We start from the raw sequence: 500,367 nt of genomic DNA on the forward strand, positions 1-500,367 counted from the left end.
ACCACCACCTGGTCAGGCTTTGTTCTTCTTTTTCTAGTTCCTTAAGATGTGATGTTAAGTTGTTTACTTGGGCTCTCTCTTGTTTGTTCAGATAAGCCTGCAGGGATATGAACTTTCCTCTTATTACTGATTTTGCTGCATCCCAGAGATTCTGATATGTTGTATTGTCATTTTCATTTGTCTGTATGTATCTTTTGATCCCTGCTTTTATTTCTTCTTTGACCCACTCATTTTTTAGAAATATGTTGTTTAATTTCCACATTTTTGTGGGTTTGTTTACTTCTTTTTTGCAGTTGAAGTCTAGTTTCAAAGCTTTATAGTCAGAGAATATGCTTGGTATCATTTCAGTCTTTCTGAATTTGTTGGTGTTAGTTTTGTGGCCCAACATATGGTCAATTCTTGAGAATGTTCCATGTACACTGGAAAAAAATGTTTACTCTGGCGTTTTGGGATGATATGTCCTGTAGATGTCTATCATATCCTATTGTTCTAGTGTTTTGTTTAAGGCCCATATTTCTTTATTGATTTCTGTTTGGATTAACGATCTAGAGCCATCATTAGTGTATTGAGGCCTCCAAGTATGATTGTATTTTTGTTGGTTTTTATTGTTAGATCAGTTAGTAGATGTCTTATACACTTTGGTGCTCCTTGGCTTGATGCATATATATTAAGAAGTGTTATGTCTTCTTGATTCAATGTCCCCTTTATCACTATGAAATTACCATCTTTGTCTCTGATTACCTTTGCTGTCTTGTAGTCAGCATTGTTAGATATGAATATGGCTATACCTGCTTTTCTTTGGATGTTATTTGCTTGGAGAATCGATTTTCCAACCTTTCACTTTGAATTTGTTTTTATTCTTACAGCTTAGATGTGTTTCTTGAAAGCAGCATACAGTTGGATTTTATTTTATTTTATTTTTTTACAGAAACAGAGAAAGTCAGAGAGAGGGATAGATAGTGACAGACAGACAGGAACAGAGAGAGATGAGAAGCATCAATTATCAGTTTTTTGTTGTGACACCAATGAACAATTATCAGTTGTTCATTGATTGCTTTCTCATATGTGCCTTGACTGTGGGCCTTCAGCAGACTGAGTAGCAACCTCCTTGCTTGAGCTAGCGACCTTGGGTCCAAGCTGGTGAGCTTTGCTCAAACCAGATGAGCCCACGCTCAAGGTGGCAACCTCGGGGTCTCGAACCAGGGTCTTCCACATCCCAGTCCAATGCTCTATCCACTGCACCACTGCCTGGTTAGGCAGATTTTCTTTTATGATCCATTCTGCTACTCTGTGTCTTTTTATTGGTGAGTTCAATTCATTTACATTTAGTGTAATTATTGCCATTTTATATATTGCTTTCTGATAGCTCTGTATCTTGTTTGGTTCCTCTCTTTTGTTTCTCTTTCATTTGTTTTTGTTTGGTTATATTCCATACTTCTTTCCTCTGTTTCTTCTTTTAAGCGATTTGTTTCTGTAGTGGTTTTTTCAGGGGTGGTTACCATTAGGTAATAAAATGGATATATATCATATTTATTGTAGTACATTATCTCATGAGTGCTTCTGCACTCCATCCTCCTTTGCTACTGTTAATCGTTGTCCTCTACCCTTTTTTGTTTTTGTTGTCACATATTAATCTTGCTTTTATTGTGATCTTGTTGGAGCTTTTACTTGTAATTTTGTTTTGTTTTGTTCTTTGTATCTGGTCAGATAACCCCTGTTAGTATTTCCTGAAGTGGGATTTTCCTAGTGATAAATTCCCTCATCTTTTCTATATCTGTGAATATTTTTATTTCCCCTTCATATTTGAAGGATAGCTTTGATGGATATAGTATTCTTGGCTGGAAGTTTCTCTCTTTCAGTACTTTAAATATTAGGGTCCACTCTCTTCTGACTTGTAGAGTTTCTGCTGAAAAATCTGATGATAGCCTAATGGGCCTTCCTTTATGTGTTTTATTCTTCTTTTCCCTGGCTGCCTTGAGGATTTTTTCTTTGTCATTGGTTTGTGATAATTTCATTACGATGTGCCTTGGAGTAGGTCTCTTTGGGTTAAGGTGACTCGGTGTTCTGTTTGCTTCTTGGATTCAAGGCTCTAATTCTTTCCACAGGTTTGGGAAGTTCTCGTCTATTATTTGTTTGAATATGTTCTCCATTCCATTTTCTCTCTCTTCTCCTTCTGATATACCTATTATTCTTATGTTGCTCTTTCTGATGGAGTCAGATCATTTCTGTGGGGCTTTCTCATTTTTTTTAATTCATGAGTCTCTCTCTTCTTCTCTTTGTAGTGTCTCTAGTTGTCTGTCTTCTATGTCACTAATTCTCTCCTCTATCTGGCCTGTTCTAGTAACTAAACTTGTTACCTTGTTTTTCAGTTCATGTATTGAGTTTTTCATCTCTGTTTGATTCCTTTTAATAGTTTCTATTTCCTTGGTGATGTATTCTTTTTGTTCATTGAATTGTCTTTTGAGCTCTTTAAATTGCCTTTCCATACTTTCTTGTATGTATTTCCCTGAGTATTTTTTTGGACTTCAATTTTTAATTCTCTGTCATTTTATTCCAAGGTATCCAAGCAATTGAAATTTTTTTCTAGAGATTTTTTTATCATCTACCTGAGCCACATCTCTGTCTTTTGTATGCATGATATTTGATTTCTTTTCCTTTAATGGCATTTGAGAGTGATATTGTTAATAACATTAATAAGAGATCATTTTAAAAATAAAATAAAAATTGAAAAGATACAGTGAAAAAATGAAAATTTTATTATGATAAGTGGAACAAAAGCTACAGAGAATGGGAAGCCAGAAATGAGGGAAAATGACAAAGAGATAAAAAATGAAGTTAAAAACACGCAAAATGCCACAAAGAAAAATATGAATGCAGAATATAATAATTTGTTGATAAATGATCAAATGAGAAAAAAGAAAAAAAAGAGAAAAGAAGAAAAAAAAGTTATGGTTTTTGAAATGTAACCCTCATAAAAAAGATGAATAAAAAATGTAACTCTGAATAATGAAGTTCAAAAGGAAAAGGAAATAATAAAACAGAAAGAAGATTAAATGACCTAAGTGGGGGAAAAGAAAGGAAAAGAAGTTATAAAAAATGTAATTTTTTTCTGGTTTTGAGAGGTAGCTTCTTTTTTTTCCTGCAGGTGGTGCTGTACTACAGGTTTTGCCCCCATGGAGCTCTTGAGTAGAGATTTGCTGTTGTGTCACTATGGCAATGAAGTAGGCTGGGCCTCAGTCCCTTTGGTAGGCAGGGTTTGTTAGGGTTTACAGGCTCCAGGAATGGGAGACTCAGTTAGTTTTCCAGGTGCCTCTCCACACATCTCTCCCTCCTGAGCTAGCAGTCTGGGGACTTAGCTATGAGGTTGTCCCAGCTACTGCTTGTAGAGCAAGAGGCTCTAAGAGCAGCCAGGTCCTTCCTCCAGCACCACTCAAAGCATAGTTCTGGTAAGGCTGTGCCAACCAGAGGCACCAGCAAAAGCAGGCAGGGCTGGGAGCCAATTGCTAATCAGGCACCTTTCTAAGGGCCCTCGAGCATGTCTACTATGCCTCAGCACTCAGTGAGTCTAACCTCCACAGGCTTTACCCTTGTGCCCTGTTTGGTCTGCTCCCACCCATTTTGGCACACAATGCCTATGATCTCATTCAGTACTGGAAATGCAGAAATGCGCTTTGATACCTGCATCGGCTCACAGAGGTACCCCGCCTGGACAAGTCCAGGCCTAGGGATCCCGGCTCTTGTGCATTTCCCAGGCTGTTGGTCAGGTAGCCGAAACCACTCAGAAACACTGGCTACAGCCCCCGCAGAAGTCCACTGCTGACAATCTCCGGCCTACCCCTTCTGCCCGTGAGTGCACATGTCCATGCCAGAGGCGCCAGGTGGAGCCACTTGCACACAGCCCACGATTGCAGACTGCGAGAGCACAAAGCCCAGAGCTGCTCCAGGGCTGGTCTCCGTGGGCAACCCACTCCAGCAACCTCCATAGGAGCCTGCCACCTGTGGTAGCCCTGTGTCCATGATCTTAGGCTGAGCCGATGTGCTCTCTTCTCTGCTTGATCATCCACCCTATCCCAGCTTCTTCCCTCTGCCCCAGATCCTCCGTTTCTCTTGGTTCCAGACAAAAGCAGCCCTTCCTCAGATCAGTGAGGAAAGTGGAATACTCCATTCTCCATCTTATTCCCTTCAGAGTGGATTATATATTCAGCCACCTTTTTGCCCAATCATACCTTTGTCTGGTGAGTGTATATTTTAGATGCTCCTGAGATTTTTTCTTTGTCTTTAGTTGTTGAATTTGTTGAAATTTCAGGGGGAGATATCGGGAGCACCACTCATGGTGCCATTTCTCTGATGTCACTCTGTACACTTGTTTCTAATCAGCCTAACTCAAATATAAAAGAAAAACCAAAGATCACCAAGCATATCAGAAAATCCTTTAACTTAAGAGTTAGAAGAAAAAACTAATAAACCAATTCAGAGAGCAAATAAAATCTTCAAAAGAAAATATTAATATTTTTAGAAAGATAGGCATTATATCCATGAATATGAATGGAAACTATTCAGAGAATATAATAGAACTCTTAATAGAAGTAAATTTTGTTTGTTATATAAATAAAATTTTAACATAAAATACAGTGGTACCTTGAGATATGAACAGACCAACATACAAATTTTTTAAGATACGAGCTGTGACTCGGTCCGTATTTTTGTTCAAGATCCGAGCAAAATTCCGAGATACGAGTTGTGATTCGGGAAGCTGCCGCTAGTTGATGCATTGGCGCACGGGTCCAGTATCAGCAGTTTGATATACGAGTTGACTGACTTACGAGCTCAGTTACAGAACAAATTAAATTCATATGTCAAAGTACCACTGTAATAGAAAATTCAAAGTCTAATCACAATTAAACACTCAATATTACATTCTAAAGTCATTAACATATAATAATTTGTAATAAAAATAGTTCACATCTTGACAGTATAAAATGATATCTTTAGGGTGGTTACCATGCTTATTTTTTCCAATACCTTATATTCTATAGAAATGACCTCTAGATAGGCTTTCAGTTGGGACATTGAGGACATTAAATATGTTTTAACACATTTGAATTTTGAGACTCCACATTCAACCAACATGCACAAAGCTCCTAAAGGGCTGAAAAAGACTTGGAATATGCTTGTTCACTGCTACTACAAGTAAAGGCAAGACTTCAGTGGGGTAGGGTCCATACTAAAATTTAGGGGGAAATGAAATATTAGCTCTTCACACGCTGATATCCCATTTAATACTATTCATTAGTTTCTCATGTAAATTTTTACATAATTGTGGTGGTTCATCATAATTCTTCAAGTTACCTGTCTCTAAAACTCTAAAAAGACCATTATGTTCTGTCAGTAAATTAAAATTTTTTTTAAAAAGATTCTCTTCTTTGAGAAAGCATAGAAGCAATGATATCCCAGTAATGATGAGCATAATTTTCACCTAGATCTCAGTGTGTAAATATCATTTTTTTATTCAAATGAACCAGAGATCTTTGGAAAAATAGCTAATTGCAGGGGTAGGGCAGATAAATTATTGGATGAGCCTTAACTGTCGTGAGCTGGGAAAATGATGGGATTAAAGGGTACAGCTCTATTTCTTGACCTAGGTTACAAGAATGTTTGTCTATAATACTTCGTTAGGCTCTCTACTCCTTTTATGTAGTTTTTTTTTGGGGGGTGGTATATATTCTTAAATGGTTTAAAATATAAAATTACATACCAAAAGAGTCATGCCAATTAGTACTGAGAAAATACATTTAAGTATAGGTGCTATCAAAAGTATACCTTTGGCTAGCGTTCTAACTTTTATATAATTTATCTTTTAAAATACCAATAATTTATAAAAGAGCATCACTTACTGCCTCTAGTTGAGTATTAGCAGCAGAATAACCTCAACTGAACTTTTATGTCATATATTTTACGATTTCAAAGTTAAGTACATTTTTAATGCCCTTTTATGTTTCAATGAACTAAAAGATAGTTTATAGTTTCTGAATGACATAAGATTTTCAACAATGTAAAAAAAAGATTTTTAAAGTGGTACAATAGGTATTACTTTTTGAGAATCATCCTGTCAAAATATATTATGCTTTCACGTACAATATTGTAGCACTGTCACATCTCTGACCTTCGCATTATTAATAATAATAATAATAAAAACAGTGTATAATCAATCTATGAGCAAGAAGATACTTTTCTTTCCTAAAGAGAGATTATTTTTACCTCAAACTGTAGCATTTCAAAATTTAGCCAGGTTTACATTACTTTTTTTCACTGGCACAATTTTTATACCGCTCTCAGAAGTTTTTTTGGCAGTTACTCTGAATTAAGTCTTCAGTGCATCTTTTATTGCATTTGCTTTTGCTTCGCAGAGAAGTAATTGAATAAGATGGTGGCCAACATATTATACTGATATAATGAGAGGAGTGCATAATCTCAAATTACAAAGATTTCTCCCCTTCACATTATTTTGGTTACTGTTATGTGCTTATAAGTACTCTACTCTATGTAATCAATCAGATTGTTCCCCAGTTATGTCATTTGCTCAGCAAAAGCTATGTTCCCATATAGAAGTACAGGATTTTAGAAATCCACAAATCTTAACAATAATTGTTTTCTGTTCTACCTGGGGCATATGGAAATTTTAACTAAAATGATTGAGCAATGTTTAGCATATTGTGCTATATTCAAATAGTTCAAATGATTTCATTCAATACATCTGCAATAGTGTTAAGTATTTGGTTTTATATTTTACCCTCTAAATATTGTTTCTATTCCACAGCACCAAAATTACATTCAGATTTCAGTTTTGAATCATCGGCACTTGGCTGATGTACTCTTTTCAACTCCTTATGGTTTCTGAGAGTATGTGATAAAAGCCAGTCTTTTCACCTATTTGCATTCTAAACTTCATCTTTTTTTCATTGACAGTTTTTTAATAAAATGGAATCCTTCAAGGTATAACATATAAATTAATCAGAACCTAGTAAGTTTTCACTGTTTGAAAGGGTTTGTGTAACACAGTTTCCAAAAACTTATACCTGTGCTATTTATTATTTCTGAAAACTTTAGATTTTTTCCTTGTGGTAGTTGTTTTCCAGAAAGAATGATCTATTATTTAATATTCAGGTTATATGGCCATGTACCTGAAATGTGTATCTAATTTTTTTGTCTTTAAATTTTTTTCTCTAAATTCACCTGTTATGGTTGACATGAAAGTAAGTAAATTCCCATCCTGCTCTCAGTTCTACATTCTGATGAAATTACTACTTTTTTTCTTGTACTCCCTATATTTTCTCCAGAAAAAAAAATGTATTCAATTATCCAAATAATATTATTTCATTTTTCTCAATAATGGCTTTCTGGTTTTTTATCTTCTGATTCTATTAACTTTTAAATTTTTTTCCAACTGTCTAATAAGAAGTTATATAATATCTTAGTATTTTATATCAGAATTTGTAAAAATTTGAAACAATATATACCAAAAAAATCTGCTAAACTTTAAGAGTAATTATTGTTATTTAATGACATTTCATTGGAATAAGAAAACAAGTGTTCCTATAAAATTACCTAGAAACTTCTAAATTATTTTGGTATGATATATACTTTTTGGACCTAATTTGTTTTGACTGGAAGATCAGATTTTTTTTTCCTTTTTTTAAAAACCTAATCTAATAGTTTTACTAAGTTATATCTTAGAGTTAACTATTACAGGTCAATTTTTTTCTAAGGCACACAAAGGACCTCATCAATAATAGTTCAATTTTTTAAGCTTTTTCTGCTTGCTATACTTTAACTGCCTCTTTCTATTGTTATTGAAATTAAATACTGTTTAAATTTCAAGAAAGTCCCACAAGATCTGACTAACTTGGTGTAGAGAATCTATAAGGTGACCCATCCAAGTTCTCATGTCTTACAAAAATGGAAAATAATTTTTGGTAAATCAATGCAACTATATGTTGACTTTTTATTGGAAAAAAATTAATAATACAACCAAGCATATGCATATTCAAGTAATGAAATACCTTTTTTGTTTTTTTATAACATCAATATAATCAGTCTGAAGTAATCCTTAGGATACAATACTTCTATAAAATTTTAGAGGTTGCTGCTTAAGTTTGATCCTTCTTTTACTTATATCCTCTAAAACTTGGCAGGGACAACATGCAACCACCTTAATCCCTAAGTGTAACCTCTGTGAAATTTTGATGAACAATTAACAATATTTATCAAATTGGCAAGTACACAGAAACTAGAAGGCCAAGAGGTTAAACCTGCCAGAACTGTTGTGTTGCTAAATAATGTCAGAAGTCACAAATCGATTAGTTTGTCTATGTACACCTTTGTTCGTTCACTTACCTAATTTTTCTGGGTGCCTATTGTGTACTGGATATTGTTAAACCTCAGGAATATAAAAATAAATAAGAAGTTGTGCTTGCCTCAAGGAGCTTATAATCTACTATGATGGTCTCCAAAGTTAGCTGCATGAGAATCACATAGGGAGTTTTTAAAAAATAGTACTTCCTAGCTTTAACCCAAAATATTCTCTTATTTTGAAGTGAGAGGAGGGGAGATAGTGAGACAGACTCCCTCATGCACCCCAGCCGGGTTCTAGCCGGCAACCCCCATCTAGGGCCGACATTCAAATCAACAGAGCTTTTCTCAGCACCCCAGTGCCTATGCTCAAACCAATCAAGCCACTGGCTGCAGGAGGAAAGAGAGAAAGAAGAGGGAGAGGGAGGGGAAAAGAAGCAGATGGTCACTTCTCTTGCGTATCCTGACTGGGAATCCAACCCGGGATGTCCATAGACAGACCAACACTCTATCCCAGTGGTAGTCAACCTGGTTCCTACTGCCCACTAGTGGGCATTCCAGCTTTCATGGTGGGCAGTAGCAGAACAACCAAAGTATAAATGAAAAGATAGATTTAACTATAGTAAGTTGTTTTATAAAGATTTATTCTGCCAAACTTAGCGAAAATTCGACATAAAATACTTGGTAAGTAATTATTATTATATGCTTTAACTTGCTGTAACTCTGCTTTATAAATTTTATAAAGTAAAGCGACTTCCCTACTTTATAAATCACCATTACTGTGGAACTAGTGGGCGGTTAGAAAATTTTACTACTAACAGAGATACAAAAGTGGGTGGTAGGTATAAAAAGGTTGACTACCCCTGCTCTATCCACTGATCCAACTGGCCAAGGCCCTCAAAATATTCTGATTCTGCAAGTATAAAACAGAGACTAAGCAGTTCTATGTGACCAGCCATATCAGTTGGTCTGCAGACTGCCTTTTAGGAACCTCTGGTTGAGTTATAATTAATTATAAACAAATTAAAGTTGAATGCACTAAAATTGAACCATAATAAAATGATAGAACATTAGCATATAAAAGGAAAATAATAGTGAATTAGTGAATATGGCTTTCATGGGCCCTTGATTCACATTTGAGCTATAGATAATACTAAGCCTAACAAAATCACCACTCAATAATGTTATTAGTAAAAATTACTGTGGCTCTCAGACCTAAAGATTGATAGAGAGGTCTACTAGAAAAAATATTTGAAAGTATACCTTTATCATTTGAGATAAACTAATCTTCTATCACCATCTTCAGTTAGTGAGGAATCTGAACTTCCAGATAATTATTTTTAGTTCATCACCTGCCAGCAGGTGGCAATCTAATATCACATAATATCTTTCCCTTGGGTTTAAATCAAATTTGGCCTGGGTTTGTTGTTGGTTTTTGTTTTTTGTGTGTGTGTTTTTTTTTAATTTTATTCTTTTTTTGTTTAGAAGCTGGAAACGGGGAGAGACAGTCAGACAGACTCCCGCATGCGCCCGACCAGGATCCACCCAGTACGCCCACCAGGGGCGATGCTCTGCCCACCAGGGGGCGATGATCTGCCCCTCCGGGGCGTCACTCTGCCGCGACCAGAGCCACTCTAGCGCCTGGGGCAGAGGCCAAGGAGCCATCCCCAGCGCCCGGGCCATCCCTGCTCCAATGGAGCCCCGGCTGCGGGAGGGGAAGAGAGAGACAGAGAGGAAGGAGGGGGGGGGGGGGGTGGAGAAGCAAATGGGCGCTTCTCCTATGTGCCCTGGCCAGGAATCGAACCCGGGTCCCCCGCACGCCAGGCCGACGCTCTACCGCTGAGCCAACCGGCCAGGGCTGGCCTGGGTTTTTATATCAAGTTGTTGGTATACTGGTTAGTTTGTTTGCCTTATAACATTAAGCTTTTAGAACATGATTTCCAATTAGTCCTCCTTAAATTCTTTGGAATACTTCTGAATTCTTTCCTCCATCATGGTTTTGCAATTAAAAGCAAGTGGTTGCTAACATTTATTGAGCATTTAGTAATTACCATGCATTGCTAGATTCATTACATATGTTATCTGTAAACTTTACACAACACGTTTTCCAGATAAGAAAACTAAAGCTGAGAAGGATTAAATAATACGCCTGGGGTCACTGAACTAAGTGTAAATGGCAGCACTGGTATCGCAGCCCAGTTTGGGACACTGCAAAACATTTATAATTTCCATCTATTTGTCACTAAACACGTTCCATCTATCTTGTTCTGTCTTCAACGAGAGACAAAACTGTTATTTTAACATGAGACTGAGTTTAGTTATTTGAGACTGTCGACACCCAGGGCAGGCTGCCCCATGATATCCCACAATGGCATATAGATTATTTTGAACTAAAATCACCTGAGAAGCAGCGAGAGCTGGAGGAGCTCTCTGATTGCCCACTGTCCCCCTAAAAGCAAAAAATAAATCTTCATGGTATGTGCCCTCTCTTCTCCTGAAGGTCTGAAAGACAGTTTTATCACAAGTTATAAAATTTAGAGTAAAAAACACATGTATAAACCTTGTAATGTCATTAATAATTTACTACCAAAGCCCAACGTTTGTCTGGATTCCTCACTATAAATACCCACATGTGCTTAGGTTTCTTTCTAATGAACATTTTGCCCTGTCAGATTTCACAAATTTATTATACCTTTGTCTAAAAACTGTAAAAAGGTGCCTCATTTGATCACTCCTTTGAGCTTCATTTTATGATCTGAGCATCATACTGTGATTCTCCCATGGGCACACATTTGTTTTTTTCCTCATAATCTAGTCTACTGTTAATTTGATTATTTTATAACTAGTCCAGCCAGAAGAATTTAAAAAGAGTAGAATTCTCTTCTGCTCCTCAACAAGATGACTTTGAAATATAATTGTCCACTACTATATACTATTTCCACATATTTTTACATCCTTGGGTCCAAGCTGGTGAGCTTTTTGCTCAAACCAGATGAGCCCACACTCAAACTGGCGACTTCGGAGTCTCGAACCTGGGCCCTCAGCATCCCAGTCTGACACTCTATCCACTGCGCCACCGCCTGGTTAGGCACATCCTGCATAGATTTAACAAGAAATCTTTATCAGTTCAGCTTTGGCATGTAAAGAGCTTATGCATTGTCACTCCCATCCTTGCAACATGAAAAAGCAAGACAAAGCAAAATCAATTACTTTTCTTGGACCCATCAGAAAACTGAGTTTGCAGGGCAAACTACCACTCTGACATCTGGAGAAACAGGTAAATCCAGGGACTTACAGCCGAGCTTTGCCTACTAGGAGCAGAAGCTCCTGGACCTATAAACCTGTAGGAAGTTACATAGGAATTTTGATGAATTGCTGAAGCCTGAATACAGACTAGCATGAGAGTAGAAACCACCTAGGAGAAGGATGGTCCAATCCTACCAAGTTTTCAAGGTAAAATCTGAGGAAGATGCCCGTGTGGCTCTGGACAGAGTGAGGGGAAAAGTCATCATGGTGAAGTGTTCCCAAAGCCGTCTCCATAACCAAGGCCTGCTCTCCACGGGAAACTCACTGCACCAGGGCCTTGTCCCCGAGTTGTGAGGGAAGGGTGTTCATTTCACTCCAGCCCTTCTAGTCTTCCTGTCTCACCTAAAGTGAGGGAAAGGCTATATAAAAAGAAATAGCTGTGAAGGTCACAGGTCAGAGCTATAGACCCAATAGAAGATTGAGATTTGATTAGATTTGATTATAGGCCTCTCCCCTTCTCTATACCTTCTGTCACTCCATCACATCTCCAGTATAATACATAGTAGTGGATTATAAATGAAAACTACTGCAAGACATAGGTTCTCTCTAAGGAGGGTGACTTATAACGAAGTCGCTGGCTTGAATCCAAAGGTCACTAGCTTGAGTCCAAGGTTGCTGGCTTGAGCAAGGGGGTCACTGGCTCACCTGGACCCTCCCATCTCCCCACCCCATCAAGGCACATATGAGAAAGCAATCAGTGAACAACTAAAGTGTCACAACACTGAGTTGATGCTTCTCTTCTCTCTTCCTCTCTGTCTCTCTCTCTCAATTAAAAAAAATTTTTTAAATAGTACTTTATACTGAAGGCAGGAGGGGTCAAAGACCTGGAATATTAGAAAGAAAATGAAAATCAACAGCTAAAAATAAACCTCATCCTACTTCAAAGATGTGGTAAACAAGAGAAATATGAATGATAGCATTGAAAATAAAAGATAACTTTGCATTGGACCCTATTTATAGGTGAAGAAACTTAAGATGTTGAAGATGAACCAGAAATGCTTTATTTGTAAAAACGAACAAAAAGTAATTCTGGATAGCTATCAAAGACATATAGACCCTGGGAGAGAGAGGGCCTAAGAAACTCAAAAAAGAGTTTCTCAAAGTTATGAAGCAAGAGATGAACTTTCATTTAAGGATGAAAGAATTGAAGGCAATATAACCCATCCAAGATCACTTTAAATGATAAAGCCTTTGTAAGAACGGCCGCAGCATAGACACAAACATTTATGGTTGAAACCAAGCAAATATGTCCAATTTAGAAACGCAACAATGACCAAAACCTAACCCATAAATAACAGAGCCTGAGTCCAGACCCCATGCCTAGTCTAGCTCCACAGACCACTGATTTAATCACTGCTCTCTATATTTCGTTGTAAAATGAAGCAACCTTCAGTTTATATTGGCCATGTAATTAAGAGCGGCTTCACCACTCTAAACCTTTGTTTTACTCATATGTAAAATGGGGATGAGGGTTCTAATACTTGGGGGATTTGTGAAGATTAAAGGAGGTGATGTTTAAAGCCTCTTAGCATGTGCTTCAGTCATAACAGTATTTACTTTAGTTGCTGTTGCTGTTATTACTATATAGTATCCTATCCTCTGTTGATATTGTTATTTTTTTATAAAAGTGGTATCTATGATAAACACAAAATTTTTAAACCTGCTTTATTTACTGTACACTAAACCTTATTATAAGATACTTCACAAGGCCTGACCTGTGGTGGCGCAGTGGGATAACACTGAGGTCACTGGTTCGAAACCTTGGGCACATATGGGAGTTGATGCTTCCTGCTCCTCCCCCTTCTCTCTCTCTCTGTCTCTCTCTCTCACTCCTCTCTCCCTAAAAAAATCAATAAATAAAATATTAAAAAAAAAAAGTTGGATTCCTTCACACACAAAAAAAGATACTTCACAAGGTTTATTCCATTGTAAAGAGTATTTTTCTCTTTTCACTTATGTATGTTGATCTTGTGTCCAGTAACCCTGCTGAATACTCTTATTAGTTCTAAAAGTTTGTAGATTTTTCTTGGGAGCTTTTACACATCAGTATCAATAATTTTGTGTTTTCCCTTTATAGTCCTATATCTTTTTTCTTATTGCCTACCTTTTTGCCTTCCTTCTTTTCTTCCTGATTTCCTTACCATGTTAGATAAAACCTCCAGGATAATGTAGAACAGGGAGATGACAGCAGATGTCCTCATTAACATTATTATTCACTAGTTATATTGAAAGATTATACTATGGAATGAACAGACTTTTGATGATTTCTCAAGATATCTAGACACAATATAAATTATTTCCATGTAAATATATTCAACTTTGTAATCAATTGATTTACTAATGAATTTTTGGACATAATGTCTTGCTAAATTAAGGATACCATCTTTAATAAATTGGTAATATAATACATTAACTGTCACTATGGAACTTCCTAGAGCTAGAATTAACACCAATTTAGTAGTTAAATTGATATAAATTCATTATGAATTCATATTTATACATTTTAGTTATCTTAACAAGTGAAAATATAAATATCTAATCATACCTTCATAAATTATTAAAGTATTTGAAGTAATATATATTTAGAATAGCAAAGGAAGAAAAAGCTTCCCACTAGGTAATTTAGATGGATACCTACATTCTCAGAAAAAATAATAGTGAGTAAATTGAAAGTATTTTCTTCTTGGTCATGAATACGTACATGCAGTGCTTCTGCCAGACCATTTACCTGGTAAAGACTCCTTTAGCACAAACACAAAACATTCACGATAGAAACAAACCAATTTATTTGGAAGCCAGCACCTACCATCCTGATCTAGAAAGACAAAACAATTTCAAAATTTTATCAGCAACAACAATCAGTGTAGAATAATAAAAAAAAAATCCTCAGCAGATAGTAGAAGATAAGGAAGTTAATGCTTCATTTTAAAGTCTGTTTGTACTTCAGATTATGGTCAAATTACATCTTGAATTTAACAAATTAAAATGATTAGCAACACTGCAGTCATCAAAGAAAAAAACTACAGTAGCAAAGGAGGAAATGGGTTTGGAGGCATTTGTTTTTTTGTGTTTTTTGTTTGTTTGTTTGTATTTTTTTTTTGTATTTTTCTGAAGCTGGAAACCAGGAGAGACAATCAGACAGACTCCCGCATGTGCCCTACCGGGATCCACCCGGCACGCCCACCAGGGGCAACGCTCTGCCCACCACGGGGCGATGCTCTGCCCCTCCTGGGCGTCGCTCTGCCACGACCAGAGCCACTCTAGCACCTGGGGCAGAGGCCAAGGAGCCATCCCCAGCGCCCGGGCCCTCTTTGCTCCAATGGAGCCTCTCTGCGGGAGGGGAAGAGAGAGACAAAGAGGAAGGAGAGGGGGAGGGGTGGAGAAGCAGATGGGCACTTCTCCTGTGTGCCCTGGCCACGAATTGAACCCGGGACTTCCGCACACCAGGCCGATGCTCTACCACTGAGCCAACCGGCCAGGGCCGGCATTTGGTTTTTAAACAAACAGATGTTTACTACTAGAGGTAATTATACAGCCAAGAAGATTTTATTGTTTACAAAGTATGCGGTGCATGACTATAAACATTCAGTTGGGTTGTCCAAACACCATATTCATGATATTTGCCATTTGGGTCATTATGATGCTCTCTATCATGAAGCATAAGAACCAAAATATCTCTTGGGTATTCTTGTAATGGTTTATAATTTAATGCATTTTCCATTTTCTATCTGCTTGATTTTGTGTACTAGATTCTTCCCATATATTCTTCTGACTAAAACACACTGCAAATGATTCTTCCATCAATCCTCCCTGCACCAAATTCAATCAATATTTGTTTAATAAATGGATAAATTACCTTGACAATCATTTGGCATCCTAATAAGGGCAAATTTATTCTCTGCTTGAGCTGGGACATGCATCTTCTTCTTGGACAGTATCATTCCTAGTTCTCAGGCATTTGGACTCAGACTGGGATGTCTACCTTCTTCCCCTCCATTTTCAAACCTTCAGGCTTTCCTGGGCCTCCTGCTTATAGTCAAACTGCTCAGCCTCCATAACTGCATTAGCCAATCCCTCACAGAAAATTTCTTTCAATGTATTTCTATATATCCTATTGTTCTGTTTCTCGGATAATGATGACTAATACAAAATCTAAGGACAAAATGAGCTCTATTTCTGCTACCCTGTCTTGTTTCTGGGAGATTTCTTTTTTTTTTTTTTTTTTTCATTTTTCTGAAGCTGGAAACAGGGAGAGACAGTCAGACAGACTCCCGCATGCGCCCGACTGGGATCCACCCGGCACGCCCACCAGGGGGCGACGCTCTGCCCACCAGGGGGCGATGCTCTGCCCATCCTGGGCGTCGCCATGTTGCGACCCTCCTGGGTGTCGCCATGTTGCGACCAGAGCCACTCTAGCGCCTGGGGCAGAGGCCACAGAGCCATCCCCAGCGCCCGGGCCATCTTTGCTCCAGTGGAGCCTTGGCTGCGGGAGGGGAAGAGAGAGACAGAGAGGAAGGTGCGGCGGAGGGGTGGAGAAGCAAATGGGCGCTTCTCCTATGTGCCCTGGCCGGAAATCGAACCCGGGTCCTCCGCACGCTAGGCCGACGCTCTACCGCTGAGCCAACCGGCCAGGGCTTCTGGGAGATTTCTATGCAGAAAATCTCTTATCAACTTAGGCCAATTCAATATAGTAAACAAGGCAGAGGCGTATGGACAGATAGAGGGAACATCTAATTGACACTCCTGAGACTCCCTCAGTTCTTGGGTGACCAGTGGGCTTGTCATGGGGTCCTTCATAATTAGAAAGGTGATCCCACAACAAGGCTAGAGATAGCTGGAGCCAGGGGCCTGGTACATGAGTTGGAAACCCAGAAGTTTCCAGCTACTAAGAACTGAGAGGATATCAAATAAGCAAGGGGAGTGGGGGGACCAATGGTCCTCAGGACAAGGCTGAGTCTAAAAAGTAAACCAGGGGTATGCCACCCATGGACTCCAGCCTGGAAAGCCAGCAGGATCAGGCAGGGAACAACAAGCCTAAAAACTCCACTCCCTGCAACTAGGTCACATAAGCCATTCCCCTTACCTACAATTTTAGGGAAGGAAAGAGAAGTAACAGAGGCTTTTTGAAAGACTGAACCCTATTAGTCAAATGAGAGCTTAAAAGGCTGTTTAATTATAGAATTGGAATAAGTTTGAACAGGATCAGACATTTAGTGAATTAGTTTATCTACAAACTCATGAGTGGCACCTGAATACAATGACCAGATTAGTTATAGACAAGAAAAACAATCTGTGTGCATCTGAATTGCTGCAACTGTAATTACAAAATATTCTTTGGTTTTAGATTTTTATTTTGTTTTTCTGATGATGCAAAGAACATAGAGGCACTGGCCAGTTGGCTCAGTGGTAGAGCATTAGTCCAGTGTGTGGAAGTCCCGGGTTTGATTCCTGGTCAGAGCACACAGGAGAAGCTACTATCTGCTTCTCTACCCCTCCCTCTCCCCTTCTCTCTCTCTCTCTCTCTCTCTCTCTCTCTCTCTCTCTCTCTCTCTCTCTCTCCCCATCCTGCAGCCATGGATTAATTGATTTGAGCACTGAGGATAGCTCCGTGGAGCTTCCACTTCAGGTACTAAAAATGGCTTGGTTGAGAGCATGGCCCCAGATAGGCAAGCATTGGCCCCAGACGGGGGTTGCTGGGTGGATTTCAGTCAGGGCACATGCAGGGAGTCTGTCTCTCTATCTCCTCTCCTCTCACTTGGAAAAAGAAGAAAAAAAAAGATAGAAAAACGAAAAAGTCCAGAAAAAAGTGAAGGAAAAAAGTATTCATAATTTTATTGTGTCCATAATGATAACTAACTACTACTAATATTTTGACAAATTTCTTTATTTTTTGTTATACATTAATAAAACATTAAATTTTATAAAGTATGCGGTTTTGTATTCTAATTTTTCTTACTTGAGTATTTTTCAGTGTCATTAAAATTTGTTTTTAAACTTAATTTTAATGGCTACATAAATTACGTTACATGGATGTATGAAAAAGTACTTAACCAAGTGCTTTTCATTATTTCTGATTTTATTAGATTAAAAATAACATCACAGTGAAGAGGTTTGTATATTAAGCAATGTCTGCATTTAGCCTTATGTCTTTGTGAATGGTTCCTAAGTAATATCATCACACAAATTGATATAATATTTTTAAAGCTCTTAAAATATGTAACTAAATTTCTTTTTACATGACTTTTTAACAGTTTATAATCACATTGACAAAGTTCTTTAAGATCTAATTTGAAGTCCCAGGTTCGATTCCTGGCCAAGGCACACAGGAGAAGCGCCCATCTTCTTCTCCACCCTTCCCCCTCTCATTCCCTCTATCTCTCTCCTTCCCTCCCACAGCCAAGGCTCCATTGGAGCAAAGTTGGCCAAGGCGCTGAGGACAGTCCCATGGCTTCTGCCTCAGGTGCTAGAATGGCTCTGGCCTCAACATAGAAACACCCCAGATGGTCAGAGCATCGCCCCCTGATGAGCATGCCAGGTGGATCCCTGTCAGGAGCATGCCAGAGTCTGTCTGACAGCCTACCCGCTTCTGACTTTGGGAAAAAAAAAAAAATCTAATTAGAATGTGGTTACTTATGCAATGGATTGTCTTCTGGAGACTAAAAAATATTAAAGTTTAAAAACTTATAAACATTTTCTACTTTCTGTATGAAAAATTGAATTTGCTTTACAACATGGTATCCCTTAGTTCTTGGAAGTACTAGTGAGGCTTGTAGATGGCCCAGATGCTAAGTGGAGAGCTAACAGATCTTCTGATGAGCTCCAAAATGATGGCATAGCAGAGGATGTGTGGGAGTGGGTTAGGGGTTTGGTTCACAGGGAAGAAATACAGAGGGCTGCAGCCAGTGAGCCTGAAGAGAAGTAGAATCTCCAAGCGAGGATAAGCCAACACTGCCTGGGAGGGAGAGCTGAAACAGCCAACTGTACCTTTACCTCCTGATAACTTCAACCGTACTTGGTCTCAGAACCATTCTTGTCCAAGCATTTTATAGGTCTGTTGTTACAAAGAGCACACATTGGTAAATACTCTATAATAAGATATGCAAAGCTGAAGCTCCAGAAATGCAAAGAGCATAGTTTACTTGAGATAAAGTAAAATTCGAAGGGACTATTCAAACAAAAAAAACAAAGGACAATTTATGCCTGTGTTTTATATAGTAACCATGACATTACTTACCAAAAGGGACTTTCTTATTTTAGATACAAGGAAGAGGATGGCTGATCGATCTCATAGTGATCATTTTCAGGATGAAAGTGATAGAAAGACAAGAGAGAGAAAGAGTGTGATGGCAAAAGAGTCGTTAAAGTAATGTACCAAGAGGTCGATTGAGGCCAGATTGGAAAGTGAAGCTAGAGCAGTGGTAGTCAACCTGGTCCCTACTGCCCACTAGTGGGCATTCCAGCTTTCATGGTGGGCGGTAGCAGAGCAACCAAAGTATAAATAAAAAGATAGATTTAACTATAGTAAGTTGTTTTATAAAGATTTATTCTGCCAAACTTAGCGAAAATCCGACATAAAGTACTTGGTAAGTAATTATTATTATATGCTTTAACTTGCTGTAACTCTGCCTTATAAATTTTATAAAGTAAAGTTACTTCCCTACTTTATAAATCACCATTACTGTGGAACCGGTGGACGGTTAGAAAATTTTACTACTAACAGAGATACAAAAGTGGGCGGTAGGTATAAAAAGGTTGACTACCCCTGAGCTAGATGAAGAGTGTCAGGGCCCAGAACAGACCACCCCAAGATATTCCATAGCTACTTAAGGAAATTCTCATACAAGAAAAAAAACCCCAACCTCTATGTCTCTTTAGAAGCAGGAGATAAATTTACCATGTGATAGGTACCCATCCTTTTCTTGAGGGGTGAGAGAAAACCTTATCCCAAGAGTTAGAATAATCCAGAGTGGAAAGTTTGTACAAATAAGCTTAGTGATGCCTTTGCTAATTTACTACCCAAGCTTTGTTCAGATTCCTTTTTAATGAGCACTAACTCTCTCCATCTTATCAATTTCTCACAATCTATTGTATCTTTGTCTAAAAAATATGAAAGGTGACTGCTGTGATCATTTCTTTGAGCTTCATTTTATGATCTGAACATTATATTGTGATTTTCCCATGTACATGTATTAAATTGATTTTCTCCTGTTAATCTAGTCTTCTGTCAATTTTATTATCTTATTATGAGTTCAGCCATAAGAACAAAAGAATAAAGAGAGAGGTATTCTCCTACTCCCCAACAAGGGGTACAGACTTGTTTTAAAAGGAAAAGGTAGGGAATTGTAGATCTCTGAGAAGCTGACAAAGAGGAGTAGAAGGAAAAGTGGGGTTGGGAAGGTAGGGAGAGAGAGACTGAAGTGAAGATTCTGGAAGTGATGACATTTAAGGTCCCCATATATTGGAGTTCTCAATAATTCTCAGGCACTGTGTTTAACACTGGGGATTAAAATATATATTAATAAGACTCATTCACTACTCTTTATTATTATTATTATTATTATTTTGGCAGAGACATAGAAAGAGTCAGAGAGAGGGACAGACAGACAGGAAGGGAGAGAGATGAGAAGAATCAATTCTTTGTTGTGGCATCTTAGTTGTTTGTGGATAGCTTGTTCATTGATTGCTTTCTCATATGTGCCTTGACCAGGGGTCTACAGCAGTATGAGTGACACCTTGCTCAAGTCAGCGACCTTGGGCTCAAGCCAGCAACCTTGGGCTTCAAGCCAGTGACCATGGGCTTATGTCTATGATCCCACTCTCAAACCAGAGACCTTGGGGTTTTGAACCTGGGTCCTCTCCATCCCAGTCTGATGCTCTATCCACTGCACCACTGCCTGATCAAGCAGTCAGTCACTACCCTTGAGTTGTTCATTTGTCCAAGGGAGAGAAGACAAGACAGTCAACTGATCACTTAAAATAAGCAATAGCAACACAGGTGTAAGCATAGAACAATGTAGGGGTAGAAATATTTACAAATATGTATATAGAGGTAGGACTCATTGACAAATTGGAGTCTTAAATGAAGACTAGAAATCAGACACAGAAGGAACTGCATGAGAAAAGGTCCCAACTTCCAACAATTCCATGGCATCTCTGTTTACCTCTCTGCTCCCTTGGGACTTCTAGTTCAACTGCATGAATCTCCCTTCCCTTGGATATTGTTGTTTCAAAGGGATTATTCTTTGCTTTGTCTCTCATATCTACGTGGTTATTTCTCTTGATCTTAGTCAAAAGCCCCCTCTCACTTTGATCTCATCTCTGCTTTCTGCCTACTGTTTGGAGCTTCTTTGTGTCCAGTTTCATACTCATCAGGGCTTCCGACTTTTCCCAGAGGTCCAACTAGGCTGGTGTCTCTCACACCACCTGGAAAGATAGGTAAGACAGCAAACGCCTAGATAAGCACACAACTGCTAAAGCTTAAGGAAGTGGTAAAAACTAGAGGAGACAAGGATTTATGTTTTAGAAAGGTCACTTTAGCTACAATGTGAAGAACACATTCAAAATAAGCAGGACCAGGCCCTGGCCGGTTGGCTCAGTGGTAGAACGTCAGCCTGGCGTGCAGAGGTCCCGGGTTTGATTCCTGGCCAGGGCACACGGGAAAGGCGCCCGTCTGCTTCTCCACCCCTCCCCCTCTCCTTCCTCTCTGTCTCTCTCTTCCACTCCCGCAGCCGAGGCTCCATTGGAGCAGGGATGGCCCGGGTGCTGGGGATGGCTCCTTGGCCTCTGCCCCAGGCTCTAGAGTGGCTCTGGTCGCAACAGAACGACGCCCCGGAGGAGCAGAGTATCGCCCCCTGGTGGGCAGAGCGTCGCCCCCTGGTGGGCGTGCGGGGTGGATCCCGGTCGGGCGCATGCAGGGGTCTGTCTGACTGTCTCTCACCGTTTCCAGCTTCAGAAAAATACAAAAAAAAAAAAAAAAGAAGAAAAAAAAAACACAAAACCCTGGGCTTGCCTGGTCAAGGCACATATGGGAGTTGATGCTTCCTGCTCCTCCCCCCTTCTCTCTCTCTCTGTCCCCTCTCTAAAAGAAAAAAATAAAAAGAAAAAAAATAAGCAGGACCAGAAATAAAGACATAGCTAGGAGCTATTGTAATAAAAAACTAGGCATGAGATGACAAGGATAAGAACAAGGACAGTAGCTGTAGGGATTTTCTTTTTTTTCTTTCTGCAAAAGGGAGACAGAGAGAGGGACAGATAGGGACAAACAGGCAGGAAGGGAGAGAGATGAGAAACATCAATTCTTTGTTGTGGCACCTTAGTTGTTCATTGATTGCTTTCTCATATGTGCCTTGACTAGGGGCTACAGCATAGCAAGTAACCCCTGGCTCAAGCCAGTGACCTTTGAGTTCAAACCAGTGACCATGGGGGCGTGTCTATAATCCCATGCTCGAGCCAGCAACCCCGCGCTCAAGCTGGTGAGCCCGTACTCAAGCCAGATGAGCTGGCACTCCAGCTGTCAACTTCGGGTTTCAAACCTGGGTCCCCTGCATCCCAGGCCGACGCTTTATCCACTGCGCCACCACGTGGTCAGACATGCAGGGAAATATTTTGCCAACAAAAATCAATAATCTCAGAGTTGCTATGGGATTTGAGGAAAAATTAAGTATGAAGTCAGAGTTCCAATTTGCGTAATTGGGCAAAATGATGGTATCACCAACTTAATTTGGAAACAGTAAGAAAAGTTTCTGGATAATGATCTTAGTTCAATCTTGGTCACAGTGAATCAGGGATGTTTATGGGCCATCCAAGGGCTATATTCAGAAGTCAGTGTTTATAATTGTCTAAAGTCAAAGACTGGAAAAATAATTTGGAAGCCATCAAAGAGTGAATGGGGTTGTCAAAGGGGAACACACAGAGAAGAGCTGTTCGAGGAAGACATCCTTAGGGAAAAGTAACAGTTAGGAAATATGCCTGGGTACTAGTGTTAGTCCTCCAATTCAAATATGCAAGAAATACATGACAGGATAATATTTTGAGATACTTGATCCTCCTTTTCATTTCTTATACCCCATTCTATTTCTCCAGCACAGGCAAGAACATGCTATATTAATATCTATGTGAATAGTTGGCACTTAACATAAAAGTTAAGAGTCAAATTCTGCATTTTTATTTTTTATTCAGAAATTAAAATTAATGAGGTGACATTGGTCAATAAGAACACATAGGTTTCAGGTATACATCTTTATAGCATTTGAACTGTTGACTGCATTGTGTGCCCATCAGCCAAAGTCAAATCTATTTTTGTCACTGTATCTTTGTCTTTACTCCCCTTCCCTTGCTCCTTTCCTCTGGTAACCCTTCACTTTTTTCTATGTCTATGAGTCTCATTTTTATATCCCACTTATGTGTGAAATCATATAGTTCTTAGCTTTTTCTAATTTACTTGACACTATAATGTTCTCAAGGTTCATCTATGTTGTCATGAATGGCAATATATCATCATTTCTCATGTCTGAGTAGTATTTCATTGTGTATATGAACCACATCTTCCTTATCCAATCGCTATCGAAGGACACTGTGGTTTTTTCCATGCCTTGGCCACCATGAATAACTGAGTTGCCAAAGCAAATATCCAGACCTCAGACAAAAGTTTTGGAAGAGGCTAAGAAGAGATAAGGTCATTTCTCTTCAGGCCCCTAGAATAGTTAGCTTCCCTGAGGGCAGTGGGAGTAGGAGAGTAGAGAAGTAGATAAGAGGGCTCAGGCCCTTGTGGCCCACCATCCAGCCTGAGTAGGATGACTAACTACTGCCCCCACCCTCCTCTCTTACCCAGTGAGGCTGTAGGGATCTGAGTCTGAAAAAGTCAGGGCTTACTTTCCCAGAGGAAAAATTAGCCAATTTATTTATAAAATAGAAATTGACTTAGCAGCCTTGGACATGAAATCCTTAAAGGCTTATTTGCCCACTTAACTGCTAAAATTATAAATCATGCACGGGGTCTCCGGGTTACAACACAGTTTTGTTTCTATGACAGTGACATAACCTGAATTTTGGTATAAGTCAAAACACACCCTAGTCTAAGTCACTTCCCTATTCTAACACAGTTGTAAATTCATAATCTAGAACATAAAAGCACAACTAAGCCACAGAAAAATGAAAAGAACATAAATATACTATACTGTAGTAACAGAAAAAAAATGACAAAAAAATGGTGTAAAATAATTTCTTACCTTTATTCCTGTGGTTGGCTTGCACACTGGAAGGGTCATTGCAAGGTGGGAGAGAGTGACCTATTGGGAGGAGGGTGCTGGAGAGACAGGAGAACCGGCAGAAGGTGCTGGAGATACTGGGTCAGGCGAATCAGGATTGCCTAAGGGACATGCAGGAGGCCCTGGAGATGATTCTACCTGCACTACAGGTGTTTCATCTTGAGAAGCTGCTGATGTAGAGGGTACAGGATCTGATGCAAGCCTCTCTACCTTCTTAAAGAATTGTTCCAGGTTAGTCTGGAAAGTTGGTGACTTCTTCTCTTCCTAAATCTGCCCATCGCATTGCAAGGCATCCATAACAGCTGAAACACTCACCTCTCAATGTTTAAGTTTTTATGGGAGTGAGTGTCATAAACTCAAAACATTGTATGTCAAAACTCTCGTAACCCGAGGACCCTTTGTATACAATTTTTTGCACTATCTAGGAGCAGCAATTTTAAACTTTTTTTAATTACTTTTTTTATTACTTCTTAATTTATTGTGTTTACATGGATTCAAGTGTCCCACTGAATATAACTCCCTCACCCCCCACCCCTGTGTCCCTTTTCATACTCCCTTTCGCCCCCTCCTCTAACTCCCTCCCCCCTTCCCTCTAGGATTTGCTGTCCTGTTATCTGTATCTGTATGTTATATATACAGTTTCACTAATCCTTTTACCTTCTCTGATCCCATAAACACTTTTGTTGTTTCTTCTAGTATTTACTTATGTATTTCCACCAAATAAAAACATGCTTAAACAGCTAATTCTTATGTTCAGTTTTAGATGTTATTTCTTGACTTTTTACTAGAGAAGAGAAATATATAGATCTTTTAAGCTGTTCCTCTTTTAACTATGCACATAACTTTGCTAGGTTAATATACTATGTTTGCATTATTAATGTCCATGTGCAAATGATTCACAGCTAAACCATGAATATTACCTTCCTGGTATAACTTGTTCTACTTTTCCTGAAGTGGATAGTTATCTTTTACTTTTTTTTTATTTTTTTTAATAAATTTATTTTTTTAATGGGGTGACATCAATAAATCAGGATACATATATTCAAAGATAACAAGTCCAGGTTACCTTGTCGTTCAATTATGTTGCATACCCATCACCCAAAGTCAGATTGTCCTCTGTCACCTTCTATCTTGTTTTCTTTGTGCCCCTCCCCTTCCCCCTTTCCCTCTCCCATTCCCCCCTCCCCCCCATAACCACCACACTCTTATCAATGTCTCTTAGTTTCACTTTTATGTCCCATCTATGTATGGAATAATGCAGTTCCTGGTTTTTTCTGATTTACTTATTTCGCTTCGTATCATGTTATCAAGATCCTACCATTTTGCTGTAAATGTTCCGATGTCATCATTTCTTATGGCTGAGTAGTATTCCATAGTGTATATGTGCCACATCTTCTTTATCCAGTCGTCTATTGACTGGCTTTTTGGTTGTTTCCATGTCCTGGCCACTGTGAACAATGCTGCAATGAACATGGGGCTGCATGTGTCTTTACGTATCAATGTTTCTGAGTTTTGGGGGTATATACCCAGTAGAGGGATTGCTGGGTCATAAGGTAGTTCTATTTGCAGTTTTTTGAGGAACCACCATACTTTCTTCCATAATGGTTGTACTACTTTACATTCTCACCAATGGTGTATGAGGGTTCCTTTTTCTCCACAGCCTCTCCAACATTTGCTATTACCTGTCTTGCTAATAATAGCTAATCGAACAGGTGTGAGGTGGTATCTCACAGGTAAATCAGTTTTGATTTGCATTTCTCTAATAGCTAAAGAAGATGAGCATCTTTTCATATATCTGTTGGCCATTTGTATTTCTTCCTGGGAGAAGTGTCTGTTCATATCCTCTTCCCATTTTTTTATTGGATTGTTTGTTTGTTGTTGAGTTTTATGAGTTCTTTGTATATTTTGGATATTAGGCCCTTATCTGAGCTGTTGTTGAAAAATATCATTTCCCATTTAGTTGGCTTTCTGTTTATTTTGTTATCAGTTTCTCTTGCTGAGCAAAAACTTCTTAGTCTGATGTAGTCCCATTCATTAATTTTTGCCTTCACTTCTCTTGCCATTGGAGTCAAATTCATAAAATGCTCTTTAAAACCCAGGTCCATGAGTTGAGTACCTATGTCTTCTTCTATGTACTTAATTGTTTCAGGTCTTATGTTTAGATCTTTGATCCATTTTGAGTTAATTTTAGTACAGGGGGAGAGACTGTAGTCCAGTTTCATTCTTTTGCATGTGGCTTTCCAGTTTTCCCAGCACCATTTATTGAAGAGGCTTTCTTTTCTCCATTGTGTGTTGTTGGCCCCTTTATCAAAAATTATTTGACTATATATATGTGGTTTTATTTCTGGACTTTCTAATCTGTTCCATTGGTCTGAGTGTCTATTTTTCTGCCAATACCATGCTGTTTTGATTGTCGTAGCCCTATAATATAGTTTGAAGTCAGGTATTGTAATGCCCCCAGCTTCATTCTTTTTCTTTAGGATTGCTTTGGCTATTCGGGGTTTTTTATAGTTCCATATAAATCTAATGATTTTTTGCTCTATTTCTTTAAAAAACGTCATTGGAAGTTTGATGGGAATTGCATTAAATTTGTATATTGCTTTGGGTAATAGAGCCATCTTCATTATATTTATTCTTCCTAGCCAAGAACAAGGTATATTCTTCCATCTCATTATATCTTTTTCGATTTCTCTTAACAGTGGTTTATAGTTTTCATTATATAAGTCTTTACATTCTTTGTTATGTTTGTTTCTAAGTATTATATTTTTTTTGTTGCAATCGTGAAGGGGATCATTCTTTTGAGTTCGTTCTCAATTGTTTCATTGTTGGCATATAGAAAGGCTATTGACTTCTGTATGTTAATTTTGTATCCTGCGACCTTACTGTATTGGCTTATTGTTTCTAGTAGTCTTTTTGTGGATTCTTTGGGGTTTTTGATGTATAGGATCATATCATCTGCAAAAAGTGATACCTTTACTTCTTCTTTTCCGATATGGATGCCTTTTATTTCTTTGTCTTGTCTGATTTCTCTGGCTAGAACCTCTAGGACCACATCAAATAAGAGTGGAGACAGTGGACAACCCTGTCTTGTTCCTGATTTAAGGGGGAAAGCCTTCAGTTTAGTGCCATTTAATATGATGTTAGCTGATGGTTTATCATATATGGCCTTTATCATGTTGAGATATTTTCCTTCTATACCTATTTTGTTGAGAGTCTTAAACATAAAATTGTGTTGTATTTTATCAAAAGCCTTTTCTGCGTCTATTGATAAGATCATGTGGTTTTTGTTCTTTGTTTTGTTGATATGGTGTATTACGTTAACTGTTTTATGTATGTTGAACCATCCTTGAGATTCTGGGATGAATCCCACTTGATCATGTTGTATTTGTTTTTTAATATGTTGTTGTATTTGATTTGCTGGTATTTTGTTTAGTATTTTAGCATCTGTATTCATTAGAGATATTAGTCTGTAGTTTTTTTTTTTTTTTTGTGCCATCCTTGCCTGGTTTTGGTATGAGGGTTATGTTGGCCTCATAAAATGTGTTTGGAAGTGTTGCTTCTTCTTCAATTTTTTGGAAGACTTTGAGTAGAATAGGAACCAAGTCTTCTTTGAATGTTTGATAAAATTTGCTGGTATAGCCATCAGGGCCTGGACTTTTATTTTTGGGAAGGTTTTTAATGGTTTTTTCTATTTCTTCTCTACTAATAGGTCTGTTTAGGCTTTCTACTTCTTCTTGACTCAGTCTAGGAAGGTTGTATTGTTCTAGGAATTTATCCATTTCTTCTAGGTTGTTGAATTTAGTGGCATAAAGTTTTTCATAGTATTCTACAATAATTCTTTGTATATCTACGGTGTCCGTGGTGATTTCTCCTCTTTCATTTTGGATTTTGTTTATATGAGTTCTTTCTCTTTTTTCCTTGGTAAGTCTTGCCAAGGGTTTGTCAATTTTGTTGATCTTTTCAAAGAACCAGCTCCTTGTTCTATTAATTTTTTCTATAGTTTTTCTGTTCTCTAATTCATTTATGTCTGCTCTGATTTTTATTATCTCCTTTCTTCGGCTGGTTTTGGGTTTTCTTTGTTCTTCTTTTTCTAGTTCCTTAAGGTGTGAAGTTAAGTGGTTCACTTGGGCTCTCTCTTGTTTGTTCATATATGCCTGAAGTGATATGAACTTCCCTCTTATCACTGTTTTTGCTGCATCCCGTAGATTCTGATATGTCATATTGTCATTTTCATTAGTCTGTATATATCTTTTGATCTCTGCACTTATTTCTTCTTTGACCCATTCATTTTTTAAAAGTATATTGTTTAGTTTCCACATTTTTGTGGGATTTTTTCCCTCTTTTTTGCAGTTGAATTCTAGTTTCAAGGCTTTATGATCAGAAAATATACTTGGTACAACTTCAATTTTTCTGAATTTGCTGATGTTGTTTTTGTGGCCCAACATATGGTCAATTCTTGAGAATGATCCATGTACACTGGAGAAAAATGTATACTCAGTCACTTTGGGATGAAATGTCCTGTAGACATCTATCATATCCAGGTGCTCTATTGTTTTAAGGCCACTATTTCTTTGTTGATTCTCTGTTTGGATGACCGATCTAGAGCCGTCAGCGGTGTATTGAGGTCTCCAAGTATGATTGTATTTTTGTCAATTTTTGTTTTAAGATCAATAAGTAGCTGTCTTATATATTTTGGTGCTCCTTGGTTTGGTGCATATATATTAAGAATTGTTATGTCTTCTTGATTCAGTGTCCCCTTAGCCATTGTGAAATGGCCATTTTTGTCTCTGAGTACTTTTCCTGTCTTGTAGTCAGCATTATCCGATATGAGTATTGCTACACCTGCTTTTTTTTGGATGTTATTTGCTTGGAGTATTGTTTTCCAGCCTTTCACTTTGAATTTGTTTTTATCCTTGTTACTTAGATGAGTTTCCTGTAGGCAGCATACAGTTGGATTTTCTTTTTTAATCCATTCTGCTACTCTGTGCCTTTTTATTGGTGAGTTTAATCCGTTTACATTTAGTGTAATTATTGACACTTGTCAGGTCCATATTGCCATTTTATACCTTGCTTTCTGTTAGTTTTGTGTCTTGTTTGATCCTTCTCTTTCGTTTTTCTATCTTTTGTTTTTATTTGGTTGTATTCCATACATCTTTCCTCTGTTGCTATCTTTTTTATCTCATGTGCTTCTGTGGTGGTTTTTTCAATGGTGGTTACCTTTGAGTAATGAAAAGGGTCCCTACCCTGTTCATTGTAGCGAACTATTTTGTGAGTAGTTTTGCACCCCATCGTCCTTTGCTACTGTTAATCTCCCCCTCTTTCTTTTTGTTGTTGTCACAGTTTAAATATGGTTTTATTGTGTTCTTCTTGGAGCTTTTACTTGTGGCTCTGTTTTTTTTTTTTTTTTGTTCTTTGTATCTGATTGAAGAACCCCCTTTAGTAATTTCTGGAGTGGGGGTTTTCTGATGATAAATTCCCTCATCTTTTCTGTATCTGTGAATATTTTTATTTCTCCTTCATATTTGAAGGATAGCTTTGATGGGTATAGTATTCATGGCTGAAAGTTCCTCTCTTTCAGGACTTTAAACATTGGGGTCCACTCTCTTCTAGCTTGTAGAGTTTCTGCTGAGAAATCTGATGATAATCTAATGGGCCTTCCTTTATATGTTGTATCTTCTTTTCCCTGGCTGCCTTGAGAATTTTTTCTTTGCTGTTGGTTTGTGTCAATTTCATTATGATATGCCTTGGAGTGGGTTTGTTGGGGTTAAGAAAACTCAGAGTTCTGTTTGCTTCTTGAACCTGAGGCTTTAGTTCTTTCCACAGGCTTGGGAAGTTCTCATCTATTATTTGTTTGAGTATGTTCTCCATTCCATTTTCTCTCTCTTCTCCCTCTGATATACCTATTATTCTTATGTTATTCTTTTTGATGGAGTCAGATAATTCTTGTAGGGCTATCTCATTTTTTTTAATTTTTGAGTCTCTTTCTTCTTCTCTCTGTTGTGCCTCAAGTTGCTTGTCTTCTATTTCACTAATCCTCTCTTCTATCTGACCTGTTCTATTAGCTAAGCTTGTTACTTCGTTTTTCAGCTCGTGAATTGAGTTTTTCATCTCTTGTTTGATTTGTTTTTATAGTTTCAATTTCCTGGGACATATATTCTTTGTGTTCATGGAGTTGTTTTCTGAGCTTCCTAAATTGCCTTTCTGTGTTTTCTTGTATATCTTGGAGGATTTTTAGAATTTCTATCTTGAATTCTCTGTCATTTAGCTCCAAGGTTTCCAATAATATTAAATTTTTTCTCCATAGATTTTTCCTCATCTAGCTGTGTTACCTCTCTTTTGTATCCATGATATTTGATTTTCTCTTCCTTAATGGCATCTGAGGGTGGTTTTGTTGATAGTATTAATGAGATTTAATAAAGAATAAAAAGTTAAAAAAATAAAAAATCGAAAAGAGTTGTTTTTTTAAAAAAAAATTAATAATGAAATAAAGAAAAATAAAATAAAATAAAAATTTTTAAAAAAGGAAATTATTCCCCCCTCCTTTTTTCCTCTTCTCTCCTCTCCCTTCTTTCTTGATAAAATCTTGTGGTGAACTGTGAATTATAACAAACAATGCCTGTAATGGAGGGCCTGAGTTGGGAAAAAGTAATAAAGGGGCAAAAAAAAGGAAAAAAAAAGAAAAAAGAAGGGGGTATGGACCCACAGAAAGCAAATAAGGAAAAAATTTGGTCAAGAATAAAATGATTTGCTTTTACGTGTTGGTTGTCTAAGAGTTATGATGAGAGGAATAAGAGAAAAACAGAAAAATGGGGGGACAAATTAAAAAATTACTATTGTATTTAGTGGAACAAGAACTAGATAAAATGGAGAGCCAGGGATGGGAGCACTGCTAGTGAGTTTAAAAGGTGAAGTAAAAACCCCCCAAAATGCCACAAACATAAGTTTGAGTCCCAGATAAGATAATTTGTTTGTTATTGAGGTTTAAATGAGAGGAGATGTAAAGGAGAAAGGAAGAAACTAATATAGAGGGAGAAAAGAAAGAGAGAGAAAAAAAGAGGGAACCACTAAAAGAAGAAAAAAGAAAAAAGAGGAGAGAGAGAGAGAGAGAGAGTTAAGGGTTTTGGAGTGCAACCCTCATAGAGAGAAAGGAAGAGGAGAGAAAAGATAATGGAAGATGTAACACTTATGGGTAGTGTAGTTCAAGGAGAGGAGAGAGTAAGACCAGCAGAGAGTTAATCGGCCAAATTGGAGGAGGAAAAAAAATATTAAGAATGAAGATAAGAGAAACAAACAAATATAATAAAATGGGATAGGTTATAAAGTCTGCAGATTATTCTTGATTTTGAGAGGTTATCTTCTTGCTTTTTCTTTTCTCTCCCTCTTCCTGGTCAGTGACTCTGTACCCCGAGTTCTGCCCCTTTGGCACGCTCAGGTAGAGGTTTGCAGTTGATAAGTCTCTATGGCAAAGCCATGTGTTGTGCTTTAGTCTCGTTGGCAGTCGAGGCTCATTAGCATTTATAGGCTCCGACAGTGAGAGAGTCCGTGTTCCTGGAGCCTTTCTCCTAGTCTTTCCTTCCTCAATTAGTAGCCTGATAATCCAGCTATGGGGTTGCTGCTGCCTCTGCCTGGATAGTAAGAGGCTCAAAGAGCTGGCAACTCCCCACTCTATTTCCACTCAGCACAGGACTCTGGGTAAGGCTCAGTCAGTCAGAGCTGCTAGCATAATCAGGTGGGGTTTCCACCCACTCAAAGACCTCTGGCTCTGCCACTCTGTCCGGTAACACAGGTGGGCGCCCACTTCCGGGGCGCTTGGAGGAAACTCTCACTCACTATCTGTGTGCGCAGACCAGGATATCCGGCCAGCAGTCTTACACTCTGAGTGAAACCCCCACCCGCATGGAAAAGTTGCAGCATTGGAACTGGCTCTCGCTCCGTCCCCGTGAGCGGCTTTTGCAAGGCGCTGGGGCAGCCCGAGATTCCGCTTTGGCCCACACAAAGGCCCCTGACTCTGCCCCTCTGTGCGATAACACGGGCGCGCACTGCCGAGGCACTCGGAGGAATCTCTCGCTCACTATCTGTGTGCGCAGACCAGGATATGAGGCCGGCTGCGTTTCCCTCTGAGTGAAACCCCCACCAGCACGGAAAATTTCCACCGTTGGAATCAGTTCTCACTCCCTCCCGTGCGCAGCCTTCCTAGGGCGCTGGGGCTGCCCAGAGACTCTGCCTTCGGCCCACAGAAAGGCCTCTGACTCTGCCTCTCTGTGGGGTAACATGGGCACCCACTCCCGGGGCTTAGGAAGAAATCTCTCGCCCACTAACTGCGCGCGCCGACCAGGATATCAGGTAAAATGGCTGCCCCGCTTGTCTTTCTTTGTCTGGGCTTGGCGCGAGTGTTAGCTTGTATTGCCCGGGTTGCCACAGGATCAGTTCTTCTTCAGCTTGGATCTCCGTGCCACAGCCTGATTCAGCCGTTTGTGCCGCGGCCTGGATCTATTCACCCCCTTTGCCCGCCTCAGTTTCTATATTCACTGTTCCCAGTGAAAGCCGCCCTGTTTAGGTTAGTGAGGAAGGTGGAGCATTTCTTACTCCCTTTTTCCTTTGGGGTTTGGTTATATATTTAGCCAATTTTTTTTTTTTCATTTTTCTGAAGCTGGAAACAGGGAGAGACAGTCAGACAGACTCCCGCATGCGCCCAACCGGGATCCTCCCGGCACGCCCACCAGGGGCGATGCTCTGCCCACCAGGGGGCGATGCTCTGCCTATCCTGGGCGTCGCCATGTTGCGACCAGAGCCACTCTAGCGCCTGGGGCAGAGGCCACAGAACCATCCCCAGCGCCCGGGCCATCTTTGCTCCAATGGAGCCTCGGCTGCGGGAGGGGAAGAGAGAGACAGAGAGGGAAAGCGCGGCGGAGGGGTGGAGAAGCAAATGGGCGCTTCTCCTGTGTGCCCTGGCCAGGAATCGAACCCGGGTTTTCCGCACGCTAGGCCGACGCTCTACCGCTGAGCCAACCGGCCAGGGCACTATTTAGCCAATTTTTCACTCGACCATACCTTCGAGTGTATTGCGAAGCATCTGGAGGCTCCAAGTATAGGTTTTTCTGTTTCTGGTTGAAGATCTTGTTGAGTTTTGGGGGAGATTTATCGGTATCGCTTCCTACCCCGCCATTACTCTGATGTCATCTCCCTTTTACTTGTTTTTTACATAGACTTTCAACTAATCTTATTTTAGCTCACCTATATCCTGATTTGGAGGTAACGGGTACCTCTAATTCCATCCTTTCTGCTGTTCTTCAGTGTGAAGCAACTTACTTTTTGCCTTCGCCCACTTCTATGATGTCACCTTTCTTGCTTCTGCTACGTCAGTTAACGCCAGTTCATTAGGTTTTAGGCTCTTAAGTTTCTGTCTCATTTATTTTTCTGTTTCCTTTGCCTTTGTGGGTTTTTGGCCATGTTAAATCTCTACTATAATTTTGACAGAATTTTAGCAGAATAAAGGTAAAGAAGTGTATTCAACCCACTTTTTAATAAAAATTCTATTGCTGAATATTTTTAAAAATAAGCTATGTCATTTTATGAAGGCAGTATGTTTTGCTTTATACAGACTAAGTTATTTACCATATTTCCCAATGTGTAAGACACTCCCGTGTATAAGATATACCTTAATTTTGGAGCCCAAAATTTGAAAAAAAGTATTACTTCAAGTTATTGAGAGAAGTGAAGGCATAGATAAATGAATGGGACTACATCAGACTAAGAAGTTTTTGCTCAGCAAGAGAAACTAACAACAAAATAAACAGATGGCCAACTAAATGGGAAATGATATTTTCAAACAACAGCTCAGATAAGGGCCTAATACAAAGAACTCATAAAACTCAATGACAAACAAACAAACAATCCAATAAAAAAATGGGAAGAAGACATGAACAGACACTTCTCCCAGGAAGAAATGCAAATGGCCAACAGATATATGAAAAGATGCTCATCTTCATTAGTTATTAGAGAAATGCAAATCAAAACTACAATGAGATACCACCTCATACCTGTTAGATTAGCTATTATCAACAAGACAGGTAATAGCAAGTGTTGGAAAGGTTGTGGAGAAAAAAGAACTCTCATCCACTGTTGGTGGGAATGTAAAGTAATACAACCATTATGGAAGAAAGTATGGTTGTCCCTCAAAAAACTGAAAATGGAACTACCATATGACCCAGCAATCCCTCTACTGGATATGTACCCCCAAAACTCAGAGACACTGGTATGTAAAGACACATATAGCCCCATGTTCATTGCAGCATTGTTCACAGTGGCCAAGACATGGAAACAACCAAAAAGCCCGTCAATAGATGACTGGATAAAGAAGATGTGGTACATATATACTATGGAATACTACTCAGCCATAAGAAATGATGACAGGCCCTGGCCGGTTGGCTCTGCGGTAGAGCGTCGGCCTAGCGTGCGGAGGACCTGGGTTTGATTCCCGGCCAGGGCACACAGGAGAAGCGCCCATTTGCTTCTCCACCCCTCCGCCACGCTTTCCTCTCTGTCTCTCTCTTCCCCTCCCGCAGCCAAGGCTCCATTGGAGCAAAGATGGCCCGGGCGCTGGGGATGGCTCTGTGGCCTCTGCCTCAGGCGCTAGAGTGGCTCTTGTCGCAACATGGCGACGCCCAGGATGGGCAGAGCATCGCCCCCTAGTGGGCAGAGCGTCGCCCCTGGTGGGCGTGCTGGGTGGATCCCGGTCAGGCGCATGCAGGAGTCTGTCTGACTGTCTCTCCCTGTTTCCAGCTTCAGAAAAATGAAAGAAGAAGAAGAAAAAAAAAGAAATGATGACATCGGATCATTTACAACAAAATGGATGGATCTTGATAACATTATACGAAATGAAATAAGTAAATCAGAAAAATCTAAGAACTGCATGAGTCCATACATAGGTGGGAAATAAAAATGAGACTAAGAGACATGGACAAGAGTGTGGTGGTTATGGGGGGGGGAAGAGGGAGGGGGAGGGGGAGGGAGTGGGGGAGGTGCATAAAGAAAACCAGATTGACAGAGGACAATCTGACTTTGGGTGATGGGTATGCAACATAATTGAATGACAAGATAACCTGGAGATGTTTTCTTTGAACCTATGTATCCTGATTCATTGATGTCATCCCATTAAAATTAATAAAAATTTATAAAAAAAGTTATTGAACTCAAGTTTTATTCATTATAAAATTCATACAACTCCTCATCACTGTCAAAACTCACATCCATTAGCTTGTCCTCATCTATGTCTGATGACGAATCACTGTCTTCAACAATGAGCGCAAAAATAAGAGCAAAAAAGCGGAAAATGAAAATAAGAAAATGTACAACCACTGTATAAGACACACCCAGTTTTTAGACCCCAAATTTTTCGAAAAAGGGCATATCTTATACATGGGGAAATATGGTAGTTAAAAAGGAAAAAGAGCCCCTAATGTGTTTCTGTAACCATCTCAGGGTCAAGGTCAAATTTCTCACATGTCATAGGAGACCCCTTGTGAATTGGTCCTCTTTCTGTATGACCTCATTCTACCACCTAAGCTGATCCACTGGAGAAAGGCCAGGATCTTTCAGGTTACCCATAAAATAGATGATAACTTACTTTACCAATGCTATTGCTGCCCCTAATTCTCTGTGCCTAATTGTCTTCATTTTATAAGATAGAAACGTTGACATTTATCTCATTGAATGTGTTTTATCAGCTCAGGCCAGTAAATCTATGCTACACTGTGAACAGTGGCCTTTTAAAGAAGGGAGTCTATAGAAACACTAAAGTATTGTTCCTTAGGTAGCTTACCTTCCAAGGCTTATCTAGATGAGCAGTGTTTTCAGTTCTGTATATTGGCGTATTTCATTACTCACTGTGGGTTAAGTTGAATTGCCAATTTCCCACACACTGTATCAAAAAAGAAGTGACTTAAAAGAACCAGGCATTGGACAGAGCATAGACTGTGAAACCACAGAATCTTAAATGTCATTTAAGTTTTAATCTATGCCCTTTCCTGCTTAATGAAAGCAGAGGCTTGGCAAATGAGATCCTACTTCTCAAACATTTCAAATTAATCTAAAAGAACCAGTCAAATGAATACTGCTCAAATCTTAAAGGGTGAAAGTTGCAATTTAGTCATAAGATAACTTTACTACTGTTTGAACATTTTTGTTTATAATATGATTGAATAAGAAGGACCTGAAAATTTAGCTATCTGTGAACTTACATGCCAATATAAACCCAGAAAGCATGTATTGATTCTTGGAGAAGTTCGCCTTTCACAATAATGCCAGTTACACCATGGGAACATCTCGAATACACAAGCTCCATCACATGCAAAACATATTGATGAGACAATGAACATACATTGGTTTGTTTGCTTGGGACAAGCCTATAACCTCAGTGAAAATGAGCCTGATCCTAAGAAAAAATTAGAACGACTGTGAGTTAAGAGGGCAAATCTATCAAGCAGAGCTCTCAAGTTGGTGGCCTTGAACCTTGGAGACCTTAGATACAAGGTTTTAAAATCTCGTGTTTTTATTTCAATGATAATATAGTAATCATGTCCCCCAATGCCCTGCTATCATTCAGATGAAACTAGATGGTATCCCAGGGAAAAGATACAAACTAAAAAATCATTCTATTAAGTGGAGAAGATATGTTAAATGGCAACTTACTTAAGACTTGGAAGGGAAGCAGAAACCCTCTGGAATGGAAAAGAGATGGAGGGAATAAGGCAAGATGTCAGAAACCAGTGTCTTCCTACTCATTGGTTTCCTAATTTCCTCTTCTCCCCATTCCTTCCTTCTCCATTCAAGTTGCTTTTCTTAAGTAAATCCTTCAGTAGCTATTTTAGTAGGAATCTGTGAGTAGTAAATTTCAGATATACCTAGAATAAATTTATTTTACCTCATTTTACCATTTCACTTGAATGATCACTTAGCTAGAGATAGAATTTCAAGCTGATGGCTTTGAAATTTCTATTCTATTGACTCTGAATTTGATAAGTCCTGTTCAAATCTATTGGTGTTTTAACTAATGTACTCTTTTAGTGTAATTTTAAAAAATCCTTTGTGTTAAAAAAAGTTAATTTAGGTGTTATATAATTATTTATTCTTAATATTCATGTCTTTCATTAATTCAAAAATATTCTTAGTCATTATCTTTCAAAATATTGCTTTTCTTCCACTCTCCATTCTCTCCTTTGAAAACTTCTATTGGTAGACCTTGTACATCTTCCTTCTTTCCTCCATGTCTGTTAAACTCTCTTTCTTATTTTTGATTTCTTAAAAGTTTTGGGGCTCATATTCAGTGTATGTTCCTTAGTTATATACTTCAGATCATGAGCTTTCTATTTAGGAAATTAAGTTTTTAAGTTACAATTATAATTTTTTATTTTAATTAAAAAAAAATTTAAGCCTATCTTTTATAGTATCTAATTTTTCTATGCTTACTGTTCTTTCTTATTCTTAAATTATTTTTATAATATATATACATATTTAATAGTACCATAAGCTGAATTTTGGGGGAGGAAAGCTTGGAGAATGTATAAATATGCTGTTTATTGAAACCAATAACTTTCACAGATGGTAGATTGTTTCCTCCTCTATCTTATAATTTTCAGAATTTGAGTTTATCTTCAGTGGGTACTTTTTTCTGTACAGACTTGAATTTATAAATACCTTCCAAAGTAGCTTCTTTGTTTATTTGATTTTTCTTTGCCAGGCTGCTGAGTGGTACCACCAATAGGGACAAGCTTTTACATTAACTCGCTGTTGGGGGGCCTGTTGGGGGTCATAGGACAAGTTTTCTTGGGCCATGCAGAGGTTGCAGATCCATATGCATAAAAAATTTATTTTCAGACCCTAAGTCCTTATCTGAAGTAAACTTGGGGCTTTCATTTCTTAGGCATTGACAAGTGTCCTTTGAGTCTCCCTTGGACAGTGGGGAAAGTTTTCTAGCCCTTTCAGAGGTACATCCCTTTCAGTATCCCTGCGTAGGTTTAAAATCCATGTCCCTAAATATTAGAGCTAATTTCTAAGTTTCAACATCATCCCTTCCCAACATGGTTGCTGCATAAGTAGTACCCATGTTAAATTCTTTACTAAAGGCACACTTTTTATTTTGGATATGATAATTCTAAATTAAGAATCCTTTCATAGGAAAAAATAAGACTGGTTTTATAGAAAAGTCAGTCCATTGAAGATTTCATTTCCTTGTATGAAAACAATATGATGCAGTGGAGTCATGGACGACTTTGGTAAAAGCAAACAAGAGAAGAAAACACAAGAAGCAAATGTAATACATAAATTATGGGTTCAAACTAAGTGGAAACTTAATGTATAAAATTATAGAAAGTTTTACAAGTAATGTAAATCGAGACAAGTGATGGAAGAATTGAACTGAGTTATCATGCAGCAAACACTCAGAAGGACGTGTATGTCATACATGTGTTACATAAATTCCATCTTTGTACATAGACACTTTCAAGAGTTCCCCCTCAAAAATGGGTCACAACAGGAGTCCCGGGTTCGATTCCCAGCCAGGGCACACAGGAGAAGCGCCCATTTGCTTCTCCACCCCTTCCCCTCTCCTTCCTCTCTGTCTCTCTCTTCCCCTCCCGCAGCCGAGGCTCCATTGGAGCAAAGTTGGCCCAGGCGCTGAGGATGGCTCCATGGCCTCTGCCTCAGGTGCTAGAATGGCTCTGGTAGCAACAAAGCAATGCCTCAGAGGGGCAGAGCATTGCCCCCTGGTGGGCATGCTGGGTGGATCCTGGTCAGGCGCTTGTGGGAGTCTGTCTGACTGCCTCCCCATTTCCAAACTCAGAAAAATACAAAAAAAAAAAAAATGGGTCACAAAACCCAATGTGAGCATGTTGACCCACACACAGACCAACACCACTTTACCTCTAAATCCCTAAACAAATGCCTACTTCTTTTGTCTATTCAAACACATCAGAATTTTTAAAAATTATTCTCTTGTGTTTTTTCTATTTTATCTATAACTCTAACAAATATGTAGACTAAAATTTAAAAAAAAGTAAGCCTTCTTGTGCCATGGGAGCTTATAAGAGGTGAGAAAGATGGGATAGGGTACAGTTTGTAGGAGTCTCTGATAAGTTAGATCAATACAATTGTTTTCTAAGCATTCTGCTTAAGTGGTTTAGGTAACTTATGCTTCAGCTGACTTTCTTCCTTTTTCAATTTTCCCAAAATTATGCCACAGATTCATTAACTACTCACTAATCAAATACAATCCCAAAGCACATTTAACCTGTCTAGAACCTTTCTGGTATATGTCTGGGTTAATAGAAAATTAAAAAAGATCTTGCCTCATCTGCACCTTTGCAAGGCAACTCAGCTATTCATGTCCACAAACAGGATGTGCATCTCCTAGGCTAACAAGGCCGTGCTAAACTGGTAAGCCTTCCACCTCTTTCTAAACCACTGAAGTATCTATGAGACCTTAGTCATCTTCCTTCTCTTCCCCTTCTTTTTCTTCCCTCCATCTCCTTTTGTCCTCAAATGTGATGCTCCATTAACAAACAGTACTGTACTCTCAGAGTGTCTAAAGGGAGGACACTGGGCAAGGAGAGGAAGAAAGTTTTATCTTTTCATGTAATGGTTTTAGTGGAATCTATCTGTTAGCACACTAGGCCTCGTCTATGAAGGAGAACACTAGGGATCAAGAAAATCTGGGGGATGTAGACTGGATCCTAGAGTTCAAAAAATTTAAAATAGCTCTGAAGCATAGCCTCATGGTTCTTATTCTTACTTTGCACATCTATTTTGATGTTAAAGAAAAGACAGAAGCCTTGGGAGCTATCTTATCATTTCCTATTCCAAAGGGGTAGAATATTTTAGTTTAGGTCAGTCATCATGTCAGTTTAAGAGGATTAACATTGCTCGTTATAAACCTCCTGCTCTGCCCATTTTATTCAGTTGTATTCTAACATTTCTTACTCCTCTGCTAGGTTGTAAAGTCTTAAAAGTCAGGGATTATGATAATTAGCATGACACTGAGTAGAGCTCACGGGATATTTAAGAAATAGGATGGAATCATATTATTCCTAATTCAGTGTCCTGGCTCAGGACACCATTCAGTGCCCGGGAACATGATCACCCTATCCAAGTAACATTGTGATGCTGATCACAGCAAAAGGGAAACATCTCTCAGAAGAAACCAGGAGGTCTCCTTCTAGTCAATACAAAGAAGACAAAGTGATGATTCATATAATCCCAATGAGGCAATCATTAGACAATAGGAATTAAAGTCAAGCTGCAATTATGAGTTATAAGAGTTATGATTTAACTTTGAATATCCAGGTTGTTTTGCTCCTTGGTTAAATAATGGGCAGCACACCTTATATACAGACAAAACCAAAAGGCTCAGTTTATTTGATTTTGTCATTTAAACACTCTTTATGCACAAATATATTTTAGTTTTATGACTATGAAGAAAATAAAATGAATCATATACATTTTCTTCAATTTCAGAAGTCTTTTGTTTATATTCCTAGGAGTTATATTTATTCCAAATTAAGTACTCAAATATCACATCTAATATCAAATATCCACATTATTGTTAATAGATATTTGAAATGAAGACTATAGAATACAGTTTTGTCCATAGGAAAGCCTCTCCTAATGTAATTGGCATATCAGTTGCTCTTGAGAGAGCATGAAACCTGCTATCTCTTAAGCAATATAACTGATAAAGAATTCTCACCATGTTAAAAGAGATGCTTAGTAAGAAAAGAAGGAAAAAGCCACTATGATTAACACAGCTTTTCTCCTGGCTTTTGGTAAAAAAAAAAAAAAAAGAAGAAGAAGAAAGAAAGAAATAGCCATGTGTCTTTCTTAAGCCCTTTTAACCCCTTCGTGTAGCCCTTAACACAACTAAACTTTCTCTACCCGTCAACGTCCTTAGCAATTTTGACTTTCCACAGAGTGTTTCCCACACAATGGGTATTCAGAATACTGTCGTGCATTTCTCAATTTTGACATGCTGGCTTTACGGCAGGTTCTTTGTATAAACTTCTTGAACTGCTTTGACGCTATTGTCAACACTTCTGTCAGAGTGGCTTCTCCTCATGCTACCTGTTGATTTTGAGAGATGCCTAATAAATAACACTTGTATACACATCCTTGCCAGAATAAATTACTATGTTGTACCCTGGTCATTTGACTCAAAGCTCCCTGCTTTGTAATGATCTATGTAGAGCAAGAATAGAGCACAAAAGATCATTCCTTCCTTATCATGTAATGTCTTTCCAATTTTATTTTAGTCATCAGAGTGCCTGACTGATATGCTAAATAAATAGAAACTTAAAAATCAAAACTCATCAGCACATTGAGCTATACATGTTTTCAGTGAACCTATTGGGTACAATAGTAATTCATCTGACGTCTCACTGAACATTGGCAGAGTAATGAAATCTGACTACAGTAGCTTCTTAAATTTTACTAGTTATATAATTAAACTTTATATGTGATCAGTTTAATCTTCTTGTCACTTGTTTAAACTTTTTTGAAAAGTATTTTTCAATCTGTAAGTTAAAAGGCTTTTAAAGCTTATTCTGACAATAACATGTACAAGAATTAATAGACCAACTTCTTTGAAATCCTAGTTCAGAAATTAATGTAAATTATCAACTTTTTAAAAAAAGTCTTGTCTCCATGCTGCTTCAGATGGTAACTAAATAACTCATCATGTTCCTGAGATGTTCATTAAAAAATGAAGAATGAAGTAATCATTTCACAATATATACTTATATCAATCATTATGTTATACACCTTTCAGGCGTCCCCAAACTACGGCCCGCGGGCCACATGTGGCCCCCTGAGACCATTTATCTGCCCCCCCCCGCCGCACTCCCGGAAGGGGCACCTCTTTCATTGGTGGTCAGTGAGAGGAGCACTGTATGTGGTGGCCCTCCAACGGTCTGAGGGACAGTGAACTGGCCCCCTGTGTAAAAAGTTTGGGGACCTCTGCATGCTATATGTCAGTCATATCTCAGTAAAACTGGGGAAAATGTTGAGACTCCTGATTGCTTCTTCTCTTCCCACTGCTGCCTATACGGGGTCATCTACCTTTTGGTGCATACAAAAAGCAAGTAGCAGTTGGACAGGAAAAGAATGGCATTGAAAAGGATTTTTATCAACAAAGCTTTGAGAGATTACAGAAAGCTTTTTAACATGACGGTGTTAAACTGAACTGCAAAATAAAATTTGCTATGTACTTAACACCAAAGGCAGAAATAAAAAAGTCTTGCATTATATTGGCTTTCTGGTTCAACTTGACAGAACAGAATTATATAGCAAAGTCTGGTTATCATCAGGCTGCCTCAGAACATGGCCTTGCTGTCTTGCTCACACACCAGTCCTCATGGCTGCAATAGATGAGACCTGAGACTTTGGCACTGGTGTTGCATTTTATGAGGACACCAATGAGGATTCTTAGAAAACTAACTACAGAATGTATTCTTATATAATGAAGGAACTTCCCCAACTCACAAATGCCAATTTTCCAGTGGACCTTCAAAGGATGTCTATTTTTGGCCACTCTGTCTAAGGCCACAGAGCTCTGATTTTTGCTTTAAAGCAGGGTTCGGGGATCTTTTTGGCTGAGAGAGCCATGTACGCCACATATTTTAAAATGTAATTCCATGAGAGCTATACAATGTCTCATGTACGTTAAGCATTATCCAATAAAAATTTGGTGTTGCCTTGGAGGACAGCTGTGATTGGCTCCAGCCACCCACAATCATGAACATGAGCAGTAGGAAATGAATGGATTGTAATACATGAGAATGTTTTATATTTTAACGTTATTATTTTTTTTATTAAAGATTTGTCTGTGAGCCAGATGCAGCCATCAAAAGAGCCACATCTGGCTCGCGAGCCATAGGTTCCTGACCCCTGCTTTAAAGAATCCTGAAAAACATAGATCTGTGTCAGCATTTGTTCCAATTCACAATTCAGAGTTCTATCTTTGGGGCAAAAAAAGCATTTAGTGAATATTTGGGAATCAATCAAAGTAAATGGAAGGTTTATGATGCTACCCATCTTAAAAAGTCTTATCTAAGGTTCTCAGTTGGATGTACTACTTGATCAATGAAAAAATGACCAGTTTCTTTCAGAGGGACAGTTACTATCTAATAACTTCGTAGCTGCCTGTACAAAAGAGATGCCTGTTGTTTTAGATTTATAAGAGGGTTATGATCATCACTGCTACTTTATTGCAATCTTAATTACTGATCATGCAAAATGCCTAAATGCTTGAAAAACTTTAAGAAAATCCCTTTAGGTTTATAAAAATTATAACAAACAGAATTGCAGGAAAAATTGTATTTCATAATGCTAAAAATGTTTCATTTTATAGTTGAATTGCCTTCTGAATAAATATATAAAACTTGAAAAAAAACTGGGAAAAAATATGGGTGGAATGGATGATTGACCCTGTTTCTCTGTCAACATGAGAGAATGACAGTTGAGGGACTAGCAGTGATGCAACATTTCTAAACATGTTCCTTTAAGGCAGTGGTAGGATTCAAATTATTTAACAACTGGTTCTCTGCCCTAATGACTGTTTTAAGTCATTTTTAAATATCGTATTTTAAAAAATGATATACTGAAAGGTAGTTTATTTTTTTATACATTTAATACTTAAATAAGAAAAATAAAAGAAGGCCTGACCAGGATAGAGCATCAGCCTAGGATGCGGAAGACCCAGGTTCGAGACCCTGAGGACGCCAGCTTGAGCCTGGGCTCATCTGGTTTGAGCAAAAGCTCACCAGCTTGGACCCAAGGTCACTGGCTCGAGCAAGGGGTTACTCGGTCTGCTGTAGCCCTACGATCAAGGCACATATGAGAAAGCAATCAATGAACAACTAAGGTGTCGCAACGAGAAACTGATGATTGATGCTTCTCATCTCTCTCCGTTCCTGTCTGTCTGTCCCTGTCTATCCCTCTCTCTGACTCTCTCTCTGTCTCTGTAAAAAAAGAAAAAGAAAAAAGAAAAATAAAAGAGGCACATAAAACTAAATTACATTGTAAGAAAGAGTTTTAAAATAGTAATGAAAAAAATATTAAATAATATCTGACAAATAGTAAAACTGTTATCTAAGATATTTCTATATTGCTCCCTTTTTTTTGTATTTTTCTTTTTCTGAAGTGATAAGCGGGGAGACAGAGAGAAAGACTCCTGTTAGGGACCAAAAAAGCCAACAGGATTTTTGGGGTTTTGGATATCTGGGGGACAGAGGTTCTGGGAGTTGATTGTAAGCTGACAGTCTGCCCAGTTCCTCTCCTCACCTGCCTGATGGAGTTGCAAGGAGCTGTGCTTTAGTACTTGTCCTGCCTCCCATGTTCCCCGGAGGGACTGGAAGGAAGTTACTTCTTTGTATAAGGTTGTGTATGTTAGGTATTGGTGCAGGGTTTTCTGCATGTGGTGGAGTTTTTGGTTGCCTTGGAAACGTCATTGAATTGCTAATTTCCACCTTGGTCAGAGAATAAAGAAGGATGCAGCTAGGGCAGCGGCCATTTTTTCTGTGGCTCAGCCAGGGTGGTAATTTTACTACTGGCAAGAGCTGTGACTTCCTCTCGAAACCCATCTTTTATATGTTTTTAGTTCTTTGTCTATTTTCATTTAATTTTGTACCATTCCCGCTCGAGACCCTGGAATATACTTGTCACGTGGGTCACAACAGACTCCCAACTGCGCCCAATCAGGATCCACCTGGCAAGCCCACCAGGGGGCAATGCTCTGCCCATCTAGGGCATTGCTCCACTGCAACTGGAGCCATTCTAGTGCCTGAGGCAGAGGCCATGGAGCCATCCTCAGTGCTCAGGCCAACTTTGCTCCAATGGAGGGGAAGAGAGAGACAAAGAGAAAGGAGAGTGGGGGAGGGTGGAGAAGTAGATAGGCACTTCTCCTATGTGCCCTGCCATATTGCTCTTGATTGGCATCCTCACTTGCAATTTTTTTCACCTATAGACAGAATTCTACAGGCACCTAGAATATGCTATTGCACAGATGAACATTAAAAAAGTAAGGAATGTAAATTTATGATTTCCACATTGGGTGGCTGCCCAGGCACCCACCTTAGAAAGAACCCTGATTACAAGTGCCATTTTAACAACTGGTTCATAGAACTCAACAAAAAATTAGGTATCGGTCCTGCTGAACCAGTGCAAACTGGCTGAATCCTACCACTGCTTTAAGGGCTCATTGTCCTGGGTATCTCTAATGTATCTAATTGGAGCACAGGGAGAAATTATACAATTGCTATTGGAAGCTGGGATGCTAAAAAACCTAATGCAACATTAATACATGCACCCTACCTGAGGAGTTAGTAACTGGGGTAACCTTATGTCTGGCTCAAGTTGCCTGAGAAGAAGCAGCACTTCTATTTAATACCAAACATTACAATATAAAGGAAGTATATGTAAGGAATATATGTGCATTATTTAATTACACTCCAGACGATTGTAACTTTAGTTCAATAGTACCTAATATTAAAAACTTAATATATTTTATTGCTTTTTATGTATTGAGAAGAGAAATCCATACTCATAGTCAAACAAATTCAAAGTCTTAGCCTTGCCACTTACTGTCAGTATGTTTTTGGTATGTCCTTAGATGAGTTGTGAGACTCAGTTTCTTCATCCTTAAAGTGGGGGTAATAAAGCCTACCTCACAAATACAGTGGCTAATGTAACTAGAGCTCCATAAATGTTCAATCTTCTATTAAATTTTAAAATGTTTTGAAAGCCTTAGTAAAATTAGAAACAGAAAGTCAGATTTTGCTTCTCCAAAGTCAAAAGTAATTAATAAATTTACTGAATTCATGCATCACACTGTAAAAAGAACCTAGAAAGATAAGAGATAAATGTTCCATTTCTAGAGACATGAAGTGTTAGTGAAAAAAACAAACAAGTCTATGATTTTTAAGAAAGACCATAAATTTTAGTAGGAAATAAGAAAAGGTTTTAGAATTAGAGACAACTAGGGTTACATATTAGTTCCTTTAGTTGTGTGAACTTAAGCAAGAAACTTAATATTGTTAAATATTATTTCCTTATTGACAGGAAAAGGAGCATATTATATTTCATGGAACCTAATATTCTGTATATTGTAAGATTCATCTTTCTTTCATGCACAAAAAAACACTGCTAATTAGACACAATGTTTTCTTATAATGTAGAATTTTATTTCATATTTCTTTAAAGAACTTTAAATATATTTAGATTTAACCATATCACTCTGATTCTTAGATAAAAAGAAAAACTTAGCAATATAAATTACTTAATGTATTCCTCAAATTTTACATAGAGACACCCCTTTGAATCACTTTTTGACCCAGAGTCATTGATGTCTCTATTTTTCTACACAATGTTGACCTCTATGCCATTAAGAGCATTGATAATTCTTATTTCTTAAAAAATGCCTCCACCATTGCTTCTAGGACTTTCTTCTAAATGATGCCTTGATGCTGCCACTTTCATGACAGCATAGTAACAACCAGGTTTGCTTACAAGCAGCAATAACAACTGATGTCGTGACTGTTGTCTTCCAGACAGTAGCTATAAGACATCATGCACTATGTGATGTATCTGATTTCAAAGATATTAAGTGTGGGGAAAAAAATGAGCATCTTGGAATTATAAGATTTGAGTATACTTTCAATCTTTGCCTGACTGGTGGTGGTGCAGTGGATAGAGCATTGACCTGGGACTCTGAGGACCCAGGTTTAAAATCCGGAGGTCACAAGTGTGAGTGCAGGCTTGCTAGCTTCAGTAGAGTCACTGGCTTGAGCATGGGATCATCAACATAATCCCAAGGTCACTGGCTTCATCCCAGAGGTTGCTGGCTTGAGCAAGGGGTCACTGGCTCAGCATAAGCCCCCCAGTCAAGGCACATGTGAGAAGCAATCAATGAACAACTAAAGAAGTAATGCAACTATGAGCTGAGGCTTCTCATCTCTCTCTCTCTCCCCCTCCCTCTTTCTCTCTCTCAAAAAAAAAAGAAGCTTATAATCATCATAGAACTACTGTGAGGATTAATAAAAATATGTGAAAAGGATTAATAAAATAATAACATAAATAAACAGTAGCTATTATATTACAGGGAGGTGAGTACATGCACCACTTCTGATCTGTGACACCTCACAATGTTCTTCAGAAGCTCTTAAATACTGAATTAACTTATTCAGATCCTTAGGTATTATAGTCTATTTGAGGATTGACATTTTGCACATGATAGACTTTACAAGTCTAAAGAAAGTATTGCCAAATAAGAGATCCATTCCAGTCTCTTACTTCCTCCCTCCAAAGGAAAAAAAACAAAACAGCAAAAAGCCTTGTGGCTTCCAAAAAGGCATGGCAAAATCACCAGAGTATGACTCTCCTTTTCCTGTTTGCCCAACTCCTCTGCTCTCCTGGGCATCTCCCATCCACCATCATCACCATTTGACCTGCAGATCTATTTCCAGTTTGCAGTTAACGTGTAGAAAGCCACCGCAGGAAAATGGCAAAGAGTGTATCGGTGAAAATATTAGAACCTTTTTCAAGAGTAAATGAGAAGTAGCCATAAGAATTACTTAGGATTTTTAGAAGACAAAAAGCCAACAGCACTATGATATCACTGTTTGAGCTTTGTTCTTTGACTCAGTTCTCCAGTGAGAGGTCTAAAGATCAGGTTGACCTAAAACGGGAAGAAAAGGGAGAGAGATGCCTCTGGACTTTTCTGCAGTGAATTAAAGCAACAGTGCAAGACTGACTGCTCAGAAAACCACATGCTTTCTGTGAGCGCTATACTTAGTCCTAATTGTTCAGGCAGGTCCCACAATAGAGCTGGACCAGAGCATATAGTTAAACCAAAAACCTGCTTGGGATGGCAATTTTAAGGAAAAATAAGCAAAGGGTAGTGGGGTAAGGGGTGAGCCAGGGAAGAACAACCAGGCTCACATCAGGCAGGACAATATCAAATAGGACAAAGCTTTTCAATCTTGCGCTACTAACATTTTGGACTCAATAATTCTTTGTTCGGGTGGCTACCCTGTGCATTGAACAATGTTTAACAGCATCAGTGGTTTCTACCCACTAGATACCAGTAGCAGTCATTCCTATCCTTTACTACCACTCCTGAATTGTGATGATCAAAAATGTCTCTAGACATCGCCAGTGACCCCTGGGAGGCAAAATGCTCTTGGTTAAGAAGAGCACTTATATAGATAATATGAACAAATCAAAGATCATGGATTGTTGTGAGATACCAACAGCCCAAAAGAAGTCTGAGCGTGGAAGACTAATCCAAGCAGGAATGATTCTCAGGGAGAGTGGTTATGTGTTTCAGCCTTCAGCCCTGGGCTTGCTCATTCTGTTTCTTTCTCTCTCTCTCTCTCTCTCTCTCTCTCTCTCTCTCTCTCTCTCTCTCGCATTGAGGGTGAAACTTGGCCCTCCAAGATAGAAGTCTTTGCAGTCTCTGCTTGAGCACTTCCCTGTACCATCAAAGACAGGTAGCGGCCCAATCCTCTTAACTGCTGGAAAGGAGCTGAAGGAAAGCAGAGGACTTCTCCTTCTGGACTCAGGAAATGTTCCTTCACTAGTGTGCAAAGGGACATTTAAGAAGAGCTAAGTTTAACAGTGGTGTATATGAAGGTTGCTGTTTTTCCAGAGGTTTATTGGCTTGTCCTAAATGTCCATTTTGAGAGTTCAGTAATCACAAAAGCACCTTTTCTGATGCACTATGCTGTTATGAGATGATGAGGAGAACCTTTCAAATCTTTACTTTAGGAAAGTACAATTTGAACACCAAAAAGCCTAGTTGTGGTTACAAACCTTTTTGTGTATAGTATTACCTGAAAGTGCTTATTGAAATATAGATTCCTTAAACACATTGAATGGTGCAGTGGATAAAGTGTGGATCTGGAATGCTGAGGTTGTTGGTTTGAAATCCTGGGCTTGCCTGATCAAGGCACATATGGGAGTTGATGCTTTCTGCTCCTACCCACCTTCTCTTTCCCTTCTTTTTCCTCTCTCTCTCTCTCACTCTCCTCTCTAAAATGAATAAATAAAATATATATATTTAAAAAAATGAAATATTATTCAGTCTTTTAAAAAAAGGATATTTTGACACATGCTACAACATGATTGAACCTTGAAGGCATTTTGCTAGTGAAATAAGCTAGTCACAAAAAAGCAAGTATTTTGTGATGCTGCTTATATGAGGTACCTAGAGTAGTCAAATCCACAGAGACAGAAAGTAAAATGATGGTTGTCAAGGCTTAGGTTGGTGGAGAGGAAAGGAGAGTGACTGGTCAATGAATATGATTTTAGTTTTGCAAAATGAAAAGAGTTCTAGAATAGATGGTGGCGATGGCTGCGCAAGTGTGAATACACTAATTCCACTGGCTGTACATTTAAAATGGTTACGATAGTAAATTTTATGTTATATGCATTTTACACATTTAAAAATAAAATTTTAAATACTAAAAAAAAAAAAAATGCAGATACTTGGTTACCACCAGTGATCCGGTTGGTATGAATGGGCCCATAAATTTGCATTTTTAATAAGTAACCCAGCTGATTCTTTTTTTTTTTTTTTTTTGGTGTTCCATTTTTCTTTTTTTTTTTCTTTTTTTTTTTTAATTATAATTTTATTTTTTTAATGAGGCGACATCAATAAATCAGGTTACATATATTCAAAGATCAACAAGTCCAGGTTATCTTGTCTTTCAATTATGTTGCATACCCATCACCCAAAGTCAGATTGTCCTCTGTCACCTTCTATCTAGTTTTCTTTGTGCCCCTCCCCCTCCCCCTTTCCCTCTCCCTTTCCCCCCCCTCCCCCCGTAACCACCACACTCTTATCAATGTCTCTTAGTTTCACTTTTATGTCCCACCTACGTATGGAATAATGCAGTTCCTGTTTTTTTCTGATTTACTTATTTCACTTTGTATAATGTTATCAAGATCCCACCATTTTGCTGTAAATGTTCCGATGTCATCATTTCTTATGGCTGAGTAGTATTCCATAGTGTATATGTGCCACATCTTCTTTATCCAGTCGTCTATTGACTGGCTTTTTGGTTGTTTCCATGTCCTGGCCACTGTGAACAATGCTGCAATGAACATGGGGCTGCATGTGTCTTTACGTATCAATGTTTCTGAGTTTTTGGGGTATATACCCACTAGAGGGATTGCTGGGTCATAAGGTAGTTCTATTTTCAGTTTTTTGAGGAACCACCATACTTTCTTCCATAATGGTTGTACTACTTTACATTCTGTTTCTCTCTCTCTCTCTCTCTCTCTCTCTCTTTCTCTCTCTCTCGCATTGAGGGTGAAACTTGGCCCTCCAAGTTTCACAAGTCCAGGTTATCTTGGACCAACAGTGTATGAGGGTTCCTTTTTCTCCACAGCCTCTCCAACATTTACTATTACCTGTCTTTTAATAATAGCTAATCTAACAGGTGTGAGGTGGTATCTCATTGCAGTTTTGATTTGCATTTCTCTAATAACTAAAGAAGATGAGCATCTTTTCATATATCTGTTGGCCATTTGTACTTCCTCCTAAGAGAAGTGTCTGTTCATGTCCTCTTCCCATTTTTTTATTGGATTGTTTGTTTGTTTGTTGTTGAGTTTTATGAGTTCTTTGTATATTTTGGATATTAGGCCCTTATCTGAGCTGTTGTTGGAAAATATCATTTCCCATTTAGTTGGCTTTCTGTTTATTTTGTTATCAGTTTCTCTTGCTGAGCAAAAACTTCTTAGTCTGATGTAGTCCCATTCATTAATTTTTGCCTTCACTTCTCTTGCCATTGGAGTCAAATTCATAAAATGCTCTTTAAAACCCAGGTCCATGATTTTAGTACCTATGTCTTCTTCTATGTACTTTATTGTTTCAGGTCTTATGTTTAGATCTTTGATCCATTTTGAGTTAATTTTAGTACAGGGGGACAAACTGTAGTCCAGTTTCATTCTTTTGCATGTGGCTTTCCAGTTTTCCCAGCACCATTTATTGAAGAGGCTTTCTTTTCTCCATTGTATGTTCTTGGCCCCTTTATCAAAAATTATTTGACTATATATATGTGGTTTTATTTCTGGACTTTCTATTCTGTTCCATTGGTCTGAGTGTCTGTTTTTCTGCCAATACCATGCTGTTTTGATTGTCGTGACCCTATAATAGAGTTTGAAGTCAGGTATTGTAATGCCCCCAGCTTCATTCTTTTTCTTTAGGATTGCTTTGGCTATTCGGGGTTTTTTATAGTTCCATATAAATCTGGTGATTTTTTGCTCTATTTCTTTAAAAAATGTCATTGGAATTTTGATGGGAATTGCATTAAATTTGTATATTGCTTTGGGTAATATAGCCATCTTGATTATATTGATTCTTCCTAACCAAGAACAAGGAATATTCTTCCATCTCATTATATCTTTCTCGATTTCTCTTAACAATGGTTTATAGTTTTCATTATATAAGTCCTTTACATTCTTTGTTATGTTTATTCCTAAGTATTTTATTTTTTTTGTTGCAATTGTGAAGGGGATTATTCTTTTGAGTTCATTCTCAATTGTTTCATTGTTGGCATATAGAAAGGCTATTGACTTCTGTATGTTAATTTTGTATCCTGCGACCTTACTGTATTGGCTTATTGTTTCTAGTAGTCTTTTTGTGGATTCTTTGGGGTTTTCGATGTATAGGATCATATCATCTGCAAAAAGTGATACCTTTACTTCTTCTTTTCCGATATGGATGCCTTTTATTTCTTTGTCTTGTCTGATTGCTCTGGCTAGAACCTCTAGGACCACATTAAATAAGAGTGGAGACAGTGGACAACCCTGTCTTGTTCCTGATTTAAGGGGGAAAGCCTTCAGTTTTGTGCAATTTAATATGATGTTAGCTGATGGTTTATCATATATGGCCTTTATCATGTTGAGATATTTTCCTTCTATACCCATTTTGTTGAGAGTCTTAAACATAAAATTGTGTTGTATTTTATCAAAAGCCTTTTCTGCGTCTATTGATAAGATCATGTGGTTTTTGTTCTTTGTTTTGTTGATATGGTGTATTATGTTAACCATTTTACGTATGTTGAACCATCCTTGAGATTCTGGGATGAATCCCACTTGATCGTGATGTATTATTTTTTTAATATGTTGTTGTATTCGATTTGCTAGTATTTTGTTTAGTATTTTAGCATTTGTATTCATTAGAGATATTGGTCTGTAGTTTTCTTTTTTTGTGCCATCCTTGCCTGGTTTTGGTATGAGGGTTATGTTGGCCTCATAAAATGTGTTTGGAAGTATTGCTTCTTCTTCAATTTTTTGGAAGACTTTGAGTAGAATAGGAACCAAGTCTTCTTTGAATGTTTGATAAAATTCGCTGGTATAGCCGTCAGGTCCTGGACTTTTATTTTTGGGGAGGTTTTTAATGGTTTTTTCTATTTCTTCTCTACTAATAGGTCTGTTTAGGCTTTCTGCTTCTTCTTGACTCAGTCTAGGAAGGTTGTATTGTTCTAGGAATTTATCCATTTCTTCTAGATTGTTGAATTTAGTGGCATAAAGTTTTTCATAGTATTCTACAATAATTCTTTGTATATCTACGGTGTCCGTGGTGATTTCTCCTCTTTCATTTTGGATTTTGTTTATATGAATTCTTTCTCTTTTTTCCTTGGTAAGTCTTGCCAAGGGTTTGTCAATTTTATTGATCTTTTCAAAGAACCAGCTCTTTGTTCTATTAATTTTTTCTATAGTTTTACTGTTCTCTATTTCATTTATTTCTGCTCTGATTTTTATTATCTCCTTTCTTCGGCTAGTTTTGGGTTGTTTTTGTTCTTCTTTTTCTAGTTCCTTAAGGTGTGAAGTTAAGTGGTTCACTTGGGCTCTCTCTTGTTTGTTCATATATGCCTGAAGTGATATGAACTTCCCTCTTATCACTGCTTTTGCTGCATCCCATAGATTCTGATATGTCGTATTGTCATTTTCATTAGTCTGTATATAACTTTTGATCTCTGCACTTATTTCTTCTTTGACTCATTCATTTTTTAAAAGTATGTTGTTTAGTTTCCACATTTTTGTGGGATTTTTTTTTCCTCCTTTTTGCAGTTGAATTCTAGTTTCAAGGCTTTATGATCAGAAAATATACTTGGTACAACTTCAATTTTTCTGAATTTGCTGATGTTGTTTTTGTGGCCCAACATATGGTCAATTCTTGAGAATGATCCATGTACACTGGAGAAAAATGTATACTCAGTCACTTTGGGATGAAATGTCCTGTAGATGTCTATCATATCCAGGTGCTCTAGTGTTTTGTTTAAGGCCACTATGTCTTTGTTGATTCTCTGTTTGGATGACCGATCTAGAGCTGTCAGCGGTGTATTGAGGTCTCCAAGTATGATTGTATTTTTGTCAGTTTTTGTTTTAAGGTCAATAAGTAGCTGTCTTATATATTTTGGTGCTCCTTGGTTTGGTGCATATATATTAAGAATTGTTATGTCTTCTTGATTCAGTGTCCCCTTAGCCATTATGAAATGGCCATTTTTGTCTCTGAGTACTTTTGTTGTCTTGTAGTCAGCATTGTCAGATATGAGTATTGCTACGCCTGCTTTTTTTTGGATGTTATTTGCTTGGAGTATTGTTTTCCAGCCTTTCACTTTGAGTTTGTTTTTATCCTTGTTACTTAGATGCATTTCCTGTAGGCACCAGCTGATTCTTAATTTAGCTAATCCTTTCAGAAATACTAGTTTATAAAGGAGATAAAATATAAGAATATGCTGAGGTCAGCTAGAAATGTGTGGTTTGCCAAAACATGGCAGAATACAATTTTCTTCAGTAAAGACAAGATTTTAAAAATTGGCTCATGGCGGAGAGCTCTGGAAAATAATAGGACAGAGTTCCATGGTTAAAGAAATATCCCCAGATTTGATCTAAAAGAAGGTAATTGGCAGACACCAATGTGATCTTGTTTGATGTAACTGTGGGTGGAGGCACGAAAGATTAATAAAGGGGAAGAATTCCTCACATGTATAAATCATCATGTGAGGAAAGTGGGTAATTGCTTGGCATTTAGGTAATTACATATGCAAATTAGAAGAGCATATATATATATGAGCCAAACAAAACAAAGACAATTATTAGCACACATTCTAGAGCCACCATGCCAGTTGTACCATCATTTCCAGCTGCCCAGATGTAAGTACCAACAATGACATAGTTTCCAATTGTTTGATACTCTGTTATATATGTATAGAGCAAAAGTGTTTTGTTTGGAGTGTATCTTGTACATTATGAGGAAAAAATATTATTATTATTATTATTTATTTATTTATTTATTTATTTTTATGAGAGAGACAGAGAGAGGGACAGACAGGCAGGAAGGAAGAGAGATGAGAAGCATCAATTCTTTGTTGCGGCACCTTAGTTGTTCATTGATTGCTTTCTCATACATGCCTTGACTTGGGGTCTCTAGCCGAGCAAGTGACACCTTGCTCAAACCAGTGACCTTGGGCTTCAAGCCAGCAACCTTTGGGCTCAAGCAAGCAACCATGGAGTCATGTCTATGATCCCATGCTCAAGTCAGTGACCCTGTGGTAAGCTGGTGAGCCCGCGCTCAAGACGGCGACGTAGGGTTTCTGAACCTGGATCCTCTGTGTCCCAATCCAATGCTCTATCCACTGCGCCTCCACCTGGTCAGGCTGAATGAGGAAAAATTATGATGTAATCTTTTTCAATTGACTTCATATTCTTCTCACACTAAAAACCACATGACATTGAATAAGTATAAGTCTAAGTAAGTTTTTTTAAATCAGTCTTATCCTCTTTTTTTAATGTTTATTTTATTGATTTTAGAGAGAGAAAGGGAAAGAGCAAGAAAGAGACAGGAACATCTATTCCTGTAAGTGCCCCAACTGGGGATCGAACCAGTAACCTCTGCGCTTCAGGATGATGTTCTAACCAACCAGGTTATCTGGCCAGGGCCTTATTTTCAATGTTAATATTGAGTGGGAATTCTAGAATGATTCCTTCTATTTTTCAGTTCTTTCAGCTCTTCAAGGCACGTGAGTGACAAGCAGATGGTAAAGGGAACAAAGAGAAATGAGGCTCTTTCTCTCTTTTTCTAAAATCTTATGTTCAATAGTGATATTCTCACCAGTGGTATTTTATATTTGTGTGTATCAGAATGGGCTGGGCCTCTCAGGCTCCTCAGGCAGGAATAAATACACAGCTCCACAGGGCCAAGCTGCCGGGCCCTGGGAGTGAAGAGGCTCCCTCCAGAGGTGGTGGCAGAGGGTGGGTGTGTGAACAGACAGCTGGTCTCATTGCTTTATAAATTTTAAAAATTGATGAATGGTATGAAAAAATTGAATCCAGAGCCAAATATATGAGTTTAAAATAAAATAAGATATGACTCTTGCTTCGCAGAGTTTACCATATAGTTAGGGAAGAGAGACATGTAAACAAAAAGTGCAGTAAAGAATTAATTCTAGGTGCTATGATAAAGGCCTGCGTGTGTAGGCTGAGGTTTCAGGGAAGGTGTCATCAGGTGGGAATGAATCATATGGGGAGGAGTGAGGAAAGTCTTCATATGCCAAGTGAGTCTTGAGCTAAGTTTTTAGTATGAAACTCTGTCCTTAAAAGGCTTCAGATCAAGACATTTGCAATCTCATTAGAGAGTCAAAAATTTTAATATATGAATAATAGTAAATAATTTAATATTAAGTTGTGTGGACTGATTAACAGGTCAAAAAGCTTTTGGAGACACAGGGCAGGTGTGTTAGAGCAGGTGCTTTATAAAGGAAGTTGAGCCAAGATTTAAGATGGGCAGGTAGATAAGTACAGTGGCGGAGATGGTGGGAGCACACAAAGCAGAGAAAGAGTCTAAACAAAGACCTGGACCTCAAAGAAACCAACTGACCACTGGAGTGGTCTGGAGGGACAACGAAGTCAAATGAGGATGAGGCTTTACAGGCAGGCAGTTTGGGGACTCGTGTAGAAGGTGATGTCAATATCTCAGAGATTCCTGATCAGGAAAGGCATATGCTGAAAACAGAGGCGGATTAAGGTTGGTTGAGGCCCCAGGCACAGAAGAAAATATTGGGCCCCTTACATTAGACAAAAGTGTAAAGTTGGGGTTTTGCGAAGCCCTTCAGAAGTCGGGGCCCAGAGTGTATGCCCAGTGTACCCACTGTTAAATCTGCCTCTGGCTAATAGCAATATTTTAGGAGAACAAGTCTAGTTTCCATTTTGAAAAAGAACTATGATGAGCCTAGAGTGGAGGCTGGGGGATCAGCACAAAGGCTGCAGCCTTCCAGGAGGAAGTTGTGGTAGGCTTAAAGGAGCAGCCACACAGCATCAGATGGGAAGGGACTGTTAGTCACTGTCAGTCACTGACTCTGATGGTGAATTGTTACATTTTCTTTCTCTCTCTTTCTTTCTTTCTTTCTCTCTTTCTTTCTTTCTTTTCTTTCCTCCCTCCCTCCTTCCCTTCCCTTCCCTTCCCTTCCCTTCCCTTCCCTTCCCTTCCCTTCCCTTCCCTTCCCTTCCCTTCCCTTTTCCTTCCTTCCTTCCTTCCTTCCTTCCTTCCTTCCTTCCTTCCTTCCTTCCTTCCTTCCTTCCTTCCTTCCCTCCTTCCTTCCTTGGGTATTTTTCCAAAGTTAGAAGTGGGGAGGCAGTCAGACAGACTCCCACATGTGCCCGACCAGGATCCACCCATCATGCCCACCAGGGGACAATGCTCTGCCTATCTGGGGCATTGCTCTGTTGCCTCTGGAGCCATTCTAGCACCTGAGGCGGAGGCCATGGAGCCGTCCTTAGCGCCTGGGCCAACTTTGCTCCAATGGAGCCGTGGCTGCAGGAGGGGAAGAGAGAGACAGAGAGGAAGGAGAGGGGGAGGGGTGGAGAAGCAGATGGGCGCTTCTCCTGTGTGCCTTGACCGGGAATCGAACCCAGACTTCCACACACCAGGCCAATGCTCTACTGCTGAGCCAACCCACCTGGGCACATTTGCATTTTTATTCACACTTTTCAGATGATTTATTATCACATCATCCACCATAAGATAGCAACTTTGTTTATTCTGATCCATCATAGAAACTGAATAACTTTTCAAAGAACACAGAGTTAGAAATAAGGGAAGCATGTCTCAAAACAAAGGTTCTTTCAATCCAAATCACTCCAGTTTCTCAACCTCAGCCTTATTGACATTTGGGACCCGGTAATTCTTTGTTGTAAGTGACTGGGCTGTACACTGTAGAATTTTCAGCAGTATCTCTGGCCTTTATACTAGATGCCAGGAGCACCCCTCTCCCAGGTGTGATGTGAAGAATGAGCACACATGTTGAGTATGGAAGGAAGGAGTCCTTCATGATTATATGCAGCTCCTTGCCAGCAGTTAGGAAAACTGGGCTGCCACTTCCTGGGTTGCTTTCTCCCCTTTGACCCCAGAGTCTCAGGACCCTCAGTATTGGCATTCTTTTTGGCCTCCACATCCACTTCAGACCAGCTTTCTGACCACTATTCTTTAATATCCTCTTCTGAAGTCTTCTTTTCCACATTTCTGTTGTTGTTCCATCTCATTATCTATAAACCAGGACACTTGCTTATAGAAAAGGGATTGGTGTACATCAACTGTAATTAAAAAATAAAAATTATTATAAAAATTTTTTAAAAAGAAAAGGGATTGGGATCCACACCTTCCTCAATAGAAAATTTTTTGAGTTCTAATTTTTTTTTTTTTTTCTGAAGCTGGAAATGGGGAGAGACAGTCAGACAGACTCCCGCATGCGACCGACCAGGATCCACCCGGCACACCCACCAGGGGCGATGCTCTGCCCACCAGGGGGTGATGCTCTGCCCCTCCGGGGCATCACTCTGCTGTGACCAGAGCCACTCTAGCGCCTGGGGCAGAGGCCAAGGAGCCATTCCCAGCGCCCGGGCCATCTTTGCTCCAATGGAGCCTTGGCTGTGGGAGGGGAAGAGAGAGACAGAGAGGAAGGAGGGGGGGTGGAGAAGCAAATGGGCGCTTCTCCTATATGCCCTGGCCGGGAATCGAACCGGGTCCCCCGCACGCCAGGCTGATGCTCTACCGCTGAGCCAACCAGCCAGGGCCTGAGTTCTAATTTTTAATGATAGCTTTCATAAAATAAATATGAACATCACAGTGCTGGCCAGTTGGCTCAGTGGTAGAGCGTCGGCCTGGAGTGTGGAAGTCCTGGGTTCAATTCCCAGTCAGGGCACACAGGAGAAGCGCCCATCCGCTTCTCCACCCTTCCCCCTCTCCTTCCTCTCTATTTTTCTCTTCTCCTCCCGCAGCCAAGGCTCCATTGGAGCAAAGTTGGCCCCAGGCACCGAGGATGGCTCCATGGCCTCTGCCTCAGGTGCTAGAATGGTTTCGGTTGCAATAGAGCAATGCATCGCCCCCTGGTGGGCATTGCTGATGGATCCCGGTAGCACACATGGGGAGTCTGACTGCCTCCCCGATTCTAACTTTGGAAAAATACAAAGAAAAAAAATGAACACCACTAAGGATGAGAGGAAGGATGAGAGGGTAATGAGGGAATGATGAATGGAAAGGAAAATAGGTTCTCTTTAATCAGCCAAAGACATTCAGCCCTTCCTCCAGTTAAATACAACAAAAATAACTGCCTACCCAAAAGTTAGCCTAAAACAGATCAAGTGCCATCAGAATATCTTTTCTGCCCTGGATCACTAGATACATCTCAAATGTGTACTTATGTATGGATAATAGCTTTGTTATGCTTCCACAACACCACTCCAGAATCCCAGGCATCTTTTTTCTTAAATTTCTAAAATCTGAACTTGATTCTTCTAGAAACAGCATTTCTTTCTGCCAGGTCAACCCTTAAGGAAGCCTTGCTCCATGGTAATTACTTGGTTATTTTTAAGCACAGCTCTCTCTCTCCACCCACAGGTGGAGATCATATTTGTCCCAGGATTCAGAGCCATGTGAAACAAACCGGTTATAAATCAGAATGGAGTGGCTATGCCTTACATAAGTTTACAACTCCTTAGTGCTGTCCTGCAGGACTGAACTTAAGCTTTACATTTTAAGAAGACTGAGTTAATAATAATGACATAATCTTTGATATGTTGAGTTTATATTTGGACTATTTCCTAGATTACTGTGGTGAAGGAGGCTTACAATTTTGTTACTATAGAAAAAAGAGTGAAATATAATTTAAAAAACATTTTATTGAAGTGAAGTTTACATAAAATAAAATTAATCATTTTAAGTAGAAAAAAATTGGTGGCATTTAGTATACCTACAATGATGTACAACTATGACCTCTGCCTAGTTCCAAATATTTTAGCACCCCAAATGAAACTTATGCCCATTGAAATACAACTTTTAAACCAACCTGAGAAATTATAGATGATTTGAACAGTATTTGTAGTAGGCCTGGGTTTCTGTTTACTTTTCATATTTTTCTGATGTTTTATAACCCACTTTGCATAAAAACAGTTTTAGTGAAGGGGAAGTAACATGGATATATATAGAATATGCTCTTCAAAGAGAGAGGTGGAAGAGATGGGGGCAAATAACTGCTTCAAATGACCAAGGTAGAAACTTGGAGGAAATTTAAATTATTATTATTTTTTGTATTTTTCTGAAGTGATAAGCAGGGAGGCAGACAGACTCCTGCATGCACCTGACCGGGATCCACCGGCATGCCCACTAGGGGGCGATGCTCTGCCCATCTGAGATGTTGCTCCGATGCGACTGGTATCATTCTAGTGCCTGAGGCAGAGGTCATGGAGCCATCCGCAGTGCCCAGGCCAACTTTGCTCCAATGGAGCCTTGGCTAAAGGAGGGGAAAAGAGAGATAGAGAGAAAGAGAAGGGGAAGGGTGGAGAAACAGATGGGAGCTTCTCCTGTGTGCCCTGACCAGCAGTCGAACCTGGGACTTCCACACGCTGGGCCCATGCTGTACAGCTGACCCAATCGGCTAGGGCTAGAAATTAAAATTTTAAAAAAGAACTAGAATAGAGGGGTAAAGAACAGAGCTTGGTACATGGCAAGTGCTCAAAACATGTTTGTTGAATGAATGAGTGAATAAATAAAATAACCTTAAGTGAATTAATAAAATAACCCAAAATGGATGAATGGATGCATTGATGAATACATGCATGCATGCATTGAAAATAGATCTAGACTGACCTGTGGTGGCGCAGTGTATAAATTGTTGGCCTGGAATGCTGAGATTGCCTGTTTGAAACCCTGGGCTTGCTCTGTCAGGCACACAAGAGAAGTAACAAAAATGAATTGTTCCTTCCTGCTCCTCCACCTCCTCTTTCTCTCTCTCTCTCTCTCTCTCTCTCTAAAAATCAATAAATAAAATACTTTTTAAATGTCTTTAAAAAAAGAAACAAAATAGACCTAGTATACAAAAAGTAGTGTTTCAATGAGCAATCTTATAAGCCATGAGAGGAAGCACATTGAGTGTTTACTATGTCACTGCTTTTGGACCAGCCTGAAAAACAAACAGGAAAGAGACGTAAAGAGTCTATTAGTTTGTATTCAAATATTTACACTTATGGCAAAAAGATCAAAGTCTCCATAGCTTTGCTGTTTATTAAAATTAAAGATTTGAAAGTATAGAAACATTTTTTAACCAGAGAAAACAACTTTGTCCTCAATAGTCCTAACAATTGACTGAATTTGAGTACTTAAGGTTTAAAAAAGGACCTAAAAGTAGAAAAGCATCTGTTATTATATAAATTGTTGTTTATAAGCTTGGATTGCTCCTCATGTAGTCATAAATTATGTGATCTTTCTTAGTCAGTCTTGAGGATACTATTTCTGGTTTGCATTCTTTATGTTATGTGTATTTTCTCCCATATGACTATTAGTAGAAGTATGCTATTAATTTGTTAAAATTGTCAATCTAGTAAACCCATTGAGTAGAAGAATGTCTTAATACAATGCATGCCATCATGTGATTATTGTTATTATAACAGAGTTAATAAAAACACTGGCATAATTTTATCTATACAATAATTAATTTAATAGGAATTAGCAAGACTTAGAAGTCACTCTATTCTAAGAGAGTGTTCATTTCTGCTTAATTACACACAAATTAGATATTTTAACTCAGGGACAATAAACATATATGGCATATTTTTATCTTCAGCAGAATCATTCTATTACATGATGGGAGGCCCTCTATTTCAGACAATTCTTTCCCATCCACAGACTTCGAGGAATTAGCCTGCTTCTTAATGCACAGCAACAGCTTTCTGCTTCTATCTATGTTCTTTCAACTGCTCATATTTACAATCTTGTATGTCATTATCCTGCTTGAAGGCACTTGATAACATTGTACTTGTCATCCAACTTGTCACTTGACAATTGCCTAATCCCGTTATAACAAAATATAGTAGACTGGGTGGTTTATAAACAATAGTTCCGGAGCCCAAGGTGACAGCAGTTTCAGTGTCTGGTGGGGACCACTTCCTGATTCATAGACTCTCATTTTCTCTCTGTGTCCTCACAAGGAAGGAGCGCCTAGGAGCCCTCTGGGTCTCTTTTACAGAGTACTAATCCTATTGAGGAGGACTCCAGCCTCATGACCTACTCACCTCCCAAAGGCCCTAACTCTGAAAACCATTACATTGGGGATTAAGTTTTAATATATGAAGTTTGCTGGAACACAGGTGGGACACAACCATTCAGTCTGTAGCAACAATAAACCTCTATCCATGTGAAACAACAAATATAACCGGGGGAAACAATCAAATATTACAGCAAAGGTGATGACTCAAATTTGTCTGGTTTAGGTACTGTTTGAGCATGTCCCACGTATCAGAACAAATGAGTAACAAAGCCAAGGATGGACCAAAAATTACTTCGAATACATCCAAATTAAGTTATGGAGGATAAGTTAAGGAGGCCATAATTGGTAGTTAGATCTGCTTATACTTTTCCAACCAGCTGGCCCTGGTAATGAATTTAACAAGAAATTAAATTATCAAGTTTTATTTAATAAAAGTGTGCCTGCTTAAATCACAATACAAAGTTTGAAGAACTGTATAATCTTGATACTGAGCTGGTCACACTAAACAGGTGACAATTTAGTTTAAAATTTAGGGTTTTCTTCACCAAAAAGAAAAAAATTCAAATATATATATATTAATAAACTGTCTTTAAAATACACAGAAGAAAGAACTGTCTGTTCCACCATTTGATTTGATGTAAATATGTTAATTAGCCATAATGGTTTAGTCAATTAGAGATTTGCAAAGAGGCTGCTGTACACCAGTGGATGGGGAAATGAAAATGTAGCTTTCAATCTTTCTCATTTCATTCTGAGTGGGCATTTCCTCAAAACTTGGAAGAAGATGAGATCAGTCTTCATATTAGAATTTTCCTTTCCTCTTTCTGTCCTACTCTCCTCTCCTGCCCACACAATACAGCAGGCGGTATACAGGTGTACAGGGAGGTATCCCTTCTCACCTGCCATGTGCCTTCCAAGTTACTCAGATAGCAATCTCCTGGACTCAAGAAGGAAAACCGAGGTCAATGCATTAGTACCGTGGGAGCAAACAAATATAAGTGTTTGATTTTGAAGGAAAGAGTTACTGAGAATTTAGGGATAGCATTCAGTCTCTCAGGTTAGCCATAGTTATCAAAGTCTCCATCCCATCATCATTGTGGGTGCTCTTACCTCCCACTTACCCTGCTAATTTTTTTTTTTTTTTTTCGGATGAGATCTTCCAACAGAAAACAAAAAAGATTTATTTTTCAGATGTCACTTGATGTGTTTACAGGATTGTTAATGAAAGGGCACTGTTAGCCCTGGCCGGTTGGCTCAGTGGTAGAGCGTCAGCCTGGCATGCAGAAGTCCCGGGTTCGATTCCTGGCCAGGGCACACAGGGGAAGCGCCCATCTGCTTCTCCACCCCTCCCCCTCTCCTTCCTCTCTGTCTCTCTCTTCCCCTCTCGCAGCCGAGGCTCCATTGGAGCAAAGGTGGCCCGGGTGCTGGGGATGGCTCCTTGGCCTATGCCCCAGGCACTAGAGTGGCTCTGGTCGTAACAGAGCGATGCCCCGGAGGGGCAGAGCATCGCCTCTGGTAGGCAGAGCATCGCCCCTGGTGGGCTTGCCGGGTGGATCCCGGTCGGGCGCATGCGGGATTCTGTCTGGCTGTCTCTCCCCGTTTCCGGCTTCAGAAAAATACAAAAAAAAAAAAAAAAAAAAAAAAGGGCACTGTTTGCTAAAAGGAAAAGCAACCACAATAGAAGTAGGCAGAATCACTATAAGGAAAAACTTCCAAAGAACCAATACTGTAAAGTGGCAGAACTGGTTACTGAGGTATTACAAGAAATGTCAATAATCTTACTTCTGTAAAACACTTTAAAGTTCTCAAAGAAACTTCACACTCCTTTTCCGATCCCACTAGATGGTAAAATCATCCTACAGGGACTTTCAGTAACAATATTAAGAGCTAACCTATACATACTGTGATTGCAACTGAGTTATGAATATGTGTGCATATGCATTTGTTTTTATAATTATATGCACACATATATGGATAAGAACTTTAGGATGATATTCAAATATGGAAAAATAGTCTTTGAATTAGGATAAAAGGATTATAAATATCCTTTTCTCCTTTGTTGCTTTTGTGTGATCATGCTATATTTTTAATTTAGAACTGTTTTAATCCCTGGCCAGTTGGCTCAGTGGTGGAGTGTCAGCCTGGCATGTGGATGTCTCGGGTTAGATTCCGGGCCAGGACACACAGGAGAGGCGCCTTTCACTAGAGCCATGCCACCTTCACCCCTCCCACCCATCACCCTTATATTGGTTCACTTATCACACTCTAAATTTATGTTGATTTGTTTCTTAAATTTTTCCCTCAGCTCACTCAAGGAACATCTCTCTTTTTTTTTTTAGGAACATCTTTATGTTAACTGTATACACAGTGCTAGAACATTTACCAACACACTCTAGACATTCCATAAATAGTTAAGTGAATCAATACACTGGCCACTTATATGTATTCTTTTTAATTATACTAGTTTTTAAATGAATTTCCTTGGGATATTTTTCTAAGTAGACAGTTATTATCTATAACCAATTCTTTCTTTTCTGGGAATTACACTCATTACTTTTTCTTTATTGTATCGACTAGAACCAACAGAACAATGTTAGATAATACAGGTAATATTAGGTATCTTTGATTTGTTTTTAGTTAATTAATTTACCATTAATTATGGTACTGGTATTGTCTGATAAAGACATTATTTACCACTCCAAGGAAGCATCTTTTTAATTCTAAGAATTAGGTTTTTAAATTCAGTTTAATTTAATTTAGTTTAGTTCAAACAAAAAGCAATCTTGGCCTGACCTGTGGTGGCGCAGTGGATAAAATGTCGACCTGGAAATGCTGAGGTCGCCGGTTCGAAACCCTGGGCTTGCCTGGTCAAGGCACATATGGGAGTTGATGCTTCCAGCTCCTCTCCCCTTCTCTCTCTCTCTCTCTCTGTCTCTCTCTCCCTCTCTCTGTCCTCTCTAAAAAGGAATAAATAAAAAATTTAAAAAAAGACATTTAAAAAAAAAAAGCAATCTTGAATTTTATCAAAGAACTATTAATTGTACATTATTCTTTCTTTGAAATTCGTTAACATTATTATATACTATTAACTACATTAATATAATATTCTTGCTTTTCCAGAATAAATTACACTAAGTCATTTAATATATAATTATATTTCTATCTTTGATTTTACTGGCCTTTTTATTAGGATTTTTTCCTATAGGTATAGTCACAAGGGGAACTGTACTATATATATATATATTTTATGGTTTGTATGTTTATTGACCTAGCTGTTTCAGGTGTTGCTATCAAGATAACAACAGATTCATATAACGCCTTGGGAAACGTTTTGCTCTTTTGAGTTTTGCAGCACACTCTTGAGTTTTTGTATAAATTCCAGAGTCCACTGCCTTCCTTCTTCCTCATTCAGGTGAAGTGGAAACACTAAAAGCCCCTTACAATGCTCCTGAGGTGAGGCCGCACTGAGTATCTATGACTGGGATAAGTAATAAGGACGGGTGTTCCTCTGTTCCTTGATTTAGTCAGGATCTTTTGAGTTTAGTCAGGTAGATTTTGCTATTTAGACCTCATGTGTATTGAATTCTGACATGAAAGCACAGATGCTCTGGCCCTCTTGCTTTCTATGATACTTCGGGTTTCAGATGGGCTTAGCGATTTGTTCAAACACCACAGAAGTCTTTAGTGATCTTGCACAATGTTTCTATTACTTGAAGGGCCATTATCTCAGGGAGCTCTGTGCAGCCATGTAAAGGGACATTATAGGAGATTAGTTAATAATATATTAGATCTATATGGGAAAGGGAAATATATAAGGATGTAAGTGAAAATATTTAAAAATAGTTGTTGAATTATAGATAATTGGTACTTTTTTCCTCTTTTCCAAAAATTCAAGATAATGAACATTATTTGAGGGAGCAACCATTCCCTCACTTCTCTGTGAGGGGACTTGCATGACTAGAGTAATTTCCTGGCATCTCTATCTGATTCTTGCTTGCTCCTTCTCAGGGTAGATGGAGGAGGAAGTCATTTGACTGAAGATGGTAAGGGTATGAAATTCCATGATTCATGCTTTTTGACTGAATAAAACTAACCATTCGAAAGCTTGATGCACTTGAGGGCATTCTGTCTACCACCTTTCTTTTTCTTTATTTCTTTTCCTTTTATTTTTTTTATTAAGTGAGAGAAGGGAAGGCAGAGAGACAGACTCCCACATGCACCCCCACTGGGATCCAACCAGCAAGCCCTCTATGGGGCGATACTCTGCCCATCTGGGACCACTTCTCTGTTGCTTGACAACCTTTCTATCACCAATAATATGTTCCCCAGATCCATAGCTCCCACTGGTGATTTATGCCATGGCCTAGACTTGCTATGAATAATATTAGTGAACCCATTTGTCTGAAGAACTATGCCACATTCTTCCATGAACTTACCAGTAAGAAAGTTGAGATTTTTAATCTCCATCTGTTTGACTCCTATGTTTTATTTTTCAGTTTTCCTCAAACCCCAGTAAATAGGTAGTACTTTTGTAGTCAAAGAAAATGTTACAGCCCTTGTTGGTTGACTCAGAGGTAGAGCATCAGCCCCTATGTTTGGATGTCCTGGGTTTGAGTTTCAGTTAGGGAACAGAGGAGAAATGACCACCTGCTTCTTCACCCTTCCTCCTCCCCCTTTTCTCTCTCTCACTCTCTCTCCTCCCCTTCTTCAGCAGCCTCAGGTTCTAAAAATAGCTCAGTTGGGAGCATGGTCCCAGATGGGCAGAGCATCAGCCCCAGACAGGGCAGGAGGCTGTGCAAATCTTCTGTGCAAACCTTCTTCTAAGAGTTTTATATCTCTTGTTTACTAATAAAGGCTTGTTGCCAATTCAAGTCGACTTGTATTTGCTTGTTTAACTGAAAGCTACCACCCAAACTCGCCCCAGAGCCTGCTGTTGGGAGAGAAAATAAGCTCTGTGAAAAAAATGATTCCAATCTACAAAGATAATTTTCATTGGCTTACTGGAGGCATAAGTGACTTTAGGTGACAAAATTCAAGCAAGTATGTGACTAGCATTTCTCTTGGCTGAGTAAGCTGTCAGGGAAAGAAAACAGCTAAGCCTTCTGTTGGGGAGTTGGCCAAAAGACTGGAGAAAACAGGAGACCATGGGAGATTTCTAAAGATTACTGCTATCTATCCAGCTGTTGCTACTAAAAACAAAACTGATGAGTATCTCTTTAGCTGGGAGGCTGCGCAGGAGGTTGCCAGGGTTACCATATAGGAAGGTGAAAAACAGATGCTTAGAGCTGGCTGAATGAGCCCATCAAACAACGTTTTGATAATTACTTTTACTTTAAAAGCATGATGTTTATAGCTCCACAAATTTGATCCTGTATGGTTTCTAGAGCAACCCTCAATGCCTTGCAAATTTCTCATTATAAAACCTTGATTTAAAAACTCCTCAACTGGATGCCCTGCTGTGCCACACCCCAGGGCAGAGGCATGCCTCCATGACATCTCCTGCAGATATTGAAAGGTCTGAGCTCAGACGCTACACTCTGTCTACCCTGTGCTCTGGCCATCTTATCCAGTCTCAAGGTTTTGGCAATGATTTTTAAGCAGATGACTTCCAAATCTACTTCTCCATTGCTGTTTTAGGAATTTCCAGTCTCACATTTCTCACTTCTGCCGAGCATCTCCATAAATTGCAGGTACCTCAATCTATGTCTGAAACTGAACTTTCAATCTTTTTTACAAACGGTATGCCTCTTAATATCATCTTTTCAGACACTTCTCTTGAAAACTTGCAGCATCTTTGTGATTCCTTCTTTCTGAACCCTTATATTGAATGAGTTACCAAGTCCAGCAGCCAGTATTTTTGGACTCCACCCCTTCTTTCTATTCCTACTTCCACTGCTTAGTTCTAGTCCTCTTTCCCCTTTTTTCTACATCAGTGTTCCAACACAGTGGTATCCTTGTTACCATCCTCACTCCACTCTTCCTTATATACTGATAGAACAGCAGTCTTTCCATTGTTCCATTTCAACTATCTCATTGTCATCCTCAAAACCTGTATTGAGTCCTTATTGCTTACACATGAAGTCCAGATGCCTTAGCTTAGTACTCAGAGTCGGGTCTCAGCCTTATTTATTTTGTTTAAGCCTTATGCGTCAGCCCAGTATTTCTCGACCTTTTTTTCATTACTATCCCCTCCAAGGAACCAAGGAAACTTCTAAGGATTTTTTCCTTAATTGCCGTTCTCATGAAATGTCAATGCCACTGATACGCTGTGTGTTTATGTACTGTACATATGTTTACGTTCTGTACTTTATATTTAAGACAATGTTTAACCCTCCAAGAACCAATTTTTGTTCCATTATGGGCAATATCTTCTCTAATGAAAATGTGTACTTTAGACAAAATAGAGCACTTACCAATTCCTGAATATATCTCTGTATTTTCTAGCTTCCAAGTTTTTGCTTACTTTAGCTGTTAGTCAAAGGAGTGGAAAGATTATGAGAAGATTCCTAGAACATACTTCTGCTATTCAGTGTGCCAGAGACCTTGCCTGAAACGGACTCCTGCATTTCCTCCCACTGCCCTCCATTTCTTCCTGTTGAAATCTGACCTTGCATGTTGCAACCCACGTAGCCTGTCCTACTCTGATCTGCTCAACTGCAACTAGCTTCTTTCTGTGCTCTAATAGAACTTTTCTTTATATCTCTATTACGTTTTCCTTTGTAAAGTAGTTATTTTGCTATTTGTGTATCTCCCCACTGTACTATAAACTTCCTAACAACAAGAACTAACTTCTTCACAATGTGCAATGCCTTCATACAGTGGGCACCAGTACATGTTGGTTGATATCAATTCACTGATACACCAGAAACAGGATAAAAGCCTACCAACGCCCACATTAGAAAGTCCTATATGCATGCTGAATAAATAAACACCCTAATGAGTAGGAAAACATGAGCATATATAAAACACTTTCCTAAACTACCATCATTAACACAGAGACTATTTATAAAGGAGTGTGTGTGTTGTACAACATTGGTGAACTAAATTGTTTCCTGCTTTATAGAAATAACAAACAGACACCCACTGAAAATTATTTGCATAGCTACCTGCCTAGGCATGTCTTAAATAATGATGATTAAGATGAGTAGAGGACCTGGAAGCCAAAACATTAATAGCTATTTTTGACAACATGTTTTTGTTACATCACCAGTACATTATAAGTAACCACATTAAGGCCATGGGGCAGAAAAGTTCATCGGACCAAATTATTTCTATGTGGGAAGTGAAGCCAAAAATATCAATGTTTTCTGGGAAAGGCTTGATAATTTTAAAACATATATATGAATATGTTTAGAAAGCTCCATCATATCTTGGAATAACATTTTCTAGGAAAATTTATTTCTGTGGTTTCATAGAATTACTTTCTTCTTTCATCAGAGGATTAGGAATTTGAAAGTGGCACCTGTATTACTTCTTTGAAACTGTTTATTAAGAAGATGATCAAATCTTAGAGAACACTACAAACAGGTGTTATTATTCTTTGCCCCAGGGCTTTCTCCTAAAATATCATCAACGATGTTATGTTGTTTCTTTTCTAAAGTCTGGGAATGACTTATGGGCAATCAGACGGGGGGGGGGGGGGGGGGGGTTGAAAGATGAGAGGCTTGGCCAAAAAAAAAAAATCATTCCTAAGGATACGCTAAATTCAGCCCGTGGGCCTGATCTGTTCACAGAGGCTGTATGTTCCGAGTCCAGCGCTTTCGGGTCTTTCAAATAAGGTAACTAATCTTCATTCAGCCAGTTCAAAGCTCCTATACGCAATTCCACTTCCTAGGGGCTCTTTATTGATAAGGTAGATTAGTCGTGAACCTCTTTCCTTTGCACTCCTATTAGTCAAGTTCAAGTTCTGAAAGCAAATAGCAACAGCCAAAACTAACACTTTGAAGCCAGCACTTAAGCCTCGGCCTCATTTAAGAACAGAATTAAGAATAATTGTTGGTTTAACAAACACGTTAGGGGGTGGGGGGAGGGGAAAAAGGAGGGAACGAGAAAAGGCCCGCCCCTTTGGAATGGGATTGGCTCCTTCTGTCTCTTTAGCCGTTCATTTTGTATCTCGGTTAGGTAAATTGAGAGGAACTTGACACGAAGGTGGTGTTAAAATGAGCCCCGTAGGTGTGGGCTGTTTCCTAAATTTGTGGTTTTAGATTTTCTAAAGGACAGATTTATTATTGGCTATGAGAGCAAGTCTTCTATATCTTGAAAAATGTCATCGTAACAGGAGGCGCCAAGGAGCTTAGATGTAACTCACAACACAGAGAAAATGACGAAAGTTCCTCAGGGGTTTGATTTCAGTTTCCTAAATGACGAAGAAGCCAGGAAGATCCTTGAGGTCCTGGAAAGAAACGAAGAACTACAGCGGGCAGAGAAGGACAGGATCAGGTACAAAGCAAATTCTTTCTCTTTTCCCTGAGCCTGCATCCAGCACTGGCCTGGGCGGGCGGGGAAGCGCGGAGCTTTCTAGGGTCACCTGTCCGGGTCCCTGGATGCGCAGCATCCGTCCGGGGCGCACCTGGCCGAGGGAAAGCAGCGATGAGTTTTTCCCTTCAGGACGTTGGAGTGCCTGGTTGGTGCTCTGTCCACAAACAGCTTGCGAGTCTCGGGTCCAGCAGGGTGCGGAGCATACCTGCCCTCGCCATGCTGGTGCGTTTTCCTCAGAGTGGGTCCCGCGCAGCTGCCTCATGTGTCCTGGGTGGGATCCGCCGCGGAGGTCTAGGCTGGGTGCCTGGCGGCGCTGCTTTCCCTGGCTACTTGTTCACCTCCGGATCCATGGACCGGCGTGGGCCAGGCAAATCGGGGAAATGGGACGAGGGCGCTACGTGGAGGGGAATCCTGGCCCGTGCACACCCACGTGCTTCACACAGCTCCTTCAGGTTGTACACCCTCTCTCTATCCCAGAGACACCTTTCTCCACCCCACGGGGTCAGTCAGCAAGGCTGGGTAGAGCTGGCCTTTCACTGGTCCCCACCCCAAAGGCTGAAGCTCCAGTAACTGGCCAAAGTGAACAGGACTGGGACTGGGACGCGCGGGTTGACAAGAACCGCTGGGGGTCTCCTTGCTGGTGGTCCTGTGGGGAAGCTGCTGCGGAATTTTCTTACTATGCAGTGTTGTAGGTCAGGGATTAGTTATCGCGGAATGAAATCATTTTCATTAGTACCTGGGATGTAAATTAACCAGTTTTTCTGCTGGGGAAATGTGGGTTAAATTCTGGAATGAATGAAAGGAACTTTCTCACCCATTTTCTGGAATAGACCACTCAAAGCCTTCTCCAGCTGAATGTGGAAAGGAATTCAGAGCATCGCTCTCAGAGCAAAAGAAATGTGGCATGGATTGGTATTTAGAGAGCTACTCGATTCATGATTTTTTTGTGTAGTTGTTGGTGGTGATGAGAGTTCAAGGTTTCCCCCTCTTCCTAATTATCTCACTGTCCATCCCCCAACCCCCAATAAAAAGCCTCCAAAGATACTCTTCACCTAGGGAAACCTAGTCAGTTTCTGTAAAAGCAATTAGGATACAGTAGGCCTAAAGCCCTGTCTTCTCTCTTCTCCACAAGATCTGGTTGTTGTGGGGAGAAATGACTATCTGAGGTTTGAGAATGTATATTTCACACCATCATACCCTACCTTTAGAAAAATACATCCCATCATTTACTCAAACACTGTAAAAGTGTGCCCTTATGAACACAATTTGTTGACACTCGCACACACCCATGTGCATGTACCCACACATATATACATGCACTATGCACAGGCACACCCAACCTTGAAAACAACTTAAGAACTGCATGCAGTTTGTGTTCAGCACATATTCCAAAAGGATTGGTTGCTCACAGTGTGTGTTCTTAGAAGTGTTTCTTGTCTCTGCAGAAGATGGGGCTTCTTAAATCATCTGGTATATATAATAGTATATATTTGAGAAAATTAAGGGGACAATTAGAAACTGTCAGGAGAGAGGGAAACATCTGTTTCAACATGGCTTCTCATGAACTATATAGTCTTAGAAATAATAATATTATTTATTTTAATTTTTATTCCAAGGAATTTTGAATTTCTTTACGAATTTATTAGGTAACATTGGTTAATGAAATAATAGGGGTTTCAGATGTACAATTCTACAATATATCATCTGTATATTGTCTTGTGTGTTTACTACCCCAACCCAAGTCTCCTTCCATCACCATTTATGCCCCCCTTTACCCTGTTCTGTCTCTAGAACCCCATCCCTCTTTCCCTCTGGTAATCACCATATTGTTGCCTGTGTCTAGGGATGCTTGCCTTGTGTTTCCTCTATAGCAGGTTTTGATGCCTATGTCAGCTGACTTTAGTGGGAACTGGAACTACATGGAGGTGGCAGAGGTCATGGGCTAGGCTTTAGCAGGAGGCTAAAACACATTTCCTCATTTCATGACTCTCATATCCTAACTGGAACATCCGTAGAGAAAGCCATAATGCTAAGACAAAATCAATACTGCTAACTATTAAAATATTAAAAATAATTACTCCCCCCAAATTTTAAAAGTGTCACCATTTAAATATAAAAATAATTTAAGAAAAGGAGACACTTGGGCCAGATGCTCAGGGCAATTATTTCAAAGTACATTCTTTTCCCTGGTTAATTCCTAGATCCCATTATCAAATACCTGTCGCCGGAGAGCAGTCTCCATGGGATCGTTCTGCTAGCCACCTCACATGCTCTGGTTTTAATAGCAGGTACTGGCATGCAGAAAGGCCTGAGATAACATGTCAACTTGGCTACCTCCTCTTATTTTCTTGATATGTATGATCATCATATTTTCCAAATCAAAAGTCAGAACACATGACTTATAATTCAGGAGTATTATTTGAGACTCTGGGAGGCCTTTTTACTATATTGAGAAACAGTCTTAGGACATCTTGGTTAAAACAATAAGGGATCAAATGGGGAGGTTTGGAAAGTTTACTGGTTGGGGGACAACTGATGAGTTCAGTTATATCTATGTTAGGCTTGAGGAATCTACACGATGATCAAGAAGAAATATTTTATAGCTAGAAAAATAAAACTACAGTGTCACATGGAGCCACAGATTTCCAGAAATGGATGTTAAAGATGTGAGAATAGTTGTGTTTACCATGCAGGAGACCACAATCCCATTCATAGAAATGCTCCTGAACACACAGAACTTTCCCCTGGTCTTCCCTCATTGGTATCAGAACCTCATCTGGCTCCAGCTTACTAGGAAAGTATTTGCATTAAATATTATAATGTTTCTAATATATAAAGCTTATTCAAATTTTTAAGAAACCACCAAGATTCAACCTGATAGGCAAAAGACAGAAACAAATCATTTATGCTACAAGATATCGAAACAGTAAACAAAACATACAGGAAAATATTCACCCTCACAGTAATAAAGAAATGAAAATTTGAAATAACTTTAAGATACTATTTTGTACCTTTAAAAGTAACATAAGGCCCTGGCCAGTTGGCTCAGCAGTAGAGCGTCGGCCTGGCGTGCGGGGGACCCAGGTTCGATTCCCGGCCAGGGCACATAGGAGAAGCGCCCATTTGCTTCTCCACCGCCCCCCCCTCCTCCTTCCTCTCTGTCTCTCTCTTCCCCTCTCGCAGCCAAGGCTCCATTGGAGCAAAGATGGCCCGGGCGCTGGGGATGGCTCCTTGGCCTCTGCCCCAGGCGCTAGAGTGGCTCTGGTCGCAGCAGAGCAACGCCCCAGAGGGGCAGAGCATCGCCCCCTGGTGGGCGTGCCTGGTGGATCCTGGTTGGGTGCATGCGGGAGTCTGTCTGACTGTTTCTCCCCATTTCCAGCTTCAGAAAAATACGAAAAAAAATAAAAATAAAAAAAATAAAAAAATAAAAAATAAAAGTAACATAAAAAATTATTGTAAAGTTGGAGTGAAATGAATAGATTCAGCATATTGTTGGTAGCATTATAAATTGACTACAGTCCTCTTGGTGAACCATATGGCACTATTCAGAATACCTTACCTTTGGCCCATTCATTCAATTCTTGGATATTTTTCATTAGTAAGAGGTTGAGGTAGAGAAGATGGCCACACCAACATTTATTAATTGCTGCCTTCTTATATAATAATAGCAATTACTATGATAATAATAGTAGTATTTATTGGTTCCTTACTGTATTCTAGGCACTGTAGTAAACATGTATATATTTAACTAATCCTCCCAATAACCTCATTAGGTTCACACTTTAATTTTCATTTCACAGAGAAGGAAACAACTTACAAAGATTGAGTATCTTGTCCAAGTTAAATGGCAGAGCCAGAATTTAAACCCAGATCTATCTCAAAGCTATTTTACTCATCAGCACTGAATAATCCTCACTCTGATCCCCTGAAGTGAATATTATTAGTGACTTTGTATACAAGAGAAACTGAAATATAGCAAGGTTAGGGAACTTGCCCAAGGTCACACAGTTTATAAATGGCCGAGCTAGAATTAGAACCTAAATCTATCTGGCTTCAAATCTATCTGGCTTCAAAGACTATATTTTTACCATACTTTTTCTTGAGGAAATTAGTAGAAGAAAAACGACTCAGATGTTTATTGCAGTATTACCTATAATAGCAAAATAGTGGGAAATTTCATATATAAATACAGAGCACAGTCTTCACAAAGGACAATTATCCCAGTGTGATATTTTAGTTCTATATTTCTGACCACCTTGGTTGCATAGGCACTTCAAACTTATCATGGATATAACTCTGGAAAATGCAAATGCGACATTGTTCTGTGAAAAAGCGGAACACAAAACAGTGCCTATGTTACTATTGCACTTTCTTCAGGACGTCTGTGCATGTGCACAGCAACCAGAAGAAAATGGACAAAAATCTGTGCTTATCCTTTCGATGGATCTCTAGGGCCTGAAGCAGCTCCCGGCACGTGGCGGACATTCAGTAAATGTTTAAAAATGGCATGGACTTGCCCTGACAGCAGTGAGAGCCTGTGTCCTACGCTCCAGCCCAACACTGCCAAGATGGAAAGTCAGGCAGGCCAGGCAGGAATTAATGCTGGACACATGCTGCCTTAGGAGGCTCTGGGAAGGCAGATGAAGGAAAGGGCATAAGATTTTATAGTAGAGGATGGAGGACACTAGAGATGGGCAAGGAGCTTGCATGTAACAGGCCTCTAATAAAAACTTTAAGGAATTATTGACCAGCTTTGGCTGAAATCAGAGGCTTCTGCAGTCCCAAGCTTCTCTCCCCACTTCTAATTCTGTTTTGTCTTCCTCTATACCTCAAACATCCTCTGCCCAACCAAACAAGATTTCTCCTTCCTATGAATACTGTAATGCGCTACAAGGGGTTCTCAGTTTACGACACAGTTTCGTTCCTACGACAGTGACATAACCTGGATTTTGGTGTAAGTTGAAACACACCTTAGCCTAAGTCACTTCCCTATCCTAACACAGTTGGAAATTCTTAATCTAGAACATAAAAACACAACTAAGCCACAGAAAAAGGAAAAGGACATAAATATACTGTACTGTATAATGTACAGTAGTCACAGAAATAAAAAGACAAAAATGAGTGTAAAAAAATTCCTTACCTTTATTCTTGTAGATGGTTTGCACACTGGAAGGGGCATTGTAAGGTGGGAGAGAGTGACCTATTGGGAAGAGGAAACTGGAGGGTAGGAAAACCTGCAGAAGGTGCTGGAGATACTGGGTCAGGTGAATCAGGCTTGCCTAAGGAACATGCAGGAGACGCTGGAGATGATTCTACCTGCACTACAGGTGTTTCCTCTTGAAAAGCAGCTGATGTAGAGGGTACAGGCTCTGTTGCAGGCCTCTCTACCTTCTTAAAGAATTGTTCTAGGCTAGTCTGGAAGGTTGACTTCTTCTCTTCCTAAATCTGCCTATAGCATTGCAAGGCATCCATAACAGCTCTGTAGACCTTACTGAATCTGTCATCGCTGGGGTCCTCAGCCTGAAATTTTGCCAACCCATCCTCTACCATAGAAAAACCTCTACCAAACCATTGGTAGTAAATCTCTTGGGTTCTGGGGTTTCTCTCTCTTCCTCTTCAATCAGCTGCTTCTCCAGCTGGATGAGATCCTCGGCAGACAGCTCCTCTCCATGTGATGCCAGTAGCTCTGTGACATCCATCACGATAGCTTTCCTCTTCTTCAAAGCACTACCATCTGAAGACTCTGACTTTCTTTTAGGAGCCGTGATAGAGGCCAAAAAGTCACCAAACAAAGCAACACAAATGGAACATTTGTACTTTTAATCCAAAATGGCGTAGATAAGCATACTGGGAGATGCCAACTCCCTCACTCATATGCCATGTTACTGCGTATTCTTCAGCTGCGCACAACCAAACTATATATATAGTTTGCCCACATAGTTCGTAAGTACGATGCTAAGGGCATAAGCCAAAACACTTGTGTCTCAATTTTTAAAAGTTTTTATGGGAGTGAGCATCATAAACTCAAAAAGTCCTATGTCGAGACTGTCATAACCTGAGGACCCCTATACAATCCCTGTTACATTTACCTTATTCTGTTGTGTAAGATTCATGCTATAGAAATATATATTTTCATCTGACCTGGGGTGGCACAGTGGATAAAATATCAACCTGTGTGGGGCAGAGTGTTAGGCTTGCTCACTGGTTACCGGCTACAAGCCCTTTGCCTGATTGGTGCATAGGTGCATAGCAGCACCACATGTGTATGGCCTATTTAAGGCTATGGGTGCTTGTGCTCAGGGGATTGTGGATTGCCTGCATGCCATTCTGAGGGGCCCTTTTGCTGTTTGTTTGCCGGAGAAGCAGTTTTTTTCTGCCTGTGTGCTTGTCTGCTGTTGTGAGACTCTATTAAACAGAATGACCCAATGCTTGCTGGCTCCACAATTTCTCTACCGCCTGCCTGAATCCGATGTGGACCTGCCTGGCCTCGGCCACCGGCATTACACCCTAGAACACTGAGGTCGCCAGTTTGAAACCCCGTGCTTGCCCTGTCAAGGCACATACAGGAAGCAACTACAAACTGATGCTTCATGCTCCTCCCTCCTCTCTCGCTCTCTCTCTCTTGCTCTCTCTCATTTCTCTAAAATCAATAAATAAAATCTTTTTTAAAAAAGAACGCAATATGCTCAGAGTCGGTTGAAGAGGTAGGAATTGCCACTTAAAATCCAATCAGACAGTTCCACTTCTTGTTGGACTGTGGAAAGGCTTTTTTTTTCTGTAATTACTCACTTGGCCATGACTTCTCAAGCTTTGCACAATGTGTGGTTCTAACCACAGTGAATAAAAATGGCTGAGAATTTGAATCACAATTTATTGATTCTGAAAAATGTCTTACTTTTTGCAAGTCTTAGGAAAACACAACTATTTACCTATCACCTCTCCCCCAATTCCACTCCGCACCACACACCCTCATCTCATAAATGTAACTGAAATCGAAAGTACCAAGAGATCATATCAACTAGTCAGTTCACAGAAGAGATATCAATAAATAAAAAATATTTAAGCCTAAAATGTTACAGAGCCTGGTGTAATCAAGTTGAAAAATGGCATGTCTAGATTTGGACTATCTTTGCTCAGTGGCAAAATTACAGTCCCGGAGGGTTTTATAGAACTTAATTGTTAGCAAATGATTTACACTGTGATAAGGTGCCAAGGAACAGTAAAACTTAGTGTTAGCAACACCATTTTAAAGAGGAGAAATCAGGCCTCTTACCCCCTCCTTTCTGTGGAGAAAGGAGAGAGAAGAATGCAGGAGCTTCCTGGCTGTATGTAGGGCAACTGATTCAGATAAGTCATAGTTTAACTACAGAGCAAGGAAGATGGAACTTATCTGAGAATCCCTCCACTTCTCTTTTCTTAAAAGCCTTTAGAAAAGAATGTTTATGTACCTTAATTAAGAATTCTTACACTCTGACTCATCCTCCCATCCTAAAGTCATGAGAGTAAGTAAGGTATACCTCTAGACTAGGGATAGTCAACCTTTTTATACCTACTGCCCACTTTTGTATCTCTGTTAGTAGTAAAATTTTCTAACCACCCACTGGTTCCACAGTAATGGTGATTTATAAAGTAGGGAAGTAACTTTACTTCATAAAATTTATAAAGCAGAGTTACAGCAAGTTAAAGCATATAATAATAATTACTTATCAAGTACTTTGTGTCGGATTTTTGCTAAATTTGGCAGAATAAATCTTTATAAAACAACTTACTGTAATTAAATCTATCTTTTTATTTATACTTTGGTGGTTCCGCTACCACCCACCATGAAAGCTGGAGCGCCCACTAGTGGGTGGTAGGGACCAGGTTGACTACCACTGCTCTAGAGTCTAGACAAAGGGATCATAAGCCCCTCCTTACCCACCCCAACCGGTATGTGATTTGGTCTATAAACTCAGCCACAGAATGGTAGGGACTTTCTACATGATGTGGGATTGTGCCCCGTGTAGCTAGCCGGCTAATTAATAAACTCCTCAAAAACTCATCTGGACTTGTTGTCTCTATGTAACCTGCAGATTAAAGTACAATACTTTACAACAACATTAGCGTCCTTGAGCTAGGGCTCAGTCCTCAGAGGGACTGAAGGTTGTAGTGGTTGGTAGCTGGTGGAAGCTACCACATTCTGCAGAGATTAAAAGCCAGATACGTGAGTCTTCTGTCTCTTCTAAATTTTCTGCCTGCTCCCTCTTTTCTCAGCCTGTGAAATCTGCCTCTGGATAAGAGATAGACTTTCAGGAAACATCCATGCTAGACACTGTGTTGACCCTGAGGATAACAGCAGCAAATAAAAAATGGATTCTGCCCCAGATGGCTTCAGTCTATGAAAGTTTTTGGGTGATGGTAAATCCTACAAGATGAAGATGTTCGTATAAATGTAGCTTGTCCTCAAGTAGCCCTATGTGGCTTGGGGAAAGGACCTGAGAACTGCCTGAAAGTCACAGGAGTACCACAGAGGCCTGAGAGTTCTAATAATATAACAGGGTATGAGATTAACACCATGGGTCTCTGAAGTGTCTGCACTTTTTATTAATAGCCAATGTAGTCAGTTCCTTTAAACCAAGAGGAGATCTTTCTCTCAGACACATTCTCCTGTCTACTCACTCCTGTGGGTTGGTCTCCATGGGCAATACACAGGGAACTACTATAATATTACATACAGTTCTATGTCCCAATGTTGAGGAGATAGTACTTTTTAGGCTTTGTGATGTTATAACCCGAGGCAGATTAAGGTAGGTTGAGGCCCTGGGCGCAGAAGAAAATATTGGGTCCTGTTGGTCAAATAAGTTTGTAAAATATAATTTTTATGTTTGCTTGCTTATAGTTTGCATTGGGAGCTGGGCAGCGCCAGGTATATGTCATCTGTGAAATTGCAAATTTCCTGCTTGGGAAGGGCCATTGTTTTAGTAATGTTTGCTGGAGGAGGGGTTTTCAGCCAGAAAGTTTTGAAAAGAGAAAGCAGGAGAAGAGGCAAAGAGAAGCAGCAAAGCGAAGCTATATTTGCAGAGTGTGAGCAGAGAGAATGCAGAGTGCTGAAGAAGCCAGTTTTTGCAGAGAAGAGAAGGTGGGCAGATGGGGAACCAGAGCTGAGGGGCTTTGGGAGCCCTACTGAGGCTTGTTAGGGGGCCTTTGATTCTGGAAGGAACCAGAGAATATTCTCCTGGTTGTGGAACCGGAGAATGTGTCAGGGCTTTGGGAGCTCTGTGTTTGCTCCTCGGCCAGTGCAACACTTTAATAAAGGAAAGGCCCATAATTTATTAGCTCCACTGTTCCTTTACTGTCTGCCCAAATCCAATGAGAACCTGCATGTGAATGGCCATGGCAGTGGCCTCTGGCCCTACAGGCCCCTTAAAAAAAAGAGAGAGAGAGAGACAGGGAAAATAAAAATACATGTTAACCATATTTTTAAATAAACAAAAAATATTATGTACTATTAATATTAAAATTGCACATATGAAACTAAATATGGTGTCATTAGAAAAAAGTGTAAAGTTGGTGTTGTCCCGGCTCCTTCAGAAGTTGGGACCCAGGGCTCGCACCTGGTGTGCCCACGGTTAAATCTACCTCTGGTTATAACTCTTCTAGTTTTTCTCTTCTTGTTTTTATCCTCATCCTAATCTGTTTTCTTTTAGGGTTGTTTTTTTTTTTCTTGTACTTTTTTTTGTCCTTATTGTAACCTGATAAACATATTATTTATTTGGTCAAAAGCTAATAAAAATAACAGTCATAATAGCAGGAACTTGTTGAGCACTTGCTCTGTGCTAAACTCTTCATGTGTATTATCTCATTTAACTCACAACAACCTAATGAGTTAAGGGAGTTTTTAAAAAGGAAATCTCCATTGTACAGAGGAAGTTTGCAGCAGATAAGTAACTTGATTGAGACAGTACTGCTAGGAAGTACTGGATTTGTGAACTTCATCTGCACTTAACCCCTGTGCGGTTCTGCCTCCAACAATGAAGTACAAAGAAGTTGAAATGATTATACTCCCTTGGCCCAGCTAGCTTGTCACAGAACAAACACTGACCTCTTTGTAGTTTAAAACTCTTGCTATTTCCATTAACCATGAAATAATATTTTTAAATGATGACCATTTCTTTTGAAAATAAAGAAATGCAAAATGTTTGCCTTTTAAACCTTCATAAAGATGACTTTTTAAATAATTTGTTTTAAAAAATACCTGAATTTATTTCCTCCCTCTTCTTAATAATGTTTTGTGTATTAGTAATGTTGATGTATTCATGTCTAAGTTGGTTTCTGTACATCAATCTTCAGTTCCTTATGGTCCAGGATTGTCTAAGGGACGGAAAGCCTCACACACCTAGTAGGAACTCAATTCCTAACCAAATGGACCTTAACTTCTGTGAGGGAATACAAATTAAGGAAAAGAAAGAGCTGGAGAAGCCATGGAAAGACAAAGAAGTTTCAGTTAAGGTTAGTCAGGAAATATTTTTCTTCCTGCTAGCATACTTGGATCTTAAAGCCGAGAACCAGCTATCTAAGAGCCTTGCTAATGCAATTTAGGCCTGTTTTTTTTGCAGTTAGTTATTTGCACAGGCTGTGACATTTGAGAGCCAGGGAGTCACCTTCCTCTCCTCCTCAGGAATGTTTCCTTTTTGGCATTGCCAATGGCCCTATTCAAAGGCTATACTTAAAATATCACCTCAGCATACCACAGGAGCTGGCTTCCTCATTCCACTGTGGGTTAGACTTTCTAATAATGAAAGAGGAAATGGGGGTTCCAGTGACCAAACTCCCTACTTCCCAAAGAAATGTGGTGTTTTATATTTATATCAAATTTGCCTTGGTCTCAATTTTCAAATAATGTATTTAAGAGCACTTGAAGAAGGAAAAGGCTGCAGGGGGTGGGGTTGGAGGTGGGGGGCAGTAACCTGGCAAGGAATGCTGTGGCCTCCAGTGTCCCGGATGGCCATGCCCCCTCTGAAGATACTGGGGAAGAATCTGCTCCAGGCGTCTCTCCTAGCCTCTGGTAGTTCCTTGGTTGTGGCAGCGTAATTCCAGTCTTCCAATAATGCTCTCCCTGTGTGGGTGTCTGTCTCTGTGTCCAAAATTTCCTGTTTATAAAAGGACACCGGTCATATTGGATTAGAGCCTAATGACCTCCTTTTAAGTTGATTACCTCTCTAAGACCTTGTCTCCAAGTAAATTGGGATTCTGAGGTTCTGTGGATTGGGAGATATATATATATATATATATATACATATATATATATATATATATATATATATCATATTAGGATACAAACCAGGTCAAAAGGCTACCCTTCACTGCAAGAGGATTGAGAAATAAAAGAATGGATTCAAATGTTAAGCTTTGATCAATCATGATCCATCTCTTGGGACTGACTACTGTACTTTCTGTACTTTGTTGCCCACAACAAAACCCAAAGGAGGGGAGACCTAGAGGGGATGGATCCTAGAAGGCAATCAGTGCTGACAGAGGCTCAGCGTGGGTGGGATTTTTTTTTCTTATTGATTTATGTTTCTTTATACATGAAGGAAATTGACATTTGTCTATATCTTATAGTATATTTTCTAGTTTTCAGTATTTAACTTCTATTTAAATGAAAATACAAACCCCCCATTTTTTTTTAGATTTTATTTATTCATTATAGAGAGGGGAGAGAGAGAGAGAGAGAAGGGGGGAGGAGCAGGAAGCATCAATTCCCATATGTGCCTCGACCAGGCAAGCCCAGGATTTTGAACCAGCAACCTCAGCGTTTCCAGGTTGACGCTTTATCCACTGCGCCACCACAGGTCAGGCCCCCTCCATTTTTATGTAATAAAATGTACCAAGTTTTAGCCTTTGCTTTTTGTTTTTTAAGATTAGAATATTTTCCTCTCTAGAGCTTAGACCAACATTCACCTCTAGTTTTGAAAATTCTTTAAAAATGTTTACTTTTTATTGATCTGATAATAGATTTTATCTATAATGTTTACAGATACGTTATAATGTGTGGATAATTATATAAATTGATACCCCTCCCCAAATACCTAAGAAATGGACCTTGTCCATTTATTTCCACGTGCTGCTAAGGCCCATGATTATTCCTTTTGGAGAAAAGACCATTGAACAACCAAACAATAACAGCAACACCAACAAAGAGCTAATAAGGCAAATGCTATAGCATCAACCTGCATGAAAGCTAAGAAGCAAATTGTAAGGAAAAGGTTTTTTGTACAGAGAAGAGTGATTGTTATACATATATAAGTGTGCATACTTAATGGACCATATTTCAGTTTCCTTGCTTTTTCATTTTCTATGCCAGGTAGCAAACCCAGTTGAGCGTAGACCATTCATTGTGAGATCTCCATCAAGTGACTTGGTTGTCATTTAGTTCTGGTTCTTTTGCTAGTCAAAATAATACCTTGTTAGAGTGGTATAAGTTTTTAACTTATAACATAATTAATTTGCTTTTAAAAGTTACTTAATTACAAAGATAAGCAGTTAACAAAATTCCTAGACAAACAAGCAAGCAAGAGGAATGCCTCACATGTGATTTTAATGTTTATACTGTACAAGGGAAATGGTGAAGCTCTTGAGGAGATTGTTGTCTGCAATCAATCAGGGTACCATTAAGAAAACAGAAACTGCTCTTTATTTAAAACAAATATAGCTCTGGCCAAGTAGCTCAGTTGGTTAGAAAATTGATCCCATACACCAAGGTTACAGGTTCAATCCCCAATTAGAGCACATACAAGCATCAATCAATGAATGCATAAATAATTGGAACAACAAATCAATGTTTCTCTGTCTCTCTTCCTCTTTTTAAAATCAATAAAAAAAATAACCCCACAAAATGTAGTGCAATTAATCAGTTGCATGTTAATAAAAAGAGGCAGAGAAACCAACTGGGACCATAAGTAAACCACAGATTGGCAGCAGCAGGAGGCCTAGAGGCTGGCAGTGGTGTGCTGGTAACCGGCTCCCCTGGAGAAAAAGCCTTGATTTGTAGTATGAGCGGGTTTGGAGCTAGCAATCATTTAACAACCAGCTTGCAAAGTACCTAAATATTTAACAGCCTGCTCTGTGAGTCAGTACAGGCAGGTTCTAGTACACCATGGGTTGGAAAGAAAAAGTGAGCAGGTGGGGTTAGTCAAGCCACAGGCTAGGATCCTCCAAGAGAAACTGGAACCATAGGGGACCTGTCTGGGGATTTGGAGACTTGGGAGAGACAATCACTGCCAAGAAGTTCTACATGAGATAGGGGGAGGAGAGAAACACTCTGACTGTTCCTTTCTGTTCACCCTCCAGTCTACTGACAGCACTTGGCTGAAGCCAGCTGGAAGCAGCTGACCAGGAAGTGAGAGCCAGGGCAGTGTGGCTCGTGGGTTGTCTCCCAGCAACTCAGAGCAGAGTGAGAGGAAGACAGTTTCTTGCCCACTTCTTTGCTCTCCCATCCCTGTCATCCTTTTCGGTCCTCCTTTAGATTCTGCATTTTCTCACTGCCTCATATTGCGAAGGTTTTGCTTCCCTGCCAGGAAAGTCCCTCAAGTTTTCCTTCCCCTTATCCTATGCCACTGTTCATGCCTGTTCTGTGCTCTTTGACAGTTTCTCTCTTGCTTCTGCACCTTTTGGGAGTTGCTCTGTTCTGCTCTTGCTTCTTTGTGCTACTGCTTCTCCCCGCCTCTCTGGATATTCTCCTATGTAGTCTCCATCGTGCTCGGGTAAGTCAGGGTTTTGTGTGGTGTGGAAGGGTCACACCCAGGGCACCGTCCATAGAGGGCTTTACAGAAAGATTACAGATGAACCGAAACTGGAATTTGAAGAATTTGGGGAAGCAAGATGGCTCTAGGGACCAGCTACTCACTCTGCTTGCATTTCACAGCCCACACCGTCCTTCTCCCAGGATGCCTTTGGGTCCCTCTCATGGGGCTGCTTGCATTCTTTTTATTTTTTTTCCACTGAAAGAGAGAGAGAGAGGCAGGAAGAAAGAGAGGTGAGAAGCATCGACTTGTAGTTGTGGCACTTTAGTTGTTCATTGATTGTTTCTCATACGTACCTTGACAGGGGTGGAAGGGCAGCTCTAACTGAGCCAGTGACCCCTTGCTCAAGCCAGCAACCTTGGGCTCAAGCCAGTGACCTTGGGATCATGTTGATGATTCCATACTGAAGCAGAAGACCATGCACTCAAGCTGGTAAGCCTGCAGTCAAGCCAGAGACCTCAGCCTCCCAGGTCAATGCTCTATTCACTGCGCCACCACTGGTCAGGCAACGGTGCTGCTTGCATTCTTAAACTGGCTGATTCATTCCACATTATTTAGTCCAGATTCTGATGCTCATGGCTCTCCATGCCAGGTCACCTGGCACATCTTTAGCCAACCTATGGATGGGCTGCCCAAGAATCAGTTGTCCAATCTGCAGCACTGCCTGGGGAAAGCTTAGTGTTGGATTTTCTGAGCAGGGGCTACAAGCCATCTGGTTTACCTAGAAGTGATATAAAGTGCTTGGCAGGCACCTGTCCAGGTGTAGGGGGTGTTACACTTGCTTTCACTCTGATTCTCCTCTTTTGGTGTCCACTTGTGCACTAAGCAACATTTGGCCTGTCTTTCTGCCTTCTGTGATAACAGGTCTTGGCCCACGACTCTGCTAAGACAGAGATTCTCAACCCTGGCTGAAATGAAAACTATCTAGGGAACTCTCAAAGTGACCAATGCCAGGTGCCGCTGGACGTTCTGGCTTCACTGGTCTGTGATTAGATCGGGCATGAGTATTTTTTATAAGCCGCCTAGATGACTCTAAAGTGCAGATAGGGATCCCATCTTGGCTGCTTGGGCACTGGGCACTGACTTCACCTGTCCTAACTTTCCTACACTCCACACCTTTCCATGAGTTTAGGGACTGTTCGTTTCTCAGGAAACCCTGTGGTTTGGGAGGGGAAAGCCTGGAGTCCTAGCAAAGAACAATCAAGAGGATTATGCTTCTCATGAATGTAATAAACCATGTCTCTAGTACTTTCCCACTTTAAAATTGCTTGGTAGGATCAAAGGGACCTTCTGCCCCGGGAGCTATTTAGTCTGGCAACTGGAGGTATTGCATTTTACTTTTCATTGTTTTTATTTTGTTTTACTACCCACTAAGTGTGGGTTATGCATAAACATAAATGCTGTAATATCCATGAGCTGATTAGACCTTGGTCTTGTGTACTCACTTCCTTGAACCCAACTCTGGTCATAGGGCCTCACATTGACTGCTGAGTTTTGTTCAATGTGAGAAACAGGAAATGGCTAAGGAAGGGCAACAGGGAAGCCCGGAGAGTTTCTGAGAGGCTAAAGCAATTTCGTTTCAATCCAAATTGGCCAAAAGAAAGAGGAATTAGATCTCTTCCCTCTGCTGATTCTGTGGTTATTCAGGATTACTCGACATATTAAATATATGCAATACTTAAATATGTATATGTCTACCACATTCACTTGATCCCCTCCAATATCTTCTAAGGTAGGAAGAGCAGATACTATTATCCTCATTTTTTCCAGATGAAATAGTGTCCTTATTTTTCTCCTTTCCCAAAGAGCCTCAAGACTGTAGCAACACCCAGGCATTGATGTGGGACTAAAACATGGGACTCCAACTGTCCCCTGTGACACTGTGCAGCATCTTCTGTGGCTCTACTGGGGGTATGATCCAGTCAAGGGCCAAAGGACAGGGGTGGAAATGTGTAGGTTCAAAGGGAAGTGAATACCTTCCTTGTGAGGGAATGAAATGGCAACTTAGAGAACATGTAAGCCCTGATCATTGCAACAGCATTGTGGGCGTCAAAGTGAGGCCCTCGATGACCTCCATCAGCCTCACCCCTACAGTCGCTCCAAACGAGCTCATGATGAAATGAGACCCAAGTGCTGTCTGTTCAGCAGAGGTTCACAACAGGACTCCGTTCCTCTGTCGTCAGTGGGGCTGCTGCCCCTCCGCCCCTCAGCATGAGCCCTGGAGGTGCTGCTGGGACACAGGCAGGGCTGGCCCTGGGGCTGAGCACTGCAGACAGAATCCTCAGAGGCTCCCACAGGGCCCAAGAAAACTGTGAGTTTTAATTAAATCCCTTAAACAGCCAGCATTTTTAAATTAAATTGTATCAGAGCCCAGATGGCAACACAAGTTGTTTTGTTTTTCATTTTAGGCTTCTAAACTGCAGAACTTTTTACAGCCTGTTTTAAACATTTCTGCCATGTACACTCTCTGTGTGGCTCTCTCCCTTGCTTCCAGGTGCTGTTTAGCTATAGAAAGTATGACTTTTGGGGCTATATGTATTTGAGGGTAGGTCGGGGCTGCTGGCTGAGTTACTGCATTTGCACTTGAGCTTGCACTTCGCAGCTCCCTTCAGAATTACTGAAGGCCAGCGGAGCGCTCTGCTTGCTGCAAGTTGTCCCCTAAGCAGTGTATGTTGGTGCTTCACACCTCAGGACAAAGAAAGCACTGGGCCTCAGCTGGTCAAGGAGTTCCTGACAATGGCCTTCCTCATGGGGTGGGGGGGGGGGGCTGTGTCAGGGAGGATCTAGCCACCCCTCTGCTCTCTGTCTGCTTGCTGGTGTCTCTTCCTCCTGAAACATGTGTCTCCCCTATTCTCAGCAAATGCCACCCCGCAGCCCACCGAAATGCACTCTTAGTTGTCGGTTGTACTATAGCACCGGCTCCAGTGAAGACAACTGGCAAGGCCAATAAATTAGGTCATGTCTGTCCACAGCTGTTTAATGGTTCTGCCACTGCCATCTAGGCAAAACTCTTTAAAGGGTTTATGAGTAACATACCCCCTCCAGGGCAGCTATCTCCACCTTCAAAGCCACACCGGACCCACCCTCCCCTGGTTCTGTCTAGCACTTGGCACACCCAGTTTTACTGAGCTCTGGCTCCAGTTTCTTCCCAGCTCTCTCTCACTTCCCCTGTGTCAATTTATAACACCTTGTTCTGGGAGAGAGACACCAGGGAGCCAATGAGCCATAAATGTCTTTTTTTTTTTTATTATAAACAGCTTGCATGTGCCTTAAAAAGCAACTAACAAGTGGTGTAAATGCCACAATTTCCAAACAGTGCTCCAAAACAATGAATTATATTTTTATCATTAAAGTAATGGAAAAGCTTTTCTGTTCTCAGCTCACCTACAGCAACTTTCTAGGCACTCCCAGGTGGTGGGCTCCTAAGATGGAAGGAAACTTCTTTTTTTTTTTTAATTTTTATTTATTTATTTATTCATTTTAAAGAAGAGAGACAGAGAGAGAGAGAGAGAGAGAGAGAGAGAGAGAGAGAAAGGAGGGAGGAGCAGGAAGCATCAACTCCCATATGTGCCTTGATCAGGCAAGCCCAGTATTTTGAACCTGCGACTTCAGCATTCTAGGTCGACACTTGATCCACTGCGCCACCACAGGTCAGGCTGGAAGGAAACTTCTACACCTCTCGGGGCCTGAGTCTCTTGAGGAGGTAAGCCAGGTGCCCGATATTGCTTTGGTTTGGATCTGCTTTCCTTCCTGGGAGGCAGGGAGTCATCAGTCAACCGTCAAAATGAAATGTTGGGAGCAGTGTTGCAATTTTGTCTCTTTCCGGTGGAGCTGCGGGATGTGACAAGTTCCTCCATTCGCAGAATTAACGCAATTGTCTTTGGACCCTTTCACCACCCAGGGCCCTCTTCCCCGTGCCTCAGGGAATCAGAGGTCTGGATACCTATGTGTTCCTCTTTAGAGTGAGAGCCCCACAGGATAGATTTTTTTTTCTACATCATGAACATTTTTGTTAAGCAACAAACCTTTATTTAATAGATATATTGCGATCCTACTATGGACCAGAGATATAAAAAGGCTCTCTACAATTTCTCAATGTAGTGACGGAGATGGATTTAAAAACAGTGTATTCACTAAAATGCAGCAGATGATAAGATTGTTACACACAGGGATACAGAGGTCATTTAACCCTATGTGAGGTCTTAGGGAAGACTTGCCAGATACCATAATACCTGAACTGAGTCTTGAAGGAGGTGTGGGGTAAATAAATATGGGAAGGGCATTCCAAGTGGAGTGAGTAGCACTAGGTACTGCGCGAAGATGTGAAAAACTATGTAGAGCAGTGGATATCACTAGACTGCAAAATGAGAAGCAGTGACTGACAAGAGAGAGCTAGATACAAACTGGAGGCTAAGCAGAGCCATTGAAATGCTTAGAGCAGCCCTGACTGGGTGGCTTAGTGCAGTGGTCCCCAACCCCCGGGCCACGGACTGGTACCGGTCTGTGGGCCATTTGGTACCAGTCCGCAGAGAAAGAATAAATAACTTACATTATTTCTGTTTTATTTATATTTAAGTCTAAATGATGTTTTATTTTTTAAAAATGACCAGTTTCCCTCTGTTACTGTCTAAGATTCACTCTTGACGCTTGTCTCAGTCACGTGATACATTTATCCGTACCACCCTAAAGGCCGGACCATGAAAATATTTTCTGACATTAAACTGGCCCAAAAAAGGTTGGGGACCACTGGCTTAGTGCATAAAGCATTGTGGCAGCCCACTGAGATCCCAGGTCTGACCCCTGGTCAGGGCACTATATGAGAAGCAGCCAATGAGTGCATAACTAAATGCAACAACTGGTGGAACAGTGAGTTGATGCTTCTTCCTCCCTCCCTCCGTCTCTGCCTCTCTCTCTCAAAAATCAATGGGGAGCCCTGGCCAGTTGGCTCAGCGGTAGAGCGTCGGCCTGGCGTGCAGGAGTCCCGGGTGCGATTCCCGGCCAGAGCACACAGGAGAAGCGCCCATCTGCTTCTCCACCCCTCCCCCTCTCCTTCCTCTCTCTCTCTTCCCCTCCGGTAGCTGAGGCTCCATCGGAGCAAAGATGGCCCGGGAGCTGGGGATGGCTCCTTGGCCTCTGCCTCAGGCGCTAGAATGGCTCTGGATGCTACAGAGCGAAGCCCCAGAGGGGCAGAGCATCGCTCCCTGGTGGGCGTGCCAGGTGGATCCTGGTCGGGCGCATGCCCATTTCCAGCTTCGGAAAAATGAAAAAAAAAAAAAAAAAATCAATGGGGAAAAGTTTTTTTTAATGCTTAGAGCAGAACTTCCCTGGCCTCCATCTTACCTCGGGGCCAGGGAACCTTGCCAGGCGGGATGCGAGCTCTGTACTCAATAAAGCCTTTTGTTATAACACACACACACACACACACACACACACACACACACACACAAATTGCTTAGAGCAGCAACAAAGTGACAAGGTCAAATTTGCTTCTTAGGTGGATGGCTCTGGGTAAGGGGTTAAGCCTGGATTAGAAGAAAGATATGTTTAGGGACCTTGACTAGAGATGAAGAGAAGGGGAGCAATTCAAGAAATACATGGAAAGTTCAATCAGCAGGACTCAGTGGCTGATTGGCTGGAGGAGGAGGGAGAAAGGAGCCTTGTGTGAACTCAGATTCTGGCTTTGATGCTTTTGGCATTTAACCTACTGTTTACACTGAAATCAGTGGATTCAAGTGGACTCTACACTTTGTGAGTCAGAGTGAGGTAATATTTCTGAGTATTAAAGGCATCAATTCTATCAACTTTCAAACATTTGATATATATATTATCTTTTGATGAATGTTATTTCTTGGCAATTAAGGTCAAGTTTTAGGCCTGTGACCCGGATTGGGAGGAAGTGAGGAGTGGACAGATCTCAAGCAGAATTCTGGCAAGGCAGATTAAAACTTGTTCCCCAGCTCCAGATGGCCTGGTAGAGGACTTCTGGGGACTGATTGGCCCACGGGGACACCACCCAGGCAAGCCGAGGTGAACAGCCTGCCAGCCAGCAGGTACCCAGCCAATCAGATGCAACTGCAGATGGTTTCATTTCCTCCCTTTCTGTTTTGGAATTCTGTCAGGAGCTTTATCTCTCTCTTACTCTAAGCGAAAATAATTAAGACCAATTGATCATTGAAACACCCTTTCCTCTCTTCTAAACAAAAAACAAACAAAAACCCCCCCCCCCCAACACATCTCATTTCAAATGGCCGTTTACCTCTGTAACATAGCACAAGCTGACTTTTAAGCTGCACCCTCCTCTTCAGTCCACGGTCAGCAGAAGTGTGTTTGCCCTTCAGCGAGTGAGAGAGTGTCTTCAGTGTGCCCTGCCCTCCAGCTTAGGGCATGGGACCTTGGTTTGGAATCCTGTCTGGTCACTGAGAAGAGAGGCAAGGCCATCATTCTGCCATGTGCTAGCAAGCACCCACCAGGTAAGCTGCTGTGCACCTTGATGAAGCCCTTGACAGATCGTTTGGCCCGGTATTCCAGAATGTGTTTGAATATATTGAACACACACCTCTGGGTTCAAAGCTGCAAGGCTGAGAAAGTTATCTTCAGTAGGCATAATGATAAAGGAAAAAGATACTCCTTTCCAAGTTTCTTATGATGGGGATTTACTTAAATAAATAAGTCCCAGGGTCTTTGGGTATTACAATTAGCGATATTTTCAGTTTTATTAAAATAAGAGATACTTCACCAATATTTTGAGGATCTACTATTAGGATTAGCTATGCAATCTGCTATGACAATTGCAAAACATAGAACTCAAATTGATCATCTCTTTGAGTGGACAGGGTCTGGAAATTCAAATAATATTATTATAAGGCTGCACATGACTACGTGCCCTAATGAGCGCATAGACAGCAGGTTTTGAAGTGAAAAAAAAATGGATAGGCACTAAAATTATTAATAAATCCTTCAGAAAGAGGCTGTAAACGGGTAATTGAATGTAGATAAGTGAAAGGTGGATAAAAGGGAAATGATGTGCAATTCTAGCTTGTTAACACTTCCACTGAACCATGCATAACATGCTTATTGAACTTTAATTAGCAGTTGGAATATGTGAGTCTTCAATTCAGAAAGGCTATCTATGTCAATACTGAAAACTAAAGTCTTTAAAAAAATAAGATTTGTTTGTGTTTGTTTAGTGTGGGTAACAGCTGGCTTGCTAGAGCATTCCGTGACCCCTGTTTTCCTTTCCTCCCCCGCCCGGGGAGCTGTTCATGCTCAGTAAATTCTATTACATGTCCACTAATTTTTAACACCTTACACATAGTAAGATTTAAATTAACTGTTTCTTTTTTTCTCCTTCTTTATTCTGTAAAGGATAAGTGGCAAAACACTTATGATAAAATATAAATTAACTATGTGTTCAAGGGTTATGTGGCGCCTTTCCCCACTTCTCAGGTTTTTAGTTGAATCTGCTGAATTAGGGAGCACTCTCCCAATGTGTTGGTGTTTGCGTGAGTGGCAAGCATGAGGCCACAAAAAGAAATATTTAGCTTTCCCCTTCTAAGCCCTGTTCTTCACATGAGAGCATAGGAAAACTCCAGAAGAGTTACATAAGCTTAGCATTTAGCTTTTTCCTCAGTACTATCCATGTGTATCAAGGAATTGGGAGAATGTCAGAGTTTTGGGGGATTCTAGCTTTTTCCTCAGTACTATCCATGTGTATCAAGGAATTGGGAGAATGTCAGAGTTTTGGGGGATTCTTACTTACATAGCTCAATGACACAGGGTGGCAATGAAAATATTAATAGATAGTGGTTGACCTCCATGAGTAAATTTGGATGGTTTCTCTTGATGTACAGCCAGCAAATTAAAACTTCTTATGACCACTTAAAACAAACAACACAAAGAACAAACTGTGGAGGAAGAAAACTAATTTGCCTTCTACCCTTCTGAGTTTTTCAAATTGACGTGAGGCAGATTAACAGGGGGGAATAACCAAGTTATTACATACGTACATACATAAGAATATGGGACCAGAGGACAAGTTGGGCAATTGAGGTTCATTTGCCAAGGAGCTGAGGAGTGGGGGGTGGGGAGGTTGGGAAGTTGTGGTTTGGGTCTTCAAAAGGCAGAAGGCTGTTCACATGAATGAAAAGTGAATATTTGGTAAACAAATATTTTCTAGGCCATCTTTAAAAATGGGACACAAAGAGGACTTGTTAGGTTCTTCCTTATCACATCTAGTTAGTATTAAGCTGTAGTTATATATGATGATAGCTCCCTTCTTAGAGCAGGTCCTCTATCTAAATTATTTTAGATAATTAGGGTAAAGGTCAAAGGTTCTTCCTGAGTCTTTCATCTCTTAAAAATAACCAGCTTATTCTGACCTGTGGTGGCACAGTGGATAAAGCATCGACCTGGAATGCTGAGGTTGCTGGTTAGAAACTCTGGGCTTGCCCGGTCAAGGCACATACAAGGCTCTTCCCCCACTGCCTATCTCTCTCTCTCTTCTCTCTAAAAGCCAATCAATAATTTTTTTTTTCAAAAAATAACCAGCTTAAAACAATCAATATCCCCAAAAATGGCATATTTGGGGCTTGCAAACTTTGCTTCCCTCAAAACAAAACCAACTTCACTCTCCATTTCCTTTGCTCAAATTACTCTCTCTGCCTAAGATAGCCTTCCGCCTCATCCCCAGACACACGCCCTGTATCTTCTTTCCGAATCATTGAATCAGGCACTGGGGACTGAGCAGCACTAGTGAAGAACAATGATGGATTCCGACCTTGCCTTAATGGGACTTAGATTCAATAAAGACTACTTCTCCTGTTCCCAAACCCAGTTTTCCTGACACTTCCAAAGGCTAAAACTCAGAATGTCATTTTGGAGTAAGGAAAGGCTTATTGATTGAGAAGGAGCAAACCAGGAAGATGGGAGACCAAGTAGTGCCTCAAATCCACCTTTCTTGCTGGACTACAAATGTTCGTGTATGCCCTCACTCAAAGGGTTAACAAAAAGCTCACTACTCGAAAGGTTAAGGGTTTTCTCTAAGGTTAGGGGAAACAGGTAGGCTGAAGTGCTGTGAGGCAAGTTTTAATTGGGAGACCTTGGAATTTGGTTGTTTATGGTAAAGGGGCATCAACATTGGATTTTCCTATACAAAGGACCCTTGGCTTCTGAACCCTTTGGTTCTGTGGGGGGTTCAGAGGATGGGGGAGTACAAGACTGGTGCAACTAGAGGTCAAAGATCTCTCCACTGTGCATGCTTTGGCTGTATGACTTGCACTTTGGGTCTGTTGTCTCTGAAAAGCAACTCAGTATCTTGTCAAACAGGGTAGGACCATTCTGAGCTGGTTCTACAGTTACACTACCTGTCCTTTTAGACACATCTTTTTCAGTCCTTAGCCAGTATTCATCTTATCCTTTATAATTCCAAAGAAAGAGACTTGGTTTTCTATTATATGATTGTGATATAATGATATATATGTATTTGCTCTTTGTCCCCATTCCTGGCACAGAGCTTCTTAAACTCCTGAAATTTTCTGAGTGATAAGGGTGAGAAGAATATCTCTCTTCATAATAAGCCCCTTTCAACCACACCTGAAATTGTGCTAATGGGGGGAGTCTAGGAGAATGGTGGTTGGTTGCCAGAGGAACCAACACTGTGATCAGAGGGTTGGAACTTTTAAACCCACCCCCTAACCTCCAGGGAGGAAAGGGCAGAAGATTGACTTAACTGTGGCCAGTGCTTTAATCAGTCTTACCTACATAATGAATCCTCCATAAAAACCTTCAACAACAAAGTTCAGAGAGCTTCTAAGTTAGTGAACAAGAATGTGTCTATGTGTCAGGAGGGTGGCATACCCCAAATTTCATGGGGACAGAGCTCCTGTGCACAGGACTCTTCTGGACCTTTTCCTATATATCTCTTCATCTGGCTCTTCATTTGTATCCTTTAAAATAGCCTTAATAATAAATTTGTAATAATAGGTAAACTTTACATTATTTTGCCAGGATCTGTGAACTGTTCTAGCAAATTATTAAAGCTGAAGAGGGGTTTGTGGAAACCCCCAATTGATAGTTGGTCGATCAGAAGTACTGAAGGCCAGGACTTGAGATTGGTGTCGGAAGTGGGGGCAGTCTTGTAGGATGAGCCTTAACCTGTGGGGTCTGCACTAACTCCAGGTAGTTGGTATCAGAAGTGTTGGGAGTAGAGAAACCTTCTTCTTTAATGATTTATCTTGTCCTGTATTACATTGTAGCTATTTTGTATGTCTTTTCCTGCTGTTACATTTTAAATTTGTTAGTATCTTCAAATTGTTCTTACAAATTTAAATGTTCATTATAGTTTAACTGAATTCATTTTTTTTTTAGTCAATAAACATTTTTTACTCTTTTAGCTAAGTGCCAGCACTGAGTTAGACCATGGGACAAAGATTGTGTGAGGAAGACCTTTGTAAGCAGAAGAGAAACTTGGAAAGCAACCCAGAGATCATGGCAGAGTATAGAACAGTCGGTACCTAGCGTTTAAATGAGAACAATGGGAAACAAGCCCAGATAGAAAGCATGGAGTCTGGTTATGAAGAATTGAGTTTTTCAGATGAAGAAAATGGAACACACAGATGTCATTCGATCAGCCCAAGTAACAAACAGATTAGAACTCAACATCTGATCATTCCCACCGTCCAGCCCAGCACCCTCACATAAGCTCAGACAGTGATTTTATGCAACTATGCTAGTTTGGGACAATTGGCTGGAAAAGATGAAGAGTATTAGAGAGTGTCCAGAACAATAGTATCTGTTTGTTCGGTCACATTATACCTCTCTTTGTACTTAGCATTGCAACCCAAACAGAGGCAAGAGCAATAGGAGGCAAACAACCAAGAAAATTAGGTGCATTGAAGACAACATTCAGCACAGCTCTGTGGCGTGTTGTAGGAGCCAGCCTGAGCCTCTGCTTAGTGATATACGGACCTGTCTATGAGCTTACTCTTTAAGCCAATACTAACAGCTGGCAACTCTGCTATCCTTTTGGCCTCTTGCCTTGAGCTTCAAAGAAATGATTCAATGACACCTGGGTTAAAATAATAAGCAAAGATGTTAAGCGAATAAAGTCATTAAAAAGACACATTTAAAAAACATGAAATAATGTTTAACCTCTCTAATAATCAAAGAATTTTAAAAATTAAAATAAAAAACCATTTTTTTTTGTTCATTACATATTAGATTAACAAAGATTAATTAGAACAGTAATAACTAACACTGGCAAGGACATGGGGAAATTGGCCCTCATATAGAATCTGATAGTGGGAGAAAAACTTGACATAACCTTTCTCCAGAGAAATTTGGCAATGTATTTCATAAGTCATTAAAACATGTTCATCCTTTGGCCTGGCAATTCTACTTCAAAGAAATGTAAAGAAATTTATCAGAGCTTTCCCTGTCTGACGCCGCCGAGGTCGCACGCGCCAGGCCTCCTCGCCGCCACTGCCGAGATGCGCTACGTCGCCTCCTACCTGCTGGCCGTCCTCGGGGGCAATGCCTCCCCCAGCGCCAAGGACATCAAGAAGATCCTGGACAGCGTGGGCATCGAGGCGGACGACGACCGGCTCAACAAGGTCATCAGTGAGCTGAACGGAAAAAACATCGAAGATGTTATCGCCCAGGGTATTGGCAAGCTGGCCAGCGTTCCTGCTGGCGGGGCTGTGGCCGTCTCCGCTGCCCCGGGGTCTGCAGCTCCTGCTGCTGGCTCTGCCCCAGCTGCAGCAGAGGAGAAGAAAGATGAGAAGAAGGAGGAGTCAGAGGAGTCAGATGATGACATGGGATTTGGCTTGTTCGATTAGAGTCCCGTTCCCCTGCAAATAAAACCCTTTTTATGTATCTCTTAAAAAAAAAAAAAAAAGAAAAGAAATTTATCAGAGATGTGCACAATGCTAGGTTTGCAGTATGTTTACTTCAACATTATGCCTGTAAAAACTTAGAAATGACTCATGTGTCTAATGATAGGGGAGTGGGTACACATAGTATGGCACAAAGATACAACGGTTAAAGAACATTGATGTCACAGCATTCTTAATATAATGTTTAGTGAGCAACGTTGACTGCAAAGCAGTATTTATAGTGTAAAAACATTTTAAGGCCCTGGCCGGTTGGCTCAGTGGTAGAGCGTCGGCCTGGCGTGCGGAAGTCCCGGGTTCGATTTCTGGCCAGGGCACACAGGAGAAGCGCCCATTTGCTTCTCCACCCCTCCCCCTCTCCTTCCTCTCTGTCTCTCTCTTCCCCTCCCGCAGCCGAGGCTCCATTGGAGCAAAGATGGCCTGGGCACTGGGGATGGCTCCTTGGCCTCTGCCCCAGGCGCTGGAGTGGCTCTGGTTGCGACAGAGCTACGCCCAGGAGGGGCAGAGCATCGCCCCCTGGTGGGCAGAGCATCGCCCCTGGTGGGCGTGCAGGGTGGATCCCGGTCCGGTGTATGCGGGAGTCTGTCTGACTGTCTCTCCCCGTTTCCAGCTTCAGAAAAATACAAAAAAAACCCCAAACAAACAAACAAAAACAAAAAACATTTTAAAATGCAAACATGTATAACTGTCATTATGAACAAGCAGGATTCATATAATATGATAATAATATAATTGCATATAGTATAATATGACAATAATATTATCATAAGGTATCTTCAATTTTGCTTTAAATGCTACTGAATTAAACATGGGCAGTTCCATGACTTTTCTGCTCACTCTTATGTAATAAAAGTCCTTTGGTCACTTGAAGACATAAAACACAGTCCCAATTTAGTGCAAAAATCATATTGTCCCATCAGATGAATTCCAACTCCATTCAGAGTGGCAGCCATTTCCCCTCAAACTGGGGTGAGGTGCCTGTACCAGTGAGGGGGTGCTATCTTCCTTTTCCCGGTAAGCCTCTGCCTCTTCACCCCTTTGATGATGGCTTCGACCATTCCAGAGTTAAAGTGCAGGGTAGATGGGGAGAGGTACAAGTTTGGGTGTGATGAAGGGATGTATGCTGAAAAGCTCTGGCTTGACTGCGGCGGCTGTCAAATGACTTCACACTCTGTGCTCCTGTAGGGTTTTCAGAGATGTCCCCATGGCCAGGCTCTGTTCTCCTGCAGCTCTCTCCACCTGATGACATGCCCTCCCCTGCTCTCTGCCAAACCCTCCATGTCCCTAGGAGTCCAGTGGTTTGCCCACACCCTCTTAGATCTCTTCACCTCTCGAGCCAGCTCTCACGAATGTGAGCTGAGAAAAGCCCACACTCCTCAGCCTCTTCTGTGACCCACATCTTGTCCACAAGAAACACATTCAGCTTTTCTGCCTGAGAAGCTCTGGGAATGAGCACCGATTGCCAGCTGAGCAGTCTCTCTTCAGGCTCCCTTTACTCCTTTCACTCTGGGCTGGCTGGCCCTGGTTACTCAAACTTAAACTTCCTGGGCGAGAGTCAGACAACAGTCAGCCTTTCCCTAAAACTACGAGGGACGCATATTAAGCTTTTCTGGCAGTACTGTCGAAGCCTCTCTCTAAAGAAAGACTCCCACTGTCTCTACTCTTCTGACTTACTGTGGATAAGAGGACTTGTAACCCTAACAAAAGGGTTTGGCATATTTTTTTTTCTAACAACACTTAACACGAGATCTACCCTCTTAACAGATTTTCAGGCTCGTTTGGCTGGGGCATTGTCCTGCGATACAGAGGTGGCTGGTTTGGTCCTTGGCCGGGGCACATACAGAAACAGATTGATGCTTCTGTCTCCCCCTTACCCCTCTTCCTTTCTCTGGATTCAATAAAAATAAAAGAATTTAAATAGAAAAACATAAAGACAAAAAAAAAAAGGCAACAGGATTTCCTTCTTTGGAAAGGCTGAATTATATTCCGTTATAAGCATACACCATATTTTATTTATCCACCCATCTATTGATGGATTGCTTCTACGTCTTCACCATTGTTAACAATGCTGCTATGAACACGAGAGTGCAGACATCTCCTAAACCTAGTGGTTTTGTTTTATCTTTAAATACATTCCCAAAGTGGAATTGTTGGAACATATTGTAGCTATTTTTAATTTTTTGAGGAACCCTTATACTCTTTTTCATGGTAACTATGCCATTTTGTTTTCATTTTTTGCCAGCACTTGTTGTCTTTTTTTTATTTTTTAGTAATAGTTATCTTAAAGGATGTGACGTGATATGTCATTGTAGTGTTGGTTTGAGTTGCAGAATTTTCTTCTATATTTTATTTTTTTATAAAATATATTTATTGATTTTAGAGGGAGAGGAGGGGAGAGAGACAGAAACATGAATCTATTACTGTATGTGCCCTGACCAGGGATCGAACCCACAACCTTGTTATATTGGGATGATGTTCTAACCAACAGAGCTATCTAGTCAGGGCTCCTTGCATATTTAAGAAGTGAACCTTTTATCAGAGATATAGTTTGCATATACTTTCTCCTACTCCACAGGTTGCCTTTTCACCTTATTAGTTGTTGTTTTTTATGTGCAGAGCTTTTTAGTTTGATATAGTCCCACTTGCCTATTTTTGTTTTTGTTGTCATACTCCTGAAATCACATCACACTTCCTAATATCAAAATATATTACAAAGCTGCTGTAATTAAAACAGTATGGTAAAGATAGATATGTAGACTAATGGAACAGAGTAGAGAGCCCAGAAAAAAAAATCCATGCACACATGCCAACTGATCTTTTAACACAATGGAGAAAATATAGTCTCTTCAACATGAGTATTAGGAAAATTGAATATCCATATGCAAAAAATGAAATTGAGCCCTTATCTTAAACCATACACAAAAATCAACCTAAAATGGGTTAAAGTCTTAAACAGAAGAATAGAAACCGTAAAACTAGAAAAAAACATAGGGGAAAGGCTTTGGGTTTTGTTTATTTGTTTTGGGGGTCTTTAGGGAATTTTTGTTTGTTTTGTTTGTTTGTTTACTTTTTATAAATCCTACCAAGCAAGTTCTCCTAATAGGTCTCTCACAATTCTCTTGGACATGTGGAATCTCTTGCTTTTTATGCCTCAGCTAAAACTGAGACAGTCTGGGTAACATACTGTTACCTTGCTTTTAAATGCTGGGTGGACATACGCAGTATCTCTGGTTGCAGGGTGTTCAACAATAAAATTCAACTAAGCTGGAAGATCTAATTGACTTTATTAAAGATTCATGAATAGGGTAGCAGCTCACTTCACAACTAGAAGAATGCTCTGAAGGGTTTTACAAAATGGAAGATTTTTATAGAAAGGTATTTTTTTAATGTGGCAGGGGAGTTAGAAACAAAAGAAAAGATTGTTTTTACACCAGGACGCTTGGCGCGGGTGGGGCGGTATGTATGGCACGGGCTCTCCCATACAGGTTGGGGGGATGGAGAGGCCATTGTGACTGACAAATGACCTCATTGGTGTTGACCAGAAAATTCCAGACTGGTTCATCAAGATTACATTACTGGTGAAGGTCAAAACTGCAGTTAGGTCAGAAGTTAAGTCTAGATTTGGTGTCATGGGCCGTAGCACAAATGATGCCATTTTGTCCCATTTTGTGGTTTTCATTCCAACAGAGGAGTATGGGTGTCTTTTATTTTCTTTAAGCTTTTTCTGTGTTTTCCAAATCATCTGTATGAGTGCAATTTTATTTTCATAATGCGAAAAAACAACTTAAAATGTTATAATAATATCAAAGTCAGTTTTGTTGACATTTGAAATTTCTTGTCCCTAGTGAGCAGACATCTACACATTGTTATGGCTGGATCTCTTAGTTATGCTCTTTCAGGTAATGAGGAATATACACTAGTTTACCTCAGTGCTGGGTTTCACTTCACTGTAAGTCTATAATGGGGAGGAAGGAAACAAAGGAAACAGCCTCACCCTGCACAGCCAAGCCTAGGGAACTGGAAGGTTGGGCAGAGTACAGCAGCATTCTGGTCAACCAGGCTGGTAATCAGCCAGACTTGTGGTTCAGCTACTCAGTTATGCTGCTCCCTGTTAGCTTCCATTGCCACAGCTGCTCTTTTTCTTCTTCTTCTTCTTCTTCTCCTCCTCCTCCTCCTCCTCCTCCTCCTCCTCCTCCTCCTCCTCTTCCTCCTTCTCTTCCTCCTCTTCTTCCTTCTCCTCCTCCTCTTCCTTCTCCTCCAATTGCTAGCATTTTAAAAAGATTTTATTTATTGATTTTAGAGAGAGGAAAAAAATAGAGAAAGACAGGAAGGGAGGATTGGAAAATCAACTTGTAAGAATTGCTTCTTGTATGTGCCCTGACCACCAGGCAAGCCCGGGGCTTTGAACTGGAGACCTCAGCATTTCAGACCCATGCTTTATCCACTGCGCCTCCACAGATCAGGCTGATTTTCTCCTTTCCCTCTCTGCCTCATGGCTTCTGCCTCTTCATGACTGTTGTGCCATGGCTTCTACTCATTGTAGTTCTTGCTGTGCATCTCTGAGCTTCTTTAGTTTCTCTTACTTGTCATCCTGATTTTAAGATATGCCCCCAAAAAGGATATGATTAAGGTGTTAATCACTCTTCAAAGTAGAGCACATCAACGGGGCAGTATTTTTGCTCATGATTAGTTTTGAATTTAAGCACGAACCCCTGGTTCAGTTGATTAGGGCCAGGAATGCAAAATATTTTGGATCACATAACCCAAAGCATGCCAACTGCTCATGATCACTTTGCTGTAAGTATCACAGACTCCCAGCATGTCATGGATTTCCTGTATGCCAGAAAAGTGGTCCATATCTCTCAGACAGATCTACCACTATACTTAATTCATTATTTCTGTGGCCTGAGTTCTATTTTGGCATATCAGTAAACAGAATAGAGATGCCAGGATAAATTCAAACAAGACAAAACAATGGAGGAATCATATATCCAGATTTCTTTTTCTTTGTCATGTATTACTTTATCCTACCTGAAAGAAAATGAAAGGTAAAGGGATTAAGAAGTACAAATTCATAGTTACAGAATAGTCATGGGAGTTTTAAATTACAGCACAGGGAATATAGTCAATAATATTATAACTATGAATGGAGCCTTGTGGGTACTTGAAATTCAGGAGAACCACTCTGTAAAGTACATGATTCTTTTACCATTATGCTGTACATGTGAAACTAATGAATGATATTAAATGTAAACTGTAATTGAAAAATAACATTTATAAATAAATAAGAAAACAAACCTTTTTGCAAACAAGGCCAAAGTGACTCAAAGCTACACAGATGATGAATTTTAAAATGAAAGGTCATTGTTAATAAAGAATAAGCCACACCCAAATACCTCTACCAAGTAGTTCTTTTCATTTCCATTTTTCTTCTGTAAAATGCACCTGACATTACTACTTCATTATACTGACATTTCTTTTTATTTTTGAGAAATGGCTTGATTGTTTACAGATTAACTACAATTATTCTACACTTCTTTCTGATGCACTGAAACTTATTCTTTTAAAGTACATAATAGCCTCCAATGTTATATTATCATTTTTATTATGAATGGACCTTCATCTAGGCCTTTTGTCCAAACACCCATTGAGATCTATGATAAAGCATTTAATACATTGTGAACAATCATCACAATTGTTATTGAGAAAGAAGAATTTAGATACTAAAATCTGAAAGTTAACAAGAAAGTAAATAATTTAATAAATTATATATAACATATAACAATATTACCAGAAAAATAACTTTTACCCAAATATTAAGATTCCATAAATAAGTTAAAGAACTAGGAGAGAACACATGCATTTGTACTGCTAGCATTTCATCATTTCACCTCAGTTACGGATTTTGTCATAGAATCATTTTAGGAGTGTTTTTAGGAGTATGTTTGGATAAATGTTAACTACATGTAAAGACAAAACTTAAACACTTCTAGATGAGATGATACTATATGAAAACACCACATGTGTTTGGAATAACTGATCATCAAAGTAATAATTCTAATGACAGCGTTTAGTACAGGGATCCATGGGGAAGTGTTCAAGGTTAAGCCCTTTGATGTGTGATTCTGCAGTGATTTCTGATGAGGTGGAGTGGTAGTTTGCCAGTAGAAGAGGGAAAAAGCCGTTTAAAGCCAAGCCAATCACTGTGAGACAAGTGTGCTCAAGAGGACTTGGAAAAGGCAGCAACCATTTGGATAAGGGTTACTATGAGTTAACTCTTTTTGAAGATATACTACAAGCTTTAATCAAAACCAGTGAGCTTTAACTGATGTCCATATCAAACTTTCTTTGACCCATTTAGTGATCCTGCAGTGGATAATGATTTGCAAACTATGGACATTCTGAATCTCCGTGATCCTTGACGGGAGCCTAGGGGCCACACAGTCATGATGCTGGCATTTAGGAAACCCCGGGGCATTTGCTCAGGATTCTCAGACCTGAAGCAAAGACTGAATAGCTATGTGAGAACTATTTTTCTTTCCTCCTGGCTTACATATTTGGTCAGTGTGTGTGAGTTGGAGTCTCATATTGCAACATAAAGTTCCTTAAAGTTAAAACTACTTCTAAAGTGTGGAATTTGAGTTAGTTTTCTAACATCTTCAAGTTTCTGTGATACAGAGGGTGAATTAATTTGAATATACAATTATGGATCTTGACACAGTGGAGGCAGTGTAGTCTTTGGACCTTTCTGCCTGGACCTGGAATGAACCTGTGGGGTATCACTTACTTGTGGCATTACCTATGCTCCTCCTGTACTGAACCCCTTTCCATCTGCTTTTCCTGGTGGGACATGATATTAACATTAAATTACCTGAATACAAGGAGAAAACAGGCTCTGCTTTCTTATTCATAAAAATGGAGGAGAGATGCACTAGGTATATACACATGTCCAGTTCTGTCTGGTTACCTAATTCTACGTAACTAGCCATACGGAGGGCATGGTCAGCATTTGGGATATAGTCATCTTAGAAAAGAAGCCATGGGCCCTGGGCCGGTTGGCTCAGCGGTAGAGCGTCGGCCTGGCGTGCGGGGCACCCGGGTTCAATTCCCGGCCAGGGCACATAGGAGAAGCACCCATTTGCTTCTTCACCCCCCCCTTCCTCTCTGTCTCTCTCTTCCCCTCCCGCAGCCAAGGCTCCATTGGAGCAAAGATGGCCCGGGCGCTGGGGATGGCTCCTTGGCTTCTGCCCCAGGCGCTAGAGTGGCTCTGGTCGCGACAGAGCGACGCCCCGGAGGGGCAGAGCATTGCCCCCTGGTGGGCAGAGCATCGCCCCTGGTGGGCGTGCAGGGTGGATCCCGGTCGGGCACATGCGGGAGTCTGTCTGACTGTTTCTCTCCGTTTCCAGCTTCAGAAAAATACAAAAAAAAAAAAAAAAAAAAAAAAAAAGAAAAGAAAAGAAGCCATGAATGATATATGATATGAAATGACATATATAACATAAAAAAATATATAAATATGCAAAATATATTCTATAATGACAAATCCAGGATATTGAGATCATTCACCTTATCTATACATCAGAACTGAACTGACTGCAATCTTCCATGCAGTTGTGCTGGTTACAGCCTTATCAGGCATTTATGTCCAATTCTGCAGCTACAACCAGCTTTCCTACACTTGTAGAACCCTAACACCCAATTTGCACTAACTCCTTTTCTTCACTGTTACATCTTTTATTTTTCAATTATAGTTTACTTGTAATATAATTCTGTATTAGTTTCAGTTGTACAACATCATGGTTAGACAGTCATATAATTCATGAAGTGATTCCCGTGATATTTCAAGTACCCACCTGGCACCATGCACAATTATTACAATATTATTGATATATTCCCTATGCTAGGGGTCGGGAATCTTTTTGGCTGAGAGAGCCATGAATGCCACATATTTTAAAATGTAATTCCGTGAGAGCCATACAATATGTTTAACACTAAATACAAGTAAATGTGTGCATTTTATGTAAGACTAACACATAAGTACAATAAGTCTCTGAATTCTTTTTAATAACGTTGTTATGCTGTTGCTAACTAATGATGAATAAAGTACTTCTTAGCATTAATATGACTTCTGGTGCTGCATGGTTTTGTTGATGGCTTTGTAGTCTGGTTGATACATGGTGAGGTTAAACTTCATGCAGGTGTTGAGACTTCCATCCGTTAAACGTGATTGTAGGTTGGTCTTAATGTTCTTTAGATGTGAGAAAGACTGCTCACATGCATACGTAGAGCCAAACATTGTCAGTACAGCAATACTCACACACTGCAGTGTGTGGTATGTGACGGGAAGCACATTCCAAGTTTTGACAATCAGCTGATCTGCGGGTTGAAGTTTTTTCATTTCTCCCCACTTGTATTTGCTCGCCAACTCTGCTTGCTGTCGTGCAAGTATTTCCAAATCTTCATTCAGTGACTTGAACTTATTCACCCACATGTCTGAGGCCTTCAGGTCAGCAGCTTGTAGCTCAAAATCTCTGATGGAGACACTGGGGATGTAACTCAGGTCAGCGCTGCCCACTGCACACTCGTGTGGATGGGTGATGAACTTAAAAAGACAAGTGCGCTCACAAAATTCTCCAAAGCGCACTTTGAATGACTGCAGATTAGATGTGAAGCCTGCTAGCTGCTGGAGATTAAGATGTTTAGCAGGGTCACTTGCTGTGCATGCATCTTTAAACTCTCCCGGTTTTTCAAAGTGTACTAAACGACCTGTTTTAATGTCAGTGATGAAGAGTTGTTTTCAAATGCAAACACTGCTTGTTGAAGGGATAAGATTGTATTTCCAATTCCCTGCATTTTCACATTGAGCCGGTTCAGATGTTCAGTCATGTCCACGAGATAGTAGAACTTCAGGAGCCACTCAGTGTTAGCTAACTCAGATGCTTGATGTTTTTCATTTCAAGAAAAGTCCGGATTTTGCTTAGACAAGCCGCAAAACGGCTGAGCACCTTCCCTCTTGACAACCAACGCACATTGCTGTGCAGAAGCAGACCAGGATAATTATTCTCAACTTCATCCAGCAGTGTTTTAAACTGGCGATCATTTAAAGCTCAGGCAACAATAAAGTTGACCACCTGAATGACCAGCGACATCACCTCACCAAGCTGCTCGCCACACATCTGAGCACAAAGCGCCTCCTGATGTAGGATGCAGTGAAAACTTAGGATGGGTCTCTTTTCATGTTCACGAAGAAGCACTACGAATCCTGTTTTTCCCCACCATGCACAGAGCACCATCAGTACACACCGAAATAAGTTTATTCATCGGTAGATTTTTTTCTTGAGTGAATTGAGTGAAAGACTTGAATAAATCCTCCCTTCTTGTTGTCTCTTTCATAGGCAAAACAGCAAGACTTTTCTCACGTAGTGTGTCACCGACAGCATACCTTGCAATCACGCTGAACTGGGATGAATGGCTTACGTCTGTTGACTCATCCAGAGAGAGAGAAAATAATGGTGCTGCATTTGTGTCCTTCACTTGTGTGGCCTCAATTTTATTTGCCATCATGATGAAACGATCATGTACAGTTCTTGCCGACAGAGGCATGTCTTTTATTTGTTTGATTATCTTGTCTTTATCTGAAAAGTCGTCAAAAAGTTCATTGTCAACATCAATCATGAATGCTTTGGCATACTCCCCATCTGTGAATGGCTTTCCATTTCTCACAATTGCTAAAGCACCAGCAAAGCTAGCCGAATTCCAGTCACCTTGTTGGGTCTAAACACGGAGTTGCTGCTGACTAGGTTGCACTCTGCACAGTAGCTCTTGACATGCTTTCTTCCTGCTGTCCCCTGCTGGATATTTCAATGCAAATGTAGTATGGCGTGTGTCGAAGTGCCGCTTTATATTTGACCAAATCATTGATGCAATTTTATCATTACATATTAGACATACTGCAGAACCTGCTCTCTCCACAAAGGCATTTCCTCTGTCCATTCCTGCTGAAAAGTACGATACTCTTCATCTTTTTTTCTTTTAGCCATCTTCTTCGTCAAAAGGGTGTCAGCAATTAGCTAGCTGACTACTTGATTAAAAGGAGGGAAGTTCACTTCCTGACCTCACAACGACTCGTGTACCTTACGCATTATCCAATAAAAATTTGGTGTTGTCCCAGAGGACAGCTGTGATTGGCTCCAGCCACCCACAACCATGAACATGAGCAGTAGGAAATGAATGGATTGTAATACATGAGAATGTTTTATATTTTTAACGTTAATATTTTTTTTATTAAAGATTTGTCTGTGAGCCAGATGCAGCCATCAAAAGAGCCACATCTCACTCGCGAGCCATAGGTTCTCTACCCCTACCCTATGCTGTACTTCGCATCCTCATGACTATTTTGTAACTGACAATTTGTACGTCTTAATCCCTTCACCTTTTTCACCCAGCTCCCAACCCACTGCCCTCTGGAGACATCAGTGTGTTCTCTGTATCTGTGAATCTGTTTCTGTTTTGTCCTTTAGATTCCACATATAAGTGAAATCGTATGGTATTTTTCTCTCTCTGACTTATTTCACTTATTATAATACCCTCTAGATCCATCCATGCTGTTGCAAATGGTAAGATTGCATTCTTTTTTATGGCCAAGTAATATTTCGTTGTCTATCACAGCTTTTTTATCCACTTGCCTGTTGATGGACACTTGAGTTGCCTCCATGTCTTGGCTATTTTAAATAATGCTGTCAATTTGCATAAACTCTTGCCTTATAAATTTCAGTGCAAGATGTCTGACTGTCATATAAAGAAGAATAAGTAGGAAGCAAAGGCTAAAATCTCTAGTTTTTAATTCCTTGTATTTTTTTGTTGGCTTATTTAACAAATATTTAGTCATTGCTTGCTGTGTGTCCAGACAGTCTGGTACTCTGCTTAGTGAGCTGACAGTCTAGTGGCAAGATAACCAGAATGAAAAAAGTGCAGAGACAGGCAAGTGTTGAGTAATTCAGGCTCCAAGAAATAACACTGTACTCATACAACACATGTTATCACTCTGGCCAGTGGGGTCTGAAGCTGGGTAGAAGACTAGCTCTTTCATTCACCACTTTATTACCACAGGCGCCTTTCTTTTTTTTCTTTTCTTTTTTTTAACTTTCATGGTTTCTATTCTTGTCACTATAAAATGAGAATAATACTATCTACCTCACTGGGCACCTGCAGTGACTAAATGAGATAACCTGTGTGGAAGCACCCAGCATGGTGGCTATCACAAAACACATGCTTCACATTTCATTATAGGCCCTATTTCCTCCCCAGGGAGCAGAGTGCAGTTACAGTGCGCAAGGTTCCCATACAGTCAGCAGCACCACGAAGGTACTAAATATCACACAGCATAGTGTCTGCATCTTCCATAAACGGACATCAGTTTGAATCCGGAATCAGAAATCCTCTTCTAGTTGTTTCTTCTTAATTACGTGACGGATCCAGAGAAAAGCAACAGGCAAAGGGAGTGAAAAGACAATTGACACCTGAGAACAGTGTGAAAGATTGAACCTCTTCAGGCTAAAACACAGAGGCTCAGACAGGGACATGACAAGTAATTCAATATAATTTGGTAAGTACAGAAGTGACACTGGGTGCTTACCCAGGTGGTTTAAGTAAAAGGAATAAATAGCTTTTTAAAAGATAAAATAAAACTAGGGAGACAGAAAAGCCCTGACAGCTATATGAAGAACTCTGCATTTTCCCTTGGAGCGGACTGACAGCTAGTCTTCCCACAGCACCTTCTTTAGGGTGATTAATTGGTAAGACATTACTAGCTGTGACCTGAACTACCGTATTTCCCCATGTATAACATGCTCCCATGTATAAGACACACCTTAATTTGGGGGCCCAAAATTTGAGGAAAAAAATGTATTACATAAAGTTATTGAACTCAAGTTTTATTCATCATAAAATTCATACAACTCCTCATCACTGTCAAAACTCTCATCCATTAGCTTGTCCTCATCGGTGTCTCATGACGACTCACTGTCTTCATATATTGCCTCGTCCTCAATTCCATCTATGTCATTTGAAATGTCACAATCACTGTATAAGACGCACTCAGTTTTAGACCCCAAATATTTTGAAAAACAGTGCATCTTATACATGGGGAAATATGGTAGTAGTATGTGAATTATACATTATTAGTGCTACTTAGACAATTTATTTTTTTTCCTTCTGTTGTGACTGTGTGTCATGTGAGAATAAATACCCAGGAAGGTTACAATTCTCGATTTAAAATATATAGAAAAGACTGTCTTTTATTCTAGATTGGGCAGTTTCCATCACAGCACTCAAGGGGTTTAAATGGGCTCTATTATCCAGCTTTGCATTCATACTGTGCCATTATTTTCTGCTACTCTTTGAGTTCTAAAGATTTGTTGCTTTTGCTTACTTTAATGTATCACTTTTCTTTACCGGAGCTTCCCTTCTCTCAGACTTCCTTCTATGGTTTAACTTTACTACTCTCAAAAGTACACAACCGCCCCCACCTCCACACACACACACACACACACACACACCACCCCCGCCTCCCCTGGAAACCTGCTAGCTTTTTCTAATCCCGGCCCTTCCCTGAGTTTTGGCTGTCAGCTGAACCAAAGAACAGGTACTGATGTCAGGGGGAAAGCTCTCAAAAAACAATCTTGTTAGAAGATCAATGGGGAGAGGAGCCAGGCCCTGGATTGTGAAGCTGCTGGGGCGGCCTCTGACCAGGGATTTCGCTTTCTTCACTCCACCTCTCCCTGGTCAAGAACTCACAATAGTTGTCCTGAAGCTTTCCAGAGGATGAGCCGTGAGAAATTTGTACCTGGCAGTGTCACCTTTCTGGAGCAGAAAAACAAAGGAGCAACACTTTCCTGTGTTTTCTTGGGGTTTTGGGGTTTTGAAAAGGTCCTTCCATGGACAGACTGACCCAGTTTCCACTGTGGCATTAACCCAATGTTTAAGCAGACTCAGGATACAGTTCCCGCCCCACGGACTCCATTCGTGCTTTCTGTGTGTTGTGGTTGCTGGGCAACACGAAACAAAAATGTGTTTGAATTCCTACGTAGGAGGAAAACTTTAAAAGGCCGCTGTGATCTCTTGTAAGTCAAACAACAAACCCACTTTTACAGGGTTCAGGGCAATTGAACAACTTGTGCTAGGGTTTACTGATGACTGAACCTAGAAAACCAGCATGGGGTAGGGGATTTGGAGAGTATTTGGCAAAAGATCCTTGAAACCAAGAGTAGAGGGTTGACAGGGACCAGAAGCCAGAACAAGGTATAATCAGATGGGTCAGGCGCAGGAAGAGCAGCTGTGAAAGAACAGTATGTGTACAGAGGCCAGGGAAGTAAGAAACGTGAAGGAAAACTGTGAGTGATGAGACTAACAGGGCTGTGAAAGCATCAAAAAGGAGAATTGATGCCCTTGGCAAGAGGCGCTAGGAAAGGGAACTATTTTGAGAAAGATTTGAGATTTTTCTGACAAGGAAAGGGAGGTTATAATTCCCAGTTTGTGGCTTCAGGGATTTGTTTGCTTTTAAATTTTGTCAATCATTTTTGAATTATCACCACCACCCTTTTAATTGGCAAAAGTAACTTTAAGCTGACATCAATTTCATCGCTTATTAATGGGGTTAATGATACCCAGAGGCAACGGGATAGACGATTAGGAGAGCATGGGCTTCAGATCTGAAGTGTGATTCCCATCCCAGCTCAACAAATCCAGCCTGCCTGTGGAGCCAGTGTCATCTCTGTGAAGGAGGAGGGCGTCGGTACCTCGCCAGTGTTGCGAGGGTTAGCAGTAAAGTCTGCAAGTCCTTGGAGATAATAAAAGCACCATATAGAGCACCTGCTGTTGTTATTTGTTATTGTTATTTCACCTGAAGAGGGAGATGGATGCTTTAAGGCCCTCTTCAGTTTTATAAGATTTCTCAATGATTTAAACTTAAAGTAGGAATGATGAGCCTTTTGATAAAATATTTTAGACTAGAAGACATCTTCAAGATAATCTCATCTTTGTCCGTGTTTCTAAATTGTGCATAACAAACCATTCCAAAGCTTAAAGCTCGCAGTTTTGTGGGACAGTCATTTGGGTTGGGCTCAGCTGGTCTCACCTGGTCTCCTCCTGGTCTCACCTACAATCACTCATTTGGCTCCACTGGTCTGAGGTGGCTTCACTCACCTGGCTGGAATTTGGCGACATGGCCCACTGGGCCTCTCTCTGAACGTGGTCTTGTGCTCCAGGGAAGCTAGTCTGGGCTTCTTTATACAGCATCATCAGGATTCCAACTGGGAGAGAGCAGAAGCTGCAAGATCTCTTGAGGCCGAGGCCTCAGGTTTCACTTTGTCGCTTTCAGCTGTTCTAGCCGAGCACAAGGCCAGCCCAGGTTCAAGGGGGAGAGGAAGTGACAAAGTCACGTGGAGGAAGAGTGGACCTGTAGAGATGAGAATAATTGTGGAGGCCTGCTTTTTAAACAGTGTACCACTTCCTCTTACCCTCTTTAACATACAAGGAAAATAAAGCTGAGAAAGTTCAGTGTTTGCCCTGATCATCCAGCTAGCACCTGACCCTCACCTAGTGCTCTCTCTACTAGCTGATGGCAACTCAAGAATGGGCTAGGATTTGATTCACAGAAAGTGGACAAGTAAGGCCAAAGAATGGAGATATAAGGATGTGGGGGAAACAGCTGTGTTAGGCTTGCTCGCGAGTTTACCTGCGGCAAGCTCTTTGCCTGACTGGTGCGTGGGTGCGTGGAGCGCCACCTCTGTGTGGTCTGTGTAAGGCTGCGGGTGCTTTTCCCTGGGTGGCAATCCTCCCAGATCTCTCTCCCCACCACCGTGAGGTGAGGATTTCCTTGCTCCCTTGACGTTACTGTGAATAGCAGATGTTCCTTTGTTTATTAGCTCTTTCCCTTTTGTTGTTTATTCGCTCACCTGTCTTTGCAAGCCTCCAATAAACGGGTATGGCCCGGTGCTTTCCGAGTCCGCAGTTTCTCCACCGTCTCCCCGAATTCAATGGGAACCTGTTGGCCTTGGCCAACAGCATTAAAAGGGACAACTATCATTTACAGAGCACATTCTAAATGAGGAGTACACAATTAATTCATCATGGAAATACAGATGAGGACAAATACCTGCTCAGAAAAAAGGTGAAGAAAAATGAGTAGCAAAGGTCAGCAAGGGCACATCTGGGGAAAATGAAGAAGAGGGTGGGGATTTGATTCTTCACTCAAGGATGGAAAATAAAGGAAACATTAATTTAACTCAGGAGGAGGAACCTCAGAGGGCCGACTCATTGCGGAGATGCTACAGTGGAATCCAAGGCCACGAAGGGCAGTGCAGATCCCTGTGAGTGAAGAGCATTTCGACTTGGAGCAGAAGGCTGAGGTGATACGGCCCAGCAAGAAAAGACTTGATTTCACTTAGTCAAGTGAACCAGCCTGGGGGTAGAACAAATTGCAAGTGTAGACAACAGTCCCTCATGATAATAGTGAGTTAAGCTGGACTAATGAAGCAAATAAGTTGTGCGCTTGTAGTTTATCTCTGTGTATGTCATTTGTAACCCTGAGCTTCTTCTCACTGGCATGAAGTGGGTTGTCTGCTCTAAATGGCAGGCTGAGTATATGGAGGGAAAGTCCCATGCAGGCTGGCAATGAACTTGGTTGATTTCCACTTGCAAGCAAATGTTATCTCTGTCAAAGTAAGGCCGTTGAGATTTTAAAATACTGTCTTCTTGCCCTGGCTGGTTGGTTCAGTGGATAGAGCATCGGCCAGCATGCAGTTGTCCTGGGTTTAATTCCTCGTCAGGGCACACATGAGAAGCAACCATCTGCTTCTCTCCCCTTGCCTCTCCCTTCTCTGTCTATTCCCCTCTCACAGCCAGTGTCTTGATTGGTTCGAGTGTCGGCCCAGATGGGGGTTGCTGGGTAGATCCCCGTCAGGGCACATGTGGGAGTCTGTCTCTCTATCTCCCCTCCTTTCATTTGAAAAAAAAATATTTTTTTAAGTCTAGAAATACTGTCTTAAGTTTCACATATCAGAGCACCTTACTTTATGTTCAAATTTCTTTTTTTTTTTTTTTTGCTAGTGTTGAACTAATTTGATATTTTACTTAAATAAATGAGTCTAAACCACTGGTTTTATAATTATGATCCTTTTAGAACAAGAAGCTCATTTAACCATTATAAATGTACTGACTATTTGATAGCCATAGGATTCTTGAATGTGTTAAGAGTAAGGAGTTGAGTTATAAATACACAGAGAGTTTAGGCCCTGGCTGGTTGGCTCAGCAGTAGAACATTGGCTTGGCGTGTGGAAGTCGTGGATTCAATGCCCAATCAGGACACACAGCAGAAGCGCCCATCTGCTTCTCCACCCCTCCCCCTCTCCTTCATCTCTATCTCTCTCTTCCCCTCCCGCAGCCAAGGCTCCATTGGAACCAAGTTGGACCGGGCACTGAGGATGGCTCCATGGCCTCTGTCTCAGGTGCTAGTATGTCTCCAGCTGCAACAAAGCAAGGCCCCAGATGGGCAGAGCATCACCCCATGGTGGGCATACCGGGTGGATCCTGGTCGGGCACATGTGGGAGTCTGTCTGACTGCCTCCCTGCTTCTAACTTCGGAAAAATTAAAAAGTAAATAAATAAATACACAGAGAGTTTAGAGTCTTATGTCATTCTTAGTTTCCCTTTCTGGGTTACCCTTACTTTGAATTATTTATTTGCTTCATTGGTAATAGATAAACACAATAACTTACCCTTGAATTTTCTGACTGTACAGGTTCAACCCTCTCCTGACAACCATTCCCAGGATCATCTTTGAAATACAGTGGTACCTTGAGATACGAACAGACCAACATATGAATTTTTTTAAGATACGAGCTGCGACTCGATCCGTGTTTTTGTTCGCGATCCGAGCGAAATTCCAAGATATGAGTCATGATTCGGGAAGCTGCCGCTAGTTGGTGCATTGGCGCATGGGTCCAGTATCGGCAGTTTGATATACGAGTTGATTGACTTATGAGCTTGGTTACAGAACGAATTAAATTTGTATCTCAAGGTGCCACTGTATTTCTTCTTTAAATGCTGCTGAATTTCTTCAAATTCCTGCCCTTTCAAGTATCTGCATGTAACTACTGTCTGCATTTCATTTCTCATTGTTTTCATGACTCAAATATTAGTATATACACAGCTACAAATCGTTATGTTTTACCTACTTTAGCCCTAGTCAGAATGAGGTTTCTATGGCTCAACATTCAAATTTAATCAGGATAAAAGTCAGAAACCTGGAAGAGCAATGAGTTTATGTTTTTATTAAACATCCCTTATTCCAGTGAAAAACTCTGAGGCATTGATTCATAAATTGATAAAATGTATATCTGCCAAAACACAAACGTGAAAAAGAAGTGTTCAAACCTCACTACTTGTCAAAGAAATGTAGCATTTTTTATCAAGCAAAGAAAATAAAACAAAAAAATATTTATTTATTTTATTATTGAGAGTCAGGGAAGCAGAGACAGACTCCCGCATGTGCCCCAACCGGGATCCACCCAGCAAGCCCACTAGGGGACAATGCTCCATTGCTCAGCCAAGCTATTTCAGCGGCTGAGGTGAGGCCATGGAGCCATCCTTTGCACCTGGGGCCAACTGGCTTGAACCATTCAAGCCATGGCTGTGGGAGAAGAGAGAGAGAAAGAAGGGGGAGAGTAAGGAGTAGAGAAGCAGATGGTCGCTTCTCCTGTGAACCCTGATTGAGAATTGAACCCAGGACTTCCACACATCAGGCAAACACCCTACCACTGAGCCAACCGGCCAGGGACACAAAAGATTTTTAAAGAAAAATAGCCATCCACAATTATAAACATGGTACCTTGAAAGTATTAAATTCAGAAAATAAAAATATTCAAAATAATAACACCAGTCTTCCAAGGATGCCTAATGGCAGTTTTGTACATTGCTGGCACGAGTAATATTGCTACAACCATTTTTGAGAAGCATTTTGAAAAAAAATTCTTTTAATTTAATTTTAAAGATTTTATTTATTGATTTTTAGAGAGAGGAAAGAGAGAGATAGAAAAAGAAAGGCGGTTCCCAGCCAGGGCACACAGGAGAAGCACCCATCTGCTTCTCCACCCCTCCCCCTCTCCTTCCTCTCTGTCTCTTCCCCTCCTGCAGCCGGGGCTCCATTGGAGCAGGGTTGGCCCGGGCGCTGAGGATGGCTCTGTGGTCTCTGCCTCAGGCACTAGAATGGCTCTGGTTGCAACAGAGCAACGCCCCAGATGGGCAGAGCATCGCCCCATGGTGGGTGTGCCGGGTGGATCCCAGTCGGACGCATGTGGGAGTCTGTCTGACTGCCTCCCCATTTCCAACTTCAGAAAAATACAAAAAAAAAAAAAAAAGGAAGGCAGAAGGGAGGAGTAGGAAACATCAACTCATAGTTGCTTCTCATTTGTGCCTTGACCGAGCAAGCCTGGGGTTTTAAACCAGCAACCTCAACATTCCAGGTTGACACTCTATCCACGGCACCATCACAGGTCAGGCTTAAGAAGCATTTTGATTGTGTGTATAAAGAATCACAAAAATATTTTGACTTTTTGACCCAATAATTTGGCTTCAATGTCTGTCAGAGGCACTGTAAAAATAGGAAATGCACACTGATATTCATTACAGCAATATGTACAAAGGAAAAAACTCAATGTACCACATCAGAGGAAAAGTAAATAGATTACGGAAGATATACTAGCTTGAATATTATGCAACTATTTAATGATTGCTCCAAGGTGAGTAATATTAAAGGTGTTTATATAGAACTATGGGTTTTTTTAAGATTATATAAGTACTGTGTCTATGAATGGCATCTGTGATTTACCCATGTAAAGCAGACATCTAGGAGTGGCCCTTGACATGTCTCTGTCCCCAACCCTGCAGAGTCACTTCATCACTTGGTGGACATGTGGGGGTCAATTTTGCCCACATAGTAACTCTGAACACTTTTCTTTGGCTTTACCAACACCACCCTGGTCCAAACAAACACCTCTTCCACCCACACCTGACAAGTACCCTCCCTACTCTCGTCCCCACTGCAATTTACTCTCCACCTACAGCTAGAATGGTCTCTTACAATGCAGACATGATGTGCCACACCCTGTCAAGTCATCATGCATTCTCACCACTCCAGGACAAAATGCCAAGCTCCTCACCCAACCCCAAACCCCACATGCTCTGGCAGCCAGCTCCCCCTTCTCTCCCTGATAGTCAGCCTTCTCTGTCTCCACCACCAGCCAGGGGTGTCTCATCTCAGATCCTTCTGTCTTCCTGGGGGCCCATGCTCCACAGAAGCTGCTCTTCTGCTTAGAAAACTCATCCTTCAACCCATTTGTCATCTTCTTGAGGAAATCTTGCTGCTACTTGAGACCAGGTCCTCTTGTTACATGCTCTCATAGCATCTGTTTACTTTTTGATCTTTTGCCACCCCTCCCCCACCCTACCCCAGGAGAATATAAATTCCATGGGAGCATCGACTTAACTTGTTCACTGCTTTTTCTTTTTTACAGAGACAGAGAAAGAGTCAGAGAGAGAGATAGACAGGAACAGAGAGATGAGAAGCATCAATCATTAGTTTTTCATTGCGACACCTTAGTTGTTCATTGATTGCTTTCTCATATGTGCCTTGACTGTGGGCCTTCAGCAGACCAAGTAACCCCTTGCTCGAGCCAGCGACCTTGGGTCCAAGCTGGTGAGCTTTGCTCAAACCAGATGAGCCTGCACTCAAGCTGGTGAACTCAGGGTCTCGAACCTGGGTCCTCTGCATCCCAGTCCGAGGCTCTATCCACTGTGCCACCGCCTGGTCAGGCTTGTTCACTGCTTTTAACCCAGAGTTCAATCACATGTTGAATGAGTAAGTCATCTTACCACTGTCACTTACATCCATATCTTCATTGGATTCATATCTCTCATTAGATAGTAATCTCCCTGCACTAAAAACCGTATCTGCTCTGCTTACCATTGAATCTCTGTATCTGCACCACAGGAGGCCTTCCAAAAATATATAACAAATAAGATTTATTACAAGGCCCTGGCCAGTTGGCTCAGTGGTAGAGCATCCGCCCGGCACGTGGATGTCCCAGGTTCGATTCCCAGTTAGGGCACACAGGACAAGAGCCTATCTGCTTCTCTACCCTTCCCCCTCTCCCTTCTCTTTATCTCTAACTTCCCCTCCTGCAGCCAAGGCTCCACTGGGGCAACTGGACGAGAGTATGGCCCCATGGCCTCAACTCAGGTGTTAGAGTGGCTCTGGTTGCAATGGAGCAAGGGCCCCAGATGGGCAGAGCATCGCCCCCTAGTAGGCATGCCAGGTGGATCCTGGTGGGGCACATGTGAGAGTCTGTCTCTCTGCCTCCCCACTTCTCACTTAAGAAAAATGCAAAAAAAAAAAAAAAAGATTTATTACAGCCACTTGAAAAATAGTGTCCTTCATTTTCAACTGTAAGCATTTTTGTCAGACACATCTTTGCCACAACATTTTCATCATACAATTAATTGGCTGTAAGGCAATTTTCACAGTAAAAGACAAAATAACAAAACATAAAAGAGGGACATTAAAAAGAACACAATGAAACAAAAAATTAATAACAATGAAAAGACTTTATTGTGAAAAGTGAAAGACATTGTATTCAAAGTCTAGGATATATATTTAAAACTTAACTTCGTATTGCATTGTGAAAAGCCATGCAATATACTCTAATGTCACAGTCCATCTAATGTGGAAACATTTAAATACATCTAATGTCATATCTAAAGTTAGCTACAGAACCAAATTAATGCTCTGGAAGACTGATGTGAATAGCAGTCCTCTCTTTTATATTTGCCTTAGCTTGGTCAACTTTTGGTTTTGATGACTGGGAAGGATGACCAAGCTCAATGAAGACTTTGCAAACTGAGATATTACCATTTCCTAGTCTAGTGTGCAGTCTGGCTTTACTATAGTTTTACAGTCTGGCTTTATATGTAGTTCTATCGTCCACTATTTTAAGACCACCATGTCTGCTCCTCACTGTAGAAAACATTAGAAGGTTTAAGACTGATATAATCTAAAAACCGGGATGCCGAAAGAAGTTTTGTCAAGGAGAAATGAAACCAAACTGACAATTAGCTTAAATACATTGTCTACCAAACTGTCCGCCAGTTATTTTATCTTCTATGGCAAAATTGCCTTACAGCCAATTAATTGTATGGGGAAATGCTTGCAGCAAGAAAGCTTACTGCAAAAATGCTGTAGAACCATGAAAAATGAGGAGGTAAAAATCACACCAAACAACAGGATTGGGTTAAAATTGTGAAAATATGACTGATTTTTTTCCCTTCAAGAAAAATTATAATGAAAATAATAATAATATAAATAAAAATGCACAATCAAAATGGAAAATTAGCTCCACATATTATACTCACTGAATAAATATAATTAAAAGCTAAAAATAGAAATACCTATAATTATTTTACTCTATGAGATAAGATGTTTTCATTTTTTCTCTTGTGTGTCCAAAGGGTGCATCATTTTTACATACTTTATCCTCATAGATAAAATGTATTTTGTTTTTCCTGATTCATGTTATATCGCATGCATTCATCCAAGATGCTAAACTGCCTGCATAATTATTTTTAGCAACTGCATAATGTTCAGTTAAATTACTGTACTTTGGGGTGGTATTTCTTTAAGATGTGTTTCCTGGAGCAGAACTCAAACTGTATGAATATTCACATAGAGTATAGATTTCTGACTTCACTGAAATGAGAAAAGAAACAGGCAATGGCGGACATAATGAGTGCTTGAAGTGGAATTAAACAGTGTGATTATTTTAAAAGAGAGTCAAGGGTTACACCAAGCCTTTATAAAAAAAGTTATGTTTAGAAGAAATATTAAGTTGTGTTTATTAGAAAGCTGCTCAGCCAGGCAGCTCTGCTGTCTTCTGAAATGAGATGCACGTGTTGAGAAGTATGGATGCTGAATGGGGGGGGGGGGGTCTGATCGCCTGGGAAGACTTCAGGAAGTCGAGGTCACGTGCAAATGTAGGACATTAAAAAGTGAGGTGTTAACTAGTTGGAGGCAGGTAGGGGTCTCCCAGTCTGTTAGGAAGGGAAGTAGCTATAGAGACACTAGTGAGCAGGTGTCAGAGGGGTGTCAGTGGCAAAATGGGAAGCACTGGTGCAAATTATGCAGGATGGACGGTAATCATCGTTGCCTAATGCTTTTCAAAATGCAAGTCTAGACAGGATGGCCTCTGGCTTCCTTCTCAATTATTTTGTAAAATGACAGTATCACAGCCCCAAGCAGGGGCCTGAGTTGCAACCATCTCAGTTCATTTCCATTAACCCCAAATTTGCCAGTCCGCTGCTGTCTCTCCCGCTGCCTTAGTCATGCAAAGTCCCTAACACCCGTGCTTCACAGAGGACCCTGGGTAAGGGCAACCAGTGTAGAGTCGCATGCAGTTCTTTCCAAAAACAGCAGAACTTCACATGCTTGAGCTCAAAAAGCCTGAGGTTTTTTTTTATCATGGCTACACTAAACTGCTTTATAAGAATCATCACCATGTTCTTCAAACTCCCCTTCCTGCTCTGTTGGCCTCAGTCCAGGCTGTATCCCTCTGGGTTGAGCACCTCCCATTTCCAGACAGTTCTCCTGGCCTCCTGAGATAGGAGAAAAGGATCTGCTTTTCAAAAACAATCATGAGATTCCTGTCAAGATGGTGGCATGGGTAAACATGTATTCGGAACCTCCCACAACCACATCCAAATTACAACTACATCACAGAGCAACCATCATTCAGAATGCCTGAAATCTGGCTGAACAGAAGTCCTATCACTAAGGACATAAAGAAGAAGCCACATAGAGACTGGTAGGAGGGGCTGAGATGCAAAACAGGCTGATCCCACACCCGTGTGTGGAGTTTTCAAATCAGAAAGGGTATCTTGGCTGAGGCGGTTTCCCCTAAGGAGCAAGGGGCCAGCTTTACATCAGAACCCTCAGCCCCGGGTTCTAGTGCCGGGAAGAGAAGTTCTCATAACTTCTGGCTATAAAAACCGGTGGGGATTGTGGCTGCTTGAGAGGGAGGGCCGCTGGAGTCCTAGCTAGTTCTTCTTAAAGGGTCCATGCACAGACTTACTCAGATTCACTTGCCCTGCCCTGGGCTCCAACCCTGGGGCAGAAGCTCAAAAGGCACCATGGACATATGGGGAAGAACTGAACTGTTGGACAAGTGAAGAAAACTGTATGTCTGGCATCAGAATGAAAGCTGGAGGGGCCTCTTTCTCCCAGACAGAAGTGCTAGCAGAGAACAGTTCTTTTGCTGAGCCTTCTCCCCACAGAGCTGGTAGGTGGGCACCTTCTCTGAGTCTCCATCAACCTGGCTGACATTGTCACCCCACCCTGGTGATTCCCTGAGACCCTGCCCCAACCAACTTTCATATCCACCCAAGATGTTTCCAGTGGCTTTTCCATACAAAGGGTCTGTCTTGGCTCATGCTTAGGACTTGTCTAAAGCCCCTCAAGCAAGCAGCATCTGGCCTCTGAGTACCCAGTACCTTTCATTAAAGGGCTCCACAATTTGGTTTCTCCTAGGCCAACAAAAGTAGCAGCCATCTGCAAGTCATTTTGTGAACTCATGCCAGGTGGCTTTGGGCAGAGCACAGACAGCAGATGACCTTGGCCTGCACCTCCCAGGAGGTTCCAGGGCCAGTGCACCCAGGAAACAGCTTCAGACCACTCCAGACTACAACCCAACCACTCCACCAGCAACATACTCAGTGGGCACCAAAGCCTCACTGAAGCAAGTCCTGCTTCATGGGACTTTGCATAGCAGATCTTCCACTGTAGTCATAGCCATTCCTTAAAACTGATCAGCCCGGGTGCTCGCTTCGGCATCACATACTAAAATTGGAACTATACAGAGAAGATTAGCATGCCCCCTGCGCAAGGATGACACGCAAATTTGTGAAGCGTTCCATATTTAAATTAAAAACAACAACAAAACAACTGATCAGCCCGGGGCTAGGGGGTCAATTCCTCCCACTGAGGTGCCAACAGCAATCAAAGCTCAACCACAATAAGACAGTGCACACAGCTCACATGGGGCACACCTGGAGACCCCAGGTTGGGTGACTGGGGAGGCTGCACCACTGGGCCCTATAGGACACCTACTATACAAAGCCACTCTACCAAGTCTGTAAGATGTAGCAGCTCTACCTAATACATAGAAACAAACACAGGGAAGCAGCCAAAAGAAAGAGACAAAAAAATGTCCCAAATGAAAGAACAGGAGAAATCGCTGGAAAAAACTAAATGAAATGGAAGCAAGCAATTTACCAGACCCACAGTTAAAAATACTGGTTATAATGATGCTCAAGGTACTCAGGAGAAGGGTAGATAAACTTAGTGAGAACTTTAACAAAGAGATAAACATAAAAATGGAACTATAAAACATAAAAAAGAACCACTCAGAAATGAAGGATACAATAACTGAAATGAAGAATAAATTGCAGGCCCTGACCAGTTTGCTCAGTGGTAGAGCATCGGCCCAGCATGTGGAAGTCCCGGTTTGATTCCCAGTCAGGGCACACAGGAGAAGTGCCCATCTGCTTCTCTACCCTTCCCCTTCTCCTTCCTCTCTATCTCTCTTTTCCCCTCTCGCAGCTAAGGCTCCACTGGAGCAAAGCTGGCCCAAGCACTGAGGATGGCCTCCACCTCAAGTGCTAGAATAGCCCTGGTTTGCTTCAGAGCAACACCCCAGATGGGCCTAGCATCACCTCCTAGTGGGCATGCCGGGTGGATCCTGGTCAGGCGCATGTGGGAGTCTGTCTGTCTGCCACCCCCCTTCTCACTTCGGAAAAAAAAAAAAAAGAATAAATTACAGGAAACCAACAGTAGTATAGATGAACTAGAGAAATCAGCAATTTGGCCTATAAGGAAACAGAAAACAACCGATAGAACAGCAAAAGAAAATGAAATCCAAAATAAATGAAATAGTGTAAGGAGCCTCTGGGACAACTTCAAGAATACCAACATTTGCATCATGGCTGTGCCAGAAGATGAAGTGAGAGAAAGCAAAGAATTGAAAACCTATGTGAAAAAATAATGACAGAAGACTTTCCTAACCTGGTGAAAGAAGTAGACATACAAGTCCAGGAAGCACAGAGAGTCCCAAACAAGATGAACCCAAAGAGGCCCACATTAAGACAAGTCATAATTAAAGTGCCAAAGGTTAAAGACAAAGAGACAATCTTAAATGCAGCAAGAGAAAAGCAGTGAGTTACTGACAAGGAAGCTCCAATTAGACTGTCAGTTGATTTCTCAACAGAAACTTTGCAGGCCAGAGGGTATTGGCAAGAAATATTCAAAGTGATGAAAAGCAAGGACCTGTAAACCAATATTACTCTACTCAGAAAAGTTACCATTTAGAACCGAATATCATTTAGATATAGAGCTTCCCAGATAAAAAACTCAAGGAATTCATCACCACCAAACCAGTATTATAAGAAATCATAAAGCATTTTCTTTAAGAAGAGAAATAAAGATAAAAAACATGAATTATAAGATAGCAATAAGTACATCTATCAAAAATTACTTTAAAAGCAAAAGGATTAAATGCTCCAATCAAAAGACATGAGGTGATTGAATGGGTAACAAAACAATACCCGCACATATGCATCTACCAGAGACTCACTTCAGATCGAAAGACATGTACAATACAAACTGAAAGTAATTCATTGTTGAATCTCTATTGCCTACACAGGGCTTGGTACATGGATCTTGCTCAGTAAACATGAATGAATGAATGAGTAATCAGAACTAGAATATTCTAGTTTCAACATGTCATTAAAAACATCTATCATTAAATTGCATTATTAAGTCATGTTTGCACAATCTTCAACCCTGGTTGTCCTCAGGGACTTGGTTATTTTAACTACTAGCAAAAACTTTTAGATTGTCATTATGTTTGGAAGAACGCAGCTAATATACATATACACTATGGTAAAAAGGAAATTCTGACTAAAGCCAGTTTGTTCCCCCTGGACTTATAGTTTATGGAGTTTCTCCATTAGGTAGAGTTTAGCTCATTACATGAGTTTACCCTTGATGTGAAGAATTTAAAGGGTGTATTGACATTTTCCTTTATTTCAGCAAGCTCCAGAAGACAAAGAGGAATATCAGATGGCTTCAAGGAGTGACTGGTGAATGGTTTGAAGAAATTCAAAGAAAAAAGTTTTGCAATGAAACAGATGTTAGCCAAATGTTAAAACAACCCCTTACGTACAGACTAAGGAAGGGGGTGGCAGAAAATGGTAAGAAAAATTTACATCTAAGTTTTTTTCTTATGGCACAGTATTATAGATAATGGCTCAGTGAGTCTCCAATCTAACCAACCTATGTTTAGGACTATTTTAAAATAATATGGTACAAAAGTTAGGTTAAAAGCTCAGACATCAATATTTTTAAAAGTCCTAGATTCAAATCTCCTTTCTGTCTTTGTATATATTCTCTATTCTATCGAACTCCATGTGACTCTATTCAAGTTACTTATTCTCTATAAGCCTCAATTTTCTCATCTTTAAATGGGTATGGTAATACCTACTCACAGGGTGGTTATGAGCATTAAAAAATTATGTATAAAATACTAAGCTGGAACACAGTAAGCACCTAAATAAGTGTGGCAACGATGCAGGAGGAGGAGGAGGAGGCAGGAAAGGCGGGCAAGGGGAAGAAAAGGAAGACAGGAAAGGGAGGAGGAAGGTCATAGAGGTGCTGCCCCCTTTCTGGTACTTTGGTAGCAAGCCCTGTGAGCTCCAATAAATGCCTTTTTGGACAGTCTAACTGTGTGACTGCTGGCATGTTGCTCACCTTCACCAATCGCTTACTTTTTATTTCTGTAAGTGATAATAAAACCTTTCACAGGATTATAGTCAGAATAACAAAATACATTAGAAATTATAAAATACTATAACAGTATAAAGTGTCTGTCTACTGATAGTCACATTGACTGCTTTTGCTTGTGTGTTACTAATATTAGTAATATCAAGAAACATGTAACAATATTTCTAAGCTTACATATTGGCAATATTTTGCAACTCCCTCAAAGAGACTCATATTTCAGACTCATTTCAGATATCTAGATGAACCCCATATATACTCTGCTGACTATCCCCTTACCTTGAATTCCTCTAATATTTATAAACTCAGCATGTCCAAAGGTATTACAGGATTGTGGACTTTGTATATGTTGATGTTGCCTTAGAATTTTTAATGCTCATACCTAAAACTATATATTATCGATACATACACATTATACTTATGTATTTATATTACATGCATACATACATATAAACCATATATATAGCAAATATATACACAAGGTGGGGTAAAAGTAGGTTTACAGTTGTCTGTATGAAAAATAATACAATAACTAATAAATAATACAAGAATAAACTCTATGTTCTGCATACTCACAATTGTAAACCTGTTTCTACTCACTTTGTACATAGAGATAGATTTTTTTTTTACAGGAATAAAAAATACTCTAAATGGCTTAATTTCCTTTTCTTTTACTCTCTTTCATGTGACAATTACATGGGATCTATCATTGTTTTGAAATATTAAAATAAAAGTTTCTGAAGGACAGGGTGGTTAAGAGCAATGTAAGAACAGAATGAGGTCCCTGCTGCCTCACCTCGGGTTTTAGATAGTCCTGAGGAAGACAGGCTGAGTAAACTCGACACAGCTGGTGTAGGGGAGGGTGCCACAGAACCGCGGTCCACGGGTCTACCGGGTGTACTGAAAGACTCCTCGTCTTTGTGAGGATTTCCTCTACCCAGCAGAACCGTCAGAGGCACGGGACTTCCCCTTGTCCCCGAGCCTTCTGTAGAGATGCCTGCTGCGTCTCTAGACGGCACAAGAAAGAGGAGGAAAGTGAGTTCTCTTGTGATTTATTTACCTGGAAATGTGTTAATTATAAAGAATTTTCACAATCTTCTCTTAGATCCTGTGGAATTACAAACATCGAGATCTAACAATGTCCCTACTCAAAGAACATCCGTGCCTGCTCGACTGGGCTTCAGCTCATCATTTGCTTCCCTGTTCTCCTTCAGAAAATCCAGAAAGGAGACGTTAAAATTCCAGTCCCCGGGACAGAAAGGGTGAGTCAGATTCAGATCACGTGACAGCTCATTAGTTACCTGATCCCAGAAGCCAGCCCCCTCTTTTGTGTTCAGAATGTTTAATGTTTGTTCTTAGAACTTAAGTTCAGATACTAACAAAGGAAACGGGACCTAGCTTGCAGGGGGACAGAGTCCTCATGAAACTTGGCTCACCTGAAATCCCACGTCTAACCAACTGCACAGGTCCAGGTAATAATTACTGACAATTTCCCACTGCTCTAGCTGCCTGGTATATGCCTTGGTCATACGGATATATTTAAATCAAAACTACTTCTTCCTTGGGGAATAGGTGTGTCTGTGGTCACAGGGAAAGATGAGGTACTAAACGAACAGAAATGAGAAGGCTAAAAAGACTAAAGAAAAATCAGAACCATTTTTGATCTCATTGCCCAGAATTTATATTTGAGGTGAAGGAGGGGAAGCTTTTGGTGCAGTGGTTCCAGATGGTTCCTAGTTTAGAACGGTATAAATTAGTTCAACTTGACTCATTGTATTTGCTGGGTTGCTTTGTGAAAAACAAGCAAGGCTTTGCTTCCCTTCAATTGAGCTGACTGCGAAATATTTTCAGCACGCCTTCCTGGTTGAAAAGCTTCCCACCCTCTTAAGGTGTTGGCCTGGCGTATGATGTGTTCTGTGTGTGCGGTCAAACCATTAAGAGTGCATTGCAGAGCTTCAGTAAAAGGTGTTAGAGGTTACTTACTGAGAAACAATAGGTTTCAGCTGGTGGGGCGTGTGATGAAGCTTCTGGACTTAGAGAACACAGTTCTGTCCTCCCCTCTGGGGTGGATGGAAGGATCTTTGCTTCTAGCTTTCACTAGAGGCTCTTTTGTCTGTGATGAAATAAGAAATAGCTGAACAGAATGTAGACTTATGTGGCTGTCTCTACCAGAGTCACTTACAAGCAAATCCTCTTCGAACAGGTGAGTTGCCTTTCTTTTTGTACAAATGTGTGAAACATTAGTATTTCTTTCATTTGGGAAATTTAAATTGAGGAGTATTTCCTTTGTAGCTAGCATTTCTTTCAAGGAGAAAAGAAATAATCCTAATGTGTGGTATAGCTGGGACTTGTGATATCATCTGTTTTACGTGGTTTGCTTTAAGGCAGAGCTTGTATCGCTGAACAATCTAACATTAGTAAATGAAGAAAAGTTGAAAAACCTGTTAACTCTATGGACAAGTTATTTCCTAGCTCATATTGCAAGTTATTGCAAAAGTGGATCAAAGAAGATAAAAGATCTATAATCTTCATTCAGGGTGGCATGTGTCTTAGTTATAGACCAAACTGTAAAAAAAAAATTGAAACTCTGGCAAAATTATGTTTAGTAACCATTCTTCTTAAATACCAAATGAACTAGATGAACTGAAACATATAATACAGCATGCAGAAATTAAATAAATTTTATCGTTTTAAGTGTATGTGTATGCTTAGCTGTTTTCAGAATTTGTCATCTTTAAATATATTTTACTTTCAAAGCATAACTGGAATGAAAAATTTATTAGTTATGCTGATGCAGATTCATGAAGACACTGTGTTTTTGCTCCTAAGAGGTTTCAGAAGATGAAATGTAAAAATGTGTCCTTTTTATTTTGTAAATATCAGTGTGACCTAAATATTTGTATATAAACCCTAAATGTGTATGGTTAAGGAAGTGCTATGGTAGGAATGTAAATTCCCAGGAGCTCTTTCCTCTTAAGTAGAACCGAACTTTCGTTGGCAGCTCTGATCTTTGGAAATACCAAATCAACCTTCAAAGTAGGCTGATTCGGGAGCCCCTCCTTGCCTCTGAATGTGCCAGGGGGGGCTGACCAGGGCCCAGGGAGAAGCACTGTCATCCCTGCCAGGTGTCTACTTGCTGGAGCATCAAGGTTTGACTTGGTCAACCTTTTTGCCCCGGAGAACAATTCAGCTTATAGGATCTTTTGCAAATCACAGAAAGAGAACCTCTAGACAAAACACAACCTCTGTTCAGCCCTGAAAGGTTGAGGATCAGAGAAATTTCTTTTCCTCTGTTAAGCTATAGCTTAACTGAGCAATGACACTGGATAATGGGTAACTCTCTCCAGGGGTGAAAAAATGGACTTCATTATTTTACCAGATACACTTTCTTTATTTTAGAAAGGCCAAGCCAATAAAAGTATTTGGCATATTGAAACTTTGATTTGCTAAAATCTGTAGATAAAAAGTCATGGGAACATAGTGACCTCATGAATTAATAAGAAGGCCAAAAGTTCTGACATTTCTGCTTCAGATATAACTAGGTTTTCCTCCCAAACTTATGCACTTCCCATATTATCCCATTATTATTTTAATCCTAATTATAAAATGATCTGTTATCCCCCAACCTCACCTCAGGAAAAAAGAAAAATATTTTCCATTCATGTTTTAATTTATTTATCGCTGACCAATCAGTTTTACCTGTAATTCCCCTCCCCCCCCCCCATGTTTCCTTGTGAGTTGTACTCCTCATGTCTTGCTATGGGGAATCTAGTGCCTGTGACATATGGTGCTCACCTCCCACCACGCAGTCTCAGTAACTCCTTGCCACCAGTTCCTTCCACATAGTTCAGCAAGTAACCAACAGTGTATGCCATGAGCAAACAGGGACAGCCTTATCTGGCTGCCACATAGCAGCCACAGTTGTTCCTTTCTTATTCCAGCCCCCAGGTTACTATAGCAACGCCCTCCCCCCATGGGTAGGGGGTGTATGTGCTACTCTGTGTCATGTTCCGACCTATTCCACAATAAAGTTGCCGCTTCAAGGGGGCCATACCCTCATGTCCACACACATTCCAGAGCCGTGCAGCCACGTGCCACCAGTTCATTATCAGATTTTAGGGATGTGGGTTTTTGCCTGCTACTTTTTCCTCTGTTGTAATCCCAAGGACTAGGCAAAGTGCATATACAAGGGGACTATATAGTTCATAGGCTAATCAGCAACATGTACAGTTAAATTAAGACTGCTTCTTTTCTCTGAGGACCATCAGAGTGGTTAGCAGACAGTAAGCTGTGATTAGGGAATGACAAGTTCTATCCTGACATGAGTGTATGCAGGCCCACCACCCTGTTCCTTTAGCATAATTTTTTCCCCTTGAGATGCAAAGAGCTTTGGTGGATCCACCTAGCTGCTCTTCAGACATGCCCGAATTTGCCTGGTCCAGAGGATGTACACAGCATAGGCAGTCCAGCTGCAACCTTAGTTTATATAAGCAAAATAAATTCAAATACTGTTTTGGAAAATTAGAGGCAGATTGTCTTTGTTCCTAGACTTTTTTTTTTATTGATTGATTTTAGAGGGGGCGGGGCAGAGAGAGAGAAAGGGGGAGAGGAGCAGGAAGCATCAACTTAGAGTAGTTGCTTCTCCCCTATGTGCCTTGACCGGGCAAGCCCAGGGCCTCGAACTGGTGACCTCAGCATTCCAGGTCGACGTCCTATCCACTGCATCACCACAGGTCTGACCTTTTCCCTAGATTCTGGTGGGTAATTTTATTTTCTCTCTACAAGTGTCCTACCATGTCCTCTTCCCCATTCCTAGCTGAGGGCCTCAACACAGAAACTTGAGACACCTAGCCTGAAGGAAGTCAGGGTCAGCAGGTTCTTTCTCTGGAAATGCTCCACATCAGGTGTGCTGTCCACAGATAAACATCAGGGTCGTGGTGACAGGAGGGAGAAGCAAGACAAGGGCAGTGGTTTGGAATTTCATCCTGGGTTCCCGGCCAGCATTTCCTTTTTGATCTGCTCAATCATTATTATAACCTCATCAGCAATTTAAAAACAATGACAGATAATCAGACCCCAGGGATGTTTACCTTTTTTTTTTTTTTTTTTTTTTTACAGAGACAGAGAGAGGGATAGATAGGGACAGACAGACAGGAATGGAGAGAGATGAGAAGCATCAATCATCAGTTTTCCATTGCAACACCTTAGTTGTTCATTGATTGCTTTCTCATATGTGCCTTGACTGTGGGCCTTCAGCAGACCAAGTAACCCCTTGCTCGAGCCAGTGACCTTGGGTCCAAGCTGGTGAGCTTTGCTCAAACCAGATGAGCCCGCGTTCAAACTGGTGACCTCAGGGTCTCAAACCTGGGTCCTCGGCATCCTAGTCCAATGCTCTATCCACTGCACCACCGCCTGGTCAGGCTATTTTTCATTGTAATGTATGTTTAATTCTGCAGGATGTTTAGATGTTCATTCTGGTTTGGGACCCACTACAGTATAGCTTCCTATACCCTCTATGCTAAGGGCTGTCAGAGTTCCTGGCATGGGTGCCAGTAGCTGAGGTGATAGTTTCTCCTTCATTTATTTATTGAGCTTTTATCAGAGCCCTACTCTGGATCAGATGCTGTATTTAGTGTTAGAGATAAAATAATGAAAACAAAGCCAAGTCTGCCAGGAGGACGTCATAATCTGGTGGGGAACACCAGGTTACCACGTGTGGTTGGTCAGGAGTTTCACTGCAGATCTCCCGGCAGTGCCAGTCACCTCGTGATCATCATGGATTCGTGTACTTACTGAGGCAGTTCTCTGGCAAATAACAGTAAGGATCTTGAGGAAGGGGTGCCCTTTAGAATTCACACAGGGACACTATCTGGCCTCATGGCAACCTGGGTAACAGCCAAGTGCATTGATGGTTATGGTGTAATATGGTGAGTGCTACAGGCAATGCAGGGTATGCCTGCTCTGAGAACCTATAGGAGAAGCACTTAGCTTGGACTGAAGGATCCAGAAGGCTTCCTGGAAGAAGAGAGCCAATTTTTGAAGGACACATAAGACTAAGGGATTAAGATTTGGAATGTGGCACCAGGCCGAAAGAATAACACAGCAAAGGTACAGAGACTGGAAAAAGCAGTCATCTAGGTCCCTGAGGTTCAGTGACCCTCAGGAACTGAGGAAAAGGTGAAACTAATAAGAGATAGGGTAGGAGAGGGTGGCAGAGTCAAGAATAGAGGGACCTTATATGTGCAATGCTAAGGAACTTGGATTTGATTGATCCTGCAGACAGCAGGGAGCCATTAATCACTTTTTTGAGTAATACCATTCTTTTCCTTATTATTTATATATACTTATTATATATAATATATATACACATATACATATATGTATCACACATATATTAGATAAAAACTACCCACTGGACAAACACATTTTGGTGTATTTCATGTGTGTATGCATGTGCATGTTTGTCTTTTTTTCCACTGATACAGTTTTTAAACAGAGAAGTGACATAATCAGATTTTTATTTTAGAAGAATCACCTTAGCTCAGTGGTTCTCAACCAAGAGCAGTTTTGTCCCAAAAAGACATCTGGCAATGTCTGAAGACAGTACTGGTTTTTACAATTGACAGTAGGTGCTGTTGGCATATAGAGGGAAGGGTTCTGCCACCCTCTCCTACCCTATCTCTTATTAGTTTCACCTATTGCTAAGCACCCTGCCATGTGCACAACAGACCACCATGCCAAGGAAATGACAGCAATGCCAAGGCTGAGAAACTGCTCCAGCCGTAGCTCAAAGAACAGATTTGAGGGGACAAATTTTGAGTCAAAGCACCCAGGTAAGAGAATGTTGAGATGGTAGTGGCTTAAACAAAGGTAGTGGCAATGAAGAGGACACAGTGGACAGATCTGTGCACAGTTTAGAATGCAGACTCATGAGAGCCTGGTAATTGGATGTGGTGGGTTAGAAAGAAAGAGGAGTGGAGGTGAACTCTCCACTCTGACTTAGGAAACTAGACGGATGATGAGAAAGAATATAGGAGGAGGAACAGATGAGCTGAGGATAAAAATGAACACATTTGTCCTGACCTGTGGTGGCACAGTGGATAGAGCCCTGAGGTCCTCAGTTCAAAACCCCAATGCCACTGGCTTGAATGCAGGCTCATCAGCTTGAGCACAGGGTCGCTGGTTTGAGTGTGGGATCATCGACATGATCCCCAAGGCGCTGGCTTGAGCCCAAGGTCACTGGCTTGAGCAAGGGGTCACTGGCTCAGCTCAAGCCTCCTGATCAAGTCATGTATGAAAAGCAGTCAATGAACAACAATGTGAAACAAGCACAAGTTGACGCTTCTCATTTCTCTCCTCACTCTCTCTCTCCCTTCCTGTCTCTCTCTAAAAAATAAAATAAATAAAATCTAAAAAGAACTATTTAAAAATGAACACACTTGCTCATTTACTCAGTAAATATGATCTGAAGAATTTCACGTGCAGCACTATGGAACAGAACAACAGCCCTTGGCTCCGCAGGCCTTACTCTTGTGAGGACAACAAAAAAGGAAATAGAGAAACATAGACTCGTGCTGAGAAGGGGGAGTGCTGTGTGCTCTGGGAGCACATTTGAGGGATGTGTATCTTAGACCAAGAATCTAAGTCTTGGTATCTAGAGTCTGGGCCGGTCTCCCAGGGAAAATGATGTTTATAATGATTCTTCAAGGATGAGATAGTTACTCAGGCAAACAAGTGGTAGAAAACTGTTTCAGGCAAAGAAGCAATGAGTACTTCGGTTTAGGAGTGTGGCAAATTTCCTATGACAGAAGGAACACAGGAAAGTGAGACAGGAGGCTGGGAATATTCAGGGACTAGATGATATAGGGTCTTCTTAATGCAGAGAAGAATTCTTGCGTGAGTGCAAATGGGAATCATTAAAATGTTAAGCAGAAAAGCAGCACATGTCAATTTATACTAGTCATTCTGGCGGAAGTATAGAGAATAAACTGGATTGGGCAAAACCTGGAGACAGAAGGACAGCTAAGGTACTATTGCAATAATAAAGGCAAGAGGCCCTGGCCAGTTGGCTTAGTGGTAGAGCGTCAGCCTGGCGTGTGGAAGTCTCGGATTTGATTCTCGGCCAGGGCACATGGGAGAAGCGCCCATCTGCTTCTCCACTTCTCCCCCTCTCCTTCCTCTCTATCTCTCTCTTGCCCTCCGGCAGCCGAGGCTCCATTGGAGCAAAGATGGCCTGGGCACTGGGGATGGCTCCATGGCCTCTGCCTCAGGCACTAGAATGGCTCTGGTCGCAACAGAGCGACACCCCGGATGGGCAGAGCATCGCCCCCTGGTGGGCGTGCCAGGTGGATCCCAGTCAGGCGCATGCGGGAGTCTGACTGCTTCCCCGTTTCCAACTTCAGAAAAATACAAAAATAAATAAATAAATAAATACAGGCAAGAAAGGATAAATGTCTTAACGAGGGAAAAGGCAGGGAGATGTAGAGATATGGATGTTCTTGAGAGAGATTTCTGAGTTTGAATCAATAGGACCTATTAATTCATCAGATAGGAAGGAGTGGATATGGAAGGAGGACATTGGGTCCATTTTAAACATGGAGGTCTAATAATTGCCTGTGTCGGCCCTGGCCAGTTGGCTCAGTGGTAGAGCGTCGGCTTGGCATGCGGAAGTCCTGGGTTCGATTCCCGGCCAGGGCACACAGGAGAGGCGCCCATCTGCTTCTCCACCCCTCCTCCTCTCCTTCCTCTCTGTCTCTCTCTTCCCCTCCCGCAGCCGAGGCTCCACTGGAGCAAAAGATGGCCCAGGCGCTGGGGATGGCTCCATGGCTTCTGCCTCAGGCGCTAGAATGGCTCTGGTCGCAACAGAGCGACACCCCGGATGGGCAGAGCATCGCCCCCTGGTGGGCGTGCCGGGTGGATCCTGGTCGGGCGCATGCGGGAGTCTGACTGCCTTCCCGTTTCCATCTTCAGAAAAATACAAAAAATAATAATAATAATAATAATAATTGCCTGTGTCTGTTCAGGTGGAGCTCTTCAGTGGCCAGTAACTAGAGCGTGCTCCACCAGTACTTGAGGGAAAAGACCTAGGGTTTTACTTAGGGAAGAATGTTTTTTTTTTAAAAAAGGCTATTCTTGAGCCACAGTCTAATCTACTGAATGGGAATTTCTGAATGGTATCTGCAAAGGGATGGAGACAAGAGAGAATGTTTTGTGGAGGAAGATACATTTGGTAAGCCTAGCATACAGGCACGTATGGAAGAGTGGAGTGTGAGCAGATAAAGCTTGAAGGGTGAGGGCTCTCAGGGGGGCTCATCAGATAGAAGAAACACCTTGTCGTGTTAAGATGTTGGCTAATATCTTGTAAGAGTTCAAGTGGGAAATTGATAAGATTAAATTCGCATTTTAGACAGCTTTCTCTGTGGTATAAAGGCTAGAGAGAAGTCCAGGAGAGAAACTGGCAGTTTGATATAAGAGAGAACGAGTGCAGTTGGAGAAATGGGGGGTGAGAGAGACCTTGAAGGCACGACACCAGTAGGATCTGAGGCAAGTGCAGAAGATGAGGTAGCTCCGTACCTCTTGAAACCACTAAATCCAGAGCATTGTGCCAGCATAGCCTTCAGGATAGCACTGTTGCTTTTATCCACTCTATGAGTGGAAGCCAGTCACAGCAGAAACATAAATAAAGGTTTAGGAGGGCCTGGGCGGGGGTGCAGAGACTGTGGGCATCCGGGCTGGCTGTGTCCGGTCCCCTGCTGCCTAAACCCACAATGGCACACAGCTTGGCACACCCTCCTGGAGAATCCTTAAGCTCACAGCACACCCTTCTGCTCGGGGCACTCTGTCCCCACTGTGCTCCAAGCATCCTCTGAAGTGACATCTTCCACATCTACCACTCTCAAAAACTGATTTCTGCCTCCATGTTCTCGTTTTGAATCACCCTAAGGACCTGGGGAGCTAGGGAGAGCATCGAGTTGTGTGGGTGCACTGTGAAGGCTGCAGCCCCCACAGGGCTCTGGAAAAAGCCTTAACAATCTGGCATGTTCTCCTGGCTCCTGGCAAATTGAATTACTGGCCCACCCCCAGCCTCCCTTGTGCTCTCCCACCTCCACGCTCTTGCTCGAGCTGTCCTTCGTCTCTGGTACCAGTTCAACCATCATCTTCTCCGTTACATTCCTGGTTTATCCTCGGGAAGTGCCCACTGGCCCCTCTGCATTTTCAACGCATTTTACTTACGTCTCTTTATTGTCCTTATGGCATCTTGGCTTGTATTTTGGCTCTTTATTTATCTAATCTTTCCTATTATAAATGCTCTCTGAGAACAAGTTTCCTATGGCAGTCATATTTGTTTCTTCCAAAGCACTGAAAATAAGGGGAACATGAAGAAAGCATAAAGGCTTAATAAAACTATAGGGAAAGGAAGAATAAAAATAAAAGCAGTATTTAAACTATAAATATTAATATAGAGCTTGGGTAATATCTTCTAACCTCTCTGTCTCTCCATCCCCTGGTCTGTAAAATGGGAGTAGACATAGTATCCACTTCACGAGAATGATGTATTTAAACTAATTAACATAAGCACAGAATGTGTGAACATTGGCTGCACACATGGTAAACACTCAACAAATGTAACCATTTTGCTATTATGTCTTATGCTGCCTTCAACTACAAACCCACTATTATGTAATTTTTTCTTGGCTACCTGAGTGACAAAGATGTAAAAACATCAATCCTAAGCAATCATGTGGGAAGATTTCTGAAATTTTTTTTCAATGATGCAGTAACCAATAATTGTCTTCCTTTAGACTATTAGAAATATATCTTTTTAAAATATCAAGGTATAATGACAGAGGGCTGTTGATTTTCCTCCTGGAAAAAGTTAGGCACTTCTTCAAAAAAATTATTTCAAATTCTTTCTGCAGGTGTGACAGTCATGCAGGACCTGCGTCTGTGAAGGGAACTGCTGTGGTAAGTAACTGGAAACTAAAGGTTGCGCTACGGAATTCAGAGTCGATGTCATGCCTGGTTGGCTACCTATTTTCTCTTTGGCTCATCTGTAACTTTACTGAAGAAGCTTAGATTTCTCCTAGAAAGTTCACCGTTTTCCATTCATGGCTGGTTCCCAGTTTTGACTCTGGTATTGAAATGTTCAAACAGCAGGCTCTTCCAAGAAGGAGTGAGGCCATTGTGTGTCACACCACCGTGGCATCTCTGATATTTTACCACATGTCACTCCCATGGAGCACTAAAGTGTTGGGCAGAGGCAAGATGCATCACCACTTTTGCAAGTCAGTGTTGGTCTGGGCTAGACCTGTTCTGGATAAGATCATCTGTATTCAAAGAGGAAGCCACTGGTAGGTGAGATGCATTTGGCCGGAACAAGTTTACATGAGGGCACTGACCCAACATGACTCTCCACTAAGGGCTTAGATTTCAATTTATTTCTCTGCTTTGCATGTTTACAAGATTGAGAAGCTATAAGTTTTCTGTTTCTTGTTTTTTCGTGTTCTTAACTTTTGATCTACACAGGCCTATGTTCTTCTGTGTAGCTCATATGGTTTGGAGATGAAAGAATGAGAATTGTGGAAGGACCTAAGAGTGTAGGAAGAAGGTAGAGGTAGCCTTCAATTCACTATGATCTTAGTGCTCATACCTACCTTTCTCTCTCTTGTGTTTTCGTTTGTTTTTTGTTTTTTGCAGAAAGCATTGGGTAGAATTCTGGTGAGAAATGTGTATAACAAAGGTCCTTTAATAGCAAAGTGAGCGCCTGTCTCCTCCAGGGTAATGCTACTTCTTTTCCTTCCGTGTGGATGACTCTGAACCCTATCTCTCTCTCAGTTAGACTCTTGCGCCCCAACCCTGATACCAGCACCAACAGCCACACTCTAATCTAGAACTTACTGTCTGTCACCCAGGCACTTGACATAGATCATTTCATTTACTACTCAGAGGAAATATACAAAGTACTATTATCATCTCCATTTTAAAGATGAAAAACTGAGGTTGAGAGAAGTCAAAGATCATGCTCTCAAGGTCACTGGTTAATGGTAGAGTTGAGATTAGAAAATCTGGGTCTCTATAACTCCACAGCCAGAAGTTAGCAATGCCTACTGCTGCATCAGCCCCACAGGCCTGTCTGCGTATGAGCCCCAGCGGCTCACGACCTGGAGACTGCCCTTTAACTGAGCAGTGGCCTGAAGCAGCACACATAGAGCTTTGCTCTCCACGGGGACAGAGCCCTACTCCAGGATGCTTCTGTATTCTCGCTTTTCCTTTGAGAAGTGCTCCAAGTTCACCGGCCTCTATCATTTGAGAGCCATGGTGTCTGCGGCATACGAGGAATGTAAAAAGAAATACAAATACCTAGCAGTTATAAAACAGTAGAGCTAATTTAGCATTCTCAAGACTTGGAAATCCAATCTGAGAATTAAATGATTTCTTTCTCTGACACTCTTGATTGCTACTTGCATTTAACCATTTCATGCACATAGCATGTTGATCTAAAAAGTAAGAGCTGGGAAAATAAATGTAACTCAAGTGATTGTTGATCCCAGTTAATAACTTTTATAAAAAGTAGAAGGGAAGAGGCCCTGGCCGGTTGGCTCAGCGGTAGAGCGTCGGCCTGGCATGCGGGGGACCCGGGTTCGATTCCCGGCCAGGGCACACAGGAGAAGCACCCATTTGCTTCTCCACCCCACCCCCTCCTTCCTCTCTGTCTCTCTCTTCCCCTCCTGCAGCCAAGGCTCCATTGGAGCTGGAGCGGGGATGGCCCGGGCACTGGGGAGGGCTCCTTGGCCTCTGCCCCAGGCGCTAGAGTGGCTCTGGTCTCGGCAGAGCATCACCCCCTGGTGGGCAGAGCTTCGCCCCTGGTGGGCGTGCCGGGTGGATCCCAGTCGGGCGCATGCGGGAGTCTGTCTGACTGTCTCTCCCCATTTCCAGCTTAAGAAAAATTTTTAAAAAAGTAGAAGGGAGGAAAGAAATGAAACTACTGTTTAAAACAAAGGTTTTGTGTGATATGTAGATTTATTTTTGAAAGTCCTATCCACTTAAGCCTGCAGAAAGCTGGCAGAAAGCTGCAAATTAGCTATTGATGCTCCAGGGATTCTTGCTAAGATTTAAGGTAATACACTTCCCAACTTGGTTGGCGGCCTGGCAGGAATCGTGCAGAGGGGATTCTGTTATTTTATAGGAGACTGTACTACTTTATTAGATAACCTTCCATTCAAAAGAGAAGAAAGCTGCTATTTAAACACTTGCTTTGGTTTAAAGGAAACAAATGGTTTGAAAAAAACAGAGAGAAACTTAGAGACAGATAGGTCAGGGTTTCTCTTAACCTCAGTGCTATTTCCATTTTTGGGCTGAATAATTCTGTTGTGAGCTATTCTATATATTGCACGATGGTTAGTAGAATACCTGGCCTCTACTTACTAGATGTCAGTAGTTCTCCACTAAGCTGTGACAATCAAAAATATCTCCAGAAATTTCCAAATGTTCCCTAAGGAGCAAATTTCCAGCAGTCATGAACCATCTCCTTAAAGGTGAGGAATCCAAGGTCGAAATAGTCTACATAAATGAGAACAGAAACAAAACAAATGGCCTTGGCCACTTGATTATCGGGGGCTACTCTTAGGCAACATGCCAGCTCTGGATCCCTAGAAACACACCTCCAGTGCACTTCCCACGTTGGGCCAGTGTGGCTTCTTGAGACCAGAACTGTCTGCCCACCTGTGTCTCCCTGCTGCCTGGCACAACCTGAGCACTCAGAAATTGAAAGAAGTGAATCAGTGGTTTTTAAGCCACAAAATGCATTGGCGAATTTGACCTTTGCAAGAAAGCAAACACAAACCAAATTCTGGAACACCTTGAAAAATCTCTTTGTTGACTTTATCAAGGCATTTGATAACATCAGTGAGCGTAGGCTTCTGCCCCAACCTCTGTTCTACAGGTTTGACTTAGTTTAAGTTCAGTCTGTGACAGGTTTGTTTGTCTCATCGTGTCAGCATTACAGAAAACATCAGTAGAGGAAATTGGAGTTGGTTAAAAGGCCTCATTTTGCTCAGCCTATTTGATGTACCGTGTTTGAGAATGTAATTGAGATCCTAAAAGGCAGCATTTTGAGACTTTGACCTCTAACATTGTGGGACGTCTTTGTAGCTTGTTAGACTCTAGGCGTCATCAGGAGTCTTCCAGGAAACCCTCTAAACCACAGAAGAATAGTAATGACTAACAATAAGGACTTATTAAGTGCTGGACAGCATTCTAAAGTGTATTACTATACATAAATAAATAAATAAATAAATAAATAAATAAATAAAGTGTATTACAACTATAATTCATTTAATCTTACAAGGTGAGGGGTTTTGTTGCTACTGTTATAATATTACAATTTTCTTTCATATTACCAAAAAAGGAACTAAAGAACAGATAGATTAAGTAACTTGTAACTTGCCCAAAGTTATACAACTATTAAGAGGCAGCACCAGGATTTGGACCTCTGTAGAACTCATGGGTTTAACCATTGTACCTCCTACCTCAGAAATGCTTTTCTGAGTCTTGTATTGTAAATATTCAGTGTCTAAATTTCTGTAATAGTCTTTACTAGAAATTTCATATACGTAATTTTCTACCTTCATATATTATATATCTGTCCATAACTGTGTGCATGGATGGCATAGAATGTTTAAAGCAAGGTTCCTGTCTTCAGAGAATTTACTATCTAATTAAAAATATGTACATTAGTAAAACAACAGTAAAAAACAACATAGTGGTAAGAACAGGGTTAGGGATCAGATCCTATGAGTATGAGTGCTACCATTTATTATTCATATCACTTACCCAGGACTCAGTTTTTTTCAGCTGCAAAATGGGAATGATAAATGAGTGTACAAAAATGTGTTAGAAAAGTGGGAAATAGTATTGTGGGAAGAACAGTCTTAGAATTCAATTCAGTGAATGTTAGTCAGCCTCTTACATGCTGATGCTGTACCTGGTGCTCAGGACACAAAGGAGAATACTGTGCTTTCTTAGTTAGGTTAGAGGTTGGTCCCCTTCCATAGTACTGATTCATTTGTTTTCAAATCTCTGGCATTTTAGATCAGGGTGGGGACTGAAATGTATGGTAGGGAGGAGGGGAGCAGTCTAGTGGTAAAGTAAGAGTGAAAAGAATGTAAACAACTTTGATGTGACATAACAGGTGTCATACCAGAGGTGCGTGCAAATATACTATGGTGACTCATCCTTCCTGGGAGAATTGGAGAAGGGCTCACAGAGACCCTGATGTATGAACTAGACCTGAGGGGTGAGTTCATATGTTCCAGGAGAAGAAGAGGAGAAAGAGCAAAGATAAGGAACAGAGACATGGAGGCTTAGGAAAGAGTGTACAGCATTTTAGAGAACTGTGTGTGGTGAGGGCAGAGCACAGAGCACTTAAAGGGAGTTGGGGAAGGAAAGGCTTACATCAAAAGCTGGAAAATTTTTGCTTCACAGAAGTGTTTGGACCTCATCCTCTGGACCAAAAATGGGAAATACACTTCCTTTTTTACGTTAACCTCATGGCATGGAACCTTATCTTGAGGGGGGTTCTGAGTCCAAAATTGAGCCCTGACTGGGGATCCGTGTGCTTTGGGCACCGGAGGACTACCGCTACTCTAGGTATCTGGAAATTTCAGGTGACTTTCCTTTCCAGCAGCTCTAAGGCCTGTGTTTGGCCTCAGAAGATGCCTACCACTAGGACAGAGTACACTGGTAAACTAATAAAAAAAAGTAGAGAGAGGTGATTCAGCACAGGCTCTGTAATCCAACAGATCGGAAATGAACCCTTCCCTCCACCAGTGTGACCTGAAGTAAATGACCTCTTTTCTCTAGTGGACTATTCTCAAAGTGAGAATATAATAGTGCAAACCTCACAGGGTTGTTAAAACAATAAAATAAAGCCCTGGATGGATAGCTCAGTTGGTTGGAGCATCATCCCGATACACCAAGGTTGCAGTTTGATCCCCAGTCAGGGCACGTACGGTAACAGATGAATGTTTTGGTCTCGTCTGTCAGTCTGCCTGTCTCTCTCTCTCTCTCCCTTCTTCTTTCTCTAAAATCAATAAATAAATTTTTAAAATAAAAAAAATGAAATAAAGTAATCCATATGATTCCCTAAGCACATTGCCTAGAATAATTAACATGTAGCTGCTGCTGCTATTAATAATAATAGCTGACAGATAGCTTAAATAAAAGGGTCTGTAGGGTAGTGACAGTGTTCTGTTTTCTCCATGTGTGATACCTACCACTGACTAGCAGTCACTTTTTTAAATTTTACACTGGAAAACACTTCTTGCAGAGTAAAAGTTGAGTGTAAATAAATTATCCAAATCTTCTCCTAGTCACATAATTTAGATAGATGTGTGTTGGAAGGAGTTTTAGCATGTTGGGTGAGTAGGGTTGGTCTTGAAGTAGAGAATCTGGTAGACATGTAACCAAACGAGACACCCTGGTAGACATTCAGGGTCTCTCGATGGAAGTGATCCTTTCCAGCTTGAAGAGGTTCATCTCTCTACCTGGGCCCTCAGTTCCTATATTTTTCATCTAAGCATTTATTTTCATTACACTGGATTGTGATCCAGGAGGCCAAAAGCATGTACTCTGGTCTACATAGAGGAAATCTGAAGTTTGTTTGGGTGTTAAAATGGTTGTGAGACAACAATGCTTGCTATTCTCTTAATCAGATGTGTCTGGTTCTGTGCCAACTACCAAAACTGCAGATTTTGGAAGAATGGCCTTCTTCCCAAATTAGATGTGTGACTAATTGTTACTAACACAAATAAAACCTTGGAGAGACAGTAAGAAAGGCACAAAAGAGAACAATATCTTGATGCATTTTGGAAAGAAAAGGCTTTAGCTGTAACTGATCTGATTTCTCAAATGGTTTCTGAAATTTGTTTCTGGTTTTATTGCCTACCATTGGCATCTCACTGTAGTTATGTTTTGCTTCTAACATTTGTTTACTTCTGAATTTTCTATTAGTGTGTTAAATTATATCCATTGACCAACAAATTATCACTGGTAGTTTCTGTCTTACTAATAAATCTCCTTTGTATGTATTCAGTTATGGCTTGCCCATAGAACTGAAAACCACACATCAATGAATTTGGGCAGGGCTTCTATCAAAAATAACTGACCTAGATCTTGAGAAAGAAAACAGGCGGAAGTGAAAATACTAGATGGTAAGGAATGTAGGGATTAAGGAACCTGAGCTTTCAAACTAGACAGACCTGTGCTGGAGGAGAAAACCTGCAGTTTCGGAAAGATTAAAGATTTGGTTTGAGGCATTCAGGGTGAGATAACATGTAATGGTAAATAGCAAATGGAAAAGGAAAACTTGAGAAAGAAAAGGATTTGCGATTCAAGGTAGCAGAGTAGACTAAAAATAAAGGCACTGGAGTGGGAAGTGGCTGCTAGCCTGGGTCAGAGATAGCTCATGCGGAGCCAGGAGTGACAGAGCCAGTTTGACAGAGGAAATGCAAATGGAGCTTTGGCAAAAAAAGAAAAAGTGAAGGTGTGGTAGTGGATGATTTCCCCAGGTCAGGACAAATTAAAGCTTGAAAGTAGGGCAGTGATGGATTTGATTAAGTCAAAATAAACATTTGCTAGTAAAGACAACTTTAGCTCTACATCATTCTCCTAACTCCTGTAAAACAAGTGATGATTTTTTTTAATTCATTTTTAGAGAGGAGAGAGAGAGGGAGAAAGAGAGACAGAGAGGGAGAGAGAGGAGGGGGGAGGAGCAGGAAGCATCAACTCCCATATGTGCCTTGACCAGGCAAGCCCAGGGTTTCGAACCGGCGACCTCAGCATTTCCAGGTCGACGCTTTATCCACTGCGCCACCACAGGTCAGGCAACAAGTGATGATTTTTGAAAAAAAGTTTCTAAGATCATATTTTTCAGCACCTTTATTTCAGAACTACTAATCAGCATCTTAATGTCTGTCTGGTAGGTTCTACCATTCTATGTGAATTCTGTAGATAGAAACCCCCCCCCCCCAATCCATCAAGTTCATGAATCTTAAGGTCTACTACAAGCTTCAGCTAACCAGTTCTTGATAGAATAGGTACAGTGTTAAGAAATCTAAAATTCTAGCCTGACCAGGTGGTGGCGCAGTGAATAGAACATTGGCCTGGGATGCAGAGGACCCATGTTTGAAACTCCAAGGCCCTCGGTTTGAGCTCGGGCTCACCAGCCTGAGCACGAGGTGGTTGGCTTGAGTGTGGGATCATAGACATGACCCCATAGTCACTGGCTTAAGCCCAAAAGTTGCTGGCTTAAAGCCCAAGGTCACTGGCTTGAGCAAGGGGTCACTGGCTCAACTGGAGCCCCCTGGTCAAGGCACATATAAGGAAATAATCAATGAACAGCTAAGGCAACACAACGAAGAACTGATGTTTCTCATCTCTCTCCCTTCCTGTCTGTCTGTCCCTCTCTCTGTCTCACTGTCTCTCTCACACACACACACAAAAGGAAGGAAGGAAGGAAGGAAGGAAGGAAGGAAGGAAGGAAGGAAGGAAGGAAGGAAGGAAGGAAGGAAGGAAAGAAGGAAGGGAAAGAAAAAGAAAATCTAAAATTCTAGTCATTGGGGCCATGGAGACAATAATCCCAACTTCAGAGATCAATTTCTTTTCTATTTTGTAGGAACCTCCCTAAGATTTGTGTAGTGCTGATTAATTTTGTAGGAATCTTTATCAGAGAAAGGCTCAATATCTTGCCTGAAGACTCATAATAAAAAGAACTAATATAGGGATAGAGAACTTTATGATCACTTGAAAATGACACAAACAACAAAATTTTGTAAGTTGAGAAACAAAAGTTAGGAAAATCAATTGCAGTCCTTAGACTAGTACTTTCAAGCTTGGAACATTTTTGTAGAAACATGTGAGTATTCTGCCTGCAGAAAGTCCAGAAATAATATTGCATTTTCTATTTTACAACTAGCAGGCAGAACTATACAATTCAACTCTGGAAAATCAAGCAGTTGACAGTGCATTTGTCCCCAAGCCAGCAGGCATGAGGGAGGGAAGTGGCGAGCCTCCGTGGGATTCTTCCATGTTGGAGAATGAGTTTTTCCGAGGTAAGTCTATGCATCAAATAGCCTTTGCAACTCCCAGTACTAAAGCAAATAATAATTACAGTTTGTATGAAAATGCTCGGAACATATCAAACTCTGTTCTTTAATTTCAAGGTCTTCTTGTTTACCTTATCTAAAGAGGATGCTCTTATATAATATTAATACAAATATTAAAGAATTTTATATTTGAATATAATCTAAGCAAATATTCTTAGACCAAGGCTGATAAATCTATGAAATGGTACTAATGTTTAATATTTAACCTCAAGTGAAAAGGAAATATATCTATAAAGTTTACTGTTCTTAATAAACTTTTATTGTTTACTGATTACAACCTATCCAACTACATTTGATAAAATATAATTGTTGTTAAACAATTAACCTTGTACAATAGTTAATGATAAATAAACAGATTGCAAAAGCACAACATGTACATGGACGTTATTATTATATAAGCATAACCTCTTTTACATAGGTTATTCTGTGTCAACAATGGCTACTTGAAAAGTAGTTCACCAGCTTCACCATGAGGAACGAAATTTAATTTTCAAAGGCAATGACATCACCTTGGCTCTATAGTTGGGTCTGTGAGGTGGTTAGTGAGAGACATCCGGTGGGACCATCAACCTAGGGACTCAGATGGTTCCTGGCTGAGAACTTGCCTCAGAAAAGAGAGATAGGGGCCCTGGCCGGTTGGCTCAGCGGTAGAGCGTCGGCCTAGCGTGCGGAGGACCCGGGTTCGATTCCCGGTCAGGGCACATAGGAGAAGCGCCCATTTGCTTCTCCACCCCTCCGCCGCGCTTTCCTCTCTGTCTCTCTCTTCCCCTCCCGCAGCCAAGGCTCCATTGGAGCAAAAAGATGGCCCGGGCGCTGGGGATGGCTCTGTGGCCTCTGCCCCAGGCGCTAGAGTGGCTCTGGTCACAATATGGCGACACCCAGGATGGGCAGAGCATCGCCCCCTGGTGGGCAGAGCGTCGCCCCCTGGTGGGCGTGCCGGGTGGATCCCGGTCGGGCGCATGCGGGAGTCTGTCTGACTGTCTCTCCCTGTTTCCAGCTTCAGAAAAATGAAAAGAAAAAAAAAAAAAAGAAAAGAGAGATAGGAAAAACTGTTTCAAAAAAAAGTTTTGCTAGTCGGGGAGAGCTCCTGTACATGAAATGAAAAAAATGACTTGGCTTCTCTGAAAATAAAAGGAGAAGCAGAACAGAATTTAAAAAAATTTTTAATCTCAAGATTAGTCAGTAAGACAATATTGTTAATTTGGGATTCTAAGTTACTTTGAATAATTTAAAATCCTGCTATGGGGATGTTAGGAGTAGTTATCTCTGGAAGTGTTCCAGGTGATTTTACCTCTTTTGTTATACTTTCCTGTATTTTCTGTTATGATCACATACTGCTTTTGTAAGCAGCAAAAGACTTTATTTCAGGAAAGAAAATGACAGTTTGAAAGGGAGAATAGCAACCAAAAGAGATCTTATTATAATTAGTTTTAAAGGCCGATTGTTATTGCCTGACCCGGCGGTGGCTCCATGGATAGAGCGTTGGACTGGGACATGGAGGACTCAGGTTTGAAACCGCAAGGTCGCCGGCTTGAGTTGGGCTCATTCTGCTTGAGTGCGGACTCACCAGCTTGAGTGCAGGGTCGCTGGCTTGAGCAAGGGGTTACTCACTCTGCTGTAGCCCTTGGGTCAAGGCACATATGAGAAAGCAATCAATGAACAACTAAGATGCCGTAACAAAGAACTGATGCTTCTCATCTCTCTCCCTTCCTCTCTGTTTGTTCCTATCTGTTCCTCTCTCTAACTCTGTCTCTGTCAAATTAAATAAATAAAAATAAATAAATAAATAAATGCCGATTTTTATTACTCATTTACACAGTTTTTGTTTTTTGGGGTGTCTTTTTTCTATTTTTCTTTTTCCCCCCTACCTTATATATAGTTTGGTATTGCTTGGTTATTTTATTTGTGGATATATGGAATAAATTATTTTAGAGACAAGAAAATCTTTTCTTCTTTAAAGCATTGACAGGATGATTTCCTGAAAATTATTTAATTACAGAATCTTAATGTGCAAGATTAGTTCTTCTATAAACTGTGCAAACTTAATAGCACCAACTTACAAATAATATAGGGCAGGGATAATGCAGTACAGGTGTCAAAATGCCTCCAGCACCTGCCTTAATAGAATTGACATGTCACAGGACATCCCGCTGACATCATTCAGATGCTGATAAGCCTCACTTCCCCTGTCATAGAAGAGTTAAAATCAAATATTTTCATGATGAATAATTTTAAATAACTGAGGAAAGTGTACCATTTTCTGTAGCTCAGAATAAAAGATTTCTGTAAACCAAAAACTTCTTCAGCAATTTAAATAATCCCATAACTTATTTCTTATGTCAGATTTGATTTTCTTTAGTGAACATTTCTTTAATAAATATGTAATCTACTTATTTATATTCACTGTAACATGACTACGGTAAAAATTATATCTACTACAATGTGGGTTTTAGGGAATCTTAAAACCTTAAAGCATTATGGGTTCTATTTAAATTCTAATAGGTTTTTATTGAGGAAAATATGTCAAATATGATTAAATAAACACAATTCAAAGAAACACCAACAAACTGAGAATATGCTGTGCCTTATCTGAGCACACAAAGACTGTGGACCTAGTAAGCATGAGCCCTGGGCCTTGAATTGGCCTAGGTCCTTGGTGTTATAAGGAGGTCACTGGGCCATAACATGGACACCATGCCCTGACCTTGCTACAGAGAGAAGAGTAAACATTGTTTGACAGTAGCAACTTTACAACCTTGTAACAGTATGAGCTCATAGTGAAGTAATCTTTATAATTCACTGAAAGAAAAAGTAAAAAGTAAACTTTTATGGCACAGTGGTTGTATGGGTAGCCTGCCTGGATCCACTTACTAGCTGTGTGACCTCTGCAACTTAATCTGTTTGTGCCTCAGTTTCCCCATTTTAAAAATGAGGCCAAAAATAATACCAGTTTTATAGGGTTATGTGAGGATTTACTGAGTAATAAATTAAGTGCTTAGAATTGTCCCTGACACAGAAATTGCTATATAAAAGGACAGTTAATAGAGCTTAATTTTCTAGGAAAAACAATCTACTGTTAGCATATCATTTAACAATATGGTATAGAACTTTAAATTATTTTATTTTATTTTATTTTCAGAGACAGAGAGAGAGTCAGAGACAGGGATAGATAGGAACAGACAGACAGGAACAGAGAAAGATGAGAAGCATCAATCATCAGTTTTTTTGTTATGACACCTTAGTTGTTCATTGATTGCTTTCTCATATGTGCCTTGACCGTGGGGCTTCAGCAGACTGAGTAACCCCTTGCATGAGCCAGCGACCTTGGATCCAAGCTGGTGAGCTTTGCTCAAACCAGATGAGCCCGCGCTCAAGCTGGCGAGCTCGGGGTCTTGAACCTGGGTCCTCCACATCCCAGTCTGACGCTCTATCCACTGCGCCACCACCTGGTTAGGCTAGAACTTTAAATTTTATTTATTGCTCAAATTCATTCAAATAAGTATGTTTATAAATTAGGTGCTGAACTTTGGGTGGTAATACTGTTTTCTTAATGGTAGAACTAAGAAACCACATGTTGTTTACAGACTCTCATTTCTTTAACAATCCTCTAAGGTAAACATGCTTGGAAATATTTTAGCCAACTCATGACACAAAAGATGTATGAAAAGAAATCATGATTAAAATCTGTTGTTTGAAAAAACTGTAGCTTTTTTATTTTTTAGAGAGAGAGAGAGAGATGAGAAGCATCAACTCATAGTCATGTCACTTTAGTTGTTCATTGATTCTCATACATGCTTTGGCCGAAGGTCTCCAACAGAGCCAGTGGCCCCTTGCTCAAGCCAGCAACCTTGGGCTCAAGCCAGCAACCTTGTGCTTCAAGCCAGCGACCTCTGGGCTCAAGCCAGTGACTATGGAATCTTGTCAGTGATCCCACACTCAAGCCGGTGACCCCACACTCAAGGTGGTGAGCCCATGCTCAAGTTAGATGCCCACGACTTCAGGGTTTCAAACCTGGGTCCTCTGAGTCCCAGACCGATGCTCTATCCACTGTGCCACCACCTGGTCAGGCAAAGAAATGTAGCTTTATGTCCTTTAAGTCATTATGGATGTTTAACTTTGAAAAAGTATGGTTTGAAAAGTATGAAAAAGAAACTTCTATTACAGCTTTGTAAAAGTCGATCTTAAAAACATAATCAAAACTAATGATATCACATCTATAATAATATAAATATAGAATTATAAGTGATTATACTTCTTGTAAAGGGGTCTCAATAACTCAAATTATTATTAGACTATAAAATATTATGCAAAAAAAACACTCATATTCTCCTTTCAGTTTTAGATGATTTGGACAGCAAACTGGCTCAGGAACAGTCTCCCAGCCCAGTGGGTACAAGAACACCTCTCAACTATGGATCAAGAACACAATTCAGTCATTTTTACTCCAGTGGGAACAAACATGATAATACCATAGACAGGCACAAAAATCACTATAAAGAAACTTCTAATATATCTGTCTATGACATCCTAAGACCAGGAGCCCCTAGAGAAGGTTTTAAAACCTTTTCTCCCAGAACAAGGACAATTTATGATATGTACAGGACAAGGGAGTCCAGAATCTTAAAAGAAGATTATGTGGAAAAGAATACTTTTGGTAGCACTTCTCTGTGTTTTGACAGCCGGCAACGGTTAGCCTCACCAGCTACAGGGTATTTCACAACAAGAAGCATACATTTTCCAGCCACAACTCAGAACAAGAGTGGATTTATACCATCAAGCCATCAGTACAGCCCAAAGAGAACTCCTTTATCATCTATCATATGGAATAGATCAGATTCTTCTAGAGATGAGCTGAACCAGGAAGAGTTCCTGGGGACACCATCACCAATGGAAACTGACCCTGCTGAACAGTATATGCATCCTAGATGTTTTCAGGAGAATGGGATATATGAATTTTATCATTCACAGAGTGTTTACCAACATGTGAATTTAAATTCCTCCATGGATAACACAATGAGTCATGACCCATTTGAGAACACAGAGAATATGCCATTCTACCATCAAGACAACCCATTTGCCAGGTCTTTCTTTAGCAATACCTTTGGACGAAGCAGGGAACAGAGATTCGGACAAAGTCCTTTTGGGGGCCAACAGGAAGAATATTCTTCCTGCTCTGGCTTTCATCAAAGCAGGAAAACATTCACTTCTTCCGACAGAGACTTTGAAATGATTTCCACTGAAGCCAGTAGTGCATCAGCTGGTCATGGCCATAGTGTTTCTTCTCAGCACTGGGGATCATTTCTGCCTCATTACAGAACAAATATTTCCGTAGTCCAAGAAGTGCCACATCCCTGGCAGTTTGGTTCTCAGACATCAACACTGGAGAGCATGGAGTTGCCACAAGGTAATGGGAACCAGATGACTCATTTTGGCACACCAGATATTTGCTCCATGATTGGTTCAAGCTATCACATCAAATCTGGTGGGTTAGAATGTCAACAGAACAGTTCTCCTAAAGAAGTACATGTAAACAAAGGACCTTACTCATTTGGAATTGATCAGACTATAGCATCTCCATTCAAAACTTCCTCCCCCCAGATTCCTGGTGACAAAGGAAATTGTCAAGGTTCCTACATTCAGAATCCCATAGTTTCTTTGCAGAAAATTAAGCCTGCCTCTCTTTCAAAAAGAAGCTACACAGAAGTCACTGTGACCAACAATGATTCAGTTGATTCTCTGCCTCTTACCCAAAGCCAACCCAATATCTTGGTCACAGAAGTGAATAATGAAGAAGACTTGAACGAATCTATTTTGGAAAAAAACAAACAAATAAACAAGAAGGGCCAGACAAACATGACAAGTGAAATGTCCCAACCTATTTCAGACACAGTAATCTCTAACCCCTTAGCTGGTTTTCCAAGTCCCCTGTCCCAAGACTCAGCCAAAACCAACAGATTATTTTTTAATGCATCTACCCCAATAACTTCAAAAGAGTTACCCAGAGTCATTTCCAGGAAAGATATTTCCAAAATTCATATATCACAGAGAGATGAAGCCAATGAACTAAGAAAAAATAAGAGTTATGCTGAAAACAGAAACCTTGGCCCAGCAACTTCCTTTCCCATCATTCAGGAAAGCAGAACATTACCATATTTTCCCAGCCCAAATCAAGGTTGTCACCAGAAATTAACATTAAGTAATGAAGATATTTCAAGCATTGTTGATAATAAACACAGGAGCTCTGTACCTACTGGTAATCAAAATGCACAGTCTCCAGGAAAGTCTGCTATTTTAGATACCAAGGAAGAACAATGTACCAAAACTCATTCTACCAACTGTACCAAGTCAACTGCTGGCCACAATATCCCATGTGATTCTTTAGGTCTGTCATCTAGTACACTGCCAGATTCTTCACCATCGAAAAATTTTTTCCTTGGTGCTCTGGTGATTCCTTCTACTACCACGTTCTCCAGGGAAAGCCTTGCAGGCAAAGATCCATTTCTGGGAGAAAGAGGGGGAAAAGACAATAATAGCAAGCATCGAAATAATGAGTTTACCTTGAACCCCTCAGAAAATGAAAAGAGTGATGATAGTTGTATGTCTGTATGTAATGAGGTAGTTGATGTCAAATGCCATTCACATCCTGCTTTCAGGGCTGGGAAGGGAAAAGGAAAAGTCAGACGACGTATATCCTATATTGAAAAGTTGAACAAAACAGAAAGTAAATCAACACCCACAAGTGGCAGCAGTAGCCTCGTTGAGTTGAATCAAAGTGATTCCAATGCTTGTGAGCTTCACACAAGTTATTGTACTTTACCAAGAAAAGCAGCCAGTTTCCCCATTAATAGCAGGAAGTCAGAAAGTAAGGTAGCGGCTCCTTCATTTAAGAATGAGCCACTGCCACTCCAAACTGAAAATAAGGTGGAAGACCCAATAGGGAAGGACATGTTAAACAAATTCAGTCCTCGTTCTTCTGAGTCGGAAAGCACATGCTCCAGGGCAGTTCCAGCCTCAGCCTCGGTTGTGCCTGAAGCCACAGAGGGGATGACAAATATGACAAACAAGGGATCTGACTTCATTAGAGAAGGACCGCTTCCATTCCTCATAAAGAGGGCTGTGTCGTGCCCTTCAGGGGAACCGTGTGCCTCATCTGGAGGAGATGAAAGAGAAGACTGCTTGGTCTCAGACATGGATGCCTCTGCTATAACACTAAGACCTTGGGAAAAGACCATGAACCCTCTGGAAAGTGACTCATCTGTTAGGAATTGTTCTTTAACCGAAAGACACCACCAAAAGGAACACTTTCAGGAATGCACTGACAAGGATGGTAAAAGTCCTGCCTCCAGGACAGGTATATTTTCCCTTTCACGTGAAGACCCGTTACCTTTTCCTTCAGATATGTCAGGGGGAAAAAGTGGGAAAACATTACATAAAGTTAAGACTACTAGTATGTTTTCTGTTTCTGGTGATGAAGAGAATGTCAGGCATCTTGAGGTAGTTTCAATCTATTACACTCTACCAAGGAAACACAGCAAGAAATTCTGTAACCTCCTTCAAAAGTATGCTCAAAATATCAGTTCACTTCCAGAATCAACTAAAGTGGAGACTGAAACATTTCTCAATTCTTTAGAAAAAGAGAAACTAAATTCTACACAAGAACAGTCAGAAACACCTTCATCTGAAGATCTACAAGTGCTAGTCCACTCTGCTCAGGAAAATCGCCGCTGTCTTTCTCCCAACACTGAAAATGTGACTGTTTTACAATCTCCGAGTATTGGGCCCTCAGAACCTACGCTGCAGGAAATGGCTGCTATTAAGGCAGATGTTTCTCTTTATAAAGAAGAATCTAAAACTAGAGAGATTTCCACAGATAGCTTAGCTAAAACACCTCTAGGTGTTTCACAAAACAGGAAAAAGAGAGGGAAAAAATTGCAAAGTGAAATCCTGAGTGTTTCATCGATGCTTCAGGGGGGGAAATTTGCAGAAGAGAAATCTGCAAATTGTCAGCATGCCATTAAATCAGATAATAGTGGTCCCTCTAATCCTCCAGCCCATTCAGAAGGGAATACTGAAAATCTCCAAACCAGAAGAAGTTCTGGGGAGTGTGCAGGTAATGGGATAGCCATCACAGATACTGGAAGTGCAAAGTGTCTTCGGAAAGATATCACAGGGACAGCTAAAGACGACAGTTCCAAGAGGTTGCAGCCAAGGAAAGCCAGAGGAGCACATTTCCCGAAAAAGAATCATAAGCCACTTTCTGACTCAGAAAGCCAAGTCTTGGCTCTTACTCCAGCTTTGCATAAACTGCATCTTGATGAGGATACTTGTTCAGGGGAGCGAGATTTAGATGGTTTGCAGTCTGAACCCGGAGAGCCACATCAAGGAAGTGAGGAGGTAAATCTGACAAAGAAGAGCAAGGCTAAAGATGAAATGCAGAGGTTGGCACGGGACCAGCCTTCGGTTCCTGCAGAAGGTAGTAAAAATAAAACCAGCTTGGATGACCTGGAGAAAGGGAAAAACAGATCTTCGGTTAAACACAAATTGGCAGCCATATCCAAAGCAAGTAAAAAATTTCCAGGTAAAGATTTGAGCCCCAGAAGACACGTAGCTACTATCTTCCCCCAAAGCAGGAACAGTCCTGGCTTCGGTGGTTTATCTCTTGGCACGCCGGAGTGCGACCCACTGTCCCCTGAGCCTACTCCAAAGTCTACGGAATCCAAGGATGAAAGCAGGTTGAATAATAATGGGATGGATGTGAAGAAATCTGAGAGCCCTCTCCAGGTTACTGCAATGTCCAACAGAGAAGCTTCTGTACACACAAGCAATCAGAAATCTGACAGCATTTCACAACCACATCAGAATTTGTTTAAAAATGTCTCAGAATCACCACCAAAGTATGGGAATTCTAAAGATGTGACAGTAGCTCAGATTTTAGAAAGAAAGTCAGGGACCCTGGCCCTATCTGTATTCACCAGCCTTAGCGAAGCTGACTTCTCTGACCATCGGATGAGGCTGAACCCTCATTTTCCATTGGAGCCTGCAGAGAAATCTACAATAAATATCCCACTGGCCAGCTGTCAGCAACAACAAAGGAGTGCTGCATCTCTGGAACAGGAAGCTGAGCCACACCCGTATCGTTCAAAGAGCTTAAAAAGCATCAATGTGCATGGTGATCTCCTACGTAAAAGTCATCCTCCAAAAGCCAGGGAGCGCCATTTTTCTGAAAGCACTTCTATCGACAATGCCCTAAGCCACCTGACCCTTGGGCATGAATTCTCTAACAACAGTGGGTACAGTCGAAAATTCAAATCTTTTTCTGAACTTTCCTCCTGTGATGAAAATGAGAGTTGGCCTTTGTATAGTGGCAGGACAAAAATGGGTCCCAAATCAGCAACATCTATATCCAGACCTATTGACTATGGGATATTCGGGAAAGAACAACAGTTGGCTTTCTTGGAGAATGTAAAGAGGTCACTCACACAAGGAAGGTTATGGAAACCAAGTTTTCTGAAGAACCCTGGCTTCCTGAAAGATGATGTAATTCACCCTCCTAACTCGACACAGTCATCAAACTCAGATTCTCCTAGCAGTCAGCTGCTGGAAGAGGGCTTATCTCCAAATGTACCACTTAATATCTACGAAGAGGATCCAGTGGGCTCAGACTGTGACACAGACACCACCACAGATGATGAATACTACCTGGATGAAAATGACAAAGAGTCAGAACTGTGAGGCCTTTTCAAAATGTACAACCTTTCCTCCCAAGTCTTGTAATGGAAATAAAATGTAAATGTGAGAGTCCATTGGAAGGACAGATATAAAAAATATTTTATTTTGGCAGTACCTGCTCTGAAGCAACCCAAATTCTTTTTCCCCCTCCATAGCATGTGTGTGTGTGTGTGTGTGTGTGTGTGTGTGTGTGTGTGTGTGAGAGAGAGAGAGAGAGAGAGAGAGATGAAAATGAGAGTTGGCCTTTGTTTAGCCAACTTTCTGAATTCCATTCTTGTTTTGAGGGATTCCTTGCTATTTTCTTCCTCTCTATATATCCTTAGACGTTCCCCCCCACACACCCAATTTAGTCTCTAATTCACCATTCAATTTTGGCTTTTCTGCTCCACTTCCCCCCTGACATTTTCATTCCTTACACCTTTCATTGTGATTTACAACCTAACATTCCAGACACACACAGAACTTATTAGCTGCCCAATCCCGTCTGTATTTCCTCCTCTGGTCCACACCCCACACTTACGGCATTAAATAAAATGCAGGGATGGTGACAGCAAAGTCAATATTATCCTGTTTGACTCATCAACATTTAGGAGATTTAGGGCTTGGGTTTTTTGTTTTTCTTTCAAACAATGATAAGGGGATTTTCATAAGGTCACCCTGTTATATCTATAGTGGAGCCAGAGAGGCACATGTCTGAAGTGCTGTTGAGATTAATGATGAGCTGAATTCCTCTTGTGCTGAACACCACTTGTACTCCTAGGAATTCCTTTGAAACTGTAGAACTTGGCTGAATTGTTAAGAGCTGGATTTTAATCAAGTCAAGGACTGGGGCCAGGCAACCTGAGGGGCCAGAGGGTGGTTTGACCACAGAATTTCTGCTTAGGAAAGAAACAACTGAGGGGTGGAGATAAGCAGATACCCCTTCAGGAAATTGACATTCTTCCTGCAGCTCTAAGCAACCGGTTTTTCCCGTTTCTCCAGACTACATTTTTCTGTTTTCTTCATTGCAGGATTGAACACTTTTTTCCACGTGGGGCCTTTTAGTCATAAGTATCAAATGGTACCCTTGGCCCAGTCCCTAATCTGCTGCCAAGTCAGATCTGACACCCTAAGATCCTCTAAATGCCTGTCACCCATGATTTCCTCAATAATCTATCTCGACTAAATGACTTCCCATACCCCCAATAATCTGACTTTCCTAACTCTTTAGCTACCATGCTGAATTTCTGGCAATTTCTCTCTCCCCAGTCAGAATAAAGACTAATAGATGGTGGTGAAGATAATTTGCTCAAACTACAGAAAGCATGCCATCTGAGATCTTAGTTCTGTGAAGGTCAACATGAATGGATTTCATCATCTGTGGTTTATATTTGCTTCCTGACCTCATTTTATTTTCCATTTTTCTCATCTAGTCTGTTTCATCCATACAAATTAAGGATAATGATAGATATCGGTGAAGTATATGGAGATCTGGAACTGATAAAATTCAAGAAAGTGCTATATTATCATTACCTTCTTAATCACACTGCCTTGCCTAGAAGCAAAATGCCAGGGCAAGTTCACATTGTTCCCATGCAACTCAAAGCTAATGAAGATGTGGTGACTAACATGAAAGCTAACTCTTAAATCTGTAAATTGTCTTAAACTTCAGGCTCGGACCAAACTTGATCTTAAAGAGACTGATAATAGATTTTTAAATCAACTCTTCTGAAATTTTCAATTTAAGTTTGTGTGGTAAAAAGCAAGTAACATTTAATTTTTTTATTTTATGTGTGTTTGTAAATTCTACCTTTCCCTTCTATTTATCTGATTATTTAAGTAAAATTTTTGTAAATATGACCTATATTTTTATGTAATTTAAAGATATTCAGTTAATATTTTAATATTAAAATTCTTGATTTTTTTTTAATGATCAACTTGCAAGTTCTATTTCAGTAAATATCTGAGTCTACATGCATGCTACAAAAGGTGAAACAAAGTTAGCTTATTTTTTACTGAATTTAGGCTATATCAGCATTGTAACTTAACATTCTTAACATAGGTAAGTTAAGGTGAGGATAAACAACTACTTTGGGGCCCTGATTCTTCGCACTAGAATCTACCTTATCTGACTTCAAAGGTAATTGATGGTCAAGTGCTCACTTGCACTATTTGTAATGTCTGCTTGTTGGTCTGGCTTAAGAATCAAGAAAACAGAAAATTCATTAAAATAGTACCTTCTATAGTTTTATACTTTTATAAAACACTTCGTTAAAGAAGTATAGCAAATTTCTATGTATTTTAACATACAAACTGCTGCTTTTTAATATTCATTTTTGGTATAGCTATAGTAATTTATAATAGTAATTCTTATATATATAACTTGTTTTCAAAAAGATATAATCATTATTAAATACATAAATGCAGTAAACCAGGAGAGAATCAATACTAATAAGTACCTGATAAATTATTGTTTAAAGGACTTCTACAACCATACATTTTTACATGTAAAGTTCATTTAAAATAAAACTTAATGAGATTATTTCAATTTTTAGAGATTCCCTTACATTGTAAACATACTGATATCAATAAAACTCCAACTGCTACTAACAAGGTTTTAGCTGATGATAAGCTAATAAAAGCTACTATGTGTAGGAGATAATTTTTTGCTTGTATTGGAGGTGATGAAAGGAAGTCCACTTAGGCTATGGTGAAGATGGGAATCAAAGTGGAAAATCCACACCTCCATAAAAGTAACATACTCCCATAGGATGTCAGAGTGTTAAAGAGGCTTTATTGCTAAGAGTTTATTGTTAATAATAGTAAAGTGCTTCAAAATGTCTCATTTAAATGTACAGTGTAAATATGTAAATATTTTCATTTCAAACCAAGTTTGTGATTTATTCCCACTTAGGGGCTCTTTGTGACTGGCACCTCTGTGATCTCAAATAAGCCTTAAGCACTTTTGTTAAAATGTTATCAAATAATCCTTTTATATTCTTGTTCCCATTACCATTCTCTAGATGTGAATTGTTACAAGACAAAGCGCAAATTTGAAACAATGCCTGTATTGAAATAAATGATTTAAATAGATGCACTGCTTGACTTAGTTTTTATTCCCATCCTAAAATGATAATGTTTAAATGTGAAAGTTTCAGGAAACCTACAAAGAGAAGAGGCAGGGTACAAAAGGATACAAATAAATCTTTTGGGTAACTATTAATGAGATCAACCATATGAGTAGTTTTTAAAAACAGTGACATCTCTCTTCTATTTGTACCCCAAAGCAGCCAACCAGCAAATGAAGGTCTTTGTACCCAGTTGCCTTGCAGAGCAGGAATGAATAGTCTGGCATTTCTCTGAGAGCTCCCCCAGTTATAAAGGAAGAGGGAGCTACATGGAGTTGGGTCATCTCCTGCCCAGTAGCACTGATGAAAGATAAGCAGGTCTTTCCAATTGGAATATAAGACATGCAATGTTAATTCCTGCTAAACATGTTAACAGATTTATCTTTGTTAGGAAAGTAACTCAAAATAGTTTGTCTACCAAGGACAGGAGAGTATCATCATCCTGAATACGGACAGTATTTTATTCAAAATATTTTTACTGGCCTTTATTAAAATTTAAAATACATTGAATCAGCTAAGATTTTTAGTCATAGACTAAATCCTTTCTAGATGATTCAAATAGAAAAGGATTTATTAAAGGGTATATACTTTGCACACAGACACATTGGTAGGGCTGAGGAAACAGACATTAAGCTGAAATTTCAGGACCAATTCCTAAAAGCATGTCAAAGAATTAGATTACTACAGCAGCTGCTGCCTCTATTATGACCAGAAAGATGCAAAATCATGAAATTGAGTAAGCCAACACACTGAACACCATGTTCATTTTCCCCACAAATCAAAAGAAATAAAAGCAGTACTATGTATACATTTACATATAGATTTACACGTAAGAATATTTATTGCCACAATCTTCATTGCGGCAAAAACACAGTGAATACCTAATAAAAAATGATTGACTATGGAACACACATATGTAATATTATGAAATCATTAAAAGTAAAATAAAACTATATAAGTTGACTTGGAAAAAGTTGCATGAGTACTGTTGAGTGAGAAAAGCAAAATAACCAAAAAAGCAAAAAAATTTGTTTAATTATTAACCAAAAAAACTTGCACATGCATGTATACTTATAAAGGGATACACACTAGGCTATTAATGTTAATTGGTTTGTGGTCAGGGTGGGTGTGGGTGGAAGTAGGAGGTGGGCAGCTGTTGGAGGGTATATTCAAGAACAGCAGGAAAGACAGGAGGGGTAGCAAGGCCCCCTCCAAAAAAATCTATATATACTTGTATATATAGAAATATGTGTGCATAATTTTGATTAAATTATATACTTGGAATATAACAGTGTGTGTGTGTGTGTGTGTGTGTGTGTGTATATATATATATATAATTAAAGATGACATTTTAAAAGATATTCAAAAGATTTACTATCCAGGAAAATATTTGTTACTTTAAAAAAAAAACTAAAATGTGCACTTTTTTGAAACATTATGCTTTTTCAGTTTTACTGATATATAACTGACATAAACACTGTACAAGTTTAAGGTATACAGCATAATAACATGACTTACATATATTGCAAAGTGATTATTTCAACAAATTTAGTTAACCACATTATCATACAGATAATGAAACATCATTATCTCATACAGATAATGATGAAAAGAAGAAAATATTTTTCATTTGTGATGAAAACTTTCAGAAGACATGTTCTAATAAAATAAATGCTAGTATTAATTTTCCCTCTAAGCTTTCTTCCCAACCATCCTTTCCAGATTACGCTGTCATGATAGTCTAGAGTAAATTCAGAAGTACTGTACTTCTAGAAATCTTTTGGACGTATATAGTAGATGCTGATTTCTTTTCTCTGGAGACCCCATTCCCTGACTGATCCCACCTCCATCCCAAGCACATGGTCACTGTGGAAGAATTAGTGTTCTTACATGATCCTAAGAGTTGATTGGTTCAGGGATGAATGCCTGACTCAGGCTGGACCAATGAGCAGTTGTGTTTTAGGAGGAAATACCTCTATACCAGTGGTCCCCAACCTCTTTTGGGCCACGGACCAGTTTAATGTCAGAAAATATTTTCACGGACCGGCCTTTAGGGTGGGATGGATAAATGTATTACGTGACCGAGACAAGCGTCAAGGGTGAGTCTCAGACGGATGTAACAGAGGGAATCTGGTCATTAAAAAAAAATAAAACATCGTTCAGACTTAAATATAAATAAAACGGAAATAATGTAAGTTATTTATTCTTTCTCTGCGGACCGGTACCAAATGGCCCACGGACTGGTAGTGGTCTGCGGCCCAGGGGTTGGGGACCACTGCTCTATACAATGAGATTCTGAATACAAGTTATTATTTAAACCAATTGTCTCACAATCTAAAATTTACCATAGGGACTGTATGTAATAAATGGAAGTTATATCCCCGGTACCTTGCAGAATACATGATAAATTGGGTGCTGAATAAATATAATTGAAATAATTAAATGTTTATGCATTTTATGGGATCTAAGCTCACCTAAGCCCATGTAAGGATTTTATTAATGATGTTGAAAATGAAACAGTTCTCTAATGTCAAAAGAGGAATTTATCATAAGGATACTAGAATATCCCTAAAACCAAGGGCCAAGATGCTGCTTAGGAACTATACCAAGCCTGTGTAGTGCACTATCTAGAAAACTCTGAGATTCTATATTTTGCCTCCAATTCATCGGCAACACAAAAAAATTGGTAAAGTTTACTTTGCCTCTGTTTAAGAAAAAGCTCAGTTACAAACTGAAATCTCTTAACTCAGATTTTTAAACTCCCCCCCCAAAAAAATTTCTGATTAGTTCAGCATGAGAGTTTTCAAACTATAAACCAATCAAATATGGCCATGAGTTAAGGTGATGTTTTACAAAGCCTTGTTGTTAACTGTAGATTGTGGAGTAAAATAAAAAGAGTAGTTACTAGAAAGGGGTAGAAATGTTACAAACTAAGTGGACAACCAATAGCTAGCTGTGAAGTTTATGTAGCTGTAGTGAGGATTCCAGGGGCCAGGTCAATTCATAAAAGTATATTTAATTGTAGACCTTCCAGAGTCACAGACCAAAATTTTATGTGTCTGAGATTGGAACTCAATATAGATATGAGTGTGAAAGGGAATAGAAACTTCTTAAATACGTCATTTACTTCAAGTTTTGTGTGTGACTTTTCTATAGCTTGGAAAGACTTCTCTCTCTCTCTCTCTTTCTTCCTACAGCAGATTCCAATTTGACTTTCATGTTTTAGCACAGACATCATCTCTTTTGGAAAGCCTCTCTGAATTCTACCAAGACAAGGTATTTAGGGATGGGAGAGGCAGTTTGCCATAAACCCTGAACATCCCTGAAGATTTTTGCTGGGTATGCCAAGAATGTAGGTCCTTGACCACTCTTTACCCCTGCCATTTCTCATGTATTTGTAGCAACAACCTTGAAGAATGAGATAACATCTCACCAACACCGAGCAAGCTTAATTCACCTTACTCTAAAAGCAGTAATCCCCCAAATTCTGTGTCTCTTGCAATGCAGGCATTCATGACAGGCCTTTTGCATTGTCCCCACTGGATTTGAGGACACTAGATTTGAGAGTTAGATTAGTTTTCTAGGGCTGCCTTAAATACCATAGACTGGGTGGCTTAAACAACAGAATTTATTTTCTCTCAATTCTGGAGGCTAGAAGATCAAGCTGACTACAGGTTTGGTTTCTTCTGAGGTCTTTCTCCTTGTATTGCAGGTAGCTGCCCTCTCACTGCGTCCTCTATGGTCCTTCCTCTATGACCAGACTCTCCCGTGTCTTTGTGTGTGGCTGAATTTCCTCTTCTTTTAAGGATGCCAGTTAGATTGGATTAGGGCTGGTCCCAATGGTCTAATTTTAACTTAATTATCTCTTTAAGGGCCCTATCTTCAAAGACAGTCAAATTCGCCTGACCTGTGGTGGCGCAGTGGATAAAGCGTCAACCTGGAAACACTGAGGTTGCCGGTTCAAAACCCTGGCTTGCCTGGTCAAAGCACATATGGGAGTTGATGCTTCCTGCTCCTCCCCCTTCTCTCTCCCCCTCTCCTCTCTAAAATGAATTTTAAAAAAAATTAAAAAAAAAACCCACATGTATAGCCTGACCTGCGATGGCGCAGTGGATAAAACGTCAACCTGGAACCCTGAGGTTGCCGGTTCGAAACCCTGGGCTTGCCCGGTCAAGGCACATATGGGAGTTGATACTTTCTGCTCCTCCCCCTCCCTTTCTCTCCCCCCCCCTCTAAAATGAATAAATAAAATTAAAAAAAATTTTTTTTTTAAAAACAGTCAAATTCTGAGTTACTAGGGTTAGTGCTTCAACATACAAATTATGGAGGAACATATTTCAGCTCATAACAGGAATCATTGGGTCCAACAGAAACCAACATGAAGCTCTGGCTACTGCTCTTGCAGTGACTAACAAAGCTCTCTGTCTTGGATCCAGGAGGCTGTGTCTTTTGACAGGATCCATGAAACAATAAAGACTAACTTGTTAGCTTGTAAGTAGGGTAAAATCCCAGACCCCACACAGTTCCTGACACTCATATTTTAGCAGCTATTATACTATATATTTGCACTGCATTTCTTTCTTGTCCATAAAACCACAGGATTTGAAGTTAATTATAATGTCTAAAACAAACATTGAATTAATGTTTGTTGAGTAAATTAAATTTGATTTATGATAAAGAATCTGGTCAGGCATTTTTTAATCTGAAGAGAGATGCTTTTTTAAGATATGGATAGAGAAGAAAAAAAAACAAACAGGTTGGTACAGATTCAGTATTGCCAAAGGAGTGTTCAGATACAATTATATGGCTTCCTTGATACTGGGTGTTACCACAAGCTATATAATTATTAGGTCATATTTTATTATCCAGTACCTCAGATTATTTCTCTGGGAATTTTTTGAAGTTTGATTTTGGAAGAATGTGAATAAAGTGTTCCAAATAATTATTTTATGTGATAGCTAGAACAAAGCTTTCAATTTAAAACATGCAGACACCTCCCCAAAAGAAAATTTATCAATGAAAGTAACATCAAGTAATGTCACCTTTTAGCACTACAATAATTTACCAGTGATTTACTATGAGTTCCTGAAAATCTTTCCAAAGTACAAAGAAACACTGTCAACAACCAGTTACATTCCCTGTCTAGAGACATTTCCTTGAACTATATTAAAGTTTTTCTTCGCTGTTGGGTCCTTTCGTTCCCACGGCCGTCACCACTGTGTTTGCCTCCTTTAAAAAACGATTTCCTCTATAAACAGTTGACAAATTCAAACAACCGGAGGTGGAGGCCTGCGTGCCAAGGCGTGGGCGAGCAAGACTCTCACCCTTGGTCCCTTTGCCTGCCCTCTGATCTCCATTCTCAATGGAGTGAAGGAGGCTGGGGGAGGAGGGAACGGGTCCACCGCCGCCCCTCGCAGTGCGCACTGCAGAGACCACCCGGCACCAGGGCTCAGAGGCCGGGGGAGAGCCGGGGGCGGGACGGTGGCCGTGGTGCTCAGGCCCGCCCCGGGGTGTGCCCCCGCCCGGCTGCGGCTCTCCCGGCCGCCACCGCCGCCGCTGTCCCCGCTGGACCGCGCGGCCCGGCCACCATGCGCCACCTCCCGCGGGCCCTGCCGCTGTTGCTGCAGCTCGCCGGGCTCGCTGCCGCGGGGGCCCCCGTGAGCGCGCCGCGGAGCCTGGTGTGGGGCCCTGGGCTGCAGGCGGCTGTCGTCCTGCCCGTCCGCTATTTCTACCTGCAGGCCGTCAACTCCGAAGGCCAGAACCTCACTCGCTCGCCCGCAGGTAGCGTCCCGCCCCATCTCCCCTGCGTCCCGCCTGCGCCCCCGCAGCAGCGCGCTGCGGGGAATCCGCCCGCGTGGCTTCCCTCCTCTGGCACGCTGTGTCGCCCTTCCTCAGGTCTGGTCACCTCCTCCTCCCTCCTTCGCCTGGACACAGCGGGGAGGGAGGGAGTCGTGACAAAAGTCTGGTGAATAAGTGAATGAACTCTGGGGGCCTTCCTCATTTACTCTGCCGGGACTGACGTTCTGAAGGCGCGGCAACCAGGGAATTGAATGCGGAGTGAGTCACTCTGCGGAGATGGCCTTTCCACCTCTGACTGTCCTCACTGCTCCGGCGTGCAGGGAGTGCCTTCACGTTTTGAGTCATCAGCCCCAGAATGGATCTGGTTACATCGCTGGGGCCTGATAGGCTTGAAACAGCTAACTCCTACACAAAGGGAACGGCAGAGCGGCAGGCAGAAAGGAGGCAGTTTTGCATGTTACATTTTAGCTTTCTGATAGCTTTGAGTCCTTTGAAAGCAGATTGCAGGAATCGGCGAGATGCAGTAGAACTGAGTGTTCCCTTTCCCGAGGGTGGATCTCGTCCTGAATCCCTCCGCGCATTAGTTCTTGTTCTCCTTCACATCTTACCGTTGCAACTTCTTAACAACTTGTCCTGCTGGTTTCAAGGTGTTGCAAGTCAGGATTTAATAATTTATGTCCAGCCAACTGGCATCCTGTTTTATCAACAAAGAATCAATCACAATTACCCATTGCCTCTTCTTCCACTGCCAGTGGAGAACTATAGCTAATTATTTTAGTTTTAGAAAGATTTTCCTTGGCCCTTAGAATCAGAAGAAAAGATTCTTAAACCCATATTGAATGGGGTGTATTTTCTTCTTTATAGTTTCTTTGTTTTCCAAAATTAATTCTATAATTTTATAATGAGGGGGGGAGAGTTTAGAAAGAAAAGACGGAAAACTAAAATAATTTCTACATGAAAAAAGAAAATTACATGTTCCAAAATGAAATACAGCTAATCTTACTATTAATAAAAAAAAACCCATAAGTTCAAATAAAATTCCATTTTTTTTTTTTTTTTTTTTTTTTTTTTTTTTTATTAATGGTAATGGGATGACATTAATAAATCAGAGTACATATATTCAAAGAAAACATGTCTAGGTTATTTTGTCATCAAATTATGTTGCAAACCCCTCGCCCAAAGTCAGGTTGTCCTCCGTCACCCTCTATCTATTTCTCTGTGCCCCTCCCCCTCCCCCTAACTCTCTCCCTCCCTCCCTCCCATGTCCTCCCTCCCCCCCCACCCATGGTAACCACCACACTCTTGTCCATGTCTCTTAGTCTCGTTTTTATGTTCCACCAATGTATGGAATCATGTAATTCTTGTTTTTTTCTGATTTACTTATTTCACTCCTTATAATATTATCAAGATCCCACCATTTTGCTGTAAATGATCTGATGTCATCATTTCTTATGGCTGAGTAGTATTCCATAGTGTATATGTGCCACATCTTCTTAATCCAGTCTTCTATTGAAGGGCTTTTTGGCTGTTTCCATGTCTTGGCCACTGTGAACAGTGCTGCAATGAACATGGGGCTACATGTGTCTTCACGTATCAATGTTTCTGAGTTTTTGGGGTATATACCCAGTAGAGGGATTGCTGGGTCATAAGGTAGTTCTATTTGCAGTTTTTTGAGGAACCACCATACTTTCCTCCATAATGGTTGTACTACTTTACAGTCCCACCAACAGTGAATGAGGGTTCCTTTTTCTCCACAGCCTCTCCAACATTTGCTATTACCCGTCTTGTTGATAATAGCTAATCTAACAGGAGTGAGGTGGTATCTCATTGTAGTTTTGATTTGCATTTCTCTAATAACTAATGAAGCTGAGCATCTTTTCATATATCTGTTGGCCATTTGTATCTCTTCCTGGGAGAAGTGTCTGTTCATGTCCTCTTCCCATTTTTTTATTGGATTGTTTGTTTGTTTGTTGTTGAGTTTTATGAGTTCTTTGTAAATTTTGGATATTAGGCCCTTATCTGAGCTGTCGTTTGAAAATATCAGTTCCCATATAGTTGGCTGTCTGTTTATTTTGATATCAGTTTCTCTTGCTGAGCAAAAACTTTTAATTCTGATGTAGTCCCATTCATTTATCTTTGCCTTCACTTCTCTTGCCATTGGAGTCAAGTTCATAAAATGTTCTTTAAAACCCAGGTCCATGATTTTAGTACCTATGTCTTCTTCTATGTACTTTATTGTTTCAGGTCTTATATTTAGGTCTTTGATCCATTTTGAATTAATTTTGGTACATGGGGACAGGCTGTAGTCGAGTTTCATTCTTTTGCATGTGGCTTTCCAGTTTTCCCAACACCATTTGTTGAAGAGGCTTTCTTTTCTCCATTGTGTGTTGTTGGCCCCTTTATCAAAGATTATTTGACCATATATATGTGGTTTTATTTCTGGGCTTTCTATTCTGTTCCATTGGTCTGAGTGTCTATTTTTTTGCCAATACCATGCTGTTTTGATTATCGTGGCCCTATAATATAGTTTAAAGTCAGGTATTGTAATGCCCCCAGCTTCATTCTTTTTCCTTAGGATTGTTTTGGCTATTCGGGGTTTTTTATAGTTCCATAAAAATTCCATTTTTTATTCTAAAAATATTGGCTTTTTTTTAAACTCAAAGCAATACTCAAAGCTCTTAAGGGAGTAATGACTTACACTCAGTGACATTCATCCTCTGCTAATGGAGCACAAATTGTTCAAGGGTTTCTGGAAAGTAACTGTCCAAATGTATCAAGAGTCTTAAACATTTTGTAAATCTAATAATGTACAGAGAAATGAGTTTCAGCAGTTAGAAAATGTCATTTACAAAAAAAAGCCTTTGTCCTTTAATTTGGCATTCCGATTTCTAGGTCTCAGATTATTCCTAAAGTAGGAGATGATCAGAATGTAGTCAAAGATTTTTATAACAAGGATATTCTTGCAGCATTATAATTGTTTATTATGAAATGTTTAAATAGCCACTATAAGATGGCTATTTGCTACATAAAGTATGGTACGTCCACGTAGTGGATTATTTGACAGCTATTAAAAGTAATATTCTGCCAGGGGCTGGTGGAAGAGAGAAGTGAGAAGTTATTAAATCAATGTAGAGTTTCATTTTGGCAGAATAAGAAAGATCTCGAGATTTAGTGCACAAAAATATGGACATATTTAACACTACTGAAGTGTACACTGAAAAAATGGTTAAGATGGTAAAATTTATGTTATGTGTCTTTTTACATTTAAAAAATTTTTGAAGTAGCCTGACGAGGCAGTGGTGCAGTGGATAGAGCATTGGCCTGGGATGCAGAGGACCCAGGTTTGAAACCCCGAGGTCGTCAGCTTGAGTGCGGCCTTATCAGGCTTGAGCTCAGGCTCACCAGCTTGAGTGCAGGGTCGCCGGGTTGAGTGTGGGATCATAGACATGACCCCATGGTTGCTGGCTTAAAACCCAAGGTCGCTGGATTGAGCAAGGGAGTCACTGGCTTAGCTGGAGCCCCGGCCCCCGTCAAAGCACATTTGAGAAAGCAACCAATGAACAACTGAACAACTAAGGTGCTGCAATGAAGGATTAATGCTTCTCATCTCTCTTCCTTCTTGTCTTTTCCTGTCCATCTCTCTCGCTCTCTAGCAAAAAATAATCTTTTTGAAGTAACTCTTTAAAAGATTATTTAATAATGCTTACATTGGGTTAAGGATGGAATAAACAGGAAAGAAACTAGTTTCGTTCTAATTTTGTAATCAGTAAGTTAACCTGTACCTCACTCATTAGTGTCATCAGTGGTGATAGCAAGAGAGTAGGGACCTTTTTTTCCCTCTTCTTTTTTCCCAAGGAAAATTTTCCCCAAAATGATATTACTGTTTTCATAGTCAGGAAAAAAGTTAAGGAAATGAAAAAGGACTTTCACCAAGTCTTTTCAGACAACCTCACTTTCATTCCCTTAGACTCTGCTGGTTTTCTTTCAGGCCACTTGATTTCTAGCTCCCATTCAAAAGGCTGTCCTATAATTCTGGAAAGCAAACCCAACCAGTTTCTTACATCTTCTGCCACCCCTGTGCATTTGTAAGTTCTAAAATTTTTCCTTCTCCAAGAACTAATTGGGAAAGAGGCAAAGTTTTCCCCAAGCTATCGGTTCTTATATGACTTACCAAGATTCCCTTATTACTGTAATTACCGTTCTCATTTAATAGTGTCTGAATACCATTATTATATTGCATATCTCCAAGTACATAGATAGCAAAAATGTTGTGAACTCTAATGGTCTAAATCAGGAGATCTCAAACTGGAGTCCACAGAAGTTAGGGTGTAAACGACTTTGGATGGGGGGAGAAAACTATATCGTTATTTTCACTAACCTCTGACTTAAACTGAGTATTTCTTTCTATTATGAATGTAGGCAGAACCTGTTGATATATTTATAGTCCCAGAATCTAGCACAGGGCCTGGCAGAGATGCTCAGTAAATATTGTAGACAAAAAGAAAGATGGGGTAGAAAGAGGGTGGTTGGAATATGTCAAGATGGTAGGATACAAATACAATGGACCCTTGAACAAGGTGGGGGTTAAGGATGCTGACCCAGGTGCAAGAAAAAATACACGTATAAATTTAACTACCTAAAAACTTAACTACAGTGTTTCTCCATATCTCAGGGGGATTGATTCCAGGACACCTACAGATACCAAAATTCACAGATGCTCAAATTCCTTATAAAAAATAGCATAGAACAATGCATACAGTTAGCCCTCCACATCCACAAATTCCCAACCGCAGATCAAAAATACTGTTTTCAATCTGTGGTTATTTGAATCGCAGATGTGAAACCCAAGGAAATGGAGGGACGGTTGCATATTTATTGAAGTAATCCACAGGTAAGTGGATCCATGCAGTTCAAACTCAGATTGTTCAAGGGTCAACTGTATTCATTTTCTGCACAGTCCTCTCCTACCTTCATTAGTAATATCTTCATAAAATAATCTTACCTCCTCCTTTGTAAACGTGCTTTATTTCATTTGTTCTCCTAAGCTGCTCTGTGAGGTAAGGAGGATAGATATAATTCTTTTCACTTTACACACAAGAAACTGAAGCTCAGTGAAGCTAAAATGTCTTGCCCATGGCCACACACCTATTAACTGTCAGAGCCAACTGTGGAATACCTAGTTGCTTTTTCCTTCAACCAAATCTCCAGGAATATGATTGTTGTGTAGCCAGCCAGACATTTTTGGAGGATTCTATTTAGTGTCAAGGCAAAACCAATTGCCCTCCTGGGACTCTGTTCCCTTTGTCATTGTGGGGTCAACACTATATATACATATATATATAGTTGCAGCTGCAAAGAGCCTTAATAAAGTTCCTAAACAAGGTGAGGGGGGTGAATTCTTCTGACCTGTGTGCTAACATTAAACAGTGTGACCAGGTGGATTCAGGATAGGCTTTGAAAGAAAAAGCATTCAAGCTGTGTTCAAATACTGGCTCAGCCACTGATCTATATGTGACCTTGGATGAATTACTTAACTTCTTCAAGGGAGCCTTGGTTTTCTCATCTGTAAAACACGTGCCTGACAAGTTCTTGTAGGAAATAAATAAGATAGAAAATGCATGTGGCCTGACCAGGTGGTGGCACCATGAATAGAGCGTTGGACTGGGATGCAGAGTACCCAGGTTCGAAACCCCAAGGTTGCTGGCTTGAGCGCGGGCTCATCTGGTTTGAGCACAGCTCACCAGCTTGAACCCAAGGTCGCTGGCTTGAGCAAGGGGTCACTCGCTCTGCTGTAGCCCCACGGTCAAGGCACATATGAGAAAGCAATAAATAACTAAGGTGCCGCAACAAAGAATTGATGCTTCTCATCTCTCTCCCTTCCTGTCTGTCCCTATCTGTCCCTCTCTCTGTCTCTGTTATAAAGAGAGAGAAAAAAAACAAACTAAAACTCATGGACTAGCATATAAGTGTGAAAAAAGTAAATTGTTTAAAATGCTTTTTATTTCTTTCCAAATCAAAAGTCTTCAAAATTTCTGATTCTAATAATATAATACTTGGATATTTCCAAACACCTTTTGTCCACATAGTCACTACATTCTCATTCAATTAGCTTTTGAATTTGTGAAGTAGGCCCTGGCCAATTGGCTCAGGGATAGAGCGTTGGTCTGGTATGTGGAAGTCCTGGGTTTGATTCCTGGCCAGTGTAAACAGGAGAAGCGACCATCTACTTCTCCACCCTTCCCCCTCATTTCTCTCTTTCTCTCTCCTCCCCTTCCATATCCATGGCTCAAATGGCTTGAGCAGTTTGGCCCAGGGGTTGAGGATGGCTCCATGGCCTCACCCTAGGTGCTGAAATAGCTCGGTTGCTGAGCAGCAGAACAGGGGCCCCAGATGGGCAGAACATTCCCCTGTCTGGGGACTAGCCAGGTGGATCCCAGTCAGGACACATGCAGGAGTCTGTCTTTCTGCCTCCCCACCTCTCACTTAAAAAAAAAAATTTGTGGAGTAGAAAAACTCAAGCTGAGCTTCAATTCTGTTCCATTATATTAGCCCCCAGGGCAAATGAGAATTCCCATTCCTTTATTTTGAAGCAATTTGCAATTGCATTCTTCTCATTTTCTCTTTTATAAGGTTAGAATTGCTTATTTCTATTTAAGTCCTGATCATTATTACTTTTCATTGATTCAAATATTAATTTCATGCCAACAATGACACAGGCATAAAAGATTACTATAAAAATAACTACTTAAAATATGTATTTCCAGTGGCTATATTGTATTTATATATATTTTTTGAAATATAATTTTTAAATGATATTTCAGAGACAAAAAAAAAGAAATGTTATGACTGGAAGAGACCATAGAGATCTCCTAATACTTTCAATTTAAAAATAATGAAGCATTTTGGAGCTAATTTTCTTCTATAAATCCAGCTCATTCAAAAACAATCATAGTCATTACCTTGCTTGTCTTATATTTGTTTTATTTACTAAAATCACTAACTTATGGAGAGCCAGACTATCTGATCAGGAGACAAGGAGACTTTTCTGGATTGTTTCTAGTCTGCGAGGGAATAAAGGAAATGGCTTTCTAGTCCCTAGGCTCTGCCTTCCTGATTTTCACTTACATCGCCTTTCTGAAAACAAGTGGGAAATAACACAAATCAAAAACTTATGTGTTTCATTAAGCATTTCAGGCAATTGGCCAACATTTCAAACAATTTCACATTATATTATTACCTTTTCTTTTTTACAATTACTCCCTCTATTTATCTATTATTATAGGTCATTTATTTTAGCACATTTCTGTCATAATTTTGTCACATTTATTTCAAATATCTGAAAATATTTGTGTTGGCACTTAATTATTTAATAGAAGATATCAGATACTACATTACTGTTAATAAATTGAAAAGACTGAGAAGCATTTTCCTGACCCACAAGAAATAATAAAACCTGTGAAGACCAAAAGAAAGTAAGAAGTTCACTCATTACATTTAGAAACTAAAAATAGGAGACACAAACTTTTTCAGTAATTACAAAAATATATATAGGGCCAGGCAAGTTGGTTTACAATTGTAAATACACAAAATGCAGAGTTTACTCTTGTATTATTATTTATTATATATATTTATTAATTATTGTTTTACTTACTACTAACAACTGTAGACCTACTTTCCCCAACCCCTGTATTAAATATGCTTAATTTCACAATATGAGAGATAGGAGATGAAAGAGTACTTTGGCCACAATTATTGTTTGTAAAAGGATTCACCACTTTTTAAAAAGTAATTAACTGTGATTAGGTGGCCCTGTCTGGTTGGCTCAGCAGTAGAGCGTCGGCCTGGTGTGTGGAAGTCCCGGGTTTGATTCTCGGCCAGGGCACCCAAGAGAAGCACCCATCTGCTTCTTCACCCTTCTTCCTCTCCTTCCTCTCTGTCTCTCTCTTTCCCTCCTGCAGCCAAGGCTCCATTGGAGGAAAGTTGGCCCAGGTACTGAGAATGGCTCCATGGCCTCTGCCTCAGGTACTGAGAATGGCTCCATGGCCTCTGCCTCAGGCGCTAGAATGGCTCTGGCTGCAGCAATGCCCCAGATGGGCAAAGCATCACCCCCTGGTGGGCATGCTGGGTGGATCCCGGTGGGCACATGCCAGAGTCTGTCTGACTGCCTCCATGCTTCTAACTTGGGGAAAATACCAAAACCAAAAACCAAAAAAGAAACCAAACAAACAAAAAACTGTGGTTAGGACATTAACTGATCTTTATTCTTTTTTTTTTTTTTAATTTTTTTTTTTAATTTTATTTCATTTTTTTTTAATTTAATTTTTTTTTTTAGTTTATTCATTTTTAGAGAGAAGAGAGAGAGGATAGAGAGAGACAGGGGGGAGGAGCTGGAAGCATCAACTCCCATATGTGCCTTGACCAGGCAAGCCCAGGGTTTCGAACCGGCGACCTCAGCATTTCCAGGTCGACGCTTTATCCACTGCACCACCACAGGTCAGGCCCTGATCTTTATTCTTAAAGCTCCTGGGAATCAGACCTGCACTGAGTGCTGATATATGCTTCACATTCTCTGAAGAAAAAAGATCTCAACATTTATACCTGGGCCACAGTAACATTAATCACAACAGTATTGTTTCAAAGCCTAAATAAGTCAGCCATATTCTACCAAAAGAGAAGGGAAAGTTCCTTTGTAGGTGTTATTTACCCTGGAACAGAAAACCCACAGAATTTTGGAGTTAAAAAAAGATGTTAGTTCAGCCTGACGAGGCGGCGGCGCAGTAGATAGAGCGTTGGACTGGGATGCGGAGGACCCAGGTTTGAGACCCCCGAGGTCGCCAGCTTGAGCATGGGCTCATCTAGTTTTAGCAAGGCTCACCGGCTTGATCCTAAGGTCACTGGCTCAAGCAAGGGATCACTCAGTCTGCTGTAGCTCCCCAGTCAAGGCACATATGAGAAAGCAATCAATGAACAACTAAGGTGCTGCAACAAAGAACTGATGCTTCCCATCTCTCTCCCTTTCTGTCTGTCTATCCCTATCTCTCTCTCTCTCTCTCTCTCTCTCTCTCTCTCTCTCTTTTACAGAGACAGAGAGTCAGAGAGAGGGATAGACAGGGACAGACAGACAGGAACGGAGAGAGATGAGAAGCATCAATCATCAGTTTATCGTTGCGACACCTTAGTTGTTCATTGATTGCTTTCTCATATGTGCCTTGACTGTGGGGCTTCAGCAGACTGAGTAACCCCTTGCTCAAGCCAGCGACCTTGGGTCCGAGCTGGTGAGCTTTGCTCAAACCAGATGAGCCTGCGCTCAAGCTGGCAACCTCGGGGTCTCAAACCTGGGTCCTCCGCATCCCAGTCTGACACTCTGTCCACTGCACCACCGCCTCGTCAGTCTCTGTCCCTCTCTCTGACTCTCTTTGTCTGTCACCAAGAAAAAAAAAAGACATTAGTTCATTCTTGTATAACTCTTTCATTTCAACTTGAGGAAACAAGCCTAGAGAAGTAAACTCTAGTAGCTACAAAGGTGTGAGTGTATGTGTGCATATGTATTTGTACTTGGTCTGGTAACTAGCTATAAACTCTCCCTACATAAGGAAGTGGGCTTAGACACATAGCTTTATATTTGGGTTAATGAAAGAAAATTTACTCAGAAATGAGGGTTGATATTAAAATGGTTTATAAAGAAAGCTTGTGTATGTCTTACAAGGACAAAGTTGGATGGCCTTAGAGCACTGTTATTCTAAGATTTGCAGATTTTTAACTACCTGGGCTTTATACCTACCCAAAAGAGAAAAGACTAAGTAGGCAAAAAGTTAATCTCTTCTTTGCTTTTCTTTTTCTTGTTGTTTTTTTGTTTGTTTGTTTTCTTTTGTGTGTATGTATTTTTCTGAAGTGAGAAGCGGGAAGGCAGAGAGACAGACTCCCACATGCGCCCGACCGGGATCCACCCAGTATGCCCACTAGGGGGCAATGTTCTGCCCATCTGGGGCATTGCTCTGTTGCAACCGGAGCCATTCTTGCACCTGAGGTGGAGGCCATGGAGCCGTCCTCAGCGCCCAGGCCAACTTTGCTCCAGTGGAGCCTTGACTGAGGGAGGGGAAGAGAGAGAGAGAGAGAAAGGAGAGGGGGAAGGATAGAGAAGCAGATGGGCACTTCTCCTGTGTGCCCTGTCTGGGAATGGAACCCGTGACTTCCACACGCCGGGCCAGCACTCTACCACTGAGCCAACCAGCCAGGGCTTCTTTGCTTTTCTTATAAATTAATTTTGTTCATTCACTAAATCTTCATTGAATGACTAATAAATTAATATTAAGTCTTACACACACACACACACACACACACACACGTTGAGTCACATTCTTTTTTTTTTTTTTTTTTTTGTATTTTTTCTGAAGCTGGAAACGGGGAGAGACAGTCAGACAGACTCCCGCATGCACCCGACCGGGATCTACCCGGTACGCCCACCAGGGGGGGCGCTCTGCCCACCAGGGGGCGATGCTCAGCCCCTCCAGGGCGTCGCTCTGCCGCGACCAGAGCCACTCTAGCGCCTGGGGCAGAGGCCAAGGAGCCATCCCCAGCGCCCGGGCCATCTTTGCTCCAATGGAGTCTTGGCTGCAGGAGGGGAAGAGAGAGACAGAGAGGAAGGAGGGGGGCGGGGTGGAGAAGCAAATGGGCGCTTCTCCTATGTGCCCTGGCCGGGAATCGAACCCGGGTCCCCCGCCCGCCAGGCCAACGCTCTACCGCTGAGCCAACCGGCCAGGGCCTTGAGTCACATTCTTGGTTTGACATAACCAGAATAGTTTCTGGCCTCAGGATCTTCCAAACTAAAATGATTTTGTTTGCCATTGATACTAGAAAAAGAAGTAACTTCTGTGTGGAGACAGCTTTAAAATAGTAGAGTTATTTATATGTATTTTTTCTTTCAGGTCAAACACAATTCAAAGTAGTAATCAAATCCCTTTCACCTAAAGAATTAGTCCGAATTCATGTTCCTAAACCTTTGGACAGGAATGATGGAACATTTTTGATAAGATACAGGATGTATGAAACTGTCAATGAAGGGCTGAAGATCGAGGTCCTTTACGGTGATGAACATGTAGCCCAGTCTCCCTATATTTTGAAAGGTGAGTATTACGCAATCCAGAACCAGCCTCATGTGTGGGTCCTATGCCTTTCAGAATGGGTTATGATGACCTTGAAGTCATATGTAATAAGGAAAAGAAAATTAAGTAATTTAATGAGATTTAAACGATAAAAAAAATATTGAATATTTATCTAGGTAGTTCCCATTTCCAGTACTCCTCATTCTTTGCACAAGGTAACTTGCATTATGATGTAGGCTATATTGGGAGAGAGCATGTGCTGTACTAGGTTGTCTAGGAGGGCGCAGAAAGTGAAAACCCAGGACTCTGACATAACTACTTTACCACTGACGTGTTTAGAGTAGATTTTCCCAGTCTGGATAATTTCAGAATTCACCAAGAAGTCATCCCGTGTTCACCTCAGGGACAGAAACTACTCTCTGCTTCGTGCTGATTAATAAAGTGTGGCATTGGATGTATTTTGCCTTCCCTAGGACCAGTGTACCACGAGTACTGTGAGTGTCCAGAAGAGGATCCTCAGGCCTGGCAGAAAACTCTTTCTTGTCCAACTGAAGAACCACAGATTGCAAAGGACTTTGTTTCTTTCCCCAGCATCAATCTCCAGCAGATGTTAAATGAAATTCCAAAAAGGTTTGGGGAAGAGAGGGGTGCCATTGTTCATTACACGATTCTCAATAACCACATCTACCGGAGATCTTTAGGGAAATACACAGACTTCAAAATGTTCTCAGATGAGATTTTGTTATCACTGGCAAGAAAGGTATGAGAATGAATTCACTGATTTAAAAAACAATATGACTTAATTATTTAGTTGTGACATTTAAATCCTTAAGAGAATAATGGCAAAGGATGGAAATGTGCATGTAAGGTGTCTACCTCCTAAGTATTTATAGCTTCTTTTATAGACCTACCTTTCCTTTACTATTTATATTAAGTGGCCTTAGCCTTCATCCCAGATAAGTAGGACACAGAGCACTTCCAAAGGTTCTGCAAACTCACAGACGTTTACAGCTTTAAGTTCACTTCCAGAAGTTCTCTGTTCCTGCTGAACATCCCTTCCATCAACATTTCACTGTCTGCAGCTGTTTTCTACTTGTCACCTCAAAATGACTTGAATGCAGAACACATCTCCTTGTTTTACCCTAAGCACCTCTAAAAGGTACTGATTATGGCACATTTTGTTGAAGGTTGGAGTAACAGAGAAAGGTTATTTTGTACCAGTATATAGTATAAATAAAATAAATTACTCAACAAATAATGAAAACCCTAACATTTAAAGTAAATATCCCTGTATTAATCAGGCTGTCAGTCAACACCCCACCACCACCACCACGACCAATTCCTCCATTCCGCCCTGCTTTCCCCATTTGCAAAATTCTTAAGCAGAGTAATTCAAAGTGATGTTTGTTCTTCTTTCTTCCTGAGCTTGTAAGTGATAGGGAAGCAATAAGTGAATAGTCACATCCCTTTCCCTTCTCTTCTGTTCCAGGTTCTCTGCCTGGTAACTGAGAAGAAATCTAAAAGAAATGAGACTCATCTCTGGTCTTAGAGCCCCTCACTCCAGTGGGACTTGTTTTTGTTATTTGGAAGTGAGGATGGGGTGTGCATACAAGTAAACTATTGTGCCACAACATGATAGACCTGTAAGAGAAGTAGGTACCTAGGTGAAAATGCCTTGGGAGGGCAAGCCCTAGAGAAGGCAACATTAGATCTGGGTTTAGGATGAGAAAGGAAAGTGCCAAGCGAGTAAGTAAGAGAAGGACATGCCAACGGAAGAGAATTACGTATTCAAGTGGACAGCATTTTTAGAGAGTAGCCTAGTTTACTGGTACATAAGAAGGTGGGAGGGGAGGCTCAAAGCTAAGCTGGAGCAAGATAGTAGGGCCTTGAATTCCAGCCAAGGCGTTTAGACCTTGCCCTAAAGGTTTAAGGTGTGTTAAGCCTGGTAGTAACATTAACTTGGGTTTTAGAAATTTGGGCAGCATCAGAACACTAAGTAAGCTGTTGAAACAATCTAGGTAAGAGATAGAAAGGCCGGAACTAAGGCATGTTCTGTGGAGGTGGAAATGGAGCAACAAATGACAGGATCAGAGGTAGATGTGATAAAGAGGTTTGACAGAGAAGGAAAACCAGGGCTTGAGTAGAACTTTAGATTCTCGCTTGGGCAGTTGCCAGAAAGGTAGCCACTTGTTCATACCTAGCTACACAATTTCAACTTATGTAATACTAAACAATTTAAACTGTCACCTCTGAACAGAGGTGCTGACTCCTGGTTAAGTGAATTGGCTATGCTTCATCCTTGATTATATGATACTACTGAGGACTGAGAGGTATTTTCTCTTTTGCTGCTATTTTCAAATGTTCAGTTTTATCAGAAATATTTAAGAAAGCCAAAGAACTAAAGCACTTAGTACCAAAGATTGATGTCTTACCAGCAGTGATGTTTATATTTTTGTTTATTTAGGTCCTTCTCCCAGATTTAGAATTTTATATTAATCTTGGGGATTGGCCCTTGGAACATCGAAAAGTCAATGAAACCCCCGGCCCGTTACCTATCATTTCATGGTGTGGTTCTCTGGATTCACGAGATATTATCCTTCCAACGTATGACATCACCCACTCCACACTTGAAGCAATGAGGGGTGTTACAAATGATCTCCTTTCTATTCAGGGAAACACAGGTAAATTCAAGTTCATTATCTAAGAACAAACAGAGATAAAGAAAAGTTTAGGGGGATGTTTAGTCAGGGAAAGTATATGTATATTTTAATAGCCATTTTTCTTATTTTCTAACCAAGGAAAAAGAAAAACAGCACCCTAAATTCTAACGAGGTTTCTTTAGGATTCTTCTAATCCAAAAAATTAAAGATACATAGCTAGGCTTGCAATGTCCAAACCTATCGTAAGTGATTCTCTTTTGAGTTGGTCGCTTGTAAGTTTATTTGAACATATGCTTTTGGTAAAACTGTCACTTAACTGAATTCTGATCCCATGCCTTTATATTGCTAGATGAAGTGAGATAGAATTTTGAAAAGTATAAAATTATATGCCTGTGTAAGAGAATATGATAGCAATATAATCTAGGTATTACCACCTCCCACACTTTGTAGGAAATTTTCCCTTTTCCTCTTTCTGCCCTTCTTGATTCTTTAAAATAGGAATCCCGTTTGCCCTGTCTGATGTCTTTAGGTTAATGGCATGGCATGCCTTTTTATTAAACTGAACTCCCTGAGTAGAAGAAACCTTGCCTTCTCTTTATAGCCTCTTTCGGTTTGTGTTTTGGTGGACTTATTTAGTAGACAAGACCAGAGACTCCTTGTAAACTATCTAAAGATAATGTGAAATTAAAACTAACATACCTTTTATTTGATAACAGTGAATTTCTGAAGAGTGTGCTAGCACAGTAATGAGTTTGACCCCTCTAATTTCTATGCTTTATGATTTACCCCTTAGAACACTGACAGGTGTTAACTAATGACCTCTCTTTAGAATAATATAAATAGATTTAAATTAATTATTCCAAAATATTTTCTTACCAGGAAGGAGAATATATATATATATATATATATATATATATATATATATATTTGCATTTAACAGCATATTATAAAAAGTCTTTCCTGTATTCAGAAGTGGTGTACTCAATTCTGCGCAACCTAAGGATTGAAGATGTGTGGGTGTTACTTAATGATATAGCTTGTTCTGGTTAACCTGTCTAAGAATAAAGTCTAGCTCATTTTTTATTATGAAGCACTAAAGATGGAAGAAGCTAAAGCCTTGGTGAGAAGGTTAAGTCACTGAATCTTTTTTTTGCTTTGAACTTGATCCAATATTATTTTGGATATGTTCTTATGTTGTGCAACAGAAATTTCAACATTTGAGTGAGCTCTCCCTAATAGATCAATAAATGAAGTTAGAACATTCTAATCCCATAATTTTTGGAAATAGAAAAAAAAAATACAAGATGTGTTGATGGTAAAAGAGCTTTAACATCTTAAATGACAATGTATAAGAGATGATTACACTTGACAAACAAAAGTTTCAAAGTCATAACCTTTTTTTATGGTGTCAAACCTCTAGGGCCTTCCTGGATCAATAAAACAGAGAAAGCTTTCTTCAGAGGCCGAGACAGCCGGGAGGAGAGGCTCCAGCTGGTACAGCTGGCCAGAGAAAACCCACAGCTACTAGATGCGGGAATTACAGGCTATTTCTTTTTCCAAGAGAAAGAAAAGGAGCTTGGAAAAGCTAAATTGATAGGTTTCTTTGATTTCTTTAAGGTATGCTTTTAAGACTTCTTGGGTGGGTATGAGGTGATAAATTTGTAAATAGCTGGGCTTGGACCGTCTGGTGAGTGGACACACTCTTTCTTTCTAGGTATGGAGAATGACAAAACTCGTTGTGGCTTCCTTTTGTTGTGTTTGTTCATTTTGTCTACCAAATTGCTCACGACTATATTTAATACTCAAAATGTAATCCAAGGATTAGCCTGGAGTTTGCGTGTGTTTCTTTGTTTTTCTCTTTTTTGTATTTGTTTTTAATAAAAGGGGTATATACATGTCTTTTACATAAAATGATCTCAAATGCCTTTTGTAAATTAAAAGAGTATAAATTTCATATAAGAAAAACAGGAGCTAGAATTGGGATTAAGTCCTACCTCTAGTCCTGCCTCTGCCAGGAGCCTGGGGCCTCCCCGCTGACTGCCTCTGCCCCCTAACTACACGTGACGCCTGCCCGGCTCCTTCAGAGCACAGTCGTGAGGTCCAAAGGAGATCAAGATGTGAACAATGACAAACCAGACTGGCTAGAAAACTCCTTGGTATTAATTTTTGTTTGTTTGTTCTGTTTTTTTGTTTTTGTTTTTTACAGAGACAGAGAGAGAGAGAGAGGGATAGATAGGGACAGACAGACAGGAACGGAGAGAGATGAGAAGCATCAATCATTAGTTTTTCATTGCGCGTTGCGACACCTTAGTTGTTCATTGACTGCTTTCTCATACATGCCTTGACCACGGGCCTTCAGCAGACCTAGTAACCCCTTGCTCAAGCCAACGACCTTGAGTCCAAGCTGGTGAGCTTTGCTCAAACCAGATGAGCCCTTGCTCAAACTGGCGACCCTGGGGTCTCAAACCTGGGTCCTCTGCATCCCAGTCTGACGCTCTATCCACTGCGCCACCGCCTGGTCAGGCGGTATTATTTAAGAAAAAAGTTAATTACTAAATTTCTGCATATATTCTGTTTATCTTGGTATGATATAAATTAAAAGAACAAGGGGCTTAGAATCAGAGAATAGGGGTTTACAAATTTCTCTGAACACTAGTTTTCTCATTTGTAAAAAATAGAAGGGAAGATGTTAAGACATACTTCACATTGTTATAATTGAATGAAGTTTAATGCCCATGAAAAGTGATGTTGAAGTGTAAATCAAAGTTTATTAACCCAACAAATATGTAAACAGAGCATGTACTGTGTCACCAGTAGCACACTAGTCCTTAAGCTTCCCCAGGTTTCTGTCTCTTCCACTCTAAAACTGAACTTTGACATACTGCTTTCTTTTTCATATTTATATGGGTATAAGGAACAAAAAAAAATGGATAAGTAAAATTTTAAATTGGTTATCAAGGCCCTGGCCAGTTGGCTCAGTGGTTGAGTGTCAGCATGAGAAAATCCTGGGTTTGATTCCCAGTCAGGGCACACAGGAGAAGTGACCATCTGCTTCTCTACCCCCTTCCTCCTCCTTCTCTCTCTCTCTCTTCACCTCCCACAGCCATGGCTCAAATTGTTTGAGGCAGTTGGCCCCAAGTGCTGAGGATGGCTCCATGGACTTTCCTCAGGTGCTGAAATAGCTTGGTTGCCAAGCAGTGGAGCAGCAGCCCTAGACACAGGGCTTGTCAGGGAGATCCCAGTTGGGGCACATGCGGGAGTCTGTCTCTCTGCCTCCCTGCCTCCCCACCTCTCACTTAAAAAAAAATTGGTTATCAATATTCAGTTTAATAAATATAAAACTTTTGAAAATAATTTTCTTATCTTATTACAGAAATCTTAATTCCCCATTACATAGACACAATTGAAATAGGTATTCCTAGGTCCTAAAAATTATTTATCATCTCATCTTTAAAATGCATTGTATTTCTTCAGATTGACCTGCTAATGGCTGTTTATGATTTTAAAACAAAGACAAAATGTCAGTTACAAAATAAAATATAAAACTGTTAGACAATAAAGTTAGAAAGTGGAAATTAATTCCATATATATATATATATATATATAGTATTACTGTATTGGTGAGAAACAGAAGCGAAGCTAATGGCTGTTTAAATTTTTGTTTATGTTTGTTTTCATCTTTTAGTACAAGTATCAAGTGAACATGGATGGGACGGTGGCTGCTTACAGATATCCGTATCTCATGCTGGGTGACAGTCTGGTTCTGAAGCAGGACTCACCATATTACGAGCATTTTTACATGGCACTAAAGCCTTGGAAACATTATATACCAATTAAAAGAAATCTTGCTGATTTACTAGAGAAAGTTAAATGGGCCAAGGTATGCTTTCTGAATTTTAGTTTCTTTAGGCAATAATAAATTCACCAGTTTTAGTTACATGAATCCCATCACAACCCAATTTAATTGGACATAGTTTAGTAAAAAGAAATGTCTTCTGAAATATGTATTCCCTTGATATAAGCTAATGAATCAATATCAGTATCATTTTGTATACCCTCCATCAACATTTTTGAGGATTTTTAGACTTGAAGTCCAGTGTTACATACAAATATAGATTTTTCTAAAGGAATCACTACTCATGCATATATGCACACACGCAAAAACACACCAAATGCAAATTACAGATTGAAAAGACCAGGGTTAAACACACAAATGCGCGCGCACACACACACACACACACACACACACACAAGAAAACATTTAAGTCAATATGATGCTCTTCTTCTCCACAGTTAGAAAAAGGCACAATTTCATAATGAATGCATGATATACAACACCCCAAGAATCACAAGTTTCCTGTAAAATAATAAATCTTTTTCAAAGGAAAAATATTAAAAAGCTATTGTTTTATTGTGAAACTATTAAAAGTTATCCTTCTTTTATAAGACTTTATTCTGTTTCTAAGTTTACAAGAAGCGATATTTGTTTATGGAAAGAACTGTGTTCCTAAGGCAGAATAATTTTTGTGACCCTTTATAAAGAGTCAATATTGTTTGCAAATGGCTTTTCCTACAGGCAGCATAGTAGAATATTAGCTATTTTCCCAAAAAATAATTAGGAAGGCTGACTATTCTTGGAACTGAAGGAACTGCCTGTGGGTATAATAACTGAATTTTTATAACAACAACAATATAGTCTTTCATTGGTAATATTTTATAACAGCTTTGGGACTCTGCATATTTAAATGGGGCTTTGAATAGATGTTATAACATGAATACTGATTCATTCTATTCTAGCTTGTATTTTAATATCAAACAGAGAAGGCTAGAATGGGGGGGGTACATAATGAGCCCTAAACTTCCCCAATATCTAGGAAAGAACCAGGATAGTCACAATAGAGGCTGTATGCAACTGTTACACTTTGTGGGGAGGTGGGTCTGTTACTGGGCCTGTGGAATAAGATACGAACATGCATGATCACGTTCATGTAACAGAGATGTCTAGGAAAGTACTTTGTCTATATCCATAGCCTTGTTCTTAAGTTGTATTTCAAAAGGTTCCATCTCTCCCATGCTGTTCATATTCAACCCCACATCTGTCTTATCCCACACTCACCTTTACTTTGTCTTTGGGTCCAGAAGCAATTTTCACTTATTGTTTCTTTTTAAACCTTTCAGGAAAATGATGAAGAAGCTGAGAAGATTGCAAAAGAAGGGCAGCTGACTGCTAGGGACTTCCTACAGCCGCACAGGCTTTACTGCTATTATTACGGAGTGCTGCAGGTCAGTGCGTAGCGTCCGTCTTGCTGGGTTGCTCATCCTCCAACCACAGGCTTGCCTTCCCTCAGTGCCTTGCTTCTGGAGTGAGTCAGGGTCAGCCTGTGCAACTCTGGTGACCCCAGGCCCCAGCCTATGGAAAGTAGGAGCTGCATTAAGTCCCTTTGTAGCCAACGCATTTTTATTTCCATTCAGTTTAAAACAGTGGTTACAGCCTCACAAAAATAGATGGACAGCTCCTCCTATCTGGTCAGTGCTACCTTATGAAATGCCTTATGGAATTCCTGATCTGGAAAATTAGAGGGTCAGAGAGGAAGATCATTAACATCTCTTTCTGCTCAAAATGTCCACCCTTTTGTTCTTCCTATCACTTAAGATTCAAGCTTTTGCTATCACAGTACAGGATGCAAAGCAAATATTTAGATAGCTACGTAAAACAAACAAATGTAAAATATAATAGTTCTGACACTTTGGGGCTAAATAACAAAATACTGTACAAATGCTTAGAGGGAATCCAAGGATTGGTTCTTTGAGTCACTCCCATGTGTTTTACTCATTAAAATCTAGCCAGGATGAAAATAAGAAACTATGTTCTTGTTTTTAACCTAAACTTATTTTTCTGTGGGCAGAAAAAGGTAAATTTCCTCAGATGCTTGTGAATACCAATCCGTCATAGAAAAAATTTAAAAATAAATTATATCACTTATTAGAAGTAACATTTCCCTTAAATGAGGGTTGTTCCCTCTGCTGGGCAGGTAGGAGTCTCCCTCCCCACACTACTAATTAGGCTCATATACTCTTGTCAGTATTTTGTTGGGTTTGGCCCTGGGCCAGCAGTGTGCAGTTAAATGTACTTGAAACCACTGAACTAAAATATCCAATATCTAGAAATATTTATCAGGGGCCAAAGTGGAATAACATTACACAGGCCTGTCACCATTTACAAAACCTGTGTGACTACAGGCCTAAAGGGAAGGGTGTGTGACACCACCAACTTTATTTTCAGGTGCCTATCATCTGATTTGAATATTCAGTAAGGTTCATTACTCATTAACACGCAGAGGATACATGCTAAGCAGTGCTGTTTGAAGGAGGCTTGGCTTGACATCCTTTTTGTAAAGGCTTCCTACCTACACATAAAATTGTGGATTAGGGTTCCTTGTTAGATTATAAACTGTTACTCTAGTACCTATGGTAACTAAAGTTACAGTGTAACTTTAGGACTGGAATAACCAGTCCAAACCAGACCTGTGGTACTCAGCAACCAGAAATGACAGCATGAGTGGGAAGGAATCGCGGAATGAAGTGTGGACTAATATTGCTGTTACCTTCAAAAACACATTTCAGAAATACGCTGAGCGCCAGTCCAGCAAACCTGAAATACGAGATGGAATGGAACTTGTTTCTCAGCTGGATGATAACACATCCATCTGCCAGTGCCACAGGAAAAGACCTGTAAGAGGAGAGCTTTAAGTCAGCCCGATATCCAGGCCTGTGTGTGCCGCTGCGTCTTCACTGCGAGCATTTGGATAGAACCTAAGCTGTGAAGAACAGTTTGGATGACTTCACCCAGAGCACTGGTTCTCCTGGTGGCTTTATATATTTATAATATGGATGGATAGAGCAATTTATAGTAAAAACTTGGTATTTTCTTTCTCTAAAAAGAAAACTTGGGGATCACAGTAGAGAGGCTTGTCAAAATATAAATAATTCTCTAGGAAACCACATACATCATATTTGTTGGCTTGTTTTTAATCCCTTGTTCATTTTCCCACTTCCTCTTCCAGTTATAAAGAAAAAAATATTTGTGCAGGGTTCCCCCACCACTGCATAATTTCTCTTCCTACAAGCTGCTTTCGACATTCAGAAACAGCCTCCATTAGTCATTTTTAATAGTTCAACTTTCGTGAAAAAGATCTGATTTTTGAAAGGAGGAGAGGGATGTATGGTATGCATGTAAACATAATAACTACATTTGTCTAAATAAGCTGTCAACATTTTTTGCAACACTATTTTTACTAATAAAATGGTGGAAACACTGTAAGTAGCCATCATTAAGCAACTGGCTAAGTAGATATGGATACATAAAGGAATAAACCAATAAAATGTGGTAGCTCTGAATGTACTATAATGAAAGATTTCCATAACAGTGGTCAGTGAAAAAATCAAGCTTTTTTCAGAAAAACTTGTGCAATGTGAAAACATTTACATAAAAAACAAAAATATATCCATGTGGTTGAAAGTTTGAAAGGATATTCACCAATATCTGAGGAGGGGATGTAGAAAGGGAATTTACACTTTCTGCTTTGTACCTATGATATTTAAAATGCATTTTTTACTATAAGTGTAAAATAAAATAAAAATGCAAACCTAGCAATAGATAATAAATGCACAAAAGATATATGTAGGAAAAGAAAATGGATATTTATATTTTCCATTATGCTGTTTTTAAATCTACAATGTCTAGAATTTTATATCATGGAACATGTTATATATACTTTTTAAATAAAGTAAATTTTGTAAATAAAATTTTGAAAAAGATAAATTTTATTTTATTTTATTTTTTAAGAATAAAATAAAACTGGGTTGTAACTGGGTTGGTCAAATTTTTGTAACTGGGTTGGTCAAATTTTTGTAACTGGGTTGGTCAAATTTTAATTCCATTATGTCATGAATAAATGAACCAAAACTTCTAACACCACCACTCATCCCTAATGAGTAGAAATCTAGCATTAGAAGAAAAGATATTTTTACATGACCCCTTATCTTATTTTTAGTTATTTCAGATGAAAATACAATCTGTGCTATGTCTAATTCAGGTTGCCATTATAACAAGTATACCATAGACTAGGTGGTTAAACAGCAAGAATTTCTTTCTTACAGTTCTAGAGGCTGGAAGTCTAAGATCAAGGGGCTGATCAATCCAGAGTGTGATGAAAGCCTGCTTCCTGGTTTGCAGACTGACACTTTCTTATTGTCTTCTAATGTGGCAGAGAGAGAGGAAGCAAGCTCTCTCTAGTCTCTTCTTATAATGCCCTGATCCATCATAAGGACTACACCCTTATGACCTAATTATCTGCCAAAGGCCCTGTCTCCAAATACCATCACATTGGGAGTTAGGGTTTTAACACTTTAGTTTGGGGGAGGTTGGGTACAAACTTTCCAACCATAGCAGGCAGGGAGAGGAAAAATGCTCCCTTGACATAATAAAGCCAAGGTTAGAAGAAATATGAATGTGTTGTTCCAAGGGAAAGGAAATCATCCTTGTGGCGGTGCAGTATGTTTGACTTCAAGTAGTTGAGGACAGAGTTGCTAGAGTAAAAATCCCTCTTTTGTGCACAGAATCACAATTTACCCTTTCCCAGCCACTGCTGCTCACACACACCAACATTCCTGATACTGAGCTCAAAGTTAAAAGTCCTTGTAAGTTAGATTTGCTTAGTAGAGCTGCATGGAAAAGTAAGCCACTAAACTTGACTCTGATAACCAATACTGCAACATTTCTTAGACACAAGGACAGTAAGAGACTGGGGTTTGTTTGTGCTACAGGACTAGCAAATCCCAGACGTGGGCAGGCAGAGGGAAATATGTAGAGGAAGGTATGACAACCAGAAGTGAAGGAAGGGGGTAAAAGAGAAAAAAAAGAAATATTTTTGTGAGCTATTCTGTTTCACCCCTGATTGGGTCTACTTCAAAACCATTTTGGTGCCTGACCAGGCAGTGGCGCAGTGGATAGAGCATTGGACTGGGATGTCGAGGACCCAGGTTCGAGACCCCGAGGTCGCCAGCTTGAGCGCGGGCTCATCTGGCTTGAGCAAATAAAAAATGCTCACCAACTTAGACCCAAGGTTGCTGGCTCAAGCAAGGGGTTACTCGGTCTGCTGAAGGCCCGCGGTCAAGGCACATATGAGAAAGCAATCAATGAACAAATTAAGGTGTTGCAACGAAAAACTGATGATTGATCCTTCTCATCTCTCTCCATTCCTGTCTGTCTGTCCCTATCTATCCCTCTCTCTGACTCTCTCTCTCTGTCCCTGTAAATAAATAAAAATAAAAAAAAAAACATTTTGGTGCTCAGCACCTGGATTTGGCATCAGACTCTCCAGGTCTCAGAGCTCAGTGTTCCCAAAGACACCCTTACAAACACCAAGCTCAGGTGAGGTCGCCAGCCCACCCACACTTCTGACCAAATGGCTAAAAATGCAGGGGTTCCCATGACCCCCTCTCAGGTTCATTAATTCACTAGAGGAATTCATAGAACCCAGGAAAATGGCATACTTAAATTATTAGAGTTTTATTTTTAAAGGATATACATAGGGCAAAGTCTGGGTGAGGGTTGAGGGGAACACAGAGCTTCCATCCCTCTCCCTGGGGAGTCAGAGCATGTCATCTTCCCAATACATCAATGTGTTTGCCAATCAGAAAGCACCAGTGAGCGTGGTATCCAGAGGGGGTTGTTGTTGGGGTTTTTTTTTGGGGGGGGGGGGGATCTTATGTAAGCATGATTGATCTAATCATTGGCCATATGACTGAATTGAGTCTTCAGACTTCCTCTTCTGCCAGGAGTTTGGACAGCTGAAAGTCCCACCCTCTAATCATGTGCTTGGTTTTTCTGATGACTGGTTCCCATTCTGAAGCTATCTAGGGGCCTGCCATGAGTACCTCATTAGCACAAAAAGAAACTTCTATCACTCAAGAAATTCTAAGGGTTTTTGAAACTCTATACCAGGAACCAGAGATAAAGACTAGATACATTCTTTATAATATCACAACACCTCTGAGGGCCTAGAAACGCAGGGCCACCTATAATATCATGAGGCTTGCCCGATGCCAGGGAGTTTAGTAGCAAGATTACCCTTACTCCAGAAGGTTTGGGACAAATGTCTGAGCCTTAGGGTTAAGATATGCTTAACCAAACCCCATTTAATTTAGTTCAGAGCATGTGGCAAGGGAATATTTATAACTAGGCAAAGAATAAGTCTCTCACTATGAGATCTTTTTCTTTTTTAGTGATGGGAGGGAGAGAGAGTGGGACATACAAGGAAAGATAGATAGAAAGAGAGAGAGATGAGAAGTATCAATCTGTTCTTGGGGCACTTAGGTTGTTCATTGCTTTCTCATATGTGCCTTGACCAGGGTGCTCCAGCGGAGCCAGTGACCCCTTGCTCAAGCCAGTGACCTTTGGGCTCAAGCCAGCAACCATGGGGTCATGTCTATGATTCCACGCTCAAGCCAGCAACCCTGTGCTCAAGCTGGTGAGCCCGTGCTCAAGCCAGCAACCTGAGCGTTTTGAACCTGGGTCCTCAGCATCCTGGGTCAATGCTCTATCCACACTGCACTACCACCTGGTTAGGTTCTCACTATGATTTCTAAGGGTTGTTATCCACACCTTTAATGTAAACTAGTGGGCAAGAAGTACCATGCTTCAAATGACAATGAACCAGCTAGAGAAAAATTAAAGCTGTTTCCCCTTCACCTTCTACCCCCTTAACTTTCTCCTCCTCAAAGGGTAATAAGAACCCCCTGCCATTACCAGTGTCACTAGAACCATTAGACTGCAGCCAGGGAACAGGGAACTGCTACCTGAGCAGGAGCTAAATGAGTTCTCTGTGGAAAACGGCTTGTCTTCTGCCCCATGTTCTTATCATTTAAAATCTAAGAGATTCACTAAGTGATTTCCTGACTTGAAATAACTTGGGGTGAAACAGAGATTTGTAAAGGGGGAGAATATTACAAGGTTCTGCTCTGGTTCCCACCATGAAAGTTATCTGTTTCTTCTTAGTAACTCTAGAATGTTTGTTAAGTGTAAGATACAATTTAGATTTACATAACTAAATCATCTGAGCCCTCATCTTGACTTTTGCTCACAGGTTCATTGCTATTAGCATTGTCAACTGATAAGCCCCTTTAAAGAAAGCAACAAAGCAATAGTTAAAAAGAGTCATGAAGGTGCCTGACCAGTGGTGACACAGTGGATACAGCATCAACCTGGGACAGCGAGGTAGCAGGTTCAAAACCCAGCTTGAGTAAGAGCTTGTCAGCTTGAGCATGGGATCATTAACATGATCCCAAGGTCACTGGTTCGAGTCCAAAGGTAGCCAGCTTGAAGCCCAAGGTCGCTAGCTTGAGCCCAAGGGGTCACTAGCTCTGCTTGAGGGCCCTGGTCAAGGCACATATGAGAAGCAATCAATGAACAACTAAAGTGAAGCAACTACAAGTTGATGCTCTCCCTCTCCCTTCTCCCTCTCTCTCTCTCTCCCTTCCCCTCTCTGTCTCTTTTGCTTAAAAAAAAAAAAAAAAAAAACCCAAAAAGTCATGGGGGTGAGGAAGATAGACTTCTGTGCAAAGAATTAGCTAATGTGCCAACTCTTTTCTCCCAACCTCTTCAAACTGCTAAACCTCGTAACATGAGTTCTGATATCTGCTGGCAGGCTCCTCTGGTCCTCTAGGCCACTTCAGAACTGTATATTTGACCCATCACACCCATCACTCATCTGTGACATTGTGGTTTTCTACTACATAAGGTATTTATATGATAAAAGATCCAAAGGCAGTCTTACCCATTGTTTGGGTTTGTTATAGTGCCAAAGCAATAGAGGAAAGAAATGGCATATAACTGTGACTCTTCTACCTCTTTTTCCCCCATAACATTAGTATTTATTGTTTTATATGAATACTGTACCAAAACCTCAAGCATTCAGTTTACACACAGAAATTATACAGTTATGGCCCTGGCCAGTTGGCTCAGCGGTAGAGCATTGGCCCAGCGTTTGGAAGTTCTGGGTTCAATTCCCGGCCAGAGCACACAGGAGAAGCGCCCATCTGCTTCTCCACCCTTCCCCCTCTCCTTCCTTTCTGTCTCTCTCTTCCCCTCCTGCAGTCAAGGATCCATTAGAACAAAGCTGGCCCAGGCACTGAGGATGGCTCCATGGCCTCCGCCTCAGGTGCTAGAAGGACTCCAGTTGCAGCAAAGCAACCCCCCAGATGGGCAGAGCAACGCCCTCTGGTGGGCATGCTGAGTGGATCTCGGTTGGGCTCACGCGGGAGTCTTTCCGCTTCCCTGTTTTTCACTTCAGAAAAATAAAAAAATTTAAAAAAAAAACCAAAAAATTATACAGTTATATACCACATCACATAGGCAGTGAACACATTGCATTCCACAAAATCCACTTTACAGAAATTTTAAAATTCTAAATATTAAAAGGTACTGCTGAAGAAACAGGTATACATTTGGCAGCTAGTAATTTTGACAGTGAAATTGCAGGTTGCATGACATTATATATGTGAATTTGAAAACTTTGAGTTTAAGGTGATCATTGTGCTTTATATTGCTCTGAAAAATATAACACTGGCTGTTGAAGAAGCATGTTCAAAAATACTTTAGAAAGAAATGTGTAACATTCACAATGTTCAGAAAAGCAAGCAAAAGGTTAAGAAACCCGCCAGTTCTTCTGAGATATTCTCATGTCATCTTTATAAGCATTCATTCTACAAAATAGTAACCTAATGTTTGAACAAAGTTCCAAGATAAAGTACATTTTCTCATAAATAAGGAAGTCTTTTTCTCAGGCACCTCAGAAGTAAAAAAAATAATTTTAGTTTGAACAGATCTCTGGAATGTGTTTAACTTGGTATGTCAACAGACTTAGGATTTCCAGGGTTTCACAAGGGCTAGATTTTATTTGAATTACTCAGAAGAGAAACAAATTGACTTCTGAAAGAGTGAACTCAATCATTACCAATAAAAAAGTATCCACTGTATTCATTTATCTCTTATAGAAACAGAAAAATAGCCTGACCAGGTGGTGACACAGTGGAGAGAGCATAGGACACTGAGAACCCAAGTTCAAAATTCCGAGGTCACCAGCTAGAGTGTGGGATCATAGACATGACCCAATGGTCTCTGGCTTGAGCAAGGGGTCACTGGAGCCTCCTGGTCAAGGCACATAGGAGAAAGCAATCAATGAACAACTAAAGTGCCGAAACAAGCTGATGCTTCTCATCTTTCTCCCTTCCTGAATCTTTCTCTTGCTAAAAAAGAAAAAGAAAAAAAAACACCAGAAAAATATAACATTTCCCCCCTTAGAATAATATTATGTATGTATATATGTATGTATATGCATGTGTGTATGTATGTGTGGGTGTGTGTGTGGATATATATATATATATATGACTTAAAGTTCCATTGTACACAGTCAAACAATATGTCTTTTGTTATTAACATTTTGTTCTTTATTTTTGTCTTTGCTTCTAACTGGAAAGTAAGAAATTTAATTTTATAAATGTAATACTACATGTTGTATAATAATAAGAAAAATAAGAAAGAAAAGTAGAGGATGATCCCTTGTGGCTACTTTTAAAAAGATACTTCTTTTAAAGAACTAAAAAATGTTTACATGTATTAAAGCAATAAAAATGGGTCTGAACCTATAACTAAGAAATTGCTGAATTCTTCTTTATCATAGTAGAGGCAAAATAATACACACTTGAATATTAACTATTATAATGATGTTTTTAGTAATTCAGACAGGCATGTCATTAAAAATATGTAGAGCTAATTTTTAAATTTCTCTCAAAATATTTTCCCATTTCATTCTCTACATTTAAAAATTTTTTTTTCTGAATTATTTACTGGCTTAATTCTGTAGTTTCATCATTTTAATTTTAAATTTTTGGTAAACTGTACATATGTTTACCATTTTAACCATATTTAAGAGTATAAGTCAGTGATATAAGTACATTCAATAATGTCCAGCTTTCTAGTTTTGAATTTAAAATGTTAAACATAGTTATACTAGGTTAAAAAATTAAGTACAGCCTAACCAGGCAGTGGCGCAGTGGACAGAGTGTCAGACTGGGATGTGGAAGACCCAGGTTCGAGACCCCGAGGTCGCCAGCTTGAGTGCAGGCTCATCAGGTTTGAGCAAAGCTCACCAGCTTGGACCTACGGTTGCTGGCTCAAGCAAGGGGTTACTCGGTCTGCTGAAGGCCCATAGTCAAGGCACATATGAGAAAGCAATCAATGAACAACTAAGGTGTCACAACGAAAAACTGATTGATGCTTCTCATCTCTCTTTGTTCCTATCTATCCCTCTCTCTGACTCTCTGTCTCTGAAAAAAAAATTAAGTACAAGTATACATAATGTTTTCATGATTATATTACTGGTTAGTATTCATCATGTTACCAGAACAAGCTGGAGTTCAAGTTGCCAGTCCCTGCTGAGCCCCAAATCATGGAAAATGGGGACCAAGTGGTATAAGAGTGTCTTTAATCAAGTTGCCAGCAACCTGAGAAGGCAGGGACTTCGGATACAAAGCTACCTTACAGGCCCTGGCTGGTTGGCTCAGCGGTAGAGCGTCGGCCTGGCGTGCGGGGGACCCGGGTTCGATTCCCGGCCAGGGCACATAGGAGAAGGGCCCATTTGCTTCTCCCCCCCCCACCCCTACCCTCCTTCCTCTCTGTCTCTCTCTTCCCCTCCCGCAGCCAAGGCTCCATTGGAGCAAAGATGGCCCGGGCGCTGGGGATGGCTCCTAGGCCTCTGCCCCAGGAGCTAGAGTGGCTCTGGTCGTGGCAGAGTGACCCCCTCCCCCCGAGGGGCTGAGCATCGCCCCCTGGTGGGCAGAGCGCCCCCCCTGGTGGGCATGCGTCGGGCGCATGCGGGAGTCTGTCTGACTGTCTCTCCCCGTTTCCAGCTTCAGAAAAAATACAAAAAATAAAAAAACAAACAAACAAACAAAAAACAAAGCTACCTTACAGTCTTGGCTGACTGGCCGGTTTATATGTTTTGGGGAGATTAGTAATTTATTAGAGCATGCAGTCAGGGAGCAGTGTGTGGGAGGTGGGGGCTCTGGTTAGCAGAAGAGCCTCCCTGGAATGTCTAATGCTAGTCCTTGATGCTATCTCCGTAGGGGCTAGGGTCTGGGAGCCATCATTACCTCTGGGAACTGTCTGCAAGAGAAACTCCCCACATTCCTTAGGAAACAAAGATTAAGATTTGTGAACTAATTATCTAGAGTACACTAGTTATCTACAGTGTCTTAACTCCCTACAGAAAATTCTGTGAATAAATCCTCTAAGAAATTATTGTGATTTAATCCTTTACAATAGCTACTGTGCATTAATGCATCAAGGTAACTACATGAAAGGGAACTAAAGCTCACCCTTCCTGCTTATTATGATTGTGATAATGATTTTTATTTATTAGATTTTATTTATTCATTTTTATTAGAGGGACAGGGGAGAGAGAGAGAGGGAGAGATAGAGAACAGGGGGAGGAGCAGGAAGCATGAACTCCCATATGTGCCTTGACCAGGCAAACCCAGGGTTTTGAACTGGCGACCTCAGCATTCCAGAGCGACGCTTTATCCACTGCGCCACCACAGGTCAGGCCTGATTATGATAATGATTTTTAAAAACTCTGGAAGCTCAGTGAATCACTCAATTAGCTTATAGGGAACTTCTTCAGTACAAATATTTTTATTATATAGGGATTTTGTTTTTTCTGGTGGTTTGCTTCTCCTAGACCTTCATCTTTCTTTACAAACTAATTGTATTACACATACCAGCATAGGAAGAAAATAGAGCTGGGCATTTTCTGAACAAGATCACTTCACACTGCAATAATTGATGACAAATTAAAGCATTGCCACCAAGTGTGAGATATTTAGATTTAAAGCAAATTAAACTTTCTATAGATCTGCACTAGTTGTATAAGTTAAAGGTTATCTGGAAATTCTTTTAAAAGGTCATGTTTTCACTTTAAAACTGACTTAAAGTTAACCTGCTAAAGAGCTTCAATTTAGAAGTAGCTCTGGACTGCAGTCACGTGTCAGTTACTCCTTGACTATTAGCAAGACCTATAAAATCACTGGAAAGAGTGGTTTTCTTATTTACAAATGAATACATTAATTAAATGTGAAAGATTTCACTGTATTTCTTCAGCATCCTGGTTTAAGTGACTTGGGTTTATAATACATTCAGTCCAGTTTCACAGAGAATCACTTCGGTTTCACTTCCCAAACCCTTTGCTTGAAAGCCACTGTCATTCACAGGGAGGGATTCTAATAGACCCAACCAGTCTCATTCTGCCTACGGTTCTGGATTCTCTGCACTCGGCACTCTGAAGTGGAGGAAACAGCGGAGACGCGGGGCGGGCGAGAGGCGGGGCTAACGGGGTCAGGCAGGAGGAACGAACGGAACTAGAATTACATCATTTCCTTCCGCGTCGTTAGCAACCATCGAGCGCAGCCTAAACTCCTGGTGCTAGGCAGTGAAGGGACTGGTTTTCCCTCCCGCTGAGCCCGTCTGGCTTGCCTTTTTTTTGGAGACTGGTTTCAACTTACTCTGTTTCAGAGTCCTAGCGGTCCCATGCCACTGAAGTTCTCACTCCATCCAGCCCCTAAGGACGTTCCGATTGTCTGTAGCCCCAGTAGGCCTCCCGCCTCCCGCTAGTCTCGCCCAAGGTTAGCCTCGCCCCCGCGCTGCCCGTCCGCCCCGCAGGTGAGCCCGCGTCGCCCCGCCCGCTGCGCTCGCAGCCTCTCTCCCGCATCTCTGCTGACGTGGTATTCCGTTCACCTTCAGGCTGAGGGCGACGGGCTTGTTACCTTACCTCGCTTTTGTGGACTTTTTCTCTATTCGACCCAGGAAATGGTTCCGTTTAGTTATTTAGGGGTGGAAAAAGGAAAGGCGTTTTTAAGGAGTAGGTTTGTAGTTGTTTTCCTTCGTCTGCCGCAGGTACAAGGGATCACAGGAAAAAAGGAAAGGCGAACCTACAGAAGCAGTAACGATCACGAAACTTCTTTATTCAGTGAAACAGTAGGAGAAGCGAAATGGGAAGTGTAGGTTCTCACCCAGTATATTTTAATACTATTGTCCAACTTTTACAGTAAATGGAACTGGGAATCACAGATTTCTCTTGTATGCTTTTTCTCATGAGGCTTGAATAGATTAGCGGAGCCATGATATAAGTCATTGATTTAGATAAAAATCTTAGAAGCTGCTAGTAAAATCTTGTATCTCCTGAACGGTGTTTTGACAATACTTGTTAGTATCGTAGAATTTATGAAGTATTCTCACCTCACATTGGTTACTTTATTTGGAGCCTCGTAATAGTCATATAACAGTTTTTGGGGGTTCTTTTCTTCTTAAGTCCATCAATTGTCCCTAACCTCTTCCTCCCCCTTTTCTTCCTTGACCCTTGTCCTCTTAAACCTACTCAAAAGACTTTTACCCTTCCATTTATCCCCTTTTCACATTTATTTCTTCCTCACTACGGGATCATACCAACAACATCTTAACATGCATTAGTATCTCCCACCACCTAGTGACCGCCGGGTATCTCTGCTCCCTTCCAGCACTGCAAAGAATTGTAGTACACTTTCTCAACTCATCTCAGGCTTTCTACCTTGCTCCACGGCAACAGTATTTACCAAGGTCACCAGCGACTTTATCTGGCCAAATCAAATCTATTCTCAATTTATTTGACCCTCCAGCAGCATTTGACACAGTTGAGCGTATTCTTTCTTGAAATACTTGGCATTTAATTATTCCTCAGTAATATGACTGACTCATTTACAAATTAGATAATTTTGAATACTGGAAGTTATTTCATCAATATTTTGCTATTCATAATGTAATGACGCCATACAAATTAGAGTGTGTTAATATTTTTACCACTGCTTTCTTAAATCTAGACAACCAACAAAACAATAAATCAAGCCCTGATTTGTGGTATTTGCAAATTCCTGTGATGTGAATATTTCTACGCTGGCCAATTTCTAGCCTCAGTTAATTGGGAAGAGATGTGCAGTACTGCACTGTCATCGAATGCCTCCACCATGCAGATACCAGTAGTTCTCAGTGTGGGTAACTCTGCTCCCCAGAGTCCTTTGGCAATGTCTGGAGATATTTTTGGTTGGTTGTCACATGTGCTACTGGCATCTGGTGAGTAGAGGCCAGAGAGTTTGCTCAACTTTCTACTCTACCTGCATTAGGACAACTCCCACAACAAAGAATCCAGCTCAAACTATCAGTAGTGCCACTGTTAAAAACCTTGCAATAAATATAACCTCAAGAAAATAAGTAGTAAAGTACAGTGATGGGGAGGAATAAACCTGTCCTCTACTCTCTTAGGTCCTATGATTGGAGCTTGCAAATTAAACTGACAAAGGACAGATGAACAAAACAAAAATGTGTAAAAATTTTATCTGATGTTAATATTTTAACTCTCCATGCACACAAAGGAAGTGAAAACCCAAAGAGGCTGTTAGTATTGCATGCTATTTTAACAAAAGGGGATAAGTTTGTGAAGTGATAAGACATAGGAAGAGAGGTTTTGGAGTAATCTAATGGAAAATAAGTACGGTTGGTTTCTGATGACTTACCTTAGTGCCAGTGATAATGGTTATTGTAAATATTTTCCTCCACCTGGTACAGGAAAGTAAAGGAGGAACACCTTCACAAAGGGAAATTACCTCCTTTGGCAGCTAAACGTAGGTTAAAGAGCTTTTTCTACATCTGCTGTTTCTCAGTTATCCAGTTCAAAATAATCCTTATTTCAGTGTGGCATATTTTGGGGTGGACTATTCAGATCCCTGTTAATAGTAAAATAATTAGTAAGTGATGAGTTTTGAGTATTTATTACCTTTATTTTATTTAATTGTAAGTTTAGATAATTTAAATTTTAATAATGACTGGGTTTAAAAACCAGCTCACAGACTTCTTGAAAATTTTTAATTTGGTTCTACTAAGCTAGTAAAAGCCAGCTCTAGTCCACTACCCAAACCACATTTCCCATATAATTACAGTTTGGCTTCTGCATACTTTTTTTTTTTTTTTTTTTTTTTTTACAAGGACAGAGAGAGAGAGTCAGAGAGAGGGATAGATAGGGACAGACAGACAGGAACCGAGAGAGATGAGAAGCATCAATCATCAGTTTTTCATTGTGACACCTTAGTCATTCATTGATTGCTTTCTCATATGTGCCTTGACCGTGGGCCTTCAGCACACCGAGCAACCCCTTACTTGAGCCAGCAACCTTGGGTCCAAGCTGGTGAGCTTTATTCAAACCAGATGAGCCCACGCTCAAGCTGGCGACCCCGGGGTCTCGAACCTGGGTCCTCGGCATCCCAGTTCAACACTCTATCCACTGCGCCACCGCCTGGTCAGGCCTTTTTTCTTTTTTTAACTTTATCTTCCACTTCTCTGCCTCTTCTCTAAGCTCCAAAGACAGTTTCTTTCACCCACTTGAATATATACCAAACTTCTTATCTGAAGTCATTTTTATCTTGTTGCTTGTGCCTGGACCCCTCTTCTGCCACTTTCCTATCATTGCCTTTTTGCATCAGGAAACATAATATCTCTTTAAAGAGCCCTTGCCCAACTACTTGTGCTAAAATACTACTGTCATTCTTTATTCCACTACTCTTATCTTTTTTTATTGCACATGCATTTCTTGTAGTTTTTGGCTTTTTTGAGGGTTGGTTTGTGTTTTTGTTTTGTTTTTATTTTGACAGAGACAGAGAGTCAGAGAGAGGAACAGATAGAGACATACAGGAAGGGAGAGATGAAGCATCAATTCTTCATTGTGGCACTTTCGTTGTTCATTGATTGCTTTCTCATATGTACCTTGACTTGGGGGAGGGAGCTACAGCAAAGCAAGTGACCCCTTGCTCAAGCCAGAGAGACCTTGGCTTAAGCCAGTGACCTTGGGCTTCAAGCCATTGACCTTTGGGCTCAAGCCAGCAACCATGGGGTCATGTCTATGATCCCATGCTCAAGCCAGTGACCCTGCGCTCAAGCTGGATGAGCCAGCACGCAAGCTGACGACCTCAGGGTTTTGAAACTGGGTCCTCTGTGTCCCACTCCGATGCTCTGTCCACTGTGCCACCTCCTGGTCAGGCTATTTTTTATTTTTATTTTTATATTTTTCCAAAGTTCAACCCAACCAGGATCCACCCAGCATGCCCACCAGGGGGTGATGCTTGGCCCCTCTGGGGTGTTGCTCCACTGCAATTGAAGCCATTCTAGTGCCTGAGGCGGAGGCCATGGAGCCATCCTCAGCGCCCAGGCCAACTTTGCTCCATTGGAGCCTTGGCTGTGGGAGGAGAAGAGAGAGACAGAGAGGAAGGAGAGGGGGAAGGGTGGAAAAGCAGATGGGCGCTTCTCCTGTGTGCCCTGTCTGGGAATTGAACCTGGGACTTCCACACACTGGGCTGACGCTCTACTGCTAAGCCAGTCGGCCAGGGCCCAGGCTATTTTTTCTTTTTAAAGATTTTATTTATTGATTTTTAGAGAGGAGAGAGAGAGACAGACAGACAGAGAAAAGGAGGAGAAGCAGGAAGCAACTTGTAGTTGCTTCTTGTATGTGTCTTTTTTTTGTGACAGAGAGAAAGAGACAGAGAGAGGCACAGATAGGGAAAGACAAACAGGAAGGGACAGAGATGAAAAGTGTCAATTCTTCCTTGCGGCACCTTAGTTATTCGTTGATTGGAGGAAGGGAGAAAGAAAGAGAAGCAGAGAGAGTCAGATGCAGGGATGCTGATCTGTTCCTATATGTGCCCTGACCAGGGACTGAACCCGTGACCTCTACACCAAACAAGCCATCTGGCCAGAGCATAAGGAACAATTTTTAGAAGGTCTCAATTGGCCTCAAATTTAATAATATTCTCTATATACACATTTGCTACTAAAAAAGGGAAGCCAGCCTGACCTGTGGTGGCGCAGTGGATAAAGCGTCGACCTGGAATACTGAGGTCGCTGGTTCAAAATCCTGGGCTTGCCTGGTCAAGGCACATATGGGAGTTGATGCTTCCTGCTCCTCCCTTCTCTCTCTCTCTCTCCTGTCTAAAATGAATAAATAAAGTCTTTTAAAAAAAACTTTTAAAAAAGGGAAGCCATTCAAATGCAAACTACATAGATGCCTTATAAGTTATTGACATCAGGTTAGACAAGGAAAAGATGCAAGAAAAAGACATCACAGAACTTCTATCATAGGCTATCAGCATATTGGCATAGTATACTATCTATCCTAGCAGAGTAGCTCCCAAGCTGCTGCATGATACCTTAAAGCTACTGGCAAGGAAAACAAAAAAAGTACAAGAAAGAATAATGGCTAAATCAACTGCATGTCAAAATTATTTTCCATGTTAATATTATCAGAAGGATCTCTATGATGTAGGCAATAACAGCAGCTACATCTGAATCTTGATTCAATCTCAAGTTTCCTCTCCTCTGGGTTTTTTTGAAGCAGGGATATGGTGAAGTATCTTATAATTTGTAACATCCTTTGCATCCTTTCTTTCCGAGCTGTTGCCAAAGTCCTCACTCCACGTCTCCTCCGGTAGATCATGCCTTGACCCAACTCCAGTCCAAGCCCCTTTAAGTTTTTTGCTCTATCATGTTGTCAGGCTTCTGGTAGAAGGGAAGGGAACTTGGTTCTGGGGTTAAGAGTCAAGTTAGAGGTTCTTTGCTAGTACTTCTGACTCAGCTTGAGTGCCAGCTGAATCTTCTTCATGGGGCATCTCAGATGACTCCAGGGTAGAAGTTGGGCTAACCTTTGGTGAGTGCATTGGAAGTCTAGCCGGAGCCTGAAGCTCCTCCTAGATCCCCACAAAGGGTTCCAGCAGAAGATAAGCTCAAAACTCTCAAATTGCTACAAAGTAGCCCAGAGAGATCAGTATAGCCCAGAAATAGTGAAAAAAATTCCAAATTCAAACAAAGTGTGGTGAAAGAAAGAGCTAACCTCTACTTCTTTTAGTTTTTATCTCTGTGTTTTAAATAACATGTTATTCTACTTATTCTTGATTTATTTTAGATTTAATTATTTCCATTAACTTCCCACAATGTAAAATTAGAACTTAGCTCTCACACCAAACCACCACAACATATGTACACACTTATCCTCTACCTTCATCTTCTCAATTTAAGGAAAAATCCTGCCATATACTAAATAGGTTCCAAAATTTTAACCTTATACATTATAAGGTTGAGTTGTTCAAAAACATCAAATATCCAGGGTAAGCCTACTTTGGAGACAGGAGCCAGTCACCAATCATGTTATATCCAAATTCATATATCATGGGTATTATCATGGGGTATCTAATAATTACCATGTATTGCTATCATTCTATCATACCTGTTGTTACTGTATTGCTATTATACTGAGCCATTGCAATAGCTTAGCTTTTTTGTTTTCTTTTGCCCCCTTTCAGTGTGATACTTAAACACAAGTCAAATATTACTCCTTTGCCTAACCCTCCAATAGCTTCTCATCACACTTAAAATAAAATTCTAACTTTTTACAATGGAAAGCACTATGTAATCTGGTATCCCACTACCTCTCTGCTTTTATCTCTTATCACTCTTCTCTCTAGTAGTCTAAGTTCACACTGGCCATCTTCCTGTTCCAGCTTCCTATTTCATTGTCTTCACACTGGCTATTCTATCTGCTCTTTGGATATGTAAATAACTCACTCCACTCAAGTCTCTTAAACAATAATGAATTAATATAATATGTAGAATTTTTCACCTCCTTTGTCACTTATTGTATTATTCCCCCAATAAATGTTTTTTAATTGCTGCATATTAATGAAATGTTAAAATCTGACTCTGATCCCCAACCCCCATGATACTAGACCCAGTCCAAAGAAGGAGACTGAAACAATAGTAAGAACAAGATCCTTAAGCAAGATTAAGATCCTTCCAAGTGGTATGTCCACAGGATATCAAGTATTGATATATAGATTCTAGCTTCTAGAAAGTTAAGCAGATGCTGTTGACATTACAGGAAACCAGTTGAATGTAACTCCTGATCCTAATCTCAAAACAACACTTCAGAGCAATTTTTAGTGGTGAAGAACCTTTTTAGCCTGACCAGGCAGTGGCGCAGTGGATAGAGCATTGAACTGGGATCTGGAGGACCCAGGTTCGAAAAACCAGGTTGCTGACTGTGGGCTCATCAGCTTGAGTGCAGGGTCACTGGCTTGAGTGTGCGATCATAGATATGACCCCATGGTCACTAGCTTGAGCCCAAAGGTTGCTGGCTTGAGCCCAAGTTCACTGGCTTAAGCAAGGGATCACTCGCTCTGCTGGAGCACCCCACTCAAGGCACATATGAGAAAGCAATCAATGAACAATGAAGGTGCCACAATGAAGAATTGATGTTTCTCATCTCTCTCCCTTCCTGTCTGTCTGTCCCTATCTGTCCTTCAGTCTCTGTCAAAAAAAATTATTTCCAGTGTGTTGCAAACCTTTTCTAAAATAAAATAAAAATGATTACCAGAGACAGAAAAAAATACACACACTTTAAGCCCACTGATCATGTGTGTGTGCAACACAGCAATGTCAAACTGCTACAAAAGTTTTTACTCTCAGTTTATTTTATCAGGAAACATGCAGTTCTATGACTGATGTAGGTCTCTAGGCCACCCTCAAAGTAGCACAATTTTAGAGGTCTATTTACAAGAGATCTATCCTAACTCTTTATTCCTTATCCCTCCCCTCTAAAGTTTTTAGGTCAAGGCTGCAATGAATTGTTCTCTTGCTGGAGACAATTAATTTTTCAAAATTCTTCTTATTCAAGTAATACATGTTCATTATAGAAGTAATGAAAAATAAATTTTACATTCCTCAATTCTATCACCATTGTTAACAATGATATTCATACTCATACATACATAGTTCTAAACACACACATATTTGAATAGGGGAGGAAGAAGCTAACACACGCAGCTTATTATAGATAGCTATTTAACAAACTGCTCTTTAAAAACTGTACATTATGATATGAAACATTTTCCATGTCAATGTACAGGTATACATTTAAAGCATCACTTTTAGTATTCTCACAGGATTCTATTGTATGAATACATCATTTATTTAGCCAATCTCTTAATTAGTCAGCCAGCAAATATTATATATTGATCACCTACCTACTCTTTGCTAGAAATGGGGGTTATAGCAATAAACAAGAAAAGAATCTGCCTTAAGGGAACTTACATTGTAGGGGGATGAGATAGAGAGTAAATATGTTCAGCAAATATACGTAAAAAGGGTACTGATTTGTCAACATCTAACCATCTTTAGCTTTCATCCCATGAGAAGGAAGAAGCAGCCGTGTGCAGGAAGCCTGGATGACATTATTAAAGTCAGAGTGCCCATTACAACTGATTCAGACACATGTACACAATTAAAAGGGATTTTTAAAACCCAGTTTTAAATTCTTACTTATGAAATTGAGGATGTATTTGGGAAAATTATGCAATCTACATAAATTAGCACTAATTCTACCTTGTGCCAACACTCACACACATACACTGCTTTATATCTTAAGTCACTACACATGATAACAGGATAAAACTCACAATTTAATTATCACAAAGAATATTAAAAGACCCACAATAGTCCTAATGTCCCATTTGTGTTTAGCTTTTCACTTTTGTAAAATCTAGAAATTAAGCACCCTCATCGGGTATTTATAAGTATAAATTAATCAACATGTTTCAGGACATTTTGGCTGTGTCAAAATTTTAATGTGTATACTCTATTTTTTATGAAATTATAGATATTTGAACTACATGCACATTGTAAAAACAAAATTACACAATATAAAAGAGAATATTGGAATAAAATCTATTCATTCCTAAACCCAACCCTTTTGATCTCCCTGGCCCCTCCCCAGAGACAGTTCCTGTTAGCAGTTTCTGGTGTCCTCTTCCAGAAAGAGACAACATAAAAGATATATGTCAGAGAAATTCCACATCTAAAAATTTATCTAATACTTGTACATGTACACAAATAGATATATAAGGATATTCATTTTGTAATTGTAACAGCAAAATATATAAAAAATGTGAATATCCAATAATAAATAATAAATTATGACATATCCATACTTAGGAATACTGTGCAATCATAAAAAGAATGAGAAAGATCTGAGAGTGATGTCAGAGAAATGGCATCATAAGGAGCGATACCAAAAAATCTCCCCCAAAATTCAATAAGATCTTCAACCAGAGACAGAAAAATCTATCCTTAGAGCCTCCAGCAATTCCACACTAAACGCAAAGGTATGATCAAGCAAAAAATTGACTAAATATATAATCAACCCCGAAGGAAATAAGGAGGAAGAAATACTCCGCCTTCCTCACTAAACCAAATAAGGGCTGCTTTCACTGGGAACTGAGAGTATAGGAACTGAGGCGGGCATAGGATGTGAATAGAACCAGACTGCGGCACAAACGTCCGAACCAGGCTGTGGCACAGACATCCAAGCTGAGGAAAAACTGTGCTTGTGGCAACCCAGTCAACACAAGCTAACACTCGCGCCAAATCCAGACAAAGAAAAACAAGCGGGGCAGCCCCAATCTCCTGGTGGGCGTGCGCAGATAGTATGTGAGAGATTCCTCCTAGAGCCCCGGGAGTGGGTGCCCATGTTACTGGACAGAGGGGAAGAGTTGGAGCCCTTTGTGTGGGCCAAATCCGGAGTCTTGGGGTCGCCCCGCGCCCTGAAAAAGCAGCGCCCGGGGAGTGAGTGGGAGCGAAATTCCCTATGCTCGAACTTTTCCGTGTGGTCGGGGCGCCTCACTCAGAGTGAGAGGCTGCAGGCCTTATATCCTGGTCAGCGAGCATGGAGAGTGGCCGAGAGATTTCCCCGGGAGTGGGCACCAGTGTTACCGGACAGAGAGGCAGAGTCAGAGGCCTCTGTGTGGACTGAATCTGGAGTCTCGGGGTCGCCCCTGCACCCTGAAGAGCAGCACGCAAAAGCGAGATTCCCTACGCTTGAACTTCTCCAGGTGGGTGGGGCGCCCCACCCAGCCATACAAGCTAACAGACCCGAGAAGGATTAGCTTAACCCACAGTCTGCTCGCCTCCCAACTGACCTATGAGACCCTAACTGACAAGATCTCTCTCAGGTCAGTGATCTAAGACAAGAGGAGAGATATTTTTTAGTACCTATTGTTATGCTATACACATAGGGGTGGGGCAAACTCTGATTGGCAGAGCTTGCATACTAAGGTTAAAAAAAGGGATTTGGCAGCTTGTAAGTCCTCCTACTTTGCAAACAGTGACTAGGGCATCTTCTACCCAGCCAAAACAGGTTACAAAGTGACAAAAACCTGGGGAAAGGGATCCCACAGAGTGCTGAGGCATTCGGGACGTGCCTAGAGGAGCATAGAAAGGCACCTTGAAAAGAATTGGCTCCCAGCCCTGCCTGATGAGGAGCTCTGACTGCTAGAGCTCTGACTGCCAGAGCCTTACCCAGAGCCCTGTGCTGAGTGGGAATAGAGTGGGGATTTGCCAGCAATTTGAGCCTCTTACTCTCCAGGCAGAGGCAGCAGCAACCCCATACATGGATCATCAGGCTGCTAATTCAGGAAGGAAAGACTAGGAGAGAGGCTCTGGGAAAATGGACTCTCTCATTGTCGGAGCCTGCAAATGCTAATGAGCCTCGACTGCCAACGAGACTGAAGCCCAATATATGAAATCACCATAGAGACTTATCAACTGCAAACCTCTACCTAAACGTGCCACAGGGGCAGAACCCAGGGTACAGAGTCACCGACCAGGAAGAGGGAGAGAAAAGAAAGAGCAAGAAGACTTCTCAAAATCAAGAATAATCCACAGACTTTATAACCTATCCCATTTTATTATATTTGTTTGTTTGTTTCTCTTCTTGTCTTGATTATTTTCTTCCTTTTCAAATTTTGTCATTTAATTCTCTGCCGGTCTTACTATCTCCTCTCCTTGAACTACACTACCCATAAGTGTTACATCTCTCATTATCTTTCCTTTCATGTTCTTTTCTCTCTATGAGGGTTGCACTCCAAAACCCTTAACTCTCTCTCTCTCTCTCTCTCTCTCCCCTTTTGTTCTTTTTTCTTTTTGTGTTTTCCTCTTTCTTTTTTTCTCCCTCTATATCAGTTCTTCTTTTCTCCTTTACTTTTCCTCTCATTCAATCCTCAATCATGAACAAATTATTTTATCTGGGACTCAAATTTTTCTTTGTGCGCTCTCGGGTTTTTTTACTTCGTGTTCTTTTTTTTAAAATTTTGATTAATTTTTAAATTTTTATTAATGGTTATGGGATGACATTAATAAATCAGGGTACATATATTCAAAGAAAACATGTCTAGGTTATTTTGTCATTAAATTATTATTTTTTTATTTTTTTATTTTTATTTTTTATTTTATAATTTTATTTTTTTAATGGGGTGACATCAATAAATCAGGATACATATATTCAAAGATAACAAGTCCAGGTTATTTTGTCGTTCAATTATGTTGCATACCCACCACCCAAAGTCAGATTGTCCTCTGTCACCTTCTATCTTGTTTTCTTTGTGCCCCTCCCACCCCCTATCCCTCTCCCATTCCCCCCTCCCCCCCGTAACCACCACACTCTTATCAATGTCTCTTAGTTTCACTATTATGTCCCACCTACGTATGGAATAATACAGTTCCTGTTTTTTTCTGATTTACTTATTTCGCTTCGTATCATGTTATCAAGATCCCACCATTTTGCTGTAAATGTTCCGATGTCATCATTTCTTATGGCTGAGTAGTATTCCATAGTGTATATGTGCCACATCTTCTTTATCCAGTCATCTATTGATGGGCTTTTTGGTTGTTTCCATGTCCTGGCCACTGTGAACAATGCTGCAATAAACATGGGGCTGCATGTGTCTTTACGTATCAATGTTTCTGAGTTTTGGGGATATATACCCAGTAGAGGGATTGCTGGGTCATAAGGTAGTTCTATTTTCAGTTTTTTGAGGAACCACCATACTTTCTTCCATAATGGTTGTACTACTTTACATTCCCACCAACACTGTATGAGGGTTCCTTTTTCTCCACAGCCTCTCCAACATTTGCTATTACCTGACTTGCTAATAACAGCTAATCGAACAGGTGTGAGGTGGTATCTCATTGCCGTTTTGATTTGCATTTCTCTAATAGCTAAAGAAGATGAGCATCTTTTCATATATCTGTTGGCCATTTGTATTTCTTCCTGGGAGAAGTGTCTATTCATATCCTCTTCCCATTTTTTTATTGGATTGTTTGTTTGTTTGTTGTTGAGTTTTATGAGTTCTTTGTATATTTTGGATATTAGGCCCTTATCTGAGCTGTTGTTTGAAAATATCATTTCCCATTTAGTTGGTTTTCTGTTTATTTTGTTATCAGTTTCCCTTGCTGAGCAAAAACTTCTTAGTCTGATGTAGTCCCATTCATTAATTTTTGCCTTCACTTCTCTTGCCATTGGAGTCAAATTCATAAAATGCTCTTTAAAACCCAGGTCCATGAGTTGAGTACCTATGTCTTCTTCTATGTACTTAATTGTTTCAGGTCTTATGTTTAGATCTTTGATCCATTTTGAGTTAATTTTTGTACAGGGGGAGAGACTGTAGTCCAGTTTCATTCTTTTGCATGTGGCTTTCCAGTTTTCCCAGCACCATTTATTGAAGAGGCTTTCTTTTCTCCATTGTGTGTTGTTGGCCCCTTTATCAAAAATTATTTGACTATATATATGTGGTTTTATTTCTGGACTTTCTATTCTGTTCCATTGGTCTGAGTGTCTATTTTTCTGCCAATACCATGCTGTTTTGATTGTCGTGGCCCTATAATAGAGTTTGAAGTCAGGTATTGTTATGCCCCCAGCTTCATTCTTTTTCTTTAGGATTGCTTTGGCTATTCGGGGTTTCTTATAGTTCCATATAAATCTGATGATTTTTTGCTCTATTTCTTTAAAAAATGTCATTGGAATTTTGATGGGAATTGCATTAAATTTGTATATTGCTTTGGGTAATATAGCCATCTTGATTATATTTATTCTTCCTAGCCAAGAACAAGGTATATTCTTCCATCTCATTATATCTTTTTCGATTTCCCTTAACAATGGTTTATAGTTTTCATTATATAAGTCCTTTACATTCTTTGTTATGTTTATTCCTAAGTATTTTATTTTTTTTGTTGCAATCGTGAAGGGGATTATTCTTTTGAGTTCCTTCTCAGTTGTTTCATTGTTGGCATATAGAAAGGCTATTGACTTCTGTATGTTAATTTTGTATCCTGCGACCTTACTGTATTGGCTTATTGTTTCTAGTAGTCTTTTTGTGGATTCTTTGGGGTTTTCGATGTATAGGATCATATCATCTGCAAAAAGTGATACCTTTACTTCTTCTTTTCCGATATGGATGCCTTTTATTTCTTTGTCTTGTCTGATTGCTCTGGCTAGAACCTCTAGTACCACATTAAATAAGAGTGGAGACAGTGGACAACCCTGTCTTGTTCCTGATTTAAGGGGGAAAGCCTTCAGTTTAGTGCCATTTAATATGATGTTAGCCGATGGTTTATCATATATGGCCTTTATCATGTTGAGATATTTTCCTTCTATACCCATTTTGTTGAGAGTCTTAAACATAAAATTGTGTTGTATTTTATCGAAAGCCTTTTCTGCGTCTATTGATAAGATCATGTGGTTTTTGTTCTTTGTTTTGTTGATATGGTGTATTACATTAACCGTTTTACGTATGTTGAACCATCCTTGAGATTCTGGGATGAATCCTACTTGATCATGATGTATTATTTTTTTAATATGTTGTTGTATTCGATTTGCTAGTATTTTGTTTAGTATTTTAGCATCTGTATTCATTAGAGATATTGGTCTGTAGTTTTTTTTTTTGTGCCATCCTTGCCTGGTTTTGGTATGAGGGTTATGTTGGCCTCATAAAATGTGTTTGGAAGTATTGCTTCTTCTTCAATTTTTTGGAAGACTTTGAGTAGAATAGGAACCAAGTCTTCTTTGAATGTTTGATAAAATTCGCTGGTATAGCCGTCAGGGCCTGGACTTTTATTTTTGGGGAGGTTTTTAATGGTTTTTTCTATTTCTTCTCTACTGATAGGTCTGTTTAGGCTTTCTGCTTCTTCTTGACTCAGTCTAGGAAGGTTGTATTTTTCTAGGAATTTATCCATTTCTTCTAGGTTGTTGAATTTAGTGGCATAAAGTTTTTCATAGTATTCTACAATAATTCTTTGTATATCTACGGTGTCCGTGGTGATTTCTCCTCTTTCATTTTGGATTTTGTTTATATGAGTTCTTTCTCTTTTTTCCTTGGTAAGTCTTGCCAAGGGTTTGTCAATTTTGTTGATCTTTTCAAAGAACCAGCTCCTTGTTCTATTAATTTTTTCTATAGTTTTTCTGTTCTCTAATTCATTTATTTCTGCTCTGATTTTTATTATCTCCTTTCTTCGGCTGGTTTTGGGTTGTCTTTGTTCTTCTTTTTCTAGTTCCTTAAGGTGGGAAGTTAAGTGGTTCACTTGGGCTCTCTCTTGTTTGTTCATATATGCCTGAAGCGATATGAACTTCCCTCTTATCACTGCTTTTGCTGCATCCCATAGATTCTGATATGTCGTATTGTCATTTTCATTAGTCTGTATATATCTTTTGATCTCTGCACTTATTTCTTCTTTGACCCATTCATTTTTTAAAAGTATGTTGTTTAGTTTCCACATTTTTGTGGGATTTTCCCCCTCTTTTTTGCAGTTGAATTCTAGTTTCAAGGCTTTATGATCAGAAAATATGCTTGGTACAACTTAGATTTTTCTGAATTTGCTGATATTGTTTTTGTGGCCCAACATATGGTCAATTCTTGAGAATGATCCATGTACACTGGAGAAAAATGTATACTCAGTCACTTTGGGATGAAATGTCCTGTAGATGTCTATCATATCCAGGTGCTCTAGTGTTTTGTTTAAGGCCATTATGTCTTTGTTGATTCTCTGTTTGGATGACCGATCCAGAGCCGTCAGCGGTGTATTGAGGTCTCCAAGTATGATTGTATTTTTGTCAGTTTTTGTTTTAAGATCAATAAGTAGCTGTCTTATATATTTTGGTGCTCCTTGGTTTGGTGCATATATATTAAGAATTGTTATGTCTTCTTGATTCAGTGTCCCCTTAGCCATTATGAAATGGCCATTTTTGTCTCTAAGTACTTTTCCTGTCTTGTAGTCAGCATTATCCGATATGAGTATTGCTACACCTGCTTTTTTTTGGATGTTATTTGCTTGGAGTATTGTTTTCCAGCCTTTCACTTTGAATTTGTTTTTATCCTTGTTACTTAGATGAGTTTCCTGTAGGCAGCATACAGTTGGATTTTCTTTTTTAATCCATTCTGCTACTCTGTGCCTTTTTATTGGTGAGTTTAATCCATTTACATTTAGTGTAATTATTGATACTTGTGAGTTCCCTATTGCCATTTTATATCTTGCTTTCTGTTAGTTTTGTGTCTTGTTTGATCCTTCTCTTTCGTTTTTCTATCTTTTGTTTTTATTTGGTTGTATTCCATACATCTTTCCTCTGTTGCTATCTTTTTTATCTCATGTGCTTCTGTGGTGGTTTTTTCAATGGTGGTTACCTTTGAGTAATGAAAAGGGTCCCTACCCTGTTCATTGTAGCGAACTATTTTGTGAGTACTTTTGCACTCCATCGTCCTTTGCTACTGTTAATCTCCGTCTTCTCCCCCTCTTTCTTTTTGTTGTTGTCACAGTTTAAATTTGGTTTTATTGTGTTCTTCTTGGAGCTTTTACTTGTGGCTCTGTTTTTTTTTTGTTCTTTGTATCTGATTGGAGAACCCCCTTTAGTGATTCCTGGAGTGGGGGTTTTCTGATGATAAATTCCCTCATCTTTTCTGTATCTGTGAATGTTTTTATTTCTCCTTCGTATTTGAAGGATAGCTTTGATGGGTATAGTATTCGTGGCTGAAAGTTCCTCTCTTTCAGGACTTTAAATATTGGGGTCCACTCTCTTCTAGCTTGTAGAGTTTCTGCTGAGAAATCTGATGATAATCTAATGGGCCTTCCTTTATATGTTGTATTCTTCTTTTCCCTGGCTTCCTTGAGAATTTTTTCTTTGCTGTTGGTTTGTGTCAATTTCATTATGATATGCCTTGGAGTAGGTTTGTTGGGGTTAAGAAAACTTGGAGTTCTGTTTGCTTCTTGAACTTGAGGCTTTAGTTCTTTCCACAGGCTTGGGAAGTTCTCATCAATTATTTGTTTAAGTATGTTCTCCATTCCATTTTCTCTCTCTTCTCCCTCTGATATACCTATTATTCTTATGTTATTCTTTTTGATGGAGTCAGATAATTCTTGTAGGGCTATCTCATTTTTTTTTAATTTTTGAGTCTCTTTCTTCTTCTCTCTGTTGTGCCTCAAGTTGCTTGTCTTCTATTTCACTAATCCTCTCTTCTATCTGACCTGTTCTATTAGCTAAGCTTGTTACTTCGTTTTTCAGCTCGTGAATTGAGTTTTTCATCTCTGTTTGATTTGTTTTTATAGTTTCAATTTCCTTGGACATATATTCTTTGTGTTCATGGAGTTGTTTTCTGAGCTCCCTATATTGCCTTTCTGTGTTTTCTTGTATATCTCGGAGGATTTTTAGGATTTCTATCTTGAATTCTCTGTCATTTAGCTCCAAGGTTTCCAATATATTAAATTTTTTCTCCATAGATTTTTCCTCATCTAGCTGTGTTACCTCTCTTTCTTTTGTATCCATGATATTCGATTTTCTCTTCCTTAATGGCATCTGAGGGTGGTTTTGTTGATAGTATTAATGAGATTTAATAAAGAATAAAAAGTTAAAAAAAATAAAAAAATAAATCAAAAAGAGTTGTTTTTTTAAAAAAAATTAATAATGAAATAAAGAAAAATAAAATAAAATAAAAATTTTTTTAAAAAAGGAAATTATTCCCCCCCTCTTTTTTTCCTCTCCTCTCCTCTCCCCTCTTTCTTGAGAAAATCTTGTGGTGGACTGTGAGTTATAACAAACAATGCCTGTGATGGAGGGCCTGAATTGGGGAAAAGTAATAAAGGGGCAAAAAAGAGAGAAAGAAAAAAAAAAAAAAAAAAGGAAAAAAAAAAAAAAGAAAAAAGAAAAAAAAAGAGCGTATGGACCCACAAAAAGCAAATAAGGAAAAAATTTGGGTCAAGAATAAAATGATTTGCTTTTAGGTGTTGGTTTTCTAAGAGTTATGATGAGAGGAATAAGAGGAAAATGGAAAAATGGGGGGACAAATTAAAAACTTACTATTGTATTTAGTGGAACAAGAACTAGATAATATGGAGAGCCAGGGATGGGAGCACTGCTAGTGCGTTAAAAAGGTGAAGTAAAAACCCCCCAAAATGCCACAAACATAGGTTTGAGTCCCAGATAAGATAATTTGTTTGTTATTGAGGTTTGAATGAGAGGAGATGTAAAGGAGAAAGGAAGAAACTAATATAGAGGGAGAAAAGAAAGAGAGAGAGAGAAAAAAAGAGGGAACCACTAAAAGAAGAAAAAAGAAAGGAGAGAGAGAGAGAGAGTTAAGGGTTTTGGAGTGCAACCCTCATAGAGAGAAAGGAAGAGAAGAGAAATGATAATGGGAGATGTAACACTTATGGGTAGTGTAGTTCAGGGAGAGGAGAGAGTAAGACCGGTAGAGAGTTAATCGGCCAAATTGGAGGAGGAAAAAAAAGTCTCAAGAATGAAGATAAGAGAAACAAACGAACAAATATAATAAAATGGGATAGGTTATAAAGTCTGCAGATTATTCTTGATTTTGAGAGGTTATCTTCTTGCTTTTTCTTTTCTCTCCCTCTTCCTGGTCGGTGACTCTGTACCCCGGGTTCTGCCCCTTTGGCACGCTCAGGTAGAGGTGTGCAGTTGATAAGTCTCTATGGCAATGTCATGTATTGTGCTTTATTCTCGTTGGGAGTCGAGGCTCATTAGCATTTATAGGCTCCGACAGTGAGAGAGTCCGTGTTCCTGGAGCCTTTCTCCTAGTCTTTCCTTCCTCAATTAGTAGCCTGATAGTCCAGGTATGGGGTTGCTGCTGCCTCTGCCTGGATAGTAAGAGGCTCAAATTGCTGGCAACTCCCCACTCTATTTCCACTCAGCACAGGGCTCTGGGTAAGGCTCAGTCAGTCAGAGCTGCTAGCATAATCAGGCGGGCTTTCCGCCCACTCGAAGACCTCTGGCTCTGCCACTCTATCCGGTAACACAAGCGGGCGCCCACTTTCGGGGCGCTTGGAGGAAACTCTCACTCACTGTCTGCAACCAGGATATCCGGCCAGCAGTCTCACGCTCTGAGTGAAACCCCCAACCGCAGGGAAAAGTTGCAGCGTTGGAATTGAGTCTCGCTCCGTCCCCGTGTGCGCCTTTGGAAAGGCGCTGGGGCGGCCCGAGATTCCGCTTTGGCCCACACAAAGGCCCCTGACTCTGCCCCTCTGTGCGATAACACAGGCGCGCACTGCCGAGGCACTCGGAGGAATCTCTCACTCCTTATCTGCGCGCGCAAACCAGGATATGAGGCCGGCCGCGGTTCCCTCTGAGTGAAACAGCCTCCAGCACGGAAAATCTCCACCGTTGGGATTAGTTCTCATTCCCTCCCGTGCGTGGCTTTCCCAGGGCGCTGGGGCTGCCCAGAGACTCTGCCCTCAGCCCACAGAAAGGCCTCTCACCCTGCCTCTCCGTGGGGCAACACGGGCACCCACTTCCGCGGCTTAGGAAGAAATCTCTCTTCCACTAACTGCGCACCGACCAGGAGACCGGGTAAAATGGCCGCTCCGCTTGTCTTTCTTTGTTTGGGTTTGGCGCGAGTGTTAGCTTGTATTGCCCGGGTTGCCACAGGATCAGATTTTCCTCGGCTTGGATCTCTGAGCCACAGCCTGGTTCGGCCGTTTTTGCTGCGGCGGCCTGGATCTATTCACCCCCTTTGCCCGCCTCAGTTTCTATATTCACAGTTACCAGAAAAAGCCGCCCTGTTTAGGTTAGTGAGGAAGGCGGAGCATTTCTTACTCCCTATTTCCTTCGGGGTTTGGTTATATATTTAGCCAATTTTTCACTCAATCATACCTTTGGGTGTATTGCGAAGAATCTGGAAGCTCCAAGTATAGGTTTTTCTGTTTCTGGTTGAAGATCTTGTTGAGTTTTGGGGGAGATTTATTGGTATCGCTTCCTACTCCGCCATTACTCTGACGTCATCTCTATTTTGTCATTAAATTATGTTGCATACCCCTCGCCCAAAGTCAGATTGTCCTCTGTCACCCTCTATCTAGTTCTCTGTGCCCCTCCCCCTCCCCCTAACTCTCTCCCTCCCTCCCTCCCATGTCCTCCCTCCCCCCACCTCTGGTAACCACCACACTCTTGTCCATGTCTCTTAGTCTCGTTTTTATGTTCCACCAATGTATGGAATCATGTAGTTCTTGTTTTTTTCTGATTTACTTATTTCACTCCGTATAATGTTATCAAGTTCCCACCATTTTGCTGTAAATGATCTGATGTCATCATTTCTTATGGCTGAGTAGTATTCCATAGTGTATATGTGCCACATCTTCTTTATCCAGTCTTCTATTGAAGGGCTTTTTGGTTGTTTCCATGCCTTGGCCACTGTGAACAGTGCTGCAATGAACATGGGGCTACATGTGTCTTTACGTATCAATGTTTCTGAGGTTTTGGGGTATATACCCAGTAGAGGGATTGCTGGATCATAAGGTAGTTAGTTCTATTTTCAGTTTTTTGAGGAACCACCATACTTTCTTCCATAATGGTTGTACTACTTTACATTCCCACCAACAGAGTATGAGGGTTCCTTTTTCTCCACAGCCTCTCCAACATTTGCTATTACCTGTCTTGCTAATAACAGCTAATCGAACAGGTGTGAGGTGGTATCTCATTGCCGTTTTGATTTGCATTTCTCTAATAGCTAAAGAAGATGAGCATCTTTTCATATATCTGTTGGCCATTTGTATTTCTTCCTGGGAGAAGTGTCTGTTCATGTCCTCTTCCCATTTTTTTATAGGATTGTTTGTTTGTTGTTGAGTTTTATGAGTTCTTTGTAAATTTTGGATATTAGGCCCTTATCTGAGCTGTTGTTTGAAAATATCATTTCCCATTTAGTTGGCTGTCTGTTTATTTTGATATCAGTTTCTCTTGCTGAGCAAAAACTTTTTATTCTGATGTAGTCCCATTCATTTATCTTTGCCTTCACTTCTCTTGCCATTGGAGTCAAGTTCATAAAATGTTCTTTAAAACCCAGGTCCATGATTTTAGTACCTATGTCTTCTTCTATGTACTTTATTGTTTCAGGTCTTATATTTAGGTCTTTGATCCATTTTGAATTAATTTTAGTACACGGGGACAAGCTGTAGTCGAGTTTCATTCTTTTGCATGTGGCTTTCCAGTTTTCCCAACACCATTTGTTGAAGAGGCTTTCTTTTCTCTATTGTGTGTTGTTGGCCCCTTTATCAAAGATTATTTGACCATATATATGTGGTTTCATTTCTGGGCTTTCTATTCTGTTCCATTGGTCTGAGTGTCTATTTTTCTGCCAATACCATGCTGTTTTGATTATCGTGGCCCTATAATATAGTTTAAAGTCAGGTATTGTAATGCCCCCAGCTTCATTCTTTTTCCTTAGGATTGTTTTGGCTATTCGGGGTTTCTTATAGTTCCATATAAATCTGATGATTTTTTGTTCCATTTCTTTAAAAAATCTCATAGGAATTTTGATGGGAATTGCATTAAATTTATATATTGCTTTGGGAACTATGGCCATTATAATTATATTTATTCTTCCTATCCAAGAACAAGGAATATTTTTCAATATCATTGTGTCTTTTTCTATTTCTCCTAATAATGCCTTGTAGTTTTCATTATATAGGTCCTTTACATTCTTTGTTATGTTTATTCCTAGGTATTTTATTTTTTTTGTTGCAATCGTGAAGGGGATTATTTTTTTGAGTTCGTTTTCTAATATTTCATTGTTGCCATATAGAAAGGCTATGGACTTTTGTATGTTAATTTTGTATCCTGCGACCTTACTGTATTCGTTTATTGTTTCTAATAATCTTTTTGTGGAGTCCTTCGGGTTTTCGATGTATAGGATCATATCATCAGCAAAAAGTGATACCTTTACTTCTTCTTTTCCGATATGGATGCCTTTTATTTCTTTGTCTTGTCTGATTGCTCTGGCCAGAACTTCTAGCACCACATTAAATAAGAGTGGAGAGAGTGGACAACCCTGTCTTGTTCCTGATTTAAGGTAGAAAGTCCTCAGTTTTATGCCATTTAATATGATGTTGGCTGATGGTTTATCATATATGGCCTTTATCATGTTGAGATATTTTCCTTCTATACCCATTTTGTTGAGAGTCTTAAACATAAAATTGTGTTGTATTTTATCAAAAGCCTTTTCTGCGTCTATTGATAAGATCATGTGGTTTTTGTTCTTTGTTTTGTTGATATGGTGTATTACATTAACCGTTTTACATATGTTGAACCATCCTTGAGATTCTGGGATGAATCCCACTTGATCATGATGTATTATTTTTTTAATATGTTGTTGTATTCGGTTTGCCAGTATTTTGTTTAGTATTTTAGCATCTGTATTCATTAGAGATATTGGTCTGTAGTTTTCTTTCTTTGTGCCATTCTTGCCAGGTTTTGGTATGAGGGTTATGTTGGCCTCATAAAATGTGTTTGGAAGTATTGCTTCTTCTTCAATTTTTTGGAAGACTTTGAGTAGAATAGGAACCAAGTCTTCTTTGAATGTTTGATAGAATTAACTAGTATAAACGTCTGGGCCTGGACTTTTATTTTTGGGGAGGTTTTTAATAGTTTTTTCTATTTCCTCCCTGCTGATTGGTCTGTTTAGGCTTTCTGCTTCTTCATGACTCAGTCTAGGAAGGTTGTATTGTTCTAGGAATTTATCCATTTCTTCTAGATTGTTGTATTTGGTGGCATATAATTTTTCATAGTATTCTACAATAATTCTTTGTATTTCTATGATGTCTGTGGTGATCTCTCCTCTTTCATTTTGGATTTTACTTATTTGAGTCCTGTGCCTTTTTTCCTTGGTGAGTCTTGCCAAGGGTTTGTCAATTTTGTTGATCTTTTCAAAGAACCAGCTCCTTGTTTTATTGATTTTTTCTATAGTTTTTCTGTTCTCTATTTCATTTATTTCTGCTCTGATTTTTATTATCTCCTTTCTTCGGCTGGTTTTGGGTTGTCTTTGTTCTTCTTTTTCTAGTTCCTTAAGGTGTGAAGTTAAGTGGTTCACTTGGGCTCTCTCTTGTTTGTTCATATAGGCCTGAAGTGATATGAACTTTCCTCTTATTTACTGCTTTTGTTGCATCCCAGAGATTCTGATATGTCGTATTTTCATTTTCATTTGTCTGTATATATCTTTTGATCTCTGTGCTTATTTCTTCTTTGACCCATTCATTTTTTAGAAGTATGTTGTTTAGTTTCCACATTTTTGTGGGCTTTTCCCCCTCTTTTTTGCAGTTGAATTCTAGTTTCAAGGCTTTATGATCAGAAAATATGCTTGGTACAATTTCAATTTTTCTAAATTTGCTGATATTGTATTTGTGGCCCAACATATGGTCAATTCTTGAGAATGTTCCATGTACACTAGAGAAAAATGTATACTCTGTTGCTTTGGGATAAAGTGTCCTGTAGATGTCTATCATATCCAGGTGTTCTAGTATTTCGTTTAAGGCCACTATATCTTTATTGATTCTCTGTTTGGATGACCGATCTAGAGCCGTCAGCGGTGTATTGAGGTCTCCAAATATGATTGTATTTTTGTTAGTTTTTGTTTTAAGGTCAATAAGTAGCTGTCTTATATATTTTGGTGCTCCTTGGTTTGGTGCATATATATTAAGGATTGTTATGTTTTCTTGATTCAACTTCCCCTTAATCATTATGAAATGACCATTTTTGTCTCTGAGTACTTTTTCTGTCTTGTAGTCAGCATTATTAGATATGAGTATTGCTACACCTGCTTTTTTTGGGTGTTGTTTGCTTGTAGTATTGTTTTCCAGCCTTTCACTTTGAATTTGTTTTTATCCTTGTTGCTTAGATGTGTTTCTTGTAGGCAGCATATAGTTGGATTTTCTTTTTTAATCCATTCTGCTACTCTGTCTTTTTATTGGTAAGTTTAATCCATTTACATTTAGTGTAATTATTGACACTTGTGGGTTCCCTACTGCCATTTTACAAATTGCTTTCTGTTAGTTTTGTATCTTGTTTGATTCTTCTCTTTTGTTTTTCTATCATTTGTTTTTGTTTGTTTGTGTTCCATACTTCTTTCCTCTGTTGCTACCTTTTTTAAGTCAATTGTTTTTGTGGTGGTTTTTTCAAGGGTGGTTACCATTAAGTAATGAAAAGGGTACCTACCATATTCATTGTAGTACCCTATCTTATGAGTATTTCTGCACTTCATCATCCTTTGCTACTGTTAATCTCCATCCTCTCCCCCCTTTTTTTTCTTTTGTTGTCACAGTTTAAGTTTGGTTTTATTGTGTTCTTGGTGGAGCTGTTACTTGTGGTTTTGTTTTCTTTTGTTCTTTGAATCTGGTTGGAAAACCCCCTTTAGTATTTCCTGGAGTGGGGGCTTTCTGCTGATAAATTCTCTCATCTTTTCTGTATTTGTGAATGTTTTTATATCTCCTTCGTACTTGAAGGATAGCTTTGATGGGTATAGTATTCTTGGCTGAAAGTTCCTCTCTTTCAGGGCTTTAAATATTGGGGTCCACTCTCTTCTAGCTTATAGAGTTTCTGCTGAGAAATCTGATGATAATCTAATAGGCCTTCCTTTATATGTTGTACTCATCTTTTCCCTGGCTGCCTTGAGAATTTTTTCTTTGTCATTGGTTTGTGTCATCTTTATTATGATGTGCCTTGGAGTGGGTTTGTTGGGGTTAAGAAAACTCGGTGTTCTGTTTGCTTCTTGAATTTGAGGCTTTAGTTCTTTCCACAGGCTTGGGAAGTTCTCGTCTATTATTTGTTTGAGTATATTCTCCATTCCATTTTCTTTCTCTTCTCCCTCTGATATACCTATTATTCTTATGTTATTCTTTCTGATGGAGTCAGACAATTCCTGTAGGGCTTTCTCATTTTTTATTATTTTTGAGTCTCTTTCTTCTTCTCTCTGTTGTGCCTCAAGTTGTTTATCTTCTATTTCACTAATCCTATCTTCTATCTGGGCTGTTCTGTTAGCTAAGCTTGTTACCTCGTTTTTCAGCTCGTGAATTGAGTTTTTCATTTCTGTTTGATTTGTTTTTATAGTTTCAATTTCCTTGGTAATATATTCTTTATGTTCATTGAGTTGTTTTCTGATCTCCCTAAATTGCCTTTCTGTGTTTTCTTGTATATATCTGAGTATTTTTAAGATTTCTATTTTAAATTCTCTGTCATTTAGCTCCAAAGCTTCCAATATGTTAAGTCTTTTCTCCATAGATTTTTCCACATCTATTTGTGTTACCTCTCTATCTTTTGTATCCATAATATTCGATTTCCTCTTTCTTATTGGCATCTGAGGGTGGTTTTGTTGATAGCACTAATTAGAATTAATAAAGAGTAAAAAGTAAAAAAAAAAAAAAAGGTAAAACACCCCACAAAAAAAACCAGTAATAATTTATTATTTCCCCCTTTTTTCTTTCTTCTCTTTCCCTCTTCTCCCCTCCTCAGGGAAATATCGTGATGACCTGTGTATTATATTATGCTAAATGGAACAAAAACTGCCTATAATGGAGGGCCTGATTTGGGGTGAAGAGTTCAAGGGGCAAAAAAAGGGAGTAGGGACCTACTAAATGCAAAAAAAAAAAAAAAGAAGAAGAAAATCTTAGACAAGCATAAGATGATTTGCTTGTAAGTGATGGTTGACTAAGAGATATAATGAGAGGGAGAAGCGGGAACCAGAAAAAAGTAGAAAAAAAAAAGAATAATAAAGAAGAAAAAAATAAAAATAATAAGTAAAAATCTTTTGTATTAAGTGGAGTGAAGACTAAATACAATGGAGACCTTGGGTTGGGAGGAATGCTAGTGAGTTAAAAAGCAACGTAAAAAGTACCCAAAATGCCACAAAAATAAACAAACAAACAAAAAAACCAAAAACAAAAGCGAAAAAGAAAAATAAAACCAAAAAAAACCCGTGAGTCCCAAATTAAATAATTTGTTCCTGATTGAGGATTAAATGGGAGGAAAAGTAAAACGAGAAAAGAAAAAATGAATAGAAAAGAAAAAATAAGAAAAAGAGAAAAACAAAGGAAGAAAAAAAAAAGGAAGAGAAAAAAACAAAATAAAGCAAAACAAAAAAAAACAAAAGAGGAGAGAGTGAGAGTTAAGTGTTTTGGAGTATAACCTTAAAGGAGGGTGAGGATGAAGAAAAGAAATAAAATGTAATACTCATGGGTAGTGCAGTTCAAGAAAAGGGAAGCAGAAGATGGGCAAAGAATAAAAGGACCGAGGTGGAGGAAATAGAAATAATAATAATAAAGGCAATAAGATAGAAGAAACAAACAACAACAACAAAAAAATTCGTGGAACAAGTTGTAAAGTCTGTGGATTTTTCTTGATTTTGAGAGGTTAACTTCTTCCTTTTTCTTTTCTCTCCCTCTTCCTGGTCGGTGACTCTGTACCCCAGGCTCTGCCCCTGTGTCACACTTAGGTAGGGATTTGCAGTTGATGGGATTCTATGGCAATGTCATATAATTGGCTTTAGTCTTGCTGGTAGTCAAGGCTTGTTGGCATTTGCATGGTCCAACGATGAGAGAGTTTGCTTTCCTGGAGTCTCTCTCCTAGTCCCCCCCTCCTGAATTAGCAGCCTGGTAATCCAGCTATAAGGCTGCTACTGCTTCTGCCTGGGGAGTAAGAGGCTCAAAGAGCTAGGAAATCCCCACTCTATCCCCACTCAGCGCAAGGCTTTGGGAAAGGCTCTGGCAGTCAGAGCCTCCAGTGTAATCAGGCGGGGGTGGGAGTCAATTGTTGTCAAGGTGACTGTTCAGCACCTAGCATTCAGTTGGACCACTCAACCCAGGCTTTTCACACTTTGTAGCCTGTTTTGGCTGGGAAGAAGAGGCACTAGTCTCTGCTTGCGACTGGTGTAGTATAGATCATATTATCTGCCAAGTCCCTCTTGTTAGCATTTATCCCTGAATATGGAGGCTCTATCAATCAAAAGTTGCCCCCGCCCCTTTAGCGAGAGGCACTAAAAAATATCACGCCTCTTGTCTTGGATCGCTGAACTGACAGAGATCTTATCAATTAGAGCCCCGTGGGTGCGCAGATTTCATGGGTTAAGCTAATTTCAGTGATTGGGTCCGCAGCTGTGCTCCCGAAGGTATTTCAGGCTGCCTGCGCGCCCCTCCCCCAACGCTTGATTGTTAGCTTGAATGGCTGGGTGAGGTGCCCCGCCCACGGAGAGAATCTCCCAAGTAGGAAAGACCGCCCTGGCGCCTCTCCCGCTCGCCCCGCTGCTGGTGGCTAGGGCGCACCGGGCGCAGGATAATGGGGCACCCTGGGTGTGCGGGCCAGTAGGGCGCTCTGGGCGCGTGGGATGCCCAGGGCACGCGTGCGAATGGGGTGCTCCGGGCACCGGTGGCTGGGGACTCTCACTCGCAGTGCGCCGGCCGCTGGGAACGCTAGCTGTGCTCGCTCTGCGACCGGACCGTGGCACCAGGCGCACGCCGGCAGCTGCTCGCTGCGCTTAGGCTGCCGCTCCCTGAGTGTGGGCCGACTCACCACAGGCGCACTCCTCCACACCTTGAATGAACGTCCCTGCGGTAGTTAGCTTCCTCCACACCCTAGTCTCTCAGATTCAAGTGATAACAGTCCTTTCGCTTTCAGTTTGTGTGGAACTCCGGAATGCTCCAAGGATAAATTTTTCTGTTTCTAGTTGATAAATTTGTTGTGATTTTGGAGAGATCTGTCAGACGCGCTGCTCACGGCGCCATTTCCGTGACATCTACTTCGTGTTCTTAACTCACCAGCAGTGCTCCCAACCCTGGCTCTCCATTTTATCTAGTTTTTGCTCCACTAAATAAAATACTAATTTTTAATTTTTTTTTCCATTTTTCCTGTTTCCCTCTTATTCCTCTCATTATATCTTTTAGTTAACCATCACCTAAAAGCAAATCATTTTATTCTTGACTCAAATTTTTTCCTTTTTTGCATTTTCTGGGTCCATACCCCCTCTTTTTTTGCCCTTTATCACTTCTCCCCAATTCAGGCCCTTCATTATAGGTAGTTTTTGTTCTATTTACCACAATATAATTCACAGTTCACCACAAGATTTTCTCAAGAAAGAGGGGAGAGGAGAAGAGTGAAAAAGGGGGGGGGGAGGGAAATAATTTTTTTTCAATTTTTTAAATTTTTTTAAACTTTTTATTCTTTATTAACTCTCATTAGTACTATCAACACAACCACCCTCAGATGCCATTAAGGAAAAGGAAATTGAATATCATGGATACAAAAGACAGAGAGGTAGCACAGATAGATGAAAAATCTATGGAGAAAAAATTTAATATATTGGAAACCTTGGAGTTAAACGACAGAGAATTTAAAATAGAAATCCTAAAAATACTCAGAGATATACAAGAAAACACAGAAAGGCAATTTAGGGAGCTCAGAAAACATCAAACACAAAGAATATATTACCGAAGAAATTGAAACTATAAAAACAAATCAGAGACAAAAAAGTCAATTCACGAGCTGAAAAATGAGGTAACAAGCTTAGCTAATAGAACAGGCCAGATAGAAGGTAGGATTAGTGAAATACAAGACAAACAACTTGAGGCACAACAGAGAGAAGAAGAGACTCAAAAATTAAAAAAAATAAGAAAGCCCTACAAGAATTGTCTGACTCTATCAAAAAGAATAACATAATAATAGGTATATCAGAGTGAGAAGAGAGAGAAAATGGAATGGAGAACATATTCAAACAAATAATACATGAGAACTTCCCAAGCCTGTGGAAAGAACTAAAGCCTCAAATTTAAGAAGCAAACAGAACTCCGAGTTTTCTTAACCCCAACAAACCTACTCCAAGGCACATCATAATGAAATTGGCACAAACCAATGACAAAGAAAAAATTCTCAAGGCAGCCAGGGAAAAGAAGAATACAACATGTAAAGGAAGGCCTATTAGATTATCATCAGATTTCTCAACAGACTCTACAAGCTAGAAGAGAGTGGACCCCAATATTTAAAGTCCTGAAAGAGAGGAATGTTCAGCCAAGAATACCCACCAAAACCATCCTTCAAGTACAAAGGAGAAATAAAAACATTTACAGATACAGAAAAGATGAGGGAATTTATCATCAGAAAAACCCCACTCCAGGAACAAACAAAATAAAACCACAAGTAAAAGCTCCACCAAGAAAAAAGTAAAACCAAATTTAAACTGTGACAACAAAAAAGGGGGGGGGGACGGAAATTAACAGTAGCAAAGAATGATGGAGTACAGAAATACTCACAAGATAGTGCATTACAATGAAGAGGGTAGGAACCCTTTTCATTACTTAATGGTAACCATCCATGAAAAAACCACCACAGAAGCACATGATTTAAAAAAGATAGTACCAGAGGAAAGAAGAATGGAATACAACCAAACAAAAACAAAGGATAGAAAAACAAGAGAAGAACCAAACAAGACACAAAACAAACAGAAAGCAATGTATAAAATGGCAATAGGGAACCCACAACTGTCAATAATTAAACTAAATGTAAATGGATTAAACTCACCAATAAAAAGGCACAGAGTAGCAGAATGGATTAAAAAAGAAAATCCAACAGTATGCTGCCTACAAGAAACTCATCTAAGCAACAAGGATAAAAACTAATTCAAAGTGAAAAGCTGGAAAACAATATTCCAAGCAAATAACATCCAAAAAGAAGCAGGCATAGCAATACTCATATCTGATAATGCTGACTACAAGACAGCAAAAGTACTCAGAGACAAAAATGGTCATTTCATAATGATTAAGGGGATGCTGAATCAAGAAGACATAACAATTCTTAATATATATGCACCAAACCAAGGAGCACCAAAATATATAAGACAGCTACTTATTGACCTTAAAACAAAAACTGACAAAAATACAGTTATCCTTGGAGACCTCAATACACCGCTGACGGCTCTAGATCGGTCATCCAAACAGAGAATCAATAAAGATATATTGGCCTTAAACAAAACACTAGCACCTGGATATGATAGACATCTACAGGACATTTCACCCCAAAGTGACAGAGTATACATTTTTCTCCAGCGTACATGGATCATTCTCAAGAATTGACCATATGTTGGGCCACAAAAATAACATCAGCAAATTCAGAAAAATCTAAGTTGTACCAAGCATATTTTCTGATCATAAAGCCTTGAAACTAGAATTCAACTGCAAAAAAGAGGAAAAAACCCCACAAAAATGTGGAAACTAAACAACATACTTTTAAAAAATGAATGGGTCAAAGAAGAAATAAGCACAGAGATCAAAAGATATATACAAATGAAAATGACAATAAAACATATCAGAATCTCTGGGATGCAGCAAAAACAGTGATAAGAGGGAAGTTCATATCACTTCAGGCCTATATGAACAAACAAGAGAGAGCCCAAGTGAACCACTTAACTTCACACCTTAAGGAACTAGAAAAAGAAGAACAAAGATAACCCAAAACCAGCTGAAGAAAGAAGATAATAAAAATCAGAGCAGAAATAAATGAAATAGAGAACAGAAAAACTATAGAAAAACTTAATAGAACAAGGAGCTGGTTCTTTGAAAAGATTAACAAAATTGACAAACCCTTGGCAAGACTTACCAAGGAAAAAAGAGAAAGGACTCATATAAACAAAATCCAAAATGAAAGAGGAGAAATCACCACGGATATCAAAGATATACAAAGAATTATTGTAGAATACTATGAAAAACTTTATGCCACTAAATTCAACAATCTAAAAGAAATGGATAAATTCCTAGAACAATATAACCTTCCTAGACTGAGTCAAGAAGAAGCAGAAAGCCTAAACAGACCAATTAGTAGAGAAGAAATAGAAAAAACTATTAAAAACATCCCCAAAAATAAAAGTCAAGGCCCAGACGGTTACACTAGTGAATTCTATCAAACATTCAAAGAAGACTTGGTTCCTATTCTTCTCAAAGTCTTCCAAAAAATTGAAGAAGAAGAAATACTTCCAAACACATTTTATGAGGCCAACATAACTCTCGTACTGAAACCGGGCAAGGACAGCACAAGAAAAGAAAACTACAGACCAATATCTCTAATGAATACAGATGCTAAAATACTAAACAAAATACTAGCCAATCGAATACAACAACATATTAAAAAAAATAATACATCACGATCAAGTGGGATTCATCCCAGAATCTCAAGGATGGTTCAACATACGTAAAATGGTTAATGTAATACACCATATCAACAAAACAAAGAACAAAAAACACATGATCTTATCAATAGACGCAGAAAAGGCATTTGATAAAATACAACACAATTTTATGTTTAAGACTCTCAACAAAATGGGTATAAAAGGAAAATATCTCAACATGATAAAGGCCATATATGATAAACCATCAGCTAACATCATATTAAATGGCACAAAACTGAAGGCTTTCCCCCTTAAATCAGGAAGAAGACAGGGTTGTCCACTCTCTCCACTCTTATTTAGCATGGTGTTAGAAGTTCTGGCCAGAGCAATCAGACAAGAGAAAGAAATAAAAGGCATCCATCTCGGAAAAGAAGAAGTAAAGGTATCACTTTTTGCAGATGATATTATCCTATACATCAAAAATCTACAAAAAGATTACTAGAAACAATTAACCAATACAGTTAAGATCGCAGGATACAAAATTAATATACAAAAGTGCATAGCCTTTCTATGTGCCAACAATGAAACATTTGAGAACAAACAAAAAAATAATCCCCTTCACGATTGCAACAAAAAAAATAAAATACCTAGGAATAAACATAACAAAGATTGTAAAGGACTTATATAAAGAAAACTACAAAGCATTGTTAAGGGAAATCGAAAAAGATATAATGAGATGGAAGAATATTCCTTGTTCTTGGATAGGAAGAATAAATATAATCAAGATGGCCATATTACCCAAAGCAATATACAAATTTAATGCAATTCCCATCAAAATTCCAATGAAATTTTTTAAAGAAATGGAACAAAAAATCATCAGATTTTTATGGAACTATAAAAAGCCCTGAATAGCCAAAGCAATCCTAAAGAAAAAGAATGAAGCTGGGGGCACTACAATACCTGATGTCAAACTATATTATAGAGCCACGACAATCAAAACAGCATGGTATTGGCAGAAAAATAGACACTCAGACCAATGGAACAGAATAGAAAGTCCAGAAATAAAACCACATATATATGGTCAAATAATTTTTGATAAAGGGACCAACAACACATGGTGAGAAAAGAAAGCCTCTTCAACAAATGGTGCTGGGAAAACTAGAAAGCTACATGTAAAAGAATGAAACTGGACTACAGTTTGTCCCCTTGACTAAAATTAATTCAAAATGGATCAAAGACCTAAATATAAGACCTGAAACAATAAAGTACATAGAAGAAGACATAGGTTCTAAACTCATGGACCTTGGTTTTAAAGAGCATTTTATGAATTTGACTCCAAAGGCAAGGGAAGTGAAGGCAAAAATAAATGAATGGGACTACATCAGACTAAGAAGGTTTTGCTCAGCAAGAGAAACTGACAACAAAATAAACAGACAGCCAACTAAATGGGAAATGATATTTTCAAACAACAGCTCAGATAAGGGCCTAATATCTAAAATATACAAAGAACTCATAAAACTCAACAACAAACAAACAAACAATCCAATAAAAAAATGGGAAGAGGACATGAACAGACACTTCTCCCAGGAAGAAATACAAATGGCCAACAGGTATATGAAAAGATGCTCATCTTCATTAGTTATTAGAGAAATGCAAATCAAAACTGCAATGTGATACCACCTCAAACCTGTTAGATTAGCTATTATTAACAAGACAGGTAATAGCAAATGTTGGAGAGGCTGTGGAGAAAAAGGAACCCCCATTCGCTGTTGGTGGGACTGTAAAGTAGTGAAACCATTATGGAAGAAAGTATGGTGGTTCCTCAAAAAACTGAAAATAGAACTACCTTATGACCCAGCAATCCCTCTACTGGGTATATACCCCCGAAACTCAGAAACATTGATACGTAAAGACACATGCAGCCCCATGTTCACTGCAGCATTGTTCACAGTGGCCAAGATATGGAAAGAACCAAAAAGCCCTTCAATAGAAGACTGGATAAAGAAGATGTGGCACATATACACTATGGAATACTACTCAGCCATAAGAAATGATGACATCGGATCATTTACAACAAAATGGTGGGATCTTGATAACATTATACAGAGTAAATAAGTAAATCAGAAAAAACCAAGAACTGCATTATTCCATACGTAGGTGGGACATAAAAACGAGACTAAGAGACATTGACAAGAGTGTGGTGGTTATGCAGGGGGGTGGGAGGGAGAAGGGAAAGGGGAGGGGGAGGGGCACAAAGAAAACTAGATAGATAGTGACGGAGGACAATCTGACTTTGGGTGTTGGGTATGCAACATAATTGATCGACAAGATAACCTGGACATGTGTTTTTTTTTAACATATTTACCCTGATTCATTGATGTCAACCCATTAAAATTAATAAAAGTTAAAAAAAAAAAAGAATGAGAAAGATCTATATACATATTAACTTGGAAAAGGCCCCAAGACATTGTTAGGTAAAGAAAGCAGAAAAATTGTATGGTTTCATCACATTAATGCAAATAATCCTGTGTGATGTGTGTATGTATACGTGTATATATAATACATTACCAAGTGCATGTATATATGTATATATACATTATTTAAATTTATATATATATAAAGATCTGCAAGAACCACACATCTATTAACAGAAAGATAACCTTTTAAGAAAGGACTGGGATAGAAGAAATGAAAGATTTTTTACTTTACAGTTCTATTGTCTGAAATTTTTACTACAAGAATGTATTTATATATTATTTATATAATTTTCAAAGTAAATAAATATAAGCAGTAATGTGAATAATTTTGGATTTTAAACAGTAACAAGATGTTAAATAGGAAATGATGTTTACATATTTTTCTAATGTTTAAATATTATTCTGACTCTGTGATTATTTGTGAATACCAAATACCTGTATTCTGTATGTTGACCAGTAAAAAAAGAACTTTGAAAGGAAAATATAAGAGTAGTGAATCTATATTGCAAAGGCCATATTACAAACTAACAGAGCAAAGTAAATTTAACTAAGGAAGTAAATGACTTGTACTCAAAAATTATAAAACATTGATAAAAGAAATCAAGGAAAATACAAACAAGTGGAAGCATATACTGTGTTCATGAATAGGAAGAATAAACATCATTAAAATATCTATATTACCCAAAGCAATCTATAAGTTCAATGCAATTTCTATTAAAATACCAATGGCACACTTCAAAGATATAGAACAAATATTCCAAAAATCTATATGGAACCAAAAAAGAACACGAATAGTCTCAGCAATCTTGAAAATGAGGAATACAGTGGGTGCTATCACACTTCCTGATATCAAGTTATACTACAAGGCCATTGTATTCAAAACAGCTTGGTACTGGCATAAGAACAGTATACAGCTTAATGGAACAGAACAGAGAACCCAGAAATAAACCCACGTCTTTATGGTCAATTGATATTTGACAAAGGAGGTAAGAGCATACAATGGAGTAAAGACAGCCTCTTTAACAAATGGAGTTGGGAAAATTGGACAGCTACCTATAAAAAAATGAAACTATCCTGACCAGGTGGTGGTGCAATGGATAGAGCGTCAGACTGGGATGCGGAAGACCCAGGTTCGAGACCCCGAGGTTGCCAGTTTGAGCGTGGGCTCATCTGGATTGAGCAAAAAGCTGGCCAGCTTGGACCCAAGGTTGCTGGCTCGAGCAAGGGGTTATTTGGTCTGCTGAAGGTCCATAGTCAAGGCACATATGAGAGAGCAATCGATGAACAACTAAGGTGTCGCAATGCGCAACGAAAAACTAATGATTGATGCTTCTCATCTCTCCGTTCCTGTCTGTCTGTCCCTGTTTATCCCTTACTCTGACTCTCTCTCTGTCTCTGTAAAAAAAAAAATTAATTAATTAAATTAAATTAAATTAAAAAAAATGAAACTTGGCCTGACCTGTGGTGGCGCAGTGGATAAAGCATCAACCTGGAAATGCTGAGGTCGCCGGTTCGAAACCCTGGGCTTGCCTGGTCAAGGCACATATGGGAGTTGATGCTTCTAGCTCCTCCCCACCTTCTCTCTCTCCTCTCTCTCTCCCTCTCTTTCTCTCTCCTCCTTAAAATGAATGAATAAAATTAAAAAAAAAAATGAAACTAGACCACCAACTTACACCATTCACAAAAATCAACTCAAAATGGATAAAAGACTTAAATGTAAGTCGTGAAACCATAAACATCTTGTAAGAAAACATAGGCAGTAAACTCTCCAATATCTCTTGTAGCAATAGTTTTGCTGATATATCTCCACGGGCAAGTGAAATAAAGGACAAAATAAACAAATGGGACTATATCAAACTAAAAAGCTTTTGTACAGCAAAAGATACCATGAACAAAATAAAAAGACAACCCACACAATGGGAGAACATATTCACCAATACGTCTGATAAAGGGTTAATAACCAAATTTTATAAAGAACTTCTAAAACTCAACACCAGGAAGGTAAACAATCCAATTAAAAAATGGGGAAAAGAACTGAATAGACACTTCTCCAAAGAGGACATACAGATAACAAATAGGCAGATGAAAAAAATGTTCAATATCACTAATCATCAGAGAAATGCAAATTAAAACTACAATGAGATACTACCTTATACCTGTTAGAACGCCGCTCATTAACAAATCAACACACATTAAGTGCTGGCAAGGGTGTGGAGAAAAGGGAACCCTCCTGCAGTGCTGATGAGAATGCAGACTTGTGCAGCCACTGTGGAAAACACTATGGCATTTCCTCAAAAAATTAAAAATGGAACTGCCTTTTGACCCAGCTATCCCACTATTAGGAATATATCCTAAGAATACCAAATCACTGATTCAAAAGAAGATATGCACTCCCATGTTTATTGTAGCATTGTTTACAATAGCCAAGATCTGGAAACAGCCTAAGTGTCCATCAGTGGTGAGTGGATTAAAAAGTTTACACACACACACACACACAACGGAATACTATGCAGCTGTGAAAAAGAAGGAAATCTTACCTTTTGCGATGGCATGGATGGACCTGGAGACTATTATGCTAAGTGAAATAAGCCAGGTAGAGAAAGACAAATATTGTATAATCTCACATATATGTGGAATCTAATGAACAAAGTGAACTGAAGAACAGAATAGAGGCAGAGGCGGGGTCACAGGGACAAGAGGGACAGCAGTCCGAGGGAAGGGGGATGGAGGATGGGGTCAGAGAAGGTGAAGGGATTAGTGAAATTATATATACATAGCACATAGATACAGATAACAGGACAGCAAATCCCAGAGGGTAGAGGGGTGGGAGTTAGGGGGAGAAGGGCAAAAGGAATGTAAATGGGGACACGGGGGTGGGGGTGAGGGCATTATATTCAGAGGGACATTTGAATCCATGTTAACACAATAAATTAAAATTAATTTTAAAAATTAAGAAGATAAAGTCTGAGAAGACAAAATACAGGTATAAATTTGGTTATTTAGTAAACAGAAGCAAAATATTTCAGAAATAACCTAGAATATATATATTAAAATTAGGTTCACAGTGAATACAGATAAGCTGGTGTTGTTTTGAGTAACATTCTCCATTATTATTCTCAGCTCTTCTAGAGGATATTTTCCAATATATTCTGAAATAATGGGACTTAAATTATTTTTGAAGTAGCTGTCAACAAAAATGAACTTGATTTTTTATAGCTACATTTTATTTTGAAAAAAGGTAGGATAAGCCTTATTTTGTAACCTTACTTCTCCATAAGAACTTTGCAGTTTCCTGAAATATAGAAGGTAATAGATTGTACCATTGTCTGCAAATATCTACTCTTGTTTTCTCTACAAGCGTTATACATTACTGCAACAAACATTTAGCATATGCTAGAAATAATAACACACTATTGCCATTTAAGCAACAAGTACTGAGTTACTTGTCACTGTAACATGACTAAGGAAAGCTGGATAAAAGAATATATAAAGTCAAGTTAGAATGATGTGTTGTAGAATTTTGAACCTGAAATCAGTGTAATTTTGTGAACCAGTGTCACTCCAATAAATTCAATATGAAAAAAAAGGAAGCAACAGAAAATATTAGCAAATATTATTACCCTTTTCAGCTTTTTTTTTTTCCCCTGAAGTTGGAAACGGGGAGGCTGTCAGACAGACTCCTGCATGTGCCCGACTGGGATCTACCCGACATGCCCACCAGGGGGTGATGCTTTGCCCATCTGGGGCATTGCTCTGTTGCAACCAGAACCATTCTAGTGCCTGAGGCAGAGGCCACAGAGCCATCCTCAGCGCCCAGGCCAACTTTGCTCCAATGGAGCCTTGGCTGCGGGAGGGGAAGAGAGAGACAGAGAGCAAGGAGAGAGGTAGGGGTGGAGAAGCAGATGGGCGTTTCTCCTGTGTGCCCTGGCCAGGAATCGAACCCGGGAGTCCTGCATACCAGGCCGATGCTCTACCACTGAGCCAACCGGCCAGGGCCACCCTTTTCAGCTTTTTAAGGTATGGGTCAACATATGGAAGTATAGAATTAAGTTGCAGAAAAACTGGGAGTGCATTTAGGTGGAATAGCTGGGTTTTGATAACAGGGTATGTGTAGGAGTAGGGAACATAGGGGAAATCACTAATTTCTACTCAGTTTTGCTGTGAACTTAACTGAACTTTGGAAATATAGTATATTTTTTTAAATGCATGTAGACAACAAGTAGAGAAAAGTAAATGTATATTATGTGGTATATTGACTCACCCTTGAAATCAATGATTTGTTTTGGTTTGGGTACCTTTACTAAAGTTTTGACATTCAAAAAACAACAACAACACAACAACAACAAACTAACAGAGCAAAAAGAAATGATAAGATTTTGATACAGGCCTGACCTGTGGTGGCGCAGTGGATAAAGCGTCAATCTAGAAATGCTGAGGTCGCCGGTTTGAAACCCTGGACTTGCCTGGTCAAGGCACATATGGGAGTTGATGCTTCCTGTTCCTCCCCCCTTCTCTCTCTCTGTCTCTCTCTCTCTTCTCTCTCTCTCTCCCTCTCTCCTTTCTAAAATGAATAAAATAAAAATTAAAAAAAAGATTTTGATACAATTGATTAGGCAAAAGATTAATAATAAAATTAGAGCAGTATCACAAAAAAAGTAATGAATTAAGATAACCACCATGTTTCAATATTCAGTATAATTATTTTTCTATTTTTTCTCACATTTTAAAATGAAAATTTTGATATCTTTAAAGTTATGCTAAATCTCAGATGGCAAGGCTATCTTCTGGTTTTATCTCCTTGATTGATAGAAACAGTAATAGTGTCCTGAGGAATTATTAAAACTGATTATCATACTATTCAGAAAGAAAAGTTTTTTCCTGAAGTGTTCTGATATACTGATAAGCTATGTCTTGTTCTTTCTTCACCTGTTGGTTAGAAAGAGTGTATCTCAAAATACTATGCTTTGATCAAAATTGACAATTTTTTTTTTTTTTTTTGTATTTTTCTGAAGCTGGAAATGGGGAGGCAGTCAGACAGACTCCCGCATGCACCCGACTGGGATCCACCCGGCATGCCCACCAGGGGGCAATGCTCTGCCCATCTGGGGCGTCGCTCTGTTGTGACCAGAGCCACTCTAGCGCCTGAGGCAGAGGCCATAGAGCCATCCCCAGCGCCTGGGCCATCTTGCTCCAATGGAGCCTCGGCTGCAGGAGGGGAAGAAAGAGACAGAGAGGAAGGAGAGGGGTAGGAGTGGAGAAGCAAATGGGTGCTTCTCCTGTGTGCCCTGGCTGGGAACCAGGGACTTCCGCACACCAGGCCGATGCTCTACCACTGAGCCAACCGGCCAGGGCTTGACAAAATTTTTAATCCCCAAATATCATTCCTTACTATTATCTGTACTAATGGTTATTTGTAAATTATGAGAATAAGTGTTCTTAAAATGTTCATTAAATCAAATTTTTATCCAAAATAATGTACATGTATAGTTATTTTTGAAAATAGTTTGTATTGTAATAACAGATACAATTTATTGAATGCTCACAATGGTCCAGAAAGTATACTAAATGCTTTACCTGTATTACCTGATTTATTCTTCACAATTTTATGAGGTAGGTACTATGAATCCCCATATTTTAAAGATGAGGAAACTGAAATTTGAAAAAGTTAAATAAGCCTGACCAGGTGGTGGCACAGAGGATAGAGCATTGGACTGGCATGCAGAGGACCCAGGTTCGAAACCCTGAGGTCGCCGGCTTGAGGGCTAGTTCATCGGCTTGAGTGCAGGCTCACTAGCTTGAGCCCAAAGGTCACCGGCTTGAAGCCCAAGATTGCTAGCCTGAGCCCAAGGTCACTGGCTTGAGCAAGGGATCACTCGCTCTGCTGGAGCTCCCCACTCCCCCACCCCATCAAGGCACATATGAGAAAGCAATCAATGAACAACTAAGGTGCTACAATGAAGACTTGATGCTTCTCATCTCTCTCCCTTCCTGTCTGTCTGTCCCTATCTGTCCCTCTCTTTCTCTGTCTTTGTCAAAAAGCAAAAAGAAATAAAAAATTAAATAACCTATAAGCTTGCGCAACTAAGTATAAGGTAGATTATGTTAAGATTTAAACTCCAATCTTACTTCAGAACCAAAAATTCAACCTATATCCCCATGTCTCTTATATTATTAAAGCTATTTGAAGAAAAAAAAAGTCATACGTTTTTCATAGAGCACTTTCTCCCTACTTTTAAAAATGTCTGTTTTTAAAACTCAGCAATAGACAGTTGGAAGAAAATATCTTTATTTCTAAGCTTCCAAGTAATTTTTATCACCAAAAGAGAAAAAAATTTAAGATAATATATAAATAGGCATTTCTTTCATTTTTTATAATAAATAGCATATCCTTTACACTGTTTTTCTGTTTGGTCTCTAAGTATAATGCACATTTTAGTAGATGTGTGTTATATGTTTAAATATGTATTTCAGGGCTTTGGAATTTGTAAATCCTTTTTAAAAATTAATTTATTGATTTTAGAGAGAGAGTACAGGGGGAGAGAGAGAGACATTGATTTGTTGTTCCACTTATCTATGTGTTTGTTCGTTGACTCTTGCATGTGCCCTGACTGGGGATCAAACCTCCAACCCTGGCGTATCAGGGTGACACTCTCACCAACTGAGCTACCAGTGGGTACATTGTAAATCCTTGTACAGTTACAAGTTACAGTTCAGAATTTTAGAATTTTAAGCAAAATTTACTCAGTTTGGACTGTGATAAAGCATCTCAGAACCATATTGCTACTGTAAATTTAATGTGATATTACTTATACATTATTACCTTCATTGTAATACAACTTTCTATTTAATTTTCATTGAGTTCTAGTGACAGTTTCATAATGGAGTACATAAAGTGATTTTAAATATACCCTTTTTGCTTATTTTCTTTTAGGACTTTAAATGCCTTGGATAACCAAACAAGAATTTACAAAGAGGGATAGAGCTGCCAGAGTCATTCAGAAAGCCTGGAAAAGATTCCTTGTGAGGTTTTCTTCCTTTCTTTTTTTGCAGCTTCATTGAGATGCAATTTAGATACCATAAGGTTCACCTGTTAAAGTGTACATTTCAATAGTTTTAGTATATTTACAAAGCTGTATATCACCCTTTGCTTTAAAAGCAGATATTTTTAAAAGTTTCAAAAGTTAACATTAATTAATAATCTCATTAGCCTCACAAATATATATGGAGTTCCTGATCTGGGTCAGGCATTTTGCTAATAGCTACTATCAGTGAAAGCATCTAATTGGCTCATTTGGCTTTTACCTCTGAAACCTTTATTTCTTCACTCTGGAACCAGGTTTGTGAGCAGGTGTTAGGGATACATTTACTTATTAAATATTAATTGAGAATCTACTCTTGAGGACTTAAAGTTCAATAATAAACTATATCTGGGTTAATGTAGTAGTTTCTTATCCTGCTATAATATGGGTAGAGCTGATCTTATCCAATAAGGAATATTCCAAGTTGATTTCCTTGGTTAGGTGAGAGCCAAGAGCTACAGAGACTTCATTCCTTTCTCTCCGATAGAAGCAGTGCTCTGCTGGATAATTTTGTGTGAGGTGGTCTGGCTCTGTTCCTAGCACACAAGAATACCTTTGTATCAGTTAAGCCTTGCAAAGTAGCTTCCACTATTTGCCTCTAATGCCTCTATCAAAGCCATAATTCTGGGGGTAACTATTGGTTTTCAAAACTAAAATAAGTTTTTCTTTAAAATCTACTATTCCTCTGATGGTTTTTATCACCATTCTTGTCATTTGAGCTTAAGCTTTTCTTCCATTTGTAACTTCTTTTCTCTTACATCCAAATCCAACAAGCCACATGCCTTTAAATCCGATTATATTCCTGACAGTGTGCTAGCATTTTACAGTGTATCTTTGCCCTTAAGGAGTTTCAGTAGAGATTTGTATATAAACAAGGTGTGTGTGTGTGTGTGTGTGTGTGTGTGTTTTATCAAGATGATAGAATGAGCACACATTTTCACTTTCTGTTTCCCCAAAACTCCACTGAAATAACAATAAACAGAAACTTAACCCATAACAGGGAGAAAGGAGTTCATGAACAACTAAGAAATTTATTTCATTTATGGAAAACCAAAATAGATGGTAGCATCCTGTTGGACAAAACTGTGTAGAAGACTGGCCTAGATAGACATTGAAGGGGCCCCAGTGAGAGCTAGTTTGCCATTGCACCCTAGAAAGGGTATCAGTAAGGAGTTAGCAATTTAAACCCTGAAAGAGAATGACTGTAGACAAGGGACTGCTTGAAGATCTGTACATGAAACAGCTGTACCTGTTGTCTCCACTGGCACTTTAAGACCCAAAGCTTCAGGTAGGTGGATATTTACCATTAGTCAAAAATCTGCTGGTAGGTGGATATTTACCATTGGGAGAAAAAAAAACCCTGAAGGCTTGTTTCTAAAAAATTCTAATGAACTAGCTGAGAAAGCTAATTGTAGCATGGACTTGGCACTCCACATCTAAACCCTCTTAATTTTAGTATTTGAGAGTCACCCTGCTTAATTGCTGGCTATCTGACAATCCCCTATATAAGAAAGCCTGTTGATTAACTTATTCCACAAACATCACAAAGCTCCCAAGCAACCTTCCCACTCGAGTGTGAACAGCGGAAAGATGGAAGACTACCCCAAACCACAGTATATTTAACTTGCTCCCTAGAAAAATTTACTTCTAAATAAGGATGCATAGTTTTAGCACATTACATGGCTTTATAGCTGAATAGTTTACAAAGTGATAGTAATGTAAATGTGGGTTTTTTCTATCATTTAAAATATTTTTACCAAAGTAATATGTATATATTTTAATATAAGTAAAACACTGTAGATGTATACTAAAAAACAAGTCTTTTATGCCACCCCACTCTACCTTCAAACCCTAAATGCAACTACCTAGACTATTTTTTGGATCTTCTAGTAGTTCGTTCCATGATTTTAAATAATATGATTCTATAATTATTTTTTATTTATCAACTTTAGAAGTAGGATCTGTTGACTTTCTGACAAGATAGAATTTATCCTACTTATCTTTTACAGCCTTGCTTATCTCCCCTCCTGGTATCAAAAATTATTATTTTTCAGTTCCTCTATCTGTTACCTTATTGTTTTAAAGTCTCAATAAACCTTTATTTCTTGTTCCATCATGCTAACATAGGATTACTTAATATAAATATCCCTACCCTTTTCTTCACATATTCTCCCAATATTCTACCCCCAAGTTCCATCACCTGTACTACTACTGTGTTGTCCATAGTCACTTGAAACAATTTTTCATATATCCTTAATACATGTATTGCATGTATGGTATTATTTGAATACATGTATTGCAAACATATGACACCACCAAAATAAATGAATAAAGCTCCAATAACTGGCCCTAAAGAAAAGGAGATTTCTGAACTATCAGACAAAGAATTAAAAAATAATTCTCTTAAAGAAGTTCATTGAATTGCAGGATCATATATACTGAACTATGGGTGTACACCTTGGTGGAAGCATTCCTCCCATGGTGCTAAGATTTTTATATCGACAGAGCCCCAGGTACAAGAAGAAGAAGCAGAATTTTCACTAGTGAATCACTACAGATAATTTTGAAAGGGAGCCACTTTTTTTGCTACCCCTTGATTCTCAGACTCATAAGTACTGGCTGTGAGAGAAATAGCATATGTTGGATATTGATTCAGATCATATACTATAATATGGAGGACATCAATCATCTTAATCTGAGAAGTGTTATCACTGGAACTCTGACTGTAACTGAATCTCTAAAAATGCCATTCTTCCATTCTTTCAAGCCAGCTGATTTAGGGCAGCACTTTCAGCCGTTTTCATCTTATGGCATACTTCAACTAATTACTAAAATTCTGTAGCACACCCCCCAAAAAATATTTTTTTCTGAGCAGACAAAAAATGGGAATGATTTTGATTCATTCACACTGGACAGCTATTGTTGTGTTGGTTGTTGTCATTTTTTAGTTTGACAGTTTAAGGGAAAAAAGGTCAGTGCCCATGACTAAATAGGTATCTCATGTTTTACAAATGTTTATGACACATCCACACTGGTTGAAAATCACTGGCTTAGGGTATTGGGGAATAAGATAATATCAGTGAATTTCATGAGCATGGGCCCATTGATGGACTACATTTGCTGTGAAGCAATTTCTCTAATCAGAAGAATGCTATGCGGAACACGATGACAGTGAATAAAGCATTTTGAAAGGATACAGATAGTAGTTTTTGTGTACACACAAAAGGTAAAGTATTATTTCTGGTGAGTATAAAGCATTGTCCCTTCCATAATGGAAATGTTCCAACTAATCAGTGTGCCACAAGGAACCTGGCTAATAACCCTCAAGGAACGATGCCGTATCAGAGGCTCAGTGTTGGTCTCTGTTTTGGCAAAGTGGTCACTCAGCAGTGGCTGTGGATAGATATGGTGAATAGAAACCCATGTTGCTGAGCCTATAAATAACATCCGTATTTGCTGTATGACCACTTTGTTCATGAGCCCATTGGGCAAGGAGAGCAGTGGCTCAGGAACAAGAACTAGTCATTTTGCCTACATGATTATTAGAAGTCTTCTTTGTTGAGATTGCGCTTTGGTGATCATCCATATGGGACACAATATCTTCACACTTGGTGTACATTTGGGAGTGGGTGGTTTGACCTTTTCTCCAGACCTTCTTGTCATCAATTGTCTAACCATGTTCTTTCCAAATTCCTGACCATCCAGCCAAACCATCAGTCATTGCCCATCTGTAGATCTGTACCTCTGGTCATCTTTCCTTTTATGTACAACATATATACATAACCATATGTGCTCCTTGAGGTTCTGTCCCCTGGAAGGATTTATCTTCATCCTTGTCCTTCAGAGCCAACCCTGAGGCCAACCACATATGGAATTTCCTATAGATCACACTGTGAACTTTGCCTCTTGAGGCCTGCTAGGACTTTTACCAATAGAATTCAGAGTAACTGATGCTGAATGACTTACAAGATAAGTCCTTAATAAGCCTTCCAAATCCTACTGTCTCTCTCATTGGCACTTTGAAACCTCCATGCTGTAAAGAAACTTAAACTGAAAAGTCTATGTGGGCCCTGGCTGGTTCAGTGGTAGAACAGCCCAGCGTGTGGAAGTCCTGGGTTCAATTCCCGACCAGGGCACACAGGAGAAGTGCCCATCTGTTTCTCTACTCTTCCCCCTCTCTTTTCTCTCTGTCTCTCTCTTCCCCTCCCACATCCATCGTTCCATTGGAGCAAAGTTGGCCCTGGCACTGAGGATGGCTCCATGGCCTCTGTCTCAGGCACTAGAATGGCTCCAGTTGCAATGAAGCAACGCCCCAGATGGGCCTAGCATCACCCACTGGTGGGCTTGCCAGGTGGATTCTGGCTGGGTGCATGTGGGAGTCTGTCTCTCTGCCTCCCCTCTTCTCACTTTAGAAAAAATACAAAAAGAAAAAAGGAAAGTATATGTGGAGAAAGAGGCCCAGTCATCCCATTTTCCAGCATTCCAAGCTGAAGACCCAGATATGTATGTGAGGCTATGTTATATCACCCAGCTCCAGCTGACCTAACAGCTGACTACCACCACACACGTAGTCCAAGCAAGACTAGCAGAAGGTCCTTGACAACCCTCAGAAAGTAGTTGTTGCCTGACTGGGCGGTGGCGCAGTGGATAGTGCGTCGGACTAGGATGTGGAAGATCCAGGTTCAAGACCCCGAGGTCGCCAGCTTGAGCATGGCTTACCAGCTTGAACCCAAGGTCACTGGCTCGAGCAAGGATTTACTCGGTCTGCTGAAGGCCCGCGGTCAAGGCACGTATGAGAAGGCAATCAATGAACAATTAAGGTGTTGCAATGCGCAACGAAAAAAACTAATGATTGATGCTTCTCATCTCTCCATCCCTGTCTATCCCTCTCTCTGACTCTCTGTCTCTGTAAAAAAAAAAAAAAAGAAAGTAGTTGTTGCTTTAAGTCATCAAATTTTAGGTTGCTTTGATACAGCAATTGGCATGTTTAGACAATACTATACAGATTTTAAACCATAATTTTTTGATACTCAATTTTAGGTTTTACTTTGGGGAAATTATATATTCCTTTCAGAAAGAATATTGTCTGTGTTGATGGTTCCTGCACCATCTTCCACAGGCAATTACAATGGGGCTTCAAATTGTTGTATTGGTGCTACGGGTTACTTCAATATGAATTTATTCGATTTGGCTTAACATAAGAAAACTGGGGGAAGGACAGCTTACCAAGAGTTATTAAGAGTTTTTTGATGACTTAGCATATGAAGAAAGGGTTACCATAAAAATAGTTTTCCAAGATTGAAGAATTATTAGGAGTTATTTGACTAAATTTAAGCTAACATGAAAAGTAAGTAGGGTGTAAATCAGTGGAATTACTTTCAGGAAAGAAGAGGATTCTGTAATGATAATAATAGATAATATTTATTGAGTGCTTTCTTGTGCCAGACATTATTCTAAGTACTTTACAAATACTAACCTATTTATTTCTTACCATAGCTATATGAGATAGCTACTGTCATTCCCATATTTTAGATAAGAAGCTGAGCAGAGAGATTAAGCAGCTTGTCCAGGGTCACAAAGCTAGTAAGCAGTAACAGGTAAACCCAGACTATATTATGCCATAGTCAGTGTTCTTAATCATTTGTAGTTTGTCTTTCTCCTAGACTACTCTGGAGTATACAGAAGTGATCCAACCAAAGTTCTGGATATTCTATTTATAGTTGCTAATGAAACAATTGCAGACTTAAGGATAAAATTCCTTGTGAGAATAATACCAACATTGTCAAAGGAAACCCCGAGTGAATAATATTTCTAAACTCTGGTTTACATATATAAAATTTATTTTGTGATTTTTATTCATCTTGACCATAAAATTTTATGTGTTTGAACCTGTAGGATATCACTGTATACCAACACTTTAAAAGTCTGATTGATATAAGAAGACAAGGGGAACCACGTCAGATAGTAAGATATATTAATCCTAAAGAGGTAAGGACATTATTGATACAGCATCTTTTTTCTGCCTTAAAATTGTGTGACTACTTTATAAATTCAATGTGATTGTATTTGTTCCTTTTAAAAAACGTTTATGTTGAAGTATTACAAACATATAAAAATTAATTATACATAAATGTTTAACTCAGTGAGTTATACACTGATTGCCCAGATCAGTGTTTTCATACTTCAGACCACAGCCTTTAGGTTCTATGCAAATCGCTGCTAACTTCGTCTTCCAAACGGTAACCACTGTTTTGAATTCCTGCATTGTACCTCAGTTTTTTCTATTTTTTAAACTATATGTAAATAGAATCCAAGAGTATACTTTTTTATCTACCTTGGTTTGTTCAACATTATCTTTGTGTAGCTAAATTTCATTCAGTTTATTAAAAATAATGCAAGTGCTCCATTTTATTAATATATTGCTATTTATTAATTTATTAATATTGCTTTTTATTCATTTACAGTTGAGGGATGTTTAGATTTTTTCCCAAATTCAGGCTATTATAAAGACTACTTGTGAGAATATTCTTTTTTTTTTTAATTTTTAAATGTATTTATTGATTTTAGATAGAGGAGGGAGAGAGAGAGAGAGAGAGAGAGAGAGAGAGCAGTGAGAAGGAGAGAAAAGCATCAACTTGTAGTAGTTGCTTCTCATATGTGCCTTGACCAAGCAAGCCTAGTGCTTCGAACTGGTAACCTCAGTATTCCAGGTCGATGCTTTTATCCACTGCGCCACCACAGGTCAGGCGAGAGAGTATTCTTATTTATGTCTCCTGGTATACATATATGCATGAATTTTTTGGTTTCTACTCCATCTACAAGTAGAATTGCTGGATGACAAGATATGCTCTTGTCAAGTTATTGGACTAATTTATATTCACCATCAGGAACCTTTTGGAATTCTTGGTGCTCTGTATCATCACCAGCACTCAGTATTGTCAGTTTTTGTATTTGCATTTCCCTGATGATTAATTAAGTTGAACATTTTTTAAGAAGTATAGCTCCTGGTTAAAATCCTATGTGATTTTTCAGGCCTGATCACAGGCAATTACAAAGGCTTTATTGACAGGCTTCTCAGGGGAACGCTGCCCCGCCCCGCAGCAGACTTGGTGCACAGCAATGCATTACAGCCTGTGAAGGGACCTGCACTCAAGGACACAGGTCCCCTAGACCAGTGGTTCTCAACCTGTGGGTCGCAACCCCGGCGGGGGTCGTACAACCAAAACACAGGGGTCACCTAAAGCCATCGGAAATCGTGACCCACAGGTTGAGAACCACTGCCCTAGACTTTCAGGAATAGCACTTAAATCCCTAACCAAGCTTTGAGCAGAGGTCTTTGGGCACCTCTATTGAAACCTTCTTAAGAAAAAAATCTTTGAAGACACTTTGCCCACTCTGACTCAGTCCACCTGACCCTCCTCAATCCCACTTCTATCATACACACACACTTCAGGTCCATAAAACAGCCAAGGCCTTTTGTCTGAGACACCCTCAAAAGTGAGAGGACACCCACATCTGCACTGACCCACCTGGTCCTCCACCAGTGCACAGTTCCATAGGGGAAAACTGAACACGTGGAGTTACTGCTTCTTTCAGTTTTATTTATTTATTAATTTTTATTAATTTTAATTTATTGTGTTTACATAGATTCTAGTGTCACCCGAATGCCTCCCCCTCCCCCAAATTCCCCTCAACATCCCCCTTGTCCCCTCCCCATAGCGCCTTCTCTACTTCCCTTCAGGTTTATCACCCCCATCATCCCCTTTCCTCTGTCCTCTTTTCCTCTGGTCCCTTTGATCTCTCTACTCTGAATTTCATTCCTCAGTTCACATTGTTCATTGGATTCCTCAAATGAGTGAGGTCAAATGATATTTTTCTTTTTCTGCTGGCCTATTTCACTTAATATAATAGTTTCCAGGTCCATCCATGTTGTCACAAAAGGTAAGATTTCCTTCTTTTACATGGCCCCATAGTATTCCATTGTATATATGTACCACTGCTTTTTAATCCACTCGTCCACTGACGGACACTTGGGCTGTTTCCAGATCTTCACTATTGTGAACAATGCTGCCATAAACATGGGGTGCATTTCTTCTTTTGAAACAGTGCTATGGTGTCCTTGGGGTATATTCCTAAAAGTAGGATGGCTGGGTCAAAAGGCAGTTTGATTTTTAATTTTTTGAGGAATCTCCATACTGTTTTCCACAGTGGCTGCACCAGTCTGCATTCCCACCAGCAGTGCAGGAGGGTTCCCTTTTCTCCACATCCTTGCCAGCACCTATCGTGTGTTGTTTTGTCAATGAGAGCCATTCTGACTGGTGTGAGGTGATATCTCATTGTGGTTTTAATTTGCATTTCTGTAATGATTAGTGATGTTGAGCATTTTTTCATATGCCTATTGGCCATCTGTATGTCCTCTTTGGAGAAGTGTCTATTCATTATTTTTAAATGCCCATTTTTTGATTGGATTGTTTATCTTTCTGGTGTTGAGTTTTACACGTTCTTTATAAATTTTGGTTATTAACCCCTTATCAGACATATTGTCAAATATGTTCTCCCATTGTGTGGTTTGTCTTTATATTCTGTTCATATTGTCTTTAGATGTGCAAAAGCTTTTTAGTTTGATATAGTCCCATTTGTTTATTTTATCTTTTATTTCACTTGCCTGTGGACATAAATCAGCAATTATATTGCTGCGAGAGATGTCGGAGAGCTTACTGCCTATGTTTTCTTCTAAGATGCTTATGCTTTCACGGCTTCCATTTAAGTCTTTTATCCATTTTGAGTTTATTTTTGTGAATGGTGTAAGTTGGTGATCTAGTTTCATTTTTTTGCAGGTAGCTGTCCAATTTTCCCAACACCATTTGTTAAAGAGGCTGTCTTTACTCCATTGTATGCTCTTACCTCCTTTGTCAAATATCAGTTGTCCATAAAGGAGTGGGTTTATTTCTGGGTTCTCTGTTCTGTTCCATTGATCTATATGCCGGTTCTTATGCCAGTACCAGGCTGTTTTGAATACAATGGCCTTGTAGTATAATTTGATATCAGGAAATATAATACCTCCCACTTTTTTCTTCCTTTACAAGATTGCTGAGGCTATTCGTGTTCTTTTTTGGTTCCATATAAATTTTTGGAATATGTGTTCTATATCTTTGAAGTATGTCATTGGTATTTTAATTGGTATTGCATTAAATTTATAAATTGCTTTGGGTAATATAGACATTTTAATGATGTTTATTCTTCCTAACCATGAGCATGGTATATGCTTCCACTTGTTCATATCTTCCTTGATTTCTTTTATCAATGTTTTATAATTTTCCAAGTATAAATTTTTAATCTCCTTGGTTAAATTTACTCTTCGGTACTTTATTTTTTGGTTGCAATAGTGAAGGGGATTGTTTCCTTAATTTCTCTTTCTGACAGTTCATTGTTGGTGTATAAAAATGCCTCTGATTTCTGAGTATTAATTTTATATCCTGCCACCTTGCTGAATTCATTTATCAGATCTAATAGTTTTTTGACTGAAACTTTAGGGTTTTTTATATACAATATCATATCATCTGCAAATAATGATAGTTTTACTTCATGCCTTTTATGTCTTCTTCTTGTCTGATTGCTGTGGCTAAGATTTCCAGAACTATGTTGAATAAGAGCGGTGAAAGGGGGCACCCCTGCCTTGTTCCTGATCTTAAGGGGATTGCTTTTAACTTTTGCACATTGAGTATGATGTTGGCTGTGGGTTTGTCATAGATGGCCTTTATCATGTTGAGGTATGTTCCCTGTATTCCCTCTTTGCTGAGAGTTTTGATCATGAATGGATGCTGAATTTTACCAAATGCTTTTTCTGCATCTATTGAAATTATCATGTGGTTTTTCTCCTTCCTTTTGTTTATGTGATGAATCACATTGATTGATTTATGAATATTGTACCAGCCTTGCCTCCCCAGAATAAATTCCACTTGATCATGATGTATGATTTTTTTCATATATTGCTGAATCCGGTTTGCTAATATTTTGTTGAGAATTTTAGCATCTAAATTCATCAGGGATATTGGCCTATAATTTTTTTTCTTTGTGTTGTCTTTGCCTGGTTTTGGAATCAGAATTATGCTCGCCTCATAAAAGGAGCTTGGAAGACTTCCTTCCTCTTGAATTTTTTGAAATAGCTTGAGAAGGATAGAAGTAAGTTCTTAAATATTTGGTATAATTCACTTGTGAAGCCATCTGGCCCAGAGCTTTTGTTTGTTGGGAGTTTTTTTTTTTTTAATATTTATTTTTTTAATTAATTTATTTTTTTACAGAGACAGATTGAGAGAGTCAGAGAGAGGGACAGATAGGGACAGACAGGAATGGAGAGGGATGAGAAGCATCAATCATCAGTTTTTTGTCACGACACCCTAGTTGTTCATTGATTGCTTTCTCATATGTGCCTTGACCACAGGCCTTCAGCAGACCGAGTAAACCCTTGCTGGAGCCAGTGATCTTGGGTTCAAGCTGGTGAGCTTTGCTCAAACCAGATGAGCTGGCGCTCAAGCTGGCGACCTCAGGGTCTTGAACCTGGGTCCTTCCGCATCCCAGCCCAACGCTCTATCCACTGCATCACCGCCTGGTCAGTCTGGGAGTTTTTGTATAACTGTTTCTATCTCATTTGTTGTAATCAGTCTGTTTAGGTTTTCAGATACTTCCAGATTGATTTTTGGAAGATTATATGTTTCAAGGAATTTGTCCATTTTACCTAGGTTGTCTAATTTTGGGGCGTACAGTTCTTCATAGTATTTTCTTACAATCCTTTGTATTTCTGCTGTGTCAATTGTTACTTCTCCCCTCTTATTTCTAATTTTATTTATTTAAGTCCTCCTTTATTCTTGATGAGGCTGGTTAAAGGTTCATCGATCTTGTTTACCATTTCAAAGAACCAGCTCCTGGTTTCATTGATCCTCTGTATTGTTTCTTTAGCCACTATTTCATTTATTTCTGCTCTGATCTTTATTATTTCCTTCCTTCTACTATCTCTGGGCTTTACTTCCTGTTCTTTTTCTAGTTCTTTTAGATGCAAGGTTAAGTTGTTTATTTGAGCTTTTTCTAGCTTCTTTTTTTTTTTCATTTTTCTGAAGCTGGAAACAGGGAGAGACAGTCAGACAGACTCCCGCATGCGCCCGACCGGGATCCACCCGGCACGCCCACCATGGGGCGACGCTCTGCCCATCCTGGGCATCACCATGTTGTGACCAGAGCCACTCTAGCGCCTGAGGCAGAGGCCACAGAGCCATCCCTAGTGCCCGGGCCATCTTTGATCCAATGGAGCCTCAGCTGCAGGAGGGGAAGAGAGAGAGGAAAGCGCGGCAGAGAGGTGGAGAAGCAAATGGGCGCTTCTCCTGTGTGCCCTGGCTGGGAATCGAACCCGGGTCCTCCGCACGCTAGGCCGACGCTCTACCATTGAGCCAACCGGCCAGGGCCCCTTTTTCTAGCTTCTTAAGGTATGCTTGTAATGCTATGAACTTCCCTCTCAGTACTGCTTTTGCTGTATCCCATAAATTTTGAGTTGTTGTATGCTCATTATCATTCGTTTCTAGGAATTTTTTAATTTCTTCTTGATCTCATTGTTAACCCATTTGTTATTTAATAACATGCTATTTATTTTCCAAGTGTTTGAGTATTTTTCAGTTTTTCTGTTGTGGTTGATTTCTAGTTTCATGCCATTGTTATCAGAGAATATGCTTGATATGATTTCAGTCTTCTTAAATTTGTTGAGACTGCTTTTGTGCTCTTACATGTGGTCTATCCTAGAGAATGTACCATGAGCACTTGAAAAGAATGTATATTCTGCTGCTTTAGGGTGAAAGATTCTGAAGATATCTATTAAATTGAATTGATCTAATGTGTCCTTTAAGTTTGCTGTTTCTTTGTTAATTTTCTTTCTTGAGGTTCTATTTAGTGATGTTAGTGGGGTATTGAAATCCCCTACTATTATAGTATTGCTGTTGATCTCACCCTTTATATCTATCAAAGTCTGCTTTATATATTTATATTTAGGTGCTTCTATATTAGGTGCATAGATATTTATAATGGTTATATCTTCCTGTGGGATTGCTCCCTTTATCATGATGTAGTGACCTTCTTTATCCCTTACTATAGCCTTTGTTTTAAAGTCCATTTTGGCCCTGGCCGGTTGGCTCAGCGGTAGAGCGTCGGCCTGGCATGCTGGGGACCCGGGTTCGATTCCCAGCCAGGGCACACAGGAGAAGCGCCTATTTGCTTCTCCACCCCCCCTCCTTCCTCTCTGTCTCTCTCTTCCCCTTCCGCAGCCAAGGCTCCATTGGAGCAAAGATGGCCCGGGCGCTGGGGATGGCTCCTTGGCCTCTGCCCCAGGCGCTAGAGTGGCTCTGGTTGCGGCAGAGCGACGCCCCAGAGGGGCAGAGCATCGCCCCTGGTGGGCGTGCTAGGTGGATCCCAGTCGGGCGCATGTGGGAGTCTGTCTGACTGTCTCTCCCCGTTTCCAGCTTCAGAAAAATACAAAAAAATAAAAATAAAAATAAAAAAATAAATAAAGTCCATTTTGTCTAATATAAGTATTGCTACCCCAGCTTTTTTTTTCATTTCCATTTGCATGAAATATTCTTTCCATCCTTTTACCTTCAGTCTATGTGCATCTTTTGTTTTGAAGTGTGTCTCTTGTAGATGTGGATCCTGTTTTCTTATCCATGCAGCTACCCCATGTCTTTTGATTGGATCATTTAATCCATTTACATTTAAGGTTATTATTGATATGTAGTTGTTTATTGTCATTTTATTCTTTAAATCTGTATTCTTCTTTAGCTATATTCTTTTCCCACTTTGATCTGTTTACAACAGGCCCCTTAACATTTCTTGCAGCATTGGTTTGATTGTAATGAATTCCTTTAGTTTTTTTTGTTTTTTTTTTGTCTGGGAAGCTTTTTATTTCTTCTTCAATTTTAAACAATAGCCTTAATGCATAAAGTAGTCTTGGGTGTAGGCTCTTGTTCTGCATTACTTTGAATATTTCTTGTCATTCCCTTCTGGCCTCAAGTGTTTCTGTTGAGAAGTCGATGTCATCTTTATGGGGGATCCTTTGTAGGTGATAGCCTTTTATTTCTCTAGCAGCTTTTAATATTTTCTCTTTATCTCTTGGCTTTGGTATTTTAATTATATGTCTTGGTGTAGGTTTCTTTTTAATGGAATTCTCTGTGCTTCTTGAACTTGTGTGACTTTTTCCTGCATCAATTTAGGGAAGTTTTTCAGCTATGATTTGATTGAAGAAGGTCTCTATCCATTGTTCTTTCTCTTCTTTTTCAGGAACCCCTATGATGCGGATGTTATTTCTCTTGATGTTGCCACAGAGCTCTCTTTGAGTCTCTTTTCTTTTTGCTGCTCTGCTTCCATGCCTTCATTTATCTTGTCCTCTATCTCACTGATTTGATCCTCAGCTTCATCCATCCTGCTTTTAATTCCTTCCATTGTGGTCTTCATTTCTGATATTGTATTTGTCCTTCTGCTACTGATTTCTAGTTTAATTCCTGAGAGCATACTTTGTATGATTTTTTTTCTTTTAAATTTTTTGGGGTATATTTTATAGCCCAGAAAGTATTCTATCTTGGAAATGTTCCATGTGAGCTTAAAAAGTGTTTGATAAAGTGATCAATAAATGTCAGTTAGATCCAGTTTTGATGGTGCTCTTTGGTTTAATTATAGTCTTACTAATTTTTTGTCTCCTGAATCTGTCAATTACCAATGGACAGGTGTTGAAGCCTCCAACTGTACTGCTCACAAAAATTAGGGGATATTTTATCACTTCATATTCATTTTGAAATATCCCCTAAGTTTTGTGAGCAGTATATAATAGTAATGCCTCTAGTTGTCTTTGTAGTTCTATGTTTTTTTGCCTTGGATATTTTGATGCTCTGTTGTTATTAGGCATGTATACATTAGGGATTGTTATGCCTTCTTAGAAAATTGATGACTATTATTACGTAATGCTGTTCTTTGTTACTGATAATTTGCCTTGCTCTGAATTCAGCTTTGTCTGAAATTAATATTCTGCTCACCTTTCATTTGATTAGTGTTAATTAAAATTCTCTTTTTTCATCCCTTTGCTTTTGGCCTGTCTTTATATTTAAAGTTGGTTTTTGTGGACAACATATAGTTAGGTCTTATTTTTTATCCACTCTAACAGTCTCTGACCTTTAATTGGCATAGTTAGACCATTGACATTTAAAGTGATTATTGGTATAGTTTGATCTACCATTTTTGTTATCATTTCCTAACAGTATTGCCTAAGGGTAGTTATTGTATTTATTCTTTGTTTCTCCCTCTCTCTTTCTCTTTTTTTTGTCTTGCACTCTTTTTCTGCTTCCTCTGATTTTAATTGAGCATTTTATATGACTATAATTTCTCTCCTCCCTTAGTATATAAATTATACTTCTTTTTAACTCTTTTTTGGTGGCCTTAGAATTTTCAGTGAACCAATTTACAACTAATCTAAGTCCACTTTAAATGACACTGTTAAACTAAATTAAATTTCTCATAGACATAAGAGATAAATCATACTAAAGGGAAGGGAACTGCCTCAAATACACAGCCAACCCCACCCCTATTTGAGTCTGTAGATGGTAGAAAGATAATTAAATTACAATCTTCCAAAGAGTGTAACTGAGTTTCCCATAGTCTTCTGTGGTTGAGGAAATAGAGACCTGTCAGGATCACATCTGAGAAACAGGGAAAAATTAGAAGTGGACAATCTAGATATGAATTACTAAAACTGCAATTCAGACTTGACCCAGCTCAGTCTTTGATTGGATCATGTGATCAACCCTAACTGACTAAAAGAGGAAGGGTAAAAATTCATGGAGCTGTACACTTAAGATTTGCCTACTTTATTAGAAAAGAGGTATATGTATTCATACATAAAAGTATATATACATTTTATAAATTTTAGGAATATATACTTTGAGATCCTGTTATAAAACATCTTTTTTCACATTTGTATTATGACCCTATGTATGTATGTATATATGTTATGTATAATTTTTATTCAGGAGAAAATTATGTAAAACTAGTGTTATTTTTTGGGCTTTATGGACTGAACAATTTAGGATAACATCTATTTTCTCATCTAATTTAATATTATCAGGATACAAGATTGAACTGTCTTCTGTTAATATTATACTTAGGTCTAAGTAAAATATTCTAAGGCCACCAAAAAAGAGTTAAAAAGAAGTATAATTTAATATTATCAGGATACAAGATTGAACTGTCTTAGAGAACCAAATATTTTTTTCTCTATTTTCTATTTGGTCTAAAGTACTAAAATTTAGAAGACCAATTATATCTAATTCTTCAGAAATTTAAACGTGGATATTTTATTTAATAAAAACTAGTTAGGAAAGGTCATCTGGTGTTAAACTCACACTGACCAATCACAATAGTTTTATCTGAATTTATCTGTAAGATAGTACTTAATATGTAAATCATATATTTTAGGACTTGTTTTATGAATAACAAATCATTTGACTTTTATACTTATATATTGCTTAGAAAGAAAAGTTTCATATTATTTTTCCAGTTATCATGTAAGCTGTTTTAGTTATTAGATACCTATAAGAAATTAAATCTTAAAATATTTTCTGATTTATAAATAACTTTGAGGTTTAGTCACTTGCCCTATTTCATAAATAAACAATATTCAGCAAATAACATGACAGAGTAAGAAGTAGTGAATTGGTATATACAGAATGTTGAAAAGTAATATATATTTTTTTATAGGCAGAGCTTCTAGATGCTGCTGCTGGCGTTCACGTACGCTTCAGATTAGGTGGTGTAAGTATGGATAAATTCTTACTTGTAGTTTTTTTGTGTGACAGAGACAGAGAGAGTCAGAGAGAGGGACAGATAGGGACAGACAGACAGGAAGGGAGAGAGATGAGAAACATCAATTCTTCATTGCGGTTCCTTAGTTGTTCATTGATTGATTTCTCATATGCGCCTTGATCAGGGGGCTAGAGCAGACCGAGTGACCCCTTGCTCAAGCCAGCGACCTTGGGCTCAAACTGGTGAGCTTTGCTCAAACCCGATGAGCCCATGCTCCAGCTGGCGACCTCAGGGTCTCGAACCTGGGTCCTCTGTGTCTCAATCCAACACTCTATCTACTGTGCCACCACCTGGTCATGCTTATTTATATTTTTGAAGCACATTTATATGAACTTTAAAAGATGTAATCTTTTTAATGTAAAACATTTTGTAATTAGATTACTGTGATCCTTTGAACTCTTTTATCTACAGGTTAAATTTCCACCTGATATATACTATAAAATTTTTACTGAGAGACATATTGAAGATCTATGTGCTAATAGTCCTAGAGATTACACAAAACTTAGAGCAAAATATGCATCTCATATTAAAAGTGATAACCTTGAGGAAGAGGATCACAGTGGCTGGTATCGTCGTGTAGAGAACAATGGCTGGAGACCTGTTTCTGAGAGAGTAAGAAAAAAGAAATATTAATTATTTTGAACCTATATATTAATAAACCGATTTTTAAAAAATTAATTTTGAAATTACATTTAATAGCGAATCCTAATAATTTAGGTTATTAAAAAATTGCTTAAGGCCCTGGCCAGTTGGCTCAGTGGTAGAGCGTCGGCCTGGCGTGCGGGAGTCCCGGGTTCGATTCCCGGCCAGGGCACACAGGAGAAGCGCCCATCTGCTTCTCCACCCCTCCCCCTCTCCTTCCTCTCTGTCTCTCTCTTGCCCTCCCACAGCCAAGGCTCCATTGGAGCAGCATTTGCCGGGGCACTGAGGATGGCTTTGTGGCCTCTGCCTCAGGCGCTAGAATGGCCCTGGTTGCAACAGAGCAATGCCCCAGATGGGCAGAGCATCACCCCCTGGTGGGCATGCCGGGTGGATCCTGGTTGGGCGCATGTGGGAGTCTGACTACCTCCCCGTTTCTAACTTCAGAGAAATACAAATAAATAAATAAATAAATAAATTGCTTAAGTTAACTGTTGGGCAGATAAAATATATTCTCCTCACTTTGTTAAAGATGCTGCTGGCCACGTAGAAGCCTGTCGCCCAGGTGATAATATTAGTTGCCCTTCTTGCTTGGGATGGGTGTGATTATGTTAATATGTGTTGGGGGAGGGTTTTTGCGCCAAAAGGTTTTAAAAGGAAGAGAGATCATGTTATTCTGGGGGAAGAGTGATTACGTTCTAGGAGAAGCCCATGCTGTAGGAGAGCAGAGAAAGGCCACGTGGAGAGGCCAGGAGAAGCAGCCAAGATGATGGAGTGCTGAGGGAGAAGCCAGTTTGTGCAGAGAGAAGTTGATGGGGAACAGAGGTTAATAGGCTGGTGAGCTAGAAACCTTTGATTCTAGGAACCTCGGATAAGTCAATGGCTTTGGGAGCCCGGAATGGAAAGGGAAGTGTTTTCCCACTGTGTGTATTTCTTGCCTGCCGGGTGCAAGCTAGGATAAAGATGATGGCCCACCAGTTCTTGGCTCCATTGTTTCATTACCGTCTGTCCGAATCCTATACAAACCTGCACTGGCCAGGTGGCTGTGATGATGGCCATGGCTACTGGCTTTACATTAACTATTCTGGGATTACTAATAATACTTCAAGATACAGGAATACATCTCTTTTTTTCTTACACTTATTTATACTTTTAGTAATAAGCTTTGATTGAAATCATCTAGAGCAGTGGTTCTCAACCTGTGGGTCGTGACCCCAGCAGGGGTCGAACTACCAAAACACAGGGGTCGCCTAAAGCCATCGGAAATACATATTTTATTTTAAAATGTATTGTATAATAAATATGTATTTTCCAAGTGTCTTCATCAAATCCTCAATTTTTGGTAGACAGATTGTAGAACACTGTATATTGAATAGGCTAAGTATGAAAAGTGAAAATAACCAAGTTATGCAGTCATCCATTCAATGAACTTTATTGCATACCAACCATCTGTACCAAATGCTAGTAATACAATAGTAAATAAGAATAGTTGCTCTCCTCAAGTAACTTGACTTTAAGTTAGGGAAGCACTTAGTAAACAGGATAAAATCATTATAATACAGTAAATATGTGCTCTTTATATTTATAGACTGGCAGAGAAAAGCAAACTCTCCTTGTTATTTAATGTGTGTGTGGGGGAAATAAATCAGTAGTAGGAAAATAGACAATCAGTTAGGATCAAGTGTCATACAGGGGAAACCACAAAATCTCAGGACATAATGGTGAGACTTCTTTGTTCTTGGAGGCTGCCTTTACCCCTTGAGGATTAGAGTCTTCAAAAATCATCAGCACTGAGAGTAGGTCAGGTCTGTTCTTATGAGAAACTAAGACATACTTAGAATATGTCTATTCATTTATTCATTCAAATATTTAATTTTTTTTTTTTGGTATTTTTCCAAAGTTGGAAATGGGGAGGCAGTCAGACAGACTCCCGCATGCGCCCGACCGGGATCCACCCGGCATGCCCACCAGGGGGCAATGCTCTGCCCATCTTGGGGCTTCGCTCTGCCACAATCAGAGCCATTATAGCACCTGAGGCAGAGGCCACAGAGCCATCCTCAGCACCTGGGCAAACTTTGCTCCAATGGAGCCTTGGCTGCGGGAGGGGAAGAGAGAGACAGAAAGAAAGGAGAGGGGAGGGGTGGAGAAGCAGATGGGCACTTCTCCTGTGTGCCTTGGCTGGGAATCGAACCCGGGACTCCTGCACGCCAGGCCGACGCTCTACCATCAGATATTTATTAAGTACCTCAGTATACTCGTACTTTGTCAGTCTTTTTGTGGCATGTACCTCCAAAGGCTCAATGTGCTATTCACCTATCACTGAATTAGAAATACTTAAAAGGAGTCCTAGCCCTGGCCCTGGCTATACTTCAGTGGATAAAGTTTTGTCCCAGTGATCAAGGTCGTAGGTTCTATTCCCAGTCTGGTAACTTGATGCCTCCCTCTCCCTATATTCCGGCCTCTCAAGTCAATGGGAAAATAAAAGAGAAATACTTTAAAAGGATCTGCCTTATCCTTTATCTCTTGGCATAGTCCTTATCAATAATCGGATAACCTCACAATCAGTATTTCAATATTTTGCATATTAATTTTTTATTTCTCAATAGTTTTGGATGTCTGCTGAAGATGTAATTGTGGGAGACAAAAAAGAAAGCAAATTTCATTTCTCTAAACTAAAAAGAAGACAAGATATGGAAAAGAAGAGAAAAATTAAAAAAATAGAATGGATGAGGCAAATGTAAGTTAATAAAGACTAATGAAGTATATAGTATTATAAGTTTCTAAAATTTGTTCTATTACTATTAAAATAAGTATGTTATTTTTAAAAGAAAATGTAAGGTTACAGTTATATTTTTAAAAACACATAGAACGCAAACATTTAATAAATACCTACTATGTGTGAGACACAAGTAAGCTTCAGGAAGTGGGAAAAGACATGCTGTCTTGGGCCTCGAGGAAATCACATTCTGTTGGAACATCAGATATGAAAATAAGCATTTACTCTTATATAGTCAATACCTTTCATTTGGCTCTCCAGACCCACTCAACCCTTTCTTTCTGCTTTGAGAGACTGACTGTGTGGATTATACTAAAAGTCATTCTGGACCAATCTAACAAATGTTAAAAGCAAGTGTCAAAAAATCAAATTGTTTCCAATTTTACTTGACTGCATACCAGAATGTAACCCCCAAATATTTAAAGAAATACAAAAAACTCCAGTACCTAAAATAATATAAAATCCACAATGTCTACCATATAGTAATCATTACCAGGCATGCAAAGAAACAGGAAAATAGATCCCATGTGAGGAGATAAATTAATCAATAGCAGCAGACCCATCAAGAATATCTTTAAAAAATGAGTGTGAAAGAAAACCTTCAAACAAAAGCCAAGTTCTCATCACATAGACTAGCATAAGAAATGTTAAATGAAATTCAGTCAGAAGAAAATTATTCTGGATAGAAATCTGGATCCTTACAAGAATGAAGAATACCAAAAATGGCAACTATGTAAGTAAATATAAAGCACTTTTCTTCTTAAAAATTAAATATTCTTTTTCTTTTTTCTACCCCTACCCTCATGTGTTCATTTCCACTTTACCTTCCTGTTGGGCAGATAAAATGTATTATGCTCACTTTGTTAAAGATGGCTCCGCTGCCCACGTGAGGCCGTCGCCCAGGTGATATTAATGTGTGTTGAGAATCCTTGTAGCCTGGGGTTTGGTTTTGGGATTAAGCCTTTCCCACCCTTTTTGATGTGGGGTGGTACAATCCAATCATGCCTCAGAGAAGTGACTTTGTATTAGAGACTTCCCTATTTTGTATATTGGATTAGAGGTTGTGAAGCTACAATATAAAATGGGGCAGAACAGAGTTTGCTCTCTTGGTTCCTGGGATGATTAGAGGAGAGAGCAGAGCAGAGAGCGGAAGGAGGCCACGTGGAAGAGGCCAGGAGAAGCAGCCAAGATGGCGGAGTATTGAGTGAGAGGCCAGTTTGTGCAGTTTGATGCTGGAGAAGGAAGGAGATGGGGAACAGAGGTGAATAAGGCTGGTGAGCTAGAAACCTTTGATTCTAGGAAACTCGGATAAGTCAGTGGCTTTGTGAGCACTGAATGTGAGTGGGTTTTGGAGCCCAGTGTGTATTTTTTACTTGCCTGCCGGGTGCAAGCTAGAATTAAAAATGATGGCCCACCAGTTTGTGGCTCTGTTGTTTCTTTACCGACTGTCCGAATCCAATGCGAACCTGCATGGGCTGGGCTGCTGTGATAGTGGCCCTGGCCTTGGCTGCTGGCTTTACACTTCCCAAACTGGTAACCATAGTAATATTTCTTGTGAATCTTTCCATGGACTTTATTTTTATTTTATTTTTTCAATAATTATTCAAGGAACATTTTTAAAAGTAATGAACTAACTACTAAACTATACACTTTAAAATAGTTAAGTTGATAAATGTTGTTAAATGTTTTTACTACATTTAACACATATTAAAAAGATAGACATTAAAAGTTTTATTGTACCTGTGGTGGCGCAGTGGATAACGCATTGACCTGGAAATGCTGAGGTCGCCGGTTCAAAACCCTGGGCTTGCCTGGTCAAGGCACATATGGGAGTTGATGCTTCCAGCTCCTCCCGCCTTCTCTCTCTCTCTCTCCCTCTCTCTCTCCTCTTTAAAAATGAATAAAGAAAAAAAGAAAAAAAAAGTTTTATTGTAAAGGAATAAGTTAATATTGATATTGCAAATCAGGTTCTACTTAAATTCTTGATTCCACTATTGTACTCTTCTTCTTTCATATTGAAAATCTTCATGAATCTAATGAACACAATAAACTAAGGAAGAAAATAGAAACAGAGGCAGGCTCACAAGGAACAGAAGAACAGCTGTCAGAGGGAAGGGGGAAGAGGAGATGGGATCAGAGAAGATGAAGAGATTATTAGCCAAATTATATATACATAACACAGAGCTACAGACAACAGGGTAGCCGGTCCCAGAGGGAAGGGAGGATGAAGATAAGGGGCAGGGTCAAGGGAGGTGAGTGGGTTTGGAAAGAGACTTTGCATGGGGCGGGGGGGGGGGGAGGATGTGGTGGGTAGAGGGTGTTATATTGAGTGGGACACTTGAAACCATGTCAACACAGTAAATTAAAAATAAAACTAAATAACTGTTACAAATGTCTGTGTCTTTTTAAACAAGATGAAGTATGAAAAGTACCCAATGCAAAAAAAGATGTCAAGTCCCTCTTTCCTGTATTGTTTCCTCTTTGTCTTTTCTTCCCTTTTTCTGTTTGTCTTTAGCCCTGTGGCCTTCCAAAAGTTACTCAATTGTTCCAGGATTTCCTAATCTACAAAACAAGTGGGCTAGATATTTGCTCTCCAAGATCCTTTGATTGTATCATTTTATGATTAAGTGATATAATAACTGTTTTTATTTGTATTATAAAAATTCAACTTGTAGAGAAGTATTCATGAAGTGAGGTTTCTCTGGTTAATGTGGTTAAGTTGCTTTGTTTTTTCCAAAAGATCCCATCACACAGAACTTGGTTTAGAGGTATTTGAGTTAAATAGGATAAAAACTTAGTTTATATTTAAATAGAATTACAACAACAATTTATATTAATTGTGTCTACTAGTAATCACCTGTTCCAAAGGATTTGTCTTTCTTCCTTCCCTCTGTTTAGATACTACGCAGGAAACCTGGAGGCTAGGTCAACAAAGTATGAAACTCTCAATTTAATTCACACAGCAACCAAAGGGCTAATAAGAGCTATTGAAGATGGTGGAATAGATTCTGTGATGGAATGGGAAGTGGATGAAGTGTTGAACTGGACAAATACACTGAACTTTGACGAGTAAGTACATGTTGCTTTTCTTTGGGAACAAGGGCAGGCCTCATATTTTTCTAATATTTCCCACTCTCATGTTGAATCTAGGGGTCACTAATATAAGCTTCCCCTTAAAAAAGTGTTTATTACTTGTCTAGAAAAAAAGAAATGAGAAATATATAAAAGGGATGATCTAAAAGTAGAAAAAAATTAGACAGGTCTTATTTATTGTCAGGGGTGTGTGTGTGTGTGTGTGTGTGTGTGTAAGAGAGAGACAGAGACAGACAGACAGACAGGAAGGGAGAGAGATGAGAAGCCTTACCCTACAGTTGCAGCACTTCCTGAAACAAAAACTTTAGGAACACAAACTTAACAAGAGTAATTCAGTAGAATAAATGAATATTTGAAAAATCATTTTTTACACAATTCTAATCCTCATACTTTTTCTGCTAGCCCCCTTTCAGCACCTGTTACCTGATTTCTTGGGTGCGGTTGGAAGAAAGGAGGCTTGGGAAAGGGGACGTGGAGCCCAAAATGAAATGGAATGAATCACAGCAAACCTGCCTGTTGGAGCATTCCCTCATCTTCATAGCTCAGCAGACCTTGTCCTTCCCCTGTTCCACCTCTTCTCAGACCGCCCTGGGCTCCCTCTTCCAGCCTCTGTCTGGGGAACGGGGCGGCAGCTGCAGGCGCCCGCTTCAGAATGACCTCTCACGTTTACTGCACACAGCAGACAGCACTCTTGCTCTATTTAGATCATAAATCACGTTTTAAATGTCTGTTAAGTCAGAGACAGTAGATCTGGCAATCCAGAACCAAGGAGAAAGTTTGTCATTGTTTTTCCCCTCAGAGTTTTCTGTCCATACTTTTAATTTAGAAGATGACATTTTAGTAGGCATTCAACTGAGGACATGATCTCAAAGGAACAGAAGAAGATGGGATGGAGCGGTGTGCTGAGGGCGCTGAAGGCAACGTGCTAGATGTCGGGCACTGTTTTTATATCTGCTCCAACTCTGTTCTAGAGGTTGTCTTGGGTGTCTGAGAGCTACTTGGAAGTGGGAAGTCATGAGAATGAAACAGTTGGTCTAGTGAATTTGTTGCCATTAATCTAAGATTTCATAGAGTAAGTGGGATTGTAGAAATAGCCTAGGCATGTACTAATACTCAATTTGTTACTAATAAACCAATTTAATTAAATTAATGTCTATATCATGAATTTAGGTATATTGCCAACTGGAAGGAAATGGCTACAAGCGACTCTTCAGCTAACTTCAAAGGTAGTTGATTCTTAACAATACTTTATGGGGAAACTCTTGTGAGCGAAAATGATATTACACCTCTCTTAGCACCTAATATCTCAGCCTCCTGCACAGTATATAGACATAGGGGAATTTGCCAAGTCATTCTTACCCTTTATTTTTTAGTGAGAGAGAAAGGGACAGGCAGGAAGGGACAGAGTTAAGAAGCATCAACTCAGTTACAGTACCTGAGTTGTTCACAGATTGCTTCTCATTTGTGCCTTGACTGGGGGCTTCAGCCAAGCCAGTGACCACAGGGTCATGTCTATGATCCCACGCTCAAGCTGGCGAGCCTGCACTCAAGCCAGATGAGCCCGCGATCAAGCTGGCAATCTTGGGGTTTTGAACCTGGGTCTTCAGTGTCCCAGGCTGATGCTCTATCCACTGCACCACCACCTGGTCAGGCATCTTTATAGGTAAAACTATTATTTTAGAATAGAAGGAAATTTTTTATTTTATATAGGGTTGGATATTTTAATGAATCATTTTTTTTAAGTTGCATATCTCATGAATTCAATAGTAATTTTCATGAGCACACTTCACTTGGCTAAAAAAATGCCTCAAAATGTTAGAAATATTTTTAGGTACTAGGCCACTCTTGTCCCTCCAGTGGTCCACAATACTGAGAACTTAAAAGTGATAGCTTGTTGAAGAAGCTGATCATCATACCCCATAGCACCAGTTCTGATGGCCAAAGTCTCAATATGGCTCTGGTGTAATCTGAGTAGATGAGTTCTGTCCTGCTGTCAGGACTTTGTTTCCCGCAAAACATAAAGCAGAGGTTATAGCTGTGGAGTATAGATTCTGACTGCCTGCTTTTCATTTTGGGTTCTACTGTTTACTGGCTGTGTGATCTTGGCAAGTGACTCAGTTTCCTCCTTTGTGAAATGAGAATAACAAGAGCACCAAGCTCATAGGTGTTGTGAAGCACTAAGGGGTAAAATGTGTGAAGGGCTTAGATGAGTGCCTGGTACAGAACTCTCACTCCATAAATGTTAGTGATCATTAGCCTTAACCTGGTCCCCTTATGTCCAGCTCACTGCCACCACCAGCTGCCGTCGCCCCTCGGCAGGAGTCTGCGACAGCCTCCGGACTGATCCTCCTCCAGGCCATTCCCGACACAACAGAGTGACCTTCTGCAAATTTAAGTCAACGCAAATAAAACACAAACTCTTTCTTAGCAATTGCAATGTGGAAGTGTTATCTTAACGTGCTTTGTAATATAAGTCACTGGATCTTCAGACCAACCCAACGAGCCAGGTTCTGTTACCTGTATTTTACAATGAGCAAGCAAAGAGATGAGTTACTGCTCCAGTTCTCGAAGGAAGTTCTCTGCCGTTGTGCCTGGAATGAAACCCTGGCTCTGCGGGAGCTTTCTGGCTCTGGTGTAGCTTTCCACCCTTCTCATATCCCTCTCTCCTCACTCACAACCCCACCATCACGGGCCGCTTGCCTGGCCCTCGAACATTGTCGTTTCCACTCCGGGGCTTAATGGAGTTGATGGCCTTCTTCTTGTACAGAACAGTTTTAGGTAACTATCTGCCTTGAGGGCGGGGCGTTGTCTGTTCCGTTCGCTACTGAACCCCCAATGTGTGGCACATAGTTTTCAGTGGCACATAAAGAACATAAAGGAATGACAAGTATAAAAATGGAAGCATAGAATATAAAATACTGAGGTAAAAGAGATTACAGGCTTACCTTGGAGATATGGCGGGTTCAGTTCCAGACCATATCAATAAAGGCAAGTATTGTAATAAAGCTAATCATAATCTTTTTGCTGGTGGAGGGGCTTGTGTTCCATTTGTAAAAAAAAAAAAAAAAGCAACATCTATGAAGTGCAATAAGTTGGAGCACAATAAAACGAGGTCTGCCTGTACTGCAAAAAGAGAGAAAGATACTCTGGTGACTGCAAGACCACAGGGCAAGTGGAAACGATTTTAGGTAGCAGAGTGTGCACTACAGCTGAAGTCTGGAAGGGGACGCAGGGACGGCGCGGGCACTGCAGAAAAGCACGTGTGCCACCTCTTCAGAAGCACAAGGAAATCTAAGCCAGAGATCTGAAAATTCTAGCTCTAGAGAAAGAAAAGGCTTCTAATCATTTGTGAATAAAAACTGTTAACTAATAGTTAATTATGGAGCACCAACTAAATGCTAAGTTCTTTACATGCACCATTACATTTAATTCTGACAAAAAAAAATGAGAATGAGGTGTGTGCTATTCTTATCCCCATTTTATAGATGAGGACACTGAGACTTAGAGGTTAAGTAGGGTCCCAAATTACACAGCTAATTAGGGATAGGTCAAGCATCAAGTCCTGCAGAGCCTTTTGTGGAAATGGACAACAAAATATGGTAGTGGAAAGGAGGGTGAAATCGGAAACTGGGGACATTTATGGCTCAGTTAAATAGATATAAAGATAGTTGCTCTAAGAGTGGTGAAAGGAGTGTGGATTAGACCTGAACCGGGCACACTAAGCAAGCATATACCTGATTACATCTGGCATGTTTCTAAACATTTGTCTTTCCTCTCTAGGTTTCAACTTTGAACAAGGACAGAAAAGAACATATAACCGTGAAGCTATATCAGAGAACACGAGAATACCAGAAAACACTTTATATGAAAACATTTATGGAGAACCAAATTTTACTAGACTAACACCTGATTCCACTTATGGAATATAAATATAAAGTAATCTTTTAAGAGCTATAGCCCTTCAAACCCTGTTTCCATCAGTTACCATCAAGAGATAGTTTATTCTGCCTAGAGTGACATATATTCTTGGCACAGAATCTACCCAATTAAGTAAAAAAGATTAAACAAATAGAACATTGCGCTGAATACAGTGGTCATAAAAAAATGTAGAAGTTATTCCTGGTATTCTGAGAAACTGTAATATTCTAAGAATCACACTTAAATAAAGATATTATACTTAGGTGTAAAAAAATTTTCAGCTTGTTTTTCTCTTGTTTTTTTTGAAGCTTATTTGAGTATTCCTATCAGGCAGAACTCCTTTTTCATATAAAAAAAGGGGGGGGGGGAGTACCAGCTGAGCTGCGACCCCTTGCTCAAGCTGGCGATTTTCAGCTCAAGCCAGCAACCATGGGTTCATGTCTAGGATCTCATGCTCAAGCCAGCAACTCCATGCTCAAGCTGGTTGAGCCTGTGCTCAAGCCGGTGACCTCGGGGTCCTGAACCTGGATCCTCAGTGTCCCAAGTTGATGCTCTATTCACTGTGCCACCACCTGGATATGTCATTTCATGCCTTGAGTTTGAGAGGTTTACGAAATTTACTTGTTCATGTTGTTTAACACTGCAGTAATTTAAAACAAATCTACAACCAGCTTACTGATTACCTTTTTCTTTCTTCAAATACCTCCAGCACTGACAATGTGAATACCTAAAACAATTGTTTAAGAAATAAACATTAAATTTAGTAGTATTGCCTGACTAGGCGGTGTTGCAATGGATAGAGTGTTAGCCTGGGACACTGAGGAACCAGGTCCAAAGTCCTGAGGATGCTGGCTTGAGCATGGGATCATAGACATGCCCCCATGGTCACTGGCTTGAATCCAAAACTCGCTGGCTTGAAGCCCAAGGTTGCTGGCTTGAGCCCAAGGTCACTGGCTTGAGCAAAGGGTCACACTGGCTCAGCAGGATATCCCTGGTCAAGGCACATATGAGAAAGCAATCAATAAACAAGGTGCTGCAACAAAGAATTGATGCTTCTCATCTCTCTTCCTTCCTGTCTGTCCCAATCTGTCCCTCTCTCTGTCACAGACACACACACACAAGTAATAATGTCCATACTATCTAAGACAATCTATGGATTCAATAATTCCTATTAAAATACCAATGGCATAACTCACATAACTAGAATATTTAAAAAATTTATATGAAACCACAAAAGACCCAAACAGCCTCAGCAATCTTGAAAAGAAGAACAAAGTTGAAGGTATCATGCTACCTGACATCAAGCTATACAAGTCCATAGTAATCAAAGCAGCATGGTACTGGCATAAAAACAGGCATACAGATCAATAAAACAGAATGGCGAGCCCAGAAAGAAATCCACGCCTATATAGTCAATTAATATTTCATAAAGGAGACAAGAACATAAAATGGGGTAAAGATAGTCTATTCAATAAATGGTATTGGGAAAATTGGACAGATACATGCAAAAAAAAATCAAACTAGACCACCTCCTCACACCATACACAGGAAAACTCAAAATGGATTAAAGGCTTAAATGTAAGTTGTGGAACCATGAAAATCCTAGAAGAAAACATAGGCAGTAAAATCCTGGACACATCTCGTAGCAGTATTTTTTTCTGATATATCTCCTTGGGCAAGAAAAACAAATGAAAAAATAAACAAATGGGACTACACCAAACTAAAAAGCTTTAGCACAGCAAAAGAAACCAACAAAATGAAAAGGCAACCCACTGAATGGGAGAACATATTCACCAATGATACATCTGGCAAGGGGTTAATTTCCAAAATTTATAAAGAACGTCTACAACTCAACGCCAAGGAAAGGAACAATCCAATTAAAAAAACGGGCAAAGTACCTGAATAGATATTTCTCCAAAGAGGACATACAGACGGCCCCAAAACACGTAAAAAGATGCTCAATGTCACTAATCATCAGAGAAATGCAGATTAAAACCACAAAAACATATCACTTCACCCTGCCAGAATGGCGATTGTCAACAAATCAACAAACAAGTGTTGGCAAAGATGTGGAGAAATGGGAACTCTTGCGCACTGCTGGTAGGAATGCAGACTGGTGCAGCCACTGTGGAAAACAGTATGGAGTTACATAAAAAAATTTAAAATGGAACTGACTTATGATTTACCAATTCCGCTTCTGAGAATTTATCCTAAGAAACCCAAAACACTAATTTGAAAGACTATATGCACCCTTATTTCATTGCATGGGGTAATTAAGTAAAACTCCCAGAGTATTTAGACTGAGATGCAGCATACCAGGCTGGCTCTGTGTAGCAGGCTTCCCAGTTCACACTGCATTTTAAGTTGCCTGTCTGAACCAGACTGAGCTCCACAGGGCTGACCAGGCCTGCTTCGTTCACTGCTTTTTCTCCCAGACTAGTACCATGCCTGGCACACAGAACACTCAAAGACTAGAATAACACGAATGAGTCTTAGCATACATTTTGTTTTAGAATTATTTATTAAAAAACAGGTAACACTAAAGAGATACATTCAATAGTACTAAAATAAACATATATAAAATAATTTCATTAAAATACTTGAAATGGTACATATCTTTATATATTTCAAGCCAGTATAGTATACTAGCTTTCTATACTTTAAAAAGACACCCTTACTTAAATCTTTAATAAGTCTGAAGTTTTTCCTCTTTGTTTTTGCCTTAGATCATAAATTTTTAGCATATCTAAGTATATATATTTTAAGTATATTCTATAATGACGTGGATTTATATACCTGATTAGGGAGATACTCTGGGGTGGTATGACTAGCACAGAGAATGGTGGGACACAACTGGTCAGACTATAATTTATTAACTTTTCTAGTAGCTTCTCTTCTTGGTTTCCAATGACTTTATGAGCAACTAACTGGTAAAGCCTGGATTCTTTCCTTTATACTTGAAGGCTTTTCAAGTTAGGGACTGTCCATAAACTTGTTTGTTCAATTTACTATATTATAACCTTAATATATTTACCTTATTTCTCCACATCTCACTTTCTCCAGGTATAAATTGGGTTAATGTCACTGATCTTACAAGAGAGGCTGAATATAATGTATGTCAGGTGCTCAGCATACAAAAAATAGTCTATAATTAATATTTAGAAACCTAACTACTACTCATTCCATCCTATTCATTTCCAGACAGTGGTCCAGCTTGTCAAAATCTTTTAAAATTCTAATGTTATTACCTGTAAATTAGCTATTCTCCTAGGTTTGTTATCTGCAAATTCGGTAAACTTTCAAACCGTTAATGAGAATACTGTATTTGAATAAAACAGGAGCCGTATGGCACAACATTCAAGGATGAAGAGTGGGTTCCTGATGTTATTCAAAGCTCTCTGGATACATCAAGTAGCAAGAATTTGTTACAAATTTATTTACCTATATTATCATCTAATTGGTCATTTCTTACTCATCTAGGAAGATTTCAAGGTTTTTTTAAAGACATTTTCAGTTTATTACATTCCTTGATTTACCAATATTTGGTATATATTTGTAGTTTTATTACTAATAAAGGCAGCCTACAAGAAAAAGATACAAGATAAGTTTATAATTTGAAATGCAAAATTATTTTAAGAACAGTTCTCTAGAAACCAGACTAAGAAATTTATAGTCCACACATTTCTGGAGATTGCTTTTGGAGGGAGAGATGGGCGGGAGAGCAGATGTGAGTGAGTGCTTCCCATTGGCAACAGACGGAAATACTGACCCTTCCAAGGAAAAACTGTTTACATAAAGTGGTTACCTACACAAGTAAGAGGAAAGTTCAACCATCCATTTCTTAATCTCTGCAGCAGAGGCGAACATTCTCCTAAGGATGGTGAAGGAATTACATTCACCAGTAGACAAGTCAGTAGTTTTACTTGTTTACCTGATGACAGAATGGGGACAGAAAAGTGTTCTATTTCTAGCTAGTTATCAAATTTGACACCTAAACCCTTCCTTTCCAACAAAACACAAACACTGGATGGGATGTAAGAAACAATCTATTAATGCATAGCAGACGTCCTGAGAAAGCCCGGGGAAACCCCAGGGCCAATAGCAATGGAACTAGAACTGGAGGTGAAGTGGGAGCTGGCCTTCAGCTGCCCTGGCAGTGTGCCAATTCCATTCACCTATGGGTTTCAGCTTTAACTTCTACAAGGGAACGGATGAAACCTTGGACTTGCAAAGGGCAGTGCGTAGGAATTAAATGCATCTCCGCTCAGCCCACCATAAAGGTGGGACACGGAGGACAACACCCTCAGTGAGAGGGGAGTCAAGAAACCATGCTCCCCACTAGCACGGGAAGATAAGGAGGAAAAGTGTCTTCGCCCAAGAGTCTTCTCAGTAATTTACATTACTCTTGAGGTCCGGAAACCCTAAAGCCAAAAAAATTATAATAATAGTGGTCCTCTGTTAGTCATAGCCTTGGGAGTATGATGGGAGATACAAAACTTATCTGGAAAGAATTATTCTTAACACAGGTCACTCAAGATTCCCACAGAGAAAGCCCTGCTGAAAATAGTCCACCTTTTAAATTACAAAATACATGGGTAACAGTCTACCAAATATAAGCATCAACACATATAACAACAGGAACTTGATTTAATAGAGCTATTAGAGTATAAAATAGGGATGTTTAAAGGGATTATTGACATAAAAGGAACTGAAAAGTTAAATAAAACTAGACATCATGAAACAAAAGAGAGATCTGAAGAATGTTACATAGCTAGAAATTAAAAGCAATTTTTGAAAGAAGAAACCCAATGAATAATTTTAAAAGATTATACAAACACTGACAAGATAATTCATGAACTAGAAGACAGATATGAAGGCATCACCAAAAAAGTAATGAAAAACATAGAAGGGCTTAAATGATAAAGGGAATAGAATGAGTAGGTCCAATATACATTTAAACAAATAGTAATTACACTAACTGTGCCTTTGAAATTTGTTCTCCATAACAACTTTTTTATTTAGTAACACTGGGTAATCTTGCTACTGAAAATCTCAAAATATTTCTTAAATGGTAGTTTGTTTACAACACTGTTTCTTACTTTTAAGGTAGTAATACCATAATATATAGATGATCACAATTGAGAGGTTTTTTCCTACTTTCTATATATTAATATCAAATAATTTTCACTCATATATAATATCTGGGAAACAAATTTTAGTTAAAAGCCACCTCAAAACCAGCAGTGCATGTGTTCAAATTCATACTAACGGAAAAACTGTCAGTGATGTCCCCGCATTCCTGCTGCTTTCATTTTCCACTAAAGCTTAAGTCAGTGATTCTAACAAAAATGATACAAATATGCACTTGAGAAGAAAAAAATAAATGTTCAGCCTAGAAGTAGAGCATGAATGACAACTATTTCTACAGCATGCAAGAGATGTTCCTTGAGTCTATCAAAGCATCTTCAGGTGACCTGAAGCAAGTAGTAAGCATTTAAAAAAACAACAGGAAGTAGTTTGCTTAATTAAATATTAATACCATCCATTCAAAATATGTGGGTGGGTTAAAAACAAAGGCTAAAATATAATTTCTGAAGGTTGAATTCCAGGGTAATTCATATGCTGACTATCACACCCAAGCTTTCCATCCCGGGAAAAGTCGGCTGAGGTTTTTGGGGTCCATGGCCTGTTGAATGAGCAAATTCACTTGTCCACCCACACTGAGCACAGTTCCTTCTTCCACTCCTTTTAGTTTCTCTTGTAGTCTCATCAAGACGCGTTCAGCCACTTTATAGACAGTCTGGTCTGTTTCACTAATGACAAAAACACAAAAGTATATATTAACAAGATGGGACATTTCAAGGGCCTTGGTAATAGGAAAATCTGAACAACTGACAATACTAAAATACTGCTCACTTGATATTCTGTTTACATTCTTGGTCATCTGCATTCAGAGTGGACTGGAGCTCAGTTTCATCTTCCAGCCTGTGCTGTAAATTTAAAGCTTTCAAAGGGGTCATGGTCCAGTCAAAGAGAGGATCGTACAGCAGGACCTAGATAGAGAAAACACACGTATTAGAAGAGCAAGGTTCCTGACCAGGTGGTGGCGCAGTGGACAGTGTTGGACTAGGACGCAGAGGACCCAGGTTTGAAACCCCAAGGTCGCTGGCTTGGCTTGAGCGCAGGCTCATCACACTGAGCACAGGGTCGCTGATTTGAGCGTGGGATCATATACATGACCCCAAGGTTGCTGGCTTCAGCAAGGGGTCACTTGCTCTGCTGCACATATGAGAAAACAATCAATGAACAATTAAGGTGTTGCAATGAATAACTGATGCTTCTCATCTCTCTACCTTCCTGTCTGTCTGTCCCTATCTGTCCCTCTCTCTGTCTTTCTCTCGGTCACATACAAACACACACACAAAAGAAGAACGATGTGCATTTTGATGATGTACTTAGAAACAGTAGAACCAGCAAGTGTTAACTCAGGATGCAGCTGGTGAAGGAGCCCTCAAATCAACTCAGGCATAAAAATCCTGAAATACTGGGGAATATGTTATACTCCTCTGCATCTTAAGTCAATTTGAAAAGCTGGACTTTTTGTCTTAAATATAAAAAGGCAAGATAATTTTATTTTAGATTTTAATTTCTACATTATGGAGGCATCCGGGTTATCATTCACTCTTGCTGTAGAATCAATGGCAAACTGTAATAAATGACACGTATGAACATAATTTGAAATGTAAATAAAAAGGGAAAGCATACTTAGTCAGCCCTGGGAAGAGCATAACTTTGTATTTAAGTTATCAATACACTGTTGGGGTCCATTTCAGCATCCCCCTTGTAGCAAAAACCTGTATTGCCACCAGCACTCCGAAAATCTATGAAGAGGCCTTTGGTTCATAGAGGTGGACACAGGACCACCATAACAGACTGCTAACTTCACTCTACACGGGATACAGCCCACCCTCGCTGATTATAAGCTTAATGGTAATGCCAGTGAATTAAAGACAGTGATTCTCAACCCTGGCTGCACAGTAGGAGAGCTTTTGAAAAATACAAATGTTCCTGCATTAACATTTTCTAAAAGCAGTATGGGGGATACTGAAGTCCAACCCAGTCCAGCACCACCAGGTTAAAGGAACAAAAAGCTAAACCATGTAAGTGAGGCTTGCCTATGCTCTGCTTCCCTTGCTTCCCCGAGGAGGAGAGATTCCTCATCTCTTGCTGCACACACCCTCGACCAGGGTGGTGACTGGCTGCCTCAGGGACACAGTTCTAGCTGGGTACAGCGAAGGTCGTAAGCACTGGAAATGTGCTTGACCTCTTTCCCTTTCGGCCCTGTTTAACATGAGGCAGTGAGCCCGACAAAGTGTGCATGCTCGGCTGGTCCTGCCCCCATCTGTGCTGTCCCCAGGTTGTCAGCAGCAGCAAACCAGTTGGCCCCCAATCCTCTACTAACAGTACTGACTCTGATCTCCATCTGTCTGACTAAATGGTTCTGAATCTGGGCAGGGGAAAAGGAGATAAGTTAAAGATTTCTCTCAATCCTATAAGGAAGTCTATTCTGAAAACAATACCAAACAAGATATTTAGGATGCAGAAGTGCTAATTTATGTACTAAAGACTAGAGATTGCCCTGGCCGGGTTGGCTCAGCGGTAGATCGTCGGCCTAGCGTGCGGAGGACCCGGGTTCGATTCCCGGCCAGGGCACACAGGAGAAGCGCCCATTTGCTTCTCCACCCCTCCGCCGCGCTTTCCTCTCTGTCTCTCTCTTCCCCTCCCGCAGCCAAGGCTCCATTGGAGCAAAGATGGCCCGGGTGCTGGGGATGGCTCTGTGGCCTCTGCCCCAGGCGCTACAGTGGCTCTGGTCGCAACATGGCGACGCCCAGGATGGGCAGAGCATCGCCCCCTGGTGGGCAGAGCGTCGCCCCTGGTGGGCGTGCCGGGTGGATCCCGGTCGGGCGCATGCGGGAGTCTGTCTGACTGTCTCTCCCTGTTTCCAGCTTCAGAAAAATGAAAAAAGAAAAAAAAAAAAAAGAAAAAAGACTAGAGATTACTTATTATGCTATACCACTGTAAGAAATTTGAGGGAACTGGAGGCATTCTAAACCACTATTGACCAATGAATGCAACCCCTCCCCTCCTGCTACCTGACATCATTCTACCACGTTAGAATGAAGCACAATCCTCAAATCAGTTATTTACTAACAGATACAGTCTATCAGATAGAGAAATAAAGATTTCCTTATAATATACTTTACCTCTACAATGGTTAACAGGGTTTCCTGAGAATTTCTCATAACCTCCATGGTTTTCTCACAGCATCTACAAACACATTATAAATGCAGATTTTGTTACACACCAATGTTTTTGACATCTATCTATCTATTAATAATTTCCAAATTAATATATCAAAGAACATAGTACTTGGCGGAGTGAGTTTTCAGTAAATGTTTCTAAAATGAATATAAATGTATGTCTAAATGGAACAGACTAGAGAACCCAGAAATAAAGCCATACTTATATAAGATCAATTAATCCATGACAAAAGAGGCAAGAATACACAATGGGGAAAAGATAGCCTCTTCAATAAATAGTATTGGAAAAGCTAGACAGACACATGCAAAAAGATAAAACTAGACAACTTTCTCATACCATACACAAAAATAAATTCAAAATGGATTCAAGACTTAAATGTAAGACTTAAAAACCATAAAACTCATAGAAGAAAACATAGGCAGTAAACTCTTTGACATGGATCTTATTTAGCAATATTTATTTTTGGATAGGTCTTTCAAGGGAACAGCAACAAAAGCAATATTGAACTAAAGAGCTTTTACACAGCATGGGAAATCATCAACAAAAAAAGGACAACCAACTAATTATATATTTGATAATATTCAAAATACATAAACCATTCAAAACAAATAATCCAATTTAAAAATGGGCAGAGGACCTGAATCGACATTTCTCCAAATAAGACATACAGGTTTATTAATTGTTCATATGAAAAATAATACAATTAATAATAACTTAACAATAAACTGTGTTTCTCAGACAACAATAAAGCCACTTTTGCCCTACCCTATACAGATGGCCAACAAACATGAAAAGATGTTCAACATCACTAATCAGGAAAATGAAAATCAAAACCACAATGAGATACCACCTCACACCTGTCAGAATGGCTATTATCAAAAAGTCAACAAACAAGCATTAGCAAGGGGGTCAAGAAAAAGGAACCTTCATGCACTACTGGTGGGATTGTAAATTGGTGCAGTGACTATAAAAAACGTGGAGGTGCCTCAAAAACTTAAAAATGAAACTACCATACAACTCAGCAATTGTACTTCTGAGTAGTTATCTAAATAAAATGAAAACACTAATTCAAAAAGATATATGCCCCTATGTTCAGTGCAGCATTTATAATAGCCAATATATGGAAGTAACCTTGGTGCCCATCAACAGATGAATGGATAAAGATGTTTCACGCGCATGTGCACACACACAGAGGAATATTACTCAGCGATTAAAAGAATGAAATCTTACAATTTGGAACAATGCAAATAAAATATATCTGGATCACTGTCATACCATATATAAAAATAAACTCAGAATGGATTAAAAGACTTAAATGTAAGACCTAAAATCACAAAACTAGAAGGAAATAGGCAGTGAACTGACAGCAGTCCTGAGTCTCCCCCAGCAACAGTGACAAAAGCTGTTAGACCGAGAGGGTTTTATACTAGTGAAATAAGTCAGACAAAGAAAGAAAAATACCCTAAGATTTCACTTACGTGTGGAATATAAAAAACAAAATCAGCACAATAAATCAAACAGACTCAGACACAGAGAACAGACTGATGACTGCCAGAGGGGAGAGGTACAAAGAGGGACGAAAAGGCAAAAAGGAGTAAGAGATACAAACTTTCAGTTGCCACATAAATAAGCAGCACAGGGATGCAATAACAGCAAAGGGAATATGGTCAATAATATGGTAGTAATTTTGCATGGTGACCTATGGCTACTAGATTTATCACATAGTAAAGGACATAAATGTGGAATCCTTACGTTGTACACCTGAAACTAATAAAATATGGTATGTCAACTGTACTCCAATAAAAATATATATGTGACTATAAGAATAATACAAAACTGTAACATTTCTTTCAGTCATTAATTTTTATGGTCGTTATTAGTTTACTTTGACTACAATCTGCCCCATTGCTGGGAAAACTACAGGCAACTGCACATTTTTTTGATCAGGCACTGAACTGGGTCATAAGCTCCTTTGGGACAATTTATATGCCCAACAGGAGGTCCCAACCTTTTTTGGGACCACGGACTGGTTTAATGTCAGAAAATATTTTCACAGACCAGTCTTTAGTGTGGGATGAATAAATGTATCACGTGACCGAGACAAGCGTCAAGAGTGAGTTTTAGACGGATGTAACAGAGGGAATCTGGTCATTTTAAAAAAATAAAACATCGTTCGGACTTAAATATAAATAAAACGGAAATAATGTAAGTTATTTATTCTTTCTCTGTGGACCAGTACCAAATGGTCCATGGACCGGTACCGGTTCACAGCCCGGGGGTTGGGGACCACTGCGCTAGAACACAGGCTTAAATTAAAGGTAAAGGCGACTGCCTCCAGGGCAGTTTAGGAAGGAGAGTATGTATGATAAACTGGTGAGGCTCCAGGCAACCTGAAAGAAGGGAAATTATTACTATTTCCGCCCAGGGTCTTTCCTTAGTACTGACAAAGCACTAGGATGTAATTCTAGCAATTAATTCTATACTCCAAATAATTTTGACACTAAAAACCATCACTTACCTTCTGAAGACACCTTCAACACCAGTAATGCCCATCCCATCCACAATATCTCTGGTGAGTCTAAAAGGAACCGTTTCAGGAGTAGGAAGGATTTTACCTTGTTCAAAAGCAACTCCTAAGTAAAAAATACAGTGAGGTTAGGAGGTTCCATGCTAATTGACTTTCCTCCCAACTGCCATATGAACACTAGAGGCACCAAATTCTGTCACTACATCCCTCAGCACATACTACAACACACAGGAATTTATTCTCTTTCTGCTCTGCCTGGCTTCCTCATCTCCACCACTGTTTAGGAGGTCCATTTAAAATATAAAAAACAAAAAACATTAACTACCTCTTGACATAATTAAAGAAATTTAGATTAAAAGGTTAATTTTAAAAATGAAGTAGTTACAGGTAGAATTTAAAATGCAGAGGATATATGTATCAACTATAAAAATCCTTGCCTTTTTCTAATGGAATTCAGTTTTAACTCTCAGTAAACTGCTCAGGTGGATTACATTGTAGAATTTAATATCCTAAAGCTGCGCCTTCTTAGAAATCTTCAATGCTACATTCTAATCAAAACCCGCTTTCTTCTGCACACTTATTTTATCAAAGTCTTCAAACTCAGTGAGATTTCTAGTCTATTATCCTCTCTTCCTTCCCTACTCAGCTCTGAATATAGACTGCAATGCTGGTTACTATCACTAGCACCCCAAATCTCCTTGCCTCCCACACCTGCCATTTCAAACTAAAACTTAAACTTCAGGGATGTTCAGGACTGCGGGAAGAAATCCTAGGATGACAACTATTAGCTCCAGTTCAAAATTAGGATTATCACTTTATGACAGTGACCCTTCAATGCTTTGCATCTCTTTTTACCTATCCCTTTCTATAACTCTTGGTCTCGTTTCCATGGTACCAGTTTTAGAATTTCATTGTTCTTTTAAGACTGATTAACCATCTCTCCAATTTTTAGCAAGTAAACCATGTTTTGTAGTCCCCAGAAATAACAGTATCATAACTTCCCTCAGATTCTTTCCTTTCTCCCTTAGACTTTCCTTTTAGGGTTCATCCTTTCATCCTCTCTTAGTGGAAAGGCTGACAGGCCTCCAATGTAAGGCCAGCTCTACCCCCTCGTTACTTTATAATTTCCCTTGCTACTTTAATTATCTTTGTCTCTTTCCCGAATCTTAATGTGTTCATGCCTCTTGCATATTAAAAAAGCAAACAAAAACCCTTCAAAACAAAAAAAGGACCAAATGTATGTCTCTGTCTCACCTCCATGGCAAATTTCGCCCCCAGTCTTCCCTTCCCTTCCCTTCCAAACCTCTTGCAGAACAATTCCACATGCTTAATCTTAACTTCCAGTGAATCCTTGCCTTTTCACAACCTCACTCCATTCTATCCAAAGGTTACTTCCTAGGCTTCTAAGATTAACTGTTAAATGCAAAGGCCTGTTTTCAGCATTCTTCTTATTTGACGTTTCCATAGCAGATACTAACCAAGCACTTCTTTCCTCATAACAATTTTTCCTCCCTTAGTTTCCAAGATATCCCCACCTCCTAGTTTCCAGGACGTGTTGGTTATTCCTAAGGTTTTTTCTGACTCCGCCTTTTCAGTGCTGGCATTCCTTACGAGTCCATCCTTAGACCTCGTTATCAAGGCTGATGTGACAGGAGAACATCCTCCACGTCAATGCCTTCAAATGAAATCTCTGCTAAAGTTTTACACATCATCACTCTCAACTTCTTTCCTGTCCTATATATTATACTGTCTATTCCCCCTGGGAATCCCATCAATCCCTCAAAACAACGTGCAAAACTAAACTCACTGCCTTCTTGTTTTTACAAAACCTGCTGTGCTCTTTCCTAGAAACATCAGGTGCCCTGGAGTCAGTCCCTCTCCCGGTGTTTCCACATCTGTCAGTGGTGCGGGTTACCACAAAAATGTCCCCCCAATCCAGTGTCCTCATCTTTACAAATGTCCAAATCTCTACACTCTCTTGTTTAAACTATTATAGTACCCACTAACTTGTCTCCCTGCTGCCAATAACACTTCCACATTTCTTTCCAATAATCAAATGTCATCACGTCCTGCTTTAATATATCTTCATTTACTTCCCATTGTTTAATGGATTAAAGTTGAAACTTCTTAGCCTTTTTACAGCCCAGTAGTGAACTATCTTTCAAGCTACTCAATTACATGCAAGCTCTACTCCAGCCACACTGAATGCCTCCCCATTCCTATAATGTGCTACATCTTCATTCTTCCTCCTTTCACATCTGCTGTCTTCTGCTTGGACCATTCTTCCTTTCTCTCTTTAGGATCTGGCTTAAATGCCATGTCTTCTAGTAAGTCTCACGCATTATCCTGGGGAGACTGGCATCCCTGTGCTGATTATGCATTTTGTTAGAAAATGTTTTATTGCTCTATCTCCTTCATACCTATAATATCCTGGTAGAAAAACATTTCTTTATGGCTAAATATTTATTAAACAAAATAAAAATACGTATCTTTTATTACTTACCTAAATCTATATGTACAAGTTCTGCTGATTGCTCATTTATCAAGATATTCTGTACATGTCTATCACCAAGTCCAAGTATGTAACCAACTGAGAAAAAAGACAACTTGAAATTACTGAAATCATCTATTATTTTTAAGGCATTGTACTTATTTATTATTTTTAAAAAAAATTATTTATTTTTATTTATTCATTTTTTTAGAGAGGAAAGGGAGAGACAGAGAGAGAGAGAGGAGAGACAAAGAGAGAGAAGGTAGGGAGGAGCTGGAAGCATCAACTCCTATATGTGCCTTGACCAGGCAAGCCCAGGATTTCAAACCGGCGACCTCAGCATTTCCAGGTCAACGCTTTATCCACTGCGCCACCACAGGTCAGGCGAGGCATTGTATTTATTGCTTTTAGAGAAAGAAGAGAACAGTGACCTTCCAGAGGGACGCTTTATCCACTGCACCACCACAGGTCAGGCCAATGTCATCTATTTTTAATAACATATTTAGCAATAACTTCAACTATTAACACTGACTCTCTATAATTTTTATTATTTTTTTTATTTTTTTACAGAGACAGAGAGAGAGTCAGAGTGAGGGATAGACAGGGACAGATAGACAGGAACGGAGAGATGAGAAGCATCAATCATTAGTTTTTCGTTGTGCATTGCGACATCTTAGTTGTTCATTGATTGCTCTCTCATATGTGCCTTGACCGCAGGCCTTCAGCAGACCAAGTAACCCCTTGCTTGAGCCAGAGACCTTGGGTCCAAGCTGGTGAGCTTTTTGCTCAAACCAGATGAGCCCGCGCTCAAGCTGGTGACCTCGGGGTCTTGAACCTGGGTCCTCAGCATCCCAGTCCGATGCTCTATCCACTGCGCCACCGCCTGGTCAGGCGACTCTCTATAATTTTTAAGAAACTTAGGCTTTTTAACTTAAAGAAAATCATGTACATAACCGGCTATTTTGAATTTAAGTCTAATCTCACCATCTATTTTCATTTATACTGCATTTTACAAATCCTAGATGATTTGCTAAAGCGTTTTTCCTTTACTAATAAAGCACATATTTTAAAATACTAGTACTTTGAAACTGGGGTAGTTAAAGTTGAGACCATTATTTACCAGGGCCAAAGCAGTACATTGTACTCATTCAGATATGTATGGAGTAACCTATGAGTAAATTCTTCACTCTTCAGTGCCAATGCCTTCTGCTTGATTATACTTAACATAAATTAATCATTAATTCATTTCATCAGGTATGTACCAGAAACAAACTGCATTTCTATTTTTAAGACAGACTATAACATGCTTTAAAATGCTTTTAACCTGATGAAAGACATGAGGTGGTGTTACAGAAAAGACACCAAATAGCGAGTGGGATGCCTGAGTGCCTGCCTCGCTCTGTCAGTACCTGAGACTGCTTTCTTGTTTATAAACTACATTAGCTGAATCAGATTAAGGATTCTTAATGTAGAGAAGAGGAGGATTTAATAATTTCCGACAACTTTTTCACATGCCCTGCTTTCTTGGGCATAGTACCTAAGTGATAGAGAAAGTGGTTTTTAGTTAAAAACCAGTAGATTAAAAGATCTCTGGCGCTGGCCAGTTGGCTCAGCAGTAGAGCGTCGGCCTGGTGTGTGGGAGACACGGGTTTGATTCCTGGCCAGGGCACATAGGAGAGGTGCCCATGTGCTTCTCCACCCCTCCGCCGCGCCTTCCTCTCTGTCTCTCTCTTCCCCTCCCGCAGCCAAGGCTCCATTGGAGCGGGGACCCGGGCGCTGGGGATGGCTCCTTGGCCTCTGCCCCGGGCACTGGAGTGGCTCTGGTCGTGGCAGAGCGTCACCCCTGGTGGGCGTGCCGGGTGGATCCCGGTCGGGCGCATGCGGGAGTCTGTCTGTCTCCCCGTTTCCAGCTTCAGAAAAATACAAAAAAAAAAAAAAAAAATCTCTGATGTTCCTGTTGGTTCTCATACTCTAAGATTTTTTAATTGCCCTATCTAGCTATTCTACTCTATTAGAAATGAAAAAAAGTAAAAATATATGCTGTACACTGAATATTTAGATACATACCATTATTTCTATTCCAAAAACAGAACAAAGAATCAATCACTGGGTGATAATATTATGGTATAATAGAGGTTCTGTGCAAAAGAACAATAATTAAAGAAAATAACGTAAATGCAGTTATGGGTTTTATTATTTTCCAGAGAAAGTCTCAGAAAACAATACAGTGAATTCAGGAAGAGAAAATAAGCTATATTCACTTTTAAACAAAAAAAGAATAACCAATCTTGGCCCTGGTCAGTTGGCTCAGTGGTAGAGTGTCAGCCTGGTGTGTGGAAGTCCTGGGTTCAATTCCCGGTCAGACCACACAGAAGCAGTGCCCATCTGCTCCTCCACCCCTCCCTGCTTCTCTCTCTCTCTCTCTCTCTCCTCCTGCAGCCCTGGCTCAAACGGTTCGAGCAAGTTGGCCATGGGCACTGAGGATGGCTCCATGGCCTCTCCTCAGGTGCTAAAATAGTTCAGAGCAGCAGCCCCAGATGGGCAGAGCATCGCCCAGTAGGGGGCTTGCAGGTGGATCCGGTCAGGGCACATGAAGGAGTCTATTTCTCTGTCTCCCTGCCTCTCACTTAATAAAAACAAAAAACAAACAAAAAACAGTCTTATTTTCTTACCTTGGGATAGGAGAATTCTCCCCTACAAAAGCTAAGAAGAGATACTAATTGTATTCTAATTGATGCTAAAAATCTGGATAAATGAGAAACTCAATGATCTAATGATAAAGACAGTTTGGTTGACAACCACCATCAACAACACCCTCCCCTGCAACTAAAAGTGTAGGAAGTCCTGAATCTATTAAAATGTATCACATTACCAATAGAAGAAGTAGCCACACTGCGAGTATAGGCCAATCGTTTCTCAAACCAAACAGCTGGGTCCAAAAACTTTTCCATGCAGAAATAACGGAAAACTGGTTGAAAATTCTGACAAATATTCATGAAAGTTTCATATTTCTCTTCGTAAGACTTCTTTTGCACCTCCTTTAAATAGATCAAATATAAAAGTATTTTCTCAAATTGTGTTCAACTAATTAATAAGTCTACTAAGAGTTTATGGAAAACAGCATGATAGGCAATAAAAAGATAAAACAGGTACCTCTACTCACAAGAAGCTAACATTCTGGTCAGGGAAGTAATAACAAGTTCTAATCCCTGTAGGGTTTTCATGTTAGTATTAGTGGAAGAAGGTATACCAACAGTGACTGTTTTTGTTGTACGTAAATTCTAACTTGCATGATCCTATAATCTATGTGGAAATAAACACAAAAATGACAAAGGTAACTCCAGATAGTTTGTAGCCTAGCAGTGGAAGAGGAAAGTAGAAAGAATGGAAGAATCAATGCTGGATGGCAAAGCAGCTGACACATCTCAGATCTGTCCTCTAATATCTTCTCACTATACAGCATAATACTTTCCCGAAGCAAAGCTTGTCTAGTTCAAAGAGATCAACTCTCACCTACCTGCTGTGACTTCTAAATCTGTCTTCGGCAGGACATCTTTATTAAGCTCCAGCTTGATGTGCTTCTCCAACTGCCCACTCAACATCTTCTCTTGGATCACTTCCAAATCCAAACTAATCTACCTTCTCAGCTCTGGCAAAGCTCAGCCACTCTCTCTATTTTTTGTGACAGGCAGTAAATGGCCTTTACATTCACCTCATCACCCCAGCTAGAAAACTGGGTGCCACAGATTATTCTTTTGCACCAATCCCACTTTAAAAAAATTTTTTTTGAGAGAAAGAGAGGGAAAGAGAGAGAGAGAGGGACAGGCAGGAAGGGAGAGAAATGAGAAGTATCAACTCATTGTTGAGGCACCTTAGTTGCTAACTGATTGGTTTCTCATGTGTGCCTTGACTGAGGGGCTCCAGCCAAGCCAGTGACCCCTTGTTCAAGCCAGTGACCTTGGGCTTAAGCCAGCGATCATGGTGTCATGTCTATGATCCCATGCTCAACTTGGCAACCTCGCACTCAAGCTGGTGAGCCTGTGCCCAAGTTGGTGATCCTGGAGTTTCAAATCTGGGTCCTTAGCGTCAAAGGCCGATGCTTTATCCACTGTGCCACCGCCTGGTCAGCCCAATCCCACTTTTAAATTTATATTGATATGAGAGAGAAAAAGAGAGAAACATTGTTTTGTTGTTTCACTTAATTATGCATTTACTGGTTGATTCTTATATGTGTCCTGACCAGGGATTGGACCTGCAACCTTGGCGTATTGGAATGATGTTAAACAACTGAGTTAACTGGCCAGGGCTCACCAATCCCACTTCTTATCAGCAACCAAATCCTATGAGTTCTGCCTATTTAACATTTCTCATATGTATGCCCTAGTCTCCATTCCTACTGTTATGAATCTTAGTTCAGATCCCTTTCTTTGTGCCTAATTGGCTTTTTCAAAAATATAACCCATAGTGATGTCAAAGTTCTTTTTCTAAAATGTAAATCTGAAATTAATATTCTTCTCAAGGGTTCTCTATGGCCTACAGGATAAAGTGAAAGTTTCTTAGCATATCATAAAGCAATCCTCCATTTTTTGACTAATAACTACTGCTCCAATCTCCTATCTGCTCCTCTTCAAAGACTAAGCCCATGCCATATTTAACTGCATGTTCATACCTCCTTGTCTTTGCTTGTATCTCCTTCTGATTGGGAAAAAAACTCAATTACGCAACTCGGCTCAAATACCATCTCCTCTATGAAGCCGTTCCTGTCCCTGATTCTCTCCACTCATCCCTGTCCCACAGAGAACTACCTACTTCCTCCTCTGTGCCTTACCTGTACCCTCTGTAACTACATAGCCTGCCATCACAATGCCTATACCACACATTTTAAAAAATATATATACCACACATTTTTAAAAACATATAACAGAAAGCACAATAAAAGAAAAAGTAAATGGATTCTGGTGTTGGAAAGACAAGGTTCAAATCCTTGCTCCACCATTTATTAGCTCATTGACCTTGGGCAAGTAAAATTTTCTGAATTTCTTCTCATCTTTCAATGAAGTAAGTACAACAATGATTAGTCATAGCATCTGTGAAATTTCAGATTTGTAAAATCTCACCTAGTAGAGAGAAAGCATTCAATAAATGTTGCTGATTGAGTGAATGTCCCACCAAATGGCCACTGTAATGAGGGAAGTGTCTAGGAAGTTCTCTATATTAGTTTCTTTTTTTTTTTTTTTTTTCTTTTTCATTTTTCTGAAGCTGGAAACAGGGAGAGACAGTCAGACAGACTCCCGCATGCGCCCGACCGGGATCCACCCGGCACGCCCACCAGGGGCGGTGCTCTGCCCCCCAGGGGGCGATGCTCTGCCCATCCTGGGCGTCGCCATGTTGCGACCAGAGCCACTCTCGCGCCTGAGGCAGAGGCCACAGAGCCATGCCCAGCGCCCGGGCCATCTTTGCTCCAATGGAGCCTTGGCTGCGGGAGGGGAAGAGAGAGACAGAGAGGAAAGCGCGGCGGAGGGGTGGAGAAGCAAATGGGCGCTTCTCCTATGTGCCCTGGCCGGGAATCGAACCCGGGTCCTCCGCACGCTAGGCCGACGCTCTACCGCTGAGCCAACCGGCCAGGGCTATATTAGTTTCATATAAAAATTATTTTGTCATTTTTTGTGTTTTGTTTTGTTAAGAATTAGCATACCCTAAACTGGAAGCAAATTAGCATATATTGAAAAATGTTAAATTTCTCATCAGACAAGGGCTGACATTACACAGTTTAAAAACTATCCAAGCCTGACCAGGTGGCGGCGCAGTGGATAGAGCTTCGGACTGGGATGCCAAGGACCCAGGTTCGAGACCCCAAGGTCGCCAGCTTGAGCACGGGCTCATCTGGTTTGAGCAAAAGCTCACCAGCTTGGACCGAAGGTTGCTGCCTTGAGCAAAGGGGTTACTCGGTCTGCTATAGCCCCATGGTCAAGGCACATATGAGAAAGCAATCAATGAACAACTAAAGTGCCACAATGAGAAACTGATGATTGATGCTTCTTATCTCTCTCCATTCCTGTTTGTCTGTCCCTATCTATCCCTCTCTCTGACTCTGTCTCTGTTAAAAAAAAATACTTTTTTACTCATACACCCTTTCATTCTGGTAAGCTTACTTTCTTTTACTTGGTATCATTAACAATTACCTACTGAAATTAAAACATTTTTGTATTCTATAACATTTGATAACTATCAGCTTTCATAAGTTATTAAACAACCTTGCAATAACTTAAAATTTAGAATGTCACTTACCATCATTTTACACTGGCATTGATAGGCACTGAAATCCTTAGGCCTATATCTTCGATGAGCACCATTCTCATTGTTAACAAGAAATTCACCAATAGGGACAGTTCCTGTGCACCATTCAAGAATACCACTTCGCTGAGAAAGGGGAACCACCTGAAGTTACAGATTAAATACCTTTTGATTATGGAAGGGCATTAAATAGCATGTGACAATCATGCAACTATCAGTCAGTGTGAAGGCTTTTTTCAAGTTGTATTCTATTTCTCTCGCCATAGGAGACAAATTTTCTTGGAGGAAAGCAACCAAAAATATAAACCACAAAGAACAAGATTTTCTAGTCTGCTGCTTCTAATTCTGAGAACCTGCTCATCTCTTAGTCTCCAGGATTCCCTTGAGAAGACAATCCTGTTAATGATTCCCTTCACTACCTGTGACAGCCGTACTTAGTTTGTTTCATTTGGAGAGGAATTAGCACTGCTTTCCTTTTACTTTCAATAGCAAACAAATGTGAAGAATTTCACTTTGGAAAATTATGAATGTAGGCACATATTAGAAAGCAGTCAATGAACAACTAAGGTACCACAACGAAGAACTGATGCTTCTCATCTCTCTCCCTTCCTGTCTGTCTGTCCCTCTCTTTGACTCTCTCTAGGTCAAAAAAAAAAAAAAATCAACAACAACAGTGCTTTGTGAAGAACTTGAAACATATAATTCCATCATACTCAGAGATAATAGCATTTTTAGGCTTATTCAGGAACATTTTTAAAAGCCCCAGTTATACACTGATTTCTTATAAATATATATAGAAACATTTGTTTTAGGGCTATTTAGTCTGTGTTTTCAGTCTGTCTATGCTTATGCCACAAACCACATTGTCATCATTACTAAAGCTTTACCATTTGCTAATTATAACTGGTTAAAGTCTACTCTCACTTATTTTATCAAAGACATTTTAGTCATTCTCACCAATATATCTTTTAAGATAAACTTTTAAATCATTTTCCAAGTTATAAAAACCTTGATTGGAATTTCACTGTCCACGCATTAATTTGATATGCGCTGACATCTTTCAATGTCTTCTTCCCATCTAAGATATGGTAGCTTTCTCTTAGTTTTTCTTTACTCTCTATTGTTATATTTTTATAATGTTTTCTTGTAGTCAATAATTTTCATTACTGTGAGAGGAACTTTTCCAATTACATTTTAAAACTAGTCTTAGTTAATGATTAAAATAGTTCTAGGTTATACAAAGTTAACTTGATAGAGAAAATAAACACCTGTTGGTATGTATAATTTTGTGAGTATAAGAAACAGATATTGGACTACTTCCCTAAGTGTGTCTGAAAGGTTGCTGCTCTACTAAACAGTAAATAATCCATATACTTCCTTAATTTGTTTATATCTTCACAATAACATAAACAATAAATAAATAAGCCTTGTTACAAAAGTAACAGAATAAAGGGCAAATATGATATAGAAATGAAATCCAAAAAAAGGACACAACTATGGAAAACAGACTCTTAAAAATGAGGGTTTAGTGTTATTTTTAAAAAATGTAAATATACTAAATGAGTATTAACTGTAATGGTCAAAGATGGTTAAATAACAGAATAATGTGACTTGAGAACTGTCTTTTCAGGCAAGCTCCTGGAGGAAACGCAAATTGGTAATCTGGTAATATCTACCACTTTATAGGTGTGAGGCAGGAAAGTTAGAACTGGGAAGAAAGATCTCAAGCTCTACCCCTCCCCTTCTCTGTCTTGGCTGGAACAAGAGAGACACAACCTTCACTGACCACCTGTTCCCCTGCTTCCATCCTCCCCAATTTCCTGTAATTGAGAGGACCAAAAAGAAGTCACTATTTGGAGAGAAGAAACAAGGACTAGCTGCACTGGCAGAAAGTGCACCATCTCCAGAAGGTGAGGACCACCCTAGGTAACGTTTAATAACACCACCCAGATGCATCTCCATCTCCCAGGCCACCATTTTCATTTCCTGAGAGTGTCCAATTGCTTTGATAAACTACTGTGCTTTGCCAAATCTTTCTGTCATGCTCTCGAATTCCTTGTTCTATGACAAAAAAACTTGATTGGGTTGAGGCCTCCCTTGGCCTCTCTGGTGCTGCCCAGAATCAGGTATAACATGGGAACTCAAGAGTTAGAAATTTAGACCAGAGGGAAAACGGTGATGGAGTAGGCAGACGTTACAACTCTCACCTCCCAGAACCAAAGTTGATTACAACTTAACTTAGGAACAATCATCTTGAAAAACCAACTTTGGACTAAACTAAGAGGAATCTATATATAACCAAGCATCAACGAAGAAACCACACTGAGCTGGTAGAAAGGGTGGAGACGTGGAAAGGGCTAGAGTACCCTAGAAGGGCAGGAGGGCCTGGATGCGGTGGTGGCTGCGGCACCTGGCCCACACAGTGGTGGGGGTGGAGCCCAGTGAGGCAAGGAGTCCCCCGCACCCATGGGGCATCCCGAACTGCAGCCTGCATGCCTGCATGCCAGGCAGTGCCGGTGCCCGAGTGCCCGAGGAGGCGGCGGCAGGAGGGGACTGGCAGAAAGACCACATCTCGGGAATAGAGAGACCACACACTGGCCAAGAGTAGATAAAAGTCAGCCTAGGAGTGCAGCTCATATTTACAATGGCATCAGGGCCCAGCAGAGGCAGCCACAAATTCTAGATCGCCTGTAGCTCCAAGAACACTGTTTAGGATCAGTCATAGGCAGTGACCAACACTGGTCTGCACCAGGTTTAGGCCAGGGAGGTCCAGGGCTGGTACATCCAGTGGCCAGATATGGAGAACATCAGCTCAGGATCTAACAACCCTAGTTAAGAGTGGTAGCTTAAGGAAAGGCTCCTCAGACCTGACCCAGCTAACGCATAGAAAACACTGACATAAAGAGCAAAAAGAGAAGTAGCAGCAGACAAGTAGCCCACAGCAGATTACAAACAACAGCTGAGGCCAACCCAAAAAGATCTAGAAACAACATTACTGAAAGCTGGAGTCAGACAACACCAACCCTATACTCAGCTAGCTACACAAACAACATATCTAAAGGAGCAGTCAAAACAGAGACAAAATGGAAAGACAGAAAAATGCAATTGAAATGAATCAACAAGAGAAATCCCCAGAAAAAGAATTGACTGGGATGGAAATAACCAAGATACCGGATGCAGAGTTTAGAAAAATGATTGTTAGAATGCTGAAGGATCTAGGAGCAACAATAGATGGACATAATGAGCACTTAAACAAAGAGATAACAAGCATCAAAAAGGACACTGAAATCATAAAAAAGAATCAGAAAGAAATGACAAACACAATGTCAGAACTGAAGACTACACTAGAAAGAATTAAAAGCAGGCTGGATGAAGCAGAGGATCGAATGAGTGATTTAAAGGACAAGATAAGCGAAAGCAGAGAAGCAAAACAGGAAAAAAAGAAGAAGAGGATTAAAAAGTCTGAGGAAACTCTAAGAGAGCACTGTGACAACATAAAGAGAAACAACATCCACATAATAGGAGTTCCTGAAGGAGAAGAGAATGAACAAGGGATAGAGAACCTGATTGAAGAAATCATAGCTACAAACTTTCCTAAATTGATGAAAGAAAAAGTCACACAAGTTGAAGCAGCACAGAGAATCCCATTAAAAAGGAATCCAAAGAGACCTACACCAAGACACATCATAATTAAAATACCAAAGCTAAGAGATAAAAAAATACTAAAATCTGCAAGAGAAAAGCAGTCAATCACTTACAAAGAAGCTGCCATAAGAATGACATCTGACTTCCCAACAGAAACACTTGAGGCCAGAAAGGAATGGCAAGAAATATTCAAAGTAATGCATAACAAGAACCTACAACCAAGACTTCTTTATCCAGCCAGGCTATCCTTTAAAACTGAAGGAGAAATAAAAAGCTTCCCAGACAAAAAAAAAACAAAAACCTCAATTCATTACAACCAAACCAATGCCACAAGAAATATTAAGGAGACTGTTATAAACAGAACAAAGGGAAAAAATATATAGTAAAAGAGAAATGGGTCATGGACGGTTGGCTCAGCGATAGAGCGTCGGCCTGGCGTGTAGGAGTCCCGGGTTCGATTCCCGGCCAGGGCACACAGGAGAGGCGCCCATTTGCTTCTCCACCCCTCCCTCTCTCCTTCCTCTCTGTCTTCCTCTTCCCCTCCCACAGTGAGGCTCCACTGGAGCAAAGATGGCCCGGGCACTGGGGATGGCTCTATGGCCTCTGCCTCAGGCACTAAAATGGCTCTGGACGCAACAGAGCAACGCCCCAGAGGGGCAAAGCATCGTGCCCTGGAGGAAATGCCGGGTGAATCCCGGTGGGGCGCATGCAGGAGTCTGTCTGACTGCCTCGCCGTTTCCAGCTTTGGAAAAATGAAAAAAAAAAAAAGAGAAATGTACATTAAAAGAATAAAATGGTAATAAACAACTACATATCAATAATAACCTTAAATGTAAATGAATTAAATACTCCAATCAAAAGACAAAGGGTAGCTGCGTGGATAAGAAAACAGGACCCATACATATGCTGTCTACAAGAGAAACACTTCAAAACAAAAGATACACATAGACTGAAAGTAAAGGGATGAAAAAAAATATTTCATGCAAATGGAAAAAAAAAAAAGCTGGGGCAGAAATACTTGTATCTGACAAAATAGACTTTAAAATAAAGGCTATAGTAAGAGATAAAGAAGGTCACTACATAATGATAAAGGGAACAATCCAAAAGGAAGATATAACCATTATAAATAACTAGGCACCTAATATAGGAGCACCTAAATATATATAGCAGACTTTGATAGATATAAAGAGTGAGATCAACAGCAATAATATAATAGGGGATTTCAATACTCTACTAACATCACTAGATAGATACTCAAGAAAGAAAATTAACAAAGAAACAGCAGGAATAAAGGACACACTAGATCAATTCAATTTAATAGGTATCTTCAGAACCTTTCACCTAAAGCAGCAGAATATACATTCTTTTCCAGTGCTCATGGTACATTCTCTAGGATAGACCACATGTAAGAGCACAAAAGCAGTCTCAACAAATTTAAGAAGACTGAAATCATATCAATCATTTTCTCTAATCACAATGGCATAAAACTAGAAATCAACCACAACAGAAAAACTGAAAAATACTCAAACACATGGAAACTAAATAGCATGTTATTAAATAACAAATGGGTTAACAATGAGATCAAAGAAGAAATTAAAAAATTCCTAGAAGCCCTGGCCGGTTGGCTCAGCGGTAGAGCGTCGGCCTAGCGTGCAGAGGACCCGGGTTCGATTCCCGGCCAGGGCACACAGGAGAAGCGACCATTTGCTTCTCCACCCCTCCGCCGCGCTTTCCTCTCTGTCTCTCTCTTCCCCTCCCGCAGCCAAGGCTCCATTGGAGCAAAGATGGCCCGGGCGCTGGGGATGGCTCTGTGGCCTCTGCCTCAGGCGCTAAAGTGGCTCTGGTTGCAACATGGCGACACCCAGGATGGGCAGAGCATCGCCCCCTGGTGGGCAGAGCGTCGCCCCATGGTGGGCGTGCCGGGTGGATCCCGGTCGGGCGCATGCGGGAGTCTGTCTGACTGTCTCTCCATGTTTCCAGCTTCAGAAAAATGAAAAAAAAAAATTCCTAGAAACGAATGACAATGAGCATACAACAACTCAAAATGTATGAGACACAGAGAAAGCAGTCCTGAGAGGGAAGTTCAAAGCAGTATAGGCATACCTTAAGAAGCTAGAAAAAGCTCAAATAAACAACCTAACCCTGCATCTAAAAGAACTAGAAAAAGAACAGCAAGTAAAGGCTAGAGGTAGTAGAAGAAAGGAAATAATAAAGGTCAGAGTGAAAATAAATGACAGAGGCTAAAAAAACAATACAGAGGTTCAATGAAACCAAGAGCTGGTTCTTTGAAAAGGTAAACAAGATTGATGAACCTTTAACCAGCCTCATCAAGAAAAAAGGAGGACTAAAATAAATAAAATTAGAAATAAGAGGGGAGAAGTAACAATTGACACAGCAGAAATACAAAGGATTGTAAGAAAATACTATGAAGAACTGTACGCCCCAAAATTAGACAACCTGGGTGAAATGGACAAATTCCTTGAAACATACAATCTTCCAAAAATCAATCTGGAAGAATTAGAAAACCTAAACAGACTGATTACAACAAATGAGATCGAAACAGTTATCAAAAAACTCTCAACAAACAAAAGTCCTGGGCCAGATGACTTCACAGGCAAATTCTACCAAATATTCAAAAAAGAACTAACTCCTATCCTTCTCAAGCTATTTCAAAAAATTCAAGAGGAGGGAAGACTTCCAAGCTCCTTTTATATGAACATAATTCTCATTCCAAAACAAGGCAAAGACAATACAAAGAAAGAAAATTATAGGCCAATTTCTCTGATGAACTTAGATGCTAAAATTCTCAACAATATATTAGCAAACCGGATCCAGCAATACATGAAAAAAATCATGTATCATGATCAAGTGGGATTTATTCTGGGGAGACAAGGCTGGTACAATATTCATAAATCAATCAATGTGATTCATCATATGAACAAAAGGAGAGAAATCACATGATAATTTCAATAGATGCAGAAAAAGCATTTGATAAAATCCAGTACCCATTTATGATTAAAACTCTCAACAAAGTGGGAATACAGGGAACATACCTCAACATGATAAAAGCCATCTATGACAAACCCACACCAACATCATACTCAATGGGCAAAAATTAAAAGCAATCCCCTTAAGATCAGGAACAAGGCAGGGGTGCCCACTTTCACCACTCTTATTCAACATAGCTCTGGAAGTCCTAGCCACAGCAATCAGACAAGAAGAAGAAATAAAAGGCATCCAAATTGGAAAAAAAGAAGTAAAACTGGCCTGACCTGTGGTAGCGCAGTGGATAAAGCATTGACCTGGAAATGCTGAGGTCGCTGGTTCAAAACCCTGGGCTTGCCTGGTCAAGGCACATATGGGAGTTGATGCTTCCAGCTCCTCCCCCTGTCTCTGTCTTTCTCAGTCTCTCTCTGTCCCTCTCTGTCTCCTCTCTAAAATGAATAAAATAAAAAAATTTAAATAAATAAATAAATAAAATATTAAAAAAAAAAAACAAAAAAAACAAAAAGAAGTAAAACTATCATTATTTTCTGATATGATAATGTACATAAAAAATCCTAAAGTCTCAGTCAAAAAACTACTGGACCTGATAAATGAATTCAGCATGGTGGCAGGATATAAATTAATATTCAGATATCAGAGGCATTTTTATACACCAACAATGAACTCTCTGAAAGAGAAATATAAAAAACAAGCCCCTTCATTATTGCAACAAAAAAAATAAAGTACCTAGGAGTAAGTTTAACCAAGGAGGGTAAAGACTTGTACTTGGAAAATTATAAAACATTGATAAAAGATATCAAGGAAGGCTCTGGCTGGTTGGCTCAGCAGTATAGCAGCAGCCTGGCATGTGAAAGTCCTGGGCTCGATTCCAGGCCAGGGCACAAAGGAGAGGCACCCATCTGCTTCTCCACCCCTCCCCCTCTACTCCCTCTATCTCTCTCTTCCCCTCCTGCACTCAAAGCTCCACTGGAGCAAAGTGGCCCAGGTGCTGAGGATGGCTCCATGGCTTCTGCCTCAGGCGCTAGAATGGCTCTTGTTGCAGTGGAGCAACACCCCAGATGGGAAGAGCATTGCCCCCTGGTGGGATTACTGAGTGAATGCCAGTCAGGCACATGCAGGAGTCTCCCCCCTGCTTCTCACTTTGGAAAAATACTAAAAAAGAAGAAAAAAAAAAGAAATCAAGGAAGATAGAAACAAATAGAACATATAATGTGTTCATGGATAGAAAGAATAAACATCATTAAAATGTCTATATTACCCAAAGCAATTTATAAATTCAATGCAATTCCTATTAAAACACCAATGTCATGCTTCAAAGTTATAGAATACATATTCCAAAAATTTATATGGAACCAAAAAAGAACACAAATAGCCTCAGCAATCTTGAAAAAGAATAAAGTGGGAGGTATCACACTTCCTGGTATCAAGTTATACTACAAGGCCATTGTACTCAAAACAGCTTGGTACTGGCATAAGAACAGGCATATAGATCAAAGGAACAGAATAGAGCACCCAGAAATTAACCCACATCTTTATGGACAACTGATATTTGACAAAGGAGGAAAGAGCATACAATGGAGTAAAAACAGTCTGTTTAACAAATGGTGTTGGGAAAATTGGACAGATACCTATAAAAAAAATGAAACTAGACCACCTACTTACACCATTCACAAAAATAAACTCAAAATAGATAAAAGACTTAAGTGTAAGTCATGAAATCATAAACGTCTTAGAAGAAAACATAGGCAGTAAACTCTCCAATATCTCTCACAGCAATATATTTGCTGATTTATCTCCATGGGCAAGTGAAATAAAGGACAAGATGAACAAATGGAACTATATCAAAATAAAACGCTTTTGCACACCTAAAGAGAATATGAACAAAATAAAAAGACAAACCACAAAATGGAAGAACATATTCAACAATACATCTGATAAGGGGTTAATAATTAAAATTTATAAAGAACTTGTAAAACTCAACACGAGGAAGACAAACAATCCAATCAAAAAATGGGAAAAAGAAGTGAATAGACACTTCTCCAAAGAGGACATACAGATGGCCAATAGGCAGATGAAAAAACGTTCAACATCACTAATCATTAGAGAAATGCAAATTGAAAGCACAATGAGAGATCACCTCACACCAGTCAGAATGGTGTTCATCAACAAAACAACACAGAATAAGTGCTGGCAAGGATGTGGAGAAAAAGGAACCCTCCTGCACTGCTAGTTGGAATGCAGACTGGAACTGCCTTTTGACCCAGCCATCCTACTTTTAGGAATATATCCTAAGAGTACCAAATCAATGATTCAAAAGAAGAAATGCACCCCCATGTTTATTGCAGTATTGTTTACAACAGCCAAGATCTGGAAACAGCCGAAGTGTCCATCAGTGGACAAGTGGATTAAAAAGCAGTGTTATGGAAGTGACATCAGAGAAATGGCGCCATGAGGATAGCGACCGACAAATCTCCCCAAAATTTCAACAGGTTCATCAACCAGAGACAGAAAAATCTATCCTTGGAGCATATCGAATTTCACACACTGAAGGCTAAGGTAGGATCCAGCAAAAAATTGACTAAATATATAATCAACCCTGAAGGAAATAAGTCGGACAAAGAAACACTCTGCCTTCCTCACTAACCTGAGCAAAGGCTGCTTTCACTTGGAACTGAGAGTGGGGGGGGGGCTAAGGGTGTGGAGAAAGCTAGGTTGCAGCACGGACGTTCATTCAAGCCGAGGAAAGACTGTGCCTGTGCTGAATCAGCCCACGTGAGCAAGCCGGCCCCCGACCACCCCCCTCCGCGGGCGTGCAATGAGCAACCGCCCGTGCCATGAGCAGCAGCTGCCAATGGCACGCAGGGAGTGCGCCAAAGAGAACTTCCCTACGCCTGAGCTTCTCTAGGTGGGTGGGGCGCCTCACCCAGCCATTCAAGCTAGCAATCAAGCGTCAGGAAAGGGGCACGCGGGCAGCTTGCAGTCCTTTCTGGAGCAATTCAGCAGATCCAATCACTGAAATTAGCTTAACCCACAGGCTACACACCTCCCAACTGTCCTACGCGGCTCTAATTGACAAGATCTCTCTCAGTTCAGTGATCCAAGACAAGAGTGCTATCAACAAGACCACCCTCAGATGCCATTAAGAAAAAGGATATCGAATATCATAGATACAAAAGATAGAGAAGTAACAGATAGAAGTGGAAAAATCTATGGAGAAAAAATTTAATATATTGGAAACTTCGGAGCTAAATGACAGAGTATTTAAAATAGAAATCCTAAAAATACTCAAAGATATACAAGAAAACACAGGCAATTTAGGGAGCTCAGAAAACAACGCAACGAACAGAAAGAATATATTACCAAGGAAACTGAAACTATAAAAACAAATCAAACAGAGATGAAAAACTCAAATCATGAAATGAAAAACGAGGTAACAAGCTTAGCTAATAGAACAGGCCAGATAGAAGGTAGGATTAGTGACATAGAAGACAAGCAACTTCAGGCACAACAGAGAGAAGAAGAGAGAGACTGAAAAATTAAAAAAAATAAGAAAGCCCTACAGGAATTGCCTGACTCCATCAAAAAGAATAACATAAGAATAATAGGTATATCAGAGAGAGAAGAGAGAGAAAATGGAATGGAGAATATATTCAAACAAATAATAGACGAGAATTTCCCAAGCCTGTGGAAAGAACTAAAGCCTCAAATTCAAGAAGCAAACAGAACACCGAGTTTTCTTAACCCTAACAAACCTACTCAAAGGCACAACATAATAAAAATGGCACAAATCAATGACAAAGAAAAAATTCTCAAGGCAGACAGGGAAAGAAAGAATACAACATATAAAGGAAGGCCTATTAGATTATCATCAGATTTTTCAGCAGAAACTCTACAAGCTAGAAGAGAGTGGACCCCAATATTTAAAGCCCTGAAAGAGAAACTTTCAGCCAAGAATACTATACCCATCAAAGCTATCCTTCAAGTACAAAAAAGAAATAAAAACATTCACAAATACAGAAAAGATGAGGGAATTTATCATCAGAAAACCCCCACTCCAGGAAATAGTAAAGGGGGTTTTCCAACCAGATTCAAAGAACAAAACAAAACCAAACCACAAGTAAAAGCTCCACCAAGAACACAATAAAACCAAATTTAAACTGTGACAACCAAAGGAAAAAAAAAGGGGGGAGAGGACGGAGATAAACAGTAGCAAAGGATGATGAAGTGCAGAAACACTCATAAGATAGGGTACTACAATGAAATGGTAGGTACCCTTTTCATTACTTAATGGTAACCACCCTTGAAAAAACCACCACAGAAGCACACGACTTAAAAAAGGTAGCAACAGAGGAAAAAAGTACAGAATACAAACAAACAAAAACAAATGACAGAAGAACAAAATAGAAGAATCAAGAAACAAAACTAACAGAAAGCAATTTATAAAATGGCAATAGGGAACCCATAAGTGTCGATAATTACACTAAATGTAAATGGATTAAACTCACCAATAAAAAGACACAGAGTAGCAGAATGGATTAAAAAAGAAAATCCAACTGTATGCTGCCTGTAAGAAACACATCTAAGCAACAAGGATAAAAACAAATTCAAAGTGAAAGGCTGGAAAACAATACTCCAAGCAAATAACATCCAAAAAAAAGCAGGTGTAGCAATACTCATATCTAATACTGCTGACTACAAGACAGAAAAAGTACTCACAGACAAAAATGGTCATTTCATAATGATTAAGGGGACACTAAATCAAGAAGACATAACAATCTTTAATATATATGCACCAAACCAAGGACCACCAAAATATCTAAGACAGCTACTTATTGACCTAAAAACAAAAACTGACAAATACACAATCATACTTGGAGACCTCAATACACCACTGACAGCTCTAGACCGTTCATCCAAACAGAGAATCAATACAGATCTACTGGCCTTAAACAAAACACTAGAGCACCTGGATATGATAAACATCTACAGGACACTTCATCCCAAAGCAACAGAGAATACATTTTTCTCTAGTGTACACGGAACATTCTCAATAAATGACCATATGTTGGGCCACAAAAATAACATCAGCAAATTCAGAAAAACTGAAATTATACCAAGCATATTTTCTGATCATAAAGCCTTGAAACTAGAATTCAACTGCAAAAAAGAGGGAAAAAACCCCACAAAAATGTGGAAACTAAACAACATACTTCTAAAAAATGAATGGGTCAAAGAAGAAATAGTGCAGAGATCAAAAGATATATACAGACAAATGAAAATGACAATACGACATATCAGAATCTCTGGGATGCAGCAAAAGCAGTAATAAGAGGGAAGTTCATATCACTTCAGGCCTATATGAACAAACAAGAGAGAGCCCAAGTGAACCACTTAACTTCATACCTTAATTAACTAGAAAAAGAAGAACAAAGACAACCCAAAAGCAGCCGAAAAAAGGAAATAATAAAAATCAGAGCAGAAATAAAAAAAAAAATTAATAGAACAAGGAGCTGGTTCTCTGAAAAGATCAACAAAATTGACAAACCCTTGGCAAGACTCACCAAGGAAAAAAGAGAAAGGACTCATATAAACAAAATCCAAAATGAAAGAGGAGAAATCTCCACAGACATCATAGATATACAAAGAATTATTGTAGAATACTACGAAAAACTACATGCCACCAAATTCAACAATCTAGAAGAAATGGATAAATTCTTAGAACAATACAACCTTCCTAGACTGAGTCAAGAAGAAGCAGAAAGCCTAAACAGACCAATTAGCAGGGAGGAAATAGAAAAAACTATTAAAAACCTCCCCAAAAATAAAAGTCCAGGCCCAGACGGTTACACTAGTGAATTCTATCAAACATTCAAAGAAGACTTGGTTCCTATTCTACTCAAAGTCTTCCAAAAAATTGAAGAAGAAGCAATACTTCCAAACACATTTTATGAGGCCAACATAACCCTAATATCAAAACCTGGCAAGGACAGCACAAAAAAAGAAAACTATAGACCAGTATCTCTAATGAATACAGATGCCGAAATACTAAACAAAATACTGGCAAATCAAATATAACAACATATTAAAAAACTAATACATCATGATCAAGTGGGATTCATCCCAGAACAACAAGGATGGTTCAACATACATAAAATGGTTAATGTAATACACCGTATCAACAAAACAAAGAACAAAAACCACATGATCTTATCAATAGATGCAGAAAAGGCATTCGATAAAATACAACACAACTTTATGTTTAAGACACTCAACAAAATGGGTATAGAAGGAGAATATCTCAACATGATAAAGGCCATATATGATAAACCATCAGCCAACATCATATTAAACGGCATAAAACTGATGACTTTCCACCTTAAATCAGGAACAAGACAGGGTTGTCCACTCTCTCCACTCTTATTTAACGTGGTGCTAGAAGTTCTGGCCAGAGCAATCAGACAAGAGAAAGAAATAAAAGGCATCCATACTGAAAAAGAAGAAGTAAAGGTATCACTTTTTGCAGATGATATGATCCTATACATCGAAAACCCCAAAGACTCCACAAAAAGATTACTAGAAACAATTAACCAATACAGTAAGGTCGCAGGATACAAAATTAACATACAAAAGTCCATAGCCTTTCTATATGCCAACAATGAAATATTAGAAAACAATCTCAAAAAAATAATCCCCTTCACAATTGCAACAACAAAAAAATATCTAGGAATAAACATAACAAAGAATGTAAAGGACCTATATAACAAAAACTACAAAGCACTGTTAAGGGAAATCGAAAAGATACAATGAGATGGAAAAATATTCCCTGTTCGTTGATAGGAAGAATAAATATAATCAAGATAGCCATATTACCCAAAGTAATTTACAAATTTAACGCAATTCCCATCAAAATTCCTATGACACTCTTTAAAGAAATGGAACAAAAGATCATCAGATTTATATGGAACTATAAAAAACCTCAAATAGCCAAAGCAATCCTAAGAAAAAAGAATGAAGCTGGGAGCATTACAATACCTGACTTCAAACTATATTATAGGGCCACGACAATCAAAACAGCATGGTATTGGCAGAAAAATAGACACTCAGACCAATGGAACAGAATAGAAAGTCCAGAAATAAAACCACATATATATGGTCAAATAATTTTTGATAAAGGGGCCAACAACACACAATGGAGAAAAGAAAGCCTCTTCAACAAATGGTGCTGGGAAAACTGGAAAACCACATGCAAAAGAATGAAACTCGACTACAGTTTGTCCCCTTGTACTAAAATTAATTTAAAATGGATCAAAGACCTAAATATAAGACCTGAAACAATAAATTACATAGAAGAAGACATAGGTACTAAACTCATGGACCTGGGTTTTAAAGAACATTTTATGAACTTGACTCCAAAGGCAAGAGAAGTGAAGGCAAAGATAAATGAATGGGATTACATCAGACTAAAAAGTTTTTGCTCAGCAAGAGAAACTGACAACAAAATAAACAGACAGCCAACTAAATGGGAAATGATATTTTCAAACAAAAGCTCAGATAAGGGCCTAATATCCAAAATTTACAAAGAACTCATAAAACTCAACAACAAACAAACAATCCAATAAAAAAATGGGAAGAGGACATGAACAGACACTTCTCCCAGGAAGAAATACAAATGGCCAACAGATATATGAAAAGATGTTCATCTTCATTAGTTATTAGAGAAATGCAAATCAAAACTACAATGAGATACCACCTCACACCTGTTAGATTAGCTATTATCAACAAGACAGGTAATAGCAAATGTTGGAGAGGCTGCGGAGAAAAAGGAACCCTCATTCACCGTTGGTGGGAATGTAAAGTAGTACAACCATTATGGAAGAAAGTATGGTGGTTCCTCAAAAAACTGAAAATAGAATTACCTTATGACCCAGCAATCCCTCTACTGGGTATATACCCCAAAAACTCAGAAACATTGATACGTAAAGACACATGTAGTCCCATGTTCATTGCAGCATTGTTCACAGTGGCCAAGACATGGAAACAACCAAAAAGCCCTTCAACAGAAGACTGGATAAAGAAGATGTGGCACATATACACTATGGAATACAACTTAGCCATAAGAAATGATGAGATCGGATCGTTTACAACAAAATGGTGGGATCTTGATAACATTATATGGAGTTAAATAAGTAAATCAAAAAAAACCAAGAACTACATGATTCCATACATTGGTGGGACATAAAAACGAGACTAAGAGACATGGACAAGAGTGTGGTGGTTACCGGGGGTGGGGAGAAGGGGGATGTGGGAGGGAAGGAGGGAGAGGGGAGGGGGCACGGGGAGGGGCACAAAGAAACTAGATAGAAGGTGACGGAGGACAATCTGACTTTGGGTGATGGGTATGCAACATAACTGAATGACAAGATAACCTGGACATGTTTTCTCTGAATATATGTACCCTGATTTATTGATGTCACCCCATTAACATTAATAAAAATTTATTAAAAAAAAAAAGCAGTGGTACACACACACACACACACACACACACAGTGGAATACTACACAACTGTGAAAAAGAAGGAAACCTTAACTTTTGCGACAGCATGGATGGACCTGGAGACTATTATGCTAAGTGAAATAAGCCAGGCAGAGAAAGAAAAATATCATATAACTTCACTCATTTGAGGAATCCAACAAACAATGTGAACTGAAGAATGGAATAGCGGCAGAGGCAGGATCAAAGGGACCAGAGGGAAAGCGGACAGAGGGAAACGGGATGAGAGGATGGGATCAGAGAAGGGAAAGAGATTAGTGAAATTGTATATACATAATACAGCATTATAGTGAGCAGGAAAGCAAATCCTAGAGGGAAGGGGGGAGGGCATTTTGGGGAAGGGGGGCAAGGACGATGTTGAGGGAAACACCGGGGTTAGGGGGATGTATTTTTGGGGACACTTGAATCTATGTAAACACAATAAATTAAAATTTTTTTAAAAGTTAGAAATTTAGCTTTAATAATACAGTGTGTCCGTAAAGTCATGGTGCACTTTTGACTGGTCACAGGAAAGCAACAAAAGACAATAGAAATGTGAAATCTGCACCAAATAAAAGGAAAAACCTCCCAGTTTCTGTAGGATGATGTGGCAGCATGTGCACATGCGCAGATGATGACGTAACATTGTGTATACAGCGGAGCGGCCCACGGCCATGCCAGTCGAGATGTGGACGGTACAGAGGAAAGTTCAGTGTGTTCTGTGGCTCGCTAAATTCGAATCCGTGACCAAAGTGCAATGTGAATATCGGCGCGTTCATAACAAAGCACTACCACATAGGAATAACATTACTCGGTGGGATAAGCAGTTGAAGGAAACCAGCAGTTTGGTGGAGAAACCCCGTTCTGGTAGGCCATCAGTCAGTGACGAGTCTGTAGAGGCTATATGGGATAGCTACCTAAGGAGCCCTAAAAAATCTGTGCATGAGCCCTGGCTGGTTGGCTCAGCGGTAGAGCGTCGGCCTAGCGTGCGGAGTACCCGGGTTCGATTCCCGGCCAGGGCACACAGGAGAAGCGCCCATTTGCTTCTCCACCCCTCCGCCGCGCTTTCCTCTCTGTCTCTCTCTTCCCCTCCCGCAGCCAAGGCTCCATTGGAGCAAAGATGGCCCGGGCGCTGGGGATGGCTCTGTGGCCTCTGCCCCAGGCGCTAGAGTGGCTCTGGTCGCAACATGGCGACGCCCAGGATAGGCAGAGCATCGCCCCCTGGTGGGCAGAGCGTCGCCCCTGGTGGGCGTGCCGGGTGGATCCCGGTCGGGCGCATGCGGGAGTCTGTCTGACTGTCTCTCCCTGTTTCCAGCTTCAGAAAAATTAAAAAAAAAAAAAAAAAAAAAAAAAATCTGTGCATGAGCCCACATCGAGTTACACTGAATAGGTAGGAAACTGGGAGAGTTTTCCTTTTATTTGGTCAGATTTCACATTTCTATTTTCTTTTGTTGCTTTCATGTGACCGGTCAAAAGTGTACCATGACTTTACAGACACACTGTAGTAGCTTTTAGTTATAATTAATAGGATTAATGATTAATGCGTGTAAAAAGTTTCCTTCTAGGAGCTGGATATATAACTTGATGAGGCTGCTAGAGCAATCCACCTTTGAGGCCCAGGCCCAGGAGATTCACAAACAAAATAGTACCTAAGCCCTGATGCTTCAAGGATGGGACTTCCTGCTGACAAGGACACAGATAAAGAAGTATTGGTCAGTAGATGAAAAAAATGCTAGAATACTCCCTGGACAGCACTTGTTATCTAATTAACTTCTTTCTAAATTTCAAACCCCTCAGCTATCCCTTTCTTCCCCTTATAAAAAGAGTGGCTGAGACAAGGTGTTCTGATGGTTTTTGCGTACAGAACCCCCACCCTCTCAGATCGCCAACCATCTGAATAAAGCGCCCAGAGATTCAATCTTTGTCTCTAATTTGGCTTAGTGGTTACAAGCAGCACAAACACACTTTTCCAGTTTCAGGTGCACTTATGCTCTGACCCATCAGTGCAACTTCTGGAAGTCTACACCACAAACCGACTTGCACATGTATGAAATATTACATATTCAAAGTTATTTGCTGCAGCATAGTGTTTTTTGCAAAAGCAAAAGACTACTAACAACACAAATGCCCACTTTTTACAACAAAGGCTTTTATAATAACCATGTAATACACAAAATTCAGCTCTTAAAAGCTGTGAAAGATTTCTATAATACACTGTTAAATTTAAAGAAGACATGTTTTCTTTCCTCTAAGAAAATGGCGAAATAGGAAACTATTTCCATCTATTCTGTTTGCATAATGCTATAAACAAATGAAAATGGTACTTATAGGGGTAAGATGGAGTGGGCGAGAGGGGAATGAAGTTGACAGGATTAAGGATGAGAGGGCTTCTCTTTTAACTCCTTTTTCTATCATTGGATTTGTGAATCCTGCAAACTTATTACCTAGTCAAAAATGAACAAATCTAAATTTTAAAAAAACCTATTTTATGTTATATACTCTTCACTGAACCACTATTTTCTTCTGAATATCACTTTTCTTCTTAAGAGTACGTTTACTAGAAATGTCAAATCATTAAAGATAAGGAAAAAATAGCTGACTACAAGAAACATCTAACTGCAGCTAACATTAATGAATTCTTTAAAAAAAAGAATAGAAAAAGAATGTGGCTAAATCAGAGGTTGGCAAACTGTGGCTTTTGGATCAAACTCAGCCCTAGAATACTTTGTAGGGCTGTGAGCTAAGAATGTGGTTTAAGATGAAAAGGGTTGTGAAGAAAATATAAAGAATATGTGACAGAGACCTTTTGTAGCTCACAGAACACATCTGCTGACCACTGGTCTGAATAATATCGTCATTCACATGCTCTCGTGAAGCAGAAGCATAAACTAGTTACCTTATATGTGCAGATGGTCAATTTCCTCTTCCTGGTCTCAGTGTTTCTCTGCAGTAATGTGTTACACATCTGGAAAACCTGCTGCATGACAGCATCTTGTCTCAGGTCATCACGGCCCTTCAGAATAATCAAAATACACATAACTAAGTTAATTTTCTTTACTATAAAACTATGCCAAGAGTCATCTGAGGACAGTTAAAGGGCACTCAGAAGTCAGTCTGAGCATCACTGCTCCTCTTAACTTACATAATTAAGACCTATGGCTTTCCTTTCATTTAGAATAAACTGTAACACTGGGTGTAAGCAATTTAGAGAAAAGAAATTTTGCCCTAGCCGGGTGGTTCAATGATAGAGCCTCGGCCGGCATGTGGATGTCCCAGGTTCAGTTTCCTCTCAGGGCACACAGAGGAGATGACCACCTGCTTCTCCACCCCTCTTCCTCCTCTCTCTCCCCAGGGTTGCCTGGTGGATCACCAGTTGGTGCATGTAGGAGTCTGTCTCTTGTTTCTCCCCTCCTCTCACTTAAAAAATAAATAAAAAAGGTTTCCCCTAGCTGGTTTTGTAATTGGACTAACTGGAAGTCTTCCCCCTGGGTGGGGAAGCACTGCTCTCGGCACTAGTCTTCAGCAAGGTCCAAGAGCTTCTGAGCAGAGGAAGGGAGGAATACTCTTCCTTTCTGGTACATCTGATAGCACTCAGCATACTGCCAGACTCAGGATTTTGAAGCAAGCACCTTCAACTTGAATGAATCAAAAAAATAAAGCAATAACCCCTAAACTATCTTTTCTATAACAAGCAAGTTGATTGTTAACCTCATCATGTCTGTACATGTTAAAAGTATTCCTTTACTTCGTTATAATCAATAATGATCTTTCAGTGACATAAAGAATGGAGAAAAACATTATGCTCCTACAGAGAATACCATTGTTTCTCCATGTATAAGACACATCTTAATTTTGGGGCCTGAAATTTGAAAAAAAAATGTATTACATAAAGTTATTGAACTCAAGTTTTATTCATCATAAAATTCATACAACTCCTCAGCACTATCAAAACTCCCATCCATTAGCTTGTCCTCATCTGTGTCTGATGATGAATCACTGTCTTCATATATTGCCTCATCCTCAGTTCCATCTATGATATTTGAAATGCCATACTTCTTAAATGACTTGACAATGATCTTAATCTTGATATTATCCCAGGATCTTTTCACCCAGGTACAAACTTCTCCTATAGTTAGTTTCTTTCTGCTAGTGTCAAACTGTCCCCAGAAAACTTCATCCACTGGTTCCATTTGTCTCTCATGGCAGCTTGGAAGGGTTTGTTAATGCTGATAGCAAGTGGTTGGAGCTGGATGTCAAGCCTCCAGGTATGATGGCAAGTTTTGTTTTCTGCTCTGCAGCAATCTTCTTTGTGTTTTCCGTTACATGTGCCCTGAACTGCTCAAGCACCAATAGGGCAGATTTGCGTAAGAGCCTACCTGGTCTCCTTCTCCAAACTTTCTCAAACCAGATCTTCATCCCATTCTGATTCATCCAACCCTTGTCATGAACGTGGACAATCACTCCTCAAGGAATGTCTTCTTTTGGCATTGTTTTGCATTGAAAATCAGCATAGGAGGCAGCTTGGTTCTGCCGGCACACAAGCTAGAACAACTGTATAACGGCTCTTCTCATGTCCACTTGTCTTCACAGCTACAGTTTTCACCCCCTTACCAATAGTTCTGTTGCCTGGGACATCTAAAGGGGACTTTGTCCATATTTGCAATCTTTCCCAACTCAAACTAATGTGTCTTCCAACAATGAATAACAAAACAATAAAATTCTGCTCATAGCTTTCAGGCATCTTTTGGGCAAGTCTGGTGCGTGTACGCATGCTTAGTCCATTCTGTTTCATGGACCTGAAGCACCAATTGTGTCCTCCTTTGAAATCAGTAACTTCTTTTTTATCAGCAATTCTTCTTGCCTCATCCTGAGCCATCTTTGTGGACATAGGAATTCCACCTGCCCTTTGCTCTTCAATCCATATCTTCAATTTCCTCTCGAAATCAGGCCATTTTGCTGACTTGCCTCTCATGGCCTTCTTCTGCCGTGGAGTTTTCAGTAGGTTTCTTCTTGCTGTAGCCAGTCTTGGATTGATTTCTCGGTTGGAGGAGGATCAAACTTATGTTCAGCAGCACGATTTCCATTCACTTTTGCAAACTGGATCATTCTTTTTAAGACTTTATTTATTCTATTTTTAGAGAGGAGAGAGAGAGAGAGAGAGAGAGAGAGAAGGGGAGAGGAGCAGGAAGCATCAATTCCCATATGTGCCTTGACCAGGCAAGCCCAGGTTTCAAACCGGTAAACCTCAGCGTGCCAGGTCGACGCTTTATCCCATTGCGCCACCACAGGTCAGGCTAAACTGGATTTTTTTTTTTGTATTTTTCTGAAGTTGGAAACGGGGAGACAGTCAGACTCCTGCAAGTGCCCGACTGGGATCCAACCGGCACGCCCACCAGGGGGTGATGCTCTGCCCACTGGGGGGCATCGCTCTGTTGCAACCAGAGCCATTCTAGCGCCTGAGGCAGAGGCCATAGAGCCATCCTCTGCACCCAGGCCAACTTTGCTCCAATGGAGCCTTGGCTGCAGGAGGGGAAGAGAGAGACAGAGAGGAAGGAGAGGGGGAGGGGTGGAGAAGCAGATGGGCGCTTCTCCTGTGTGCCCTGGCCGGGAATCGAACCTGGGACTCCTGCATGCCAGGCCGACGCTCTACCACTAAGCCAACTGGATCATTTTTAACTTGAATTCAGCACTGTATGAGGATCTCTTCTGAGCCATTTCTGGGCAGAACGTGGCAAAACGTAACCTACTGTAATATACTGGTAACAAGTGTGAGACAATGAGCACAAAGACAACAAGCGTGAAAAGGTGGGAAATGCAAGTAAAAAAAAATACACTACCACCATCTAAGATGCACCCAGTTTTTAGATCCCAAAGTTTTCAAAAAAAAGTGTCTTATACATGAGGAAATAATGTAATGCATTTTTATAGTATAAGTTTTCCATACTTCTAATTATTCACAATGACAATAAAGATACAGATAAAGCATGAAGAAAATAACTACAGTTTTTCTTTGACTCTTCATGAACTCTCTTAAGATCTACATCATAGAAGGAATGTCTCACCTTGACAAGCTGTCTCCGTTCCTTGCCATCAGAGCCCACACATTCTATTATTTTTGGTAAATTTATACCTCCTGCTAAACGAAATTCTTCTTTAAATGACTGTATAGTCACCAGATTTCTGTATTCTCCTGTTGGGTCAACCTAATAAAAAATATAAATATGATAATATTTGCATTTAAAAATAAATTCTGATCAATAATTTTATTTTATTTATTGTGTGTGTGACAGAGACAGAGAGACAGAGGGAGGACAGACTGGTATAGACGGATAGGAAGAGAGAGAGAGATGAGAAGCATCAACTCATAGTTGCAGCACCTTGGTGGTTCACTGATTGCTTTCTCATATGTATCTTGACCAGCGGGCTACTGCAGACCAAGTGACCCCTTGCTCAAGCCAGTAACTTTAGGCTCAAGCCAGCGAGGTTGGGCTTCAAGCAAGTGACCTCTGGGCTCAAGTCAGCAACCATGGGTCATGTCTATGATCCCACGCTCAAGCTGGATGAGCCCGTGCCCAAGCTGGTGACCTTGGGGTTTTGAACCTGGGTCCTCTGTGTCCCAGTCCGATGCTCTATCCACTGCACCACCACCTGGTCAGGCCTGGTCAATATTAAGCAGAGGAATGAATGACAAAATGCTGTTGGTTAAGAACTAGATCTATAACTTGAATTTCCTGTTAAATGAAAGAGTATTTGACATTGAAAAGGTTTTAAAAAGTGACATAGATAACACTATCTCCCTGAATATCTCTTAAATAAAAGTAGGTTATACAAAATTAGAAGTGTCACTGAAAAATCAAGGTTTGTGTCTTAACACCGACTTGTACAGGCTAAGGTCATCTGAGAAATATTAAACTCACAGACCATAATAAGGTAAATTTTAGAAGAATGTGGAGATGAGTTCTCTAGGTTGTAACTATTAAATATGGCATTCTTAGCTAATATTCAGCTAAACAATATTGATGGAATAGCTGGAAAGATATTAGTTAATTCACATAATACAGCTATACTTCAAGTCAAATAATTATAGGTACTAACCACTAAACTGCAAACTTAAAGGAAAGATTTACAACATAGTTAAAATGATCATTTCCTAAACTATAACCTTTATTAATAAATATAACCCTGACAAATTTTATACTGGAATACATACTGCATTACTTATCACTGTAATACATCACAGTCAATATACTGTAATGCATACAGAATTTTTAAAACCAGTAACACAATTAGGAACCTTCTTTCTAAGTTTAAAGCTTATCTTGGCATAAGCACATGGAATCTTTCCTTCTTCTGCCAATGAAGATAATAGTCTATGGACCTGCTTCTTGAGAAAGATGAGAGGTATAAAACTGAAGGCAAGTCTGACCAGGCGGTGGTGCAGTGGATAGAGCGTCAGACTGGGACGCGGAGGACCCAGGTTCGAGACCCCGAGGTCGCCAGCTTGAGCACGGGCTCATCGGGATTGAGCAGGGCTCACCAGCTTGAGTCCAAGGTTGCTGGCTCGAGCAAGGGGTCACTTGGTCTGCTGTAGGCCCCTGGTCAAGGCACATATGAGAAATCAATCAATGAACAACTAAGGAACCGCAACGAAGAATTGATGTTTCTCATCTCTCTTTCTTACTGTCTGTCCCTATCTGTCCCTCTCTCTGACTCTGTCTCTACCACAAAAAAACCACACACACACACACAAAAAAACCTGAAGGCAAAAGAAAAGAAAGGAGGAGGGGCCTTTAAGTATTTAAGACTTGAGCAAAGGGAATTTAATAAAGAAAACTACAGGCTGAAACAAAGAAATAGCTAATAATTCATTAATTTTGACCCACAAAGAAAAGGTGAATTTAAATGATTTAACCTAATAGAGAAGAATTTGGTTTAATAAAAAAACAAACAAACAGAGAACAAAAAACCAGTTAATGGTAAATTACCTTAATTTCCATAGTAGGCACAACAACATCGTCTAAATTCTGAAATTTAGTTATTGGCTGGTCTGTTGGAATTTTTATGCCTTCTGTATATAAAATAAAGAGGTATTAGTGACAACTGAAAATTGAGGAATAGCACTGAAGGTAAAGCACAATTTAACGGATGCCACAGACCCTGACCAGTGGCTGATCCGTGGTTTAGGCCCTGCTTTAGAAATGCAGACCCAAGGGCTCGGTTCACACAGTAGCTCAGGGCCACAGTGTAGCAATGGTTAATATGGCTTACAAATGCATTTGCAGGTTACCTGCCACTGGTAATTAGAGCACATTCCACCGGAGGGACCAGGTTGAGCATCTTAATATAATTACATATTTTCTTTTTTAAGTAATTACATAAGATAATTACAGAACGTAGTCCTGCCATATTACTATGAAAAGTGACTAAAGAACATGGTACTTTTGTCTGCAGAGAAACACAATGAGAAGTCTTATTCTTATTGTAAAGTAGTAAGAATTTAAATGTGAAGATACTGTTCTGAACAGAAAAAGGAGAGATACTGCTAAGTGAATGCAAATAACCAAATATTACAGCATCTAATAATTATTTGAAAAAATGCAGCAAGAAGAATGGATTATATGCAAGGCATTGTATAGAGGAAATGGAAGCCTTTTCATTGTTAAGTTCTATGGCACAGCAAGTAACTAACATTATTTAAATAAACCTCAACCCTAAAATCTCTCAGTTATTATTTTAAAGGACTTATTTCTATGCAGTTCTCTGTCACAGAAGATTACCTAGAAAAATCAAATAATAAATTCAGTACAGTCATCTATTTTATAGTCTGACCAAAAGATATTAAGTGAAAGTAGATGGTGTTAAAGCTATTAGATAAAAATTTGGATCACCTGTGAACTGTAATCACTGGGACTTTCATATCTATATATCCCTACAAAGAATAACATAGCAAAAAAGGAACATGTTCTTCTAAACACATACTTCTCTGAGCCTTCCAAGGAGTGGCATCAAAGTTTGCTAATATAATATAAGCATCACAAAGTGCCTCAACATTTCTGACCATCTTAGGTCTCTTAGCTCTGATAGTACGTATTATTTTGTTTGCAGCTTCAGTTCGATCCTATTAATAAAAACAAACAAAAGACAATGCATAAGAAAATACCCAACACTTCAACTTTTTGTTAACAAAAATAACAAAAGAAAAAAGGAATGTATGCATACATGTATACGATGAAAGGACTAGAATCCTTCAGATCCAAACAAAACAGTACCCTTATGAATGAAATATATGAAAGGTATAATAATCTCAAGAGTAAGTGGCGTGGATGCCTTTTAAAATCTTTTTTATTTGCTCAATGATGTGAGGAGAAAATGTGAAATATTATTGGTACTTACGCTTTAAGAAATATTCAGAAATTTTGAACCAATTTTAGGTGGTATCACAACAAAGGAATTATAAACGAATATAGTCACAACACACATTCTGAGAATCCCTGAGACTTAAGAAAAAAATATCCTGAGAAAATATGAACGTCACTATTCAAAATGTTATGTATGTTTAATCCAAATACCTCATCAAGCTGAGAGCTTTGTTTAGGTACACTTTTAGTTATTCTGCCCCGTCTTGCTGCCTCTGGTTTGGTCAACAATTGATCTTTGTTTGCATTTGCTAAGGCCAGTATAATAAATAAAGTATGATGGGGGTGATCTGTTGAAATTCTAGAGATGAGCTGTCAGAAAATAAAGAACTATTAATTATTGAATAAACAAAATTAGAAAACCAGAACCCTTTCATTTTGCTTAACAATAAGGTATGTGTTACTGTATTAGATCCCACAGTGAGTGGAGTGTGTGTCTGTGTGAGAGACTGAGGTACATGAGGAATAATGTGCAGTGAGAAGAGACAAAAGGAAATCTTTTTTCCTACCCTTATACAGAATAATAAATATGACTAAAAGAATTTTGTATTTCCATTTCCTAGAGTGGAATTATATTCTTGATATAGTGTATAATAATATAAAATAAAAGCAACTGTTTTGAGTTTCAGGTTTACTTACATTACTGAGGACTTCATGAAATCCTAGGCCTCCCATCATCTTGGTCCCCATTCTAGCAGCCAATTGGTACATAAGAGGCAAAAATTTATAGGATGAAATCTTCATTCCATCTCTCTATCATTAAAAAATATATACAAAATTAAGACACAATGCATTTCAAATAGTCTCACATCTAAGCAAATAAATTATTCTAAACTAATGCTCTTCAACTAGCACAACCACCTAGTGGTTGTTAATAAAACTTCACTAACTACATTTTTTCCTTATGTATTTTATCTGAAAGTATTTCTTTTTTTTTTTTTAAATAAATTTTTATTAATGGTAATGGGATGACATTAATAAATCAGGGTACATATATTCAAAGAAAACATGTCTAGGTTATTTTGTCATTAAATTATGTTGCATACCCCTCGCCCAGAGTCAGATTGTCCTCCGTCACCCTCTATCTAGTTCTCTGTGCCCCTCCCCCTAACTCTCTCCCTCCCTCCCTCCCATGTCCTCCCTCCCCCCACCCCTGGTAACCACCACACTCTTGTCCATGTCTCTTAGTCTCATTTTTATGTTCCACCAATGTATGGAATCATGTAGTTCTTGTTTTTTTCTGATTTACTTATTTCACTCCGTATAATGTTATCAAGATCCCACCATTTTGCTGTAAATGATCTGATGTCATCATTTCTTATGGCTGAGTAGTATTCCATAGTGTATATGTGCCACATCTTCTTTATCCAGTCTTCTATTGAAGGGCTTTTTGGTTGTTTCCATGTCTTGGCCACTGTGAACAGTGCTGCAATGAACATGGGGCTACATGTGTCTTCACGTATCAATGTTTCTGAGGTTTTGGGGTATATACCCAGTAGAGGGATTGCTGGGTCATAAGGTAGTTCTATTTGCAGTTTTTTGAGGAACCACCATACTTTCCTCCATAATGGTTGTACTACTTTACAGTCCCACCAACAGTGAATGAGGGTTCCTTTTTCTCCACAGCCTCTCCAACATTTGCTATTACCCGTCTTGTTGATAATAGCTAATCTAACAGGGGTGAGGTGGTATCTCATTGTAGTTTTGATTTGCATTTCTCTAATAACTAATGAAGCTGAGCATCTTTTCATATATCTGTTGGCCATTTGTATCTCTTCCTGGGAGAAGTGTCTGTTCATGTACTCTTCCCATTTTTTTATGGGATTGTTTGTTTGTTGTTGAGTTTTATGAGTTCTTTGTAAATTTTGGATATTAGGCCCTTATCTGAGCTGTTGTTTGTAAATATCATTTCCCATTTAGTTGGCTGTCTGTTTATTTTTATATCAGTTTCTCTTGCTGAGCAAAAACTTTTTATTCTGATGTAGTCCCATTCATTTATCTTTGCCTTCACTTCTCTTGCCATTGGAGTCAAGTTCATGAAATGTTCTTTAAAACCCAGGTCCATGATTTTAGTACCTATGTCTTCTTCTATGTACTTTATTGTTTCAGGTCTTATATTTAGGTCTTTGATCCATTTTGAATTAATTTTAGTACACGGGGACAAACTGTAGTCGAGTTTCATTCTTTTGCATGTGGCTTTCCAGTTTTCCCAACACCATTTGTTGAAGAGGCTTTCTTTTCTCCATTGTATGTTGTTGGCCCCTTTATCAAAGATTATTTGACCATATATATGTAGTTTTATTTCTGGGCTTTCTATTCTGTTCCATTGGTCTGAGTGTCTATTTTTCTGCCAATACCATGCTGTTTTGATTATTGTGGCCCTATAATATAGTTTAAAGTCAGGTATTGTAATGCCCCCAGCTTCATTCTTTTTCTGAAAGTATTTCTGATTGATATTCTAGATTGATTTATCAGTAAGTCACAGTAGTATTTGATCCTAAATTAAATTGTATTCAGAAGTTAAATACTTGGCACTCCTTAAAATCTAGTGAACCCAAGGAGGACAAAATGTAGATCTGCAGACCATAATCCTGAGAAGTCAGTGTGTAATAAAATAGAACAGTTACTTTCCCCTCTATGCTAAAAATAAGAGGATTGTACCAGTAGTAGAGATTGGCTGTAGCTATTGTGAATCTTGTCATTCTTTTCATCCAGCAGAACCATTTTACTTTTGTTTTGTTTTGTTTTTTTTTAATAATTTTATTTATTTATTTATTCATTTTAGAAAGGAGAGAGAGAGGGAGAGAAGAGAGAGACAGAGAGAGAGAAGGGGAAGGAGCAGGAAGCATCAACTCCCATATGTGCCTTGACCAGGCAAGCCCAGGGTTTTGAACCGGCAACGTCAGCATTTCCAGGTCGACGCTTTATCCACTGCGCCACCACAGGTCAGGCAACCATTTTACTTTTAAGCTTCCAACTGACTGCTATTATATATAGTATATATACTGCTCACAAAAATTAGAGCATATTTTATAGCTTCATATTCATTTTTTAACATCCCCTAATTTTTGTGAGCAATATATATATAATCAACTTAACTTTAGTATCAGGTGTCATCAGTAAAATCTAATATTTTTAAAAATCTTTTTTTTCTCTTCTTTGTCCGAGTGAGAGGAGGGGTGATAGAGAGACAGACTCCTGCACGCTCCCCTGACTGGGATCCACCCAGCAACTCGCGTCTGGAGCCAGTGCTCTGCCTGCCTGAGGCCATGCTCAGAACCGAGTTATTTTGAGCACCTAAGGCAAAGGATCCACGGAGCCATCCTCAGCGCCTGGGCCAATGTGCTTGAACCAATTGAGCCATGGCTGCGAGGGGAGGAAGAGGGAGGGAGGGAGGAAGCGAAGGAAAGAGGGGGAGAGAGAGAGAGAGAGAGAGAGAGAGAGAGAGAGAGAGAGAAAGGAGGTTGAAGGATGGAGAAGCAGATGGTTGCTTCTCCTGTGTGCCCTGCCCAGGAATCAAACCCAGGACATCCACATGCCAGGTCGATGCCCTACCACTAAGCCAACTGGCCAGGGCCAAAAACTTGCTTTCTTAAAAAATACCTTTTTTCATTTACAAAAGTAATCCACTGTAAAAATTCCACAAAAGCATAAAGCAGAGGAAAAACTGCACCTATGATCACATCATTTTTAACTGCTCTCCTAATCCCCCAATCTAACATTTTGGGTACTTTCCTGTGGTAATTGCAAAGAAATAGGAAAAGACTGACCTAAATGTTCTCATGTCTGCATAAAACTGCATCAATATAGCTAATTAATCATACCTATTACACTATGAGCACTAAACCAACTGCTAGGGATACAAATAAGTATACATAATCCATGACACTAAGCAATTTATGTCTAAGCTCTTAAAAAGCACAGGGTAGAATACTGGATTGAAAAAGACAACTTGCCTTCATCATGCCATTGACTTCAGGAACTCCAGAATTTTCAAGCCAGAGGGAACAAAGACGAAATATCCACATATCATGCCCTTCTCCACTTAACAGGCAATTGATGTAATTTTCAACTGCTTTGCATAAGAAACGTTTACGATCCTCTCTCAGTGCACGGAATGCACACTCATCCAGCTCCAGCTCTCGTTGAACTTTGACTATGTACCTTGCATTGAATAATTTAAGTAAAACACAAAAGCCATCATATTTTATAGAACTATAAAATCATACATGATATACAACAAATAAAAATCAGAAAAAGCAAAATTCTAAGAATTATAAAGGGAATAATTCAAAAGCTATTCTAGGTAACCAAGGACAAAGTGGACTCTACCTAAGGTATTTAGTTAATTTTATTCCCTATTTTTTTTTCTTTTTTGAGAGAGAGAAAGAGAGACAGACAGGAAGGGAGATGGGAAGCATCAACTCATAGTTGTATCACTTTAGTTGTTCATTGATTGCTTCTCATACCTGACTTGACAGGGGCAGGGATGAGGTGGGGTGGTGCTCAAGCTGTGCCAGTGATCCTTGCTCAAGCCTGTGACCTTGGGCTCTAGGCAACACCTCTCAACTCATGACCTTGGGATCATGTTGATGAACCCGTGGTCAAGCCAGTGACCTCAAGGTTTTTGAACCTGGTACTTCAGCATCCCAGGTTGACACTCTACCCACTGTGCCACCACCAGTTAACCTATCTTTATTCTCTACTAAGACTAAAATACACAGGCCTGTATAAAAGGTTGAATTACATCAAAATAGGTAAGTCTCTTGTATTTAATTTTGACACCTATCTATTTTTATCTATAACACCAAAAAAGCAAAACAAAAAGCTAGCATCCACATACTCTACAATGAGCTTAACACGGGAACATAAATTCATGCTCTGATTCTGTGTGTTTGTAGATATACAGTCACTGTACATCTATATATCTTGTCATTTGTAGACACCTAGTTACCTGTTGGTCTGAATTTTATGTTCCCTGAGAAAGCCTACTTCTTCTTTGGCCCTTTTCAGGAGAGCTTGTTTGTTTTCAAATTCTGATGATTTCATGTGGTTTTCAATTCTCTGGTATTGAATATCTGAGAACCGTGCTAATGACAAAAATGCTTTCATTTTTCCATTTCTGAGCTCATCACTTTCTTCATCATAATTTCCAGCAACTTCCACTGCCTTCAAGAAAACACAATTCGTTTATATATTTATAGGTACTAAAGGCATCAAAAGAATCACTCAGGTGAAAGAATACCTATACTAAAGTGTAAGTTATTTATGTAACATCTACATTATAGAAATAGAGTATTTCCCTGACAACTCTGATCGTAACAGTTAATATTTGTAAATAAATGTACAAAAACAAGGGCTTTATAAAATTTAAAGACAATAATATACTGCTTTCCATGTTACACTTATTTAGTGAGGTATGTCCAAAACTAACTAAAGAAAAAAGAGGTAGAAACAGCAAAGCTGAAAGGGGCTAGAATACTTAAGTCCTTACTACTATATGTTGAGTGATCAGACTACAAGTGAATGCATCTTCCTTACTCAGCCAATTCTGTAATATATCAAGGGGGAAGAATCAGAAACAACCTGTTGAAAGAGTAGCTTCTGGTGGGAGGTTAAGAAAGACCCATTTGAGCTTACTTCCAAAATATACTCCTTCTTTTGTAACATTGTTTAATTCTGCACTAAAGTTATATAAGAGTAATAATATACGGAAAAGAGAAATCATACTTTATTTGCTTTTGAAATAAATTTAGCTTGGATGAAAAGATCAAATTTATTCATGCTAAACAACTGTCTTAAGTATTGGTAGAAAATCTTACCTTTTCTAGATAGGTCTGCATGATGACTGTAGGATTTTCTAAGCACGTTTCTGCTAACCAGTTGCCACAAACTCTCAGACATTCTGTGTATATAAGTTTTAGGTTGGGATCACTCTGTTTACAAAAAGAAAAATTTTAAATTTAATTCATTATCAGGACTATAAAAAAAAAAATCTCCCTTCTCAGGGGGAAAAAGCAAGTTAACAATATTTATCTTTATCTGCCTTCACCATTTAACTAAATAATCCAAGTATGTATTGTAAGTTTATAAAATAATCATCCTCTATTGCAGTGGTTCTCAACCTTTCTAATGCCGTGACCCCTCAATACAGTTCCTCATGTTGCGGTGACCCCAAACCAAAAAATAATTTTGGTGGCTACTTCATAACTGTTATTTTGCTAGTTATGATTCGGAATGTAAATACCTGATATGCATTATGTATTTTCCGATGGCCCGCGGGGGTCACGACCCACAGGTTGAGAACTGCTGCTCTATTGTTTATTATTATTATTACTGGAACAACTCACAATTATTGAGTAATTGTATATGCCCTTTTTAAGGGTTTTATGTATATTAACTCAATCCTGTGAAATGAGTATTACTGTATGTCCCCATGTATAAGACACACCTTAATTTTGGGACCCGAAATTGGAAAAAAAATGTATTACATAAAGTTATTGAACTCAAGTTTTAGTCATCATAAAATTCAAACAATTCATCACTGTCAAAACTCCCATCCATTAGCTTGTCCTCATCTGTGTCTGATGACGAATCAGTCTTCAACAATGAGCGCAAAAACGAGAGTGAAAAAGCAGGAAATGCAAGTAAAAAATAATCTACAACCACTGTATAAGACGCACCCAGTTTTTAGACCCCAAATTTTTGGGGAAATGGTGCGTCTTATACATGGGAGGAAACGCTATTATCTTTAATTTGCAGAGTAGAAGCTAGTGAGGCACGAAGAAGGCAGGTAACTCTAGGCAGCCAGACTCCAGGACCCCTATTTTAAAGCAATATTTAAACATAATATTTAAACATAATAAAGTTCTCACTGCTTTGGTATAATGATAAATTCTCTAATAAGGGAAGATGTCAAACAAGTGCCTAATACCAAAAGTAAAAAAGTTGATATTCACTAATCAGGACTGTCAGAAGAACAACATTGTGACCAAACCTTTTAACACCTCATGATTCCTACAAACACCTCTACTCTTGTTCATCGTGTGCTGGAAATAAAGTTATGGAAGCAGCCAAGACTTCAATAACTAATACATAATGTTAGGTAAAATAGCAAACGTATTTTCAAAGCATTTGGATTGACAACCTAATTATTCCAACATGCTTATTTAAAATTTTTCTTCTCTCATGCATTTTCTTTCTTTTTTCTTTTTAATTTTAAACTTCCAATAGCTGTTTCATGTTTGTTTCCCACATATCCTTCTTGAATTCTATGGAAAGTTAAAAAAAAACTTTAGAATAAATCAAATCTACCATAAAATGGACTGATAGAATTGTTGCAAATAAGAAAAATGAATACTTTCTAAACTCTTTGAAAAATATTAATTTTCAGACTTTTTATAATCTTATTCATGGATCAGTAATTTCAAGGCTTTAATAAAATAGTGAATTTATTTAAAATATTTAAAGTACAGTAATTTTTTAAGAGTAAAATACTACTTAGCCAATAGAAAATGTGAACCTCTGAACAACTGGCATCCAACTTCTTGATCATCTGCTTGAGAATGCTCAGGGCAAGACTGTGCTCCTTTTTTGCCCAGAATACTTGTGCTTCTTCTAGCTGCCACCCAGAGACTCCACAGCCAGTTGAATTATACTGTTTAATTTGAAATATTGCCTTTTCAGGGAGCTGAAATGAAAATAACATATGGAAGTAAATACTTTTACTATTATTACTACTACCACTAATAATAATAATAAAGCAGTAACTTCCCTTCACTGTGGACTTGACTATTTGTCAGAACTGTCTGCTTTCCCAACCCCCTACATCTGCCTGTCTGTTTTTCTCATACTTATATGTATGTATATACGTATGTGTGTATACACACAGTATATAAAATCATTGAATTGTTATCAATATAAGTTAGGTATCTTCTCATTTTAGAAACAGAAAATTGCCCTGGCCGGCTGTTCAGTGGATAGAGCATCAGCCTGGCATGTGGACATCCCAGGTTTGATCTGCAGTCAGGGCACACATGAGAAGCAACCATCTACTTCTCCACCCCACCCCTCCTCCTTCTCTTTCTCTTCCCCTCCAATAGCCAATGGCTTGGTTGGTCCAAGCATCAGCCTCAGAAACTGAGGACAGCTCGGGTGATTCAAGCCTTCACCCTCAGACAAGCATTGCCCAGTGGCTGGTCAGGGCATATGTGGGAGTCGTCTATCTCTCCTCCTCCTACTTAGAAAAACAAACAAACCAAAAACCCAGAAAATTGAGGCTTAGTAAGTATCTTGTCTAAGACTTAAATGCAGGTCTAATTCCAAAATCCAAAATCTTAGCTTAAACAATTATTCTAAACAATACTTTAATAGTGATTTCTGCTTCTCAATGACACTGCTTTTTTATTCATATCTACTTTCTAGGTAATAAAAGGACAGGTCAAGAGATAAGATGACATAGTTTTAAGTCCTATTACCTGAGTGTTCTTGAAAGTTCGAGCTAGTACAGAGAATTCTACAAGGTGCTTTGTGAGAATGTCCTTAAAACATTCTTTTTGTGAATTCTTCATTTCCTGTTCCATCAAGATCTGCAAAATGACTGTGCGTAGAGCCATGATAGGCTCCTGAAAACTAAAATCACTGTCTTTGAGGAGCTGGGAGTGTTTCCACCACTTAGTGTATACTTCAGAGGGTTGCCTGTCCATGACTGATCTGAAAGCAAAATCAGAATTCATATAAGCAAGAGAAATGGAAAAAAAAAGTTATTATGCAGGTTCTAAATTTAAAATATAATACATAGGTGTTTTTACAGTAACAAGACTAGAACTTCTAAATAATCCAAACAAAGGACCAAAGTTCAGAAAACTACAAATGGTCCAAACTCTGAAGGTTGGCAGAGAGAGGCCACAGACAATAAATATTTTAAAAGATTTTCTTAAAAATACTCAAGATGTCACAATAAGCAGCACTTTTAAATGTACTGTCTTCTGAAATGAGAACACATTCATCAGGCCTGTCATGTGAGGTGACTATGCCTCTAGTCCTGCTCCAATGCTCCTTGTGGTAAAAGAGGACATGTCAGCAAATCACCTCATTAACTACCTACTCTACCCACCAGGCTGAAGGGTGACTGTATTACTGCAGCTGCTAAAGAAATCACAGTCCAATGAAAGAAATGAAGCAAACATTCATACACCAACATTACAGTAGAGGAAGAGAAAATGCATGTTGTAGAATTAGTTTTTATGAACAGCATGCTTCCCAGATGTTTAAACTAAGCAATGCTGTCCAGTCCTCCAGGACCATTGTATTAAGAAAAATTAAGATGAAGTATGGAGATAAAGAAGATGACAAGGTGCTGAATAGTAAATAAAAGTTCTTTTAGTTGATTAATAAAGAAGGAAACAGTGACACAAATTCATAGGAACCAAAACTAATTTCTCCCAAAATTATTTTAGAGCAGGGGATGGTATCCCCTGCTCTAAAATAATTAATCTTGGGAACCCCTTTACACTCTTTAAAAATCACTGAAGAACCTAAGAGTTTCTGTTTATTGAATTACATCTAACGACATTTAGCATATTAGAAAATAAAACTGAGAAAAATCAAATATGTATTAATTTATTTACATAACAATAAATCTATATATTCAAAAAAACCATAGTTCTCAAAACACAATTTAGTAAGAAGAATGGCACTGTATCATTAATCTGTAAAGCTCTTGGATGTCTGGGTTAACAGAGATAGTTGAAGTTTCATCTTTGCTTCTGCATTTGGTTTGTTGAGATATGATGTTCTAGTTGAAGCACATGAAGAAAATCTACCCTCATACAGATATGCAGCTGGAAAAGAGAGGAGTATGTTAACAGTCTTTTCAGATAATTATGGGTATTTTCTCAGATACCTCAAAAACTTCATGGCACTTCATGAGAAAATGAGAGCAAAATAAATAGCTAAATGAATGAATGAATGAATGAACGAACAAATGAATAAATAAATGACATTTTAGTAAAAATATAAAGATAGTTTTGATTCATGGAGCCCCTGAGTAGATTTGGGGACTCTCAGGAATCTCTTTATACCACACTTTAAGAACTGCTGTTCACTAGCTCATCAAGCTTACCTTCTGCCTCTCTTCCTAATCATTCTCTATCAGAGAAAGAGCCAGTATTACACTTTAACGGTTCTTAAAGAATGCTATCCTCTCTTTAGTTGAAGACATCTTTTTCTCAGAGGAAAAGGTTCTGGATTTGTGGCAGTAAGAACTACCAATATACTTATTAACCCTTTAAGTAGTGAGTGTTTTTCACACTTGCTGACCCCCAGGAGTGATTTTTTTTCAAAAAATGAAATTAGTTCCAGTTCCAGTTTTATTAACTTAAAATCATGTTTGTTTGATAACCAACTTATGGAAACAAGAAGACCATACATTTGCCTTTTTTTAATGTTGCCATACACATGTACGGTTATACTCTGGATGGTCAGCAGGCACGAGGACGTACATGAATGTTCGTACCACTCAAAGGGTTAATGAAAGCAGTTTTGCTCCTTTATTTTCCAGTTAAGAAGAGCCACATCAAAAGCTTAGATTTTGACTATGCAATTTTGAAAAACCATATTATTTTTCCTTCTCCTTTCTACTTACATTACATACTCCAAACTTTAGTTTAGCATGAATATAGGGTGATCTTTGTAAATTATACCCCTCCTTCCTCTTATAATAGTAGTGACTTGCAATGAAAGGATACAAGGGATCCCAGACGCCATCAAATATAAATCTCCCATTTTAGGAAGGAGGAAAGTGAGGCCCAAAAAGGGTATGTGACTTTTGCAGAGTCACAAAGTCCAAACTGAGATCTGTAGCATCCTGAATAGCTGTTTTAGCTCATTCTCCAATATTCTGGATCACTTCTTTTTCACCATTTTAGAGGCAATCTCTCCTACACACCTACTCCAAATTCACTGCCGAGGAAAATGCACTGAAGATACAACAATAAATAAGGGAATGGGGCCCACTTGTAGGGAGCTTCTAGTCAGCATGGCAGAGTATATATAAAATGACAGTATGTCAGTGCAGTGCTAAAACAAATTGTAGTATAAATAGGCTATGGCAAAAATCATGAGGAAACACGTTCATCTGGGGTAGAAAAGGGAAAATGTTGTAAAGAGGAAAACATATAAGGCTAAAGTTTAAAAATTTGAATTTTTATATTAATATTTTTTAAATGTTTATTTTAATAAGAACACAGTTCACTAGACCAATCAACTTACATCTTGATAAAAGAAAAGAAACAAACCTAGTGCTGGTCTCTACTTTGATTTTTAAAAAGTCACTGCTGGTAACAGAAAAACCATAATTGAGGATTACAAAGTCACAGGATACACATACCTTGAGAAAAGCTCCCCGATGTTTTCGAGCTCTCCAATGGCCTGCAATCTGCTAAGTGTGGGGTAGAGTGAATACACAGACTCAAGGCTGCCCTTACATAATTCTTCCACTTCTTTTACTCTAGTGGCAAAAAGGACAAGACAATTAGAAAAATAAGAAGAGGTTTTCAGGAAGATAAAAGTTCATATCTGTTGTTAAAGAGTTCTCAACATAGGCTTTGAAAAAAAAATTTTTTTTAAGTGAGAGGAGGGGAGACAGTGAGACCAACTTCTGCATGTGCCCCAATGGGATCCACTTGGTAACCTCCATCTTGGGTCAACGCTCAAATCAATAGAGCTATTTTTAGTGCCTGAGTCTGACATGCTTGGACCAACCAAGCCATACTCAGCACCCAGGGTCAATGCTTGAACCAACAAACCACTGGCTGCAGGAGGAGAAAAGGGAGAGAATGGGGAGAGAGAAGGAGAGAAAAAGAGAGAAGGGGGAGAGGGAGGGAAAGAGAAGCAGATGATCGCTTTTAATGTGACCATCTGCTTCTCTTTGACCAGGGATTGAACCCGAACATCCATATACCAGGCCAATGCTCTATCCACTAAGCAACTGGCCAGGGCCAGGGTTTGATTTTAATCTAATAATACTAATATTCATAAGCACCAGCATAATGCAGTGAAAACAAAGCAAGTCTTAGAATCATACCTGCCTAGGTTTAAATCCCAGTTGTGCTGCTTATGACTGTATAACTTTGGTCACATTATGGTTTCCTCGGAATCTAAGCTTTTCCCTTCCAGAGTTATTTTGAAGAATAGAGAATACATATAAAAAGAGCCTAAGCAGCACCTGACCTGTGGTGGTGCAGTGGGATAAAGCGTCGACCTGGAACACTGAGGTTGCCGGTTCGAAACCTTGGGCTTGCCTGCTCAAGGCACATATAGGAGTTGATGCTTCCTGCTCCTCCTCCCCCCCCCTCTCATTCTCTCTCCTTTCTCTCTAAAAATCAAATAAAATATTAAAAAAAAAAAAAAAAAAGAGCCTAAGCAGCTAGAACATAATAAGCACTTAAATGGTAGCAATATTATTTATTTCTGTAAAAAATACAAGATTTAATAGGTAACATAGCTACTGTTCAACAAAAAACAATGCCACAGGCCCTGGCCAGTTGGCTCAGCGGTAGAGCGTCGGCCTAGCATGCGGAAGACCCGGGTTCGATTCCCGGCCAGGGCACACAGGAGAAGGGCCCATTTGCTTCTCCACCCCTCCCCCGCGCTTTCCTCTCTGTCTCTCTCTTCCCCTCCCGCAGCCAAGGCTCCATTGGAGCAAAGATGGCCTGGGCGCTGGGGATGGCTCTGTGGCCTCTGCCTCAGGCGCTAGAGTGGCTCTGGTTGCAACATGGCGACGCCCAGGATGGGCAGAGCATCGCCCCTGGTGGGCGTGCCGGGTGGATCCCGGTTGGGCGCATGCGGGAGTCTGTCTGACTGTCTCTCCCTGTTTCCAGCTTCAGAAAAATGAAAAAAAAACAAAAACAAAAAAAACAATGCCACAATTGAAAGTCTGTTATGGGTACTTACTTTCTAGCGCAATGTTTCACTTCTTTAAAAAACAAACAAAAACACTAAGAGAGGAAAATTCCATAGAACTACTTAAGAAGACAAGATTAAAACTGTCAGTGTATGCTCCATGAAAAAAACAGGAGTGGCAATCAATAAAACTTTCTTGAGAGTTCAGCATAAAAGATTTACTTGGGATCTCAAAGGGAATTTTTAAAGGAAAGTATCTTTGAACCACATAAACAAAGAAAAATGTATTACATTAAAAAAATAATAATAATATAACAATTTATGTAAGTACCTAGCATCTGAGCATGCTCCTACAGCTAAAACAAAAAATTTAAAAAAGGTAATACATATAATTGATAAATGTGCATTAAAGAATTTTCTAACGTATAACATTTAAAAACACACTTTTCTAAGATACAGAAAATAATTGTTAAGATAGGCATACCCACAATACTTATAAAAACATGCTTGCACCCTGATCAGGTGGTGGCACAGTGAATAGAGTGTTGGCCTGGGATGTTGAGGACCCAGGTTTGAAACTCCAAGGTTGCTGACTTGAGCCGGTGGTTGCCAGCTTGAGTGTGGGATCATAGATGTGACCTCATGGTTGCTGGGTTGAGCAGCAGGTCACTGACTCAGCTAGACCACCCCCCCACCTCCCCTACCCCCCGTCAAAGCACATATAAGGAAGCAATCAATGAACAACTAAAGTGATGCAACAAACTATAGAAATGATCCCTGAAAGTATAGTCTTAAGTGACACAACTAGAAGCTGATGCTTCTCATCTCTTTCCCTTCCTGTCTTTCCCTGTCTGTCCTTCCTGCACCCCTGTCTCTCTGTCTTGCTAAAATAAAATAAAAATAATAATAAAAAACATGCTTGCAGAAGATAAAACTCTTCTGAGCACTCATTTCTTAGGTGTGCAAAAACTACGAAAACTGTTAAACACTAGATATTGCCCCCCTATATGCAATGAGTTTCAACACTAATTCCTATGAATTTTTATTTTTATTAAACAGGAGCTTGTTTTTGAGAGGAAGGCAGGGACTGTTTCTGAGAGGAGGGCAGGGATGACAAGGAAATCTACCTTTATTTTTATTACACAGGAGCTTGTTTTTGTGAGGAAGGCAGGGACTGTTTCTGAGAGGAGGGCAGGGATGACAAGGAAATCTACCTTTATTTTTATTACACAGGAGCTTGTTTTTGTGAGGAAGGCAGGGACTGTTTCTGAGAGGAGGGCAGGGATGACAAGGAAATCTACCTGACTGCAGCGACCAAGCTCTTATCCCTTCCCCAATGCAAATCCTTGCAGTGAAATAATTCATCAAGTTTTCAGAAAAGTCATGACAGTAAATGTTAAAATACAATAATACCTGGCATATTTGAGACTTTCATAAAACGTGGAGAATTCTCTGTCTCTCAGAGACTGCAAAGCATTGTACAGTGATTCATGGTAACTGGCTCCTTCTATTCCTTTGCTGTGAAATCATTTTTAAAATAAAATAAAAATTGATTTTAAAACAAAGAATTTTAAGATATGCAAGTATAAATAATTTCATCAACAGACAAAAATTTAAAACTAAAATTAGAATGTCTCAATTAAAAAAAAATACATTTCTAGAAATTTCAGTAAGAAATACAATGAATTTGGTCATTTAAATTCTACAAGCAGAAACAATAAATTTCTCACACACATATTGTGCCTGGTTCTAAATATGTTATATTCTCACTTTTTTATTCAATAAACACCTGCTATGTGCCAGGCACTAGACATTTGTCCCTAGATGCAGACAAGGGAGATCAGGTCCCACTCTCATGGAGTTTATGTTCTGGTTTGAAGAAGATGGACAAGAAATAACAAAAATATCAGGTAGTAACATGCAGAGAAGTAAGAGAGTAACAAAAAAAACCCGACTATTTTAGAAATGGGTAGTCAGGAAAGGTCTTGCTGAGATGTGACATTATTAAACTAGAATCGAATGACAAGAAGCCACACACATCACATGGTAACAGGGTATGAAAAAGATGCATGGAAAGTTTTTAGGTCAAAATAACTTGGCGTGAAGAAACACAGAGATGGCCTGTGTGGCTGAAACAGAATAATAGGCAAAGGTCAGAACAGGATGTGGTGATCTATAGGGCCAGGCAGGAGAAAGTGCACAGATTCAAATATGAAAGCATGTTTCTAATTATATAGCAATCCAATAGTTTGAAATTTGAAAGTCACATCAAGTAATGAAAAAAATTTTTTCCATGAAGACACTTAAATGTACAGTTCATATGATATAGTTTTTTGGTGTTTGGATCAAAAGACTTAACATAAATATGATATTTTGTATTAATTAGGTATTTAGCTTTTCCTTCAGAAAACAGTGATCTTATACAAAGGTTATAAATGTTATTTTCCTGTGTTAATAGTTTAGTAGTGTTTTTTTAGAAAAAATAGTATTTCACAAATAAAGGTAAACAGTCATTTGTATACCACCCAGACAACAGAAGTGTTATCTGACTAAAATTGATAAATGTTTGCAGCAGGAAATGGGGAGGAAAATGCCTATTCTTCATTGGATTTATAAATATAAGTGAGAAGATTCTCCTGAGAAAATATGTTTTATATTCCTATTTGCAAATACAATTGCGGGAGGAGGTTGAGTTGCCTTAATGGAAGAGATTGGAAATTCACAAGCCTAGGTACATTAACTGCTTATTGCTATCTTTTTAAAGCATTTAGGTACATCTATAGCTTGTGTGATCTCAAACACATAAAAACAGAGGTCCTGTTACATTCATAGAGCAATATTTAGAAAGTGCACTGCTTATAACTATAGGAATGACGATTAAAAACGTCCGAGCTCCTCTTACCTTACAGAAACACAGTGGTCCCACTGCATGTTCCTCCATGCTGCCTGGTAATGAAGCTCCTGCAGTTCAGCGCACCCTTCTTTATTTTCTTCACCTAATCCTTTTAAATAGACAGAAAGAATATGGCAGAGTCCCAAATTCTGCAAGGCCTGAAGAGTAGTTAAAAAAAAAAAAGAAGAAAGAAAGTAATCAAAGACATCAGAAAACTAGAGAAATAAAAAACAAACAAAAAACTTTAAAAAAATTTTAGTGCACGAATATATCACTTAAAACTTCAAAATATCAACTGCAATATTCCCCCCAAAACACAAAATAGAGCTCAAAGAACTCTAATATTTGATAGAAAAATGATTAAAGAATATTAACCAGTAACAGAAATATCTTCGGGGACCAACTCTAATGTAAACTACAAGGAACAGTTTACATGAGATTATCCAGGAGAAGGACTTAACTCACCACATGGCACATAGTACACAGTCAGGAAAACATGTACTGTCAGTTAACATACACTACCTTTTAGGGCAGCAACCTATTTAATTTACCTGTGCCTCCCTCTGACTTTTTTAGCCCAATGCCTCATAAATAGGTAACTTTTAGTCTTATACCAAGAATTTATCTGCCTGTGTAAATATTCCAATGACATACTGACATAATGTCAGCACTACACTTGTCGAGTTTTACCAAAACAGAAAAAAGAATACCTGAATTATTCCTGCTTCGCGGGCTGATGAAGAGATTCCTGTCTCAAGATCATATGTTACTAGGGCTTTCCCCCACATTGCTTCATGTTCGTATGTTCGTAGTCTATAAAGATTGCAAAATACCTTTGAGTTCCACATGCATGTAACTCTTTTGCAAACAGCATTACAATATGATTATCTAGAAAAATGCAATTTACCTAGTAAGGGGCTGCAACATCTTCCCTCCGCCACAGCCATACAGACTATCTGGCTCTCCTATACTTCTGTAGATTTCTAAGAGCAGATCCTAAAGAACATAGAAACAACAAAAATTAGAGACAAATACTATCACTTTATGAATTTAGCAAATGGAAATTTACCAACATGTAAATCCCAACTCTAAATGCTACATTATAAAGTAAAATGTTATTGAAATAGAACCTGAGGAGTGATGTCAGAGAAATGGCGCCATAAGGAGCAATATCGATAAATCTCCCCAAAAATTCAACGAAATCTTCAACCAGAGACAGAAAAATCTATCCTTGGAGCCTCCAGAAGTTCCACACTAAACTCAAAGGTATGATGAAGGGAAAAATTGACTAAATATATAATCAACCCCGAAGGAAATAAGACGGAGGAAGAAACACTCCGCCTTCCTCACTAACCTAAATAAGGGCTGCTTTCACAGGGAACTGAGAGTATATTCAATAGGAACTAAGGCAGGCATAGGGTGTGAATAGAACCAGGCCACGGCACAAACGTCCAAACCAGGCTGTGGCACAGAGATCCAAGCCGAGGAAAAACTGTGCTTGTGGCAACCCAGTCAACACAAGCTAACGCTCATGCCAAATCCAAAGAAAGGTAAATGGGGCAGCCATTTGCCCCAATCTCCTGGTCGGCGCATGCAGATAGTGTGTGAAAGATTCCTCCTAAAACCCCGGGAGTGGGCGCCCGTGTTACCGGACAGAGGGGCAGGGTCAGAGGCCTTTGTGTGGGCCAAATCCGGAGTCTTGGGGTAGCCCCTGTGCCCTGAAAAGCGGTGCGCAGGGAGTGAGTGGGAGCGAAATTCCCTACGCTTGTACTTTTCCGTGCGGGAGGGGTTCCTCACCCAGAGTGAGAGGCTGCTGGCCTGATATCCTGTTGGTGAACGCGGATAGTGGGAGAGATTCCCCCAGGAGTGGGCGCCCCTGTTCCCAGACAGAGGGGCAGAGTCAGAGGCCTTTGCGTGGGCTCTGACCGGAGTCTCAGTGTCACCCTTGTGCCCTAAAGAGCGGCCTGAGAAAGTGAGATTCCCTACGCTTGAACTTTTCCAGGCGGGTGGGGTGCCTCACCCAGCCATACAAGCTAACAGACCTGTGAAGGATTAGCTTAACCCACAGTCTGATCGCCTCCCAACTGACCTATGCAACCCTAACTGACAAGATCTCTTTCAGGTCAGTGATCTAAGACAAGAGGGGAGATATTTTTTAGTACCTCTTGTTATGCTATGCACATAGGGGTGGGGGCAACCTCTGATTCGCAGAGCTTACATACTCAGGTCTATATGTTAAAAAGAGGGATTTGACAGCTTGTAAGTCCTCCTGCTTTGCAAACAGTGACTAGGGCATCTTCTACCCAGCCAAAACAGGTTACAAAGTGCCAAAAGCCTGGGGAAAGGGATCCCACAGAGTGCTGAGGCATTCGGGATGTGCCTAGAGGAGCATAAAAAAGCACCTTGAAGACAATTGGCTCCCAGCCCTGCCTGATTATGCTAGTGGCTCTGACTGACTGAGCCTTACCCAGAGCCCTGTGCTGAGTGGGAATAGAGTGGGGATTTGCCAGCTCTTTGAGCCTCTTACTCTCCAGGAAGAGGTAGCAGCAACCCCATACCTGGATCATCAGGCTGCTAATTCAGGAAGGAAAGACTAGGAGAGAGGCTACGGTTAAACGGAATCTCTCATTGTCGGAGCCTGTAAATGCTAATGAGCCTCGACTGCCAACGAGACTGAAGCCCAATATATGACATTGCCACAGAGACTTATCAACTGCAAACCTCTACGTAAACGTGCTTCAGGGGCAGAACCCAGGGTACAGAGTCACCGACCAGGAAGAGGGAGAGAAAAGAAAAAGCAAGAAGATAACCTCTCTGGCCCTGGCCGGTTGGCTCAGCGGTAGAGCGTCGGCCTAGCGTGCGGAGGACCCGGGTTCGATTCCCGGCCAGGGCACACAGGAGAAGCGCCCATTTGCTTCTCCACCCCTCCGCCGCGCTTTCCTCTCTGTCTCTCTCTTCCCCTCCCGCAGCCAAGGCTCCATTGGAGCAAAGATGGCCCGGGCGCTGGGGATGGCTCTGTGGCCTCTGCCTCAGGCGCTAGAGTGGCTCTGGTCGCAACATGGCGACGCCCAGGATGGGCAGAGCATCGCCCCCTGGTGGGCAGAGCGTCGCCCCTGGTGGGCGTGCCGGGTGGATCCCGGTCGGGCGCATGCGGGAGTCTGTCTGACTGTCTCTCCCTGTTTCCAGCTTCAGAAAAATGAAGAAAAAAAAAAAAAAAAAAAAAAAGATAACCTCTCAAAATCAAGAATAATCCAAAGAATTTATAACCTATCCCATTTTATTATATTTGTTCATTTGTTTCTCTTATCTTCTTGTCTTGATTCTTTTCTTCCTTTTCCAATTTGGTCGTTTAATTCTCTGCTGGTCTTACTCTCTCCTCTCCTTGAACTACACTACCTATAAGTGTTACATCTCTCATTATCTTTCCTTTCCTCTTCCTTACTCTCTATGAGGGTTGCACTCCAAAACACTTAACTCTCTCTCTCTCTCCTTTTATTCTTTTTTCTTCTTTTTGCGTTTTCATCTTTCTTTTTTTTCCTCCTTCTATATTAGTTTCTTCTTTTCTCCTTTACTTTTCCTCTCATTCAATACTCAATCATGAACAAATTATTTGGGACTCAAATCTTTCTTTGTGGTGCTTTGGAGGATTTTTACTTTGCTTTTTTAACTCATTAGCAGTGGTGCTCCCAACCCTGGCTCTCCATTTTATCTAGTTTTTGCTACACTAAATACAACAGTAATTTTTTAATATTTTTTTTCCATTTTTCCTGTTTTCCTCTTATTCTTCTCATTATATCTCTTAATTAACCATCACCTAAAAGCAAATCATTTTATTCTTGACCAAAATTTTTTCCTTTATTGCATTTTGTGGGTCCATACCCCCTTTTTTGGCTCCTTTATCACTTCTCCCCAACTCAGGCCCTCCATTATAGGTAGTTTTTGTTCTATATAGCACAATATAATTCACAGTTCACCAGACGATTCTCTCAAGAAGGAGGGGAAAGGAGAGGAGTGAAAAAAAAAGAAAAATAATTTTAAAAATTTTTTTTATTTTTTTAACTTTTTATTCTTTATTAATTCTCAATAGTAATAGCAACAAAACTACCCTCAGATGCCATTAAGGAAAAGGAAATCGAATATCATGGATACAAAAGACAGAGAGGTAGCACAGATAGATGAGGAAAAACATATGGAGAAAAAATTTAATATGTTGGAAACCTTGGAGCTAAATGACAGAGAATTTAAAATAGAAATCCTAAAAATACTCAGAGATATACAAGAAACTACAGAAAGGCAATTTAGGGAGTTCAGTAAACAACTCAACAAACACAAAGAATATATTACCAAAGAAATTGAAACTATAAAAACAAATCAAACAGAGATGAAAAACTCAATTCACGAGCTGAAAAATGAGGTAACAAGCTTATCTAATAGAACAGGCCAGATAGAAGGTAGGATTAATGAAATAGAAGACAAGCAACTTGTGGCACAACAGAGAGAAGAAAAAAAAGACTCAAAAATTTTAAAAAATGAGAAAGCCCTACAGGAATTTCTGACTCCATCAAAAAGAATAACATAAGAATAACAGGTATATCAGAGGGACAAGAGAAAGAAAATGGAATGGAGAACATACTATAACAAATAATAGATGAGAACTTCCCAAGCCTGTGAAAAGAACTAAAGCCTCAAATTCAAGAAGCAAACAGAACTCTGAGTTTTCTTAACCCCAACAAACCTACTCAAAGGCACATCATAATGAAATTGGCACAAAAAAATGAGAAAGAAAAAATTCTCAAGGCAGCCAAGGAAAAGAAGAATACAACATATAAAAGAAGGCCCATTAGAATATCATTGTATTTCTCAACAGAAACTCTACAAGCTAGAAGAGAGTGGACCCCAATATTTAAAGTCCTGAAAGAGAGGAACTTTCAGCCACAAATACTATACTCATCAAAGCTATCCTTCAAATACGAAGGAGAAATCAAAACTTTCACAGATACAGAAAAGATGAGGGAATTTATCATCAGAAAACGCCCACTCCAGGAATTACTAAAGGGGGTTTTGAACCAGATACAAAGAACAAAACAAAACAAAACCACAAGTAAAAGCTCCACTAAGAAAACAATAAAACCAAATTTAAACTATGACAACAACAACCAAAAAAAAAAAAAAAAAAAAAAGGGGGGGGGAGAAGACAGAAATTAACAGTAGCAAAGGACGATGGCGTACAGAAGTACTCACAAGATAGTGCATTACAATGAACAGGGTAAAAACCCTTTTCATTACTTAATGGTAACCACCCTTGAAAAAACCACCACAAAAGCCCACAATTTAAAAAAGATACCAACAGCCTGACCAGGCAATGGCGCAGTGGATGGATCGTCAGACTGGGATGCGGAGGACCCAGGTTCGAGACCCTGAGGTCACCAGCTTGAGCGAGAGCTCATCTGGTTTGAGCAAAGGCCCACCAGCATAAGCCCAGGGTCTCTGGCTCCAGCAAAAGGTTATTCATTCTGCTGAGGGCCTGCGGTCAAGACACATATGAGGGGGCAATCAATGAGCAACTAAGGTGTTGCAACACGCAATGAAAGACTGGTGATTGATGCTTCTCATCTCTCTCTGTTCCTGTCTGTCTGTCCCTGCCTATCCCTCTCTTTGACTCACTCTCAGTCTCTGTAAAAAAAATAAAATAGCCTGACCAGGTGGTGGCGCAGTGGATAGAGCTTCGGACTGGGATGCGGAAGGACCCAGGTTCAAGACCCCGAGGTTGCCAGCTTGAGCGCGGGCTCATCTGGCTTGAGCAAAGAGCTCACCAGCTTGGACCCAAGGTCGCTGGCTCCAGCAGGGGGTTGCTCGGTCTGCTGAAGGCCCACAGTCAAGGCACATGTGAGAAAGCAATCAATGAACAACTAAGAAGTCGCAACGCGCAACGAGAAACTGATGATTGATGCTTCTCATCTCTCTCCATTCCTGTCTGTCTGTCCCTGTCTATCTCTGCCTCTGTAAAAAAAAATAAAAATAAAAATAAAATAAAATAAAATAAAATAAAAATAAGAAAGATAGCAACAGAGGAAAGAAGTATGGAATACAAACAAACAAAAACAAAAGATAGAAAAACAAGAGAGAAGAATCAAACAAGACACAAAACTGACAAAAAGCAATGTATAAAATGGCAATAGGGAACCCACAACTGTCAATAATTACACTAAATGTAAACGGATTAAACTCACCAATAAAAAGGCACAGAGTAGCAGAATGGATTAAAAAAGAAAATCCAGCCTGACCTGTGGTGGCACAGTGGATAGGGCGTCGACATGGAAATGCTGAGGTCGCCGGTTTGAAACCCTGGGTTTGCCTGGTCAAGGCACATATGGAAGTTGATGCTTCCAGCTCCTCCCCCCTTCTCTCTCTCTGTCTCTCTCCTCTCTAAAATGAATAAATTAAAAAAAGAAAAAGAAAATCCAACTGTATGTTGCCTACAAGAAACTCATCTAAGCAACAAGGATAAAAACAAATTCAAAGTGAAAGGCTGGAAAACAGTACTCCAAGCAAATAACATCCAAAAAAAATCAGGCATAGCAATACTCCAATCTGATAATGCTGACTACAAGACAGCAAAAGTACTCAGAGACAAAAACGGTCATTTCATAATGATTAAGGGGATGCTAAATCAAGAAGACATAACAATTCTCAATATATATGCACCAAACCAAGGAGCACCAAAACATATAAGACAGCTACTTATTGACCTTAAAACAAAAACTGACAAAAATACAATCATACTTGGAGACCTCAATATACCGCTGACGGCTCTAGATCAGTCATCCAAACAGAGAATCAATAAAGATATATTGGCCTTAAACAAAACAGTAGAGCACCTGGATATGATAGACATCTACAGGACATTTCATCCCAAAGTGACAGAGGATATATTTTTCTCCAGTATACATGGATCATTCTCAAGAATTGACCATATGTTGGGCCACAAAAATAACATCAACAAATTCAGAAAAATCGAAGTTATACCAAGCATATTTTCTGATCATAAAGCCTTGAGACTAGAACTCAACTGCAAAAAAGAGGAAAAAAATCCCACAAAAATGTGGAAACTAAACAACATACTTTAAAAAAATAAATGGGTCAAAGAAGAAATAAGTGCAGAGATCAAATGATATATAGAGACAAATGAAAATGACAATACGACATAACAGAATCTATCGGATGCAGCAAAAACAGTAATAAGAGGGAAGTTCATATCACTTCAGGCCTATATGAACAAACAAGAGAGAGCCCAAGTGAACCACTTAACTTCACACCTTAAGAAACTGGAAAAAGAAGAACAAGGACAACCCAAAACCAGCTGAAGAAAGGAAATAATAAAAATCAGAGCAGAAATAAATGAAATAGAGAACAGAAAAACTATAGAAAAAATTAATAGAACAAGGAGCTGGTTCTTTGAAAAGATTAACAAAATTGACAAACCCTTGGCAAGACTCACCAAGGAAAAAAGAGAAAGGACTCATATAAACAAAACCCAAAATGAAAGAGGAGAAATCTCCATAGACATCATAGATATATAAAGTATTATTGTAGAATACTACAAAAAATTATATGCCACCAAATTCAACAATCTAGAAGAAATGGATAAATTCCTAGAACAATACAACCTTTCTAGACTGAGTCAAGAAGAAGCAGAAAGCCTAAACAGACCAATTAGCAGAACGGAAATAAAAAGAACTATTAAAAACCTCCCCAAAAATAAAAGTCCAGGCCCAGACGGTTACACTAGTGAATTCTATCAAACATTCAAAGAAGACTTGGTTCCTATTCTACTCAAAGTCTTCTAAGAAATTGAAGAAGAAGCAATACTTCCAAACATATTTTATGAGGCCAACATAACCCTCATACCAAAACCTGGCAAGGACGGCACAAAAAAAGAAAACTACAGACCAATATCTCTAATGAATACAGATGCTAAAAAACTAAACAAAATACTGGCAAATCGAATACAACAACATATTAAAAATGGTTCAACATACGTAAAATGGTTAACGTAATACACCATATCAACAAAACAAAAAACAAAAACAAAGAAAAAAAAATCTATGATTTTATCAATAGATGCAGAAAAGGCATTCAATAAAATACAACACAATTTTATGTTTAAGACACTCAACAAAATGGGTATAGAAGGAAAATATCCCAACATGATAAAGGCCATATATGATAAACCATCAGCCAACATCATATTAAATGGCATAAAACTGAGGACTTTCCATCTTAAATCAGGAACAAGACAGAGTTGTCCACTCTTATTTAATGTGGTGCTAGAGGTTCTAGCCAGAGCAATCAGACAAGACAAAGAAATAAAAGGCATCCATATCGGAAAAGAAGTCAAGGTATCAGTTTTTGCAGATGACATGATCCTATACATTGAAAACCCCAAAGAATCTATAAAACGACTACTAGAAACAATAAGCCAATACAGTAAGGTCACAGGATACAAAAATAACATACAAAAGTCCATAGCCTTTCTATTTTTCAACAATGAAACATTTGAGAACGAACTCAAAAAAATAATCCCCTTCATGATTGCAACAACAACAACAAAATACCTAGGAATAAACATAACAAAGAATGTAAAGGACCTATATAATAAAAACTACAAAGCACTTTTAAGGGAAATAGAAAAATATACAATGAGATGGAAGAATATTCCTTGTTCTTGGATAGGAAGAATAAATATAATCAAGATGGCCACATTACCCAAAGCAATATACAAATTTAATGTAATTCCCATCAAAATCCCAATGACATTTTTTAAAGAAATGGAACAAAAAATCATCAGATTTATATGGAACTATAAAAAACCCCAAATAGCCAAAGCAATCCCAAGAAAAAAGAATGAAACTGGGGGCATTACAATACCTGACTTCAAACTATATTACAGAGCCACGACAATCAAAACAGCATGGTATTGGCAGAAAAATAGACACTCAGACCAATGGAACAGAATAGAAAGTCCAGAAATAAAACCACATATATATGGTCAAATAATTTTTGATAAAGGGGTCAACAACACACAATGGAGAAAAGAAAGCCTCTTCAACAAATGGTGCTGGCAAAACTGGAAAGCTACATGTAAAAGAATGAAACTTGACTACAGTTTGTCCCCTTGTACTAAAATTAATTCAAAATGGATCAAAGACCTAAATATAAGACCTGAAACAATAAAGTACATGGAAGAAGACATAGGTTCTAAACTCATGGACCTGGGTTTTAAAGAACATTTTATGAATTTGACTCCAAAGGCAAGAGAAGTGAAGGCAAAGATAAATGAATGGGACTACATCAGACTAAAAAGTTTTTGCTCAGCAAGAGAAACTGACAACAAAATAAACAGACAGCCAACTAAATGGGAAATGACATTTTCAAACAACAGCTCAGATAAGGGCCTAATATCCAAAATTTACAAAGAACTCATAAAACTCATATGAAACAAACAAACAAATAAACAATCCAATAAAAAAATGGGAAGAGGACATGAACAGACACTTCTCCCAGGAAGAAATACAAATGGCCAACAGATATATGAAAAGATGCTCATCTTCTTTAGTTATTAGAGAAATGCAAATCAAAACGGCAATGAGATACCACCTCACACCTGTTAGATTAGCTATTATTAACAAGACAGGCAATAGCAAATGTTGGAGAGGCTGCGGAGAAAAAGGAACCCTCATTCACTGTTGGTGGGACTGTAAAGTAGTACAACCATTATGGAGGAAAGTATGGTGGTTCCTCAAAAAACTGCAAATAGAACTACCTTATGACCCAGCAATCCCTCTACTGGGTATATACCCCAAAAACTCAGAAACATTGATATGTAAAGACACATGCAGCCCCATGTTCATGCAGCATTTTTCACAGTGGCCAAGACATGGAAACAACCAAAAAGCCCTTCAATAGAAGACTGGATAAAGAAGATCTGGCACATATACACTATGGAATACTACTCAGCCATAAGAAATGATGACATCGGATCATTTACAACAAAATGGTGGGATCTTGATAACATTAAATGGAGTGAAATAAGTAAATCAGATAAAAACAAGATCTGCATTATTCCATACGTAGGTGGGACATAAATACGAGACTAAGAGACATTGACAAGAGTGTGGTGGTTGGGGGGGGAGGGACAGGGGAAAGGGGAGGGGGAGGGGCACAAAGAAAACTAGATAGAAGGTGACGGGAGGACAATCTGACTTTGGGTGATACGTATGCAACATAATTGATCGACAAGATAACCTGGACATATTTTCTTTGAACATATGTACCCTGATTTATTGATGTCACCCTAGTAAAATTAATAAAAATAAATAAAAAATTTAAAAAATTAAAAAAAAAGAAAAGAAATAGATACTAAAGATTTAGATTAGCAACTCAAAAAGATCCCAGACAACAGAATAACGATGTAATACATGAGAACATTTGCTCAATTTCATAAATTCAGTAAGAAATAAATCCTAACCGACTAGAGAGAACACAGGGATGAGATAAATGACTGTGTTAGTTTAAAGGGGAATGTTTTTAATAGGAAAAGTTTGAAAATGTTTGGATATGTTAAAGGGGGCACAGCACAATGCAAAATAAATTTTCTTTTTTTTTTTCATTTTTCCGAAGCTGGAAACAGGGAGGCAGTCAGACAGACTCCTGCATGCGCCCGACCGGGATTCACCCAGCATGCCCACCAGGGGGCAATGTTCTGCCCCTCTGGGGCGTCGCTCTGTTGCATCCAGAGCCATTCTAGCACCTGAGGCAGAGGCCACAGAGCCATCCCCAGCGCCTGGGCCATCTTTGCTCCAATGGAGTCTCGCCTGCGGGAGGGGAAGAGAGAGACAGAGAGGAAGGAGAGGGGGAGGGGAGGAGAAGCAGATGGGCGCTTCTCCTGTGTGCCCTGGCCAGGAATTGAACCCGGGACTCCTGCACGCCAAGCCGACACTCTACCGCTGAGCCAACCAGCCAGGGCAATATAAATTTTCTGAAAGAGAGCTGATGAAAAAGCACAGGAAGAAGGATTAGCCTTTGATAGGAGAAACCATTTCTCTACTTTAACAAGAGGAAAGGTCACAATGGGAGCAGATATGGGAGATTTCTATGTCTGATAGCAGGTTGTGGTGGGACTTCCAATCTATGTCCCTTATTTTCTCCAAGAAATAGAAAGGCAAGATAAAAGCAAAAGCAGAGAACAGAACATCAGAGTTGTTTAAGCAAAGTGGGGAGCTGAAACTGTTATGTTAGAGGAATGAGTTAACCCAAGAAATTCAGTAAGAAAAGGCCACTTTAAGAGAAGATATTAAGAAATTTATACAAGAAGTAGTTTTCCCTGAGATATAACATACAATTAACAAGATAATAAACAAATATGTCATTATAAATGTCAAGTACTATAAGGAAAATGAACAGGGAACTGTGGTAGAAAATATATGGTATAAATTACAGTATAATATAAGTGGTTTTATGTCAATCTTTCTGATAAAGGAACTCCAGGTTGAAAAGGTTAAGTTGATTAGTGCAAGATTATACAATTTAGTGGCAGAGTCAGAATTAGAACTCAAGTTGTCTACTCCAAGGCCTAAGCTTCAAACCATGAAATTTATGTATGTGATGGTCTAAAAGGTAACTTCAGTTTGAAAATCAAATGACATCTTTACAGCTTCATTATAATACAGATAATAACAAAATAATAATCCAAAGTATAAAATAAGTTTTATCACAAATAATACGGTCTGTAATAAATAATAATATTTACCTGTAAACTTATTCCAGTTTCTTCTTTACTTTTTTCACTCAAACTAGAAATAGTTGTACTTTGGCTCCCTTCTTCAAATGTAAGATTTCTGTTTATCACAGAGAACTTCTTTAAATGAGAATATACTATTTTGATACTTATAAATACATATACTATAGACTTTGATAAAAAATTAACAAAGGTCACAAATAAAACATAGTGAACCATTTATACTTTGATACTACCATTTAGGCCTAGAATGAAAAACAAATTTGTGAATATTAATGTTTCAATGAGAATTACACATTAAGAACAATTTTATATATGGGAAGGCTACATGCCAAAATATGCTTATTTATAAAAACACCACTTTTTTTAATTTTTAAGATTTTATTCATTTTAGAGAGGAGAGAGAGAAAAACAGAGAAGGAGGAAGGAGCAGGAAGCATCAACTCCCATATGTACCTTGACCAAGCAAGCCTAAGGGTTTTTTGGGGTTTTTTTACAGAGACAGAGAGAGAGAGAGTCAGAGAGAGGGACAGATAGGGACAGACAGACAGGAACAAAGAGAGATGAGAAGCATCAATCATCAGTTTTTCGTTGCGACACCTTGGTTGTTCATTGATTGCTTTCTCATATGTGCCTTGACGGTGGGCTTTCAGCAGACCGAGTAACCCCTTGCTCAAGCCAGCGACCTTGGGTACTGGTGAGCTTTTGCTCAAACCAGATGAGCCCGTGCTCAAACTGGCGACCTCAGGGTCTCGAACCTGGGTCTTCCGCATCCCAGTCCGACGCTCCATCCACTGCACCACTGCCTGGTCAGGCAAGCCTAAGGGTTTTGAACTGGCAACTTTAGTGTTTCAGGTTGACACTTTATCCACTGTGTCATCACAGGTGAGATATGCTTATTTATATAAACAGGCTTGTTTAAAAATAGAGTGGCTAATCCTCAATTCAGTTCCTGACTGCTCTGCCAGTGGTTTTACTTAACGTTCGACCTCATTAAAAATCATAGGCATTGCCCTGGCCGGTTGGCTCAGCGGTAGAGCGTCGGCCTAGCGTGCGGAGGACCCGGGTTCGATTCCCGGCCAGGGCACACAGGAGAAGCGCCCATTTGCTTCTCCACCCCTCTGCCGCGCTTTCCTCTCTGTCTCTCTCTTCCCCTCCCGCAGCCAAGGCTCCATTGGAGCAGAGATGGCCCGGGCGCTGGGGATAGCTCTGTGGCCTCTGCCTCAGGCGCTAGAGTGGCTCTGGTCGCAACATGGCGATGCCCAGGATGGGCAGAGCATCACCCCCTGGTGGGCAGAGCGTCGCCCCTGGTGGGCGTGCCGGGTGGATCCCGGTCGGGCGCATGCGGGAGTCTGTCTGACTGTCTCTCCCTGTTTCCAGCTTCAGAAAAATGAAAAAAAAAAAAAAAAAAAAATATTAGATGAAAAAAACATGTAGAGGCCCTGGCCGGTTGGCTCAGCGGTAGAGCGTCAGCCTGGCATGTGGGGAACCCGGGTTCGATTCCTGTCCAGGGCACATAGGAGAAGTGCCCATTTGCTTCTCCACCCCCACCCCCTCCTTCCTCTCTATCTCTCTCTTCCCCTCCCTCAGCCAAGACTCCATTGGAGCAAAGATGGCCCGGGCGCTGGGGATAGCTCCTTGCCTCTGCCCCAGGCGCTAGAGTGGCTCTGGTCGCGGCAGAGCGACGCCCTGGAGGGGCAGAGCATCGCCCCCTGGTGGGCAGAGCATCGCCCCTGGTGGGCATGCCGGGTGGATCCTGGTCGGGCGCATGTGGGAGTCTGTCTGACTGTCTCTCCCCGTTTCCAGCTTCAGAAAAATACAAAGAAAAAAAAAAGAAAAAACATGTAGAAAAGTACACATATAGTATTTTATAAAGCTCATACATAAGAAAAAATAAAGGAGCAGAGAGGGATGGGACAGAGACCACTGACTAACATAATGACACTGACGACATTCTATTTTGCTTTATAACCAACCCTTCTACACAGATATTATATATATTTTCCTTATTGGCAAGTCATACAGAATATAGTTAGCTTTTAGAGGAGAAATTTGGAAAGTAGGAAAGACAGTATTAGAGATAAGTCTAAGGCTGTAATCCATCCAGGTAAAAAAGAAGTTGCCAAGATTTCTGTCAGAAACACTAAAATGACTGGGGTTGTGAACTAATAATATGTTTTCTAAATCCTGTTTGAAGTTTTGACTTCTTTCTAAAAAAATATGGACACTAAACTTTGAAATGTCATCCTTTCTCAGGAGCAAGTTACAAATAAATAAAACCTCATATGTATTTTTGAATACCTAGTATGGCTGCATTTTGCTACAAATAACGAAGAGAAAATTTAAGAGAGCAATTCATTTCGTGGACATGACAGTGTTTATAAACTGTTGATTTGTATTTTCCTTACAGTTATACTTTTCCTGGTCACTTTAAATTTACTAAGTCTCAGTTAACCTGAGTTACTGAACAAAACTGGCATTCCCTACACTCTAAGCACCTCATCTCTCTCTTTGCCCTCCCTTTCTCATCAGGCATCTGAAAAAAAAAATCAAAACCAGGCTGTTAAAATCAACTTGGCTGGGTTGCTCAGTTGGTTAGTCATCCCAACATACCAAGGTCACAGGTTTATTCCCCGGTCAGGGCACATACAAGAATCAACCAAGGAGTGCATAAATAAATGGAACAACAAATCAATGTTTCTCTCTCTCCAAATCAATTTTAAAAATTAAAATAAACAAAAAACCAAAAAACAAAGCAAACAGCAAAGCACTGTTAGTACTTTATCCTAAAGTTAACCAAAATAAAACTTAAGCACTCCTGTTTATGAGACAATTTTGCAAAAATTTGCCACATTCTATATAACCACCTATCCTCAAATTGAAGGGGCTTTTATTTATACTCATAGAAGGGCTAAGTCATGTATACCAATTAGTAAGAAATACCATTCTATGAAACCAAGATACTGAGGCATCTTTGGTTATAATTACTACTATCAAGTATGCAGGCCCTGATTCAAAATTTTAAGATTTTAAGAATAGGCAATAATCAATTTCTTACCCAATATCTACTTAAATGACAACATACTTGTCTTCGTAGGTAGTCTACAGTGATTGTGAACATATCATACACATAATCTACATATTTTTACCTGTTTTGAAAAGTAGAAATTAAATACCAAACCAACAAGTTAAAGAATCAGTCCAAGTCTACTAAATTAATTATGTTTGGACTAGGATCTGCACTTTGGCTGCTGGTTTTCCACACTCAAAACACCAAACATTCCAGCTTAATGACATCCAAACTAAAAATTATAAGTAGCAAACATGACAAATGTATCAACATAATACATATTTGCTATTTTTATTTCATAATATAAGTGATTCTGTGGTGAGGATGTGAGGCTAACTATAAAAAATAAATACTGGGCTATTTCAAATGAATAAAAACTAGAGTACAGTTAGGATTACAAACTGTAGTTTTTTACTCTTGAACTTTCTTGGCTGGCTCTTGTTTTCACTATTATCTAGGACTACACTTATTAGATTCTAACTTAAAGGAAAAGCAAATTAAAGTACTAGGAATACAGGTAGGTAACAAACACAGTAATGAAGTTGATTTAGTCACAGAAAGAAATCAGTTACATTACTTTTCAGTCAAGTAAAGTGGATCTTAACTAAGCTGAGAGAATAGTGGTAAACTTAATTTAATTGAAATCATGGATCAACCACATGAAAAGTATTTATTGTTCACTTGTATCAAGTTTCCAATGCTGACTTCTATGGGGAACACAGGGAAAAAGAATATGGTCCCTGTCTCTCAGTAGCTCCCTATGTATATAATTTTTACAATTCTTAAGTTATAGACATCTCTATTTATTCCAGAACAGAATTACTTTTATTTTTTAAAATTATCATTCCTCTTTAAAAGATAGAAAACTTCTAAAATATCTTTTAAATGGGGGAGTGAAAACAAAATAAATATTTAATATATAGCTTTATTGAAGCAATGTCAACACCAATTAAAAAAAAACTTGTAAATTTCATTACCGTTTCTCTTGATCATCCGTATTTTTCTTATCTGCGTAGATTTCTGCATAGAGTAATGCTGTAAAGTGAGCAGCACAAGACTGCGCTACCTTGGCAACCTCTAGATAATTCAGTTCCAGCCAGAAAGCATCATCAAACACTGTTCCTGAAGAAGATCTGAAGAAAAATTCTAAATGAAGTAATGTCTATTTCTTTTTCTTTTTTTCCAAGAAAGAGAGACAGGGAGAGAAAGATGAGATGCATCAACTCATAGCTGAGTCACTCTAGTTGCTCACTGATTGCTTCTCATACATGCCTGACATCTTTCTCAAGCCAACTTTGGGCCTGACCTGTGGTGACACAGTGGATAAGGCGTCAATCCAGAATGCTGATGTCACTGGTTCGAAGCCCCGGGCTTGCCTAGTCAAGGCACATATGAGAAGCAACTACAAGTCGATGCTTCCTACTCCTCCCTCCTGTCTTTCTCTCTCTCTTCCTCTCTTTAAAATCAATAAATAAAATCTTAAAAAAAAAAAAGAAATAAAAAGCCAGCAACCTTAGGTTCAAGCCAGCAACCTTTGTGCTCAAGCCAGAGACCTTGGGATCATGTTGATGATCCTGCACTCAAGCCAGTGACCCCAAGCTCAAGCTGGCAAGCCTGCGCTCCAAGCTGGATGAACCCATGGTTAAGCCAGCGACCTCCGAGTTTTAAATCTGGATCCCTAATGTTCCTGCTCAATCTATGCTCTAACCACTGTGCAACCACCAGTCAGGCAAGTCATGTCCATTTCTTTAACTTCATTATTAAAAGAAAAGTATATTAATACAAAATATGGTATCAAGTAGTAGTTTAAAAAGAAAATTACATTGAAATAACCAAAAATCACATTTCCCCAAAATATATAATCATCCCTTGTTATCCTTGGGGGCTAGTCCAGGACTACACACAGAAACCAAAATTCACTGGTGCTCACGTACCTAACATAACATGGTATAGAGTATTTCATATAAATTATGTAAATCCTCCCATATACTTTAAATCATTTCTAGGTTACTTAAAATACCTAATACAATGTAAATGCTATATAAATAGTTATTATACTGTACTGTTTAGAAAATGTCTGTAAATGTTCAGTACAGATGCAACCATCATATGCCTAACTATGTATTACAAGTCAGCAACAAGGTAAAATTTATTTTCCAAATATTTTTGATCTACATTTGGTTGAACGTGTGGATGTGGAACCTGCAGATACAGAACCTGTGGATATGAAGGGCCAACTATAGCTATAAACAACTAAGATAATATGGCTAAAGTGCCCTGTCACTCTTTTTGAATCACACTCTTTAGAAAATCTGATGAAAGCTATGGACTATCATCCCACACAAACATGGGGCTCATACTTCCCTTCCACCAAGGGATCTACTGACCATAAGCTAATAGACTACACAAAATATTAATTACCTCTTTTGTCTCCTCATGTAGTCCACAACAGCAAGCATTGTTCTTTGTGACTTTTTATCCAAAAAACATCGAGAAAAGTGCTCTGGCTCTGACAAACAAAGATATTTCCTTTCAGTCTCATTCTTCCTTTTGTTTATCTCCCTCTACATTACAAAAGGTTCTGAAGGACAGTACCTAGCACAAAAATTGGTTCTTAATAATAAGTATGAATTGATAAAATGCAACTCACTGGCATTCTTTTTCTTTTAAAAGAAACTATTGTGCTTAATAAAACTGAGAAAAATAATTGTAATTTATATTTTATGTATTTCTGAAAAGGACTAATTCACTGATTCAATAAATATCTAGGATCATTTATGTACTGGATCCAGTAGACAACTATGAATGAGACAGACTATTTCTGATCACCTAGAACTCACTAACTAGCTTGAGAGACTCAACACAATGCGGTAAGTGCTATGACAGGAAAAGTTTAGAATACCATAGAGCAGGGGTCGGGAACCTTTTTGGCTGAGAGAGCCATGAACGCCACATATTTTAAAATGTAATTCCGTGAGAGCCATACAACGACCGTGTACATTATGCATTATTTAATAAAAATTTGGTGTTGTCCCAGAGGACAGCTGTGATTGGCTCCAGCCACCCACAACCATGAACATGAGCGGTAGGAAATGAATGGATTGTAATACTTGAGAATGTTTTATATTTTTAACGTTATTATTATTTTTATTAAAGATTTGTCTGCAAGCCAGATGCAGCCGTCAAAAGAGCCACATCTGGCTCGCGAGTCATAGGTTCCCGACCCCTGCCATAGAGGATTATATTTATAGAAAGGAATGTAACTCAGCAAGAAAAGTTTCACAGAAAAGATGACATCTGAAAGAAGAGTAATGGTGCAGCAGGAGACAGAAAGGGTAGCGTTCCAGGCAACAGTGATACTATCTCAGATGGCTAAAACAAGAAAGAATTTGGAGAATTTACTGAAAGAATTTCAAAATTGCTGAACCACAGAGGTGTAAAGAAGTAAAGACAGTGGGGACAAAGAGAAATAGTTGAACTAAAGTTATCTGTACCGCCCTGGCCGGTTGGCTCAGCGGTAGAGCGTCGGCCTAGCGTGCGGAGGACCCGGGTTCGATTCCCGGCCAGGGCACACAGGAGAAGCACCCATTTGCTTCTCCACCCCTCCGCCGCGCTTTCCTCTCTGTCTCTCTCTTCCCCTCCCGCAGCCAAGGCTCCACTGGAGCAAAGATGGCCCGGGCGCTGGGGATGGCTCTGTGGCCTCTGCCTCAGGCGCTAGAGTGGCTCTGGTCACAACATGGCGACACCCAGGATGGGCAGAGCATCGCCCCCTGGTGGGCAGAGCGTCGCCCCTGGTGGGCGTGCCGGGTGGATCCTGGTCGGGCGCATGCGGGAGTCTGTCTGACTGTCTCTCCCTGTTTCCAGCTTCAGAAAAGTGAAAAAAATAAATAAATAAATAAATAAATAAAAAATAAAAAAAAATAAAGTTATCTGTACCACAGAATTGGTAGGGTTTGGTAATCAGAGGAGACATGAGAGATTTCTGGCTTGGGTGACTGCATGCCATTCATTGAAGAGGCACACATTAAGAGAAGGAGGCTGGAAAAAAAAAAGAGAGAAGGAGGCTGGGGGAAGAAAGTGAAGATAAGTTTACCTTTGGACAGTTCAGTATGAGATTCATATGTGACATTCAAGTGAAGGCAGTGAGGCAGACATCAAAAAAGGTAAAACCATTTAATCTGATAGAAATCTAATCTATTTTTCTTTTCAGTAATAGAATTTTACATGTAGAGTTTAAATTTTCAGTTAAGATAATGAAAATATTGGTGCTCCACAGAGACACAAAATAAAACTGGCCGATTTGCCTTTGTTTATAGCATAAATATGTATGTACAAATGATAAACATGAATGAAAAAGTCTTACCCATGTTCATGATAAATTGTCAGGTGATCATAGCCAGTGATTATATTAAACTTGGTAGCTACTCTTAATAATGCTTTAAATTACCTAGTATTTAAAGTTTAAATACTTACTGGTAATTGAATTAGTTATACCTCTCTTTCCCAAATTAAGAAAAGAAGATATAGTCTAAATATAACAGTTGACAAAGTCTCTACAACAATTTTATTTTAGAACTTTCATTCTAATGGCCTAAAGAAAATTCATATGAGCACTTTCTGGATCATTTATATGACCAATTCATAATCTAGAGAACCACAGAATGGGCACACATATCTGTGTTTAAAGTTAATTATATTATTTCAGATAGATCTGTAACTGCTGTTAGCCAACAGAAAAAAACATACGTAAAACATAAAGAGAGCAAAGTGAAATTGACATGCCATCACAGTCATGTCAAATAGAAGTTCTAGTAATAAATGTAAAAGAAACAATTGGGAAAACTGAGTAATCATGACCTATGCCAAATAACTAGTTAAGGTTGGGAAGAGAATTTAGTTATAGCAAATATCACATAAATTAATAGTTTTCTAGTTGTATTGGTCTTGAAGTACAATAAGTGAATTTGTACCTAATTTTATGTTTGCATATAAAATATATTAATGCAATATACATACTATAGACAGCAAGTTATCATTATAGATCTATGAATTCTTTTTCCTTTTCTTGAAATTTAAGTTTGAAAAACCAATCTACCCATAATGAGCCCCCAATTATGCATATACATATAATATGCACTCAATTTCTGATAGAATCTCTCTTGCTATTAGCTCTTAGGATGGGAAATAGTGACTGCACACAAAGAAAAGTAAGTTATAAAAGTAAATAAAGTATAATCCAATTTTGTTTTAAAAAACTGGAAGGATATATACCATATTAATTATAGTTATCCTAGACCAGTCATGGCTAATTTTTTTAACTTAAGTTTTAATTTTGTATACTTTCCACAAAAAAATCTAACTTTGCAATAAAAAAGCCTACTTAAAAAAAAGTGAGTTGGTCAGATCATTAATATGAAAAGTCTATCATATTTCCAACATAGTACCTGTAATGCCTGGCTGCACATTTATTCTGCGTTTTCATTTGTAGAATATAGGGTGTGTTTTGTTCACATCTACACTGCCAGTGCAAGCAGTGCCTGACACACACTGAATGCTCAACTAGTCGCTCCATTGTTAATAGCCAAAATTTACTGAGGGAGTGCTACCTATCAAGTATCATCTGAGTATCATGCTCTACATATATTATTATCTCACTGAAAACCTGCTATAATTGTTATCTCCATTCTATACATGAGTTAACAGATGTTTAGAGGCTATAGACTTAAGCCAACAAAGCATCTTGATGATATTAAATCAAATCTACCCTTCTCTAGAACTGAGATGTTAACAGTATAAATGTGAGAAATATAACAGAATACCTGAATCCAAACTTGCAGGGGTTGTGGATCGGTTTGTTTGTGAAACGTGCCTGAAACAGTTTGTGAAAAATCCCTGAATGTGCGTAGAAAGAAGATTTCTCCATGAGTCATTTGTATCTTGGAGTAAAATATCATGAACCAAGTATGGAAGCACAGTCTGACAAAAGTCAGCTTTCACCTAGAATACACAAACACAACTAGTCAGTAGCTTAAGTAAAAATAATATATTAAAAATTTCATTCAAGGTCCAGGCCGGTTGGCTCAGTGGTAGAGCGTCGGCCTGGCGTGCATAAGTCCTGGGTTCGATTCCCGGCCAGGGCACACAGGAGAAGCATCCATCTGCTTCCTCACCCTTCCCCCTCTCCTTCCTCTCTGTCTCTCTCTTCCCCTCCCGCAGCCAAGGCTCCACTGGAGCAAGGATGGCCCAGGCGCTGGGGATGGCTCCTTGGCCTCTGCCCCAGGCGCTAGAGTGGCTCTGGTCACAACAGAGCAACACCCCGGAGGGGCAGAGCATCGCCTCCTGGTGGGCATGCCGGGTGGATCCCGGTCGGGCATATGCAGGAGTCTGTCTGACTGTCTCTCCCCGTTTCCAGCTTCAGAAAAGTACAAAAAAAAAATTTTTTTTATTCAATGTTATTGGAATATAAGCTTTTAATAAAATGATAGATGAATATGGCATAAATTCAATGTACTACTAAAAACATACCAAAAAAAAAGAGTACTAGATAATGTTTTTTAAGAAAAAATACAAATTAACCTAGAATATCTATAAAAATATTGGTTAGTTACACTGTTAATTGTTCATATCCAGTGTAGGCCATTTGCATATAAAGAAAGAGAATACTGCTTACAAATGAAATAATGTCACTTCTGTAAATAAAATTTCATAGTTCAAAAGTGTTACTTATAACAGAAGTTCTCTAACTTGATATAAGGGAAAACGGGGATCACTGTTTATGAGAAAAGTTGAAAATTTGATTTTTCACATTTTCTTCACTCAGTAAAGAGCCATGTTAAAATGCTTATTTTTTAATAAACCCCAATTTCTGGGTATAAAACTTGGGTACTTATTCGTGGTATACTCCAAAGTGTAGAAAAGCACCTTAATATGACTGCTTCATTAAAATAGTACTCAACCAAGTAGTATTTTTTTATTTTTGCCAAGATACCATATTCATATATTCATCACATGCCACACACTTGAGACAGACTGTAAATTACCAATTTCCTTGTTAAACTGAAGACAAGTTGAAAAGCCAGCTTTGAAAACAATTTAAGGAACTAGGAGTTGAGGTATACATAAATGTATATTTGGAACATCTTATCTTCTGGCCCAAAGTCAGAATTTTATAAACATCTTAGGTTTGTTCACTAACGAGAAATGAGCCGTGTGCGTGTACAGGCGTCACTCTGCTGACCTGGTGCAAGTGCAGTGCAATATTGTAGATGGTGTAATGATTTAGTTACTGTCAACACTTTTTTTTTTTTTTGTATTTTTCTTAAGTGAGAAGCAAGGAGGCTGAAAGACAGACTTCTGCATGTGACTGACTGGGATCCACCCAGCAAGCCCTCTAGCGGGCAATGCTTGGCCGATCTGGGGCGTTGCTCTGTTGCAACCGGAGCCATTTTAGTGCCTGAGGCGGAGGCCATGGAGCCATCCCCAGCACCAGGCCTTGGAGCCTTGGTTGCGGAAGTGGAAGGGAGAGATAAAGAGAAGGGAGAGGGGGAGGGGAGGAGAAGCAGATGGGCGCTTCTCCTGCATGCCCTGACCAGGAATCGAACCTGGCACATCCACACACCAGGCCTATACTCTACCACTGAGCCAACCAGCCAGGGCAACACTTTCTGTAAGAAATAAGGACTGCTTTCAGTGAGTGTACTTTACCAAAATATTTACTTCTCTATTAGTTATTTGTAATTAGCAGATGTTTGACCTGGTCAGATATTTTGTTTCCATATTTCAATTGAATCATGCTTGGCAGTACTATAAATTATGTAGTTTTTAAAGTTTTCAAGCACCATCATAGTGCTATCTCAGATGACATATTTGATAAAACTATATAACATATAAATTTTTTGTTTGATTTGGTAGGCATCTTTACTCTCTACTGAAATAAATTATAGTGTAACTCTCAAAAATAAAAAAGCAATGGTAACTGCTACCCTACCCCTTTTTCTCATTCAAGAAAGCACATCAGGAAAAGTAAATGGCAATGACCTTATTAGAAGGAGAAAACAAACAAAGCAAGCACACTTTTGGTTAACATAAATATTTACAGTCATCAGTAACAAATTACTTGAGGTACCCCTTAGAACTCATCCAGTATGTAACTACCTCACAGCTGAAACACATTGCATAACGTTATGAATAAATAAAGAAGTCCTGCCCTGGCCGGATAGCTCGGTCGGCAAGAGCATGTCCTGAAGCACAGAGGTTGCCGGTCCTATCCCCTGTCAGGGCACACACAGGAACAGACCAATGTTCCTCTCTTTGCCTTCCTCTCTCTCAAAAATCAATAAAATAAATATTAAAAAAAAAGAAGTCCTGTTCAATGGATTCAAAACAGCTGAGTGTAGCTGCTGTTGCATGAAAATGATGTGCTATACCAGTGGTTATCAACTTTTCTAATGCCGTGACCCCGCAATACAGTTCCTCATGTTGCGGTGACCCCAAACCAAAAAATAATTTTGGTGGCTACTTCATAACTGTAATTTTGCTACAGTTATTATTCAGAATGTAAATACCTGATATGCATTATGTATTTTCCGATGGCTTTAGGCAACCCCGCCGGGTTTGCGACCCACAGGTTGAGAACCACTGTGCTACACCACAGCCCTCTTTTTAGAGATATTATAAACCATAAACGTGTAACATTAGCCAAATGGAATGGGACAAGCAAAGAAACTATTAAGAGAAAACAAATGAAAACAAGCAAAGATAGAAAGAAATTAAGTCAAACTAAGTAATCTTTTTTACCTCACACATTGGCTTTAGCAATTGAAGAATTTCACTTTTTATGCTTCCACTATCCAAAAAAGCACAAGTCAGTGTCTTTATCCAAACATCATGGTTGTCACTTTGAGAAATCCACAGGCTTGTATCATCCAAGCCCGCAAAAGGATTTTCTTTGTCAGGTCTGGGTACTTCTAAAAACTAGAAAGAAAGTAATCAGAAAATATAAATAAGGTAATCAGAAATACATTTTATCTTTCACATAAAAAAAATCTAAACATAACTAAACCTGTTTCCAAGTAAAACTAAATATAGTTAAAACTAAATCCAGAGGCCATGGATACCTTTTAAATTAAAAATACATTTATGTTTATATGAGAGGCAGACTGATATGATAAAAAATTACTGACCTGGAGATTATTCTGCTAAGTGAAATAAGTCAGTCAGAGAAAGACAAATACCGTAAGATTTCACTTATATGTGGAATCTAATGAACAAAATAAACTAATGAACAAAACAGAAACAGACTCATAGATACTGAGAATAGACTGACAGCTGTCAGAGGGCAGGGGTTGGCGAGACTGGATGAAAGAAGGTGAAGGGTTTTGCTAAAAATCATATATCCATAACACACAGACACAGACAACAGTGTGGTGATGGCCAGAGGAAAAGAGAGGTGGGGCAGGTGGAGGTGGGCAAAGGGGAGGAAAATGTAGCAAGACTTTGCTTGGGCTGATGGGTGTACAATGCAGCGTGAAGATGATGTTTTATTGAGTTATACACTTGAAACCTGTACCCCAATAAATTCAACAAATAAAAATAATACTGGTCTAGACAGGAGAAAGTAAGTTCTAAGCTCTGGTAGGTAGCTTATTTGGTTAGAGCATCATCCCAATAGGCCAAGGTTGCAGGTTCAATCCTCGGTTAGGGCACATACAAGAATCAACCAATGCAAAACTCAACAAGTTCTTCAACCAGAAACAGAAAAACCTATCCTTGGAGCCTCCAGATGTTTCGCAATACACCCGAACGTATGGTCGAGCAAAAAATTGGCTAAATATATAACCAAACCCCGAAGGAAATAGGGAGTAAGAAATGTTCTGCTTTCCTCACTAACCTAAACAGGGAGGCTTTCACTGGGAACTGAGAATATAGAAACTGAGGCAGGTAAAGGGGGTGAATAGATCCAGGCCGCGGCACAAACGGCCGAACCAGGCTGTGGCACGGAGATCCAAGCCGAGGAAAAACTGTTCCTGTGGCAACCCAGTCAATACAAGCTAACACTCATGCCAAACCCAGACAAAGAAAGACAACTGGGGCAGCCATTTTCCATGATCCCCTGGTCGGCGCACGCAGATAGTGGGCGAGAGATTCCTTCCAAAGCCCCGGGAGTGGGCGCCCAGGTTGTCCCACAGAGGGACAGAGTCAGGGGCCTTTGTGTGGGCCAAAAGTGGAATCTGAGGCCGCCCCAGCGCCCTGAAAATGCCGCGCACGGGGACGGAGTGAGAGCCAATTCCAACACTGGAACTTTTCCATGAGGGTGGGGGTTTCACTCAGAGTCTGAGACTGCCGGCCTGATATCCTGGTCTGCGCACGCAGATAGTGAGCGAGAATTTCCTCCAAGCGCCCTGGGAGTGGGCGCCCGCCCGTGTTACCGGACAGAGTGGCAGAGCTAGAGGTCTTTGAGTGGCCGGAAGCCCTGCCTGATTATGCTAGCAGCTCTGACTGACTGAGCCTTACCCAGAGCCCTGTGCTGAGTGGGAATAGAGTGGGGAGTTGCCAGATCTTTGAGCCTCTTACTATCCAGGCAGAGGCAGCAGCAACCCCATAGCTGGATTATCAGGCTACTAATTAAGGAAGGAAAGACTAGGAGAAAGGCTCCAGGAACACGGACTCTCTCACTGGCGGAGCCTATAAATGCTAAGGAGCCTCGACTGCCAACGAGACTAAAGCACAATACATGACATCGCCATAGAGACTTATCAACTGCAAACCTCTACCTGAGCGTGCCAAAGGGGCAGAACCCGGGGTACAGAGTCACCGACCAGGAAGAGGGAGAGAAAAGAAAAAGCAAGAAGATAACCTCTCAAAATCAAGAATAATCTGCAGACTTTATAACCTATCCCATTTTATTATATTTGTTCGTTTGTTTCTCTTATCTTCATTCTTGATTTTTTTTTTCCTCCTCCATTTTGGTCGATTAACTCTCTGCTGGTCTTACTCTCTCCTCTCCTTGAACTACACTACCCATAAGTGTTACATCTCCCATTATCTTTTCTTTCCTCTTCCTTTCTCTCTATGAGGGTTGCGCTCCAAAACCCTTAACTCTCTCTCTCCTCTGTTTTCTTTTTTCTTCTTTTAGTGGTTCCCTCTTTTTTTTTTCTCTCTTTCTTTTCTCCCTCTATATTAGTTTCTTCCTTTCTCCTTTACATCTCCTCTCATTCAAACCTCAATAACAAACAAAATATCTTATCTGGGACGCAAACTTATGTTTGTGGCATTTTGGGGGGTTTTTACTTCACCTTTTTAACTCACTAGCAGTGCTCCCATCCCTGGCTCTCCATTTTATCTAGTTCTTGTTCCACTAAATACAATAGTAATTTTTAATATCCAAAATTTACAAATAACTCATAAAACTCAACAACAAACAAACAAACAATCCAATAAAAAAATGAAAAGAGGACATGAACAGATACTTCTCCCAGGAAGAAATACAAATGGCCAACAGATATATGAAAAGATGCTCATCTTCTTTAGTTATTAGAGAAATGCAAATCAAAACAGCAATGAGATACCACCTCACACCTGTTAGATTAGCTATTATTAACAAGACAGGTAATAGCAAATGTTGGAGAGGCTGTGGAGAAAAAGGAACCCTCATACACTGTTGGTGGGAATGTAAAGTAGTACAACCATTATGGAAGAAAGTATGGTGGTTCCTCAAAAAACTGAAAATAGAACTACCTTATGACCCAGCAATCCCTCTACTGGGTATATACCCCAAAAACTCAGAAACATTGATACGTAAAGACATATGCAGTCCCATGTTCATTGCAGCATTGTTCACAGTGGCCAGGACATGGAAACAACCAAAAAGCCTGTCAATAGATGACTGGATAAAGAAGATGTGGCACATATACACTATGGCAGGCGTCCCCAAACTACGGCCCACGGGCCGCATGTGGCCCCCTGAGGCCATTTATCCGGCCCCTCGCCGCACTCCCGGAAGGGGCATCTCTTTCACTGGTGGTCAGTGAGAGGAGCACTGTATGTGGCAGCCCTCCAACGGTGTGAGGGACAGTGAACTGACCCCCTGTGTAAAAAGTTTGGGGACCCCTGCACTATGGAATACTACTCAGCCAAAGAAATGATGACATCGGATCATTTACAGCAAAATGGTGGGATTTTGATAACATTATACGAAGCAAAATAAGTGAATCAGAAAAAACTAGGAACTGCATTACTCCATACGTAGGTGGGACATAAAAGTGAAACTAAGAGACATTGATAAGAGTGTGGTGGGGGGGAGGGGGGAAAGGGATAGAGAAAGGAGGAGGAGGAGGGGCACAAAGAAAACTAGATAGAAGGTGACAGAGGACAATCTGACTTTGGGTGATGGGTATGCAACATAATTGAATGACAAGATAACCTGGACTTGGTTTTTTTTAATATATGTATCCTGATTTATTGATGTCACCCCATTAAAAAAATAAAATTATTGAAAAAAAAATCAACCAATGAATTCATAAATAAATGGAACAACAAATCAATGTTTCTCTCTCTTAAATCAAGTAAAAATAAATAAACAAAATGTTTAAAAGTAAAAAAGTGAATAAGAAAGAACAGAGAACTACAAAAATAATCAGACAACAGTTAATAAATTGGCAATAACTACCTATCAATAATTGCTTTAAATGTAAATGAACTAAATGCTACAATCAAAAGACATAGGGTAGCTGAATGAACAGAAAACCAAGGCCCATCTAAACATTGTCTATAAGAGACGCACTTCAAATCAAAAGATACACACAGACTGAAAGTAAAGGATGAAAAGATACTTAGATAAAAAGATAAAATAGGCCCTGGCAGGTTGGCTCAGTGGTAGAGCATCGGCCTGGCGTGCAGGAGTCCCGGGTGCGATTCCCGGCCAGAGCACACAGGAGAAGCGCCCATCTGCTTCTCCACCCCTCCCCCTCTCCTTCCTCTCTGTCTCTCTCTTCCCCTCCCGCAGCCAAGGCTCCATTGGAGCAAAGATAGACCGGGCGCTGGGGATGGCTCCTCGGCCTCTGCCCCAGGCACTAGAGTGGCCCTGGTCACAACAGAGCGATGCCCCGGAGGGGTAGAGCATTTCCCCCTGGTGGGCAGAGCCTCGCCCCTGGTGGGCGTGCCGGGTGGATCCCGGTCGGGCGCATGCGGGAGTCTGTCTGACTGTCTCTCCCTGTTTCCAGCTTCAGAAAAATACAAAATAAATAAATAAATAAATAAAATAAAATAAAATATTATACATTTTAGAAAAGGAGTTCGACCGTCAGCTCCCTAGTATATTATATGGGTCACAAATTCTCTGCCTCATCTGTCTTAGGTACAAAACCAGTCCAATCTACCACACAGAATTGAGTTCAAGTTGAAATAAGATTTTAAAATGTTATAACTACTGTGTTTTACAGATTATATTACTCGTTTTATTAATAGTTTATATTACCGCTAATTTCACTATGACCAAAATTACATATGATACAGTAAAAGTACTATTTCTTTTTTTATTAATTTAAAATTTATTTTTACTTATTAATTTTGGAGAGTCCGTACAGAGAGAGAGAAAGAGAGAAAGAGAGCAAGAGAGAAGGAAGGGAGGAGCAGGAAGCATCAACTCGCATATGTGCTTTGACCAGGTAAGCCCAGGGTTTTTGAACCAGCAACCTCAGCGTTCCAGGTTGAGGCTTTATCCACTGTACCACCACAGGTCAGGCTAAAAGTACTATTTCAATGATGAGTATATACCCTGAAATTAAATTGGTGAAAACTCAATTGTATATCTCAGTCACATTATGAAGAAAAAATATTAAACAGGAATATTTAGACTAAAAGAGTTCTTAAATGTCCTTCATAGAGTACTTTCAGGTGAATCTTATGATATCAACATGGGAAAGGAAAGATATTTTTATAGGTCAACTTATATTTCATTAGGGGTTGTAATATTTCAACTTGCTATGGAAATAAATACTTGCTTATTGATTTTAATAGTTAACAATCATACCCAGGATCAATGGCTGTTATGAGACCAAAGTCAGGGTTTGCTACTCCTAAGAAAAATGGCCTGTCATTAAGAATGCCTCCTATTTCCCAAACCAATTATCATTTCTCTAGGCTACCTATATCTCAGCTTTTCCATACTATCATGATTAAAATATAAATCTCTTAGATTCAGGAAGTATAACAAATTATTATTTCTAGAAAAGGTTCAATGTTAGTATAATACTATTTAAGCAATCCGACATTCTTATATCACAGCAAAAAGAACTATTGTAGAATAATTTTTATTCAATAAACATTCAATAAACATTCATTATTTGAGAGACCTTTTTCCTTGATGTTCTAAAAGGATGTAGATAGATCAACATGGGATCATTCGTGTTCTTGTAAATCTCCCAGAAATTATGACCCGTCTTTGTGGCTAAAATGTTTTTCAAACAGGTAACAGCAGCTGATCGCACTCCGACACTGAAAAAAAGATATAATTCAAAAGCCTATAAAGTATATCAATTATTAATCTTGATAAATGTTAAATAATCTCCAATGAGAAAAATTAAAATCTAAAATTTATCATTAGAAAAATTTTACTTAGTGGAAACATTTACATCCATAAAATTCTATTACATCACAGCCAAAATTATCAAAGAATTTTTAATATTTTCAGAAGACTTAAATTTTTACTAATCACTGTAATAACAAATTCCCTTTATTCAAAAAAGTTTATATTGTGACTATTAAAAATTAAAAGGACTCATGAAAATAAGTAAAATAACATTGACCAATATAAATGACTAATGAGAATGACAGAATAATAACTTACCTGAGATTTTGATAATATTTTCTCTAAGAAATACTAATAATTTGGAATAAGGCAGAATGCTATTTTCCTCCAAATGATAAAATTATTATCTAGAACAATCTTAAACAAACAGTAAGTACACACTTATTCTGAATAGAAGGTGGCTGAAATCATTAGGTAAGGCATCTTAAGCCTTTAATAAAACATTAAAGGGCTTTCTCTTTTGCAAAAAATTAGGAAAGGAGGGCTGCAATACAAGAGCACTGAGAATATAACAGCTGACAAAACTGTCATAAAGCCTGATACTGTAAATGATGGTGAGCTATCAAGCAAAGGCCTAATTCTTTTAAGGTTTCTCAATTTAAGACACAGAATCATAAATACTAAACTTGGATTCATCCTTCACCTCTATTTTCCTACTCTTCCATATCCACTTAATCAGCAATTCCTTCCTGCTGGCTCTATATTCAAAACATACCTTGCTTTCCATCCATTTTTCATCACATCTCTATTATTGCCAACCTAATCCAAGTCACCATCATTTGTCCTCTAGACCAGTGGTCCCCAATCCCCAGGCTGCGGACGGTACCGGTCCATGGGCCATTTGGTACCGGTCCGCAGAGAAAGAATAAATAACTTACATTATTTCCGTTTTATTTATATTTAAGTCTAAACTATGTTTTATTTTTTAAAAATGACCAGATTCCCTCTGTTACATCTGTCTAAGACTCACTCTTGACACTTGTCTCGGTCACGTGATACATTTATCTGTCCCACCCTAGAGGCCGGTCTGTGAAAATATTTTCTGACATTAAACCAGTCCGTGGCCCAAAAGGTTGGGACCACTGCTCTAGACAACTACAACAGTTTCATTATGAGCCTTCTTGTTTCCAATTTTGGCCTATTGTAATCCATTTGCCATATAAAAGGCACAGTAAAAATGTAAGCAGCATGACAGTACTTTGCTTAAAATTCCATGGCTTTTTATATATTTCAAATAAAATCCAAGTTTCTAATCATAATTAGTCTTACCTTTCTAAGTACATTCCATACCATCTTCTTCCACACCAGGTTTCTTTCTGTTCCTTAAAAACGCCAAACTTACTTCTTCTATTCTGCATATACCCTATCTGGAATGTTTTATCCCTACTCATCTTAGAGCTGATTCCTGATCATTCACATCAGCAAGATGGCATTTCCTCAGCAAAGACTTTCATAACCAGCTATTCTGGGAATTCCTTGGGAATCCCCTCTATAGACCTCAGGGACCGTAAACAGGCAATGATATTTTTCCTCTTACAAGATGATAGGAACAACAAATTGTACCTGTTCCCTAGGTCTCTCAAGTTTAAATCAGACTAATATGTGGCACCGTTTTTGAAAAAAACAACTACAAATTACCGTGTAACAAATAAAACACTTAATGTTTGCAAATTTTCTTTCTTTTTTTTTTTTTTTTTTTTTGACTTGAACAATAGAAATTTATTCTCTCCCCGTTTCGCAGAGAATCAGTTTTCAGAGTCAGTTTCATGGAGCCACAACTGAGGTGTCGGCAAGGTGGCACTCCCCAGGGACCAGCACAGGCTTTGTTTCTTGCCTCTTCCAGCTCCTGGTGGCTTGACCTTGACTGTGACTGTGGCTGTGACTGCACCACTCCAGTCTCTGTTTCCATGGTCACATTGTTTGCAAATTTTCTGTGGAAAATCTCCAAACACTGTGTCAGATATACTTCAAAACACATTTTTTAAAAATGAGATGAATATATGGATAGAAGGATGGCTAGATGTGACAAAGCTAGGATAGCAGGAAAATACTGATGGACTCTAAGTGGTAAGTATATGGGTGTTATTGTAAAATTCTTTCAACTTGGCAGTGTGTTTGAAAATATATATAATAAAATGGGGGGAAAAACATGGCACCTTTTTATTGTAACAACAACAAAAGAGAGAAAGCTATGTGGTCATTAAATCAACAATGAAAAAATGGCAGGTAGACATTACTGTCAATCATTTATTCCCCAAGAAAAGATGGAAGAGGGTTTGGAAGGGAACAGATGCAAAACACCTATTGACCTTAGACAGATGTCCAGTTGTTGGCAAAAATTCTTTGAATGCACATCCAAAAACTGCTGACGAAGTGCTCAAATATACCAAAAATAAATAAACGAACAGATAGATAAATGGGAAGGGGGACAAAGAAAGAAAGCAAAGTAATTTTCTAACCAGCAAGCTGTGTGTTGCAATTTTGTTTTGCAGAGAATGGGTAAAAGAAAACCACGTCTGATTAGCTTAAGAATTTTTGAGTTACAAAGCTTCTGCTCTATAACTTATTTAAAAAAAAATTGAAGCAGACTAGCTAAGAAGAGTTGACACAGTTGATTTTGTCAAGTGCCCCAAATATGCCACTTTGCATACTTCATGCTCTATATAGAACCACCTGGCAATTTTATTATCTATTTGTCTAGTCTATTCTCACCAGAATTTCCCATAGATGTTGTCTAGTATATTCATCACAATGACAATTGCCTGTTACATAGGAGGGCTGCAGTAATTTCATACATTAAGAAAAACACAACTTTCATTAAAATACTTGAGACTGAAAGTATGGCAACATAAAAGACAAAGCTTTCAAGTTATTGGAAATGTTAATTTATGTGAAGTATCACTCTGCTTGAATGTCAAATTAAGTAAATGCTACCAGATATAAAGTGTCATTTAAGTACTCACCAATCTTCTACCAGTGTATTATTTAGGTAGCTCAGCATTATGAGGGTCCACTGAAGTTCTTTATTTTCAAATAACTCAAGGTCCTTGGTATAAGGTGTATCTTTACTATGCTGTATAGCTATCATAGAGAAATCTATGGGACCCACTTCTCCCAAGCAGCTGCCAACAGCCTCTACATATAGAAATTACATTTCAGTACAGTTATAGCTAAGAGATCATACAGACAACAGAAATATCCAAAATATAATGCTGTTTTATCATCCATCAAAAGTTAAATATTTCTCAAAGATTTTTAATAAATTAAAGAAGCTATAAAATATCATATCTCCTTTATATATCAACCATGTGGGCAATATTTTCCAATATAAAATAATATCCAAGATAGAACTAGTAGCAAAATATCGATATTAAGGATGAAAGGATTTTTTTGTTTTTTTTGGTGACAGAGACAGAGAAAGGACAGACAGGGACAGACAGACAGGAAGGGAGAGAGATGAGAAGCATCAATTCTTGATTGTGGCACCTTAGTTGTTCATTGATTGCTTTCTCATATGTGCCTTGATCGGGGGCTACAGCAGGCTGAGTGACTCCTTGCTCAAGCCAGCGACCTTGGGCTCAAGCTGGTGGGCCTTGCTCAAACCAGATGAGCCTGCGTCCAAGCCAGCAACCTCGGGGTTTTGAACTTGGATCCTCCGCATCCCAGTCCAATGCTCTATCCACTGCACCACCGCCCGGTCAGGCAAGGATGAAAGTTTTAACATAACTACTGTATGAGAGTATCAAAAAACTTTAAAACTTAAAATTTTCACGTAATTATTATGTACATAAAGTCTACAAACTTTGAGCACTTAATTCAGTGAAAACTCACATATGTACAAACATGTACATGTGTGTGCACTTATTTGTTTCCTATCTGTGTTACCACTACCCAGATGAAGACAGAATGTTTTCAGCATGCTCTTTCCCAGTCATGGTGAAATTTATTAAAATATGTTCACTAATTCTTTGATAGTTCCTTTTAAAAGGTGAAGCCTAATTCCTCTCTTCTTGAATGTAGGCTGTCCTTAGTGACTTTCTTCTAACAAACAGAATGTACACAAGTCTTTCATCTCCTTGTAAATTCATCTGCAGGTATTTAATTCTTAGATGCTATTATACATAAAATTGTAAATGAAATACAAATTCCTTTTTAGATTGTTCACTGATGGTGTAGAATAACAACCAAATCTTGTGTGTTGATCTTGTATCCTGCAACGTGCTCAATTCATTCATTAGCTTTATTATAGTAGCTTTTTTTGAGATTCTCTGGGATTTTCTATACATATAATAATGTCATCTGTGAATAAAGATTATTTTACTTCTTCCTTTCCAAAGTATATCATTTTTATCTCTTTTTGTTGCCCAGTTGCTCTGGCTAATACTTCTGATATAATGTTGAATAGCAGTGGTAAAAGTAAGCAACCTTGTTTCACTCCTGATTTGAGGCAGGAAGCTTTCAATCTCTTACAATTAAATACAATACTAGTTGTGGGTACAAAGATTTTGTGCTACAAAGAAAAGTCACTTAGGATTCTTCTAGCAAATGGGGTTTGTCCCCAGAATCAGTACTACTATGAACAAAGGAGTAAATTTGTTGGTTAAAGAAAACTTCTAGGTAGAGCGTCGGCCTAGCGTGCGGAGGACCCGGGTTCGATTCCCGGCCAGGGCACACAGGAGAAGCGCCCATTTGCTTCTCCACCCCTCCGCCGCGCTTTCACCTCTGTCTCTCTCTTCCCCTCCCGCAGCCAAGGCTCCATTGGAGCAAAGATAACCCGGGCGCTGGGGATGGCTCTGTGGCCTCTGCCTCAGGCGCTAGAGTGGCTCTGGTCGCAACATGGCGACGGCCAGGATGGGCAGAGCGTCGCCCCCTGGTGGGCAGAGCGTCGCCCCCTGGTGCGCGTGCCGGGTGGATCCCGGTCGGGCCCATGCGGGAGTCTGACTGTCTCTCCCTGTTTCCAGCTTCAGAAAAAAAAAAAAAAGAAAAAAAAAAAAAAAAAAGAAAACTAAGTGCTGACAGGTCCTGTTTCTTGGTCTGGGTAATAGATACACAGGCATGTTCTGCTTGTGAAAATTTTTCAAGTTATATACTTATAATCTGTATACTTTCCTGATGTAAAGTAAATGTCAAGAAAAGACTTACAAAAAAAGAAAGTACCCTAGAAATTAGGCTCCCAATAAGAAATTAAGAAAGACTCCAGTGAACCTGACCGGTGGTGGCACAGTGGATAAAGTATTGACCTGGGACGCTGAGGTCCCAGGTTTGAAACCCTGAAGTAGCCATCTTGAGCGTGGGCTCATCTGGTTTGAATGCCAGCTCACCAGTCTGAGTGTTAGGTGGCTGGCATAAGCGCAGGATCAAAATGATCCCAAGGTTGCTGGCTTGAGCAAAGGGTTACTATTGAGTCCCTTGGTCAAGGCATATATAAGAAGCAATCAATGAAAAACTAAAGTGATGCAACTATAAGTAGATGTTTCTCATCTCTCTCTCTTGCAAAAAAAGGAAAGACTCCATTGAAAAATAGCATTATCATGAAGCAATACTGTCATGACAACTCCAAGTTGACTTTAATGTGATTTTTCCCTCCTGTGACTAGCAAACCAGCTAAACACCTACACTAGGTATAATATTGGCCAGGGGTCCCCAAACTTTTTACACAGAGGCCAGTTCACTGTCCCTCAGATCACTGGAGGGCCGGACTATAAAAAAAAACTATGAACAAATCCCTATGCACACTGTACATACCTTATTTTAAAGTAAATAAAACGGGAACAAATACAATATTTAAAATAAAGAACAAGTAAATTTAAATCAACAAACTGACCAGTATTTCAATGGGAACTATGCTCCTCTCATTGACCACCAATGAAAGAGGTGCCTCTTCAGGAAGTGCAGCAGGGCTAGATAAATGGCCTCAGGGGGCCACATGCGGCCCGCGGGCCGTAGTTTGGGGACCCCTGATATTGGCTATTTATGTTACATTAGGTTACCCCCAAATGGTGATAGGAAAGGACTTGAATACAGTTTCAGTATCTGACTTCAATCCATTACCTAAGTCCTCATTCTTATTTCTGTTATTTAAAAATGATATTAAGTACTAGTCATTTATAATATATATCAAAAGTCAATTTATTTGCAACTTTGCTACAAATAAGTATAGCTGGCTTTCCTAAATATTTACAAGGTATTTTCAAATGGACAGTTATACACATGTATAAATGAGTAACTTTTAACTTTACATATACACGCGCGCGCACACACACACCTAAGGAAGAAAAATATGAAAGGAAGGTGGCTTAAGGATACTAGAACTAAATAGAAATATTACTTAACTAAGATCTCACATTTCCCAAATAACCTAAATGAAAAAACTTTAATTGATTTTTTAAAATATTATAAAGATGATGATTCAAACAAAAACTCAGTCATGCAGACAAATAGTTTACCTAGAACTTCTCTTTCACCAGTGTGGTTTAATGCCATCTTGGATAGCTGCAACAAGCTAATAACTAGCTTCACCAGTATGTCATCGTGTAGGTTATCTAGGAGCAGTTTTGAAAAAAATTAAACTATAATGAGGCAACATTTTTCTTTAAAATATGCTTATATACTGAAATTATCTGACTAGAAAACTTTTACAAAGTTTTTTAAAAGGATTTAAATCAAGTACCTCAAAAATATTAAGTGACAGCAGTCATATTCTCTGATCACAACATTTTGAAATTAGCAATCAGTTGCAAAAAGGAAGTAGAAAACACCACAAATATGTGGAGATTAAACAACATGCCACTAAAAAATGACTGGTCAAAGAAGAAATAAAAGGTGAGAACAAAAGATATATAAAGACAAATGAGAATGACAATACAACATATCAAAACTTCTGGCATGCAGTAATAAGAGGAAAGTTTACATCATTATTGGTCTATATAAAGAAACTAGAAAAATCCCAGTAAACAACCTAATACTGCATTTCAAAGAATTAGAAGAACAAAAGTAGGCCAAGTCAACAGAAAAAAGGAAATAATATAAATCAGAGCAGAATTAAATGAAATAAAGAACAAAATGACTAGAGAAAAAATTAATGCAACAAAGAGCAAATTCTTTAAAAAGATTAATAAATATTGACAAACCTCTGGCTAATCTCACTGTGGAAAAATAAAATAAAATAAATAAAAAGAAAGTTACCACAGACACTACAGAAATACAAAGGCTCATACAAGAATACTATCAAAAAATATATGACACCAAATTTAATAACCTAGAAGAAATAGGTAAGTTCCTAAATATATAACCTTCTTAGAACCATGAAGAACTGGAAAATCTAAATAGGCCAATCAACAGTGAGAAAATTGAAACTGTCAAAATCCTCCCCAAAAGTTAAAAATCCAGGATCAGATGGTTTCACTAGGGAATTCAACCAAACATTCAAAGACTGGATACCTATCCTTCTCAAACTCTTCCAAAAATTTAGAGAAGAGGCAATACATTCTAATACATTTTATGAGGCAAACATAACCCTACTACCAAAATCTGGCAAGGATAACACAAAAAGAGAAAACTACAGACCAATATCTCTGATAAATACAAACATAAAAATCCTAAAAAAAATATATTAGCAAATTGAACAGGACAATACATTTAAAAGATAATACTTCACGATCAAATGGGGTTCATTCCAAGGGAACAAGGATGGTTCGACATATGCAAATAAATCAATGTGATATATCACATTAACAAAATAAAGATAAAAATCATTTGATCATGTCAAAAGATGTAGAAAAACCACCTGATACAGCATCCATTTATGATTAAAATACTCAATAAAATGGGTTTAGAAGTACCTCAACATAATACAAGCCATATATGGCAAATTTTTAGCTAATATCATATTCAATGTTGAAACAGTGAAAGCTGGCCCTGGCCAGTAGCTAAGTGGATAAAACATCAGCCTGGCATATGGAAGCCCCGGGTTCAATTCCTGGTCAGGGCACAAAGAAGTGACCATCTGCTTCTCTCCCCATCCCTCTCCCTCTTTTCTCCCTCTTCCCCTCCTGAGGCCAGTGGCTCTACTGGTTCAAGTGTGGGCCTGGGCTCTGAGGATAGCTCAGCTGGTCTGAGCACATCAGCCTCAGGTGCTAAAAAGAGCTCGGTTGATTTGAGCTTCAGTTCCAGTTGGGGTGGCTGGGTTGACCCCAGTCGGGCGCATGCAGGAGTCTGTCTCGCTATCTCCCCTCCTCTCACTTAAAAAAAAAAAATGGTTCTGGGGAAATTGGAAAGCCATATGCAAAAGAATGAAACTAGGCTATTGTTTCTCCCCAGATACAAAAATTAACTCAAAATAAATGAAAGACCTAAATATAAGACCTGAAAAAATAAATTACATTTAAAAACAAAGGCACTAAAGTTACAGATCTCAGTCTTAGAATTTTACTTAGAATTTTACGAATCTGACCACAAAGGCAAGGGAAGTAAAGGCAAAAATAAATGGATGGAATTAAACTAAACATTTCCTATACAGCAAAAGAAATCAACAACAAAACAAAAAAGCAACCAACAGAATGGGAAAAGATATTTGCAAACAACTCTGACAAGAGGATAGTATTAACAAAAAACTCATACAACTCAACAACAAAAAACAATCCAATTAAAAAAAAAAGCAGAGGATCTGAACAGACACTTCTCCCAAGACATACAAATGCTCAAGTTCACTAGACAGTAGGGAGAGAAAAATCAAAACTGCAATGAGATACCACTTTATACTAGTTAGAAAGGGCCTCTATCAACAACACAAGTAATAACAAGTGTTGGAGAGGCTGTGGAGAAAAGGAACCCTCATTCATCACTGGCAGAATGGCAGGCGGACACAGATGACCTTGTATGCTTGTCTCTAAGGAATTCATGATTTTTTTAGGCAGCAGAAAGTTAAAACATTTTAAGCAACAGAATAACATGATCACGTCTGGGTTTTGAGAAATCATTCTGGCAGAGGTGCAGGGGATGGGTAAAGTGGGAGTAGTGCAAGGTGAGACCATTAGGAAGTCTTGTGGTTAGATGAAAAATGATAGGGGTCTGAACTAAATGAGGAGAGAGTCTAAGTCTATGGCAATTAAACCAAGAGAAGGAATTTATAAAAAATTATTTTGAAAAGGAAGAGGGGTACAAATAACCCACACCATTAAAATTAGTACCCTGAGATGCTCTCATAAGCTGCATCATCTGATCTTTATGTTGTTCTAGTTGTCTTCGAAGATCCTTCAATCCTTCAAGCCTTGTCAATGGAAGTGCATCATAAACACTTACTGAGAGAAAATGGTTAATTTCCTAAAAGAAAATTAGTTAAAAATGAAATTGCTTTTGACATGTATTGGTTACATCTGTGAAATAAAACTTAAAAATATAGTAAACGCCTTTTATAGACACTAACTCATCTCCTATTACTATCAAACAAGTTAAAAGTAAATTACCATATTTCCCCATGTATAAGATGCACCTTTAATTATGGGGTCCGAAATTTGAAAAAAAATGTATTATATAAAGTTATTGAACTCAAGTTTTAGTCATCATAAAATTCATATGACTCCTTATCACTGTCAAAACTCCCATCCATTAGCTTGTCGCCATCTGTGTCTGATGACGAATCAGTCTTCAAGAATGAGCAAAAAAACAAGAGTAATAAAGCAGGAAATGTAAGTAAAAAAAAATTTACAACCACTGTATAAGATGCACCAGTTTTTAGATCCCAAATTTTTCAGAAGAGGGTGCGTCTTATACATGGGGAAATACAGTATCTCTTACATTTCAAATCCTACAATGTTTTAATTTAAATTCTGATTGGCTCCCTCACGGTAACATAAGACTTTAAAAATGTTATAGCATACTCAATTAAAGAAAAAAGCTTAAATTTCAATTTATTTAGTACTATAACTCGTTTTAGATTAATACATTTAGCTATATTTTCATATTGATGCATCGCAAAATATAAAGTACCATTCTTAAATTATAAGATTTCTTGTAAGGAAAAATATACCTGAACATAATTTTGAAGTTCATAAGGGTTAAAAGAGAGCTAAAACATAAAAAACTCTTTAAAAAGTTCTAATTCAAATATTAAAATGTCCCTCAGAGTATCAGATGGTAATTTTGAGATATTAATGGATCTTATGTATATGAAAATCAATCATTATTAATTATATCAGATCTCTTCAATATTTAAATTCAAATAGTTATCCAGAAACTTTAATATTTATATTTTAATACAATGCAAGAGGATATATTAAAATTCAGTTTTTTATTTAGGAGGGTTGGTCTCATGCTTTCTATCATAATTTTAAAAACATTGTTTTTTACATTTAGAGCATTATATTTGTCTATCCTTTCAAATATAAAATAGTTAGATGATGGATTAATTATTACCTCAAAGAGCGAAAAGGGTCCTCTACTGTATTTGATTTTCTGCTGAGTAATACGCAAATCCTTAAAAACAACGTGGTCAGGAAAAGGATCTAAATGTTTAATCGTGATATAAAGGTTTTCATTATCCTTGTTCTCTATCACTAAGTATTTCAACAAGTCCAATACCTAAACATAATTTAAAAAAAAAGAGGGGAGGGAATGACTTAATTACTTTTAAAGTACAATAACCAAAGACATTGTCATCAATGATAAAATCTCTGCTAACCTAATTAAGATAAAATATTCTAATTAATTCTAAGGCACCCAGCTATTTTCATTTCCATGTTTTCAAACAATTCTACAAAGTGTTAAAGTGCTTCTACAGGATGAGCACTGAGGAATAAAATACCAATATTATTGAAACATTTTATATAACAACTCACACATCACCACAGTGGTGCCAAACTGCTACGACTTGTTTTGACTACCTCTACACCTCAGCATTAGAGACAGAAATTATCAGGTTATTTATTAGACCAAAATGACTAGGTGTTCTGTAATTAAATGTTTACAAAAATTCATTCATTAAGACAGTTTTCCAACTATTTTTCAAAAATATTTTCACTAAAATTACGAATTACGCCAAGTAAACATTCAGCTCCTTCCAAGAATTCTCCATACATGTATTTCATGTATCATTTTCAAGACAATTTACAAAATTACCTGTTCCTGAACCTGCATGGGCTCATCCACAAGGGGTATAAGTGTACCAACAATAACATGAAGATGACTTCCTAAAGCATCCTTACAGTTAGTTACTGCTGTGTGGCAAACCCGGCTTAATAGGTCACAACAAAGGGAAAAGCTACGTAATGACACATCCATAAAACGAGAAGGCCTAATGCAGAAACAAACAAACAAAACAGTTAAGTTCTAGAAAACTACTCTGGCCTGACCTGTGGTGGCGCAGTGGATAAAGCGTCGACCTGGGAATGCTGAGGTTGCCAGTTCGAAACCCTGGGCTTGCCTGGTCAGGGCACATATGGGAGTTGATGCTTCCAGCTCCTCCCCACCTTCTCTCTCTCTGTCTCTCTCTCCTCTCTCTCCCTCTCTGCCTCTCTCTCTCCCTTTCTCTCTCTCCTCTCTAAAATGAATAAATAAAATTAAAAAAAAAAATTTAGAAAAAAAAAAAAAAAAAGAAAACTACTCTGATATAAACTACTTTAACTGTCATTTATACGCAGCAGCTCTAATTTTAATAAAGCTTGATGTAAGTCACTTTGATATCTAATTCCTTACAGCCAAAAAAGTGGCATCAGCAAAACGATAGAGAAGGCGGCTCCAATCTTCCAACAGAAACAGTGAAAAATAAGCAGAACTACGAATTTGTTTTATTTCTTAGATTCCACATATAAGTTATTTGTCTTTCTCTGACTTATTTCACTTAGCATAACACTGTGCAGGTTCATCCATGTTGTTACAAATGGCAAGATTTCATTCTTTTTTATGGCTGAGTAATATTCTCATATGTGTGTGTATATCACACTTCCTTTATCAATGGACACAAAGGTGTTTTCATATCTTGGCTATTGTAAATAATGCTGCAATAAACATGGGGTGCATATATCTTTTCAAATCAGTGTTTTAGATTTCTTCAGATGAATATCAGAAAGCGGAATCGCTGTGTCACATGGTAGTTCTATTTTGAATTTTTTGAGGAACCTCCATACTGTTTTCCATAGTAGTGCACTGCACCATTTTACATTCCCACCAACTGAAACACACTCATAGACACAGAGAACAAATTGATGGTCACCAGATAGAAGAAAGAACAGGGCAATGGGTTAAAATGGTGAAAGGAATTAGGAAGTACAGATAGTCAGCTATAAAAACAGTCACAAGTACATAAGGTACAGCATGGGGAACATAGTCAGTAATATTGTAATAACTGTAGGTGATGTCAGATGGGTACTAGATTTATCAGGTAATAATTGATCATGTCATAAAATATATAATGTCTATGTTGTACTATGTGAAATATAATAGTGTATGCCAGCTGTAGTTGAAAATGTTATGAATTTTTAATAAAGAATGCAACAACTCTGTAGCCTGTCATAAAAAGATCTCCAAGAATAGTATAAAATAAAAATCACTTGAGCGTTGGCCCAGGGTGTGGAGGTTCGATTCCCAGTCAGGGCACACAGGACAAGTGCCCATCTGCTTCTCCACCCCTTCCCCTCTCCTTCCTCTCTGTCTCTCTCATCCCCTTCTGCAGCCAAGGCTCCACTGGAGCAAAGTTGGCCCAGGTGCTGAGGATGGCTCCATGGCCTCCACCTCAGGCGCTAGAATGGCTCCGGCCGCAACAGAGCAATGTCCCAGATGGGCAGAGCATCACCCCCTGGTGGGCATGCCAGGTGGATCTCGGTCGGGCACATGCGGGAGTCTGTCTGACTGCCTCCCCACTTCTAACTTCAGAAAAATACAAAAAAATAATAATAAATAAAAATCATTTGTATTAAACAGTAAAATTTTCAACTACATTAAAACAATTTTTCCATTGACTAGAGCAGGGGTCTCAAAATTGCGGCCCGCCGAACAATTTTGTGCGGCCGGCAGACTAATCCACGGGCTTACTTAATTTTATCCAAAATATTTTGAACTTCGTGGATTAGTCTGCGGGCCGCACAAAATTGTTCTGCGGGCAGCATGCGGCCCGTAGGCCGCGAGTTTGAGACCCCTGGATTAGAGAGAGGGGAAGAGAGATAGAGAAAAAGAGGGGAGGGAAAGAGAGAGAGAAAGAAACAAATCACTGTTTCAGTTAGTTGTTTCATCTACTTATATATTCATTGATTGCTTCTCCTCTGGTGCCCTGACCAAGGATTGAACCTGTGATCTTGGTACACCAGGACAATGCTTTATTCACTGAATCACCCAGAGACCTTAGGGCTTCAAGCCAGCAACCACGGGGTCATGTCAATGATCTCACACTAAAGCTAGCAACCCTGCGCTCTGAGCCGGTGCTCAAGCCTGTGACCTTGGGGTTTTGAACCTGGGTCCTCAGCATCCCAGGCCAATGCTCTCTCCACTGTGCCACCACTGGTCAGGCTATAGTAAAAGTTTTTTAAAATATGTTCAAAAATCTATAGTAACTATTATATTGTGATTTACAATAAGAAATATATATTTGGTTTTTGTCCTTGTTTCTGGCATATAGTTCCTAAAACTCTTCAAATTTCCTGTAATGAGAGCAATAAAAGTGTCTTTGGATAGCACCTAAGGTTGGGGGTTGGTTACTAAGACAATCAACCACGTGATTAGAGGAAATTTCCAACCCTCTGACCTCTAGGGAGGAAAGAAGGGACGGAAGTTGAATGGATCACCACAGGATGAGGTTTGAGAAGCGTCTCGGTTGCTGAGTATGTGCAGAGGTGGGGACGGTGGAGCCCCTGGAGAGGACACAGCTCCTTCTCCACACCCTGCACTATGCAGCAATTCCATCCCGCCTTCCTGAGCTATATCCTTTCACAGTCAACTAGTAATCTTGTGAGTGAACAGGTTTTTTGAGTTCTATAAGCCACTCTAGCAAATTCCTCAAACCTAAGGAAGACAGTGGTGATTAGAACCTGCAATCTAGAGCCAACTGGTCAGAGGCACAGATGATAACCTGGACTTGCCACTGGCGTCTGAGTGAGGAATATGAGGGAAGAAAATCTTGTTGAACTGAGAGCCTTACCTCTGGGATCTGACACTATTGTCTAAATCAGGGGTCTCAAACTCACACTAAAGCTAGCAACCCTAGCTTTTCCACGAAGTTCAAAATACTTTGGATAAAATTAAGTAAGCCCGTGGATTAGTCTGCGGGCCGCACAAAATTGTTCGGCGGGCTGCATGCGGCCGGCGGGCCGCGAGTTTGAGACCCCTGGATTGAGTTGAATTGCAGGACATGCAGCTGGGTCTGGAGAAGTCCTTGAATGTGTGTGGGGAAATCCCCTCCCACCCCCACAAACATTGGAATTGCTGACCAGAACTGCTACTGCAACATGTATTTCAGGACATCTAAGGCACAAGTTTCAATTTCGCTGTTGAAATAAACCCAACTGTTCATGAAAAAAAGTGTTGAAGTCCCTTAGTAGTTAAGATTTATAGAGTTGGAGTAGTAGTAATGCAATTTATAAAATAATAGGTAGATTTAAACTCAGGAAATAATGCTCTGGCTTCTACCTCTTAGAAGCATATAAATTTTCAATTAAGATAACAAGGTAGAGCCTGACCAGGCGGTGGCGCAGTGGATAGAGCGTCGGACTGGGATGCGGAAGTACCCAGGTTCGAGACTCTGAGGTCGCGCGCGGGCTCAGCTGGCTTGAGCAAAGAGCTCGCCAGCTTGGACCCAAGGTCGCTGGCTCCAGCAAGGGGTTACTCGGTCTGCTGAAGGCCCACGGTCAAGGCACATGTGAGAAAGCAATCAATGAACAACTAAGAAGTCGCAATGCGCAACAAGAAACTGATGATTGATGCTTCTCATCTCTCTCTGTTCCTGTCTGTCTGTCCCTGTCTATCTCTGCCTCTGTAAAAAAAAAAAAAAAAAAAAAAAGATAACAAGGTAGAAAAATACTTTTATCTTGGTCTAAATATATTACTTACCTTTTGTTGATAGAGTGAATCAAAGTATAAATAACATCACGAAGAACAAAGGCCCAAGCTCCTCCTAAGCCAGTTTTTATATCTTTCAGTAATAAACTAACAAAGAGGTGATATATTTTAAGAATTCTGTGTTTTTTATAAACATTATTTGTCTCAGCAGCTTGTTCACAGATGGCTAGAAGAATTTTCTGATAGGAATCCTAGAAAATAAAGATACATGTTAGTAAAAGCTTGTCAAATCACATATACTCAGGTATAATAAATACATTTTGTATTCAAAATAATTACAGAATTTAGTTTTGAGTCTAATAGCAAATGCAAAATATTATATTAAGAAAATAAGTATCCTAGCCAGACCAGGCAGTAGCAGTGGATATAGAGCGTTGAACCGGGACACGAGGACCCAGGTTCGAAACCCTGAGGTTGCCAGCTTAAACTCATCAGGCTTGAGTGTAGACTCACCAGCTTGAGCGTGGGGTTGCTGGCTTGAGCACGTGATCATAGATATGACCCTGGTTCAAAACCCCAAGGTCGCCAGCTTGAGCGCAGGCTCATCCGGCTTGAGTGCAGGCTCACCAGCTTGAGCACAGGGTTGCTGGCTTGAGCATGGGACAAGACATGACCCCATGGTCGCTGGCTTGAACCCAAAGGTCCCTGGCTTGAGCAAGGGGTTGCTAGCTCTGCTGTAGCCTGCCCCTCTCCCCGTCAAGGCACATATGAGAAAGCAGTCAATGAAAACTAAAGAAGCCGCAACAAAGACTTGATGCTTCTCATTTCTCTCCCTCCCTGTCTGTCTGTCCCTATCTGTCCCTCTCTTACTCTGTCACACACACACACAAAATTACTATCCTAAATATAAAATACTGTCAATTTTATTTTCATAAACTATAATTAAGGAGCATATATTTTAAAAAAATATTCCCTGAGCCTACATATGACTAAAGAGTCACGAAGAAAAACTTTAGCCCTCATTGTAGGGTGGTGGGCAATGGGGGAAGGTCATGTGGGGAACTCAGGCCCAGGAATTTTGGCTGGAGCCACCCACACTCATGCGGGCCAAAGAAACTTCCCAAGAGCCCTTCAGAAAAGAGCGACCATCTGCCAACCAGTGAGATTTCACCACGTCATATTAGCTCGACCACCCTAGGTACCCTTTAAATATCTCTCTTGCAGGTCACCCCTTGCGACTTCTCTGACCCCCAACCCCCAGGACCAGAGACAGGACCGTCTGGGCAGCACAGTACTCAATAAAGCCTTTACTATTCCACACTTTGTGGCTCCAGCCCCTTCCTTCTTTCTCAGCGGGGAAAAATACCTTACACTCATATGTAACATATTTCAATTAATACTAACAAGTAAAATACCAAAATATAAAGTTATGAATAAGTTTTCTTCTTAATCAGATGAATTTTCCATTTGCTTACTTTTTCCCTCTTTTCGATGTGTGTACACAGACATTCTAACTGAAAAAGAAGGATTTCTCCTATTAGTTACTATATTAGAAATGTATACTTACAGGGCTTTTGGAAAGAATTTCTAAAATGCTTTTAGACTTGGTTTTATGGCAATTGCTTATATAAGCAAATGCTGCTTTAATCACATGCGATGGAAAATGAGGTGGATTAGGAGCAGGATCCAAATCTCTAAGAGTTACAAAAAAAAATGTTAATTTCAGAGAAAAATTATCAAGAAAAATCATATTTGGCTGACAAGTGAAATTCCAGAATGAAACTTTAGATGATAGTAACCTCAAATTTAAAAAATTACTTCTCATATCAGTCTATATACAGTAACCAGAATATCTAAATACCTTTATTTTCTAGGACTTATTCATTGTTTAAATGATTTGCTTAAAAAAAATCATTTATGAAATGAATGCCCATTCCATAAAGGAATCTTAGTGTCACTCCACTTTAGGTCTGAATTCAAGTTGTATGTTTGTACTTTAAATGCAATACTACTTTAAGACACAGCAATCAAACATTATCTATATCAAACAAAATTATATTATAAAAGTACTCTGGTACATACTATTACTATTTCATATGCGTAGTACTGCATAGCTTTAAAAAAAGGTAAGGGTGCTACAGTCAAGCTAGGAAAATAACATTCATGTACAGCCAAATGGGTTTACACAGCCAAATTACACTATAGTACAGTAAGATTTTGACAGGTAAGGAGGATGATAAAGAAAAGGTGATCTAAGGCCCTGGCTGGTTTGCTCAGTGGAAGAGCGTCTGCCTGGTTTGTGGAAGTCCCAGGTTTGATTCCCAGCCAGGACACACAGGAGAAGCACCCATCTGATTCTCCACCCCTCCCTCTCTCCTTTCTCTCTTTCTCTTCCCCTCCTGCAGTCAAGGCTCCACTGGAGCAAAATTGGACTGGGTGCTGAGGATGGCTCAAAGGCCTCCGCCTCAGGCACTAGAATGGTTCTGGTTGCAACGGAGCAACACCCCAGATGGGCAGAGCATCGCCTCCTAGTGGGCATGCCAGGTGGATCCCAGTCGGGCACATGCAGGAGTCTGTCTCTCTGCCTCCCTGCTTCTCACTTCAGAAAAATACCAAAATAAAAAAAAAAGTGATCTAGAAACACAAAACATAGATAAGGAAAAGGTTGCTGAATTTGCAAATAAGGTGGTCAGTTAGAGCAATTACTGTGGCGAGGCTACAGTAGAAGGACAAAGGTAATTACTTCAATTCAAAGGAAAAACTATTATTATTATTATTCAGTGAGAGGAAGGAAGGCAAAGAAAGACTCCTGCATGTGCCCTGACCAGGGATCCACCCAACAAACCCACTAGGTGGAAACACTCTGCCCATCTGGGGCATTGCACTGTTGCTCAGCAATCGAGCTCTTCTTAATGCCTGAGATAGAGGCCATGGAGCCATCCTCAGCACCCTGGGGCCAACTCACTCTAATTGAGCCATGGCTATAAGAGGTTAAGAGAGAGAGAGAGAGAGAGAAACAGAGAGAAGTGAGAGGGGGAGGGGTAGAAAAGTACATAGGCACTTCTCCTGTGTGCCCTGACTGAAAATTGAACTCAGGACATCCACATACTGAGCAGATGCTCTACGACTGAGCCAACAGGCCAGGGCCAGGAAAAATTATTTTTAAAGAAACAATTTCAGGCCCTGGCTGGTTGGCTCAGCGGTAGAGCGTCAGCCTGGCGTGCGGGGGACCCGGGTTCGATTCCCGGCCAGGGCACATAGGAGAGGCGCCCATTTGCTTCTCCACCCCCCCTCCTTCCTCTCTGTCTCTCTCTTCCCCTCCCGCAGCCGAGGCTCCATTGGAGCAAAGATGGCCCGGGCACTGGAGATGGCTCCTTGGCCTCTGCCCCAGGCGCTAGAGTGGCTCTGGTCGTGGCAGAGCGACGCCCCAGAGGGGCAGACCATCGCCCCCTGGTGGGCAGAGCGTTGCCCCTGGTGGGCGTGCCGGGTGGATCCCAGTCGGGCGCATGTGGGAATCTGTCTGACTGTCTCTCCCCGTTTCCAGCTTCAGAAAAATACAAAAAAAAAAAAGAAAGAAAGAAACAATTTCAGCCTGCCCAGGCAGTGGCGCAGTGGATAGAGCTTGGGACTGGGATGCAGAGGACCCAGGTTTGAAACCCCAAAATCACTGGCTTAAGCGCAGGATCATAGACATGATTCCATGGTTGCTGGCTTGAGCCCAAGATCACTGGCTTGAGCAAGGGGTCACTCGCTCTGCTGTAGCCCCCTGGTCAAGGCACATATGAGAAAGCAGTTGATGAACAACTAAGGAGCCACATCGAAGAATTGTTGTTTCTCTTTCCCTTCTTGTCTGTCTGTCCCTCTCTCTGATTCTCTATCTCTGTCAAAAAAAAAAAAAAAAAAAAAGAAACAATTTAAAAGCAAAGCATGGGCCTTGGCCAGCTGCTCAGTGGATAAAGTGTTGGCCCGGTGTATGCATGTCATGGATTCAATTTCCTGTCAGGGCACACAAAAGAAGTGGCCATCTGTTTTCTCCCCCTCTTCTCCCTCTTTCCTCCCAAAGCCAGTGGCTCAATTGGTTCAAGCATTGTCCTGGGCGCTGAGGATAGGTTGGATAGTCTGACCACGTCAGCCTCAGGTGCTAAAAATAGCTTGGTACTCAAGCATCAGCCCCAGACTGGTTGGATCCCGGCTGGGGTACATTCAGGGAGTCTGCCTCACTATCTCCCCTCCTCACCTAAAAAATAAATAAATACATACATACATATATACATAAATACATAAATTAATAAAAGCAAAGTATGTGCCTAAAAACTGAAATAGACATTTGAAGGTATCAACCAATACACTTCCCAATAAACTTCTGATATTTCAACTAATTCTCCAAATTTAAAATATCCATACCCTGAAAAGTCACAAGAGTCAGTGCTTTGGCCAGCACCAGAAGTTACAGGTTCATGTAATGTCATCAATAACTCCACCACAATCTCTGGTAAACTAGTAACAAATAAATGATCAATCTGCAAGGATATAAAATTAAAATATATTTAAGTTTTATGTCAGTGACCTTTAAGACAGCTCAAGGGGCTCATGTTAGTGACTCATTTCCAAAATTATTCAGTGCCCATAGAAGGATTTAGATGATGCAAGACATAAAGATTTGTTAGATATACACCTAACTGCACTTTTTTCTACTATGAAGTCAGCTTATAAACTGAGAGGAAAGTAATCATACCAAACAAAACTCCCTTAATCTGACCTTTATTTTAAAGAACATCTTAATTGACAAAAGCTTAAGGTCTAACATTAAATTTCTCAACCTAATCATTTTCCTGCCAACTAAATTCCCACTGACCTGTACTGCTTCTCCATCTTCATTTTACTCTAACTTAGGAACACTATTTCACTCAGTAAAATTTCTCAGTGACTGGCAATAATCATCTTTTTGTTCCCTGCCTGACTTCTCCCCATGGTTGATTCCTGCATGACTTGTCCCTTGATATCCCAAACTTTGAAGCCAGTTGCTATACCCTGCCTTCATCAGTAAACTAAAATCCAACAGGAAAGGACTCTTCATAAATCACTTCCTGCTACAGGTAGCCTCACAATGAGCATAAATTCTCTAATGTATGTAATGGGTCTGCCACATTACACCTCAGGCAAATGAATGAAAATTGTGAAAGTTTTAAAGGTGAACCCATTAGCTCTCCAAATAAAGCTGACAAACTAAAAGGCAAATGGCTGATTTACTTGATAAAAAAAGAGGTTTGGATTCACCTCCTAATAACAGAAATACGTTTGAATGTTACAAGAAACCTAATGTAAAATCCTAGCCAATCCCTCAGGTTTACGTATCAGTTGTCCAAGTCATCATTTCAGCCCTTGTAAAAATCCAGGCTCATTTCAAAATACATCTGGAATAAGTAAGGACAAATTGGACAAGTCTAATAAATACCAGAGGGAAAATTAATGAGGGTTTCCTTATACATAAGATCACAACCAACTTCACTAGTTTCACATGATTCTCTAATAAGCCAGATCTATAATTTTAGCTAAAATACTTAAACATTTTCCAGATGCCTAGGTAGAGCTAAACAATCATAACTGTAAAGATTTTAGGCATTCAACAATTAAGTTTTAGAAGACTCAAAACTGCTATGTACCAACACTTATCAATAAAATAGAATCTAGAAGACATATAGTGCACATTACATTAGAGAAACAAAGAAAAAAGTAACTTATGACAAATTTATGCTAAATAGAGACTAACAAAAAATTAATATATTTCTTTAAGCAAGAATATAAGTTAATTGAGGTAATGTAACACATTTCCCTCATAGACTGTTTCTGACTCTGAAAACTGCTATCTTTTGGTCTGAATACATAGTAAAGAAGTATAAGATTAGGCCCACTCAGAAGCTAGGAGACAGGATGAGGGATAAAGACAGGGTGTCTCTTCTAAACTCCATCACCTCTGGTGTGCCCACTCTGTCCTGACAGCCGTAGGAGAGGGGCCCCTCGGCTTCCCTGTGCCTGCGACCACAGACTCACTGCCAGCTCTGACTGCCCATGCTGCGCCTACACAACTGAAAGTCTTGCTGTTCATTTCCTGGTTCAATGCAGCTAACTGTGCAACCGAAAAAAGAGGCTCTCAATTCTAATGTTAACCAAATTTGGTTAGTTATCCCTTACTGACATAAAAAAAATTGGACTGACCAAGCCTCTTTACCTTATAAAAAGATTATATGTGTTTTAATATAAGTTCCCTCAAATAATTTTGAATTAACATAAATTACTATAAAACAAAAATTGTTAGATCCCTTTTTACTTGACTTCATCTTTTATCAAATAATGAGTACTCAATATACACTAGGTAGTGGGGATACATCAGCAAGAAAGAAAAAAGAAAATTCTATCTTCATAGTACCAGTAGAAGATATGACTGATAATAAACAATGAACATAATTCCTAAGTAAATTATACCACATGTTGGAAGGTTGTCATGGATAAAAGAAAGAACGTGGTATGGAAATTTGGTGTTGTATTTTTCCTTGAAAACTGAAAGGTTTAATGCAATTAAAGAGGACATAAGTTAATTTTCTATACACTGTTCAGTATTGCTTGAATGTAACTTGCATTTATTGTTACTGCCAATTAAATAAATTTAGAAGAGGAAAAATAAAATTATTCAAATTTCTGATTAAAAACATTTCATTTAAATGCCAATCAAGGAAAGAACACTGTATAACAACAAAAAATTCATGGACTGTCTATGCTCAGTGATGATTATTACCACATATTAAATTTAACTGCATAAATGAATAAAGAACCTTAATATTTTAAAGTTATTTCTCAGATCATTAGGGGATAAACTATAGGTAAAAATTGAAGTCATACCTGTTTCCCTAGTAAGTTTTCATCTTTAAGCATATCATAGACTTTGGTAGCAGTCTCTCTTTGCTGTGCCATCCTGCTGTCTCCTGTAGCCTCGTAGGCAAAGTAAGGAAGAATATTCACAAAAATCTTTGGAAAGCAGTCTGTTAGAAGATGTTTCCAATCCTCTTGAATCTGATTAGCAATAGACTTCACTTCATCAAAATCACTTCTCATCACCAGATGTGGAATCAAAACTTTATAACAAGACCTAAAAAATAATTTTAAACATATATGTATTACATATAACTTTTCAAAATAAAATGTTATAATATAGTTCTTAAAATAATAAAATGATAAAAGCATTAGATCATTTTATCTAGATAAAGCATTCTTACTCTAATTTTATAAATGGTAAAATGAAGTTAAGTAAATTCTAAATAATCACACTAAAAAAATAGATCTTGGAATATACTACTCCAATTCTGTGATCAAAAAAGTAGAAATTAAATTTATGTTTACATCTTCTGCATAAACAATTTATATAAAACTATTGTAAAATTGAATGTGAAATCAATTTATAAATGTAAAGAATAAATGTTATTGCCAAACTAAGTGAACAATAAGGGCCACTAAACAATTATAAGCTGCCTGCTCATTAGCCTAATTCCCACACATTACTCTTTAGTTTTCAAACCTCTTCATGTTCAAAATTTTCTTCTTGCCCTAGCCGGTGGGCTCAGTGTATAAGAGCATCAGCCCAGCATGCTGATGTCCCAGGTTCGATCCTTGATCAGGCTACACATGAGAAGCAACCACCTGCTTCTCTCTCTTCCTCTCCCCCTTCTTTCTCTCTTCCCCTCTCATAGCCAGAGGTGGCTTGTCTAGTTCAAGCATCAGCACCAGGCACTGAAGATAGCTCTGTTGATCTGAGCATTGGCATCAGGTGCTGAGAACAGCTCAACTGATTTGAGCATTGGCCCAAGTCAGAGGTTGCCGGGTGGATCCCAGTCAGGGTACATGCAGAGCTTGATTCACTATCTACCCCCATCTCACTTTTTTTAAAAATTGTTCAATTCTTCTCTAGAGTTAAGAGTTAGCTAAATACTTTTACATCAAAATAAAAATAATGACTAGATGTTTTGTCAAGCAACAGAAAATAAAAACAATGCAGAAATAACCAGCCACTAGTAGTTTCCCTTTCAATTTTCATGGGAAAGCTTATCAAATGTTAAAGCTGAAAGGAAGTTAAAGATCTCTTTGTGTAAATGCCTTACTTTACAAATTTAAAAAATCAAGATCCGAAGTCCAGTGATTTGCTTCAATATACGCTCATTAAAACAAGCTGCCCCGCCCCTCATACTATACAACCTCCCACATGTGTGTGTGTGTATGTGTGTGTGGGAATGCCAAACATTATTACCTACTTTTAAGTTAAACATATTTCATTCACATGTGCCATAAGTAAACCTACCTATAGAAATCCTCAATGTTTATGTAGTTTAACAAAATAAAAGGAAAAGAAGATAAGCTGTATTCAGTTTCTTGAAGATTAAGCCATTCCCAAACCAGATAATCCAAATGAGAAGCCATGAAGTCTTCTAAATGTTTATATCCAAAAGTTTCCGAAACTTTCTCTAAAACCTGCAGGAATCAAAAAGAACTCAATGCTTTAAGAAACCAGCAAAGTAATACGTTAAAACCTTGTGAATATGTAAGTCCTTCTTAATACTGTTAATAAAATCATGACTTGAAGTATTCATTTAACTTTTCTATATCTTGATTTACTCATCTATGAGATAAAGATAACAAAAGTACTCACTTCAGCAAGACTAAATGAGTGAAATGTTTACTAGAATTAGCACTGTGCCTGGCACATGGCAAAACCTTAATGTTGAATGAATATAGAAAAATAATGTAATTCTCAACATTCAATTATATTCCAAAAGAAAGTCTAAGGTAAAATAATTCTTCTCAGTCTTAAACCCAAATACGAAAATCCAAATACTGTATTCCACTTACCAAAATAATTAGGTAGTATAATTTCTTTTTAAAGCACCTTATTTTAATCCTGAGAATCAAAAGGCTAACTTCTTGAAAATTAATCACCTGTGGGCTGGCCTATTGCAAAGCTCCATGGAAACCATGTCTTTAGAACTGAACTGTCACTGGTTCATCATATAAAAATCTATACTGGAAGGGCCTGAAAATTCCCAAACTATGGATGCTGAGGTGGTGGAACTGAGCAAGGATAAACATTCTACAAAACTAAGCAGCTGTGCGTAATTGCAAGGCTGGACTCTGGTCTTGCTTCCCTAATCATGCAACTCAGAAGCACTCCTGGTCCTTCTAGATCCCAATGTCCTGTCCCAGAATCAACCAGGCAAAACACTTGCTACTGCTGTTTTCTCTATATGTTTCCCGCAATAAATGCTATTCCAGAGGGCCTGTTCTGTATGATAACAGGTCATTCACTGTTTGTTCAATGAATACCTTGTGAAATGCTCTTAAACTGAATGCAAGAAATAACATGGCATGCAAATAAATACACTATTAAAAAATAAAACTGTCTCCAAGCCTTTAATAATGCCACATTACAATTATAGTTTAACTTTTTTAATTGTTTAAAAGTTATCTAAGGAATAGTGTAATAAAAAATATTCAACCACATGTACCTTTTTAATGAGGTGAGGTTCTATTCCATTCTCTTTCACAGACTTGCATAGGGCAAACAAAGCCTGTTTTTCACAGATAGGACTACAGTTTAAAACCACAGCTATCATCATCAGTAAAACAGATTTTCTATTGTAAATCTCATCCAAAAATTCAAGGTTCTCAGCTCTGTGGGACTTTAGAAGAATTGTAAAAGCAATAATGTAAATATTTAAAACATTACAAAAAACCACTCATGCTGAAATCAAAGTATTCCATGACAACATCTAAGTAGCCAGTGAACAGTTTTAAATCCTACAATGATAAGGGTAAGAGTAGAGATTTTGAGAAAATATCAAAGCTTATAGAGTAGCAAAGACTGCTTTAGATAAGGTATTATGAAAAGAATTGCTAGACATTTTAGTGAGGTAAAAAGTACTTCAAAGAAAAGACTAGAGATTCCAAGAAGGTGAGAGATTAATAGCTCCTCTTCAACTACCAAGTATACCTCATAAGATGTTTATTATAATTATACAATATAGAGATCTTTATACTTCTTAAAATATTATCATATATTATCAAAAGGAAAATAAAAATATGCAATTAGAATGATATATGCTTTGATATTATAATATACCTACAGATATGTACATTTTTTGACTAGCTATACTTGATAGAAGTTTCCCATCACACATAGAAAAAACTGCTGCTCTCTGATCCTAGTTTTGGTTTTTGGTACAAGAAGTAAGGGCCTATTCCTTTACTAAATGGCAATCATTGACAGGTTTAAAAATAGTTATAAGGTCTCCACTAAGTCAACTTCATCTATTCCTTAAAAGAACTCTCTACTATCTTAGTTAAAAGTCTACTTTTACTCAGAACCAAACTCAACATGCTAGCTGCCCTCTAAAATGTATAGAAGATCGGGGGTTGGAGGGGAGGGGAGTAAAGAGGGATAAATATAAAGTGATGGAAAATTATCTGACTCAGGGTGATGGGCACACAACACAATCAACAGTTCAAATGCTATGGAAATGTATATGTACCTGAAACCTATGTACATTTATTGATCAATGTCACCCTAGTAAATTTAATTTCCTAAATAAAATTTAAAAAGATAATAAAATAAATGTATAGAAGATCACATTCTTCCTATCAACTGTTCATGACAGTATGCTTCTATAAATGATGTCAAAGGCAGACTTGCTTTTTGGAATAATGATTACAATGCTGATTTATAGTGTGCTCTCAAGATGTAAAATTTCTCAGGTCTTTTTCCAAATGAATTGTTGTCAGGTCAGTATTTTCCCTTTTTGCACATGACAGGCTGATTTTAAAATGTAAATATCTACTGTCTATTTATTTTATATTATATACACTTCTTATCTCTTTCCCTTCCTGTGTCTGTCTGTTCCTATCTGTTCCTCTCTCTGTCACACACACAAAAAAAGAAATGACCATTACTCGACCAATTTTGACCTATAAACAGTAATGCCAATCAATTCATATAATTGTTTTCATCTAACTTTATACTATTAAGTATAAGCTGTCTTAGGCCAAAGTTGGTGAAAAATATGGTATATTTATGGAAATTATATGATAATAGCAAATATACATTACTAAACTTACCACTTCTCTCATTCCTTCCTGAGCTTTCAAGTATGCATTTTCAAAAGCTGTTTGTTGAAGCTTCAAAGGAAGTGCTTTCAATAATGTGGAAGAAACTGCCTGTCTCATATCCTGAAATAATCTTAAAAAAAAAACAAATAAAAGCAAAATAGCAATATTAGATATCTAACAAGTAAACACCTAAAAAATCAACAAATGCTATGTCATGCCATTCTTGAATTTATACTCTTTGGAATATTAAGAGATTGTCCAATGTTATTACTAACCTGATGTATTACATTCAACTTATGATCCTTCATAATCCCACCTTTATTTAAGTTCTTTTTAAAACGTTTTTTCATTAAAATATAGTTTTCATACAATATTACAATAGTTTCAGATGTACAACATAGTGATTCGACATTCCTCCACCCTTTTCCCCCCTGGCAACCATCAGTTTTTAATTTGTTTCTCTGAGTGTCACCTCAGGTCTTTAACTTCAGAATATATTTTCTAGCTCTAAGGACTTGAAGTAAAGCAGACATACATTAGCAATCCTTACAATGCTCTATGGTTTTAACTGAAGAGTTCCGAACCTGAGAAGTTAAGACACAATTCTGCTTTATACAAACTTTATTGTCAGCATCTTCAAATTCTGGACACATTAGGTTATCGAACACATATATATTAAGGTGACTGCTGAAACAATTTCTTTACAGTAATTTTTAATTATTGGTCACTTACATGTAAACAGCAAACTTACTCAAATGATTTTTAGCTTTAATGTTTTTCATGTATAATGTAAGTTTTTTCAAATATTTATTGGCTTTTAGAAATTATTAAACACCTACCACATAGCAAATATTGTTTTAGGTGCTTAATAACAGATAAAAACCAATACCATCTAGGAGCTTATATCATAGGTAAATGTGTTAAAATACAGCATTTCAAGTGGTGATAAATGCTACAGAGGAAAAAATAAAGAAGGGAGGTGCTTTATTTACAGGGAGTGCAAGGTGGGAAAGGTACAGGTAGGATACAATTTAGAGTTTTAAAATCAATTTGATAACTTGATAAACATGCAGTCATTAAGAAATTAATATCTGCTTTAGGTAATCAATCACAAAATAGTGCTCTATAATAGAATCATTCCAGTGCCTAACTGCATATTCACTTGAGTAATTATAATTATAATTAGCACAATGTAAAATGTAATAGTTTTCGCTTTACAACTCATATAAAATCATAGTGATAACCAAACATTCCATATCTCCTATAATTGGTAGCAGACACACCTCATTCAACTCAACCACTTACTAGCTAGCTCTATGTCACTGAGCAAGTTATTTTTATCTCTCTAAGCCATAGTTTTCATTTATAAATTGGTGAAAATAACAGTATCTAAGTGACAAAGTTATCAGGAAACATAAAAGACAGGCATATATAGTAATATATGCTCAATAACAGCTATTTTTTTGTTTTTCAATTCATTTTTAATTAGTTGACATATAGTGTTAGCTATTTTTAATATCACAACTTATAATCTAGACTATGCTACATATTGCATTGATATCTGCAGCATGCCAGACATTTCATAAATCCTTTACTCATTACCTATTGATTGACTCTGCAGCCAACATTCGAACTTGGTGATCATTATCAGCAAGAAATTGTGGAAATATTTCATTTACAGGAAAGTCTTTTCCCTTTACATTAAGAATAGCCCATTTTGAATAAGGATCAGCCTATGAGAGAAGATCAACTTAGGTTAAATATGAAAAACTAAGAAAAAATCACCCATTAACAAAAAGAAATAAAGGTTGCTTAAAAAAAATTTATGGAAACCTTACTAATATTTAATGTGAAGTAACTCACCTCAAGCAAAGTTTTAAGGCATTTTACTAGCGCCATTCTTACAGAGACTGTGCATTTTCCTTCCTTTGTTAAGTGCCTGAAATAAATGTTTCAATAATTATTATTTTTTATTAATAAACAAATGTTTAAAATAATTATTCTAATAAAAGTACATTAAAAAAATCACTGGACATTAGGGTTATTTTAGGTTACTTCTAAAATTTCTTTCCATGCTAGTTTTACTTCTCATTATGTGGCATACACCTATATTCTTTTTTATTTTTAAAATTTTTTATTTATTTATTTTAGGAAGGAGAGAGAAAAAGGGAGAGAAGGTGGGAGGAGCAGGAAGCATCAACTCCCACAGGTGCCTTGACCAGACAAGCCCAGGGTTTCGAACCAGCGACTTCAGCGCTTCAGGTCAACACTTGATCCACTGCACCACCACAGGCAGGCATATGTGTCTATATTCTCACTTTCGAAAAAATTTCAGCTAAAAGAAATGTTTCAAGAGGAGTGTATTTTCATGTATATTATTAGGTTTACATCATTATGTCTCATTTAGGGCTATCTTACTTGAGCTAGTAACTATATAATAATAAACGTAAAGGGAAAATTTTTTTTAAGTTTTTGTTGTTACGTCAAAGATTTCAAAACCCTATTCAATACTGACTCCAAAGTCCTTATCAGTCAAAAGGTATGAGAGCTCTAAATTATATATATAGTGCTCTTCCATAAGTATCATTGTGTTACCTCACACTATGACTACGTACATGAAATAACCAGACAGTGACAAGGTCAATTTGTTCATTTCAGATGCATGAATGATTCAATTGCTTTAGACTTGTTGTACTTTCCTATATTCATCACACATGTAAAATTATGAAGTAATTTAAAATTCACAGGGAAATATACCAAACATACTTTAGAAAGTCAAGCCTTAAAAAAAAGACAATGTAATTCTTCAAGAAATTAAGGGATAAAACACAAATTACAATCTACTATTGTTAAAAGATGTACTGATATATAGTTACATTTAAGGATTACAAGAAATCACTAATGCAGAAATGTGAAATGTGTATCTGTATCAGAAGAAGCAAAAGAAAACAAGAATTCCACAGAATAATCTGTACCTACCAAAATGCTTCAATAACTGTTAGAAACTGTCCTTGAGCATCCCTTGTGTCCTCAGCATCCATACTGCCTTGACACAGGTTCCTCACTATACAAAGGATGTGGTTTAAAATTGTTTTACAAACATCTTGGTCACGGCGATACAAAGAACACACATTGCTACGGAAGAACAAGTTTAACTTTATAAGCACAGCGGAACACATCAGTTAGTTTATAAATTTAAAGTGAATAGAACATGGTTTTAATTTCTTACGATAGTGGTTTCAGAAGTTCAATAACATCTTCCATCGGCATAGGACATTCTTCCCCAGGAAGCTCTTTTAAAAGCACTAGATACTAAGATAGTTGGAGTGGGAGAGGGGGGAGTGTGAAGAATCAGTTTTTCTTCATATGTCATTTACTTAAATAAATATATATGTGACCAAAAATTCACATATAGACACATGCATAACACTTACACACAAACACACAACCAGTTAATTTTTTTTAAAGGCAGTATTGTAGTAAAAAAAAAAAAAAAGCATAAAAAAAGGCATTTGAGCCTGACCAGGTGGTAGCACAATGGATAGAGTATTGGACTGGGATGCTGAGGTCTCATGTTCAAAACCCTGAGGTTGGCCCTGGCCGGTTGGCTCAGTGATAGAGCGTGGGCCTGGTGTGCAGGAGTCCCGGGTTCAATTCCCGGCCAGGGCACACAGGAGAAGCGCCCATTTGCTTCTCCACCCCTCACCCTCTCCTTCCTCTCTGTCTCTCTCTTCCCCTCCCGCAGCCAAGGCTCCATTGGAGCAAAGTTGGCCCAGGCACTGAGGATGGCTCTGTGGCCTCTGCCTCAGGTGCTGGAATGACTCTAGTTGCAATGGAGCAATGCCCCAGATGGGCAGAGCATCGCCCCCTGGTGGGCATGCCGGGTGGATCCTGGTCGGGCGCATGCAGGAGTCTGTCTGACTGCCTCCCCGTTTCCAACTTCGCAAAAATACAAAAACAAAACAACAACAACAAAAAAAAAACTGTGAGGTTGCCGGCTTGAGCGAAGCAGGCTCATCAACTTGAGTACAGGGTTGCTGGCTTGAGTGTGGTATCATAAACATGACCCCACGATTGCTAGCTTGAGCCCAAAGGTTACTGGCTTGAGCCAAAGGTCACTGGGTTAAGCAAGGGGTCTCTGGCTCAGTTGGAGACCCCCTTCCCCAGTCAAGGCACATATGAGAAAGCAATCAATGAACAACTAAGGTGCTGCAATGAAGAACTGATGCTTCTTGTCGCTCTCCCTTCTTGTTTGTCTGTCCCTATCCCCCCCACCTTAACTGCCTAAAAAAATAAAATGAAAAAAGCATTTGAAGTCAAACAGAGCTGGATTTAAATACAAACACAACTTATTACTTGTGTGGTTAAAAAACTTGCGTTGTCATCTGAACCTTTGTATTCTCACTTATAAAATGGGGATATAGTACTTACCTGGCCAGACTGATGTGAGGATTAAAGGAAATGAACGTAAATAAACAGTTCAGTAATTGATAGTTGGTAACATTGTTGAGGATAAGAGCCTAAACAAGAATCTGAACCTATCTTGTGTCTCCAGTCTCCCAAAATACTACCTGGGGATAAGACTTCAATGTTTAAAACCTTTTCTATTAATGAACCTTGGAAAGCAGAGATAATTATGAGCAGAAAAGAAGTCAAATACCCTGACTTATCTTCCCACAAGGCAATCTGATATGGCTCTCCATGGCACTATTTCTGAGAGCAGCCAAATAAGTTTTCTGGCACTACTAAGAAATCAGAAGACTTTTTTTTATCATAAATGTGTAAAAAATGTTTCTTACTCCTTCCCAGGTATTATAAAAGAAAACTGCATTGTACCATTTTAAATTTTTTTTTTCCCCCTGAAGCTGGAAACGGGGAGAGACAGTCAGACAGACTCCCGCATGCGCCCGACCAAGGATCCACTGGCACGCCCACCAGGGGCTACGCTCTGCCCACCAGGGGGCAATGCTCTGCCCATCCGGGGCGTCGCTCTGTTGTGACCAGAGCCACTCTAGGGCCTGGGGCAGAGGCCAAGGAACCATCCCCAGCGCCCGGGCCATCTTTGCTCCAATGGAGCCTCGGCTGCGGGAAGGGAAGAAAGAGACAGAAGGAGGGAGAGGGGGAGGGGTGGAGGAGCAGATGGGCGCTTCTCCCGTGTGCCCTGGCCGGGAATCGAACCCGGGACTTCTGCACGCCAGGCCGACGCTCTACCACTGAGCCAACCGGCCAGGGCCCCATTTTAAATATTTGACATGAAAGTCATGTGTATGATATTACTGAGTGTCTTGAAGTACCTTAAACACCAAACCCTCAAGAAAAGCATACAGGCCCTAGCTGGGTAGTTCAGTTGGTTACAGGGTCATCTCAATATGCCAAGGTTGCAGATTCGATCCCCAGTCAGAGCACATACAAGATTCAACCAACAAATACATAAAATAGTACAACAATAAATCAATGTCTCTCTCTCTTCCTCCTTTTCATCTCTAATCAATAATTTTTTTATTAAAAAAAAAGCATAAAGCATTAAGCATATGGCCTTCTCCCACTGGTCATTGCTGGAGACTTGACCAAAAATTCTAATAGGGCCTCAGCCTGCATGTTCCCAAGAGCTTCTAATTAGTAGACTACCTGGCAGGTTTCCAATGAGTAGGAAAATCACCTGACATGTTTACCAATTTGCTGGGCTTGGGGCTCTCCCACATGTTCCCCAGGACTAGAGCTAAGGAGGTTGTACATGTGGTCAGGAGAGTAATTACATGTAAGAATATTAAGTAAACAAATGTACTGAGGTTTAATGGGAAGCCAGGTTTATTTTATTCAAAATTTTTATTTAACTTTTTATTAAATTGATTGGGGTGATATTGGTTAATAAAATTATGTTTCAGGTGTACAATTCTATAATACATCATCTGTATATTGTACTGTGTGTTCACCACCCCAAGTGAGAACTCCAAGCATCACGATCTGTCCCCTCTTTACCATCTTCTAGTTCCCCCACCCCACTTTCCCTCTGGTCACTACCATACTGATTTTCATTTTGTTTTTGTTTTTTACTTAATACCTTCACCTTTTTCTTCTTTTTTTTTAATAAATAAATTTTTATTAATGTTAATGGGGTGACATCAATAATACCTTCACCTTTTTCACCCAGCCTCACACCCCCTTCTACTCTGACAGCTGTCAGTCTGCTCTCTATCTATAAGTCAGTCTGTTTCTATTTTGTTTGTTAATTAATTTTATTCATTACATTCCACATAGGAATGAAATCATATGGTTCTTGTCTTTCTGATTGGAAGTCAGGTTTTAAATTGTTGGAAGAAGGAGCTACAAATACAGAGGAAAATAAATAAATAAATAAATGCTATGATGCTGGAATGGAATTGGAGATACCTATCAGTAAACAGCTAGATTGATGGGGATAGGGAAAAAGAGGAATTACTTCCTGTAATATTCTCACCACACTCTAAATTTAAATCTAATCATGAGGAAGTGTGAGACAAACCCAAAGAATTCTATAGAACAAGTAGCTATACTATTAAAAAATAGGAAAGTCATGAAAGATAAGGAAAGACTAAAGAATTGTTTCAGACTGAAAGAGACAGAACAGATCTGAAAACTAAGCGCAATAATACAATGTTATATTTCTGGTGACTTGTCCATGGAATAGGAGAATTACTGTTTTTAGAACATACAACTAAAGAATAAGGGGCATCACATCTGCAACTTAATCTCAAAATGATTCAGAAAAAAAAAGGTGTGTGTGTGCAGAGACAGAATAAGGTAAATGTGGCAAAATGTTACCAAAGATGCTTATGAAGGGATTATGAAGTTCTTGTACTCTAACTTGACTGTCACTTTGAAATTACATCAAAAAAATATAAGGCATGTAAACTAAGGTCAAGGCAAGATTCAGACTTCAACCGCAATGTTACATAAGTATTACTTTCACATTTAGAATCTGTGTTTCTTGGCCTAGTTTAAAATAGTTCATAATAATTAATTATACCTAAAGATAATAAATCTATCCAAAGTCCATCCAAGTTTTAATGTTTTAGTACCCACTTACTATTTTTTCAAAGCATATTAAAAAAAAGTGTACTTTATAAGTAGTCGCAGATTCATTTCTCAAGAAAGCAATTTCAAGTCTTCAGAGGTACTATGTGATTCTTATGTCAATCCATTATACTTAGCAACGCCAGACAGAACTCAAAACAATTTTCATTTCACTTAACTCACCATGTGTAGGTGGAGAGATTTAGTAGGGTCTAGTATGCTAGAATCAATTAACATTAACAATTTCCTCCGAATATCAGCTGCTCTAAATGACACAGTACTGGTCTGAGCAGTAGTCACACACACACACAAGAACTTTAGCATGTCCAAAAAAAGTAGATCTTGCTTTGACAGATGTTCTTCAGCTAAAGGATTCATGGCACCTAAAAATAAAAAGCGCTTATTAAAACTAAGAGGGGCACAACAACCATATACATTGAACATGAATGCAAATATAATACTCTCTATGAAAAAATAAAAAGATAAAAGTATACAAAAATAAAATTATGGTAAAATTATTACACACTCAAAGCTTCAAAATTTTTCATAAAAGGTTAGTTACCCAAGGATCTGTCATACTATCAAGAAATGATCTGTGGAAAAATCTGTATATATAAACATTCACTGCAATACTGTTAATTATAGAAAAATAGAAAGGAATAGAAATTTCTCATAGTAAATAATGATCAAGTAAATTATGGTATATATAGTAACTAGGATATTATGAAGTCATTAAAAAGTATAGTTATCGCCTGACCAGGCAGTGGCGCAGTGGATAGAGAGTCGAACTGGGACGCAGAGGATCTGGGTTCAAGACCCCAAGGTCGCCAGCTTGAGCACGGGCTCATCTGGTTTGAGCAAAGCTCACCAGCTTGGACCCAAGGTCGCTGGCTCAAGCAAGGAGTTACTTGGTCTGCTGAAGGCCCACGGTCAAGGCACATATGAGAAAGCAATCAACGAGCAACTGAGGTGTCGCAACAAAAAACTAATGATTGATGCTTTTCATCTCTCTCTGTTCCTGTCTGTCTGTCCCTATCTATCCCTCTCTCTGACTCTCTATCTCTGTAAAAAAAAAACAAGTATAGTTATCAATACAAGTAGCTAAATAAAAAATGTTTATAGCTAATGTTAAAAGAAAATAGACATAGTATAACAAAGACATTTGAATGTAAATCCTGATTACAATTTTCAAAGGGTCTATAGAGAAATAACAAAAAAAAGGTTAAATGGATGACAATATGATGGTTTTATCACTCTCCTACTTTCTATTTTCCTAAAAAAAAAATCTGTCATTTTATTTTCTTGAGTAATTATTTTAATTTTCCCTATGAAAAACAGGAAACTAATAAATTCAATTAAAAAGTAGAAAATGTAAAGGAAACAGGAAAAAAAAAATCCTGATAGACTATCCAAAAGGTAATAAAATAAGCATAAAATTGGTATCTATGAGGCTTTTTGTAATGCCAAATCAATTTTAATAGGTAAAAGAAATTCCAAATAGTAAATATACACTTACCAATAGTAAGCTGGCTCTCTCCAGATTCATTTGCATCACTAACACTACTAGCAGGGTAATCATTAAATAGACTCATGAATGACTGATTCTCCACGTCCATTACTTTTTCGTCAGGGTCAACTTTCACTGATTCTACTTCACAGTCAAGAGGCTTTTTCATAAAGGATACCTACAAAAGAGAAATAAAGATGTTTTTTCCTAGTTTCTTTCAGAAGCATGTTTTAGTTAAAATTCACCTAATCAAATGATTCAAGATTCATGTGTATGAACACTGTCATATTTATCTATTCCTGACAAAACAGTATGCCTCGCAGAAGCTCATTTGTATGGAAGAAGAAAAGTAAATACCATGATGAGAATATGTTGCTTGTCTGGCAGGGTTTTTGTTTTCATTTTTAAGAATAGAAAACTTTTAATTTTGGTACAGTGTTACACAAAAATAGGTATATACCTAGATGATTAGTTCATAATCATTGTTTATTATTATTTATTTAAAAATAAAAGTCAAGTACTATGCTAAGAATTGATAGTAACAAGAAATCAAATGTACTCCCCAAACCAAATAGCTTTAATTTCCACATTTTAAAAAACATAAGATGCCACATATTGTGAAATGCCTCTGTATTTAGGAGAGTTATCAATGAAAAAAAAAATCTTAGAATCAATGAAATACAGTAGTAAAACAAGAAGCGTACTTACTAAACTTTTACAAATATCTGCAATATCATTCATTAACTTTGATGTTAACAGTCGTAGGAAAAAGCTAGAGACAATCTTATTTGGATTGTGCTGTAATGAAGATGAACAAAAAAACAAGCAAAGAAAGAAATAAAAACAATTATTCTTGGCAGATAATATTTTCTCTATCTTGAATGAAATGTAGGTTTTCTTTACACTGAAAATTCTCTAAAATACTAAGCATGTATAAAGAGATTACTACTGGGGCAAAGTGAATAATTTCTAAAATACTAATCACTTTTCTTAGTGTACTAATAACTATAGCACATATCTTTCATTGTGCATAAACAACATTAAAGTAAAATACCAGCTAACAATGGTAAACATAAGCAAGCATAATTGTAGCTTAGCGTTTATTCTTCGACTTCTCTTGTTCCCCACTTACAGCAAAACATAGAAACACATATTACAAACCCAAAATATACACTAATAATATTGATATACGGCCATGTACTTATTAACATTAGCTTTCAAAATGCTTCCATTCATTTATTAACATCCTGATCAGCTACCCCTCAGACCTGCTCCAAATCAGAACAAAGACTTCATACACTAGCACTCTTCTACCAAATGCTATGTAAGACAACACTGGGCAAAAAGAAGAGTAATGTATGTGCTGGACTTATCTTTGTGGTGCTCACTAGCCCTGGTACAGGGGTATGTACATCACAGAGCTAGCAGTCAACACATTTTTATTAAATGAAGGATAATATGCTGGCAACAAGAGTCATGTATATAGTATGTAACAGAGGTAAGTTATCTTGGAAACCTTCCTAAAAAGATGAAATTCTTTTCATGAGGAACACAGAATATCTATTGTTTTCTTCCTTTGGATACTACCTTTTATTTTCCATTTAAATCAGTGTATAAACTTATAGATAAAACAAGAAACAATAACCTCAGTCAATTATCAACCCTCTAGATAAGCTATACTGTCAAGCAGGGAAAAAAAAATCTTACCTTGGTAGAGTTACTTAAGCAATTTATACATAGATTCATCATCTTTCTTAATGAAACAATTCTAGATTCCTCATTTGTCTTATTTTTAAACAGCGTGATACTTTCTCCAGCACACTGCATTAGAGACTATTAAGAAAAAAAAGATAAAAAATTCAAATTTCAGTTAAAATTAGTTTATTGACTCTTTTTTAAAGTTTTACTTAAAAGTTATATTGTTTAAAAAAGTTATACTTGACTTACAGTATAATTCAAAATTATGAACCATTTTTTTAAAAGACAAATCTTATACCCTGTTCTTACAAATCACACAATTAACAGTATTATCCAGAGATGAAAATGTTTCATCCTTAGCACCTACTTGATTAATACTCTTAGTCAAGGATTCTTTAGGATAGTGGTCGGCCAACTCATTAGTCAACAGAGTCAAATATCAACAGTACAACGATTGAAATTTCTTTTGAGAGCCAAATTTTTAAAACTTAAACTATATAGGTAGGTACGTTCCTTATTGAGGTAGCACCCGCACATGGTATTTTGTGGAAGATCCACACTCAAGGAGTCAAAGAGCCACATGTGGCTTGAGAGCCAAGGTTTGCCAACCATTGCTTTGGATAACTGATCACAGGAAACTTTTAAAAGTTCAGAAAAAAAATTAAAATTTTTGTTGAAAATAAATTTCAATGTAATATTATTTCAATTACTATATTTATAGTTGGCTTAAAATAATTTCAAATCTTAAGGAAAGACAAACATAGCATCATTTCTTCTCAGACTACATAAATAAACTTACATAAAAATTTATGTTTCCCATACAAATACATCAATTTTCCCAGGGATATATTTCATTCAATTAATCCAGAACTTATTCATATAAATTTTCCTACCTTGGCTTTCTGGAATAATTCTGATTTATAAGCTTCTTCTTCAGTTATTACACCCACATAACAATAGCAACCAAGAACACCCACCAAACGACTTGAACACCGAACAAGAGTTTCTGTGTTTGTAGTCTTAAAGTAAAACACAAATAAAAACACATAGGTCATAAATAATTTGAGTACTCTATCATTATCTATTATAAGAACAAATTTTAAGTACATATTAAGAAATAAAAGTTCAGTTAATTGAGTTAACAGTGGCATGATTCTGATCATCACCCAAAAACATCTAAATTCCTGCAGAGTTGTGATCACCAGGATTCTCAAGAAAAACAGTGAAAAAGAAGGAAATCTTACCTTTTGCAATGGCATGGATGAACCTGGAGATTATTATGCTAAGTGAAATAAGCCAGGCAGAGAAAGAAAAATATCATATGATTTATATGTGGAATCTAATGAACAAGGTAAGCTGAGGAATGGAATAGAAGCAGAGGTGGGGTCACAGGGAGCAGAGGGACAGCTGTCAGAGGGAAAGGGGATGAGGGAATGGGATCAGAGAAGGTGAAGAGATTAGTGAAATTATATATACATAACAGAAATACAGATAACAGGATAGCAAATTCCAGAGGGAAGGGGGGAGCAAGTTAGGGGGAAGGGAACAAAAGGGGTGTAATGGGGGGCACATGGTTGGGGGTGAGAGTATGTTATATTCAGTGGGACACCTGAATCCATGTTAATAAAATAAATTAAAATTAATTAAAAAGATACACACACACACAAAAAAAGAAAAACAGTGGAAGTATCTCATAATGGCCAAGTAAGATATTTCCTCTTAAGGTAGCACCATGTACTACACACAAATGCCCTTAAGTATTTGAGGTAGGAAGGAAAAAAAACCTGACAGGCAAACAAATGTCTGTAACTCTTAGAACATACACAGAAATTAGATTCATACAAAAAACATAAAATTACCTTCTGAGCTTCTGAACTTTGACTTATTCAGCTTTTGAGATTCCACAGACGAACAAATATTTTTGCAAGTAGATACTGCTTAGCCAATTATATAAAAATGTGTAATTTTGCAAAGGTTACAAAGAAAAACAAGATTTTTAAATTTTTTTGTTCCTACATTATAGAAGTGTCATTTTAGGGGAAAAACCAGAAAACCACAGTACTTTGCAATGAAAGTGGTTACAACTGTGACCCAGAAGAATGTCAGTAATTGCGGTTAAGGCAGATGAAACCAGGCACACTGTCCCTTCTCTGGTTCTTTAGCTCACTATCCCTGATTTCTGAACTCACCTGAGATTTATATTTTATTCAACAAATATTTTGTCACCTACCACATCACAAGGCATCGTGGCAGATAGAAAGATTAATAAAAATATACACATGCCCTTTACAGAGCTTATAGCATGGTTTAAGAGATATTTGTGTATAAATCATATACACAAATTATGGTAAATGGAAGATGCTGAGTGTCCTTTAAAAACAGAAATACTGTACATAATATGAAAAGTAAAAGATGAGTTACTATGGCTGAGATTATCTAAGAAAGTCTTTAACAAGGATTTTGACATGTAGATGATTTGGATTTACAGAAATATGTAGAAGGACACGGGAGTTTTAGGAAAGGAATAGCACACTCAAAGAGAATTTGTGACTTAAGAGGACAAAGAAAATGATATATGAAAAATTACTACACGACCTCTAAAATATGATCACTGCTAGTTCATTTATTATTTATTAATCACTTTTCCCTCTTCAATGACCACTAAAATCTGTTAGATCAGTTTCAGTTATGTTCTTTGCTGTTACTGTAACACTTCCCTCCACAAAACTGAGTCACTTTTTCATTGAACAACCACTCAACTCAAAACCATTATTATTCCCAATAAACCCACCCAAAGAATTCTACTTCTATAGTGTCTACTAGAGTTCTTGATACAAAACAAGGTATCAAATTATTACACTTGTTTTCTTTTTTCATGCTGTTTTCACTATTAGCTAACATGTATTCTCGCTTTTCTTTTCAAAGCTTCTCACCATCCTTCACTACCCATTTCTCCTACCAAACAGTCAACCAAAGTTGGATGAAATATCAACCTTAGTTCTTTTTAAACATTTCACCTCAGCCCTGTCCGGCGGGTTCAGTGTTAGAGCGTCAGCCTAGCGTATGGATGTTCCGGGTTTGGTTCCTGTTCAGGGCACATAGGAGGAGCAACTATCTGCTTCTCCACACCACCCACTCTCTCTCTTCTCCTCCTACAGCCATAACTCAATTGGTTCAAGCACTTTGGCCCTGGGCACTGAGGATGGCTCCATGGAGCCTCCACCTCAGGCGCTAAAAAAATAGCTCGGCAACAAGCATGCCCCAGATAGAGATTGCCAGGTAGATCCCAGTCGGGGTGCATGTGGGAGTCTGTTATCTCTACTCCTCTCACTTGGGAAAAAGAAGAAAATACATACATACATACACACATACATACATACATAAATAAAAATCTCACCTCAGATGAATAGTTATTTAGAAGGTGTTCTGACAATGCCAGAAGATAACGATCCAATGATTCCCTGAGATTTTGGTGGACAGAAAAGCCTATACTGGATTGGTGCTTTTCTATAGCATATTCATTCACAATGGTTAAAAAATCCATCTTATCAAAAGTTGTCTGAAGAAATAGCTCTTCAACTGCTGAGAATGAAGTCTTTTCTTGCTCTTTCTGGTATTGTTCACTTCAAGAAAGTAAGATCTTTAATTTATAATCAAAATACCTAATACTTCATCTTCATATAGCAACAATATAAGTGAAAACATTATCTTATTCAGACTGTTGATACAATTAGTGGATTATCCTTTTAAATGATTCTCTTCCTCTGACTTTGATGACTATTCATTACAAATTTCATTATTCAGTAGCAAATTTTAGTATCAGATAGATAAAGAAAACATAATTACAATCTCAAAGGCAAATTCAGAAATGTTAAAAAGAAAACATTAATAATTAATAACACCAGGTATAAACATGAAGGATATTATTAAGCATTTCCCTATGAACCTTTGATTTCTCCAAAATGTAGGATTTTTCATCTGATGCTCTGTGACGGAGATTAGAAATCTTCATGCCAGTGAATTATTTCCAGTCAGAATGAAAAAGTAAGCCTTTGAGTCAATCAACTAAAATGAAGTTTTTAAATTTATTTTTGTTTTCTCTTTCCTCAATTGTCATTTTTTTATCATTAGTTTTTAAAGCTATCATTTAAAAAAATGAGTCATATTTTTAAAAAACTAATTTCATATAATTTTTGTTCTTAATTTCCCATCATAACTATATTTTTTCCACTAGCAAATGTCATGTTATACCGTACAGCATTAAAAATAGTAAACTAGATAAAATTATAGAATATAAAATGCAATCATTAAATTAAAAGAAACATGCCTGACCAGGCGGTGGTGCAGTGGATAGAGCGTTGGACTGGGATGCGGAAGGACCCAGGTTCAAGACCCCGGAGTTGCCAGCTTGAGTGCGGGCTCATCTGGCTTGAGCAAAAAGCTCACTAGCATGGACCCAAGGTCACTGGCTCGAGCAGGGGGTTGCTCAGTCTGCTGAAGGCCCACGGTCATGGCACATATGAGAAAGCAATCAATGGACAACTACGGTGTCGCAACAAAAAACTGATGATTGATGCTTCTCATCTCTCTCCGTTCCTGTCTGTCTCTCCCTATCTATCCCTCTATCTGACTCTCTCTCTGTCCCTGTAAATAAATAAATTAATTAATTAATTAAAAGAAACATTTCCCTGGCTAACAGTTGTGATTTTTTTTTAGTTGACCAAACTAGTCTAAAATTTTTAAGATGTAGCTACTACTCTTTGTAATGAGATATATAGTTTAAGAAAAACACAGAATTCTTTACATGGCATACCATTCTGGCACTCTCTGGAAAAAATTCATTGCAGCTTTACAGTTTTTCATAGTGAGACTCACGAGAATTTTCTCCAGTGCAAGATGAGGGAAATTGCTGTCAAGGGAAACAAAAATCTTCACTTAGAAATCTAAAAGTTATTTAAAGTATTCTTTAAACTTAAACATCAATGCTTGGTTTTAATATTGACATCTAAAATTTGAATCCAAATTTAAAATTATTTTCATCTGTACTGAATGTCTTAATATCTGCAAGAAGAACTTTATTTTAAGTGAGAGGTGGGAAGGAAGAGAGACAGACTCTCACACATGCCCCGATCAGGATCCACCCAGCAAGTTTCCTACAGGGAGATGCTCTGCAAATCTGAAGGCGCTGCTCTGTTGCTCAGCACCTGGGGTGAGGCCATGGAGCCACCATCAGTATCCACAGTCAACTTGCTCGAACCATTCCAGGGGTCTCCAAACTTTTTACACAGGGGGCCAGTTCACTGTCCCTCAGACCATTGGAGGGCTGCCAAATACAGTGGTCCTCTCACTGACCACCAATGAAAGAGGTGCCCCTTCCAGAAGTGCAGTGGGGGCTGGATAAATGGCCTCAGGGGGCCACATTGCGGCCCGCGGCCGTAGTTTGGGGACGCCTGATTCAAACCATGGCTGTGGGATAGGGAGAGAGAGAGAGAGAGAGGGAGGGAGGGAGGGAGGGAGGGAGAGAGAGAGAGACAGACAGACGGAAAGAGAGAGAGAGAAAGAGAGAAGGCAGTGGGGTGGAGAAGCAGATGGTCTCTTCTCCTATGTTCCCCAAACGGGACTCAAACCCAGGACCTCCACACGCCGGGCTGACACTCTACCACTGAGCCAACTGGCCAGGGCTTGCAAGAAGAATTTAAGAAGCATATATTTTATGTTATAATTGTTTTGAACACTTCCTAGAAGCAAAATCGTGCAATTTTTAAAGCTCATTTCTGAAATCAAACAACTATGAAATTTAAGCATTAGGATCTAGGTTTGTCTTCCAGGTTAAATGGGCAAGCTGCTTCCCATTCTAGAGCCCACAGATTTAATATATTTCATCCAGATACTCATTATGATTCCAGGATACACCTGACTTGATTCAGGTGGACCTATTTACAGAAGATCACAAAGGAACACATCAGTGCTCAAAATGCATATTCTTCGTGCACATTGCCCTTCTTCTTACTGAGAAAACAGAGAGACAACAATAAAGTAAAAGTACGTGGACAAAAATACAGGCACAGCCTCTTCTTCCCTGCAAAAACAGGCTACAAAGTGTGGAAAGCCTGGGTTGAGAGGTCCAACTAAATGATAGGCGCTGAACAGTCACCTTGACAACAATTGACTCCCACCCCCGCCTGATTACACTGGAGGCCCTGACTCTCAGAGCCTTTCCCAAAGCCTTGCACTGAGTGGGGATAGAGTGGGGATTTCCCAGCTCTTTGAGCCTCTTACTCCCCAGGCAGAAGCAGTTGCAGCCTTATAGCTGGATCACCAGGCTGCTAATTCAGAAATGGGGGACTAGGAGAGAGAATCCAGGAAAGCAAACTCTCTCATCGTTGGACCCTGCAAACGCCAACAAGCCTTTACTTCCAGCAAGACTAAAGCCAATTATATGACATTGCCATAGAATCCCATCAACTGCAAATCCCTACCTAAGAGTGACACAGGGGCAGAGCCTGGGGTACAGAGTCACCGACTAGGAAGAGGGAGAGAAAAGAAAAAGGAAGAAGTTAACCTCTCAAAATCAAGAAAAACCCACAGACTTTACAACTTGATCCACTAATTTTTTTTTTGTTGTTGTTGTTGTTGTTTGTTTCTTCTATCTTTTTGCCTTTATTTCCTCCACCTCGGTCCTTCTATTCTCTGCCCATCTTATGCTTCCCCTTTCTTGAACTACACTACCCATGAGTGTTGCATTTTATTTTTCTTCTTCATCCTCACCCTCCTTTAAGGTTATACTCCAAAACACTTAACTCTCACTCTCTCCTCTTTTGTTTTTTTTTTTTTTGTTTTTTTTGTCTTGCTTTATTTTGTTTTTTTCTCCTCCTATTTTATTTCTTCCTTCGTTTTTCTCTTTTTCTTATTTTTTCCTTTCTATTCGTTTTTTCTTTTCTCATTTTACTTTCCTCCCATATAATCCTCAATCACGAACAAATTAATTTGGGACTCAAGGCTTTTTTTTGGATTTCTCTTTTTTGCTTTTGTTTTTATTTTTTTCTCTTGTTTGTTTATTTTTGTGGCATTTTGGGTCCTCCCAACCCAAGGTCTCCATTGTATTTAGTCTTCGCTCCACTTAATACAACAGATTTTTACTTATTATTTTTATTTTTTCTTCTTTATTATTCTTTTTTGGTCCTTTTTTCTGATTCCCTCTTATCCCTCTCATTATATCTCTTAGTTGACCATCACTTACAAGCAAATCATCTTATGCTTGTCTAAGATTTTCTTCTTTTTTTTTTTTTTTTTTTTTTTTTTTGCATTTAGTAGGTCCCTACTCCCTTTTTTTTGCCCCTTGAACTCTTCACCCCAAATCAGGCCCTCCATTATAGGCACGATATTTCCCTGAGGAGGGGAGAGGAGGGAAAGAGAAGAGAGAAAAAAAGGGGGAAATAATAAATTATTACTGTTTTTTTGTGTGGGGTGTTTTACCCTTTTTTTTTTTTTTTCTTTTTACTCTTTATTAATTCTAATTAGTGCTATCAATAAGACCACCTTCAGATGCCGATAAGAAAGAGGAAATCGAATATTATGGATACAAAAGAAAGAGAGGTAACACAAATAGATGGGGAAAAATCTATGGAGAAAAGACTTAACATATTGGAAGCCTTGGAGCTAAATGACAGAGAATTTAAAATAGAAATCTTAAAAATACTCAGAGATATACAAGAAAACACAGAAAGGCAATATAGGGAGATCAGAAAACAACTCAATGAACACAAAGAATATAAGTCCAAGAAAATTGAAACTATAAAAACAAATCAAACAGAAATGAAAAACTCAATTCACGAGCTGAAAAACGAGGTAACAAGCTTAGCTAACAGAACAGCCCAGATTGAAGATAGGATTAGTGAAATAGAAGACAAACAACTTGAGGCACAAATGAGAGAAGAAGAAAGAGACTCAAAAATAATAAAAAATGAGAAAGCCCTACAGGAATTGTCTGACTCCATCAGAAAGAATAACATAAGAATAATAGGTATATCAGAGGGAGAAGAGAAAGAAAATGGAATGGAGAATATACTCAAACAAATAATAGACGAGAACTTCCCAAGCCTGTGGAAGGAACTAAAGCCTCAAATTCAAGAAGCAAACAGAACACCAAGTTTTCTTAACCCCAACAAACCCACTCCAAGGCACATCATAATAAAGATGACACAAACCAATGACAAAGAAAAAATTCTCAAGGCAGCCAGGGAAAAGAAGAGTACAACATATAAAGGAAGGCCTATTAGATTATCATCAGATTTCTCAGCAGAAACTCTACAAGCTAGAAGAGAGTGGACCCCAATATTTAAAGCCCTGAAAGAGAGGAACTTTCAGCCAAGAATACTATACCCATCAAAGCTATCCTTCAAGTATGAAGGAGATATAAAAACATTCACAAATACAGAAAAGATGAGAGAATTTATCAACAGAAAGCCCCCACTCCAGGAAATACTAAGGGGGGTTTTCCAACCAGATTCAAAGAACAAAAGAAAACAACACCACAAGTAACAGCTCCACCAAGAACACAATAAAACCAAACTTAAACTGTGACAACAAAGGAAAAAAAGGGGGGAGAGGATGGAGATTAACAGTAGCAAAGGATGATGAAGTGCAGAAATACTTATAAGATAGGGTACTACAATGAATATGGTACGTACCCTTTTCATTACTTAATGGTAACCACCCTTAAAAAAACCACCACAAAAACACTTGACTTAAAAAAGGTAGCAACAGAGGAAAGAAGTATGGAACACAAACAAACAAAAACAAATGATAGAAAAACAAAAGAGAAGAATCAAACTAGATACAAAACTAACAGAAAGCAATTTATAAAATGGCAGTAGGGAACCCACAAGTGTCAATAATTACACTAAATGTAAATGGATTAAACTTACCAATAAAAAGACACAGAGTAGCAGAATGGATTAAAAAAGAAAATCCAACTATATGCTGCCTACAAGAAACACATCTAAGCAACAAGGATAAAAACAAATTCAAAGTGAAAGGCTGGAAAAAAATACTCCAAGCAAACAACACCCAAAAAAAAGCAGGTGTAGCAATACTCATATCTAATAATGCTGACTACAAGACAGAAAAAGTACTCAGAGACAAAAATGGTCATTTCATAATGATTAAGGGGAAGTTGAATCAAGAAGACATAACAATCCTTAATATATATGCACCAAACCAAGGAGCACCAAAATATATAAGACAGCTACTTATTGACCTTAAAACAAAAACTAACAAAAGTACAATCATACTTGGAGACCTCAATACACCGCTGACGGCTCTAGATCGGTCATCCAAACAGAGAATCAATAAAGATATAGTGGCCTTAAACGAAATACTAGAACACCTGGATATGATAGACATCTACAGGACACTTCATCCCAAAGCGACAGAGTATACATTTTTCTCTAGTGTACATGGAACATTCTCAAGAATTGACCATATGTTGGGCCACAAAGACAATATCAGCAAATTTAGAAAAATTGAAATTGTACCAAGCATATTTTCTGATCATAAAGACTTGAAACTAGAATTCAACTGCAAAAAAGAGGGGGAAAAACCCACAAAAATGTGGAAACTAAACAACATACTTCTAAAAAATGAATGGGTCAAAGAAGAAATAAGCGCAGAAATCAAAAGATATATACAGACAAATGAAAATGAAAATACGACATATCAGAATCTCTGGGATGCAGCAAAAGCAGTAATAAGAGGAAAGTTCATATCACTTCAGGCCTATATGAACAAACAAGAGAGAGCCGAAGTAAACCACTTAACTTCACACCTTAAGGAACTAGAAAAAGAAGAACAAAGACAACCCAAAACCAGCCGAAGAAAGGAGATAATAAAAATCAGAGCAGAAATAAATGAAATAGAGAACAGAAAAACTATAGAAAAAATCAATAAAACAAGGAGCTGGTTCTTTGAAAAGATCAACAAAATTGACAAACCCTTGGCAAGACTCACCAAGGAAAAAAGACACAGGACTCAAATAAATAAAATCCAAAATGAAAGAGGAGAGATCACCACAGACATCATAGAAATACAAAGAATTATTGTAGAATACTGTGAAAAATTATATGCCACCAAATACAACAATCTAGAAGAAATGGATAAATTCCTAGAACAATACAACCTTCCTAGACTGAGTCATGAAGAAGCAGAAAGCCTAAACAGACCAATCAGCAGGGAGGAAATAGAAAAAATTATTAAAAACCTCCCCAAAAATAAAAGTCCAGGCCCAGACGGTTATACTAGTGAATTCTATCAAACATTCAAAGAAGACTTGGTTCCTATTCTACTCAAAGTCTTCCAAAAAATTGAAGAAGAAGCAATACTTCCAAACACATTTTATGAGGCCAACATAACCCTCATACCAAAACCTGGCAAGGATGGCACAAAGAAAGAAAACTACAGACCAATATCTCTAATGAATACAGATGCTAAAATACTAAACAAAATACTGGCAAACCGAATACAACAACATATTAAAAAAATAATACATCATGATCAAGTGGGATTCATCCCAGAATCTCAAGGATGGTTCAACATACGCAAAACGGTTAACGTAATACACCATATCAACAAAACAAAGAACAAAAACCACATGATCTTATCAATAGATGCAGAAAAGGCTTTTGATAAAATACAACACAATTTTATGTTTAAGACTCTCAACAAAATGGGTATAGAAGGAAAATATCTCAACATGATAAAGGCCATATATGATAAACCATCAGCCAACATCCTATTAAACGGCATAAAACTGAGGACTTTCTACCTTAAATCAGGAACAAGACAGGGTTGTCCACTCTCTCCACTCTTATTCAACGTGGTGCTAGAAGTTCTGGCCAGAGCAATCAGACAAGACAAAGAAATAAAAGGCATCCATATCGGAAAAGAAGAAGTAAAGCTATCACTTTTTGCTGATGATATGATCCTATACATCGAAAACCCGAAGGACTCCACAAAAAGATTATTAGAAACAATAAACCAATACAGTAAGGTCGCAGGATACAAAATTAACATACAAAAGTCCATAGCCTTTCTATATGCCAACAATGAAATATTAGAAAACGAACTCAAAAAAATAATCCCCTTCACGATTGCAACAAAAAAAATAAAATACCTAGGAATAAACATAACAAAGAACGTAAAGGACCTATATAATGAAAATTACAAAGCATTGTTAAGGGAAATCGAAAAAGATACAATGAGATGGAAAAATATTCCTTGTTCTTGGATAGGAAGAATAAATATAATCAAAATGGCCATATTACCCAAAGCAATATACAAATTTAATGCAATTCCCATCAAAATCTCTATGAGATTTTTTAAAGAAATGGAACAAAAAATCATCAGATTTATATGGAACTATAAAAAACCCCGAATAGCCAAAACAATCCTAAGGAAAAAGAATGAAGCTGGGGGCATTACAATACCTGACTTTAAACTATATTATAGGGCCACGATAATCAAAACAGCATGGTATTGGCAGAAAAATAGACACTCAGACCAATGGAACAGAATAGAAAGCCCAGAAATAAAACCACATATATATGGTCAAATAATCTTTGATAAAGGGGCCAACAACACACAATGGAGAAAAGAAAGCCTCTTCAACAAATGGTGTTGGGAAAACTGGAAAGCCACATGCAAAAGAATGAAACTCGACTACAGCCTGTCCCCGTGTACTAAAATTAATTCAAAATGGATCAAAGACCTAAATATAAGACCTGAAACAATAAAGTACATAGAAGAAGACATAGGTACTAAAATCATGGACCTGGGTTTTAAAGAACATTTTATGAACTTGACTCCAATGGCAAGAGAAGTGAAGGCAAAGATAAATGAATGGGACTACATCAGAATTAAAAGTTTTTGCTCAGCAAGAGAAACTGATATCAAAATAAACAGCCAACTATATGGGAACTGATATTTTCAAACGACAGCTCAGATAAGGGCCTAATATCCAAAATTTACAAAGAACTCATAAAACTCAACAACAAACAAACAAACAATCCAATAAAAAAAATGGGAAGAGGACATGAACAGACACTTCTCCCAGGAAGAGATACAAATGGCCAACAGATATATGAAAAGATGCTCAGCTTCATTAGTTATTAGAGAAATGCAAATCAAAACTACAATGAGATACCACCTCACTCCTGTTAGATTAGCTATTATCAACAAGACGGGTAATAGCAAATGTTGGAGAGGCTGTGGAGAAAAAGGAACCCTCATTCACTGTTGGTGGGACTGTAAAGTAGTACAACCATTATGGAGGAAAGTATGGTGGTTCCTCAAAAAACTGCAAATAGAACTACCTTATGACCCAGCAATCCCTCTACTGGGTATATACCCCAAAACCTCAGAAACATTGATACGTGAAGACACATGTAGCCCCATGTTCATTGCAGCACTGTTCACAGTGGCCAAGACATGGAAACAACCAAAAAGCCCTTCAATAGAAGACTGGATAAAGAAGATGTGGCACATATACACTATGGAATACTACTCAGCCATAAGAAATGATGACATCCGATCATTTACAGCAAAATGGTGGGATCTTGATAACATTATAAGGAGTGAAATAAGCAAATCAGAAAAAAACAAGAACTACATGATTCCATACATTGGTGGAACATAAAAATGAGACTAAAAGACATGGACAAGAGTGTGGTGGTTACCAAGGGTGGGGGGGGAGGGAGGACATGGGAGGGAGGGAGGGAGAGAGTTAGGGGGAGGGGGAGGGGCACAGAGAACTAGATAGAGGGTGACGGAGGACAATCTGACTTTGGGCGAGGGGTTTGCAACATAATTTGATGACAAAATAACCTAGACATGTTTTCTTTGAATATATGTACCCTGATTTATTAATGTCATCCCATTACCATTAATAAAAATTTATTAAAAAAAAAAAAAAATACAGGCACAGAAAGAAAGAACATTGTAACAACAAAGGGACTACTTAATATTTAGGGCTAGCTCTAGGAAATCCTGCATTATCACTGTAAAACAAAGCCATCTAGCATCAGCTAGTAATGGAGGGAGCCTTACTAAACAAATCTAAATATCAGCTGCACATTAGTGAATTCAAGTTACCTGTCAAGAACTGGAGGCAGCTCTGTACTGTCTTCAAAGTCGTCTTCCAACTGATAGAGTAAGAGCCATTTCATTATCAATTCCTTTAAAGAAAAATTTCTATTTACTTCACATGTATTCTGCTCTATTTGTGTTTTTAATGTTTCTGGAACTACATAGCTGGTCAGTGCCAACGTCAAACAGCAAACGACAGAACTGTAACAAAACAAAGAATGATTAATGGTAAAAGTAACCTCTTTCAGTACGTAGTACTGCCAAAAAAATAAGATTTATGAATATTGAGCAAACAAATAATGAACTATCAAATTATTCATAAAAAGTTTAAACATTTAATTCTTTAAAGCTGGCCTTAGTAATCTCTTCACATTTAAAACTAAATTTACATTCATTTATTAATTAAGATTTCCTGGACAACCAAAAATAGCATTTGAAATGGAATTTAACAATCTTTAACTGAAGTAACAAACAACCAAAATCAGGCAGAGGGGAACAGAGAAAGTAGATGAATATACACAGAGCTTGGTAAAAGTAGGTTCACAGTTGTTGATATGGAAAAAGTACAAATAAATAATACAGTTAATACCAGAATAAATTCTGTGTTTTGCACACTCACAACTGTTAACCTATTTTTGCCCACCCCTATATGTGTGTATATATAAATATATAAATATGAAAACTGCAAAGTCTGATACAATGTATAGGCAACTTACCATGAAGGTCTACAGACTGAACCAGTAAATAACTTCCAGAATTCTCTGTCAACCTCAACTAAACTCCCCTGAATTATGGCTCTAAGTAAGCCAAAACTTTCAGTTTGTACTTGTTCAGAACTTATATTGCGAAAGGTAATAGACCAAATTTTAATCCAGAGTTTCAATAAATCTGAATTTTGTGAGCTTTCCAGGCTTGATTTCTTGCCTTGACACAATGCAACTTCCATGAGGCATCGTAATACATATGGTGTGCGTTCCCCATGGCGCTGTTGAGGTAGAAGCTGGTATAGTATCATCAATAACGGCAACAGCTCACCGTCAGGTAAACTTGAGGGATATTTTGATATTAATTGAGTTGTAATCTGTAACCTGAAAGAAAAAAGTACAGTTAATTTAAAATCTGCTCAATTCCATTAACAAGCTAAAAGAAAATAAATATACAGACACAAGATCATTACAATATCCTACTTAGAGTATCACCATCATCATTTTCCATATTACTCTCACAATACACTGGCTCTTAATTTTTATTAGGCCCTACTTCCTAAAGTATCAAGAAGTAGCAACATTTTGCCTACCTGTGTAAGATATCATTTTTCCCTTACACAAAAACTTTAAAGAATAACTAAACTAACAATATTATTCTCCTTGGTTATCACTTTCATCCCTGTTCTTCAGCTACCAATAATATTCCTCCAAGAGGAAAACAAACAAACAAAAACCTCAAAACAGTTTCTCCTTGACATTAATCCAGTTAATTCAATAAATACTTGCTGTGAGTTCTCCAGAATGTGTGGTATTCAAGAACAGAAACTCCGTCTTTTTCATCTCTGTACACCTGTTTGGCGCACATAGCACACGTTCAATAAATAACTCTTGACTAAATGAACAAATTAACAAATCTGAATCAGGCACCCTTAACTAAATAAAACAAGCAGGGGGTGCCTAACCAGTGATGGCACAGTGGATAGGGCGTTGACCTGGGACACTGAGGTACCAGGTTCGAAACCCCGAGATCGCCAACTTGAGCATGAGCTCATCTGCTCATCTGGTTTGAACTCAAACTTGCCGGTTTGAGAGCAGGATCATCGACATAATCCCAAGGTCACTGGCTTGAGCCAAGATGCTGGCTTGAGCAAGGGGTCACTGGCTTGGCTGAAGTGCCCAGTCAAGGCACGTATGAGAAGCAATCAATAAACAACTAAAGTGTCGCAACTATAAATTGATGGTTCTCATCTCTTTCCTTTCTTGTCTCTCCCTCTCTCAACAAACAAACAAACAAAGAAACCCCTCCCCACAAACATGAGCTTAGGCAATAGGTATCTAAATCAATACACTTTTCCCCCACAACTCAACTTAATTATATTTAAGCATTACATCAACATAGTAAACATCAAAGGAACACTAATCATAAAAGTCTGACTATAATCTACAAATTTCTAACTGTCCTTAGGCAAGTTGCTTAATCTTTCTCAGTTTCAGCTATCCCTTTAGCAAATCAAACAGGCTGAACTGGATGAATTCTAAAGATTCCTACTAGACCTAATATTTCATGATTTCAAAGAATTCCACAATTTATTTAATTACTTACATAATTATGAGTGTTATGTGAGACTAAAGAACACAGCAAATAAAAAAAATTAACTTATGTCATGGCGTAAGATCCAAATTATTCTGATTTCTGAATGCTATCTTTAATTTCTTTCTAATCTAAGTTTACTAAAAGGTGCTATGTATGCTAAAATCACTCTTTGTTGAGGTATACAACTCAGTAAATTCTATGAGACACACACCACTGACTGCCTACCAGGGAGCCATTCTCACTTATTCCTTGCTATGGCAATATGCTTAAAGGTGGCCTCTGTCCCTGACACTAGCAGGTGACCCATGATGGTGGATCTCAACATGTCCTAGCAATCGTTTTCCCCTTTGTCAGTGACTGGTTTGGGAGCAAATGACTTAGTTCTGGCCAATGAGATTAAAGGATTCTACTGGCTAATAAGATTAAAGGAGGTCTTTAGGAGAAAAACTAAATGAGACTAAAATGACAATGAGAGAAAAAAAGTAATATTTTACCAAGGTACAAGTTCAAAATCATTCTGTGATTTCTGAAGATGATTTTTTATTACATCCCAGCCTAATTCTATTTTCCTCTTTTTGCAAGGTGCACTGTAATCACTTAATTCTCTCTGTGTAGTAGTATAAGACTGAGAAATCTCCAAAAATCTGGTATCTTCATTAAAAACCTGTAAAGTAAAAAAGGGAAAAACCTATTTTGTTTATATTGCTAATGTGTTCTAGTTCATTAGTAAAAAAATGTTTCTCCTCAAATGAAGACACAGAGAAATCATAAAGCAAGAGTAATAAATTATATAAATATGATAAAATAGTAATGGTACTCCAGAAATCAAGTATTACCAGAAAAGAGTATTAGTTTTACTTCCTGGTAATGTTTACTAAAAAGTGCTAAGATATCTAAAAGTAAAGCAAAAACCTCTATTTTCAAAGAAATTAAATCACAAATTTAGCATTAAGAAAATACTGACAAATGAAATTATATAGGATATTACCCAAATCTCTAGGAAAATTGTTTTACTTTAGAAACATTAAGCCATCAACTGATGATGGATAAACAAAATGTACCATATCCATACAACTAAATATTATTCAGCAATAAAAAATAAGATTAATGGTTGGTTGCTAAGGACTGGAAGAAGTGGGGAATTAGAACAAACACTAATAGGTACAAATTTTGTTTTGGGAAACGTTCTGTAATTAAATAGAGGAGATGGGTACAAAACATAGTGAAAATACTTATTAAAACCACTGACTTGTACACTTTAAAATAGTGAATATTATGCTATGTGATTTCTAAATCAATAGAACAACAATTTAGAAAAAAGAAACATTAGGATTAGGGTAATCTTATTTCCTATAGACAGTATTGAAGAATGAAAAAGTTCCTCACCACTTTTCACTAAGTTTATAATACATATGCAGAACAGTTATCTTACCCAATTTATTTTTTTATTTTATTTATTCATTTTAGAAAGGAGAGAGGAGAGAGAAACAGAGAGAGAGAAGGGGGGAGGAGCAGGAAGCATCAACTCCCATATGTGCCTTGACCAGGCAAGCCCAGGGCTTCGAACCGGCGACCTCAGCATTTCCAGGTCGACACTTTATCCACTGCGCCACCACAGGTCAGGCGCAGAACAGTTATCTTTTAAGTCAGGAGGCAGTTCTAAATATTTATGGTGTTTTTCAAAGAGTAGTTAGTTACATGTACAGAGTAATTTTATAGGCTTTTTATCAGAACACAAATTTTAAAAGTCTAGTTAAAAAAAATTAATATGAAAATATCAAAATGTGACAAAACCTACTGTACCTGGTGACAAATATCTGCCATCAAATCAATCAAGTTTTCCTTGACAGCAATATTACGAGATCCGGAGGAATATTTCCCTCTGCTTCCTATATGACTTATCTCATTGACTAGCAGATCATATAAATTGTATAAGATACTTTTCCACTTTATTGATTCATAAGCACCTGTAATTCAAAAATTTATAATTTATATACAAATTCCATTTGTACTGCCAACTTTCACAAAACTATTCATCTGTTAAGGTGAAAGCATTAGAAGACATCTGGTCCAACCTTCTATTTAGTACTAATGCCTCTTCTGACAATTTCCTTGACAAGTTCTACTTCATAATCGTGTCCGTTTCACACTTAATTTATGTATTTGTTATAAAATTCTTCCATATTCTGACCTTTTTCTAATCAATTCAATCAAAATCTCAATCAAATGTTCTCTCATTTCTTCTCTCCCTTGAAGCAAATACAATTAATATGCTCCCTCTTTTTATTTATTTATTTATTTATTTATTTATTTGTATTTTTCTGAAGCTGGAAACGGGGACAGTCAGACAGACTCCTGCATGCGCCCGACTGGGATCCACCCGGCACGCCCACCAGGGGGCGACACTCTGCCCACCAGGGGGCGATGCTCTGCCCCTCCGGGGCGTCGCTCTGCCGCGACCAGAGCCACTCTAGCGCCTGGGGCAGAGGCCAAGGAGCCATCCCCAGCGCCCGGGCCATCTTTGCTCCAATGGAGCCTTGGCTGTGGGAGGGGAAGAGACAGAGAGGAAGGGGGGGGTGGAGAAGCAAATGGGCGCTTCTCCTATGTGCCCTGGCCGGGAATTGAACCCGGGTCCCCCGCACGCCAGGCCGACTCTCTACCGCTGAGCCAACTGGCCAGGGCCAATATGCTCCCTCTTTTATATGAGGACTAAGTTCTCTGTATGTCTGTTTAAGAGAAAAACATCATACCAGTTCCTTCAACTAGTGTACAAATGACATGCTATCTACAGTTCTAATCTTCTTTCCAAGACACATTTTAGTCTCTATGAAAATGTTTAATTTATGAAATCTGGTGAACATAATACTACAACTGTGATCTGACCGGTATGGGGAACAATGGGCTATTACTTCCCACAAAGACAGCAAAATGAAATCTACTAATATAGCCTAAAACTACATTAGCATTTCTGGCAGCCTCATCATCCTACCAATTTGCAATTCATCCTAAATATGCAGTTAACTAAAACCCTAAACATGTCATACCATCTCCTAATAAACCTAATTTCATCTTGGTGTGAGCTATGTGCAAGATGAAAAACCAAAAAAGCCACCATTCTTTGACTCACAGTGGTTTCATAGGCTACCAATATATCTAACCATACATACGAAACTCATGAATATACACAGCTACTTTTGATTTTAAAAAAAGAAATAGCGGCCCTGGCCGGTTGGCTCAGCGGTAGAGCGTCGGCCTAGCGTGCGGAGGATCCGGGTTCGATTCCCGGCCAGGGCACATAGGAGAAGCGCCCATTTGCTTCTCCACCCCTCCACCGCGCTTTCCCTCTCTGTCTCTCTCTTCCCCTCCCGCAGCCAAGGCTCCATTGGAGCAAAGATGGCCCGGGCGCTGGGGATGGCTCTGTGGCCTCTGCCTCAGGCGCTGGAGTGGCTCTGGTCGCAGCATGGCGACGCCCAGGATGGGCAGAGCATCGCCCCCTGGTGGGCAGAGCGTCGCCCCATGGTGGGCGTGCCGGGTGGATCCCGGTCGGGCGCATGAGGGAGTCTGTCTGACTGTCTCTCCCTGTTTCCAGCTTCAGAAAAATGCAAAAAAAAAAAAAAAAAAAAAAAAAGAAATAGCTGTAACAGTTCTCCCTTCTGACTGCTACTACTCAATGTAGCATGATTTCTTAATAAGATCATTAAACTAGCCATGATGAATTGGTCCAAAGGCTAGTACAAGCCCAAAGGCAAACTCAGCCTGAACAAGAGGAAACTCAGTTCCAGTTCCACCCAATGAAGTTCCTCTACTGAATGGAGCTACATCATCAAAGTAATACTCTCTTCATTAAAGACAAAAATGTGAAGGAATCAGGGTCATTCATTTTTGGTTTTCCCAATAAACGGGGGTCTAGAGTAACTGACACTGAAGACTATATGTACAAATCTTCTTTGGAAACTGACTAATCTGATTGGCTCTTTTCAGTCCACATTTAACTATTTTATCTTTTAATAAAGGCAATGCGTGGGTAGACAAGGCCCTGCCTTCTCTAAATTCTGTTATGCTTAGTCCGTGTTACACCTCTTAGCAACTCATTATTGCTGCATAATTAACTCCTTGAGGAAATAATATCTCATATTTGTTTGTATTCCTTGTAATACCTAGCACTGGGCTAAACAAATGGTAAGGCATAATATAATTTGCTACCACAGCTTCAAATTCTAAAAAAAATGTGTTGAAAGTATCATCATGACTAATATCATTACCAAACACACAGCAATACAAAGGAAAGTCATAACCTCCTACCAAACATAGATTTCATACTTAAGCCTCTATGTTTCAACTGAAGAAGCAAATGCAAAACAGCAAAAACTTCCTTTATACCTTTTTCTTGGGTTTTGGCTCCCTTTGGATGATGGATATAAATTTGCAGTTGAAATAATTCAATAATTACTTCTTTTAAGGAATCATTAGGTCTGTGTTGAGTCCAAATATAAAGCAAGGTAGGAAGAATTTCATCTCCTATACTGCACACTTGGATTCGAAAGTTAACAGCCAAAGTCTTGAGGAAGGTAACAAACGCTGCTAAGATATGATTTAGACCTGCAGAGATCTTTTCTTGTCTGCGACAGAAAATACACGGACACAGCTTGGTATAACGAAGAAAAATACACAAATTAAAGACACTTATGAAGTTGCATGCTGAAAGAAAATAAACCTAATTTTCAAATAACAATATCCTTACTGTCAGAACTATTCAGAAAAAAAAAAAATCACAGCAACAAAAAATAGTTCTTTTGTGCTAAGAGATCTCTCCTGTTAGCTTTCCCTGCTAAAATTACACAAAACTGGGTAAATACCACACAAACGTAAAATACTGATACTTCCAAATACTATTCTATTTTATTCTTATCCTCAAAAATGGAGAAAATAAAATTATTTAGAAGGTATTTAGCATTTCTTATCATTAGAAAAGCAAGACAGACTTCTTAGAACATCATTTCATGTTCTGTATGTTAGATATTCACAAAGTTGGACCTAATATTTTCTTTGGGAATCCATTAGTTTTACTATAATAAACCAAGTTTTAAAATTGGTAGTATTTTTAGATACTGAATATAAAACACAGTCTTTCAAAATCAAATGGATTTTCAATAGAAAAGAACAAAAAGAGATTAGATTACCTTGCATTCTGAATAGCCTTGGAAAAAAAACCCAAAAATTTGGAATTCAATCCATCAGTTTGTGAACAGCATCCTTTAGTCACAGCTTCAATGATTCTAGCCACTAAAACTCGGTTAATGTCTTGTGGAGGTTTAAGATACAGTTTGAAGTACATGGAAAACAATTCTTTAAAAAAAAAGTACTAGTTACATTTAAAAAACAAACAAACTATCAAGTCATTGGATTTAAATGCCACAATTCAATTTAAATCTCAATAATCCCATATAAAATAAAGATTTAAATTATACTAATTTATATTTAATATAGCAACAGCATTTCATCAATATTTAGTTTTATTTTTATAAATTGCATTCAAGACATAAACTTCAGGCAGCAGAGACTGGAAACACCACTTTAAGAGCCTGACTTCAGAAAAGCTACTTAACTTCTCTAATCTTGTGTTTCCTCATCCAGGCCTAACAAAGCACTTGGCACAGGGTACACATCCCAGTGTTTTTTGTTTTAATACTGCTTGACTAATAATGAACAATTTATTTCTCACAGCATTAATAACAGAGTACCTTCATTTCTGCATAGATTCCTCAGTTCCAAAGGTAACATGAAGAGGGAGAGGTGAAACATGTACTAACAGTGAGCAATGTTACAGGAGAGAAAGTTTTACAAGGAATAGGCTGCAAGCAAACCTGTCCTTTGCTCTGGAGAAAGTCATCAATCCTCTATCTCCCAAGGCTCACTATACATACATACCTTAAAAAAACAAAAACAAAATAGTCTGGAAAAAAGTAGTGTCTCTGCAGAAACATGAGATGTGTGTGAAAGAGACAGAGAGAGGGAAAATAGGGACAGACAGTAGGGAGAAATGAGAAGCATCCATTCTTCATGGAGACACCTTAGATGTTCATTAATTGTATTCTCATATGTGCCTTGACCGGGGAACTAAAGCAGAGTGAGTGACCCCTTGCTCAAGCCAGTGACCATGGGGTTATGTCTAAAATCCCACATTCAAGCCAATGACCCCACGCTCAAGCTGGTGAGTTTGTGCTCAAGCCAGATGAGCCTGCGCGCAAGCCAGAGACCTTGGGGTTTCGAACCTGGGTCCTCTGCATCCCTGTTCGACGCTCTATTCACTGTGCCACCACCTGGTCAGGCTAGAACTATATTTTTTATTAAAATTAATTGCAGATAAAAAACTAAGCTTTACTGATATTTAAGAAAGAAATTATCAGAGGCCACTTTGGAGTACAGTTTGGCTGTTTCTTGCAAAACTAAACACACTTTTACCATAAAATCCAGCAATCACATTGCTTGGTATTTACCCAAATGATGTGAAAGTTGACCTGCACTGAGATGCTTACAGCAATTTTGTTCATAATTGCGAAACTTGGAAGCAATCAAAGTGTCCTTCAGGAAATGAATGGATAACTCAACTGTAGTATATCCAGACAATGAGCTATCAAGCCACAGCCAACATGGATGAAACTTTTTTTTTCTTTTTTCTTATTAATACAGTATTTATTTGTCTTCCCTCTGTCAAACCCTGAGCCAACCATTTTCCCCAGGCTTCCTGGGGAGGTACAGGAAAAGGAACACAGGGCAGGCAAGTCATGGGAGAAAGAACTATGGGAGGTGGAGACAGCTCCTTCACATGGCGAAGGGGATGAGAAAGGCCATCATCAGGCAAAGAGCCCCATGGTCTCTGAGAGGGCAAACCCCAGAATGGCGTAGGAGAAGAGTTGTTGCTTCAGAGAAGGGTTCCTGGCATAACCAATGATGAGGCTCCCAAACACAGTCCCAATTCCAGCCCCAGAGCCTGCCACCCTCACTGTGGCAGCCCCAGCCCCGATGAACTTGGCTGCTGTATCAATGTCCCTTGAAATGGCACTGGTCTGGAAGCTGCGGCTAGAAATAAGTGAGGTCGGGGTATGTGGGGCTGCCCAGCTGCCGAGGCTCTCATCTGTCAGTGTCTCTAGTCTGTTCAGCACCACTGCAGACAGTGACCGGGTCAGCAGCTGAGAGGTGTTCCAAGGAGGGGGTGGAAACAAACTTGGTGCAGGGGTACATTTTCAGGGGATGAGGGGCTGTGGCAGGAGCTGCTCCTACTGCGGAGAAGACCGAGAGGGGTAGGGGCGGGGGACTGGGGGCCGGGAATACCATGGATGAAACTTAAACATGTATCACTAAGTTAAAGAAGCCAATGAAAAGATTACATACTGTATGATTCCAACTACATGACATTTTGGAAAAGACAAAACTGCAATTCCTTCGGCAGGATATACACTACAATTTGAAAAGGCAAAACTGTGGAGACCATAAAAAGACAAATGGTTGCTAGGAATGGGGGGAGAAAAGGATAAACAGGCAGAGCACAGAGGATTTTTAGGACAGTGAAACTATTCTGCATGATACTTTAATGGTTAATACATTTAATGGTGAATCCATTTATACATTTGTCAAAACCAGAATTTGTCAACACCCACAGTGACCCTAATACATGTAAACCATGGACTTTCAGTGGTATGAGGTGTCAACCTAAATTCACTGATTGAAATAAAGTTACCACTTTGGTGCCGGATGTTGATATGTTGATAGTGGAGGATGCAGTGCATGTGTGAAGTCAGGGGGGTTTATGGGAACTCTACTTGTGCTCAGTTTTGCTATGAATATAAAACTGCTCTTAAAAAAAAAAGCCTATTTTCTATTTTTTAAAAAAATGTTTGAAAACCACTTGATTAGAAAATCCAAATAATGGGCACTTATAGTTAGAGCACAGAAATTGCAAGAATAGGGGTGGGCCTGACCAGGCGGTGGCACAGTGGATAGAGCGTCGAACTGGGATGCGGAGGACCCAGGTTCAAGACCCCGAGGTCGCCAGCTTGACCACGGGCTCATCTGGTTTGAGCAAAGCTCACCAGCTTGGACCCAAGGTCACTGGCTTGAGCAAGGGGTTACTCGGTCTGCTGTAGTCCCACATTCAAGGCACATATGAGAAAGCAATCAATAAACAACTAAGGTGTCACAACAAAGATTTGATGCTTCTCATCTCTCTCCATTCCTGTCTCTCTGTCCCTATCTGTCCCTCTCTCTGACTCTCTTGTCTCTGTAAAAAAATAAATTAATACAAGAATAGGGGTTGGCTTTTAGTTAAGTGAGGTAAGGGATCAGAGAGGTAGGCAGAAGCAAAACTATGCAGTGCTTCCAAGGCTTGGAAGAAAGGTCCAGATTTTATACTTATTGTACATGTAAGTCACTAAAGACTTTAATTTTCTTCCTTCCCACCTTATTAAAATAACTATCTTCTTCCTTGGGACAATCCTAGGGTTCTTTCTTTGGAACCCTTTCTTCTCAGGAAACATACTAATCAATTTTCATGTGTGTTCAACAACTGTCTCTCTACTAAATTCTTCTAATTACACACACACACACACACACACACACCAGACATCCTCATCTTTAACAGGACCCCTCTTTACCTTCTCCTGGCAACCAAAGCTTTTAAAAGTGCTGTATGTATTTGCGAATGCATTTCCATACTTGTCACTAACACTTCCACACCGGTCTGTTATAGAACCAAACATATCAACCAATTTTATAATTGCCATTTATAGACTAATTCATCAAAAACAGCAGATACATTCTTTTCAAATGCATATGAAGCACTCACCTAGTTGAACCTTATTGTGGGTCAAAAAAGAAATCATAACAATTACAAAAATTTATAGTTAAAAAAGAATCTTCTTTGACCATAATGCGACGAGACTGGAAACCATAATAATGGGGGCGGGGGGACCAGAAAAATTTCTCAAACTAGATATTAAACATACATTTCCAAATAATCTATGGGTCAAAGAAGAACTCTTGAGAAAAACTAGAACATGTTTTGAATTGAAGAAAAATGAAAATAGCCCTAGCCAGGTAGTTCAGTGGATAAAGCATTATTCCGGCACACTGAGGTCACAGGTTTGATCCCCAGTCAGGGCACATATGAAAAGCAACCAACGAGTGTACAACTAAATGGAACTAAGTGGAACAACAACTTGATGCTTCTCTTTCTCTCTTTCTCTCAAATCAATGGAAAAAGAAGATAAAAACATAACATTGTTAATATTTGTGAGATGTTACTAACACAGTGTTTAGAGAAAAACTTATTACATTAAATGCTTTCACTTTTATGATATCTCTCTTGGTTTTCTTCTTTCAGCTTTAATCATTGCTGAGTTCAGGTGTCACTGATGTGTGAACTCACTGCACCCAAACACCTCTGTATCCAATAAAATTATAATTTTGGTTTGCTTGGTTTTTTTCTGCCACTGGACTATCAAGTCCTTGAGGACAGTGACTGGCATTTTTCAATTTTGTAATTCCAATTCTGATAGCAGGCACCTAATATAATGCCAGTGAAAATAATTTAGGTAGCTTATAATAAGTGAAAATGTAGGATAAGATTCTATAGTCATTTACTTTTACTAAAGTACTGTTAAACTGTGCAGTCATTTAGGGATACAGTAAGACTCGGGCTACACTTTTGGTGAAGTATCATTTCACAAGAAAAAAATTCACTAGGAACAAACTTCAAAACATACCTAGCCACTGTTGCTGAGCTATTTCACACCAGTATTTTCTCACTGAAAGAATGTCCTTGAGAAGTATATTGCTACAGTCACCTCCACACATGGCACCATCTGAAGAATCTTTCACTGTGTCCATGATATAATTCAAGAGTTCTTGACATTTTAGCCTCGGTGCTCCTATTTAAAAATAAAATAAATAAATAACGCATATATCTTCAGAAAAATTAAGGACACTTGGAATGGCAGCTATATAAATAATTCCTTTTGGGGAAATAACAATTAATCTTCTCATAGAGCAGGAATTAAACAAACAATGGCTCATGGACAAAATTCTATAAACCACCTCTTTTGGACATAAAGTTTTACTGGACCACAGCCACATCCATCCATTCATTTATGTGTTGTCTATGGCTACTTTCAAGCTAAAACAGCAGAGTTGAGTAGGAGAGAGACTATGCAGCCTGTAAAGTCAAAAACAGTATCCAATCCCTTTACAAAAAGAGTTTAACAATTCCTGTAGGAACATACAGCAAAACAATTATTCATTCTATCTTTAATAATTCCCAATTTTGGGCATTATATTCATACCTAAAATGATCCAAAGTTTCTTTATTATCTTTTATAGAGAATGAATTTATTAAAACAACAAAATTATAAGGAAGACATTTTATTTTATTTTTTTAATTTTTACTGATTGATTTTAGAGAGAGAGAAAGGAAAAGAGAAAGACAGAAGCTTTGACCTGCTCCTAAATGTGCCCCAAAGGTGGGTTGAACCAGTCACCTCTGCACTTCAGGGCAATACGCTAACCAACAGAGCTATCCCACGAAAGCAAGGATATATTTTTTGAGAAGCAAAATTATTTCCAAGACCTATAGCAAACAGTATTTATGGCACATAAATATATAAGGTCATAATTTATACAGTTTTATTTAGTAGAAATCCTGAAACTTCAGTACTAATGGATAAATTCTTCTAGGTAAGAAAAGTACATTTAAAATTAAGACCTCCAGGCCTGACCTGTGGTGGTGAGTGGATAAAGCATCACCCTGGAATGCTGAGGTCACTGGTTTGAAGTCCTGGGCTTGCCTGGTCAAGGCACATATAGGAAGCAATAACTATGAGTTGGTGCTTCTAGGCTCTCCTCCATCTTTCTCTCTTTCCCTCTCTTACTCTTTCTTTTCTCTAAAAATCAATCAATAAATAAAATCTAAAAAAAAAAAAAAAAAAATTAGCCCTGGCCAGATAGCTCAGTGAGTTAGAGCATTGTCCTGAAGCACAGAGGCTGCCAATTCAATCCCCGGTCAGGGCACACACAGGAACAAATGTTCCAGTCTCTCTCCTGCGCTCTCCCTCTCTCCCTCTGAATTTAAAAAAAAAAAAAATTAAAAAATTTTAAATTAAAAAACAAAATAAATTTTAAAAAATTAAGGCCTCCATCACGGCTCGTGGTTGTCTCTTCATGGCTCCATTGCTGGGGCTGCCCCAGAAGCTGGCCAATTCTGACGCCATGGCCAGGAGGAGCTGGTGATGGGCACAGGCAGCATCAACTGCAAGCTCCTTAAAAACTTTGTGCTCACGGGGTTCTCCCACAATGACCTGACCTGGATACTATTGATGTCAGCAACCTCAACTGGCAGTTTTTGTTTCAAAAGAAACATGCTGTTGCCTGACCAGGTGGTGGCGCAGTGGATAGAGCATTGGCCTGGGGCGCAGAGGACCCAAGATCAAGATCCCAATGTCAGTGGCTTGAGTGCAGGTTTACTGGCTTGAGTACAGGGTCACTAGCTTGAGTGCAGGGTCACCAGACTGAGTGTGAAATCATAAATATGACTCCATGGTTGCTGGCTTGAGCCCAAAGGTCGCTGACTTGGGCCCAGGGTCACTGACTTGAGTAAGGGGTCGCTGGCTTGACTGGAGCTCCCCCCCCACCCCTGTCAAGGCACATATGTGAAAGCAATCAATGAACAACTAAGGTACCACGATGAAGAGTTGATGCTTATCTCTCTCTCCCTTCCTTTCTCTCTCACAAAGTAAAAAAAAAAAGAAATGTATTAGAAGATCAAAGGCTCAAATTGCCAGAGGAATGTATACTGCAGTTTTACCTGAAAGCTAATAGCACAGTCTACCAAGACAGCAACATGAACCCCAATTACAATGTGGAAATTTTTTTGTGTGTGACAGCGACAGGGACAGATAGGGACAGACAGACAGGAAGAGAGAGAGATGAGAAGCATCGATTCTTTGTTACGGCACCTTAGTTGTTCATTGATTGCTTTCTCATATGTGCCTTGATGTGGCGGGGGGCTGCTACAGCAGACCAAGTGACCCCTTGCTCAAGCCAGCGACCTTGGGCTCAAGCTGGTGAGCCTTGCTCAAACCAGATGAGCCCACGCTCAAGCCGGCAACCTCGGGGTTTCGAATCTGGGCCCTCTGCGTCCCAGTCAGATGCTCTATCCACTGAGCCAACGCCTACTCAGGCACAATGTGGAAATTTTTCAACAATTTATAAATATATTGGTTATGAATGCTTACGGAGCTGCCTGCAACCATGTTAACAGGATGTTGTCTGGCAGCTGATGTCCCTCTTACTGAGAGTAGAACTGCTGTTATCTTGGGTAAGTAAGTACTATCAAAGAAAGGGTGTGACTGAGTGTTATGAATGTCATCCCAAACCAATTCAATCTGGTTGTACAATTTGTAGCAACCTTATGAGGAAAAGATTATTTTTTAGCCCAGACCTAAGGATCATCATACAGTACTCTTAAGTGACTGAAACAGATTCAAAAGTATCAAGTGCTATGGATTGAAACTTGTTTTTAAATATTAATTGGAAAAAAAATTTAATTGGCACTGTGTATGTATGTATATTGATATAAAACAGTGTTAATCTACTCAAGTTTCCAGCTTGCACTGCCTGGTATGTCTGTCTGTGTAAGAAGACAATTTTTGAATATCATTACAGTTTCTGGTTATTTATGTCTGATGTTTTGTAAAACTCAAATATAACTTTACCATACTTGTGGACTAAATAAATGGCCTGTGCAAATTTGTAAGACATGCCTGCACAGCTCACATGTTTGCTGCCTTGTCAGGTTTACCCATCATATTTACTGCAGGCATGTTAAATTCTTTCCTTTCAAAAAACTAATTTGTAATGGATGTGAAGGTTAAGAGATTACTGATTTAGAAAAATTGAGAGAGATCTCCACTGTTTGCCACAGATGAGTACTTTCTAAATTAAACCTTTTAATGGCTGTGTTGCTTTTTATATTTAAAATGTCTATATATTTATTTTGAGCAAATCAAATTGATGTCGCAACTGAAATGTTATATTTCAACATTAACAATCTTAAAAATCACATATAAAAATTTTTTTTGACAGAGACAGAGAGTCAGACAGAGGGACAGATAGGGAAAGACAGACAGGAAGGGAGATGAGAAGCATCAATTCTTCTTGAATGTCTATACTTGGTACAGAAGCTGACAAATGCCCACATCGAAAAATAAACAATATTTGCTTACTGGTTCCTTCCAACTGCCTCTTTTTTTCTAGTCTGTTTCTTTCACTGTACCGTGGATACCAATGCCAAACAAATTTGGCAAAGTCTAGACCTGTGTTTAAAGTCCCATCAACTCTCCAACCCTTTGAAAAAAAACAACTGAAGAAGTGAGATGACATGATAATAAAGCCCTGGTTCTGCTTCAAGACTAAAAATGTTTAAGTTATAAAGTCAAACTTGAAAGAAAAAAAAAGCCTTAAATAAAAATATTTTTCAACCATTTAAATGATCATAAATTGATAATTTCATCCACTCATTCCTGCAAGCCAACATACTGGTTCTTTCATATGTTTTTCAAATGTGATCTCCAGTGTTAATTTTCGGAATTGAAGGCTTTTTCATTTGTAAAGCAAAACTCTAAGCTACAAACTTTTCTGTTGGGCTACAAATGGGCTTGATATCTCTCTCCCTCACAAACTCTGTAAGTACAAACAAAGATCTATAAAGAACCCAATGGTCATAACCAAGAACACAAATTTTAATGGATGCAAGGCTACCATACAGGGCAAAAGCAGGTACAGGATATTTCAGTGTCACTTTCTTTTATCTGTGTTGGGGGCCTTGACAAGGGCTTATAGCTATCCACACAAACTGGCACCTCAGAGGAGATAGAAAAACAAATTTCTGTGAAACTATTTTGTCTAGACACTGGTCGTTTACCTCTATTCTGAGATATTCACTAACAACCTACCATATTTCCCCATGTATAAGACACCCCCATGTATAAGACACAACTTAATTTGGGGGCACAAAATTTGAAAAAAAATGTATTACATAAAGTTATTGATATCGTTTTATTTATCAATAAATTTATACAACTCCTCATCAGTGTCAAAACTTGCATCCATTAGCTTGTCCTCCTCTGTGTCTGATGACGAATCACTGTCTTCAACAATGAGCGCAAAAACAAGTGCAAAAAAGCGGGTAATGCAAATTTAAAAATTCATCAACCACTGTATGTTTTTAGACTCCAAATTTTTCAGGGGAAAGGTGCGTCTTATATATGGGGGAATACGGTATGCCTTTCTACTTAATAAAATTTACCAACATTGGGCTTTTCTGATACTTAAACTAAACTTGGTATCACAAAGCCATATCCTTACCTGTGAAGAGTAAATAAAGTCTGACCCCAAGAGTGCCTAAACAAACATTCTGGATTCTAGTTTTTTAGCAATGTGAAAGCCATTTCCTTATATAAGTCTATTAAAATCTTGCATTTTGGTTCAAAAATATCAGCTCTTCAAAATATGAACTATAGGCCCTGGTTGGGTAGTTCAGTTGGTTATAGCATCGTCCTGATACACCAAGGTTGTGGGTTTGATCCTTGGTCAGGGTACATACAAGAATCAACCAATGGCCCTGGCCAGATAGCTCAGTTGGTTAAAGCATTGTCCCGAAGTGCAGAGGTTGCAGGTTTGATACCCGGTCAGGGCACATATAGGAGCATCTCCTTTGTGCCTGTCTCTCTCACTCTCTCTTAAAATCAATTAATAAAAATAAAATTTTAGGCCCGGGCCGGTTGGCTCAGTGGTAGAGCATTGGCCTGGCATGCAGGAGTCCTGGGTTCGATTTCCGGCCAGGGCACACAGGAGAAGCACCCATCTGCTTCTCCACCCCCCTTCCTTCCTCTCTGTCTCTCTCTTCCCCTCCCCCAGCCAAGGATCCATTGAAGCAAAGCTGGCCCAGGCGCTAAGGATGGCTCCATGGCCTTTGCCTCAGGCACTGGAATGGCTCTAGTTGCAACAGAGTAACGACCCAGATGGGCAGAGCATTGACCAGGGCATGCCGGGTGGATCCCGGTCGGGCGCATGCGGGAGTCTGTCTGACTGCCTCCCCGTTTCCAACTTCAGAAAATTAAATAAATAAATAAATAAAATTTTAATTAATTTTTAAAAAAAAGAATCAAATAATGAATGCATGGATACACGGAACGACAGCTCAATGTTTCTCTCTTTTCACCCCTTCCTCTCTCTCTAAAATCAATAAATAAAAATTTAAGAAAATACATTGACTCTACAAATTCAAGGAAGATATGTGGCTCATCAGGAACAAATTTTAAAAAGCTTTATTTATTTAAATTAATAATAAGCAAAGTGCTATACTAAGAAAGCTAATGTAATCTTATAATTAATTAGTAAAAGTATAGAACAAAAGGTGTCAAGTCCTGCTCCATTCTGTATCAATTAAAACATACCTATAAGATTGAGCCCCACACTTCAAGAGAAGTAGAATTAAACTGAACAATATTCAGAAGAGAGTGACACTCATATGCACTGAAGGAAGTGGGTCTGTTCAGCAGAGAAAAGAGGACTTCGAAGATATATCATGGCTAACTACAAATATTTTAAAGAATGTCACACTAAAAAACTGATTAGAATTCTTCTGTATTATCTCAGAAGGCAGAAGGAGGAACAAAAGAAGACAGATTCCCACTACTAATAAAGCTGTTCCAAGATAGAAAAGAGAGCCTCAAAAGGTATGTTTAGTCATTATGGCTAGTGAAGTGCTAAGGACATAAGGAAGCAATCCAAGAAGAATAGGTGTTAATACAATAATTTTTAATCATCTTAACCTTGAGATCATATTATTCCATGCTTACATAAATTCCTCTAATATCTGAACCTACAATATTAAAAATCATTATACATACTAGAAATTAGAGTTAGCACTCAACTTTTATCTCACCATATTCAGACCAAACTCATGCGACAATAACCTATTAAGCCAATTATGTATAATAAGTAACATAGCACTTACTTTTATTTGCACATTTGATGAAATATTTGACTAAGCTACTGATTTCTTGCATTTTTTTCTGCCTGGCGGCTTGTGTTGAGGCAGACACATTTTGTCTTGCTGTTTTCAGACATTCTGTTTCTTTCTGAATATATTTCTGTAAAAATCTACAAGAAAACAAAATGGAATTTCAAAAACTTATTAAATGATTAAATTATCATAATAGCTTCAAGAACTCCTTCATGCCATCAAAAAGAGCATCTTTTAAACCATATTGCTTCAATCCATGTACCAATTAAATGAATTTCTCTTTCAAAGCCTAAGTTCCACAATACCAATTTAGAGTCTGGTCTGCAAAGCTTTCAATTTGTAATATCTATGATTTTCTATTGCTTTATTGCCTGCTTTCTTATTTTATCATTAAAAATTTACAATGCTGTCCTGGCCAGTTAGCTCAGCAATAGAGCATCGGCCCGGTGTATGGAAGTCTTGGGTTTGATTCCCAGTCAGGACACACAGGAGAAGCGCCCATCTGCTTCTCTTCCCTTCACCCTCTCCTTCTTCTCTCTCTCTCTCCCCCACTCCTGCAGCCAAGGTTCCACTGGAGCAAAGTTGCCTGGGTGCTGAGGATGGCTCCATGCCCTCCGCCTCAGGCGCTAGAATGGCTCTGGCCACAGTGCCCCAGATGGGCCGAGCATCACCCCCTGTTGGCCATGCCAGGTGGATCCCAGTCGAGCACATGTGGGAGTCTGTCTTGACTGCCTACCCACTTCTAACTTCAGAAAAATACAAAAAAAAAACAATTTACAGTGCTATTAGGGGCTCTCAATTCTCTTCAACCTATTTCTGTTATTATGTTCATGACCTACTTCTTTTTTAGGCTGTTGGAAGCGTTTCTAGCATTTAAATAAAACCTAACTATTAATATAAGATATTCATGATTAATTCGGAGTGCCACATGCACAGTTGGCCTACTTGACAGCTTATGCAAACCAGTATTCGTCTTTAGATAATAGCTATATTGGCGGTATCTGAAATAAACTAAGTAACCAGAAAAAAAGAGCATGCATTTTTTTACTTTATCCACATTGAAATCTGTAATAGTCAATCTATTACCAAATATGAGTTAAAAGTAAAATAGATTATCTATTCTAAACACTCAAACACAAGTAAATACTCCCTCTTGATTACAAATATTTCAAGTTTCTCAGTATTCTACATTAATATTTTATTCACCTTTCCCGTCTTAAAATCTATTCCTAGTTAACAGTTGAAAACTGTCTTAATGTAAAAATGCATCAATTCTGACCCACCTGTCCTGGAGGCCTGACCTGTGGTGGCGCAGTGGGTAAAGTGTTGATCTGGAATGCTGAGACTGCTGTTTCAAAACCCTGGGCTTGGGTTTGCACATATGGGAGTTAATGTTTCCTGTTCTTCCTTCTATCCGTTTCCACCACCACCACCCCATCCACCAGTTCAGCAACCAGTTGTAACTTTCCAATGCCTGAATTTCATTTTTAAACTGCATTCATATAGAATTATTCTAAAATTCCTTTATTATAATTTAACTTTTGATACTTAAATATTTTTAAATGTCAACATAATAATAAAGCAGTTCTTATAACTTAAATTTATTCTCTTAAAATAAAGTCTTATGAACAGACATAAAAGAATTCTCTCTAATCTTGAGTAAAATATATCTAAGACATTGTATTGAACAAACAATTTAAAATTAAATTTGTCTATATGTAAACATTTATTATTATTATTATTATTATTAAGCGACAAGTGGGGAGGCAGAGACAGACTCCCACATGTGCCTAACCACATCCACCTGGCAAGCCCCCTACCAGGCAATGCTCTGCTCATCTGAGTCACTGCTCTGTTGCTCAGCAACCAAGCTATTTTAGCACCTGAGGCGAGGCCATGGAGCCATCCTCAGCACCTGGGGCCAACTTTGTTCGAATCATTCGAGCTATGGCCAAGGGATAGGAAGAGAGAGGAGGGGGCCGGGTAGAGAAGCAGATGGTCGCTTCTCTTGTATGCCCTCACTGGAAGTTAAATCCTGGACTTCCACATGCCAGGCTGATGCTCTATCACTGAGCCAACCGGCCAGGGCTAAACATATTTTTTAAATTATGTTTCAGATAAATATTAAGTACCACCTTTATATGCAAGGCACAATGTTATATAGGAGATAAAGATAAAAAAGACAAATACACACCATAAAAAAATCACAACAGAAATAAAATTTTTTTAAAATACAGTAAAAAAAATTTAGAATGGAATACCTAAAAACAGCATCCCAATTCAAATATTTCCCTTGTTTGGAATCTGAATGTCGATCTAAATGTTGAACAGTTTCAGGATCCCGAATCAGACGCTTAAAATTCTCAACTTCTTTCTGAAAATGAATAAAACATAATAATGGGTTACCAATCACATACTTATTCCAAGGAAAAATAAAATTTAAGTAATTTACTACCCTTCGTTCTGTAGCTTTATCATGTTCTAGTTGACGGCAGCAAATGAGCAGATCATTAAGTGCTAGACTCATGGTTCAGAATTTCAGAAAACACATCATCTGTAAAAACAATACATATATAAAATTATTTCAGATTGTTGTATGTATAGTTAGATCTACTATACATAGATCTAGAGGCACACTGTGACCAAAGTAAAATGGTTTTTCTTAACATTTCCACCCTTAAGTGAAGTTTTCCTAGAATATATCACAACAAAGCTTGAACATCCAAATGTGTTCATTCCATGCAGTAGTAAGATAAAAATATGAAATATATAATTTACTTTATTGTTCTGGGGCCTTTTCTAAGAAACATAATATTTAAACTGAAACACAAAAATGAATGGAAGAATAAGGCAAAGAATAAGGAAAGGAACACATAGGGACTTAACACTGACCATCTCAACTATTCAAAAGCGCCCTTTCTTATATGTGATGACTTATAGCTGAGCCAAAAGCTTAAATTGCTTATGCTTTGGAATTGATATGCAGGAGGTTAGCAGAGCCATTAAGCCTTGCCTAGCAATTCCACCTTAACTGGCTTTATGGTTCTTATTTAATACGTAAAAACAGGAATAAAATTATATTCATGTTTTAAAAGAAAATGAAGGAAAGTATATGCTATAATGATATTCCTTGCAAATGTCAAAGGTCAACTATATTTTACTATGCCTTAATGCTTAGTAAAACTGTAAGAGCCCTCCCCCTTTTAGGTTTTCTGATATCGTCAAACCTTCTTTTGGTAACCTTTAAAAAAATCTTATAAGAAAAGCATTTTAGTATATCTGAGCCTTTTCATCAAGAAGATTCATTTGTTACATACACATCTATGATATCCACACACACATATATATATCTCAAGAGGAAAACAAATGGAAAAAGTCCTTTCCCATCCATCTATATATATTCTACTCAATTTTTCAGGATCAAGTATGTTTCTCTGCCCAAATTTAATCTCACAGATTTTTAAAAGTGGGAGGAACTGAGAGAACATGTCTAGTCTTCCCGTAAAGGAAGATATGTCTCCTAAAAATGTACTTCCCTTTCTTCAAACACTCACAGTGAGATCAAACTACCTAATAAGGCTCTTATTTCACTGGCAGACAGCTCTAACTCTTCTCCATTTGTATTCGTTGGTTGTTCTGACCCCTTCATCTCTATTACAACCTTCTTTACTCTGCCGTGGACCATTATAGGATGTTATTTACTTGATAGTCTTTTTCATTTGATTGTATTCTTGTTCAGAACAAGATTGTCATTTTTATTTTTCCATCCCTTATGATTTTATCTAGGACTCTTCCCCTTCCCTACTCAATCTTAGTCCTTCCTCTTGACTGAATCAAGAAGGAAAATAAAACATCTTAAGAATATTCAAAGAACCACAAAAATAGGCACCTTTATTCTTAAATATACTACTGATTTTATTCATGTGAAAAAACACACTTCTCACTAAACATGCGACACTTCCGTGAAAAGGAAGTTCTGAACTTCTTTTTAAAGCTGTGGCTTTTCTGAACTTGTTTTTCTCCCCTTCCATTTCTCAAAAATCAATTACTTTCAAGAAAGCAAAAACTGTTTAGCATTATCTACTTAAACAGATGTTCATTCACTGATACATGCAACAATATTTACTGGGCAACTGCTGTGCTCAAGGTTCTATGTTAGGGGGTCTAGGCTTATAATAAACCAAATAGACACAAATCCTACCCTCATGGAGTCATAACTAATGGGAAAGTGACATTAAGCCAGTATACTTCCTAATAAATCAATGCATAATTTCAAATTGTGGTATATGGCTCAAAAGAAAGAAATATATAGTAATAGAGAGCACCATTTTTGATAAACTGTAGGGAACACATCTCAGAGAAGTTTACAATAAAGCCAAGATCTGAATGAACTGGTACCTATCATAGAACAAGCTGGACAACTGACACTTTAGGGAAGATTAGCATAGCCTAAGGGTGTTAGGATGGAAAAGCACATGGTGTGTTGGAGAAACTGGAAGAAAACCAGAAGAACTAAAGTACTGTAGTTAGCTACAGGAAGAAAGTCACCAGTTCAAGTTGAACTTAACTAATGCATTGATTCAAAACTATCCAGGTTCCACTCCCAACATGCAACTAAATGATCCGTATTTCCTAAGAGTCTCTGAATTGACAAATCCAACGCTGATCTCTTTCCATAAGTTGACAATGAAGCCAAACCCCATCTTCCTGGATATAATTCTGCCCTTGGCATGCCAACCTTTTCTAGTGGTAAGTGTGGGCTTTGTACTCAGATCAGACTGCTGCCACTATTTTATAAATTTATAAGTTGTATAACCTTGGGTAAGTTAGCTAATCTTTTAACCTGAATTTCCTCAATGATAAAATGAAAAATAATACTACACTCCACCTCCAAGAGGTATGGTAAGGATTCATGTACATGTTTAACAGTGTGTGGAACACAGCAAACGCTCAATAGATTTCCATTAGCAATTATCCCTTTCTGTTTCACAAGTCTTTTTTTTTTTTTTCTTTTTCTTTTTCTTTTTCTTTTTTTTAGCGTGAGAGGCAGACAGAGACAGAGAGAGGGACAGACAGGGATGGACAGGCAGGCAGGGAGATGAGAAGCATCAATGCTTCGTTGCGGCACCTTAGTTGTTCACTGATTTCTTTCTCATATGTGCCTTGACAAGAGGGCTACAGCAGAGCAAATGATCCCTTGGTCAAGCCAGCGGCCCTGCGCTCAAGCCAGATGAGCCGGTGCTCAAGATGGAGACCGTGGGGTTTCGAATCTGAATCGTCTGCGTCCCAGGCCCACGCTCTATCCACTGCGCACCACATGGTCAGGCTTCACTAGTCTGTTTTGATGGTTGTTCCACCCACACCTGGAAGAACATCCTTGCCTCCTTACTTCTCATGCCATGTTCTCCCAGGGTATCTCATCCATTCCTATGCCTCCACCACGCTGAAAATGCACAAATCTCTTTCACTCAATACCAGAGCCTACTTGTGAGCTTTAGGAACCTTCCACACTTTGTACCTTTACACGCATTTTGCCGAAGGCTCGGCCATCCTCCAGGGCAACTGAATTGATTGTCCTGCGCTGTTTCCACAGAACCTCACTCACGGCTCTACTAGCCTAGTCCTCATCAAATTATTCTGAATTCTAAGTCTTTTTAAATCTGTACCTAGTAAAAGCAGCGGCGTTTACCATAGCAAAAGACTTATCACGAGGAAAAAAGTAGAGCGAAGTTACACAGCTGACGTCCAGAACCGGGACTACGGCACTGTGATTCTAGAGCCCATGTCTTAACCACGCGACTCTAGTTTACACAGCGTACTTCAACAGATGCTGGTTAAAACAGTTACCGAAAGGGCGGGGGTGGTGCTTAGTCAAGTCATGTAGTTAAATCTGGACGCGCAGGAGGGTTCAACTCAGGGCATTTAGAAGGTTCGTGACTACATCTGCTAGGAGCCCGGAAAGGGCTGGAGAGAGCGAAGAGGACAGGAGCCCGGGATAGATGCGGTGAAAAGAGCAGCAAAGGGCCGACCTGGAGGAGTGCCCGAGATGGGGGATAGGGCAGAAACGCCTCGGAAACAACTGAATTCCCCAACAGTATGGCTCCGACGCCCCTACCGCTGGACGACTCCGGCAGCCAAAGTGTCAACTCCTAAGGGTGGTTGCAACCCAAATCGCCGCTCCTCTCGCCTCAGGCGGCGGTCGCAGATGCTCAAGCCCGCTATCCACGCAGAATTGCTGCTTCCGGTTCAAACCCGGCGTGCCAGCGCAGCGCAGCGCGCGACGCGGAAGGAAGAAGTAAAGGGGACCCGGCGCAGGGGCACCGTCTGCCCATGCGCGTCAGCAGCACTCGCTCTCCGCTCCAAGGCCTCGCTCCCCAAAACATTGGGCACGTCGAGGGGACGCGCCTGCGCCGTGCCCACCAATGGCGTGCGCCCTTGCGCCTGCAGCTCTGCCTCTGGCTCTGGCTGCTGGGCCAGCACCCTACCTCCTCACCCCTTTCAACCTACCCCACCAAATATGAGGGAGGAAATGACGACAGTTTCAAGAAGAACGGAGGCGGGTTTCATTTCGGCGCCTTTCTTCCGCGGAAGCGATTGGCTGGCATGGAGCAAAAGAGGCGGGACAAATTGCCGCGGGTTCAGTGCCGCCACTGGAACCGGGAGATGCGGCGCAGTAGCTGTCGCTGCGTTGGCTTCCACCCTAGCCTTGTCTCTCATTGCGGTTCCTTCTGCACCTTCGATTATGTTGTTACCCTCGGACGTAGCCCGGCTGGTACTGGGTAAGCTTGGACGCGGGGAGGGAGGGATATTGGACCCGCTAAGCTGGACGGAAGGACCTTTGGGGCCAAAGGTTTCCCCAGGGTGGGGAAGCTTTGGGGTTTTGCTTCCCCGCCGACCACTTCAGCCCGGCAGTGACTTCTTCAGCCGGAGACTCGGGCCATTCAAGGCCCTTTGTGTGTGGGTGCTCATCTTAGAGGCTGCGTGGCGAGGGGGAGGACTGAGGAGAAGCCGGGGTGGAACACCTGAGGCCCGGATTCGGAGAGCGAGTCGGGCCTGCACGCTCAGTGGGGTCCCTGGAAGGAGAGTGTGGTCTACGTGCCGGATGGACTGCGTGTTTCTCAACCTTGGGTGCACTTTCCCTTGTCAGGGAATTTTTGAATTTTGTCAGGGCTGGGACCAAAATGGGAGAAATAAGGTCTTCCCCAGCCACCCAGCTTTGTAGAAAGACCTTCCTGCTGCCCTCCTCGTAACTCGCTTTCAGAACTACGAATCTGGGGCGAGCGGGGTGCTCTTCTCTCTCCACCTACCGCAGTAAGTTGGCCAGGGTAGAGGCTCGAGTCGCCAGTTGCATATTTTAAAACGACAGCAGCAATTTCATTTTTTTTTTTTTTTGGATTAGCAAGAAGGTTCACATGGGAAATGACTTTCAGTTGACTTTTCTAGTCCTGGTTAGTTTTCCCTCCATTTGCGGAGGTTTAGTTCCTCGGGGCCAGTTGTCAAGGTTTATTGTCTGTGTGGGAAGCGGGTTTCCTTGTTGTTTGTCCCCGGAAAGAATAAAGAGGATTGGGCTGCGGGGAACGGGAGCCACGTGAAGCTCAAATTCAGGATCTTTTGCGACATCCTGAAAGTATAAGGGATGTCGACATACCTGGAAGTAGAAAAAGTTTCATCTCTGATTTACAGTCTACTACCATTGTTTTATTGTTAAAAAAAAAACCCCACTTGTCTTGTTTCATGTTAAAATACCCAGCTTAGTCCAAAGAAATGGTGTTTGTGCGGGAGCTCTCGATAGACCCATTTAGAGGGTAGAGGTTCCATTATTCACTTTGGGAGAAACTGTATATTTTAGTAGCTTAAGTTTAAACTCACATTCTGTTAATGTTTGGCTAATCTTTTGGCCACTTTATCAGAATCAAATATCAACAGCTAACCTAAATCTACATCTGTGAGAAAAAGTTAACCGTCTTGTAATTGTTTTCTTTATGAGTCTTACATGTAAACCAATTCAGATAGACTTTCACAGTGTTTGTGATAACATTGGCATACATTTTTTTTTTCTTCCTTGCAGTGTTTACTTAAGAATTTTTGAATTTTGTCAGTTTGGTAATCCAGATGCGCTTTAGTAGCCACAGTCTTCAAAAGGGTTTCTCAAGCTGGGTACTTTTGACATTTTGGGCCAGATAATTATTTATAAGGTACTGTCCTTTGCATTATGGGATGTTTAGCCACATCTCTGGCCTCTATCCATTAGAGGTCAGTAGGACTCCAATCCCCACCCCTATTGCACTTACCCCCCCCCCAGTTGTGACAACAAAAAATGTCTTCAGGTAATTGCTAGTGTGAAAAACTCCAGTTATTGTTTGTTTGGTTTTGGGGTTTTTTCTTTTTTTGACAGAGAGTCAGAGAGAGGGGCAGACAGACCAGAAGGGAGAGAGATGAGAAGCATCAATTCTTCATTGCTTAGTTCATTGATTGCTTTTTCATAGGTTCCTTGACGGGGGAGGGCGTGGCTACAACAGAGCTAGTGACCCCTTGCTCAAGCCAGCGTCTATTAGGTCATGTCTGTTATCCCACACTTAGCCAGCAACCCCACGCTCAAGCTGGTGAGTTCCCGCTCAAGCCGGAGACCTCAGGGTTTTGAACCTGGGTGCTCAGTGTCCCAGTCCTGCGCTCTATCTAGTGATGTGTCTTATCCTAAACAAGCTTTGTCATTCACATTCTACTTTGATTGCCAGCTGTCCTAGCTGTATGACTTCCATTACTTTTCTTTTGAACTTTTGTCATTTTTCATATGGTCTTGCAATTCAATTTATTGTTACAAAACAAAATCTGCCTAAAGCATTTGCACTACACCTCCTGTTCTTAAAGTTGAAACAATCGTGCACTTACCAAAAATTTCAAGTTGTACAAAAGAATATATGCTAAGTCTCCCCACACTCACTGTTCTTGCTTTTTTTCATTTAGCATTATACATCTTGAAGTTCTTATCAACATGTAAAGATGTACAATTACAAAACTTAGTGGCTTAAAATTTTAACAATTTTATTCACTCATGATTCTTTAGTCAATAGTCCTTTCCCATCTTCAGCCCCTCTCTTTTTTCTTTTCTTTTTTTCACAGAGACAGAGAGAGAGAGAGATAGGAACAGACAGGAATGGAGAGAGATGAGAAGCATCAATCACCAGTTTCTTGTTGCGACGCCTTAGTTGTTCATTGATTGCTTTCTCATATGTGCCTTGACCATGGGCCTTCAGCAGACCGAGTAACCCCCCTTGCTCGAGCCAGAGATCTCGGGTCCAAGCTGGTGAGCTTTTGCTCAAACCAGATGAGTCCGCGCTCAAACTGGCGACCTCGGAGTCTCGAACCTGGGTCCTTGGCATCCCAGTCCGACGCTCTATCCACTGTGCCACCGCCTTGTCAGGCTCAGCCCCTCTCTTATTGTTGACCCCTTTTCTTTACAATGTTCTTTCAGCAAATCTTTTAATGCCTGATATGTTCCAGACACTGCCAAATGCTAAGAATAGAGAGAGAAGTACGTTCTCCCCTTAGAGTTTACGTAATTAGAATTTTTATCCTTACACATGTGCAGACACTAATTTACTATACCCCACCTCACATTTTATCTAATGCTGTCACCCTTTCACAAGTCAGATTTATTCAAAGAACAATAAATTCTACTTAGTTGCTCTACTTCCTCACCTACCTTTTATTCTTCAACATACTACACTGACTTTTTGTACCTCACTACTACACTTAAACAGCCCTTGCTACTCAGCTACAGCCAGCCGTTGCCTTGCTGAAATTACTTTAAATATTGCACAGGCCAAAATACATCAAATTGTTTATTGTCTCTGGATCACCAGTTTGGTTTTTTATCAGTTTGTTATACAAAGTGCTCTGTGTCACTGATCCGGCATGTTTTCAACTTTTCAACATCTGCCCTATGCTTCAGGCATACCAAATCACTTCCAGTTTCTCCAATTTTTTCTATGTCTTCTGTTCCCTCCCTTGACCCTCCTGACTCCCTCAGTGCCGAATGAAGCAGGGCTTGCCCCCTCCCTGGAAAGCCACCTTTCCTGGAACTGATCTGCACTTTGTTGGTCCTGGAGCCCGTTGGCACTGTGGAGGCCCTTCCTCACCCATTCATTCCCTGCCTCACACGGGCCACAGGCTTTCGGGCGGGGACCCCCCATGTCACATCTGCCCTTCCTCAGTCCAGTCTGGCCCCTGGAGGGGCCTCTGGTTCAAACCTTCACATGGCATTTTCACATTATTTTAAGAAGACAAAACTTCTTGGAGGGGTAAACAAAAGGAGTGTTTTTCTCCCTGTCTTAGTACTGTTACATTCAAGATTCAGGTCAAATGTAATCTCTGAAACCTCTTCCAGCACGTAAAGTTAGTACTTTCTTAAATGTTCCCACAGCATTGTACATTACTTCTGTTATATTTACCATGTTTTATTGTAGCTGTGTTTTCTTACCTTTTTCTTTTTTAAAAAAACATGAAAATTTAACCATTTTGGCGATTTTTAAGTGTTCAGGTCTGTGGCATTGTTCACATTCACATTGTTCTTTAATCATCACCATTATTCTCCTCTAGATTTTTTTCCTAGAAACTAATCTTTTTTCATATTCCCTATTTTTAATCTGGGATTAATGGGCAGGCTTTAAGAGTTCTGGGATCCCCAAAACTATCTGTAAAGGTTTATTTGCAGGTGAGGTGTTTTATGGATGAACTTAGAGTCCTAAATAGATTTGTTCCCTTCTCTATGAGTCAGTGTTCGTTCAGGAAAATTTAACCTAATCTGAGTATTTAACATGGAGAGATTTAATGAGAGCATTGGTTATGCTGGTGATAGAAGAGCAGCTTAACTGAGCCAAAGAAGAAGGGGGGTAGCAACAGCTGAAAGTCACTAAGTCAGGACAAGGAGAGATGAAGCAACCCAGAGGCTGGGTTCACTGTGCGGAAGATGGAAGGCTGACTTGCCTGGTGAGGGAACAGTAGTCATAGAGGAGATTCTACCAAGGCAGAGAAAGAATGGAAAGAAAAAATTGTGGCTTCTCCAGCAACCCTTCATTCTTACACTGGTGCTTCCTATTTATTGAACCGAGCCAGAAGCCAACTGACATGGAGCCTAGGAAACATTGCCTGCATTGGGTCCGGTTTCCTGTCATTCAGTGCAGAACAGGAAAGGGGGAAGAATAGATTCAAAGGCAAACAGAACCAGGACTGGCCCACATCCCAAAAAGGTCAAGAGCCACTGTCCTATTCAACTTTATATCTCCTAGACATAGAAATTTACAAAAGTAACTGTGATCATGATACTCCCCTTTGTCTATGTCGTTTATTCAGATTCTTGTTTATTCATATTGTTATCTATTATAATATTGTCATTGCTGAACTTTACAACCTTTTTGATTCTTATCCATTCTGTCTTTTCAGTTATATCTCTGCCTGTTCTGTCATATCAACTGTGCTTCATCCAAACAGGACATGTTCCCCAAACACACTCTTCATATATGTTTCCCATCAGCTTCTTTGCGATTCCCCAGCCATCTTTCAAGACTTGAAATGTTGTATAATTTCCCCATATTTGATAATACTTTCACTAGCCCCTATCTTCCCATGAAATAAGTCCTAGTGTCTTACCACCTTTGCCTTATATTTGTGTATATATCAGTCCTAGTTAACTTTTGAGTAGTGGGTTTTTTTCATACTCGCTGACCCATGGGAGTGAGTGTTTGTTTGTTTATCAAAAAATGAAATTAGCCTGACCTGTGGTGGCGCAGTGGATAAAGTGTCAACCTGGAAATGCTGAAGTTGCCGGTTCAAAACCCTGGGCTTGCCTGGTCAAGGCACATATGGGAGTTTTTTTTTTTTTTTTTTTTTTTTTTTTTACAGAGGCAGAGATAGACAGGGACAGACAGACAGGAACAGAGAGAGATGAGAAGCATCAATCATCAGTTTCTCGTTGTGCGCGTTGCGACTTCTTAGTTGTTCATTGATTGCTTTCTCACATGTGCCTTGACCGTGGGCCTTCAGCAGACCAAGTAACCCCCTGCTGGAGCCAGCGACCTTGGGTCCAAGCTGGTGAGCTCTTTGCTCAAGCCAGATGAGCCCGCGCTCAAGCTGGCGACCTCGGGGTCTCGAACCTGGGTCCTTCCGCATCCCAGTCCGACGCTCTATCCACTGCGCCACCACCTGGTCAGGCACATATGGGAGTTGATGCTTCCAGCTCCTCCCCACTTCTCTCTCTCTGTCTCTCTCTTCTCTGTCTCTCTCTCTCCTCTCTAAAAATTAATAAAATTTAAAAAAAAAAGATGGCTATAAAACAATCTTTTAAAAAAAAAAATGAAATTAGTTCCAGTTAGTTTTATTAACTTAAAATCATGTTTGTTTGATAACCAATTTATGGAAACAAGAACATGCATTTGCCTTTTTATAATGTTGCCTTACACATTTTTAAAAGAAATCGATCATACTCTGGATGGTCAGGAGACATGAGGATGTACAGGAATGTTCGTACTACTCACAGGGTTAATCATAATTTGTTTATTAACACAGCCTTTGTTATTTATGGATCTAGTAATATAAGGGCATCATAAATAAAGTTTTTCTGTGAATTATTCACATTTTTTAGAATCATCAAACCACTGATTTTTCTGGGGAATTATTAGGATATATGAAGGAGATATTTTCAGATAGGAGGATTTGCAATCTCTTGGTTTCATCAGGCACCTCTTTTTTATCTTTTCCTCTATGAACAGGAAGCAAGGTCAAATTTTTATTTTTCTGAAGTTGGAAACGGGGAGGCAGGCAGACTCCCGCATGCGCCCGACCAGGATCCACCCAGCATGCCCACCAGAGGGCAACGCTCTGCCCATCTGGGGCATTGCTCTGTTGCAACCAAAGCCATTCTAGCGCCTGAGGCAGAGGCCACAGAGCCATCCCCAGCGCCTGGGCCAACCTTGCTCCAATGGAGCCTTGGCTGCGGGAGGAGAAGAGAGAGACAGAGAAGAAGGAGAGGGGGAGGGGTGGAGAAGCAGATGGGCGCCTCTCCTGTGTGCTCTGGCAGGGAATCGAACCCGGGACTCTTGCACGCCAGGCCGACGCTCTACCACTGAGCCAACCAGCCAGGGCCTGCAAGGTCAATTTGAATACCGTTGATTTAGTTACAATTTTATCCTTCCATTTCTTTTTCAGTTATGTTTCTCCTTCAGTCTGTTTTGTTACTCATTACTACCTCCACTGAAAAGGAGATAGAAGACAGTACTGGGTTAAGAAAAAAAAGCAATGTCACCTTGTTAAATTTAATGTTCTAAAGAAAAAAGGAAACTTCAGGCCTAATATTTGAATATCTTTGCCACTAAGTTGACAAAATAGATACATTTATTTTATTCTAAAGTTACTTTTAGAAATGAGAAACAACTAATAACTATTTTTAGTTGAAGAGTAATTATTTATATTATTGTAATGAGAGATAATTGGTCTAACGTATTTTCATTGTGACATTTGAGATTTAGAATCACTTTTACCAAAATTTTCTCTATTATTGTAATTTAGAATGCTCACAATCAGGTACTTGATAATAAATAAGATTTTTGTAGGCAAATGACTGGTTAGCTATATTAAATAAATGAACATGAATGTAGTCAAACATTACCAATTTATTTTAGAACTTCTGGGACAAAAGTAAAACAAAATACATCTAAAATGGGAACTCTAGATTGACCAAAGTGGGGCATGAACACTTATTATACAGTAGGTATGAAGCCTTGGGGCTATTTCATTCTTTTTGAGAGTCCTTGGTCTAGAGAAAAATCAAATCTACTTTGAGGAATTAGATATCATACCGCCACCTGTTAGAACTCCCAAGTGGTTATGAAAACATCTAGGGTGGTCAGTACTTTGGAAATGCTCTACCATGAAATGAAACTGTTTATTGGGATTTTCAGTTTAAATCTTGAAACAAAGAAATAACTCAATTGCCCTGGTTCCAGGGAACACATTTTAAATTTCTATAGTCATGAAATCCTATTAGCATCTGTTATACTTACTCCAAATAATATAAATGTCGGAAAGCCAGCCCTCTTAAAAATTATTTATTTTCAGATGGCTATAATTTTGTATTGAGTTATTTGTGAAAAATATAAAAAGAAGGGAAATAATAATTTATCTTTGATCTATTTAATTTCACACTTGAGGTGAATTCACATTTTCAATGATGAGGATATTAGAGTAGCAGTATCTGAGACAAAAAGAAAAAAAGGTTTTTTCTGGTTTCTAAATACTTTTTCATTTTCCAAAGCACAAAGTCTTTGGTGTTTTATTTGTAGGTTTGTTTCTTGCATTAGTTAGCAAGAGGTTGGAAAATTGATTTACCAACTATAATTAGAAAATGATGAGTTAGTTCCCACATCCCAGGTTGGTTATTTCCTAAAATGGGATGACAACTTCCTTGTCCTTTCCTTTTCATAACATTAATATATAATGTCTCATAGGCCCAATCATTAGTTTTTTTAATTGTAGGCCCTGGTTAAAGATACAGTTTCAGGTAAAAAGAGTAGAACTTTATAATTTAAAGGTGGAATAGACCTTAAGACCTTTGAAAGAGTTGCTTTAGCCTGACCAGGCATTTGCGCAGTGGGTAGAGCCTTGGACTGGGATGCAGAGGACCCAGGTTCGAAACCCTGAGGCCACCCAGGTTCTTCAGCTTGAGCCCAAGGTCTCTAGCTAGAGCAAGGGGTCACTAGCTCTGCTGTAGCCCCCCCCCCATCAAGGTACATATGAGAAAGCAATCAATAAACAACTAAGGTGCCACAATGAATAATTGATGCTTCTCATCTCTCTCCCTTCCTGTCTATCTGTCCCTCTCTCACTCTGTCTCTATCACAAATAGAAAAAGTAAAATAATTGGTTTAGTACGGCAGGTCTAACGAGTAACTTGTTTCATTCGATGTTTTTTCATTATAACATTGATGGGATGCCAGATCATCAGCTTAATTGTTTATATTAATTAGCCTGTGGGAAAATTAGGTGAGGTTTTTTTCTTTAAGATTTTATTTATTGATTTTTAGAGAGAGAGAAAGGCGGGGTGGGGGGAGAAGCAGGAAGCATCAACTCAAAGTTGCTTCTCATATGTGCCTTGATCGGGGAAACCTGGGGTTTCGAACTGGTGACTTCAGCATTTCAGTTCGTCGTTTTATCCACTGTGCTACCTCATGTCAGGCAAATTAGTTTTATTATACCTCCTAAAATCACAGAACCAATCAATTAGCTTAAAGTTGTAGAACCTATGATGTTAAGTTGGGGTGTACAGTAGTTAAATACTTATTTACTGTTATACCAGCACTGAGATAAATAGACTACAAAGGCAAGTATGAGGGAATCCAGTGCCTGGTATTAGGAGTATGGTACATAACGAGAAGGTTGAAAGAAAAATCCTCTGAGAAAATGATAGCTACAGTAGATCTGAAGAATGAGTAGACATTAGCTATGGTAGGAAAAAATAAAGCTGCCCAAGCAAAGTGAGTAAAGTATACAGTGGCCTTGAAATAAAAACATTCATTTATTTGCAGAGTTGAAGGACCGCTTTGGCTGGGAGAGATAGAATAACAAGATGTAGAGCTAAAGAGCAAATTAGAATGCAAAACAAGTAGAACCCCATATGACATTAAGAAGTTAGAATTAAATTTTCTCATTGAGATCTAATTCACATACCACGAAGTGTAAAACTTAGTTTTTAGTATATTCAAAATTTTTCGCAGCCATCACCTCAAAAGAAACCCCATGCCTGTTAACAATTACAACCCCTTGTTCCCTTCCCCCACCCTCTGGCAACCACTAATTTACTTTCTGTCTCTGGATTTGCCTGTTCTGGACATTACATGTAAATGGGTATATACAATATGTAGACTTTTGTGTCTGACTTCTTGAACTGAACATGTTTCAAGATTCATCCATGTTGAAGCAAATAAGCATCGTTAATTCCTCCTTATGCCTGAAAAATGTTCCATTGTTCAGATATTTCACATTTTGTTTTTCCATTGACTGGTGGACATTTGCATTGTTTCCATTTCTGGGCTATTATAAAAAATGCTTGTATGAACATTCATGTACAAGTTTTGTTTGGACATATGGTTTGTTTTTTGGGTTTGTTTTGTGTGTGTGTGTGTGTGTGTGTGTGTGTGTGTGTGTGTGTGTCAGAGAAAGAGGGATAAACAGGAAGAGAGAGAGATGAGAAGCATCAGTTCTTTGTTACAGCACTTTAGTTGTTCATTGATTCCTTTGTCACATGTGCCTGGATGAGGGGTGGTGGGGTGGGAGGGCTACAGCCGAGTGACCCCTTGCTCAAGCCAGTGACCCAGTGACCTTTGGGCTCAAGCCAGCGACCATGGGGTCATGTCTATGATCCCACACTCAAGCCAGCAACCCCGCACTCAAGCCAGAGACTTCGGGATTTCCAGCCTGGATCCTCTGCATCCCTGTCTGACATTCTATCCACTGCGCCACTGCCTGGTCAGTCTGGACATGTGGTTTTAATGCTCTTAGACGTGTATCTAAGATTGGACTTGCTCAGTGATATGGTAATTCTATGTTTAATATTTTTAAGAACTTGCCAAGTGATTTTCCAAAATGGTTGAACCATTTTTATCATCCCACTAACTATATAAGGTTTCCAGATTATTCACCTTTTTTCAATGCAAACAGTCCCCATCTTATGATAGTTTGGTATATGATTTTTTCCATTTTATAATGGTGCAAAGGCAATACACATTCAGTGGAAACTGAATTGGTTTTTGAGTTTTGATCTTTTCCCTTACTTGCAGTATGCCGTATGGTACTCTTATGATGCTGTGCAGTGACAGTGAACCGCAGCTCCTAGTCAACAACATGATCATGAGAGTAAACAACTCAGAAGTCTACAATATACTGTGTTACCAGCCTTCTTTGGATGTTGTGTTTTGTATTTTAACATTCCTTCATGACAAAACTCCCATCTGTATTTCCAGCTTCTGTTGAGAAGGGAAAGCAATCGCTCTTAAAATGAAACTCAAGGTGATTGCCCAACTGTAGGCTAATATGTGTTCTGAGCACATGTAAGGCAGATTAAGCTAACTATGATGTTTAGTAAATTAGACGTATTAAGTGCATTTCAACTTATGATATTTTCAACGTAGTATGGATTTATCGGGACATACCCTCATTTAAGACAAGCAGTATCTGTATTTATGAATTTTTTAATTCTAGTTATCTTAGTATCAGTTGGTTATATCTCATTGTAGGTTTGATTTTACACTTTTCTAATGATAAATGAAAGTTGAGCCTCTTTTCATATGCTTATAACTACTTTGTATATCTTTGGAGAAAGGGCTCTCCAAATCTTTTGTCCATTTTTTCTTTGTCTTATAAGAGTTCTTTATATATTCTTGATTCTAGTCTCAAATGTATGATTTGCAAATATTTTCTTATTTTGCTTACTGTTTGTCTTTTTATTTGTTAGTATCCTTGCAAGCACAAAATTTTTTAATATTCTATTTTTTCCTTGGTTGCTTATTTATTAGATGTCATATCTAACAAACCATTGCCTAATTCAAAGTCAGAAACAAAGATTTACACCTATTGTTTTTCTAAGTGTTCATAGCTTTAACTCTTGCATTTGTTTTGTTTTAATTTTTGTATGTGGTAAGAGGTAAGGGTCCAACATCTTTTTTTTTTTTTTTTTTTTTTTTTTTTGTATTTTTCCGAAGCTGGAAACGGGGATAGACAGTCAGACAGTCTCCCGCATGCGCCCCACCGGGATCCACCCGGCACGCCCACCAGGGGCTACGCTCTGCCCACCAGGGGGCGATGCTCTGCCCCTCTGGGGCGTCGCTCTGCCGCGAGCGAGCGACCAGAGCCACTCTAGCGCCTGGGGCAGAGGCCAAGGAGCCATCCCCAGCGCCCAGGCCATCTTTGCTCCAATGGAGCCTTGGCTGCGGGAGGGGAAGAGAGAGACAGAGAGGAAGGAGGGGGTGGGGGTGGAGAAGCAAATGGGCGCTTCTCCTGTGTGCCCTGGCCGGGAATCGAACCCGGGTCCCCCGCACGCCAGGCCGATGCTCTACCACTGAGCCAACCGGCCAGGGCCAACATCATTTTTTTGCTTGTGGCTATCCAGTTGTCCTAGCACCAGTTGTTGAAAAAACTATTCAATTCTCCGTGAAAAAAACATGAAAAGATACTCAACTTTATTTGTACCGACTTGGTACTCCGAAATCAATTGATCATAAATGTCTGGACTGTTAATTCTCTTTCATGGATATATAAGTCTGTCCTATGGCAGTAACAGATTGCCTTGATTACTTTAGCTTTGTATGTTTTGGAATGGGTGTGAGTCCTTCAATATTTTCTTTTTTAAGATTTTTGTGGTTGGCCCTGGCCGGTTGGCTCAGCGATAGAGCGTCAGCCTGGCGTGCGGGGGACCCGGGTTCGATTCCCGGCCAGGGCACATAGGAAGCGCCCATTTGCTTCTCCATCCCCCCCTCCTACCTCCCTGTCTCTCTCTTCCCCTCCTGCAGCCGAGGCTCCATTGGAGCAAAGATGGCCCGGGCGCTGGGGATGGCTCCTTGGCCTCTGCCCCAGGCGCTAGAGTGGCTCTGGTTGCGGCAGAGCTTCGCCCCTGGTGGGCGTGCCAGGTGGATCCCAGTCGGGCGCATGCAGGAGTCTGTCTGACTGTCTCTCCCCGTTTCCAGCTTCAGAAAAATACAAAAAAAAAATAAAAAATAAAAGATTTTTGTGGTTATTCTGGGTCCTTTGTCTTTCTGTGTTGTTAATTTTTGCACAAAGATTTTGATACAGATTGTGTTGCATGTGTAGATCAACTTAGAGAGTATTGACATCTTAACAGTACTGTATTAAGTTTTTTGATTATGAACAATGATATCTTTTCATTTATTTAGTTTCTTTAATATTTTTCATGATTTCTACTTTTTAGTGTAGTCCTATATTTTGGTAAACTTATTCCTATGTTTTTTTTTCATTTGGTGCTATTATAAATGGAATTGTTTTTTCTTTATTTCATTATTTGATTGTGAGTGTATATAAATAAAATATCATTTGTATATTCATCTTGTACCCTGTAATTTTACTGATATCACTGATTGGTTTTAACAGATTTTCTCTCTGTGTGCATGGATTCCTTAAATTTTTTTATATAGAACATCATGTCATCTGCAAATAGAGATATTTAACTATTTTCCTTCTATCCTGGATGCTTTTTATTTCAGTATCTTTCCTAATTGCCCAGGCTAGAACTTTGAGTACATTGTTGCATAGAAGTATCAAGAGCAGACAGACATCCTTGTGTTTTCCTTGATCCTATGGGGAAAGCTTTGAATCTTTCACTATTCAATATGATTTTACTATGTAACCTTTTTTTGGAGGGGTGATAGAAACATCGATTTGCTGATCCACTCTATTTATGCATTCCATTGGTTAATTCATGTATGTGCCCTGACCAGGGACTAAACCTACAGCTTTGGCATATCAGGATTACCCTCCAACCAACCAAAGGGCCTGTGGGATTTTAGTAGATAACTTCACTCAGTTAAAAACTTTACCTTCTAGGCCCTGGCCGGTTGGCTCAGTGGTAGAGCGTCGCAGGAGTCCCAGGTTTGATTCCCAGCCAGGGCACACAGGAGAAGCGCCCATCTGCTTCTCCACCCCTCCCCCTCTCCTCCCCTCTGTCTCTCTCTTCCCCTCCCGCAGCTAAGGCTCCATTGGAGCAAAGTTGGTCCGGGCACTGAGGATGGCTCTATGACCTCTGCCTCAGGCACTAGAATGGCTCTGGTTGCAACAGAGCAACGCCCCAGATGGGCAGAGCATCGCCCCCTGGTGGGCATGCTGGGTGGATCCCGGTCCGGCGCATGTGGGAGTCTGTCTGACTGCCTCCCTGTTTCCAACTTCAGAAAAATACAAAAAACAAAACAAAAAAACTTTACCTTCTAGTCCTAGTGTTTTAAATTGTGAAACAGTGTTGCAGTTTGTTGAATGATTTTTCCTGCATCTTTTGAGATGATAATGTGGTTTTTTACCTTTAGTAATATATACTGTCTTAGGCCCTGGCCGGCTTGCTCAGTGATTAGTGCGTTGGCCTGGCGAATGGAAGTCCCAGTTTCAATTCCTGGTCAGGGCACACAAGAGAAGTGGCCATTTGCTTCTAACCACCTCCCTCTCCCTCTTCTCTCCCTTTTTTCCCTTCTGCAGCCATAGCTCTGTTGATCCCACTCCCAGTATCATCCTCATGTGCTAAAAATACCTTGGTTGTGAGCATCGGCCACAGAAGGGGTTGCTGGGTGGATCCTGGCCGCGGAGCATATAGGAGTCTGTCTCACTGTCTCCCCTCCTATCATATACAGTGTGTCCGTAAAGTCATGGTGCACTTTTGACTGGTCACAGGAAAGCAAAAAAATACAATAGAAATATGAAATCTGCATCAAATAAAAGGAAAACTCTCTCCCAGTTTCATACCTATTCAGTGCAGTTCGATGTGGGCTCACGCACAGATTTTTTAGGGCTCCTTAGGTAGCTATCCCGTATAGCCTCTACAAACTCATCACTGACTGATGGCCTACCAGAACGAGGTTTCTCCACCAAACTGCCGGTTTCCTTCAACTGCTTATCCCACTGAGTAATGGTATTCCTATGTGGTGGTGCTTCGTTATAAACGCGCCAATATTCACGTTGCACTTTGGTCACGGATTCAAATTTAGCAAGCTACAGAACACACTGAACTTTCCTCTGTACTGTTCACATCTCAACTGGCATGGCTGTGGCCTGCTCCGCTGTATACACGGTGTTACATCATCATCTGCGCATGCGCACATGCTGCCACATCATCCTACAGAAACTGGGAGGTTTTTCTTTTATTTGGTGCAGATTTCACATTTCTATCATCTTTTGTTGCTTTCCTGTGACCGGTCAAAAGTGCACCATGACTTTATGGACACACTGTATATATACCATATTACATAGATATATTTTTTGTTTTCTATGGGTTTAGTCTGCTGTTTTACAAATTTCTTTTTTATTTCTTTTTATTGATTTTTTTATTATTATTTTTTTAATTCATTTTAGAGAGGAGGGAGGGAGGGAGGGAGGGAGGGAGAGAGAGAGAGAGAGAGAGAGAGAGAGAGAGAGAGAGAGAAAGGGGAGAGGAGCAGGAAGCATCAACTCCCATATATGCCTTGACCAGACTAGTTCAGGGTTTTGAACCGGCAACCTCAGTGTTCCCAGGTCGATGCTTTATCCACTGCGCCACCAGAGGTCAGGCTTGTTTTACTAATTTCTTAAAGTGGAAGGATATATTATTGATTAGAGATATTTTCCTCATTTTATACAAGTACTTACATTTGTAAATATACCACTAAATACTGATTTAGCTGTAACCAATCAATACATTTTGGTTTGGTATAATGTGTCTTTGTTTCCCTTTTTTTATTGATTTTTTTTTTTTAGAGAGGAGAGGAGAGAAACATCAATCTGTTCCACTTATTTAACTTATTTATGCATTTATTGATTGATTATTTATTTGTTTGTTTTTGACAGAGACAGAGAGAGAGAGGGACAGACAGGAAGGGAGCGAGATGAGACACATTAGTTCTAGTTGCAGCTCCTTAATTGTTCATTGATTGCTTTCTCATTTGTGCCTTGGGGGGGGGGGGCTACAGCAAAGCCAGTGACCCCTTGCTTAAGCCAGAGACCTTAGGCTTCAAGCAGTGACCTTTGAGCTCATGCCAGTGACCCCATGCTCAAGCCGGGGACCTCGGGCTTTTGAACCTGTGTCTGACTCATTCCAGTCCAATGCTCTATCCACTGTGCCACCGCTTCATCAGGCCGGTTTATTCCTGTTTGTGTCCTAACCTGGGGATCAAACCTGCAACCTTTGTATATTGGGATGACTAACCAACTGAGCTACCCAGCCAGGGCTTCTTTTTGTTTTTACTTATCTCAAAATTTTTTTCATTTTCCTTGTGATTTATTCATAGACCCTTTGTGAGTTTTTAGAAAAATGTTAATTTCTTTATATTTGTGAATTTCCTACATTTCTTATTATTACTAATTTCTAATTTCACTCTGGTCAGAGAGTGTACTCTGTATGATTTGTCTTTTTAAATTTTTTCTTACTTGTTTTATGTCCTAGTAATGGTTTATCCTGCAAATTGTTTATGTGCACTTGAGAAGAATGTTTTCTTCTGTTGTCAGGTGAAGTGTAAGGTCTAATTGTTTTACAGTGTTCAGGTCTTACTTTTCTTTCTAGTTGTCGACTTATTTAAAGTGGGTTATGAGAGGCTATAACTTTTATTGAATTGTTTATTTTTCCCTGCACTTCTCTTGATTTCTGCTTTATGTTTTGATGGCTTTCGCTGTTAGGTACACATATGCTTGTGATTCTTACGTTTTTGATTAATTGAAAATATTTTACCGTTTCTGTTCCTAGTAAAAATGTTTATCTTAGTGCCTACTTTGTCTAATATGGTATAGCCTTTCCAGCTGTTATTTGGTAACTGTTTAAATGTTATATTTTTTCCATCCTTTTATTTTCAGCCTGTTTGTATCTTTGAATCAAAAGTTTTTTTATTCAGTCATATAATTGGATTATATGTTCAACTGTTCTGTGAATTGCTACCTTTTGATTGAGCATTTACTTCATTACCATTTAATTAAATTACTGATAAAGTGTACATTTGTCTGCCATTTAGGTATTTGTAGTCTATATGCTTGATGTCTTTGTTCTGCTCTTTCTGTTACCGCCTTTTTTGTGTTAAACAGTTTATATTTTTGTAGTTATTTTCATAGTGCTTGCTTAGAGATTACAATGAACTTAAAACAATATTTTAATTAGAATCAACTTACTTTCATTGCTATATAAAAACTTTGTGTAGTGGAAGGAGACTTGACTTGGGTTGGTGAACACACAATACAATATATAGATGTTGTATTAGAGAATTGTGCGCCTGGGCCTGGCCACTGTCCAGTCTCTCAGTGTGGCTGTGGTCCTGGCTGCAGCATGCTGCCTGCATGGCTGGGCGATCCACGCGCAACAGTGAGGGCCACAATGACAGATTATGGCAAGGGGCAGTGCAATAAGCTGGAGACTCTGGAGTTCATCTACTCTGACTTCTTTACAGGCTACCCCTGTATAGCTCCAGTCCTATTCATGTCCTCTTTCACCAGCAGTACAGCAGTGCTGTGAGGATATTAAGGGGATGAGTGAAGAGGGGTTGGAGTGTCATTAACTGGTATTATCAGAAAATCCTCCCAACTTCACCATTACTGTGACATCTGAAGCTGGAGAAAATGGTGAATTTGTCCAGACTACCCTCAAGTTCACAGTGAGAAATACCCAAATGAAGCCCCCTTTATGAAATATTCTCCCAGAAAAATCTAGAAGATAATGTCTCAAGCATTTTAAAATTTTTGGCATTACAAGCAGAAGAAAACCTTGGTATAGTGATCTTTACTTTAATGACAACTGTGCAAGAAAAATTAAATGAAATAGTGAATCAGATAAATACTAGAAGAGGAAAAGAAACAGAAAAAGAATCAGAAGAAGCCAAAAAGCTCTTATTTTCTGTCATTGCAGTTACAATTAAGTTTCCTAAATTGACCTGACCAGGCAATGGTGCAGTGGATAGAGCATCGGACTGAGATGCAAGGGACCCAGGTTCAAAATCCCGAGGTTGCTGTTTTGAGCACAGGCTCATCTGGTTTAAGTAAAGCTCACCATCTTAAACCCAAGGTCGCTGGCTTGAGCAAGGGGTCACTCACTCTGCTGTAGCCCCCCCCTCAGTCAAAGCACATATGAGAAAGCAATCAGTGAACAACTAAGGTGCCGCATTGAAGAATTGATGCTTCTCATCTCTCTCCTTTCCTGTCTGTCTGTCCCTATCTGTCCCTCTTTCTGTCTCTCTGTCTCTCACACACACACACACACACACACACACAAGAGTTTCTTAAGTTGAAAAGCAAAATTTGATACAGAATTCTTAGAAATTAAAAAGAAACAAATGAAAGAAGGATAATCAGGAAAAATTAAGTGGGAAACAGCTGCTTGAAACAGATCATAATCCTAACACATCAGTCCAGTTCTTGGAGGATCATGGAAACAATATGGAGGTAGATCAATTTTGTTTCAGAAAATGTGGAGAATATTTTTTTGAAAGATTTTATCAGTGAGTTTAATAAACTGACCTTAAAATTTTAATTAAAATAAAATTGCATGCCTGAAACCTATATAAATTTATTAAACACTGTCACCCCAATAAATTCAGTAAGTAAATAAACTTTGCTCCTGTATGAGTAACTCCATTCTTTTTCTCCTACTTTTTGCTGTTAAAGTCATTTAAATTGCATCTTTATATATTGTATGCCTGTCATCTCAGATGTATGATTATTGGTCAATGCAGTTGTCTTTTAAAGAGGGAAAAGTTACGAACAAAAAATTATTTTTACTGTTTTATATTTACTTGTTTAGTTACTGTTAGCTTTGTTCATTATGTTTTAATGTGAATTTGATTTACTGTCTAGTGTCATTTTATTTTAGCCTGGAGGACTAACTCCCTTTAATATTTCTTATAGGGCAAGTCTTCTAGCAATAAATTCTTTCTTTTTTTAGTCTAGCAATAACTTTTTTTTTTTTTTTTTACAGGGACAGAGAGAGTCAGAGAGAGGGATAGATAGGGACAAACAGACAGGAATGGACAGAGATGAAAAGCATCAATCATCAGTTTTTCGTTGCGACACCTTAGTTGTTCATTGATTGCTTTCTCATATGTGCCTTGACCGCAGACCTTCAGCAGACCGAGTAACCCCTTGCTCGAGCCAGCGACCTTGGGTCCAAGCTGGTGAGCTTTTTGCTCAAACTAGATGAGCTGGCGACCTCGGGGTCTCAAACCTGGGTCCTCAGCATCCCAGTCCGATGCTCTATCCAATGTGCCACCGCCTGGTCAGGTGTAATCTAGCAATATCTTGATTTCTTATTTTGAAGACGTTTTGCTTGATAAATAATTCTTGGTTGATTATTTTTCTGTCAGCGCTTTGTGTCATTTCACTGTCTCTGGCGTTAATGGTTTCTGATGAAAAATCAACTGTTAATCTTACTAAGGATCCCTCGTATGTGATGAGCTGCTTCTCTTTCTACTTTCAAGATTCTGTCTTTGTCTTTTGACATTTTAATTGTGATGTGTCTTGGTGTGTCTTGGTATGGATCTCTTTGAGTTACCCTACTTGCACTTTCTTGAGCTTTCTATACAAGTAAATTAATTTGTTTCATAAATTTTGGGGCCCTGGCCCTTTGGATAGAGCATCAGCCTGGTGTTGGGATGTTCCAGTTAGATCCCTGGTCAGGGCACATATGAGAAGCATTCATCTACTTTTCTCCCTGCCCTGTCCCCATTCTCTCTCTCTCTTTCCCTCTCATAGCCAGTGACTCAGTTGGTTCAAGCATCAGCCCAGAAGCTGAGAATAGCTAAGTTGGTTCAAGCATCTCCCCCAGACAGATTGCCAGGTGGATCCCAGTTGGGGCGTTCTCACTTTAAAAAAATTTTATATATATTTTTGGATATTGTTTCTTCAAATACTCTTTCTGCTCTTTTCTGTCTCCTCTCCTACCGGGAGTCCCATTATACTTATGTTGCCACATTTGATGTGTTCTACAGGTTTCTGATACTGTTCACTTTAAAACAATCTCTTTTTTTGTTTCTATTCTTTATACTGGATACTCTCATTTGTCTATGTTCAAGTTCACTGGGTCTTCCACCTGCCTGCCAGATCTACTGTTGAGCTCCCTCTAGTGAATTTTTCATTTCAGTTATACTTTTCACCTCCAGAATTTCAACTTGGTTTTTTTTGTTTGTTTGTTTTGTTTTGTTTTATTGGGTTTTGTGGGGGGGTTTCTTATTTTTCAGAAGTGAGAAGCGGAGAGACAGAGAGATAGACTCCTGCATACTCCTGACTGGGACTGGGATCCACCTGGCATGCCAACTAGGGGGCAATGCTCTGCCCATCTGGGGCATTGCTCCATTGCAACCAGAGCCATTCCAGTGCCTGAGGCAGAGGCCATGGAGCCATCCTCAGCACTTGAGCCAACTTTGTTCCAATGGAGCCTTGGCTGTGGTAGGGAGGGAGGGTGGGAGGGAGAGAGGGAAGGGTGGAAAAGCAGATGGGCACTTCTCCTGTGAGCCCTGACCGGGAATTGAACCCAGGACATCCACATGCTGGGCCGATGCTCTACCACTGAACCAACAGGCCAGGGCCTTATTTTAAATAATTTCTACCTCTTTTATTTCTTTTTGATGAAACATTGTTATAATTTCCTTTAGATATTTAGGCCTGATTTTTTTTAGTTCTCCAAACTTATTTAAAATAGCTGATTTAAAACCTACTGTTGTGGCTTTCTTAGTCATATTTTCTATTAACTGCTCTCCCACCACACCCCCCCAAAGATGAGCCATACTTTCTTGTTTCTCTGTCTCAAAATTTTTTGTTGACAGTTGAACACTTCAAATAATGTGACAATTTTTGTAATCAAACTTTTCTCCCTCCCCCATGTTTGTTATTACTTTTCCTTGTTGTTTTACCCATTTCTTTTTGTTTAGTTTCCTGAACTAATTCTGTAGTAAAAATCTACATTATTTAAGTATATATTCTGTGTTTGGACATTGATTTCCTTAAGTAATTAAAGTCATTACGTTTCTCATTGTTTGTCACAGGGTTGTGTGTGGTTGGTGCGTGCTTCAACATTTATCTTAGTAGTTGATTTCTCTTAGTATCTGTAATTTCCCCATGGATAAGGTGCAACCTTTTTCGAAAAACATGGGGGTCTAAAAACTGGGTGCATCTTATACGGTGGTTGTAGATATTTTTAACTTGTATTTCCCGCTTTTTTGCACTTGTTTTGCACTCATTCTTGAAGACAGTGATTCATCATCAGACACAGATGAGGACAAGCTAATGGATGGGAATTTTTACAGCGATGAGTTGTATGAATTTTATGATGAATAAAACTTGAGTTCAATAATTTTAATACATTTTTCTCCCCAAATTTCGGGCCGTAAAGTTAAGGTGCATCTTATACATGGGAAAATATGATACTTGCTCAGCCAGAGGTGAGGGCTTAGTTAGGGCAGTGGTTCTCAAAGTGTGCACCCTAAAAGATTTCCTGGTGTGCCCTGTGGTATTCCAGAGAAATATGTGCTTATTGGGGACCGAAAAACCAACATGGTTTTTGGAGTTCAGATTTTGGGGAGAGAGAGGTGTGGGAAATTGGCTGTAAGCTGACAGTCTGCACAACCCCCCACCTCACTTGCTTGATTAGGTTGCAAAAGGCTGTTAGGCTATGGTGCTGGATTGTTTACACTACCCCCCATGTTCCCCGAAAGACTGGAGGCAAGTTTCTTCTATCCTTTGTTTGGTGTAAAGTTAAGATGATATGTATGGTGGGGGTTTTCTGCACTCAACAAACACAATTAAGAGTAAAAAGAGAGGAATTCTTCAATGTATTGACTAGGAAATGAGAGTTTGCCTTTCAAATATGTGCCCAAACATTGGACACATCAGGCTCATGTTTCTCATAAACACAAGAATGAAAAAACTTAACACATTCATGCTGGAACCTGCTAAATTTATTAAATCTTACTAAGAATGTATCTATATATATAAAAAGATAACTTTTTTGTCTTTTATTTTTAACCCCTCTTTTTTATAAATTCTAAAAAACATAACTCAAAAAATGTAACAAAAAATTTAATGTCAGAATAAATTTAATTTTGTCATATTTATTTTGTTTAATTACCATAAAAGCATGCTTGGCCTTTATATTTTTTCTTTAATATTTGACTTAATTATTAAAACATATTTCTCAGAAATTTGTATATAGTGCACCTACAATTATTTGTAGGATTTTAAATGCACCCTGACTTCAAAACATTTGAGAACCACTGGCTTAGGGCCTTGTCAGATCTCTTCTGAGTATGTTTACTGCCTACACTTGCACATGGCCTAGTATCCCAGGACCATATCTGAGCTTTTCAAAGCCCCATATGGACTTCTCCCCAGCTTTTCTTTTTTATGTGATTTTGTTTAGCTTATTTTTTACCCGAGCTATATGTTATAGGCAGCTGTGGTATTAAGCAACTCTTGCTGATTATTTTAAGTAAACACCCCAAGGGGAAGATTGTTTGCACTGGATGAGTGCAGATTGAATTCAAAGATTAAGCTATATAAGTTAGAGTTTATAACTGTCACACAGATCATATCATGACAGTTTCTGGGAATGGGGTTTAGAAGATTTCCAGCTCCATCTGATTCCTTCACTGACTGTTGAGCTGCTGGTTTTCACAATGATTGCAGGCTGTAGATTTTCAAATGCACTACTAACCTGAGGAAATGGGTATGAGAATAGAGCAAGTTAAAATGCCACAATGGTCACTATACATACTAACAGCCATTTTTAAACAGTAAATGCTTTCAATTTTGTTTTGTTTTGTTTATTTTATTCATTTTAAAGAGAGAGGAAGGGAGAGAGACAGGAACATAAATCTGTTCCTGTGTGTGTGCCCTGTCCGGGGATCAAACCAGCATTCTTTGTGCTTTAGGATGCTGCTCTCCCCACCTGAGCTACTTGGCCAGGGCAGCTTTCATATTTTTGCAAGATTTTATCTTTAAGAGTTATGTAAAAATTGATTTTGATAATTTGTGCCAGTGTTCTCGTTGCTTTTAATGAAGGAGAGGAATTTTGGAGGTCCTCAATCTACTATTCCTACTGAAGCCATTCAAAATTTAGAAGTTTAAACTAAAAGCTGTGGGAAGTGATTGAAGGACTTTGCACAGTTACATAACCAGATTTGATCCACACGTCAAGGCAAGTATGATGCCTTATAGATGAAGCATTTTGAATCCTGAAGAGTTTAGATTGTAAGGACAGAAGCCGTGGCCGTCGTGGCCATGCACATGCAGGTTCCCATTAGATTTGGGCAGACTGTAAATTAACAGTGGAGCCAAAAACTGATAGGCCATTCCTTTATTCTAGCCAGCGAGTAAATACATACAGGGAAAACACTTCCCTTTCCATTCAGGGCTCCCAAAGCCACTGACACATCTGGTTTTTCCTAGAACAAAGGCCCCCACTAGTCTCAGTCACCTCTGGTTCCCCATATGCCAACATGGCTTCTTACTCTGCAAAACTGGCTTCTCTCTCCTTCTCTTCCATCTTGGCTTCTTTTTCTTCTTCTTCTTCTTCCTCCTCCTAAAAAACTACCTGGGCCCACAAAGGCCCCTCCTTCAGCATTCATTAGCATGACAACCCTTCCCATGCAGGAAGGTAATTAGCAGTTTCACTGGGCAGCGCCATTCATGTGGGCAGCGGCCATTTTTAATAATAAAAGTGAGCAAACTCAGAAAATACAGATTATACAAACTCATTTGCCCAACAGTTGTTTTCCCTCAAAGTAACTATGTTTATTTTAACAGAAAAGAGTAAGAAACTTTTTCTGATTTCCTCTCTACTGTTCCTTTTGTGCTAAACTGTTTTTAGTGGTTGGTTTAGTTCAATGGTCGGCAAACTCATTAGTCAACAGAGCCAAATATCAACAGTACAACCATGAAATTTCTATTGAGAGCCAAATTTTTTAAACTTAAACTATATAGGGTACATTCCTTAACAAGGTAGCGCCCGCACATTGTATTTTGTGGAAGAGCCACACTCAAGGGGCCAAAGAACCGCATGTGGCTCACGAGCCACAGTTGCCAACCACTGGTTTAGTTAAACCTTAGTAACCCTAAAATACAAAAGAACATGGATAGGCTGCTAGTCAGGACTAATAAGTTCATATGTGTAAAGCTACCGAGCAGTGGTTCATAACATTTTTCCATAAATGTCAGTTATATGAGAATGTTAAAGTTCTTGTTGAAATAATTAATGCTCTGATTCCCAAGGGGCATAAAATTTAAAAAAGAGTGCCTTTTTTACCTTTTATTCAAAGAAGTATTTTTGTTCATTTTTTTTCTCTTAAACTATTAGGAAAATAAGTATACACGTAAATAACATTGGGAGATATAGATTTTTTGATCATTTAAGTTAATTTATACCATCTGTTGACCTAATTGAGATGATACAGACATTCCAGGAGCCTGCAGAAACCCAGTGTGGGTTTTTGGCTTCAGACAGAATGAAATTCAAATTGGAACCAGCCTTGGTGAAGCAGTGGGACAGAGAATGGGCTACTCTACAGACAGAGCAGCCCCTCCTTAGGGAATTTGCTTCCTTTACTGGGGTCCATTTAATGGCAGGTGTTGGAGGGCACAGAGGGAGTAAGGTATTCAATAAAAGAATGAATATTCAGGATCTTCCCAGGAAGGAGCTGGAGGTTCTCAGAGGAACTCTGGTGGCTGTTGTGTCCCTGTATGGGCTTTCTGTTTCTGATCATGACAGCACCAGGTGTGTGGTTTAGCATGTTGATGTATTACAATGAGAGTATAATGAGACTAGGGTTTACCATTAGGTGAAATTAGTCACCAGGTTGGATCTAGCTGGTCTCGTTTTAAGCCATAAATCCAGTGGGAGTGGTCTTTCTCTGGAGGGCTCCTGTAGCTTTTATTGATTGCAGCTGTTTACCACATACTCTGTCTCAAATATTGAGGTTATGGAGTAGACAAATATTATTTCTTTATGTTGTTTATCTGCTCCTACATTGATTCTTCTATATGCAGTAATTACACTTTATCAAACACCTTATTTTTCTATTTTATCTAGGGTTTTTCCCATTAAATGGCCATCTATCCTTATGCATTTTACTTTGTGGCAGCACAAACTGGTGGTTGTTGTTTTTGGATGGTTGTTTTTTTTAGAGAGAGAGAAGGATAGACGGAAAGGGAGAGAGATGAGAAGTATCACTCATAGTTGCAGCATCTTAGTTGTTCATTGATTGCTTTCTTATATGTGCCTTGAACAGGGGGCTTCAAGCAAGCAACCTTGGACTTCAGCCAGTGACCACAGGGTCATGTCAAAGATCCCACACTCAAGCCAGTGACCATGCACTCAAGCCAGATGGGCCCATGCTCAATCCAGCAACCTCAGGGTTTTGAACCTGAGTCCTCAGTGTCCTAGGCTGATGCTCTGTCCACTGCACCACTGCCTGGTCAGGCCAAATTGGTGTTTCTGTACAAGGGTATAGACTCCCAACACATACTACCTGAGATTCCATTTGTGAAATGAACCTGCTCTAAATTTGTGTGTGTGTCTGTGTTTGCACTTGCGCACACGTGCACCCAATATGGGACTCCAGCATATTTAATAGCAGTTTTATCAAAAGTGCAGAATTTACTAAAATTATCTAAATTTTTATTTTTCATTTAGGTTACTTACAACAGGAAAACCTCACTTCTACCTGCCAGACTTTTATTTTGGAAAGTTCACATCTAAAGGAATATGCAGAACACTGTACAGATGAAGGTTTTATTCCAGCCTGCTTACTGGTAAGTGATTTGTTTTATAACAGGAATTTTTTTTTTTTTCCACAGAGACAGAGAGAGAGTCAGAGAGAGGGACAGACAGGAACGAACAGACAGGAACGGAGAGAGATGAGAAGCATCAATCATCAGTTTTTCGTTGTGACACCTTAGCTGTTCATTGATTGCCCTCTCATATGTACCTTGACCGTGGGCCTTCAGCAGACCGAGTAACCCCCTGCTCGAGCCAGCGACCTTGGGTCCAAGCTGGTGAGCTTTTTTTTTTTTTTTTCTCAAGCCAGATGAGCCTGCCTTCAAGCCGGTGACCTCAGGGTCTCGAACTTGGGTCCTCTGCATCCCAGTCCGACGTTCCGTCCACTGCGCCACCACCTGGTCAGGCTATAACGAGTATTTTAATATTGACCAACATAAGAGACTGTACTCATAGTCTTAAAATCAGCTCATTTGCAAAATCAAAATTCACAGAATTTTTTTCTTTTTATTCAATGAGAGGAGGGGAGGCAGAGAGACAGACTCCTGCATGCGCTTCAACCAGGATCCACCCGGCAAGCCCGCTAGGGAGTGATACTCTGCCCATCTTGGGCCATGCTCACAACTGAGCCCTTTTTAGCACCTGAGGTGGAGGCCATGAAGCCATCCTCAGTGCCCAGAGCCAACCTGCTCCAGTCAAGCCATGGCTGCAGGAGGGGAAGAGAGAAAGAGAAGTAAGAGAAGAGGGGGAGGGGTAGAGAAGCAGATGGGTGCTTCTTCTGAGTACCCTGACCAGGAATCGAACCTGGGACATTCATATGCCAATCCAGTGCTCTACCACTGAGCCAACCAGCTAGTTGGCAGAAATTTGATAGGTTTTATTCATGCTAATTGGAAAGACCCAAAGTGTGCCAGCTCTTCTTTTGAGACACTGCCAAAGCTAGTGAACGAATTACTACTTTGCCTCTGAAAATCAGTTTCAAATGATGCTTTCATTTCTGATTAGTTTCACTACTACTTGCCTGGGATTTACTTGTTTACTGCCTGTTATGGATTGAATATTTGTGCCCTTCAAAATTCAAATGTTGAAACCCTAACCCCAGTGTTATGATATTTGTGTATAGGGCCTTTGGGAAATAATTAGGTTTAGATTAGATCATGAGGTTGAGACCCTCATGATGAAATTTGTGCCCTTGTAAGAAGTATAAAGGAGCCTGACCTGTGGTGGCGCAGTGGATAAAGCATCAACCTGGAACACTGCGGTTGCCAGTTCAAATCCCTTGGCTTGCCTGGTCAAGGCATATATATATACACCTGCTTCTCCCCCCCTCTTTCTCACTCTCTCTTTCTCTCTTATCTCTCTCTCCAAAAATCAATAAATAAAATCTTTTAAAAAAAAAACAATGATGAAGTATAAAGGAAAGAGATCTTTCCATGTGTACATACCAATGAAAGGCTGAATACACAGCAAGAAAGGGGATGTCTGAAAACTAGGAACCTAGTTCTCACCAGGAACCAAATTGCCCATCCCCTTGTTTTTAGCCTGCAGAACACTGAGAAGTAAATGTAATTTAAGATACCTAGTCTATGATATTTTATAGCAGCCAACCTTTCTATTTTTTTGTTTACTTCAGACAAATGTAAAAGAGGTATTTTGATATCTTCTTTTCATGACTTTTTAAAAGTCAACTAGCTGGTTGGCTCAGTGGTAGAGCATTGGACTGGCATATGGATGGCCCAGGTTCGATTTCTGGTCAGGACAATGCATCGTTTGGTATATATTCCATATATTATAGAACTACATTATCTGGAATGATATTTTGTCATTTTATTTAACATGGCTTCTTTTTTTTTTTTTTTTTAATTTTTTATTTATTCATTTTAGAGAGGAAAGGGAAAGACAGAGAGAGAGAGAGGAGAGAGACAGAGAGAGAGAGAAGGGGGGAGGAGCTTGAAGCATCAACTCCCATATGTGCCTTGACCAGGCAAGCCCAGGGTTTCGAACCGGCAACCTCAGCATTTCCAGGTCGACGCTTTATCCACTGCGCCACCACAGGTCAGGCTAACATGGCTTCTTAAATTTCTTTCATCTGTCACAGACACCATGACTATCAGTGGAGGAAATGTAAATACACAAAACCACTTGAGTTTATCAAGGTCACAGGGTGCAAAATATACAAGTTTATCATATTTCTTTATAGCTACAATGAACCATTGGAAATTTATTATTTTTTATTTTATTTTTCAATTACAGTTTACTTTTTTTTTCAATTACAGTTTACATTTAATATTGTTTTATATTAGTTTCAGATCTGCAATATAGTGGTTAGACAATCAATCATATACTTTACAAAGTGTTTCTCAATATTTTCAGTACCCACCTGGCACCATACATAGTTATGCCAATACTAACTATATTGCCTGTGCTATACTTTACATCCCAGTGACTATATTTTGCAACTACCAATTTATACTTCTTAATCTCTTTGCCTTTTTCACCAATTCCCTCAACCCCCAGCCCCTCTGGCAACCATCAGTCTGTTCTTTGTATCCGTGAGTGTGTTTCAGGAAATTGATTTTTAAATGCCATTTATAAGCAACACACAAAAATAATATTATTTAGATAATAAATCTAACAAAATGTTTTTAGGATCTGTATTCTGAAATCTACATGAAAAATCAAAGACTTGAATAAAAATAGGAATGTACTGTATTCATGCACTGAAAACCTCAGTCTTGTTAAGATGTCAATTCTTCCCATTTTGTTCTATAAATTATTACAGTCAAATTCTCTACAAGCAGTTTTGTAGATAGCAACAAGCTAAATTCTAAATTTTATATGGAAGTGCTGGGAAACTAGAATAACCTAGACAGTACTTAAAAAGAATAAGATGAGGCCTGACCTGTGGTGGCGCAGTGGATAAAGCGTCGACCTGGAAATGCTGAGGTCGCCGGTTCGAAACCCTGGGCTTGCCTGGTCAAGGCACATATGGGAGTTGATGCTTCCAGCTCCTCCCCCCTTCTCTCTCTCTCTCTCTCCCCCTCTCTGTCTCTCCCTCTCCTCTCTAAAATGAATAAATAAATAAAAAAATTTAAAAATTAAAAAAAATTTTTTTTTTTAAATAAAAAAAAAAGAATAAGATGAAGGACTTGGTATTAAGATTTACTAACAAGCTATAGTAATCAGGATTGAGTGGCATTAGTGGTAAGTTAGACATAGAGATCAGTGGAACAAAATTGATATTTTAAAGTATTTCTAAGTGGCATTTATTTCACAAAATTATTTCCAATACCACTTTTACTATATGATACTATTTAAATTTAAAAAAAATTGATATACCCTGATTTATTGATGTCACCCCATTAAAATTAATAAAAATTTATTTATAAATAAAAAAACAAAAACATTAAGATAATATTACTGTATATTCAAAAAATTGATAAATTCACAAATTATGCACTTTAAAAAGTTTTTTCTTCTATTTTGAGGCTGTACACATCAGATAACATTAGTTAACCCAAGCCTGAGTCAGTGAGTTCCTACTGCTCTCTCATTCACATGAACTTTGGATCTTTACAGTATATAGTACATACACCAGAGGAGGCTCCAAATCATGCCACTTATGCTCTTGTTTCATTTTCCTCAGCACATTACTAAATCAGTTAACCAGTCTCTGAAAAATCTTTTATTCAGGTCTCATTACAAAGAATGATAGAATACTGCCTGACCAGGCGGTGATGCAGGGGATAGAGTGTCGGACTGGGATGCAGAGGACCCAGGTTCAAAATCCTGAGGTTGCTGGCTTGAGCGTGGACTCATCCAGCTTGAGCACAGGTGGCTGGCTTGAGCATGGGATTGGAGACATGACCCTGTGGTTGGTTGCTGGCTTGAGCCCAAGGTCGCTGGCTTGAGCAAGGGGTCACTTGCTCTGCCATATGAAAAAGCAATCAATGAACAACTGAGGAGGCTAAGGAACTGCAATGAATAACTGATGCTTCTCATCTCTCTCTCCCTTCCTGTCTGTCCCTATCTGTTCCTCTCTATCATAAAGAAAGGAAGTGAGGAGGTAGACAGGGGAGGGAAAGGAAGAGAAAGGAAAGAGAAAGGGAAAGGAAGAATACTAAAACACCTAAGGCCTGGCCTATGGTGGCACAGTGGATAGAGCACCGACTTGGAATGCTGAGGCCGCCACTTCGAAACCCTGGGCTTGCCTGGTCAAGGCACATGATGCTTCCTGCTCCTCCCCTACTTCTCTCTCTCTTTTTCCTCTCTCTAAAAATAAATTAATTAGTTAAAAAATCTAAAACACCCAAGAATTTTAGTAAATAAGATAAAAAAGAAAAGTACATGAAACCTTTATTAGTTTTCTATCACTGCTTTAATAAATTACCACAAACTTAGTGGCTTAAAACATAATTTTATCACCTTACAGCTCTGACCAGCAGTCCAGTTGTGTGCTTATCTTCAAAATGAACGTGTCAACAGGGCTGGTTTCCTTCTGGAAGCTCCAATGGAGGTCTCAATGCCTGCATTTCTTGTCTTGTGGTCCTTTCCTCCAAATTCAAAAACAGTGACACAGCTTGTGGAGTCTTTCTTACAAGTCTGACAATATTCTCTCCTCTTCTTATTAAGGGTCCCTTGTGATTAGATTGGACCCACCCAGATAATTGAGGAAATCTATTTTAAGATCACCTGTTTCTCAACCTTAATTCTCTCTGCTACCTTAAACTCCTTTTTGTTTTTATCCTAATATATTCGCAGGTTCCATGATTGGGACATGGATCTCTTAGAGGGGTTCGGGGAATATTCTGCCTATCTAAAGTATAGTTGACATACAATATTATATTAGTTTTAGGTATGCAACATAGTGATTTGACACTTATATACCTTACAGAGTGATCACCACAAAAAGCCTAGTAATCTTCTCTCACCATATAAAGTGATTGTAATATTATTGACATATTTCCTATGCTGCACTTTATATCCTTGTGACTTATTTGTGTTATAAGTCTATACCTCTTGCAGTAATTTTTTTTTTTTTTTTTTTGGCAAGAGACAGGAAGAGGGAGAGATGAGAAGCATCAACTCATAGTTGTGTCACTTTAGTTGTTTGTTGCGTGCTTCTCTTACATGGCTTAACGGGGGACTTTAGCCAAGCCAGTGACCCTTTGTTCAAGCTAGCGACCATGGGATTATGTCTGTGATCCCACACTCAAGCCAGCGACCACACACTGAAGCAGGATTAGATCCCCAGTCAGGGCACACAAGAGAAGCGACCCTCTGCTTCTTTTCCCCTCCTCTCCCCCTTTCTTTATTCCTGTCCTGCAGCCACTGCCAGTGCTGAGGATGGCTGGGTTGATTCTAGCATTGGCCCCAGGTGGTGTTAACTGGTGGATCCTGGTCAGGGTACATGTGGGAGTCTGTATCTCTTATCTCCCCTCCTTTTACTTAAAAAAATAAAATAAAAATCCTGGTTCTTCTCTATCTTATTACTTCTTCAGTAGTAGTAGAAATGGGGGAAGGGAATAAGTTTGTGAAATGATCCAAGCGAAAGCAAGGTACTGATTCTTGAGAAGGGTATTTCTTACACTCAGTTTTTTGCTTGTGTTCTTTGGCAGATTCACATGGTTTGCACATTAGAAAGGCGTTGGGTCCTTGTTGTTTTTAAGCAGTTGTGTGATCACTACCTCCCAGCTGAAAACTGTTCCTATGCCTTGGGGGACTGTATTAGCTTAAAACAAACAAACAAACAAGAAAAACACCACAGTCACAAAGTCTTATTCTAACGGATATGGTTTTGTGCCCTTAAAAAATTATTCAGGGGATAAATCGTGATAGAAGGAGATTTGACTTGGCGTGGTGAACACACAATACATTATACAAATGAGGTATTATAGACTTGTACACCTGAAACCTCCATAATTTTATTAACGAATGTCAATAAATTCAATTGAAAGAAAAGAAATAATAAAATAAAAAATACACATACATAAAGAAAGATTTTATGCAGTCCCTAACTTGAGTTACTGTTAACATTTTGAAGGCCTGCTCTTTACACTTTCTTCATCAGCTACTCTGCAATCCAAGTATTCTATCAACTTATATAGTGAAATGTTTCATAGCAGGAAATGATTGGTCTTTTAAAAAGTTTTTGGTTGCCTGACTGTGGTGGCGCAGTGGATAAAGCGTCAACCTGGAAATGCTGAGGTCGCCAGTTCGAAACCCTGGGCTTGCCTGGTCAAGGCACATATGGGAGTTGATGCTTCCAGCTCCTCTCCCCCCCTTCTCTCTCTCTCTCTCTCTCTCTCTCTCTCTCTCTCTCTCTCGCTCTGTCTCTCCCTCTCTTCTCTAAAATGAATAAATAAATAAATAAACATTTTTAAAAAGTTTTTGATAATGCTTGATCTTTTTCTTTTCAGTCCTTATTTGGAAAAAACTTGACAACAATTTTGAATGAATATGTAGCTATGAAAACAAAAGGTAAGATTCATGTTTAGGAATTTTTTTTGTTTGTGTTATATAACATTTATCTAGTTTTAGTTACAAATAATTTTAAAGGATAGTAATGCCTCATAAAAACTAAGAAAACTGTCAGTTAATGAAATAAATTTTACTAGGAAATATATAATTACATAGTTTGTGTTTATATTGAGTGATAAATTAGTGAGCTGAATGTTAGCAAATATAATCAAAATAATAACTTTTTGAAAACCTGTCAAGTAAAACTCCTCCCTGGGTATCTTCCCGGTTGAACAACTGGCTATGTGTTATAAAACTTAAAACTAATATTTTAATTTTAAGTCCTTTTAGTGTAAATCTATACACAGGAGCCGATCATAAAATTCCAGCTTATCTTTATCAAACTATACAATAATTCTTTCCTAAATTAATGTTTTAGGGAAAAAGTTAGAGTTGTTTATTTTATTCTCTAATAGTTATTATTTCTGTAGCTTTTACAACATTAATGAAAGAGCAATAAAAAATTAATTAGCATGAAATAATGTAAAAAAGGAAAGAAGCTTAACGTTTATTGAGTACTGTCTGTATTCAGCCCTGTGCTAGGTGCCTGCACATGTTTTATCTTAGTCCTGAAATAATTCAGTGAGAGATATTGCTTATTTCAATACATTTTTTTAAGTGTTTTTTTTTGTTGTTATTATTTTTTTTTTGTTTTATTTTGTTTTGTTTCAACATAAAGACAGATAGGGACCGACAGGAAAGGAGAGAGATGAGAAACATCAAGTCTTTGTTGTGGCACTTTAGTAGTTCATTTATTGCTTTCTCATATGTGCCTTGACCAGGTGGGCTACAGCAGAGTGAATGACCCCTTGCTCAAGCCAGTGACTTTAGGCTCAAGCCAGCGGCCCCACACTCAAGCTGGTGAGCCCACACTCAAGCCGAATGAGCCGGCTCTCAAGCCAGATGAGCCCGTGATCAAGCCAGCAACCTCAGGGTTCAAACCTGGGCCCTCCGTGTCTCAAACTGACACTATCCACCATGTGACCGCCTGACCAAGCTGATTCATTTTTAAGTATCAGAAAACTGAGGCTTAGAGGCTAGATAACTTTTCCAGTATCACAAAACTAGGAATTTCAGTAAGTAATAGGCCTGGAAGTTATGGGTATGAATTTCATTTCCAACTCTTCAAGATGGTTAATTGATCTTTCAGTTTTCTTTTCCCAAAGTATCTTAACTATCTTACAGAAATATTTAGACTGTACATGACATCAGTTACAATATGCTATTGCAATACAAGGATTTATATTCCACTTTTATGTTGGTTAGCTTTCTCTGGTCAGTTTTCATAAATGCTATATAAAGATTTTAAACATCTTATGAAGTGTTTTCCATCATGTGGTTTTAAAGGACATCCTAAAAAAGACTAATTAGTCCTTAGGAATTTTGTTTATAATTTTAAGTCTAATAACTGATAAAACTTTTTTTAAAGATTTCCTGAGAAATCAATAATTTGGACATGAAAATATTGGATGTGGAATACTAATTTCCATACTCGGGAGTTTGTATAACCTTTATGATTACTTATTATTAATCAAATTATTTTTATTGATTTTCAAATGTTACATGATGTCAAATAAAACAGATTTAAAAGTTTATCTTTAATTCAAAATGATACAGCCTGACCAGGCGGTGGCACAGTGGATAGAGCGTCGGACTGGGATGTGGAGGAGACCCAGGTTTGAGACCCCGAGGTCACCAGCTTGAGCGCAGGCTCATCGGGTTTGAGCAAGGCTCACCAGCTTGAGCCCAAGGTTGCTGGCTCGAGCAAGGGGTCACTCAGCCTGCTGTAGCCCCCCCCGGTCAAGGCACATATGAGAAATCAATCAATGAACAACTAAGGAGCTACAAGGAAGAATTGATGTTTCTCATCTCTCTTTCCCCTTTCTGTCCATCTGTCCCTATCTGTCTCTCTCTCTGACTCTCTCTGTCTCTGCTACCAAAAAAAAGATACAAAATTAATAATCTAAAAAAGCTTCAGAGATTTCACAAATGTCCATGTTCATTCATTACATCAGAAATTCAGTGTCTTGAGGGAAAAAAGCAGTTTCGTTACAGCTTCAATTTCTAGCATAATGTTAACAGCTGAGAGAAAAGTTTGTTTTCCTCATTCATTTCATGTGCCTGTTTATATTAAATTATATATTCTTCTCCAACTGTGTTTTTAAATAAACTTCTCCTCCTGTGATTTAGAAACATCAAATCACGTCCCAGCAATTATGTCATCCCTGTGGAAGAAGTTAGACCATACACTTTCTCAGATCAGGTAATGAAAAGTTTATATAATCTTATCAGAGTATGTATAACGATTTTGGGATGCAAACACATATAAGAATTACTTTGAGTTTTAAATCTTATGACCCACACAGTGAATTTAAGTAATATTGATCTAATTTTGAAATTATTCTAGAGGTTATTGATATATTTTTGTCTTTGATTGGAATAGTTTGAAATAGTTTGCATATTTTGGGGAGGGGATGAGAAGTCTTAACTCATAGTTGCAGCACTTCAGTTATCCATTGATTGCTTCTCATACATGCCTTGCCCATGGGGCTTCAGCCAAGCCAGCGACCCCCTGCTCAAGCCAGCGACCTTGGGCTTCAAGACAGCAACCATGGGATCATGTTAATGAGCCTGTGCTCAAGCCAGTGACCCTGGGGTTTTGAACCTGAGACCTCAGTGTCCCATGTCGACACTATCCACTGTGCCACCACTGGTCAGGCAAATTGCATACTTTATACAGTGCGAAGAAATGAGGAAGTTGAGATTTACAGAAGTTTAATGACACTTCCAACTCCCATAGCAATTTATAGGCAGATCTCTGGCCAGAATACAAATCTAATCCCAGTGAGGTATGAATCTAACTCTCCTAATCCCAACCCTCTGAATTCCCTTATACAGCTGCATTTTCCTTACATTTGCAGAGAATTAACGTGTGGAATACTCACCTTTTAACCTAGATCAAGACCTTAGAATGCTAGCCCTGCTGATAGTAATTTTATAAAATCTCTTATTTAACTATTGAGTGTAGTATTCTTACCCTTTCTCCCAAAGCTACAAGTGAATACACGATTTAAATTCAGCAGGAACCTCATTTTCCTTCATCAGTTTAAAATGCTGAAAAATGCTTTATATCTAACTGTAACACATCTTTTTTAGTGGTCTTACCTTATTCCCCATTCCTGACTCTTGTCTCTTCTCCCCTTGTCAGTAATCTTCAAAATCATCCACAATTTAATTAATACCTATAAATATTCATAAATTACTGAGATATTTTATTGGCAGGCTGTTACATTTAAAGAGAAGGCTCTTAGCCAAGATTCCCCAAGATTGGTTTGTGTTCTATTAAAAATGCTTTGATTCAGTAAGTTTTGTGGCTCTTATTGGTAGCAACTTATTTGACAGATTTTTAGGACAGTAGCACAGTGTCTGTGATTGTTTACAAAATACATGGGTAACTAACTCTAAATCACGTTAAAGGAGAATCACCTGTATTGTGAATTTTTTTTTCTTTTTTTCTTTATTCATTTTTAGAGAGGAGAGAGAGGGGGAGAGAGAGAGAGAGAAAGAGAAGGGGGGAGGAGCTGGAAGCATCAACTCCCATATGTGCCTTGACCAGGCAAGCCCAGGGTTTCAAACCGGCGACCTCAGCATTTCCAGGTCGACGCGTTATCCACTGCACCACCACAGGTCAGGCGTATTGTGAATTTTTTATGTGTTTGCTTTGCTGCTTTAGTGGTTGGATGAAATAATTTCATAGTCATAAATTTTATTAAAACACCTGACCAGTGGTGGCACAGTGGGTAGAGTGTCAGCCTGGGATGCTGAGGACCCAGGTTTGAAACCCCCAAGTTGCTGGTTTTGAGCGCAGGCTCATCCTGCTTGAGCACGGGATCATAGACATGATCCCATGGTCACTGGCTTGAGTCCAAGTTTGATGGCTTGAGCAAGGGATCACTGGCTCATCTGGAGCCTCCTGGTCAATGCAGGTATGAGAAGCAATCAGTGAACAACTAAAGTGATGCAACTATAAGGTGATGCTTCTCATCTCTCTCCTTTCTTGTCTTTCTGTCTGTCTCTTTCTCCTTCTTTCTCGCACATGTGCTCAAAAAAAAAAAAAGAAATTGTTCGTGTGTGAATGTTCACATGCCACTGTTTCTCTACTAAAGCAAATAAGATTTCTTTCCTCCCCCAAAATATAAGCTTGTCTTTTTTTTCTGAAAGAGATTTATTGCCTTTTAACTCGTAACTTAACTTCAGGTCTGACTACAGTAAAATTAGTGTGTAGTGGCAACAGAAATTTTTAATGGCTAACTACTTTGTTTTTTTGTTAGGAGCATGCAGAGTACCCCAGGGTTTGCTGCCAATCAGAGAGGTTGGTATTCAAATTTAAAGTTAAATAATGTTTGGAATCACTATTTCAGACTATATCAGAAGAGCATTTTAATTAACACTTCGTGTATGCTAAGTATATATTTTGTTTAAACTACTGCTGTTCTAAGTATAGTTATTGTCACAATAGGAAATAATATTTCCCTTTAATGTAAAAGTATGCATTTTAAATACTCCGTTTTTCTCATTGGCTCTTATGAATTTACATTTTCTTGTTTTCGTTTCATAATTTTTCTAGTTTTTGGAGGTATTGTCAGTATGAATTATTACAGAAGAAATGGACTCTTGAATTTATAGTTGTTGTTTACTCAGTTTGTTTCTTATGACATTTCATAAATGTAGTTGTATCTTTAAGGGCTATTTTTCAATCTCTAGATTTAATATGTTAAATAGTTGCGTATATATCATGTATACTTCTTTAAATCCCCAAACTACTCTGACATTGAGTAAATTTTTTAATTTCTCATGTGTTTCAGCCCGAACAAGAAGTGGCATTGCAGAAATCAAACGTCAGAGAAGGCTTGCATCTCAAGTAGCTCCTGTCAGTTCAGAGATGCTGACTTTACCATATGTTTCAGGACAACTTACGACTGCCCCTTTGACAGCTACTCAAGTTATTCGGCCAACTAGCCAAACTTCAGTTCCTTTGAGATCAAATTTTGTAGTGGTTAACCATTCACAATCACAAGACACTATGACCAGTAAGTTTAAATTTTACTCTCATAAATTTTGTTTTTAACCAAATTGTATAAATGAAATGATATACTTTTGTCTTTATATTCATAGTTTAAAGTTATAGCCCCCCAAAAAAAAGAAAGCAAGAAAGTTTTTTTTGTAAGTTTGCCATGAAATAGCTGTATTATTATATCTGTGAGACACTTTAATCTAGGATTTTCTATTCTAAAGTACAATTCTGTATCTCAGTTATCTACATTAATAAAAAGGGCCCGTTGTGTTTTATATTAAAAGGAATACACATTCTGTTTCTCCACCTCTTTATTTTTGTTTATGCTAGCATGCCCTCCTAGAATGAGGAATGTCTTCTAGTTCACCTCCATCTCTACCATTATACTCTGAGTTGAATCTTAGAGTTAGTGATGAACTTGGAAATCATATGGGTACAAACACAAAGTATTAAGGGGCCAAAAGCTAGTTAATAAGAGTTGAGGTTAGAATTGAGGTTTTAGTTACTTTTTCTAGACCAGTCTTTCTCTTCTATGCAGCTAAACTTTACTGCCATCCATTAAATCCCCCCCCCCCATTTCTATCTTTTCCCTAACCTCTTTTACACTTCTGGGTACAAACTAGTATATATACACTATAGTGTACACTTAGTTTATATTTTTTATTACAGTTCTTCCATTCTGCCATGTTATATTTTTCTGAGATTATACTGTACCTGTGTTTTATTGCAAAACCTGTCATCAATACTATAATTTACTCATCTTTTATCTTTTACAGTGCCTTGTACATAGCAGGTGCTCTGTGTTTGCTGAGTTATACTATTTATTCTATTAATTCAGGTTTAGAAAACTATCCATTTTGTTTGACTTATTGTTTTGTTTTCTTGAAATCAGGTGGAGAGACCTTAAGTATCATATCTGGTCCTCAGGAGAAGAAAACTCATCCCAGTTTGATGTCTCCTGGTAGACGCAAAAGGTAAATACTTTTTTTTATCATTATTATTTTATAAGAAGATTATTTATGCATTTGTGAACATGGACTGAGATCCTAGTGGCCTTAGCCGGTAAATGCTTTTTTAAAAGGATAAGTTTCCAATAACTTTAAAAAGAAAAGGGATTTATACAAAGATATCTACACTGCAAATAAAATAACGAGATTGGATTAAGTTTTTGGGACTATTTACTGTTACATCCATTTCAGAACATTTTTTTCACATTGTAACTGCCCTGAAAATCAGGTGGCATATTATGACATAATTAATGACATATAATTTTCATTGTAGTTATGTTTTTCTGTAGTGATCCAGAAAAATATATTTTAAACTTGATGTTTTCTCAGATTTTTTTGAAATAAATGTTTTTTAGTAACTAAGTAATACTGGCATGTTTTAGGGTAAAAAAAAAAAAACCCATAAAGCCCTAAATAGTGAATAATCTGATCTTTTCATGGACAATCTGAGAAAAGTTTCTTATGTCCAACTTAACCCATGTGTCTTTGTTTGAAGGCTATTTCAGGAAAAAGGGGTATTAGTTTGAAAGGGTTTTTCCCCAGTTTCTCAATTGACATGTCATGGGTATTTTTGTTGGAATTTTTACTGTTGGTTTTCTCGTTCAGGGCTAACCTCAGCCTTCTTTATGGCAAGCTTTCTCACTTAACCATGTAAAATAGTAAAACAATTATAATATCTAACAAAGGAACCTTGACCTATTTATGAGGTCTTTCATATACTATATTTCATTCAGTTATTTCATTAACCCCAATAAAGCATTGTTCTTATCCCATGATAAAGTGAGTCAGAGGGTCATTCATAGCTTAATTGCTACAGAACACATAGCTAACAAGTGGTAAAACTAGACCTCAAATTTGTTTTTTCTTTCTCAAGTCTAGTAATGCTTTTTCACTCTAAAGCCCTTTTTTCCTACCACAAGTCAAGGATATCTGTTCTACCATGATGTTAAGATATATGTCTACATTTATAATATACATATTGTATCTGTATGTATGATTATCATTGAATCTTTTAATCATACTACTTGAAAGACAAGCTTTTCAATGTGTTTCAGTGAATCTCAAAGGAAAACTGTCACTTTGTCTGGGCCTCAGACAACAATACGGAATATCCAGGATCCAAATGCATTTGCAGTAGAAAAAGTAAGTGACCCTTCCAAACTTTGCAGCTTAAAATATTCCTGAGTTTTAAAATATTGGTATACATAAAGGCTGTGCAACCTGACCAAGCAGTGGCGCAATGGATAGAGCGTTGGACTGGGATGCGGAGGACCCAAGTTCGAAACCCCGAGGTTGCCAGCTTGAGCACAGGCTCATCTAGCTTGAGCGTGGAATCATAGACATGACCCCTTGTCACTGGATTGAAGCCCAAGGTTGCTGGCTTGAGCAAGGGGTCACTCGCTGTGCTGTACCCCCACCATTAAGGCACATATGAGAAAGCAATCAATGAATAAGCAATCAATGAACAACCAAGATGCCACAACAAAGAATTGATGCTTCTCATTTCTCTCCCTTCCTGTCTGTCTGTCCCTATCTTTCCTTCTCTCTGACTCTTGTCTGTCAAAAATTAAATAAAATATAAAGGCTGTGTAGTGGAGTTGCCTTGGGATGGAGGGTGATGAAGTTTTCACAGTAAGAGTCAATTCATTCAGAATAGGTAGCATGTGCTAAACACCAAGTAAGAACAGTGTATGTTTGGGAAACAGTAAATACATTGTTGCTGAATTATATAATATAATATGGCATTTTACTGAAGTCAGATTATTTAAAACCTTGTATGAAAAGCTAAAGAGTTTTTTAAATGTATTGTGTAATCACTGGAACGAGTTGAGGGATCTGGGAACATTCAAATAGAACACTGTGGTATTCGGGTTTTGATATGGAGGAAGCCTCCATAACTTCTGAGGTTCCGCCTGGATTTATTAAAGCTATCCAGCTTTCATTCATTGGTTCTTTTTAAATAAATAACATAGTATTCTATCTGTCCTTTTGCTAATACTGACTTTCTTTTCCAGCAAATGGTTATTGAAAATGCACGAGAAAAAATATTGAGCAACAAATCTCTTCAAGAAAAACTTGCAGAGAATATTAATAAATTTTTGACTAGGTAAGCTATGTGCGTGTAAGATACCTAATTGTTTTTGCCTAATTGAGAACTATGCTAAAAATTTTCCTTACTTTATTACAGTGACAACAATATTGCTCAAGCACCTAAGCAAACAGAGAGCAATCCTGAACCAGAAACTTCAATTGACGAACTCCTGGGACTTCAGGTATGGGTAAGGGTGGCTCTGTGTGTGTACAAAGAAAAAGAAGGATGTGGTTCAGGAGGAATTTTTTATTTTTTCTGATTGCAGCAATATTTATGGAGCTTAGCAATAGATTCCTTCTCACTCACAGCCCCTCAATTTTGAGTGCACAGGTTACATCCCAGGCAACCACTGACCTGATCCAGCAGAGGAGCCCGCCCTGAGCACTGTGCATTCAGGGGCACTGCAGCCCTCCCGGATCCAGCTTGATGGTCTTCAGAGAACATGCTGTGAATTCTTTGTTCAGGACCTAAGACCCTGTACAGAAGTGGTTCTCAACCTGTGGGTCGCGACCCTGGCGGGGTCTCAAAATTTTAAATCTATGTGTCTTTTGACCTAGTAATTTGACTAAGAAGCATTTTTCCCAAGAAATGAGCAGGTGCCTGGATAAAGATTTTTTTGTAATGTTGTTTGCCCTGACTGAAAAATGAGAAAAAATTCAAATGTCCAAAAGTGGGAGTTGGTTGAGTTTTGTACCCTACTACTAAAAAAGACAGTACAGGGGATCCTCGGTTTATGACAGTCTTGACACAGCGTTTTAAGTTTACGACACTCGCTCCCATAAAAACTTTAAAAAATTGAGACACGGGTGTTTTGGCTCACACCATTAGAGTCATACAGACTAGTAGGCAAACTAGTTTGGTTGCGCACAGTGGAAGAATACACAGTATTCTTTTTCTGTGGTTTAGTTGTGTTTTTATGTTCTAGATGATGATTTTACAACTGTGTTAGGATAGGTAAGTGACTTAGGCTAGGGTGTGTTTCAGATTACAACAAAATTTGGATTACATCACTGTCATAGGAACACAATTGTGTCATAACCCAAGGACCCCCTGTATAGGGAATCTTTATTTGTTTGTTTATTTGTTTATTTTGACAGACAGAGAGACAGATAGGGACAGACAGGAAGGAAGAGCAATAAGAAGCATCAATTCTTTGTTGCGACACCTTAGTTCATTGATTTCTCATACATGCTTTCTCATATGTGCTTTGACGGGGAGGCACAGCAGAGCAGTGACCCCTTGTTCAAACCAGTGACCTTGGGCTCAAGCCAGCAATCTTAGGCTTCAAGCCAGCGACCTAGGGCTCAAGCTGGTGAGCCTGCCCTAAAGCTGATGAGCCCAGCAACCTCAGGGTTTTGAACTTGGGTCCTCCACATCCCAGTCCATCACTCTTTCCACTGCACCATTGCCTTGTCAGGCTATATAGGGAATTTTTAGAAAGGTTTAACCCACAGGGACAAAAAAGAGGATATGACAGAAAAAAAGAAAACTTTTGGAAATCAAAATATATGAGTGGTACCTGACCTAAAATAGGCAAAGCTCAGGTAAAAGCCACTTTATAACACAGAAATCCCGAAAAGCTCACCACCAGTACTTCTGAGAGTAAAGGTAAAGATAGGGCTACAAATAGAATCATAAACTGCAAATCTTTAGGAAGCAGTTAAACTCCATATCTGCTTCCCAGACCACACTCTCCCCCAAAAACAGTTGTCCATCATAAACTTTTCCAGCAAGACATATAACTCAAAGAAAAAAAAATTAAACTAAAAATACAAATGGTTCTGTAAGATTATTCTACTGCTTAGATTGTAGTAGACAAGTTCCCACTGTTCGTGCAGTTTTCAGGTAGCTTTTAGTACGCTAATTGTAAATATGACCAGACAAGCAAGGATTGTCCATTTGAAGAAAGCATTTAGTATAAAGAGACCAAAGCAGACAGCTAAAAGTAGTGATATATATTTATATTGAAGGACCTAGAAAGCAGTGTGCAGTAAACTAATGTGAAAAAACAGATTAAAGAACATTACAGCCTGCCTGTGGTGGCACAGGATAAAGTGTCAACCTGGAACACTGAGGTCGCCAGTTCAAATCTCTGCACTTGTCTGGTCAAGGCACATATGGGAGTTTTTTTTGTTTGTTTTTTTACAGAGACAGAGAGTGAGTCAGAGAGAGGGATAGACAGGGACAGACAAACATGAACGGAGAGAGATGAGAAGCATCAATCATTAGTTTTTCATTGCGCATTGCAACACCTTAGTTGTTCATTGATTGCTTTCTCATATGTGCCTTGACCGCGGGCCTTCAGCAGACTGAGTAACCCCTTGCTGGAGCCAGCGACCTTGGGTTCAAGCTGGTGAGCTTTTGCTCAAACCAGATGAGCCCGCGCTCAAGCTGGTGACCACGGGGTCTCAAACCTGGGTCCTCTGCATCGATGCTTTATCCACTGCGCCACCGCCTGGTCAGGCACATATGGGAGTTTTGATGCTTCCTGCTCCTTCCCCCTTTTTCTCACTCTCTCTCTCATTCTTTATCTCTTCTCTAAAATGAATAAATTAAAAAGAAATTTTAAAAAATTTATAGCAAAAAAAAAAACTATTACAAAACCAGATTCATAGAAAAGGTAATCAGATTTGTGGTTACCAGAAGCAAGGGGAAGAAATTGGGGAATTGAATAAAGGTAGTTAAAAGGTACATACTTCCCAGTTATAAGTACTGTACTAGGGTTTTAATGTACAGCATGGTGACTGTAGCTAACACTTCTGTATTGTATACTTGAAGGTTGTTAAGAGAGTAGATCTGGCCTGACCTGTGGTGGCGCAGTGGATAAACTTTGACCGGAAACACCGAGATTGCTAGTTCGAAACCCTGGGCTTGCCTGGTCAAGGCACATATGGGAGTTGATGCTTCCTGCTCCTTCCCCTCTTCTGTCTCTCTCTCTCTCTCTCACCCCTCCTAAAAAATTAATAAATTTTTTTTAATCGTAAAAATAATAAAAGTAAATCCTAAGAGGCCTCACAAGGAAAAAAAATTTTAATCTATATGCGATAATGGATGTTAACTTATTGTGAAATCATTTTACAAAATATGTAGGTCAAGTCATTATGCCATATGCTTTAAATTTATACAGTATTGTATGTCAAGTTATAGCATGATTTTATTTTGTATTTATATGCATATATAGTTTCTATGTTTTAATGTTTGGAAATATATTATTTTGCTGATATTAAACATATTTACTTTTTCTTTTTTTGGTAGAATGAAATCCATATGTCTGAAGAAGCTATACAAGATATATTAGAACAGACAGAATCAGATCCAGCATTTCAGGCACTGTTTGATCTTTTTGACTATGGTAAGAAGACCATTCCTTTCAAGGTAGTTAGAAGAAAAATGTTTCTTCGTTTCTTTGGAAACTTAACCAAAGTGAAGCAACATTCCCCAGAGCTTCTGAAAAAAGTTTCTGTTTTCATTAAACATACAAATATGAAAGGGCTTTTTGTTGTTTCTCGTTTTGTTTTTTCTTAAAGAATCTTTAGCTAAGCTATAAAATTGGAGGTCAGTTTTTGTTTTGTTTTTGTGGGCATTTTTGCCAGTCAGCGTAAAAGTGTTAAAGTCTGCTACTGTACATACATAATGTCAAGCACAATCGGATAATACAAAAGGAATACAATCTTTTGTCCTAGTGGAATAATTCTCAAAAGTGTAGTGCCTCAACCAGCAATATCAGCATTATCTGAGATCATGTTAAAAATTCAAATTCGTGGACCCCCACCTTCACCCCCAGATGATTCTGATAATAGGCTCAAGTTTAAGAACTACCAATCTGGTGGAAAATCTTTGTACTTGTCAGTGATGTATAAGGCAACATATAAAAACATCCAAAATACCATAATTAAAACCAAAGTTTAACATTTGCTTGACCACTGTCAAGCTTCGTGAATTGATGCTTATTTTTATTTTGGTCATTTAACCAATTGTTTCCCTGTTCCCTTTTTAACAGGTAAAACAAAGAATAATAAAAATTTATCACAAGGCATTTCCAGTCAGCATATGGAAACCAATCCCAATGTAGTCTTAGCAGATGAAACTAATCTAGCAGTTAAAGGTTCTTTTAAAACAGAAGAATCTGGTAAGAATTTGACTTTGTTAATATCATCAATCCAACCCTAATGTCAGTCTCAAAATTTCAAAGGCAAAAAACATTGTTTAATTTGGAAGTTGTTCAAATTACCAGATAGGTCATTTTTGTAAATGTAGTAGTCTCTCATTATTAGAAAAAATAAATAAAAAGAAAATTATACTTCCCAGCCTGTAGTACTTTGATTAAAAGATAAATTTTTAGTACTTTTTTATAATTGATTTTTGACATGCACAATTTGGTGTTAATAGTGTTGACCAATTCAGCAGACGTCTATAACATTTGACTTAATTTTTTTGAGCCATAGATTTAAATCCCCAAGATGGAAGGTTGGTGTGTGGTATAAATCATTCAGCCCGGTAAGCAAGTTTAGCTGACTGCTCAGTTATCTATATCTCACTTATTTAGAGGAAATTATATGCAATAGTTTTGAATTAAAGATATTAATGAGGTTTTAGGTAATATCCCTATGTGTCTACTAACTCGGTTCTTTATATTTCTGCCTCCCATGGAGTACTAATTTGGCTCATAATTGCCCAACAGTAACTATTTATTAAATGAAGAAAGGCAGTGAATATCCATTTTAGGGTTTTTTTAAGTATTTGCAAGTTTTTTTCAAATTTTACCTTGTTGAAATATACAGAAGTGTACAATTAAAAAATGTGTATAGCTCATTGAATTACAGTCCAGCAAATACTATATAAACATAACCATCTCTCAAGTTAAAAGCTAGAACACCAACAGCAACACCAAAACCTCTCTTCCCAATCAATATTTCCTCCATCCCTGTTCTTCAAAGATAACTATTATCCTGGCTTCTCTCACATTATCCTGGCATCTCATACATACTTCTTGCTAAATTTTAGGCCTCTTTCATACCACCTCTATCCATTTTTTCTACAAGCTATGCCAAAGTAATCATTTCTGCTCACGTGTTCTTAAATGTTATTACCCCCTCAAACCCTCTAAAAACCCTGATGGCGTCCTTCTAAAGCTATTATGTCTTATACAAACTAGTTTTGGAGTATCTCAAACTACATTTCTACTTTGAGTTCTCTGCCTACACCCAAGCCCAATCCTTCATTTCTTCTTAGATTGGATTATAGTGGAGTATATCTTTCTCGCTATATATTATGTGTAAAAGATTGTGCTTCATTTAAGTTCTACCTTGCACAAAATGAAATTTGAAATCTTTCTCAGAAAGTCTTCCTGCTTTATTGGAACTATCTACTTCTAAATTTATTTGGCCTGGATATAATCTCCACTAATCTCCCCACAATAAGGATTCAGATGTTCCCTGTACTCAGTGTTTTGTGTATTTCTGCCTCCCACATTAACTAAATTACATAATTATGGATAAACATTTTATGGATTTTTCAGATTGTTATTGTTTTCTGTTTTAAACTGTGAATGCTGTATGACACTTTATCAGTGTTCTGTTATTTTCTGAAATACCCTTTCTTCTTATTCCAGCTATCAAATTTTTTTTTCAAGATATAATATTTCTTTTGTAATACTTGCTCACATCCCCAGGCAGATAGGTGCCTTTTGTTTCTATACTTTTACAGTTTTTACCATGTTTTATTATGACTTTCTGTTCTATATCAGCTTCCCTTAGAAGACTGATTTTTCTAAGGTCATTCATCTTTGTTTCCCAGTACCAGCCTGTGGTTGAGTAAATGTGTTGAATATTAGAAAATACACAATAATATCATATGTTGATCATGCAAAATGTACTTGGCCTCATTTCACCTTTAAGAATATATCAGATAAAGTAAGGTCAATAGAAATGGTACAAGTTGAAAAGTCAAGTGCCTTAAAAAAAAAAGAGTTGCATGTTTGGAGCCCCTTTTTTACATACTGGCTAATATTCTTAAATTTATATACCTTGTCCTTCATCTTGTCATCTGTTTTCCAAGAAGCTTGAAAACATTTGGCACTTGTTTATAAAAAGGCATCAGTAATAAAAAGATGTACCTTTTAAATATTTTGATACTCAGAAAATGGTAGATAAGGTTTTCATGTCAGACTTCTACTTACTGGTATGTCAGTGATGAGTGACTTCCTTGGCAAAGTAGGTTTTATGGTAAAGATGACTACCTTAGAAGCTGTACATACTCACCATATTTTGCTACTATCCTGATATTTTGCAGATGATCAATCTGGTCAAACCCCACTTTGTACATCTTACCAAAATGAAGACACATCAAATGCTTTGAAGAGTGGCAGCAACCATGATGTGCTTAGACAGGAAGCCCAGGAACATTTTTCCCAGATAGGTTCTAGCATCCAGAAAAAGACCTTTAAAACAGTTTTACCTACTGAACAGAAGTGTAACCTTGGCATTACCTTTGAGTCTGTGCCTAATTTGAATGACTTTAACCAAAGAGTAAATTCTGATACCAAATGTAATCAGCAATGTGCTGAATTATATACCAGTCAGATGTCCGCTGAAACTGAAATGGTTATGGAAGTTGAAAAGAATTCTTTGTCTCCAAATATGCCGAATGAATCTCGATTACAGCCAGATCAATCTGATACATCAATAACTTCATTTGTTTCCCTTGGTGATGAAGCTAAAAATGAAAATTTAACTCTCTCTGGGAAAAGCTCTCAACTTTTATCCCAAAATATACCGCTAACTGGAAAACTATCTAAAAAGAGTGAATTTTGTGAAAGTTCTAATGATACAGGAAGGCTGAAAACTAATTTGCATGGTTCCAAGTCACCAGACTCTAGAGAAATTGACCACAGTAAAATTGAAACTAATGATGTATTAGCAATTACATCACAACTTTCAGATTCCCAAGACAGTTCTCCACTTCAAAGTAAAATATTATCTGTGTCTGTTGATAGTTCAGGTTTAAATATATCTGAACAACAAGTAGAAATTCGTCTTGGAGATTCAACATCTTCAATTGAACAACCATCTAATAATTGTGTTGAGTTAAATCATACAGAACATGAAATTCAGCCCTCCAAGTCTGAGAAGGTTGCTTTGGATTCACAAGAGCCTTCATCATCTGTAAAAGAAGATGGAAATAGTATTTTTCTCCCTTTAGGTGAAAATAATAACTGTGGAGAGGTTGTGTTGATGCCTCCAGGAGGTAATCTTGTAGAAGATAGACATTCTCTTTCTTCAGAATCTGTGTGTTCTTCAGTGGTCGAATCTCACCCTGACTCCCAAAATACTAGTGATAAACCTGCTAGCAACAACTCAACAGAGATAGATGCATCAAACATTGTCTCCCTCAAAATTATCATCAGTGATGACTCGTTTGTTCCCTCAGATACTGAACTTAACAGTGCAGTTTCTAGTATCAGTGGAGAAAACTTGCCAACTATAATTTTGTCTTCTGCTAAATCACCTGCCAGAAATGCAGAATTAGTTAAATGCCTCTCTCCAGAAGAAACTGCAGGTGCTATTACATCTGCTGAAGGAATGGGGGATTCAGCCTCAGTGGAACAGAGCCTTTTAGGACTTAAACCTGAAGACTCTGTGGTAAACAATGCTCAGAGTGAAGACAGCATTGCTTTTTCAGCCAATATTACACCATGTGTTTCCAAGGATGGAGGGTATATACAGTTGATGCCAGCTACAAGTACAACTTTTAGTAATTCAAATAACATTCTGATAGCTACCTGCATGACTGATCCAACAGCCTTAGGAACAGCTGTCAGTCAGTCTAATGTTGTGGTATTGCCTGGAAGTTCTGCACCTGTGACTGCCCAACCTTCACCACCCCAGTTACAGACACCACCAAGATCAAACAGTGTATTTGCTGTCAACCAAGCTGTGTCACCCAGCTTTTCACAAGGTAACTTTAAGAACATACTGAAGCTTATTTCTGTAGAGTAGGATCTAAATTCTCTTGTGTGTGCAGTTACTGATTAGGTGATAGTAAGTCATATATAGGTCATATGAGAAGAAATTCTGAAAAGTGATTATACTTCCTCTTAAGCTAATTAATTTAGCCAAACCTTTCTTTTTTCTTTTTTTTTTCTTTTTTTTTTTCTTTTTTTTTTGGGGGGGGTGTGTGTGTATTTTTCTGAAGCTGGAAACGAGGAGGCAGTCAGACTCCCGCATGTGCCCGACCGGGATCCACCCGGCACGCCCACCAGGGGCAATGCTCTGCCCATCCAGGGCTTCGCTCTGTCGTGACCAGAGCCACTCTAGCGCCTGGGGCAGAGGCCAAGGAGCCATCCCCAGCGCCTGGGCCATCTTTTGCTCCAATGGAGCCTCAGCTGCGGGAGGGGAAGAGAGAGACAGAGAGGAAGGAGGGGGGGAGGGGGGGAGAAGTAGATGGGCGCCTCTCCTGTGTGCCCTGGCCAGGAATCGAACCTGGGACTTCCGCACGCCAGGCCGACGCTCTACCACTGAGCCAACCGGCCAGGGCCTAAACCTTTTTTTTATTCTGGTAAGCTATGGAATTTGGTGGTTTACATTTTTGTTTTGTTTTTTGTTTGTTTTACACAATTACTTTCCAGTCCATGTACTAAACTACAAAAGAGAAAAGAAAGATTAATTTATCAAATAGCTGTAAACCTACTAAAACCCAATGTTGTAGTAATTTTTTAAAATATTATAGTCTTGCCTGGCCAGACAGTGGCGCAGTGGATAGAGCATCAGACTGGGACACAGAGGACCCAGGTTCAAGACCCCGAGGTTGCCAGCTTGAATGCAGGCTCATCGGGTTTGAGCAAGGCTCACCAGCTTGGACCCAAGGTCACTGGCTCGAGCAAGGGGTCACTCGGTCTGCTATAGCGCCCCCCCTCATCAAGGCACAGATAAGAAAGCAATCAATGAACAACTAAAGAACCACAATGAAGAATTGATGTTTCTCATCTCCCTTCCTGTCTATCTGTCCATCTCTCTGACTCTCTCTGTCTCTGTGACAAAAAAATATATATTATAGTCTTAATTTTCAAAAAAGATTATTATATATTTATTTGGAGAGACTTCCAAGATACAAATTGAATTTCTCCCTCCATAAAGCCCTTCATAATTTTTCACTGTCTTCCATCTTCCAGAATTGATCCCTTTCTTTGGAATTTTTGTTTATAGAGCACCTGTGGCATTTAGTACATGCCGTTTTATGTACGGTTAGTGATTGACATGTCTATCATATTGATCATTTTTGAATTTATGTTTCTTGAAGATAGAACTTATGGCACATTCATCTACATTTCCTTAATTATTGGTTCCCACATTTTTCCTCTCAATTACATTTATAGGCATACAGTAAAATTTTATTGAATATCAGCAGTTCTGTACTAAGCATGATGGCTCTGTATCAAATGTTTTTTTGTTATTTTTAGTCGGGGGGACAGGCAGGAAGGGAGAGAGATGAGAAGCATCCACTAGTTGTTGTGGTACTTTAGTGGTTTATTGATTGCTTTCTCGTATGTGCCTTGACCTGGGTGCTCCAGCTGAGCCAGTGACTCTTTGGTCAAGCCACTGACTTTTGGGATCAAGCCGGCAACCCCTTGCTCAAGCTGATGAGCCCACACTCACGCCAGCAACCTCAGGATGTCAAACCTGGGCCTTCGGTGTCCCAGGTCAATGCTCCTGGTCAGGCTCAAGTGCTGTTTAAAATAAGATAAAAGAGAGGTCATAATTTGTAGAAAATGTGGACCTTGAGAAACAAGGTAATATTTGGAGTAAAAGGAAGGAAGTCTTAAGCAGTGTAAGTGTAGGTAGATGTTTGAGATACTGAAGTAGGTGTTTATGAAAGTGGGATGTCAGTGAATGAATGTAAGGAAAAGATTAATTTACAGAGCAATGCTAAATTATGGTAGCCACAGACTATATTATTAACTTCTGAGGACTATATAAAGCCTTGTGTTTCCTCCCATAGTTTTTTTGACTGGACCCTTTTTGTTTTAAGATTTTATTTATTGATTTTAGAGAGAGCAGAGAAAGAGAGAAGGCCGGGGTGAGGGAGCAGAAAACATCAACTCATAGTAGTTGCTTCTCATGTGTGCCTTAACCTGGCAAGCCCAGGGTTTCTTACTGGGGGTCCCAGCATCCTAGGTCAGTGTTTATCCACTGCGCCACCACAGGTCGGGTTTGACTAGACCCTTTTTGACCAATACCATTGAGATAACTGGTTGAGGTTTTGAGCAAGTCCTGGGCTCAAATTTGGGACCTTTATTTTCTGTTATAAGATTCAGACTTGAAACCTTCACCAACAATTTTCTAGTCAGTTTCACAATTCTATAGAAATCAAGATATAAATATAGTATGATCCCTTGACTGTAGAATCTTATGCATGCTTATAATATTTATCTTAACTAAAGCCATACTACTTTAATATTCAAGTTTACTTTTTCTTAATTTCTTAGCCTTGCTGTTGTTCCTAAATTGATTGATTGATTGATAAGGGAGGGGAGGCAGATAAACTCCCGCATGTGCCATGATCATGATCCCCCTGGCAAGGTCCCTATGGGGCCATTGCTCCATTACAACAGGAGCTGGTTTTTTGTTTGTTTGGTTTTGGTGCCTGAGGTGGAGGCCATGGAGCTATCCCATCATCAGCGCCTGAGGCCAACTTGCTCAAGGCAATTGAGCCATGGCTGTGGGAGGAGGAAAGAGTGAGAGAGAAAGGGGAAAAGGGATGGAGAAGCAAATGGTCGCTTCTCCTGTGTGCCCTGACTGGGAATCACACCAAGGACATCCACATGCTGGGCTGATGCTCTACCACTGAGCAAACAGGCCAAGGCCCCTAAATTAATTTTGTAAAAATTAAATTAAATTGCCTGACCTGTGGTGGCACAGAAGATAAAGTGTCAACCTAAAACACTTAGGTCCCCAGTTCGACGCCCTGGGCTTTCCTGGTCAAGGCACAAATGGGAGTTGATGCTTCCTGCTCCTCCCCCTTCCCTCTCTCTCTCTTTCTCTCTTTCTCTTTCTTTCTCTCTCTCTCTCCTCTCTAAACTAAATAAATAAAATCTTTTTAAAAAAATTGTAGAGGAAAAGGGAATATCATTTTAGAAAATTTCAAATTAGTAATTTTGGTAGTTCGTGTTCATGAGAGAAAACCTTATTTTATTGAGTGTGTTTTGTTTTATTTGTTAGGGTCTGCCATCATAATTGCTTCTCCAGTCCAGCCTGTACTCCAAGGAATGGTAGGAATGATACCTGTATCTGTTGTTGGACAGAATGGAAATACATTTCCTGCTCCTCCTCAGCAGGTAAGATTTATGAACTAAAAATGGTGCAGTTATGTTTTTCAAAAATAGTATAATTAATAGTCTCTTCTTTTATAGGTTCTTCACATGCCTTTGGCAGCACCTGTATGCAATAGAAGTATCCCTCAATTCCCTATCCCTACAAAATCTCATAAAACTCAAGGACTAAGAAATAAGCCTTGTACAGGTACATTTTTAAGTTCATTAATGTTGACTTTATGTCTGTGTATTTATGTTTGCAACACCACCACAGTATTTTCTTTTTAAATACTTGTAGTATTTCTAACAGGTGATCATTCATTCTTTTTTTTTTTTTTTTTTTTTGTATAGAGACAGAGAGAGGGATAGATAGGGACAGACAGACAGAAACGGAGAGAGATGAGAAGCATCAATCATCAGTTTTTCATTGCAACACCTTAGTAGTTCATTGATTGCTTTCTCATATGTGCCTTGACTGCGGGCCTTCAGCAGACTGAGTAACCCTTGCTTGAGCCAGCGACCTTGGGTCCAAGCTGGTGAGCTTTGCTCAAACCAGATGAGCCCGTGCTCAAGCTGGCGACCTCAAGGTCTCAAACTTGGGTCCTCCACATCCCAGTCCGATGCTCTATCCACTGCGCCACCGCCTGGTCAGGCTGATCATTCATTCTTCACTTAAAGTTTTTGCAGCAATTTAAACAAAAAGAGAAATGGAACAAAAGAGTTCAGAAAGAGACTACGTATTTATAGGAACTTGTATGTGTTGGAACTTGTATCAGAAGTCAGAGTATAGAGGATGGCTTGTTTAATAAAGGAAATTTATTGACTATTATGTATATTAAAGGAAAAAATTAGATTATTTTTTTATACAATATTTGTATATTTCACCATATACGAAAGTGAACTACAAGATGATTAAAGACCTAAAAGTGAAAAGCAAAACAGTTAAACACAAAAGAAGATACAAGAGGCTTGACCAGGCGGTGGCGCAGTGGATAGAACGTCAGACTGGGATTCAGACGACCCAGGTTCAAGACCCTGAGGTCACCAGCTTGAGCACAGGCTTATCTGGTTTGAGCAAGGGGTCACTCTGTCTGTTCCTATCTGTCCCTCTTTCTATCTCTGTCATACACACACACACCAAAAAAAGATATAAGAGAATATCTTAATGATACTGGAGTAAAATAATTGTTTTTAAAATGAAAAAATGCCTAATTTATAAATGAAAAGGTTTGATGATGTTGACTACAAAATTAAAGATTTTGTCAACAAAATATACCATATACAAAGTAACAACCAGAATTTCTTCCAGGGCTTTGATAAATGCTGCACCTAGTTCTCAGACTTCTCTACCTCAAACATTTCCATCTTCACAGTTAACAACATGCACATGTTGCTAACCTACCAAACACCCTAACTCTTAGAACTCTTTGATCTTTCCACTTCTTAGTCTTTTGTATTTCATAAATTTTTAGAGAGAGAGAGGAAGGGAGAGAGGAAAACAGACACATCAATATGTTTTTATATGTGCCCTGACCATGGTTAGAACTGGCAACCTCCGAGTTTTGGGACGATGCTCTAACCACCTGGATTATCTGTCCAGGGCTCCACTTCTACGTCTTTAATCTTTACTCACCTTCTCCCATAGCTTCATCTTTAATTTTTCACTACTTCTTATTAGACTTATATGATTTTTAAAAGCCTGTAACCTTTCTCAAGATATTCTCATTTCCATAATCCACTGAATCTCTCTTCAACCAGTAAGAGCAACTATTATTTAAATCTTCACCTTTTATCTGAATCTTCGGTTTCTTTCTAGGTTTTTCTCTTCACTATGCAGGCTGGACTGTATAATCTATCACATCAGTCACTTTCCCACTACAATTAAAAACCTTCATGTCCACATTCTTCTACCGCACCTACTTGTTACCCTCCAGCCCTAGGTCTAACCTCCAGCTCTGCCTCAGACCAAGCTTCTCAGCATGGCTTTGGAAGTGGGGCCAGGCCTTTCCCTGCAATTCTCTCTCCCTAGCCTGGCTGGTGACTCGGGATAAAGCGTCAGTCTGGAGCACCAAGGTCGTGGGTTTGATCCCTGATCAGGGCATGCACAAGAAGCAACCAATGACTGAACGGAACCACTAAGTGAAAGAACAAGTTGATCCTTACCCCCCACTCCCGCCTTCTTCCACTCTCTCTCAAATCAATGGGAGGGGAAATTATTTTAATTTTTTTATTTTTTTCTCACCTTTACTACCACTTAGCAATCATTTTAATGTAAATGATTTTATCTCCCCACTTATCAGTAGTGAACTCCATTTTGGCATATCAATCAATTTAATAAGAACCCTTTCTATTTTCCAAATCATTCTTCCCTTTTCCTTTCTTCAGGGAATAATTACCTTGTTCTTTGTAAGGTTAATGCAGTCTACTTGTGCTCTAGATTTTATCCTCTGTGTATCTTCAACTTTTCTATTTTGCCTCCTTCCCTGTCTGGCTGTAAAATTCCTAAGGTTTGTCCCACCTGCCAGCCCTTTATCCCCAACCCCTCTTATCTCTCCGTTCTTCTTTATTCACATTGTCTTTTCTCATGTTTCCACTAAAACTGTTTAAAATGAGGTCACCTCTGACCTAGCATTGCCACATGCATTGAGCGTTTTCCATTCTTCCCTCTAACTGTTGATGGCTTCTGAAACCACCGCTGTGTGCTACATCCCACTCACTCTTTCTGTAACTCAAGCCCTTCAAACTCTACATGCCCAGTCTCCCCTCTTCCTCGGAGACCTCCTCTGCCTACTTTTCCCCTTGGTTAATGTCATCACTGATTGCTCCTTTTCCCTTCGTGTCTGTGTGTATGCCCTTCACTGCCTCTAAGACCCTCAGTGTCACTTATCTGAATATTTAGAGCCATTTCATGACATCTAACAAGAATTCCTGTTTCTAGTGTTCTTTCTTCTCTAGTTCATCTTCTGTACTCCTGCCAGAGTGTCTCTACACATAAATCTGTTAATGCATGTCTCCTATTTAAAACTCTTAAGGATTCTCTGTGAAACCTTTTGCATAATACATAAGGTCCTTTGTGATCTCATCTTTGCTTTGCTCTGTAGCTTCATGTCTTGCTGCTGTCTCACACAAACTCCATGGAAATCAAAACATGGCTACTAAAACTCCAGAGCATGTGCTCTAGGTCAGTCTTACAACCATTACTCTTCTATGGGCAAATTTTTTAAATAAGCATAACATATTGCTTTAAGTATCTTTCTGGATTTAAGTAGTACTCTTAAATTCCATATTGTACGTTGTAATTCGTAAATCCAAAGGTGGGGTTTGTAATATTTGCCTGGAGTTGAAGCAGGCCATTTCTATATTTCCTTTGTAAAATGGGTGAGTAACCATCTTGTATGGATTACAAAGCTGCTTTTAAACTTACTACATGAAAGTATTTCATTTGTATATATGCTGTCATTTAAACAGTTTTCTCATGACGTGGTACAGTTTGGTCTGTTCTGTTTTCTTGCATAGGAATATACTCCTCTCAGGAATGGTTTTCTTTTCTAATTAATTCATTTTTACTTCCAGGAAAGCAGGTAAATAATTTGGTGGATTCATCAAGTCATGTAGTTGGATGTCATGCACAAAGGTAATATAAAAGTAGTTTCTATCAGACTATTTGAATGCACTTATTTAAGTATAAAGAATTTATTTCTTTATGTTGCTAAAAATGTTTTGGTTTTTTTTAAGGATTGAAGTTTCTGACAAGAATATGGCAACAGATCATGGGAAAAAAATAGAAGAAATCACAGTTCCCTTCTCAGTAGAGAATATAGCTCCAGCTAGCAAACCATTTGAAAGCCACAGGCGTGTGCTCTGCTTTGATAGCACTGCTGTTCCTGTGGCAGATACGCAGGGGACAAACCGTAAGGTGGTGTCCCAAAACAAAGACAGGAATGACATTTCATTTCCTCATCTTGACTCACCTGTGACGGCCTCGACCTTAAAACCCTCTTGTAATAACGCTCTCAAAAGAGAGAGAGAGAGACCGCCTGTGCCTAAGGTTTTATCTAAATCAGAAACTGCCGTTAGCCGACACGCCACCCTAAAAGAAGCTCAGTCAGAAAAGAAAATTTCACCTATAGAAAGTGGACTTGAATCTTTCCATAAAGCAACAGCTAATAAGGAGAATGAATTATGCAGTGATGTGGAAAGGCAGAAAAATCCAGAAGTTTCAAAACTGTCTAATGGGCAGCAAAATGGTGGTTTACGGAATGAGAAAACTATAGCTTCACTACAAGAAATAACCAAAAAACAAGGCACATCCTCAAACAGTAAAAATGTCATTTCAGTAGGTGGTGCCGTGAAGGATCTAAAACAGGAACAAAGCAAATCTGCCAGTTCTCTGACTAACCCACTAAGTAAATACCCCGCGGACATGGCACAGGATGTTCAGCGACAGAGCCCGGTAAATAGGCTCGCGGACAGTACCCATTTATCCGCAGCCCGGACACCTGGCTCAGGGGCAGGGGAAAAGCATAAAGAAGAACCTACAGATGGGATCAAGGTCCCCTCTAGTAGGCGTTTCATTGAAGACAGTAGCACACCCAAAGTAATGGTTCCTCCTGTCACCCCAGACTTGCCTGCCTGCAGCCCTGCCAGCGAAGCAGGGAGTGAGAACAGTGTAAGCATGGCCGCCCACACATTGATGATTCTCTCCAGAGCAGCCATCTCTAGGAGCACTTCAACAACTCCTCTAAAAGACAATACACAACAGTTTAGAGCATCTTCAAGGAACACCACAAAAAAGCGGAAAATTGAAGAATTAGATGAGCGTGAGCGAAACTCCCGTACTTCTAATAAAAGTCTTTCAACTTCATCTATACCGATGAAAAAGAAGAGAATTAAGGCAAGTTTGAAAGTCTTTAATTTCAAAATCATACCTTTTTCCTTTCAATGCTCAGATTAGAGAGCTCAGCATTTGTTGCCATAGCTACCTGATTGAACATTCTTGTCAAAATAGCTTTGAGTTTTGATTGACAAAAAATATTGTATAGCAGTGTCTCTCAGCCAGTGTGGTACTCGGAAGTTATCTAATGAAACACATCATTTTCAAAACAATTGCTAAAGCATTTATTTATAAACATCTTTCTTGAGAAAAGGAGGTTTTTGTTTAGTGGTAGGATCCAAATTTGGGATGGGGGGTAACATAAGGCAGGAAAAATTGGGAAGCCACTATTGTGTGTGAAATTACCAAGTAAAAAAAACTACAACTCCTACATCTTGGAGGGTTTTTTCCACATGTCCTACCATGTCTTTCTTGGGCTCTTATAGATGTTAATATGTGGAGCAATATAAAAACTAAATTTATCTGATTTTTTTATAGCTCTGGCCGGTTGGCTCAGTGGTAGAGCGTCGACCTGGCGTGCGGAAGTCCCGGGTTTGATTCCCGGCCAGGGCACACAGGAGAAGCGCCCATCTGCTTCTCCACCCCCCCCCCCTTCCTTTTTGTCTCTCTCTTCCCCTCCCGCAGCTGAGGCTCCATTGGAGCAAAAAGATGGCCCGGGCGCTGGGGATGGCTCCTTGGCCTCTGCCCCAGGCACTAGAATGGCTCTGGTCGCGACAGAGCAACACCCGGGATGGGCAGAGCATTGCCCCTGGTGGGCGTGCCGGGTGGATCCCGGTCGGGCGCATGCGGGAGTCTGTCTGACTGCCTCCCCGTTTCCAGCTTCAGAAAATTAAAAAAAAACAAAAAAAAAAACAAATTTATCTGATTTTCCCTAACCATAGTTATGAGTAGAAAGGCAATTCAGAGATAGCATTAATAAATGAAACCCATTTTCCTAATCTGTTTATCCATTTAGTAAGTGGATAAAACAAAAAGAAAGGTTTAAAATGCGGCATCAGAGAAATTCTTGTCTTACTGCTATGCAAGCCTTGGTTTGGACCCTGTCTGCTCATTCTCTGTAACTATGATTAAGCCCATAGCCGCTCGGTCTCAGCTGCATCATTTAACAGCAGCTTACGACCTATCTGATATCTGTGAGGACCAAATGTATTTCTAAAGTGCCTGTTGTATATTAAATGTTTGGAACTTGAAAATCTTAGTAAAGTTTTCTAAGGGTTATGGTTTGGCAGTAATGACCACCTTGTAGAAAGCATGCTCACTTGTTTCAGCATCAGTTTCATCATCACACTCTAGATTTGTGTAATGGTTTTTGTCCTAAGCTAACGTTGAAATAACCATTGGAAGTATACTATATTAACCTTGACTTTATTATATTTGTCTCTACTTCTCTGTAAAACTAAAAGTCTAATGAACTGAAAAAAAATTGTCAATTTTAATATGCAGAAGAACCTGATCAAAGGTTCTACGTGATTTAAGGATGTTTTTGGGGGCCTTGTTTGACTTCATTGTGTTAACTTTAGGTTTATTTTTTCTTTCTTTTTTCTTTTTACTATTTATTTATTTATTTATTTATTTTTTGACAGAAAAAGAAGCTGCCCAGTTCATTTCCAGCTGGAATGGATGTGGACAAATTTTTGTTATCCTTGCATTATGACGAGTAAACATTCTGAACATAGAAGAACAGTAACTGTTTAAATCTCATATTCCTTAAACTCTCAGTGTAGGAAATGAGATATTGACAGAATCTAAAAGTATGACCTGCACTTTCATTGTACTGAAATTTCACTTTATATCTAAATCATGCTGTTTCTGAAGCAGCTTCCTAGTTTGTAAATAGACCTACCTGGTATATTTTTATTTTGGAAGAAAAGATTTGCAGGAATGTAAGTAAAGTCGGTCTGCAAAACTGTATAGCTTTGACAATTGCATATTGTAAATATTGTGTAAATATTGTTGAAATAGAGGTTAATCAACCGAATGTTCTTACACTGTGTTTTTTGGCTTCTTAGGATCCCTACTTCTGAGGCTTATTTATATGGAAGTTTCTCACTGTTGGGGGGACATGATGTTTTTCTTTATAAATTGCCTTCAGTAACTGTCCAACAAGACATACCCACTAAATAGTACAAAAGTGATAACCACCTCAGATGGTAGTAAAGCATTGAGAAAATAACAATTTGGTGGTTTTTTTTACAATGAATACTTTTACACCTGTTCTTAAATTGCAGTAAAAATTATATTCCTGAAATTTATACTTGTTCTGGTCATTCTGGTCTCTTTGTTTTAAAGAGAGAATTTTGTAAACCGTTTGAGTGTTCTGACCTTTGTTTATAACTTTTGAGATGTTTTACAGAACTTTAAATGTTTGAGCCATTAAAAGTTTGGTTATGTACTAGTTGTGATTTCTTGGGATATATATACTTGATCCTGGAGTACTGGGGATTTAAAGAATTGCACTAATTCTTAGAACTCCTTAAAATAGTCGTGACCAATGCACATTTAATTTAAATCTGCATTCTATTTTGAAACTTATGTGGAGGATTATCTTCTGGTGTCCTTTCAGAAAGTCATGTTCATCAGATGTAAGAAGAGAAGTCATAGTTTTATATTTTAATGTAGTTTCTTCTAAAATGGGCTATTAAATAACTATATCTGTACTTAGATGTAGCACATTGTCTCTGTGCTCCTTAAAATGTTAAAGTTACTCTTAAAAAGAAGAATGAGAGGTGCCTTCTCTGTATTAGACATCACATGTCAGTCAAGATGATGAACTGATTTAAACCTTTAAATGAGAACAGAAATTATAATTAGTACCTGACCAATTGTGCCTAGATATTAAAGGATGTTCTCCTAAGTGCTTTCTGTTTGGTTAAATATCAATATATTAAGCTTTTAAGCTTTTTTTCTGCAGGTATATGTACTATTAAGAGTCATTTCCTCAACTTTTTTTTTTTTTTTTTTTTGGTACTAGACCTTTAAAAAACTAAATCTATCCTACCTAACACAACATTTCTCTGTGTGGAAATCACATTTTAATTCCTGAACCTTATTGCAGAAATCAGTGTTGTAGAAATTTTTATGATGTGGCAGTATGTCTATTTCTAAGGAACTAAATATTATATAGTTAATGTCTATTTAACTTGATACTGTTATACAGCTAGGTTTGAATAAATACTTTCAGTAACTTAAAGTTTGAATTCCTTCATATTGGCAGTCATTCTTATTTAGATACTTGATTAAATTCCTTTGCAGGTCAATTCTTGCATACTTTTTCAGAAGTTCACATAATGCTAAAAACTACAGATTTTTTTTTCATTCAGTTAATATGTATTTATATGTCCTAAGTACTAATATATTCAAGAGCAAAATTATATCTCCCATTTTACCTTAAAAGTCCAAGCATGCCAGACTTAATTGTAGTATCATACATGGTAACCTATTTTAACATTCAGATGCCCAGTGACAGTATTTAGGGTTAAAGTATACCACAACTTGTAGCTACTTTTACAACTTTTACATTAAAGGATACACTATTTTGGACATTACTTAGTAGTTGATGTCAGTGTATGCCAAATCTAAAGTGTCTTGTAATTAAAATATTTAATTATTTTAGCTCTGGATATTGTTAGAATCCTTGATGATGATAAAATTGTACATGAGAAAACATCTATTAGCATTAAGCTAGATGTTATGGTTATTATGAAGACCAAGATTTAAGCTTTGATAGGAATGATTTTCAAAGGCATGTTACTATATATTCTTGATTCATTCATTTCTCAAGCACCACCTTTCAGCCTCAGGCCCAACTTCTTGAGATTATATATCAAGTTGTGACTCTGTTATGCTTCCTCTTTCAATAGACTTCTTTTTATAAATGTTGATTAAAATTTTTACATTTTACTAGTCTTTTTTCCTAAATTATTTTTTTCACATAGTTGAACTTAAACTGTAAATACAACTTTCTTTCTTTTTTTAATAAATTTTTATTAATGTTAATGGGGTGACATCCATAAATCAGGATACATATATTCAAAGAAAACATGTCCAGGTTATCTTGTCATTCAATTATGTTGCATACCCATCACCCAAAGTCAGATTGTCCTCCGTCACCCTCTATCTAGTTTTCTTTGTGCCCCTTTCCCCCCTCGCCCCCACCCCCGGTAACCACCACACTCTTGTCCGTGTCTCTTAGTCTCGTTTTTATGTCCTACCAATTTATGGAATCATGTAGTTCTTGTTTTTTTTCTGATTTACTTATTTCACTCCATATAATATTATCAAGATCCCACCATTTTGTTGTAAATGATCCGCTGTCATCATTTCTTATGGCTGAGTAGTATTCCATAGTGTATATGTGCCACATCTTCTTTAACCAGTCATCTATTGAAGGGCTTTTTGGTTGTTTCCATGTCTTGGCCACTGTGAACAATGCTGCAATGAACATGGGGCTACATGTGTCTTTACATATCAATGTTTCTGAGTTTTTGGGATATATACCCAGTAGAGGGATTGCTGGGTCATAAGGTAGTTCTATTTTCAGTTTTTTGAGGAACCACCATACTTTCTTTCATAATGGTTGTCCTACTTTACAGTCCCACCAACAGTGAATGAGGGTTCCTTTTTCTCCACAGTCTCTCCAACATTTGCTATTACCTGTCTTGTTAATAATAGCTAATCTAACAGGTATGAGGTGGTATCTCATTGCAGTTTTTTTGTTGTTGTTGTTTTTATAGAGACAGAGAGTGAGTCAGAGAGAGGGACAGACAGGAATGGAGAAAGATGAGAAGCATCAATCATTAGTTTTTCATTGCACGTTGCAACACCTTAGTTGTTCATTGATTGCTTTCTCATATGTGCCTTGACCGCAGGCCTTCAGCAGACCGAGTAACCCCTTCCTGGAGCCAGCGACCTTGGGCTCAAGCTGGTGGAATGTTTGCTCAAACCAGATGAGCCCATGCTCAAGTTGGCGACCTCGGGGTCTCGAACCTGGGTCCTCTGCATCCCAGTCCGACGCTCTATCCACTGCGCCACCGCCCGGTCAGGTGTCATTGCAGTTTTGATTTGCATTTCTCTAATAACTAATGAAGATGAGCATCTTTTCATATATCTGTTGGCCATTTGTATTTCTTCCTGGGAGAAGTATCTGTTCATGTCCTCTTCCCATTTTTTTATTGGATTGTTTGTTTGTTTGTTGTTAAGTTTTATGAGTTCTTTGTAAATTTTGAATATTAGGCCCTTATCTGAGCTGTTGTTTGAAAATATCATTTTCCATTTAGTTGGCTGTCTGTTTATTTTGTTGTCAGTTTCTCTTGCTGAGCAAAAACTTTTTAGTCTGTGTAGTCCCATTCATTTATCTTTGCCTTCATTTCTCTTGCCTTTGGAGTCAAATTCATAAAATGCTCTTTAAACCCAGGTCCATGAGTTTAGTACCTATGTCTTCTTCAATGTACTTTATTGTTTCAGGTCTTATATTTAGGTCTTTGATCCATTTTGAATTAATTTTAGTACAAGGGGACAAGCTGTAGTCGAGTTTCATTCTTTTGCATGTGGCTTTCCAGTTTTCCCAGCACCATTTGTTGAAGAGGCTTTCTTTTCTCTATTGTGTGTTGTTGGCCCCTTTATCAAAAATTATTTGACCATATATATGTGGTTTTATTTCTGGACTTTCTATTCTGTTCCATTGGTCTGAGTGTCTATTTTTCTGCTAATACCATGCTGTTTTGATTGTCGTGGCCCTATAATATAGTTTGAAGTCAGGTATTGTAATGCCCCCAGCTTCTTTCTTTTTCCTTAGGATTGCTTTGGCTATTCGAGGTTTTTTATAGTTCCGTATAAATCTGATGATTTTTTGTTCCATTTCTTTAAAGAATTAAATACAACTTTCTAATGCTTCTTTTTACCTCTAATAGTATAAAACATTTTCCAGTTTTAAGCTATTTATTAAAAAGTAGTGAACATGTTTATAAATATTTTTTCTTTGTTTAGGTTATCAGTTCTTTCCTTCAGAGACATTTTAGACAGTGAAATTATCAAATCAAAAATATCCATGCCAGGGGTTGAGGGTGGTGGTGGAGGAGTGTATAGACTGTGAACACAAGAGCATAGTGTACAGAGATGTGTTTACAATTGAGCACCTGACCTGTGTACTTATATTACCCAGTGTCATCCCAGTAAAATTCAATTTTAAAAAAAAAGCTCAAGTATAAGACATATATGTAAAGAACTAAATGAATAGGATCCATCACTGATAGGCTTGTGGGGGAAGAGCATGTCAATTGTGTCCCTATTAGTATGGTAATGTACTCTTCATTTTTGCAGGAACCTGCTTTTATTATCTTACTAGAGCATTGCTGCCAAACATACAACTGGAATATAGCTTTGTTTATCCTAGTAAATGTAAAAAAATAAAAAAGTGTCCAAAAAAAAACAAAACAGGAGAGTGATGTCAGAGAAATGGCAGTGTGAGAGATACTCCCCATCTCTTCTCTTGAGATTTCAACAAATTCTACAACTATACACAGAGAAAAAAACCCAGATGAACCCGAAATATACACACACCAGATAGATAAAGGTATGATTGTGCAAAAAGGTGGGCCAAAGAAAGAATCTGCTCACAGAAGAAAAATAATGCCAGAGAACTGAGTCATTTTCTCTTTCCTCACGGACCTGAGCGAGGGAGACTCTGTTGGCACAGGCTTTGTCTTGGAGCCAGGAGAAGAGGAAAGTCTGGGGGGAAGGAGCTGAGATAGGGGCGACGACCAAGAACGGAGCAGGGCCGTTTCCCCGCGTCTGCCACACCCATGATTGCAGGCAATGGGCAATGGCAGGTGCTGGGCGCATACAATGCTGGTAGCCCTCTCCCAAGAGCTGCATGTGAATATCTTGTGGAGATCGGCCCACGGGGCACTGGGGCACACTTGATCTGCTGGCAGAGTTTAGCTTTCTGATTCCAGCTTACCTGGTGGAGTTCAGCGTGTGTGGGCTGAATGCTCCTGATCTGTGATCTTTGCCATAACTCCTGAAACTCAGACACTGCCTTGTGGCGTGCAGCCCCTGCCCTGCGCAGGGCTGCACTTTGAGTGCTTAGAGTGGTATTGGAGGAGGGACTGGACTATGTCACCCCAGCCTTCCAGTTTTGCATTGCTCCCCTTGCTGTGTGAACAGTGGCGGTGGCAGACTCCCATCAGCTGGGTCTCCAGGCCTGCTCTCTTGCGGGAGGTTGGGGTGCAGGGGCGCTCGATCCCCTGTTATGTTGGGACGTGTGGGACGGCACTGGAGGACCTCTGGTCGGCCATTGCTAGAGCCGTAAAATTGCAAAGCCCTAACAACAGGCCCTTCCTACCAACGCGACGGCCCTTCTACGGCATCACAGCGACATCTCAGCAAAGCTCCATCGAAGAATCTCGCAGAGGCCAACATTGTAGTACAGAGCCTCCTACAGGAAAAAGGAATAAGTTACCTCTCAAATCTGGAAATAAATACTTTTCTCTTTTTTTCTTTTTCTGCTTTATCCCACTTTTTCTTTCCTTTTTTCTTCTTTCTCCTTTTCCCATGTGAACTTCATTATCCTTTGTTGTTACATGTTTTATTCTTGATTTTCACAAGGGTTTCATTTTGGACACTTACTCTAAATTTTTTTCTCTCCTTCCTCCTATATTTTTTTTCTTTTGACTTTTTTCTTTTATGTTCCCTCTCACCAGAACATCAGTTTTCATCAAATTATTATAGTTTAGACTCATACTTCTTTTTATGGCATTTTGCTTGTTTTTACTTCATTTTTTTCTCATTTTTTTTCATTTTCTTTTTATCTGTAGTTTTTCTTATAGAATTTTTATTCTTTCACTGTATTTTTTTGTTATTTTTCAGTTATCTCATGTTAGGTTTCTTAACAATACTACTCGCAACTGCCATCAAGGTAAAAGAAATCAAATATGAATCTACAAGATGGAGACATAGCTCAGACAGATGATGAAAAATCTACAAAAATATCTCAATTACATGGAAGGAAGCCTTGGAGCTTAATGAAACAAAATTCAAAATTGATGTTCTAAAACTACTTAATAAGTAAGATACAAGAAAACACTGAAAGGCAATTTAGTAAGCTCAAAAAACAACTTAATGAACAAAAAGAGTACTTCAAGGAAATTGAAACTATAAAAAAGAACCAAACAGATGAAAAACTCAATACACAAACTGAAAAATGAGGTAACAAGCTTAGCTAATAGAACAAGCCAGATAGAGGAGAGAATCAGTGACATTGAAGACAACAAATTAGAGATACTACAGAGAGAAGAATTGAGACTCACAAATTTTTAAAAAAATGAGAAATCCCTACAAGAATTGTCTGACCCCATCAGGAAGAGCAATATAAGAATAATGGGTATATTAGAAGAAGAAGAGAAAGAAAAGGGAATGGAGAACATACTGAAACAATCAAGAACTTCCCAAGCCTGTAGAAAGAGTTAAGAGCCTCAAATCCAAGAAGAAACCAGAACGCTGAGTTACCTCTACCTAAACAGACATACTCTGAAGCACATCGTAATGAAATGATCACAAATCAATGACAAAGAATCTTCAAGGCAGCTAGGGAAAAGAAGAATATAACATATAAAAAGGCACATTAGCCCTGGCTGGTTGGCTCAGTGGTAGAGCGTCGGCCTGGCGTGCAGGAGTCCCAAGTTTGATTCCTGGCCAGGGCGCACAGGAGAAGTGCCCATCTGCTTCACCCCTCCCCCTCTCCTTCCTGTCTGTCTCTTCCCCTCCCGCAGCCAAGGCTCCATTGGAGCAAAGTTGGCCCGGGCGCTGAGGATGGCTCTATGGCCTCTGCCTCAGGCGCTAGAATGGCTCTAGTTGCAACAGAGCAACGCCCCAGATGGGTAGAGCATCGCCCCCTGGTGGGCATGCAGGGTGGATCCCGGTCGGGCGCATGTGGGAGTCTGACTGCCTCCCCGTTTCCAACTTCAGAAAAATACAAAAAAAATATTTTAAAAAATGGCACATTAGGCTATCATCAAATTTCTCATCAGGAACTATACAGGGCAGAAGAGAGTGGACCCCAACATTTAAAGTACTAAAAGAGAGGAACTACCAGCCAAGAAGACTATATCCATTAAAGCTATCCTTCAACTGTGAAGGAGAAATGAAAACATCTACAGACATACAGAAGCTGAGGGAATTTATCACTAGAAAACCCCCACTACAGGATATACTAAAAGGGGTTAGCTGACCAGATACAAGGAATGAAACAAAATAAAACTACAAGTAAAAATTTTAACAAAACCACAATAAAAACAAGGATAATCTGTGACAACAATAACATTAAAGGGGAGAGAATAACAATCATCAGTAGCAAAGGAGGATGGATTGCAGAGGCACTCATGAGATAATAGACTAATATGATAATTTTTCTTTTAATAACCTAATGGTAACCACCCCTGAAATGCCACTAATGAAACAGCTTAAAAAAAGAAGCCTGACCAGGTGGTGGTGCAGTGGATTAAGCGTTGGACTGGAATGCAGGACCCAGGTTCGAGACCCCAAGGTTGCCAGCTTGAGCGCGGGCTCATCTGGCTTGAGCAAAAATCTCACCAGCTTGGACCCAGGGTCCCTGGCTCAAGCAAGGGGTTACTCAGTCTGCTGAAGGCCTGCGGTCATGGCACATATGAGAAAGTGATCAATGAACTGAGGTGTCACAACAAAAAACTGATGATTGATGCTTCTCATCTCTCTCCCTTCCTGTCTGTCTGTCCCTATCTATCCCTCTATCTGACTCTCTCTCTGTCCCTGTAAAAATAAATTAATTAATAATAAAAAAAAGCAACAGAAGATAGTAGTATGGAATACTACCAAACAAAAAAGACAGAAAAAAAAGAAAAATCAAACGACACAAAGCAGTATATAAAATGGCAATAGGAAACCCTCAAGTGTCAATAATTATACTAGATGTAAATGGATTGAACTTACCAATAAAGAGGCACAAAGTAGCAGATTGGATCAAGAAGCAAAACCCAACAATATGCTGCCTTCAAGAAACACATCTAAAGTACAAAGATAAAAATAGATTCAAAATGAAAGGTTGGAAAACAATTCTCCAAGCAAGTAATATCCAAAGAAAAGCAAATGTAGCCATACTCATATCTGACAATGCTGACAAGACAACAAAGGTAACCAGAGACAAAGATGGACATTTCATAATGATAATGGAGACATTGTATCAAGAAGACATAACACTTCTTAATATATATGCACCAAACCAGGGAACACCAAAATATATGATATCTACTAACTGATCTAAAAGTACAAACCAAAAAATCATATTTGGAGACCTATATACACCAGTGATAACTTTAGATCATTCACCCAAACAGATAATCAATAAAGAAATAATCAGCCTTAAATGAAACACTAGAACAAATGGACATAATAGAAATCTATAGGACATTTCATCCCAAAATGTCAGAGTATACATTTTTCTCCAGTGTACATGGCACATTTTCAAGAATAGACCATATTCTGGGCCATAAAACTAATAAATTCAGAAAGATTGAAATTATACCAAGTATATTCTCTTACCATAAGGCTTTGAAACAAATTCAACTGCAAGAAGGAAGTAAACAAACCCATAAAAATGTGGAAATTAACATATTTCTAAAAAATGGGTCAAAGAAAAAATAAGAGATCAAAAGATACACAGACAAAAATGACAACACAACATCAGAATCTCTGGGATGTAGCAAAAGCAGTAATAAGAGGGAAGTTCAGCCTGACCAGGTGGTGGCACAGTGGGACTGGGACGTGGAGGACCCAGGTTTGAAACCCCGAGGTGGCCAGTTTGAGCGCAGGCTCATCTGTTTTGAGCTGGGCTCACCAGTATGAGCCCAAGGTCACTCGGTCTGCTGTAGCCCCCCCCACCCCCGTCAAGGCACATATGAAAGTGTTGAGAAAAGACAAAACACTGACTCTCTGTTTCCATCCTGAGGAAGTGAAGATCAAGACCAAGCATACGTGACTGAAAGCAGTCACGTCCAGGGAAGGCCCAAGGACATGGGTGCTTGGCTCAACTGAAGTTTTGTGCAGGTCAGGAATCAGACAGCAGATGGTGTGCTGTTATGTCTCAGAAAGGGCAAGACAAATCTAATCAGTTTTGCAAACTAAATAATAAAATTGTACGCTGTATTCTGCTTGTTAGTTTCTTTCTTTTTTTTTTTTTTTTTTGTATTTTTCTGAAGCTGGAAACGGGGAGAGACAGTCAGACAGACTCCCGCATGCACCCGACCGGGATCCACCCGGCACGCCCACCAGGGGCAATGCTCTGCCCACCAGGGGGCGATGCTCTGCCCCTCCGGGGCGTCACTCTATTGTGACCAGAGCCACTCTAGTGCCTGGGGCAGAGGCCAAGGAGCCATCCCCAGCGCCCGGGCCATCTTTGCTCCAATGGAGCCTCGCTGCAGGAGGGGAAGAGAGAGACAGAGAGGAAGGAGAGGGGGAGGGGTGGAGAAGCAGATGGGCACTTCTCCTGTGTGCCCTGGCCGGGAATCAAACCCGGGACTTCTGCACACCAGGCCGACGCTCTACCACTGAGCCAACCGGCCAGGGCTTGCTTGTTAGTTTCTTGCTCAAGATGAGGTATTTCTGATTAATAAATTGGATAGCTAATCTCTCTAAGGCATCTCAATCCTGGAGAGATTGGGGTCCTCCACTTGCAGTACTGTTGCTGCCTCGTTCTGTTGCAGCTCCTCTTCATGAAACTCTGAACATTAACAACATGATAGAGCAATCAGTGAACGGCTAAGGTGCTGCAATGAAGAATTTATGCTTCTCATCTCTCTCCCTTCCTGTCTGTCTGTCCCTATCTGTCCCTCTCTCTGACTTTTTCTGTCTCTGTCACACACACACAGAAAAACAAAAACAAAAGAGGGAAGTTCATATCACTACAGGCTTATATGAAAAAAAACAAGAGAGAGCCCAAATAAACAACCTAACATCACATCTTAAGGAACTAGGAAAAGAAGAACAAAGGCAACCCAAAACCAGCAGAACAAAGGAAAAAATAAAAATTAGAGCAATACATGAAAAAGAGAGAACAGAAAAACTATAGAAAAAATTAATACAACAAAGAGGTGGTTCTCTGAAAAGATCAACAAAATTAACAAATCCCTGGCAAGACTCACTAAGGAAAAAGAGAAAGGACTCATATAAACAAAATCAAAAATGAAGGAGGAGACATTACCACAGATATCATAGATATACAAAGATTGTTTTAGAATACTATGAAAAACTATATGCCACCAAATTCAACACTCTAGAAGAAATGGAGAAACTAGAACAATACAATCTTCCTAGAGTGAATCACAAAGAAGTAGAAAGCCTAAACAGACCGATAAGCAGGGAGGAAATAAAAACTATCAAAAACTTCCCCAAAAATAAAAGTCCAGGGCTAGATGGCTATACTAGTGATTCTACCAAACATTCAAAGAAGATTTAGTTCCTATCCTATTCAAAGTCTTCCAAAAAATTAAATAAGAAGCAATACTTCCAAACACATTTTATGAGGTCAACATAACCCTCATACCACAACCTGGCAAGGACAACACAAAAGAAGAAAACTACAGACCAATATCTCTAATGAATACAAATGCAAAAATTCTAAACAAAATACTAGCAAATCGAATACAACACATTAAAAAAGTGATTTATCATGATCAAGTGGGATTCATCCCAGAAACACAAGGATGGTTCGGCATACGTAAAACAATAACATAATACACCATATCAACAAAACAGAGCAAAAACCATATGAACCTGTTAATAGATTCAGAAAAGGCATTTGATAAAATAGAACATCCTTTTATGTTTAAAACACTCAACAAAATGGGTATTAAAGGAAAATACCTCAACATAATAAAGGCCAAGACAAACCATCAGCTAACATCATACTAAATGGTAAAAAACTTTTTTTTTGCTCTAAAATCTGAAACAAGACAAGGCTGCCCAGTCTCTCCACTCCTATTCAATATAGTGCTGGAAGTTCTATCCAGAGCAAACAGACAAGAGAAAGAAATAAAGGGCATTCATATTGGTAAAGAAGGAGTAAAGGTTTCACTTTTTGCAGATGATATAATCCTGTATATAAGAACCCTCAAAGACTCCACAGAAAGGCTATTAGAAACAATAAACCAATACAATAAGGTCGCAGAATACAAAATTAATATACAGAAGTCTATTGCTTTCTTATATGCCAACAATGAAACTTTGGAAAAAGAACTCAAAAAATAATCCCTTTTACAGTTTCAACAACAAAAATACCTAGGAATAAACATAAAAATGAATGTAAAGGATCTATATACTAAAAACTACAAAGTATTATTAAAGGAAATTGAAAAAGACACAAATGGAAAAATATTTCTTGTTTGTGGGTAGAAAGAATAAATATAATTAAAAGGGCCATATTATACAAAGCAATATACAAATTTAATGCAATTCCCATTAAAATTCCAAAGTCATTTTTCAAAGAAATGGAACAAAAAAATCATCAGGTTTCTATGGAACCATAAAATACCCCAAATAATCAAAGTAATCCTAAGGAAAAGAAACGAAGCTGGAGGCATTACAATATCTGACTTCAAATTATACTACAAAGCCACGATAATCAAAACAGCATGGTACTGGCAGAAAAATAGATACACAGACCAATGGAACAGAATAGGGAGCCCAGAAATAAAACCTCATATATATGGTCAAATCATCATTGATAAAGGAGCCAAAAACACACAATGGAGAAAAGAAAGCCTCTTCAATAAATGGTGTTGGGAAAATTGGAAAGCCACATGCAAAAGAATGAAACAACTACAGTTTGTCTTCTTGCACAAAAATTAATTTAAAACATCAAAGACCTAAATATAAGATATGAAACAATAAATTATGTAGAAGAAAACATAGGTACTAAACTCATGGACCTTGAGTTTAGTACCTTGACCATAGAGAACATTTTATGAATTTGACCCCAAAGGCAAGGGAAGTAAAGGCAAAGATAAATGAATGGGACTACATCAAACTAAGAAGCTTCTGCACAGCAAAAAAAAACAACAACAAACAGACAGCCAACTAAATGGGAGATGATATTTTCAAACAACAGCTCAGATAAGGGGCTAATATCCAAAATATATAAAAAAAACTCACAAAACTCAGCAACAAACAAGCAAACAACCCAATAAAACAAATGGGAAGAAGACATGAATAGACACTTCTCCCAGAAAGAAATACAAATGGCCAACAGATATATGAAAAGATGCTCATCTTCACTAGCTATTAGAGAAATGCAAATCAAAACTACTATGAGATACCACCGCACACCTGTTAAATTAGCTATTATCAACAAGACAGGTAATGCCCTGGCCGGTTGGCTCAGCGGTAGAGCGTCGGCCTAGCGTGCGGAGGACCCGGGTTTGATTCCCGGCCAGGGCACACAGGAGAAGCGCCCATTTGCTTCTCCACCCCTCCACCGTGCTTTCCCTCTCTGTCTCTCTCTTCCCCTCCCGCAGCCAAGGCTCCATTGGAGCAAAGATGGCCCGGGCACTGGGGATGGCTCTGTGGCCTCTTCCCCAGGCGCTAGAGTGGCTCTGGTCGCAACATGGCGACGCCCAGGATGGGCAGAGCATCGCCCCCTGGTGGGCAGAGCGACGCCCCTGGTGGGCGTGCCAGGTGGATCCCGGTCGGGCGCATGCGGGAGTCTGTCTGACTGTCTCTCCCTGTTTCCAGCTTCAGAAAAATGAAAAAAAAAAAGACAGGTAATAACAAGTGTTGGAGAGGCTGTGGAGAAAAAGGAAACTTCATTCACTGTTGGTGGGAATGTAAAGCAGTACAATCATTATGAAAGAAAGTATGGTGTTCCTCAAAAAATTAATAATAGAACTACCATATGACCCAGCAATCCCTCTACTGGGTATATACCCCCAGAACTCGAAAATATGGGTATGTAAAGGCACATGCATCACCATGTCCATTGCAGCATTGTTCACGGTGGCCAAGACAGGAAAACAGTTGAAATGCCCTTCAATAGAAGATTGGATAAAGAAGATGTGGTACAAATATACCAATGGAATACTACTCAGTACTCAGCCATTAGAAATGATGACATAGTACCATTTATGACAACCAACATGGATGGACCTTGATAACATTATACTTAGTGAAATAAGTAAATCAGAAAAAGCTAAGAACTGTATGATTCCATACATAGGTGGGACACAAAATTGAGACTCATGGACATAGATAAAAGTGCAGTGGTTACCGGGGGAGAGGAAAGGAGGAGAGGAAGGGGTATGGGGGAGGGGGAGGGGCTTAAAGAAACAAAATATAGGGTGAAGGAGGATGATTTGACTTTGGGTGATGGGTATACAGCATGATCGACTACGATATGTGTAATAGTTTTGTAGTTATTAAGTTCAAACAGGTCAATAAATTTTCTAAAAGTACACACATCCATTTAATTACCCAGATCAAACACAGAACATTTCCAGTACCCTAGAATCTCCTCTCTCCTTTTTTGTTTCTTTCTTTCTTTATTTTGTGACAGAGACAGAAAGATAGGCAGAGAGAAGGACAGATAGGGACAGACAGACAGGAAGGGAGAGAGATGAGAAACATAAATTCTTCATTGTGGCTCCTTAGTTGTTCATTGATTGATTTCTCATATGTGCCTTTAACGGGGGCAAGGGGAAGTGGCAGCAGGGGTGGCTACAGCAGAGCCAGTGACCCCTTGTTCAAGCCAGTGACCTTGGGCTTCAAGCCAAGCGACCTTGGCCTCCAAGCCAGTGACCTCTGGGCTCAAGCCAGAGACCATTAGGTCAGGTCTATGATCCCATTCTCAAGTCATTCACCCCTCGCTCAGGCTGGTGAGCCCGCACTCAAGCTGGCCACCTCGGGTCTCAAACCTCAGACCTCGGGGCTCGAACCTGGGTTGTCCGTGTCCCAGTCTCATGCTCCATCCACTGCACCACTGCCTGGTTAGGCCATACTTCCTTCTCGTAACTATAAGCCTCCAGGGTAATTATCCTGAGTTCTAGCACCATAGTTTCAGCTTTAAAAAAAAAACCTTATATAGCCTGACCAGGCAGTGGCGCAGTGGATGGAGTGTCAGACTGGGACGCAGAGGACCCAGATTTGAGCCCTGAGGTCGCGGATTTGAGTATGGGCAAACCAGCTTGAGTGAGGGGTTGCTGGCTTCAGCAAGGGATTATAGACATGACTCCATGGTCGCTGGCTTGAGTAAGGAGCCACTCACTCTGCTATAGCCCCCCAGTCAAGGCACATATGAGAAAGCAATCAATGAACAACTAAGGTGCCACAACAAAAAATTGATCCTTCTCATCTCTCCCTTCCTCTCTGTCCCTCTCTCTGTCTCTATCTCTCTTGCAAAAAAAAAAAAAAAAAGATCTTATATAATGGACTCTTGCAGTATACAATCTTTCATAACTTGCTCAATATTGCAAGAGCTACTTATGTATATAATAATTCAGTCTCATCCTCAGTGCTATGTACTTTTTTATTGTGTTTATCCACATTGTGTTATACTACAGTTAAACCATTATATAGTTTAACATTTATATTATTTTTAATTTGGAGCTATTATGAATAGAACCTCTGTAAATATTCTTGTACATGATTTTTAATGACTATATTACACTTTTCAGTTGGCTATGTATTATATTTAGGAGAGGAGTCTCTGGGTCCTAGGATTTTATGTATTCAGCCTTATTTAGACTTTTCATTTTTTTAGAGTAACTGTGCCAAATCATACTGTGAGCAGTGTGAGACGTCCAATTCTTTCCTTTTTTTCTTTATTCATTTTTAAAGAGGAGAGAGAGAGGGAGAGAGAGAGAGAGAAGGCGGGAGGAGCTGGAAGCATCAACTCCCATATGTGCCTTGACCAGGCAAGCCCAGGGTTTTGAACCGGCGACCTCAGCATTTCCAGGTCGATGCGCTATCCACTGCACCACCACAGGTCAGGCAATGAGACGTCCAATTCTACATCATTGTTATTACGGTACTTGATTTTTGGTTATTGTTTTAGCCATTCTGAAGTATGGTGGTATTACATTGTGGGTTTTTATTAACAGCTTTTTTTGTTTTTGGTTCATTGTTGAACTTTATTTTGCTCATTAGATGCAATGGGTTAAATTAACCATATTCACAGTTTATGGAACATATGTTTGTGTGAGGCCCTTTTCTAATTAATTTTTAATGGGGTGACATTGATAAATCAGGGTACATATGATCAGAGAAAACAGCTCTGGGTTATTTTGCCATTTGCTTATGCTGCATTCTCATCACCCGAAGTCCAATTGTCTTTCGTCACCTTCTCTAACTGGTTTTCTTTGTGCTCCTCCAGTCCCCCATCCCCCTCCCTCTCCTCCCCCCCACCCCATAACCCCCACACACTTTTCCATTTCTCTGAGTCTCATTTTTATGTCTCACCTATATATGGAATCATATAGTTCTTAGTTTTTTCTGATTTACTTATTTCGCTCAGTATAATGTAATCAAGATTCATCCATGTTGTTGTAAATGATCCGATGTCATCATTTCTTATGGCTGAGTACTATTCCATTATATATATGTAACAAAGCTTTTTAATCCACTCGTCCTCTGACGAACACTTAGGCTGTTTCCAGATCTTCGCTACTGTGAACAATGCTGCCATAAACATGGGGGTGCATTTCTTCTTTTCATACAGTGCTATGGTGTTCTTGGGGTATATTTCTAACAGTGGGATAGCTGGGTCAAAAGGCAGTTCCATTTTTAATTTTTTGAGGAATCTCCATACTGTTTTCCACAGTGGCTGCACCAGTCTGCATTGCCACCAGCAGTGCAGGAGGGTTCCCTTTTCTCCACATCCTCACCAGCACTTAATCTGTGTTGTTTTGTTGATGAGCGCCATTCTGACTGGTGTGAGGTGATATCTCATTGTGGTTTTAATTTGCATTTCTCTAATGATTAGTAATGTTGACCATTTTTTTCATATGCCTATTGGCCATCTGTATGTCCTCTTTGGAGAAGTGTCTATTCATTTCTTTTTCCCATTTTTTGATTGGATTGTTTGTCTTCCTGGTGTTGATTTTTACAAGTTCTTTATAAATTTTGGTTATTAACCCCTTATCAGACGCATTGTCAAATATATTCTCCCATTGTGTAGTTTGTCTTTTTATTCTGTTCTTATTGTCTTTAGCTGTGCAGAAGCTTTTTAGTTTGGTATAGCCCCATTTGTTTATCCTGTCTTTTATTTCACTTGCCTGTGGAGACAAATCGGCAAATATATTGCTGCAAGAAATGTCAGAGAGCTTACTGCTTATGTTTTCTTCTAAGATGCTTATGGTTTCACGGCTTATATTTAAGTCTTTTATCCATTTTGAGTTGATTTTTGTGAATGGTGTAAGGTGGTGGTCTAGTTTCATTTTTTTGCAGGTAGCTTTCAATTTTCCCGACACCATTTGTTGAAGAGGCTATCTTTACTCCAATGTATGCTCTTACCTCCTTTGTCAAATATCAGTTGTCCATAAAGGTGTGGGTTTATTTCTGGGTTCTCAGTTCTGTTCCATTGATCTATATGCCTGTTCTTATGCCAGGACCACGCTGTTTTGAGTACAATGGCCTTGTAGTATAACTTGATATCCGGAAGTGTGATACTTCCCACTTTATTCTTCCTTTTCAGGATTGCTGAGGCTATTCGTGTTCTTTTTTGGTTCCATATAAATTTTTGGAATATGTGTTCTATATCTTTGAAGTAAGTCATTGGTATTTTAATTGGTATTGCATTGAATTTATAAATTGCTTTGGGTAATATAGACATTTTAATGATGTTTATTTTTCCTAACTATGAGCACGGTATATGCTTCCACTTGTTTGTATCTTCCCTGATTTCTTTCATCAATGTTTTATAATTTTCCGAGTACAAATCTTTAATCTCCCTGGTTAAATTTATTCCTAGGCACTTTATTATTTTTTGTTGCAGTGGTAAAGGGAATTGATTCTTTAATTTCTCTTTCTGACAGTTCATTGTTAGTGTATAAAAATGTCTGATTGCTGAGTATTAATTTTATATCCTGCCACCTTGCTGAATTCATTTATCAGGTCTAGTAGTTTTTTTACTGCGACTTTAGGGTTTTCTATATACAATATCATATCACATGCAAATAATGATAGTTTTACTTCTTTTCCAACTTGGATGCCTTTTATATTTTCTCTTGTCTGATTGCTGTGGCTAGGACTTCCAGAACTATGTTGAATAAGAGTGGTGAAAGGGGGCACCCCTGCCTTGTTCCTGATGTTAAGAGGATTGCTTTTAATTTTTGCACATTGAGTATGATGTTGGCTGTGGGTTTGTCATAGATGGCCTTTATCATGTTGAGGTATGTTCCCTGTATCCCCACTTTGCTGAGAGTTTTGATCATGAATGGGTGCTGGATTTTATCAAATGCTTTTTCTGCATCTATTGAAATTATCATGTGGTTTTTCTCCTTCCTTTTGTTTATGTGATGAATCACATTGATTGATTTGTGAATATTGTATTAGACTTGCCTCCCAAGAATAAATCCCACATGATCATGGTGTATGATTTTTCTCATATATTGCTGGATCTAGTTTGCTAATATTTTGTTGCGGATTTTAGCATCTAAATTCATCAGGGATATTGGCCTATAATTTTCTTTCTTTGTGTTGTCTTTGCCTGATTTTGGAATGATAATTATGCTCACCTCATAAAAGGAGCTTGGAAGTCTTCTTTCCTCTTGAATTTTTTGAAATAGCTTGAGAAGGATAGGAGTTAGTTCTTCTTTGAATATTTGGTAGAATTTACCTGTGAAGCCATCAGGCCCAGGACTTTTCTTTTTGGGGAGTTTTTTGATAACTGTTTCGATCTCATTTGTTGTAATTGGTCTATTTAGGTTTTGTGATTCTTCCAGATTAATTTTTGGAAGATTATATGTTTCAAGGAATTTGTCCATTTCATCTAGGGTGTCTAGTTTTTTGGCATACAGTTCTTCATAGTATTTTCTTACAATATTTTGTATTTCTGTTGTGTCAGTCATTATTTCTCCACTCTCATTACTAATTTTATTTATTTGAGTCCTCTCTTTTTTTCTTGGTGAGTCTGGTTAAAGTTTCATCGATCTTGTTTACCTTTTCAAAGAACCAGCTCCTAGTTTCATTGATCCTCTCTATTGTTTCTTTAGCCTCTATTTCATTTATTTCTGCTCTGATCTTTATTATTTCCTTCCTTCTACTAGCTCTGGGCTTTACTTGCTGTTCTTTTTCTAGTTCTTTTAGACGTAGGGTCAAGTTGTTTATTCGAGCTTTTTCGAGCTTCTTGAGGTAAGCCTGTAATGCTATGAACTTCCCTCTCAAGACTGCTTTTGTTGTGTCCCATAAATTTTAAGTTGATGTATGCTCATTATCGTTTGTTTCTAAGAATTTTTAAATTTCTTCTTTGATCTCATTGTTTACTCATTTTTTTTTATTAAATTTAATGCAGTGACATTGATAAATCAGGGTACATATGTTGAGAGAAAATATCTCTAGATTATTTTGACATTTGATTGTGCTGTATACCCCTCCCGCAAAGTTAAATTGTCTTCTGTCACCTTCTATCTGGTTTTCTTTGTGCCCCTCCCCTCCCCTAACCCCTCTCTCCTTCTTCACCCCCTCCCCCCCTCCCCCAACCCCCCCGCCCCTGTTGCCATCACATTCTTGTTCATGTCTCTGAGTCTCATTTTTATGTCCCTTCTATGTATGGATTCATCTCAGTTTTTTTTCTGATTTACTTATTTCACTCCGTATAATGTTATCAAGGTCCATCCATGCTATTGTAAATGATCCGATGTCATCATTTCTTATGGCTGAGTAGTATTCCATAGTATATATGTACCAAAGTTTTTTAATCCACTCATCCTCTGACGGACACTTGGGCTGTTTCCAGATCTTCGCTATTGTGAACAATGCTGCCACAAACATGCGGGTGCATTTCTCCTTTTCGAGCCGTTCTATGGTGTCCTTGGGGTATATTCCTAAAAGTGGGATAGCTGGGTCAAAAGGCGGTTCGATTTTCAGTTTTTTGAGGAATCTCCATACTGTTTTCCACAGTGGCTGCACCAGTCTGCATTGCCACCAGCAGTGCAGGAGGGTCCCCTTTTCTCCACATCCTCGCCAGCACTTATTCTGTATTGTTTTGTTGATAAGCGCCATTCTGACTGGTGTAAGGTGATATCTCATTGTGGTTTTAATTTGCATTTCTCTAATGATTAGTGATGTTGAGCATTTTTTCATATGCCTATTGGCCATCTGTATGTCCTCTTTGGAGAAGTGTCTATTCATCTCTTTTGCCCATTTTTGGATTGGGTTGTTTGTCTTCCTGGTGTTGAGTTTTACAAGTTCTTTATAAATTTTGGTTATTAACCCCTTATCAGACGTATTGTCAAATATGTTCTCCCATTGTGTAGTTTGTCTTTTTATTCTGTTCTTGTTGTCTTTAGCTGTGCAAAAGCTTTTTAGTTTGATATAGTCCCATTTGTTTATCCTGTCTTTTATTTCACTTCCCCGTGGAGATAAATCAGCAAATATATTGCTCCGAGAGATGTCGGAGAGCTTACTGCCTATGTTTTCTTCTAAGATGCTTATGGTTTCACGGCCTACATTCAAGTCTTTTATCCATTTTGAGTTTATTTTTGTGAGTGGTGTAAGCTGGTGATCTAGTTTCATTTTTTTGCAGGTAGCTGTCCAATTTTCCCAACACCATTTGTTAAAGAGGCTGTCTTTACTCCATTGTATTTCCTTACCTCCTTTGTCAAATATCAGTTGTCCATAGAACTGTGGGTTTATTTCTGGGTTCTCTGTTCTATTCCATTGATCTATATGCCTGTTCTTATGCCAGTACCAGGCTGTTTTGAGTACAATGGCCTTGTAGTATAACTTGATATCAGGAAGTGTGATACCTCCCACTTTATTCTTCTTTTTTAAGATTGCTGAGGCTATTTGTGTCCTTTTTTGGTTCCATATAAATTTTTGGAATATGTGTTCTATATCTTTGAAGTATGTCATTGGTATTTTAATTGGTATTGCATTGAATTTATAAATTGCTTTGGGTAATATAGACATTTTAATGATGTTTATTCTTCCTAACCATGAGCACGGTATATGCTTCCACTTGTTAGTATCTTCCTTGATTACTTTTATCAATGTTTTGTAATTTTCCGAGTACAAGTCTTTAGTCTCCTTGGTTAAGTTTACTCCTAGGTACTTTATTTTTTTGGTTGTAATTGTGAAGGGGATTGTTTCCTTAATTTCTCTTTCTGACTGTTCATTGTTGGTGTATAAAAATGCTTCTGATTTCTGAGTATTGATTTTATATCCTGCCACTTTGCTGAATTTATTTATCAGGTCCAGTAGTTTTTTGACTGAGACTTTAGGGTTTTCTATATACAATATCATATCATCTGCAAATAATGATAGTTTTACTTCTTCTTTTCCAACTTGAATGCCTTTTATTTCTTCTTCTTGTCTGATTGCTGTGGCTAGGACTTCCAGGACTATGTTAAATAAGAGTGGTGAAAGGGGACACCCCTGCCTTGTTCCTGATCTTTATCGCTTAGCTTTGGTATTTTAATTATGATGTGTCTTGGTGTAGGTTTCTTTGGGTTTCTCTTTAATGGAGTCCTCTGTGCTTCTTGGATTTGTGAGAGTTTCTCTTGCATTAATTTAGGGAAGTTTTCAGCTATGATATGATTGAACAAAGTCTCTATCCCTTGTTCTTTTTCTTCTTCTTCAGGAACCCCTATGATGCGGATGTTATTTCTCTTCATGTTGTCACAGAGCTCTCTAAGAGTTTCCTCTGACTTTTTGAGTCTTTTTTCTCTTTTCTTCTCTGCTTTCATGCCTTCATTCCAGTTGTCTTCTAACTCGCTGATTCAATCCTCTGCTCTATCTATCCTGTTTTTAATTCCTTCCATTGTGGTCTTTATTTCTGATATTGTATTTGTCGTCTCCAACTGATTCCTTTTTATACTTGCTATTTCTTTATTTAGGTTTTCAAACTCCCCCTCCATTGTTGTTCTAAGATCCCTAAGCATTCTTACAATCATTATTTTGAACTCTGCATCTGGAAGTTTGATTATTTCCATATCACTCAGTTCATCTCTCGAAAGTGTCTCTTGTGGTTTCATTTGGATTGCACTCCTTTGTTTTCTCATCATCTTCTTCTTTTTTTTTTTTATTTGTAGAGTTGATTGAGTCTAGGCTTGGTGTTGTCTGCCTCCAGTTTTCAGTTGTGTTATTTTTAGGTCTTCGTGGGTTGGTATCAGCTATTATTTGTAATCCACTTTCGGATTTGGGCAGCTTTGAAGTCTTGATTTGTTTGTTTTCTTAACAGGTGATAGTCTTGTTAACTGATCTCAGCAGGGGGCTTCCTTGAAACTGTATCCAGGAATATGCTGTGGGTGTAACCTGAGACGCTGAAGGTCTCTTCCTCCAACTAATCTCACTGGGGGCAGGGTGTTTTCTCTCAGCTTCAGTAGGGGGAGGTGTATCTCAGATCTCCATGGAGACCTGAGTTACTGCCCCTCCTCCCCACTTCTTGTTTTCAGCTGTGTCTTGTTGTGCTGATTGGAGCTGGATAGATGTCCGGAGATCTCTGATCCGGAAGCACTTCAGCTCTGTTTTGTGAAAGGTTCAGTCCCTCCCCCAGCTATGGCCGCCTCCAGCACGAATGAGTCAGCTTTTTTATTTTGTTTCTTGCATACCTTAGCCCCTCACAGTCTGTCCCTCTCCCTGTCTTTTCCACTTGGGAGATAAGCTGGTCTTTTCAACCCACCTTGCTCCCTGGTCGCCAGGTAAGTGGCTGTGAGCAGTAGTTTCTGCTCTTTTTCCTCTGTGAAATCCTCTCTGGGCTCTCAGCCTCACCCCCCTCCTTCCCTTCCTGTAAGCAGAGGAGATTCAGGCACTCCTTACCAGGATTATTGTGGCTTCCTCTTTGCTCCTTGGTTTTTGAGAGCTGTTCTTGCAGTTCAGTGTTGGTTTTTCATGCTGATTTTTTCTAAATTGATTTGTATTCCAGTTTGGTATTGAGAGCTGGGTGTCTGTGCATCCGCCTACTCCGCTGCCATCTTCTAGATTCTGTTTACTCATTTTTTA

General features: G+C 39.2%; 5 protein-coding genes, 2 non-coding genes and 5 pseudogenes across 18 annotated transcripts; 8 read left to right on the forward strand and 4 right to left on the reverse strand.

Annotated features, from left to right (window-relative positions):
- Window positions 1–38,181: 38,181 nt before the first annotated feature.
- On the forward strand, window positions 38,182–43,218 carry LOC136319538 (S-formylglutathione hydrolase pseudogene; annotated as a pseudogene).
- Window positions 43,219–69,635: 26,417 nt separating this feature from the next.
- LOC136315591 (protein O-glucosyltransferase 3) lies at window positions 69,636–181,977 on the forward strand. Of its 9 annotated transcripts, XM_066247348.1 has the most exons (12): window positions 69,636–69,949; window positions 121,849–122,009; window positions 123,701–123,857; window positions 133,515–133,560; window positions 141,569–141,704; window positions 171,319–171,516; window positions 171,969–172,255; window positions 173,960–174,176; window positions 175,576–175,772; window positions 177,841–178,035; window positions 179,334–179,438; window positions 180,780–181,977. In XM_066247348.1, exons 1-12 carry the CDS (start codon window positions 69,831–69,833, stop codon window positions 180,903–180,905), a joined length of 1,944 nt encoding a protein of 647 aa, XP_066103445.1. In that variant the 5' UTR covers window positions 69,636–69,830; the 3' UTR covers window positions 180,906–181,977. The 9 variants fall into 9 exon arrangements, with proteins under 9 accessions (XP_066103445.1, XP_066103408.1, XP_066103409.1 ...); XM_066247356.1 differs by lacking the exons at window positions 69,636–69,949; window positions 121,849–122,009; window positions 123,701–123,857; window positions 133,515–133,560; window positions 141,569–141,704 and adding an exon at window positions 159,904–160,375; XM_066247311.1 differs by lacking the exons at window positions 171,319–171,516; window positions 171,969–172,255; window positions 173,960–174,176; ... (2 more) ...; window positions 179,334–179,438; window positions 180,780–181,977 and adding an exon at window positions 146,095–154,559.
- Window positions 95,178–95,640, forward strand: LOC136315652 (large ribosomal subunit protein P2). The gene has a single exon (XM_066247389.1). It carries the CDS (start codon window positions 95,256–95,258, stop codon window positions 95,601–95,603), a length of 348 nt encoding a protein of 115 aa, XP_066103486.1. The 5' UTR covers window positions 95,178–95,255; the 3' UTR covers window positions 95,604–95,640.
- On the forward strand, window positions 119,576–119,681 carry LOC136321599 (U6 spliceosomal RNA). Its single transcript, XR_010728746.1, has one exon. It is a non-coding gene; the product is annotated as a U6 spliceosomal RNA (small nuclear RNA).
- An 8,868-nt stretch (window positions 181,978–190,845) lies between the features above and the next one.
- On the forward strand, window positions 190,846–256,631 carry C1H11orf65 (chromosome 1 C11orf65 homolog). Of its 2 annotated transcripts, XM_066247369.1 has the most exons (9): window positions 190,846–190,932; window positions 229,977–230,065; window positions 236,020–236,112; window positions 245,905–245,958; window positions 246,421–246,621; window positions 249,255–249,385; window positions 252,323–252,493; window positions 253,688–253,743; window positions 256,298–256,631. In XM_066247369.1, the coding sequence occupies exons 2-9, from the start codon at window positions 229,985–229,987 to the stop codon at window positions 256,444–256,446; spliced, it is 936 nt and encodes a 311-aa protein (XP_066103466.1). In that variant the 5' UTR covers window positions 190,846–190,932; window positions 229,977–229,984; the 3' UTR covers window positions 256,447–256,631. The 2 variants fall into 2 exon arrangements, with proteins under 2 accessions (XP_066103466.1, XP_066103474.1); XM_066247377.1 differs by lacking the exons at window positions 253,688–253,743; window positions 256,298–256,631 and adding an exon at window positions 252,920–252,999.
- Window positions 195,545–196,001, reverse strand: LOC136320476 (developmental pluripotency-associated protein 3-like; annotated as a pseudogene).
- Window positions 256,632–258,947: 2,316 nt separating the features above from the next.
- On the reverse strand, window positions 258,948–420,064 carry ATM (ATM serine/threonine kinase). 2 transcript variants are annotated; one of them, XM_066247402.1, is made up of 63 exons: window positions 419,935–420,064; window positions 416,275–416,373; window positions 416,081–416,193; window positions 413,811–413,956; window positions 407,503–407,667; window positions 402,922–403,087; window positions 402,122–402,360; window positions 399,545–399,708; window positions 398,236–398,405; window positions 396,157–396,528; window positions 395,447–395,641; window positions 387,114–387,209; window positions 385,698–385,923; window positions 383,194–383,319; window positions 382,310–382,435; window positions 381,311–381,400; window positions 380,612–380,780; window positions 379,279–379,478; window positions 375,272–375,354; window positions 375,022–375,177; window positions 373,906–373,981; window positions 373,645–373,775; window positions 372,052–372,172; window positions 370,446–370,619; window positions 369,245–369,414; window positions 367,795–368,041; window positions 365,302–365,417; window positions 362,465–362,591; window positions 360,949–361,148; window positions 357,031–357,205; window positions 356,329–356,493; window positions 355,104–355,236; window positions 352,362–352,457; window positions 348,879–349,050; window positions 345,680–345,821; window positions 340,125–340,301; window positions 337,148–337,325; window positions 333,750–333,837; window positions 332,306–332,461; window positions 328,271–328,358; window positions 317,369–317,457; window positions 317,172–317,274; window positions 316,471–316,619; window positions 314,982–315,086; window positions 312,055–312,174; window positions 309,143–309,377; window positions 308,188–308,355; window positions 306,488–306,601; window positions 305,620–305,834; window positions 304,622–304,829; window positions 301,305–301,418; window positions 300,819–300,977; window positions 300,229–300,367; window positions 299,235–299,317; window positions 297,312–297,452; window positions 294,146–294,262; window positions 276,064–276,213; window positions 272,648–272,813; window positions 269,788–269,874; window positions 267,276–267,390; window positions 264,700–264,763; window positions 262,352–262,488; window positions 258,948–262,248 (listed from the first exon to the last, which is right to left on the reverse strand). In XM_066247402.1, the coding sequence occupies exons 2-63, from the start codon at window positions 416,344–416,346 to the stop codon at window positions 262,065–262,067; spliced, it is 9,168 nt and encodes a 3,055-aa protein (XP_066103499.1). In that variant the 5' UTR covers window positions 416,347–416,373; window positions 419,935–420,064; the 3' UTR covers window positions 258,948–262,064. The 2 variants fall into 2 exon arrangements, with proteins under 2 accessions (XP_066103499.1, XP_066103509.1); XM_066247412.1 differs by having other exon boundaries at window positions 419,849–419,985.
- On the forward strand, window positions 313,200–313,275 carry TRNAA-AGC (transfer RNA alanine (anticodon AGC)). Its single transcript has one exon. It is a non-coding gene; the product is annotated as a tRNA-Ala (tRNA).
- Window positions 314,241–314,361, reverse strand: LOC136321526 (small nucleolar RNA U3; annotated as a pseudogene).
- LOC136320477 (ATP synthase F(0) complex subunit C2, mitochondrial pseudogene) lies at window positions 404,564–405,049 on the reverse strand (annotated as a pseudogene).
- On the forward strand, window positions 420,025–479,684 carry NPAT (nuclear protein, coactivator of histone transcription). 2 transcript variants are annotated; one of them, XM_066247425.1, is made up of 18 exons: window positions 420,025–420,598; window positions 445,213–445,331; window positions 451,716–451,776; window positions 454,006–454,078; window positions 456,147–456,187; window positions 456,681–456,905; window positions 457,782–457,863; window positions 458,952–459,039; window positions 459,912–460,003; window positions 460,085–460,169; window positions 463,244–463,340; window positions 463,989–464,117; window positions 466,280–467,944; window positions 471,205–471,320; window positions 471,396–471,504; window positions 474,870–474,930; window positions 475,032–476,190; window positions 477,774–479,684. In XM_066247425.1, exons 1-18 carry the CDS (start codon window positions 420,025–420,027, stop codon window positions 477,849–477,851), a joined length of 4,854 nt encoding a protein of 1,617 aa, XP_066103522.1. In that variant the 3' UTR covers window positions 477,852–479,684. The 2 variants fall into 2 exon arrangements, with proteins under 2 accessions (XP_066103522.1, XP_066103533.1); XM_066247436.1 differs by lacking the exons at window positions 420,025–420,598; window positions 454,006–454,078 and having other exon boundaries at window positions 445,304–445,331; window positions 477,774–479,683.
- On the forward strand, window positions 436,915–438,035 carry LOC136311086 (RWD domain-containing protein 1-like; annotated as a pseudogene).
- Window positions 479,685–500,367: the final 20,683 nt, after the last annotated feature.

This window comes from Saccopteryx bilineata, chromosome 1 (genome assembly GCF_036850765.1).
Source record: "Saccopteryx bilineata isolate mSacBil1 chromosome 1, mSacBil1_pri_phased_curated, whole genome shotgun sequence".
NCBI lineage: Eukaryota > Metazoa > Chordata > Mammalia > Chiroptera > Emballonuridae > Saccopteryx > Saccopteryx bilineata.

What these genes read in the sequence shown, in the direction of transcription:
- LOC136315591 (XM_066247311.1), top strand. Translation starts at nt 69,831, where the DNA reads ATGACGAAAGTTCCTCAGGGGTTTGATTTCAGTTTCCTAAATGACGAA. An exon ending in GCAGAGAAGGACAGGATCAG is followed by an intron (nt 69,950 to 121,848) that starts GTACAAAGCAAA and finishes CCTTTATTTCAG; the next exon opens with CAAGCTCCAGAAGACAAAGA. An exon ending in GGAGAATGAGTTTTTCCGAG is followed by an intron (nt 141,705 to 146,094) that starts GTAAGTCTATGC and finishes TTCTCCTTTCAG; the next exon opens with TTTTAGATGATTTGGACAGC.
- C1H11orf65 (XM_066247369.1), top strand. Translation starts at nt 229,985, where the DNA reads ATGCCTTGGATAACCAAACAAGAATTTACAAAGAGGGATAGAGCTGCC. An exon ending in GATATATTAATCCTAAAGAG is followed by an intron (nt 236,113 to 245,904) that starts GTAAGGACATTA and finishes ATTTTTTTATAG; the next exon opens with GCAGAGCTTCTAGATGCTGC. An exon ending in TACGCTTCAGATTAGGTGGT is followed by an intron (nt 245,959 to 246,420) that starts GTAAGTATGGAT and finishes TTTTATCTACAG; the next exon opens with GTTAAATTTCCACCTGATAT.
- ATM (XM_066247402.1), bottom strand. Translation starts at nt 416,346, where the DNA reads ATGAGTCTAGCACTTAATGATCTGCTCATTTGCTGCCGTCAACTAGAA. An exon ending in CCCTGCAAGTTTGGATTCAG is followed by an intron (nt 333,838 to 337,147) that starts GTATTCTGTTAT and finishes TTTGTTTGTCAG; the next exon opens with AGCCAGAGCACTTTTCTCGA. An exon ending in ATGTTGCAGCCCCTTACTAG is followed by an intron (nt 317,275 to 317,368) that starts GTAAATTGCATT and finishes CAATCTTTATAG; the next exon opens with ACTACGAACATACGAACATG.
- NPAT (XM_066247425.1), top strand. Translation starts at nt 420,025, where the DNA reads ATGCTCAAGCCCGCTATCCACGCAGAATTGCTGCTTCCGGTTCAAACC. An exon ending in ATCACAAGACACTATGACCA is followed by an intron (nt 456,906 to 457,781) that starts GTAAGTTTAAAT and finishes TCTTGAAATCAG; the next exon opens with GTGGAGAGACCTTAAGTATC. An exon ending in ATGCATTTGCAGTAGAAAAA is followed by an intron (nt 459,040 to 459,911) that starts GTAAGTGACCCT and finishes TTTCTTTTCCAG; the next exon opens with CAAATGGTTATTGAAAATGC.
- LOC136315652 (XM_066247389.1), top strand. Translation starts at nt 95,256, where the DNA reads ATGCGCTACGTCGCCTCCTACCTGCTGGCCGTCCTCGGGGGCAATGCC.